At 42.4% G+C, this 576,716-nt stretch overlaps 5 protein-coding genes and 1 long non-coding RNA gene across 10 annotated transcripts in view; 2 read left to right on the top strand and 4 right to left on the bottom strand.

Annotated features, from left to right (window-relative positions):
* The window catches only part of MAP2K5 (mitogen-activated protein kinase kinase 5), a 260,205-nt gene extending 211,260 nt beyond the window's left edge, over window positions 1–48,945 (bottom strand). For all 3 annotated transcript variants that reach the window (XM_079699882.1, XM_079699883.1, XM_079699884.1), the window contains exons 1-6: window positions 48,590–48,945; window positions 42,477–42,525; window positions 27,791–27,858; window positions 11,558–11,627; window positions 7,110–7,150; window positions 6,070–6,137 (exon numbers count right to left, since the gene is read on the bottom strand). In XM_079699882.1, the coding sequence (XP_079556008.1) occupies window positions 6,070–6,137; window positions 7,110–7,150; window positions 11,558–11,627; window positions 27,791–27,858; window positions 42,477–42,525; window positions 48,590–48,724 (431 nt within the window). In that variant the 5' untranslated portion in view covers window positions 48,725–48,945. The remainder of the gene's footprint in view (window positions 1–6,069; window positions 6,138–7,109; window positions 7,151–11,557; window positions 11,628–27,790; window positions 27,859–42,476; window positions 42,526–48,589) is intronic.
* Window positions 48,946–65,089: 16,144 nt separating this feature from the next.
* LOC307050343 (uncharacterized protein C15orf61) lies at window positions 65,090–70,236 on the bottom strand (the record flags this gene model as incomplete). The annotated part of the gene is made up of 2 exons (XM_079700310.1): window positions 65,090–65,217; window positions 69,891–70,236. 2 exons carry the CDS (start codon window positions 70,234–70,236, stop codon window positions 65,090–65,092), a joined length of 474 nt encoding a protein of 157 aa, XP_079556436.1.
* Window positions 70,237–90,485: 20,249 nt separating this feature from the next.
* On the bottom strand, window positions 90,486–310,175 carry IQCH (IQ motif containing H; the record flags this gene model as incomplete). The annotated part of the gene is made up of 20 exons (XM_079701075.1): window positions 90,486–90,587; window positions 96,636–96,744; window positions 99,269–99,330; window positions 106,968–107,090; window positions 115,767–115,928; window positions 140,544–140,830; window positions 144,990–145,110; window positions 159,467–159,658; window positions 170,652–170,827; window positions 174,698–174,781; window positions 188,298–188,364; window positions 189,062–189,613; window positions 226,353–226,366; window positions 231,867–231,995; window positions 244,692–244,812; window positions 275,612–275,728; window positions 289,858–289,975; window positions 301,592–301,683; window positions 303,115–303,237; window positions 310,125–310,175. 20 exons carry the CDS (start codon window positions 310,173–310,175, stop codon window positions 90,486–90,488), a joined length of 2,802 nt encoding a protein of 933 aa, XP_079557201.1.
* A 254-nt stretch (window positions 310,176–310,429) lies between these two features.
* AAGAB (alpha and gamma adaptin binding protein) lies at window positions 310,430–388,426 on the top strand. Its single transcript, XM_079698904.1, has 10 exons — window positions 310,430–310,517; window positions 334,958–335,148; window positions 335,286–335,382; window positions 335,736–335,825; window positions 346,040–346,123; window positions 381,568–381,650; window positions 382,491–382,587; window positions 386,723–386,827; window positions 387,287–387,336; window positions 387,991–388,426. The coding sequence occupies exons 1-10, from the start codon at window positions 310,445–310,447 to the stop codon at window positions 388,066–388,068; spliced, it is 948 nt and encodes a 315-aa protein (XP_079555030.1). The 5' UTR covers window positions 310,430–310,444; the 3' UTR covers window positions 388,069–388,426.
* Window positions 388,427–393,198: 4,772 nt separating this feature from the next.
* On the top strand, window positions 393,199–394,314 carry LOC307050096. Its single transcript, XR_013810780.1, has 2 exons — window positions 393,199–393,557; window positions 393,969–394,314. It is a non-coding gene; the product is annotated as an uncharacterized lncRNA (long non-coding RNA).
* Window positions 394,315–398,172: 3,858 nt separating this feature from the next.
* Window positions 398,173–514,075, bottom strand: SMAD3 (SMAD family member 3; the record flags this gene model as incomplete). Of its 3 annotated transcripts, XM_079699032.1 has the most annotated exons (9): window positions 398,173–398,296; window positions 400,785–400,929; window positions 403,417–403,554; window positions 405,600–405,812; window positions 415,528–415,578; window positions 419,167–419,241; window positions 420,532–420,663; window positions 421,252–421,445; window positions 513,870–514,075. In XM_079699032.1, the coding sequence occupies 9 exons, from the start codon at window positions 514,073–514,075 to the stop codon at window positions 398,173–398,175; spliced, it is 1,278 nt and encodes a 425-aa protein (XP_079555158.1). The 3 variants fall into 3 exon arrangements, with proteins under 3 accessions (XP_079555158.1, XP_079555160.1, XP_079555159.1); XM_079699034.1 differs by lacking the exon at window positions 403,417–403,554; XM_079699033.1 differs by lacking the exon at window positions 420,532–420,663.
* Between the last annotated feature and the right edge of the window lie 62,641 nt (window positions 514,076–576,716).

Raw genomic sequence — 576,716 nt, 5'->3', positions numbered from 1 at the left:
ATTTGGTAGTGTATATATGTCCATGCCACTCTCTCACTTTGTCCCAGCTTACCCTTCCCCCTCCCCGTGTCCTCAAGTCCATTCTCTACGTCTGCATCTTTATCCTGTCCTACCCTTAGGTTTTTCAGAAAAACATTTTTTTATTTTTTTGATTCCATACATATGTGTTAGCAGACTTACTTCTCTCTGTATGACAGACTAAAGGTCCATCCACCTCACTACAAATAACTCAATTTTGTTTCCTTTTATGGCTGAGTAATATTCCATTGTATATCTGTACCACGTCTTCTTTATCCATTCATCTATCAATGGACACTTAGGTTGTTTCCACGTCCTGGCTATTGTAAATAGTGCTGCAATGAACATTGTGGTACATGATTCTTTTTGAATTATGGTTTTCTCAGGGTATAGGCCCAGTAGTGGGATTGCTGGGTCATATGGTAGTTCTATTTTTAGTTTTTTAAGGAAGCTCCATACTGTTCTCTAGTGGCTGTATCAATTTACATTCCCACCAACAGTACAAGAGGGTTCCCTTTTCTCCACACCTTTTCCAGAATTTATTGTTTGTAGATTTTTGGATGATGGCCATTCTGACTGGTGTGAGGTGATACCTCACTGTAGTTTTGATTTGCATTTCTCTAACGATTAGTGATGTTGAGCATCCCTTCATGTGTTGTTGGCAATCTGTATATCTTCTTTGGAGAAATGTCTATTTAGGTCTTCTGCCCATTTTTGGATTGGGTTGTTTGTTTTTTGATATTGAGCTGCATGAGCTGCTTGTAAATTTTGGAGATTCATCCTTTGTCAGTTGCTTCATTTGCAAATATTTTCTCCCATTCTAGGGTTGTCTTTTCGTCTTGTTTATGGTTTCCTTTCCTGTGCAAAGCTTTTAAGTTTCATTAGGTCCCATTTGTTTTTGTTTTTATTTCCATTTCTCTAGGAGGTGGGTCAAAAAGGATCTTGCTGTGATTTATGTCATAGAGGGTTCTGCCTATGTTTTCCTCTAAGAGTTTTATACTGTCTGGCTTTACATTTAGGTCTTTAATCCATTTTGAGTTTATTTTTGTGTATGGTGTTAGGGAGTGTTTTAATTTCATTCTTTTACATGTAGCTGCCCAGTTTTCCCAGCACCACTTATTGAAGAGGCTGTCTTTTCTCCATTGTATATCCTTGCCTCCTTTATCAAAAATAAGGTGACCAGGGGCTTCCCTGGTGGCGCAGTGGTTGAGAATCCGCCTGCCAATGCAGGGGACACGGGTTCGTGTCCCGGTCTGGGAAGATCCCACATGCCGCGGAGCGGCTGGCCCGTGAGCCATGGCCGCTGAGCCTGCGCGTCCGGAGCCTGCGCTCCGCAACGGGAGAGGCCACAACAGTGAGAGGCCCACATACTGCAAAAAAATAAAAATAAAAAAAATAAGGTGACCATATGTGCGTGGGTTTATCTTTGGGCTTTCTATCCTGTTCCATTGATCTATATTTCTGTTTTTGTGCCAGTACCATACAGTCTTGATTACTGTAGCTTTGTAGTATAGTCTGAAGTCTGGTAGCCTGATTCCTCTAGCTCCATTTTTCTTTCTCAAGATTGCTTTGGCTATTTGGGGTCTTTTGTGTTTCCATACAAACTGTGAAATTTTTTGTTCCAGTTCTATGAAAAATGCCATTCGTAGTTTGATAGGGATTGCACTTAATCTGTAGATTGCTTTGGGTAGTAGAGTCATTTTCACAATGTTGATTCTTCCAATCCAAGAATGTGGTACATCTCTCCATCTGTTGTATCATCTTTCTTTCATCAGTGTCTTAGTTTTCTGCATACAGGTCTTTTTTCTCCTTAGGTAGGTTTATTCCTAGGTATTTTATTCTTTTTGTTGCAATGGTAAATGGGAGCGTTTCCTTGATTTCTCTTTCAGATTTTTCATCACTAGTGTATAGGAATGCAAGAGATTTCTGTGCATTAATTTTGTATCCTGCTACTTTACCAAATTCATTGTTTAGATCTAGTAGTTTTCTGGTAGCATCTTTAGGATTTGGCAGGTGGATTCTTAACCACTGCGCCACCAGAAAAGTCCCTCAATGTTTTATTTATCTGCATGGTCACAGTGACTTGAGCTATCCAAAAATCACTTTTAAAAACACTTTAAAATTTAAATGTGATACAACTGTAATCTGGGAATGACATTTTAAGGGGACACTGAGATACCCAAAGAAGAGTAAAAGGGTGAGGGGACCAGAAATAATGTTGTATCAGAAAAGTTGAATGAGTTGGGAGAATATAATTCAGAGACAAGATTTAAAGGGAATATAAATTCATTTGTCCACTCATTTATTCAAGCATTACTGAGTATCACCTATGTGCCAAGCATCGTGCTGGGAATTGGGGATTCAACAATGAATACATCTGAGTAGTATCCCATTTATATATGTAACATACCTTCTTTATCCATTCAAAACCATAATGGAAAAAATATGTAAAAGAATACATATATATATGTATATATATATATATATCTAACTGAATCACTTTGCTGTACAACAGAAATTAACCCATTGTAAATCAACTATACTTCAATAAAATAAAATAAAATAAACAATGAATATGCTACAGTCACTGCCCTCAAGGAGTACAGAATCTATTGGGGGACAGGGGTGATTATAATACAATGTGCTAACCACTACAGTAAAAGCAAGCACAGGGAGATATTGGGAATTCATAGAATGAGTACCTGGCGTAGACTGGGAGGTGGGCAATAATCAGGGACAGTTTTCAGAAGAAGATAACATCTTTGTTCATCAAAGATGACGAAGGTTAGCCAGAATGAAGGCGAAGAAGGGAATGGATTAAAAGAAGAAAGCAGGAAAGAGGCAGCAGTGGATGTGAAGGCCCAGTAGTGAGAGGAAATGTGATCCATTAAGGGGACCATGTATTCATCAGCAAAGCTGGACCATCAGTTGGAAGGGGGGAGTGCAGGCTAGGGGGCTAGAGTGAGCAGAGGACCCACACGTGGCAGGCCATGGCTCACCTGCTGTGGAGGGTACAGTTTGTCCTGAAGGTTGTGAGGAGCAGTAAAGGGGGGAATGATGGGTTCAGAACATGCACCAGCAAGATCACTCTGGCTGCAGCGTGGAGGAGGGACTGCAATGGGGCAACACGGGAGGCTACAGCAGTAATCTAGGGAGCCTGATCTACCTTTGCAACAACAGAGATGCTGGCAAGTAGACAGACTCCACAGTGATTCAGAAGGTAGAACCTATAAATATAGGGACTGACTGGATGTGGGGCTGAGGGAGACCCAGGAAGCAGTGAATGATGCCTGGTGGGTCCCTTGGAGTTAGCATCCGGGTGGACGTGGGAGAATTTACTGAGACAGGAAACCTAGGAGAAGAAGTATGTTTGGAGGGAAGAGGACTAGTAGAGCTATCACCTAGAAGAGGGAACGGCCCTGTTCTGAGGGCTAAACTCAATCTTTACAAGTGGGTGCTAAAGGGACACAAATCTCAGCTCATGAGAAGAACGTTCTGAGACATAGCTACGTGAACATGGAACGGGTGCCTCAGCCAATAAAGTGTATTCCTGCCACAGGGCTGTTCAGGAAGAGCCTGGATGACCATCTGGCAAGGAGTGGGGAGTCAGGCACCTAAGGAGAGCAGGATTAGATGGGGGCCTCTCCTTCTCATGCTTCACACCACAGGCAAGAATCTTCTATGAACACAGAGCTGGCCATGGCACTCTGCTGAAAGTCATCTAACAGCTTGCCAATACGCTGAGGGGACAGCTCAAACACCAGGCCCCAGGAGCCAGCTCCTGTCACCTCCTTTTCTCCTATCACTCCTACTGTTCTCCCCACCTTCCCATTCCCTCCCCCAGCCCAGCACCCCTCCCTGGGCTCCAGCCTAACCGGCCTCCTTCTGAATACATGGAGCTCCTTTTCCACCCAAGGGCCTTCACTTACACTCTCCCCATCCTCTGAAATGCCCTTCTCTGGCTCTTGATGTGGCTAGGTATTTCTCATCCTTCAGGCCGAAGTGGAATGCCACTCTCCCCGGGCACCCCGTCCAAATCTAAACACAATCCTGCCCAGTACTCTCTCACTTCAAAATCTTCTTGTTTCCTTCATAACACTAATTATAAAGTATAATTATTTGTATACTGGGGGGAGGTGGTCTGTATGCCTATGAGACAGCAAGCTCCAGAGGATAAGGACCACATTGTATTCCTAGTGGGTAGGACAGCACTGAATAAATAAGAGGCACTCGATAAATACTTTTGATTAGTTATCAATATGGGGCACAGGACATGGCCAACCTAGGGTGGCATATTAAAATCACCTGTAGGACTTTTTCAAACTGCATTCCTCCCATAACAAAAATCACTTCTGGAGCAAACTAACATTACTATTTGGGAGGCTGTCATATCCCTAAAGGAAGATACTGCAACAAAGGGTTGAGAACCACTAGATCAGATAGCCTCTTTCCAGCCCAAAGATGTTATAATACTCTGTGAATATAAATGATAGCTTTTAAAAAGCCAAGCTAATTCACTTTGGTTTTGGTTAAAACCAAATCTGAGAGAGTTGAAAAGTTATCCTGCTGCTTCTCTGCCTTACTGTCTTTTTCAACTCCATCCTGTTTTTTATACCATGATGAACTTTGACCTAAAACACAAGGAAAAGTTCTTGTTTTCACTCAAGGCTAATAGTCTGTCTGAATAACATTTTTTCTAGAAGTAGTGGTAATTATTAAAGGCCCTGCCCTCTTCGAGCTGAATGTAACAAATGACCCTCAGTCTCCATGCCTCTACTCGGTGGACATGGCTCTCATGCCCAACAAGCATGAAAAGAGAAGCCTCAGAGCATCGCCTGGCAGGGCCGAGCACTTGGATGAGGACTAAAAGATCTACCCCTCAGGACCACAAGACAGATGATTCACTGGTGAATAACCAGTGTATGTATTTTAACACAGAATAAATTGTTTAAGAAGGAAACACACTCTAAGAGTAGTGTGTTCATAGCAGGAAAGCTGTGGGTAAGATATACTGACACTATAATAAAGCAATCAAGGAAGTGACTTTTGGGGAGGGGACAGGAAAGTAGAGAGAGAGTCAGAAGGAGAGACTTTAAATTACCTGCAGTAAAGCCCAGTGGCAAAAGAACCAAGACACTGGGTGGAGGGGTAAGGAGGGGCATGGAAGGGAAAGTAGAAGCCTAAGCTACATCTCAGCAGATAAGGGCTGTGCAAACACTGACTACTGCCCTAAACCCAGAAAGACCTGGGCACACAATGGAAGGGTGATCCAGCTCAATGATGGCTTTTCAGTCACCAGTGTGAATGCATACACACAGAGCAATCAACTTCAAGTGTCATCTTCAAGTACAGTAATAAGATGTTAACCAGCTGAATAACTGAATATGTAACAAATATGATCTAGAATTCTTTCAGCTTAAGCAGGTTCTTCTACTTGAGAACCTTAATCTTCTAGAAGTAAGTTCTCAGACCTGTCAGAAGAACACTTTGAAGAGGCTCAAGTCTTTAGTATCCATCCCAGTATGGGACAATGTTAGCATGAATTAATGAAAATTATCTTCCTTCTGTAATAGCTCAATCTCTTGTGCACCAAAGATACATAAATGGACAATTTGGCTGGTCAATTTAAATTTCACCACATTACTCTTTCCTTGCCTCCTTCTGCGAAAGATGTCAGTGAAGCATGACACTGCCAAAAGATGGACAAGCAAGACAAAAATAATAAGCATTATACACACCAGGTCATCAAAGCATGAAAACAGTCAAAGGCACTGAATCTTCTGTTTCTGCATAATCTGGAGACTGAATGAAAACCATTCCACAGACCAAAATAAATAGTTCAACATGTCTAATTTTATCTTTCTCTATGAGGTCCTTTCTTTTCAGTCAATACATAGCTAGGGTTACTTAACTGGTCAGATTTCTTCTTAGCCACATACACACTTTTGAGGTCTTATAAAAAAAAAGAGGTGTCATCCCACAAGCCTCTTCTTCACTCCCAACTATGTAGATATTCATGCTCAGAGGCACATGTCACTCGCTCGCTCTCACCTATTGCTTGGAAGTGAATCTGAGACTGCTGGGCTGCTGTGTTGAGAGGATCCAGCCCGGGTATTCACCTACAAGTAGAGAAAGGATCTTGATCAGTCTGTGTTCTGAGGACACAGCTCTAATTAACCTGTAATTTGCCACAAATTTCTCATTTCACTATGAAGGTTAATTAGCCTTTTACTAGACAGACCCATGGTTGGAGTCTATTCAGTATATAGGTTATAAAAACTGTACAACCTGTATATTACATAATACTTTGTTCCTGTCATTATTCAAATACTTAAATAGTGCTGAAAAAGGGAGAGATAAACTGGGGACATTTTCAATTCACTGTCTAGAATTGAATTCAACTCTAGTGAAAAAATTCAGTTCACTGTTTCTTTTTGTTTTATATAAAAAACAGTATGTTCAAAAAAGTATATTAAGAAAACATCCAAGGGTTAGTAGTGAACCTCACAATATCATACCCCTTCAGCTTTAAAACCAGGCAGAACATTGCAGAATGTTTCCTATTCACTGAAAAATGAGGTCCAAGTAATTAATTATAAAACGCTTGAGTCTAATACAATAGCCAGTTTTTCTTTTAAATGTAAAGGCTTAAGCAGAAATCCAGAATTCAAAATATGCAGAACAATGAAAGGACATTAAATAGATATATGTTTCTAGCATAAACATGTCAAAAGAAGAGGGGGGTATTCTGTGTGCAATATGCTTATGTGCTTAATTAATCACTGAAATGAAGTCTATATTTTTACTCAAGTAAATCTTTGTGGAGACCAGTACCCAGGATCATCCTGAAGAAACAGACCAACAAAAGAATTCCAAATAATAATAATTGTTTTTAAATACGGCATCAAAACCCCAATATGTACACATATTGAACAAATACTAATGAATCCCCCTCCACATCCCATTTAAAAAAAAAAAAAGGAACGCTTGTCAGAGCTTGAGAAAGTGCAGTTTTATTTGACATTTCAATAAGTGGAACACAGCATTACAAATCCATCTAACTTTACTGAAACAATTATTGAAATTCGTACCTTCAGGCCATGTATGTTCCGTTCCCCAGGAGGCTTGCAGGCTGAAACAGTAATTGACTAAATTGTAGAACACATCAGGGCCATTTACAAATTTGCTCAAAATGAATCGTTTAAAAAGAAATGAGGGTGACACCAAAATTAGCAGAGAGAAATGATTGAAAAGTGGCTCCCAAGACCCAAAGTGGGAATTATGAACCAGGGTTTTTAACTTGCAGGAGTGAGCATTTATAAATGCAAAGAGCTTTCTGACACCACCTCATATAAATTCCAATTTCTGCTTAAAACATATAAAAATCAAGTTAACTGAGCTAAAATGATTAGATTCGTTTCATAATTCAAATTTCTGCCATCATCTTTCCTCACTCTATTACATTGTATATCTGTTATCACTTAAGACTACAATGAAAATAGCTGGGGTTTTTGGAGGGGAGTGGGAGGAGGATCTTTTAATGCCAAAACAATTGCTAGAGATTCTAAGATGAAATATTTAAGTTTGAACGTCAGTTTGCAAAGCAGTAAGCAGTCAAATTTGTTAGAATAGAGATATACCATTAATTTCATGACATTTCTTACAAATCTTGACATTTGCTAATATTTAAGTCTAAGCATAAAGCAGTACCAGGGAAAATAATATTAATTTCCTGACCATCTTGAGTTACAGGTTAGTACTTTTCCAATTCAGCAAATGCTTCTTCATCAAATGTTAAAAAAAATAAAGTGCTTCCTGCCCATGTTATAGGCTGCTTCCATCTGAAAACTACAGTGTCCTACATATTATATGTTAAGAGGCCGTCAATTTTTTTTTTTTTTTTTTTTTTTTTGGTGGTACGTGGGCCTCTCATTGTTGTGGCCTCTCCCGTTGCGGAGCACAGACTCCGGACGCGCAGGCCCAGCAGCCATGGCTCACGGGCCCAGCCGCTCCGCGGCATGTGGGATCTTCCCGGACCGGGGCACGAACCCGTGTCCCCTGCATCGGCAGGCGGACTCTCAACCACTGCGCCACCAGGGAAGCCCAAGAGGCCGTCAATTTTGATTGATTGTTTGGGAAAGGATGAATTTGATTTTTTTTTTTTTTTTTGCTCCTTTCTCAGATGTACATGTATTTTCCTCTGTTTCTGACAAGAAATAGAACTGTTTAATAAGAAGAAGATGTGGCTAATAATTACAAAGCACATCAGTTGCTTTAATTTGGGTATTTCAAATATATTCAAAGTTATTATGTTATTTTCCTTAAAAAAAATCTAAACCTCAATAAAGGATTTTTGTTTTTCTAAAATACGTTAAAATTAAGACTCCAAATCCTCTTTCCTAAAGATGGAAATTAACTTTTTGAACAAAACAACAGTCACATACATCTGATGCTTGGTCCTTTAGGGACCATTAATACTTCCTAAGACACCACTTCAGAGCATTTCCTCTGAAGTAGCCAGTGCATTATAAACTTCATTTAGTAAGAAAGTGGCTAACTAAGGAATTAGAGACAGGCATCAACTCTTATCTCCTACCTTAACATCTGCCTAGTTCCTCAATTGGCTTCTTAAATCTTTATGACTGGAAATCTAAACAGTACTCAAGGGACTTCCCTGGTGGCGCAGTGGTTAAGAATCAACCTGCCAATGCAGGAGACACGGGTTCGAGCCCTAATCCTGGAAGATCCCAGATGCCGCGGAGCAGCTGAGCCCCGGTGCCACAACTACTGAGCCTGCGCTCTAGAGCCCGCGTGCCACAACTACTGAAGCCCACGTGCCTAGAGCCTCTGCAACAAGAGAAGCCACCGCAATGAGAAGCCTGCGCACTGCAACGAAGAGTAGCCCCCACTCACCGCAAGAGGAAGCCCGCGCGCAGCAACGAAGACCCAATGCAGCCAAAAATTAATTAATTAATTAAAAAATAAAATAAAAAGTAAACAGTATTCAAAAAAACCCAGTAGCCTCATATTTCCTAAAGTTGTGGAGTCAGAAGTTACTGTAAAGCTAGTGAATTCTCATACTTATTAATAGTTAACATATCTTTTAACTACAAAGAGAATTAGCCCTGAGCTGGGAGCTACTATCCAATGCAATTGTGCCACCTGGAATGAGAAGACCTGATGTTAGAAGAGAATTGTTTTCTCCTGTCCTCTGATTTGCTCAGTCTAGAGATTCTTTTTCACATGGGGCCTGACCACAGAATCTAAGAATCTAAGGTCTGAGAGCCTCTAACCAACTCATTAGACCCAGGCAATATACCCAATGTCTATACTCTAACTGTAAAAATCTGTATAACCTCTAAATTTATATAAATCTTGCATAAAATTTTATATATATTTAGAGATTTATGTAAAATTATATGAAAAATAAAATTTCATAAAATCTATACTTTGTGTAGATAAATAAGCAAAAAGCAAAAACCTGCAGAAAACTAAAGACATATAACAGTATGCACAAAACCACAGATAGGGAGACTGAGTCTCATATTTTAAAAAATTTAAATTTGGCGTGGAACAACTGTATTTAATAATTTATTGGAGACTAATAGGTTCTGTCCTAGGACTTCATGTGACACTCAAATGTCACATATTTTCTTTTAAGAAACTCCTCCTTACAATATACTCTTCTCCACACTCCTACCAAGCCCTCCAAACTACCCCCATGCACACTCTACTAACATTTTAACCTACATAAGAGCATATAGCCCTTCTACTCTAAGCAAATTACAACTTAAACAAAATTCTTATTCAAAGGGTATATTAACCACTTAAAAATTGTGACTGAAGTTACTTAACGTCTCTGAACCTTAATATTCTCAAGTATAAAATGGAAGCAATAATAGGCATGACTGTTCGGAGAACTAGAAATGGTGACACACAAAGCAATATTAGGGTCTAAACAGAAAAGATGGCTAAAAATGGCTGTTATTATCATGGGAGGGGCACAATGATATAGACAGGGACACTGACAGGGGCTGTTCACAAGATAAAAGAAAACAAACAGAACTCAGAAAGATTCTGGATGAAGAGAAGTAAATACTTTTTGGAAAAAAAGAAAAAAGGAAGGCCCTCAGCATTAGAATTATAATTCTCCAGGATACTTTCTGGGGTTTGCTACAAAAGAGCTATAAAGTCATCCAGTAGGAAAGCAATGAATGGAAATTTTCAGCTGGTAAAAAAAATACTCCTTGTGGAGAAACAATTTTGAAACTTGCCCAAATTCTCTGGTTATTGGAAATATTAAGAAATAATCTGCACCCTGTTCTTGGCTTAATACACAGAAGTGGCAACATTTTCTTTCTTTTCTTTTTTTTTTTTTTAGTTTTTAGTCTTCGGGTGCAACAGAACTGATATAATCATAATCTTGTTTCAGACACGCTATCAACGGCCCAATTTTACTTACTTACTTAGGTCTTTAATAAGTTATTATTAATAATGTACTAAATACGCCTAATCCCGCTGCCCATGTTAATGCTAGAAGAACAGCATTACTCTTGAACCCAGATCTTCTCATGGGCTGGACACTATCAGTGCAAATAGGAGTCTACTGGTTAACTGAGCTATTCAAACTTCAGAGAGTTACAGGTAATGAAAGTCTAGAATGCTTAATTGGAAAACCCATACCATGATTATTTGTACAGTATCAGTTAATGAAGGTAAGTTTAACTTTTAATTATTTCAATTCAGTTATTTCTAGAAGACTTACTTAGAGAATTTTCTTACCTGTTCCATCAGTCAGAAAACATAGATTTCCAAGTGGGGCAATGTATAATGGGTGAAAGACTTAATGGTTTATATAATTAAACTGTTCTTTTTCACCATTATTCAAATTTTGAGGGAATATTTATATACAGCTGAGCAATCATATCTGACACAAGCCTAGTACTATCAAACCTAAAGGGAAAAACAAATGATTTGACCAGGTGATTCACCAAGGGTCACTCTCATTAGCTCATATTTTTGGAAACTTAACAATCAAATTCCTATTTATGAGGATTTTCAATTATTTAGAAAATGTCTCCCCCCAAAATCAAGCACCAAACATTCCACCAAAATATCGCTCCTAAACACCCCCCCCCCAGTAAATCTTGGTTTCTGCACTAGCTGAAAGGTTTCTACTCAATAGCAGCTCTGACTACCATCATGAGCCACAATTTATAAATATCCAAAATTAAAGTCATTCATTTGCCTTGGTTTAGAAACCATGTGAACCCCCAAAGAGTTCTTTAAGCGAATGTAAGTATGTACTTCAAAAACGAAAACCAATCTAGTTAGTTTAATTTACTCTAGTAAATTAGATATTCCATCTGCCATAACTATAATACAGCCTGCAATCCCCACGATAATGAATACCTCTTTTCTTTTTTCAAATTAAGAGCTAAACATCATGTTATGTGCATTTAAACCTTTGGAAAACATAACTGTTGATGAAACAGTTTACTGAAATAATCATTGTTGATTAGAATTTGTTCAACATTACCTCTTGGAAATATCTGCAGAGGCTCTATTAACTGTCCATTTACTTGCTGTTCCATTACTGTGGAATAATACTGCAAAGAGATTATAGAAAGAGATTACTCAGTAATGTATGAATATTGGAAGAGACACTTATGGGTTGTTTAATTCATAGTACTTTTGTAAATTACTGGTATATACATATCAGCCTCGAGAATTCTTTTTCCCTATTTGCACATCAAAATGACTATAGTGAATACTCAGGACTAAAAGTCCAGTATAGTGTTATCCTCCATATTGTCATTTATCTTTAAGAGTAAAAAATGTTGATTAAGATTTTACGTTAGTATCTGATCTCTAGAGATGTTCTGAAAATGACATATATTAAAAATGACAGGGCTTCCCTGGTGGCGCAGTGGTTGAGAGTCCGCCTGCCGATGCAGGAGACACGGGTTCGTGCCCCGGTCCGGGAGGATCCCACGTGCCGTGGAGCGGCTGGGCCCGTGAGCCATGGCCGCTGAGCCTGCGCGCCCGGAGCCTGTGCTCCACAACGGGAGAGGCCGCAACAGTGAGAGGCCCGCGCACCAAAAAAAAAAAAAAAAAAAAAAAAAAAGACATAAGAACTTCACTGGCGGTCCAATGGTTAAGACTTCACCTTCCAATGAAGGGGGTACAGGTTCGATCCCTGGTTGAGGAGCTAAGATCCCACATGCCTCACAGCCAAAAAACCAAAACATAAAACAAAAACGGTCCACATTAAAAAAAAAAAAAAAAGAATCTTATAAAAAAATTTTAAAATAAATTTAAATGACACAAAAAGTATTTTAGTAGAAATTTCTCAAATTGCCTTTTGTTCTTTTTCCCTGGATTTTACAAAGCAAAATGGAGATGCCTCACATTTAGCTTGGACCTATATGCCAGTCAGTTAATCAAACATTATTCATATTTGTGTATAAAATGTACAGATAATGGAAATCAAAATCACAGAGACCGTGGAACAAGGAAACAAGATATGATCCATCCAAAGATGACAGGATTAATATGATAAAAAGGTAGCACAGTTTCAAGCAAACATACCTTTCACGTTTTAGTCTTCTAAATACTTTAGTATAGATCAAATTTCACTTTAAAAATCTGGGCATGAAAAATTAAGTTCCAAGTTCAAAAAGCTTTCATACTCCATCATAAACAAGGTCATTCAGTAGGCTGTATTACGGTCTAACCCCATTTTCTTTAATATGCTAATTGGTGAGCATATGTCCACCTAACTTGCATGTGGCTTCTGTGCCCTTTTTTTTTTTTTGGCTGCACCACGTGGCACGTGGGATCTTAGTTCCCTGACCAGGGATTGAACCCGCACCCCTGGCATTGGAAGCACGGAGTCTTAACCACTGGACCGCCAGGGAAGTCCTTGCCCTAACTTTTTTTTAACACTTGACAAACAACAGTGATGTTCTTGGTGGAAAATATCAACGATGAAAACCACTGATTTTGTGTTGTGAGGGGCTGTCACAGAGCAGAATTCCCCTTTAATACTTGTTGTTTCTGTATTAAAAAACATAAGTACATTTTCTATTTAACTATCATATTTTCAGAAAATTCCTCCTTGATAATCATTATTTGCTGACATTCTTTAAAATTTCTTTCTAAAAAATATGTACATATATCTTTCTATTGCTTTTATGTAATAATTAAAATTATTACAGGATCAAGTTTATTTTTCCCTTATAAATAAAGGGGAGTTATAAAATTCTACATCATCTTTAGAATCACAAGTTAACAAGTCTAAGGCTCTTCGCCCTAAAAACGAAGTGAAAATGTATTTTTTTTAATAATTTTTTTTTTTTTAATTTTGCGGTACGTGGGCCTCTCACTGCCATGGCCTCTCCCATTGCAGAGCACAGGCTCCGGACACGCAGACTCAGCGGCCACGGCTCACGGGCCCAGCCGCCCCGCGGCATGTGGGATCCTCCCGGACCGGGGCACAAACCCATGTCCCCTGCATTGGCAGGCGGACTCCCAACCACTGCGCCACAAGGGAAGCCCCAAAAGTGTATTTTTGATGGCTATGGACTGATATAAGTATACCCTGCCTTCTGAGGACATTCAAACTGTATAGGAAACTGATCCTCTCCTTCTATAGATGTAAAAACTTATATACATAAAGCATAAACATGTGTGATACGCTCTCTGGAATACATACTAAGGCAAATGTCTTTCAGGAAACTATATTCCTTAAAATCACAGAAATATAGTGCTCGCCATTACTCAAGCAGTGATGACAAGCAAATGAAATATCAATCATGTAGGCTGTCAACCTTTTGGGACAGCAATAACTGTTAACAAGTAGTCTGGAAAAATTGTCCGAAAATGACTTGTCCTCAGCACACAAGTATTTGAGGTTTCATGGAAAATTAAGATGCCAGTGGCTATTTGGAACATTGCTCAGGTATTCTTTTTAATGGGAAATTTGCCGGTTATTGATCCACAGCATGTACCCTCTTGCTTCTGGAAGGCTGCAAGCAACTTTCCAATCAGTGGCTGTCAAAAAAATTACTGCCTTTTTATACTGATACAAGACAACAGCAGTGGTGGTGTTCTCCTATAGTTAATGCTTTTCTTTAATTAACTGCTATGTACAATAGGCTAGTAATTTCAGTTACTACATTACCGCAATCCTAGAAATCAAAACAAATAAAATATCCTTATGTTTTATCTAAAAAATTATTTACAGAGTTGTGTGAAACTGGTGCTTGGGGTCAAGTTTGAAAACAACCTCAAATGTAAAGGGTCAGAACAGGTGCAAGGCATTTTTTTCCTACTATAAAACCTTGCATGCATGAAATTGACCTGTTTTCCAACTTTATTTATTTACCTCACAAAATATATAAATAAAAATGGTTTCCCTTTCATTTCAAATCAACTGGGAAACTATATATACTTCTATAATCATTGCAGGAACTTTTTAGCAATCTAAAAACATCTCTTTGTACAGTGATTAACACAGCCACGGTAATGATATTAAGTATGCCACCTGACAGTTTCTCCAAAGCAGGTAATTAGGATTTGGTTTTTGTTTTGTACAATTCTTCCAAATCCTAGGAACATTTTCTCCTGCTAAAATACTGGGTTTGATCTGTGTTTGTATTAACAGAGAATTTTGTGTTTCACACACCAAAGTAATTCACCATCAAGGACAAACTATAAAGGGTGGTAATTAAACCGATGGCATGGGCCCACTCTAGGCAACCGACCTCTCAGGAGCCGGCCTGGTGAGGGTCGGGGGGCCATCAAGGAGGCACTAGGCCTAGGAGCTCAGGGCACTGCTCACAAGGCATTCCCTAAGGAACAAGAATAAAATGTGGGGGGCTTCCCTGGTGGCGCAGTGGTTGAGAGTCCGCCTGCCGATGCAGGGGACACGGGTTCATGCCCCGGTCCGGGAAGATCCCACATGCCGCGGAGCGGCTAGGCCCGTGAGCCGTGGCCACTGAGCCTGCGCGTCCGGAGCCTGTGCTCCACAACAGGAGAGGCCTCTCAACAGTGAGAGGCCCACGTACCGCAAAAAAAAAAAAAAAGAATAAAACGTGGGCCATGTGCAGTACCTCCTGGCACAGAGCAGTCCTGATGAGTCACAAGGCCTGTGCTGCCCAGTGAGTTGAGCAAGGCACTTAGAGGAGTTACAGGCTCAAACCCTGGGGTCTCAGTACTGGTCACTTCTAGCTGATGATCTCAGTGAAGAAATGCTCACCTCACCTCAGTTTACTCAGTTGTAAAATGAAGGTGGTATGTACCCATAGGTTCATTGTGAAACTCACATGAGAAAATATGAGAACGCTTAATAAGCTGCAAAGCAAGTTCTTTTTAGATCTTCATTCTCTCTCAGGGTTTTATATATTCTTCCTTTAAGGAGATCTTTGCAATTTTGCTCTAAATAGTGATAAAATAAGCAATAATGACAAAGACAAGACTTCCACTAGATAAAAACAAAATGAAAAGACAACCAGGGCTTCCCTGGTGGCGCAGTGGTTGAGAGTCCGCCTGCCGATGCAGGGGACACGGGTTCGTGCCCCGGTCCGGGAGGATCCCACATGCCACGGAGTGGCTGGGCCCGTGAACCATGGCCGCTGAGCCTGCGCGTCCGGAGCCTGTGCTCCACAACAGTGAGAGGCCCATATATTTAATATGGCTTGGACAGAAAAGTAACAAAGTGACCATGACAACATTAATGGAGCCATAATTTGACATTATCCAAAAAGCTTCTTAGTTTAATCTCTATAATCCTATCCTGGATTTCATTACCCCTAACACAAAGTCCTGCACATAGTAGGTGTTTGACAAATATTTACCGATTGAAATGGAGTCCAATCCCGATTCTGCCACTTATTAACCTGTATAGTCTTCAGGAAGTCATTTAACCTCACTGAACCTTAGTTTCCTCTGAATGAGAGTAAAGATACCAACTCAATTACATAGGGTTACTGTGAAGCTCAAAATTAAACTGCAGCAATAGAATTAGTGAAGGCATTTGTAAACTGTAATGATTAGTAGTTGAGGAATTTAAAAGTGAACCTCCTAGTAGTGAAACAATATTAAGCACAGCACTTTCTGAGTAGAAGTGTTATGGAATTTAAAAACACAAAAATGGTTATGTATAAAAAGTACAAACTGAACACGTTTGCACTCAAACTGAACACGTCAGCAGCAGTTATAAAACATGTTGTCTCTGGTATCCCTTGTAGAATCCATTACATGCAGTAATTGCAGCAATAATCAATAAGCTAACTGAGTAAAAGATTAATCAGTTTTGTGATTGCTAGTGGAATCTCCAGTACCAGATTCAGATTAGTTTCAGAGTCCCTCTGAGATGTTCTTCAAAATCCTTAAACAATTTTAATAAGGATGTGACAAAGTTTAGCATAGTTATCAAAATATCTAATTAATTTGAAACAGAGGGCCAGACTGAACAAGGGGATAGCAAGTACAATTTTTGGCTTTGTTCTGTTTGCAAGTTTATCATACAGTGTTCCTATTTGTTATGAACCTAATTCTAATTCTACCAGCACAACTCAATCAATAATCACATTTTTTTTCTTCATGGAAATCTGCCATATAAAAACTTGAATTCTAAAACAGCACAGTTAAACTTTACAAGGCACAAGTTCTCTACTGAAAGGAGAGAAAACAGTGAGAGAGAGATACACAGAAACAACTATCACTTATTGAATACCTACTGTGTGTTAGGCTCAACACTGAAACCGAGCCCCCCTAAACCCCCTGCCAAGTTTATGATTAACGTCTCCAACCAAAATTTTATTCCCTTTCTTGTCCCGCCCCCATTCCCCTCAGGATTGAGGAATATCAAAGAAAAGGGGGGATTGAGACCAAGCAGGACCCTTCGGGGCCCTCCTAGGTACAAAAGCCCCTCCACATCCCCCGTTTCTTGTTTGTAGGAAAAGGCTTTAGTCTCCTAGGCTTCCCTGAGTTCCAAAGAGCAGACTCAAGCAGTTAACTATTAGGACTACAGAGTCACAGGCTTCCTAGTGCCTCCTCAGGGGATATAGGTAACAATCTGATGCATATCTTTGAGTTGTTCTATAGAAACTAAGACTCCCACCCAGGTGGAGGGAGGATGGTGACTACATGCTGACCACAAGCACTAGACCCCAGACTGGTTGGAACCAGAAGGTTGTGATTCCTTAAACATCACCCTGTTACCTCACCACCAGCTTCCTATGACCCTTTCCCCTCACACTGTCTTTAAAAACCTTTGCCTGAAAGCTATGGAGGAGTTCGGGTCTTTGGAGCATGAGCTGCCCATTCTCCTGGCTTGGCTCCCTGCAAATAAACCCTCACTTTGCTGCAAACCCCGCTGTCAGAGTTTGGCTTCCTGCACCTCAGGCACAAGAGCCCTTGCTCAGTATCAATACTAGATATTTACATTTATTCATCTAGTTTCTCACAACCCTATCCTATTCTGGGAGTATCATCACCCCTGTTTCATAGATGTAGCAAACGGTTTATCAGTCAACCAAGAAAAATACTTCTTTCATTCTAGTCCATGCACTCAGAACATAAAATGTATGTTTGCTATTTGAGAGTCAAAAGGTAAGTTATCTCCTGTTTCTCATACCTCAAAACCTTTAACTACAGGCTACTGGGTAGACTGCTGAGCTGGTGGAAAGCTTCTTCATTCATATCCTGTGTGGGTTAGGCCATGTCACCTGATCTTTCAGAGACTGGGGAAGGCAGCATGGTGTGATGCAGATACCTGTGCTGGCCGGTGACTTCGCCCTCTTTCTTCAGCAACTCCCCCCGCCTGTCCACATTTTCCTCCTACCTCTCTTACCACTCTACTCAGCTTCCTGTAAGTGGTTCTCTCCCCATCCCTTCTTTAAATGCTCACGTTCCCCATGGTTTCTCATCAACTTTCTCTTTTTGTTTTGTACTCTCCTCGAGTTAACTTCAGCCACTTCAAAGGTTTCAATTACCAGAGGAGTCACTGAGACTAATTAGGAGCTGATGAATCACAAACCTTTATTTCCAGCCCAGATTTCTCTCCTAAGATTCGGAACATACCCAGCTGGTTGTCCAGAGGCCCCTCAAATTCAACAGGTCCCTACCTCTCCCACCCCTCCCTCCTGCCCTAGGCCTGTCTTCCATCACATGGGTTCACTGTCCGGATGAATGAGATCACCATGACCTAGCTTCCCAAACCAGTTATCTGGGAGTCGTCCAGACCATCTCTCTTTCCTTCTTCCCCATATCTCATCAATCACCAGTCTTATTAACTCTACATTTTCCCCACTTCTCAAATCCTCAAGCTAGGGCCCTCCATGATCTAGCCCACCTGCCTTCCCAACCTCATCTCATACCCTTCCCCCACCGTCTACCCCACACTAATCATGGGTAGCTCCTCCTGAATGCACCAGGCATCCTTTCACCTGGGCCTTTAAACACTGTTTTCTCTGCTCAAACACCCTTCCCAGTCCCCTTGTCCTCACCTACTCCACCTAGACACCACTCTCTCCAGGAAGCCTTCTCTGTCCCCAAAGCTAGATCAGGTGCTCCTTTATTGTGCTCACACAACACCTAATGCTTAGGCATATGACAGCATTTATCACTATGCCTGGTAACTCTGAGTCTTTCTCGTCCTCCCACACCAAACACTGTTTCCTTTTTTGTTAACTTCCCTGACTGGAGCATGAGCTCCTTGAAAAAGTGAACTATCTGTTCACTGCACCTCCACCAACTAGCACAGGGCTTGGCCAGAGAGTTGCCATTCCATAAATATTTAATGTATGAAAAACTGGCTGTATGAATAAGCGAGCAAACCAGTGAGTGATCTCAGGTCCCAGCTCTACATAGCTGTATGACCTTGAGAAAGGAATACAATTGGTTTGTGCCTCAATATTCTCAGCTGTAAAATGAGAAAAACAGCTGCCTTGCTCACTTCATAAAGGTGTTAGGAAGATCAAAATCACAGAAGCTGGTATATGGAAACTTTTTTATAAAGTACTTGAAAAACATCTTAAAATAGGGCACAGGGCTACGAATCTCCCACTTCCAAGCAATAGTACATAGAAGAAAAATGGCCATAACGATAGGGTGACACAGAAACCACTAAACAAGAACACTGAAATGTTTAGACCAAGTACAGAGGCAGAATTTAACTAATTGTTTATCAAGGGTGAGTCAGTACCTCCTCCCCTTCCCTCAATTACTACAGTACTATAAATAATAAAATAAGTAAAAGGGTACTATAAGGAACATTGTCTGTTTCTCTTTCTGGAAGTTCATCAAGGGCATGGACCATGTCTTGTGCATTTTATTATCTCTTATGGCAGAGGTATTAACCTGGGGTCTATATGGGCCTGGGAGATCCTTGAAATTCCTGAATTTCTAGGTGAAATGTTGCACTGTGTGAATTTTCTGGGAAAAGAATAAACAACTTTCCTCACATTTTCAAAAAGCCCTGTGTCCTCCAAAATCTAAGAAACTACTGCCGTAGAATGCCTAGCACCATGCCTTACACATAATGGCTGCTCCACAATGTTTAAGGGAAGGAGGCAAATAGGAATTAATACAGACGTGGTGACTACGTACTCTCATTGGTTATAACTTACTCAGTGGCAAGTCTTACATATCAACTCACATCAAATCAGGCTTATTTATTATTCTTCTATACATTTATAACAGAAAGGTTTCTTAAATCTCTCCTTAGCATGCTTTCTAACACACAACATAAACAGTACAGTAGGAGGAATATACTTATAAAGAATAAGCATGCTGGCTTTTCTCTACTAATGATAAAATTTTCAAATTCTTGTTTTGTCAATATTACAAGCATACCCTGTTATATGTAGCTCAGTCAGTAATTACAGCAATAATCAATAAACTAACCAACTATTTGCAGTCCATAGTTAACTTATTAGTTTTCCTAGTGAAGAACCCAACAATCTTAACTCTGTCAAATGGCTACAAATTCAATTACAACACTACTCAGATGTGCCATCAGTTATACCTCCTTTCAACTACTTCTCATACTTTACATTAAGAGGCATCCCCTCTGTGATGCTGGCCTCTTAAGAAGCACACAACTGCTCCAACAGTCAAAAATAACATATGAACCTCATCTATTTTGAATACCAAATTAATAACTATATTTACTTACCTGGCTTCAGGTCCTCCCACTCCTTGATAACTCACTGCCTCTGCCTTGAGGTGACTACAGTGTGCACATGCTCTTCCTAAATGACTCTAGACCAAGGGTCCACATATGGTCATGGATTGATTCGATGATGAGAAAGAAAATCACAATGAAAAGTCTTCCAGTGAAAAGATCAGCAGGAAACAACTCTGAGGCCTCTTTTATAGGTTAACGTTACTGTATGTATTTACTAGTGATTTGAAAATGAAACAGACAGTAAGTTGGCCAAGTTTGATGATAACACTATTTGTTTTGGACGGTAAAACTGTAAAGGATGTTAGAGAGCTCCAGATGGTCTTAAAAGAATGGAGGTTGGAGAGCCAACAGCAGATGAAATTCAACTTGGCTAAGTTTAAGGTGACGTGCACTGGCAGAACGAGTTTAAATTTGTATTCGGCGATGGGTCCAAAACTTGTAGGTTCCTCTCAGCTGAGGCTTTCATAGTCATCACCATCACCATGGTTAGCTTGAGGCATTGTCTACACTGACCTTTCACCTGATTTCTGAGTTGTAGCAATTCTGCCATACTTCCAAAGTAGGAGCAGTTTAAATAGCTTCAGGGAACCTACAACTTAAATAAAACAGGACCATCAGGTCATGCCGCCAGCAGGCCAAACAGAACATTCCCTTACAAATAAACTACTTTATTTAGCCAGTTCCAATAGTGTTCAATAAAGATTCAGCCTACTGCTCAAATGCTGTTAAAAAATAATTGAAAAGGTAGTGAGGAATGAGTAAAGCACATATATGTAACAGAGAAACATATATTAAGAGAGAAACAACTTGTTTTGAAATTTCCAATTACCTCAATGTACACCTTTTTGGGCATATTATATTCCTAGGTTGATAATTTACTGAATTCCTCTAACTTTACTGTATTATAGCAAATTTATATTCATCTTTCAGATATACGTAGAAAATACCCCTCCTGTTTCCAGTAAAACTGGCCCTAAGAGAACAGGTTCATTCGGAGCTGCCAACAAGAGCCGAACCCCTTGGTTATGCCCCACGGCGATCCTACTGCTAGAGGTCCATCATTCCCTCGCAGCCCATCTCTCTCCGGAAGAGAAGCCCCTACCATAGCCACCAAGGGGCTAATTGATGTCCTACATTTTCCTGCCCCCTCATGCCAGCTGCCTCAACATAGGACCCCAGAGGAATCAACCTGTAGTCCACACTGAGCCCTCCACAGAGACAGAGCTGAACTGGGAGCACAGCCATGTTAATGACAAAATACTGGTGGTTCAAAGCACCCAGAATGCCCTGATGCCACCTGGCTGAGGTCTGCTTGTGCTCTCTTCGTTTGCTTCCATGAGCTGCATAATAAACTGACGCAAATTTCAGTCTGCTTCTGCTTCTTGCTAGCAAAGATGTCCCAAGATATTTCACAAGAGGGGCTAAATAAGGGGCTACTACATTCTTATCACTATTTCAAGGGCATCCATATGACCCAGACAACACAGAGAAGAGAGTTAAAATAATCTGCCTCTGAAAAAAAATTTCACTTTTGACTAGGATGAGAAAACAGAACAAAAACTTTACTTACAGCTTAGAGCACGTCACTATTTGAGTAAAAAAAAAAAAAAACTGAATAATTTCCACAACTATTTATTTATTTCATTCAGTTTTCCTGTCTCACTCTTGTCACTGTTTCTCCACCCTGCCAGGAGAGTATCGAGTATTATCACTTGTTTAGAGGGATCGCGTTGAATTAGGGGACTAACCACTCACTGAAGACCAAGATGACTATGCCACATCCAAAGTTCAAAGTAGGACCTACTTAATATGGAGCATGTTTAAAAGCACCATGTGGAAAATGAGCTTCCAATCTCTGCTCTTTAAAGAAAACTTCCTAATAGTAAAGGCCCTGAGGCTATTAAATGTTCAACAACTAAGTGGGCAACAAATTCTGTGGTAAAATTCAGCCTTGTAGGAAGGACAAAATCTTGAAAACTTCAAAAGCCCACAAAGTATTTGTTTGTATTCCTTTTCAAACTCAGGTACACTAACATTCTAGTAAATAGCATTATTTTTTGCTACCAGGAAAACAGTAGTATTTGCAAAGCTTCTTCGGCAGGATCTCAATAAATGCCAAAACAAAAACATCACTTAAAACCACCAGGAGGGAAGACTGGACGTCCAAGACCTGGGTCTGTGTCCAAGCCTTCCCATTCATTAGCAATGTGACCTCAAACTGAATGTGAGCTCGTTGGGCCTCAGATTCCTTATCTGTAAAATGAGACAGTTGGACCAGATCTCTAATGTTCCCTTCCAACTCTCCTTGAGCAACTATGATTTTTGAGACAGTCTCCAAGTTATGCATGCTAGGATAAAGCCAATCATATCCCAATTTACAAGGTGCTACAGAGGTCAAAATGTATTTTCCCTCATGGTAGCCAACATCTAACAAGGTACACTACCGTCAAGTATACCAAAGGGAATACTTACACTCCAATAAAACACAAGGTACCTGCCATAATGGGAGGCATTACAGTTAAACTCATCCCATACTTTTCTGGCAATGTGGAGAAATGGTATAAAGAGAGAACCGGCAAAATGAAGAAACTTATTAATACTGTGCTCTACTCATATAAGCCTCTCAGTATTGAGAGAACTAGGTGTAATAAATCCTTTACTAGCCACAGGATTTAGCAAAAACAAATAGGAGTCCATTTACAAAAGCAAGATGTAGTGCTGAGTTTCTTGATGAAAGGTCACCTAAAAGCAGAGGTTAACATAAAAATAACCTCCTCCCATAACTGAGTCTCAGTGATAAATAAAGCTTATGATGAATCAATAAATAAGGCCCAGCACTGTTGTGCTTGATGCTATAAGGAAATGAGGCCAGCACCACCAGACAACAATTACAAAAAGATGGAAGGAGAAAAGCAGTATACTATTTAGTCTTTCTGGAAAATGAGAGGAGACGACAAGAACAACAAAAAAATTTAAATTACTTTAAGGGAATATTTAACAGAATCCTTTAAATAATTAGCAATGATCAGGTATTTAGTTTTCAGAATATGTAGCTTGGCTGTATTTTTTTTCCTAGTAAAGCATTTCAAATTCTAATTAAAAAAATACTTTATGGAGAAATTAAAAAGATACAGTAGCATCAGAGGACAAGCCATGATCCCAGAAGTAGAATATTCTAACAACATAACTTACAAGAAACTACGCTATAAAAACAGATTGTTGATTAACACAAACTCATAACAAAACGCAGAGAGCGATCACAATGGTGCTGTAATAACACTTGGCTGCTGAATTCTCTCAATACATTAAATATCTACTTGAAGACCAAATTACTTTACATTTTCTTAAAAGACAATTTATTATAGCTGTGTTTTCTTCTCATTATCTCTTAAAAATATATCTAATGAAGAAAAGAAGACAACTTCTAAATAACTTACATAAAATGGTACTAATGTGTGACAACAGACTTTGGTTTACTATGTTGGTTATTATTTAACAGCACACAACAACCTATTGTCATGACAAATCCTTACCACAATGAGACATTCCATGTGTCACATGTATCAAAATCCACTGTATGCCATTATTATGGCACACATAAAATTAACAGCCTAAGGCTGCTAGCAATTTAAATAATTGATAAGTTTTCAATTAAAAAGACAACATTTTCAGGTCTAATACAAAAATCTATTTAAATTACTGATAAAAACTTAGGCTTATGTTGGCCCAAAGCCAGAAAATGCTTACATCCAAGGGGGAAAAAAAAAGTAATTCTGCAAGTGTCAACTCAGACACTGTAGTTTTTTTTAAAAGAATGTTTAAAGGATTTATGGTAAAAGTATGCCTAGTTTTGGGCTTCCCTGGTGGCGCAGTGGTTGAGAGTCTGCCTGCCGATGCAGGGCACACGGGTTCGTGCCCCGGACCAGGAAGATCCCACATGCCGCGGAGCGGCTAGGCCCGTGAGCCATGGCCGCTGAGCCTGCGCGTCCGGAGCCTGTGCTCCGCAATGGGAGAGGCCACGACAGTGAGAAGCCCGCGTACCGCAAAAAAAAAAAAAAAAAAAAAGTATGCCTAGTTTTGCTTTCCCCATATGGTTTTTAAAGAAATACTAAGGTGACTACAAATTTATTGAATTCCACATGAAAAACATAGCTTTTTTTTTTTTTTAACAGTAAATACGTGGTCATCTGTCAGTATTCTCTATCCCACCACCCAAATCCTGGAATCAAAAATTTTCAGAGCCAAACTGAACCTAAAAAATAAAGGCCAATGCAGGTTTTTAATAATAGGTTGGCAACTGAGGACTGATAACCAAAATCTATTGTGAGGTTAAGTCCAAATTGTTCTCTTTATGGCAAAACTGTAAACCAAAGGAATTTCAACCAGAAGAACCAAGACAGATCAAAATGACAGCCAACCAATCTTGTTTGTGCTTCTGAAACGGAGATTCCCCTACTCTTTACTTTTTAACTGTTTATTCAGAGCCTGACTCTACATAAACAAAGAGTATGTGATGGTAGGGGCTGCCTCAAGAGATAAGAGGACAAGGAAATCTATTTAGGTTTTAAATAACTTAAAACTTATTATCTCTCTCAGGGATATTTTCATTTTCACTTTAAAATAATTTGATCCAACATTCACAATTAGGAGAGTGGAGCTCTGCCTTGGGGCCTCAGGTTCTCATCTATAAATATTAAGTGAATTCATGAGAAAACTCAGACCTGACCATCTAGACCCCATTCTATGGACCACTGCCAATGCACAGAAAAAAGTTTTCACCAGACATAGCAAATTAACAAAAATAAGAAAAATGTAGTGAGTTTTACATAAAACTAAATTTATTCACTTTAATGATCATCTTTACTTTTGAGATTAGGTACTGCCCACTGTTTTAATCTTTAAATGACTACCACTATTTTTCCTTAATAAAATAATGGTTAACGGTAGATAATTTTTATTAGTTTATTTTATTAATGTTTTTATTTGGCAAAATTAAAGTTACCACGCCTACATCTGTCCCTCAATCTAAAAGTGAAAAATTGATTATTTCATGAAATCCAAATACTTGGGGATCAATAAGCTAGATGAGCTCCCTTCAAACCAAAAGTCGCTCAAGAAATCTCAGGGACTTTTAAGTTTAAGGACAATTACAGAACTTTTACTACAACATAAAAATAAACACTGCATTAGAGAAAATAAGCACAAGTCATAAGGAATATTTGGTACAGATATCTCCACTAAGGTATTATATAAACAAAAATCATTCAGAATGTTATAATGGTGATGACATATGTTAAAAAAGAGACAACCGGCCCAAAATGGAGTCACCTGTTCTAAGCCCAAGTCACCAAACTAAGACTTAAAGTACCTAACCTAATTACAGTTTCAGCCTCTCCCAGGAATATAATCTTAACCACTCAGTCTGGGATCTCCTGGTCAGCATTAGTCATGTAATCCACCTGATAGACCCTGCTGTCCCCCAGAGGAAGGTGACCTTGCCTGAAACAATCAGCTCTCAGATAAAATAACTTCCTTGTTCTGCCTCCTGCCTATAGAAGTCTTTAGAGTGTCTTTGTGTCTGCTGGATGGGACAGGCCAATCAGATCTTTAAAATTTACTCAGATGAATTTAGTTTTTTAACACACAAAAAGATCCCAGTACAAATGTGCAGGAAGGTGGATGGGAGAGAAACAGTATAAAACAGTGAAGGAGCATGGGCCTTGCACAAGGAGAAGCTGAACTTATATTCCATATTCACATTCATACTAGCTATAAGACCTTTAGCATGTCTCTTAACCACAGCTTCCTCATCTGAAAGACAGGAATGATAATATCTACTTTACAGAGTGATTATTAAAACCAAAGAAAATTAAACACCTTAAGCATCTAGTGTATAGTGGCCCCTTAGAAATGGAAATGATTATTACTATCACTGTGATCACATGCAGTAACATTTCTCAAAGAGCACCGTTTGTTAGATCTTCCCAAAAGTATATTTTTGAAAACACACCTTTGTGTGTGGTTATGTCAAAGACATAATGAAAGTACACTGATGTCACTAATGTACTCTCTGCAGTGGATGTATGTGTAAAAACTAGAACCCGTGTGTGTGTATGTGTGTTTTCTAAAAAAAAAGCATGTCACATTCTCAGGAGAGTTAGCCAATCTATTATTACTAGTGCTAGACCTTTCAGTAGTGCTAGACCTTTCAGCAGACAATCCTACTCTGCCTTTCAAGGTACTGATGAGCCCTGCTCTAAATTCTCAGGGCACAAAGACTCTCAAATAAGTTAATGAGAAGTAAATGGGAAATTGACTTTTCCTACTCTGTGCTCGTCTGAATGCAACGCTCTGTTAATCATGTCATCCTTCTTGTTCTCTTTCCTCCTACCCTAAATTAAAACTATTGGCAGAAACCCATACAGATATTTCACAGTTTTCATTACAACGAAAAAATATCCTGGTTAAAGTTGAGGTCTATCAAAAACCTTCAACCTAACCACTGGCTGAGATTAGAGTCTCACTGAAAAGCAAGGGCCCTGATTCCATCATTTCCACCATAATACCACTTTGCATTTGTATAGAACTTTTAACTTTTCAAAGGGCTTTCACATCTATTATCCCATTTGGTCATTACAATGACCCTGTGCAGTAGAAAGGACAAGTATTATTATCCACAAGTGACAGATGAGGCAACTACAGCACAGAAAGGTTAAATGTTTTGCCTAAGGCCAGGAAGCCAGAGGAGAGCAGCGGTCTCCTTACTTCCAGTCCAATGCTCTTTACACCAGACCACTAGAGAAGGTTTCGTACACAGACTGCAAACTCAGAAAAAATAAAATAAAGTGAATAAGAGAAAATAAAATAAAAGTAAGAGAAAAGAACAAATCAGGGCTCAGGGAAGCTATGTCTCTTCATTGTCACTGAATTATTCAAGCTTAGTATTAAAGTTTTAGAAATGTATCCTTTTTTCCTGTTTATCTACTTCAATCCTGAGACAAATGTTAATGCAAATTTTCACTGAAATTTGAAACACAAAAGAAAAGTCATTTCGGGATATATTCAAATCACTTCGACTCAGTAAGTAACCCTGTAGTTCATTTTGGGGTGGGGTGGTTAGTGCATAAAATAACTGAGAGTACATCTTAAATCATGTATCCATATTAAGCCTGCAGCTACATTATAACTATAGTCTGTTTGTAAGGGTGAAAGAGATCTCCAGTTGAAAGTAGATTTTGAAAAATTTTTTAGAGCCCAGGGGTTCGTTTTTAATGAGCCGTTACTTTAAGTACTGCATAAAAAATACAGGAAATTGATAGTTCATTTAGTCTGCACCATACCTAATGCAAAAGTCATTAAGATGCATTATTCTTAATGTTCATGATATGATCAGTAAGTGTCTTTTGAAAAGAATGCCCTTAACTTTCACGTAAGGAAATCTTTAAAAATCTTATATATTATACAGAAAAATGTTATAGCAATTGTGATTTACTTTTGTATCTTCACTATGCCAAGAAACAGCATCCTCAATTACATTATCATTTTAAAAATAGTCCTCATTTGTAATATACTTACATATGACAGCATTGCCTTCATTTCTTCATCACTTCTCACTGTAATTCGATCACCATCTTCATCTTCATCTGTTTAAAAAGCAATATAATACAAATGATAAGATTTGCATTTTTTAATGTACAGAAACTATGTTATCTGGGAACATAATACAACTGGTTTGTACACTTGATATCTAAGTCCTCAACACCATAATCTGTGGATGTTAAGGTTACTGGTTCGTGGGTTTGTTTTTTAGTTTAGAATACAACCAGAATCTCAATAAAGAACTAAAAATTTTAGGAACAGTTAAAAATTACAATATTGCTCATGTCATTCAAGACATGTATCTAAGTTAAAGTAAATACAGGGACTTCCCTGGCGGTCCAGTGGTTAAGACTCCATGCTTCCACTGCAGGGGGCACAGGTTCAATCCCTGGTAGGGAAAGTAAAATCCCCCATGCTGCACATGTGGCCAAATAAATAAATAAATAGAAATTTAAAAAATAAAGTCAATATAACTGGAGTATGACTGAACAGGTTTGGTTTGGAGAACTTTAAAATCCGAAGAAAGGGGCTTCCCTGGTGGCGCAGTGGTTGAGAGTCCGCCTGCCGATGCAGGGGATGCGGGTTCGTGCCCCGGTTTGGGAAGATCCCACATGCCGCGGAGCGGCTAGGCCCGTGAGCCATGGCCGCTGAGCCTGCGCGTCCGGAGCCTGTGCTCCTCAATGGGAGAGGCCACAACAGTGAGAGGCCCGCATACTGCAAAAAAAAAAAAAAAAAAAAAATCCGAAGAAAGGCCAGTTTTATTTAACTATTAGTACTTTTTCCTTTCCCACATGGCACCCCATCCCTCTATTTCTCCATTCTTCCTCTCTCCCAGGCAACCTGTCATGTCATAATAGTATAATAAAAATGGCTAACATTTACTGAACACTACTGTACACAAGGCACTGTGATTTATGCTCCATAACCCCTTAAAAGCCTCACAATGATTCTATGATGTGGACAACATGACTTGATTACTATCATTCCCTTTTTACAGAACAGAGAGCCTAGTATAAGGTTAACTTGCAAAGCAACTCTAATACAGCTCTCCTTATAACCCACTTGATCTTGTATCTCTCTTTCTATTTCTGAACTGTTTCAATTGTACTGGATACTCTCTGACCATAGTAAGCTTCAAATGGTGATTCGTGCTATTGTTGAATAATTTAATGGTCTTAAAACTAGAGGATACAGACTTCCCTGGTGGCGCAGTGGTTAAGAATCCGCCTGCCAATGCAGGGGTCACGGGGTCAATCCCTGGTCCAGGAAGATCCCACATGATGCAAAGCAACTAAGCCCGTGCGCCACAACTACTGAGCCTGCGCTCTAGAGTCCATGAGCCACAACTATTGAGCTTGCGCTGCAGAGCCTGTGAGCCACAAGTACTGAAGCCCGCACGCCTAGAGCTCGTGCTCCGCAACAAGAGAAGCCACCGCAAGGAGAAGCCCACGCACCACAACGAAGAGTAGCCCCCGCTCACTGCAGCTAGAGAAAGCCCGTGGGCAGCAACGAAGACCCAACGCAACCAAAAATAAATAAATTAATTAATTAAATTTCTTAAAAAAAAAACCAAAACAAAACTAGAGGATAATGAGACTTCACAAAACACTTAACCAGAATGGATACATTTCAGTAAGTGGATCACCGAAGCAGCCACATCTAGAAACAATGTACTTACTTCATTGATCCTTCTCTTATTTAAAATAGTTTTGAAATATGTCTTCAAAACTGTTTTAATAGGGGCTTCCCTGGTGGCACAGTGGTTGAGAGTCCGCCTGCCGATGCAGGGGACAGGGGTTCGTGCCCCGGGCTGGGAAGATCCCACATGCCGCAGAGCGGCTGGGCCCGTGAGCCACGGCCACTGAGCCTGTGCGTCCGGAGCCTGTGCTCCGCAACGGGAGAGGCCACAACAGTGAGAGGCCCGCGTACCACAAAAAAACAAAACAAAACTGTTTTAATAATCTGAAGATAAACCAAGTGAAAATAACAGATCTCATTTTTAGCCCAAAATGGAACTGGCCATCTGATTACTCGCTCATCTATATTATCTGCCAGGCAGGACCCTGAATGACTTTTGGCTATTTCTAAATATTTACTTAGCTACTTCATCCTTCTAAAGATTAAGATCTGTCAACAGGATAACAGCATATGTGGTAGACTTTAAATGTACAGTTGAAAGAAAAATGCTAAGAACCTTTTGAGCAATGGCAGCATTGCTGGAAGACGTACACAGCCTCCCAGGGGGACAACTTGGAAGGGGCGGGCTCTCTCTCATTTGGATGCCTCAGCTCTGGTGCACTTGTTAAACTGAGTTATTATTTTTTTGGTCACTCTTGGGCATCTAATTGCTGATTTGGCCAGATGCAGAGAACCTGATCCCAGGCCTGGGGAATAAGACAAATCTCTCACCATAAAGAGAATAAGCTAGCATGACACGCTCTGGGGACTCTTACTGAGAATACTGGGGGAGTTCAGTTCGGCACCTGGATCTTAGCCCACCACACCTCAGCTGGCCTGCCCTCCTGTCCAGCCACAGTTCTTAAGATATCCCCGTTTGGTGACCACACCATGGGAACCCTAGAAGGGAGCTTGTATTCTCCCTAATTAGCCAATTTCAGAGCAAAATGCTACCTTCTTATTCTCTCCCACAGCCAGTAGCAATCTGACATCATGAGGGAAAGCAGCACTTGAGCCTGTCCTGCTCAGTGACCAAGCCAACAGCTCTCACTAGGGTTTTCTCTCCAAAGTAATTGTTCCTGGATCCTAGATACAGGTTCACTCCTGCAGAGTTTCCCAACTGGATGTAAATCAGTATCATCAAGTCACACTGTCTGAATATCTACATAGCTAGGAGCTGTCACAGTCACCACTGGTATTATCAACCAAGAGCTGCCTATTTTAGTATAAAAGGCACACAATGGTCACTATCAGTAACAAAGAAGGCACATTCCTAGGGAGGTTACATATATAAAGGACTACAGAGAAATCTAGCATTTTCCTTCCCTCTTTTTTTTTTTTTAAAGCTACAGACTCTATAGAGCCAAATTGGGAGAGAAATGCCATTCTAATTTTGGAAACAGAGGGAGTTTCTATAGAGGTTCCAGAAACTAGTATTTTCAAGGTTAAGTCAAAAAGCTGTCATACAAATGCAGGAAACAAAGGGGAAAAAACAGACATTGTATAAAGGAATATAATGTTACATATTACCACACATGAAAGCACTTTACATTTTTTGTTTTAAAACCAAGTCAAATTCTCAACTTGGATGTTACTAAAATGATTTGTTCTATGAAGTCCTGAACTTGATAAAATTTCCAGTCTGAACAAAGTAGCTTTTTGTAAATCTCATTTCTACACTAGAGCTAGCTACAGAGATGGTGGCTACAAAGGGACAGATTATATTCGAATTTCAACATACACAAGATCTCAATAAGGTATTGTTCACATGGAATGAGGAAGTGCTTGGAGTTCAATAAAACAGGTGAAAAACCTTTTTATAATTTGTAAAGAGAAGGCACAGATTCCAGAAAAAATCATTTAAATCACATCTCTCTAAATCAGTAACAAGAACTACAACAATAAAAAGAATTCTCTAAGCTCTCCAAGTCAGGGCTTGAACCTTTAAGGCTACTTAAAACTAAAGATTCTCAAATTCTAAAATTCTATGAAATCTCTGAGGGATTATTTCAGTTACCGGAAATAATCTGGTAACTGTGAGGGAAGTCAGCAGACTAATCTCTTATGTAGCAGTTCCATAGAAAGAAGCTATGAAACACTAAAGGGCACCTTGCTTTAAGTGGACAGAAAACTGAGGACAAAAGGCCAGAATAGCTTTTGATGCAAACCTAAAGTGCTGGAGCTGTCCCATAAGGAGACAAGGTAAGTTGAAAGAGGCATTCTAATAAAGCCTGAGGATAAAATCAGGTTTATATGACACAGTGATTAATAGTTTTATGGATTAATAAGAGCCTCCATTTTATGTAGGTACTGCTCTCATTTACAGATTGCTCTTTGGAGGACTGTCTGCTTCATTCTTTAATATCTGTAATTAGTAGTTTTAATGAAGACTCCTCGTTCTTGTCAGAAAGGAGACTGAGTTGGAAAAGTAATTACACATAAGAGAAGACTAATGATTCTGGCCCAGAGGCAAAATCCAAGCTATCAGATGCCCTCATGGCAACCAAAGAGCAAACCATTGGCCTTGACATTTAAAATGAGAATACACTTCTCTCTAAATACAGGGAATTCCAAGGCAGACATACAAATGGCCAACACGTACAAAAAAAGGTGCTCCACATCTCTAATCATCAGGAAAATGCAAATGAAAACCACAATGAGGTATCACCTCACACCTCTTACATAGCTATCATCAAGAAGACAAGAGAGAACAAGTGTTGGTGAGGATGTGGAGAAATGAAAACCCTTGTGTGCAGTAGGTGGGAATGTAAATTGATACAACCACCATGGAAAACAGTAGGTGATTCCTCAAAAAATTAAAACTACAACTACCATATGATCCAGCAATCGTACTTCTAAGTCTATATCCAAAGGAATTGAAATCAGAATCTCACAGAGATATCTACACTCCAATATTCATCGCATCATTATTCACAATAGCCAAGATATGTAAACAACTCAAGTGTCCATCAATGATGAATGGATAAAGAAGATGTGTACACACACCCACACACGCACACGCACACACACACACACACACACACACACACACACACCAAGGAATATTATTCGGCCATGAAAAAGATAGAATCCTTCCATTTGTGACAACATGGATGAACCTTGAGGGCATTATGCTAAGTGAAAAAAAGTTAGAGAAAGACAAATACTGTATGATAGCACTTACATGTGGAATCTAAAAAACCCAAACTCAGGGTTACCAGGGGCTGGAGGGTGGGGAAATGGGGAGATATTTGTCAAAGGGTATAAACTTCCAGTTACAAGATTAACAAAGTCTGGGGATCTAATGTACAGCATGGTGATTATAGCTAATCATACTGTATTACATACTTGAACGTTGCTAATAGATCCTGAATGTTCTCACCACAAAAAAGAAATGGTAATTATGCATCAGGATGGATATGTTAGCTAACACTATGGTGGTAATCATTTTGCAATATGTAATGATCAAATCAATGCGCTATACACCCTAAACTTATACAATGTTATGTGTCAATTATATCTCAGTAAAGCTGGAAAAAAAATTAATAGACAATGAATTGAGAGGAATGAGAAGTTAGTGAACAGTAAGAAAGTAGAAATACATACCAAGCAATTTAGTATGACAATAACTTAAAATACTTTTCTGAATAAAAAGTTGGATATACACAGCCAGCCCATCTAGCAAAGACTCTGGCTGGGCCTATCAAACCGGATTAGCTATAAAAAGTACGCTAACTGGAAACATAAATCGTAAAAAACTTACTAAAATGGCACAAAGAGTTTCAAAGGTATAAATATGTTGAAGAACACTAGAAAGCCATGGCACGAAGTAGAGAGAAGCAGAAAAAAATAATTTGAACTCTTTTTGTCTTACACATGGAGGTTCTTTGCCCTCTGACCAAAAAAGCATTACTAGATACGACCAAGAAGGCAGAGGAGGGGGAGCACTCTGATACACTGGTTCACAATGAGAATTCCAGGCTTCTCCAGTTGCCTGGAGCATAGTAATATGATTTTCCAGCACATTAGGGAAGCAAAAGTAGAACCAGAAAGTCTATGTACTGGCTGGATTTTGTTAATGTCACTTAAAATGGAGGCAAAAATCCTAGCAAGATACCAAACAGAGTGCAGCAGATGGTAAACAAATATTATGAAGCAATCTTCACAAAATCTGCAGTGTATCACAAACATACAAAATGGCAGAGTTTGGGAAAAGACAATCATAACAGGCCATGTGTTGTTAGCGATTTTATTTCAAGCAACGTGCAATCCAGAAGAGAAACCAAGAGGAGGAACATAAAGGTCCAAGAGCGGAGACACAGCCTCAGGTAAGGGGTGGTCAGAATGGCAAGCAGAGTGCCTACTGAGTAAACAGCACAAAAACATCAGACTCTGGGGAGCGTGCAGACAAACGGCACCCAGTGCAGCGGCAGGGCTCAAGTGGGCTTTCGAGAAAAACAATTTAGCTTCTACCAAGGGCAACAGAAAGTTAAGGCAATACTGTACTTTATATGTCATTTGTCATATTACTTCAGTGCCAGGTAAGAAGAGTCAATTAGAACTACAGCAAAGGCATTTTTCTAAGGCAAGAGGAAAGAAATGAAAACATAATGGTAGAGGTTAAAAAGGCATCAATAGGAAATGACCAGAAAAGCTGCCAAGTTTAGAACCCTTCTCAGGTGTGGAATCTAAGATCCGGTCAGGACCAGAGGCCATAGTTTCTAAGGCTAAATCTTCATATCCATGAATTTTAATTTAGCTCCACGCCTCCCACCTCCTGATTCCTTCTTTACTTCTTTGCTTCCTTTTTCTTTCCAAAAAATATTCAAGTGCCCACTATGTAGCAGGCAATGTTCTGGACACTGGGGTAATAACAGTGGAAAAAGGAAAACCCCTGCCCTCATGGAGTTTACACTCTACTTGAGAGAGACTGAAGGGTATGAGGGAGTGAATCATACAGATATCTGGGGAAAGAATGTTCCAGGCAGAGGGAACAGCTCATGCTAAGGCCCTGTGGCAGAAGAATACCTGTCATGCTTGAGAGACTGAAAGAAAGCCAGAGTAGCTGCAACAGATTGAGAATAAGATGGGGGAGAGAGACGAGTTCAGAGAAGTAATGGTGGGGCAGAGTTGGGGGAAGATGCAGAAAGGGCAGGGCCTTGTAGGGCATGTTAAGGACTTGGCTATCACTCCTGAGTGAGAAGGAAACCACTGGAGGGTCTTGACTGTAGTGATCTCACTTAACTTCTAAAAGGATCTCTTTGGCTGCTGTGTGGAGAAGAGGCTATATGGAGGCAAAGCAGAAACAAGGAGACGAGTTAGAGGACCACTGTCCTAGTCTAGGTAAGAGATGATGGTGACCTAAACCAAATTGAGGTTTTGAGCAGTCATCACATGCTGGATATATTTGCTTGTCCTTATTACTTCATTCCTTCAACCATCCATGCATTCCAGAAACACAAATTGAGAGTCTACTATGTGCCAGGTACTATGCTGGGTTTCTAGCAATTCAAAAATGAGCAGCATTATCTACTGCCCTCAAGGAACTAGCCTGGTGCTTGGGTAAAGGACTTAAACTTCTTAATTCTCATGTAAAACAGCCAGACTACTAACACCTACTACTACTACTAAAAACTAATAAGACTACAAATACCTACTACTAATAATAATAACTACTCTCATAAGACTAAAGAAGATTAGGACTTTTTGCATCGATGATATTTCAAAACCAAATTTCAATAAATTAAAGCTCTCTTCAAACCGTCTCAAATTCTAAGGATACACAATTAACTCTTACATGTTAATTTTTCAACTCAGTGTACATCTATTGCAAATTACAATTTTTCATTAACTTACCCAGTTTTTCTTATAAGCAACCAGTTATCTTTTACATATGCTATACTGTAAGAAAATAAAACTTCATTTTTCCCAGAATTTTTCCAGAAATTCATAAAACAACTGAAAAGGAATCTATTCAATGAAAAGTGAGTATAAAATGGTCACGGTTAAAGAAAAACAAATAAAATAAAGATTTATCCTATAGTCGCATTTTCTGAACCAAAACTCAGACACATGGTTTGATCAGTGTGAAGATACTTACGAGGGCTACAGATCAGAATATGTGATGTCAGAGTATCATGGAAAAGTAGGGCCATATGGTATTTATAGGTATAAGTCAGTGTTTGTCTACATAGACTTAAAACATATCTTTCACGTCAACAGTAAGATTTTACTGACCAGCAACACCAGCCCAACAGTAATTTTATAGCAGTAACTTGTCTAGAGAAAATCCAGGGAGAGGAACACATGTAACAGATATGCACAGGAAACTCATTAGTGGGCACAGTTGATTTCCATCACCTCACGTGTTGGTGTACTCATTAATCTGTTAATGAAATTGTGAAAATCAGCAGGGATCTTTGGGCCTATATGAATGTCAAGCTCCTACAACATACGTAGGGCCCACACATGCAAACATTCAAGATTTTTCATGGTTATGGAATTTAGCTTCATCTCAGAAGTGTTCTCACATCTGGGAAAAGACAAATTATTCAATAACCAGTATGGAATCAACTGTCTATCTGCTTGAAAAATAAAGCTGGATCACCACCTGACTCCTCTTTTCACCAAAATAAACTGAAAGATGGTACCCCCCCCAAAAAAACCTTCTGCCTTTGCAATAAAAACACATGCTCTTTTATATTTTTAAAAAAATCCACACAAAAACACATACAGGGCTTCCCTGGTGGTGCAGTGGTTGAGAGTCCGCCTGCCGATGCAGGGGAAATGGGTTCGTGCCCCGGTCTGGGAGGATCCCACATGCCGCGGAGCGGCTGGGCCTGTGAGCCATGGCCGCTGGGCCTGTGCGTCCGCAGCCTGTGCTCCGCAACGGGAGAGGCCACAACAGTGAGAGGCCCACATACCACACACCAAAAAAAAAAAAAAAAACACACATACAAGAGTACATATTTATAAATGTGTGTGTGTATTTAACCCCATTAAAGTAGGAAGAAAAAAGAATTTGAATTAATGTTTTTTCAACATCCTGGAATGTGGACCTTTCTAAGCATGGCATAAATCCAGAAGTCACAAAATATGACAAATCGGTTCTTGTAAAAACTTTAAACTTCTCCATGGAAAAAAAGAGAAAAAACGACCAAAACAAGCTTAAAGGAAAGCAATAAACTAAACAAAAATATTTATAACATCTAAGACAAAGGGGAATTTTCTTAATATTGGAAAGCTCTCAAATCAATCAGAAAAAGACAAATAACCTAATAGAAAAATGGGCAAAGGTGATAAATAGTTCACAGAAATTAAATACAAATGACCAAAATATATATGAAAAGATGCTCAAGCTCATTTATAATTGGAGAAATACAAAATAAAAATAAAACAATAATACAATAATCTTTTTCACATATCAAATTGACATCAACTGAAAAGTTTATTGGACTCAAGAGCTGGTGAGGGTAGAGAGAAATGGGCATTCTCAAAAATTGCTGGTGGGAGTGCAAGTTGGCTCTACCTTCTAAAGAACAACATGGAAATACCTATCAAAACGTAAAATATGGGTACTCTTTGTTTCAGTAGTTCCAAATCCTAGGAATTTATCCTACAAATATGTTTCTACAATGTGGAAAGCCATAAGAGACGATGCTGTTGACTGCAGCATTTTTTCTAATACTACTAAAAAACTGGTAACATCTTAAATTTAAAACTGGTCCATCAACAGGTTAAATTAAGTCATACCCATAAAATTAAGTATAATGTAATTATCTAAAAGAATGAAGTTGACTTGTACACACTGATGTTAGAAAGAGGCCCAACACATACTACTAAGTGGGGACAGGGGAAACTAGTTGCAATCCAGTATATATTATGTATGAGAAAATTTCTGGAAGGGTACAGAAGAAACTGTTAACTAGGGAATTGGGGAGATGGGGACTTTTACTTGTTGCTTTATTTCGATACTGCTTGCATTTTGTTTGTTTGTTTGTTTGTTTTTGGGGTTTTTTTTTTTTGTCTTTTTGTTTTTGCAGTATGCGGGCCTCTCACTGTTGTGGCCTCTCCCGTTGCGGAGCACAAGCTCCGGACGCGCAGGCTCAGTGGCCATGGCTCACGGGCCCAGCCGCTCTGCGGCATGTGGGATCTTCCCGGACCGGGGCACGAACCTGTGTCCCCTGCATCGGCAGGCGGACTCCCAACCACTGCACCACCAGGGAAGCCCACTGCTTGCATTTTTTTTTAAAGATCATCTATACATTCTTAACTAAAGAAAAAAACCTCAGACACTATTTATTGAAAGGTAGTACTTTCATTTGTGCTCCTACTGTAAGGGAGAAAGGACCTAAAAGTGGTAAAAAAGAAAAAAAAAAAAAAACGAGGTTTAGGGCCATTAGCCCAAGAGGTAAGTTTGGCACAAATGGGACTCCCTCCCCTCATTCACTCCTAAATCCCCTTGGAAACACCATCCCCTGGGATAGAAATCAGAAAGAATATAACCACTATAGACCCTCTGCCCCCTTGGGACATAGGGCCCAGTCAAGTGTGGGAATTTGAATTTGGAGCCTGAATTGTCCACCACCAACCAATTACATCCCACACCTGTGCAACTGCAAAAATAATTCAAAAAAAGCAAATTACTTACTAAGCTTTAGGTTACATGCATTTTACAATTCTCTTTTGAATACAGACATATATAACATACCATCTTATTCAACAAGGGTATTCCTACAAGGCACAAAGTACACTCGTCCCTCAGTATCCACAGGGTATTGGTTCCAGGACCACTCCCCCCAACCCATAGGATACCAAAATCTGTGGATGATCCAGTCCCTTATATAAAATGGCATTGTACAGTTTGCCCTCTGTATCCACAGGTTCCGCATCCACTAATCGGGCAGGTGTGGAATCCAAGGATACAAAGGGCCAACTGTACTAAGAAGAAAGCAAGAGTGAAATAAAACATGGTTTCTATCACCAAGTCATTCAAAATCTGGCACACAACCAACTGGAAGGGAGGCCCAATAGGTTATGTGCTCTAGTAAAGTGCCCAGAGAGATTAACCACACCTGCGGGGATCAGAGACTTCACCAAAGAGACGGCATTTCTTAGAACTGAATTATCAGTAAGAGAACCTAACCTTTCCCCTCTTTTCCACTTACTCAACTCTTTTTCTCTAGGTAAAACAAGTAAACTTGACACTGTCGTTTCTCTCGTTGCTTAATTCATATCACTAAATATAACACCTCTTTTGTATAAGTTAGTGTTGGGTATACTTTGCAGTATTAAATATATTACTATAAATATCTTAAAGTTTTATTTATTCAGGAGTTGTTCCATCATACCATAAACAACTGAAAGAGCTCAAAAATTTCAACAAATTAGCTTATAAACTACATCTTTCCAACTATTTCTTATACGTAGATTTCATTTATTAGTGAAGATCCTTGGTACAGAAAATAAGGTTGCCCTAGAACAATCACGAAAAAAGCCAGCCTAGGATCTTAAGTCTATAATGGAAAGTACACAATAATCTAAGCACAAAAAAAACAAAGAACTATCATTATTTTGTCTCTGTGTATTTTTGTTCTTATTCTTTTCACCTAAAACTGATCCAGTGCAGATGGGTATAGAGCTTCTGCCCTTGTTGGGGGAAAAGAAGGAAAGTGATCTCTAAGAAGTTAAACCTAGAAATTTAAACATTTTTTCTGTTAGTGTTAAGTGTACTTTTCGTGTTAAGTATATTACTGTAAGCATTTCTTTGATCAAAGTTTTATTTATTCAAGAGTTGTTCCATCACACCCATAAACCATACTTAACACCCTTCACAGGCTTTCAACACACTTGGTTATAAAGAGTGCAAGTTTTATAGTCAAACAGAACTGCATTTGAATATGGGTTCCACCACTTCCTAGCTGATCACTTTCAACAATCTCTTCATGTCTCTGAGTTTCAATTTCCTCACAAATATAATTTTCCTACCTCACAGAGTTGTTGCAAAGATTAGCAACAATCCAGGTAAATCATCTAGTACACTGCCTAGCACAGAGCAGGCCATCAATAAGTGATAGCTAAAATAATCAGCATTAAAAAAAAAAAAAATAAAAATAAAAATAAAAATAAAAAAATAAAAAATAAAATAATCAGCATTACCACTATGAACCCTAACTCTGAAAGCCAGTAAGGCACAGGTACATCGAGCCACTTGGAGGGACCCAGAAAGCAAGAAGTAGAAAGAACAAGGTAAGTTTCTTTTTTGCCACATCTAAAAACAATCAGAACATACAATATCAAGAATTATGACAACTCTCAGAACAAGTCTCAACAGTGCTTGAGAATATACACATGAGAAATTCCACTTCACCACTTACTAGCTGTGAGACTTGAACAAGTTGCTTACAGGAGATGTCCTTTCCTCAACTAGAACAGAGCTAATAACAGTCCTTCAAAGTACTTCATGGGGATCTTGTCAAGGTTAAATTAAATGATATAACCCACAGAATGCTCTTAACAAGCATCTGGCAACAGTAAGTACTCCAAATGTTAACTACCAGACTGTCCATGAAATCCCTGGCACCCCCAAGGAGTTACCGCAAGGGGTCTGAAGAGCTTGCAACACTAATATGTATTTCAGATATACATACTATTTTTCAGTAGTATATGGAGTCCAATGTGGTTAATACAATACGAATTATTTTAAGAGTTCTCAAGTAGCTTTTAAAACCATGAAATGATTGTTGAAAAACATTCAATAAAGATATAAAGTAAAAAAGTGTGCTCATTCGGCCAACTCTTCCCCCACTCCAGCCCCAAGTCTATTTTCCAGGGGAAACCACTGGAAAGCACTGCAGTGGGCACCTCTTCAGATCTTCATCTCTCAATATATACATGAAGTTGGGAGAAGGAGGAGGGATTAAATATTTTACAAAATGAGATCATACCATACATATTTTGTTTATTCAACAGTATATAATGAATATACTTCTATGTCAATGCTTAAAATTCTCATTCTTTTTAGCCACTGCTTAATGCTTCAGACTATGGATAAATAATTTATTAATCCATTATTCTAGGCATTTAGCTTACCTCTAAATTTTTTGCTATTAAAAATAATTCCATGTCGGGCTTCCCTGGTGGCGCAGTGGTTTAGAGTCCACCTGCCGATGCAGGGGACACGGGTTCGTGCCCCGGTCCGCGAAGATCCCACATGCCACGGAGCAGCTAGGCCCGTGAGCCATGGCCACTGAGCCTTCATGTCCGGAGCCTGTGCTCCGCAACGGGAGAGGCCACAACAGTGAGAGGTCCACGTACCGCAAAAAATAAAAATAAAAAAAAAATAATTCCAGGGACTTCCTAGTGGTCCAGTGGTAAAGAATCCACCTTCCAATGCAGGGGACACGGGTTCGATCCCTGTTCGGTGAACTAAGATCCCACATGCCATAGGGCAACTAAGCCACAACCACTGAGCCCACCCTCCTCAACTAAAGAGCCTGCGTGCCGCAAACTACAGAACCCACGTGCTCTGAAGCCAGGCACCACAACTAGAGAAAACCCGCATGCCACAATGAAGAGCCCACACGCTGCAACAAAAGATCCCGCATGCCACAGTGAAGATCCTGCGTGCCTCAACTAAGACCCCACGCAGTCAAAAATAAATTAATTAATTAATTAAAAATAATAATAAAATAATAACTCCAGGGGGTTCCCTGGTTGCCTAGTGGTTAGGATTCGGCACTTTCACGGCTGTGGCCCAGGTTCAATCCCTGGTTGGGGAACTGCGATCCTGCAAGCTGTGTGGCGCAGCCAAAACTAAAAAAAAAAAAAAAAAAAATTTCCACAAGGAACACTTTGTTTGAAGGGTATTCAACACATGTGTAGGTATTTCTGTTGGACAGCTTCCTAAAAGTGGATCTGCTGAGTCAAAGGTTTTGAACATTTTATATTTTGGTAAGTATTGCCAAATTGTCCCCCAAGAGAACATAAATAAAAGAGAGGACAGGGCCTCCCTGGTGGCGCAGTGGTTGAGAGTCCGCCTGCCGATGCAGGGGATACGGGTTCGTGCCCCGGTCTGGGAGGATCCCATATGCCGCGGAGCGGCTGGGCCCGTGAGCCATGGCTGCTGAGCCTGCGCGTCCGGAGCCTGTGCTCCGCAACGGGAGAGGCCACGGCAGTGAGAGGCCCGCGTACCACAAAAAAAAAAAAAAAAAAAAAAGAGAGGACAATTGTACTCTCTGTAGTTAACCATCTGCTTAAAAAACAAGAACAAATAGGAAAAAATCATGTGGAGAAACTACATTTTTCTACGTGCAAAAGCAGACCACATCTTCAAGAAAAGATGGGACCACAGTTACAGATCCTTACTTTATCCTTCTTAACACCAGAGCCCCTGTGCTGACTAAACTCTCATCTTAACATTACTCAGCCCGTGACCTCCCTCTGGCTTTTGTCAAAACCACTTTTCTAGTATACCCTGCCCCCACCCCAGTCCCCAAGCCAATTGTTTTGGGGGGGTGGGAAGGACTCAAGACCTGAAGTGTTGCTGCCATCATCTAACAGCCATGCCAAGCCCCAATAAAACAGAATTACTCCATGCAACGTTCACTTAAATGTTCTACTCTGTTGCTGTTTTAAAGCAGCAAAGGATTAAAATCTTTTAATCAATAATCACTGGCCTACAGGTAGTTTACACGTTTCATTTTGTCCCACAATATTATTACAGTGAGGAGCAAGAGCAGATAAAGGTCATGGTGGTAATTAAAGCTATATTACAGAAATATGCACACCCAAGATATGATTAAATAAGAAAATATTACTCGGTTCAGTATCATCATTAAACTTGCATTAATTTATAAATATTTAAATGTACCATATGATGATCATAAATAATCTGTTTTTGTCAGTTTCTAAAGTAATGCAACCCATAAACCCTCTGAAAAATTACTGCAGAAAGAAACAGTCAAGAAAGTATACCCAGACTTACATTCAAATGCTGTGGTTGTTGCTTCAGGCAGAACCTGGCCTATCACATCCTAAACAAAGAAAGAATAAAGGAACACAATTAGCCATCTTCTTTATTGCTAACATGTGGCAAATCCTAGAGGAAACAGGAGAACCTGGAAAAGATTTTTAAAATGTTGGCATAAACTATAAAAACATTAGCTCATAATCACACTTAGCCCAGCAATCTAAGTCCAGAGTTTAAATCTCTATTCTGGAGCTTAAATCTCTATACTGGGGGTGGGGACCATTTAAAAAATCCTTTCCACTCTGTACTAATAACATAATTTTTTACTCTCGATTCAACAGCATAGACAATTACACTGTTGTGCATTTATTTAAAAAAATAGGTTTCTTCTATGGGAGGCTATAGAAGGAATGTACTGTTAGTAGAAAAAGAGGTTTGGGGAGTCAAGACTGGCCTGGGTTTGAATCTCAGCTCTGCACTAAACAAGCTGTGTGACTAGCAACAAATTACTCAACCTCTCTGAGCCTCAATTTGATTATCCTCCAATATGGGTCTAGTAATGCTTACAGAGGTAATGTAAAAAGTATTAAATAATGTAATAAACATGAACATGAACTAGCCTAACACACTGTAGACCTTCAACAAATGTAGCTCTGGATATGTGACTACCAACACCTTTCCTTGCACTCATACTGGGAAGAGTTCAAAAAACAAGTTTCCACGATGATGATGTAAATCTACAATACTACAATACATTTAACACAAACAACTCTTATCAACCTTTACTCATGAACAACTAAAAAACATATTTAATGACACCGAAATAGTTAATCTAGCCTACAAAAGAAAAAGTGTATATAACCTGATATCAATGTTTAAATGAATCTATAAAGTCGAAAACACTTAAAAAATAGTCTACACAGACAGCTTATTTAAAGAGGTACAGAACACCTTCAAGAAATAGTTAGTTCTGGGAAAAGTTACCCTCCATTATGTCCAGTCCAACCCAAATGGTCTGCAAACCTCATTGTTCTCAGGGAGCTCTGCCACAACATCTCTCCTGGGCCGTGCCACAAATGGCACCAGGCAGCCAGCTGACAAAGCCACTTGCAGTATTTCTCAGCAGGGAGCCCACAGCCCTTCCAAGCAGGGCACTTAGCAGGGTGGCGGCTGCAACTTCCTTCTAAAGGCAGTTCTTTAGAAGCTTTTGCTGCAGTGGCGATTTGCATAATAGCCTTGTCTCTACTGTGTGTATATGTATATGTGTGTGTGTGTGTGTGTGTGTGTGTTTTAAATAAATCTGTGCATATAAAATTGATCAAAGGGAACTATCTTAGGCAGCCCTCACTCATTAGAGCCAAAAGAGATTATGTTTTTCTTCTTACTCTAGTCTTAGCAAATGAAACAACTTTCTGTGGAAGTATTTGTAAAAGATTTTAGTGTTGAAAAAAATCCTTTCTACATACTTGTAGGCAGAAAGTATTTATTGACAGCTAAATGAAAACTGTTGAGTGAGTATAGAATACACAAGCAGCCAGTGTAACGCCTGAGAGTGTGGACGGGAGCCAAACTGCTAGGGTTGGACTTTGGCTCCGCCGTTCAGTCACTCAGTGACTGAATTTCTCTGTGCCTCTGTTTCCTTCTGTGTAAAAATGAGATCATAACTGTACCTACCTTGTAGGACTAATGAGTTAATATTTATAAAGTGCTTACAAGAGTGTCTAGCACATGGTAAGTGCAAGTATTAGTGTCTGTTAAATAAATAAAACAAGTCACTGATGACTGGAACATTACAAATCTTACCTCATAACGAAATCCTAAATTTCAGCACCTGACAATCAGTGGAGGATGGTCTTTGGTTCACTTACTTCATCCTTCCACAGCATTTAATGAGAACTAGCCAGTATTGGTTTAAAAGTGGGGGGGACCCTCCACTGCCCCAATCCTCCTAGTCTAGGTTATCACTGCTTACTTCCAGACAACCAATCTTGAGATGTGAACCCTAGAGTATTAGCAAACTAATTTAGGATCCTTCCTACTTATGAAGAGCAGAACCTGTCAAACAGCAAACTTCTAACAACCATCTGAAAACCCTGCTGAGCAGCAATGGCCTCCTTTGCCCATCAACATAAACAAGGAGCCACACAAACTTTACAACTAATGCGGGGGGAAAAAGAGAAAGAAAAAGCAAACCTGCTTGAGAGAATCATGAGAATCACGTGAACACAACTGACCATCTTGTTCTGTTAAAGCGAATAAAGTGGGGCTATAATAATGACAAAGAGGTAAAAATCAATCACTATCTCCTGGTCTTTTCTAAGCAGGCACATTTAATTTTGTGTGTATTTTCCAGCTGTATTTTAAGTGACTTATTTCAAAATAACCCTGTCTTATTCTCAACATTTTACTCAACCTAAAGAAAGTTTCAAAAGAGCACATAAGTTCACATATCTTGTTGGTGATCATTTCTTGATCCTTTTCTTCTCCTTCCTTTCAATAAATCAGTCGAACAAATAGCAAACCAAAAATATAAATGAGCATCTATAACGTGCCAGGAGGATAAAGATTACAAAACTGTAGGCTACAGAAGAATAAGACTTGCTCCTTGACTTTAGGAAGATTACAATCTGTCACAAAGATAGAGACAAACCTAAAAGACTAGCAAATCAGAGCACTTATAGTATGATAAAAGAGCCAAACAAAAGACATAAATTAGCAAAGGGTAGGTGCTAACTCAGAAGGCAGGAAAAATCACGGTCTCTGTTAAGATAGAAGAAACTTCACAGATTGAGGGGAAATCTGGGCTGGAACTTGGGAGAGAGGATTCAAACAGCAAGAGGAAAGGGGGAACATTCAGATCTCCTGCACAATTTTCCCCAAACTGGGGACTGGATTGCCAAGGAAGAGGAGAAACACAGAAAGCTGAAAAAGAGATAATCCAAATGCCTCTGCCTATGAGGACCAGCTGGGCCTACTTCACAATGCACCAGTCCCTAACTATTCAGACGAAGGACAAAGGCCCCAGAGAGACCCAGTGACTTGCCCACAGAGTCCCAGCCATTTGATGGAGCTGTGAATGGAGCCCTCAACTACTGACTCTGAGTCAAAAACACCCTCAGCTGCAGCTGACTCAGTGACTACAAATTGCTTCTGGCTTCCGTGTCTGGTTCTGCCACAAACCACCTGTGTGGCTTTAGCATTTTCCCCATCAGGGGTTCATGCTTCCTCATTTGAAAACTGAAGTGAGGAGGGATATCAGATGAAGGGGAACATTCCAGGTTTCATTTGGCTTTAAATTTTAAGGTTCCAGCCAAAGATGCTGATGTGACTGTTGGTTTTTTGCCTATTTCTCAATGAAGAGATAAGGTAAACCTGGAAAAGAGATCTAAGGAGTCTTCCAGGATTTGAGCTTGCAGTTCCAAGAACTTGATATACAGCACCCATTGTCCCGAGCCCTTCATGAGGCCTTCCCAACATAACACACTCCACCTGGGCGTACCTGAGCAAGCACGTGGCACACGGCACTCTGAGCTCTAGACGGTGGGACTGTTTGTGCAAAGTTTATTTTTAGGCCAGTCATCCTTGAGCCAATGTACAATTGAGAGATGCCCAGGCCCTATCCCTTCTGCTGCAATAACAACACTTACAGAGCACTTACTCTGCTCCAGATTGCTGTAAGTACTTTACACATACCAACTCCATTAGTCGTCAGAACTCTGTGAGGTAGGCACTACTTTTATCCCCCCAACCCTATTTTTGTCTTTTTACAGATAAGAAACTGAGATACAGAAGACACTTGCCCAAGTGAGTCTGGTAAGGCTTACAATGTAAACGCAGTCAGCCTGGCTCCAGTTTGTGTTTTTAACACTGTACCATTCTACTTAAAATAATACCTTCTGTTGTCTTAAATGAGTAAAGTGAAAGAAAGCTCTTGTCTTTCTCATCAGAGACACAATCTCACTTAATCTTTACAAGTCTTTGAGGCAGGTATCATTATCCCTAATTTACAAATAAAGAAACTGAGGCTCGGAGAGGAAGAGTGACATGCCTAGCTAGTGGGATGGTTTACAATTAAACACAAGTTTCTTGATTCAAAACCTAGTGTGCTGTCCACAAAACCATAATGGTGTGCATCCTCTTTGAAGCTCCCTCATTAAACAAATATTTCAGGGTCCTATGAAGCATCAGAAACAGAGAGGAAACAGAGGTGTCCGTCTCCTCCAGAAGTATACCATCTCGTGGCGGAGACAGACAAAACTAGCACAAAACCCATATACTTTGCCAAAACAAAGTCGTGGAAACACAGAGGAGGGGCATGGGACCAAGACCAACGCAGAGGAAAAGCCAAGCTGGGCTTTGAAGGACAGGTGGGAGTTGGCGAGCTGAAGAGGCCCAGTAAAGAAGGCCTGGGCCCCTGGGAGAACTCACGGTTAATTCTATATATCTGGAAGACAGGAGGCTCATGGGGGTGTAGTGAGAGATGAAGCTGGTGCCAGGCAGGTACAAGCCAACCAAGATGGGCCCAGAGGGGCTTCCCTGGTGGTGCAGTGGTTAAGAATCCGTCTGCCAGTGCATGGGACACGGGTTCGAGCCCTGGCCCGGGAAGATCCCACATGCTGCGGGAGCAACTAAGGCCGCAAGCCACAACTACTGAAGCCTGCACGCCTAGACCCCGTGCTCCGCAACAAGAGAAGCCACCACAATGAGAAGCCCGCGCATCGCAACGAAGTGTAGCCCCCGCTCACAGCAACTAGAGAAAGCCCACACGCAGCAACAAAGATCCAACTCAGCCAAAAATAAATAAATTTATTTAAAAATATATATATATATATATATGGGCCCAGAGGACCACGCCAAGGAGTTTGGACCTTACCACGAAGGGAGATCCATGTGCATGTGAGCGTGTGGAGAACTCTGGATGCAAAGAGAAGGATGGCATATGTGTACAAGATGGGAGGCTGCTGGTTTACTCCAGCCTCTGCACTCCTTGCGCAGACACCTGAAGATCTGTATGCTCTAGGTGGTCAGTAACATCCAGAACTCAAAATGACAGTACACAGATCAAATTTTGATTGAGTAACCTATGACAAGCAAAAACCACATCCCAGATCTTCCTCTTCCCCCAAACCTCCACCCAGCCCCATCTTATCCTGCAGGTATGTTCCACTATAGATCTGGTACTTGCAACATGCTCCTCGGTATGTCAGCTCTGCCTTTGATAGCGCAGTTATTCAAAATATAAAATGGGCATGATGTACTCTATCTCACATGAATATTAAAAGCTGAGAAGTAGTACTACAGCATGTGGAAATAAATACCAAGTAAAGTAAGGAAATCTGAGTTCTGGCACTGACTCTCCAACTCACAAGCAACATGGCTTTGGAAAAGCCATTTCACCTCACTGCTCCTCGGTAACTATCTGCAAAAAAGATCAGAGGGCTCAAAAGGCCACCTCCAAGGTTATCCTCTGCTCTAACATTCCATGATTTTATTTTAAATATATTTTGAATATTTATTATGAAAGTAAGACTGCATCATTGACTCTAAGATGCACATTTCCCCCTCTATTTTAACATCTCTGAAATTGGGTTTGGGACAATGTGTGGCATGTCACAGCTTAACAGGTCGCATTTTTTTTCTTTCTTAGCGGTACATAAAATAATATCTTAAAACTTATGATGTCTTAGGCTTGCTGAAACATGATTGGTTAGAGTTGCCTTGTTTCCCTTTCCCACTAGCTACCAAGTTTAGAGAACTCAGTAGAAAGACAGGCTGGAATTTGGCCAGGGACATTCCAAAAAATCCTTGAGAAAAACTCTCTTCTAGATTCAGCTTTTTGTATCCCAGTTGGTTGCTTCTGTGTGTTATGTCCCAGTCCAGGCTGTGAGTTCCTTGAGGGCAGGGGCCCAATCTGATTCATCTCTATTTCCCCAGGGACTTGCACACTTGTCAGATTTCAGTCTATACAATTAATCAATGCTTGTGGTGGAAGAAATAAAACTGCCCCCATACAAGGCCAGCAATGGCCACTAGCTCAGGCCACCAGGGTAAGATTTGGTGATCAAGGTGCTGACTGCCCTACAAATCCCTGCGCCCCCCTCGCTAGGGACACTGAGATTAGCACTCACCAGCACATCCCTGAAGAGTAGCTGCGGCCCAGAGTGCACTGTCCAGTCCACGGCTCCACTATTTGGAATCTTGATGCGAATCACCAGCACCTGGTTCTCCATGGCATGGAAGGGGCCAAGGGCCAGCCACAGCATTACAGGTTAAAGGGGCTCACATCCTGGTAGGGGGGAACCCCCTGGCTCCTGGTTAGGCGGGGGCTCGAAGAGGTGACAAGGGGACTGAGGGTCAGAGGACAGAGTGGGGGGGAGTGAAGAGAGGAGGTGATCCGGAAGCAGCCCGCAGGCTCGGAGCCAGGCCCAGGCTGTATGGGGTTGAGGGATGTCTCCCTGTGAGCGTGGACGCGGCAAGGGGCAGGAGCCAGTAGGAACTAGCGGAGATCAGAAGGTTCTGGAGTTGGAAAAGAGAACAAACGGCATCTTGCAGCTCTCTGCCGTCTGTGTGGGTGTGAGGGGAGAGCACAGAGAAGACGCCGTTTTAGAGAGATACGGCGGCAGGTGTCCACTCCTCCTTAAAGGAGCGGGGAGGGTCCCCGACTTGAGGGGACTCAGTCCGGGGCTGTTAGGAAGGAGCCCCAGGGCCGCCGGACCACAAGAAAGCTGAGGGGGCCCTCCGCGGGAGGGTCGGGGGCAAGTCCTCTGCCTCACCCCGAGCCAGAGTGCACGGCGCGCGCGACTCAGAACCTGCAACCCGAGGCCGCGCGTCCCGGCGGCGGCGGCGGCAGGAGGGGGAAAGCGGCGGTAGGAGGGGGAAGGCGGCGGCGAGGGCACTGTTACTCCGGAACCAAAACGCGCGGCGCCGGAACCCCGGGAGCCGGCGAGGGCACCCACCTCCCGCGGCGCCATGTTGGAAGAGGGCAGCTCCTGGCCGGCCCCGCCCCCGCTCGCCGGCGGGCGGGACCCGAGGAGCAAGGGCTTGGCGCCGGGGCTGGAGTGAGGGGACCGACTGGACTATTCAGTCGTGAGACCCCACCTCCCCTGTCGCGAAGTGCCCACCCATGGCGACCGGGTGACAGCCCTTTCTTTTCCCGACCCTCAAAGTCAACCAGGTGAAAACATTTAACAAAAGAAGGAGGGAACTGAACTAGAGCAGGGGTCCGCCAAAAGCCGATTGATGGCTTAAAATGCGTACTGTTTCCCTGTTCAGAAGACTAGAAAAATAGAACTGCCCCTCTCGTTTATTCCTACTTTATCAGGCCCTGTACCTAAATATTCTTGGAGGTTTGTGCATCAAATGATCAAGAGCAAGGTTGTCTCTTTTTCCTTCTTCCAAGTCACAGATCCGGAGGATGATCTTTCTCCCAAATGAGCAAAGCGAGTGTGGATTTTTCAGTGAGGTCCTTTACCCCCATGGTTACCCTAAAATAGCAAACAGCGCACTATGCAAAAGCAACAGTAAAGAAATTCAGTGAAGAGTTTAACTGCCTGGGTACAGTTGCAGTAGTGGCATCATCTTTTCTTATTAAACCTTTGAAAAAAAATATCCTAGACAGTCCATAAATTTTCAACTAGATAACAGTTTACGCAGTGAAATCACAGGCAGTAGCAATAACCCTTGGTTATTTTTAAATGCCTTGTTAACCTCAGATTTTTAAATGGATAATTTTGTTCATCTACGATGCCTATACAGAAGTTTGTTTACAAATTGCAACGCATAGTTTCGTCCTTTACCTCTAAGAAAAGTCCACATATCGCTTTACTTTGAGGGGCTGAATTTTGTATAAATTCGGTGGGAGAGGAGTGTCATTCCCCTCTCTAACAGTCGAATAGTTGATGAATGCGAGAGAAAAAATAATTTAAATACTGGTAAGTTTTGTTATAATATCAATTTTTTACTGCATATTTTCTCTACCTGCATTCCTTTTTTTTTTTTGGTAGTATTTGTTTTAGCTAGTTATTTATTATTTATTTATTTATGGTTGCGTGGGTCTTCGTTGCTGCGCCCAGGCTTTCTCTAGTGCCGCTCGTTGTCAGGCTTTCTCTAGTGCCGCTCGTTGTGGTGTTCGGGCTTCTGCTCCGCGGCACGTAGGATCTTCCCCGACCAGGGCTCAAACCTGTGTCCCCTGCATTGACAGGTGGATTCTTAACCACTGCACCACCAGGGAAGTCCCTACATTCCTTTTATATTTAATTTGAAAGTCCATTGTAGAAGATAAATTATCTCTTTTCAGTTATTGTAAATGAATAGCTTAGGTAGAAATTCATTTAGTCAGATCCTCCAGGTAGTCAAAGAATTGCCCTTTTCCACCTGCACTTCAGTCTTATGAAAAACAAACCATTTGTTCAAGGTCCCCATGTACTTTTTATTGAAAGTTCATTTCCTATTATTTGAGAAAATAGACCACAAAGCCAGAGATTTTCTATGAACTCATGATTTGTTAAAATGGTTTTTATTGATAGTACTATGGGCAAAACCAACTCAATTCGTACTTTCAATTCTTTTGGATATATACCCACAAGTAGAATTGCTGGATCATATGATAATTCTATTTTTAGTTTTTTGAGGAGCTGCCATGTTCCACAATGGCTGCACCATTTTACATTCCCACCAGTAGCCCAAGAGTTCCAGTTTCTCTACATCTTCACCAACACTTGTTATTTTCTATATTTTTGTTAGAAGCCATATTCTCATGGATATGAGGTGATATCTCAAAGTGGTTGAGATTTGCATTTCCCTAGTGATTAGTGATGTTCATCTTTTCATATACTTGTTGGCCATTTGTATATCTTCTTTGGAGAATTGTCTATTCAAGTCCTTTGCCTGTTTTTAAATTGGCTTATTTATCTTTTTTGTTATAAAGTAATTTTTTAAATGAGGAAAATTAACATTTTACTACTATAAGTTCAGAGATGTTTTCTTTCAAATCTTTTTACATTGCTCCCAAACTCCAATCCTTAACCCAGAATCTGATCCCTTCCCACATATTATCCCAGTCCAAACTACCATTATATTTATATTATATTTCTCTCTTAAAGTTCTGTTTCCATTCTTGCCACTGCTACCAACGGTCTATGTTCAACCCAATTACCAGGGTTAGAATACCAAGTCACCCCTTTGGTTAAAACTATTCTGATGGGGCTTCCCTGGTGGTGCAGTGGTTAAGAATCTGCCTGCCAATGCAGGGGACACGGGTTCGAGCCCTGGTCTGGGAGGATCCCACGTGCAGCAGAGCAACTAGGCCCGTGAGCCACAACTACTGAGCCTGCGCGTCTGGAGCCTGTGCTCTGCAACAAGAGAGGCCGCGATAATGAGAGGCCCGCGCACTGCAATGAAGAGTGGCCCCCAGTCGCCGCAACTAGAGAAAGCCCTCGCACAGAAACGAAGACCCAACACACCCAGAAATAAATAAATTAATTAATTAATTAAAAAACCCCAAAAAACCAAAAACTATTCTGATGGCCTCCTAACTTGTACAGAATAAAAACTAAAGTCCTTTCCTTGACCTGCAAAACTCCACACTGTCTGCCCTCCACACCTTCTGGCCTTACGATCTCTCAAACGTCATGCACACCAGCCTCCTTCTTACTTTTCCTTGAACATATCAGGCATCCCACCTCAGGGTCTTGCATTTGCCCTTTCCTCTCCCTGGATTGCTCTTATCCCAATATTCACATGGCTCACTTCCTCCTGCAGATTTTGACTTAAAAACCACCTTGTGTTGAGGCCTTCCCTTAGCACAGTCTTGAAAACCAGCCCCAAACCCACCCCACCCACAGATGCAAGCACGCAGGTGTGCACAATTTCTGGTCCCCTTCCCTGGTTTACTTTTCTCCTGGTCCTCATCACTATCTACCATGCCACATGTCTCAATGCTGTGTTTGTCTCCCCACTAAACTGTAACTTGGCGAGGGAGGGACCAGTATGTGTTTTATTCACTGCCATGTCCCTAGTACCTAAAATAGTACCAGACACACAGTGGGCACTTTAATAATATTTGTTAAATGAATGAGTGGATTTTGAAGGCAAAGTGGGTTGAGTAATAGGAATGCAACTACCATGTGCATCTCCTGCCTGTCTTGAGCCGCACTTGCTCCTTGGCCTTCCCACAACCACTGCCATCGTGGAGACTGAGACAACAACAATTATAGACTCCTACTGAATCACAAACTTTACAACAAATGTTGACTGCCTCCTGTGTTCAAAAATTCCACTTGTCGGGCTTCCCTGGTGGCGCAGTGGTCGGGAGTCCGCCTGCCGATGCAGGGGACACGGGTTCGTGCCCCGGTCCGGGAGGATCCCACGTGCCGCGGAGCGGCTGGGCCCGTGAGCCATGGCCGTTGAGCCTGAGCATCCGGAGCCTGTGCTCCGCAACAGGAGAGGCCACAACAGTGAGAGGCCCACGTACCACAAAAATAAAAAAAATGCCGAGGTCATAAAAAACAAAAAGCAAAGAAAATATCACAGACCCGAGGAGACTAAGGAGACATGATGATTAAATGTATTGTGGGATCCTCAGTGGAATCCTGGAACAGAAAAAGGACAGTAATGAAAAACTGGTGAAATCTGAATAAAGTCTGGAGTTTAGTTAGTAATAATGTACCAATGCTGACTTTTTAGTTTTGACATATGTGCAATGATTACGTAAAATGCTAACATTAGGGGAATCTGGGTGAGAGTGTATGGGAACTCTCTGTACTATATTTGCAACTTTTCTGTAAATCTAAAGTTATCCCAAAATAAAAAGTTTTTTTAAAAAAAATAAGTTGCGGGCTTCCCTGGTGGTGCAGTGGTTGAGAGTCCACCTGCCGATGCAGGGGACACGGGTTCGTGCCCCGGTCCGGGAAGATCCCACATGCGCGGAGCGGCTAGGCCCATGAGCCATGACCGCTGAGCCTGCGTGTCCGGAGCCTGTGCTCTGCAACGGGAGAGGCCACAACAGTGAGAGGCCCGTGTACCGCAAAAAAAAAAAAAAAAGAAAAAAGAAAGTTGCATTTCTACACACTTGTAATAATGTCTTAGAAATTTTAATTTTAAAAAGATATAATTTATTGTTATTACAATAAAAACTGAAAAATAAACATAAGCATTTTCTTCATAGTGCTTAATATCCATTAGTTTAAAAAAAGAATATGAAGAAGCATGGACAAAAGTGATGGGACTTACCTGGTGGCGCCGTGGTTAAGAATCAGCCTGCCAATGCAAGGGACAGGGGTTTGAGCCCTGGCCCAGGAAAATCCCACATGCAGCGGAGCAAGTAAGGCCGTGCGCCACAACTACTGAGCCTGCACTCTAGAGCCCACGAGCCACAACTACTGAGCCCAAGTGCTGCAAGTACTGAAGCCCGCCCGCCTAGAGCCCATGCTCTTCAACAAGAGAAGCCACCGCAATGAAAAGCCCACGCACCGCAATGAAGAGTAGCCCCCGCTCGCAGCAACTAGAGAAAGCCTGCGCGCAGCAACAAAGACCCAACGCAGCCAAAAATAAATAACTAAAATAAATAAATAAATTTTTTTAAAGTGGTAAGAGACAAACCCTTGAAAGTGTGATGGGAAAGTCTGCTCTTTTGTGTTGTGGCAGGGATGGAAAAGAAAAGTGGGAGCAATTCCAGCACTCATGCAGAAGCAGAAACAACAGTTCAACAGATATTCATAGAGCGCCAAGTATGTACTATGGATTTTAGATGCTGTAACATGAATTAATTTATTAATTTATGATGTCATTGGATTTATTTCTACGTAATACATTTTCCCTCAGGTAGAGTAGGCTGGTGTTCCTACAAATCACTTAAGCTTTATTTCCCTTTTTTGATGGTTTAAACATATCTATATTCTTTTCTTTATATTAAGCAACAAACTATATCTCACATTTTTGTGGGGCCTTAGAGCTTGCAAAGCTCGTCTCCCTTCGTTATCCTGTGCCTCGTAGGGAAGTATAGAGTAATGGTTAAGAACTTGGACTCTGTAGACAGGTTACAGGGACTGGAATAACCAGTGTCACCATGTGTGACATTGAGCAAGACTTCTTGGTTTCCACAGCTTAAAAAATGGGAATAAAAATAGGATTAAGGGAGCTAATATGTGTAAAGTGCTTAGTCTAGGACCTGGCACAAAGAAACAATATGTAAGTGTTAGATAAATTCCTTATTGTATATATGGAGACACTAAGAAGGCTCTAATTTTTCTCAATTATATTCAACCAGTAATGGTATAGCAAGACTTAAACCATATTTTTCATCTCCAAAACAAGGTTCTTTGTATTACACACATAGTGGAACAGCAATAAACATCACGCTAAATCAGACACGGGCATGAAAGAATGATAATAAAATTTCAGAGTTAAACTTACAAAATCACCAATCTAATCTTCTGCCCAATTCAAGAATTCTCTCCACATTTACCTAAGGAATTGTCATACAGCCTCTCTGAACATCTCCAATAACGGGACTCACTTCCTCAAGAGCCACCCCATTCCATTTTTTGCCAAATCAATTAAAATATTCTTCTTATCTCCTTGTTACCAACACACTATTTCTAGTTCTGTTTAAAAAGAGTAAATCTAACTCATCCTAGTAGTTTCTGATTAATGTTTCATTTCACATACTTCTACACATCATTCTGTTTGACTCTAAAATAGTAAAATTCCTGTATGAGGAAATAGATGGCACCTTTTGAGATGCCTCAAAAAGATAATGCAACAAGATTCCAATCTTTTATTTTTCAGAAGGCATGGAACAGTGTAAGTTTGTTCATTACACCTGAGATAATATTTCAAAATTTGTTGCTGTTCTTGTAAAGAATCCATATGATTTCCAATTAAAGTATCCTTTTCTTAAAGCTCTTAAAAGTGAAGGCAAGTTTTCTTTTTAATTTTGAATCATCACATGTTCCTTTGACATAGAGCCTTCATTATATGACAAATACTGGAAACACAAAAATTAGTAACACATTGTTCTCTTCCAGCTGTGTACAGAAGTAGTCTTTTTCAGTATGGCTTGAATGGACCTTGTATATAGATGCAGAACTACTAGATTTTGTTGACAGGTAAAATTAGTATTGAATACAATTTGCCTTCAACATGGTCAATGCAAAAGATTTGTAGGATGAATGAATGACTGTTGATTTTTAATGTAATCTAAAAATAAGTGACACTATTTAGATTTTTTTTTTTTTTTTTTTTTTTTGCGTTACGCGGGCCTCTCCCGCTGCGGAGCACAGGCTCCGGACGCGCAGGCTCAGCGGCCATGGCTCACGGGCCTAGCCGCTCCGCGGCATGTGGAATCTTCCCAGACCGGGGCACAAACCCACGTCCCCTGCATCGGCAGGTGGACTCTCAACCACTGCGCCACCAGGGAGGCCCTAGATTTTAATTCAAACTTTGAAATTCTTGGTCCCTTCATTTTATAAAATTTGGATATTTGAAAGCATAAGAAACTAAAATTTTGACTTTATCTCACAGTCAGAGCCTTAATACTATGTGTAAAGAAAGGTTGCAAGATAATCTACTTTTTTTTTTCGTTTTAATTTTGGCTGTGTTGGGTCTTCCTTGCTGCGCATGGGCTTTCTCTAGATGAGGCAAGCGGGGGCTACTCTTCCTTGTGGCACGCAGGCCTCTCATTGTCGTGGCTTCTCTTGTTGCAGAGCACAGGCTCTAGAGCGCAGGCTCAGTAGTTGTGGCACACGGGCTTAGTTGCTCCGTGGCACGTGGGATCTTCCCGGGCCAGGGATCAAACCCATGTCCCCTGCATTGGCAGGCAGATTCTTAACCACTGTGCCACCAGGGAAGCCCTAATCTTCAACTTTTATGAATTATTTTAATCCAATTCATAAACATATACATTTTTTGAAATAAAAATATCCATTTTCCTTAAATGGAGTTTTAAATTCACATCTATTTATTAGAGTACAGATTTTTATTTTGTATATTTTTATTTTTCCTTTAGGGTTAGGGTAGACAACTTTCTAGATCTGATTTTAAGTTATGCACTTATATGAAAATAGAGTAAAATGAATCACTTTGTGGTTAATAAATTCAATATTCTGCTTACAGACAGCTTGTTATAAAGTTACTGATATATTCTAGCAAAAGCAGTAAAGGTTATGTCAAATAACTACTAAAAAAATCATACTATGTAGCATTAATGATGTTACCTTAACATACCAGCTTCAGGGGCTGCATAATTGTTTCTGCCAACCCATAAATTTTTGAGTAACAACAAAATTATTGTGATTTTTCTTACTAAATAATTCATACATTACAAAGTATGTATGTAACAAGGTCCATGAATCACTAAAGCATATAATGATCATATATCTAATGACATATCTCTTTTCATAAGATGAATTCGAATAGATTTATGTATTTAGGTTAACTAAAAAATACCGAGTCCATAAGGTTCATAATTCTATCAACAACAACAAAAAACTTCAAATCTTCCTTAAGAAGTACATGATTTGCTTTTAAAAACTGAAAGCTTTTGTTTATCAAAATCCTTGTTTAAGCTACTTTTCATGAAGTTTTACAGCGTTTAAATTGATACTATAAATATTACTGAAGATAAATTAATAATATAATGGAGTAGTACAATGTTCATAAACTGTATTTAAAATGATATAAGTGCAACTAAAATAGCTATAAGCAATACTATATGAAACCTCATTCTAGTAGTAGCTGATATTCTTTATCTAGCAACTAGGATCTAAAAGAGGATATTTTCATTTACTAACATTTTACATACTTTTCTTTGGTCTTATCTTTTTTTTAATTTTTAAAATTAAAAAAAATTTTTGGCCATGCCTCGCGGCATGCAGGATCTTGGTTCCCCGACCAGGGATGAACCCATGCCCCCTGCAGTGGAAGCACGGAATCTTAACCACTGGACTGCCAGGGCAGTCCCGGGTCTTAAAGTATCTCAAACCAAGTATACCCTTTTCTTAATGCTACTAAAAATGATCCCAAATGAGATTTCATCTATTTAATTCAAACTAGGTTTCACGAAATTGAGTTAATAGTAGTGAGGAGGATGGACCTAGAGACTGTCATACAGAGCGAAGTAAGTCAGAAAGAGAAAAACAAATACCGTATGCTAACATATATATATATGGAATCGAAAAAAAAGAAAAAGAAAAAAGGTTCTGAAGAACCTAGGGGCAGGACAGGAATAAAGACACAGACGTAGAGAATGGACATGAGGACATGGGGAGCGGGAAGTGTAAGCTGGGACAAAGTGAGAGAGTGGCATGGACATATATACAATACCAAATGTAAAATAGATGGCTAGTGGGAAGCAGCCGCATAGCACAGGGAGATCAGCTCCGTGCTTTGTGTCCACCTAGAGGGGTGGGATAGGGAGGTTGGGAGGGAGACACAAGAGGGAGGGGATATGGGGATATATGTATATGTATAGCTGATTCACTTTGTTACAAAGCAGAAACTAACACACCATTGTAAAGCAATTATGCTCCAATAAAGATGTTAAAAAAATAAAAACTAGGTTTCATACCAAAATTTTTAAAATTCCAAGAATACAATATATAAAATATGTTAGTTTTACCTCTTTTAATTTCTAACATTTTTCTAAACAGTTATTTTCTTTTTTTTTTTTAATCTTTTTTTTTTAAATTAGTTTCTGCTTTATAACAAAGTGAATCAGTCATACATATACATCTGTTCCCACATCCCTTCCCTCATGCATCTCCCTCCCTCCCACCCTCCCCATCCCACCCCTCCAGGCAGTCACAAAGCACCCAGCTGATCTCCCTGTGCTCTGTGGCTGCTTCCCACTATCTATCTACCTTACGTTTGGTAGTGTATATATATCCATGCCTCTCTTTCGCTTTGTCACAGCTTACCCTTCCCCCTCCCCATATCCTCAAGCCCATTCTCAAGTAGGTCTGTGTCTTTATTTCTGTCTTACCCCTATGTTCTTCATGACCTTTTTTTTTTCTTAAATATCATATATATGTGTCAGCATACAGTATTTGTCTTTCTCTTTCTGACTTACTTCACTCTGTATGACAGACTCTAGGTCCATCCACCTCATTACAAATAGCTCAATTTCATTTCTTTTTATGGCTGAGTAATATTCCATTGTATATATGTGCCACATCTTCTTTACCCATTCATCCGATGATGGACACTTAGGTTGTTTCCATCTCCGGGCTATTGTAAATAGGGCTGCTATGAACATTTTGGTACATGTCTCTTTTTGAATTATGGTTTTCTCAGGGTATATGCCCAGTAGTGGGATTGCTGGGTCATATGGTAGTTCTATTTGTAGTTTTTTAAGGAACCTCCATACCGTTCTCCATAGTGGCTGTACCAATTCACATTCCCACCAGCAGTGCAAGAGGGTTCCCTTTTTTCCACACCCTCTCCAGCATTTATTGTTTCTAGATTTTTTGATGATGGCCATTCTGACTGGTGTAAGATGATATCTCATTGTAGTTTTGATTTGCATTTCTCTAATGAGTAAAGATGTTGAGCATCCTTTCATGTGTTTGTTGGCAGTCTGTATATCTTCTGTGGAGAAATGTCTATTTAGGTCTTCTGCCCATTTTTGGATTGGGTTGTTTGTTTTTTTGTTATTGAGCTGCATGAGCAGCTTATAAATTTTGGAGATTAATCCTTTGTCAGTTGCTTCATTTGCAAATATTTTCTCCCATTCTGAGGGTTGTCTTTTGGTCTTGTTTATGGTTTCCTTTGCTGTGCAAAAGCTTTGAAGTTTCATTAGGTCCCATGTGTTTATTTTTGTCTTTATTTCCATTTCTCTAGGAGGTGGGTCAAAAAGGATCTTGCTGTGATTTATGTCATAGAGTGTTATGCCTATGTTTTCCTCTAAGAGTTTGATAGTTTCTGGCCTTACATTTAGGTCTTTAATCCATTTTGAGCTTATTTTTGTGTATGGTGTTAGGGAGTGATCTAATCTCATACTTTTACATGTCCCTATCCAGTTTTCCCAGCACCACTTATTGAAGAGACTGTCCTTTCTCCACTGTACATTCCTGCCTCCTTTATCAAAGATAAGGTGACCATATGTCCGTGGGTTTATCTCTGGGCTTTCTATCCTGTTCCATTGATCTATCTTTCTGTTTTTGTGCCAGTACCATACTGTCTTGATTACTGTAGCTTTGTAGTATAGTCTGAAGTCAGGGAGCCTGATTCCTCCAGCTCCATTTTTCGTTCTCAAGATTGCTTTGGCTATTCGGGGTCTTTTGTGTTTCCATACAAATTGTGAAATTTTTTGTTCTAGTTCTGTGAAAAATGCCAGTGGTAGTTTGATAGGGATTGCATTGAATCTGTAGATTGCTTTGGGTAGTAGAGTCATTTTCACAATGTTGATTCTTCCAATCCAAGAACATGGTACATCTCTCCATCTATTTGTATCATCTTTAATTTCTTTCATCAGTGTCTTATAATTTTCTGCATACAGGTCTTTTGTCTCCTTAGGTAGGTTTATTCCTAGATATTTTATTCTTTTTGTTGCAACTAAACAGTTATTTTCTATAGAAATTATGCAGTCAGTTATATTTTATCATAGTAATAATGAATCCTTTACTAATTTTTAAAATTTATTTTTATTTATGGTGAAATACACATCACACAGAAATTATGTTAACCATTTTTAAGTGTACAGTTCAGTGTTATTAAGTACATTCACATTACTGTGCCACCATCAATACCATCTATCTCCAGAACTCTTTTTATCTTACACAATTGAAACTCTATACCTATTAAACACTAACTGCCCATTTCCCCTCCCCCCTTTACTAGTTTTTTAACAGCTTTATTGAAAGATAATTCACATGCCATACAGTTCTTCCATTTAAAGTGTACAATTCAATGTTTTGAGTATAGTCACAGAATTGTGCAACCATCACCACAATCAATTTTGGAACAGTTTCATCACCCCAAAAATAATCCCCGTGCCCATTAACAGTCACTCTCCATTTCCTACCAACCTCCCCAGTCCTAGGCAATCACTAATCCACTTTCTGTCTCTATAGATTTGCCTATTCTGGACATTTCATATAAGTGGAATCACACAATGTATGGGCTTTTATGATGGGCTTTTTTCACTTAGTGTAATGTTTTCAAGAAAGCTTTGTCAATGCTGTAGCATGGATCAGTACTTCTTTCCTTTTTTTGGTTGAGTAATATTCTGTTGTGTGAATATGCCAAATTTTATTTTTATCCATTCATCAGTTGATATTTGAGTTTTTTCCACTTCTTTGCTAGAATGAATAATGCTATGCACACTTGTGTACAAGTTTTTGTGTGAACATATTTTCAATTCTCTAGGGTATGTATCCTAGGAACAGAATTGCTGGGTAATATGGTAACTCCATGTTTGATATTTTGTGGAACGGCCAAACTTTTCCGAAGTGGCTGCACTATTTTACATTCCCACTAGCAATGTATGAGGGTTCCAACTTCTCTACATTTCATGTGAACACTTATTATGTCTTTTTGATTATAGCCATCCTAGTGGGTATGAAGTGGTATCTCGTTGTGGTTTTGATTTGCATTTCCCTAATAGTTAATGTTAAACGCCTTTCATGTGTTTAGTAGCTATTTGTATAATTTCTTTGGAGAAATGTCTGTCCAAATCTATTTTTCAATTGGGTTGAGTTAGAAGAGTTCTTTATATATTCTGGCTATAAGTCCCTTTATCATATATATGATTTGCAAATATTTTCTCCCATTCTATCAGTTGTCTTTTATTTTCTTGATAGTGTCCTTTAAAACACAAAAGTTTTTAATTTTGATGATGTCCAACTTAACTATTTTTTGTGTGTGTCATTTGCCTTTTCTAACATTTATCCTTTCCCCAAATAGGAGATTTTTACAATCGGCAGTATATGAAATCACAGTTTCTTTACTAGAAAGTTAACTGAACTTAGAAATACACTTACTAGGGGCTTCCCTGGTGGCACAGTGGTTAAGAATCCGCCTGCCAATGCAGGGGACACAGGTGTGATCCCTGGTCCGGGAAGATCCCACATGCTGCGGAGCAACTAAGCCTGTGCACCACAACTACTGAGCCTGCACTCTAAAGCCGGCACGCCACACCTACTGAAGCCCTTGCGCCTAGAGTTGTAATAAATGTACTCTCAATTAGCAAAACAGGTCTGAGAAGTTGCTGGATGGCCAAGTTTGTGTCATTGGAAACTATTTTATCCACATCTTCATTTGAAGAATTTTCTCAACATCTGATCTCCAATTTATATTAGAAAAATACTCTGTGGACTGTGGTCATTGCTAATAACTCTTCTTATTGTTGGGAAAGCTCTTGTGAAACATTTGTCAAGCACATAAAATTGTATAAAAGTGAAATATAGTAATTAAGATGTGTGTTCTATCAATTGTGTAAGCTAAAGTAATTTTTCATTACTAACGTAAGATTTAATAAGTATAAGTAGTTAAAGATTCTGACTTGGCACTAGTCATTAGCATGTAATTGAACTAGTAAAAAAGATCAGTTAAAGCTGTGTTGATTACCACCTTATCTTTGAAAGGCAATTAAAGACCTCAATCATTGCAACAAGATTTGATTGTGCAGCCTTTATTGGACATTGATCTTTCAGCAAAGTGCAGTTACATTTTCCATTAATTTACAGTAACACAGTTTAACTCTGATACCCTAGACTGTTGACCCAGGTGAGATGTAATGCTAAGTACTTGTTTAGGTTAAGATGCCCCCAAACGTCATTATTGTCTGAATGGTAAGTGCTGAAAAAAAGTAGATACCTGATCCACTAGCTTTAGGATAAGGTTTCTGTTATCTGCATTAGCTTTTAAATGAAATGAAACCCAGACCCTTGTCTTTAGATTACTCCACTCACTCAAACAACATTCATTCTTTAATAGAATTGAGATATTTTGTGAAGAATTATAGATGATCTGTGATTATAATTGAGTGAATATAAATGACAAAATAAAATATACATTTTAAAAGAAATACACATAGCTTTTAATAATTAAAAGTGTTTCCATTTTTACTGGTCAACAATAAGCAAAATATTAGTGGCCAAATATGTATGATGAACGAACTTATAACTATCTGTACAATTTGGTATGTTAAGACATTAGCACTGAGAAACTAGGGATTTTTTTTTTTTTTAGCAACCTCTTTCTTGCTCCCAACTCTGTTACTGCATTTTTATGATGGTTCACAACTTATGCATTTGTATTTTATCCTTTTTAGGCCACAATACTTTGATGTAATATCCAACTTTAAAGAAAAAGCTTAAACCATTGCTGTTCAATGAGACGAAATTTTTCAGACTAAACGGTTCACTACAAGACTTCATAAATACAAGGACTGATTTCCCCCCGGACTGATTCCCCCCCCCACCCCGGTACGCGGGCCTCTCAGTTGTGGCCTCTCCCGTTGCGGAGCACAGGCTCCGGATGCACAGGCTCAGCGGCCATGGCTCATGGGCCCAGCCGCTCCGCGGCATGTGGGATCTTCCTGGACCGGGGCACGAACCCGTGTCCCCTGCATCAGCAGGCGGAATCTCAACCACTGCGCCACCAGGGAAGCCCCAAGGAATGATATTTTAAATATTTGAACCATGCCCTTAGCCATTGTTGAGTTCATCCTTTACCATGATCAACTTCATGAGAGCAAGAGGTCTATTGATTTTCATGTAATACAAGAAAATATTACATTTGCTTAATTGTTACACAGTGAGCACATCAGACAAGAAATCAAGGCCCTATTTAATGCTGCAAGCAGCAGAGAATTAGAGAGATCAATAGGGTAGTTTGTCAAAGATGTTCTCCAAGGAGACTTACCTATCACCATATGGACAAGAAGTCACTCCGACTGTAGCTATTGAAAAACAGGTAAGCACAGTCAGCAGTACAAATTATCAGAAATCAAACAGGCTAGTGTGAAAAGAAGTGCAACTCTACTGAAAAGCTGTATTTATGGTCTGATAAAAACCATTTTATCAGCCTTGTGTTGGGAGCAAACCTTTACAGCAAGTATTGACAAGATCAGGAGCAATGAATGAGCAGTATTTGACTTAAAACTTATGAGCTATAGTTATTTAACTTTGCCCATTACAGAGGAAATCAGTTCTAGCCTTTCTTGCAAAATGCTAATAGTCAGTTTTATTATTAATGAAGCTTAATGTAACACTATCTCCTTTGTGTAAGCCATTCACTTAACTAGTGTCAACTATATTCTTCTGGACTAAATATATTGGCATAAGTACTTCTTTGATTAAAAGGTTATTTAGAATTGCTGTTAGACAAGTGAACACTACATATATTTGAAGAACAGTTCACTCTGTAGCTCACTTAAAATGACTACCTTTAACGAAGCCAGTTTGTGTCACTTCATTATTCCAGTGCTTTCACCTCTATCACTTCCACTCACTTTCCCTACTGATTTGCCAGAAGTAGGCACCCAAACGTTGGTTAGATTGAATTCTATAAAATATTTTGCTACAAAACTGTGTAAACGTTGCAGAGCATCAGCAACACATTAACATAAAATGATATATAATGCATGTTTGTAATTATGGGAGAGATCATAAATCTTAAACACCCATTGGTTTAGAAATTAAATAGTTCTACTTAGTTCTCCCTAAATTACTCCAAATTTCTGAAATTTACCATTCGTCTGGGTCTTCTGTAACTACCCCCAAGGATAAATTTTTTTAATGACTTTGCTTTCAAAAATGCAATTAACTTAATAAAATTCTAATGCAAAACCGCCATCGGGTCTTTAAAATTTCAGCCCACTTTCCATCGCCAATAAGTCTATGGATGGATACGTACCATTTCAGCTAGTTGCTTTTTTAAACAGTTACCAAATTTATTCTTTCTGGGTCTTTCTAGATTTTAATTGTTCTTACAGCTTTATTGGCATGCTATTTTAACTTTTAATAAGTCTTAATTTCATTCTACTTGCTGCATTTACATTACCTAGAGTTGTTATTACATTTTTTAAAAAGTAGTATGGTATTGGATTCTTTAGGTAATAAGAAGTTTCAACATTACACCCACACCTCTCATACAGGTAAATGGCACAAGGGCTGTAATACACTTCCATTTAAAATCCTGACAGTTGAATGGTTTAAGTTTCAGATTGCAGTTAGAATTCTCATCAACTTTGGATTTGCCAATGATATTATATTATCTCTATCATATATCCTAAAATTCTCTACTTCTTTTCCCAATGTTAAAGATTTTTTCCCCTTCCTTCTTTGTGGGGTATCTATATTTTCAAAGAGTTGATTTAAATTGTTAATATGTAACTACAGAATCTATAAGTTACAATCATTTTTTATCTCTAGTTTAACCTACTTATAGGAAAAAATTCATATAAGCATTATGCGTTTGTAGTTCCCATTGGCTAAACAGAGTATGCAACATATAACAATGTATTAATATGAAAAGCTTTGCCTCTTGAGGGCAATGATTCATCTTAAAGAACCAGACACTGTAGAAAGAAAAGGTGTTTGCAAAGTTTTATTTTAAAGGATCAAAAATAAATATTGCACATACACATGAGAAAATCTACTGATATTTTTGTCCTCCAATGCACACTTTCAGTACATGGCACCTTCATCTTCTTTATTTAGAAAATAAACTGTTATTGGTCCATAACTGGTGTGCACAGTCTCTGTGACTCTAGCAAATAACCAGGAGCCAAGTCCATATAATAAAGTTGGAATACCTAGAAAACAAATGAATATGTTACTTGTGAAATCAATACCTATTAATCATGTACTCATATATTTGTCATGGTTTAAATCACATAGCACTCTTCAGCAACATCAAATTATAAAGTTACAAAAATATGAGTAAACACTGACTCAACCTAAGAGGTCAATTTCATCTATGTTTGTGGAACATAGTAACAATTGTGTAAGCCTAGAGATTTTAAAAACTATAGATAAGGCTGATGTAAACTGTAATTCAAAGTACTTTACAAACATTAATTCATTACCTCCAAATAATTATGAAGTAATTCTATCTTCTTTTCACAAATAAGCAGAGAAGTGTCATTAATTTAGTTGTAGATGCTCCTCATTATTGGCCTTGAGCTTAAATTACTAGGTCATCTTTATTGTGCTTTAAGTTGGACAGTAATACCGATGGCTAAAATAATTTCTTGTACAACTTAAAAGAAACTGGGTCAAAAAGCTGTCTTCAAAATCTAAGGCAAAACCTAACTCTAAGGAAGATTTTAGTATAGTAACAAACATGAGAAAGAAACAATCCCATTAATATTTTTACAACTGATTTGAAAATCTTGCTTCAACATTTGAAATAGGTATATAGTAGACTGCAATAACATATTTTTTTCTTCTTTGGAATATTTCCATTTGCGATTAGTTGCCATTTGTGATACATGAAACTAAATATATACTAGCCAGAGATATGGGTTAAGCACTCATGTGCACATGAAACTAAGCTGGACACAAAGCAAACTTTCACAATTCCTATTTTTTGTAAGACACTTATTTAAAATCCATGACTAGGGCTTCCCTGGTGGCGCAGTGGTTGAGAGTCCGCCTGCCAATGCAGGGGACACGGGTTCGTGCCCCGGTCTGGGAGGATCCCACGTGCCGCGGAGCGGCTGGGCCCGTGAGCCATGGCCGCTGGGCCTGCGCGTCCGGAGCCTGTGCACCGCAATGGGAGAGGCCGCAGCAGTGAGAGGCCCGCGTACCGCAAAAAAAAAAAAAAAAAAAAAAAAAAAAAAAAAAAAAAAAAAATAAAATCCATGACTATTATTAACATATTAAAAAACATATGTATAAAACCACAGGCACATGAATCAATAACAAATATTGTATAGTCTGCACAAATATTAATTTTATTGTTCCTGGGTATGAGTTGGACAGAAGATAACAATTTAAAAGAAGAGCTGTACATCTGGAAAATCACTTTCTTTCTAGATAAGAGGGAAATCAACACATGCTCAGGACTAATCATATTGTTAAATTTTTTTCTTATTTTTCTGCAAGAGTGTATTTGCTGTGTTATGTTCTTTTTGAGTGTATAAGTTCATTGGACTACTTTGTGCTTATTCCCTGAAGCTGCATTCCAGCCACTGTGATGCCAGAGATTAATCAGGAGAAGCATCACTAGTTGGCAATGAGAGAGACAAAAATGCCCATTCAGACTGGCGCCTCTCTATTTTTAGGAATATACTGGGTCACAGCTTGTTACTATCACAGGGTTCCCTGGAATTCCTATGAAACTTTTCACAGTATATTGCCTTCTTTGCCTTGGTAATACCTCCCCCAAAATCTCTAAATGCCTCAAGGGAACGTCACAAAAAATTCACAAAAACTAGCATCATAAAGCTATTTATAAATCATTCAACCAAAAGGGAAAAAAAAGGCAAGTAGTGGTGTGGAGTGGGGGAGTGGACAAGAGAACAAGAACAGGGCAGGCAGAAGCGAGTGAAGAGTAGAGGGAGCAGCTGAAATAAAAAATAAATTTAAAATATGTATCACAACTTCAAAAGGTGAAAACGGAGTGAGAAAGAAAAACAGGCTCTAGAAATAATTATTAATTTTCCAAATATACTAATAGTAAAATACATAAAATATGACTTTTAAACCAATGCTAAGGACTTACAGTTAAGAAATGGCTGGTGACACTGAAAGTTTTGTTATACAGTATTTATCAGAGTTTTCAGTTAAAATACTGATACTTTTAAAAAAATCACACAAATGGTCAATAGTTTTTCAGCTAAAATGGAGGACTGATCAAGGATTACTAACTTAATAACTACATTATCTCTTATTAAGAAACAACTAGGAACCATTATCATTCATGCTTTTTGATAGGGGGTGGAGATGTAATGTAGGAGTCAGAAATTCTCTAATTTTTTTTTTTATCCTGCAGTCTACTTATTTAATGCAGTCAGGCTAATACACTAAATGGGAAGATTCGCCACATATATAATTTACACACTAAAAAAACCCATAATTTTCTTTACAGCACAAATGCTGTAAAGTCTATAAGGTTTGATGAAAAATTAAATTTTTTCCAGACTGTCTGAAACATATCATAACATCATAATGAATGTGAAAGTCAGTTCTTTGCACAATAATTCATTTTGAGTCAGCTGAACAGTAGGTAAACCACTGTCAAATTAAGCACTTTAAAAAAATTAGAACTTTGTAGCAAGTCTCCAATTACCCATTCATTCCAATGGTAAACTGCTTTTCTTAAATCTCAATCTATTTCCCAGCAGGACACCCAGACTGGTAAACCATCAGTAAAATGTCAGCTTCCACTGAAAGCAAGGCAGAAGAGAAAGAGAACAAATGGGTAAAAGAGAAAGGGAACAAATGGGTAAAAGAGAAATCTTTATTATTTAAAAAATGGAAAAATGAACTACTTTGATAATTACTAATTTGACAGGGAAGAAGAGGAATAAAATTCTAAGTATTTTTAAATAGAATATGTACTTGATGATCCAGAGGGGCAACTGCACAACCCAGAATAGGAAAAAAATCCTATTATCTAATTCCCTACCCTAAGACAAAAATACAATATTAACATTATCAAATTGGTGAATACTGTTAAAATAAAAAGTCCAGAAAAAAAATTCCCTTTATTAGTATAAGCTAATTTGTATTCAAGCATGCTTGAGCAGAAAGTTTTCCATTTTGTTTAACTTAAAACTCTTATTCTCTTTGAAACAGAATTTTTAGAATTTTCAAAAGACCATAAAGACCATTAAATCACTATTCAGCTTTCTCTTTCACATTAAAAAAAAAACTACAGCTGCTGTTTCTTTCTTCAAAAGGTTTTACTACTTTTCTGTGTGAGAATGTTCTGGGCATCCTATTTTTCTTTGGATTTCTTTCTACCTAAAAAGAGAAGCCCCTAATCATTAAGCTGTTCTTAAAGTGTTAGGTTTGAAATGGTGAAAACTTTTTAAAAAAAGGCATTGGGCTCATGGTTTACCTATAACCCTCCAGTTATGCTTTTCCTAACCTATTACTCTACATTTGGGAAGAATGATTTTTTTTTTGATTCTGAAAATGCTAAAATAAACATATTCTTCTTGAATCCAGTCATCACTCCAGTCTCTCCAAATAACGTTGAATTGAATTTTCTGAGTCACTACACTCCTCAACTTCTTTGCATCAACCTCAAAATTGGTAGGCATGCTCTATATAGTTCATCAGCCAAATAATAAGACATATTTTTTAAAGGATTACACATTGCTGAATAATCTCCTTAATGGACTGAACCCAAGACAGTCCCAGTGGAGCAATGGCTCCATCATCCCATGACTGCCATATGGGAGTTATTATAAGCAAAAATACACCTACCATATTTAAATTTAAGAAACTATCAGACTATATAGTAATAGTGCAGCTGCATAGGCGTTTAGCTTTAATTCTGGTTCAAAAAACTGGTTGGGTAACGTGGGTCAGCTTGCACGTCTAGATTCTGAATTACTGACATATGGATTAATTTGATATCAGCTATATTAATAGGTTCCAAACATCCTGAGGCCTATTTTTCACTGACCTAGAAAATATAAAAGATGCACTCATGTCAACGTTCACGCCTCTTCCGTCATTAACCAAAAGATAATAAACATCCAGCAAGAGTTAACACTCTCAGAGTTAGAATATTCCATGAAAACATACCAATATTAAAGAGGTAGTCTTTTAAATATCTTTTAGGCCTAGCATCTGAAGAAGCTAACATCACTGGTGAAAACCTTTAGTGCTTTTAGTAAAACAAACTTGCTGGGGTTTCATATAAAGAGAACAAAGAGACTTCAAAAAAGTAGTTCCAGTTTTTATAATATGAACGCACCCACAAAGTGGTGTTCATGGGAACGAATCCTGCCATGCAATTAGGCATTTTTAAAAAACTTAAGAGCCACTTTCCAGGGGCCTACACCCTCCTTCTCACTGCCCAATGTAGGGGTCCTTCTAGTTAAGAACTGCAGGGTAGTGAGGATGGAATGCTCTCTCCCCGGGGATGCGGGGTGATGCAGGGTGGTCCCTAAGTACAGGCCTGTCGATAAGCCCCACTTTCCGGGGGACGATTCAGGAGCAACAACTTAGCCCTGACAAGCACCTGCCGGGCGAGGTAATACAGAAGCCCAGGGCCAGGGCCGGGGCTGGAAGGCTGCAGAGTGGGTGGGACGCACAGGCAGCGTCTGGGTAACGCCCCAGCACTGGGCGAAGCGTGGCGAGCGCGTGCGCCCGGGCGAGCCTGCGCGGGGCCGGGGCCGGGCTCCCGGGGGCGCGGTCTGACCTAGGGCCGGGGGCTCGGCCTCGGAGCCAGAGCGTTTGTCAGCGTGCTTTGCAAACAGTGGGGCCATCGTCGGTGCGACGTGCTTCACCGGCCCGGGCCACTCACCGAGGTTGATAACCTTGAGCGCCGTGAAGAACCGGTCCTGCCGGGCCAGGTCGTGCCAGGGGGCCTTGGAGCAGTGGTACTTGATGAAGGGGAAGCAGCCGGTGCGCAGGACGTGGTAGTTGGCGCCCTGCACGGGCCAGTTGAAGTGCGAGAGGCCGAACTGGTCGTTGCGGACGGCGCTGTAGGGCACGCAGAAGGAGGTCCAGTACGGCAGGCGCCGCTGCACCAGGTGGCGCGTCAGCACCTCCGAGGCGCGGGGCTTCGGGCGGGCGGCAGCGCCCGAGGCCCAGGGCCGGCACAGCAGCAGCCAGAGCACGGCCTCATGGGCCCTCCGTAGGGCCTCCATGACCGGCTTTACCCGCGTTCCCCTCCCGCTGACCGCCGTAGGGGCGCGCGCCGGTGGGGGCGGGGCCGAAGGAGCGCGCGCGCTCGCTCGCTCCCTGGGCGTGCGGCGGGGACGCCCAATGGGCGCCGCGCGAGTGTGCGAGACCCCCGCTGGGCGCGGCGGCGCGTGCGCACAAAGGTCCCGCGGCTTTCTGGGGAGAGTGGAGCGGGGCGCGGGTGGTCGGTCAGGATCGCTGTCGCTGACGAGGTAGTGAAAACGTGACCGAGGACCTCGTGTACTCATTAATAACCCTGAGGAGGGTTGAGGGCGGGCTTCGCGAGTATTATCAGTTTAGGTATGAGGAAAATTAAGCTTTAAAACAATTAAATAACTTAACCACCCTGAGTGGCAAAACTCACACCCGTATCTCTCTTCCAAGCCCCAGGCTCAAGTGCAATCCTTGGTTGGTGGTGTTGAGGAAACCCTTGAGAAGGTGTCCTCAGGGAAGCGAGTTAAAAGTCAAGTCCCTAGATTTGCAGTGGCTGGTAAAGTCGGGGAGCACTTTTGTATTCAGATCCCCGCTGTCGTGTTGTTTAAAATAAGTCCCAGATATTTCAACAGAAAAAGTTTATTTCTTAGAAAGTCCCACGTCTCTCCGTGCAGTGTGCACCACCACCTCCCTCCTAAGAGCCTGGTGAACGCCAGAACATGAGTCTTTTAGTTTTAAACCTTAGTAATCCTGTCACTCATGATCAAATCTCGTACTTCAGGAAAACCTTTTCTCAAATTTTGCAGCCTCTTGAGGTAATAACTTACATACATCTGCTTTCTAAAGAAGCATTTTCTCTTACATGTCCTAAATTCGTGTTTGGAGAAGCGATACATAAATAAGATGTGTTTGGAAAGTACTGTATGTAAGTAAGATATGTGTAAACACCATATAACAGCTGCTATTACTGTTGTTGAAGACTCATGTAGGATATGAGTAGGATAGTGTAGGGGAATGTAGGATAGTGTAGCTAGCTCTTGCATTCTCCAGTTTTTATTGATCCCTACAACAAGCAATGATTGAGCACCCATAACCATGTGACAAATCTTGTAGGGTTAAGTCATTTCAGGGGCCTTGTAGTCATGCAAGGATTCCCTATTAAATTTTGAAAGATTTTAGGGGGAAGCACGATGTAGTTAGATTTGCACAGAAATGGCTGAAGGGAGGCTAAGACAAGAGTCAGGGAGGTGATTCAATACTGTGATTTCAAATTAAATTTTAAAAAGCACTGGAGTCCTTTTTCAAACAAAATGTGTCATAGAACCCCAACCTATGAAAACTTGTGTTTTATTACTAAACATTTATAAGTGCAAAATTTTAACATTAAAGTTTTTTAAATGAGGCTAGTTTGTTGTTGTCTTGGTTTTTATTTTGCTTGTCTTGTTTTTAGCAGAAAAGGAATTTATTGGAAGGAAATTGGACAGCTAAAATAATAAATAGGACGTCTGCGGAACCAAGCTTAGAAATGAGAAGGAATCAAGAGAGACTGGCCGGCAAAGACATAGGTAAGACCAACAGGAATTAGTATGGTTGGGATGCCGTGGCTGGCCCCATGCCACTGGACTCTTGACCCTGCAGGCTTTTTTTGTTTGCTTGGTTTGGTTTTTCTTTAATCTTTTTTTTTTAAGTTGATTTTTTTTTCTTAATTTTTTGGCTGCGTCAGGTCTTAGTTGCGGCACGTGGGATCTTTTTGTTGCGGCACGTGGACTTCTCTCTAGTTATGGCCGTGTGGGTTTTCTCTTTCTAGTTGAGGCAAGTGGGCTCCAGAGCGCATGGGCTCTGTAGTTTGTGGCCCGCGGGCTCTCTCATTGAGGCATGCGAGCACAGTAGTTGTGATGTGTGGTATTAGTTACCCCTGCGGCATGTGGGATCTTAATTCCCCGACCAGGGATCAAACCCGTGTCCCCTGCGTTGGAAGACAGATTCTTTACCACTGGACCACCAGGTAAGTCCCGATTCTGCTGTTTCACACTCAAAAAATTTTGAAGTTGGGGGCTATTGACAACAGTTGCTGCTATAGCAGCCTCAGGACAGTTTATTTCTTATTCCTTTGTTTTGGTTGCATACTATCAAGAAAATCCTGATCCCTTGGGAGAAGTAGATGCAGATAAGAGTGGTTTTAAATGACTCATCTTGAAATCTTGGGCATGTGCTTCAGTTAGAGATGGGAGGAGGAGATTAATTCTGAGATCTACACTGAAATGACTTAACCTCAAATTAATGCATGGGCAGTTTGCAATATGTTAAAAAAAATTGATATTATCTCTCTTTTGGCAATATAAACTATTTTTTTAAAAATGAAATTTGAATCAAACATGTGGGGAACCTCTGAATTCTGTCTGAGAAGCCCTAGGTTCTGTAGCATATAATGTAAAACTACTGATAAAGAGAGCCAGATATTTACATAGGTTTCACTGCGTTGTCTCATGAAGGCTTGGGAAAAGGCTGAAGGATTTCTGTTGGAAGACCCTGTCTTGGAAAAACCTCAGCAGTGATGAGGGTTTCTCTAATCCAAGGGTCTTTGATTATCTCTCTTTTCCATTCTAAGGTAGGAAGTTCTTCCAAAGATTTCTGATAGATGTTGAACCACACCCAGGTTTTCAAGAGTGTTTGAATGAAATATTACCCTAACCTAAAGATACAGAGCTGGAGAACATGTCATCTAGACATCTCTTCTAACTTGAAGATTATATGGTACTCCTTCTATAGTTGAAATAAAATAATTTCTCAAAAAACCTACAACTCAGATCAGATGCTTGATTTTCTTTTCAGTTCTAATTCTTCATGGTCATGAAGCAAAGGGGCTTAGAAGTTGGCATTCAAAAGCCTGAGTCAATGTTCAAAAATATTGTGTCCAGTAATTAAGAATTAAATGCATTAAATACATGAATACTTAGTTTTCCACAAAGCATGGAGAAATGGCATATCCCTTAGAAGGAATCCCTTAAAAATAGCTATCAATAGTGACACGTGTACAGCTTTTAACATGTGCATGGGTGTATCATGCTGCTCCTAGAAAGAAGGGAATTTGTTTTGGTTTTGTTTAAAGGCACCTAGGACCTTATAGATGTTCAGAACATGTTAAAAATGAGTTCTACAAAGTTGATAGTTTGGAATATATTAAAATTAAAAATTTCTGTTCATTAAAAGGCACTATTAAGAGAGTGAAAATGTAATCTAAAGAGTTGGAGAAGTGTCTAATACATATATCTGACAAAGCATTTGATATCTAGAACAAATCATTAAAAAAGACAATCGAATAGAAAGGTGGACAAAATATTTGAATGGACTTTTCACAAAGGAGAACATCCAGATGTTTAATAATGTGAAAAAGTGCTTCGTTTCACTAATCATATGAGAAATGGGAATTAAAATATATGTTACCTTATATATTACACACCCACTAGAGTGACTAAAGTAGAAAAAAAGATAGAAAGTACTAAACGCTGGTGAGGATATGCAGCAATTAGAACTTTTATGCATGGCTGGCAACCACTTTGGAAAATTTTTTGGCAGTTTAAATTAAAGCTGAATACATGCATACCTTATGACCCAGCCATACCACTCTTAGGTATATATTTATATTAGTGTGCTCAGGCTGCCATAACAAAATACCACAGACTGGGTTTAGCCAACCACAGAAATGTCTTACAGTTCTGGGGACTGGGGTGTCCAAGATCAGGTGCCAGCCAGTTGGGTTCCTGGAGAGAGTTCTCTTCTTGGCTTGTATTTTCTTCTTGCTGTATCCTCCCATGGTAGACAGAGCTAGCTCTATGGCTGACTCTTTGTTTTCTAATGAGGGCACTAGCCCTATTATGAGTCCCACCTTTAGGACTTCATTTAACCCCTATCACCTCCTCCTGCATGAGGCCCTATCACCAAATACAGTCACTTTGGGTATTAGGGCTTCAGCATATTCAGCATATTTTGAGGGGGCACAAACATTCAGTCCTTAGCAATTCCCAACAGAAATTGTGTGCATATGTTTTTCAAAGGATACGTACTACAATATTCATAGCAGCACTACTCATATTTGTAATACTTAACCAGGAAATTATTCAAATGCCTAGCAGTAGTAGAGCAGATACACAAATTGTGGCATATTCACACAATGGAATACTACACAGCAACAAGAAAGAATGCTCTACAGTCACACACAACATGCATGGATCTCACAAACATGAGGAAGAGTGGAAGAATGCAGACACTAAAGAACTTACTGTACGATTTCATTTACATAATGTATAGAAACTGGCCTAAACTCATCTGCTGTTAGAAGGGGGATAGCGATCACTCTTGGAGCGGAGACGCAGTTACTAGGAGGAGTATGAGGTGACTTCTGGGGGACTGGGATTATTCTCTCTTTTTAAAAACATTCTTTTATGTCTATAGTTCTTTTTTTTTTTTTTTTTTTGGTACGCGGGCCTCTCACTGCTGTGGCCTCTCCCGTTGCGGAGCACAGGCTCCGGACGCGCAGGCTCAGCAGCCATGGCTCACGGGCCCAGCCGCTCCGCGGCATGTGGGATCTTCCCGGACCGGGGCACGAACCCGCATCCACTGCATCGGCAGGCGGACTCTCAACCACTGCGCCACCAGGGAAGCCCTATAGTTCTTTTTTTTTAAGCAATTTTTTTTTTTTTTTTTTTTTGCGGTAGGCGGGCCTCTCCCGTTGCGGAGCACAGGCTCTGGACGCGCAGGCTCAGTGGCCATGGCTTACGGGCCCAACCGCTCCGCGGCATGTGGGATCCTCCCTGACCGGGGCACGAACCCGTGTCCCCTGCATCGGCAGGCGGACTCTCAACCACTGCGCCACCAGGGAAGCCCAAAGCAATTTTTAAAGAGTGGTTTTAGATTCACAGCAAAATTAAGAGGAAGCTACAGATATTTCTCATAAATCCCCTGCCCCACACATGCATAGCCTCCCCCATTATCAGCATCCCCCACCAGAGTGGTACATTTGTTACAATTGATGAACCTATGGATTATTCTCTTTCTTGATCTAGATTCTAGTTAAATGAGTGTATTCAGTTTGTACAGTACTGAATACATATGTGCCCTTTTCTGCATGTATATTATACTTCAATAGAAAGTTTGAAAAAAACAATGAGTTCTGCAGGTAGTATTACATAATAACATATCCTATTATTCATGTTTATTAAGAAATATGTATAGAGAACATATATAGTGAATATGACCGAAACATGACCTTGTACATATATAGCATCTTTTTTCTCGTGTTGTTTTTACAACCTTACTGTGAGATCCTGATTTGCTCACATATTTCTAATAGTGTGATTTAAAAGAAAATAGGGTAGGTATGTATGTAGATTTTAATTCACTGCTATTCTCAGAAGGAGAAGTAAGGGCAAGATACTAGGTGCATATGTCAGCATGTTGGTAAAAGATAAAGGAATTATTTAAAAGGGATAGAAATATTTACAATTAGGATTTCATTTACAATTTCCAGTTTGAAGCTTTAGGATTTTTGGTTCAAGAAAAGGAGGACCATGGAGTTGCTGCTGCCCCAATTCATATTCTAGCATGTTTTAGAACTTAAAAACAGATACTTCAAAGAACCACCATCCTGAGTCTCCTAGGAACCCAAATCTGCTTAATGGCTCAGTGCCCTCTAAGCCCAGCTCAGCACCAGAGGAAGTGGCATGAGTTCCCCCTATAGCTGGAAGAATGTTCCTTCGTTCTCCCTATTGCCATCAGTGGCAAACAGTGCTTGCTGCTCCATTCCTGTATCCTTGTGTGTGCCCAGGCAAGGACAATATACATTGGCCTTATGCAAAATTATCCTCATAGAAGTACTGGGTTATGGCAGGAGTCATTAGGAAGGGAAGGAACTGCTGTACTCTTATCTAGATCTTTTTGAGTCCTTCTGTGGAACTGATTGATGTTCTGAAAGCCCCCAAGCAGTCGGCTGGCAGCTGGGGCTGCTGTTACAAAGAGTGGCAAGAAAAATTACTCTGGTAAAACATTTTATTGTGAACAAAGTGGGTACAGAAATCTCATCCAAAAGCATCTTGTGTCTAAACTACTCTCAAGTTCTCCCCTCCACTGGAATGTAAACTTTCTAAGGCCAGAGGTTTATGTCTGTTTTATTAACCTTTGTGATCCCAGCACCTAGTAACTTGGCATATGGTAGGTACTCTATTTGTTGAATAAGTGGGAAAAAAAAAGTGTGTAAAGTGAGTACAATTAGTGTGTTTGAGGGATGTTGGAGAAAGGAAATCATAATATTCAGGGTCAGTGGTTTTAATTTTAATTCTGATAGTTGGAGAAATTAAACTACAGAATAGGAAAGAAACTTATCCAAGATCATATACCAGAAACAAGAATCAAAATTCTGGCCTCCCAGCTTTCAGTGAGCTTTTCATTAGGAAACATTTCTATGCTATTCTGACATGGATGCTAGAATCCAGTAGCAAGGGGACATATTTGTGACTTTTTGAAACTAGCTAATGATTTATGCTGGTAGATAACACAATCCATTTCCTGGGCATGTTTTCAATGTTACAATCTTAATAATATGTAGTCAGTGTTTGGGGAAAGCATTTGAAAACATGGCCAAGTAAATTCACCTTGTCATATGGGTCATAATTATGGTCTCAGCTTCATAAAGTGAGCCTTGTTTTACTAACAGATTCATTCATGAATAGCATACAACATTTTTGTAGCAGAAATTATATTTTCATATCAAACTCCTAAGATATTTTGGCTTTGCTGCTGATCTTCAACCGACAGTGACTCTTAGCACTTTAGCTGTGAGTCTTTATGCCCCCTCCCCTGTCTCACTGTCAAGTAGTTAATGATCTATAAACAAATACTGAGATGCCCTAAGGGGGCTCTCCATTTAAAGGGGCCTTGAATCATTTTATAATAGAAATACAGTAGTCCACCCACTGATTTATGATTTGTCAGTTTAGGTTTTTGAAGTGGCATTCCACTGGTATTTTCAGATGGGACAGTTTTTTAATTTACTGTACAAAAGCATTAAATTTATCCAGTTTTTCCCTTCAGGAGAAAACTTCAAAAATGTGAATCTACATTTGCAGTTTCCATTGTATGAAATACCTTTTTATTTGTGTATGCATACTTGTGCACATTTCAGTTTCTTAAGCTAAAAGTGGCCACAGAGGGCAATAATGTCAATGTAATAGTACTTAGCAGTTACTGAGTATTAATTTCATGCTAGGTAGTTTCCACCTATTGTTTCATTGAAACAACACTCCAGAGCAGGGTTTCATTCTCCTCATCTTCAAGCTGAGGAAACTGAGTGTCAGAAGTCAGAGGTTAAAATAAGCTGCCCCTAGTTGCAGGGCAGGCAGGTGGTAGAGCTGGGATTCAAACCTATTGGGTTGACCAAAAAGTGCCTTCGGTTTTTAAGTAAAAATAGACACATTTTTCGTTTTCACCAAGAACTTTATTGAACAACGTAATCAACCTTTTGTTCCACTACCTTCTGCATTTTTCAGGCAACTTCATAATTCCATCTTCCCCCAAATTTTTATCTTTTTGAGCAAAGAACTGTTCCAGGTACCTTTTACAGTCTTCCAGGGAATTGAAAATTTTTCCATTAAGAGAATTTTGTAAAGACTGAAATAAATGGAAATCCAAAGGTGTAATGTCTGGTGAATATGGCAGATGAATCAGAACTTCCCAGCCAAGCTGTAACAGTTTTTGTCTGGTCATCAAAGAAACATGCGGTCTTGCGTTATCCTGATGGCAGATTATGCATTTTCTGTTGACTATTCTGGATGCTTTCCATTGAGTGCTGCTTTCATTTGGTCTAATTGGGAGCAGTACTTGTTGGAATGAATGGTTTGGTTTTCTGGAAGGAGTTCATAATAGAGGACTCCCTTCCAATCCCACCATACATAAATATAACATCACCTTCCTTGGATGAAGACCCGCCTTTGGTGTGGTCGGTGGTGGTTCATCTCGCTTGCCCCACAGTCTCTTCCATTCCACATTATTGTACAGTATCCACTTTTCATCGCCCATCACAAGTTGTTTTAAAAATGGAACGTTTTGGGCTTCCCTGGTGGCGCAGTGGTTGGGAGTCCGTCTGCCGATGCAGGGGACGCGGGTTCGTGCCCCGGTCCGGGAGGATCCCACATGCCGCGGAGCGGCTGGGCCTGTGAGCCATGGCCGCTGGGCCTGCGCGTCCGGAGCCTGTGCTCCGCAACGGGAGAGGCCACGACAGTGAGAGGCCCGCGTACCGCAAAAAAAAAAAAAAAAAAAAAAAAATGGAACGTTTTCATTACGTTTAAGTAGATAATCACATGCGGAAATACAGTCAAGAAGGTTTTTTTTTTTGCTTAACTTATGTGGAACCCAAACATCAAAGCGATGAACATAACCAAGCTGGTGCAAATTATTTTTAGTGCTTGATTTGGATATTTTGAGTATGTCTGCTATCTCCTGCATGGTATAACGTTGATTGTTCTCAATTAATGTCTCAATTTGATCGCTATCAACTTCAACTGGTCTACCACCCGACCGTGGAGCATTGTCCAGTGAGAAATCTCCAGCACAAAACTTGGCAAAGTACTTTTGACATGTTCGATCAGTCACAGCACCTTCTCCTTCTCCATACACTGCACAAATCTTTTTTTGTGTTTCAGTTGCAATTTTACCTTTCTTGAAATAGTAAAGCATAATATGCTGAAAATGTTGCTTTCTTTCTTCCATCTTCAATATTAAAATGGCTACACAAAAATTCATGAATTTTTTTTTTTTTTTTTTGCGGTATGCGGGCCTCTCACTGTTGTGGCCTCTCCCATTGCGGAGCACAGGCTCCGGACGCGCAGGCTCAGCGGCCATGGCTCACGGGCCCAGCCGCTCCGCGGCATGTGGGATCTTCCCGGACCGGGGCACGAACCCGCATCCCCTGCATCGGCAGGCGGACTCTCAACCACTGCGCCACCAGGGAAGCCCAAAATTCATGTATTTAAAAAAAACTATTTGGTTGCACCAGGCGGGCTCCTTAGTTGTGGCTCACGGGCTCCTTAGTTGCAGCAAGCGGGCTCCTTAGTTGTGGCATGCATGTGGGATCTAGTTCCCGACCAGGGATCAAACCCGGGCCCCTTGCATTGGGAGCACGGAGTCTTAACCACTGTGCCACCAGGGAAGTCCCCCATATTCACCAATTTTGATAAGTTGTTTTTAAATGCATGCTGATATGACAGCTGTCACAATACAGTCTAACAAAATGGTTTCAAATGAAGTTAAAGACAACAAGGCGCTACTAGAGCCATCTTATGAAAAAAACCCAAACGAACATGTTGGCCAACCCAGTGCATTGATAGGACTCAAAACCCCATGTTTGACCACAGTTAAAAAGAGCCATCTGATGCTAGACTCAAATGTAAAAGTTGCTGACACAATTTAACATTCTTTAGATGTTACACAATTAGTAAGGAAACAGGAAATACCATTCTAGATCCAAACTGTGGCCCATCTAGCCCAGGAGTCTGTCTGGCTCAAGGGAAATTTGGGGGCATACATGATGACTCTCAAAAAAAAAAAAGATTTTTCACAACGGAATCACTTGCAAAACTTGTTGTAAAACAACTATTTCTGTGCATATTGAAAGTCCTTTTATCTTTAAAACTGAAAGGCATGCACTAAGGAGTAATAAGGAGTTTGGGTACCACCAACAAAGATCCCAACTCTAAGCAAGTTATCAAGCTCTGAAACTTGGATTTTATTCGGGGAACCTGAATGAAGAGTATGTAGGAATTCTCTGGACTGCTTTTACAGGTCTAAAATTTTATTCACATTAAAAAGTTTAGTTTTGAAAACTCAGTTTTTAATGGAGAGTGATTCTGGCCATAGTTTGGACAGGTATGAGAAATGCTGCTGCTGTGGGTAATAGGCACATTTAGTCCAAGCCAGCACTTCAGTGAACCACATCTGTGGTTCAGCTCTTTCTTTTTATTCCTTCTTGCTATTTCGAATAAAGTAAGATGTTAAAGCTAACTACATGCTCTATTAATTATATGAAGGTGAACTTGAGTCATATTTGTTACTGAAGATGATTAATAATTACCAGTTCTGCACATGTTTCTAGTGCATTTCAGTAAATAAACAGGGTACATTGTTGGGTAGTAATTGATTAATTAGCACATTCATCCTACACAGCTCGATGGTCTAAGGATGCTGAGTTTGAGATATTGCTCATAATTATTGCAAGAAACAAATCTGTTCCATTTCTCAGTTTATTCTTCTGTATGCTGAGATTTTTTTTTCTAAATCGAATGTTTAATGGTTCAAAACCTTATAGGTTTTATTCAGATAAATCAACTCATGAAAAATTGCTAGTCATAATCTCAGAATCTTTTTTTTGTGTGAACTAGGGTAAAAACTTTTACAAGGCTAATTTTAACATTAGATCTTGCTGTTAAACTGGATCAAATACTGTAAATATAGGGCACTTTCCCACCATGCAGGAAATGCTCATTGAGCACCTATGCGCAACAGGGGCACTGGAATCTCATTTGCTTCCCAACCACATCAAATAAGCTCAGGATTGCAAGTGTCATCAGGTTGGCACTTCGCAGCACCAAGCAAATATACTGTGTAATCTTCAGAGAAGTGCAACAGCATGTATTGGTCACCATTTTAACTATGCAGCAATTCAGGATTTTTTTTTTCTAATTTATTGACCCAGCATGTAGTTGAGAGAGAGTGTAGTTGAGAGAGCTTTGGACAGGGAGTCAGGAGTCCTGGGTTCTACTACTCTATCTGTACTTTTTCTTGAAGAAGCTTTGTGACTCTGGGCATATCATTACTCCCTTCTCTAAGCATGGATCACTCATCTGTAAAATGAAGACTTCAACCAGGGATGATGAGGTACAGTGAGGAGCCCAGACTGCAGCCATAGATAGACCTACGTTTGAATCTGGACTCCCTATTACTGTTTTTTACGATTTTAGGGAAATTATGTAACCTCTCTGAGTTTCTGCTCTGTTTGCTTGAGTTTATTGTAAGGACCAAATGATATATGAAAATAGTTTGTGAACTATAAATTACCATGTGAATATAAGGCATTGTTAATATTATTAACTATCTTAACTGGTTGTCATTAACATGATATGTGGAAGGATGCATCAAAATGCCCATTTGCTGGTCTAACAATAGAGGATCAGTGACATCCTTATGCCATTATTAAAATGGCATTGGGGAAGAATTTCTGATGTGTCTTCATAATTTATTGCTAAGTGAAAAACACAGTCTGCACAACAGTATGTCTGATATAATCCTATTTAAAAAATGATGTACACAAAGATATAATAGGAACTCAATATATATGTGATAAAATAACATATATATATATATATATATATATTAATTAAGTGACTCTACTGATAGGTACTGTTCTAGGAGCTGGGCTATATCTTTATACTTACAGTCCTTTGGGTGAGACAGATAATTAAAAAATAGGCAAATCTACTATGTAATACCACATATTGTTAAGTGCTTTGGAGAAAAATAAAGGAGGGTAAGGTGTTAGAGAATAAGGGAGTGCTAATTAGGAAGGGTGGTCAGGAAGGGCCCCTCTGGTCTCCTGACAGTTGAGCAGAGACTGAATGCAGTGAGTGAGCCCCAGAAATTTCTGGGAGAAGAGTGTGCCAGGCAGAAGTTAGAAATGTAGAGGCCCTAGGCAGGAGTAATAGCAGATACAACCCAAATCCTTAACAGTAGTTCATCTCCAGGTGGTGAAATAATTTTTGATTTTTTAGTTTATTCCCTGTGCTTTTCTGTTTTTCAAAAGGTTTTTGTTTTGTTTTGTTTTACTTATTCGTTTTTTTGAGGAAGCTATGTGATCCTATTTGGTTTTTTTTTAATCATGAGTATGTATTTTTGTAATTAGAAAAATTAAAATCCAGATATACTGAAAGACAAAGTCATCTTAAGAAAAATGCTCATAAGTACTTGTAAAAGCTTACATCATCTATAATTTTCTGTTTTCATGGTTTTAGTGCCAAGAATCTATGAGTTGGTAGTGAGAATGAAGGAAGCAAAGGGATTTCTGCCCTGGCAATGAAATTTAAAGAAGTGTTTTAGCTATAACAATTAGTGTGGGCTTTATGGAGGGATTTAGAATCATCCTACTTTCAGCTCCCTGTTCAGGCCTTGCTGCAGGGTTGTCAGAATACTTCAGAGAAAGGCAGTGCCTGCCCACTTTTAGATGTGGCCCAGGAAACAGTGCATTTTGGGAGGTGTTTAAAAATATAGGATTAAAGCTGCCCATTTATGCAGCCTGAGGGAGGACATCTGCTACATAGCAAACTGGAATGTTACAAAATGCATCTTCCATCTCTTTTTGAGTCCAGGTACAAATTAAAGTTCAGAGATAGAACTCGAGCTATTCATCCTGCACAGCAAAGCAGATATGAAAAGAAGACATGCTCTGGTTTATACAGGGACATTTAAAGCTTTTATTCACATTTCAATCCCATCTATTTGCACCACGATCTTCTAGTACAGGAGGTACTCATTATATCAGTTTAGATAAAAATGTTTTCAAAATAAAATGTTTCTATTACTTTAGGTGATTTGCAATACCTAAGAGTTCAGTGCAAGAAAGTGAAAACCCCCCAAAATGAAAGACATGATTCTAGTCTAAAGAGCATGTTTGGCTTGCTACTGTTTTGTCAAAAAAATTTCCTCCAAGAGAAAGCCATTGGCATTGCAAAGAACTATTTTAAATTATAAAATACTTTGTAATCATTTAAAATCACATCCCTTTTTTAAACTTCTTTTTAAAAATTTATTATTTATTTTCTTTTATTATTTTTTGGGCTGCATCTGGTCTTAGTTGCAGCATGCGGAATCTTCATTGCGGCATGAGGAATCTCTGTTGCAGCATGCGGAATCTTCATTGAGGCATGCGGGATCTTTCCTTGCGGCCCATAGTCTCTTTGTTGCGGTGCTCGGGCTTCTCTCTAGTTGTGGCGCGCAGGCTTCAGAGTGCGTGGGCTCTGTAGTTTGTGGCACGTGGGCTTTCTCATTGAGGTGTGAGAGCTCAGTAGTTGTGGCTTGCAGGCTTAGTTGCCCCGAGGCATGTGGGATCTTAGTTCCCCGACCAGGGATCGAACCCACGTCCCCTGCATTGGAAAGCAGATTCTTTACCACTGGACCATCAGGGAAGTCCCAGAATCACATCCCTTTTCGATGGTAGATGGGGAAACTTCAGAGGCTGAACTAAGTTGCAAAATATTTTCATCCATTATTTCCAGTAGATGGAAGAGAAAGCTAGAAGAAAAAATCACCTTCTTGTGTGATACATCAAATGTTGCCCTTTTAATACTTCGATGATGGTGGCATAGAATCATAGAACATTAGAGCTAGGATTAAGCTTAAATATCAGTTCCACTTTCTTATTTTACATGCCAGAAAACCGAGAACTAGGGAGGAGAAATTATTGTCCATTAAGGAAAGAACTGGAACTGAAACTCATTAAGACATTTAAATCTAAAGCAGATGTTATATATATATTCCATATGCATTTAGAATAACTACAAATGCCACTTAATCACTATCTGTCCCTCCAAACCTTTGCAGATGGCAGAAGCATTCACCCTTTTATGCATCTCTGTTTACATGAGTGGGTATCACACTAAAGTCATGGTCTGAATTCTAGAATACTAAGGGTATTAAGCTTAGAATACCCTACCATGGTGCTAGGGAACAGGCCGTTACTGTCTGGTGACAGCTTTGGGAACTTGGAGCAGGGAGGTGGTTATGATATTCCCAGGCCATGTCCCTAAGTTCATTATCACTTTGGATAGCAGAACTTACAATGAAGAAATTCATATTTTGCTTTCCCAACCTCCCCCAAATTAGGTTTTTGTTTCACTTGCTCCAGTAATATTAAAAACAGATTCATTACAAGACAGAAAATACAGAAAGAAAAAATCCCATTAAGGGATTTAATGGAATTTTTTAATCCCATTAAAAAAATTACCATTAAGAAGTAAGCACTGTTAACATTTGGGGGGTTATCCTTACAGTCTTGTGTGTGTGCTTTGTGTGTGTGTGTGTGTGTGTACATATATGTACACATTTTTAAAAAGTCATAATTTGGAGTCATAGTTTTCATGCTGTTTTAAAATATGCTTCTTTAATTCATAATAATTAAATATCATTTCATTTACTAATAATGTAACATATTCTCCTAACACATGATTTTTTAAAAACAGTTTTTTGAGGTATAATTGACATTCAAACACTGTCCTTACTTAAGGTGTACAACTTGATAAGTTTTTTTGTTTTTTTTTTTGCGGTACGCGGGCTTCTCACTGTTGTGGCCTCTCCCGTTGCGGAGCACAGGCTCCGGACGCGCAGCCTCAGCGGCCGTGGCTCACGGGCCCAGCCGCTCCGCGGCATGTGGGATCTTCGCGGACCGGGGCACGAACCCACGTCCCCTGCATCGGCAGGCGGACTCTCAACCACTGCGCCACCAGGGAAGGCGCAACTTGATAAGTTTTGACATCCAAGAGAACATTTTCACAATCAATATAGTGAAGCCCCAGAATTTCCTTCTGCCCCTTTGTAATCCTCCTGCTCCTCCCCTTCCCTACTCTACCACTTCCCACCCCTAAGCACTGTTGATCTGCTTTTTGTCACTGTAGTTTGTATTTTCTAGAATGCTACGTAAATGGATATGTACTTTTTTAATCTAAATATTTTCATTCAGCATAATTATATTGATTCATCCATGTCTTTGAGTTTATCAACAGTTCACTCCTCATCGCTAAGTAGTATTCCATTGTAGGATATCCCACAATTTGTTTATCCATCCACCTGTTGATGGATGTTTGGATTTTTTCCAGTTTTGGGCTGTTACAAATAAAGCTGCTGTGAACATTCATGTACAAGTCTTTGTATATGCTTTCTTTTCTTTTGGGTAAATAAGTAGGAGTGGAATGGCTGGATCATATATTAAGTGTAGGAATGATTTTTTTAATGGCTGTACAGAGGTCCTTTATATAGCTATTCATAATTTTTAAGCAATACTCTATTGTTGAACATTTAGACCTTTCTGATTTTTCACTATTGTTGCAGATGATATATAATTTTTTGCTTAGGAAGGTGGCTACAGATACTCAACTTGAGAAAAAACCAAAAACACCCAAGATAATGAGTAGAAAGGCATTGTGAAGGAAACCTAGATAAAGAGAATGTTGTTAGATAATTTTGAGTTTTTCAGTGATTGCAAAGTATTTTGTCTCCTTTTCTGGGAAGCAAAGTGGCATGAGTCTGTAAATGAACCAAAATTTGAATTTAAATTTGAAGTTTATTTTGCTGTTTTCTTGTCAAGTTTATGGAACCATGATTTCATCATAACATTCCTTATGACGCAACTGCAATAAACTTAGGTGTGGCCTTTTGTTTCTGGGAGCTATAATTAGCCATCTGGTATACTTTTTAACATTTTGTTAAATAAAAAGATCTTAAAATGTTGCATTTTACTCACTTCTCTTTCTCTCCATACATACATACACTCACACATATATATAATATATATGGTGACAAATGTGGAAGTGAACCAAAATGTTTACAGAATGGAAAAGAAAACCACCATCATACTACCCCCCCAAACCAAAAAACACTTACACATAGATGCCAAAGCTATATTTTTCTGTGCTATGTTTAGGGTCTTCTTATAACAAAACAAAAGTTGTTTTTACCAACAGATTTTTTTTTTTTTTTTTTTTTGCTGTACGCGGGCCTCTCACTGCTGTGGCCTCTCCCGTTGCAGAGCACAGGCTCCGGACACACAGGCTCCGCGGCCATGGCTCGCGGGCCCAGCCGCTCTGCGGCATGTGGGATCTTCCGGGATCGGGGCACGAACCCGTGTCCCCTGCATCGGTAGGCGGACTCTCAACCACTGCGCCACCAGGGAAGCCCTACCAACAGATTTTTAAACAACAGGGACATGCTTATTATTTACTGTTTTGGTATCTTTCCCTCACTTACATAAATACCCCAGAAACCAGCAGTTTAAAACTAACAAAGCCAGGCCCCTACATCAAGTGCAATAAAGTTTCACAACCATGAGTTAGACTGTTTGTTAGAGTGAAAAATAAACCTATATATGTGGTTATGAAAGGGCTTTCTTAGAAAGTGTATAATCACATTTCAAAGTTAGAACTTCCATTTGAAGTTGCAATGAAATAATACCACTTAAACATTTATGCAGAGTGCTTCATCTTTGAAAGACTTTCCCAACATTGGCCAATTAATCTCTACTACTTCCCTAAGGAGCAGGTATTAACTATCTGCCATTTTTCTAGTTAGAAAATTGAGGAAGGTATGACCATCTCAGAGAGAGGGAGGGTTGGGGAGACAAGTTTCTAGCCCTTACTATTCTGTGACTCTTTGGAATGTAACTCCTAATAGAATGCATCAGTTTTCTGTTCCACATTGATGAAATCATTAATAAAACAAAGATGGAAATAGCAGCTCAGTCTGCCTCAGGCTTTTAGATACAGTCCTTACCCTCCTGAGGCACACCTTTTGGAAAGAATGGAATACAGAAAAGATACAGAAGAGCCACAGCACATTCATTACATCCGCACTTGCAATGGATTAGACCAAACTTCTTCCAAGGAGAAAGGCAAAGTCAGATGCTTCCTCCCTCCCTGCAACCTCTACCCTCACATTATCCTGGCAACATAATTTCTAGTTTTCCAAATAAGATTTACTGTGATTAGCACATTTAAAGAGTTGAACAAATTTGCTATGCACATTAAAGCCAGAGGAACAGTAAAATAAAACTAATGAACATTTATACTTTTGGAAATATAATTAATGTATGCTTGAGAAATTCTGAAAGATAAACATTTAAATGTTAAAATACTTATCACCTTCCCCACAGGGACAGTGTTGGGAATTAATGAGATAACAAATGTAAAGTGCTTTGAGCTCTTTAGAAGAAAGGTGCCAGATGCATACAAATGATTAGTTGTTAAAGCTATCAGATGATTACTAATATATTACTTAGGATAAAATACCTATTTTTATACTTGAAAAATAGGATGCTTGCAATTCTTAGGATGATATAGCTGAAGTGATGCTCCCCAAACTCCTCCCAGGTTACTCTACATCCTGTTGGAAGTCCTTTCTTAATCTTACCCAGTTTCTTGACCTAATATCCATCTTTCGAGTGAAACTATGGGGCATGATTTCCCAGCTTTCAAACTCTTCTGCACGTCCCCATCATCAGTCCTCCGCCAAAGTCTTAAACAGATCCATCACCACAGGAGAATTCCACTGATGCCACTTTCTCTTCTGATTTCTTTGATCATGCAGTTGTGATGCCTCACAATGCAGTCAGCTGCCCAAGTTTATGTTATTAGCAGGAAGCATGTGTAAGTTAAACCATCCTTCTGTACTTTAAGCAACACACTAGAATTTGTTATACAAGAGTAAGTCCCTTGCCTGATCTGGGACAAGTGACACTGAACTGTCTACTTTATACAATGTGCTAGAATTTGTGTTAAACTAGTTTAAATCCCAAGTAGACACTGAACTGTCTACTTTATACAATATGCTAGAATTTGTGTTAAATTAGTTTAAATCCCAAGTAGACACTGAACTGTCTACTTTATACAATATGCTAGAATTTGTGTTAAATTAGTTTAAATCCCAAGTAGACACTGAACTCTCTACTTTATACAATATGCTAGAATTTGTGTTAAACTAGTTTAAATCCCAAATTTCATTTAGCTTGAGACATGGGGTGAGATACCCTCACTAAATCTCAGTTTTCTCGTATGTAAAGTGAGGACAGTAGTAGTATTTTCCCACATGGTGGTGTTGGAAAGATGCAATTTAAAAAATGTATATAAAGCTTCTAGTACAGTACACACCCAGCCAGTAATAAGTGTTCAATAAAAGGTAAATAGTGGAAGGTAAGTAGATAGTGGAAGGTAGTTAAGTAGAAAGCACAATTTGCCACTGAATATATCATTTATTTGCTTTCTTTAAAATCAATATAAAATAGGTAATATGTAAAGGAAGATAATTATCATCATCCAATAATGTGCTCCTAAATGGTTAGTAGAGTTTGTTTCTCAAACCATCACAGTCAGTATTAAACAATGGGTCATTTCTCATACAAAGATAGCTCTACTGTTAAACGTATGCTTCTCCCCAAAACTTCCCGAAAAATGGCACATCATTTTCAAAAATCCTCTTATCAACAAAGATTTCAGTTTCCCATTTAGAAGCTGAAAATTTAAAAGCTCAGTAATTTATATTGATTAATTTATGTTTAGGATGCATTGTACACATATACATGATTTGTTTTTCAAACTTACCTTAGTTTACCAATAGCACAGTATCTTTGCTATTCATATGTGCTAAAAGATAATGGACTATGCTTCTTTTCAAATGTTCTGTAATTAAAACATTTCACTAATTTAATCTGGTCCTCTGGCTTCTTTCACTTAATTACTTGAAGTGATTGTTTTATTATACCAATTTTTCTCCTTTGATTTTGAAGCCGTAGGTTTTTAGGTAGAGAACCTGACTCCCAATCACTTTCCATGGAGACCTGAATCTGAATATAAGTCCTGAATTTGGAAACAGGCACTCTGTGGTGTATGTTAATGATAGAGGCAAAGAAGGAAAGTGCATTGTTTGAGAAAGCAATCACGTGGGTTAAGAAAAAAAAAAGTACCAGAGAGTGAACTCATTTTACTATTGCCAGCAGCTCGGGGCTCAAGAGTGCTAATCAAAATTCACATATAAAAACTTCCTTGATAGATTTAACAATTTTGTTCTATTAAGACGGGGATCTCACCATGTGAAAGATCCACTGCTGTGCTGAACAAAACAGAGACAGTTTTCTTTTAAAGTCCAGAGCAGATGAGAGCCATAAGGAGACAGAGGGTTTCATTTACTCTCAGGACACCATTGTGCCAGTGAACTAATGAGTCTCTTGGACCTTATGTTGCTCTGGCTTCAATTGAGGCGAGACTCTAATGGGCATGTAGTACTTCCTATCCGTCAAGTGTCTGGACAATGGGCCCCTCATATGGATTAGAGTGATCTGGCAAGAAAAAGAGGTCATCGTTTTACCTAGCACGGGCAGGAAACCTGGCTAATTAATGTATTTCCAACTATAGCAAAACAAAAGCTGACACATACACACACTAATGTTAATTTTATTGCAGAAACTCAGCCTATGGCTGAGGCATAGTTAACACATTATTGGAATTCCATAGGTTATAAATACCCCTCTTTTCCCCAACACACTCAAATATTTTTAAAGATATAAAGGTCATTCTTTAAAACATCTCTGTGATTTTGGTGTTGTGACTTGCATATTTCCCCCTTCAGTAAAGCTGGATGATGTAGAAATACTTTGAACAATTACAAATGCTGAGAGTTAGTGTCAACAGTGCATAATTTTAACAATTTGCCCTTTAAAAGGTACTGTTGAATTATGCTTGTAAAAATCCTACTGCTGTATTAAGTGGAGAACTAGAGAATGTTTATTCAAGCTAGAGGGCTGAGTTTATTCAAGCTAAAGGGCTGAGTTACACTGTATCTTAAACTGAGAGCAGATACTGCCACCTAGATACATTCTGTTGCTTTATTTAACTAGATGTTGGCTTACCTTACTTTTTGAAAAATGGCAACAACAGACAATAGTGGCTTGATACAATAAAAATACAATGAATGATAAAGGGTCACTTTAAAAACCCGTATAAATGTAATTTTCTTGGGAAAAAAAGACATTTGCGTTTTGCCAAATAGTGATGATTAAACCTTTATTCAATTTTTTAAATGCCGAAGACAAATTACTATCAGAAACAGGAGGAGAAAACTTTATAAAACATTTATAATCCTGAAGTTTATAAAGAGGTAGATGCAGAAGTGATGTTAGTAAGACTTGTAACTTTCCTGATAGATTATTTCTTCCTGAGTTTGGGAAGAGGAAGAGATTGTTTAATGCTCTGAACTGATAACACAAACAGGTTTTGGTTTAATAAGTAAAATAAGATCCCTTAATAAACAAATTTTTTAAAGGAGCATTACATTACAATCTGTTCTGATACACCTCCTAGCAAACAAAGCAAACTAACTTTCCCTTCCTTTTATTCCTAATAGCAAAATGAACGTTGCCCCTTTTTTGGCTCTAGATTGGAATCCAAAATCAGTAATGTATTCCAGGACCATTCATTTATCAGGTTCAGAGAGGTTTTTTATCATCTTTGGACTCTAGGTTTTCTTCAAATCTCAATTTGTTTTCCTCTGTTACTCCTAGAATGGCTTCAATGTCATCAATGGCGGTCTGTAGAACAGTAAAAATAATATTTGTTACTTAAAGACCTCTTTCAAGTCTTCCACCCAGCCCCTCAAACATTAGCTCCTTTTTGGAGTTCAGTGTGGTTTAGACCAGTTCTGCTTAAAGTGTGTTCCACTAACCAACACCCATCTACAGATTGTTGATTATCAGTCTTAATGAAAGGGTAAAAAAAATTGAGGGTAAGAACTTGGAAACCTTTATAGAAATTTTTATGTCTATTAAATCTAATAATGAAAAAATGGGCTTCTATTTTATGTCTTCAATTTTTTCATTTCATTTTTCTAGTAATTCATTTTTTGTTGTATTTTACAAAAGTATTGATGCATGATAAGTCAGAAAAAAACAAAACAAACAGGTCCTTCACTGCAGATAATTTGAGATGCACTGGTCTAGTCACTCTAGAATGAGGGCTAGTTGGCTGATGGGAGCATTTATTTCCATTGGTTTTTGGGAGAAAAATTGGCACCTTTCCATTTTATTCTAGTTAGTTATTTTTTATTGAGGTAGAATTCACATACCATAAAAGTTACCCTTTTAAACTATATAATTCAGTGGGTTTTAGTATATTCATAAGCAGCCATCACTACTATGTTGATCCAGAACATTTTCATCACCCCAAGTAGAAACTCTATACCCATTAGCTGCCACTCTCCATTTTCCACCTCTCCTAGCTCCTGGCAACCTCTAATCTATTTTCTGTCTCTAAGGATTTGCCTACTCTGGACATTTCATGTAAATGGAATCATACAATCTGTGGCCTTTGTGTTTTAGCATAATGTTTTCAAGGTTCATCCATGTTGTAGCATGGATCAGAACTTAATTTCCTTTTTATGGCTGAATAATATTTCATTGTATCTATTATCTATTTTTACTTTGGTTGCTTGCACTTTAGGTATTATATCTAAGAAACCATTGCTAACCACAAGGTCATGAAAATTTACACCTATGTATTCCAATGTATGAGATATTATTCATTTAATATAATGGAATTCACCCATTTATTAGTTGATGGGAATTTGGGTTGTTTCTACTTTTTGGCTATTATGAGTAATGCTTCTATGAACATTAATATACAAGTTTTTATATGAACATATATTTTCAATACTCTTGGGTATATAACTAGGTGTGGAATTGCTGAGTCTTTTTTTTTTTTTTTTTTTTTTGGTGGCACTGCATGGTGGCTTGTGGGATCTTAGTTCCCCAACCAGGGATTGAACCAGGGCCCTCGGCAGTGAAAGCATGGAGTCCTAACCACTGGACCACCAGGGAATTCCCTATGTGGCAATTTTATGTTTAACTTAAAAAATTTTATTTTATTTTATTTATTTATTTTCCTTATTTTTTTTTGGCTACATCGGGTCTTAATTGTGGCACACAGGATCTTTGTTGAGGCATGCAGGATCTTTTCGTTGAGGTGCGTGGTCTGCTCGGGTTTCTCTCTAGTTGCGGTGTGCGGGCTTCTCTCTAGTTGTGGTGTGCGGGTTTTCTCTCTCTAGTTGTGGCGTGTGGGTTCTGTAGTTTGCGGCACATGGCCTCTCTCATTGAGGCACGAGAGCTCAATAGTTGTGGAACGTGGGCTTAGTTGCCCCACGGGCATGTGGGATCTTAGTTCCCTGACCAGGGATCGAACCCACGTACCCTGTATTGGAAGATGGATTCTTTACCATTGGATCACCAGGGAAATCCCTATTGTTTAACTTTTTGAGGAAATATGAAATTATACATGGCCGTGACACCATTTTACATTCCTGTCAGCAATATGTGAGGGTTCCAGTTTCACCATATCCTTGTCAAGCTTGTTATTGTCTGTCTTTTTGATTCTAGCCATCTTAAGTGTGAAATGGTATCTTGCTGTTTTGATTTGCATTTCCCTAATAACTAATGATGTTGAGCATTTCTTCATGTGATTACTGTGTATTTACATATCTTCTTTGAAAACTGTCTGTTCAAGTCCTTTGTTCACTTTTTAATTGGGTTATTTGTCTTTCTATTGTTGAATTGTAAGTGTACTTTATATACCGTGGACACTAGAGACTTATCAGATTTATGATTTGCAAATGTTTTCTCCCATTCCGTAAGTTGTCTTTTCACTTTCTTTAGTGTCCTTTGGTTCACACAGAAGTATTCAATTTTGATGGAATCCAACTTACTATTTTTACATTGGTTGATTGCACTTAACGTATCATATCTAAGAAACCATTGCTAACCACAAGGTTATGAAGATTTATGCCTGTTTTCTTCTGAGAGTTTAATAGTTTTAGCTCTTACATTTAAGTCTTTGATCCAGTTTTACTTAATTTTTGTATATGCTGTGGAGTAGAGAGGTACAGCTCCATTCATTTGTATGTCGATATCCATTTGTCCCAGTACCATTTGTCAAAAAATCTTTTCTTTTCTCATTGAATGGGCTTGGCACTTGTTGAAAATCAGTTGACTGTAAAAGTGAAGTTTTGTTTCTGGACTCTCAATTCTATTCCATTGATCTATATAATCTATATATCTATTCTTATGACAGTACCACACAGTCTTTTTTTAAAATAATTTTTATTTTTTTGGCTGCTTGGGTCTTCGTTGCTGCGCACTGGCTTTTTTGTAGTTGCAGTGAGTGGGGGCTTCTCTTGTTGCGGAGCACGGGCTCCAGGCACGTGGGCTTCAGCAGTTGTAGCACACGGGCTCAATAGTTGTGGCTCGCAGGCTCTGGAGCACAGGCTCAGTAGTTGTGGCTCATGGGCTTAGTTGCTCCGCAGCATGTGGGATTTTCCTGGACCAGGGATTGAACCCGTGTCCCCTGCATTGGCAGGTGGATTCTTAACCACTGCACCACCAGGGGAGTCCCAATACAGTCTTGATTACTGTAGCTTTGTAGTAAGTTTTTAAAATTGAGAGGCCCTCTGACTTTGTTCTTCTTTTTCAAAATTATTTTGACTATTCTGAATCTCTCGCATTTCCACATGAATTCTAGGATTAATCTCGTCAATTTCTGCAATAAATCCAGCTGGGATTTTGATAGGAATTGCAATGAATCTGTGGATCAATTTGGAGAGAACTATCATTTTAGCAATGCTAAGTCTTCTATTCCATAAACCATGGAATGTCTTTCCACTTATTTAGGTCTCCTTTTTTTATGCTGTTTTGTAGTTTTCAGTGGACAGGTCTTGTACTCTTCTGCTAAACTTATTTCTAAGTATTTTATTTTTTTGATTTTTAAAAAAATTGATTTAAAATTATCTTTGGATTGTTCATTGCTAATGTATAGAGATACAATTGAGTTCTGTATATTGATGTTGGTTCTTACAACCTTGCTGAATTTGTTTATTAGCTCTAATAGATTATTTCTGGGTTCTTTAGGATTTCTATATATAAGATCATGTCATCTGTGAATAGAGATAATTTTATTTCTTTCCAGTCTGGGCTCCTTTTATTTCTTTTTCTTGCCTAACTGCCCTAGCTAGAACCTCCAGTACAATGATGAATAGAAGTGGTGAGAGCTAACATCCTTGTCTTGCTCCTGATCTTAGGGGAGAAGTTTTCAGTCTTGCACCATTAACTTATGATGTTAGCTGTGGGTTTTTCCTAGATGCCCTTATCAGGTTGAGGAAGTTACCTTTATTCCTAGTTTGTTTGAGTGTTTTTATCAAGAAAGGGTGTTAGATTTTGTTAAATGCTTTTTCTGCATCACCTTCCATTTTTATTTGGACTTTACTTTGCTGGTAAATCCTTGTTTACAAACTGAAAATTCTTATTCGACTGTTGTTAGGAGAGTAGACAGAAAATACTACCCAAAATGAATCTAGTCCACTTTTCACGTTTTTAAAAAAATTATTCCTATTTTGTTGAGATTTAAAGTTTTTACGTTTAGACCTTCTAACAAGAGTAAAAAATGTCAAGATAGCAATTTTATTTACATGACATGAGAAGGCTGGAAACCATGAGATATTTAAAAGCTACTTAAGAACATCTGACTTTTGATGATTTTTAAAGTCAGACAAAGGGCAGAGAAATAGCCTTTATTTTGTCAACAGTAGTTGGCTCTGTCAACAGTAGTTGGCTCTGCCAACCTCAAGTCCAAGCTCAGAGTCTACTAAGTATGCGTGGTTTGGGGGATAAACCATCTGCTTTAGTCTGCCCAGGCTGCTATAACAAAATATCGTAGACAGAGTGGCTTAAACAACAAAAAATTATATCTCACATTTCTGGAGGCTTGGAAGTTCGAGGTTAAGGCTAGCTGATTCAGTTCCTGGTGAGAGCTGTCTTCTTGGCTTGTGGACAGCCATCTTTTTGCTGTATCCTCATATGGTCAGGAGAGAGAGACAGAGAGAGGGGGACAGAGAGAGAGAGAAACAGAGAGAGAGACAGAGACAGAGACAGAACGAGCGCAAGCTCTCTGGTCTCCTTTGAGGGCATTAATCCCATCATGAGGATTCCACCATTATGACCTCATTTAGACATAATAACTTCCCAGTGTCCCCATCTTCATATATCATCACATTGGGGATGAAGGGTTCAACACGTGAACTTTTGGGAGGACACAATTCAGTCCACAGCACCATCTGATTCTGACTATTAGCTGTATTTGGACAGATAACTGATCACGTGCATATAGGCTCAGAATTTTGCACATCACAATCACAGTAACAGATGAAATGATGCTAGCTGGCAGGAACTTAGAATATAAATGATGAGCATAGATCCTTTAGGACCAGTGAAAGTTGATGCAACACATAAAATCACATTGAAGAGCAAAGCATTATTATCATTATTACTGTTACTAGAGGGACCAGGCCCTAGCTCAAGGAAAAAAAGTATTCAAAATTTTTATTTTTATCAAGCTTTTGTTGGGCTTTCCATTTAAGAGAAAAATCACATATGGTTTTCTTTCTTTCTTTCGTTCTTTCTTTCTTCCCTGCTTCTTTCCTTCTTTTTTTTTTTTTTTTTTTTTTTTTTGGCCACTCGGGATAGATCCCCAACCAGGGATCAAACCCTCGCCGCCTGCAGTGGAAGCGCGGGGTCATAACTACTGGACCACCAGGGAAGTCCCCACATGTGGTTTCTGATGAGTCCCTTGACTTACTTGATCCATTCAGACACGATGAAGGCTCACACTGGGAACCAGATGCAGACTCTGGTGAACAATACCAAGTGTTCATCTCTGTTCAGCTGGTATTTTTAAAACTTTTGGTGTAGATCTTTTTTTTTTTTTTTTTTTTTTTTGCCTTACGCGGGCCTCTCACTGTTGTGGCCTCTCCCGTTGCGGAGCACAGGCTCCGGACGCGCAGGCCCAGCGGCCATGGCTCACGGGCCCAGCCGCTCCGCGGCATGTGGGATCTTCCCGGACCGGAGCACGAACCCGTGTCCCCTGCATCGGCAGGCGGACTCTCAACCACTGCGCCACCAGGGAAGCCCTGGTGTAGATCTTGCTCCTGTTTTCTAGAGTTTGGAGACTTCTGGTCAATTACACATGACTGGATTTCCAGAACCAACATCTTTAAGGGACGTTTGGAAGCTTCAAAAGATGAGCGATGAAAAACACCTGTCCCACTTTGGCGAAATGGGGTGGAGCAGATGGCTTACGTATATGGTGAGGTTTTCCTCTTCTCTCTACACACATTGTCCTTCCTGGCGTCTCAGAACTTCTCTGGCTCTAGAAATTTGGGCTTCCCAGGAATCCTTAGCCAGACATTGTATTATTTGAAATATAGGTAGATTATATTCAGGATTTTTGGTTGTGACAGTCTCTGTTTCGGCTCCATTGTGACACTTCACCTTCAACATCAGAAAGCCTTGTTGTAAGCTTACATTTGGAAATTGCAGTAAGTTAAAACAAGTCTACTATATTTCAAAGAAAAAGTTTCAAACTATTAAATTTAACTAATGGGTTCAGTGGGAACCTTACAATATTGACCCTGTACATTGTAAAATATGTTCTGCTTACAATGAAAAAAAATGGTTTAGCACTTGTTTACAATGCAGCATGAGGTATTTTCAGCCCTTGTATAGAAATTAACCAGGATCGTTAGTTAATTAACACCTCACCTTAAAATTGGTCTCGCCTTGCATATTAGGTGCTGATATTTCTTGATGGATGATGAAGAGATTGCGAGCAAAGGTCATGAGGACCCCCTGGAGATCCTCACCGATTGTTCTGTTAATGATATCCAAACAAATGAGTTTACCAACGATTCCCCTCACATGCTTAAAAACAATCACCCTCTCAGTTGTGCCTGTCTGGTGATGGAATTTAATGAGTATTTTCAATCTCACAAGGTGGGAATCTTCAGGGAGATATGAAAGATGAGGCTCCATTTTAACTTGTCAACAAAAAGGATTTGTGTAATAAATATTTTTTATTAATCAACTTAGCAGAATGTAGGAATAGGTTCAGTCATTCCTAGCAAAAGGCTACCACTGAGCTAGGACACTAGTATTAGCTCATTTAAAAAACTGTTAGTTTAAGAGAATTGTTGCTGAGTAAAATTCATGCCTAACAATTTACTTGCCTACAGAGACATTTGCTCCTCACTATTCTGGAGACTTTCATCTAGAGTTTGTTTTCTATTTCATGTATACAAGTGATTCCTGCTACTTATGAATGCACCCCATTTATGTGCAGAGGAGAATATGCCCCATTCATGAACAGCTGTCTTTATAAAGCTGAACATACATTTAAATCAGGTTTCAGAGACAACTTGCAAACCATCCTGTAGAACTAAACTATGGTCAGTGAACATTCCCAAACAACTAGATCATTGTTAAGTTTTAACTTGGAAACAAAACTCCAGGGTATTTTTCTAGCTATTTTTCAAACTTTTAAAAAAATCGAAGTTAAAAACAGATTAAATGAATGGATTACTTTTTTAAATCGTTCTATCCTGAGGAGGTGAACCTAAAGAACAAGCTGCCTCTTAAGGCAGCTGCAAAGAACTTTGGGATTACTTCTTTTCCCAATTGTTAACTGTAAAATAAGTCACCTTAGAGTCTAAGGCTTAGACACTTGTGGAATGGCTTCCTTCCAGCCTGATTGGGCTTGCCCTTAGATAGCTTCCCAGGCTCCAAGACAGAAGACCAGAACTCTATGTCCTGCCACTGACTATGTGACTTTGGGGAAGTTACTTAAGTTATTTAAGCTCTCTGGGTCTTCATTCCTTTTTCTCTGAAATGAAGGAATTGGACTAGATAAGTACTTCCCAACTTTTTGAGTTAGATTCCCAAAATCCAAGGACCACCTACCCCTACCCCCTATAGCTACTAAACATTAGTATCTCTTCTTTTAATAGAAAAAACAATAGCCAAAGGCAACTTCAGAGTCATTAATTTGTAACAGTGATTTGTATTTTATTGCCACAGGGTCAGTCTGTATTAGACCCTGGGTGATTCTCCAAACAAATTCCTGGGACCCATCCAGATCAACAAAATCAGAATCTTTGATTGTGCAGTTTCACCAAGTATAGTTTCACCAAGTCCCCCAAGGTGATTCTTACATATACTAAAGATTGAGACCCATACTTTAAAAAAATTGTGTGTGTGTGTGTATGTGTGTGTGTGTGTGATGCTGGGTCCACACATGGATTCAAGCCCCTCGCGCCACCCCTCCTCAGCGTCCTCAGGTCCATGGTTCCCAGGCTGGGAATCAAGAAACTAGATGGACTCTAAGTCCCGTTCCCGATTAATAATTCATTTCTAGAATTTCCTTCATTTTTCCCTTGAAATTTCTACTCAAATGCCACTATTTCCAGAAATATGCCAGTACAAATGGAGTCAGTATGAAGTTATCCCAGTAAAGCCAAACCACAAAATTCTGGTCTGTAGGGTCATCCCCTCTTGGAGCCCTCACCTGATGTGACCTGACTGCAATAAAGCCAAACAAAGCCCAGCCAACTCATGAAAAACCTCTCCTTGATAACTCCAGAGAAAATCAAGCAACACAAAGAAAAGTTTATAGTTGCTCATCTTTTCTTCTTCAATATTCTGTAGATATTAAAAGGAAGAAGAATATAAGATAGAAACAGTTTCCCAATAAGTCAGGATGACTTAAAGGTACCAAATAACCATATTCCAAGATATGAATAAGACACAATTCAAGGTTGTGGCTCTAAAGTTCTGAGTCCTAGATGAGGAGACAACTTTGCTTGCTCTCCAGAATAACCTGTAGAGAAATCTGCAGGAAACAGGGAAGCATAGAGAAGCCTCCTGAGTGGTGCAATAGGACTCTTCTCAGCATAAATGTATCTTGAGGAGACTGCATCAGGGCCGGAACTGGATCTGAAGAGGGACGACAGACCCTGCCTTTTGGGGGAGCATCTTGCCAAGTCACCAGAGCATTTTTCTAAGCATGCCAGAATGAAAACTGCCCTTCTGCAATCAGGACATCTGAGCTGGTTCCTCATCAGTCAGATTTGCTGTGCTTGTAGGTGTATGTGTTTGAGTGTAATATGTTGTTAAAACTAGCCCCTTACCCATCAATTTTGGATAATTAATCAATTATACTTATGAACTCCTGCTGACACATCTAAAGTCAATTTATGAAATACTTAAAGATCTAAATAAAACAAGATAGACTACCAATAAATCAGCATGCTGATTAAAATGCATGAGAAGCATCATTCTTGTTGGTTGTTACAGTCTATTTTCTTAGCTTATTACATCTCATAGACACACTTCATACTCACAACATTCCCAACTTGTCTCTCTTCAGGTGTTCATATAATATAAAGATAGTTCCTTGTCTGTCCTATAAAATTTGAATGGGAAGAAAAGAAATAGCATATTATGTTGGAAACAAAGTAAAGAAAACATACTACACTAAGACCACCAATAAGGCTGATTTGAACTGAAATCTAGAGGTAATTGCAAATACTGTGAGAAGCACATTTGGAAAAGATGTCTCCAGAATATGGAATAGATATGTTCTAGGACAGTGTTTTTTGTAAAATTGAGATTATAATTTATTTATAACATTGTATAAGTTTAAGGTATACATGTTATTTTATATATTTATTTATTGCAATATGATTACCACTGTAGCTTACCTAAGACCTCTATCTCATCACATACTTATCATTTTATTTTTGTGGTGAGAACATTTAAGATCTAGTCTCATATTAATTTTGTAGTATATAATGTAATATTGTTGACTATAGTCATTATGCTGTTCATTAGATCCCCAGAAACTATTCATCTTCTAACTGCAAGTTTGTACCCTTTGACCAACATCTTCCCAATCCCCCACCCACCCCGGGCCCTGGTAACCACCATTCTACTCTCCGTTTCTATGAGTTTGACTTTTTTAGATTCCACATATAAGTGATATTATACAATTTTTGTCTTGTCTGACTTATCTCACTTAGCATAATGCAGTCAAGTTCCATCTATGTTGTCACAAATGGCAGGATTTCCTTCTTTCTCATGGCTGAGTAATATTCCATTCTACATATATACACTGCATCTTTTTTTTTTTTTTTTTCGCCGTACGCAGGCCTCTCACTGTTATGGCCTCTCCCGTTGTGGAGCACAGGCTCCGGACGCTCAGGCTCAGTGGCCACGGCTCACGGGCCTAGCCGCTTCGCGGCATGTGGGATCTTCCTGGACTGGGGCACGAACCCATGTCCCCTGCATCGGCAGGTGGACTGTCAACCACTGCGCCACCAGGGAAGCCCCATCTTTTTTATTGATGTATAGTTGATATACAATATTATATGTTTCAGGTGTACAACATAGTGATTCACAATTTTTAAAGGTTATACTCCATTTATAGTTATTATAAAATATTGGCTATATTCCCTATACTGTACAATACATCCTTGTAGCTTATTTATTTTATATATAGTAGTTTGTACTTCTTAATCCCTTACTCCTGTCTTGTCCCTCCTGCCTTCCCTCTTCCCACTGGTAACCACTAGTTTGTTCTCTGTATCTGTGAGTCTGTTTCTTTCTTCTTGTATTAACTAGTTTGTTATATTTTTTAGATTCCACATATAAGTAATAACAAACAGTATTTGTCTTTCTCTGTCTGACTTATTTCACTAAACATAATACCTCTACGGGCATCCATGTTGTTGCAAATGGCAAAATTTCATTCTTTTTTATGGCCGAGTTATATTCCATTATACATACATACCGCATCTTCTTTATCCATTCACCTGTTGATGAGCACTTAGGTTGCTTCCATATCTTGGCAATTATAAATAACGCTGCTATGAACATTGGGGTGCATGTATCTTTTTGAATTAGTGTTTTTGTTTTCTTTGGATATATACCCAGGAGTGGGATTGCTGGATCATATGGTAGTTCTATTTTTAGTTTTTTGAGAAACCTCCATACTATTTTCCACAGTGGCTGCACCAATTTATGTTCCTACCAACAGTGTACGAGGGTTCTCTTTTCTCCACATCCTCACCAACATTTGTTATTTGTGCTCTTTTTGATGATAGCCATTCTGATAGGTGTGAGGTAATATCTCATTGTTGTTTTGATTTGCATTTCTCTGATGACTAATGATGTTGAACATCTTGTCATGAGCTTGTTGGCCATCTATATGTCTTCTTTGGAAAAATGTCTGTTCGGGTCTTCTGCCCAATTTTTAATCAGTTTTCTTTTTTTTAATGATGAATTGTATGAGCTGTTTATATATTTTGGATATTAACCCGTTATTGGTCATGTCATTTGCAAATATTTTCTCCCACTCAGTAGGTAGTCTTTTTGTTTTGTCAATGGTTTCCTTTGCTGTGTAAAAGCTTTTAAGTTTAATTAAGTCCCATTCATTTGTTTTTGCTTTTGTTTTCTTTGGAAATCTGCCTTTTAGCTCACTTCCTGGGTGATTGTCACACACATCAAAATTTGAAAACCACTGTTCTAAGAGCAATGGGTAAAAAAATATAAGGAAGCAGTTTGTTGTGTGGAAAATAATTTGTACTTCAAAGGAAAACTTCGCACTGTCTATATCACACCTTGATTCTATGGGAGATATTTTACAACTCTGTAAGTTGTAGGTGACTGAGAGACAAGCAAATTCTGTCCAGTCTGGTAGAGGTTCAACTGATTTTCCTCTCCTGCTCTCCTTGTGGAAAAACCAGTTTTGCCTCCATCTGCATATTCATTTCAGTAGTGATGATCTATAAAGTTGTCTGGTTTTTTGGATTCTTTTTTATCCTGGTTATAACATCTGCTTAATTCTTCTCTCTTAAATAAATCTTTATCATGTGTTTAGTTTTATATCTGTACGAGAGGCATGATTTTATCCTTTTTTGAAAACTACCTTTTAACAGTTCTTCTCCAAATAAATAAAAGTTAACACTGGAGTTGTCCAATAGTGGAAATGGTGAAGCTGTGAACTCCTCATTACTAGAAGTACAGAAAAGAAAACTACATTTTGGGGATTTGGTAAAAGATACCACATGCCAGAATTACAACTGCCCATTGACTCTCCATTTTATCAGGAAATCTGGGCATTAAGACAGACATTGGACTAGAACTGTGGTCAATGCTGGCTGCACATTAGAATCATCTGAGTGCTTTAAAAATTTAATGCCTCGGCCCTACCTCCATAAATACTGATTTAATTGGTCTGGAGTGGGTCCTGGGTACGGTGCCAGGCTAAGCCATATTGGAGCCTAAGGCAAAGCAAAAACATCAGTATATGTTTATTTAAAATATTGATATTTTGTTCATCATGGATTTCTTGCATTAATTTTGATTTTTAACATTGAATAACAATATTATTTATCTTTATTACTGAGGTGCTTTGGGTAACTGCCTCACTTGCCTCACACTAATCCCAGCCCTGCCTGAACATCTATACTTTTAAAATCTCCTCACTCATGCCATTCTAATGGGCCGCCAGGGCTGAGAGCTATTGACTAGTTGATCTTGTCTTGCATCCTTTACTGAGCTGTCCAGTGTCGTAGGCACTAGCTACATGGGGCTACTGAGAACTTGAAACGTTAGTAATCGAAATTGAGTTGTGCTGTAGCTTTTAAAGACTTAGTACATAAATGTAAAGTATCTTATTAATTTTTATACTGATTACATGTTGAAGTGATAATATTTGTTTTCTTTTTGGGGAGCATCCTTTTCTTGACACTAATTTCTGAATCAATCAGGTTATGCTGCAGTCATTAAAAAAACAAACAATTCTTAGTTTGTGTAACAAAAAAGTTGGTTCTTGCTCATACTCCATTTCCCACATGGGTCGGCATGGATCTCTGGTCCCTGTAGGTACACTCAGGGCTGAAGGAGGCTCCATCTCAGTGTTCTTCCAGGATTTCCAAGGCAGGAAAAAGGCTATGGAGACTCATAGAGTGGCTCTTAAAGGCATAAAAAGGGCATATATCACTTCTGTTCATATTTCACTGGCCAAAACAAGTTAAATGACCACGCCTGACTTCAGGGAGAGGGTGGAGGAAGTACAATTCTGTTTTGTGCCTGGAAGGAGGAGAATCAGAACATTTTGAACAGCCTTAATGATTGCCACCACGGTGATCCCTTGGCCCGAGGAAGTGATTGCTGGTGGTTGTGGAGCTATTTAGGATCATGGCACACTGCCTATGTATGTGCAAGACCAGCCCTGCCACACTGTCGCAGGCAGTAAACATGACACTTTTCTCCATATGGCTTTCATTACAAGTTCATCTCATTAGGAAATCAGTGGGGGTATTTTGTAGCATTACAGAAATACCCAGAATGAGACCCACCAAGTTGGTTACAAACTCAGCAATGCGTCCTTCCAATATTCAGCAAGGAAAAATAAACTCAAAGGGTGATCTCATTTCTCTCTTTTACCCCTAAGATTTTGGACAAGAAGCGTCATGTGAAATTCTATGATGATAATGGGAAGAAAAACATAATGTTGAGAATAAGGACTTTGAGGATTCTTCTTTTGGTAGCAATGACACTGATGTATTGTTAACGTTGCTTCTTTATCTGGAAAGAGCCACCCACATTAAATTTGACCAAGAGTGGAAGCAGGTGGCATAGGTAACACTGGAATTAGGGTAAGTGATCTTCTTTTTAGACTCAGAATAACCCAAAGAGGCAATAAAATTTCAGGGAACTTAATTGTTAGACATAACTTTTTTTTTCTTTTGTAAGGTGGAGATAGTCATGGGGGTTATGGAGAAGTTTGTGCTTCTTCAGCTGAAGAATACACAAGAATTACCTAGGTGGAATATTTTATTTGAAATGGATCCCAGAATTCTTGGACTGGATTGGTAATAATATTTTAGAAACATACATTGTTAGTGGGAAACAGTCCTTAGGGGGAAAAAGGTGCATAGGGAATACCCTGGTGTAAGAAAAAGAATCATATTTGACTTTACAGACAATTATGGATTAAGGCATTTCATAAAATGCCTGGCTGTGTGACCTGGGGAAAGTGCTTAAACTCTTTAAACATAAATTCCTCACTGTGATATGGTAGAAATAACAACTTCTTACAGGAGAGATATGAAGATGAGAGATAATAAAGTAATAGTGCTTAGCTCAGTGCCAGCGTATAGTAGGTGCTTGGTAAATGCCTCTCCAAGAAAAGGCAATGGAGAGAACAAGTGGAGAGTTCTGACAAGGGAGGGACCCCAGTGTCTGAAAAGATGAGAATCCATCTTCGGAAAAATAGAGCAAGGACGTTGTTAGAGGATTTCCAAATTTTCCAAGTAGTCACGTTTCCTTCTTCTTACCTCAGATTTTTATGATTCCATTTCTCCTCTCTTCTTGTACTTTTGTTTATTATTTGCTCTTTTTCTTTCTATTTATCCCCTCCTACCTTATTTTTATAGATTGTTCCAGTCTCTGGACTTTTTTTTTTTTTTTTTTTTTGCGGGCCTCTCACTGTTGCGGTCTCTCCCGTTGTGGAGCACAGGCTCCGGACGCGCAGGCTCAGCGGCCATGGCTCACGGGCCCAGCCGCTCCGCGGCATGTGGGATCTTCCCAGACCGGGGCACGAACCCGTGTCCCCTGCATCGGCAGGCAGACTCTCAACCACTGCGCCACCAGGGAAGCACCCTAGTCTCTGGATTTTATCCTCTCTATTTTCTTCTGTTATCTGTTTCTTCTTCATATTGTTCCATCACTCTCACCCCCAATCTATATTTCTCTTTCTCTTCCAGTTCATCTTTCATCCTTTATACGTTGTTTAGCACAGTTGACCTGGAGGCAGAGTCTACGAAATATGCCTGTCAGTTCTTCTGTGCCCCTCTGCCCTTTCTTCATTCTTCTCACCCTCAGTGGAACCCCTTCCTCTGCACCATCCGCTGTTTCCCCTGGGCCTTAGTAGCCTGTTTCCTGTACTAAAATTTGTTCTTAGAAATGAATCTGATCAACTCAGAGCCACAAAGGTGTAAATAACTTGTAAAGTTTGGTGCTTTACTTTTCCCAGGAGTACTAAAACTTCAATCAAGTACAAAGCCTTCAGCCAAAGAAATATATCTCTAATAATAATCTTGGGCAATAGAAAGTTATAGAGCCCGTTTTCTTTTCAGCAGGAGACTTTCCCTGCCAAATGTGCCCACTCACAGAGCTTGTTCTGCTTTTATGTTTTAGAAGAAAATAAAATAAGTTGATTCAGATAAAGCTAGAGTTAGATTTAGCCACCTTCTGGCACATGTAAGTCTAATTAATTTAGGGCTAAAAACTACAGTTGACCCTTGAACAACATGGGTTTGAATTGCATGGGTCTAATTATTTGCAAATTTTTTTCAACGGTAAATACTACACTACTACACATCTGTTGTTAGTTGAATCCTTGGATGCCGAACTGTGGATACAGAGGGCCAACTATAGCGTTACACTTGAATTTTCGATTATGTGGAGGGTCAGTGCCCCTAACTCTGGCATTGTTCAAGGATCAACTGTATTTAATTCCAAAGAGATTATGTTGAGCAGATGTAATAATTACTTTCAGATAAATCAGTTCAATCTGTCCTTTTCATTCTTTCTATATTTTATCAATTTTAATGTAATTTGCAAGGGAATATGAGCTTCATTTTATGTGTTTGCAGTCAGCATGAATCAGTCTAATCAGAAGGCGTTATGCACCCTGACAGTGCCCTATAGTGTGGTGGGGATTGCCAAGTGTCAGCCAGGTCATCCTATTCACTTTTGGCCCTGTGCCTAAGGTCCATGTGCTTTTCAAGGGCCTATAACAATATTTGAACCCTGAAAAATTCTATTTGTTTTCAAGTATGAAAAACAAAAATTAATAAATATGGAACTGAGTATCTACAAATCAAAACATTTGATCAATTGGTTATTGCTCAGTTCTTTGTCATTATCTATAAATTATATTTAATGTGAGAGGTGAATATATTTTAATATGTTTGATGTGATGGGAAGGGTGTTCCACAAGAGCACATAGGGTCACTCGGGTCTTAGAATAGCCCTCTAAGAATTTCAGATTTGAAGACCTGAATCAAAGTGCAAAATCATGAAACTATTTCTCAGAGTAGTATGAATCTCTAGGAACAAAATGGAGGTTCTAGTTTAAGTAGGAGATATTACATCCCACTTTGCCCCCATCCAGCTACACTAAGGATGAAGAAGCTGGGTAGGGGCCATCAATGTCACTGGAAATAGACCAAAAATGGGGGAAACTTTTTGTTTTTTTAAAAATCAGAACTCCTCCTAGAAAGAAACTATGACATGTAGGTAGAAGGATGCTATGGATTGAATTGTGTATCACCCGCACCCCCCCACCACCAATTCATATGTTTAAGCCCTAATCCCCCATGTGAATGTATTGGAAACAGGGACTTTAAGGGAATGGTTATGGTTAATGAGGTCATAAGGGTGGAGCCCTGTTCAGTTAGAACTTGTGTCCTTCTAGAAGAGGTTACAGAGACATCAGAGATTGCTCTTTTCCCACCGTGTTAGGACACAGCAAAAAGGCAGTTATTGTGCAAGTCAGGAACAGTCCTCACTGGGAACTGAATTGATCGGCAACTTCACCTTGGATTACCCAGCCCCCAGAACTGTGAGAGATACATTTCTGTTGTTTAAGCCATCTTGTATATGGTGCTTTGTTACGGCAACCCAAACAGACTAAGAGGATATTTATTAGTAAGCAGCTTTGGGTGGGGTCAGAAAGCTCAGGACATGCTTCAAGATGAAGAGATGGTCCCCCAAATTACTCCTAAGTCTGGTGAGCTACAGGGTTTTTGCTTTACTAAGTTGGGTGTACAAGTTTGGGGTCAGAGATCAACTTCCCAGGACCAAGTGCCACCCCCTGCCCTTCCCCAAGCAGCACTCAACCTTCCTCTAAATACATGTCAATCCAATGTTTAAAGAATATCTGTTTGAAGGTGCATCAAACTATTAGCTGCCTAGATCACCCACAGGCCTGTATTTGGTCCAGCCTTGGCCAACTCTCACCCTTCATACCTCAATATCATAGCCGATGCCATGGGCCTTACACATCTGGAGAAAAACGTAGTGGAAAATCAGAGAGAGATTGTCGTGCCTCAGCTGGGTGCTCATCACCGCATAGCGACTGGTTGCCCGTGACTGGAAAAAAATCGCAACTGAATGTCAGACTCTTTACTAAATATTTAAATAAACTTTTAATTTTAGAATACTTGTGGATTAAGAGAAAGGTTGCAAAGATAATACAGAGAGTTCCTGTATAGCCCACACCCAGTTCCCCTACCGTTAACATCGTACATTGATGTGGTACCTTTGTCACAACTAAGGAACCAAATTGCCACATTACTATTAAGTCCATACTTTATTTGGATTTCATTAGTTTTTCCCTAATTTCCATTTTCTGTTCCAGGATCCCCTCCAGGACAGCACATGATATTTTGTTGTCATGTCTCCTTAGGTTCTTCTGGGCTGTGACAGTTTCTCAGTCTCACCTGACAGTTTTGAGGAGTACTGATCAAGTATTTTGTAGAATGTCCCTCAATTTGGGTTTGTCCGATGTTTTTCTCATGATTAGAAGGGGGTTGTTGGTTTTGGAGAGAAGGACTACATAGGTAAACTGCCACTTTCATCACCTCATATCAAGGATACATATATCAACATGATTTATCACTGTTGATGCCGACCTTGGTCACCTGGCTAAGGTAGTTTTCATCAGGTTTCTTGCTGTAAAGATACCCTCCGCCTTTTCACTCTTCGGCAGCAAATCACTAAGTGCACTGCACCTCCTTGAAGGGACCAGTGTTAGAATTTTAATTCCAACTGCTTTCTTTGTTTGGGAAATTGCTATTCTATATCTTGCTTGCCTATCAATGAGAGCTATCCCAAAGAGACTGGTTACAGTAGGTCCAAAGTATTTCAACTATAGTATCTCCTAAAATATTGAAAATTTAATATGTGCAAAAGAAAGTATTGAATCCCGATAGTTTTGTAGCATGTCCTTTGTGAAATATGATATTTGCTTTTGACAATTATCTCTGTTTGTCCTTGGGTAAATGGAAATTTGGAGAACAGCACATAGAGCCATGGCCAACCTGAGGGCATAGAAAATGGTGATGCCTGGGCCAGATTTTGAACTTCGGAGACCCTCAGGTGCTGGGCAACCAGGTGCCTGATCGCATGCAGTGACTTGAAATAGGAGAAGGAAAAGGAGGTGCTGCTGGTTCACAGCTGGCTGCAAGGATCCTAATGACCTGACACACTGTCTTTTGTGAAACCCCAGGCCCTCTGTCTCTGAGCTAATGCAAGGAAACTGGGGCCAACTGAGTGAGTGCCCAGCGGAGAATGAACATCATTTCCCCACCTGCATCTCACACACACACACACACACATGCACACTCAGATTTCATGTTCACCTTTTGTGACATATGTCCCCCACATATTGTGTCTTTTCCTTCCACATTTACGTAAAGTAGTGTATCTGATGGTTGCGTTATCAATAGTAGTAATTAAGCCCATTCTTCCCACACATAAGCAGGATCCACATCTACAAAAATGTTAGGCTCCCCCAGGCTAACGCATCGAGTTGTGCATCTCCATCGGTATTGTCCCACTTGGAGCCATTGGGAATTCTATTTTTACAAAAGAAAATCTATTTGACCCTCTATGCCTCACAACTGTACTTTGTTATCACCCTGACCTATCATGAGTTGTTCCCCTGTCTGGCTCTCTTACACAACTGGGAGTTTTCTGGGGGCAGGCACTGTTTGGTTTCTGAATCCCCAGGCTGGACATGATGCTAGCATTCAGTGTTTCTTGAATGAAAGAAAGAATGGATACATGAAATAGGGTAAGTGGATTGCACTTCTTTCTGACTTAAGAGACACTTCAAATGATGTAATTCAGGGGACTTGCAGTCACTGAGCACTTTGGGGCAGAAGAAGAGATTGATTCACAAAACAGGACAGTCACACCATCCATAGAGAATGACAGCTCAGGACAGTCATCCCAGGTCTTGCCCCTAGAGGACATCTTTTGGAGGACAACGTAGCTCTGGTGGACCTGACAGGGATTATTGGTGGGGTAACAAGAACTGGTTAAGTGAAATTCTGGCTCAGCTATGTAGTCAGTCTGGAGGAACGTGACTACCAGGCCTGCTTGCCCTGCCATGTCAGGCTGTGCCATGCTCCTGCCTTCACAATGGAGGCCCAGAAGCCTGAGCTTTTGTGTATAGAAGTGAACTGTAAATACTCTGGAATTCCATTGTAGTTACTGAGCATGTAATTGCGTGGTAATTACCATGAATTCACAAGATAATTCCAAGGTTATTTTTGTCTTCTAAACTTGTCTTATGCTGCTATAGTATATAAACTAGCAAACCCAAGATCAGGACCCAGTCAGCGAGGGAGAGAGGTAGGCAGGCATAAGGTAGCTGGATCCAGCTCAGTGCTGTGTATCTTGGCTCCAAAGCAAGGCAGAAGAGCTCACTGTCCAGTATTACTGGACAGCAAGTAAGGACAGGCTATCCTGAGGTTTCTTTTGCTCTACGGAGACAGACTGCAATTCCCCCTCCTCCCAGTCCTGGGCTTGTGATTCATAAGGAATCGGAAAGAAAAGCCAGGATATTTGGTGTATGTCTCTAAGCGACATCATCTTTTCCATGACCATCACTGTCCTAGTCCAGACCATTATGGCCTGGAGGGCAGCTTCTTCTTTCTACTAGGGAGGTGGGGATGCAAGCAGAATTCTATAGTGGAAAGGTTATACAGAGTCAGAATCACTGAAGTTCAAAACCTGACTAGGCCACTTACTATATGTGTGATCTTGAATATGTCATTTAACTTCCCTGACTTTTGATGATTCAATAAGCACCTAGCATCTGATACACAGTAGCTACTATTGTTGTTGCTGTTTCTTTGAAAAGATCACAGGGCCTGTAGCATTGTAGACCTAAACCAAATGTAATTTTCCAGGCTACTCCTGCCCCCATTGGTACCTGGGATTCTGAGCATTAGTACCACATTGAGCATTTCCCAAACTCAGGTTGGTCAATGCTCAGAAATCTTCAGTGTCTCCTCTTTGCCTTCAAAATGAAATCCAGACACCTGGTTTGGCTGGAAGACTCTCCCAAACTTTCTCAGTGGACTGCTCCAACCACTTCTCCCACTTCCCTCTTCCCAGATTCTCTGCCCCAGCCCAACTGGTTCATAACAGACCACAGGCTCTCTTCAGCTGCTGTCCTTTCTGCTGGGGGAGGTCTCCCTCTCCTTGCCATGGTGAGTGCCTTAGTCTTTAAGGCCAGACCAAGTTCTACGTTCTTAGTAAAGCATCCTCTGTCCCCACCTGTCCACAGTTGTTTCTCCTAAGAACTCCAGCAGCAGGTTAAGGGACTGTCACCTAAATGGCACTTAAAAGAGAGCTTGTGGTTTTTCCTTGTGTATGTACTATCTATTTTATATTTCTTTTCAACTCCTCGAGGACAGGGACTTTGTCAAATGTCTCTGTATCCTGGATGCTTGGTGAAATTGCTGGCTTATCTTAAGTGCTTAATAAATGTGTTATAATAATGCAAATAAAGATGAACATATACAATACACCTACTTTTTTTTTTTTTAAGACTTAATCAACTCTGCAGTTCCTACAGGAAAAAACTGTCAGTGATCTAGTGTTGTCTTTTATCCAGCCTGATAGCACAGGTGACTGTATTGTCTCGAGGATTAGATGAGTTTGTAAAGACCTTGGAACAGTGTCTGGCACAGAATAAGCACTCAAAAACAAGTTAGCTCTTATTAGCATTTGTTAAACTAAATAGTTTCACAAATAAGATAAATTATTTGAAAAACAAAACAAAACAAAACAACAACCAACCAGTAAATCTTTTCATCAGAAAGGGACTTGAATCAGAAAACCTGGACTTTGGTACTTACTTAACTTTATGACCTTGGGCAGTTCACTTACCTCTGAATAGCCTTACTTTCCTAATCTGTAAAATGGGTATGATAATCCATGTCTTATCTACTTCTGGGGGCTATCTTGGGGATCAAATAAGCTCATGTCTATTTAAAGTATAAAGCATTATACAAATGGAAAACATCATTTTTAAAAGGCTGACTTGTGTAATTGACTCTCTTCTGATGCTGTAAAATCCATTTAGGTTTACCAAGGAAGTCATAACCTAAAGAATTTTATAGCATCGGAAGACTCCTCCACAACCATCTGGCCCATTCAGTGCTCACTGAGTCCTAGCCTAGCTCAGAGCAGATTAGGAGCCAGTGGATAATAGTAATATGCCTGCAAATAACCTCCTCACACAGGGAGATGAAGCCTCCTTTGGAAGAAGGGCCTTTTCCATGGCCTCAACCAGAGACTTCTTCAGGGATGAGCTGAAGCTGTACTCTGGGGTTGGGTCATTGACTCTTAGCCAACACAAGGCAGGTTGGGTAGCACAATGCTCAGACACAAGCTTTAAAGTCCGACAGGCCTGGGCTTAATTCTGGCTTCCATACTTGCTTGTTGAGTGACCTTCCACAAGTTGCTTAACATTTCTTAACCTCAGTCTTCTTATCTAAAAATGAGCATAATAACAGCACCTGCCCCATATATTAGGTTGTATAAAGATTCATGTAAAGCACTTAGTTAAAGTACCTGGTGAGGAGTAAAGGCTCAGTACATTTTGGATGTTATTATCATGTTATTATATGCATTATAGCTATATGCTGGCCTATCTGGGTCCTTTGAAAAACTTGGAGCTCTTTGCTACTTATCCTTATATCCTCTGCGCTTAGTAGAATGCCTGGCACAAAGAGGTGAACTTACTTCGTTGATTCTGGCTGAAAGTATTAACTGATAACTAAGGTGATGGCTGACGAGGACTTAGCATGTGACCTGTCACAACAATATTACTCCTTTCTAAAAGATTCTGCAAGAAAAAGACCATTCAATGGAAGGCTGTGGAACAGAGGGATGAGCCCTTCCTATGTCCCCTTACAGGAAAAATTCCCCGTCCCCAGTACCCCACTGTACATGACACTGCCTGGGCCAAGCTTGATACAGAGCCCTACTCTGCAGGCCCCATAAAATCAAATGCCTTAGGAGACCCCGGGGGTCATATAGGTCTCCCTTATTTTATAAACAAGGAAACTGAGGCCAGAGAGAGGATCAGAATTCATGACCCCTGACTTAGAACAGTGTTGTCCTCTCCAAATTCCCACTGGCCACATTTGGAATGTGTGGGAATTTCAGAGGTTAGCCTTTTCTAGTAAAACAAGGGGGAAGAAATAGAAGGCAAAATATTATTGGTAGAAGTCTAGGTCTATTAAACTACCTTTCTAAATCACAATCTAACAAGAATGCTTCAAGCCAAATAAAGAAAGCTCGAAATACTCCTTTTCAGTGGAGAATATAATTTTGCTTCAGCCACAATTTAAATTGATTTAGTTCTGAGCACCAGCACTTGAAGTGTGGAGCATATTCTATTTTCGCCATGATACTTGTTTTGACAGTGATGCATTTCAGTTGACATAGTTGAAATCCTTATGTAATAAATCTCTGCCTGAAAATTAATCATGTTTATAATATTCTGAGAATTAATAACACCCATTGCTCAAATCATTAACTTAAAAAAGGAGCTTCCAAAATCTGTTCTCGGCAGTAAGGGACCACAAATAAATGAATGTTTGATAAAATAATCCAAGTAGCAGTTTAACAAGCGTAAACTTGAATGTGGTTGCAATAACATAGAACTATTGTTTAAGGGTTGGCAGAAGCTGATGAGGTTCTTATTTCAGTTACAAAGCAGGCATCCACATGCATAATGAACTGCTCTCTGAATTATTAATGTGTTGCTTATTTAGCCTCATCTGTCTAGAAGATAACGTATCCTAACTCTAATGAGTGATTGGTTTTGTACATAATTACAGTAGCAGCAGTAGTGGGGAAATGCGTGCCTTCAAAGAAGGGGTTCTAAAAATAAAGTCATCACATAAACTCTGTTGTTGCATTCTATCAAAATCAAACCCGAAGCATTTGAGAATTCATAATAAATTACAGGAGACAGAATCATTATTAACATCATAATTTAACACAAAAGGTTTTACTTAATCATTCATTACAGATCATGTGCTGTTAAAATGCTTATAAATGACTGGGGTTGTTTTAGATGTTTGCAGAGATGGTCCCTTTTGGCCACTCACCAACTGTGGTATGGAGGGTCCACCAAGAGAGAGGAAGAGTAAAAAAGGGACAGAAAAGGGTAGCAATTTACGTCCAGTCTGACAGAACGTTAATTAAAAGTTTAAAAGCTGTTAGGTGACTCCTTTTCATTTTCAAAACATGTACATCTGGGACTCATCCAATCTCATTTCCACCTTCAAGGGGTTATTTGTGGAGGACACTGGATCAGAAGCCCACACACCTGGTATAACCGGGTCTAAATGAGAGTGGTTTGCCACCTGTTTCTAATAAGGGGACAATGGCTCTTCTTAGAGTTCAGAAAAGTTTTTGCTTTTCCCCTGCACAGCGTATTATCTAAAGGAATAGGCCCAAACTGGAAACCTTTTATAGGCATTTGTTCTGAATGTGCCCTCATTATCACTGTAGTCGTGTCTGTGTATTTCCTTTTTCTTGTCTTCAAAGGGGGCTGTCAACTGACTGTAAACCTGATGGCATCACAGTCTGTTCACACTTGTTCAGGAGCTTCAGCTTGGTTGTAAATTGTACTGTGTGTGCATGCGTGATTCTTTTAAAACTTACCTGTCACATGTGCACATATGCATAGGAGCATGTGTGTCACACACATGCACAGTGGCACCAGGGTTAGAACCTCCATGTATCTTTCTAAAACCAAAAGCACTTTCAATTTATCCCTACATCAGAAAACCTGAATAGCTCTTCTTCAGTGATTGTAGAGACATTTGAATTATTGATGATCATAATGTGTCCCTCTCGTGTGTGGGCAATTCCTAAAAGTGTTTAAGACTCTTGATCACAGGAGAATTCCTGTATGTCACCTGTAGCTAGGATTGAAATCTATAGGCAAGATGGGGAAGATGGGAGAGTGCTTCTAATTCCAAGTACAACTTCTGCTTACAGCCTGCTGAAGCAACATACTTAAATGCAGCAAATTATCTTTGGAAGTCTTGCGTTGAATATTAACTCAGCTTCCAGCTTCCTTTTGGAAATGGCATGGAGATAGGTTCACTAAGCCAGAAGGTGTCAAGTTCTACTGCTGTCCCTCCCTCTGGCACTGAACTTAGGGTCTTGTAGGTCCCTTTGGTGAGGACAGAGGCCACAGGTGGGACCGAACCTGGGAAATTCCTAGCAAGGTCCTGGGACCTAATTAAAAGAGGCCTGTTTCTCATTCCTAGTCCAACTCTGCTTCTCTTCTTAATAAGCAAAGAGATCTAAGGTATTCCCATGAGCAATGGTACCTCATAGGACAAGTGGATTGAGCAGGAGAAGGAGGCTGTCGCCTGAGCCCCGCAAGGCATCTGGCACCCTCTCCAGGCTACCCTTCCAAGTGTACACTGAGTTCCTGCCAAGGAAGGTGATGTGGGGATCCTGGGCAGAATCAAACTAGTGTTCTTTAAATCCAGAGGTGTCTCTTGGACCCAAAGAGACTCAACAGAGAGGCAGGAGATACTGCTCTGAAAAGATATCTCTAGGGCACTGGAGTGGGGGTCCTATTAACCACTGGCATTCCTCTTTTATCTGCTTGACATATTTGGACCTCAAGTAGAGCTTCATCTGCAAAAAGGGCACAAAGCCCACTATTGTAAGAGAAAGCGGACATTGTCAGAGCAGCTGTGGCTTGAGCCCCAATCTGCTCTCATATCCCACCTACAGGAAGGGCCATCTGGTCCTCTTGAACTTTGCTCTCCTTCCCCAGGACCAACCTAGCCCACTGTCCCCACGGAGGTTTGCCCTTTGTTATCCAGGGTCCTGAGGTTGGTAAACCTGAACCAGTCCCAGGACTACTGCCTCCAGCCCCCTAGCGATGGCCTAGTGATGAGAGTGGGGGATTGGGCCACAGATCACAAGGGGCCTCATTAACGAAGCTGAGAAGTTGGGATTTTCCTGAAGATGACAGGAGTCATTTCAAAATCATAAGTAGGGGAGCAGCATGCTCAGATTCACTTTTCACTTTAACCACCCTGACAGGAGGCAGGGAGTCTTAATGAGAAGCTATTGTAACACTAGTGTGAGACCATGAAAGCTGAAAGGAAGGCAGTATCTTTGACAGGGAAGGAGGGGTCAGAGTCGAGGCATTTTAGCAGCTAGCATCAACATGAGCTGGTTGCTGACTGGATGTGGTGATATAGGGGGAGTGATCAGCTTCTGGCCTGACCCGCCAAGAGGAAGTATAGGGGAGGAGAGACAGTGAGTGCAGTTTTGGGTAGTTTGACCCTTGAGGACTCTTGAGACATTCTGTTGAATATTGAATCTAGGAGTCTGAGGCTCAAAAATGAGACTGGAGCTAGAAAAATATGGGTTTTGTTGGAAGCTTCTGGTAATTGAAGCAGTGGGTATAGATGTACTTGCCCCGGGAAGCGAGCTGAGAAGAGAATGGAGGGGAACACACAAACATCCAGCCCTGGAAAGCCCCATGTACTTTCGTCCTTCTACGTAGTGCTTGCCCTTTCTGGACGCCGCCTCCCCTTTCCTACATTCATGTACCAGAAGCCCATTTTGGTAGGTTCAAAGACTTGCCTGAGATTCTTTCTTCTCTCTGGACCCATAGAGCCTGGCACGCAACCAGAGCTCAGTAAATGGCGGGTGAGTATTGCTGACACTGAGGAGAATCAGGAAGCATTGGTCGCTTACCGGCATTGCCACTTGGCTCATTTTCTTGTCTTTCTTGGGAACAAAGCGGGGCACTTCAAGGGTGCTCAAACTGCAATCCAGGTGGCCGTTGGTCAAGTATAAGGTGAGCTGAGTCAGGGCCAGCTGGTCACTGTATGAGAGGTTGAGGCCTGTGGCCCACACCTGAGTAGAACAGGAGCCGAAGAAGTGAGGGTGTGATCAGCCAACAGGAGAGAAGGCCCCCACCACCTCTGACCACCCCAAACCACACCAGACCCAACTACAACAGTGAACATGTGACTTAACGGAGTAGATGTTTTTGCTTCTGTTTCTCCTTTGTTCAACTGAGGGATAGAGTCTCCAGTCTGATTCTCGTCAGAAGATTTAAGGTTCTTGTGGGAGGTTACACAATTGGAAATACCTGTCCAAGATAATCTGATGGAGAGGCCCGGTTCCGAAAGGCTCATGTGCACTTTGATTTTTCTGCCTGTGGTTTGTCACTTCTAAAGTAGCCAGTGCAATGCTTGCTACTGAGAAATGAAGCTGGGTGGGAACTCCAGAGGATGGGGAATTCAAGCAGAGCAGACAGAGGGGGAAAGAGTGAGTAAATATTAGAAAAGGGCAGTTTGCCCTGAGTGTGTAAGTAATAGAAAAGGGCAGTTTGCCCTGGCTTCAGAAAAAGCAGTGCTGGCTTCTCTGGGAATCTCAACATGATTCTTAAGGGGAACTTAGGGTTGGCCTACAGGCCTTAGCTCTACAACTATTTTTACCTTAAGGGTGCAGGAAAGTCACTTCACCCACCCTACAATGTCACAGTATCCTCAACAGGGTAACGAAGATAGCATCCACCCTAGCTGAATCCTAGGGTCATTAAAAGGATACTATGATGCAACAGAAATTAAAATGCTTTGATAAACAGATATATATGTAAGCAATAAGTTACTCTAAGCTACTAGATAATTGAGTAATGTCCATTAACACCTTTGACAGATACTTAACTGAGCATCCACTATGTGATAAAGTGCTGATGGCAAAGTGGGTCATATGGTACCCTCTCTCCTCTCCTGTGGCAGACCGTCCTTAATTTCTCTTGTCACTCCTCACCCCTACACTGAATCCAGAAGCACCCCCAGAATCCTCCTGAGTTCAATGCTCAAGGCATATTATTGTGCTAGTTATCCGAGTGTAAAAGGTAAAGAGACACATCAAGAATGGGAAGACAGATAGAATCATACTCAATTGATTACAACACAATGAATACTTGATATGATAAAGGGTTGGAACAAAGTAGTACCAAAGCAGAAAGAACAGACAGGCTGAGTTTGTCTAGTTTGAACTCAGGGCTGCATCATGGAGAAGGTAACATCGGAGCTTTGACAAGCAACACAAACGTGACCAATTCCCATGTATCAAGTACCTACAGTGTGCCAGGTACTTCACAAATATCTCAGATCTTTATAATAACCTTAAAAATAACAGCTCCATGTCATTGATAAAGAAACAGAGGTTCAGAGAGGTACCCATGTCCACACAGCTAGGAAGTGGTGGTGCTGGGATCTGAATCCAGTTCTGCCTGGCTCCAAGTCCACCCTCTGCCCTTTCCCTGCTGGTGCAGATGGCTTTAATCCTGGCCCAGCCAGTCCTTACCCAGGACTAGTTTCCCACTCACACTAAAAGCTAAAGCTGCAGAGGATCAAAACGTGTTCTTGTTTAATATATCCATGCCATGGAAATGTCTTGTGGAGAAAACATGAAGTATTGTGTTTCTGGAGTATGCTGTAATTAGCAGTAATGCATTTTCACTGTAGGAAGTTGGAAACGAACACATTTTCATGAGGACTTGATTAAACAGTTTTTCGCCTTAGAAGGCCTACATGTGCCCCTCCACGCCAACTTGGTGTGTTAGAATACAGAATACATCTGCCCTAGAGTGGACTCCTCTCAAACAAATCTAGCAGTGAGTGACTTGAGTAAGCATGGAATGTAAATGGCATCATTATAAGGATATTAAGAGGTCAGGCTGTCAAGGCCCCTTGCTAAACTGATGCTAATTTCAGGAGTCATATTCGCACAGTAATGCCCTTTTATAATAGCAAATAAATCACATTTGCAACAATTGTTAAAAAACTAACTGCCAAGGATCTGTTGCAGTTGTAAATATCCTATTTGTCAACTTAAATATTTCCTGCTGTATTGCGTAAAATGCAACTCAGATGGGGACAGCTACTTTTCCTTAATACAAGAAAGTGAACTTGCTGTTCTTACATGCCTGGCATTTTTTTCCCAGAGCTTCTGTTTTGATGTTTCAGTGTCCTTGATCAAAGAAAAATGCATATAACAAACATTATTAATATTATGTTAATAATATTAATGTTTTGGTGATGAGGATTTCAGTGGGAAGGCAACCAAGGAGTCAGAGAGCCTGAATCTGACCCTCGCAAAGAGTGGAAACTTTAATGGTTATTTAAGCTCTCTCAATCTCAGTATCCTTAAGTGTAAAAGGCACAAATGATAATACTACCACAATGGGTTTTGAAAACAAAATAGAATAAATGCGCATAAAATTCCCTTGCATATTATAAAGTTCAATACAGATGTTATTGATGATTACTAAACATTTCCTTTAAGAGGAGTAGAATCTTAGGAGACTCATTTTCAGTTGCCTATGTAGTTATTAGATTGCTTCATTTAATAGCTGTTTTCCTCATTCATAATCATTGTGTTCAACCTCACAATAATCCAGTAGGTGGTTAGGTTTGAACAAAGTTGGTATTACTGTATCTCAGTTTGACCGATGAGGATACTGAGATCAAAAAGTGGTTTCGTGGTTTGCCTAAAATCATAGAGCGCAGACCAAAACTCTGGTCTTTCTGTAGACCCAAAGTGTTTTTGCTACCCCAGGCTTCCCTAACTCCTTGTCACAAAGGAAATAGAACAAATTTCTTCACGCCTTTTCCTCAACAGCAGGCTTGCCTGAATTGCTCAGATAATTGTTCTGTTCTCCATCTGGTTTTTCCATTGAAGACACCGCCTGAGGCATCTTTGTTTTGCGGACAGGGGTTCCCATTTCCCCCTCTAGACTGTCAGCCCTTTAGGGGAAGCTGCTGAGTCTTTGTCTTCTGACAGCTCTCAGTGTCTGGGGCAGGCTGGCTCCCAGCAGGGCACAGCAGCACCTCTGATGTTTCACTGTGAACTTCTTCACAACCTTTCAGGGACAGGGTTTCTTGAAGCTGGTTTCAGATTCAAATGCAGCAAATATTCATTGAACATCTCCTCTGTGCCAGCCCCAGGCTTTCACACATATCTCATTTAATCCTATTCTTGATTTTGGATTTCGCTGTTAATGTTTAGAACCTAATTTCACTCTGCATCACAATTTAGATGAGCGATGATGCACATAGAAAGGCACTACGACTGGGGATGGAGAGAAGTGGATATATTTTTTAATGTTTAGGAGGTGGCTTTGACATGACTTGTAGGACTTGAAATGACTAGTTTGACAGATTAATTGGTTAGATGTGAGGTTGAGGGAAAAACATCACTGAAGGCTAGTGCTGGAAAGACCCTTAAAAATCATCAAATACAGTTTGTTTATTTTATAAATGGAGCAACTCTAGTGTGAGAAGCAAAGTGGTTTGCCCTGGGCTTCAGAGCCACATATCAAAGGTATGGGACAAGAAACCAAGGTGTCTCAGCTCCCAGTCATAAAACCCTTGTTGATAGTTGTTTGACTGATATTCAAAATCCATTTTTAAAAAAATGGCTAGAACACTAGAGAGATTTACATCAAGGCCTTAAGAAGCATGAGCAACATAAAAACCTTCCTCTCAGCACTATTTGTAAAACTGAAAAATTGCATCTGTCCAACATTTGGGCATTGGATAAGGAGATTACGACACACTCAAGTGATGGGATAGTCTATAATATTATCATTAAAGACAATGATTGTGACTCACTTTGGATGATGTAGTCATCATACACAAAACAGCAAGAGAAGGATATAGTCATATGGGCAATATGACTTCAACTTTGTAAAAATAATACTATATCTAGAAAAGACTAGATGGGAATATAACAAAATGTTAACATTAGCAGATTTATGGTAAGTAAAATTATATATAGACTCTCATGTATATTCTAGATCTGCACTATCTAATATGGCAGCCAGTGGCCACGTGTACCTATTGAGCACTTGGAACGAGGTTGGTTCAAATTGAGATGTGCTATAAATGTAAAATACACACCAGATTTTGAAGAATGTGAAATATCTCATTAATAATATTTTATACAGATTACATGTCGAAATGATACTATTCTTGGTTATGTTGGGTTAAATAAAACACATTAGGTATTAAAATTATTTTCATCTTTTTTTGATTACATTTTAAAATGAGGCTACTGGAAAATTAAAAATTACACATGTGGCTCACATTCTATTTCTAATTTGATTGGTTGCAAAAAAAGTCCATTGCAACTTCAGCCAGGGGCAGGGCCAGCGGGGGTGGGATGGGGTGGGGAGAGGTGCTGCAGAGGCCCAGCTCTCTACTCCCTGACCTGCGCTGGGCTGGATGCAGTCCTCACTGCTGCTGTGTTGGGAGACCTGAGGTGGGGTGGGCGGAGCACAGGGCAGAAGGCAAACCAAGAAACTGCAGCAACCTCATTGCCTTTAAACAAGCATGTGAGAACTGAAGACAGGGTCAGGCAGAGGCGAGCTTGCCCAGAATTGTTCGTTCCAAGGTTCTGGGTCCTTCTTGGGCTGCAAGCTTTGGGATGAAATGGTAATAACACACTCCTGTGTGGGGAGGTGAGGGAGAGAGGGTCCCGGTATTGAGCTCTTTTTGCCTTAGGTACTCCAGGCAGATGGAGGCCGCCTGATCACCCCTGCTGCTTTTGCCTCTTTCCTGTGACAGGAAGGATGGATGGGTGGCAGAGGATATAGATGTGGGCAGATGTGCTAAGGCCCTACATTCTGTAACTATCTCCAAGGGCAAATGAAGTAGCAAAGAGTTTGGTCTTGCCAACCTTCTCTTATGGGCATTGGGGTAGGTATGGGACCGAGAGACTAACTTATCGATTAAATAACATTTGTTGAAGAATCATAGAATTTCAGAGCTGTCAGAGTCCATGGATGTTTTGCAGACCCATCTCTAGGTTTTCTTTCCTTTTTCATCTTTATTTGTAAGAAGAATCTGACGCTCCAGACAGGGTAAGTGACTTGCTAAAGGCCCTACTCTTGGTATCAGGGTCTAAGACAAATATTCCTGACTCTCAGCAAAGTCACTTCTCTGGGCCACTTTCCTCAACTAATCACTGGGGATAATAGTCCTGGTGGACCCTCCCTCAGTTGCCTCTAGATGCAGCTATGAGGCTAACTGGGAAGATTCCTAAGCATGTGTAGAATTTTTTTTGATTTGAAAATTTTATTTAGAACCTTTCATTCTGATAATAAATTTAGAAAAATAATCAGTAGGTTGTTCAGGATATTCATAGTGTTTTTTTTCATTCAAATTTTTAAATTGAAGTATATTTGATTTACGATATGTTAGTTTAAGGTGTATAACATAGTGATTCAGTATTTTTACAGATTATACTCCATTTAAAGTTATTATAAAATATTGGCTATATTCCCTGTGCTGTACAATATATCCTTGTAGCTTATTTATTTTATACATCATAGTTTGTACCTCTTAATCCTTTACCCCTATCTTGCTCCTCTCCCTGTCCCTTTCCCCACTGGTAAACACTAGTTTGTTCTCTATATCTATGAGTCTGTTTCCTTTTTGTTATATTCACTAGTTTGTTTTATTTTTTTAGATTCTACATATAAGTGATAACAAACAGTATTTGTCTTCTCTGACTTATTTCACTAAGCATAATAACCCCCAGGTTCATCCATGTTGTTGCTCGTGTGGAATTTTTTTAAAAGGTAGACCTCCAACTAAGGCTACTGAGAGATGCAGCACTGAGAATTCACCCACCATAGAGATGGCATCAGGCCTTTAGAACAGAGTGCAATACACAGCCCACCCTCCTCAGCAGCCTGCCGTGGCTGAGGGATGTGTGTACCACCTCCCTGCCCATGTTCATGTCTTCATTCACAGTCCCGACGTTATAGGAAACCCACCATTTAATCACTTGATTCTTTCTAGAGCAAGACCAAACCCTCAGCCAGACCCACAGCTATGCCTAAGCTATGGAGACCAGGCCACCTGCCCAGCTCTCTGCTGGCTGGGTGATACAGCCATGGGTAGCCAAGGTTCCCTCTGTCCTTACGGGTTTGGCTAGATACAGAGCTGGGGGCTTATTTCCTACTTATTAACTGTGGAGGCTGGGAATCCATTGGAGGGTGCTGAGCAGAGGAGTGACATGATATCTCATATTTTTAAAGGGTTACCCTGGTTGCGGTGGGGAGAAGAGACCATAAGGGGACAAGGATGGAAACAGGGAGGTCAGCAAGGAGGCTGTTTGCAGTAATCTGGGTGAGAGGTGATGGTGGGTGGTCCAGCACAGTAATAGTAGAGGGTGGGAGAAGCGGTCATATTATAGATACATTTCAAAACTAGAACCTAAAGGACTTATTGATGGGTTGGATGCAGGTGTGAGAGAAAGAAAGGAGCCAAGGATGTCTCCAAGACTTTTGCCCTGAAAAAATGGAAGGGTGGAATTACCGTGTACTGAGCGGGGAAGATTGCTAGAGTAATAGTTTAAAGGGTAAAATTAAGATTTCAGGTTTTGGCGTGTTAAGCGTGAGATGCCTTTGTTGAATGGTGTTCTAGAGGATGGGATGGGATCTCAGGCACCTTTTCTCCTTTCTCAGCTGTAAAATCAGGAGGATGTGCTTGGCTGGGTTGGGAGGGATAAAGCAGAATCAGTCCCTGTAGGGAGGCATCTTTTTCTCTGCTGTTACTTTTGGGCCTCGGGCTCAAGGGTCTCCTTGGTTGGGGAGAGGCAAGGTCTGTAGGACATGGGGCCTTCCCTAGGGGACATGCTTCTCAGCAGGTTTAGGTCGAGATGAAATAAGGCTGAGAAGGGTAGGGATAGCTTGGTAGGGAAAAGAAGTGATGGCAGCTTGAGGGCGATAGGGACTAGAGAGGCCAGTGCCTGGAGGGAGGTAGATGTCTTCACTGGATGGAAAGAGCACTGGACCAGAGTTACAGGACCTCACTGGAAGGGAGTGTTGGCCTCGCCACTTACTGTCTGTGTGATCTTAACTTCCTTCCCCTCTCTGGGCCTCAGTTTCCTCGTCTGTTAACACAGACCAGTGGTCGCTATCTCCGAGGGTTGTTGAGAAGATCCGGTGACTACATGAGATATTGCATGAGGCTATTATTGGGGGTCTGGCAGAAACAAATCTGTTTGGATTTGTTCCCTGTGTGACTGCCAGAAGCAGAGTCTGGGGCAGGAGTAAGAACTCACTTGCTTGGCTCTTGACTTCAGTATTCTTGCCTGATTCTCAGAGGTAGCGTACACACTTAACTCTTCTCAAATGCTGTTTAAAAACAGGCTCCAGAATCCCGGCTATCATACAGAGAGCATAATTTCTTAAGCAGCAACTAAATGAGATCTCTTCCCATCACTAAATCACCAAACAGCATCAAACTCTCCGTTGTGGTAAACAACACACCTGATACTTAATTTTAAGGCAGGTGGTACACTGCCCTGTAAGAATTTTTACGTAGAAAAATATTAATGTGATTATAATATTTGGTAAGAATTGTTTGTATTACATAAAAATATCTATAGATAGGCAGAGGGGACTGCAGCCTCTTGGCATGTTGCCACCTAGTGGTGGCTTCTGGGATGGCCCAGTCTCTCAGAGAGGTGAAGAACTGCAGTTACTGCTGGATGGGGCAGTCACCCAGGGCCCCAATCAACAGTTGACACTCCTAGTATTCATCTTGGAGGCCTTCCCCTCTGTCTCTATTAATCCTATGTATCCTTTTGGGCACGATTTAAATCACAGCTCCATAAGGCTGTCTCTGAGCAACTAGAGTATCCATTCTCTCTCCCACCCACCCCGGATACTACCTTATATTGGGCCTTTGGAGTTCATGGGGCCAAAGGCAGCAAAAAATCTGGGCCCTGCCACTTAGCACTCAGGGCCCAGTAGTCCATCATGCCTAGGGCCTCCGTGATTTTCAAAGGCCTTAAAAATATTTGGATTCTGAAAAAAAAGTTACTGGCCCCCAAATATGAAAAGAAAACTATCAAATAACAAAAATATCAACAAAATTGACATCTCAGTTAAACACAACACAACTCTTTTACACAGTTAGGTCTATGTCACATTCCATGAGAGTGCATTTGTACATTTGATGTGATGTAGGATAATGGAATCTCTAAAACTGAAAATATTCAGGGCCCAAAGAGGTCTATTTAAACAGCTCTGTCCTGGCAGACCTAAAATGACATTCATCATTCCCACCTCCTCATTTTATGGCCGAGGACTCTGAGAGGTGAACTGACTCACTCAGGTCCCACAATTAGGGGAAGAGCTGGAATCAAGTTTCCTGATTCCTGCTCCAACTCTTTCCATGACACCTAATTACCAGCATTCATAGTCCAATTTCTGTATAGTGCCAGAAGCTTCTCTGTGACCTTGGAAATTCTTTCAGGATGTGTAGGAACTATATTCAAAATTAATTTTGGGATCCAAAATGGAAAATATTGAAATTTAAACCTGCACCATCAGCAGTTGTACTTATGTTTTCCACTTTTGTAAAAAAAAAAAAGTCACAAAAATTTTAACATACTCTTGCCTTCTCTGCTTCCTTTTTCCAAGCTTCTTCCACTACCTCTATAAATTTATGATTTTCTATTACTTTTGAGATTGATGGCCTAACTGATATTATTTGTATTCTTAAGGTGCAGAATTACATACTCATTTCTTTTTTCCTTTTAAGTATTTCCTCACTTTTTTTATTATGAATTTTTGGAAGGCCATTTTCTTATTTTGACATTAAGCAGTAAGCTATAATAAACATGAAAACCCAATTTTTATAACCTGTTATAGGTTTCTGGGACTAGTAAATTATATATGCTTCTTCCATGCCAATTCAATATAATAATCCCATGCTGTATATAGTTATTCTTCTTCAATATTCACACTATAAATGTCAGGACTTGTGAATGATTTGCTTAGTTGAGAAGTGCTCTTTTAAAGTTACTGCAAATGATCTCTAAAAGGCTTTTGTGTGGATTTTCAAGGCAGAAGGCTCTTGTTCTGGAGCTCCCATGGGGGAGGATTCCTGTGCCCAGTCCTTGTGGACATGGAAGGCTGTCTTGCAAAGTGAGGTGGGGATGTGCATGAAGCAATGGCCCCATCAGTTCAATGAGTTGTCACAAAGTTCGGCATTCCCTCCCAGTTTCCTTGACAGCTCCAGTAAACCAGAACGTTTTATAAAGAACAACCTTGGTTGCAGACTATGTGGGCAAGAAACACAGGCTGTGGCCTTGGAGGTGATCTTGCCCAGCCTCCTCAAACCCCAGGCACAAGACTCCAAGAGGGGTAGAGACAAGAGCTCAGAGCTCTTGATTTCAAGTCCAAGGCAAGTTTGTTTACATTTGGGAGATTCCTAGAGAGGAGAATCAGACCTACAGCAGGGTCCTCTGATTCATATCTGAATCCTGCATAAAACCTAGCACAGCACTCCTGATATATATGTGCAATAAATCTTTGTTGGATGATTCCATTAAATAACACAAGGAAATAAATCTTCCCTTTAAAACACAGACAGGAGAGATACCACTTCAAACCTACACAGGTGGCTGAAATAAAAAAGACAATAACAAGTGTGGGCAAAGATATGAAGAAAGAGGAACCTTCATGCATTGCTAGTAAGATTGTAAAATGGTGCAGCCACTTTGAAAAACAGTTTGGCAGTTCCTCAAAGAGTTGATGTAGAGTTACTGTATGACCCATCAATTCTACTCCTAGGTATGCAACCAAGAGAAATGAAAACATGTTTACACAAAAACTTGTGCATGAATGTTCATAGTAACATGATCCATAACCATCAAAGAGAAGCAACCACCCAAATGTCCATCAACCGATGAATGGATAAACAAAATGTGGTACATCCATACAATGGAATATTATTCAGCCATTAAAAGGAATGAAGCACTGATAAATGCTTAAACATGGATGAACCTTGAAAATATTCTGTTAAGTGAAAGAAGCCAGTCACAAAAGACCACCTAGTATATGATCCCATTTATATGAAATGTCAAGAATAGGGAAATCCATAGAGGCAGAAAGTGGTTTTCAGTGGCTGGAAGGAAGAGGGTATGGGAAGTGATTTCTAATGGTACAGTTTCTTTTTAGAGTAAAGGAAATGGTCTAAAATTAGATAATTATGATGGCTGTATAACTCAGTGAATATACTAAAAGCCACTGAACTGTACACTTTAAAATAGTAAGTTTTATGTATATGATATCTCAATAAAGCTGCTACACACACACACACACACACACACACACACATTCCAGTCTTCAGGAAACCCATTCTAGGGCGGACACCTCCACAATTTGTATGGCCACTTGTTTGAATCTAGTTGCATGTGGAAATCATGACTGAATGAGGGAGACTGTGAGAAACCACCTCCCAGACTGCCCTCTGAATTTATTCTAGGTATTCTTCAAGTCTACACTTTAAAAAGCTTTTCCATGTGTGGGTAAAAAATACCTGCCTTATACACTAAAGCAAACTAGCACTCAGCAAGGGTTAGTACCTGGATCTCAATAAGCAGTCATGGGCTGGAAGGGATAATATATTAGCATCTGTCAAAAAGACTCAATTAGGTCTGGGGATGCAGTGTCACTTTTCTGTGACAGGCAGAATACTTCCTCTGACTGCCCACTGCAGGCTTTCACTTTGTATCAGCTCCTGTACTGAGTGGGGCTGAGTGTGGTCAAATCCAGAAGAGAGGCAGGGCTGGTCAGGCAAGTGGGCACAAAGGAAGCTTTGTCTTAAACACATCTGCTTCCCTTCTTCCATCCTGTTGCTCATTCGAGGGCCCCCCAAGGTCTCAGCCTGCCTTCTGTGGTTTCGGGTGCCCCCCAAGCCCTATGCCCTTCATAGTGACATTGAGTTAATCCAATAATACAATGAGTCATGACTAATTTGGTGATGGTAGAGGGCTGTTTACCATAATGGAACCTTTTGGATCTGGTTATCTGAGAGATGAATCTGGATTCCACGACTTTGCCTTTGTTGTCTACAGATCTGGTGTTTGAAAGATTTGGCATCCTATCAAGCTAATATGCTGTCTTTGTTGATGGCAGCAATATTTAGAAAGCTGCCTACTTGACCACATGGAGGACAGACTCTAGGAGGGAGACTTGGGGAAGGAAAGAGGAAGGGGAATTAATGTATATTAAGGGTCTATTATGTACAAGGCACTCTGGTATTTTCTCATGTCATCCTCACAACAACCTTGTGAAGTAGATATTAACACCCCCATTTTATAGAAGTGGAAGTGGAGGCTCAAGGAACCTAGAAACCTGCCCAAGTTCCACAGCTAAGTGGCAGGGCTAGGATTAAGGTCCAAGTTTGCCTGGCTCTGAAGTCCAGGTTTTCTTCCCATGCTTGACCTTGGAGTTTACTCTCCACCTGGCAGGGAAACAAATGCTTGGTAGAAGTGAGAGAGCACCGTGCTGCTGGCAGTCACATCCAGAATCTCCACCAATTACTCGGTGGTTCTGGAGCCAGAGAAAGGCCTGTGATTTACCGTGGAACTTTGGGCAAGCCACTTAACACCTTTCTGCCTCACCTTCCCCATTATTTGTCTGTAAAGCACTTTGAGAGCCTATAATGAAAGAGCTTTATAAAGACAAAGAAATAGGGGGACTTCCCTGGTGGCACAGTGGTTAATAATCTGCCTGCCAATGTAGGGGACAAGGGTTCAATCCCTGGTCTGGGAACTAGACATGCCCCCGGGCGCCACAACTACTGAAGCCTGTGTGCCTAGAGGCTGTGCTCTGCAATAAGAGAAGCCACCGCAGTGAGAAGTCTGTGCACTGCAACGAAGAGTTGCCCCCACTTGCTGCAACTAGAGAAAGCCCGCACGCAGCAACAAAGACCCAACGCAGCCAAAAATAAATAAATAAATAAATAAATTTATATTAAAAAAAAAGACAAAGTAATATTGTCCTTCAGTGTAAGCAAAAAGCCGAGGTTCCTACCTGTGATCAAAAGAAGTCCTGTGGCACTTTCCAGAAACATATGGGTAGAGCTTTAGGGCTCCACAATCAAAAGTGATTGTGAAATCACTTTCTTCATATTTCCTTCATCAACAAGTGAATAAAAATACAAAATATATATATTGATATTTTCGCCCCAAATCTGAGACAGCATATTCTTTGGTATACCATAAGTCTTTAATATGAGTAGAGAAGTCTTACAGTTATTTCTTTGAAAAGTGTCTTTTTTATATTGAGCCTCATTAGAGCTGTCCTCTTATACACACTTCTACTTACGGAGGGTAGGGCTCTGCGTAGCTGACACAAGGGGTTCAAAACCTGCTCCTTTCAGTTCAGGGAAGACCTGCAGAAAAACCCAGTTGTCCTCCTTGGTGGTAACTGCCAATTCCGTGCTCTTCTTGGAGCCACATGTGACTTTTCTCTATAATCCCTTTGTATTTCCTGACAATGTACTCCTCATGGGAGGGGAATTCTGTTATTTTATTTGGACTTTTATTTTGTATTGGTTCCTGACTTATCCTGTTCAAGTTTCAATGGGTTGGTTTGATATTATTTACATACTAAGACTTTTGTGAAGAAATTGCATAAGGTTTAAAAAACAGACATAAATAAGTAGTACTCTAGAGCAGGCTAGGAATGTGGCATGATAGGGGAAGACTGACTCCCTCTAAAAGTGAAGCCATTTCATTTATTTATTTATAAGGACTTGGAATGCTAGGCAACACAATGAATCTTATGTTTAAGAAAGCAAAATATATGTTTAAAGGAATATACATATTGTTAAAACAGTTCTATTTATGCAAAAGATTCATGTAACTTTATAAAGGTTTTCAGGGATTTTAAAGGATTTTAAGTGCTGCGTTAGACTGTACTAGTAACAGATGTTCAACAGCATGTTTAAGTTTTTGTTTTACTGAAATAGCAACGGATTACTTGATATTTTCTTTAAAAAAAAATCATACCAAAGCCACCACATTTTAAGTATAGCTCAAATTCATTATTTCTAAAAAGCATAAATGATTTAAAATAACATAAGGGCTCCTAAAAATAAATATTACTGTAGCGGAGCTAGAAGAATTTGTTTGCTAAAGATTCCCTTCAGAGTCCCAGTCTTTTGTGTCACTTCTTGTTCTTTTTCTATGAAGACAGATGGTGTCAGTAATTGCCTATATATTTAATTAAGTTAAAAAGCTATAAAGTAAGGTTTTGGCAAAAAGTAGGATTTTGTGCTATGAGCAAAGGAAGCAGAAATTGATAACATAAGAAACTATTCCTCACCAAATACACATTTTGATATCCATATGTGTTGGAATGTGAGATTGGATTTCATAAATCTAATGATTAAAAAAAAGGGCATTTATTCTGAAAGATAAAGCCCATAATAGAAATCTAGATGGCAGTTCTCTTACATTTCTGACCAGCTAGATGGGAATGAGTCTACCTCTGTCCACATCACCTCCAACCTTAGCCTGATACTCAGTGGTTATTCTAAACTCCTCTGACACTCAGGTTTTTGCCTGGGATTTTTCACCCAGCAGGTTAATCATTGTGAAATTATTATGGAGGGAAAAGCAGTAGCTACTTGTAGAAAGTGGTTTGGAGAGCCGACTTAACTATTCTTGTGGTGTCTGTTTTCAATGTTCCCATCCCGTGAATCCACCTTCTGGCTTAATGGCAATATGGCGCTCCCAGCTGTGGTGCTATGTACGGGCTTGCTCATTTAAACTCTTAAAGCTTAAAAATGGCTACCACAACACTGATTTTATTCCATTTCGCTTAGTCATTAACATTTAATGATTACCTTATGTGCTGAGCACAAGGATGGAATATATTTTAAAAAATAGGAGATGTGTTTTCTGGCTTTAAGCTGTTCGACTCAATTCAACAAGCATATTGAGGATATACAAGAGGAACATACATTTTCTTTGGTGGTGGTGGTTGAGGAGGGGGGAGAGACTTACATAGAAAGTCACCATCAATTCAGTGCAGTACCGTGGGGAATATCTGCTGTGAGAGAAGGAGCATGGGCTCAGCAGGCAGCTAAATCATGGTTTGAACCCTGGATTTGCCACTTAGTTGCCCTGTGACCTTGAACATGTCACTCTAGCCTCAGTTTCCTCATTTGTAAATTAGAGATAATAGTACTCACTTTTCAGGCGTGAGGATTAGGGACACTACATGTAAAATACATAACAATGTCTGGCACGTGACAAAACTTCAATAAATAGTTGATATTATCATTAATAATTACTCTGGCTGTCAATACTCTACCTCAGCTCTGAGAAGCTAGAGAATGAAGTGGCACTGATGGGGGATTAATTAAGGGAGGTTTCCATGAGGAGTTGGATTTTGAGACATGTTTCGAAAGAAGGGAAGTTGTATATTGATAGAAAAGAAAGGAAAGGCCAGTTGTAGGAATGAAGGTGGCACGTGGCAGGCAGGATGAGAATGCCTTTATTGAATATGGGAGTCACTAAGCAGGTCAGTTTGCTTGTTCTAGAGAGTACTTTGGACATGATCAGTGAGAAAAGCAATTAGTGCCACATGGTGGGAGAGGGATGGTTCAGGGTTGTTTTAAGAAATAGGTGAGGCCTAGAGCAAATTACCCTGTACTGTGTCACCTCAACCATATGGTTCAGATAAAATTAAATTAAAATGAATGCTAAGGACAGTTTCGAAATGGAAAATTTATCACACAAAAAGTCTTGACCGCAGGTGACAGCTGGAAGGAGGAAAGGGCCACTCAGCTTTGTTTTTGTGATGCTGGTGGACAAGTTGTAACCACGTGTATGTGGAGAATGTTTTGGTCTGTCTTAGCACCAGCAGGGAGACTTTTCCTTTCTCCCTACCTGAGGACCTCCTGAGTCCTACAGAACCGTGGCACCTCCTGAAAAGTTCAGGATGCAGTGTGAATGCGCACATTTGCCCTTCCTTGGCAATGTTTCTGGTGATTAAATTTAGTTAAAGACTTCCAAGTCCAGAGAGAAGTGCCAGGGTTTCATTCAAAAGGAAGCAAGGATCTCCACGGTGAGAGCAGTCATCTAAAGAAGTCCTGGGTGGGGCAACTAGACATAAACAGAGGAACTGGGTCTATTCTTTGTAGACCAACCAAAGTCCTACCCAAGAACTGATGTTTAGGCTTGGGTTCAATCTTTCTGAAGGTTAAGGTTTACAATGTAAGGGGGTTAACCCAACATTTAAGGACAGTCACATACGGTAAGATTGTATATAGCAAAGCTGGCCACTAGTTTACCTGCGCCATTAGTGTTAAGAAACAGAATTGTAATTTTCACTATAAAAATTATTGTCATCATTGCCTTTGTGCTCATTGCAGAAGTCATCATCCTCACCATCAACATTATTATTACTTGTATATTACAGGTCTCTTTCATTGACACAAGGATGCAGACCTTTTAAAGGGACAGGTCTTTTACTTTAACACTTCAAAACCCTTGGGATCTATTTTCCCTTCACTAGGTATTAACTTGTGATTTACAATGTGTCTATTATGGCATTAAAAAACACTGAATAACAGGCATTTCTGTTTATACTAAAGGCCTATAAATTTTAATTTAGATATACCCTGTTAACCTTCTTACATATAAATAAAATACCTTCCCTAAAGAGAAAAACTAAATCTCATTGAGGTCCCTTGGTGAATACCTTGTATATCTTGAAGACAGAGATAGGGAGATTTTGCAAATGAGAGTACTAGGGGGAAGCTTGGAGAGAAATATTCATTCATTCATTTAATAAATATTTATTGTGGATCTACTATATGCTAGACATAGTGCTAGGTGCTGGGTATATAGAAATGAATAGGAAGGAATTACGATATTCCGTAGACCTTGGTTTTTCTACTCTCTGAAATAAATATATTCACTATTGATGCTTATATATCACTTTGAGATGATAATGTTCATTGACTTTTAAAAACAATGCTAATTCAATTCAGATTCCACTCACAGTTTGAGAACCTGCTGAGGCCTCAGGTGACAGTTTTACATGTGATTATGCTGTTTGATTTAATAAGAACAGCACCTTATATCTGCTCAGCCTCTCAGAACACCCTGTGGTAAGGAGGGGAGGGATTCACCATTTGTGAATGAAAAAACGAGGCTCAGAGATGTCCAGTGAGTTGCCTAAAGTATCACAACTGCTAAGTGTAAAGACTGGGGCCAGAACCCCCTATCCATCATAATGAAAATATTTTCAGCTATCTCTTTTTTTTCTTCTATTCTAGGCCGATACATTTGTATTTAGAAACTCTTAGAAACAGTTTTCAGAATGTATGAGACAGTCTCTTATATACATCAGGGCTTTCCATTTTTGTCTTTCTTCATAGTTTGTGCTTTGTAACAAGTCTCATTTCCTTCTGTAGCTACATTATGTATCCAGGAAGGGCCATTGCTAGGAGCCTGCAGCTGTTTTTCATCTAAACTCTTTTTTCAAAATTGGATTTCCTTTCCTTTAAAAAGTTAATAACTATCAATGCTCTTAACAGAGATAGCTATTTCAAAAGTTTACAATTATCTAACAACAAAGGATTTTTTAACGTGGGGATTTCAACAGAAAGCACCTTTGCCCATCTATTTGTTTAGTGACTTTACATAAAAGGAACTGGAGAGTGATATATAGGGGAGTTCCTTGGTGGTCCACGGAGAGTGATACATAAATGCATATTTACATGAGGCAAGTCAGTCATGATGTTTGTAAGACTTATATCATCATTTTTTTCTCATGTGTGTTTTGTGCATTTCTACCACCGCCCTTCAGAGCATCTTTCCCATTTGGAATACACTCTTTTTTACCCTCTTTCAAATCCTAATTATCTTTCAGCTCAAATCCCACCTACTCTGTAAAAACTTTTCTTGATTGCTCCAAACAGAAGGCAGTTAAACTGGCATTGCCTTTTTGATGTCTCTTTCATTGTTCTATGTAGTTGTCACCTAAGCTTTTCCTTGTAATTCATTTTTCAAGTGTTTCTCCCCTGCTAGATTTTGAACTCCCTAAGGGCAGGCACTTCCACTTCTTTTGCATCTTTGCAGCCTCTCTTGTAACTACCATAATGTCTTATACATACTAGATGCTCAATAAACACTTGTTCTTTCCTTTAGAATTTCCCAAAAGTGAATATAAATAAGCTCAACAGATCTGGATGTTCTAGAAGTTCCCAAAGTCCATTCATCAGTTGGCTATCATGTAACTATCATTGTGTTAGACGTTATGACGAGGTAAAAAATGCAAGGACCAGTGCATTTTCTAGAGGCTTTACAAATCTCATGGAGGCAATGTTTATGCCTAAGAACCAGTAAGAGTACAAAACAATTGTGTGCTTGTGTATCAAATGGAATTGGGTGATGGATATGAAATGAGCTTCCTTGTGAAAGGGAACATGTCTTGTTCCCTCAGCATGCAGCATAGGGACTGAGTAGAGCCTGGGGAGGTATTTGTTCAATGAACATGTCAGTGTCTTTTCAATCTGAAGGCTTTGGCAGGTGCTTCACGTCCCTCGTGGAACTGAGTAGATTTTGCCCATCAAGGGCTCTTGCTCCAGGACCCACTGGGGTATGGAAATAGCTTTAGCTGCTCTTTGGGTAAGGGTTGGATCCCTCCCCTCATCCTCATGTGGGAAGGCCAGATATCCAAAATGACTACCTTATAGCTCCATGTATTCTGCACAGTCTCTGAAAGCTTGGCGTTTCCCCATTCCTAGGGTACTGGAATCTTGGACATAAGTCCACTATCGGGAGTGGTTTTGTACTATGCTCTTACCAGCTCCATTTCCCAGGGACTGGCTCTTTTCCTTTTATTCCCTGACCCTGACGTTTATTCAGTGACCCTGACATTCCCAATATTTAAACCCTACATTTCCAAAACTCTTCCTCCATTCTGCTACCCTAGAACCTCACTCTCATCTCAAGTCTGAACAAGATTTTCCATATTCTTATCTGGACTGATTCACAATAGTGGGCCTGTCCTTGGTGCACCACTGTCATTTTATCCATCTTTCTTTGTCTCCCAGTCCCCTCTGCTCTTATTATGACAGCATGGTAAGTTATAGGGGCCCAGTTGGGGCCAGACAGCAAGATTTTGAGATAGACTCAGTCAAGTCAGCTTTCTGCCTCCCACCTCTGTTGCAAGACACATGTGGATGTAAGTAAGGTCATGTATGTGAAAGTGCTTTATAATGATCATTATTTGTGATTATCATTATATATATATATATTTTATATTATTTATATATATATATTTCTGACTACAGATACATGCTTACTTTTGAGAATGCAAATGGGGAAAGCATAAACAACAAAACAGAAATAACTCTCTATACTAGTTTCCTATTGCTGCTGTAACAAACTGCTGTACATTTAGTAGCTTAAAGGGTCAAAGATGAGAAGTCTCACTGGGCTAAAGTCATGGTGTCAGGGGGCTTCATTCCCCCTGGAGGCTCTAGAGGAGAATTTGTTTCCTTGCCCCTTTCAGCTTCTAGAGGTCACCTGCATTCCTTGGCTCATGGTCACTTCCTCCGTTTTCAAAGCCAGCAGAACCCTTGTGATTACATTGTCCACCTGCATAATCCAAGAATATCTTCCCATCTCAAGATTACTAGGTTAACTACATACACATGTTACCATGTGTGGTAACCTTCACCAGCTTCAGAAATTAGGACATGAACATCTTTTCAGGGCCATTACTCTGCTTATCATACGCTTAATCCTCTAACCCAGAAATAATGACTTGTAACATCTTAGTGTGTTTCTTTAGGTTCTTTTTGCTCTGCATATATGTTTTTTCTTTTTATAAAATTGTTATCGTATTACATATATTGTTTTAGAATCTGTATTTTGCCATTCCACTGTTCTATGTAGAGTTTCTTGTTAAATATTATTCAAAACTTTAGTTTTACTGTTTTCATAGCACTTGATTCTATTCATCTATCATAATTTGCTTAACAAATTCTCTATTAGACTTTAGTCTATTTTAAGTTTTTTACTTCCCTTAATAATGTGATTAATATATGTGTACATAAATATTTATGAGTATTTCCTTGTGATATTTCTAAAAAGTGGATTCTTACTATTATTATTAAATTTTTAATACAAAAATACTATGCAAATATTACTGAAATAAATAATTTTTGAACTCAGAAGTCAAATAAGCTAACTGACTCATTTTATAGCTGATAAAACTGAAGATGATAGAAAGAAAGTGAAAAGCTCAAGGTAACATAGTAATTTAGAAAAGGGGCTTGATTTGACTATTTGAAACTTTAGTCTGATGAAGAGCATTACAAATAAACTTAAAACACAAATGACAGGGTTCAGTACCAACTGCAGCTGTGGTGAGTGAAGAAGACAGCAGGACTGGTTGGGAGATTAGTTACATTGAAGAAATAAATAAACTGATTGAGTAAATAAGTAAATATATTGAAGATAAAGAGACTCAGGTTTCTCACTGTTGGAGAAAGTATTTATTTGTAAGTGTGGAAAAAGGGAAGTCTAGAAAGAATCTTGAAGTGTTAAATTAGAATTAGAGATATTGGCAGGAATGCATGGTTTTAAAATATATACACTTACAGATATAGAAATGGTTATAGATGCATGCATGTATGTATATATGTATGTATATGCTTGTGTGTATGTGTATCATACATACATAAAACATATATTTTCTAGCTCTGTTCACTGAGAGAGGTCAGAGCAATGACACTCCAGTAGCAATGATAGCTCTAACAGCCCAGACCTTAATACCATCCTCCACTAAAAGGACCCAAAGCTCTTGGGCTGATCCTAGGTCTGTCAGAGAAAATGCAAAATGAACCTGGAACATCTCATTGTGCTGGGAAGTAAGACAATGCTCAAAAAATGATGGGGACACAACAAAAGGACACAAGAACCACACTGAAGGGTCTCCCACTAGCCAAATCTGGGACAACTTGAGCATCAAAATGATGAAAGTGTCAGGGCTTCCCTGGTGGCGCAGTGGTTGAGAGTCCGCCTGCCGATGCAGGGGACACGGGTTCGTGCCCTGGTCCGGGAAGATCCCACATGCCACGGAGCGGCTGGGCCCGTGAGCCATGGCCGCTGAGCCTGCGCGTTCGGAGCCTGTGCTCCGCAACGGGAGAGGCCACAACAGTGAGAGGCCCACGTACCGCAAAAAAAAAAAAAAAAAAAAAAAAAAATGATGAAAGTGTCAAAATACAACTGACTTAAGAGACTAGAACCTCACAGGTTTAAACTGGCATAAATACATACGTGCCTACATACATAAACGAAAGATGGAGAAGGAAAAACTTCCTTGCAGTAGATTTCCAACTAATCTATGTAGAAAGAATGATGGAAATGGAGAATTACCACTGTCATCATGGTGGCTGACTCAGGAGAAAGTTGGCAATGGATACTAAGTTTTGTGTGGAAATTTGATGAGGAATAAGACATTATTCCTTGGAACACCTTTCCATAAAATATTACTAATCAATTACAAAGGAAAGAACAGTGATTTTATGGTGGAGAAACATGGCTGGAAAAAAGAAAGAAAAGCCACAAGTGACAATCTGGAGAAGATGTTTGTAACATGTATAACAGTTAAAGGATAAGAGTTTCTTGTATACAAAGAACTACAAATCAGCATTTGTATTATAGTCCAATTTAAAAGGGGCAAAAGATACGATAGGGCAATTAAATCAAGGTATATAAATGGCCAACAGATATAGTACAGATGTTCATCCTCACTAATAATCAAAGAAATACTGAGGAAAACAAGATGCCATTTTTTCCCCCTGTTAGATTGGCAAAAATGACAGGTTGATAATATGACAGTCTCTTCATTGGCACCATAATGCATGTCAGTGAGAAGAGAAAATAGTGTTTTCTGAAGTGATGTCACTTGCAAAATGGCAAGAATATATACCAGTGATTTGGCAAATAATCTATTACATACAGAGAGTTAATGTACTTCCCTTGCCAATGTAGAAACTCCTTTTGGTGTACTCACTGAGAACTTCTTCCAACGTTCTACTGAAAATTGTAACACGAATGGCCATACACTCAAATATTAACAGGAAGAGACAAGGTGAAGTATTAGTATGATAAAATCGGAGAACCTTGGGTTAATATTCATTTATCCCACCCATCAACTAATCTCTGATCTCTTCTCTAAAAGCCTTAACACCACCATCCAACATCTGCTAGAATACCTCTATTGTTCATTCATTCATTCTTTCAACAAATAATTTACTGAACACCTACTCTGCTGGGGCAGAGATAGTGCTGAGAATTGAATGGGGAGCTAAAAGAGACATAATATATCTCCGCAGGGCTTCCCTGGTGGCGCGGTGGTTGAGAGTCCGCCTGCCGATGCAAGGGACACGGGTTCGTGCCCCAGTCTGGGAAGATCCCACATGCCGCGGAGCGGCTGGGCCCGTGGGCCATGGCCGCTGGGCCTGCGCGTCCGGAGCCTGTGCTCCACAATGGGAGAGACCACGACAGTGAGAGGCCTGAGTACCGAAAGAAGAAAAACAAAACAAAACAAAACAAAATATATATGTATATATATATATATATACATATATATATATATATATATATATGCAGGGAGCTTATACTGTACAGGGGGAGACAGCTTTAATCAGGTAATCATGTAAATAAGTCTTAAATTGTAACAAAAGCAAGTGGTATAAAGGAGAGGTACATGATGATAGGAGAACCTAAAACGGGAATTTGACTTTGTCAGGAAGTTCGGGGGAGGCTCCCCTAAGAAAGTGTGGCTGGAGCTGAAATATGATGGATGCGAAGGGGATTAACTAGGTAAAAGAGAAGAGGCAAGAGCATTTTAGGCAGAGGGGCAGCATGTGTAAAAGCCCTGTGGCAGGAGGTAATATGATGAGTACGGGGTTGGAAAAGAGAGAAAAAGAGGGGGAGTTAGGGTGAGCAAAGCCTGTCAAGGCACATGGGACAAGCCAAGTGAAATATGGGACCTTTGTCCCAGAAGCTGGGAACAGTAGTAAGCTCTGGGACAGGACCAGCTCTGTGTCTGGAGAAGATACCTCTCACTGCCTCGTGCAATTCTCCCTATACCAAACTTGAATAAATAAAAACCATAAGTCAGCTGTTGCCATAGTTCCATCTTCCCTACTGCCCCAGGGATCACATATTTAATCCTTGTTTCTCATGACAAGCATTTGGAGAGGGCAGCCTCTCCTGCATCTCCTCCCCTTGCTTCCTTGCCACCCAGCCCTTTTGCCAGAGGGCATTGTTCCTTTCCTCCCTCCACCCCAGGTTGATTCCTGAATGCCCTTCAGTTTGTCCTTTTCTCTTTCCATGTGTGGGCCTGAGAAAGGAATGTAAAACCAATGGAGGGTTCAGGAATGCAAATGGAAAATGATTATTGAACAAGCTGAAAACTGCTCAAAACATATAAACTCTCACTTTGAAACTATCATCTCACTGAAATGGAGAATTGCAAAACTGAGAATAAGGAATACAAAACAACTAAAGTCCATTTACAATGTTGGATGGCCAGAGGGTATCAGGAGAGGGCAGGCAGGAGGTTATTCCATCCTTTAGACAGAGTTGTGGTCACCCAACACTAATACAGGAGGAACTGAACATTTTGAAAAATAAGTCTCATGAAGTAGTAGTGAATTTAAACATTGTAATTTCTGGGGCAAAAGAGGTTAAAAATTATTTATCTATAATTATTATACATCAGAGGCACACATGTACACATGAAGAATCTCATGGATGAAATATTGAATAAGTAAAAGCATGTTGTAGAAAAATAATACATAGGACGTTACGATCTATAAAAAGTTTTAAAAGACACAAAATTAAACCACATATTAAATATATAAATCCATTACACCTGTAATCTGCCTTCACTGATCAAAGTCATTTTAACTGTTGCTATAAAAAAGTGCATGTCCTCCAAGCTGCACTTAGCCTAAACGATAAGATGTTTGCCTGAGATGTTTCCCAGAAACTTGGAGTCAGCTGTGTCTAGTTCAAGCTGAGCTGGTTAAGACTGGATAGGACCACTGACCCTCCAATTGGGCATGTGGGAGTGTCAGCTCAGTGACATTTTGACATCAGAAGGCCGAAAACTCCACCCTCAGATCATGCCAAGTGCCTCAAGTTTTTAACACGCCTGCCATGAAGCAGCCCGTAGCTCAGTAGTAACTCCTGTGCAGAATGACAATTCCCTCACCTTTCTCTTATTTCCAATCACCTGTCCCATCTCTCCCCAAGCCTACGACCACCATGCTCCTTTATCCCATAAATCTCTCATGCCCCTTGAGGCAGATTTGAGACTTGTTCTCCTTTCTCCTTGCTTGGCTGCCTTGTGAATAAACCCTTTCTTTGCTGCAAACATCAGCATTTCAGTGTTTTGGCTTGCTGCAATGCATGTCAGGCAAATGAACATGGTTGAGTAACACATTCACGTGCAGTAAAAGCATAAAGATATGAAAAGGAATAAAAGTCCTAATTGCAAGATGGTAGATACCTCTGGGAGGAGAAAGGGCCATGCAAGGGGGATTGGGAAGGAGTACACAAGACTGCAGGTGGTCTTGGTTCATTACATTAGTATTTAGACCTTTTTATATTTATGAAATATTTCCCAATACACTTTTTTTAAGAAGAAAAAATTGACCACCTAAGTTGCTGGTGAACTACTGATAAGAAAAGGAACAGAAACAAGAACTCTTACCTCCTTTTTAATGATTAACTTTCTATTTAAGAACAGATTCTAGAAAGGTTTACTCCCTGGATGGCATAAAGCAGTCTCACAATAAGATACAGGCAGAGCATTAATGGGCAAACTGAGGCCCCATCGGAATGAGTTGCAGTCATTTAAACTCCAACTGTACCGAATGAGAAGACCCTGGTGTATCAGCAGAACCAGCCTGAAACTAGCCCTATACTGTTTCTAACAAGAAACTGAGTTTTTCACAGACAACAGAACAAAACCACAAGTCATACAGCCAAAGTATGCACCGAGGAGAAAATTTTGACCTCAGACAACACCCAAAAGCAAAGTCTCTCTTCCCATGAAACCAAAGGACCTGGACATGACCGAAACCTGAATGCCAGAGCCCTTTCAGAAGCGAAGGGTCTGCTGTCCCTGAAGAGCCAGTGCTAAAGCCCCCTTTATCACACCTCACCATAAATGGCCAAATTCCAATGCCCTTCAGTGAAAACCTGCCCTGCATACCAACCCTCTTCCCCTAACTCGTAAAAGCTTGACCAAACCCCAGATCAGGGAGCCACAGCTTTGAGCCTTGCCTCCTGTCTCCTTGCCAGCTGACCTCGCAATAAAGCCTTTTCTTTTCTCAAAAGCTGGTGCCATAGTACTGTATTGGGTACTGCACCCATCGGGCAGCAAGCCCTTTGCTTGGTAACACTGGTCCTGTATTTACAGACATAAAGCATGGTCTCACCCAAATTGGCATGGACCATATAAATGCTGAATTTACAGTCAGCGCATCAGAAGAGCAGTGAATCTTAGAAGCTTCCTCACTGTCCCTGTTGCATAGGCATGGACGGTGTGGAGTCTTTACATATTTCAGTATTTCATACGACATCAAGTCGACTTACCTGCTGCTCCATGGTCCTTGGATCAATAAAAGTCACCAGGTTGGTAGAAAAGTAACCAATCACATTTTTCATTTTACAAGCATTTCCAATTTGAAGGCACAAAGAACTGAGAACTTGGGGATCCAATGAGGTCTGAGGCATGGTGGTCCCAGAGGAGATGAAGGGGCCTTCAGCATGAAACTGGTCCCCTGTTGACAGTATCCTGATTTCTCCATTGGGTTCTATCAGCATGTCCACTGTCAGGTTGGTGACGCTCTCTGAAGGGGGGTATGCTTCGATCACGCCTCCTGGGGGGAAAAGCATGGGTGAAAGGTGAAAGGACGAGCTCACGTGGACAATGCCCATTAGAGCAAGAGGAAAGAGCCCAGGCTTTGGCAGAGGGACTCAGGCTCAGAGCCTGCATCTGCCATGTCTTGTGAGACTTTGGGCAAGTAGTTTCAATTCTCTGAACTTCCTTTCCCTCATTTTTAAAATGGGCATAATAAGACCTACCTCACCAGACTGTTGTGAATCTTCGTGATACTGTGTCTATAGTATTTAGCCCAATGCTTGGTGTATAGTAGGACTCAATGAATGGTAGTTTTTTGTTTTTTTTTTTGCTGTATGCGGGCCTCTCACTGTTGTGGCCTCTCCTGTTGCAGAGCACAGGCTCTGGACGCGCAGGCTCACGGGCCCAGCCGCTCCATGGCATGTGGGATCTTCCCGGACTGGGGCACGAACCCGTGTCCCCTGCATTAGCAGGCAGACTCTCAACCACTGCGCCACCAGGGAAGCCCTGAATGGTAGTTTTGATCGTAACTAGGAAGACACCATAAAGATCATCAAGCCTATGCCCATTCAGTACATAAACAGAACCTGAGGACTATAGCAAATTCCTCAGGGGGAATTAACTGCCCACAGTCCACAGTTTGTACCTTGATGACCACTGCACTTTCTGTTGAACTTCACTGCTTTTTGAAATTTTGACAGGTTAGGGCTTTTATCAGGCATAAGAGAACACTGGCCATTATGTCAGCCAAAGGACTTCTATATATAGCTGGTTGTTTTAAAATATAGAGCCAGGAGATGCTGCCATTCTTGAAGAACAGGTAAGCTTGCTCCGTGCTGATAATGGGAGCTTCATAATTTATCTTATTTTACCTTTTGCTCCAAATAACAAAAATCATAGAGGCAAATTTGATGTTCATAGCAACAAATTAGCCCTGGATAAATTTGTGGCCCAGCTCATTGGTGTCCACAAAATTCACATAGCCCTATTTTCTAGGCCTAACTTGTAAATCTTACTGTATATATCCCTTTTATAGAAAAAAATTTAAATATTATTTGTGAAGAATTAGATAACATAATTTAAAAGTAAAAACAATTAAGTGTTCCTAGACAAGGCAGCCTCTGAAGCCTGACAGTATTAAGATAAACCTGGCCTGTATTTCAAGAATTTGCTGGGAGGTGACCTCTGCCCACAAGCTTTGAACAGCATATATGGTTAAATCCTGAAATTTTAACAATTCTCAAATGCAGCCATCTGTTACTTTATACAAAAGGCACTTTCTTTAAATGTCTATAAATGTGGTTGGAGCTGGTCCTAAAGAAAACTGAGTTTCAGAAGGAAAACTGATTTTTCTGTTGGTTTGAGATGTGCTTTTCTTTAAATGAGGTTCCTATTGTGTGCTGTACCCAAATACCGGTTGCCGGGGATTTAGCAAGGTAAAGGTAACAAAACAGCAATGACACAATGCACAAGAAAAAGCAAAAAAACCTATTGAGTCTCTCTGATTCAGAAAACTTTGTGGCTTTAGCTATCACCTACATTTTGAAAGATGGTGCTTCAGTGAAAACACATTGTCCTTTATAGTTACAAGATTATTTTACTTCAAAGTAGCTTATTTGTATTGTCTTCTCAGCAATAGAACCATGGTTTTTTCACTGTTAATTTTTTTCCTTTTGAAGCAATTAATTCCTCTTTTAAAAATGTATTGCCTTTGATATAATCCTATGACAATGTAGAAATCAAATCTATAGCACACTTTGTGACCATAAGCACACTTCAGAGAGTAGAAATGAAATGAAACAGGCAATAGGGGAAGATGGCAGGAGATGGTGGCCTAAGCGTCAGGAAACCTGGGGGAAGGCCTCTCTCAGCCAGTGAGCTTTTATGCAGGGCCTGCTGTATGCACTGGGCTCAGAGCCCGGCAGAGGTTTGAAAACACATGACTTACCAGAACTGGATTTTTGAGACATGCTAAAATTGTAGGATCTAACTGTGTTCCCATTCACCACGAATTTGTTGTGTGATTTTGCCCTAGTCACTTCCTAGCTTTAAGACTCTTTCTTTGTCTATAAAATTGGCTCAATAAACCTTGTTCTGCCTCCCATAAATAAGCACTGTGATTACAACACAGCTGGTAGAGAGGAAGAAAGGATAGAGATGAAGGAGGTTGAGGCAAAGCCTAAGCTTGTGGTTATACAGCTCAGGTGAGACAGTGGCTAGGAATACCCTTTCTAATCTACAAAGCTCCCATGAAAATAATAGATTAGAGGAAGGTTTGCAGACTGACCTTATAAGATCTGGAAACTTCCTAACATCCTGTCCTGTATGGACCTGAGATCTTCATGGTCTTACCCTCCTAACTTAAAAAAATCCTTTATTCTTAACCATTTTTTATTACATGTACCTTATTTTCTTCCATTTATGTATGGGGTTGACTCTTTTAGCTTTACTTTTCTGGCAGTGGGTGCATGTGGAAATTTGTAGAATCACAGAAATTTAGATTTGAGAGGACATCAGAGATTGTGCATTAAAACTGCCACCCTCCGCTTCTCCCTGCACCAGTGAAGAATCCTTTTTCAGCATTCTTGTTAGATGGTGGGCCGTCCAACGCCTTGCTTAAATAATTCATTAACAGAGTGTTTACTATGCCCTTCCACCCCACTCTGCCTTGCAGTATATTCCAATGCCCAACAGATCTGTCCTTTTCCATGCGATCTCATACCCTGAGCTAGGAGGTATTCCTTGGTAAATATACCCATTGGCTTTGGCCAAGACTCCTGGAGCAGCACAGGGGTAGCCTTTTATTGGCTCTGCTATGTAATTGCAGAGTGATTCGGGGTGAGTTACTTAATCTTTTGTACCTCAGTTTCCTCCTCTATAAAGCAAGGGTGATAATGGTACCCACCTCATAGGCCTGTTGGGAGCATCAAAGAAATTAATATACGTGTACTTAGAATAGAGTCTAGCACATAGTAAGCACAGACTGTGCTTGTTATGTTATCTTCACTGTGCTATTCTCACTACTGGGTTGTTGCTGCTGCTGTTGTTAGCATCTGATATAATATTATTATAACACTATTATATATATATATATATATTTTTTTTTTTTTTTCCGGTACACGGGCCTCTCACTGTCGTGGCCTCTCCCGTTGCGGAGCACAGGCTCCAGACGCGCAGGCTCAACGGCCATGGCTCACGGGCCCAGCCGCTCCGCGGCATGTGGGATCTTCCTGGACCGGGGCATGAACCCGTGTCCCCTGCATTGGCAGGCGGACTCTCAACCACTGCACCACCAGGGAAGCCCAACACCATTATATATTCATGTTAATATATTATCATCGTTTGACAGTGGTAAAGAGTGGAAGGATATCTTCTGTGGTCTGTATTCTAGCCTTCTCTTATAATTCATGTGGGTAAGCATATAGGAATATCTGCCTTACACTGTAACCTTCTGGAGAGTGAGGGGCAATGTGTGGCCGTGCCTCGGTGTAGCACTCCCACAGGACCTCTCCAACTGGGGATAAGCAGCATTTGCTCCATTCATTCCCTCATCCACTGACCTCCTAATGTCATTGGAAAATTGAGGAGAAGTCAAGAGGAGGATGATGAAAGAAACAGAGGCTGACTTTGCTCCAGGACTGTAGAGGATCTTATTTACAAAGTCTACCTTCAGAACTGGAAGTGAGACCATTTCTGCTCTCCTAGAAAATGGAAGGAGAAACTAACATTTCTTAAAGACTTATTTTGAGTCAGGCTCCATGGTAGGAACTTTCATATCTGTATTTCATTGAATCCTCCCAACAACCCTGTGAAGTAGGTGAGGAAACTGGGCCTCTTAGGGTTTAAGAACCTACCTCAAGGTCAAGGATGAGATCTAAGCCCAGGTCATCTGATTCCAAAGCCTATGTCTCAGGAGAAGTCTGTGGTGCAAAAATATGGTCAGAATCTTGAGCTATGCATGGCATGCTTGGTATGCTCAGTTCCTGCTTACTTAAGGGCTGAGTGCAAGATAAATATTTAGGCAAAGTTTAAAAGAGAAAGAAAGTCTGCTTGTAGGAGCACTTTTCTAAACCAACACAAGAGTTGCAAGGTATTCAAATTGGCCCCAGCTTGACCCAAAACTAGAATTCAAGGTTGTGCAGACTAATCCTCAATAGAAGCTTTACAGTCTTATTTACCTTGACTGAGAAATGTTTGGAGGAATTTCCTCCATGTCGGGAACCGTTTCTCATTGACTGGCTGTGCGTGCTGTGCTAAAATGCCCGCCAGCTCCTCGGAGATCTTCACCAAAGCTGGCTCCTGCAGAAACAAATTAAATAGAACCACAAGCAATTTTACTACAGAAATGAAAACTGCTTGTGGAGTGATTAAAAACCAGGCCTCCAACAGGCAAAAAAAATGTGGTTACTGTTTACCCAGAGTCAGAAAGCCATTTTGAAAATATTCTCTATTTTTCCAGCCATTTCAATTTTCATATTTCAAAGTGACTTGGCCCCTAAATATTGCTGCTAATCGTGCCTGTTGTCTCCAAAAGGCAGCCTTCTGTCTGGGCATCAGGCAACCCCAGTTTCAGACCCACAGCAGCCTGACCAATGGCATGTCCTCGAGCACTGTGCCTCCCTACTCTGGGCCTCAGTTTCCCATTGTGTAAAAGGTGGGGTTCGGGCTTCCCTGGTGGCACAGTGGTTGAGAGTCTGCCTGCCGATGCAGGGGACACGCTCTCGTGCCCTGTCCAGGAAGATCCCACATGCCGCAGAGCGGCTGGGCCTGTGAGCCATGGCCTCTGAGCCTGCGCGTCCGGAGCCTGTGCTCCGCAACGGGAGAGGCCACAATAGTGAGAGGCCCGCGTACCGCAAAAAAAAAAAAAAAAAAGGTGGGGTTCACTACCTTCTCCCTAAGGTCCTTCAGACTGGAATTTTTTTTTCATTAAGAAAGATTTTATTGATGTATAGTTGATTTACAATGTGTTAATTTCTTCTGTAGAGCAAAGTGACTCAGTTATACATGTATTTATATTCTTTTCCATTATGGTTTGTCACAGGATATTGAATATAGTTCCCCGTGCTCTACAGTAGGACCTTGTTGTTTATTCATTCTATGTATAATAGTTTGCCTCTGCTCCTCCTAAATTCCCATTCCTTCCCTTCCCTGCCCACCGTCCCCCTTGGCAACCCAGATGGGAATGTTTTTTATACTGTGACCCTAACAGAGCTGATCTTGGGAGAGATCATGGACTTGGCAGGGTCTTTCTTGGGCACCTTCATCTCTTTAAGCCGTGCCCATTCCCCCTGGTTGGGGGGCCTCCATGTAACGCTGGTATCAAAGCCTTAAACCATGGCTGACCCTGTAGAGGTGGGATTTTCGGAGGGGGCAGGTTGGAAGAGTGAGGTGGGGAGGGGGGCTGGCCTCAGTCACCTGATGTGCCCCACTAGGTCATAGCCTCATCTGCCAAGATGTGAGGCTGGCCCCACGTCATTGTACAACAACCCCAAACTACAGAGCATCCTGTCAAAATGAAAACAGTAGGAAACCCTCTGATGAATAAGAAACCTGGCTTTTTGACATGAAGAGACTCGGTTTGTCGGAACATTTTGTTTTTGTTTTTTTTGGGAAAGCCTTAGACTATCTAAAATTTTTTAGATAGAAGCCACCTCTTCAGATATTTTTTCTCTCAGAAGAAGAGCAGGGCACTAGACATAAAACATTTGATGGGCAGGATTCATATTCAAAATATGGGACATTGACAAGAAAAACTCAGGCTTGCTTTGGGTTGCTGGGGAACTTTCTAATCTGTGAGTGAACATCAGTATTTGGAAGAATCAGAAAAGAATCAGCTTTGGCGAGTGGGGCAGGAAGGAATCTTAGAAATCATCTGTACAGCCATTTATTTTCAATTTCCCTGCCTTTAAAAAGTGATTGTCCTCCCCCCTCCCCCAGCTCCTTGGAACATCTGATTCATTCTGGGTCCCGTGCCCTCTGAAAATCTACAATAGAAGACAAATAAATATCTGAGAGTACACTCTAGGCAGGTCCCAGTAACCTGAATAATTTCTGAAATATCCAGAAAATCCTGGTGGTAGAGTCTCATTAGTTAGCTTAGTAAGTGCTTGACGTACAAAATAAAAATGTCATGAGGAAGGGAGAGTGCCGCCGCCCACCCTTGTTCAGGGTGGCTCTCTGCACAGTTGGGGGTCGTGAAGAAGGGCTGGGGAAGCCAGCTTACACAAGGAGCCTCTACCTTGGGAGTTAATAGGCAGGGAAGTTGCTGTCAAAGCCCGAGCATTTCGTATCCTGCACAGTTTAGCACAGTTTACACCTCCTCTGCTCTTTCCTGTACATTACCTCATCTCCCCAAGGCCCTGCATCTAAACCATAAACAAGCACACAAAACACGCAGTTCCAACAACCTGGACCCCGCTTCTTGGTTCCTTCTTTGAGCACTGTCCTCCACACCCATCTTTCTTTTTGTTTTACACTTGTTTCAGTTAAAACCATCCTACTCTATCAAAAAAGACCAACTGTCTCTGCTTCATGCAGTGCCCCAAAGCTGGGACGATGAAGCACGTCTGTAGGTTCCCACCCTGCTTGGGAAACTAAATGTCAGGGAAGGAACCCATGCAGGGCAGGCCCTCTACCAGGACAGTGGAGACTTCCTTTTTGTTCTGCCCTGATTAAAGGGCCCTTTCTGCCCTGTTTCTGAAAGGTGTTGAACCATCTGTCCAGTGATCTGCTATCTGCTATCACATCAAGTCAGTTCAAGAGAACTAATTCATTTATTCATTCATTCATGCAGAAAATGACAGGTACTTAGACTAGTCAGAATCACTGAGACAGACAGTGGAATGATAGTTGTCAGGGGGAGGGGGAATGGGGAGTTAGTGTTTAATGGGTACAGGGTTTCAGTTTTATAAGATGAAAAGAGTTATGGAGATGGACGGTGGTGATGGTTGCACAACATTATGAATGTATTTAATACCTTTGGACTGTAGACTTAAAAATGATTAAGGTGGTAAATTTTATGTTATGGGTATTTTACCACAATAAAAAAAATTGAGGAAAAAAATTACAGAATGTCAGGCCTAACTGAACTAAGGAAAAAGAGTGTTTATGTGTTGGGGTGCGGGGAACATAGAGATGGAGGTGAGATAATGAAGGAGTATGTGAAAGCTTTGCCACCTAAGTCTTGAAACTAGATCTCTATCTGTTTAAGGATTAAGTCAAAACTCCTCAGTACGACACACAAAGGCCCTCTGTGACCTGGCCTCTGATTCCTAATGTAGCCTCACTTCTCTCCTTTCTGGCTTTCAGTCTCGCCCCAAACTGCCCTGGCTCAGTGTCTTTCCTCCGCCTTCCTTCCTCCCCTGCCTCACCTAGCTGACTGCTCCTCACTCCCTCTGAGTTAGTTCCAGTCATCCCTCCCCCAGGAAGCCTTCTCTGCCATCCCTGTGGGGTATCCTTTCCCCATGCTCTCCAGTTCCCCGGGGGCTCCTTAATGGCGTGGTCAGTGGCTTTGAGGTCAGGCTCCCCAGCGCTCGGCACAGGGAACACTCAATATTTGTGGACTGAGTGGTGGCGGTGATAAACACAGGGACCCAGCCCCGAAGAGCTGAAGTTACAGAATAAGGGAAAATGTGAAACCTCGCAACAGGCTCCCTCCTTGCTGCTCAGGGACCACCTGGGGGGATGACTATTTAAGAAGCACCAATTCTTCCTGGGTGGATTTTATGAGATTCCCGGCCTCTGAGGGGCACTGGAAAGATAAATGAGGTGACATTTATGAAGTGTCACCTCTGATGCAACATGCTATGTGAGGGCCAATAATTAACTTGTGAGGCTGTAGCTTGCAAGAGGCATCTAGACACTGTGTCAGGCTGCCCTCACTGCCTCTGCTTACAAAGCCAGCCATTCTGCCTTGATCTACAGCGTTTGCGCTGCATACAAAGCCATAGCAAGGGGGTAAATTTCCTAGAGGAAAGTCTGCTGTGGAAATTGTGTCCCATCATGAGAAGTACAGGGGTGAAGGCACTTGCAGGGCGACATTCGATAGGGGATGCTGAGGCACACAGATGCAGCTTGGGGCCATGAGGAACTCTCTAAGAAAAAGATACGCAGAGGAATAATGGGGTGGGAGGTATTAACTGTTCAATTTATTTCTTTATTTTGAAAGCATCTGATAGGAAATAGAAGGATTATACTAAGAATGGCCTTAGTTCCAATGAAGAGACATCAGATGCAAGTTCTCAGCTTGGGGGGAGTTTCTGTTCTCTAGTGTTTATCATTTTGCATAGTTCGAACACAATTACCACAACTTTAAGGGCAGATGCTGATAACGGAAGATCTGTAGCTATTTGGGCTTATTCTGTTCAGAGTAAGCTTAAGTACACACTGATGCACACAGACACAGATGTACAAAACCGTGCCACACAAACCCCCAAATTCATGTGAATCATCAGAACAGTATTCATAAAATACTTTCTCTTGTCACAGCAGGCTCACATTCATTATCTCCTTTGGTCCTGACACCAACACTCTGAGGTGGGCCAGCACAGGATTATTTCCCCTGCTCTACAGATGTGAAGTAGAGGCCCCTGGAGTGAGGAGGCTTGTGCAAGATCACTGGCTGAGTTGTCAGATTCTGTTATTGGGTGGTTTTCAACATGTGATTGAAGACAGTAAACAACGGAGTTGGGGGAACCATTGCTAGTTTGCCTTCTTCCCCACTGCTCTTCACCCTTGCAAAGTGTGTGTGTGTGTGTGTGTGTGTGTGTGTGTGTGTGTGTATAGAATATCTGTTACAAGCCAGCAACCGGGGCACAGATTCTCTATCTTACATACTTATGAAATGAGTAGTTCAATGAGGCACATCAAGGTGATAGACTACTGGTTAGTGTTTCAGAGAGTTTATCACCCATATGGAGCAGACCGTTTAGAGCTAACAACTCTGGAGGTGTGGAAAGGAAAGCTTAGACCTCATGGGTGATAAACAAATGTTAGAAAAATACCCTACACTTCTTGAAAAAAATCAATTCCAGATCTTCATTCCATTATGATGGCACTGGCTCTGGCAATGCACATTAGCTGCTGGCCTTCGTGGAGCTAACAGCTCTAGAGCAATTCCCATCCAGGAGGAACCTGAGCCGCATCTGTGCCACTGCATAGCCTTGTCACCCAGTATCCATATTTACCCCTCAGAGTGCATCAGTGATAGTCGTGACCTTGGAGTGTTCCAGGATAACTTCAGGGCCTCCATCAGCCTGACCAATGCATCCTAGAGATTCTTGTCTATCAAGCATGGACCTTGCCTCTCAGCTCTCTCTCTTTTTTCTATCAGGAAAGTATAAATTTGAAGGAAGAGATATTTGACTGAAAGAAATTCAGGATATCTCAGGGGAAGCTGCTAGCATATCCAATTTAATATTGCCCTCAATGACTAAAGCTACTTCAAGCTCCAGAGAGTTAACTTTCCCAAGTAAATTCTAAGTGTGTGTGTGTGTGTGTGAGTATGAGTGTGTGTGTGTGAGTATGAGTGTGTGTGTGTGTGTGTGTGCATGTGTGTGTGTTGGGGAGGATGAGCAAGGAGGAAGAAAGAATACAAATTAGAATGCTCTATATATCAATCTCACCAATACTCCTTTTATTTCAGAAGCTTCTTTGCTGGATCGGCAGTGGTGAATTAAGTAAAATAACTTCTCGGCTAATCACCTCCAATCTCTCACATCAGACACTGGTGGTGTTCAAAAGAGAAACCAAGGGACCTACCTAGATGATTCTGCTTTATAGAGCCTTCTGATATCCCTAAATGGAGGAATAGGGCCAAAAGTGCAAGACAATCACTTGAAAAACTAAGCAAGAATGTCAATGTTGAAAGAGGCCATCTGGAACATCTAAGACAAATGCCTCATGTAACAGAAGAGGGGATAGTGCTTCTACACTCATACAGTGAGAAGACAGGAGCTCTCTGGCTGCCTCTGGCTCTGGGGTGAGTGGTTTCCACCACCCCTGCTGCCTCTTTCAAAGGGAAGTGTGGGTTCCATGAAAGGTGCTCAGGATTTGAAAGGCTAGCAGCACAGAGATGGAGAGAAGGGAGGGATTCCTAGCTTGAGGGTGAATTTAGGAAGGTTACTTTGCTTGCACAGGACACTTTTTACCACTATGGTTATTTTTAAGGTAAAACAATAGCTCTCTCTTACTGAAAGCTTACCATGTGGTAGGTCTGTGCCAGGGATTTTATATTTATTATCTCAAAGCCAGTCTCTGAAGTAGTAATTATCATCTCCATTTCATGTCAGACACCCATGAAGTAGCAAACTGGGATTCAAATCTAGTTGCTACCAGTATGCCATAGTGCGATGAGATCTGGGTCTGTAACTGCCATCAGTGGGCATTGATGGTCCATCTGGGTCAGATTTAGATCATCCACATGTGATGCTAAGTCTGTGCTGTCAAATTTATGACAAATGGTAGAATGGACATCTGTTGTTGGCTGCCTAGTATCTTTGTCCCCTCGTTCCAGGTAATGATATCCCCAACTTCCTTTCAGGAACTGTCCCTAACCCATTCTTAGCTATGCAAGAATTGAGAGTGACTCCACGCTTAGCTCCAGGGATGGGCCCCTGGTTAGCAAAGCCATACCCTGGCCACAGTGATTGGTTCAGGAGGGGCACATGACCCAATTAGGCCAATCAAGTGTTCGGAAACACTTGCTGGGGCCTTCTGAGAAAGAAGCTTTTATGCTCTTCTGAGAATGCTGCCTAGTGAGATGTTCTCTCTTCCTATTACCTTGACCAGGGACAAGCTCTAGGAGCTACTTGACTAAGGACAAGCTCCAGGAGCCGCTGGCAGCCATCTAGCGACCCTGGGGACAGCCAGCCTTAGGATGGAGCAGACATTATGCACAGTACGGAGGAGTGATGGAAAGTAACTGGGTCCTTAGTGATACTGAGCCACTGGATTAAGCCTTGTCTGATGCCAGAGCCAATCTCTGGATTTTCAGTTAGCTGAGATAATAAATTCTCTTTATTTTTTATTTTTATTTTTAAAAATTAGCTTTATTTTTAAAGTCATTTTGAGTTGGATTTTCTGTTATTGAATATTAAACATTTTAAACTGATACAAAGGGGTGGGCCAAACCATGTATCCACAATCCATGCTGGATGCTTAAGCCAGCAAATACTCTGATCACTCTGTGCATTGGTTACTCTCATTCTGCAGTCAGTAGTGAGGTTTGCACTCATTCCTTTCCATTAAAATCATTAGCAATCGTCCCTCTTTAGAGTGCAAAAATAGGCTGAGAGGATGAAGAAAAAATGAAAATGTCTTCAGCAAGTCATAAACTACTTCCCTCACCTACTTAAAGTTTAAGGACTACCTTAATACTCCATGTTTAATTGTTAATTGAGAGGTTAAAAATCAAAAATGCCAATTTTGCCTTCGATGAGATGGAAAATTATGCTGCTGTAGAAGGTAACATAATGTAAAACAGCCAACATTACCAAGGCACACAAATGCTTTTGGTATGTAAAATTGCTTTGTAAAATATTTGCTCCATCTGCTGAAAGCGGCAAAGACAATTTTCCCTTGATAGCTAATGGCCCATCTTGGCTGTGTGGCAAGTGATTCGCTGCGGTGGCGGCTCTCATTAAACAGAATGGTGAAAATGTGGTATATAATTCCATACTTATGTAGCATTATCCACTCGCTGCTTCTCGAGAAGTCTGTCCCTCATTATCCAGGCCTCCAACTTGCACCAACATGCAGGCCTAGCAGTTGATTTGACTCGAGAAGTGTTTTGTCCAACTGAGGCACATATGTTGTGCCTCCATTCCAAAGCTCAGCACAACTGCTTCGCCCCGACCAGAAACGCTAGAGAGGTTCATTCCCTTTCAGCTTTCCGGCTCTTCAACTGCTGTTTCTTTTTTCCCCTCTCCACAGGGGGCCATGATTTTCTTTTTAGGCTCACCCTGTTGCGCTGCATGCTGGGGGTTTCAATAGATAAAGATTAAGCATTTCTTGAAATTCTTACTTGAACTTTGCACATACACAAAAGCAGGAAAAATTTTTCCCGTGGGCCAAAGCGGCCACCATAAAAGCCCGACAGGCACTGCCCTTGGTTCATGGTGTATGTGGTCGTCTGTGATCACGTTCTTTAAAGGAGTTGTTTACACTATACTCTGAATTACTTCAACATCTGCTAAAAGAACAATTAAAAATAAATAATCCAGGGTGGTTTAAAAAAAGAAGAATATGTTCATGTTTTGGGAATGATATTAAAAAGTAGTTACAGCAGCAAGTGGTAGATTTTTTAAAAGATATTTTAAATGTTGGACAATGGGTTTAAAGGCAATTATATTAAATATGAGTGACATCAAGTAAAAACATATGACTGTTTTAAAGATTACACAATATTTTAAAGCAGAAACCACGCAGTTTAAAAATCAACCGTAAATGGTAGTGGCCATAATTATTATTATTGACAATAGGTTTCTTTCTTTCCAGTTAGAGAAATATCTCTGGTTGCGAAAACTGCATATGCTGGAAAAGCTCTTTAGTTGAAAATTAAAAACAAAAGAAAACACATGTGCCCTTTGGACTTGATTTTTCATTCAAGTAGTGGGGAGTGGGGTGAATTTGTCGACCGAAATGGGAGACTATCAGGAGGACTTATATTTTAATTTTATACAAAATAAATGGGCAAGCATCTGCCTTTCTTAATCGGATTCTGTACCTTCTTTGATATTTCCACGTGTACAGAAGTATATACTTGAGGCGGATGTGATAGCATTATATATTTAGTATTGTTGTTTTTTCTACAGACCTGCTTATTAAAATACCAGGGTAGTAAATCAGTGAATTCCAAACGTGAGGATTTTTTGTTTGCTCTGGCACAATTACGCGAAAGTCTGGGTCTTCTCAAGGGCATCCCTCTCTCACCAAGGGGCATGGAGGACAGACGACCAGAAGCAAATGGCGCAGTGGCCGGCAGAGGAGAGTAAAACCCACTCTGAATCTGTTCCAAATATCTGTGCCTGCTCTGTGGCTTCAAGCAGATATTTCCAAAAGAACTCCAGTAGGGACTTCTGTATGTGAAAACATAACCAATTCTTGTTCCTCTCATCTTTTGCTTTATTCCGTCCTTCCACGCTGTTATCGCGAAAACTGGTAGTTAAATTCAATTGATTCAAAATATTCCGGATCCATATGGCCGCCAACCCTGGAGCTGAGGCGATAGCGCCTCACTGCTGTTCTCAAGCATTTGCCTCTCCCCTAGTCCCCAGATGGTGGGAGTAACATTTAAACCTCCTTTTCTCTGCCTTGTACAATAGACCTTGGCACCATTTCAACTGTTTACTCCGGTAATTAACAGCTCTGATACCACAACAATTACAACTCCTATACTCTCACCACAATAATGCTATGAATTAGTGAGAGCTAATGGCTGGAAGGTAGAGGGTTTCCAGACTGTGAGATCTGTGCATTTTTAGAATAAAATAAAAGGTACAAACAGCATGCTTGCAGTAGACAATGATTACCTAGTAATTAGTTTACACAAAGCTTCCTATTTAATGGCAAAACGCTGTAATTAACGTGTGACAGAAAATCAAAGGGTACTTTGTAAGCATATGAAAAATTAACACTGCAGGCCCATAGCTTTATGTACTGATTAGAAGCATATTAAATCAATAGGACACACAAACCAACAGCTTGTATAGCTGATTATTATAGGTCCTCAGAAGGGGGACCCAGCTTTCATTTAACTTGGGGAGGCAATTTTCCTTCTCCTGTCATCTTCCTCAGGCACAGAGAAGCACCTCACACCCAACCCTGGCAGCTTCATGAAAATAGCCATTGAACTGGAAGAAAACATTCTAAGTCATTTTCACAGATAAGGAAAAATATGTAAATGACTAAGACTTTCCAATGATTGCGGTGACGTGCTGCTACACTAATTAGAAAAGACACCAACTGGAACCAGAAAATGAAACAACCGGGTCTCAATCTTGTGGTCAGAAAAATCTCTAATTTATCAGGTCAATGCCTCTTTATACAACATGTAGGAAGTTTAAATAACTGGAATTATTTTCTGTTTTCAAATTATAAGAAACCAGGCTGCTGTCAAGGTTTATTCTTTTAAAGGCATTATCTGGGTAAATCATTGGGTAGGCACAACTTGGTCAACATTCTGTATCCGCAACAGCCACAATCCTACGTAATGATAATTGATGCATAGAACAATGTTCTGGAAGCCTACAAGATGCTACAGGACCTTCTGAATCACCATAAAAAGATTAAATTGTATGTGCTTGTTCAATATTACCTACAATTTAATTGTAATGCAATTTTATGGTAATATTAATAACAAGTAGCATTTCTTGAAGTCTTATGTGCTAAGTACATTGGTAGCCAATCCACAAAGGTTATCTCATTTAATTCTCACTACCTCCCCAGGAGAGAGGTACTAATATTACTTCTCTTTACAGTTGAAGCTATAGAGACCTGGAGAGCTGAAGTGATTTGCCCATGGTTCCCTCCGAGTATCCTCCGTGTGCCTAGGCTATGGAACCCACGAAGCCAGGCCACCTCCTACTTATCCTGAATGTTCAATTATTCATACTAGCCTATTCCAAACCTCATTTTGCTTCAAAGGAAGTTTACATGTCAATCTGGAACAGGAGACTAAAAACAAACAAAATATGTGGTTGCTTATCCAAAAAACAGGGTTTTAAAAACTCACTATATTTTTAATGCTATGTCTGATTGTGAAGATAGGCTACTTACTCTAAGCTCTGTGAGAATTTACAGGTTCACTAAAATGATCTTGCTAGTGTACTAAGTTGAGAAAGGCATTGAAAATTTGTCACCCCCATGAACGATCAAAGGGTGATATCTAAAACTCACTCTCCTCACCCATGCACATAAGTAGGTATGTGAGGCAGTTAGGTTGCAAAGCCAAATCCTACAGGCCCCCCAACAGGGCCTCTTCTCTGAAACTATGAGGTGTGTGTACCAATGGCCCTCTTACATCTCAGCCTGCTGGCAACAGGACAGTAGCTCTCCTTTCAGAAAGGAAAGTGAAGAAATTTGAGAGCAATAGCTGTAGGATGTTTGTGTTTCCCACAAGTCTCTGTAGAAAGCAGACAATCTGCCACAAGGGCAGCAGGCCACAACGGCAGGGACCTGAGGGAGAACACTACTCTAAGGCTTTCAAACAACGGGTCTTTTCTAAATGGATTCAGCTCAGTGTGGCAAGGGCACGGGGCCAGGAGGAGTGGATGTGTGTTCCAAACTAGGTGCGGATCATTTACTAGCTATGTGAACTTGGGCAAGTCACTGCACTTCCCAAGCATCAATTTCTCCATCTGTAAACAGAGTGACAGTACCTTCCGTATCAAAGTGGTGTGGAAGTAAATGAGTAAAAACTTCCGTTTTTTTTCTGAGATTGAATGAGTCAATTCACATAAAGTACTGAAATGCCAGGACTCCCATGGATACCAAAATCCAAGATTCCTCAAGTCCCATGTATAAAATGGCATTGCACAGTTGCCCTCCATATCTGCAGGTTCCACATCAACCAACCGTGGATCAAATAGGCAATGGTACAATTCTATTATTATTATTGTTAAGAAATATGGGGAAATGTCAAGACTTTATAGTGTATTCATGGGTCTACAATATGCTAAGTCTCACGTGTAGTCCAGTATTCTGGCAACTACTCTTCTAAAGCAGTGTCACCAGGCCTCACTACCACCAAGCCAATCTTCTAGGAGCAAGGGAGGGAAATTTTACCCTTTAAAAAAAGAAAGAAAGAAAAAGGCACGAGAAGGACTAGTACCACAACAAATGTCTACCTGGGTCTCCCTACACTGTCTTATGTGAGAGTATCCAGGAAGGTTTTTCCCCTACAGGTGTCTTTGCTTAAGCCTTTACTCCTACTAAATGAAATCCCCCCGACCGGGGAGTGGGGACTTTGGAGCATGCACACATGTGTAGATTCACTGAACCTTAACAAGCATTGAGTACTTAAGTGAGTGAGTTTACTGGAACCTGTTGGCGGAAGTAGGTTTTGTTAGCTGGTAGGATGAAGAGAGTAAGGTTGGTACCAAGCCACCATGAAAAAAATGAGAGTTGTGCTGTTTTCGTTGTGGCCATCATATAACATTCTGCTTTTCCTTAAATCACCTACATGTCAACACTGATTTTTAAAATGTGACTTCAATGTTTTAGCATTTGTTGATTCCATGACTTTGTTTCAAGTCTCAACTGCAACCAAATAACTCACATTCTCAATTAGATAGGTAGAAAAAAAGATGATCTTTATATTAGATCCTTGAGTCTACAATGAATCATGCCTACATCTAAAACCAATATTTACATAAGATGCAAGGGCCTCTCAAAACAGTTCAAACTCCCATAAACAGCACTGTTTTTCATCTGTTGCCTACAACATACCAATGAGAACAATCATGGTATCATGTCATAAACTGCTATGCAAATGATGCTATTTGTAAGTATTAACTTAGTTTAGTGCTTACAGTCATATTCTCATTTCTAATAATTCTCCCAGAATGGAGTCTTTCTCTGGACTCTTAGCCTGCAGGATAGTCTTTCATCAAGAAGCTGAAATTTTTAATAACCTGCCAGCGTATGTTTTGTATGTGCCAGGCTAGGCTTGATGACACAACATCTTCATTATCAAAAGAAACAGGTCTACAAACTGTAATAGGACATTAAAACATGCCTGTGCTCATAAAGTAATGTTTTGATGTATAAATGAGCACCATTATGATGGTCTTCTGGAACAAAAGATAATTCTAATCCTAAATTTTCAATAGCTACACTCAGTGGAGATTGTGGTTCACTTCCACTCTGAATGCGATTTCACTTTGAAGGCAAAAGGATATCAAAGGTCTCCTACAAAAAAAAAAAAAGCTCTTCAGAACTACTTTATTTTTTATTTTTATTTTTGGCTTCTAACCACACCCTGGCCAAGCACAGGTCTCAGAGTGTAAAAAGATTTCATAATAATGATCTTTCCCTTGTTAAGTTAAAAAAAAAGATTTAGACAGATTATTAATTATTCAAAAGTGTCACATTTGACAACATTAACAATAATGCCAAATGTATTTGGTGACAATTTAAAACGGTATTGTTTAAAATAATTGAAATTAAATAATATATATTCAGGTTTCTAAATGCAATTCAGCCAAATGCTAATATTTTAAATATTTTTAAAACTTAAAGTCAAACATTTCAAATTTATCATAGTCTAGTGTCAGGAGGATTTTATGAAAATTGGTTTGAAATATTGAGACCAGCAAATACTTTGTACACTAACATTTCAGTCTTTTAGATTAAAAAAGTCATACTTTTCATGGTCTAATCTCTACAGTTTTGCTTAAAATTTTTTTTTATATAAGATGAAACAAAATCTAGTCCAAGGAGAACACAAGAGAAACCTCTATGGGACTCAAAATTAAATACATTTTCCCTGTTTTATTTTTTCTAGAAGAGTAATTCATTTTGGTATCCTTTAAATAATACGTAAAAAGCTGGCCATGACAAGTACTGCATTTAGTCCATTCACTGATGGAGGGGGAAGAAAAGCCCAGAATAGATCATGAGAACAGTAACATTTATCAAAAGGAACTCTCTCTTCTGACTATTCTCTAGATTTATTCGTCATTTCACTTTCACAAGAATAATGGGGTTCTCTCTTGTGTGCCCCTCCCTTTCTATCACTTGTGTCTTGATTCATATACTCGTATAGTGGGATGCTCAAAGCAGATGCAAATCACTGCAGAGCCCACTACTACAGACATCGGTGGGGAATGAATCAGTTAAGGGAATTTGCGTCTGAATTTTCCTCATTAGTTATGCTTTCACCAGTAGCTCAGCCAAAACAGAGATTGGGATTAAAAGAAGCCAGGCAAGTCGAGGTCTCTGGATGCAAAATGACGCAACTTTTAGAATGGTGGGGATAATTCATATATGAGGCCATATAAAACTAATTATTAAGCAAGTTTGAAACAGACTAAGAAGTTGTACAATTCATCCTTCCACCAGTCTGTGTGGAAAAATCTGTACACGTCACTCATATGCTAAGAGTTTTTACCTATTCAGTTCTTGCCGGGAGATTTTCTTGCTGGAATGCGTTATTTTCTCAACATCTCACAGGCACCAGCAGTTACATAAATTTTCTTGAATTGTCTTCAAAAACATATGACTGCTGACAGAATGCTATTATACATTAGCTTCCAGGTGACAAGCATTCACTAATAGAATTTCTTTCTCATAATAAAATACAACTAGCTTAATAACAACACTTGTTAGAAGCATATGATCAAGACCCACTTATAGCAAATGATTAGATTTGTAATGTTATTTGAATATGGTAAAAAGATTACTTCCTAATTATCATAATCAATTTGAGGACTTTTAGGGCTCCAAGAAGGAACATTTAAAATAACCTAATCAACCTCATTCACTTTGTATATAAGAACTAAGGCCAAAGAAAGTAAAAAACTTGCCTAAGGTCTCACTGCTGGTAGGTAACGCAGCTGAGTCTAGAAGAAAGTGCCTTATCTTCTAGCTGAGCCTTTTGCTTTATCTCCTATCTGTTCACAGACACTTCGGGTTTAAGTCACCATCAAACACTCACTTGTGCCCATTTCTTGCTCCAGTCTTCACGGCTGTATCTCTGACTCTCCTCTAGGACCCACTTGTAGCACTTTAGGTGGGAAGGAATGTCACAAAATGCAGTCCCATTTCCTCCAAACTCATCGTTCATTTTAAAGAGCCAGCGTTGGATTTCCAGGTGATCAATGACCAGCTGACTCACCTGTTCTATTATCTGTGGGGCCAAAGACACAGCAACATTTAGTTTCCTGGATTCCTTCTTATTGTGTTAACTTAGTTGTGGTACTTCTCATGTGCCTTTATTTCAAACAGTCTGTTCATTCGGTTTTCTTCTAGTTATTAAGACAGATTAGAAGAAATTTTATGTGATACATGTATGTGTGTATATATATATGTATATGGTGTGAAGAAACCACTCACCAGTGGGACTAAAGACATATTTAAAAGTATAATCTTATTTATGAGAAATTATGAAATTATCATTTGCTGGCTTTTAAAGGCAAAAGGAAAAAACCTGTGAATATCTTTAATTGAATCTTGATACTGTTTTCTTCCTTTTTCAGAGAATTATGTGTTTACTTATTCTTCAATTTTTTTTATAGTTTCAAGATTGTAAAAAGTTATAGTCTTGAAAACTTTAACTGTTTGGAGCTTTGCTGAGCTTTTAAACGTTCTAGTCTATAAAGCATTTAATTTTTTCCTCGTTAGTGTACGTGAAATACATTCATTCGGCCGGTCAGTTGACAAAGTGTATTATGTGTATTGTAGGTACAAGACAGATAAAGGAGATAAAACACTCATGAAAGCAACTTTCTTGGAATACACACCTATCCTACATCTTATTTGAAACTATTCCCTCAAGAACCAGGCTCAGTCACATGAATGTTTCAGGGATAGAAGTTCAAGCTCTAATATCACAGTAATAATAATGATGATAATATCTAACATCATTGAACTCTCAGTAGGATCTAGGCCTTTGGCTAAGCTCTTTATATGAGTTTTCTTTTCTCTCTCTCTCTCTCTTTTTTTTTTTTTTGGCCACACCACGTGTCTTGTAGGATGTGGGATCTTAGTTCCCTGCAGGGATTGAACCCGGACTCTTGGCAGTGAGAGCATGGAGTCCTAACCAGTGGACCGTCAGGGAATTCCCGAGTTTTTTCACATAATACTCATAAAAACCTATGAGGTAGACATCATTATTAATTCCGCTTTATGTATAAATAACTGAAACTCAGCTAATTTAAATAATTTGCCCATGGTCACACAGCATTGAGTGGCAGAGCAGAGACTCCACCCAGACTGCTCTGAGTCCAATACCTAAGCCCATTTCTTCTCCACTGTGCTGCCCATCTCAACCTGCAGAGAGGTGGAGGAGAAGGGTGAGGTGGAGAAGGAAGTGAGGAGCAAGAGAAGCAACTTTCCAAACAGTCAACAAGCCATTTGGGATAAGTTTGAATCAGACAAAAGTCTATAGCAAGATTACTTAATTATAAGTAATACTGTTCTAGTAGAGCCTTGGTGAAAAATAACTCATTAGATCACAAAATGATTTTTTTGTTTGGTCTTCTCATCCAACTTTCCAGTCTATACTTCATAGAAAAAACAATACTAAGCGTTCTCTCTCCTGAGCCTACCCCATGTTGTTCTTGGCCATGGTCTGTGCTTAAGGAGGCCTCTGCAGCACTATTCTCTTCACCTTTGATAAGTTTTTGTTCACCAAATGGATTTTTTAAAGCTAAAGAGTGTGAAAGAACCCGAGATTATAGTTCTGTTGAAATCTGGAGCTGGAAGGTTAAAATTATTATTATTATTTATTATTATTTTTTTTTTTTGCGGTACACGGGCCTCTCACTGCTGTGGCCTCTCCCGCTGCGGAGCACAGGCTCCGGACGCGCAGGCTCAGCGGCCATGGCTCACAGGCCCAGCCGCTCCGCGGTACGTGGGATCCTCCCGGACCGAGGCACGAACCCGTGTCCCCTGCATCGGCAGGCGGACCCTCAATCACTGCGCCACCAGGGAAGCCCGATTAAAATTATTTTGATTAAAGGCACAATCTGTTCTCTTGAGTTGTGTCTTTCCAGCAAATCTTCCTGGGGGTGTTACACTATGCAGCAGTGTAGAAGTGATACCAAAACAGGCATACTTGGGATCCCTGGAAGCCCCATGCAACCATGGGGTATTTAATTAGGGTGAAAATGAAATTGTCTTAGCTCCCTAATTATCAAGTAGTGTCTGTGGATAATTTGGGTGTTTAAATGACAAGTACTCTGGTCTACACACCATATGGCTATGAGCATAGCCTAGGAAGGTTTTTTAAATGTGCCTTCCAAGTTTACATCCCTTCTTTTCTACTGTTGTGTTGAGAAGATAGATTCTATTTGTTGTATTATGGTCATACATTGCAGAAGTAGAAATGGTCTTTGGACTGTTAATATCCAATAAAATTCTTTTGCCAGTGTAAGGAAAGTTGTTCTGGCACAACCTTTTTCATTGTATGTTTGGAGGTATTGTATATTTGGAAGTTTCAACTACTAACAGAATTATTATCTGTTTCTTCTAAATCCTATTATTTGTTGCTTCTGAGAATCCTATAAATGGGTGCCTATTGATGAATCCCATACAGTAATGAAAAGGATCAATAGTATTGTAAAGACTGCACCACTGGAAAGAATTATGCGCTATCTTTAAGTGAAAATTGAACAGTGCTTTAAAATGGCATCATCATTTTTGATTATTTAACCAAAGCTATCAATATTTCATATGGAACACATGCCAGAAAGAGAACTTGCATGGTTACTTTATGGAACAAAACAGGAAATGCTCACTGTGCTCAAGTTGGATTTTTTAAATAAATAAATAAATTACTTAATCATAAACCAATGACTTTATGCTATTGCCAAACATTTATCATTTTCTATTTGAATCTCTCTGTTCAAAAGATGTAATATGGGGCTTCCCTGGTGGCGCAGTGGTTGAGAGTCCGCCTGCCAATGCAGGGGACAGGGGTTCATGCCCCGGTTCGGGAAGATACCACATGCCGCGGAGCGGCTGGGCACGTGAGCCATGGCCGCTGAGCCTGCACGTCCGGAGCCCGTGCTCCGCAACGGAAGAGGCCACAGCAGTGAGAGGCCCGCGTACTGCAAAAAAAAAAAAAAAGTAATATATTTTTTAATTGCCATACATTTTATACTGGTGTAGGGCAGAAGTAGAAAAATGTCTACTGCTAAAATCCAACTGATAGCCAGGAATATTTATTAACCTAAATTAAGATAATCACAGCTTTCTTTCACCAGCTTTAAGTTTATGATGCATATCGGTAAAAAGTCAGTGTTATTGATTCATTACCATCTGCAAATTCAAAACGCTGACATGTTCAGATAGGCACTATGTGGAAAAATCTTAGTGGAGTACTTCAATTCTTGTTGACCTTAGACATACATTTTCCAAACAGATAGCATGGACCTCATTTATAACTTAGTTTATTGTGATACAATTTGCACATGCCATAGGTGAAATGACACCCTTCAAATCCAATTTGTCTATGAGGAGAGGTTTTTATCCTACTTCTGAATATCAGTATTAGGGGGAGGCTTTACTGCATTAAATGTTCCTGCATCTTTAACCACAATTTACATATAAAGTTCTAAAATATTTCATAGCAAAGACAGCCTGAGTTCTCATCAATGGGGACAAAAACAAGACTCACTCAGTATAAATATTGCACATATTTTAAGTTTAAGGCTTTGAAGATTGTTTAATATACATGTATGAAATTGTATCATTTAAAAATGCATCTCACTTGTATTAAGTCTATCAGCCTAGTATTCTACAGGGAAGCAGAGTTAAGCAATCCACTCTGTTACCTTCAAATTCCAGTGGAGGTTAATGACAATGGAAGGGACATGCCAGGTTAGGAGGAGCCCCTATCTTTTAATCCTATTAAGATTGCCAGTGACTTTTCTAGACGCTGCCATCTTTAAGAGGAACTTTCTTCATGAGCCCATGTATTGCTCAAGAACACTCTATCTAGCAAGACTGAAACAATTTTGGGGCAATTTAATAAGCTAAATTTTCAAATTAGTCTCTGAAAAGTATGATTTGTTGAAAAGCTTGGTTTTGGGGCTCAGCGGCTATGAGGTGCAGAGCATCAGGATCAGGCAACTGAGAGAAGCAGCGTGATCCCTAAATATTGTCCCTTACAAACATCCTCATTGTGTACAGTTCTTTAGTTTCCCTAGAAGTGGGTGCCCAGAATCACTTGTGATTGGCTCAGAGTAATGGTTAATAGATGTATTGAAACAGAGGTTAGGAAATGTAAACATCCCTTTGTCTTTTATTTTCTGTATTGTGAAAAAAAATAGCAGTTAAATGGGAGAACACCTGCCAGAGCTAACTCAAAGTGGCTAATTTCTAGTTCTCTAGTGGCTACTTTTTTAGTGACTAATATTATATAATAGTTCTCCAAATAGTTAGGGCCCCAACTGTCTGCTGGAAGAATGCATAGCCATAGACTCGGACCAAGGCAAAACCCAGAAGCAGATAGTTTTCCTCCTAGAGCCATTTTACTTCCCCTTTCTGGGATTTTCCCCCCCTCCTTCCTATGTGGCTACTTCCTGAGGAGCTAGGATTTTTTTTTTTTTACAGAGCCACAGATATCTGCAGCCCTCTGCCACATGCCCTTTGCAACATGACTCGGCAGAAAGGGCTCACTCCCTGGTGCTTTCCAAACCTGCTCCTTTTAGCCAAAATTGACTCTCACATTTCTTAGGGTCCTGCTAACTAATATATTGATGAACTAATCCATGTTAAGGCAATAAATATTGATAGCAGATTAATATATGAATAGGGCCTTCAGTTCCTTAATCCAAATGAATAAATACTTTGGGAATTACAACAATTTCTGTAAGGCCCCTAGGAAGACACTTTGAAACATGAAGGCCTAAAGTAGATCCCATCAACTCAACTCAAGTATTCCACAATATTCTTCATTGGGTAGGGCTGACACCAGAAGACCTAAAGTTCCCATAAGGTCAAGAGAATATGAAATATTTAAACAGAGCCTCGCCTGTCCACCCTGCATACCTGCTGGTGACTATAGACGTCATATATTCCAGGAGGGACTGGCACATTGGCGCTTTCAAAGACCCGTTTACTTCCGGACTTGGTACTATAGAAGTGAGCTAGTTCAGGCTCTGGGCCCAGGATGGGTATGTCTAACATATCCGACACAGCTAAATCATCTCTGTGGAGGAGGCTGCTGACAATGTAGGCTTCTTTTCCTTGGATGAGATTTCTTATTCTTTTGATTGCCTTGGGACTGTACATCAGGTGAGTGGCCAGGCACATATGCTGCTTCTGGGGGGAGATCATATTATTCTTGTTAAAAGGTGTTCTTTTTCTGGTCCACACACCTAATTTATAATGTTACGCACAATAAATGCATTATTAATAACAGGCTGGGTTATGAACTATCCTGTTGTTTAGGAGTTTAAATTGATAAAAGCTGTTGGGGTGAGGTTCCATAATCGCTCACATCTTTAGTGTGTTGGAAATAGGCTCGCTGGGAATAGAACTAATTACTACGCATCTGTATTTATTTGATCCACGTGGAATTATCCTTCTGTCAGAAGGGAAAGAGGCTGGTGGCCTTTGGATAATAGTGATTCATCTCTGCAACACTTCTGGCAAGGTTTAACACTAAAGCTTCTGGAAAATCAATACAAAAAAATGAAGAAAAAACCCCATAGTATTCTTCACTGTTCAGGACTCCTATTCTGGCAACCCCTTAAATGATTCAGTGGGAAAAAGGCACTTGACTTGATACTCTCTTCCCAAAGTTCTACCCAAAATTCCATTTCAGAGACTACATATTGTTATGATGGTTATCATGGCTCTTAGCCAACACTCCAGAAAGGATTCACGAATGGAAAATATTTGAGAATTTCAGCAAGACTCAAATTTCTTTTCCAATGGAAAACTCTTTTTATTTTTGACTACTTAGACCCAGCTCAGCAATACATGTGACTGTCTCATTCAATTAAATAAATAATTCCAGCATGTCTAATAAGGGGCAGAGGATGGAGCCAGATGGTCAACACACACCAAAACTAATACAAGCATACCTCTGTGCTCAAGGAGTGGGGACACAGATGAGTACCATTAATGCATAACTAATACAAGGCAGAGAAGGGCCATAAAGAGCTACAGAGGGCCTTGGAGACAGGGAGGAGGGAGGCAGAGGCCACATGCTAGTGGGGAAAGCTGAAAAGGCAAATTACTCCTTCTTCACTCAGTTTCCTCATCTGTAAAATGCATATAATAGTAGTACCCATCTCATAGGATGCTATGAGTATTAAATGAGATAATGCATGTAAAGCACTTATAATAGCGCCTTGGATATAAGCACTTAATGAATGTGAGCTTGTATTATTGTTATGAAAGAGGTCAGGGTTGAGGTAAGTTTTGAAGGATGGGTAGGATTTTAGCAGGTGAGGATGGCCATAGCCTAGGCTGGAATATGGGAACCCAAGATTGTGCTCATTTCCTCTAGAGAAGGGAGCATCATGGCACGTGAGAAAGTGCTGGGGCTTAGGAGTCAAATGGTTCTGTCTTTGAATCCAGCTCTATCCATTATAAACAACCTGAACTTGGGCAAATGACTTGGACTCCTTGAGACTAAGTTCCTCCATCTTCTGAAAGGGAATAAAAATACCCATTTGATGGGTTCCTCTAAGGATAAAATAAGATCATAAATGTTTAACACCTATTATAATGCATGGCATTGAGTTGATATTTGATCAATGGTAGTAATTATCAATATTATTATGGAGAAAACTTTTTAAAAATAAAGTCATTAAAATGTCATGCAAATAATATAATGCAAGACATGAGAGTCTTAATGGAGTTCAAGGGATTTTGTAGACTAGCACCTTCTCTCCTGGTTTTAGTGAAAATCATCTACTCAACATGGCATTGAAGTGTGGAGAAATTCCGAGCCACTATTTTGGGGAGTATCTGCTGCACCAGTTTGCAAACTGTTGGAGGGTATGACTGCTGAGTATAAGAGAAAGCAACTGAGGAGAGCCCCTGGATTTTAGTCCTGTCTGAATTTAACTTGCAAGTTGATTTAGAAAACTCTATCTTTCTGAGCCTTGGTTCCCCACATTCAAATGAGGGGTTGAATTAGAAATCTCTAGGGCCCTTCCAGCTGTGATACAACGTTCCCTTTAAAACCAAAGCTCTCTGGACATACTGCTTAATGAGTACAGAGTTACTGCTTGGGATGTTGAAAAAGTTTTGAAAATGGATGATATGATGATTGCACAACAATGTGAATGTACTTGATTTCATTGAACTGTACACTTAAAATGATTTAAATGGTAAATTTTATGTTATGTATATTCGGCCTCCCCCTGCCAAAAGACAAAATAAAAACCTCCTCTGAGAAGAGGATTTTATGATTTACCCTGTTGAACCCTTACTTCAGAGGAAGTGTTATATTCTAAGCTCTTTAGGTCTATGCAGTATGCCTTTTCTTAATTTAAATCCATTTTCAAAAACCTGCTTCTGAGAATGCAGCTCTAGGAAATCCGGTGTTCCATTAGACAATGGCTGGTGACAGCAACTCGTGAGTTTGTGTTTCCCATATAATTGATCACTGTTTATCCCCCTTGTTTATTTCACTCCTTTCCTTTCCCTACAAATTATTCCAATGAGGAAATGTGAAAAAATGATGAGTCTTGTAGAACTGGTGACTTGAGTCACAAAGTATGTGGTAGGCTTTTCAGGGTACCTAGAAGAATGTTTCAAAGGGGGCAATCCTCTCATGTTAAGTACTCTTTCATTTGATCCATACAACACTGTACCAATTAACAGTCCCTGTTTTGGAGATGAGGAAACTGAGGCTCAGGTGATTTGCCCATAGTCACACAGCTGGTAAATAGCAGAGGCAGGATTCAAATTCAGTATTAGCACAGTTCTCATGCCATAGCTGCCATGATTTCTCCCATTGTACAGATTGAGTAGTGAGGTCTGGTAGTTTTATGAAGTGTGATGAGGGGCTGGTAGATGCAGCAATAGAACCTACCATTAAAGTTGCACATTTCCGGCCAGAATGGATTTCTGTCTGCTCTAGGGTTGTTTATCTCTCTTGGCAAGTATTCTATCCAACTCTATTATGTCATCTCTGGGCATGCCTTATTCTTTAGGCAAGATGGTACCACAGTATTGTGTTCAACGTGTGTTTAATAAAGATTTGAATTAAGTGATGGCAGAGGACACATTACTGACCACAGGTCTCGTGTGACCATTTAGAGAAAAATCAGTATCATCAGATCCAGGCTGTGGATTAACACAGATGACAAAAATCTAAAATGTTCCTGGGCCTCCCTGGTGGCGCAGTTGTTGAGAACTGCCTGCCAATGCAGGGGACACGGGTTCGAGCCCTGGTCTGGGAGGATCCCACATGCCATGGAGCAACTGGGCCCATGAGCCACAACTACTGAGCCTGTGCGTCTGGAGCCTGTGATCCGCAACAAGAGAGGCCGCGACAGTGAGAGGCCTGCGCACCGCGATGAAGAGTGGCCCCCGCTTGCCACAACTAGAGAAAGCCCTCGCACAGAAACGAAGACCCAGCACAGCCAAAAATAAGTAAGTAAATAAATAAATTTTAAAAATAAATAAATAAAATAAAATGTTCCTAATTCCATAACACTATAGCTACATTTAATTTATCACCACTAATTTTTTTTTCACCTGAGACAAAAGGTAGTTGCTTAGGATGTCTTCATAAACATTAAAATGTTCAAAAATAGACATGATGACTTTATAACAGCATTTTCACCATTACAAATTCAAACATTGTAGAGTAACTTGGAGAGATGTACAAACAGATTTTTGGCACACTTTTAAAAAATCTCCTCAAAGCCATGCATTTGAAAGAAAGTCAGCACTGATGCAATCTCTCAAATCCATAACTAAACACGAGCAGGAAATGATTTGAAAGTAAGAGTTTAATTTTTGTATTTTAGAGAGGTGATTGCCTATGAGTGATTAATTACTCAAATAATTTAAACTTAAACTATAAGAAGTATTAAGTACTTAAAAATATTTCCTAATTGTTTCTATTCACAGAGATGCAAACCTACACTATGAATGTAACCCCGTGCATCTGTTAGTACCAACTGCCTATCTCCTCTTAGAAGGTGAAGAGTGGACAGTGAGGATTCACTTCTCAGGTAATAGGACTGCAGAGCTGGAAAGGACTTTGAAATTATCTAATCCATCACCTCATTTTACAGATGAATAACAGAGGACCAGAGAGGTAAAGGGGCTTGCCCAAGGCCACAAGGTCATCCAGGAACAAGGCTGTCATTCCAAATCAGGATAGGGTTCTGGGGTCAGACAGATTTGGGTTCATACTCTGGCCCCACTAGTAACTTGGGATTAGAAGGTGAGTGTTGGTTTCCTTAGCCAAAGAAGGAAATTGATAATTTCTGTCTTGCTGCTGTGTTCTAAGTATCAAATGAGAAAATGTATGCTAAGCATTTGATAAATGTTAGCTGTTTACTCACTTTCCTTTTCCCAAATCTAGTGCCCCTTCCCCATTCCATGCCTCTTCAATGTATATTGGCATTTCAGATATGCAGAAACTTTATTAGCAGCTACCAGGCATTAGCTCCAGTTTCTGGCTGGAGAAAATCAGGAAATTAACCACACGCTAATGATAGTTCCTTGCTTCCCAATATCCACAGTAACTCTGACATTGAGGCCAGGGAATAGCTAGGAAGCACCAAAGCAATCCTTGCATTGGTGGAGGATATTGGGGAGTTTCTAAGATTATAAGTAAGTGGTGATGATTTGTCTGCTTTTTTAAAAAAGATTTAATTAATTAATTAATTAATTTATGGCTGCATTGGGTCTTCGTTGCTGCACGCGGTCTTTCTCTAGTTGCGTCTGAAGTGTTAATGGGTAGTAACTCAACACATAGATACTTCCCACATGAACCATGCAATCAGTTTCTTTGACAATAGATAGAGAGTTGACTTTGGTGCATCCCACTTATGAATGAAGAGAGCTATCTTCACCAGCAAATTCAGACCTTTAGATTATATTAAACAGTCTCCTCAAAAGTGCATAGTCCATTAGGTTATTTATTTATTTGTTTGTTTGTTTATTTATTTATGGCTGCGTTGGTTCTTCATTGTTGCATGCAGGCTTTCTCTAGCTGCGTCAAGCAGGGGCTGCTCTTTGTTGTGGTGCGTGGGCTTCTCATTGTGGTGGCTTCTCTTGTTGTGGAGCACAGGCTCTAGGCACATGGGCTTCAGTAGTTGTGGCACACGGGCTCAGTAGTTGTGGCTTGAGGGCTCTAGAGTGCAGGCTCAGTAGTTGTGGTGCACAGGCTTACTTGCTGTGAGGTATGTGGGATCTTCCTAGACCGGGGATTGAACCTGTGCCCTCTGCATTGGCAGGTGGATTCTTAACCACTGCGCCACCAGGGAAGTCCTCCATTAGGTATTAAAATGTTGATTGTTTACCATGGAAAGCTTACATTCTTGTTAAAATATAGAGAAATTCATTTCAAGCCATCTCTTGCACTACCTTATTCTAGAATGTGCCCCATGGTTCTATGAATTTCCCAGAAGTTCTTCTCTAGGGATGAGATCAACTCAGAATTCATTCCATTCATTAAAAATCAGTTCTAAGAAAGTTGAAAAACAAATCTGAACCTTGTTCATTATGAACCATGTGATATGGTAAATAAGACCAAATTCCCCTGAGGGACAAAAACCCCATGGAATAACAAGGAATACCAGTGTGGAAATCAGAAAACAGGGGCCCTGGTCTAGATTCTGTCCCTAACTAGCTTTGTGACCACAGGCAGGCCCAGCCTTTCTCTGCCTCGGTGTTCTCCACACAAAATTAAGAAAAAGCAACCGTAGATGTTATAAATTCACCTAGTTGATGGTACAACCCAATAACTACAGTTAGGCTTCAGCTACAGAGAAACCAGGCAGCAGTAGCTCAGCTAAGTCTGCAAGTTAAACTGGGATATTTATTTCCTATCGTCCGACCTGTAGTCTAATCAGTAAAGCTGTTAAACTTGCAATAATATTTCACTAATGTGTACCAGAACGTTGCAAGTTATAAAATTTCCAATTTAATTTTACTGCATCTGTGAAGCCATAGTAATTAGAAGACAAACTCACAGTGAAGATGTTTATAGCTTCAGGGGTGATAATTTTGAACCTGTCCTGCAGGTCACTTCTGTCCTCAAGTTTCCCTGATTTGACAGCTGCCTGTAGGCTCAGGATTTTATTGTAATACAGCAGCAACTCGTCATTCATTCGATGGGAGCAGATGTAGATGACGCTTACGTTGGCATCTAAAAATCACAGGCACAGTGTTAATTACTGGTATAAAGGTAAAAGACATTACGAACTCTGGCATCAGATTGATGTTGCACAGTTTAAATTAAAAAGCATATCCAAAAGCCACATTGAAGTTAATTTAGATTGGTTTTGTACAGGTCTTAGCAATTTAAGTGGCTTTTTTGTACTTTAGCATTTCTCTAAAGAAAAGATAAATAACACCACCACCAAAAAAATAGACACAATAATTCCTTCAGAAGGAGGGCTGTGAGGTACCATGGAAGTGTACTTTCAAATAATACGTAGGGATTTAGCCCCAGAACTCCTATTAATATCAGTGGGATTTGCATACTGATTTAAAAATTTATCCCATTAACTTTAGTAAATTATAAAACAGAACTGTTAACTTTCGAAAGCTGATGAAATTGCCATTTCTTATGCTGCCTGGACTTGGCAAGGCCAATTTAGGGAATGTTCTGTCCAAATAAATGGTCTGATTATGACCATAGCAATGATTATTTCAGGAAAGCAACCTTTTCCTTTCTCCATTCCCAAAGAGGAGTATATTACTTAAATAGGACATCTAGTGATTCTTGGTTTAAAGGAAACACTATCTTAATTTAACTGTTCTCCTTCTCAAGATGTGCTTCTTATTATATGCATAGAAAGAAATCCTAATTAAATATCCCATCCGAATGGAATAGTGAGAAGAGATTACCCCCACTCCAGGCTGCAGAATATTTTAGGGAGTATGTACAGGAAATCAGCAGCCAGTGGAGTCACCCATTCATTTGTAAAATAACTGACTGATCAGTAGGGGCAAAGCACTTGGCTGGACATGGAAGGAGATAACAGAATCAAAGCAACTGAGATGCTGCCTGTGAGGAGCAACCATTTCACATGTATAAACAGCTGTAAAACATGGTGGAGGGTGGTGGACACAAGGCACATGCAGACCAGGTGCCCAGGGAAGGTTGGAGGAGGGAGCACTGTAAAATATTCAGTTTAGCAGAGTATCCAGAGCATAGACTGATTAAATGCTTGCTTAGCTTTCTAGGAGTCTGGGCATATTATTTAACCTTTCTAAGCATTGCTGTCTTCATCTGTAAAATGGGGAATAAAGTCACTTGGGGCACAGAGTTTTGGAGAGTATGAAATGAAAGAATATATATAAAGCACCTGGTGCAGTATCTGGCACATAATAGGTGCTCAGCAGACAGTACAGATACACCAATCTGCTCCACAGCCCACCCTGACTAGGCCAGCTAACAGTGGTTCCACACCCCACCTTCCACACTTGTGCTCCTTTTAACTAGTGCCTCAAGATTTAACACGATGGAGTAGTGTCCCCTGCTGTTCCATCCTGTTGTTCCAAATCTTTCAATCTTGTCCGTCCAAACTCTTTAAAGGCAAGGTGTATACTTTTCATATAATCCCCCATGCCCTGGTACAATGTCGAGTATGCAGGAGCCACTCAATAAATACTTGTGAGCTGACCAAAGGGATCTGGGAGAATGGAGAGATTCGGGAACTGGAAAGTCTTACACAATTAGTGAGATCCATGGCATGCAGGAGAAATCTGTTCTGGAGAAGAGCATCTTGTGGCTAGAAGCAATGTCTTCTGAACTGGCCCAGAGCTGGGCCCAGAGTAGGTGCTCCATAAATGTAAATATTTAAGTGGCTCCTATTTAATGTTGAAACCACATTGTCACATGAACCTCAAAATAAATTAACTGAGGAGACAGTAGTTAAATAACTTGTATCCAACTGCTGAATGATCAAATTCGTTATCCGAAATCTTGTGTTTTCAAGAAGAGACTAGTGTCTTACTAAACTAGTGGTCTTTAAAACCAAATTAGTATTTTTTTTAAGTATTAAAAAAAGGACACAAAAAGTAAACAACAAAAATAACTTAATAAAGTCTACATAGCAGAAGAAAACTAAATTTTTCTTGGGAAGAAATTTCTGGGTTATAAATGATAACAAATCATGTTGCTAATTTTACCTTTCCTGTTCATTTCTGGCAAAGGAATACTATAATCACTAACAGGAATATCCAGTATTAGGCTGGTTTGATTGTGAATCAACAAATGTTCAAAATTAATTGACAGGTGATTTTGGAAAGGAATTAAGAAGAAGATGAAGATTGTTTTGACTGTTAGTCAGTAGTCAATATCAGTCACCCTTTTGCTTAACTCATCTAGGAATTGAAGATACAAGCTGTTGAAGTCTCTCCACCTGATACCCTGACTTCACAGCCAGTATCCAAACAACAAGTCTTAATGTGATCAGATTACCTTTGTTTCCCCTGAATAAGAAGAAAAATCAACACCCTTTACTAGGAATTAATGGAATTTAAATAAAGATAATAATTTATTCTTCCATAAAATTATCACTAATTTTCCTAGTTTCTTCATATTTTTATTTCACAAGCAAGTACTTTTTCTATTTTCTCACTTACTTCTACACTTTTATTACTTCTCTTGAAGAGGTTTTAGGATTGCATTGTTATCATGAAGATAGTGTACCAAGAAAAGGCATTTGGTTCATAATCTCTCAGAAATGTTCATCTTAGCAAAATTTTCCATTGCAGATAGACATAGACTGAATTATTGAATTATTTAAAATAGAAGCCTAATACTCTTAAGTCTTCTCATTATTAATAAGAATCCTTTGTAAGGAAATTCTTTGGTGATGGTTTGGACTATATATAGAAAGGTATATAAAAAGCTAAAGAAAAAAATTAATCAAATAAATTAGAGCAAAGTCTGCCCTCTGCTGCACTTCATTGGTTTCCACCCAGTCAGGTTTTTAGTTGAAATAGCTCAACACTAACAAATCAATCTTAAGTCATTAAATTTTTTTTTTGGTAAGGTTGAAAAACATTGGTGCCTAGATAATAGATTAAAGCAATTACCCTATTATTATTTTAGGACACTGTAAATTTCTAGTACTGATGTATTTTTGTTACCAAATGGCATTTATAAAATAATAATGATGCTGAAATATATATGAATCACGTAAAGTATGTCATTCTAGGGAGCCAGCTAAATTGGTCATTGATAATTTAAAATTCTTCCTTGTTTTGCTTAAATAAGGGCCAAAGCAATTATATTTTAGCAAAACAAAGAAGTTCTTATTTGGTAACTAAAAAATTCTAGTTTTCGTTTAACCCTGAATTTCTGGCCAGGACTTCCCACACTGATTCAATATTATTACTTAGGCTTTGAAACATTTATTCTCTAAACCGTGTCAAACCAAAGCCTAGAGTTCTTATATCCTTCCTTCCTGGCCCCTGGCTGGTGTCTGATTTAGAACTGACCAAACCAGTATCAGAACTTGACTTTTACAAAGATGTGTCTATCACTCAAGGTCTGTATTTCTGATAATTCCTTCCACTAGCCACTTCCTATTTTCTCATAACTAGATTATATATATTTAAATAAAACCTTCTTTTAAAAATCTATCTTCATTTCCCTCTTATTCTTATAATGAAAACAAAATGCTTTTCATTCCTGTTACCTTCCACTCATTCCTCAGATAATATAATAGACAATATTGACACAAATATATAATGTTGACTTCATTCACTGCCAGATTCAGTAAATGAAGAAAGTTGGGGCTATAGGAGATAAATCCTTATTCAAACCTGCAGCAAAGAGAATTAGAAAACTACCCAAGTAAATTGGTTAAAATGTCATTTGTTTATTCAACTGACTTCAGTATAAATCTGTTCTTTGAAACAAAACATTCAATTGCCCTGCAAGAAGATTAGAAGTCCAAGCCTTTTCCTTGTACAGAAAAAAAAGCAAAAAATGAACATTTAATCAACATCCACTGATAAACATTCCAAAGAGCCATTTGTGTAAAAGTATTTACTGTACCTAAGATGTCACACAGCCTCCCCAGCTGCATGTTCTGCTGCGTGTTGAAGTCGTCAATATTTTGTCGCACAGGCTGGGAATATCCTAAAAGGCAAACCAGATGTCAAAACCCAGAAAGAGCAAGTCAACATGGCAAAGGGCACACTAGCATTTCACAGTGTCATGGTCCACATTTCCAGGAAAGAATTGTCTCTGAAGCATCTCGCAGAAACAATCCAACTCCTAAGAATGAGGTCCTTGCTTCTCAGGGGATTAAGCATTAATTCTGGAAGATGTGCTGAGCAGCATATTCTACAACAGAGAGGTTCATATTTTTCAATATCAGCAAAGCTTCTGGGAATCAGGATTATAGAAACACAGGAAAAGTTTCGGAAATTTTAACATGAATGTTCAAAAGAGCACGTAAGAAAGTTATGCTCAGGTTTAAAAATATATTGGCTTTTTGTTTTTTTGCCTTTTATTTTTATTTTTTTAACATCTTTATTGGAGTATAATTGCTTTACATTGTGGTGTTAGCTGCTGCTGTATAACAAAGTGAATTAGCTATACGTATACATATATCCCCATATCCCCTCCCTCTTGCATCTCCCTCCCACCCTCCCTATCCCACACCTCTAGGTGGTCACAAAGCAGAGCTGGTCTCCCTGTGCTATGCAGCTGCTTCCCACTAGCTATCTGTTTTGCATTTGGTAGTGTATATATGTCCATGCCACTCTCTCACTTTGTCCCAGCTTACCCTTCCCCCTCCCTGTGTCCTCAAGTCCATTCTCCACGTCTGTCTTTATTCCTGTCCTGCCCCTAAGTTCTTCAGAACCTTTTTTTTTTTTAGATTCCATATATATGTGTTAGCATACAGTATTTGTTTTTCTCTTTCTGACTTACTTCACTCTGTATGACAGACTCTAGGTTCATCCACCTAACTACAAATAACTCAGTTTTGTTTCTTTTTATGGCTGAGTAATATTCCATTGTATATATGTGCCACATCTTCTTTATCCATTCATCTGTCGATGGACACTTAAGTTGCTTCCATGTCCTGGATATTGTAAATAGTGCTGCAATGAACACTGGTACATGACTCCTTTTGAATTATGGTTTTCTCAGGGTATATGCCCCATGGTGGGATTGCTGGGTCGTATGGGAGTTCTAATTTTAGTTTTTTAAGGAACCTCCATACTGTTCTCCATAGTGGCTGTATCAATTTACATTCCCACCAAGAATGTGTAGGAGGGTTCCCTTTTCTCCACACCCTCTCCAGCATTTATTGTTTGTAGATTTTTTATTTTTTATTTTTTGGCTGCGTTGGCTCTTCATTGCTGCACGCGGGCTTTCTCTAGTTGCAGTGAGCAGGGGCTGCTCTTTGTTGCAGTGCGTGGGCTTCTCATTGCAGTAGCTTCTCTTGTTGTGGAGCATGGGCTCTAGGCACATGGGCTTCAGTAGTTGTGGCGCTCGGGCTCAGTAGTTGTGGCGCACGGGCTTAGTTTCTCCATGGCATGTGGGATCTTCCTGGACCAGGGCTCAAACCCATGTCCCCTGCATTGGCAGGCGGATTCTTAACCACTGTGCCACCAGGGAAGTCCTGTAGATTTTTTGATGATGGCCATTCTGACGGTGTGAGATGATACCTCATTGTAGTTTTGATTTGCATTTCTCTAATGATTAGTGATGTTGCGTATCCTTTCATGTGTTTGCTGGCAATCTGTATATCCTCTTTGGAGAAATGTCTATTTAGGTCTTCTGCCCATTTTTGGATTGGGTTGTTTGTTTTTTGATATTGAGCTACATGAGCTGCTTGTATATTTTGGAGATTAATCCTTTGTCAGTTGCTTCATTTGCGAATATTTTCTCCCATTCTGAGGGTTGTCCTATGCTTCTTACGTGGCATTTTGAAGATGTGTCCTGGAATCACTCTCAACTGACACACAGATTTCAGATAAAACTCTTGCTGTTGCGAATATGTATTTAAGTAATTCTAAATACTAAAGAAATATGCTTCTGTTCACACAGTCAAAAGATCTTTTAACGTTAAAGGACAATAAAGGTTAATGCAGTTACTTTGTCAGTACTAATGAAAGCCCCACCATTTTCCTTCATGTCCATTGGAACAGCAGAAGGAAAACACACATGGATTTACTACTGTCCCCAAATCTTCCACAATGGCAACAGCAGCGGCAACACTTTCTGCTATTGCAGGGGTTAAAATAAAAAATGAATGTGGACCAAAACATGAACTTAAAAGGCATGCATACTCACAAGCAGTATAATTGCTTATATGAAATTCAGCAACTGTAGGTGTAACTTTAAAAAAAATAAAATTGCTTTTCACATTTTGAATAGATGCTTCAATGCCTCCTTGTGGTTAGTGAGCCCAAACACATGTTTCAAGTTAAACTGCTATAGTTAAAGTGATTTTAAATACTACAGCTTCGAGATGTGACACAGATTTCCTTTTCAGAATAAGGAAAACTATAGCAATTCAGGCAACAGGGCTTCAGATCAAATGAACTCTGATAATTGGCTCTTTGCTTTGATGTTAGTGTTTAAACACTAGACAATGTCTGGAAATTAAATGAGTTTACAATCCATCTAAAAGTCTCCCTCTTGCTTTATGCAGATGAACTTAAGAACTAAAAAGGCAGAAGGATACGTGGGCTGTTTGAATTATTTTTGAAAAATTATTAATTTCTAAAATAATTTTGGGAACTCATCCACATATGAAAGTTAATATAGATAGCTACAAACAATGCCATCTTGATGTGTGGTTGCAATATTGTAACTCTTGGGATTTTGCCTATGTATAATTCTATCTATTCTCAGATAAGTGTTTAGGAAGATGTATTGTGAATAACATATATCAAGACTATAAGAAGGCAGGAAAATGCCTAGAGAATAAAGTATGATTAAGAAAAGTGCATTAATCATTCTATGAACGTATTCTATGAACACATTTCCTTTCAGAAGTAAAGATAAAAGGCAGTGTGAGATGGCTCATTAAAATGATGCCCAATTTAAAATATAAAGGATGTCTGATCACTCTGTTGCCACATATGCAGCATGTGAGTAAGTCCGTGTTTCAATCAATTACTTGAGGTCAGTTTTCCAACAAATTACTTAGTACCTCTATTACCCTGATCAAGGATGCATATAAATCCACCTGCCAATGCAGGGGACACAGGTTTGAGCCCTGGTCTGCTCCACATGCTGCGGAGCAACTAAGTCCGTGCGCCACAACTACTGAGCCTGCGCTCTAGAGCCCATGAGCCACAACTACTGCACCCGTGTGCCACAGCTACTGAAGCCTGCGAGCCTAGAGTGCGTGCTCCACAACAAGAGAAGCCAGCGCAATGAGAAGCCCGCACACCGCAATGAAGAGGAGCCCCCACTCACTGCAACTGGAGAAAGCCTGCGCGCAGCAACGAAGACCCAATTATGATTATGCAGGATTATGATAAAACTGGTTACTCAGTTAACCCTACAAGTACACGCATTTTAAAGAACTGTATGTTAATCTCAGGACATTATTATAGAGGATCATATGAAGCAAAAAATAGAAAAACATTTTGTAAACCGTAAAGTGCTGTGTAAACAGAAGATATTTTAATGTCACAAGCTATGTGTACTTCCAAAGCTTGTAACAGCAACAGCAAATTCTGTCACAAGCAACAGATCATTCCACATGAGCAAGATACAATGCAAGGCACATTGCTATCAGCAGAGCAGAAGTTAGGAGTCAATTTTTTTAAAAGTCAGATTTATTCTTATGTCTTGTACATCCACAAAATACAAGTGTTGATTCCTGGGTGGAAGACCTCATCGATGCTGGCAGCATATATTAAATACAACAGTGACTTAACCAGGAAACTGTCAAGAAGGATGTTGTGGCCTTGGGGAGTTCAGCAGACATGCCCAGTGGAATATAATACACTTTGGAATATAATTTCGAATATAATCTACAAAGACATGGATATATCAAAGGTGAGACTATAACACCAGAGGAGTTTTGAGAAACCATCTACTTCAACCTTGTCCCGTTATAGATAAGGAAATTCAGAACAAGTGCCTTGTTTCTTGTCCAAGATAACATAAACCTACAAATTATTATGTAGTTCAAGTACTACATCTTTAGCTCTTGTGACAAATATGGTTATGTCAAGCAGGAGAGAAGACGACTCTCCAAGAGTGAGCAGAGAACTCCAGAAGGGACAGAGGGCCTTTGCCTCTTTTCCCACTTCTATTGTTTTAAATTAATTATTATTATTATTATTATTTTTTTTTTTTTTGCGGTATGCGGGCCTCTCATTGCTGCGGCCTCTCCCGCCGCGGAGCACAGGCTCCGGACGCACAGGCTCAGCGGCCATGGCTCACGGGCCCAGCCACTCCGCGGCATGTGGGATCCTCCCAGACTGGGGCACGAACCTGTGTCCCCCGCATCGGCAGGCGGACTTCCAACCACTGCGCCACCAGGGAAGCCCCTAAATTAATTTTTATTGGAGTATAGTTGATTTCTTTTCCCACTTTCATTTCCATTTGTTGTGTCAGACAGAATAGTGGCCATCCAAAGATGTCCACGTTCTAATCCCCAGAAACTGTGAATATGCTAAGTTACATGGCAAAGGGGAAATAAAGTTGCAGATGGAAGTAAGGTTGCTAATCAGCTGACCTTAAAATAAGGAGGTTCTCATGGATTATTGGGCTGGACCCAGTGTCATCATAAAAGTCCTTATAAGTGGTGGGGGGAGGCAGACTACAGAAGGGACTACAGAAGACAGGCACAGAGATGCCATGTTGCTGCTTTTAAAGATGGAGGAAGGGGGCCCCAGGCTTTCCCTGTTCATTCCTTTGTGGGTGGCTTCTAGAAGCTGGAAAGAGTGAGAAAACAGGTTCTCCCCTAGAGCCTCCAGGAAGGAATGCAGCCCTGCCCACACCTTGATTTTAGCCCCTTTCGTACTTCTTTTTTTTTTTTTTTTTTTTTTTTTTTGCGGTACATGGGCCTCTCACTGTTGTGGCCTCTCCCGTTGCGGAGCACAGGCTCCGGATGCGCAGGCTCAGCGGCCACGGCTCACGGGCCCAGCCGCTCCGCGGCATATGGGATCCTCCCAGACCAGGGCACGAACCCGTGTCCCCTGCATCGGCAGGCGGACTCCCAACCACTGCGCCACCAGGGAGGCCCCCTTTCGTACTTCTGAACTACAAAATTATTGCTGTAAGGTAACAAATGTATATTGTTTTAAGCCACTAAGCTTGTGGTATCTGGTCAGAGGGCATTAGAAAACTATTATGACTGTCTACCTTCCCTTACTCCCAATAAGTACCACCCCCCAGGCATTCTACTCCTCTTTCACCCGTAATTGAAAGATGGGGGATGGGGGACTGAGATCCATAATCAGAGTTCAGAATAAGCACTCAATAAATATTGTTGTTTTACTATTTCTTTCCTAACCTCAGCTGAGCGTGACTTAAATTCTCAAAAGGAACCTCACTGAAATGTAGAGAAATTATTATTATTACGTGCGCAAATTATTTGAGCTATCAAAGTACTGTTCTTCTAGCTTATGGAGCTGATTGGCCCTAATCACCATCAGGTGTGCCTGACCACCCTTTACTAAGAAGGTTCTCAGTCTCCCCTCACTGTCATTCTCTGGCACCCTCTCTTCACCACACTTTTCTCATTTTGTCATTACAGGTTTCTTTGCTGGCTTGTTTACTTGTTTGTTGTACATTTCTCCTCCCCATTGCATCACTCTGGCTCCTGTAGCCAGACTGTAAGCTCCACTGGAGCAGGAACGCTGTGATATCGCCAGTCAAATGAGTCAATGAAATGTGCCTGAAGAGCGTACTCAAAGAATCTGTCTTTTAAATTCTTAGCCCTTTCTCTCTTGTGTTTTCATCATTCCCTCCTCTCCTTTCAACACTCATGAAATTGGGTTCTCTGATCTGGAGAACTTCTGGGGAATTCAAAGAGTGGTAAGTGGGATTTGTAGCTTTTTCTAGGTCCTCATCAGCATAGAATAAAACAGCACTGGCATAAAGGGGCACTTTCTCTTATCACTATAGAGAGGGACGCAGCTTCTTTCCTTATGCCACCTTCATCGCCTGCAAAATATTCATAGTTTGATAGAATGTTCCATCTTTCCTCAAAATATTATTGCCTGGGACTTCCATGGTGGCACAGTGGTTAAGAATCTGCCTGCCAATACAGGGGACACGGGTTCCAGCCCTGGTCAGGGAAGATCCCACATGCCACAGAGCAACTGAGCCTGTGCACCACAGCTACTGAGCCTGCGCTCTAGAGCCTGCAAGCCGCAACTACTGAGCCCACGTGCCACAACTACTGAAGCCTGTGCGCCTAGAGCCCGTGTTCCGCAACAAGAGTAGCCACCACAATGAGAAGCCTGTGCACCTCAACAAAGAGTAGCCCCCGCTCGCCGCAACTAGAGAAAGCCTGTGCGCAGCAATGGAGACCCAACGCAGCCAAAAATAAATAAATAAATTTAAAAAATATGATTGCCTCTGCTTCACACTGAAGAAGGGTACCTGGGTGCTGTCTCTCTGAAGTTATCCAACTACCATACTTTTGGCCTTCTGTTGAACCAAGGATGCTCATTAATGGTTACTGGCTACCATTTCTCCATCCTCATTTCTGCCTTCATCTCCTTTCCCATCCCTATCCCCACTCCCACACAAACTCTTATCAGATGATGCTAATTGCCTCTTTGCAACCCAGTAAACGAGTCCTGCTAGGATTGGCTTTTCTTTCACAGCAACTGCAGAAACCTAAGAACATGAGCAAGGCCATGCTCAGTGACCATGCCTCCTTGGGATTGTGGGTGCTTCTGTGACATGCCCCTGCCGTTGCAGTAAAATCAAGTGTTCTTGAACCCTGCTTGTTACTCTGTGGTTGACTCCTAGTTTATTTTGTCTCCAAGTCCTATTCCTTACAATGGTACCTAAGGCAGAGAAGGGGTTAATAACAGATTTCCAGTTACCACATAGTTGTCATTCATCCGATCACCCTGGCCTGAGATGGTAGTCATCCATGCCTCAGTCTGATAGACTGGAGCAGTGGTTCTTAACCTTTTCCCCATTTGGATACGTGTGATGGGTAATGTTCAAATGCATCACACACTCCTAGGGGCATACGCAGGGTTACAATAGCAGTAGCTGTAACTCCATCCCTCTCTTTTCCACTCAAGAAAGCATACTGGATGCAAGCTGAGCAAGAGTGACATTATTTTAGAAATAATCTTGAACTGTTCCAATTCATAAGAAGTTAACCATTAGCTAACCTTTGGACTCTAATAGTAAAAATTTAGGGAACATGTGAACATAGTTCACAAACGATTGCACATCAGCATACTGCAGTCATCTAGAGAAATGTGATTTAGGCATTATGGTTTTAATTACTTGTGCAAGTGTGAAAGCACAAGATACTGAGATAGGAAATAAGATACAGCAAGAGAGAGGCCTATCTGGGTTATTTATATAGTCCATCCAGTGCCAATTTGATGAAAATAAAACTGAGAGTTGTTTTTGGGGGGCTTCTGAGAAAAATTAGAGAAATTTGTGATGAGGACATAGAAAACACAGGACTTAACTCAAATCTTTGTTGAGTTTTGAAAACATTCTCAAACCAAACTGTCCAAATGGATTCTGTGTCGTTCTGAAAGCCTTTCCTTCAGAAGAGTGAAGACTTTCTCTTGTTCAAACTTTTTGTCTGCGACTGGCACAGCATTGCATGCAACTAAAGCCAGTGATTCTCAAAGAGTGGCTGGGGGACCCTCCAGAGGACTGGGGGCATGTAAGGTCAAAACTCTTTTCAGAATAATACTAAGATGACATTTCCCCTTTTCAGTGTTATCTTCCCACAAAATACAAAAAGTTTATTGATTTCAGATTCCATATTGCAACTAACTCCTAAAAATTATCCTTGTTGAGTTTTGGTATAAAGTCAAAGAAGAATATACACAGTTATCTGAAAAGGCTGTAAAATATATAAAGTATACCTCCCTTTTCCAAATAGTTATCTGTGTGAGGCCAGGTTTTCTTCATATGCTTCAACCAAAACAACATATTGCAACAGATTGGATGCAGAAATAGATAGGAGAATCCAACTAACTTCTATTAAGAGATTTGCAAACTTGTCAACCAGTGCCGATCTTCTCACCAATTTTTTTTGTTTTGGAAAAGAAACGGTTTTTAAAAAATAAAAATGTTTTTTAGATGAACATTGGTAATGTGCTTACTATTGTTATTTTAAAATAAATTCAATATTTTTAAAGTTTCTCAGTTTTAGTTTCTAATGTGGTAAATATAGACAGATACAACCCTTGTAAACCAACGCTCTTTAGGGTCTTCAATTGTTGTTACAAGTGTAAATTTGAGGACCACTGAACACAAATTTTAATATTTTTTATGAGAATGAAGGAGATGAAAAAGATTATATTTTATCTTAGTATAAGCAATACTTTTTTTAGATCATATCCTAATATTAATCATTTCATCAAAAGCCCAGGAGCTGGTGTCATTTGACACCCAGTTCAGTGCTGTTTCCATATTTCATGGTACAACATCGATAGCTCAAGCTCAACTGGGTAATTTAATATTATAGGATCTTGGGGCCAACCCTGATCTAACCAGTGAATGAGTGTTGATTTGGATTACTTGGATGAATGCAACATGGATGAATAGACATATGTTTTCATTTTAATTTGGGCTATAAAGAAATTTGGAAGTTTTAAACGTACTTTGTTCCTGATCCCCAAAGACCTGGATTTTCTGGAACTGCTGTCTGGGAGATCTTGGCAATACATCTGTTTCAAAGATCTAATGTGGCAATATCATAACTAAACTGAGGATTCCATCCTACTTGCCAAAATACATGTTGAAGACTGCAAAGATTTGACTGAAAGTCCTGATTTCCCAGCCCTGAGGTGGAAGCAACAGAATCTATTGCGTCTTTGAGTTGTCAACTCAAAATGGGAATGTAGAAAGGGGTCAGTGTGCTTGGAGGCACAGTAAAAATGTGATTCCAGATATAACCCTCTGGGCTCTGGTCCTCCACCCTGCCCCTGTTCACAAATGGAGGCGAGCACAGTTCTTACCCTCTGGTGAAAGGGAGTGGGGTTACGAAGGAATTGTCTCATGAGCATTTGGGGTATGGCAGTTGTGCATAAAAGTTAGTTTTTCTATCTTTTAGGCTTTTGTGACAATACAGAGCAACAGAAAAACATTTTCATGAACCTTCTAATAACAGGATCCACAATTATGGAATGGAGTATCTTGGAGACCACGAACTGTGTTAACCCCAAGGGTAATTTGCTGAAATAATGCTCAGTTGGGAAAAAAAAAAAAAAAAAAAGAGGCTGAACTATATACATTCCTTTTTGCTATTAAATCAATTGGCAATGAAATAAAAGATCACATAGAGAAAAGAGGAAATCCCACCTCAATACATTCTCTATTTGTATTTTAAAGGAGGAAGAGAAATGAGAGAGGAAAGTCATCACTGGGAGTTTAATTGGCTGGCAGCTGCCCCATATACCTGCTCACGGCACCAGAGCCCCATACTCGGCACATCTCATTTAATGTCAATATATTTTAAAATGCCACTGAGTTTAAGTGTAGTAACAAATGATGCATTGTAATAGAGAAGCAGAGGGGTTAAATTAAAAGTGGAGGGGGCTTCCCTGGTGGCGCAGTGGTTGAGAGTCCGCCTGCCGAAGCAGGGGACATGGGTTCGTGCCCCGGTCCGGGAAGATCCCACATGCCGCGGAGCGGCTAGGCCTGTGAGCCATGGCCGCTGAGCCTGCGCGTCCGGAGCCTGTGCTCCGCAACGGGAGAGGCCACAACAGTGAGAGGCCCGCGTACCGCAAAAAAAAAAAAAAGTGGAGGAAGTAACTTGGGCAAAGAAACTGTTAAGCAGAGTTAGTTTGTAGGTTTTATTTAGACCTCTGATTTTTCTAGGGGAACTGGGATTCTTCGTTGCAGTTCTTTCTTAATTTGACTGATAGATTTTGCTTAAAATAGACCCTACTATTCTATTCCTGCTATGAACCATGGTAGATTTTTTTTGGTTATAATTATATTTCGTTAATAAAAATGATAAAAATATGCAATATACAATTAAGAGAGCAGCATATATAACCTGGAAAGGATGACTTTCTTTTTATCATCTTATAAGATTACAAGGCCGGGCTTCCCTGGTGGCGCAGTGGTTGAGAGTCCGCCTGCCGATGCAGGGGACGCGGGTTCGTGCCCCGGTCCGGGAAGATCCCACATGCCGCGGAGCGGCTGGGCCCGTGAGCCACGGCCGCTGAGCCTGCGCGTCCGGAGCCTGTGCTCCGCAACGGGAGAGGCCACAACAGTGAGAGGCCCGCGTACCACAAAAAAAAAAACCAACCAAACAAACAAACAAACAAAAAGATTACAAGGCCAATCTGTTTCTTTGGTCAAGTTAAAAATAGCTAAAACTTTCTGTTACATCTGAGAATACTTCTCAAAATATGTAACAGCCAATCATGTTTCGTAATTCCTCCTTTCAAAGAGGTGGTTACTCTGCAATGTATAATTGTCTTCATGTTCGTATCATTAAGCCATAGATTTTTAAATACATGATAAATATTTTGTGGTCAAAAACATTGCTGAAAGGCCATGTTTCCTGTGATTGTGGGTTTGGAGAATGCAGTTACTCCTGTGTGTGCAACACTGCATAAACAAATAACCAAATGCCTACAACTGTAATATATTATGTAGTTATCAGCTACTAAGCTTTCATTTTTAGGGTTCGAATAACTTAGTGCAGCCCCAATTGGCTAGTGCATGGTGTCATTATTTCTGGGGCCAATTCCACACCAGATTTGATCACAAATTTCCTACGGAAATAGAAAGAGAGGACAAGGCTGCAACTTGTATTAAATGCGTACCTGAGTCTTACATTCCTACCAGCTGATTTTGATTAGTGAATCCCTCTCAACTCTGGGAACAAAATTACTATATTGAATAGATTTGGGGGTCCATGTATTTAGAGAAAAAAATTGCTTCACTTTCATCCACTTCTATTTTCATGAATTGTGTAGGTAAGTCTCCAGTGAAGGTGACAAAGTAGCCATGTTATGGCTAGCTGAAATCTTCTTCAAGTATTCCCAGGGGAAGTGGTACATAAGAAAAAAGTGTGCCATAATCATTTTTTTTAAAAGGTATGGTTTGAGAATTATGCCTGTGGAATAGGTACCAGATGACAGTTTAATGCTAGTTAAATGCAATTTAATGTCCACAAGTCATTTCATAATCTAAAGCTTAAATTTTAGAAACAAATACAATTTGATCAAAGCCCAAGTATTATTCTCTTGTGAAAATGGGCTTTTTAAATACTCAGTTGAGAAAAATATCTGAGCTTGTTCTTATCTCTTAGAAAATACATGATTAGCAATTTTTCTTGCTTACCTAAAATGGGTTATTATGTTGTTAACAAACAAAAATTACTGCAATAGGGAAGACTTACAGATTTATTACATATTTATTTAAACTGAGTATGAGTAATCTAGAAGAAAACTAATTTTACTATCAGATTTAAAATAATGCTTTCTAATTCTAGTTTCTGTCCAGGTTATTTTACTACTTAATTTATATTCAGCAAGCTCTTTTGGAATTTTAAGACAGCTTCATTTTAAATTATGTTTTATTAACCAATTTATATCACTAACCGTTGCTTTCATTATTTGACCTCTTTGGAGGCCTGTTTCTATCAGGCTTCCCTGCAGAGCTGACTGCTTGGGGATTTAGAGTCAGAAGTGGGGGTTCAGGAGGGAAAAAGTGTGTGGAAATTGGATCTATAATACCTTTGTGATTGTCAACACTACAAAGTGGGGGTCTTGTTTCTATTTCTAGTTCTGAATAAAACAGAGAATGCAAAACAAAATTTCCCACATAATATCAGGTCAGGTCCACAATTAGTTGCAGAAGCAAAAGGCTTTTGCACCTTATTCTAAGGACTCAAGTCAGTTAATTGGGTCTGCAATTAGCCTCTCTGGTTGCAATCAATTACAAGTGCAATTTCTGTGTGTGAACTAATTTTGTGTGCAAAATTGTCCCACCAAAACAAAAGCCTAAGTTAGAATGAAATTCAGATCTGTCTTACCTCACTTACATACTAAGGAGGAACTAATTTCTTCTGTGAGCCTTAAAAAAGACCAAACCTAAAAGGCTCTATGTGACAGAAGTATTTTCTTAACTTTTCTATAAGTACTTAGATGTAAGTACTTTAAAATCTAAGAAGTTTGCATTACTTTGCATTACTTTGTTACTACTAATATTTTATTTATTTAACCTATCATCTTAATTATATTTACATAATTTTTTTTCACTTTGTCTTAACTTTATTTCAATCTTCATCTGTCTTTTTATGATGTAATATACATGCCTCATGGAGAGTGCACTTTGAAAATCCATTGAGAATTCTTAAAATAAGAAATGACATTTCTTCAGTATAAGTCTAAGTGTTCATAGATTTTAGCATGATTTTGAGTCTATCCCTTTGTGGGGAATATATTTACATAATTATTAAAAAAATTTTTTTTGCTCTTTATATTACTGTTAAATGTGTTAGTTTCTATACTACACGTAAGTACCCAAACATGTATGCACAAATAAATTGCAATCCAGAATTCTATTACAATAGATCACTTAATGAGTTGCTCTACTTAAAAGGCCTTAATATGTAATATGAAGATTCAATGAGTTTTACTGTTTGTCAAAACTCTACTAAGTCAGCTTGGGAAATTTGGCCTCACCAAGGAAATTTAACACACTAGGTAGATAAAAAGCAAAACAGCACAAAACAAATATGCAAACAAATCCCAAACATTTTGACAGCAGCTCATGTTTTAAAAGAACTTCCAGTGCACATTTCTGAAATTCCCAATGTCATTTTGGCATACCTATTTTACCACTGTGTTGCAGACAACAGCTTTTAGGTTCCCCAATTCATAAATGTAATTAAATAATTACATTAGTGCTAATTAACATGAAAGTGCAGATTATTTAAGCGCAAAAAACACTATTCAACTTCTTAATTATTCTTGTTCACACAGCATTTCCTTTTGCTCAGGCGCCCTAGGTGCAAATAAAGCATCCCATCTGCTCGTAATTAGAACTAAATAATTTCAGAGAATGTAGCTTATCATTTTGACTGCACATTTGATTAAAATCAGTGTACAAGCAATATCCTGGCTTATTGGTGTAACAGCAACAACACTCACAAGCCTGTGCTCTTCTGTCATTAAAGAAGATCGAAAACATTATCTGTTATTTCAGGGGAAAAAAATACAACTTTTTAGCTCATTTCATACAGATGAAAGCGAATTACAGCAAATCACCTCTCCACTGAATAGCAGCCCCCACATAATGACTTTATTTGCTTAATCCCCAAATTAAACGCCGTCTCGAGTGAGGGCCCTGTGTTATTACTCTCATCATGTCGAGAACGTTTTCCTGCCGAGACCAATTTGAATAAAACAAGGGGCCTTCCTTGAACTCAATCAAGGAGCCATAATGTGGTGGGTAATAGAGGTTGCTGAAAGATTTGCAGGCAAAAGTGTTATACCTAATGATGGGATATGGATAATAGTCCTCCTGGAGGTCCTGATGCGATTCCAGTTGGCTGCCAGATGCTAAAAATCAAGAAGAGCATTGATCAGTGACAGGAAGCTGTAGTGGATTCATCTAGTCAAACTTCAGCTGTTTTTCCACTGTACAGTTAAGCCAGGCATAAATTATATTAATTGATTTAATTACATACTTAAAACATCTTCCCCAATTAATTTAATTAGGTGGCTACATGATGCTACTGGCAGGGGAAGATTAGAGGCAGCTCACTTAATTAACAGAATATGAATGAAAAAAAGAGAAAGCAAACATAAATGAAATTGTGAGCACTAATTAAAAGGCTGTCTGCAAACTTAAATACTTTCTGACAAAGTGGTGACAGCAACGTAGACAAGAGAGGATTTTTTTTTCTAGCAAATTAAAGCGCCAGAAGGTATATATAGGGAGAAAAGGTAATGCAGTTAAAACATTGATTTTCTGACAGAACGACCATAGTCAAAGTGAAGGGACTTTTTTTCTATAGAAAAATTGCAACAGATTTTGCAGGCACAACAGCCAGATTCCTGATTAGGGCTAAAATATGATGTAGAGACAAGCGTAGGGTTTGTGCTTGGTACATTAAAGGGAGTGGAGGTGAGGGAGGCTGTTGGGGAGGGGAGTTGGAGAGAGAGAGGGAAGAAAAAGAGACAACTTATTGCAATCGTTCAAGCAAGAAATGTTTAGAAAAAGAGGTCTGCCTTAACAGCTGGCAGCCTTGTATACCTTGGCTCGAATGCGGAAATTCTCCAGGTGTCTTTCACGTGATTCCTTCAGGAGCTTCCTCAGCCGGGTCTTATGGCAATGTAAGAGCCACGCAACGGCGATCACACCTGACGCCCACTTCTGCCGGCGATAAACAAGGAAGAATCTTCTTGCTCTGTAGCATTTCCATGTGGCTTGGATCTTCATGGCAGCCTCTGTCTTTCCATCTCGGCCCTTGTATCTTTGCCCGGGAAGATTTAACATCATTTGGATGTGAGCTGGGTCCTCTAACACTGAGAGAAGTTCGTATCTGGTAAGTTTATTCTTCAGGTCAAACTCTGGAAGGAGCGCTACTAAACTGTTCCCTTTTATTTTGACTTCTGGTATCGCATAGTTCCTGAGAAACTTCTCGATGTGTTCCAAGAGCGAAAAAATACTTCCCCAAGACAAACTGAAATGCTCCTTGAATGCTAAGAAGTCTGGGGCTGTCTTGTCTACAACACCATTATAAATAAAAAAGTCATAATCCCATGGTGATTTCAGAGCCTCAGAAGGTGTTGTCACTTTCATGGCCTATGGAAGGAAAGTGTCAGCAGAGATGAAATATAATTACAATCTACTATAAATGAACGGTCAAGACACACACTATCACATTATCGTTTATTACTTGATGGTGGGAGGATATGGATCCTAGTTCTGATTTAATACATACATGTCGTAATAGGAAAGTCAGGCTGTTATATAATCATAAAACTCATTGCCAGAAGATATTTTAGAGGTTGCTCAAAGCTATTATCATTCTTATAAAAATGTTGTAAGAAACTCATATAAAAATTATGCATTTAGTTCACTTTGATATGGTCAGCTGACCCCATAATCTCTGTGATTTACTTTTTACACATGCATGGATGGAAGCATGTCACTGCTTTCTTGTTCGTAAGTTATCCACCAATCCTGAAAAATAGGATGAAGCCTTTCTTTGCAATCTCTGTGACAACTTCAGATAAGCTCATCAAAGCTGTCCTGTCTTTTCTGACTTTCTAACAGGTCATCATTTCTAGCATTTTGGAGTTCTTCTGCCACCTTCTTTGAATACCCAGGAGTGAGTTTTACAAAGAGCATTATGTTGTGTGTTATCACCCTTGCCACTTTTGAGGTTTCTCTTGTCATATGTTCTTTTATTCTTAAAAATGGACCCTTCTTAGGGACATATCTGGAACTGTCCCCAGGCAGATAGAATCTGAAATCTCACAATTAAAACCAAGAAACATTTGCTTTTCATTTTGTTCCTATCTGTACTGATTGAGTTTTTTAAGTCATGAAAACATACTACTTTTATTTTTAAATGTCAAGAGGGGTTCTCTAAGAATGGGACAATTGGGCAGTTTTTTTTCTTCTTTATACTTTTCTGTATGAAAAAAACTGAATAGGGCTTCCCTGGTGGTGCAGTGGTTGAGAGTCCGCCTGCCGATGCAGGGGACACGGGTTCGTGCCCCGGTCTGGGAAGATCCCACATGCCGCAGAGCGGCTAGGCCCGTGAGCCATGGCTGTTGGGCCTGCGCGTCCAGAGCCTGTGCTCCGCAACGGGAGAGGCCACAGCAGTGAGAAGCCCACGTAATGCAAAAAAAAAAAAAAAAAAAAAAAAAAAACTGAATAAATGCTACTTAAAAAATAAAATCAGAAGAGATTTGGATGACAACAGCAATATATGTCACACATACCCCTTTAAAAAAAAAGGAAAAGGAAATTTTGTTGTGTCACTGTCCTCTGTGAAACTACTACATTTCATTATTGAAACCTCTGGCACTAGAAAAATAGACATTCTTCCCCATGGTCTAAATGATTCTAATGGCCTGAGGGGTGAGGGGCATAGATGTTTCAGGTCCTGCCTTCTCAGTCAACAGGTATCAACTTACAGTGCTGATTGTTTCTTGCTTAAGGATTTAAGGAACAGATTGTCTTCAGTATGTCAACATTTTCAGGTGTATAAGCCGTCTTTACCAGATTATAGGATTATATTGCTCTTTGCATTTTGAAGAGTTTTCATGGAACTCAAAGGGAAAAAAAACCCAGTTAATTTATCAATGACTATTGTTCCACAGCACTATGTTGAATATTACTATGTTAGATTGTTCATGCTTTGTCTTTACTAAACAGATATTAACTGATATTATATAACAAATTCAAGGTAGAAAGCTATCTAAGAGAAAAACAAGCCAAGAGATATATTTACAATAAAAGCACAATAAGCAAACACAAGGGAAAAAAAGAACACCTTCCTATTCTTTTTCTTTTCTTAGGTTCCAGACAGTGGAATAATTAATTAGACTGTCATCTCAAGTAAAAGTGCTGAAAAGCAAGTGTTAAGTTTGAAAAGGGTAATTTCCTTGAACTTTAGAAGCAGACTTTTATAACAGTGAGCTTTTGTATACTTTTAAGAGTCATTATAGGCATAAGAACAATGGAGAAAGCCTTCTCTCCAAGACTCTAGCCCTTTCTGAGCTAATCAAGGCTCCAAGAGAGAATGCAAACTGTTTGGTAGATGGAAACAAATTTCTTCTTCTTGGACAGGCAAGAGGGAGATAGAGAAGCAATGCCTCCTTCTGCAGACATCAACCCTGGCAGGAGGAGCTGGAGCTCCTGGTAGAAGACAAGGGGCACATGTTCCAACAGCAACGGCCCTGTGGCTTTTGTTTCTGCCTTCCTTCAAGAGGAAGATGGTGGGAAGGTTAGAATTCAGAGAAGAATGGCGGTGCTTCCTCAGTGAGAAACAGACATGCAGAATAATCACAGATGGACATGTATGGAGCTGGCTGGTCCTGCCAGTCACATGATTGATCCTGACAGCAAGACCCTGAGATTCCTATAAGAAGTGCAGCTATGGACAGGAGATTCGCCAGAGAATCTGCTCTCCTTGGTAACATTAAACTAGTTTTGAAATTTCTTTTCTTTACGGAGAGTCATGTGGAATTGGAGCAATCTTGAGGAGAAGTTTAGAAAGGAGAGGACTCTTAAGTCTCTCTTGGACAGTGCCCTTCCAGGGGGTAGGTCTAGGGCATTGACATACAACAGCAAATGCATTTAAGACCTTTTGAAAGAATGGCCGTGCAGTGGAAATGGGGTTACTGAATTGAACGGTGGCTGTCTTAGAACAAAGGGATTACACCTCCCTACCTTCTTGGATGATATTCCAGTAAAGACCTGCTCTCAAAGGAAAAATACTCTTGGACATCAAATAGACCACTCAGGCACTGGGAAGCTATGGGTTTGGAGTCAGCTAAAGCGTAACTGTAGTACATCTGTCACGGAGAATGCCACACTTGGGAGCACTTTAGACTTAGAGCAAGAAAAGACATGTCTCTCAAGAGAAAGCCTTCCCAAATTAAAGCAGTGCATCAGCATTGTGAGATCCATTGAGCAGGTAAAGACAAAGCTGCTTCACAGCCTGCTAGGAATAAGAGCCCTGATTAAAGGTCACGCCAGGCTTCAGGTTCTGGTTCCTTCTGCTATTCTTCCTTTACTATTTATCTCCATGAACTTGTCTACAATTCTTTGTTGCCTTCCTCCCTTCCCTTCCCTTCCCTTTCCTTCCTCCCTTCCTTCCTCCCATCCTCTTTCCCCCCCCTTCTCTTTTAAGATGTGCTGCACTCCTAATGCAGTGTTACTGACTCAGTAGCCACACTGTTTCCTTCTAGTGGGGATGGCTGTCTGTTGTGCCATCCACATTCTCACCTGGTCCCTTTTGGGACACCTGCCACACCTTTGTGAGATGCCTGCACTTACTAATTGGCCCACACAGAGCCCAAACCTGTGGTCGTGGCCTAATTATTAGCATCCTGTTCTAACTAACTGAGTCAACTAGCTGAGAAATGCTCTTCTTCATTTGCAAAGTGTAATCACTAATTAGGTAACTTTGAGAGTTTATGGAGCAGTTATTTAGGAAAAATTCTAAGTCTAATACAAAAAACAGAAAGGCAGGATGATGATTACATATGTAAGTCACAGATGTGAAGCAAAAACAGACAGGCCCAGTATTAGCTTCTAAAATTCAGACATAGGGCTTCCCTGGTGGCAGAGTGGTTAAGAATCTGCCTGCCAATGCAGGGGACACGGGTTCGAGCCCCGGTCTAGGAAGATCCCACATGTCGTGGAGCAACTAAGCCCGTGTGCCACAACTACTGAGCCTGCGCTCTAGAGCCCGTGAGCCACAACTCCTGAGCCCGTGTGCCACAGCTACTGAAGCCTGTGCACCTAGAGCCCGTGCTCCGCAACAAGAGAAGCCACCGCAATGAGAAGCCCGTGCACCACAAGAAAGAGTAGCCCCCGCTCCCCACAACTAGAGAAAGCCCGCGCGCAGCAACGAAGACCCAATGCAGCCAAAAATAATAAAAATAAAGTAAAATAAAATTCAGACATAACTGCTGCAAAGAAAAAATCCAGAAAAAAAACATGTATTTAAATCTAAGCTGAATGTATTTATGAGAAACGTTCTTTTCAAACATGTGGATAGCATGTGCATGTGGGATTAAATTGTAGCCAAGGATCTCTAAATTGGATATAAACGAGATCTCTTGGTGGTAAATGGTCAAGTATTTGGGATAATCCAACAAGGATATCATCTTTAGAGAATGATTTGCCTAGAAGGATAGACTAAATCGCTTCTGAATTTATAAGCTGATGCTCAGTTTCTCAAACACCCAAACATATCCACTAGTAATTAACCTAAGCAATTCCATTGTGTGAAAAAGTATGTTTCTTCCTGCCATTATGGCTCTAAGGGAGAGCTTAGTTCAGAGTATGAGTGGAGTGACTCTCAAAGATGGAGAATTCATTACTCCCTGAAGACCAGGGATGCCATTTGTCTGTCCTATTCTTTTTTTTTTTTTTTTTTGCGGTACGCGGGCCTCTCACTGTTGTGGCCTCTCCCGTTGCGGAGCACAGGCTCCGGACACACAGGCTCAGCAGCCATGGCTCACAGGCCCAGCCGCTCCGCGGCATGTGGGATCTTCCCGGACCGGGGCACGAACCCCATGTGCCCTGCATCAGCAGGCGGACTCTCAACCACTGCGCCACCAGGGAAGCCCTGTCCTATTCTTTAATATTTGCTGAGGGTCCACAATGTGTTAAGCTTTGTACAGAACAGACAGCAAGACCTCAGCTTGTTAGATTTGTTTGAAAGATATATACTATATTCAGGGACAATAGCTGACCTAATCAGGGTTCAGGGATTCAGCATAATCATAGTGCTGAATTTTAGAGCATGAAGGATCTTGAAGGTCACTGACCTCACTTTTAACTCAAATAGGATATTATGGGTCCAGGGAAATGAGCGTTGGCCTTGAAGTCTGACTAACCTGGGATCAAGTCCAAGCTCTGCCACGATGTGCTATGTATTCTTGGGCAGCTTACCATGTGCTATAGACTGAATGTTTGTGTCCCCACAAGATTCATATGTTGAAGCCTTAGTCCCCAGAGATGGGGCCTTTGAGAGGAAATTAGGACATGAGGGTGGAGCCTTCATGATGACACTAATGCCCTTATGAGAACAGACAAAAGAGGGATGATCTCTTTCTCTACCATGCGAAGATACAGCAAGAAGGCGGCCATTTGCAAACCAGAAAGAGGGCTCTCACCAGGACCCAACCATACGGGCATCCTGACCTTGGACTACCAGCCTCCAGAACTGTGAGAATTAAATGTTTGTTGTTTAAGCCACACAGTCTATAGTATTTCGTTACGGCAGCCTGAGCAGACTAAGACAACATCCTTTCTGAAACTAGATGTTTCTCATCTGTACAAATGAGAGGTCCCTATAAAGTTGTGAAGATTGGAATATGTGTAAAGAATTTTTCACTGCCTTACTTCCAGTCCATGTGGTTATTACCATAGATGAGGAAACTGAGGCTCAGAGAGGTTAAGTGACTTACCAAAGATCAAACAGCTAGTTGCTATTCCCTGCGCCCATCCCACCAATGCCCACAGCCCTAACTGTACAAAACATCCTATATGGCCTGTTACCAAGCTGTGCTCTCCTTCTCAGCCTTCCTTTTGCTATCTCCTTCATCAAAGTCAACCTGGCCTTGACTTGCTGTTCCTTTCTCATTTGAAAAGCAGTCTGTTAAACTAACCCCTGTGAACATGCCAGAGAACCATGGTGTGGTGGAGAAGTGATGGATTTGAAGAAGACCTGGGATCTAGGTTGTCACCACCTTCCTCTGTGGCCTTGGGAAGTCACTTCTCCCATGGGGTTTCAGTTTACATCAGGGCACTTCTACTTTTGACACCCTATGTCTCTCTGACTTAAAGTGTTACCTTTGCAGTAGTATCTGTGTTAATAAACTCCTGGAGCTAGTCAGGCCATCACATCAAAGGCAAACATCTCCAATAGCTTCACTTCATGTACCATAAAAGAGACCCAGGGCTTTTTTTTTCCTTTTCTATTTTTTTATATAGGAAACTCTTTCTTGCAACTTGCAAACTACAATAGAGGAATAGCTGCCTGCACCAACTCTGTGTAAAGATGGTCATGGGGAGAGAACCCTAAAGAGGGATAGTCCAGTATTTTAGGGTCTGCAAATCAGCAGAACAGCTGTCAGTCTGTAGGACATACAAACTGCATAACCCTTAAGGGTCAGTTAAAAGTGAGAGTCACAAAGAAATCATATTAAAAGCAGCAAGGGAAAAACAACAAATAACACACAAGGGAATCCCCATCAGGTTAACAGCTGATCTCTCAGCAGAAACTCTACAAGCCAGAAGGGAGTGGCAGGACATAATTAAAGTGATGAAGGAGAGAAACCTGCAACCAAGATTACTCTACCCAGCAAGGATCTCATTCAGATTTGATGGAGAAATTAAAACGTTTACAGACAAGCAAAAGCTGAGAGAGTTCAGCACCACCAAACCAGCTTTACAACAAATGCTAAAGGAACTTCTCTAGGCAAGAAACACAACAGAAGGACTATACCTACAATAACGAACCCAAAGCCATTAAGGAAATGGGAATAGGAACATACATATCAATAATTACCTTAAATGTAAATGGACTAAATGCTCCCACCAAAAGACACAGAGTAGCTGAATGGATACAAAAACAAGACCCATATATATGCTGTCTACAAGAGACCCACTTCAGACCTAGAGACACATACAGATTGAAAGTAAGGGGATGGAAAAAGATATTCCATGCAAATGGAAATCAAAAGAAAGCTGGAGTAGCAATTCTTATATCAGACAAAATAGACTTTAAAATAAAGACTATTAGAAGAGACAAAGAAGGACACTACATAACGATAAAGGGATCGATCCAAGAAGAAGATATAACAATTGTAAATATTTATGCACCCAACATAGGAGCACCTCAATACATAAGGCAAATACTAACAGCCATAAAAGGGGAAATCGACAGTAACACAATCATAGTAGGGGACTTTAACACCCCACTTTCACCAATGGACAGATCATCCAAAATGAAAATAAATAAGGAAACACAAGCTTTAAATGATACATTAAACAAGATGGACTTAATTGATATTTATAGGACATTCCACCCAAAAACAACAGAATACACATTTTTCTCAAGTGCTCATGGAACATTCTCCAGGATAGATCATATCTTGGGTCACAAATCAAGCCTTGGTAAATTTAAGAAAATTGAAATTGTATCAAGTATCTTTTCTTTTTTTTTTTTTTTTTTTTTTTTTTTTTTTTTTTTTTTTTTTTTTTTGTGGTACGCGGGCCTCTCACTGTTGTGGCCTCTCCCGTTGCGGAGCACAGGCTCCGGATGCGCAGGCTCAGCAGCCATGGCTCACGGGCCCAGCCGCTCCGCGGCATATGGGATCCTCCCAGACCGGGGCACGAACCCGTATCCCCTGCATCGGCAGGCGGACTCTCAACCACTGCGCCACCAGGGAGGCCCCAAGTATCTTTTCTGACCACAATGCTATGAGACTAGACATCAATTACAGGAAAAGATCTGTAAAAAATACAAACACATGGAGGCTAAACAATACACTACTCAATAATGAAGTGATCACTGAAGAAATCAAAGAGGAAATTAAGAAATACTTAGAAACAAATGACAATGGAGACACGACGACCCAAAACCTATGGGACGCAGCAAAAGCAGTTCTAAGGGGGAAGTTTATAGCAATACAATCCCACCTTAAGAAACAGGAAACATTTCGAGTAAACAACCTGACCCTGCACCTAAAGCAATTAGAGAAAGAAGAACAAAAAACGCCCAAAGTTAGCAGAAGGAAAGAAATCATAAAGATCAGATCAGAAATAAATGAAAAAGAAATGAAGGAAACGATAGCAAAGATCAACCAAACTAAAAGCTGGTTCTTTGAGAAGATAAACAAAATTGACAAACCATTAGCCAGACTCATCAAGAAAAGAAGGGAGAAGACTCAAATCAGTAGAATTAGAAATGAAAAAGGAGAAGTAACAACTGACACTGCAGAAATACAAAAGATCATGAGAGATTACTATAAGCAACTCTATGCCAATAAAATGGACAACCTGGAAGAAATGGACAAATTCTTAGAAATGCACAACCTACCAAGACTGACTCAGGAAGAAATAGAAAATATGAATAGACCAATCACAAGCACTGAAATTGAAACTGTGATTAAAAATCTTCCATCAAACAAAAGCCCAGGACCAGATGGCTTCACAGGCGAATTCTATCAAACATTTAGAGAAGAGCTAACACCCATCCTTCTCAAACTCTTCCAAACAATATCAGAGGAAGGAACACTCCCAAACTCATTCTACGAGGCCACCATCACCTTGATACCAAAACCAGGCAAGGATGTCACAAAGAAAGAAAACTACAGGCCAATATCACTGATGAACATAGATGCAAAAATCCTCAACAAAATACTAGCAAACAGAATCCAACAGCACATTAAAAGGATCATACACCATGATCAAGTGGGGTTTATTCCAGGAATGCAAGGATTCTTCAATATACGCAAATCAATCAATGTGATACACCATATTAACAAGTTGAAGGAGAAAAACCATATGATCATCTCAATAGATGCAGAGAAAGCTTTCGACAAAATTCAACACCCATTTATGATAAAAACCCTGCAGAAAGTAGGCATAGAGGGAACTTTCCTCAACATAATAAAGGCCATATATGACAAACCCACAGCCAACATTGTCCTCAATGGTGAAAAACTGAAACCATTTCCACTAAGATCAGGAACAAGACAAGGCTGCCCACTCTCACCACTCTTATTCAACATAGTTTTGGAAGTTTTAGCCACAGCAATCAGAGAAGAAAAGGAAATAAAAGGAATCCAAATTGGGAAAGAAGAAGTAAAGCTGTCACTGTTTGCAGATGACATGATACTATACATAGAGAATCCTAAAGATGCTACCGAAAAACTACTAGAGCTAATCAATGAATTTGGTAAAGTAGCAGGATACAAAATTAATGCACAGAAATCTCTGGCATTCCTGTACACTAATGATGAAAAATCTGAAAATGAAATCAAGAAAACACTCCCATTTACCATTGCAACAAAAAGAATAAAATATCTAGGAATAAACCTACCTAAGGAGACAAAAGACCTGTATGCAGAAAATTATAAGACACTGATGAAAGAAATTAAAGATGATATAAATAGATGGAGAGATATACCATGCTCCTGGATTGGAAGAATCAATATTGTGAAAATGACTCTACTACCCAAAGCAATCTACAGATTCAGTGCAATCCCTATCAAACTACCACTGGCATTTTTCACAGAAGTAGAACAAAAAATTTCAAAATTTGTTTGGAAAAACAAAAGACCCCGAATAGCCAAAGCAATCTTGAGAACGAAAAACGGAGCTGGAGGAATCAGGCTGCCTGACTTCAGACTATACTACAAAGCTACAGTAATTAAGACAGTGTGGTACTGGCATAAAAACAGAAAGATAGATCAGTGGATCAGGATAGAAAGCCCAGAGATAAACCCACGCACATATGGCCAACTTATCTTTGATAAAGGAGGCAGGAATGTACAGTGGAGAAAGGACAGCCTCTTCAATAAGTGGTGCTGGGAAAACTGGACAGGGACATGTAAAAGTATGAGATTAGATCATTCCCTAACACCATACACAAAAATAAGCTCAAAATGGATTAAAGACCTAAATGTAAGGCCAGAAACTATCAAACTCTTAGAGGAAAACATAGGTAGAACACTCTATGACATAAATCACAGCAAGATCCTTTTGGACCCACCTCCTAGAGAAATGGAACTAAAAACAAAGATAAACAAATGGGACCTAATGAAACTTCAAAGCTTTTGCACAGCAAAGGAAACCATAAACAAGACCAAAAGACAACCCTCAGAATGGGAGAAAATATTTGCAAATGAAGCAACTGACAAAGGATTAATCTCCAAAATTTATAAACAGCTCATGCAGCTCAATAGCAAAAAAACAAACAACCCAATCCAAAAATGGGCAGAAGACTTAAATAGGCATTTCTCCAAAGAAGATATACAGACTGCCAACAAACACATGAAAGAATGCTCAACATCATTAATCATTAGAGAAATGCAAATCAAAACTACAATGAGATATCATCTCACACCAGTCAGAATGGCCATCATCAAGAAATCTAGAAACAATAAATGCTGGAGAGGGTGTGGAGAAAAGGGAACACTCTTGCACTGCTGGTGGGAATGTGAATTGGTACAGCCACTATGGAGAACAGTATGGCGGTTCCTTAAAAAACTACAAATAGAACTACCATACGACCCAGCAATCCCACTACTAGGCATATACCCTGAGAAAACCATAATTCAAAAAGAGACATGTACCAAAATGTTCATTGCAGCTCTATTCACAATAGCCCGGAGCTGGAAACAACCTAAGTGTCCATCATCGGATGAATGGATAAAGAAGATGTGGCACATATATACAATGGAATATTACTCAGCCATAAAAAGAAACGAAACTGAGCTATTTGTAATGAGGTGGATAGACCTAGAGTCTGTCATACAGAGTGAAGTAAGTCAGAAAGAGAAAGACAAATACCGTATGCTAACACATATATATGGAATTTAAAAAAAAAAAAAATGTCACGAAGAACCTAGGGGTAAAACGGGAATAAAGACACAGACCTACTTGAGAATGGACTTGAGGATATGGGGAAGGGGAAGGGTAAGCTGTGACAAAGGGAAAGAGAGGCATGGACATATATACACTACCAAACGTAAGGTAGATAGATAGCGGGAAGCAGCCGCAGAGCACAGGGAGATCAGCTCGGTGCTTTGTGACCGCCTGGAGGGGTGGGATGGGGAGGGTGGGAGGGAGGGAGATGCATGAGGGAGGGGATGTGGGAACAGATGTATATGTATGACTGATTCACTTTGTTATAAAGCAGAAACTAATAAAAAAAAAAATAAAAATAAAAATAAAAAAAAAAAAAAAAAAAAAAAAAGTGAGAGTCAAAGCCCTTAACCTTTATAAAGAGAATAAAAAACAAAAATAGAGAACTCATTGCGTTGACTGTAAAGGCAACTCATGTCAGCAGCAATCTTCTAGGGATAATTTCTGCAGTTGTTTTGAAAGGTATCTTTATTTAAATAAGTTTTCCTGAACTCTGAAACACTTCCTGAGGAGAAAAAATCCCCATCCCTGTTTGCATTCTTTTGGAACAAAAACACTCAATGGATCCAATTCTTGTTGAAGATCAAACAGAACAAAATCAGGAAGATTTTTTAAATAGAGGGAGTATATTTTCAGTGAAATGTAAAACTTCCTTTTCTAGAGACACATTTCATTTCAGTGCTGCATTGATTTCCTCTTTTCTGCTACCCTTCTATTATTCTCTGTGAGAATGTGACATAGTTAAGGGCCAATTGGGACAATTATGATTGATGGGTAGCACCTGCTGGGGATATATGTACCTGATAAGGATGGGAATCAAAAGCAGCCTGGGGGCTTCCCTGGTGGCGCAGTGGTTGCGAGTCCACCTGCCGATGCAGAGAACACGGGTTCATGCCCCGGTCCGGGAAGATCCCACATGCCGTGGAGCGGCTGGGCCTGTCAGTCATGGCCGCTGAGCCTGCACGTCTGGAGCCTGTGCTCCGTAACGGGAGAGGCCACAACAGTGAGAGGCCCGCGTACCGCTAAAAAAAAAAAAAAAAAGCAGCCTGGATTCCTAGTTTCCTGAGAAAAGACACATTATCATTTTCTCTACAGGTAAAGGAAAAAGAGCAAGCCTTGAGAAGGACCTCTATCATCACCAAAGTAAAGCTTGACATGACAATTTTCTTGAGGAAAAATGTGTGTACAGCAAGTCCGTTGGTCACAGATCACTGAACACTTGAAGAATTCTTTTTTAATTTTTTTGTGGTACGCGGGCTTCTCACTGCTGTGGCCTCTCCCATTGCGGAGCACAGGCTCCGGACACACAAGCTCAGCAGGCATGACTCACAGACCCAGCCGCTTCGCGGCATGTGGGATCTTCCCAGACTGGGGCACGAACCCGTGTCCCCTGCGTCGGCAGGCAGACTCTCAACCACTGCGCCACCAGGGAAGCCTGCAGAATGCTTATAATACCCCACCTTGTCACACTCTCTATACCTACATATATAGTCTGCTTTATTTTAACTCATAGCACTTATCACTTCCTCACATAATATTAAAATAAACAACTTTCTGCCTCCCTTACTAGAATATAAATCCCAAGAAGGCAAAAACTTGATTTGTTTTGTTCACTGCTGTATCCTCAGTGCCTGGTACACTGCCTGGCCCACCGTCAGAGGTCAATAAAGATTAGTTGAATGAATGAATGAATGAGTGAATAGTAAAATTTAGGCTCATAGCCACTTGGGCTGCATTTACAGCTCAATGCTGTTCTATGATCATACAAATTATTCGTAAACTCATAGCGTCAGTTTTGGAGCACTAATAGAAGGTTTGGTTACTTGGATCTGAAAATGTCCGTACCCTTTGACCAAAGAGTTCTATTGCTAAGATTTAGCCTAAATACAAAGATTTATGTACAAAGTTGAAAGATGTTCATGGCAGTTTTATTTATAACAGAGAAAAACTGGAAATTATTTACTTATTTACTAATAATTATAATACTTATTAATAATTTGACATTTATAATTTAATGTCAACAGGATAATGGCTAAGAAAATTGTGGTATATTGTCAAGACAGAATATTACGTAGGCATTAAAAATGTTTTATAGGGCTTCCCTGGTGGCGCAGTGGTTGAGAGTCCGCCTGCCGATGCAGGGGACACAGGTTTGTGTCCCGGTCTGGGAAGATCCCACATGCCGTGGAGCGGCTGGGCCCGTGAGCCATGGCCGCTGAGCCTGCGCGTCCGGAGCCTGTGCTCCACAACGGGAGAGACCACAACAGTGAGAGGCCTGCGTACCGAAAAAAAAAAAAAAAAAAAATTTATAAAGAGTTTCAAACCATATATGTAAAGGCTTATGATAAGCTGTTAGGTGAAAAGAGTAAAATGACAGTTGAATATACAGTATGATATCAACAAAGGGACATGCCAAAGTTTAAATAATGCCAAAGGGTATTATGGAAAAAATTTTTCTTGCATATCTAGGCATTTTTTTCTCCTTTCTGAAATGTTCTTCTCCTTCTGAACTTTCTAGTTCATCTATGGATGATCAGGTCATAATTTGATAAAAGAAAGGGACACAGCAAAAAAATAAAAATTATCTTGTGGCATATTGATAACCTTTTTTCTGGTGTATATAAGTATTGGGTTGGCCAAAAAGTACCTTCAGTTTTTAAGTAAAAATAGACACATTTTTCGTTTTCACCAAGAACTTTATTGAACAACGTAATCACCCTATTGTTCCACCACCTTCTGCATTTTTCAGGCAACTTCATAATTCCATCTTCCCCCAAATTTTTATCTTTTTGAGCAAAGAACTGTTCCAGGTGCCTTTTACAGTCTTCTAGGAAATTGAAACTTTTTCCATTAAGAGAATTTTGTAAAGACCGAAATAAATGGAAATCTGAAGGTGCAATGTCTGGTGAATATGGCGGATGAATCAGAACTTCCCAGCCAAGCTGTAATGGTTTTTGCCTGGTCATCAAAGAAACATGCTGTCTTGCGTTATCCTGATGGTAGATTTTGCGTTTTCTGTTGACTATTCCGGATGCTTTTCGTTGAGTGCTGCTTTCATTTGGTCTAATTGGGAGCAGTACTTGTTGGAATGAATGGTTTGGTTTTCCGGAAGGAGCTCATAATAGAGGACTCCCTTCCAGTCCCACCATATACACAACATCACCTTCCTTGGATGAAGACCCACCTTTGGTGTGGTTGGTGGTGGTTCATCTTGCTTGCCCCACAATCTCTCCCGTTCCTCATTATTGTACAGTATCCACTTTTCACCATCCATCACAATTTGTTTTAAAAATGGAACGTTTTCATTAAGTTTAAGTAGATAATCACATGCAGAAATATGGTCAAGGTTTTTTTTGCTTAACTTACGTGGAACCCAAACATCAAAGTGAAGAACATAACCAAGCTGATGCAAATGATTTTCAACACTTGATTTGGATATTTTGAGTATGTCGGCTATCTCCTGCGTGGTATAACGTTGATTGTTCTCAATTAATGTCCCGATTTGATCGCTATCAACCTCAACTGGTCTACCCCCCAACCGTGGAGCATCATCCAGCGAGAAATCTCCAGCATGGAACTTCGCAAACCACTTTTGACATGTTCGATCAGTCACAGCACCTTCTCCATACACTGCACAAATCTTTTTTTGCGTTCCAGTTGCATTTTTACCTTTCTTGAAATAATAAAGCATAATATGCTGAAAATGTTACTTTTTTTCTTCCATCTTCAAAATTAAAATGGCTACACAAAAATTCACCAATTTTGATAAGTTTTTTTAAAATGCACGCTGATATGACAGCTGTCACAATACAATCTAACAAAATTGTTTCAAATGAAGTTAAAGACAACTGAGTGCTACTAGAGCCACCTTACCGAAAAAACAAAACGAACTTTTTGATCAACCCAATAAAATTATTAATCACATGCAATGAAAATGTACAATTAGGGATTTCCTTGGTGACGCAATGGTTAAAAATCCGCCTGCCAATGCAGGGTTCGAGCCCTGGTCTGGGAAGACGCCACATGCCACAGAGCAGATAAGCCCGTGTGCCACAACTACTGAGCCCCCAAGCCACAACTACTGAAGTCTGCATGCCGAGAGCCTGTGCTCCACAACAAGAGAAGCAACCACAATGAGAAGCCTGTGCACAGCAACGAAGAGTAGCCCCCGCTCACCGCAACTAGAGGAAGCCCACGCACAGCAATGAAGACCCAACATAATCAAAAATAAATAAATAAATTTCAAAATGTTAAAAAAATGTAGTTAGATGATGCTATGAAGTAAAAATAATTTTATAAAAATTTTTCTTGTCAATGATATCTTGCAAGAAAAATTGTTTTGCAAATAAAACTGTTTAGTTTTAATTCACTTTGAAAGTTTCACGCCAAAAATGCATAGGTAAGGCTGACAATTTCTAATGAATTAGAGAAAACAGAAAATGGCTTTAAAAGATGCCACAGTCTTTCTTCTGTTTTCAGATTTTTTTTCCTCTTCTTCCTTTAAGTTGGTAAATTAAATGAGGTCTCATGATGGAAAGCGAGTCTAAAAGAGAAAATTAGCCTTGGACTTCCTTTTGAATCTCATCTTGTATCTCCAGGTTTTGAATGCTAATGCTTGTCAAAGTACATAACTCACTCTCTTTAACCCTTTAGGCCAAGACAAGAAAGGAGACCAGCTTGTGATGGAAGCACAAAGCCAAACAGGAAGGCACTGTATACCCTTCAAGAAGTAGGCTGCTTCCCCCACTAGACGTGACAAGTCAAAGTCGAAACTGCTGCTAGAGATCACTTAGTGGTTTTCAAAGTATGTTTTTTTTTTTTTTTTTTTTTTTGCAGTACACGGGCCTCTCACTGTTGTGGCCTCTCCCGTTGCGGAGCACAGGCTCCGGACACGCAGGCTCAGCGGCCATGGCTCACGGGCCCAGCCGCTCCGCGGCATGTGGGATCTTCCCAGACCGGGGCACGAACCCGTGTCCCCTGCCTCGGCAGGTGGACTCTCAACCACTGCGCCACCAGGGAAGCCCAAAGTATGTATTTTTAAGCCTGGAATACTTTGTTCAAAAACAACATAATTTGGGGCTTCCCTGGTGGCGCAGTGGTTGAGAGTCCGCCTGCCGATGCAGGGGACACGGGTTCGTGCCCCGGTCCGGGAAGATCCCACATGCCGCGGAGCGGCTGGGCCCGTGGGCCATGGCTGCTGGGCCTGCGCGTCCGGAGTCTGTGCTCCGCAACGGGAGAGGCCACAACAGTGAGAGGCCCACGTACCACCAAAAAAAAAAAACAAAAAAAAACAACATAATTTGATGTTAAAGAGGTAAAACAGTTAACACAGCTGCTGTGGGTGAGAGGCCTAAAGCCCCACCTACTGGCAGCTTCTGCTTTTCTCCTTTACCTGGGGGGTCAGGGTGAGTGTCATAGGGGATGTGGAAGCTCCTTAAAAACAATGACCTGGTGTAATCTCCTCTTTATGCAGATAGGGGGAAAGGAGCCTGGATGGGGCACTGATATGTTCACTGTCACACTTGTTACCTGATTAAAATAGTTCAGCTGACTTACCTGTAAAATAATCACAGTTTTCTAACAACAAGATTAAGAATATATTGATATGTTGTGAAAATACTAAAGAAAGTAACAATATAACAAAATGACTAAGAGAAGCAAGACCCCACATTTGACATTAAAATGTTATCACCCAAACCTAACCTTTCTACACTGAAGGAAATTTTACAACAGAGGTATGACTTGAGAAATAGGATTTTCTTTTATTTCTTTTTCTTTAATTTAGAAAAAGTATCTAGAATACAGAAAAGTATAGAGAATAATTTAAAAATCTACCATGGACACATGTTAATCTTTTGTCTTCTTTGAGATATATATGTATCTGTGGTTCATAAACTCAAGAGAGCGAACTACAAAAGTCCAGTAGCTTTTTTTTTTTTTTTTTTTTTGCGTTATGTGGGCCTCTCACTGTTGTGGCCTCTCCCGTTGCGGAGCACAGGCTCCGGACGCACAGGCCCAGCGGCCATGGCTCACGGGCCCAGCCGCTCCGCGGCATGTGGGATCTTCCCAGACCGGGGCACGAACCCGTGTCCCCTGCATCGGCAGGCAGACTCTCAACCACTGCGCCACCAGGGAAGCCCAGTCCAGTAGCTTTAGATCAGGAGGATCTCCATGAGGATGAATTATGTTGTACTGTGAGGTCCTAATGTTAGATAATACAGAATATATATAACAGATATATATGATATATATGTATACACATATGATACAAAGAAGACAAAATACATATATTTAAATTTTTAATAGTTTAAAACTATAGTACATTTTATATATTTATAATTATTATCTATAACATACATTTTAAATATATTTATTCATATATTTATATGTGTGTTTAAATGAAAGAAACAAAACATTAGGTACAATTGAAGTCCTCTCTATATTTCTTTTTAGCTCATTCCTCTCCCTCCAGCATTCCCAGAAGCAAACACAGTCATGAATTTAATCTGGACTCTCACGTCCCATAGACATAGTTGTTAAAATAATAAAAAGATTTATTTGTTAAGAGAGGCAGTTTTAGCAACTTCAAACCTTTGAACTAGATTCCTAAAAATAAAGGCCTAGGATTTTTTTTGGATTTCTTGAAATAACTACTACAAACTCTACTATGGTTTATTATTTTATTCCTTGGATCCTTATGCTGAACTTGATTGACTCAAACTTATTCAACAAGATGTACTTGGTTAAATGATCTAGAAGACACAGAAAAGGCTGTTAAATTCAGAACCAGTAAAAGTAGACATGAGAGCAAAGGTGACAACTACTGTCCTGATACTGAAGGAAACAAACAAAAAAAGACACCAGAAACTGGATATCTGCATATATAATACTGAATAGAGAAAATGTTAAAATTATATTAGGGAGGCAGAGATACATCTTTTAGAAAGATTTCCATCAAAAATTATTGAGATTTAAAAAGTGTCTAACGCTTTGGGGCTCTGACAGTCATGCAGTTCATTCTGGCTCTGTCACTTACTAGTTGGATGACCTTCACCTCCCTGTATGCAGGTCCTCCCAGTATAATGGTAATAATAATAGTACCTACTACATAGAGATGTTGTAAAAATGAAGTGAGATGTTCCCTGTAAAGTGTTAGGAACATGCATGTTAGCTGCTGGTAGTAGTAGTAGTAGTAATATCTGGAAAACCAGCCCATGAGGAAGAGTTCATAACCTGGTATGTGGAGGGGGCACAAATTCTGGAGCCTCTGCACCTCTTTACCAGCTGTGTGGGCCTGGGGACAATGACAGTACAAAGGTTCTAGGGCTACTGTGAGCATTCAGTGGGTATGGAAGATGCTTAGTGCCATGTTCTAAGAACATGCTCAATCAACATTAACTGTTAGAAATATTCCAGATAGATAATGCGTTAGTATTCTTAAAGTGCATCCTAATTTTATTTTATTTTTTATTTATTTTATTATTATTATTTTTTTTTACATCTTTATTGGAGTATAATTGCTTTACAATGGTGTGTTAGTTTTTGCTTTATAAGAAAGTGAATCAGTTATACATATACATATGTTCCCATATCTCTTCCCTCTTGCGTTTCCCTCCCTCCCACCCTCCCTTATCCCACCCCTCTAGGTGGTCACAAAGCACAGAACTGATCTCCCTGTGCTGTGCGGCTGCTTCCCACTAGCTATCTATTTTACATTTGGTAGTGTATATATGTCCATGCCACTCTCTCACTTTGTCACAGCTTACCCTTTCCCCTCCCCATATCCTCAAGTCCATTCTCTAGTAGGTCTGTGTCTTTATTCCCGTCTTACCCCTAGGTTCTTCATGACATTTTTTTTTCTTAGATTCCATATTTATTTGTTAGCATACGGTATTTGTCTTTCTCTTTCTGACTTACTTCACTCTGTATGACAGACTCTAGGTCCATCCACCTCACTACAAATAGCTCAATTTCATTTCTTTTTATGGCTGAGTAATATTCCATTGTATATATGTGCCACATCTTCTTTATCCATTCATCCGATGATGGACACTTAGGTTGCTTCCATCTCCTGGCTATTGTAAATAGAGCTGCAATGAACATTTTGGTACATTTCTCCAAAGAAGATATACCGATTGCCAACAAACACATGAAAGAATGCTCAACATCATTAATCATTAGAGAAATGCAAATCAAAACTACAATGAGATATCATCTCACACCGGTCAGAATGGCCATCATCAAAAAATCTAGAAACAATAAATGCTGGAGATGGTGTGGAGAAAAGGGAACACTCTTGCACTGCTAGTGGGAATGTGAATTGGTACAGCCACTATGGAGAACAGTATGGAGGTTCCTTAAAAAACTACAAATAAAACTACCATATGACCCAGCAATCCCACTACTGGGCATACACCCTGAGAAAACCATAACGCATCCTAATTTTAAGGTGCAGGAGCAAGCTCACAATTACCTCACAGCAAGAAGTCAAGGAAAGCTAGGGGATCGAATTGCACTGATTTGTTTATCCAGGAGCTCCCTTCTGTCAGGTTCAGACGACTATATGCAGTCATTGCTATAAATACAGCCCTGTCTGCTCTCAGCTCTGCAGGAGTATAAGGAGACCCAAAAGGTGGTCTCTTTTTCCTTGAAAAGGGGTGACTAAACTCCCTATGAAATTCTTACTGATAAGACCACCAAGAGAGGGAGGCCTAGAAGATGCTCTTAAAAATAGAATAGTGCATTATGAAACAAGCACTTTATTGTTCCAAAGCACTTTCACACACATTAAAGCCTCTAACCCTCACAGCCACCCTAGAGAAAGGAGGTATCATCCCCATTTCTCAGAGGAGGCAAGTGGGGTACAGAGAATTTAAGTGACTTGCTCAAAGTTCCCTTATTAGTAAGAGGAAAATCCAGCTCTTTCTTGCTCTGTTACTTACTAGTTGGATGTTCAGAACTTTCATTACACATGCATGGCCTTATGGAATGCTCCTCACTGGCATGTACTTGCCATTGTGGGAACTATTTTATTTTTCCAACTTTTTGGTTACCTTATTTCTTTTAGTCAGCTTAACTCTAAATCCCACACCCTTACCTATTACATCATAGATGTAGTATGCATGTGTGCACGTGTATAAACACACACGCACACCCCATGCACACATGTAAGTACATGCTGGAGAACGACTGAGTTTTGTTTTCCTGTTTTATTCTTTCTAAGTGTACTTTTTTTTTTTTTTGGTACGCGGGCCTCTCACCGCTGTGGCCTCTACCGTTGCGGAGCACAGACTCCGGACGCGCAGGCTCAGTGGCCATGGCTCAGGGGCCCAGCCGCTCCGTGGCACGCGGGATCCTCCCGGACCCGGGCACGAACCCGTGTCCCCTGCATCGGCAGGCGGACTCTCAACCACTGCGCCACCAGGGAAGCCCCTAAGTGTACTTTTAAAAGGTGAAAATCTTAGATAGAGGTTGAAGACTGATGTGATTCAGAAAAATTTGAGTATGCTGAATCACTTTTTTGGACTGCAGTCTGAGAAATAATTCAGTCCTAACAGAGGGGGAAAAAAAGGGTTTTCCACTTTAAATGAACCATGTTTTCTTTTCTGAAAACATGATTTAATTTCTTTTATAAAAGAAGAGCGAAAGAACTTTTGTTGTTGTCTCCAGCTGTCAAACCTGCCTCCCGTACTTTTGCCCTGAAGCAAAAGGAAGGGACATCAAGCGACAAACCCCAAATTTCAACTAGTCACACACATTACAGACCTTCCTCTCATGATATCCTGTTGACTTTCTGCCTTCCCTCTACAATGAAGAACAGACACAGTTTAAGTCAAAAATGACTCTCATGGGCAATTTTACAAAACAAATAGAAGGCACAGAGTCTCCCCCTCCCCCTCCCCCCCCCCCAACTTCCCCAGCTTCCCACTCTGGGCCAGCCTGTTCCCTCTTTCCAGGCAAGCAGGAGCTAATAATCAGAAAGACCTTTCCCACCCCAGACAGTGATGCTCTGCTTGCCAAGGGCCCTGTTTGCTTTGAAGAAAGAGTTTGACAAAGTAAATATTTACAAAAACAACTATAATCAGATGCCAAGTCCCACTTCTAGGGGACAGACAGAGAAGTATTTTCAAGAAAGGGTTTCTCCACGTGGCACCACACTGCCTGGTGGTGGGGACTGATCCAAGCTCTGTTCTGGGTTTATCACGAGTCCAGGCATATCACAGTCTTTCTCTTAGCCTTTTAACTTCCATGCTAGGACACTTTCCACAGAGTATATGAATAATTTCATTTACCGCTGAAGAGTCAATTCAGAAATGTACTAATTCGGGACCACGGGGAAGTCTTCAAATATTACTGCTTTTAGCAGTAGGGGAAAGCTTCATGAAGTCAATAGGGAAGAGATTAAATGCAGGGTTAATTAGCACTCAGGAAATGCCATTATTTAAAATATATATTTTTTGAGATACACCACTTACTGGCTAAAACAGTCATATTTATATTACCTGTAGATCTGTTACCTATAAACTGTGGAAACTGAGAGCTCGAACACGGTGAGAATCAAAACAGGTGCGCCTGCCTGTTCCCATTATGCACATTAGCCCATGGCTTTCGCACAGCCTGTTAAACAGCTGAATCTGAAACAATCATGGTGCAGGCCAAACACTAGCCTGAAGGGCTGTCTGTGTTGGGATTTGGCCATTTACATTGATTTTTTTTTAACCCATGTTTTTCATGAAACACAAATATTTGCCATGACAACTGGGGTGTCACATGACATACTGCTACATAAAAAGCTTGGAAATCTCTTAAGGGGAAACAGCCCACCAGTGCTGCAAATACAGTGAAAACATCTTGAGGAAGATGTGGGCATTAAAAGATGAAGGTCTGCAAAGAACAGGTAACAGTTTACCATGCAGACATAGTAGGATTAATTTCTTCTGTGCCACTCTTCAATTTCTCTCTTTCTTCCTTTCTTTTTTTTTTAAAAAATGGGAGCAGCTGTAAACATGACCACATAGGGTAAGCCCAGAAAAAAAAACACTGCCAGCTGTCTCCTTCTGTGGTGAAAAGTTTCAATTATTACTAGTCTGTCTGTGGCTCATAAACATAAGAAAGCAAGCTACAAAAGTCCAGCACCTTTAAACCAGGAGAATTTCCATAAGGATGAGCATGTTGTACTGTGAGGTCCTAATGTTAAAGAATACAGATTTCCTTTCCCTTCCGCATTAAGGTATCTGTACAAAATTGGGGAACTTGCTTTATTATCCTATGCTTAAAGATAAATGAAACCTCACAGCAACATACCCTATGCAATACAAATTTGAATATACAGCAATAGTTTTGTATTCCAGACTCCTGGGCCCTTGACCAGCTAGCAGTAGAGATTGACTCAGTCATTTAGTTAATCTTGAAATAGTGCAACATGATGGAATTTTTTAGATCCTACTGATATTGTCATGGTAGAGTTTACCTGCATAACAATCTTCCCTTTTAAAATCAAATGCATTCCAGCAGCAGCTGAAATAGTATTTATTTCTATGTGAAAGGTACAACTCGATAACATGTGCGTATTACCAAAAATCTCACTGAGAATATTGTAAATCAGAACAATTTTCTTTCGTTAGTTAGGAATATGAATACCTTTGATCTTTGTTTCCTGAGAGAGGGATTCTTCACTTCCGCTGGAATCAATTGTGTTCTCTGGGGTGTAGCGAAAGGGGCTGTGGATGGAAGTGGTGCAATGTTACCTCTTCCAGAAAGAGAGACTGATTCATTGGGCTGATGCTACTGGGTTTGCACCTTGAAAGTCAGATGGCTCTGTCACCCATTCACTGTTCACTACCAGTCATTCTTGTATCAATTCAATGAAACATTTGTGATAATTGACTTCAAAAGGAAAGCAAAGAGCTTGGAAGGGCAACAGTTCCATCAGAACATAAGGTCAGCTCCCCTTATGCAAATTTCCTAGAGGAAAAGGCAGATTTTAAAAGCAAGCAATTTAGAGAGTTATCTTTGTCTTATAAAATGTTTCGCTATAAGATTTCTTAAAATAGCCGTATTCCCAAGTTCACTTAAAAGGTAAATAAGTATAACTATATAAGATGGACTATTCTAATGTATAGTCATTTAAAAAGAAAATTCTAAAGAATTAAAATGGCTTCAGGTAAATAAAACAAGTGAAAAACACAAGTAAATATTTTTGAAATTAATTAAATCTATAAGCAACAACTTTTGGAGAACACATCTAGTCCATGGGGGGTAAGCCTACATGCTAGACAATGCTTGGAAGAGAAATGGAATCTCTCCTGTTGCCTGGCAGCAAACCCAACTGCCCTTTACAGAAAAGTTCAAATCTGGCATTCTCAGGAGAGAAAAATCCTTACCCTACTCTTTCTAAGAACGAGAACGAATAATTTATTTAAATAGTTAATTCAGTCAAAGAAGTGAGGCTTCTTTCAACTCACTTCCTTAGTCCACCCCTTTTCTGTCAGTTCTCTAACAACAATATTAGAAAGAACTGGCAGATATTCGTTAAATACAACACATCAGTATACGATTTAGAATTCCACTTTGAGGACTCAGTTCTCTCACATTGCCTCAAGTGGGCTGCAAGGAGTATCTTCAGCCATCTCTTTAAAAGTAGCAGGAAGTCCAGAGTCTTAGCACAAAAAAATCACCTCCACAGAAGACCTTTGTTGCATTGGACCAACCCCGTTTTACCATCTTCCTGGTTTCCCTGTCTTCCAGCGATCCTCCAGGACTGCGAGACTGCCCACCAACTTCCCTAAGGCTGGGCAATTGACTATACCGTCGGTCCTCTGTATCTATGGATTCTGCAACCGCAGATTCAACCAATTTCCATCCACGGTTGGTTGAATCCACAGATGCAGAACCCGGGAATACAGAGGGCCAACTGTGCAATGCCATACTATAGGAGGGACTCGAGCATCCGCAGATTTGAGTGGGATCCACTGGGGGTCCTGGAACCAATCCCCTGAGGATACTGAGGGACAACTGTAGTGTGTGAAGACTCCATTTTCATCCTACAAGTTTTTGCCTTGACTTCTGTGCTGTCCTACCCCACTGTCCACTTGAACCTGGCTCTCCCACTTTGAAGGTCAGTTCACACTGTATACCCAGGCTACTGTGAGTCCACAGATTCACCCATAAAGCCTGTTATTCCTGTTATCTGCAAGCTCAGTACACTTTTGTTTAACTTTCAGGTTCCTGCAGACAAATGAGATTTATGGTTAAATTCCCATGATGAAACAAAATAGCAGCTGAGAAGTGGGCATGATTTTTAAAGGAATTTATTAAAATTTCAGTGAAATTTGGTAGAATGAAGATCTAAAAATTTGTAATTTCACATGGATAATCCAGTTAATGGTATCTCTAAAAAAATTATTTTGAGGTTTTTCTTAGTTACTTGCAGAAATTCTATCATTAAATGTATAACTTCATGTAGCCTTGGATTTTATGGGACACATGCATTTGAAGAACATGTCTGCATCCTAAGGCACTGCCTGTTTTGCTATTCAGTTTCCCTTCTGGAAAAATCTGTTGGATAAATTTTGCCAGTGTCAGTGTCAGGGAAAAAAATCTTGTCTTTCTGGAGAAATTTGTATGTTTCTGTGATAGTTATTGGCATGTGCCTCCCAAGAAGCCATCCCCCCTTCTTCCTTGCTGATTTTAGAACCTCAATTTTTTCAGGGTAACAACATCCCCAGCTTCTAGGGTTTCCAGATTTAGCAAAAAAAATTTTTTTTGAAGGGCACACAGTGAAATTTAAACTTTAGACAAACAAGTAATGTTGTAGTATAAGTATGCCCCAGATATTAAATATATTTAATATCCATAAATGGATTAGACCAGAATTTCATGAATGGATTAGACCAAGCATAATTTATCATCCTAAGTATTTAGTATAAGTGTGTCCCAAATCCTAATCCTAATCCTACTCTTATCCCGGACATTCACTTTCTCAGCCTTTCTTGTACCTAACAGTGGCCATGTGATCAGTGAGAAGTGAAGTCCATCCCGGGGCTTCTGAGAAGAGATTGGTGCCACTATTTTTCCCTCTTCCTGCCTGGAGTGTGTATGTTAAGGCCCACATCTGCAGGAGTCATCTTAGAGCTGTGAGTTACCAAGCATGAGGATGAAATGAAACATGCTAAAGAAGGTAAAGCAGAGACTCGTTCTAACCCTGTGTATCAGCATCATCAGCACTAGACTCCCTACTTCCTGATTCCTTATGAGATAAATGAACTCCTCATTGTTTAAGCCATGAGGTAGTTAGGGTTTCTGATATTTGCAGTCACATACATTCCTGACTGGTACTCCTCCCTCCCCCTCCTTATTCTCTCTATTCTGTGCTCTGTCTTACTGCATGTGCAAGGGCCTTAGGAACAATGTTCAATAATGATGGTAGTAATAATGATGGCAGTAGTAGTCATCCGTCAACTGTCTCTGCTTTTAATGAGGAAATAGAATATTTCTAAAGTTTCTGTACTAAGAACATTGTTTTCTGTGGGGTTTTGGTTGAAGACAATAATCAGGTTCAGAAAATTCTCTTCTACTTCTACTCTGCCCAGAAGTTTTTTCTCATTATTAATGTTGAATTGTATTGTATGATTTTTAAATTTCAGTATGTATTGACATGATCACAGGGTTTTTTCTTTTTTAATCTGTTAATGTGGCGAATTGTATTGTTAGATGTTTCTAATGTTGAATCTTCCTCACATTCTTCCTTGATCATGATGAATGTAAAAAACATACTGCTAACTTTTATTTAGAATGTTTACCTTTATGTTCCTGAGATTGATTTATATATTTTTTTTCTTGCACTGTCCTCATCCAGTTTTGGTACCAAAGTAGCATCATAAAATCAGTTGGTAAGCATTCCTTCTTCTCTTTTACTATGGAATAGTTTAATATAAGAATTACCTGACCCTTTAAAGTTGGTAAAACTTCCCTATAAAAGATCTGAGGCCCTTTTTGTTTGGTATATTTGTGTATGTGTGCATGTGTGCACATGTCCATGTGGAAGACAGATATTTTTGACTACCAAATCAAATTATCTAATGGTATTGTTTTCTTTAAGTTTTCTATTTTTTCTTTAGTTAACTTTGGTAATTTAGATTTTTCTAGGAAATTTTTCATTTTGTTTTTAAAAATGTATTGGTATTAAGTTACCATACTATGTTTTTTTAAAAATTCTACCTGTCTGTAGTTTCTGCCTTTTTTCATTTTCATATTATTTATTTGTTCCTTCCCTTTTTAAAAATTACAGCTTTATTGAAGTATAATTGACAAATGAAATTGTAAGATATTTAAAGTGAACATTGTGATGATATATTTGATATATATATATATGTTTGAAAGGATTCCCCCATCTAGTTAATTAACACATACGTCATCTCATGTTTTTATATTTTTTATTAGTGAGAACATTTTTCTACTCTCCGCAAATTTCAATTATACAATACAGTGTTATCAACTATAGTCATGTTATGCATTAGCTCCTCAGACATTATTCATCTTGTAGCTGAAAGTTTGTACCCTTTTACCAACCTCTCCCTATTTCCCCCACCCCTCAAACCCTGGCAACAATTTTTCTACTCAGTGTTTCTATGAGTTTGACTTTTTTTTTTTTTTTTTTTTTTTTTAGATTCCACATATAAGCTATACCATGTGGTATTTGTCTTTCTCTGTCAGGCTTATTTCAGTTAGCATTAATACCCTCCAGATTCATCCATGTTGTCCAAATGGCAGAATTTCCTTCTTTTTTAAGACTGAATAATATCCCACTATAAATATATGACATTAAGTTGTGTCTATACCTTGGCTATTGTGAATAATGCTGCAATGAACATGGAAGTACAGATATCTCTGGAGATAATGACTTTGTTTCCTTTGGATATATACCCAGAAGTGAAATTGCTGAATCATGTGGTGGTTCTATTCTTAAGATATTGAGAAACCTCCATATTGTTTTCCATAGCAGCTTTACCAGTTTATATTCCTACCAACAGTGTACACTGATTCCCTTTTCTCCATATCCTCATTGGCATTTGTTATCTCTTGTCTTTCTGATAAAAGCCATTCAAGCAGGTGTGAGGTGATACTTCATTGTTGTTTTCATTTGCATTTTGCTGATGATTATGACATTGATCACCTTTTTATGTCCCTGTTGGATTTGTTTGTCTTTTTTGAAAAATGTCTATTCAGGTCCTTTGCCCATTAAAAGATTTGGGTTGTTTGTTTTTTTGCTATTGAGTTCTATAAGTTTCTTGTAAATTTTGTGTATTAACCCTTTATTGGATATATGGTTTGCATATATTTTATCCCATTCCACAGGTTGCTTTTTCATTTTGTTGATGATTTCCTTTGCTGTGCAGAAGCTTTTTAATTTGATGTAGCCTAACTTGTTTATTTTTGCATTGGTTGCCTTTGCTTTTGGTGTCAAATCCAAAAAAAAAAAAAAAAATCATTTCCAAGCGTTTATCCTCTATGCTTTTTCCTTAGGAGTTTTATGGTTTCAGGTCTAATGTTCAAGTCTTTAATCCATTTTGAGTCAATTTTTGTGTATGGTATGAGATAAGGGCCCACTTTTATTCTTTTTAACGTAGCTGTCTAGTTTTCCCAACACTATTTATTGAAGAGATTAACCTTTCCCCATTGTATATTTTTGAATTCTTTGCAAAAATTAATTGGCCACAAAAGCATGAGTTTATTTCTGGGCTCTCTGTTTGGTTCCATAGATCTATGTGTCAGTTTTTATGCCAATACCATGCTGTTTTGGTTACTATAGGTTTGTAATATCGTTTGGAATCAGGAAATGTGATGCCTCCAGTTTTGTTCTTCTTCCTCAAGATTATTTTCACTATTTGGTGTCTCTTGTGGTTCTATATGAATATTAGGATTATTTTTTCTATTTCTGTGAAAAATGCTATTGGGTTTTTAATAGGGATTGCATTGAATCTGCAGATTGCTTTGGACAGTATGACCATTTTAACAATACTAATTCTTCCAGTCCATGAACACAGAATAGCTTTCCATTTATTTGTGTCTTCAGCTTCTTTCATCAATGTTTTACAGTTTTCAGTGCACAGATCTTTCACCTCCTTGGTTAAACTTATTCTTAAGTACATTATTGTTTTTGGTGCTGTTGTAAATGAGACTGTTTTCTTAATTTCTCCTTCTGATAGTTGTTAGTGTATAAAAATGCAACTGATTTTTGTATACTGCAACTTTACTGAATTCATTGATTAGTTTTAACCATTTTTTTGGTAGTGATTTTAGGGTTTTATATATATATTATGTTATCTGCAGAGACAGTTTTACTTCTTCCTTTCTGATTTAGATGCCTTTTATTTCTTTTTCTTGCCTAATTTCTCTGGTTAGGACTTCCACAACTATGCTGAATAAAAGTGGCAAGACTGGGCATCCTTGTCTTATTCCTGATCTTAGAGGGAAAGCTTTTAGCTTTTAACTTTTGAGTATAATGTTAGCTGTGGTCTGTCATATATGGCATTTGTTATGTTGAAGTATGTTTCTTCTATACCAATTTTTTGAGAGTTTTTATCATGAAAGGATGTTGAATTTTCAAATGCTTTTTCTGCAGCTACTGAGATGATCGTATGATTTTTATCCTTTGTTTTGTTAATGCAGTGTATCACATTTATTGATTTGCATATGTTGAACCATCCTTGCATCTCAGGGATAAATCCTACTTGATTATGGTGTGTGATCCTTTTAATGTGCTGTTGAATTCAGTTTGCTCATATTTTCTGAGGATTTTTGCATCTATGTTCACCGGGAATATTGGCCTGTTATTTTCTTTTCTTGTAGTGTCCTGGTCTGGCTTTGGTATGAGGGTAAATGGGTTTGGAAGTGTTCCCTCTTACTTTACTTTTTGGAAGAATTTGAGAAGAATTGCTATTAATTTTTCTTTCAACGCTTGGTGGAATTCACCAGTAAACTCATCTGGTCCTGGATTTTTCTTTGTTGAGAGGTTTTTGATTACTGGTTCAATCTCCTTGCTAATAACTGGTCTGTTCAGATTTTCTGTTTTTTCATGATTCAGACTTGGTAGATTTATGTTTCCAGGAATTTATCCATTTCTTCTAGGTTGTCTAATTTTTTGGCATATAATTATTCATAGTTGTTTCTTATGATCCTTAGTATTTCTGTGTTGTAATGTCTCCTCTTTCATTTCTGCTTTTATTTATTTCAGTCTTCTTTCTTTTTTTAGTCTAGCTAGAGGTTTGTATATTTGTTTATCTTTCCAAAAACAACTCTTATTTTTCATTGATAGTCTCCCTTGTCTTTCTAGTCTCTATTTCATTTCTTTCCACTCTGGTCTTTGTTATTTCCTTCCTGTATCTTTTGGCTTAGTTTGTTCTTAGTGTAAAGTTGGGTTGTTTATTGCAGATTTTTCTTTTTTCTTAATGTTGGTATTTATTGCTATACACTTCTGTCTTAGAACTCCTTTTTTTGCATCCCATAATCTTTGGTATGGTGTATTTCCATTTGTCTCATGATCTTTTTAAATTTCCCTTTTGATTTCTTCTTTCACCCACTGGTTGTTCTGGAGCCTGTTGTTTAATCTGCACATATTTATGAATTTTCCAGTTTTTCTCTTGTAATTGATTTCTACTTTCATACCATTGTGTTTGGAAAAGAACCTTGGTGTGATTTCAGTTGTCTTAAGTTTATTAAGACTTGCTTTAATTTCTATTTCCCTAATGATTAATGATGTTAAGCATACTTTCATGTATCTATTTACCATTCATTTATGTTCTTTGGTAAAATGTCTGTTCAAATCTTTTGTCCATTATGTTATTGGGTTGCTTCTTTTTTGTTTTTTTCTCTTTTTAAAAAAATTTTATTGAAGTATAGTTGATTTACAATATTGTGTTTAATTTTGGCTGAACAGCAAACTGACTCAGTTATACATATATATATTCTTTTTCATGTTCTTTTCCATCATGGTTTATCATAGGTATTTCATGTTTTCTTAATAGCTTTTACAATCTATTTTTTCCCCAGTGGATAGAGAAGGTATTTGGCTTTTATTTTATTTATTTTTTATACAGCAGGTTCTTATTAGTTATCCATTTTATACATATTAGTGTATATATGTCAATCCTAATCTCCCAATTCATCCCACCACTTTCCCCTGTTGGTGTCCATACGTTTGTTCTCTACATCTGTGTCTCAATTTCTGCCCTTTAAACCGGTTCATCTATACCATTTTTCTAGGTTCCACATATATGCGTTAATATGTGATATTTGTTTTTCTCTTTCTGACTAACTTCACTCTGTATGACAGTCTCTAGATCCATCCACATGTGTACAAATGACCCAATTAAATTCCTTTTTATGGATGAGTAACATTCCATTGTATATATGTACCACATCTTCTTTATCCATTCATCTGTCAATGGGCATTTAGGTTGCTTCCATGACCTGGCTATTGTAAGTAGTGCTGCAATGAACATTGGGGTGCATGTGTCTTTTTGAATTATGGTTTTCTCTGGGTATATGCCCAGTAGTGGGATTCCTGAGTCATATGGTAATTCTACTTTTAGTTTTTTAAGGAACCTCCATACTGTTCTCCATAGTGGTTGTATCACTTTACATCCCACCAACAGTGCAAGAGGGTTCCCTTTTCTCCACACCCTCTCCAGCATCTGTTGTTTGTAGATTTTCAGATGATACCCATTCTAACTGGTATGAGGTGATACCTCATTGTAGTTTTGATTTGCATTTCTCTAATAAGTAGTGATGTTGTACAACTTTTCATGTGCTTCTTGGCCATCTGTATGTCTTCTTTGGAGAAATATCTATTTAAGTCTTCTGCCCATTTTTGGATTGGGTTGTTTGTTTTTTTAATATTGAGCTGCATGAGCTGTGTATATATTTTGGAGATTACTCCTTTGTCCATTGATTTGTTTGCAAATATTTTCTCCCATTCTGAGGATTATCTTTTTGTCTTGTTTGTAGTTTCCTTTGCTTTACAAAACCTATTAAGTTTCATTGGTCCCATTTGTTTATTTTTGTTTTTATTTCCATTACTCTAGGAGGTGGATCAAAAAAGATCTTGCTGTGGTTTATCTCAAAGAGTGTTCTTCCTATGTTTTCCTCTAAGAGTTTTATAGTGTCTGGCCTTACATTTAGGTCTTTAATCCATTTTGAGTTTATTTTTGTGTATGGTGTTACAGAGTGTTCTAACTTCATTCTTTTACATGTAGCTGTCCAGTTTTCCCAGCACCACTTATTGAAGAGACTGTCTTTTCTCCATTGTATATGCTTGCCTCCTTTGTCATAGATTAGTTGACCATAGGTACATGGGTTTATCTCTGGACTTTCTATCTTGTTCCATTGATCTATGTTTCTGTTTTTGTGCCAGTACCATATTGTCTTGATTGCTGTAGCTTTGTAATATAGTCTGAAGTCAGGGAGTCTGATTCCTCCAGCTCCGTTTTTTTCCCTCAAGACTGCTTTGGCTATTCGGGGTCTTTTGTGTGTCCATACAAATTTTAAGATTTTTTGTTCTAGTTCCGTAAAAAATGCCATTGGTAATTTGATAGGGATTGAATTGAATCTGTAGATTGCTTTGGGTAGTATAGTCACTTTCACAATATTGATTCTTCCAATCCAAGAATGTGCTATATCTCTCCATTTGTTGGTATCAACTTTAATTTCTTTCATCAGTGTCTTACAGTTTTCTGCATACAGGTCTTTTGTCTCCCTAGGTAGGTTTAATCCTAGGCATTTTATTCTTTTTGTTGCAATGGTAAATGGGAGTGTTTCCTTAATTTCTCTTTCAGATTTTTCATCATTAGTGTATACGAATGCCAGAGATTTCTGTGCATTAATTTTGTATCCTGCAACTTTACCAAATTCATTGATTAACTCTAGTAGTTTTCTGGTGGCATTTTTAGGATTCTCTATGTATAGTATCATGTCATCTGCAAACAGTGACAGTTTTACTTCTTCTTTTCCAATTTGTATTCTTTTTATTTCTTTTTCTTCTCTGATTGCCATGGCTAGGACTTCCAAAATTATGTTGAATAATAGTGGTGAGAGTGGACATCCTTGTCTTGTTCCTGATCTTAGAGAAAATGCTTTCAGTTTTTCACCATTGAGAATGATGTTTGCTGTGGGTTTGTCATATATGGCGTTTATTATGTTGAAGTAGGTTCCCTCTATGCTCCCTTTCTGGAGAGTTTTTATCATAAATGGGTTTTGAATTTTGTCAAAAGCTTTTCCTGCATCTATTGAGATGATCATATGGTTTTTATTCTTTAAAGTGTTAATATGGTGTATCACATTGATTGATTTGCGCATATTGAAGAATCCTTGCATCCCTGGGATAAATCCCACTTGATCATGGTGTATGATCCTTTTAATGTGTTGTTGGATTCTGTTTCCTAGTATTTTGCTGAGGATTTTTGGATCTATATTCATCAGTGATATTTGTCTGTAATTTTCTTTTTTTGTAGTATCTTGGTCTGGTTTTGGTATCAGGGTGATGGTGGCCTCATAGAATGAATTTGGGAGTGTTTCTTCCTCTGCAATTTTTTGGAAGTGTTTGAGAAGGATGGGTGTTAGCTTTTCTCTAAATGTTTGATAGAATTCACCTGTGAAGCCGTCTGGTCCTGGACTTTTGTGTGTTGGAGGATTTTTAATCACAGTTTCAATTTCATTACTTGTGATTGGTTTGTTCATATTTTCTATTTCTTCCTAGTTCAGTCTTGGAAGGTTATACCTTTCTAAGAAATTGTCCATTTCTTCAGGTTGTCCATTTTATTGGCATAGAGTTGCTTGTAGTAGTCTCTTAGGATGCTTTGTATTTCTGCAGTGTCTGTTGTAACTTCTCCTTTTTCATTTCTAACTTTATTGATTTGAGTCTTCTCCCTCTTTTCCTTGATGAGTCTGGCTAATGGTTTATCAATTTTGTTTATCTTCTCAAAGAACCAGCTTTTAGTTTTATTGATTTTTGCTGTTGTTTCCTTTGTTTCTATGTTATTTATTTCTGCTGTGATCTTTATGATTTCTTTCCTTCTGCTAATTTTGGGTTTTGTTTGTTCTTCTTTCTCTAGTTCCTTTAGGTGTAAGTTTAGATTGTTTATTTGAGATTTTTCTTGTTTGTTGACATAGGCTTGTATAGCTATAAACTTCCCTCTTAGAGCTGCTTTTGCTGCATTCCATAGGTTTTGGATCATTGTGTTTTCGTTGTCATTTGTCTCTAAGTATTTTTTAATTTCCTCTTTGATTTCTTCAGTGATCTCTTGGTTATTTAGTAGTGTATTGTTTAGCCTCCATTTGTTTGTATCTTTAATGTTTTTTTCCCTGTAATTGATTTCTAATCTCATAGTGTTGTGGTCAGAAAAGATGCTTGATATGATTTCAATTTTCTTAAACTTACTTAGGCTTGATTTGTGACCCAAGGTGTGATCTATCCTGGAGAATGTTCCATGTGCACTTGAGAAGAAAGTGTAATCTGCTGTTTTTGGATGGAATGTCCTATAAATATCAATTAAATCTATCTGGTCTATTGTGTCATTTAAAGCTTCTGTTTCCTTATTAATTTTCTGTTTGGATGATCTGTCCATTGGTGTAAGTGAGGTGTTAAAGTCCTCCACTATTATTGTGTTACTGTCGATTTCCTCTTTTATGGCTGTTAGCAGTTGCCTTATGTATTGAGGTGCTCCTATGTTGGGTGCATATATATTTATAATTGTTATATCTTCTTCTTGGATTGATCCCTTGATCATTATGTAGTGTCTTTCCTTGTCTCTTGTAACATTCTTTATTTTAAAGTCTATTTTATCTGATATGAGTATTGCTATTCCAGCTTTCTTCTGATTTCCATTTGCATGGAATATCTTTTTTCATCCCCTCACTTTCAGTCTGTATGTGTCCCTAGGTCTGAAGTGGATCTCTTGTAGACAGCATATATATGGGTCTTGTTTTTGTATCCATTCAGCAAGCCTGTGTCTTTTGGTTGGAGTATTTAATCCATTCACATTTAAGATAATTATCGATATGTATGTTCCTATTACCATTTTCTTAATTGTTATGGGTTTGTTTTTGTAGGTTCTTTTCTTCTCTTGTGTTTCCCACTTAGAGAAGTTCCTTTAGCATTTGTTGTAGAGCCAGTTTGGTGGTGCTGAATTCTCTTAGCTTTTGCTTGTCTGTAAAGCTTTTGATTTCTCCGTCGAATCTGAATGAGATCCTTGCCGGGTAGAGTAATCTTGGTTGTAGGTTCTCCCCTTTCATCACTTTGAATATGTCATGCCACTGTCTTCTGGCTTGTAGAATGTCTGCTGAGAAATCAACTGTTAACCTTATGGGAGTTCCCTTGTATGTTATTTGTCATCTTTCCCTTGTTGGTTTCAATAATTTTTCTTTGTCTTCAATTTTTGTCAATTTGATTACTATGTGTCTCGGCATATTTCTCCTTGGGTTTATCCTGTATGGGCCTCTCTGTGCTTCCTGGACTTGGGTGACTATTTCCTTTCCCATGTTAGGGAATTTTTCAACTATAATCTCTTCAAATATTTTCTCAGGTCCTTTCTCTCTCTCTTCTCCTTCTGGGACTCCTATGATGCGAATGTTGTTGCATTGAATGTTTTCCCAGAGGTCTCTTAGGCTGTCTTCATTTCTTTTCATTCTTTTTTCTTTATTCTGTTCTGTGGCAATGAATTCCACCATTCTGTCTTCCAGCTCACTTATCTGTTCTTCTGCCTCAGTTATTCTGCTATTGATTCCGTCTAGTGTATTTTTCATTTTAGTTATTGTATTGTTCATCTCTGTTTGTTTGTTGTTTAATTTTTCTAGGTGTTTGTTCTTTAATTCTTCTAGGTCTTCATTAAATGTTTCTTGCATCTTCTCGATCTTTGCCTCCATTCTTTTTCCGAGGTCCTGGATCATCTTCAGTATCATTATTCTGAATTCTTTTTCTGGAAGGCTGCCTATCTCCACTTCATTTAGTTGTTTTTCTGGGGGTTTATCGTGTTCCTTCATCTGGTACATAGCCCTCTGTCTTTTCATCTTGTTTGTCTTTCTGTGAATGTGGTTTTTGTTCCACAGGCTGCAGGATTGTAGTTCTTCTTGCTTCTGTTGTCTGGTGTTTGGCTTTTGGGAAGTCTGAGGTCTTCTGCAGCATTCAGTAGGTGTTCTGTAGGCGTTGTTCCACATGTAGATGTATTTTTGATGTATTTGTGGGGAAGAAGGTGATCTCCACATCTTACTCCTCCGCCATCTTGAAGCTCTGTCGGGTTGCTTGTTTTCTTATTATTGAATTATGAGAGTTCTTTTTATATTTTAGACAAAAAATTCTTTATCAAGGATGTGTTTTGCAATTTTAACTCCCAATTTGTAGCTTTTCTTTTCACTATCTTAACACTGTCTTTCAAAGAATAGAAGTTTTAAGTTTTGATTAAGGCCAAGATATTAGTTTTTTTACTCTTATGGATTATGCTTTTGGTGCGGCATCTAAGAAATCTTTGCTTAACCCAAGAAAACAAAGATTTTCCTCCTTTGTTTTCTTCTAAAGTTTTAGGCTTTACACTGACTTCTATGATACATTTTGAATAAATCTTTGTATATGGTGCAAGGTGTGGGTCAAGGTTCTGTATATAGCTATCTTCAATTATTTAAGCATCATTTATTGAAAAGACTGTCCTTTCTCCATTGAATTGCCTTTGCACTTTTGTCAAAAATCAGTGTATATGTGTGAACTCTCTATTTTGTTCCACTGACCTCTGTCTTTATCCTTTTCTTATACCACATTGTCCTGATAACTCTAGCTTTATACTAACTCAGATAACATGAATCCTCTGATGTTTTTCTTTTTCAGAATTGTTTTGGTTATTGTACCATCTTTACCTCTCCATACAAATTTTAGAATTGACTTGTTAATTTCTACCAAGAAAAGTCTACTGATCTTGATTTGGATTTCATTGAATTTATAGACAATTTTGGGAGAATTAACATCCTAACAATATCAAGTCTTCTAACTGGTAAACATGGCTTACCTTTCCATTTATTTAGGTCTTCTTTGAATTTTTTTCATTAGCATTTTGGAGTTTTCAGCATACGGATCTTGTACATATTTTTTAGTTTCATACCTAAGTATTTCCTTTTTTGGTGTTATTTTAATGGCATTGTTTTTAAAATTCAATTTCCAATTGTTCCTTTCTAGTATATAGAAATTCAATTAATTTTGCATATTAACCTTGTATCCTGAAACCATGCTAACCTCCCTTATTCATTTTAGTGGCTTTGTGTTTGTGTGTGTGTGTTAGATTCTTTCAGATTTTCCATGTAGTAATCATTTTGTTTACAAAGAGATTATTTTATTTCTTCTCTTTCCATCTGCATGCCTTTGTTTTTCTTACCTCATTGCATTGGCTAGGACATTCAGTAAAATGTTGAATAGATGTGGTGAGAGTGGATATTCTTGTATTATTCCTGATCTTAGGGAGAAAGCAGTTGCTCTTTCACCATTAAGTAAGATTTTAGCTGTAGATATCCTATATCAGTCTGAGGAAGTTCCTTACATTCCTAGTTTGCTTAGGGCTTTGAATTCAAATGAATGTTGAATTTTGTTTTATTTTTATTTATTGTGGTGGTCATATGATTTTTCTTCTTCAGTCTATTGATATGATGACTTACATTGACTTTTTAAAAATTATATACCATCTCTTCTGTTTATTTCTTTTTTTTTCTTTTATTTAAACATCTTTATTGGAGTCCAGTTGCTTTACAATGTTATGTTAGTTTCTGCTGTATAATAAAGTGAATCAGCTATACGTATACATATAACCCCATATCCCCTCACTGGTAAATTCTTCCAAACTTATTTCTGTTTTGTTTTGTTTTGTTTTTTTTGCAGTACGCGGGCCTCTCACTGTTGTGGCCTCTCCCATTGTGGAGCATAGGCTCTGGACACGCAGGCTCAGCGGCCATGGCTCACAGGCCCAGTCACCCCGCCACATGTGGGATCTTCCTGAACTGGGGCACGAACCCGCGTCCTCTGCATCGGCAGGCGGACTCTCAACCACTGCGCCACCAGGGAAGCCCCAAACTTATTTCTTTAAGAAAGAAATATTACCAATTTTATCCAAACTCTTCCAGAGAATATAAAAAGAGATAGTACTCACTCACTGAAGGCAAAACTAACCTGGATACTAAAACCTAAGGAAAACATAGGAAAGGGAAAATTTAGGACAGCCTCATGCAGGAACAACAATGGTAAACAAAATATTAGCAAATGAAATCTAGCAATACATAAACAGGATGATATATCATAGTTAATTTGGCTTATTCCTCAGATGCATAGGGAATTAATACGGGTGTCAGAGGAACCAGATAAAACAGATTAAATAAGAACCAGAGTCTTATAACATAATACCCACAATGTCAAAGTTTCTGTTGAAAATCACTCACCACACCAAGAACCAGGAAGATGTTAAACTGAATAAAAAAACAAAGAATAGATACCAGCACTGAGATGACAGAGATCTTAGAATTTACCTGACAAAAGTTTTAAAGCAGCCATCATAAAAATGTTCCACAAGCAATTACAGAAACACTTGAAACAAATGAAAAAATATAAAAACTCAGCAAAGAGATAGAAAGATTCCACAAAGAAATAGAATATATACAGAGGAACCAAGTTGAAATTTTTTTTTTTCCTGTGGTACATGGGCCTCTCACTGTCGTGGCCTCTCGCATTGCAGAGCACAGGCTCCGGACACGCAGGCCCAGCGGCCATGGCTCACGGGCCCAGCCGCTCTGCAGCATGTCGGATCCTCCCAGACCTGGGCACGAACCCGTGTCCCCTGCATCGGCAGGCGGACTCCCAACCACTGCGCCACCAAGGAGGCCCCCAAGTTGAAGTTTTTAATTGTGTTAAAATACACATAACAGGGACTTCCCTAGTGGCGCAGTGGTTAAACTCATGCTCCCAATGCAGGGGACCGGGGTTCCACCCCTGGTCAGGGAACCAGATCCCACATGCATGCCGCAAATAAGAGTTTGCATGCCACAACTAAGGAGCCCACCTGCCTCAACTGAGCCCATGTGCCACAACTAAGGAGCTGGCAAGCTGCAACTAAGGAGCATGCCTGCTGCAACTAAGATCTGGCGCAACCAACCAACCAAATAAATAAATAAATAAATAAAATATTTTTAAAAATACACGTAACAGGGAATTCTCTGGTGGTGCAGTGGTTAGGACTCAGCACTTTCATTGCTGTGGTCTGGGTGCAATCCCTGGTTGGGGGACTAAGATCCCACAGGCTGCATGGTGTGGCAAAAAACAAAGAAACAACAGAAAAAAACCCACAATACATTTACCATCTTAAGCATTTTTAAGTGTATATTTTTTAACAAATTGAAATTTTGGAACAGAAAACTATGGTCATCTAAATACAAATTCAGTGGATGGCTCAACAACAGAATGTAGGGGGCAGGGGAGTCAGTGAGCTAGAACAGCAGTCCCCAACCTTTTGGGCACCAGGGACCGGTTTTGTGGAAGACAATTTTTCCACAAATGGGGTGGGGGGATGCTTCAGGTGGTAATGCGAGTGATGGGGAGGGATGGGGAGCGGCACACAGAGCTTCGCTTGCTCGCTCACCCACCACTCTCCTCCTGCTGTGCAGCCTGGTTCCTAACCGGCCACAGACTGGAAATGGACTAGTACCGGTCTGCAGCCTGGGGGTTGGGGACCCCTGAACTAGAAGACAGAAAAATAGAAATTACCCAGTCTGATCAATGGAGAGAAAATAGACTAGGGGAAAGAGATTAACAGAGCCTCAAGGACTTGTGGGATTGTAGCAAGAGATCTAACATTTCTATCATTGTAGCCCAGAAGGAGAAACAATAGAGGGCAAAGCTGAAAAAAGTACTTAAAGAAATACTGGCTGAAAACTTCCAAAATTTGGCAAAATATATAAACCTACAGCTTCAAGATGAGCCAAACCCAAACAGGATCAAACCAAAGAAATCCACACTAAGACACAGTCAGACTTCTAAAAACTAAAGACAGAGAAAAATCTTGAAAGCAGGAAGAGAAAAACAACACCTTACCTACATGAGGAAAAAATTGAAAAAACAGTGGATTTCTTATCAGAAACCATGGAGAAGAAAAGAAAGTGGCATAGTTTTTTTAAGTGCTGAAAGAAAAGCACTGTCAACCCAGATCTTATATCTAGTGAAGATATCCTTTAGGAATAAAGGAGAAATCAAGACATTCTAAGATGAAGAAAAATGAAGATAATTTAGGGTCACTAGTATAATGACCCTAAGCAATGGCTAAAGAAAATTCTCTAAATTGAAGGGAAATGATAAAAGAAGGAATCTTGGCACATCAGAAAAGAAGAAAGAACATGGTAAAACAAAAATATGGGTAAAAACAATAGACTTCCTTTTTCCTCTTGAGTTTTCTAAATTATATATGATGTGTGAAACAAAAATTATAACACTGTCTGATGTGGCTCTAAGTGTATGTAGAGGAAATAAGCATGCAACTACCATGAGATCCAGAAATTATGCTCTGGGCATTTATCTTAAAGAAATGAAAACATATGTTCATACAAAAACCTGTACACAAATGTTTATAGCAACTTTGTTCATAGTAGCCAAAAACTGGAAACAACCCATACATCCTTCAGCTGGTGAATGGTTTAACAACTGTGGTACACTCATGCTGTGGATTACTAGTCAGCAGTAAAAAGGTATAAACTACTGATATAAGCAACAACCTGGATAAGATCTCCAGAGAATTATTCTGGGTGAAAAAGAAAATCCCAAAATGTCACAAATCGCATGAGTCCATTTATCTAACATATTTGAAATGATAAAATTATAGAAATGGAGAACAGATTAGTGGTTGCCAGGGTTTAAAGGGGTGTGGGGTGAGAGGGGAGCAGCTGTGACTATAAAAAGACAACATGAGGAATCCTTGTGGTGAAAATGTTCAGTATCTTGGCTGAATCAATATTTCAGTTGTCATATTGTACTATAGTTTGGCAATATATTATTATTGGGAAAAATTGAGTTAAGAGTACAAAGGAGCTCGTTGTATTATTTCTTACAACTGCATGTGAATCTACAATTATCTCAAAATCAAAAGTTTAGTTAAAAACAGACACCAGGGCTTCCCTGGTGGCGCAGTGGTTGAGAGTCCGCCTGCCAATGCAGGGGACACGGGTTCGTGCCCTGGTCCAGGAGGATCCCACATGCCGCGGAGTGGCTGGGCCCATGAGCCATGGCCACTGAGCCTGCGCGTCTGGAGCCTGTGCTCCGCAACAGGAGAGGCCACAACAGTGAGAGGCCCGCATACCACAAAAAAAAAAACCCCAAAAAACAGACACCAGTAGGAGAATGAAATACCAAGCCATAGAATAAAAAAATTATTTGTAATACGTATAACTGATAAAAAATTAGTACCCAGAATACATACATAATTCCTATAAATAACTAAGAAAAAGAAAGACAACCCATTAAAAAAAAAAAGAAATGTTAAGGTTCTAAATCACTTTACAAAAGAAGATATTCAAATGACCAATACACATATCAAAACAACTGCTCAACTTTATGGGTGATCAGGGAAATAGAAATTAAACCCACAAAGAGCTACCACAACAGAGTCTTCAGGATGGCAAAACAAACAAACAAAAGGAAATATCAAGTGTTGACAAAGATATGTATGATCTAGAATGCTCATATATTGCTAGTCGGAAAATAATTCAGTATAAACACCTTGGAAAACTGTTTGGCATTATCTACTAAAACTGAGCGTATATTTACCCTGTGACTCAGCAATTCTTCTTTTTGATATGTATCCAACAGCAATGCATACATATTTACATTAAAAGACATGTACAAGAATGTTCATAATGGTATTACTCATAATAGCTCTATGGTATAAATCACTGAAATTCCCATCAACAGTAGAATGGATACAGAATTGGGGTATGTTCATACATACATTCATACATATTTATCCCTGATGCCTCTTTTTCCCTCACTCCTATCCATCAGCCAGTCCTCATGGCTCCACCTCTAAAACATAACCTGAATTTGTTCACTTCTCCTCATATCCATTGATACCATCCTCCTCAAATCCACCATCATTTCTCACCTGGTTTACCAATATAGCCTTTTAACTAGTCTTCTTGGTTCTACTCATGCTCCCCTATGATTCATTATCTGTAAAGCAGTCAGAATGGTCTTATTACAATATAAATCAGATCACCTCATCCTCCTGTTTAAACTTTTCAGTGAGTTCTCATTGTAATTAGGATTAAATCCACTCATCATGGTTTGAAAGGCTGCCATACTGGTTCTGCTATAGTCTAAGGCATTTAAAAAGAAGATCCTAAGATATACTGAGTGGCTTAAACAAATTAAGAGTTTATTTCTCTCTCACACAAGGGTTGGAAGGAAGATAGTCCCAGGTTGTCAGGGCATCTCTGCCAGACTCAACCTGGAGTTCCATCTTTGGCTCCAAAGTGCTTGCTCATCACATCTGCATCCCAGCTAGCCAGAGATGAAAAATGAGAAGGGGAAGCCATGCCCAGAAGTTTCCCTTTCCACTTCTGCTTACATCCTCATTGTCTAGAACCTGGGCACATGGCACACCTCACTGAAAGGAAGACTAGGAGATGTTGTCTTTGGCCAAGCTGACATGTGCCCACCCATGATTCTATTACTGTGGAAGTAGGGGAGAATGAACATTGAGGACAACTCATAGTCCTGCTCTACCCTATATCATTTCAGTCTTCTCTACCTCTCCAGCCTTATCTCTTCCCTCTCTTTTGGCCCTCTAGCCACACTAGCTTTCTTGCTCATTCCCTCCTTAGTCCCCCAGGCCATTGTGCCTGTGTTGTCCTACATCTGAAATACTGTTCCCTAGATCTTTACATGACTGGCTCCTTCTCATCATTTGGATCTCAACATCTTCCAAGACACATTCCCTGACCCTTCCCTCCCAAGCAAAGCAATCACTTCCTTTTATCACTCTCTAGTCCATGTTGTTTTATTTTATTTCTAGCACTTATCCCTAGCTTAAATTCTCATTTACTTATCTGCTAGACTATAAGCACCATGAGAGTAGAAATGTTGTCTGACTTATTCTCTGTCAGATCCCCAGCAACCTTGGATAAAGCAAGCATTCAACAAATATTTGTCGAACAGAAGGATTAATTTAGCCAAAACCCCTCATTTTATAACTGGTAAAGCTGAGGCCCAGAGAAAATAAATGGCTTGTGTGAGGTTCTGCAACTAGTTAATAGATTCCCAGGTCAGTGCTTTTCTCCTATTTCAGCCAGCCTCCTCTTTGAAGTCTTCTATTATCTCACCTCTCAGCAATCATTCCTCTGAACAACTATAGTACTAGACTTTAACATACATTTGATTTTCAGTCTATAATACTTTGTATTGTTATTTGTTTTTATTATATTTGTCTTATTTTCCCAACCAAGCTGCAAATCCCTTGAAAATACCAACTTTCTAACACAGAGAGAACACAGGCCCTGAGTAGGTATTTCACAAAGAGACTAAAGTTACTTTATTCAGTAAAGTGAAACTCAGATTCATTACAAGTTTCCTCCTGTCCTATTATTGAAGATAAAAGATTTTGGTAGTTTCTGTGTATCCCCAACTAACATACAGGCAGGACTGTCTTACCGGTAGTCAAAATCTTACGTGCTTCATCAAAACTATGCAGAGGAGCCGCTCTGGGTGTAATGGGTGGATTCTGAAAGGTAATTCTTGCTGTTGGTGGAATCAATTCTTGTTCTCTCATACTTAAAATACCTAAAAAGGAAGGTTAGAAGAATATGAGTTTAACTTCAAGCATTTCCACAAAGTCTGAACTCTATAAATTTCACAAGTGTAACTTACTTTATTCATTAGTTTATTTGTGAGACTACATTTAGTGCCTTAATCATTTGCAAGAAAAAATAGCCATAGTGCTGTTCATTTAAGCCTAATCTAACCCAAGAAAAAATAGCATTTCTAATAATGGTATTATGAAATAAACTTGTACTATGATAATTTCATTTTAAGGTAGAAATATAATTCCAATGCAAGCAGAAACTTCTTTATACTTAATGGCATTTTCAATTATTGATAATATTGGTATTCTTTTTAAAATTCAGAGAAATCAGGTCCACAGTCAATAACTAAGGAGATCTTTGGTTCTGAAAGAAAGAGAATCTGTGTGCTTGAAATCATGCTCCTGTTGTTACGAGTCATATTTTATTTTTTAAAAAGAGTTATTTTTAGACATTTCTCATATTACCAGATGATGTGAATGCCCAAGTAGGTTGTTTTAGTGTTACTGGGCAACATGGTTAGTATTAATGTGACTAATTTACAATTCCTAGAACTCATACTGTGTCAATATGACTGGTGCCAAGGTTTTTTAAGGACAGGAGACATTGTTTTAAAAAAATGAATAAATCAATGAGTAAATGAATAATTGAGCAAAACCTGCTGTGAGGGGCAAAACTCACATTAAGGTGGATCTATGGTATTGAAGCCAGAAACCCAGAAACTCAGGGAGTACTTAACATAGACATGTGATAGGGCTTCAGCTTCTTGTTGCTCTCAGCTAATAGGAAGAAAAATAAAGAACTCTGGCTGTCAATGAAATCCAAGTAAAAAACTCTGTCCTAAGCTGGACTAGGTTGAAGAAGTTGGCACACATCCTAAGAGGGATAAATATTGTTTTCATTTGCTTTATTATCTCTAAGGACTATATTATGTCACATTCAGGAAATTAAAGTCTAGGGTTATAGGAATTCAGAAGAATGATTGCTGAGGGATGGGAGAGCTGAAGAAGACTTCACTAAGAACAATGATTCCAAAACAATGATGGTAAATGATTCTAAAATAATGATTCCAAAGAGAAGTCTTCAGTTTACTTACTGCAGGATTATCTGGGGCAAGAATTTATTATTAAAAATGGAGATTCCAGGGCCCCATCCCAGACCTGTCCAAATTTCTGAGGCCCCTGGGAATCTGCATTATGGAAGCCTCCAGGAGATATTTATGTGCATTGAAGTTTGAGAATCACTAGAATTGGGGCCAGTAATCTACATTTTAAATAAGCACACCAGGTCAATCTTTTGCACTGTTAAAACTTAAGAACTACTGATCCCAAGTACAACTCTTCAAGCCCTTTTCAAAATTAGCACTCCAGGTTTTAATTGTTATAACACCAGAATTTAACTACTTTAAAATATAAAGACTAATTCTTTATCCTCACAAATATTTTCCACCTATATATATCATATCCCATGTCCAAGAACTGTGCCTACTTTGCAGATGTGAAAAACAGAGCTGCTTCTAATTCAGTGTATTTTCATTACTAGAATGAGTTTCATTCTCTGAGAATCCCAAAGAATATGAGCATGATTTTAACCCTTGCTTTAGTACTAGTTGAAGCAATTCACTTAATTTTAGACAAACACACGTGTGCATTTACCATTGAAAGGAAAAAGTTATGATTTTGGAATAAGCAAAAGAGATTACTGGTTATCTTTTCATCAGAATGCTGGAAACTCTGGAGATTATCTGACCCTATAATCACCTTTGTTTTTGATTAATCTCTTTTACAATTCTGTAGAGATTAAGGTTAGTTTATAGAAAACCGAGAGCAGTGCAAATAATTCTTTTTTTTTAAATTTTTAAAATTTTTTTTAATTTTTTGCTTTATAACAAATTTAATCAGTTATACATATACATATGTTCCCATATCCCCTCCCTATTGCGTCTCCCTCCCACCCTCCCTATCCCACCCCTCCAGGCGGTCACAAAGCACCGAGCTGATCTCCCTGTGCTATGCGGCTGCTTCCCACTAGCTATCTACCTTACGGTTGGTAGTGTATATATGTCCATGCCGCTCTTTCACTTTGTCACAGCTTACCCTTCCCCCTCCCCATATCCTCAAGTCCATTCTCTAGTAGGTCTGTGTCTTTATTCCTGTCTTACCCCTATGTTCTTCATGACATTTTTTTTTTCTTAAATTCCATATATATGTGTCAGCATACAGTATTTGTCTTTCTCTTTCTGACTTACTTCACTCTGTATGACAGACTCTAGGTCCATCCACCTCATTACAAATAGTTCAATTTCATTTCTTTTTATGGCTGAGTAATATTCCATTGTATATATGTGCCACATCTTCTTTACCCATTCATCCGATGATGGACACTTAGGTTGTTTCCATCTCCGGGCTATTGTAAATAGGGCTGCTATGAACATTTTGGTACATGTCTCTTTTTGAATTATGGTTTTCTCAGGGTATATGCCCAGTAGTGGGATTGCTGGGTCATATGGTAGTTCTATTTGTAGTTTTTTAAGGAACCTCCATACCGTCCTCCATAGTGGCTGTACCAATTCACATTCCCACCAGCAGTGCAAGAGGGTTCCCTTTTTTCCACACCCTCTCCAGCATTTATTGTTTCTAGATTTTTTGATGATGGCCATTCTGACTGGTGTGAGATGATATCTCATTGTAGTTTTGATTTGCATTTCTCTAATGAGTAAAGATGTTGAGCATCCTTTCATGTGTTTGTTGGCAGTCTGTATATCTTCTGTGGAGAAATGTCTATTTAGGTCTTCTGCCCATTTTTGGATTGGGTTGTTTGTTTTTTTGTTATTGAGCTGCATGAGCTGCTTATAAATTTTGGAGATTAATCCTTTGTCAGTTGCTTCATTTGCAAATATTTTCTCCCATTCTGAGGGTTGTCTTTTGGTCTTGTTTATGGTTTCCTTTGCTGTGCAAAAGCTTTGAAGTTTCATTAGGTCCCATGTGTTTATTTTTGTCTTTATTTCCATTTCTCTAGGAGGTGGGTCCAAAAGGATCTTGCTGTGATTTATGTCAGAGTGTTCTGCCTATGTTTTCCTCTAAGAGTTTGATAGTGTCTGGCCTTACATTTAGGTCTTTAATCTATTTTGAGCTTATTTTTGTGTATGGTGTTAGGGAGTGATCTAATCTCATACTTTTACATGTCCCTGTCCAGTTTTCCCAACACCACTTATTGAAGAGACTGTCCTTTCTCCACTGTACATTCCTGCCACCTTTATCAAAAATAAGGTGACCATATGTCCGTGGGTTTATCTCTGGGCTTTCTATCCTGTTCCATTGATCTATCTTTCTGTTTTTGTGCCAGTACTATACTGTCTTGATTACTGCAGCTTTGTAGTATAGTCTGAAGTCAGGGAGCCTGATTCCTCCAGCTCCATTTTTCGTTCTCAAGATTGCTTTGGCTATTCGGGGTCTTTTGTGTTTCCATACAAATTGTGAAATTTTTTGTTCTAGTTCTGTGAAAAATGCCAGTGGTAGTTTGATAGGGATTGCATTGAATCTGTAGATTGCTTTGGGTAGTAGAGTCATTTTCACAATGTTGATTCTTCCAATCCAAGAACATGGTACATCTCTCCATCTATTTGTATCATCTTTAATTTCTTTCATCAGTGTCTTATAATTTTCTGCATACAGGTCTTTTGTCTCCTTAGGTAGGTTTATTCCTAGATATTTTATTCTTTTTGTTGCAATGGTGAATGGGAGTGTTTCCTTGATTTCACTTTCAGATTTTTCATCATTAGTATATAGGAATGCCAGAGATTTCTGTGCATTAATTTTGTATCCTGCCACTTTACCAAATTCATTGATTAGCTCTAGTAGTTTTCTGGTAGCATCTTTAGGATTCTCTATGTATAGTATCATGTCATCTGCAAACAGTGACAGCTTTACTTCTTCTTTTCCGATTTGGATTCCTTTTATTTCCTTTTCTTCTCTGATTGCTGTGGCTAAAACTTCCAAAACTATGTTGAATAAGAGTGGTGAGAGTGGGCAACCTTGTCTTGTTCCTGATCTTAGTGGAAATGGTTTCAGTTTTTCACCATTGAGGATGATGCTGGCTGTGGGTTTGTCATATATGGCCTTTATTATGTTGAGGAAAGTTCCCTCTATGCCTACTTTCTGCATGGTTTTTATCATAAATGGGTGTTGAATTTTGTCGAAAGCTTTCTCTGCATCTATTGAGATGATCATATGGTTTTTCTCCTTCAATTTGTTAATATGGTGTATCACGTTGATTGATTTGCGTATATTGAAGAATCCTTGCATTCCTGGAATAAACCCCACTTGATCATGGTGTATGATCCTTTTAATGTGCTGTTGGATTCTGTTTGCTAGTATTTTGTTGAGGATTTTTGCATCTATGTTCATCAGTGATATTGGCCTGTAGTTTTCTTTCTTTGTGACATCCTTGTCTGGTTTTGGTATCAAGGTGATGGTGGCCTCGTAGAATGAGTTTGGGAGTGTTCCTCCCTCTGCTATATTTTGGAAGAGTTTGAGAAGGATAGGTGTTAGCTCTTCTCTAAATGCTTGATAGAATTCGCCTGTGAAGCCATCTGGTCCTGGGCTTTTGTTTGTTGGAAGATTTTTTATCACAGTTTCAATTTCAGTGCTTGTGATTGGTCTGTTCATATGTTCTATTTCTTCCTGATTCAGTCTTGGCAGGTTGTGCATTTCTAAGAATTTGTCCATTTCTTCCAGGTTGTCCATTTTATTGGCATAGAGTTGCTTATAGTAATCTCTCATGATCTTTTGTATTTCTGCAGTGTCAGTTGTTACTTCTCCTTTTTCATTTCTAATTCTATTGATTTGAGTCTTCTCCCTTTTTTTCTTGATGAGTCTGGCTAATGGTTTATCAATTTTGTTTATCTTCTCAAAGAACCAGCTTTTAGTTTTATTGATCTTTGCTATCGTTTCCTTCATTTCTTTTTCATTTATTTCTGATCTGATTTTTATGATTTCTTTCCTTCTGCTAACTTTGGGATGTTTTTGTTCTTCTTTCTCTAATTGCTTTAGGTGCAAGGTTAGGTTGTTTATTCGAGATGTTTCCTGTTTCTTAAGGTGGGATTGTATTGCTATAAACTTCCCTCTTAGAACCGCTTTTGCTGCATCCCATAGGTTTTGGGTCGTCGTGTCTCCATTGTCATTTGTTTCTAGGTATTTTTTAATTTCCTCTTTGATTTCTTCAGTGATCACTTCGTTATTAAGTAGTGTATTGTTTAGCCTCCATGTGTTTGTATTTTTTATAGCTCTTTTCCTGTAATTGATATCTAGTCTCATAGCATTGTGGTCAGAAAAGATACTTGATACAATTTCAATTTTCTTAAATTTACCAAGGCTTGATTTGTGACCCAAGATATGATCTATCCTGGAGAATGTTCCATGAGCACTTGAGAAAAATGTGTATTCTGTTGTTTTTGGATGGAACGTCCTATAAATATCAATTAAGTCCATCTTGTTTAATGTATCATTTAAAGCTTGTGTTTCCTTATTTATTTTCATTTTGGATGATCTGTCCATTGGTGAAAGTGGGGTGTTAAAGTCCCCTACTATGATTGTGTTACTGTCAATTTCTCCTTTGATGGCTGTTAGTGTTTGCCTTATGTACTGAGGTGCTCCTATGTTGGGTGCATAAATATTTACAATTGTTATATCTTCTTCTTGGATCGATCCCTTGATCATTATGTAGTGTCCTTCTTTGTCTCTTCTAGTAGTCTTTATTTTAAAGTCTATTTTGTCTAATATGAGAATTGCTACTCCAGCTTTCTTTTGGTTTCCATTTGCATGGAATATCTTTTTCCATCCCCTTACTTTCAGTCTGTATGTGTCTCTAGGTCTGAAGTGGGTCTCTTGTAGACAGCATATATATGGGTCTTGTTTTTGTATCCATTCAGCCAATCTGTGTCTTTTGGTGGGAGCATTTAGTCCATTTACATTTAAGGTAATTATTGATATGTATGTTCCTATTCCCATTTTCTTAATTGTTTTGGGTTCATTATTGTAGGTCTTTTCCTTCTGTTGTGTTTCTTGCCTAGAGAAGTTCCTTTAGCATTTGTTGTAAAGCTGGTTTGGTGGTGCTGAACTCTCTCAGCTTTTGCTTGTCTGTAAACGTTTTAATTTCTCCATCAAATTCTGAATGAGATCCTTGCTGGGTAGAGTAATCTTGGTTGCAGGTTTTTCTCCTTCATCACTTTAATTATGTCCTGCCACTCCCTTCTGGCTTGTAGAGTTTCTGCTGAGAGATCAGCTGTTATCCTGATGGGGATTCCCTTGTGTGTTATTTGTTGTTTTTGCCTTGCTGCTTTTAATATGATTTCTTTGTGTTTAATTTTTGACAGTTTGATTAATATGTGTCTTGGCGTATTTCTCCTTGGATTTATTCTGTATGGGACTCTCTGTGCCTCCTGGACTTGATTAACTATTTCCTTTCCCATATTAGGGAAGTTTTCAACTATAATCTCTTCAAATATTTTCTCAGTCCCTTTCTTTTTCTCTTCTTCTTCTGGAACCCCTATAATTCGAATGTTGGTGCGTTTAATGTTGTCCCAGAGGTCTCTGAGACTGTCCTCTGTTCTTTTCATTCTTTTTTCTTTATTTTTCTCTGCATCAGTTATTTCCACTATTTTATCTTCCACCTCACTTATCCGTTCTTCTGCCTCAGTTATTCTGCTATTGATCCCATCTAGAGTATTTTTTATTTCATTTATTGTGTTTTTAATCGATGCTTGATTCATCTTTAGTTCTTCTAGGTCCTTGTTAACTGTTTCTTGCATTTTGTCTATTCTATTTCCAAGATTTTGGATCTGGGAAATAGAATCTTGGATCATCTTTACCATCATTATTCTGAATTCTTTTTCAGGTAGACTGCCTATTACCTCTTCATTTGTTAGGTCTGGTGGGTTTTTATCTTGCTCCTTCTCCTGCTGTGTGTGTTTCTGTCTTCTCATTTTGCTTATGTTACTGTGTTTGGGGTCTCCTTTTTGCAGGCTGCAGGTTTGTAGTTCCTGTTGTTTTTGGTGTCTGTCCCCAGTGGCTAAGGTTGGTTTAGTGGGTTGTGTAGGCTTCCTTGTCGAGGGGACTAGTGCCTGTGTTCTGGTGGATGAGGCTGGATCTTGTCTTTCTCGTGGGCAGGTCCACGTCTGGTGGTGTGTTTTGGGGTGTCTGCGGACTTTTTATGATTTTAGGCCACCTCTCTGCTAATGGGTGGCGTTGTGTTCCTGTCTTGCTAGTTGTTTGGCATAGGGTGTCCAGCACTGTAGCTTGCTGGTCGTTGAGTGAAGCTGGGTGCTGGTGTTGAGATGGAGATCTCTGGAAGATTTTCGCCGTTCGATATTATGTGGAGCTGGGAGGTCTCTTGTGGACCAGTGTCCTGAAGTTGGCTCTCCTACCTCAGAGGCACAGCACTGACTCCTGGCTCCTCAATTTGGTATGATTTGTTGTCTATTCATGTATTCCACAGATGCAGAGTACATCAAGTTGATTGTGGAGCTTTAATCCGCTGCTTCTGAGGCTGCTGGGAGAGGTTTCCCTTTCTCTTCTTTGTTTTCACAGCTCCTGGGTCTCAGCTTTGGATTTGGCCCCGCCTCTGCGTGTAGGTCGCCGGAGGGCGTCTGTTCTTCGCTCAGACAGGACAGGGTTAAAGGAGCAGCCTCTTCCGGGACTCTGGCTCACTCAGGCCGGGCGGGAGGGAGGGGCACGGAGTGCGGGGCGAGCCTGCAGCGGCAGAGGTCGGCGTGACGTTGCACTAGCCAGAGGCGCGCTGTGCGTTCTCCCAGGGAAGCCGCCCCTGGATCCCGGGACCCCGGCAGTGGCGGGCTGCACAGGCTCCCGGAAGGGCAGTGTGGACAGTGACCTGCGCTCGCACACAGGCTTCTTGGCGGCGGCAGCAGCAGCCCCAGCGTCCCACGCCCGTCTCTGGACTCCGCGCTTTCAGCCGCGACTCGCGCCCGTCTGTGGAGCCCCTTTAAGCAGCGCTCTTAATCCCCTCTCCTCGTGCACCAGGAAACCACGAGGGAAGAAAAAGTCTCTTGCCTCTTCGGCAGCTCCAGAGTTTTCCCGGACTCCCTCCCGGCTAGCTGTGGCACATTAGCCCCCTTCAGGCTGAGTTCTCGCCGCCAGCCCCAGTCCTCTCCCTGCGCTCTGACCGAAGCCCGAGCCTCAGCTTCCAGCGCCGCCCGCCCCGGCGGCCGAGCAGACAAGCCTCGCGGGCTGGTGAGTGCCGCTCGGCACCGCTCCTCTGTGCGGGAATCTCTCCGCTTTGCCCTACCCAGGTATGTGGGGAGTTTCTTGCCTTTTGGGAGGTCTGGGGTCTTCTGCCAGCGTTCAGTAGGTGTTCTGAAATAATTCTTGTTTATACATATGCAAATAAATTTTGTCACATGGAAGGACAGTACTTTCCCTACCCCCCAAAATTCAGTTCTGCATGCATTTGCAAATTTATTTCCAAATTTTTGATTTGTAAATTTGTCTGCTGTTTGAATTCTTCTTTGAATCAATTGTAACATTTTACTGGTTCCCTCATTTAATTAATGAGTTAAACAGAATCTTTGATGCGTTCATTTTATAGTTGTATGAGTCATGGTTTTACTTTCAAAAATATATATCCTTTAACAATTTTGGAGATCCCACCAAGATGAGCAAAAGATTCACCTGAAATTGCCAGAAAAGGTACATATCACAGGGAACCAAGCCAGGCACTTATTTTCTTGGCACCCATAGGTGAATTCAAAGTGGCAGTAGAACTTTGCTGACTCTTGTTTTTCTAATTTTGATATTACTCCATATTAATGGCTGATAAGTTAGTCCTTGTTGGTGGCTACGACTGAGAATTTGGTGAGTTTTGTAAATGGATCTTACAGAGATCTATTCCCTATCGAGTGAGAGACAATAGGGAATATGGTTTGTAGACTTCTATTTGTCTATGTGTGTATTTTGAGCTCAATTCAACTAGGAAGTTCATACCCACAAGGAAGGAGACTAACTTTTTGCTATCTGGACCATTACATTTTTGTGTTTCTGTGTTTATTTTTCGTTTGTGGCTGAAATTGTAGGATTGAAGCTATAAACTCTCTCTGTATCTGTATGTCTATGTATCTGTAATTCAGAAAGGCCTTTATTTCTCATTGTGAATGTAGAATGTTTTCCTGTCTCCAGATGGTATTAATAAATTAGATTGTAAAGTCTCAGATTAAAGGAGCTGTGTTCTGATTGACTTATAGAGAGAAATGAGCACTTACAGGAATTGAATATTCCTAAAATTCCCAGAAACTAAGGAAATTGAACTTCTACTACTTTAGATGAGCTCCCTCTCACCTCCCGAATTCAGAAACTCTTACTGAACCTCCTTGCTTTTCATGGCAATATGGGTTATTTGCATAGTTTCAATGAGAATCTTTTCTTCTTTTATTAAGATATAGTTGAAAAAACTGCTTATGCAACCAAGAACTTGCCTGGAATTTCATATTTAAGAATGATGTTATTAGTCAGGTGTAATAAGTTACATTTAAAGAACTAAGCTTGACTTTATGGAACCAAATGCTTCCAAAGCCCTCCCAGAAAAACTGGCCTGATACATGGCTTACAGGATTTCCATCCTTACAGGTGGAAAGGAATGTCATTTCCCAACAGGTCCAAGAACCTTAGGATATTTGGAGCATCTCTAGAGGAGAGGAATGTACCCAAATTTATAGGTTCTGTAGTTGAAATATGGTGGACAGAGTTTATTGGGCTTGATTTTCTAGCCTCAGTGTAGAAGGTAACAGAGGATTTAAAAACTTCAATCTGAGATTCCTTATGAAAACTTCCAACAGAGCAAACTTAAGATGGCCTATGTGGTGATTAACGTTCTTGCTGCACCTATGTAAATTATCAGGCCAAAGACCAGCCTTATTTTATGAATAATTTTTTAGACCGTTTTGTATCAAAAATGGGGGAAGGTTATAGGAAATTTTTTTTTTTTATGTTTTAGAATAAGCAAAAGAGATTACTGGATACCTTTTCAATGGAATGCATTCAGGAATTATCTGAACCTAGTCTTTGACTAGGCTATTTTATAATTCTGTAGAGATTAAGGTTAACTTGTGGGGAAAAAACTGATAATAATGCAAATAATTCATATCTATAGACATGAAAAAAAATTCTGTCTGGTGAAGGGACATTCCTTCTTTCCATAGAAATGTCAATTTTCCATCTATTTGCAAATTTATTTCAATTTTCCTGATCTACAAAGATATGTTCTTTGGGTTCTCCTTCAGACCAGTTGTGACAGCTTACAAATTCTCTCTTTTAACTGATGAGTTAAGTAAATAAAATATTTGACATGTGTTCATTTGTAAGAGAGTCAGGATTTTACCTGTTTTTGAAAATCATCCCTTAACACCTTTGTCTTATTTAATTTTCAAAACTCTCTCACTTTCCTGTTGACTAGATTAGGAATTAGAAATTCATTCATTGTGTCAGTCATTCAACCAATATTTAAGTGCCTGTTATAATATCCCCACTCAGGAAATATTCTGGAGAGTGGGGATTCAATGGTGAACCAGACAGACCTCATGAAGCCTTTAGTGGTGGAGAAGACATTAAATAAATTCACAAATAAATATATAATTACAAATTGTGATCATCTATAAAGGAAAAAGACAGATGCCTCAGGAAATGACTTTTACAGGCAGAGGTAAAAGCACTTGTGAAGGCCTGATGTGAAAAAGTGCTTGGCCTGATAAGGAAGAGAGAGAAGTCCCATGTGGCTGGAGCACAGAGGAAAGCGGAATGAGATGAGAATGGAAGGGAGGCCAGGTCAGGCATGCCTTGTTTATAGAGTTTAGAGTTTATTCTAAGATCAGAGAGCAACTTGCCCACTGTCACACAGAGCCTAAATGGAAAATTTTTATTATGAGACTTATATTCTTAGCCATTGTGGAGGGGGTGGGGGAGCTTTCTTCTTTGGATTTAGCAAGATAATTCAAGAAGTAGAGAAGTTTGCCCTGCATTTTCCAAAACTATTCTCTCTTCTGGATGTTGTTCATCTTTCACCACATGCTGGACTTGTGTAGATCTGGGGTGACTTAAATGACAGTTCAGAGTATCAGGACATGTAAAAATCTGGACACTCTATCTACATTTGTGTGGCTTGTGCTTTCCTGGCGTTCATATTACCTTGCACAGTACCAGACATATGGCAAGTACTCAATAAATGTGTTGATTAATTTGTTAATTAATTACAAATATTATGGTAGGCCATGTGTTCTCTGGCAGATAATTGAGGGATGAAAATACGATGTTTTTCTGGACCAAGTTGCCGTGGCTCTAGATTTAACTTTGTTTTGCAGCAATTTTTTATTGTGTCTATCACTAAAGCAAGTATAGATAGATTGATTCATTCATTCATTCATTATTTTATTCATCTTAATTTGACCCAGGAAGAATGTAAGTGTTTCTAAAGCAAGAAGTAGAAACTCTGCTGAAGTTTTCCCAGGGAGTAAATATTATGTAAACCAACTAAAAGCATGTGTCACAAAGATTTCTAAACAACAATGATTTGTAACTAGGAAAGTAATTGTTACAGTTGCAGGAAGTTTAATCAATTAAGAGACTTATAATGATGCAGGGCTGTCTTGAGTTTTGTTGTACCCCACCACTGACTGGGTCAGCAGACAGAGGATACAGAAGCTACAAGATGGGGGACTTTAAATCTTCAGGTAGCAGAAGAACCCTGGGGAACCAACTTTAGATCCAAAATACTCCAGACAACAGTTAGAAAGTGAGATAGAAATAATTAAAGATCATCTCACTTGCTCATATTTGAGGTACAAAAGGTGATCCACTTAATTCTTTAGGGGGACTTCCCTGGTGGCGCAGTGGATAAGACTCCACACTCCCAATGCAGGGGGCCTGGGTTCGATCCCTGGTCAGGGAACTAGATCCATGTGCATGCTGCAACTAAGAGTTCACATGCCACAACTAAGGAGCCCTGGAGCTGCAACTAAGGAGCCCACCTGCCATAACTAAGACCTGGTGCAACCAAAAAAAGAGGGTTACACTTGTGACACTCAGTCCTTAGTCATTCGCTTACTCTTTCATTTGCTTATTCATTCAACCAACAATTTAGTATCTACAAAATGCTAGATATGGTTCTAAGCACTGGGGATACTGAGATAAAGATGACATGACCTTTTGCTTAAAAAACAAGAAATCCACTGGTTTCACAAACTCTGGTATTTCGACTAAGACATGCATAGTTTAAATGCTAATTGCATTAATTCTGGCTTCATATTTTTGCACAATAGTATATTGAAATAAGTTTTTAAATGCTATCAGAAAAACATCAGAAACTATCTGCTCAGAAGCTTGAAAAATTATAATAATATCACTTAAATACAATAATAATTTTAATGTGTAATAACATCAACATCTAAATCAATAGTAAATCTATAGAATCATGGATTTTAGAGGTGGGAAGGGACTCTAGTCCAACCTTCTGATTTACAGAGAAGGAAACTCAGGCCACAGTGAGGACTTGACTTGTCTGAAGTCATCTTGGAGAATTAGTGGCTGAATCCAAATTCAGACTCAGGCCCCCAGTCCCACCTCAGTGCTCTTTCCCTATGTTCCTAAACATATAAAATGGTTATTGAATCACTAACCTTTATTGGCATCCACTTGTAAGACTGGCACAGGGGTGAAATAGGGATTCGTGTGATGAGAAGCTGGCAGAACCATGAGGTTGGATATGGTGGACCCTTTTATTAACTTCTGAGCCTTCACCTAAATGATCAAAAATTTGTTTTCAGCAGACATTTTTGCCTTCAAAATGAACACAGTTTCCTTCTTGTAAACAATAAATAAGATTATGAATAGTTTCATTAGGTTTGTTTTTTGTTTTTTTTGCGGTACGCGGGCCTCTCACTGTTGTGGCCTCTCCCGTTGAGGAGCACAGGCTCCGGACGCGCAGGCTCAGCGGCCATGGCTCACAGGCCCAGCCACTCCGCGGCATGTGGGATCTTCCCGGACCGGGGCACGAACCCGCGTCCCCTGCATCGGCAGGCGGCCTCTCAACCACTGCGCCACCAGGGAAGCCCCCTCATTAAGTTTTAATAAAGTAGCAATATCAGCTCCAATTTTATTGCTAATGAGTACCCTGTGCTATTGTCTACTGTAAGGAGTTTGTGTAATTTAAAATAGTTAATTAAATCCAATTAACATGTTGTGATTTCCACTATGCAAAGTCAGTATAGTAGTTAATAAAGGAACTATTAAGATTTTGTTCAATTTTAATGATTACAATATAAAAGTGCTAAATCTTGACAGGAGGCTTTGAATACAGCAAAGTTTTGTACAGGCAAATTTTCTAGGAAATACATATTAGAGTTTTGAGGATAAAGAAAAACTGGGAGAATGTAAAGGTAAATATATCAGTCAACATTAACAGGTTAAGGATAAACTCTGAGCATACTCTTGCAGATCTTAGAAATGGTTAAAGACATGATGTCTAGATCACTTACAGTAGATATTACTTTTCCTAAAGTCATTACATGATTTTATTATAGTTATGAAATATGAATTGTTTCTATTAAATGGTTTCTAGATTTCAAAGACTATATGTATTACAAATAAATCACATTTAATTGTAGAGCCCAAGCACATTATTTTACCTTTATTATAGGAGATTATGAATTACCTGGGCCCTCTCAGCAAGGAAGATGCAACTGTTTGGTATTTATAGACTGTTTTAAATTTTCCAGTTGTTTTCCAAACATTAATTAATTTGCACAACTTCCAAGGGAATTAGGTAACGGTTTGCTATTTAACTAATAAAGAACCAAGTCAGAAAGCTTAGTAGATTTGTCTCAGGTCACGTAGAGTACTAGATATGCAAAGATTATTCAATTTGAAGATTAATCTGATTCTGCATTAGTGAAACTTGCCATTGGACTCAGTTGTAGTACATCTTATTGTTCATCAAGGTCATGATGACCTTAAGGAAAAAGAAAGGGAAAGTTTCATTAAGACTCTGGGGAGAAAATCACTTTGCAAAATAAATATCTACTGGCTGAGAAATGTCTGTGAACAAAGTTATTTTAGGGCCACACTGCCAGGATGTGGTACTTAAGGGAAACTATAAGCAACTACCATCCTATGGACACCAAAACCTTTGGCGATGTTTGGTGAGGACAGTTTAAAATGACTACAAATAGAATTTTTAACAGGAAAGAGAAGACTGTTAATGCAATCGATTTCCTTCCAGGCGAGTGGGAAGAGGAAAGGTCAGTGCTCTGGGTCTTGCCTTGATGAGAGTGTGTATGCACATTGTGTGATTATGGAACTTCTGTCTTGCTGATGCACCTTGGTCTCCTTTCCTCATCCTCAGCTCTCCTTTCCCCACCTCACCTCCAGAAAGGAGTAGTTTCCAGGAGCTCCTCCTAACCAGGGAGGCTGAGATAATCACCCAGTGTACTGTGCTCCAGACATGGCACAGGCATAGCTGAGGATACTCAGTATCAAAAATGGAAGGGTCGGGCTTCCCTGGTGGCGCAGTGGTTGAGAGTCCGCTTGCCGATGCAGGGGACACGGGTTCGTGCCCCGGTCCGGGAAGATCCCACATGCCGCGGAGAGACTAGACTAGGCCCGTGAGCCATGGCCGCTGAGCCTGCGCGTCCGGAGCCTGTGCTCTGCAACAGGAGAGGCCACAACAGTGAGAGGCACGCGTACCGCAAAAAAAAAAAAAAAAAAAAAAAAAAGGAAGGGTCTCCAGTTATCTGATTGATCTCAGGGTCAGGGAGGCAAAGGTAAATCGAAGGAAGAAAGATTCCACTTAAATAAAATTGTCAAGTACTGTGAAGGTGTAAAATATAGTTTTGGCAGTTTCGGGGCTTACAGCATCATTTATCTGGATTTTCTGAAAGCCTTTGACAAAGTACACCTGACAACCTGCTCTTGAAAGCTAAAGTAGCAGGATCTGACATCAAACACAATGTAAAGTGTGACACAAAGATGAGGGTGGAAGGCAGATGATGTTCGGATTCTCTCAGGCAGTCAGCACATTCATAACACTGGTTTCTTTAATTCTTTACATTGCATAAATCTCAACAATGTAAAAGCCAGACCCAAGGTCTAGGGCTGTGCTGAAAAGGCAGTGAGGTGTGTGTGTGTGTGTGTGTGTGTGTAGGGGGCATGGAGGGGTGACATCCTGGCGAGTTTACATTTCTGCATATGCTTGGTTGGAAGGACGGTAACAACCTTCAGCGTTTACTGAGCATTTACTGCATAACACTAACTTTAATACAATAAGCATTAAATTTCATGAGCAATGGAAAATCTAAGAGCTATGAGAGTGCAGAAGAGGTAGTAATTAACTCTGCCTGCTGGTATTGCAGAAGGCTTTGCAATGACTCTCAACCCTGGCTGTATATTAGCATCACTCAGGGAGCTTTTTAAAAATACTGTTGTCTGGGCCCCAACCCTGGGCAATTAAATCAGAATAGCTGTGCTGGGGCCTGGGCCTCGGTATTTTTATAAAGCTCCCTAGGTGATTCTGCTGTGCAGCCAAGGTTGAGATGTACTGCAGTCAGTGATACTTAAATTGTGTCTTAAAAGAAGCACTGAATTATATCCCATAGAGAAGAGGATGCAATTGTAGGTAGAAAGAATGGTGGCGACAAAGCAAAATAGCATACAAATGCATGAAGATCTCATTGAAGATGAAGGGCTCTGTGTGGCTGGAGTATGTTGTGTGTATCAGGAGGATAAGATGGGGGATGAGACTGGAAAGGTAGGTTTAGATTAATGCAAATTAAAGAAACTAGCTTTATGAATATGCTGATTGCCTAACAAAAGTCGAGTATCATCTGCTTCTGGCTTCTCTCTTTTTTAAAATAATTAATTAATTAATTAATTTTTGGCTTCGTTGGGTCTTCATTGCTGGGCAAGGGCTTTCTCTAGTTGTGGCGAGCAGGGGCTACTCTTGGCTGCGGTGCACAGGCTTCTCATTGCGGTGGCTTCTCTTGTTGTGGAGCATGGGCTCTAGGCACGTGGGCTTCAGTAGTTGTGGCATGTGGGCTCAGTAGTTGTGGCTCACAGGCTCAGAGCATAGGCTTAGTAGTTGTGGCGCACGGGCTTAGTTGCTCCGCGGCATGTGGGATCTTCCCGGACCGGGGCTCAAACCCGTGTCCCCTGCACTGGCAGGTGGATTCTTAACCACTGCACCACCAGGGAAGTTCCCTGGATTCTCTTTTATGTCATGCTTTATATTTTATGTTGAATCAGGCTTTTTGGTTTGTATACTACTAATGAAAGAATCATATTCTAAACAGAGCAATGTCCCTCATATCTGGTACTTATTACTGTTTCCAAAACTATAATTCAGAACTCTATCACTTTATGCCAAAATCCTCTATAATAGCTTAAAATTTCTTCAATATTTAAAAAATATAGAAAAGCTTAAAGAAGAAAACAGCAGTCGTATTCCTGTCAGCCAGAATTAATCATTGTGAATATCTTGGTATATTTGCTTCCAGTGTTTTTAAATAGAAAAATCATTCTATTTTATTATTCTGGTAATAATGATATATGCTCATTATAAAGATTCCAAATAATGCAGAAAAACACAGAGATGAAAGTTTAAGAAACCATACCAAATATCATTAGGTGATTCACTATCCCTGACATCTTTGGAGTGATTGATCTATTGTTTTATAAAAGTAGGACTTATATTATTAAACTTAATTTGACATGAATTTAATAGGAAGGGAAAAGGCTGAATTAAATCCAACAAATTGGGACTTCCCTGGCGGTCCCGTGGTTAAGACTTCGCCTTCCAATACAGGGGGTGCGGGTCCGATCCCTGGTCGGGAGCTAAGATCCCACGTGCCTCGTGGCCAAAAAACCAAAACAGAAGCAATATTGTAACAAATTCAATAAAGACTTTAAAACCACATAAAAAAAATCTTTAAAAAATAAAATTAACCCAACAAATCATTAAGCCTCAAATAAATATTTCTTTACCACAAGATTCCTGTGAATTAAAAAAGATTCCTCTGCATGGGTTGGCAAATTTTTTCTTAAAGGGCCAGAGAGTAAAAATTTTAAGCTGTCTCGGTCTATTTTTATAGCTGGAAAGTAGCATAAACAATATGGAGACAAATGGGTGAAGCTGTGTTCCAATGAAACTTTACTTACAAAAACAGGTGGTTCACCCTCAGGCAGCGATTTGTGGACCCCTGCTCCATTGTTAAATAAAGGCAATTATGAAAAACATTTAGGTTTTTTTTTCACCACATGTTTTTATTTTGGATAACATATCCCAGCTTCAAAAGATGGCGAACATTAGTACTTTCTTGCTACTTCCATCTCCTCTCCCTCACCTCCCAATTTTGTATTATATTATTTTTACATTGTCCAGATTTATAATATTCACATTCTGTTTTGAAACCATCATTGCTATGATTGTTTAGTATTAGTTCTACATGTGAATGGATCCAGTGCTCATCAACAGTCCTTCTGTCAGGGCTTCTTTATGCTTGAGTTCTTTATTTTAGTGGATTATTAAATTGCCTGGCTTTGGTTATCAAGCAGTTCTTTCCAACAAGTGTTCGTGGGTATTTTACTTCCCTGAGCCTTTATACTTGAATTACACCTGGGGCCATCCTTTCTTAAAACTCTGTAGACTACACCATTGTCTTCCACAATGAATATAATGAAATTGGATGCCAGCCTGCTTTTTTACCCCTTGTAGGTGATTTTTCTTTCTGCCTGGATGTCTGAAGCATTCTCTGTCTTTCAAGTTCAAGTGTTTAACTAGGAAATACCTTTATGTTAAATATTCTAAATCAAAATTTCCTGGGATTCAATGTTTTCTTTCCACCTGCAGATTCAGTTCTTTCTTCACTTCCGGAATGTGCTCTTAAATTACAGCATTAGATACATCTTCTCTTTCATATGCTGGGTTCTCTCTGTGAGGGACATCAAGTGTCCTTAAATGTTGGCTCATCTTTATCTTTCATAGTGTGGTTCCTAACTCTTCGTTCTCTCCTGGTTCCTTTTAGAATAGAACACTGAGTTTTAGCTGAGCACATGGCTATCCAGTTAAAGACCACATTTCCCAGTGTCCGCTGTGGCTAAATGGGGACATGAAGCCAATAAGATGTGGCAGAAGTGATATGTATAACCTCTATGGCATCTCCTTAGAGTGCTTGCCCTGGACTACTTTTATCCTTCCTACAGACTGAAACATGGGTGTGTAAAGGAGCCAGCTTCAACCATTGAAATGAGAATGTCCTATAACCACAGGAATGAGGAGGTGATGGAGCATCAAGATAGAAGGAACCATATTTTGGATGACCTTCTGGAGGAGATCCTGCCAGACTTGAACTTCTTACCTGTGGACTCTTTTGTGAGTGAGAAGAAACTAATTTATTTAAGGCATTATATTTTTGGATTTCTTTGTTACAGCAGCTTAGCTGGTAACAAACTAATATGCATATCTGTTAACTTCTAATTAATTTCCTTTATTTTTTCCTCTGCATTTACTGTGCTTACAGTCTTTTCTCCGTGTCAGTATTTCAGTATTCAGCAGTATCTGTTCTGTTCTTTCTATTTATAGTTTACTTATTAGTTCCATAAAGTATTTTGGTATTCAATTTATTTCCTTATGTCTGCAACCTCCCTTTTTATCTCATTCTGCTATTTTATCATCTCATGGTTGAGCTCTAGTTTTACTTAATTTATGCTCCTATCAAGCTGTGCTATAATGTGAAGAAATTGTGAGAAAATTCCTTCTGTTCCTTGAGTTATGCTTTTTCCTAGATTAGGCTTTGTCTTTTGCAGCCCATGATTCTCCCTCCCTCCTCAGCTCTTTTTCTTTTGTTAGCTGTGGGTGAAATACTGACATGTATGTAATAGATCATTAGTGACTGTGTCATTTCTTTTCCCCTTGTACAAACTTGGGCAGCTATGTACAGACATTCTACTTGCTCTGATGTAGTATCTCCTCCCCTATTGTCTGGTACCAATGTGTTTTCTCTCCCAACATCTGAAAACTGGGTATTCTGGATTTTCTCCACCTTTCTGTGACCTGAGGGCATAGGTGGGGGAAGCCTCTGTTTTCGGACATACGCGGTTTTTGTTAAAATATGTAGACGCTCCTCCGTCTCCTGAGATTTTGATGAACATATTGTATCAGGGTTTGCTCTACCCAATTGAGGATGAAACCATCCCTCCCTACCCCCACCCCCAGGGCTTTGGAACATTTTGGTGGAATCCTGAAGTAGTCACTTCTTTCAGGAAAAATCAGACACATTATTTACTTTAATTTCACTTGTTTCTTCCAAGTTCCCTTGTCAGAAGAGAAAAAAGATAAGAATGCCTGCTTGATTGTCTTCTCTCCATATTTTGTAGTATTTCTGAGAATCCCAATATTTTGAGAATTTACCAGTAGTATTTCTAAGGACTGGGGAGGGGTTAGGCTTGGAGCTGTGCTGCACCCTCTACTCTGCTCCAGAATCTCCTGCTTGGTGAGTTTAAGAAATTGTGCACAACCTTCACGGCCATATTCAGTAACCCTGTCCCAGCACTCCTCCTCATCTGTTGGATGGGGAAACTAAAAATCAGAAAGGGAAAATGGCTGGAGCACATGCCTAATCTGCCTTTTAGTTCAGAAGTACAACTAAAATGCACGTCACTGTTTCATGGCCCAGTGCTTTTTACTATATTTTCTTGCTTCCTGAGTTCTTGAAACTTTAGAGCAAAACACAGCTCAGGTCATCAGCTTTACTACATCCTCATAGTAAAGCTCTACCACTCCGTGTCCTGTCTCATTCCTTTCCAAGTGCCATTTAACTTAGATACAGTAGGAGTCTCACTTTCTCTCAGACTAAGGATTACCAGTATTCTTGGAGCCTGGAGAGGCTTCTGTAGCAGAAAAGCAAGAACGCTGAGCTTGGAGCACTGGATTTGAGTCCCAGCTCTGCCATTTAATTAGCAATGTAGGGGTGGGGGTGGGAGGGGGGTAAGTCATTTATCTTCTCTGAGTCTCAGTTCTATCTTCTGTAAAATAGGGATATTCTTATCTACAGGGCAGCTGAATTTTATGTAAAGGATTTGTTCCTGGAGGCATTTCATAATTGTAAATCACATAATTCAAGACAGCTAGACAAAGAATGGCAGATATGGCAAAGACTGCTGGTGGACCTTCAGTGTGCTACTTAGCCAGAAACTACATTTCCCAGGCCCTCTGGTAGCTTCCTGTGTCTTTGTGACAAGTTCTGGCCGTAGTATAGGAATTGTAGTGATTCTACCAGTTGGAATACAGACAAGATGGTGGGAGTGTAGCAGCCATCTTAGATCACAAGATAGAAAATGGCCTGTTCAGGAGGACAGAGCAGTAAAATGGTAAGTGTGTGGGTACCTGGCATTGTAGAGCTGCCGTGTCAGCCATAAACTGCTCTGCTCAAACTGTGACATAAGAAAACATTAATTATTGTCACATTTAATCTACTGGGTTTTTAAAATATAAATTTATTTATTTATTTATTTTTGGCTGCATTGGGTCTTTGTTGCTGCACGCTGACTTTCTCTAGTTGCAGCGAGCGGGGGCTACTCTTCATTGCGGTGCGCGGGCTTCTCATTGCAGTGGCTTCTCTTGTTGTGGAGCACGGGCTCTAGGCGTGTGGGCTTCAGTAGCTGTGGCTTGCGGGCTCAGTAATTGTGGAGCACGGGCTTAGTTGCTCCAGGGCATGTTCCCAGACCAGGGCTCAAACCCATGTCCCCTGAACTGGCAGGCAGACTTCCAACCACTGCGCCATCAGGGAAGTCTCTAATCTACTGTTATGTGTTACACTTGCTAAACTCATATTCTAAATAACACAGGATATTTTTATTTACTCAAGTGGTGCCTTCCTGTGGAAACTTAAGCTTAAATATTTCTTAAATTCACTCAGATTGATCCAGCTTTGAAAGAAAATGAAATTTTATTTTTTCTTAAATTTGGGGGCATTTGAAATATTTCAAACTTTGTGTATAAAGCAAGAATTATTTTACATCATAGTATTTCAAGTTTATATAATTCAATTTAACATAAAATTCATCATCACTGACCTTCCATAAGACCATTGTGAGGAATTAATGTGTTAATATATGGAGATACACACCATAAACTTTTTTTCATACCAGAAACTGGGTTTTATTTTTGTTTCACATAAACATTTTATTGTAGTATAACTTTTTTTTAAAGGCACAAATCATAAAGTCATCAACTGATAAATTTTTACAAAGTGGACGCTGTGGGTCACCAGCCTCCAGAACAAGAGGTACAGCATTACATGCACCCCAAGGGCCCCTCTCTTGCTCCTCCCAGTCACTACCATAACCCAAAGGTAACCACTATTCTGAATTCTATTATCAGCTATTATTTTTCTGTTTGTGAACTTTACATAAGTGGATTATTACAGTATGTATTCTTTTGTATCTGGCTTTTTTCTTTTAAAATTGGTGTGAGGTTTACCCATATTTTTATATATAGCAGTATGTTCACACTATGGACTTTTAAGTATTGATTTTGAGTTATAAATTATATTTATAGCTATAACCATTAAGACTTGAGCCTCCAACCTCCCACTTTCTTTGCATTGCTTATGATGTTCCTTCTGGAATATTCTCTCTCTCTCTTTTTCTCAACTCTGGCTACTAAATTCCTGTCACCTTTTAACAACTGGCTTAAAGGTAACGTCCACTAGGAAATTACCTCTGATCTCTTCCTCCTCTGAGTTCCTATAGCTTTTTTTTGTACTTTGCTTATTACATTTACAACATATATTTTAAGTATTTGTATAGTACCCTGGTGGCATTACATAATCCAGAACTCATTTAATTCTGTCTTATTTTCTCATATGAAGAAGAAATAGAGCCAGAAAAGTTTTTAAAAATATAACCACTTAAGACTTATTGGGAAGAAGCAATTAACATAACCATATTAATAGCAAATATTTTTCATTTTGATAAAGATAGTATTATACAGTGGCAAGACTAAAAAATGACCTAGTTACAACTATGATAATGATAGAGTAGCTTATTACAGACTAATCCTCCTGAAAATAACAATGATAAATTCTGGATAAAATAATTTTAAAAAACCCAACTATTTGAAGGTACTGAGATAAATTGAAAACAGGCAGAAGCTAGAAGGGAGTTGATGTTGAAAGAAGGGAAATGTAACAGTTGAGATTTATGTGTGTGTGACTTTGGTCCGAAAGTACTTCTCAGTCCATGAGATGCAAAGTGGCTATAATTTAAGAAGAAAGGCACAGTCTTACTGGCTAAGGAAGTAAGAGGATGAAGTTTAGGGCTGTCATAAAGGCTGAAAATGAAGGGGAATCCCAGAAAGGAGGAAGTTGCAAGGCAGGGATCCATAATTTGCAAATAAATAGCATGCAAATCCTTGGCTGACCTTTGAGCTACACATATATGGAAGAGATTCTAAGAAGCCCAGCAAAGATGCAACAGTTAACAATTTGAAAAAAACTGAGCAGAGATTCCAGCTGCTACCCACCAAGGGCAGAGTTTGGAATTTGAGTCTCGCCAAATTAATTGCCTGTTTGAACAAGAATTAACACATTCTAGAGCATGGTGACAGAATTCAGAGTCTATGCAACACATTATTTATAATGTCCTCAACAGTAAAAAGTTACTATATATGCTAAGAAGTAGGAAAATATTATCCACACAAGAGAAATAGTCATCAATAGAAACAGGCCCTGGAGGTGATGAACCAGTTTACTGCACAGATTGTGGTGATGGTTTCATCACACTCATCAAGTTGTATGCACTAAATATGTACAGATTTTGTATGTCAATCATACCTTAATAAATTAGTTTTTTAAAAAAGAAAGATATCAAGATAATCCAGAGAGTAGAATTAGCACATAAGGACTTTAAAGCTGTTATTACACATATTTTAAAAACCTTAAAGAAAAATATTATCAGAATGAATTAACAGATGGAAAATCTTGGTTGAAAAATGAAAACTATAAAAAAAGAACTAAGGGGAAATTTTAGAACTGAAAAGTAAAATGTCTGAAATGAAAAGCTCGTTGGGTAGGCTTGACAGCAGATTGGAGTGAGCAAAAGAAAGGGTAGTGAACTTGAAGAGAGATCAATAGATGTTATCTAATCTAAAGAAAAAGAAAAAAATATTTAAAAAAAGAATAGATCCTCAGTGACCTGTGAACAATATCATGTTGTATATTTTGTATGTAATTGAAGTCCCAGAAAGAGAGGAGAAAGAGAAATGTGGGGAAAAATATTAAAGAAATAATGGCCAAAATGTTCCCCAATTTTCTGGAAAACATAAACTTATAGATCCTAGAAGCTCAATGAATCTCAAGGAGGATAAAGACAAAGAAAACTGCACATGGACACATCATGATCAAACCCCTGGAGAACAAAGACAGAGAAAAACTTGAAAGTAGCCAGAAAAGAAAGAAAAAAAAAAAAGGCACATAATATACAAGGAATCAATGATCTGAATGATTACTAACTTCTCATCAGAAACAATGGAACTTTCAAGCATTAATTAAAAAAACCCAAAACCTGGCAACTCAAAATTCTCTATAAAGGCAATATAAAGACTTTTTTTTTGATAAAAGAAGACACATAAGCAGTATGTGTTACAAGAAATGCTTAAAAGAAATTTTTTAGGCTGACAGAAAATGATGCAAGATGGAAACTCAGAACTCTATAGTAAATATAAAAGACTATATATTTTTCTCCTCTTAATTTCTCTTAAAGACAATTGACTGTTTAAGGCAAAAAAATATAACATATTGTGCAGTTTACAATACATGTAAATTACATGACAACAAAAGCACAAAGAATTGAGAGGTAAATAGAATTCTATAGTTTGCAAGTTCCTTACATTGTATGTGAACTGGTGCAATATTAACTCCAAGGAAACTCTAATAAGTTAAGGATGCATATTGTAATCCCTAGGGCAACCACTAAAAATAATACAAAGAGGTATAACCTAAAAGCCAATAAAACAGAATATTAAAAAAAAATTTTTTTTAAAAATCACATAACCCTAAGTCAGGCAGGAAACAAAGGGACAAAAAGGAGTTGGAAAAAATAGAAAACAAGTAGAAAAATTGTCGTTCTAAATCAAATCATGTCAATACTTACATTAAATGGAAATGGACTAACTGTTAATTTAAAAGCAGAGGTTAGCAGGCTGGATTTTCAAAACAAGATACAACTATAAGCTATCTATAAGAGATGGATTTTAGTTTTAAAGACACAGATTGAAGTAATAACAACAAAAAAGAGATTTATATATCATGTAAACAGTAAGCGAAAGAAGGAGTGGCTATATTAATATCAAAGTAGACTTTAAGACAAGGAGTATTATCAAAGAGAAAGAGGGAGAAAAGCTCAATTAGTTGAGAAAACATAAAAATCATAAACATGTATGCCTCTAATAACATTAACACAAAAAAAATTGAATAAAAATGATTAAAACTAAAGAAAGAAATAGACAAATCTTTGATTAGAGTTGAAGATTTTTAAATTCCTCCCTCAGTACTTTGTAGAACAAATAGGTTTTAAGAATCATTAAGAATGTAGAAGATCTTGGGAATTCCCTGGTGGTCCAGTGGTAGGTAGGACTCCATGCTGTCACTGCTGAGGGCCTGGGTTCAGTCCCTGGTTGGGGAACTAAGATCCCACAAGCCACGTGGCACAGCCAAAAAGAAAAAAAAAGTAAGGTATTATCAACATGGGTTTGATTACAGAAACTAAGTATTCTCTAAATAATGAAAAAAATATATAGAAAATCTGAATATCACCAATAGCCACCCTGACCTAACTGATATTTATGGACCACTACAACCAACAATGGTGAGATATACATTCTTTTCAAGTGTACATGAAACATTCACCAAAATAAATTATATCCTGAGGCACAAAATAAGTCTCAATCAATTTCAAAAGATTTGAATCTTATAGAGTATATTCTTTGTCGCCAGTGGAATTAAATTAGAATTCAGTAAGAATGAGAAAACTGGGGCTTCCCTGGTAGCACAGTGGTTAAGAATCCACCTGCCAATGCAGGGGTCACGGGTTCGAGTCGGGGAAGATCCCACATGCCACGGAGCAACTAAGCCCATGCGCCACAACTACTGAGCCTGTGCTCTAGAGCCTGTGAGCCACAACTACTGAAGCCCACGCACCTAGAGCCCATGCTCCACAACAAGAGAAGCCACCGCAATGAGAAGCCTGTGCACTGCAAGCAAGAGTAGCCCCCACTCGCCACGACTAGAGAAAGCCCACGTGCAGCAATGAAGACCCAATGCAGCCAAAAATAAAATAAATAAATTTAAAAAAAAGAATGAGAAAACTAAAAAAAAAAAAAAAACCCAAATATGTGGAAATTTAACAACACACTCACAAGTCAAAGAAAAAAATCATTAGAGAAATTTTGAACTGAATGATCATGAAAATGCAACATATCAAAATTTGTGAGATGCAGCTAAAAAAACTGCTTAGAAGGAAACTTATCAGTCTAAATGCTTATTTTAGAAAATAAGAAAGGTCTAAAATCAATGATCTAATATTCTACCTTAAAAAGCTTAAAAAAGAGTAAAATAAATTCAAAATAAGTAAAAGGAAGAGAATAAAAATGATAAGAGGAGAAATACATGAAATAGAAAACAACAGAGAAAATCAACAAAGCCTAAAGTTATTCTTAGAAAAGATTAATAAAATTGATAAACCCCAGCAAGAATGATCAAGAAAAAGAGAAAGCATCAATTACCAATATCAGAAATAAGGAAGAAAGAGAAAAGAGAACAAGAGAGAAAGGGAGAGAAAAAGAAAGAAGAAGGGAGGGAGGGAGGGAGGAAGAGAAAAGGCACACACAGGGTCACCGTTCTCAGAACTGGAAAGGGTCTTAGGATGATAAAAGGGCAGTTAGTAGCAGAAGTGACCCTGGGATTGTGAACAGACTCAAAGAATGTGGTGAGTAGAGATGACCATGGAGGAGATGCCAAAAGAAATATTATTTGGAACACACAGAAGTCTGAGGTACAAACATCTGCACACCTCACAGGCCCCGAACAGTACATCACTTTTAAAAAAGAAGTGGAGTTTGTTATGATGCCCCAAAGCCCCCAAGAAAATATTAAATCCCAGTAAAATGTGAATGAAGAAGGAAAATTATGTAATGTTGTCTAAAAATTTTTCCATTAAAAATAGTCAAGATAAAATCCAGCCCTTAAGCAAAATTTCTCAGTTTGTTCCTTTAAATATGGTTCTATAGCTATTCTGCAAAGAGGGCTCTGAGGAAATTTTGCTAACATTGCTAATGGCATCGGCCACTGTCCTCCTAAAGATGCTTAATGTACATCAGCATGTTAGTGACTGCAGCTGGCCTAGTTGTATGAAAGTCAGCCTGTCTCTCTTTAACCTCATGGTCACCACTTTTACAGGACCACAAAACCCTCCTTTCATGGAATACCTATTAACATTCCAAGGAACCAGTATTCTTTGGAATACATATTGGAAAAAACTGATCAAAGGATTAAAACATAGCTAACAACAGTACTTGTTGTAATTTGTTACTATTAGACCATTCTGCAAAGTTAAAACATAAGTGATAACTTGATTTTACATGAAACTTTTCTTTGAAGGAACTTGAAACATAATGGACTCAGGATTTTCTGATAGATTCAGACTGACAAAAATCTAACTATTTTTGGTTCTATTTTGTCTCTCTACATTTAGTAGCATTAAGTGTAGCATTCCAATAGAAAATTTTAAAAACTGGAAGAGTAATCACTCCAGATTGAAAAAAATCTAGAAAAGTGAAAGAATAGTAAAGTACTGGCATTTCACCTGCATGTTTATTATATCTCATACAAGAAAAAAAAATTTGGGTTACTTATGCTTGTGATCTTTGCATAATGGTGAATATTAATACCACACCATCACTCAAACATTGTGACAAGACATGGAAAGGAAAGCAACAGGAATACCTCTGCCTTCTATGTAATTTTTCGTATGTAAACCTAGGGCTATATATTACAAATTGATGCTTACAATCTACTGTCTCACCCTTTACTAGCGACTACATGAGAGGCGATGAATTTAAATGGTAGTCCTTTCAGTTAAGATCTAAGAAAGTCTGTGTGAGTAGTTTATTGTTTTTTATAATTATTTTTGCTATTGATATTTATTCCCTTATTATAGAACAGTGTGTCAGTCTCTAGGCATTTTTGTTTAAATACTGGCTAGGGTCACAAGTGAAATGAAGTTTGGTCCTCATTTACCTCATACTAGCAGTTGGGTTGGCATGCAGCTGCAGAACTGCTGGTGCTCTTTTTATTTAATTTGGCATCCCTTCCTGAGCAGTATTGAGACTTTTACCTCAATGACTCCACTGAGCTTTGCCATAATTTCTATGCTGTATCAGTAAAGTTTGCAGAAGAGATGCCTAAGCAAACCTGAAAGCAGGCTAGGAATGCTTCTAGTTCAGGTGTTTTTAAGTCAGTGAAGGAACTGACTCCCCAATACAAATTAAGTCCATTAAAAATTACAACATTATTCATTTAGTAAAAATCTGATTTTTAAAGTATATTAGATCAGCTTAATACCATGTGTGTGTGTTAAGAGTTTGGGCTTTTTGCACAGATTCTCTTGCAATAATTTTCCTAGACTCCGAATCAGACTGTCAAGAAAATACATGTCTAAATTTTGAGTTAGCCACATGTTAATTACATGACTTGGTCATATATCTTAACCTGTACAATCCTGAGAGTATTATGGGAATAATGATCTCTCTGACATGCTCTGAGTATGCAGTGATAACACATAAAAGTCACTAGGACAGGGTCAGGTATATAATAGGTCGTCAATAAATGCTTCGTTAAATGTATTAATGGAAGATGAAGACATCAGTGCCTTCTGTGAATTTTACTTCCACAGTCAGAAGAGAAAACAGCTTCACCTGGTGTGTTTTCCTGTTTTACGTGTCCTATGTTGATGGGCATAAATGGAAAGGAAGGGAGCCAAAGGAAAGAGATTTTGAGTGGAATCAGAATTATGGACTGTCAGAACTGGATGATATCTTAGAGATGATTTGATCCAGTGCCCTAAGTTTACAAATGAGCAAATTAAGTCCCAAAGAGTATAAGTGATTTGCCCAAAAATCACAGAGAAGTTAGTGACAAATCTAGGACTGGAGCCCAATGTAAACAGGGACTTTTCTTGTAATGAGGGTTGTTAATATTGTATGAGGCTAACAGTGTTTTTAAAAATCTTCCTTTTCATCAAAAAGTCTACAAATAAAAAATGCTGGAGAGGGTATGGAGAAAAGGGATCCCTCCTACACTGTTGGGGAGAATGTAAATTGTTGCAGCCATTATGGAGAACAGTATGGAGGTTCCTTAAAAAACTAAAAACAGGGCTTCCTGGTGGCGCAGTGGTTGGGAGTCCGCCTGCCGATGCAGGGGACACGGGTTCGTGCCCCGGTCCGGCAAGATCCCACATGCCGCGGAGCGGCTGGGCCCGTGAGCCATGGCCGCTGAGCCTGTGCGTCCGGAGCCTGTGCTCCGCAATGGGAGAGGGCACAACAGTGAGAGGCCCGTGTACCACAAAAAAAAAAAACCAAACAAACAATGTTGTGTTAGTTTCAGGTGTACAGCAAAGTTATTCAGTTATACATATACATGTATCTATTCTTTTTCAAGTTCTTTTCCCATTTAGATTATTATAGAATACTGAGCAGAGTTCCCTGTGCTATACAGTAGGTCCTTGTTGGTTATCTATTTTAAATATAGCAGTGTGTATGTGTCAATTCCAAACTCCCAATCTATAATTGTTGTAATTATATCATATGTTTTAATAAGAAGTATGGAAAGTTCACCTTCATTAATCTTCTTTAGCGGAAAAAAATGAAGCCTTTGGCCATTTATTTTTTAAGATGATGAACACTGGCAAGTTGAAAAGAATTAATATTCCATGCAAACCAAATAAAACCCATAAGAATTTTGAATGGAATTACATTAAATATAAAGATTAATTTGTAAAGAACTGGCATTTTTATTATAATCGTTTTTCCTTTTCAGGAGTATGATGTATTTTTTATTTATTCAACTGTTCTTTGACATCGCTCAGTAAATTCATGTAAAGACTTTAAAGCATGCAACGATAATCTAGGAATGAGAAAATTAATTCTACCTGAAGAGATCTGGGAAGACATTTTTATGGCCCGAAAGAGGAGAGCTCTACAAATGTAGTCAAATGAGGTACATGGTGTTTCATTACTTAACTTGACATAGCCTAACTCAATTAAAAAATTCCTTAAGAACTTGTTACTCAAAGTCATTAACCACATACACACATCAAGAGTAAATTTTCATTGGATTCTGACCAGATCGGGCACTATGCTTGATGTTGGAAATATGGTCCCTGCCCTCAAAGGGGTTTACAATCTAGTTGGGGGAAGTTTCCATGCTAAAAGTACCAGCTCTAGAGAGTAGATCTTAAGTGTTCTTACCACACACACACTCACACAAAAGGTAATTATATGAGGTGATAGAAGTGTTAACTAACCTTATTGTCATAATCATTAAATACATAATCATGTATCTAATCATCACATTGTACACCTTAAATTTACACAATATTATATGTCAATTATATTTCAGTACAACTAGGGGGAAAAAAGTACCAGCTCCTCTTATTGTTCTAATCCTTGTGTTAATGTAGCTTCTCACTAAGTGGTTTGATCTTTTACTTCTATTCCCAGATCAAGGTAGAGAAATTTCTCCACAAATTTCTTGGTCATCAAGGAAGTAATTATTGGCAGGGTCCCAGCTCTGCCCCTCAGATGCAGGTTAAAATCACCATCCTCAAAGCTACCTGGAGGTGGATTAAGGATGGAATAAGGTGGAATAAGGATTAAGAATGCCAACTTGGAAGTCAGACTGGCTGAGTTTGAATTATGACCCTTTGACCTTTATTTGTGTGACTTTGGATAAGTTATTTAACCACATTTGCCTCAGTTTCCCCAAATATAAAATGAAAGTAGTAATAGTACTTAACTTGTAGAGTTATTGCGAGGATTACATGAGACAATCCATCTATATTGTGCTTAACACCATGCCCAACACAGAGAAGGACTCAGAAGTGCATTATTTAATGTGCAGTTTCCTGAGCAGGTTATACATTTCAGCTTAGAGTGCAGCTCTGCTTGGCGGCACAGCTAGGTGTCCTGTAGATTCTCCAGGCTAGAACATGGAGTTTCTAGTGGGGGAATTATCCTCCCCTCTAGTAAAATCTAGGTCCTACTCTTGAAACTACTGATAAATGGAATAATAAACCCAAGACTGTGGAAAGATGGTGACAGGTACTTCTCCTGGAATTTCAATGTTTTCAATTAAATGATCATTCCATAATGAGAAGATTACAGTTTTGAAAATCTTTCACTGAAAGAGTCAGTCCTCTTTTCCCCTAAATTGTGGTTATATTGAATGAATCCAGTATTAGGCATCAAGTACATCTTTACATGGATGGAGAAGACGATGTTGGGACAATAGTTTCTTGGTGGTCATCTACCTCTCTGGGGTGATTGCCTGTTTTCACTTTACAACGTCTCCTGATAACCTTCCATAAGGATTGGCCCCTTTAAGTTAGAGATGGGAGAGGGTATTTTGAAACTCAGGGAGGAGTTTTCTTAGAAACATCTTAAACAAGCTGGTAAGATCCCCCGGCAAACTCACGTGAGATATTAGTACAACTGAACCTAATGACTGGACATTTCTGGGTCTCTCACAAGCAAGGCATGGGGAAAGGAGAATTCTTTTCCTCTTATGGCTCTGGTGGCTTGGGAAACATGAGGAGATAAGGGAAGCGCAGGGTTTCTCGTCAAGAAGTCTCCCAAGAATACTTCTCTGTATGGGCTGGTTCCTTCTCACCTCCTTTCTTATTTTTCTCTTTTTCTTCCATATGCATCCTGTTTCTTCCAGCCAGGGATTCTTTCCTCCTCTGGGTAGTACAATTACTTGGGTAGGAAGTTTAGAGTAGTGACAAGAAGATATGTTCCCCCACCCCTGTCCCCAACTCTGAGTGTGAAGCCAGAAAAATAAATAAATGATCAATGTGGCCAGCTCCATGTAGAAGTTGATTTAAAAGACCCAGGCCCCGAATAGGAACGTAGTCTATTTAGTGTCATCAAAGAAACAAGACGTCAGCTGAAGGTGAGTGGTCTTTTATACTAGGAAATTAGTAAAGAGGAAGGCATTGGTTAAGAACACAGGCTCTAATATCAGATAGGCCTGGATTTGAATCTGGGCCCTACCACTTACTAATTATAAGACTGGAGCAAGTAACTTAATTTCTCTTAGCCTTAGTTTTTTTTAATCAGTAAGATGGGGTAATATCATTCATCCCACAGGGATAAATGTGGTTGTGGATATAAGCAGCTCAGCACGGTGCAACATAATTCATAGTCAAGTCCAAGCAGACAGTAGCTATTTATTATAAAAAGTTGAATCAGAGAGTCAGAATTTCTCAGTGCCCCTAAAGCACTCACTTCACAAGGATGTATTCATATCCCTTTGGCAGAAGTAGCTTCACAGATGGATGCATCAGACTATAAATGTGTGAGGCTGCTCACCATGAAGATCATCCGACTAATTACCCTTAGTCAGTTTCCCTGTTCACTAAGCAGGCTTCTAACTGGGCTTTCTGTGTAGCTTTGTAATAAGGATACAATATGCTCATCAGATCAGACTGACTTGAACATTCAGGTCTGTTTGGCCATTATAGCTCTCCTTAGAATAAATAAAGTGGCATTTCAGTTTGTACATCAGCCTCTTGGGAGTCCAGCTGCACCCAAGGGATTGATCAACTCTGACAAAATCAATCTCTAATCCTACAAAGTCCAGCGTTATACCCTGAGTTGCACCAAAGTAATAGCACTTCAGGGGGGCTCTGAGATGCAAATTGCTGACCTGCAAGACAGGTATAGCCTGGAGACTACTTTCTTTGACTACATAGGGTTTTTATTTATTTATTTATTATAAATTTATTTTATTTATTTATTTTTGGCTGCGTTGGGTTTTCGTTGCTGCTCGCAGGCTTTCTCTAGTTGCTGCGAGCAGGGGGCTACTCTTCGTTGCGGTGCGTGGGCTTCTCATTGCGGTGGCTTCTCTTGTGGAGAACAGGCTCTAGGCACGCGGCTTCAGTAGTTGTGGCACATGGGCTCAGTAGTTGCGGCTCTTGGGCTCTAGAGAGCAGGCTCAGAGGTTGTGGCTCACGGGCCCAGCCGCTCCGCGGCATGTGGGATCTTCCTGGACCAGGGATTGAACCCATGTCCCCTGCATTGGCAGGTGGATTCTTAACCACTGCTCCACCAGGGAAGTTCCAGCATAGGGTTTTTAAAATCATCTGAGCGAATATTTAAAAATCGGGAGATTTCACCAAAAATGTGAATACGAGTTTCCAGCTTCTTATGAAAACCCAGCCAAAAGATTAGAGCTGAGGCATCTGTTTCCTGTAGGGAGGTCCTGTCTCCTCAGTTCAGAGTCCCAGCTCTTACACCTGGTCATTTCAGTCAGTTATCACCTGCCTGGCCTAAGAGGACTTACTTTTGTGATTCCTGTTCTAAATAAGAACACTTTGGAGAGTTTCTTAGGGTTTTTACTCCTTCCAAAAGAGGGGGAAAGTCAGGAAGGAAAAAGCCTATCGAACACCATTTAGTATATTTGGAAACACACCCATATTTCAGGAAACACTTGGATTAAGATAGTCTCCTGGGCACTTGTTTGTATGAGTAGATGGGACCATAGGGAGTTGGTGAGAGGCTGGGATTGGGGGAGGGGTGCTGAGGCTGGTAATTGACAGAGAGGAAGTTGGGTGGTGTGGGGGCAGGAGGGGAAGAGAAGGGCAGCAAATGTTTGCAAGGAATCGACCACTCCTATTCTTTTTTTTTTTTTTTTTTGCGGTACGCGGGCCTCTCACTGTTGTGGCCTCTCCCGTTGCAGAGTACAGGCTCTGTATGCGCAGGCTCAGCGGCCATGGCTCACGGGTCCAGACGCTCCGCGGCATGTGGGATCTTCCCGTACCGGGGCACGAACCCGTGTCCCTTGCATCGGCAGGCGGACTCTCAACCACTGCGCCACCAGGGAAGCCCCACTCCTATTCTTTATCCTTCTCTCTCCACAACTCTTGTCCCAAACAAAATCTGCTTTTGACCAACGTTGGAGGAAAAGGTAAAACAGGGCAGGGATTAGGGATGGAGTAACCGGTAGAAACCTAGGTAGCAGTTGGGTATTCAGCATTAGGACAGAAAGAAAGCTTAAGAGGAAATAGCCATCCAGCTAGACTGGCCAGCTCTGAGTGGCCATTCATATGAAAGGGACAGAGTTGTATGTATAGGGTGAGGTGCTGCCTATAGAACTCTAATTAGGCAGTTTCATGAACTTATAACAAGTTCAGCAGATAGCGCTATTCAAGAAATCTTTGTACCCAAAGGGAGAGGAAATAAAGTTTAATAACCAATGAGGAGGGGCTTCCCTGGTGGCACAGTGGTTAAGAATCCGCCTGCTAATGCAGGGGACACGGGTTCGAGCCCTGGTCTGGGAAGATCCCACATGTCTCGGAGCAGCTAAGCCCGTGCACCACAACTACTGAGCCTGCGCTCTACAGCCTGTGCTCCGCAACAAGAGAAGCCACCGCAATGAGAAGCCCGCGCACCGCAACGATGAGTAGCCCCTGCTCTCCACAACTAGAGAAAGCCCATGCGCAGCAACGAAGACCCAACACACGCAAAAATAAATAAATAATACCTAAAAAATAATAATAACCGATGAGGACATCAAGGGAGAGAGGTTGTTCAGGAGAATTCTCAAGCTGCCCTTCAGTTAAAGCATCTGCAGAAGTGATGTAATCTCAGAAACTGTCTGCCTTAAGCCCTTCTCTTTATGATCTAGACTGAGGTCACACAATTAGCTTTCAGTGGCCCATTCAAGGGCGCCCATCAATTGACTCTACACATCGAACCACATCTTTTTGTTTCTTCCTTTATAAAAATTCAACATGATTAGGCAAAGCTCTAACCATCCTCCATTACTTTCATTATTCTCCATCTCTGTCTTTGCTTCTATTGCTTCCAGTGCTTAAAATACATGCCACCTCTGCTTTCAGCCATGTCCATCAGTTCCACTAAGGACTATTTTAAAGCTTGCCTCCATCCATCAGTTATACTGACAACTACTTTGTCTCCCCTGAGAGACTGGCGGTCCCATAAGGCAGCAAAGGAGGCACTTTAATCTGGGAGTCACACCCTTGGGGCTGTGGCTGTAATGATGACTCTGAATAAGCCAATTTGTCTTCTCAGCATACAGACGAGGAATCTCCGTCTTTAGAGTCTAAGTGATGTACCTGTGATAACTTGACTGACTTATAGCAGCAGAGGCAGGATTAGCACCCAAGTCCTCTGACTCTTCTCTCAGTCTATGGTTCTTTCCACTAACAGTGTGCATGGTTGCTTTCAGACCTCTTAGTTACCAACCATAAACAGATGTACTCAGACTATCATTGAAGATAGAGATGGAAATTACAAGACTATATAAATGGAACATTTTGGTGGCATATCATCCCAACTTCACAGTCTTTACAGATCTCCTCCAAATAAATATCTCCTGGGCTTACATTACACATTCTGATTCAGAAGCTGTGCTTTTAAAGAAAGTATAGGGTGGATCACTCTAGTCTGTGGGTACTTACTTCTGTTCTACCAAAGAAGTTTTAAAAGGCTAGGAACAGGGCTTCCCTGGTGGCGCAGGGGTTGGGAGTCCGCCTGCCGATGCAGGGGATACGGGTTCGTGCCCCGGTCTGGGAAGATCCCACATGCCGTGGAGCGGCTGGGCCCGTGAGCCATGGCCGCTGAGCCTGCGCGTCCGGAGCCTGTGCTCTGCAGCGGGAGTGGCCACAACAGTGAGAGGCCCGCATACCGCAAAAAAAAAAAAAAAAAAAAAAAAAAAAAGGCTAGGAACATATTTGAATTCAAGTACAGTTTAAGGTACAATGGGGTAGAATATTGGAGAACACGGCAATGGTATTTATTCATCTCAAGTACTCTCAGTAGATAATTAAACTGGGCCATGATAAAAACAATTGTATTAGGCCCGTTTCTCTTGTGGCTAATGCTGTTGTGCTACTTGCTGTAGGATTTTTCCTTCGCTTCATTTTAAACAGAGCACTTACTGTAATATTGCAAGCATTACCACTTTCCTCCTTGCAATAAAAAAAAGCAACTGTAGACAATAACATGAAGTTTTATATTTTCACTCATGAAGATACAACTCATGAAAATCTGAATGGCAAACTAGATATAGCCACTTTTTTGGTGGGTTTCCTGCACCATCAACTAAGAAGTGGCTCTTTCATCCATAAAGAATACAGTTTTTAGGATTCTTCTCTGTTCTGATGCACACTTTGCCCCACACTTGGTGTTTGTGTGTAAGAAAAGATCTATCGCAGAGAGTTCTAACTTTTGCGGGGGGGGTGTCATGAACCTCTTTGGCAGTCTGGTGAAGGCTATGGATCCTTTCTGAGAATAATGTTATTACAAATGCATAAAGTAATATACACTGAAAACCAATTATATTGAAATACATTTCTATCCGTGGACCCCTTGTGTCTTAAACCTATCATAGCGCTGACTCAGGCTCCTCCATCTACCTAATTTTTAGCTTTTCAAAGTGAAATCATAAGGTTAGAAACACAGCCTCTTAGTACGGAGTCAAACAGATATCAAAACTCAAGTCCAGGGCTTCCCTGGTGGCGCAGTGGTTGAGAGTCCGCCTGCCGATGCAGGGGACACGGGTTCGTGACCCGGTCTGGGGGGGATCCCACATGCCGCGGAGCGGCTGGGCCCGTGAGCCATGGCCGCTGAGCCTGTGCGTCCAGAGCCTGTGCTCCGCAACGGGAGAGGCCATGGCAGTGAGAGGCCCGCGTACCGCAAAACAAAACAAAACAAAAAACAACCCTCAAGTCCAAAGCCCAAGTCACAAAGTGCAAAGACATTGTATCACATCAGGGAGCAGGGCTAGCTGATTAGCAGATGGCTGCTGACCTGGGATGAGTCCAGGGCAATGCAAAGGCTCTCTTCCTGCATCCCCCAAATCCCTCTTCTCTCTGTTCACTCATGCTTGAAATCCCTTAATAGAGTCTAACTCCTTTGGTTTAATTAAATAGAGGATTTACTCTTGTTAAAAACCAAAAACCCATGGGAGAGGTAATTCTCTATGCCAAAGATTTTCAAATTTATTTTTAGCAGTAGAATCTATTTTTCAGACGCATTCTTAAATAGAATGCTGATATGTAAATAGATGCAGGTTTTATACAAATTTAGTATAATGTTATATGTTGTATTATATATAAATAAGAATTCATATATATTTATATGTATTCATATATAAATCAACATTGGAAACAGGCTATTTTGATAAAGGCAAATTATGACATCAAGAGCTATAGATAATAGCTGCAATCTTACATCCATCAGAGCATACACCTTATTTCTGTATTATACTTTACCTGCACAAGATGGAGAAAATCCTGACCTAAATAGATAAGTAATTTCTAGCTAACAATTTGTTATGGCACTTATAATCTCAGGATTTTCTTCAATTAAAATGATCCAGAAGTTTGAAGACTAGTAGGAATTTTTTGTTTCAAAGTAGAACCACTAATGATATTTAACAATTGTTCATATTACTTAGTAATTAAGGATTAGTACTTAATTTGGGGAAATTTGACAAGATTAGTAAACCATTTGAATCCTGAATTCCTTACTTACTTCATAACCTTAGGCAAGTAGCTTAATCTTAGTCTCAGTTTCCTCATGTGTAAAATGATTATGAAAAGAGCATCTATTTTATAGATGTAAAGGTTAAGTAAGGTAGTGTACATAAAGCACTTAACACAGTGTCTGGCATACTTAATGAGGGCTATTATTACTGAAGAGTTGAATGACCAAAAGTACTTTTCAAATGTCCCATGTTCATCATGTCCCATTTAAATTTATTTTCAGATATCTCAGCACCCTTCTTTTTCAGATATTCACTCAGTTTCAAAACAGTCTAATTTTGTTTTGCACAATGAATCCAAAATTTTAAGATGATGTTTCATTGCTGACCTTTTATCTGCAGATGTAAACCAAGTAACATTGCAACCCTGCAATGCCAAATGAAGATCGTATAGCACATTTTGAATCAGATAAGACCCAACCCAAAATTAAAATGAGCGATGAAACAATTTATAATGCTATATTATCATGATGCAACATGCATTATTATAATTGTACAGTTGACTATTATGCTGTGCCAAACATGTGTACCAGAGAGCTTGCCTGGCTTTTAATGGCTGGGAGCACACAGGTGGTATATGTAATACTAATACCAGCTAATGCTAATGACATGCTTACCCTGGGCTAGGCACTGCTTTAAGAACTTGACATGTATTAGCTCATTTAATCTTCACTTATTTGTCCTGTGTGATTATTATAGGAGTGTATATGAGCAGATGTGCATTTCAAAATATGACTAGTACACAGATAAACCCTATCTAATTAAAAAACACCCTTATAAGAAATTCCAATGCGCATGTGCACACACACACACATACATGTGTGTGTCCATGTGCTCGTGGAGTTAACCAAATAGCACAAATTAATGCATTGATGGTATCGAATACATTAAAATTTGGTATCAAACTTAGGTATGTATGTATTGTACTTTATTACACTTCAAATTGCTTAAATATTTATCATAAAAATGAAATATGAATTAAATGTTTGCAGGCTCCCTGAAGCTTATTGGAGCTCTCCATAACAATTTGAAAACCAAAGCATTAAACCTTATTACTCATTTACACTGGAGTGTGAAAGGAGCCAAATCAGATCCTTTTCTGCACACAAAGGTGTGAAAAAGGGAGAAGTATGAGATTTTTAATATTCATTAATTTTTCAGAAAGACAGGAACCTTATTAGGCACCTATTATGTTCCAGCAATGTCAATATATTATCTATAATCCCCATAACACCCTTGCCTAGTAGACACCATTATTCTGATGTTACAGAAGAGGAAACGGAAGACCTGAGATGTTAATTTGCTTACCTCGGGGTACACAACTGGAAAAATGGCAGGTGGGACCCAAATCTGATCCATTCAATGCCAAGCCCTTCCTACCACCCCAGACTGCCTCCCATCTAGCCTCCCCATTTTATAAACCAGGAAAATGAGAACGAGCGAGCTAGAGTAACTGGCCCCTAGAAACAGCGAGTTGGTGGCCAGGCTGTTAAGAATCCAGGAGCAAGGATGTTTCCCTAGGTAAACTCCATCAGATGGCCCAGTGGGAGGGTGCCCTGTGCCTGCTGGGAGCCAGCAAAACCACTACTTCACTTCTAGACTTGGCATCAGGTAACATAGCTTCAGTGCCGGGACTGGATGGATGAGACCAATTAGTCCTCTTCTATTATGTGCAAAACACTGCTTGGTGCAGTGGAGGATGTGAAAAACAGACAAACGGTCCAGACAACAAGGTCCCTGTCCTCATATCAGTATGGGAAAGAGGGCATCATCACGTGAAATATTAAATAGAATCCCTGAAAGGGACCTCAGTAATACTTTGGTTTTCCCCCTCGACCCCTACAATAATGTAAGTTTTAAATGACTGTATAAAACATGGCATAATACAATATGTGAAGATTGCCAGTAGTCATAACTAATATTTTCAGACCACTTATTTGTACCAGGACCTTTGCTAAGTGCTTTGAATCTCAATATAATCCTATGAGATACTCTTATTATGGACATTGTACACATGAGGAAATGGAGGCCGTTTTGGGGAGGTTCCCTTTCTAGTTAGAGTCCACACCAGGCAGTCTGACCCAGAATCATGATGCTCCCAGCTAAAAAGTGGTTGGAGTTTGGCATGGAGTTGGTTTGGGAACGCATACAGGATCTCAGCACAGAAACTCGAGAAATACAGCATTCTGAAGAAGTTAGAGAATGTATCTGATGAAGGTATGGCCTCTAATTGCCTCTCCCCACTCCCAGATGGGCTTTTGTGAGAGAACCGGACATGAGCCAATGACACTTGCCATATCATTTTCTTCAACTTTCCCAGCACTCCAAACCAAAGCAGAACTAAAATTCTCAATAGTGACAACATCCAAAGGCAGTACACCACTTCTACCGCCACCACGTTGGTGGAGTAGGCTATAGTCAAGAAGAACATGAAAAGCCATTGTTTTCTTGAAAACTCTTTCGAGACAACCTGAAGAGAAAGCTCCCTTTAATGACAGAAACAGGGATGTGGTACATGCCATCACAGTCCTTGGGTAATGACTATGTGTCATAAATAGGATATGGCATTTCTGAATGACTTTAAAGCTATTTCCTTTTGTTCAACTAATTTAATTTACCAAATGCTCCTGGGGAAAGGGAGGGGGACCAAGATGCTGACTCTGCATTTCCTGAAAAATCAACATTTTCTTTTTAAACTGTTCTCAGAGAAATTCTGTCTGATTGTTGTCTGCTGGCTCCCTTAAACCCTACCTCTGTCAAAATTCTGCCCTGGCGGGTGTGAGAAAAAATAGATGCAGAACTTGAGTGAATACCCACATCTGTTTTTTTTGTTGTTGTTGTTTTGTTTTTTTTTAACATCTTTATTGGAGTATAATTGCTTTACAATGGTGTGTTAGTTTCTGCTTTATAACAAAGTGAATCAGTTATACATATACATATACATCTGTTTTTGGAAAAAAAGGAACAGAAGCAGCACAGAAGGAAGTAAAAGAGATAATTGCTGGCTTGAACTGCAATACATTTTACTTGTGGGCAGAGGGCCAGCTTACAGCAGGCAGAATATGCAGGCCCATCTTATTGGAATTCAGGGGTGGGCCTCCATTCTTGTCCGGAGACAGCTGTAAACCAGCAGCCCATAGCATCACAATCAGGCACCGGGTTTTGTCAAGGAATGCTGATATGTACAGAAGCAGCTTTGTCTGCTTCAACTGCACCCCTGCCTAGTGAAATGACAGTCTCTGATTCCAGATGACAAGAACTGGATAAAAACTTAAAACAAATGGCGACCTTTCAAAAGATTAATTTGTTTACCAAAAAATTGTTCCCTCTTTGTCATCCAAGATGGGGGTGACCTTCATTTTCCCATATCTAGGCTGAAAGGATGCTGACTAAGTCATCTGTTAAGTTAACTCCATCTCAGCAATTATTCCCTTTTTTATTTTTAGTGACAAGGAGCGTTTATTAATTCACTCTGCTTCTTGTTATGTTTTATAAATGCAACAAGCTCATTCTGAATTACTGCAGTGTAACATCAATTTGTTTAAATCTAATTCTGCTACTGTTGCCAAATTATGTTGTGACTGTAATTGTGGCCATATGCATGGGCTTAAAACACAATCATGTTGTGAAATCGTCCTTCTTTCTCCCCCCTTGCTACTTACCCCCTCCTCTTATTTCTGGTGCTTCTTCTAAGCATTTGACACTAACACAATTGCCTCACTTTCTATTACTTTATCACTTCAGAAATGAATGTGCTTTCAGTGAGAGACATTACTATGTACACCCCAAGTGAAACAGTAAAGACTGAAACTATGATTTGTGAAGTATGGTTGCTACCCAACTAAGTTAGTGAAAAACGCTGCATAACATATGACTCATAAAATCTAGAAATCATAAAAGTATTAAATTCAACCTCATGAATAAATGAAAGATTCTAAGTTTACATTGCATTATATATTTATTTATTTGGAAAGTGGGACCAAAGAACTGGTATAATTCTACAGCAACTCATATGTTGCCAAAAAGAAAAATGTTTTTATGATTCTTTTCTAGGTCATAACAGTTATAATCAGAGTTATTTGTGCAGCAATTCAGAGCAATGTTTTGTTTGGCTTTTTTATTATGCATTCATAATCGTTCTTTTAAAATTCATGGTAACAGATACATGTTTCAAGCCTTTTAAGAAACCCTTCTTATTTAAAAAAAATAAATCAAAGTCAAATTTTCTGTAGCTCTTTTAACATGTTGCATTAGAAAGTCTAACTGGAACGAAATGTCAGTGAGTAAGTATGAATGTATCAGAGATTTCTTCTTGTCTATCCAAACCTGTAAGGCTCTACTCAAGAACATGTTAGAGGGTTTTTATTTTTGTTTCTAATTTGGCAGATTTAAGATATTGAAAAAATCAGTGACTTTCACTTTTAATACTTTTTTTTGTAAATTGCTTTTACACAAGAGACTTACAGGATATACAATTCTGAAGGCAGTTTTGTGGTGTGTGTGTGTGTGTGTGTGTATGTGTGTAGTATCTGTGTTTTCAATGCACTAGAATCTTTGCATAAGCCCATATTGTCAGAAAGGATACACCTATTCATAAAATGGAGAAAATACCAGTTTCTGAGAACTAGTAATGTAAATTAGCAACAAATTCAAATTTTCTCTGTCAAAAATGTCTAAGGTTATTTACAGGCTTTTGACAAGCTGTTCAAGTTTCATAAGAAGTAAGGAAACACATGGCCCTCAGCAGCCAAATAATAATCCCCTTTGAGTGTTTAGAGTAGTTATAAAAAGCAATTAGCCCTGATGCTGCTTTTCTAATTAACTATACATCACAACACTAGACACATTGCTTCAGTTTGGGCAAGTGCTTTCAAAAACATTTTTATAAGTGGTAAATCACAACTGTATTTATTCCCAAATATTCCACATGACTGTTTAAAGCCAAACACTGGAATATTTCTTTCACAGGATTTTTTGCACAATGCTTGTTTTACAAATCTAAAATGAAAACATGTTTTTCACTTAGTACCATCATATATACATATATCAACATAAAATGATAGGGTCAACTATTTTGATTGAAATGCCAATAGTTTGGGCAAGATGTACATAATGTACATACATTTTAAAGTGCTCTGGTATAGATTTTTATGGAGCCAAGTTTCATGGGGAAAAACGGATCTTAAATACAATAAATGAGTATACATTATCTATGTCATACAAGGCCAAGTGCTTTCCCAAATCCTCTGTATTCAAAGGACAGGGGTACAATATCCAAGGAATTCATCCTATTAGGGAATTTGAAAAAATATATAATAAATAACTAAGATTCTGCTCCAAATTTCAGATATAATTTTGAATTCCCTGCTTATGTCAGAATCTTTACTCAGATTCATTAAAGCAAAGCTTAATCCCCCTAAATCTAGAGGTATGCCTTTTTAAACTTCAATACTCATCAGAAAAAGTTTACATGAAATGCTGCAGTTGCCTTGGGCTACAAAGCCTCAGTGCTCCACCAGCTAAGCCAATATTAATTCTAGATTGAAGGGGAAAACCAACAACAACAAAAGAGAAATCTGCTTCTGTCTGTACAGCCAGAGAAATAATATTTTTATTTCAAGGTCTTTGGGCTCATGGGAAGCATATAAAAACCCTTTCACATTATTCACAGTGACATTTTAAATAAAGTTTCAGCAGGAATAAAAATATCTAACTTTCTGGTTATTTCTTAGGCTATAAAGTGCTCTTAAACCAACCCTGTTAAAATAACATAAAGCACATATAAAGAAACTAAAAATATATTTCAGGGTTACATGAATGAAGTAGGCAGTTGAAAATGTCTACATAGGAAATTTGGAAGATTAATCTAACAGACTGTTATGCTGGTTAGAAATGGTTTTGCAATTTAATTCTAAAATTAATCTTGTTTTTAGTTTTGATTTCACTGAAGGATACATTTAAGAGCTTTTGCGAGAAGCCAAAAGTTAAAAAATGTATTTAAAAATGTATAAATATCACTTTAGTAATTGCTTTCAATATTAGAAATCATCTCAAATAAAATAATTTTCCAAATAAAATGAAGCACTACTCTTGATTCTCCTAAGAAAACCCTGCAACACAGAAAGAGTACAATCCTTGCTTTGGGACACTCAGCAGCAAGTCAATGGAAAAAATAGGCACAGACTCTGAGATCCCTTAATGTCAGTCTCCATGTCATTATTTTTCCTTCTCATCATTTTGCTGACATAAAGGATTAATCCCTACTTTCTTCAGATTTAGAATAATGTTCTCAAAATTTTGCATATTGTATGAGTATACACCACTGAAGCTCATGCTTTGCTGTTGTTTTCTTTTGCTTTTTCTAGGAGAAGCCTGTACAAGAAATAAAATATTTAACATCTCTGTATTCTTTTTGTTGTTAAATTACTTTCTCTTGTTAAAATTATGGTACTAGCTTATTTAGGGATATCAGATAAAACAGAAAAATTTGAATGAGCTATAAATAGATCTCTTAAAAAGAGGTTTACATTTTCTTCATCATTTCTAATTACAAACAGAATGAAAGCCACTCCATTTCATCTCCAAAAAATCCTAAGGACAAAAGGATCCAAATTTTCACTTAAAATCTATATTGTATCTTACACTACTAATAAATGACTTTTAACTCTAAAAAAAAGAGCTCATTAAAACAACTCATTACTTACACATGCTTTTCTCTGATTAATATTTGGCAAACTGATTCCATAGGTCGCATTTACAGCAGCTCTGTGGTGGATGTTTTCAGGATCCTGCATGATTTTTATATTCAACCCTGTCTTTCCCTGAAACAAAGAAACAATGAAACTTTCATGCCAGAAGAACAAAACTGCCTACTAACATTTTATATCCTCAAAGGAGTCTGAAGTTCTTTGAGAATAATTATTTTAATGTAATTCTCACTGGAAAAAAAAGTACATCTTTGGGTCTTTTATTTAGGTGACTAATTAGTCTTTTATTCACAGAAAAGGAATTTTCTGCAGATTTTCCTCTGTGTATCCTGTTACTCATAAAAATCCATCTGCAGATGCCATTCATTTTCTCAAAAATACTGCTAGAAGCCAACCAAGGTGGACAAAGGATAGAATACCTGGTCTCGATTTATTTTTAGCTTCCAGGTCAAGAATTTTGCCAATGAAGTCTATACTACGACTATGCAGGTAGAGGGCTCCCTTGGTCTGTTAATGTGTCCCCTTTCCTTGAGGGACATTTACAGGTAAATCTCAGTTTGGACTTGGTAAGTTTACCACAACAAACTTATCCACTCCTTCGCAGAGCTTTTGCTATCTATAGGAAAAATATATGCTCTCATTAGAAAGAAGAAACACGCATCTCATTTGAACCACGTGTTCCTCATTTAAAATAATTCAAATGAGTTACTGCTGAGATGCTTAAATATGAACCACCAGAATAGGCAGCACAGTGGTAGGGGGGAAGGGGCACTGGATAGGTGACCAGAGACCTAGGCTCCAGTCTTGCTCTACCCTGGACTGCCTGCGTGTGATCTTGGGTAAGTTACTTCCCCTCTTTGGAAGCCAGTTTCTTTATTTGCAAAATGCGATGTTAGACTTGACAGTCTGTCTCTTGAAGGACTATCAACCCCCCAATCTCCCCCTCCCATGTTTTGCTTTCTATTATTTGATGCTAAAAGGTAAATTGACACTTAAGGAATATGGTAGTACCAACAGTTTCTGAAGTCTTTTGTGACTTTTAAATTTAGTGGGTTTTAGCATATTCACAATGTTATACAACCATCACCCCTACCTCAAATTCAGAACGCTTTCATTACCCAAAAAGAAACCTCATACCCATTAACAATCAGTGCTCATCTCCCCCTCTTCCCAGAGCCTGGCAACTGCTAATCGACTTTCTTTCTCTTGGATGTGCCCATTCTGGATATTTCTTATAAGTGAAATCATACAATATGTGGTCTTTGTGACTTTTTTAAAAGGAGGTGTGAGCAATTAAAAACATTGATTTCCTTTCAATGGAGTGTCTTAGTTCTGAGGGCGATCTGATGCAATTGTTAAAATGGTTATAGGAACCAGACAGATTAGCTCATGCTGTAGTAATTTCTTTGATCTTAAGCATTCATACATGGCCTGTGCCTGAGGTCAAAGCAAAGGGGAAGACTACAAAAACACCTATGGAATGCATGCCGTCTAGATAAGTTATTTCTTAACACAGCCTCCAAACCTTTTTATTTTTTTAATAGTTTTTAGACCAAATCTCCAAATAACTGCACTCAGTTGTGCACATGATTTAACCCATGCAGGGACACAGGTTACAAATAAGGCATAGCTCTTCCCTCTCCTTAAAGTCTGTGTGGTGACAAAAATAATGTAGTGCCTAATTATAAATGGCTTTCCTTCTGTTGGTAACCCTCATTTACAGCACTACTCCAGGGTTTTTGCCTGGAAGCTGAGTGCCTCATTGAAATTAATACCTGAACATAATTTTTTCCTTCTTAATTAAAATTTTAGAATAATTTCCATTCTACCAAGGATTGGGAAATTGCTAATATGTATTATATGGGCTGGATGTGGTTTCTGTAATTAGGGCATTTTTTAAATGTGTATTTTGTATACAACTGATGGCAGTAACTTCATCTATCACGTCTAAGCTTTGTTAGAACTTTTAAATTCTGGGATCATTGGCTCAGTGGACCATAGCCATTTTCTTAGTTTTATTATGCTCCATCAACTTTTTGTGGCTTTGGGACTGGTATAGAAAGGAAATGATCAAATACAGAATCATTGTTAAAACTGGCATTAAAAACTAGTTGTTTCCTTCCATTTTTACATTTCTGTGGCACTGAACACAGATATTTCTGGAAAGAAATCAAAATGTAAATAGAAATCCAACAGAAATGATAGGTTGTAGTAGCAATTCTTTATTAGTCAGCTTCTAAAGCAATGGAAAAATCCTTTAAAATTATTAATATTCTAATATTTTCTCTTTTGACACCAAAGCATCTGTATGCCAAAATAATATGTAGCACATGTGATTTAATTCTCCTTTTAAAAAATATTAAGAGTTTACACTTAAATAATATAAAAATATCAAATGGTCTCACTGAAAATCACTGTCATGTACATTCATAACCTAAATTTATCTTACAAACCATCTATAGAGATGTATAGGGAAATATTTATGAGCATAAGCTACATTGTCAGACCCAGTAATAAGATTTTTCAAGAAAAATAATTATAGATTTTAAAAACAAAAACAAAATTAATCATTCCATTAAGCATAAAAGCAATGCTCTGGAAGATGATCATTTTTTACCAACAGTAATATAAATATCAGAAATAATTTCAGAAAATTTTCTTAAATTGTTCAAGAAAAGACAACAATTTATTTAATCTATCTTGAGTGACTAAACAATCTAAACTTTGTATTCTCTCCTTTTGATAGTAATTACAAGCAGATATATCAAATGTGACTCTCATTTAGACTGGTTTGTAAGAACAAAAGTTATTATCAGAGCCAATTACTGTTTTACCTACATGGCTGCACAGAAGCAGGGAGCTCAATTTTCATCTCATCAGTGATTTTGTGGTATTTATTTTATTACTATGCCCACAAAGCGATATAAGAAGGAAATAGCTTATGCTATTAAAACTAGGGCTTGAACATAAGAGGCTAAGGTTTCTTTTAGAAGAAGTTCTGAATTAAAAACACTAGGTAGCATGTAATGCCAGCTCCCCAGACATGGGCAGACCATAAAATGACATACATCTGAGCAGTAGATCCCACACAGAGTAATCAAAATTGAAATGCTTCACAAACAAAGTTGAGACAAGCTATTTACTAAGTTACAGTATTATCAGCATAACATTATTCTCAACAGTGTTTGCTACAAGTAATGCCTTCTTTTTTAAAATGCAATTTTATTAATTTATTATTATTTTTTTAATTAAAAATTTTTTTTGGCTGTGTTGGGTCTTCGTTGCTGCACGCGGGCTTTCTCTAGTTGCAGCAAGCGGGGGCTACTCTGTTGTGGTGTGCAGGCTTCGCATTGTGGTGGCTTCTCTTGTGGCAGAGCACGGGCTCTAGGCACATGGGCTTCAGTAATTGTGGCACACAGGCTCAGTAGTTGTGGCTTGCGGGCTCTAGAGCGCAGGCTCAGTAGTTGTGGCGCATGGGCCCAATTGCTCCATGGCATGTGGGATCTTGCTGGACCAGGGATCGAACCCGTGTCCCCCACACTGGCAGGTGGATTCTTAACCACTGCGCCTCTAGGGAAGTCCCACTACAAGTAATGCCTTCTAAAGTGTATGTTGGTTAATATCATATTCCCACTGGTTAAAGATATCTGCTGTTTAATCTCAAAACCGAAAAAAAGAAAAAGAATCCAGTTACCTTTAATGCTCTGATTCTTTCAACCATTATTATATTTATTTGAAAGAACAGTAGATACCAAGTCCTAGTTCAAGCTATATGATCTAGGTTTTTTATTTGTTAAAACTGGGTAGTAATACCTACCTACATGGGGTTGTTTGTGAGGTTTAAGTGACTAATGTGTGTTAAGTATCTCAAATGATAAAGTACTTCTCAGGATCCTACAGGCCCCCAAATAATAATGCAATGCATTGAAAACTTCAAATATATAAAAATCTATAGTTCTTAATAATATTTCCTCCTTCCCCCCCAAAAACCCTAATTGATAAATTAATCTGAAAGTAGATAGATCAAAGAAGAATCATACATTTATCCCGCTTTTCCTGAAAATCTGTTTTTCAGATTCACCAAAGAGTTTCTAAGGGAATGTTCTTCAGAGAAGCTAATAAATGTGAAAGGAATGATAGAATTATAAAATTACCAATAAATAAATAAATAAAATTATGACTTTGTAATCCCTAATGAAATAATTAGTTAGGCAAATATCAGTTTTTGCTAATATCATTAGGTGAAAGGTTGTGGGGAATTTTATTATTATTATTTTAATTAATTAATTAATTTGTTTATTTTTCGCTACACTGGGTCTTTGCTGCTGTGCGTGGGCTTTCTCTAGTTGCGGCGAGTAGGGGCCACTCTTTGTTGCGGTGTGTGGGCTTCTCATTGTGGTGGCCTGTCCTGTTGTGGAGCATGGGCTCTAGGCACATGGGCCTCAGTAGTTGTGACACACAGGCTTAGTAGTTGTGGCACATGGGACCAGTTGCTCCACAGCATGTGAAATCTTCCCAGACCAGGGCTTGAACCTGTGTCCCCTGACTGGCAGGTGGATTCTTAACCACAGCGCCACCAGGGAAGCCCGGTTGTGGGGAACTTATATAGGATAGATCAAACTGGTAATACACTCACTGATCAATCTTAATAACATCATTAAAAGAGAGAAAAGAAATTGCTTCCTGATATGCTATAAAAGGAAGTACACTGCACCACCTGTGAAGTATTCCCACCAAAAAGATGTCACCTGAATCTGATCAAGCTTCTAGATAAAACTACTAGTTTACAAGAAATACTAGGGACAGAGGAATGTGTAAAATGACACCATGAGATTGCAGTCAGCCAATCCAGACTAAGGGGGTGGAGAACCTGTATGACAAATGACCTGGTTTCTTTAATAAGTGACATTTTAAAAAATTGAAGTACAGTTGATTTACAATGTTGTGTATAAGTGACATTTTTTTAAATAAGGGAAACTGCTATAGATAAAATGAGATACAAATGTAATGTGTGATATTGTACAACATGGGGACTATAACCTTTAAAAATTGAGAATCACTATAGTACACCTGTAACTTATATTGTACATCAACTATACTTCAATTTTAAAAAATAAACAACAACAAAAAACCACAAATGCAATGTGTGGACATTGTTTACATCCTGATTCAAACAAATAAGAGATGAACAATTTTAAAACAATTGGGGAAAACTGAACATGGACTGAGAATTATACAGTATTAATGCATTGTTAAATTTGTTAGATGTGATAATCTGTTTTTTTTAAGTCATTATCTGAGGTATTTAAAGGTAAAATGACATGATGTCTGGGATTTGCTTTAAAAGACTTCACCGAGAAAAGTGGAGGGAATAGATGAAATAAGAATGGTAAAATTAAGGCAACTGTTAAAGTTGGGTGATGGTTACATGGATTTCATTTTGTTTTTGTGTCCATTCAAAGGTAAATTTTTGTAATAACAAGTTATATTTAAAATTAAAGTGTAGTTAAAATTTAATTATTCATTAATTTATTATTTGAATTCTAACATTCTATGCTTTATGATATTCCCTCTTACCTCCCTGCTAGGCTAGGGGATCAACAATCACAGCATCACTTAACCCCAAGCTGCTTCTAAAAAGCCCAGCTGCCTCAGGTTCACAAAACCTTAAGACTTTAGTTCCATTCTGATGTGCCTGTCCTATGTTCTGATTCCTGTAGTTGAATTGTAGAACAAGAGGAAGGTTGGGGGAGAGAGCTAACATTTATTCAGCCTCTATTTTGTGCTCGGCACCATAATATGTGGGGCTTGTCATAATCCAAGTGCTGTCCTATAGCCCTTAAAATGGGAAGAGGGAGCATATGATATTATCGCTACTTTACTAATGAGGACAAACGGCTAAGGGACTTCTCAAGGTCCTATAATCCAAAGGTGGAGAGACAGGATTGTATTGATGTCTCTGACTTCAAAAGCCTCTTTCCATCATAACATGCTGCCCCATTACAACGAAATGTTTGTTGATACACTCTTGATTTAACTTCCTATATATCAGGATCTATCTATCCTTTACTTCCTCTCTAATCCCCACAGGCACTGTTTTGATCTGTGCCCTCATTGATTATTACATGGACCTCTGTAATGGCCTTTACAATGGGTCTCCTTACCGCCAATCCATCCTCTGCATGACCTTCAGAACGACTGAACTTCTTATCACTAATTGAAATACGTATCTCACCTCCAGTTAAAGAAAAAAAAAAACCCATAAATCCAGACATAGAAAAATTAAATTTGGTAATGAGAAGGATAACAGTAATGAGAATAAGATTGTTTGCTGTATGTGACTGAAAATTGGAAGAATATTACTTCAGTAAGATAGAATTTATTGTTCTCATGTATATGAAGTCCAGAGATAGGTTGGTCAGGGTTGGTTTGGAAATCCAGGAAGTTACTAGGGACTAGGCTCCTTCCAGCTTAATATTCTGCTATCCCTAATGTATGGGCCTCTTCCTCTTGGTCTAAGATGGCTGCTAGAGTTCCAGCCAACACAGCCCCATTCCAGGAAGCAGAATAGAGAAAGGGAAAGAAAAAGATCAAAGAGCACAAGTCAGCTATCTTTTAAGGCAGTTTCCAGAAAACTTCCCACAATACCAACCCCTAACATCTCATTAGCCAGTACTATTTGGTCATATAGCTACGTCCAACTGCAAGGGATGCTGGGAAATGTAGTCTTTATGTTGGGCATCCATATATCTAGCTAAAAATCAGCTGCTCAGGAAAACCATTGGGGCCCAGTCCCTTTCCCCCTTTCTGTCCTAACCATCCTCAGAGTATTGCCCTTTGTCCCTACGCTTGTCACCTTGTGGTTGCAAGATGCTTGCTGCAACTCCAGTTGTCATGTCTGTGTTCAGGGGAGAAAGAAAGAGGAAAGGGGAGAAGGGGCATGCCAGTTGTTACTATATCCTTTCATCTGGAAAGCAAAATATCCCCTAGAACCAACCCCAGGAGACTGCTGCTCAGTACTCACTGGACAGAATTGGGACACATGGTCATACTTAGCTGCAAGGAAGGCTCAGAAATGAGGACTCTTATTCTGCCTGGCATGATGCCATACTGAACAAAATCACAGTTTATAGTAATGCAGATGAGGGAATGGATACTAGGTAGGGAACTAAAAATTTCTGCCACAATCGTGCAGTCTACCCTAGCTAAGGAAGCAAGTACAATAAGATAAATGTGATAAATAGTGAAATAATGAGAGGTCAGTGGATTGAAGGTGCTTACTGAAATGAAGAATTGTTGGAAGAACGTACTATGTGAACTGGCAGACTAGGACATAGAGGTCAGAGATTGCTGTGGTTGAAACAGATTTTAGAGATGATGTACTTACTGGTTACAACAAAGCCCAGGCATTTGGCATATCCCTCTGGCCCTACCAGAGTACTTTTGCCAAACCTCCAATATCGCACTCACCACTCTTTCTGTAGAATGCCTGTCTACAGACTGTGAGAACCTACAGCACTGAAATTTGCATTCCAGCACCTAGCACATAGTAGCATTAAAATCAAAATATTTGAAGAAATGAAACAGCACACCAGTGAGGAAAGACATTTTTTAGTTTTACTATGTTTGTGTTATTTTTACAGTATGCCATGGAGACACTGTCATCAGCTTATAGCAGTAGTGTGTGCCAAAGGTGACATTCTGTCTTGTTTTTATGGCACATGGGCCAATTGCTAATTCTGTGACCTCCTTTCTTTTGCTACAAGCTACTCTCATGAGTTGGTGGCCAGGGAATGAGGGCTCGCTGAATGCCCAGAAGTTAGCATCCCCTGGTAAGCCAGGGAGAGGCAGGAGAAATTTGGGATGCCATCTTTGAAATGTTATTGAACCATGGAATACCATATAATAAATTTTGAGTATGCTTTGCAGTTGTAGTAAATAGCTTATGTTTCTGGAAAAGATTCTGTAAGTCATAAATATATAGCTAATTGACTCTTCTCATAGAAACAATGTTATTAGAAGATATAGTCCTAAGGGCCTATTTTTTTTTAAACATCTTTATTGGAGTATACTTGCTTTACAATGGTGTGTTAGTTTCTGCTTTATAACAAAGTGAATCAGCTATGCATCTACATATATCCCCATATCTCTTCCCTCTTGTGTCTCCCTCCCACCCCTCTAGGTGGTCACAAAGCACCGAGCTGATCTCCCTCTGTCCTCAAGTCCATTCTCTATGTCTGCATCTTTATTCCTGTCCTGCTAAGGGCCTATTTTTGATGCCCATTTTTTATAGAAATAACCCCAAATACCATGTTTAATCACCTGTTCCACTAGCCATAAGTTATACTGTAAAGTATAAACCTTTTTATATATATAAACTAATTGAATGGTAACCAATTACAGTAAAACAGCATTGCATATGATAGAGTATAATAGTGTATTATAAATAATTCTAATGTGGCTTCACAATTGCCATATTAGTATCACTGCAACAAATCAGAAATGGAAAAGGTCACTTTTATCAGGAGCATTGCATTGAGAAGTTTCTTTGGGAAAGTTTAGAGGGACATATCTGAGGATAATTCTGGGGATGGTTAGGACCTTTTGTGGAAAAAATCAGGAACTTACTCAGCTACTTTCTTTTTTTCCCCCCAGTTGTACATTTCCCTGTGGCAAACACAGGGAGGGAGCTCAAGGTTTCATATTTTTAACAGTGGTGAGGAAAAGCCAGGACTCTGAAGTTAAACAGAGCTGAGTTTGAATCCCAGTTCTCCTATTTCTTAGTTTTAAGTTACTCTCATCTCTCATCCTCGATATGCTCATCTGTCAGATAGGGATAACAATAATTCCTTCCTTCAGAAATGCTGTGAGGATGAGATATGATTTCATGGCTAACACAGGCTCCTGAATGGTCTTCGTGCTTCCACCCTTGTCCTTCTACATCATATTCTCCACATGGCAGCCAGAGTGACCCTTGTCAATTGCAAATCATATCCGATTGGTCCCCTGGTGAAAAGCCTCCCATCTCACTCAGATCTCCACAGTCCTTACAATGGTCTGCAAGATCTGGTCCCTATCCCTGTTCCTACTTCTCTCCCCCTTGCACATTCCTCTCTAGCTTCCTTGCTGTTCACACTCCTAATTCAGGGTCTTTTCAGGTTCTGTCTTCTCTGCCTGGAACACTCTTTCCCCAATTTTTTGCCAAATGACTTGCTTCCTCATATCCATCAGATTTCTGTTCAAGTGTCACCTTCCAAGTGAGATCATCCCAACACTCCCTATGTTCCTAACCTAACTTTTCTCTTATCAACTAACATACTATATGTTTAATTTTCAAACTGTTTGCTGTTTTCCTAATGACTACCTTACCCCAACTAGAACGTAAGCCCCATGAGAGTAGAGGAATTTGGCTGATGCCTAAAATACTGCCTGGTACATATCAGGTACATAATTGAGGTTGACCAGTATTCATCAACAAATAAGAAGAAGAATGAACACTTACATAGCACTCACCATACATGGGGCACTGTTATAAACATGCACGTATGTTAACTCATTTATCCTTACAACAGGGTGTCATAGAGCCCATTTTGCAGATGAGTAACTGAGGCACAGAGTGGTTAAATGACTTGCCAAAGTACAGATAGTAAGTGGTAGAGAACCAGGATGTGAACTCATACTTCTGACCATCATGTTGCCATCTGTTGAGAGCCTCCTCCAGGCTGGGCACTGTCTAGGCACTGGTTACAGTAATGAACTAAACAGAGTCTCTCTGCTTTAGATTAATAGAGACTTAAGAAATAAAATAATCAAACACAATGTATAAATCTTAGCAGATCCAAGTTTGGATAAAAGACCAGTAAAAGCCATTTGGAGGATAATGAGGGAAATCTGAATATGACCTGAGTATTTATTACATTCAGGAAGTATTGTTATAATGGTAATGTTATAATGGTGTGATAATGGTATTGTGGCTAAGTAGGAATGTGTTCATTTCTAAACACATGTTAAAGCATTAAGGGGTGAAATGTCTATATGTCTGTATTTTAAAACATTTCAATAAAAAATAGATGAAGCAAAACTGGTAAAGGTTAACAATTGTTAAATCTAGGTGAAGGAGAAATAGTTATTCATACACTATTTTTGGTTTATTTGAATATTTCCATACTAAGAAGGTTTTAAGAAACCACAGAAAGGGAAAAATCATTTTTAAAAGTTTCTGCTCTCATGGAGCTTATATTCTAATGAGAAGACAGAGATCACAGTGCTTGCTGGTTACTTGTAGGCATTCTATTCTCCCCACTTTATTCTGTAAAATCCACCCAGTATTTCACCAGCAAAATTTTCCCATCCAATATTAAGTGAGATATAACTCACAGTGAAAATCTGTAAAGCAACCCTTACTTGCCCTGACATTTTCTGTCTTTTATCTCTCATCACATTATTCCTCATAATGGCAAAAATCCTCAAAACTTTAGTTTTTATCGAATTTTTAAAATCACTTTCTCAGTGAGATCCATATTCACAAAATTAAAGATTCTTCCCATCTTAGACACAGATCTTGCTGTGTCTTGCACATTGCTGTATCGTATTAGATCACAATATATATGTTTATATTTGTTTTGATTGATAAAGCATCCATTTTATGGAATTCATTTGGAAAATAACTCTCAAGCAATGAGATGTGGTTTTTTTCCCTGCTCCACAAACATACAAATTGTATCATGCTTCTAAGTAGGTCCTTGCATTTAAACAGTTTAGGAACTTCTATTTGAAATTGCCTTCAGACTTAGCTTGTCTAACACAACAGGAAAATCAAACACTCTCTTGGCCTATAAAGTTTTTCTCCTCTTCCTCTCTCCTTCTTAACTATTTCGTTTGTTATTTCAAACCCTCTCCTTGACTGTTATGAGTACATGTGCGCCTATAGTCCAAGGTGCCTAAAAGAAGGGTTGGGCTGGTGTTGATTTGGAGCCTTAGCTCCAGTCTTTTCTTTATATTATAAAGAAAAGCCATCGGAATATGGCTTTTTCAAATGTAAAGGAAATTGATAAACAATTCTTTATTGTGATTCTTAATTACAACTGAGAAACTCCAGATGATTTGTCATTTTAGTTTTTTGGTGTGAAATGGAATTCCAAAAACAATTTCTTCACTTTGGAGAAAGAGCTTAAAGTAACAACTGGGGTTTACCTAGTTTAAAAGGTTGGCAGTGGGCAATTAAAGGTGGTAATATCCCAGCTGGATTTCACAGCTACTCAATAATACAAGCTTTGAAGTTGGCGTAGTAGGCTTATAGAACAGCTGGCAAAACAGCACTGTTTGTCATTGACTTTACAGCGCAAAATTAGGGCTATCTTTGTGTCAGCAGTTATGCATTTTTAAGCAGATGTCACTGATATTAGATATAAAACAACAATAGGGATCCAGGCCCTGAAGGTAAAGTCCGGGTGGGAAACAGTCCATGCCCCTTTCTAAATGAAGCTCACCCCTGCTCGCAGTATTTAAAAGAACACGGGGCACATAAGATTATCTTACCTTATCTTTATAATCATTTGCCAGGATTCAGAACTCTTTTGGGAAAATAAATTTCTGGCCATAGTTTTTTGTTTGTTTGTTTGTTTGTTTTCCTGGAATAATAATAGCAACTATGTGTTCTAAAATAGTCCTAATTTCATATATTTTATTTCATTGTCTTTACAACCTGGAGATCTCTAATCTTCCGCTTATGGACTAACTCTGGCCCTCCTGAGATTCTTGGCAAAGTAAACATTTAATGAAAGCAGAGGCTTAATAGTAAGGAAGATGAGAAGTTTAAGCTCCCTTTATAACAGCACTCTGTTTTTGTTTTTGTTTTTCATGACAGCCTTTATTATTACCTGGTATTTTCTTTTTTTTTTTTTTTTTTTTTTTTTTTTTTTTGCGGTACGCGGGCCTCTCACTGTTGTGGCCTCTCCCGTTGCGGAGCACAGGCTCCAGACGCGCAGGCCCAGCAGCAATGGCTCACGGGCCCAGCCATTCCGCGGCATGTGGGATCCTCCCAGACCGGGGCACGAACCCATGTCCCCTGCATCGGCAGGCGGACTCTCAACCACTGCGCCACCAGGGAAGCCCTTACCTGGTATTTTCTTATTGATGGTCTTTCTCCACTCCCCTAGAATGTAAGTTCTGTGAGAGTGGGGGGACCTGGTCTGAATTGTTCATCCCAGTGTGCCTCTAACAGTCCTTGGCACACAGGAAGTACTCCACAGATAGTGGCTGAAGGAACCCAATGTGACAAGTACAGTGACAAAGGTAGGAGTGGGCTGCTTTGAGAGTGCAGAGGATCCTGGATTAATATTTTATATGGGGATGAGCACACCATTGGAAGTCACTGTGGCGTTTTCATTTATTCATTCAACAAACATTTGTTGAGAGTAACCTGGCATTACATTGCAGTGGACAAACTGACATGGATCCTGCCCTCATTAAGCTTATAATCTAGTGGGAAGTCAGGCATTTTTAAAAAAATCATATAACTCAATATCTAGTTACAAATTTTGGCAAAAGGTATTCTCATCATAAGCATCTTTGCTGTACACATCTTTGCTGTAAGCATTTTTGCTGCAAACATCCTTGCTGCATAACTAATTGGCCATAAGGCAATTCTGCCATGAAAGATAAAATAACTGGTTGACAGTTTTTGATTTGACAGTTTCTACTGGTTGAAATGCATTAGTCATTATTGATGGCTTTATCGAGCTGATCGATGATGATTTGCCCCAAGACCTGGTTTCTTATTTTGAAGCACACTACCTGGAAAGAGAAAGAGACTGAAGGCCTTGAAGGTGCAGAGTTGAAGCCATGTTTCGCATAGAACTTTGGAACATCTATCAGCGGACATGTAACAAATATGCCAAGCATAGAACACAGCTTAGCAGCTTTCACAGGGCAACGCAAAGCTCAGGTACAAACACGCACCCTAGTATTTGGAAACTGATACCTCTCTTAATGACAGACGAAATGTCAGTGAAAAAGAAAAAGCACAATGCCAAACAAGGAGACAAGTCAACAAACAAACAAAAATATGTATACAATACTATGAACGAAAGACTTGTAAGACAAGTGCTTAGGTAAAACCCACAAAATAAAATTGGTCATTTGTACAGTAGTGCCATGATCTACCCACATTTTAAATGTATTCAAATATTTTGTATTTTGCAAAAAAGTCATTTAAATTTTGTTATTCATTTCTCATGCTTCTTTATGTCCTTGTTAATGTCCCTCTTTTGTTTTTTGTTATTTTATCTCTTATAGCAAAATTGCCTTATGGCCAATTAGTTATGCGACAAAAATGCTTGTGGTGGAAATGCTTGCAACAAAGATGTCTACAGCAAAGATGCTTCCTACCAAAGTACCTAGAACTACTACAAACAGTTGTAAAAAGGGTACCATGTGATGGTGACACAACTCTGTGAATATATTAAAAACTCTTAAAAGGGTAAATTTTATGGGATATAAATTGTATCTCAATAAAGCTATTACTTGAAAAAGGGTATCACGGTGGTTAAGAGCACAGCCCTGGATCCCTGCATTTCTGGGTTCATGATCCTGGCTCTGACACTAGCTGTGTTCTCTTGGGCAACTTATTTAACATTTCTGCATCTTGGCTTCTTCATCAATAAAATGAAGATAATAATAACATCTCCTTCTAGGATTATTCTGAAGGTTAAACAAGTTAATGTTCCCAAAGCACTGAAAATAGCACCTGGTACCCAGAAGAGGTGAACTGTTACCACTTTGGGGGAGTCAGGGAGGAAACAGGAATCAAATTGAAAGAATAACCAAAAGCCAGAAACCCCTTGGGCTCTATTCCTTGCTGCCTGGAAACTTAACTTCAAAGAAAGCTCTTTTGTCATAGAAATTGACCATGCCATGAACATATCTGAAACAACAATGGCATGTTCTCTCATTTAGAACACAATTTCCCACCTTTGCTCTTGAAAAAAAAATTCTTTTCTAACAGGTTTCTGGAGATATAATTCATAAACTTTAATTTCGCCCTTTCAAAGTGTATAATTCAATGGTGTTTAGTAGATTCACAGAGTTGTGCAGCCATCACCATTTTTTAATTCCAGAACATTTCATCCTCCCCCAGAGACACTTGACAAGCATTAGACATCATTCCCCACTCTCCCCACCTCCTCCCAGCCTCTGACAACCACCAATCCACTTTCTGTCTCTATGGGTTTCTCTCTTCCTACCTTTACTCTTGGAAAGACATGTGGAAATGAACTGTGCTGTCTTGGGGGTTGCCAAAGTTTCCTCTCAGATTCCAGAGGGAAAATAAATGATTTCTGATCAATTACAGCTGGAAGCAACCTAAGTTTAAAAAAAAATTAAAGTCAAATTTGCTATCATAAAAGCTTCACAAATTGTAACTTAAAAACAATGCTTCCTGGTTAAATTACATTTTATGGGAAATATTCTATTGGTAATTACAATAAATTTGACCAACTTTAACATTTTTACCACCATAAAACTGCAGTTGTTTATTAAGCATAAGAACTTCCTAGTCTGATAATGACCATTGTAGCATGAATAAAAAGCTCTATCTCTGGCTGAGTTTATATGACGCACAATTGACAGAATTACTACTCTATAAAATATTTCTCAATTAAAAAAATACAATATGCTGTATTTTGTTAAATAAAATTAAGTCACAATATGGCCAATGTTAAATATATTCAAAATGCTGATCCCTAAGCAGCTCATCCTTATATTCTTCATTTATTTTTTTTATTTTTATTTTTTTTTCATAAATTTATTGATTTATTTATTTTTGGCTGCATTGGGTCTTTGCTGCTGCATGAGGGCTTTCTCTAGTTGGGGCGAGCAGGGGCTACTCTTCCTCGCGGTGTGTGGGCTTCTCATTGTGGTGGCTTTTCTTGTTGCAGAGCATGGGCTCTAGGCATGCAGGCTTCAGTAGTTGTGACACGTGGGCTCAGTAGTTGTGGCTCCTGGGCTCTAGAGCGCAGGCTCAGTAGTTGTGGTGCACGGGCTTAGTTGCTCTGTGGCATGTGGGATCTTCCTGGACCACGGCTTGAACCCATGTCGAACCCATTGGCAGGCGGATTCCTAACCGCTGTACCACCAGGGAAGTCCCCATCATTATACTCTTTAAACTTCTGCTATTTTATATAATTGCAGAGACTTAAGGATCAAAGGTGGTTAAAGGTCTTCCTTGTTAAGCAGTGAGGAGTTCCATGGGATAGCAATGTGCAAACAAAATAAAGTTGTAAGAATGTGTATATGTGTGTAATGTAGGTCTTAATTTTAATTTTAAAGCAGATTCCAGTTCTTTAAGATGGTCAACATAATTAAGGTCAATTAAACTCAACAACAAATGACTCACTTTCTTGATTCTATTGTGATGCCCACTTTTGTAAAATTACAATTAAAAAGCAATTTATGGACTCTGGTTTCATTCCAACATGTAAAGAGCTTGGAAGTTTCACTCCAATCCTTAGCAAGAAAGCTGAAGAATCAGAAAAACAACTATTCTTAGATACATCAAAGAATTGAGATCACAGGGAAAACTGCTGCCTTCAAAACTGGAGAAAGAGGTGGATAAAGCCCAAGAGCAGAAACCTGCTGCTGGAGCCAGTACTGGGAAGAGCACTTAAATTCTAGTCAACAAATTTCTGGAGGCTCAGTGTGGATTCCTTTGAGAGTTAAAAACTCTGAGGGGCCAAGTCTTAGGATGGCGGATGACCCATACTTCCATGAGTTTTACCTCTAGGAGCCCCACCTTGTTTTCTCTGTGAAGATCAGAGAAAAATCCCCTCCTGCTTCCAGCAGGAAAAAAGGAAGAGAATACTCCAAGTTCTGTTCTTTGTTCTGTTCCCTATAATGAAAGCTAGGTCTCAGGGAAAACTATTTTATCAAAGCCTTATCTGACCTGAAGAAGGGCAATTAGCTAACTCCAGCTCCCTCTAGTCTTCCTGTCTCACCTAAGGGGGGGAAATGCTGAGAAAAACTTGTGATGGTAACAGGGACACAGACCCTCCAAAAGAATGAGACTTAATCGCAGGATTAATTATTGCATGTTTCCCCCCAACACATACTACATCCACAGAGCCTCTGCATACAGAGGATTACAGGTGAAAGAACTGCAAGTCTCAGCTTCTGTTTAGGAAGGAGTTTCTAGGGAAACCCAAAAACAATGGGGGGGGCAAAAACAAAGATAGCTGGGGAAATTGAAGCCTCAGACATCTACAGTTACAGCAGACAGTAAACACGGCATAACACCTGGCCAGATAAAGTCCTACTTACTTCACACTAAATGCCTACTTACCTCAGTTCCTATTACCTAATACATCATGTCCAGCTTCCAACAAAAAATGACAAGCCATGCTAAAAGGCAAGAAAAAAACAACAGTCTGAGGAGACAAAGCAAGCATTAGAATCAGATTCAGATATGACAGAGATTTTGGAATTATCAGACCAGGAATTAAAAATAACTATGATTAATATGCTAAAGACACTAATGGGAAAAAGTGGACAATATACAAGAACAGATGGGTAATGTAAGCAGAGAGGTTAAAGCTCCAAAAAGAATCAAAAGGAAATGTTAGAAATAAAAAATATTGTCAGAAATGAAGGATGCCTTTGATGGTCTTATTAACAGACTGGGCATGGCCAAGGAAAGAATCAGTGAGCTTAAAGAAATGTCAATATAAACTCCAAAAATGAAATGCAAGGAGAAAAAAAATTAACAAAGCAGAACAGAATGTTCAGGAGCTGTGGGACAACTATAAATAGTGTAACATACAGATGTTGAGAATATCAGAAAAAGAAGAAAGGAGAAGAAATATTTGAGTAATAATGGCTAAGAGTTTTCCAAAATTAATGATAGATGCTAAACCATACACCCAGGAAGCTCAGAGAATACTAGGGAGGATAAATACCAAAAAAACCCACACCTAGACAAATCATATTCAAACTATGGAAAACCAAGGACAAAAAGAAAATCTTGAAGACTGGGGAAAAAACTTACCTGTAGAAGAACAAGGATAAGAATTATATCAAACTTCTCTTCATAAACCACACAAGCAAGAAGAGAGTGAGGGAAAATATTTGAAGTGTGGAAAGAAAAAACCCGCCAACCTGTAATTCTGTATCCAGCGAAATTATCTTCAAAAGTGAAGAAGAAATAAAGATGTTCTCAAACAAAAGCTAAGAGAATTGGTCACCAGCGACTTGTCTTGCAAGAAATGTTAAGAGAACTTCTTCAGAGAAAATGAAAATAAAATAGGTCAGATATGGGATAGATGAGGCAAGAGGAAAATCCAGGGACCTCACCATCATGTCCTCCCCTTCTCTAGACCTTTCAGAGTCTTCTTAAGTTTGTTTTATATATAACATCCAGGGGTTTTAATTGTATTTATCATAAGGAATAGGGGAAAGTATGTCTATACCATCTTCCTAGAAGTGAAACTCTCTTAGTGTATTTCTTACAAATCCTTTTACCTCTGCAGATTATGTATTTAGAAGTGAATTTGGAGACTTCCCTGGTGGCATAGTGGTTAAGAATCCACCTGCCAGTGCAGGGGACACTGGTTCGAGCCCTGGTCCAGGAAGATCCCACATGCCGTGGAACAACTAACAAATCAACCTGCCCTGTGTGCGCCACAATTACTGAGCCTGCTCTCTAGAGCCCGAGAGCCACAACTACTGAGCCCGCATGCCACAACTACTGAAGCCCGCATGCCTAGAGCCCGTGCTCCACAACAAGAGAAGCCACTGCAATGTGAAGCCCGTGCACCACAACGAAGAGTAGCCCCTGCTCACCGCAACTAGAGAAAAGCCCGTGTGTAGCAATGAAGACCCAATGCAGCCAAAAATAAATAAATAAATAATTTTTAAAAAAAAAGTGCATTTGAATTGAGATACAATTTTGCATCCCCCTTTTTTCCCCTCAGCATATGCTGTGAGAATGTTTCCATGTCATGAAAATGTCTTGGACAATATCGGTTTTAATAGCTATATAATACACAGATGTGTTGCAGATTTAATCATTGTTACTGTTAACATTTAAGGTATTTCCAAGTTTATTGCTACTAAATATAACACTGAAATGAACAAACTTATACAGAGATCCATGTGTATCTCTCCTTATATCCTAGGATAAATCCCTAAGATACAAACTACTAAACTAAAAAATAACAATTAAAAAAATCTTCTGACATACGTTGAAAAACCTCCTTTAAGAACTTTGTGACAACTTATACCTCCCACCAGTAGTATAAAAGTATACCCATCTTTCAGCCCCCTCATCAGCACTGAGTATTAGGGTGTTTTAAATGACATGTTTTGCTAATTTGTTAAGAAAAACAGTAATATATAATTTAATTCTTGTTTACCAGTGAGATTAAATATTTTTCACCTATTTACTGGTTATTTGCATTTCTAGATCTGTGAGTATTCTATTGATGTCCTTTTGTCTATGTCAAGGGTTTTTATTATTATTATTATCAGCAAGAGCACTTTGTATTTAAGAATATTAGCAATTTTTATATCATGTGTGTTGGAAATGTTTTCCAATTTATTGTTATTTTTAAATTTTATGCTTTAAAAATTTTTATTTTTTGTTTCAAAAAATTTCAAACCCATAGAAAAATTGAAAGAATAGTGAGCATCCAAATAGCCTTCACCTAGATGACCAAGTGTTAACAACCCGTGCTTTGTCTCTTTCTGTAACTAGGATGTAGTCATATTCTGTATAAGTAGGATTTGTGTACTGCTTTGTAACAACCCAGAAGAGATTGGCTCCAAGGGGGCTTCAATAACTGAGTGAAAATGTACCTTCTAATCTATACTCATCATTTAACAGAAACTTCTTTCCTTCTCACTGTTTCTCACAATTATCTGCTTTGTTCTTGTTTTTCTTTCCCCCTCAAAACACTAGCATCACAGAATATAAAATGAAGATTTCTGTGCAGTTCTGATGGTGTTGGTACAGATGGTAGTCACCCTCCTAGTGTCAATAAGCAAAGCGTGGTCATTAAGAACAGTGTGAGCAGATATCTCAAGCAATAAAATCTGTGCAAGCCAGCAATGACAAAAGGAAGAATCACACTTTGACATAGAAGAAGGCTCATTGCCAAAGTAGGGATAATAATGAAACCTGTTTTGAAAACAATACAAAAGCACTTTGAGCTCTTTGGAGAAAATATACCACTTATCATTGTTTTCTGAATGACTGCTAGGAAAATCTTGCATGTGCTGCATCCATTATCATCACTTTGTGTATCTATTGGGTTTTGTCTCTATTAGACAAAACTACCAGATTTTTTCTTGAGCAATACTTGGGAAAAAGGAAAACCATCCCCTGTGAAAATTAGCCTTCCTGGTTTTCAGGTAGCTATGGTGTAGGAGAGGATACTTGCAGACACTTGATTGGACTTGAATCTGGGCCTCGCTGTTTTGTTTTGTTTTTTAATTTTTTAATTGAAGTATAGTTGATTTACAGTGTTGTGTTAATTACTGCTATATAGCAAAGTGATTCAGTTATACATATATATGGTCTTTTTTTAAAATAACCTTTTCCATTATGGTTTATCATAGGGTATTGAATATAGTTCTCTGTGCTGTACAGTAGAACCTTGTTGCTTATCCATTCCATATATAAAAGGTTACATCTGCTAACCCCAACCTCCCACTCCATCCCTCCCCCAACCCCCTTCCCCTTGGCAAACACCAGTCTGTTTGTCCGTGATTCTGTTTCTGTTTCATAGATATGTTCATTTGTGTCATATTTTAGATTCCACATATGAGTGATGATATATGGTGTTTGTCTTTCTCTTTCTGGCTTACTTAGTATGATAATCTCTAGGTCCATCCATCTTGCTGCAAATGGCATTATTTTGTTCTTTTTTATGGTTCAGTAGTATTCCATTGTATATATGTACCACATCTTCTTTATCCATTCATCTGTCAGTGGACATTTAGGTTGTTTCCATGTCTTGGCTATTGTGAATAGTGCTACTATGAACATAGGGGTGCATGTATCTTTTTGAATTATAGTTTTGTTCAGATATATGCCCAGAAGTGAGATTGCTGCATCATGTGGTAATTCTATTTTTAGTTTTCTGAGGAGCCTCCATACTGTTTCACACAGTGGCTGCACCAACAGTGTAGAGTCCTCTCCAGCATTTGTTATTTGTAGAGTTTTTAATGATGGCCATTCTGACTGGTGTGATATGGTGCCTCATTGTAGTTTTGATTTGCATTTCTCTGATAATTAGTGATGTCGAGCATCTTTTTTTTTTTTTTTTTTTTTTTTTTTTTTTTTTTTTTTTGTGGTATGCGGGCCTCTCACTGTTGTGGCCTCTCCCGTTGCGGAGCACAGGCTCCGGATGCGCAGGCTCAGCAGCCATGGCTCACGGGCCCAGCCGCTCCGCGGCATATGGGATCCTCCCAGACCGGGGCACGAACCCGTATCCCCTGCATCGGCAGGCGGACTCTCAACCACTGCGCCACCAGGGAGGCCCTCGAGCATCTTTTCATATGCCTATATGCCATCTTTATGTCTTCTTTGGAGAAATATCTATTTAGGTCTTCTACCCATTTTTGGATAGGGTTGTTTGTTTTTTTGTTTAGTTGTATGAGCTATTTGTATATTTTGGAAATTAAGCCCCTGTTGGTCACATCATTTGCAAATATTTTCTCCCATCCTGTAGGTTGTCTTTTCATTTTGTGTATGGTTTTCTTTGCTGTGCAAAAGCTCGTAAGTTTGATTAGGTCCCATTTATTTATTTTTGTTTTTATTTCTATTGCCTTGGGAGACTGACCTAAGAGAACATTGATAGGATTTATGTCAGAGAATGTTTTGCCCATGTTCTCTTCTAGGAGTTTTATGGTGTCATGTCTTATGTTTAAGTCTTTAAGCCATTTTAAGATGAATTTTGTGTATGGTGTGAGGGTGAGCTCTAACTTCATTGATTTACATGCAGCTGTCCAGCTTTCCCAGCACTACTTGCTGAAGAGACTGTCTTTTTCCCAAGAGACTGTCTTGCCTCCTTTGTTGAAGATTAATCGACTGTAGGTGTGTGGGTTTATTTCTGGACTCTCTATTCTGTTCCATTGATCCATATATCTGTTTTTGTGCCAATGCCACGCTGATTTTGATTACTGTAGCTTTGCAGTATTGTCTGAAGTTTGGGAGGGTTATGCCTCTCACTTTGTTCTTTTTCTTCAGGATTGCTTTGGCGACTCTGGGTCTTTTATGGTTGCATATGAATCTTAGGATTATTTGTTCTATTTCTGTGAAAAATATCGTGGGTAATTTGGTAGGAATCACGTTAAATCTGTAGATTGCTTTGGGTAGTATGTGGGCCTCACTACCGATGACCTGTGTGACCTGGAACACTGGTGTGAGCCTCAGTTTGCACAACTTTAAAAAGAAAGGGTAAATATCTACCTCATAGGTTTAAAAAAAAGTCCTTTGTAAACTGTCAAGTGTTATAATTATTGATGATAATGATGAAATTCATGATAATGATGATAATGAGGATGATGATCATTATTGTTTATCTTTTCTAAATAATTTTTAAAGTGGATTCAGGGATAGTACTCATTTTGAATGGACTCTCTCAATTTCCTGGGCTTCCATAATAGAATGAAGCCCCATATATCTGAAAAACATTGAATCTCAGTTATTCATAGGAACTGTGCTCTACTGTCAAAGGAGCAACAGGAATTTGTAGTCCTTATTATATGCCACTCCTCTCAGGAGTTGCTGCCATGGTTGTTTGGCCCCTGACACTCCACCAGACTCACAGTGTAAGCAGACATTGGCCAGCCTACCAGCCTTATTGCCAGGTCCCACTCTTGGCTCAATCCTAGTGCAAGAGGCTTACTCTAGCCCTTCATAGCAATGGGGTAGCGGAGTTTCTAGGACTAAGCTCTTGATCACACAGAGGCAGGCCCTCTATTTGGCCAAAAGAATACTGATTCCAGGGAATCGTGCTTGTCCCAAGGACCCTAAGCACAAATGATCTGCATGAGGATTACCCAGAGTGTTTGTTACAATGCAGATTCCAGGACCCCATCTGGGAGCCAGTGAAAGAGGACTGCAAACCAAAGTTTAAGAACCGTCACTCTAGACCTGTGATCTCTCAAATAGGGTACCCATGTCTCAGGTGATACATAAGACAAGGCCATTCATCGTGTGAAGAGAGTGTAAGAACTTCTATTTATCTATAATAAGAAATGCATAAAATAAAAAATAAAAATAAGAAATTACTTTGTACTACTATTTAATACTCAGTTCGTCACTGGATCCCTCACGTGGTCATGTCACCTGCGCTTCTTGATACCTCCTGAGAGTGGAAGCTCCAAACCACAAAAGAACGAACAGGCGGGTCAGCATTGTATGTGTTTTTCCAGAGCATTAGAGTGAACTGCAGTTTATTCATGAAGTGGGTTTGTGGATTATATTGTTTAGTTTTAACTAAACTAAGCCTGGAAAAATGGACAGGTGTGCTAAAAAAAAATCCTGCGAAAAGCCACGCTGTATTTAAGATCATGATGACATGCATTGGGAATTCCCTGGTGATCCAGTGGTTAGGACTCCAAGCTTTCACTGCCAGAGGGCGTGGGTTCAATCCCTGGTTGGGGAACTAAGACCCCACAAGCCATGCAGCAAAAAAACAAAAACAAAAACAAAACAAAATGATAACAAGCATTGGTGAAAAACAAGAAAATGGCAGAACTTACACTTTTACTTCTAGCTTTTCTTCAGCCATATTAAAATGTAAAAATGATGATCAACCAATCAAACTTATGAAGAGTCAGCCTCCCCAAGCCCCCCAAGCTTAAAAATTATCCAGAAGACTAACTGAAATATGGGCTTACATCCAACCAGCATCAATGCTGAATCTCAGCTAAGTGTAGACTATTTTTGGGATATTAGCCACGACCAGTACAAAGCTGTCATGATTAACAAGATTAAGAAACCAAAACATTATAATTAATAACCTGTTAACAAGAGAAAGAAGTTTTGTGCTGTTAATAAAGTAAAAGAAATTTTTTAACTGTTTAGTTCATCTTTATCTCATTATTGAAACATTTCTATGTTGCTGTTAGTTGATAATTCACTCTCTATGATAATAAGTATATAATTTATAAATAAATAAGCAAGCACATTTTATGGGTGCACACCCAAATTCTTTGACTGATAGCCTTGTGGGATCCAAGACCAGGTCCAGTTTCTGTCCCAGCTTGAAACTTTTATGAAACTAAGTCTCCCCCTGATCAGTTGTGAACAACCTGTTTCTCAGTGAGTCACTCCATCAGTCATGAAAAAACTCCTTGTTTACTTGGGTATCCTAAGGACTTTGTCATGGAACCTCAGAAGAAAAATACAATGAATTGGCCAGTCCTGCTCCTCCCAGGCATGTGAACCTGAAGAAATTCGGGGTTCTGCAACCTGCTTTGCATATAATCTCCTGGGAGGCCACAGCAGACTCTGAAGCAAAGTCTATTCATAACAGTCTCTGGACAATGCCCCACCCAACCCCCCACCCCCACCCCCACCCCCAAGTGCAGAGCCAGGTGTGACTATCTACCTGGGAATATGACAGTCACAGACAACTGGCCCTGAGCTCCTGGGTCTCATGTTTTCCATTTCCATGTGCTGCTGCTGCTGCTCCTCTTCTGCCCTGAGCCATGCCCTGTGACTCACACTTCTACTCCCAGGGCCTGCCTTGGGTCCACTTACTTTGAAAACCCAGTTTGGACTCTTCTCCAGTTTTGACCTTGGCTCCCCTCATTTCATTTTCAAATTGTGTGCCACTTTAGCATCCCAAATCCACAGCTATGACTGAGATGCTCCCCCAGGCTCATAGGACTCCTACAAATTTGCCAGGCTCCCATCTCCCTGATAAGAGGGCTGGTGATTGTATTACTGTATTGAACAGGAAAGAAAGGATCCAAGGACCACTCCTGGGAGCCAGCTGAATAGGCTCCCACTTTGCCCTGTGTGGCTCTCTTGATTTACAGCTGAGTCAATATAAGTTGGTAGAGTAACCTCCAATATTTTCTTCTCCAAGAATCCCTTTTATGATTTCCCTTACAGATTGTTTATTTCAAAAGATGATGTATATTAACCTATTTGCAGGTCATATTGTTATTCCCAAATTTAAAAATCTAAGATGTAAATGACTAAAAACTAGACAGACTAGGGAAGGTTTGCCTCTGCCAAGGGATGATGGATGCCTGTGGTACTACCTTCATGTGGGAGAAAGGGAGACAGGCAGAGTGTACACCCAAGCCTCTGCACCCCACTCCTGAGGCTTGGGATGTGGCTGTGTCTCTAGGTTTCCATGTTTCCATGTGTGCTCTCTGAAACTTGACCTCACTCTCTGATATGATTCATTTATGCTTGGTATACATGTATGATGCAAATAGGGCCACAGGGGTTTTAAGCTGAGTACAAAACCTTGATCTATACACACTCAAATTCAGGAAGCTTGGATGTAAGGAGATCCAAAGTAAGGAAAGGTCATTTCTTTTTTTTATTTTTATTTTTTTTAATTGGAGTATAGTTGATTTACAATGTTGTATTAGTTTCTGCTGTACAGCACAGTGAATCAGTTATACATACATCCACTCTTTTTTAGATTCTTTTCCCATAAAGGTCATTATAGAGTACTGAGTAGATCTCCCTGTGCTATACAGTAGGTCCTTATTAGTTATCTATTTTATATACAGTAGTGTGTGGAAAGGTCATTTCTCTTTAACTCAATTCTAATTTTAATAAATCATCTCTTAGGATGTATTATATAATGAATATTTCAAGCAAGTTTTATTATTTTTGCTTTGTTTACCCTGGATACCAAAATCATCTTTACAGTAAAGCACATATGACAGGCTAAAAACTGTAAAGAAAGTCCCACATAATCTGAATAGCATAAAAATTGATTTGTTTTAAAGTATTTCCTTTAGGAGTTGAATTTTGGATATGCTTTACTAAAAATAAAAATATATATATAAAACCAAAACTAGGACCCTGAAACAATTGTCATGGTGTCAAGCATTAGAATGCGGTACAAGTAACGGAGAATAAATTTTATTGAAGTCCAAATTCTGCCATTAACTTCTTTTTTTAAATTAATTTTTATTGGAGTATGGTTGCTTTACAATGTTGTGTTAGCCTCAGCCTCCACTGCACAACAAAATGAATCAGCCATACACATACAGATATCCCCTCCCTTTTGGACTTCCCTCCCATTTAGGTTACCACAGTGCACTAGGTGAGTTCCCTGTGGTATACAACATGTTCCCATCCGTTGTCCATTTTATACATAGTATCAATAATGTATATGTGTCAATCCCAGTCTCCCAATTCCTCCCACCCCACCCCTTTCCCCCTTGGTATCCATATATTTGTTCTCTACGTCTGTCTCTATTTCTGCTTTGCAACTGAGATCTTCTATACCGTTTTTCTAGATTCCACGTATATGCATTATTATACGATATTTGTTTTTCTCTTTCTGACTTACTTCACTCTGTATGACGCTCTCTAGGTCCATCCATGTCTCTACAAATGACCCAATTTCATTCCTTTTTATGACTGAGCAATATTCCATTGTATATATGTACCATATCTTCTTTATCCATTCGTCTGTCAATGGACGTTTAGGTTGCTTCCATGTCCTGGCTATTGTAAATAGTGCTGCTATGAACATTGGGGTGTGTGTGTTTTTTTGAATTATGGTTTTCTCTGGGTATATGCCCAGTAGTGGGACTGCTGGGTCATATGGTAGTTCTATTTTGCCATTAACTTCTTATGCAAAACTTCTACTGAAATTAGTAGAATGGATATGAACAAAGCCAAGGAGTTTTGTCTTTACAGTCATCTCACCTGTGTGAGAAAAGTTTTTTTTTTTTAATCGTACTTATTTTGGACTCTAAAATGGCTATTTTACTTACCATTTGGAAGCACGAGAAGAATATAAGTTATCATCAATAGGAGTTGTTAAAACACGTTGGTGTATAACATTTAAATACTTCTCCATGTGAATCTGTTACGGAAAAGTTAAAGTTTAAGCCATTAGAGTGGACTTGAGATCCTCAGCTAATTTACTCCATTTCATTAGGTTAACTCTTGGAATGGTGTAATTAAGCCAAAAGACACAACATGCTATGTGTTTATTTCAAGGCTAAGGTATCATTAGGCAACTCAAGGCCAAATTACTTTATCCCAAAAAGCAGCATAAACAATTGAGACTCAAAGCTTAAGTGACCTGTAGCATTCTTCACAAGTGAACCTACACAATAGTCAGTTTGCTACCTAGCTGGGGAAACTTGCTAAGCAACCCTGACATTGAGTAATGTCTTTCCCTTATGGGGACTTCAGGCAAGCATCAGAGGAAAGAGTTTGGCCTCTAGGTAACAGATTATTTTAAATGGCCAACCCAAAGACTCCAGCTGGGTCCAGCCCTCTCACCATCACGTAATATAGGACAATGGCATGCTAGTCTGATGAGGCAACAAAATATACCACATCTCTCAGCCTCAGGAGCTGAGCTGGGATGCTAATAACATGGTAGAGTGAAAGTCAGAAACAAGAGCAGAGACACTGATCATCAGAGGTCTGGAAGATGGAGATGGCCTTTATTTGGACCCATGTGCTAATAGATCCTTGTTTTATATATGAATGTAATCCTGGTCTGAAGATTGGATTCTCCCATGCTCTTATATTCGTCTAATAATGATGAAGTCCCTATTTTATTTCTCTGTTCCAAAATTGGTGTATTTCTTTTCTATTTCCATTGTTATGTACTAGGTTACAATATTACAAAAATAACTAATCTCAAAATACTTAAGCTATTAGGGAAAAGTAAACTATTTTTTAGAATCCTGGTATATCTGATAGAAACTCTCTGCAATGTATTGGTATGAATCCATTTTTTGTCAGGCATATTGTTGGACTGAGTAGTTATTTTTAAAACTCTAAATGATTTTTATCAAACCACATTTTAGGGGTTATCACTGCATAATCATATATTATCAATGCCACACATTCTTGTGGCACGTAAATCAATCAATCAGTTAATAATCATCCTTTTAAAAAAGGAACAGCAGGGGCTTCCCTGGTGGCGCAGTGGTTGAGAGTCTGCCTGCTGATGCAGGGGACACGGGTTCATGCCCCGGTCTGGGAAGATCCCACATGCCGCGGAGCGGCTGGGCCTGTGAGCCATGGCTGCTGAGCCTGTGCGTCCAGAGCCTGTGCTCCTCAACTGGAGAGGCCACAGTGGTGAGAGGCCCATGTACCGCAATAAATAAATAAATAAATAAAAGAAAAAAAGGAACAGCATGGGAAAGGTGATGACCAACTGAGGCCCACCTCTGTTACAGAATTACATGGGGCCTGTGAGAAGCACAGTTCTTTTCTTCTTGAGGAATCCTTGTCTCCTTCTGGAATTTTATTTAATATCTAAAACTCTACTTACTTTTAACCCCATTTCAGTCCTTTTGATTGCTGTTTCAAGATTCTGAATGTCAAGAGTTTTGCCTTTTTCCTCAAGTGGGAATTTTGTTAATTTCTCCTTTAATTGATAAAGTTCTTCATGGACCTGGAGGTAGGAGAATATAAAATATAAAAGAATACAGGGCTTCCCTGATGGCGCAGTGGTTAAGAACCCGCCTGCCAATACAGGGGACATGGGTTCGAGCCCTGGTCCGGGAAGATCCCACATGCTGCGGAGCAACTAACCCCGTGCACCACAACTACTGAGCCTGCGCTCTAGAGCCCACGAGCCACAACTACTGAACCCCACGTGCCTAGAGCCTGTGCTCCGCAACAAGAGAAGGCACAGCAATGAGTAGCCTGTGCACTGCAACTAAGAGTAGCCCTCACTTGCCGCAACTAGAGAAAGCCCGCGCACAGCAATGAAGACCCAACGCAGCCAAAAATAAAATAAATAAAATTAATTAATTAAAAAAAAGAATACATACATAGTCCACCTAAAACAGTTATTTATCTTAAAGGTTTGCAATTTGCTTGAATTGCTAGAGACAATAAAGTTGATTTTAAAGATGGTGATCATTGAAAAGGACTGTCCTTATGGTTCTGAGACGTGCTTCATTAGACGGCTCCAGTTACTGTCTTTCAGATTTTGCAAAACTAAGCTTTCATACAATTTTCTATTTGTCCTTCCCCCATTAGAAACAGATCCAAGATAAAACTCCAACTCAAATGGCTTCTGCTTTCTCAGGTGGTAAAGCAGTTGTGTCAGATACAATAAGAAGTTTGTGCCAAACTCTGATTTCTACTAATTGGTTGAGAGGTAAGAAGACAGAACACTTCCGGCAAAGAGAGGTTGTAGTGAAAGCAGTGCCTTTCAAAAGAGAATTATAAATATGTGGACAGAGCCTGCTGGTTTTCCATTCTAGCTGGATCTTCCCCACTTACTGCTCTGAAGAAGCAGTTCTGTAGATGTGGCCTTAATTTTGTTTTATGTAGTCAGAAATGAAAACAATCCTTGAAGAAAAAGCAACATAATGTCATTACTTTAACATTTTCCTTCAATTTGTATTTTCCTTAGAAATGATGAACATCTCTCCAAAGTCAAGCACCCTCAGAATAAAATAGGCATTATGAAATTAGCACAAGAGTCTCTGCATTGATATTAGAAACCAAACTTCCACAGATAAATACAGATGGCACCAATTATTGTATGGGCTGCTGCCACAAGAGAAACATTTTGTTATGCAAATTTATGAACCCAACACCTGTTTCAGCGATAGTCACACCAATAATAATCTGCAGATTGGGTTGCTAAAGGCATTTTGAAACAGTTACCTTTTCTCTGTTAGTATTACTGGACCTACACGTTAATCCAGCCTATGTTATCGATTACTCTCAAGTATTCCCAAGGAGTCAAGTATTCAAGAGATCAAAAGATTTGCATCTTTTCACTGATGGGCATCAAAGTCTGGCAGACACACCTGGTCATTTGTACTCTGCACAAATTATCACGTAGAGCCTTCAGGGCTCACAGATTGAAATCTGAACACACCTACTGTTTGCTGGTACACACTAAGGGTGAAGATGTACTTCTTTCGACTGTTTTGTCCAAATTAGTGCTGCAAGCTGATTTATTACCTATTGTCTAAAGACATTTGGAAGTACAAAAAAGCAGTTCAGGGGCAAGCCCACTTCCAGGCCCACATTTTTTTTTTTTGTTTTTTTTGTTCAACTTTTGAATGCACTGAATTTCCTTCTTGTAACTCTAGTATTTGTAATACTTGTAGCTTCATGTATCATTCTGTAATTATGCCTGTCAACTGCTGGAGGGAGCGAAAACCACACTGGATTATTTATCAGGGAACCGAAGGTCTGATTTCTTCATTGCTTTGTATGGACAATTATATGTCTTCATAGAGTTGTGAGATAATATGTAATAGGTGTGGTACATAGTAATAACTTGGTAAAAGGCAAATGAACATAATTCCTTGTTCTATTACTGTTCACACAATGTCCACGCACACCATCCACGTTTTCTCTAGTGTTCTTACCAAGAAAAAAAAAAAAAGAATTACTCTACTTGTAGAATGAAAATGAGACAATGGGTGTGAAAATGAATGAATATAGGCTTTGGAACCAGACAGATATGAACTAGAATTCTATTTCCTCCTTTACTAAACTGAGATGGGCAAATTTACTTAGCTTTTTAGAGCCTTAGTGTTCTTACCTGTAAAATGGGGATAGATAGCTACCTTTTAGAATAGTGGCAAGAATAAAATGAGTTAAAGTATATAAAGTGCTTTGTATAAGGCCAGCCACTTAGGAGGGCACTGAACCAATGTTAATTCTCTTCTCCTGAATGGTAAAACCTAGTGAAACGCCTTGCATATGACTGGCACTTAGTAAATGTTCATTGATTTGAATTGTTCTCTTAATCTTTCTCAAGAGCTTTTTACTTTCCTTGCCAGATATTTCTTCTCCCCTCTTAGTAACCGCACATCTGTTTGTATAATTGCAATAGAGACAAGTACTGTAGGAAATGTTTCACCAGACCTGGGTAGAAAAGAGATTAAGTTCTAAATCTCTGTTCTTCAAATAGATCCAATCTACCATACTGAAATTTTACGTGTCACCCATCATCTCTGTGATCATCAAATGCATTGCTTTCCATACTTTTCCCACTTGGAGGAAGATTATTATTTTGACAGTCTGGGGACAGGACTACTTAATAAGAAGCCCTTGAAAGATTCAATGCAGACAAAAGTTGCTCTAGAATTTAAAAGAGCCATGCAACCAGACTCCGTTTTGTCAAAAGCAGCCTCATGACTCCATTTTATTCATCTCTGCTAAAGATAAGAGTTTGGCTGAGTCATTCTCATTGCTTCCCCATTCATTTTTATGTTGTACGCTCCTGGCAAACCAGACAGAGGGTTTGATAAGAGAGACAGTGATAATATAAAGCTGTCAATCAGCTCAAATATTTCCAAGGTTGGTGTTAACATACAACTGTTGGGTTTTTGAAATATGATTTCCAAAACTAATTAAAAAGCTAATTTGATTGCAAGACTTGGTAATCCTGGTTGCACAAACATATGTTTAATAGTTGGGTCAAACAAGTATTTATAAACCTATAAAGACACCACATTATTATTAATAAAGTATAAACACAAAGCTTCTAATACTTAATAATAAAAGAAACCATCTAGGAAACCTCCCAGAATCACCACCACACTTCTTAAAGATTGTTTCACAAATGTGCCATAACCTGTTTAAGGACCAGCACACACCAGATTTATTACTTTGGGTGAGTTACTTTACCTTTTTGTATCTTAGTTTCTTCTTCTGTAAACTGCAGCTAAAAATAAAACCTGCCTACTACAGTAGTTGTTAGGAGATTATCTAAGCCCTCAGCACAGGGTCTGGCTCTCAATAAATACTGGCTACTATTTTAATTATAATGATTATTATTACTATAGTAAAACCTCAGTATTTTGATCAGTTGAGGAAAGAGCCAGATAAAATTGTAAAAGTTCTGAATTATACACTTGAAGGTGAAAGAAATTAAGTAGCTAACAAAATGCTACCCAGTAGAGCTCTATGTGGGCATGGTACTCATAGTTCCTGAACCAAAAATGAAGACATGGACTTTGATATATGATCTGATTGGGACAGAATATTCACAATCAGAACTTCTTACATAGAAAATGAAAGAAGATTGCTTGAATTTTCTATGTATATGAGTACCCACAATGCTCATCTTTGATCAGTTTCCATTCCATAACATGAAAGAATAATAGTACTTATCGGATATACTTGTTTTAAGGGTTAAATGAGTTAAATATATATAGCACTTAGAACCATGCGTGATACCTGATAACTACTATGCTCTTGTGATTTTTCTTCAAAATCATGCAACAGTTTATATTTTACAGTACGATCTAAAGTAGTAGTTCTCATACTTGAGTGTGCATCAGAGTTATCTGAAGGGCTTGTAAAAACAGATTGCTGGGCCCCACCCTCAGAAATTCTGATTTATTAGGTCTGGAGTGGGGTCTGAGAATTTGCATTTCTCACAAGTTCCCAGCTGTTTCTAATGATGCTGGTCCTAGGACTACACTTTGAGAATCATTGGTTTAAAGAATTGCTTAATGTATCTCACTGAGACATAGACCTAATATACTGTATTAGGGTGAAGCAAGTGGAGATTTGAATGAAGTACCTCTGCTAACAGTAAGGAAGTCCACTTCACAGTAAAGACCAATTATGTAGTTTTGGGGAAATTGGGTCAATTTAGAATCAGCAGTAGTTCTAATCTAAGCTATGTGTCCTACAGAAGAGAAAACTGAGGCCCAGAGAGATGAAGGGACTAGCCCAAAGTTACCCACCTGGCAATGTCATTGCCAGGGTCAGACCTCAGTATTCTGACTCCCAACCAAGTATCCTTTTCACTGATGTACTGCTCTTTGTTAGCCTGTTGGGAGGAAATAAATCACAGCCCCAGGTAGAAATGGAACCCATGTTGGCATGTCTGAGAGTGCTGCCATATGCTCACAAATACTCAGAATGCAGTGAAAAAGTAAGGAAGGTCTTCCACGTTTCCTTATTATACATATTCTACATTGTACCAGGAAGAATTTTACATTGTATCTAGAGATCAGCCTCAGTAATCAGTTTAACTGTAGCCTCTCTTTCTCTACATAGCCCTCCACTTAGTGTATAGGAAGTAACCCTTTTAAGCAAGTGGGGGGGGTTGATCAACATGGATATGACTTTTAGCTCTTCCCAAAGAGAGGTCTGGCCTTTGCCCTTGGATACTGGGAGGTGATCTCTAGGCCCCTGAAGTGTCCTGCTTGACAGGAATGTCTTTATGATGGGGGCTTTGAGCTATGCTGTATCAGTTCCAATCTTTAGAGGAATTAGACTGAACTCATTAGTCTACTCTCTGGGAAGGGCTGAAGACTAAAAGTCAGCCAAATGGGCAGTTTGACTGAGCTCCAATAAAAACTCTGGACACTAAAGTCTTGGGAAAGCTTTCCTAGTTGGCAATAATCTGTATATATTGTCACATATCATGGCTAGAAGGAGGTAATGCCCTCCATGACTCCATGGGGAGAAAATGGTTGGAAGTTCCATTTGGACCCCTCCTGGACTCTGCCCTAAGCATCTCTTCCCACAGCTGATTTTAATTTGTATCCTTTTGCTATAAAAACACTATAATTGTAAGCATAGTGCTTTCCTGAGTTTTGTGAGTTGCTCTAGCAAATTAGCCACTGTGAGGTGGCTAGGGCTTCCAGATGTATAAATAGCTGGTCTGAAGTGAGGATGCTTCTAGGGACCCATGAACTTGTGCCTTGTGTCTAAGTGAGGACAGTCTTGTGGAGACTGTTCCCTCAGACTTGGCAGTTTGGCTAAACTCATTCTAGGGTGGTGGTGAAAGCAAGGATAATAAAAGGTGAGGTTGGAAGATTTGGGTATGATTCATATTGGGGAAGTCTATGAAATTGGTGAGTTTAGGGGTTTGTATTTTGGAAAAGGTGAAGTTAAAGAAGTCTCCCAGGTGGGAGGTAAGAGACCAAATAATGGCAGGAAGAAAAATTAGACCTTTTAGATCTGAGTAGATTTCTGATAGAGTGACCTTAGGCAAATTACTTCAAGCCTTAGTCAAGTAGAGGTAAATATGAGAGTTAAAAGTGATGATATATGTGGAAATGTTTTAAAACTATCATATGTAAATGTGAAAAAACAAAGTACTTTTAACATTCTGGAAAAATCTGAGTGTAACTGTCATAAACTGAGTTATATGGGAGAAGTTAATACTTTCTTGATATTTCCCCCACAAATTAGAAAAAGTTACTTCCCTGTGTTTTTTAATTTGTCACATATCCACATTCAAAACTTTAACTTGATTAGCAATCTTTTATCTTTTTTTTTTTTTTTTTTTTTTTTTTTTTTTTGTTTTTTTTTTTTTTGTTTTTTTTTTTTTTTTTTGTGGTACGCGGGCCTCTCACTGCTGTGGCCTCTCCCGTTGCGGAGCACAGGCTCCGGATGCGCAGGCTCAGCAGCCATGGCTCACGGGCCCAGCCGCTCCGCGGCATATGGGATCCTCCCAGACCAGGGCACGAACCCGTATCCCCTGCATCGGCAGGCGGACTCTCAACCACTGCGCCACCAGGGAGGCCCAGCAATCTTTTATCTTTAATATGTTTCCCTATCTGTATGTTCCCAAGCAAAGTATTTCTATTTATTATTTTTTATTGAGATATAATTGACATATAACATTAGTTTCATGTATACAACATAATGATTTGATATTTGTACATATTGCTAAATGATCACCACAGTAAGTCTAGTCAATATCCATCATCACACATGTCAATAGTTAAAATTTTTCTTGTGATGAGAACTTTTAAGATTTACTCTTAGCAACTTTCAAATACACAGTAGAGCATTATTAACTATAATTCCCATGGTGTACATTTCATCCCCAGAACTCATTTATTTGCAAGGGACTTCTAGATCCAAAAAAACTGGGGTGCTTAAGAAAAGCAGTTCACATATTTCAACTTCTCCCCAGATTTATCACCTCTCCAATGTGTCTGATTCGTATCTCCTCCACTTCCCTACATCATGGGATCAAAATTTTCAGAACATAACACTTAAAAATGGTGCCTCACTGTAAGATGCATTTTTCCAAAGTAAAGATCCCGGTGTTGTGTATGGTCCTGGAGTTTTACCAGAGGCAAAATGGTTGTGCTTCGGAAGCGCAACCTGCAGGCTCAGGCTCCGGAGCTGTGTGAGCTTGGCGGGAGAGGTCTGGGTTGGCATATCTGGGAGTTCTCTAATAGGTGCTGCCCCTCGTGTGTTGGAGGCAGTGTGGGAGTGGCGCTCCAAGAGGGTGGGCGTGAGTGGATGGGCGGGCGTGAGTGGATGGGCGCTGCTGGGCCTCGCTCAAAGGGTCTTAGCTGGGAAGGGACGGTGAGGCCCATTTCCCACCTGGATTAATATGGATCCGATGGGGTCAACGTTTTCCATGTCCTGGGCCATGCCTACAGCCGGGCGGAGCTACCTCCCGGCGGAGGCGAGGTCTCCAGGCGCCGGAACCCACTGCGGAGGGAGCTCGTCCCCATGGCAACGCCACGCGCAGCCCGGCCTGGTCCACACCGGGAGCGGAAGAGGGGCTGCGGGAGGAGGCAGGGCCGGCCGTGCCTTCTGAGAATGCGCTTTCATTTGCACGTCTCCCCCGCGCGCCGGCGGCCGTGGTATCGCCCAAGGCGGAAGGGCCTCCTGGATAGAAACTGTTCGCCGGCGCAGAGATGGCTGCGGGCGTCCCCTGTGCGCTAGTCACCAGCTGCTCATCCACCTTTTCCGCAGACCGGCTAGTCCAGCGTGAGTAGTGAGGCACCTGGGCCGATTTCCAAGCCCCGCGCCGAGCCTCGGCTGGCGACAGTCCCAGCACCGCGGCTTCCCTCGGGGCCTCTGTCGCCGCCGCGGGCCCTGGCCTCTTGCTCCCCTTGGTGGTGGCCCGAGACTCCTCTGGTGCCCTTCAGACGTGGTCGAGGTGCCCAGTCCGCCAGGTGTCCACCATTAGCTCCTGCACTCGTAGTTTTTCTGCCTGCCCGGCCCAGCATGTCGTTTCTTCCAGCTTTGTCTGTAAAGTAGGACCCCAGCCCAGGGGTTGTTGCGGGCAACCTTTGAGGTGAACCGGAAAGGCGCTCTGGGAATGGTACCGTGGAACGCGAGTGTCAGGTGCAGGAATCGTGATTTATGTTGCCATCCCTGCTCCTGAGGTAGAGAGTGTTTCCTCTGGCTACCCCTTGATGTGTATTTTAAGACTTGTTCGACTTGCCCCCTGCACTCTGCAGTTATTCAGTGCCTTGCCTTCCTCCTGAGGCTAGGCCCTCCGCCAGCATTAGTTTTTGGTTATTACTGGGCCTAGTCCTTTTGCCTCTGGACCTTCATAGTGGTTGTCAAACTAAGTCACTCTTGAAAGAACCGTAGGCGAGGAGGGGAGACCAGTGTAGTAGAGAAACCATAGGGCTGGAGGCCTAGATAGGCTCAACTCTTCCACTAACTAACTCCCCGAAGTTGATTATAACTCAAGACTCCTGTTTTAAATGCGTGGCTTCGAGTAAGAACAGTGACTCTCAGCTGTAACCTATGCCCTTCAGTTTTCTTTGTAAAGTGGTGATAATTTTCACAGGATTTTGTGCTTAACCCAGAGTAATCATTCGGTAAATGGTAGATATTATTATTAAAGCACATTCTCTCTCTAGCCCTCAGTTTCCTGATCCTGAAAATGGGGCATATGAATCTATCTCACAGGATTCTTTGAAGGACCGGTGATGTGACATTTTGAAAGCATTTTGTAAAGTGTAAAGCATCATATAAACTGTAACTTCTTCCTGTAGTACCTGTCAAATGACAGAATTAGGCAGGATGTCACTCCAGCACAAATGTTCTGTAACTTAGTTATCATTTGTGATCACATAAAAAGTTCCTTAATTATAACCCTAAATGGTAACTAACTGCTCTAATTATGCCATTTCCTTATCTCTCATCAGTGCTCCTTCCCATTTTTTCCTTTCTTTTCTTTTTGAAAATTGTTTTATTCTAAAAGTAGTGCGTAGTCCATTAAGTAAAATTTAGCACACGTAGAAAAGAAAATGTCAGCCAAGGTCTCATCACCCAAACACAAATACTGTGTTAACATTTCTGTGCATTTCCTTCCAGTTTTGTTCCCAATGCACAGGTTTTAAAAAATTGATAATTACATTTCATATATAATTTTTATATTTTATATATAACATGTAATATTTTTAACATTTTATATATAAAAATTCAAAATATTATATCTGAAATATTAAATATATAAATGTATAAAATTATATATTTATAACACATTTAAGGTGTATGATTTGTATACATATATTTATATAAAATATACTTTTATATTTTACATATATTTCATAAATTATTTTTATCCTGATATTTTTCATCTACCATTACACTGTAAATTAGTTTCCATCATATATTACATATAGAGAACATATCAGAATTTGCTCAGAATTCTTAAGATTCTGATGTATTTAACTTTCCAAAGGAATTATATGTCTTTGGATTTCCATTACTGATATGTAGAAGTCCTTTCAAAGCCAATCTCAGAAATATTTGTTAAGTTTTCTTTTGGTTATCACGTGCTTTAAGGATCAGAATTGGCAGACACGGTCACTTCCTTGAAGGAGCTGATTACCTATAGTTGGGGAATAGTAACACTGTACTTCTTTAAAATATATTAGCATCATTGGGAATAAAATTAATTCTGTAAAATAAAATAATCCGCTTTATTTCTATATGTAAAATGCTTCTTGGATAACTTTTGTGTTGCTTAAAATTAGCTGACCTTTCCTTTGTGATTCCATTAATGTTATGTAGTGAAAAATAAAATAGAAGCAGTTAGTGAAGAGATTACTTGAGTAAGGAAAAGTGAACTATAAAAGAGGGCTTTTACCATTTCTTCCCAGGTTAATGATTTGGGTAACCACGGATAGTATTAGAATGTAGTACAGTATTTGCTGAGCATTGATTCTGTTTTATCATAATTAAAGATTGAATTAAATTAATCACAAATTGAGTCTAATTTTGGCGTAAAAGATGGAGACTACCATAATGAATGACTTTTAAGTGTTCAGTGACATTAAGCAATATATGATTTTGGATTGAATCTAATTTACCTTTTTTGGGAAGGTTTGGTTTCTTCCCGTGCATCAGGAAGAAGAACATTTAGGGTTTCTCCAGTTTCTTTCCTTCAACATCTGATCTATTTCACTGCTTTTGGGGACTTCCCTGGTGGTCCAGTGGTTAAGACTCCACGCTTCCAATGCAGGGGGCACGGGTTTGATCCCTGGCTGGGGAACTAAGATCCCATATGCTGCGTGGTGCAGCCAAAAAAATTTTTTAAATACTGCTTTTAACAACAATGGGAAATATTTCATAACCAAGTAACCAAGTTTATTATTATAAGTATACATGAAATAAAAATCAGTAGGCCTCTACTATGGATAAGGTGTGGACTTTGTGAGAAGCTTTTTTCATTTTGTCGCTCAAAGGCTTTATGTGCAGTATTCTGGGTGGATGTCTGACATCAGATAAAAGGGGCATTACCAGTGTAGACTTTTAAAGGGAAATGAAGGCTCAGAATGCTTATGCAAGGCTGTGTGTGGTGTGAGAGCAAGTGTCGGTACCCCCAGGCCAGACCTCTTTCCACCCCACATATGTTTATATGAACATTTTACTTTTATTCTGGAAAAGTGTATTCTGATATTAAGAACAGAGCTAGTCTCTGTGCCAGTTACTGCAGCTGAAAGGACTACTAAGAGACTATTCCTGCCTTCAGGAGGGATGTGGTGAAAGTATGTGCTCCACCGTGGAAATATTAAAATGTTGATACCTAAGATTTAACATCTTACTCTATTTTCCTAGAAGGAACTTTAGATAGAAAAATCCCATTTGGTTTTAATGTATGTAATGCTAACTTAGCAACTGTAAGCCATTTAGGTTCTACACCTGAACATTTGGAGCAAATTTTTTTCTTCTAGTGAAATGTGGGAATTTGGAGATCTTATAATAAGCATTTATATGTATATCAATATTCTTCCCAAACATGTTTTCACATAATTTAGTTTGGTTCTTGTATCCTTGTGAATTCATGGAGTCAGGGTTTCTCCTTTTTTTTTTTTTTTTTTGTGCGGTACACGGGCCTCTCACTGTTGTGGCCTCTCCCGTTGCGGAGCACAGGCTCCGGACGCGCAGGCTCAGCGGCTATGGCTCACGGGCCCAGCTGCTCCGCGGCATGTGGGATCTTCCCGGACCGGGGCACGAACCCATGTCCCCTGCATCGGCAGGCGGACTCTCAACCACTGTGCCACCAGGGAAGCCCAGGGTTTCTCCATTTTATAAATGAAGAAACCGGGGCTTGGAAGCACTAGGTGAGTTGCCTGGAGTGCTCAAGTACCAAGTGCTGGAGTATATGTTCTCATTTGGGATTTGTGTGCATGGGCTGTCTCATTGAAATGTGTTGGAATTCCTTAGCAATCAGAAGTATTTAAGGTGGTGGCATTGGTGGAAGAACTGAGAGAGAAGATTAACTCAAAAGAAGGTTTTAAAATATGCTCGCATTTCCATTTAGAATGGTTGAAGCCTTAATTCTTTTTTTTTTTTTTTTTTTTGGGGGTACATGAGCCTCTCACTGTTGTGGCCTCTCCCATTGCGGAGCACAGGCTCCGGACGCGCAGGCTTAGCGGCCATGGCTCACGGGCCCAGCCGCTCCGCGGCATGTGGGATCTTCCTGGACCGGGGCACGAACCCACGTCCCCTGCATCAGCAGGCGGACTCTCAACCACTGCGCCACCAGGGAAGCCCTGAAGTCTTAATTCTAAGTGAAGAAAAAAAAAATCCTTGCCCAAAGGACCTGTATTTTAAAAAGGGCATGTGCATACCTGATGGTCTTTAACAGTGTCTGGATTTTTATTTTCTCAATTGAGGGAACCCAAAGTAAAAACACTGTATATATTAGTCTCTCCTGCTATGTAGAATTAACATTAAAATTAAAAGGTTGTTCCAGATCATCTCTAACATCCCTTCTAGATATAAAATTCTACGGTATCGGTTATTTTTATGTTAGATTATATAATGCTTCATGTTTATCTTTTGGAAACTGAAGAATCAAGCCTGATTTTAAAGTTGCAGTAGACACTCCACTTGTAGTAGAGAGTTTGACATTTTGTGTTTGGAATTCAGATGCATTTACCCATAGAAACAATCCACTGGTCCTCAGGTTTCTAAAACTGTGGAACCAGGTAGCTCAATTATATGATGGGTAAACTAGGCTTTGGGGAATTATGCAGGCAAAGCTGGCCATCAGGTATGACATTGCTGCTTTGGGAAACATTAATTCTTCTGTTAAGACTGGGAGTTTGTTTCTAGGTCTGTCAGACTCCTGTATTTACAAAGGGATCTTAAAGTAATTTACTAAAGAGAACATTCTTATTTCACAATAGGGGCTATTGTACAGCTTAGACAATGTTATCTAGCAACAGAATAGGGATAAGAACTTGGGTCTTCTAATTTGCGTTTTTCTGTAGCTGCTTGAGGTATTCTGAGTAGAGCCTTTTACTCTGGGAATAAGTAATAATTTTTGCTTAAGCAAAGTTGCTTATTTTGTTGTGGTAGGAGGACTCTGCCTTTGATTGGATTGTATATTTCCAAGTCTTTGTTTTCTTCAAAGGAAGAAAGATTGGGCCAGCAAGATGTACCACAAGGGCCTAGAGTTGTCATCACAGAATGATTTATTAAGTGGTCAGACAAAAGCAGTGATTTCAAATGGTAATGGGGGTGGGGGAACTTTGATTTGTTTTTAACTATGATACTTAATATATTTAAAAAATTTCAAATAACATTAAAAGAAGGCTCAAGATTGTTATCTTTATTTAAAAAGGGATGTTAAGTCATCAACCTTAAGACTAAATACAAGTCACATTCTCTCCAGACCCAAAGTGATTTATAAAACACATCCATGTTATCTTCCTCTCTGTCTGTGTGTGTGTATGTTTGTGTATGTATGTATAATTAAAGGTCAAAGAGGTTGTGATTTTCTCAGGTTGTTCAGCTCATAAAAGTTGGAGATTCAATTCTGGTTCTTTTATATATGTGAAATATGATGAACTTCCTGGTGGCCAGAGCTGTATGTATTCAAGGTGAATTTAGGGATAGGAGAAATTATAGTAGAAGATTTCACTACTACAGTGAGAACTTTTATGGTTCAAAATAAGTTTATACCTTTTCTTTCATGGTAGTTGGAGCCTTAGTAGATGAACTACCATAAGCTAATAAAAAATGAAAATGCCTCTATTGGTGCCCAATTTGTGTTTTTTTTTTTTTTATCGGTCGAGTAGAGAATTTGTGTGAAGTGTTAGACTAATCTTTTAGCTGTTGTTGAAGAGTTAAATGATTATAAGGTGTTTGTCTTCCCAGTAAATGGCATTCCAGTAACAGGGTAGAGAGCAGTGGGGAAGTATTACACGTCAGCCGACGTTGCACAAAACCGTTTGTGATACTGAGAGTATTGTATCATCCTGGAGGATTCTGAGTGTATCTAGACTTAGGCCTTTATTTCTGGGCCACCTAACTGCTTATTTTTCTGTAGCAAAAGATAAAAAACATCCAGAAAATATGCAGTGGTCATTTGGTTTAAACAACTTGCTGCCTTTTGCTCTGTATAATTCCTCAGCAAATATTGACACTCAATAAATAATGAAATCTGATATAAAACCATTTTTTAAAAAAGGTTGAAGTATGAAAACTGTTTTAAATATGTCTGGCAAGAATGAGGATCTGGACACGATGTTGTATTTGTGTTGGAGCCAGTGCACACAGATACCACAAATACCTCTCTGAGAATTACTTATCCAGGAAGCAAGACTGAGGTACGTTAAGACAGAGAGGACAGTTGTGAAACTCTTAAAGAGCCTTTGTGATGTTTTAGATTCAGTAACAAATAACCTTTTTAGTGTTTAATTTTCCACACAGACGTGAAGGCTGGTTCAACACAGAGATGGGGTAAAGTAGTATCGTACCTGGATCAAAATCAGTATGCTCAGAGCAGGAAAATGTGTGATCATTTGGTAATAAAGAGCACTGTTATGCTGACATAAGAGAATTGCCATTCTGTCCGAATTCTGCTGGGGTTGTTCAGGACTTTTGTGAGGAAAAAAATTTGTGAATTGAGTGCTGAGTTCTACCCTCTTCCTAGGTATCTGATTTTAAGCACGTTAACTTTTCATTGCACAAATACTTACTGACTCTTACATGTGCCATCATTGTTCTCAGTATCTAAAACCTGTGCCTCAATCGCCTACCTTGTCAATAAAGTGATTTTTTTAAGGCAGCTTTGGGGTGTAATTTAAATACCATAAAATCCACCTGTTTTAAGTGTAGAAAATTTCTGTCATTCTAGAAGGAGACCTTCTACCTGTTAGCAGTCATTCCTCATTCCCACCCCAGCTCTGGGCAACCACTAATGTACTTTCTGTCTCTATAGAGTTGCCTTTTCTGGACATTTTATATAAAAGAAATCATATGAAATGTGGTCTGTTGTGTCTGGCTTCTTTTACTTAGCTTGATGTTTTTGAGATTCACCCCTGCTGTAAGCATGTGCTTGGTATTCCATTGTATGGAGAGACCACATTTTGTTTATCCATTCATCTGATGATAGACATTTGGTTGTTTCCACTTTTTGGCTATTATGAATAATGCTATTATGGGCACGCTAAGAAACTATTGTATACTATTTTACGAAACTGCGGGACTTTTTCAGAGTGGCTGTACCATTTTACCTTTCCCATCAGCAACGTATGAGGGTTTCAATTTCTCCACATTTTTGACAACACTTGTTAATTGTCTGTATTTTCACTTATATAGTTGGGGTGAGGTAGTGTCTCGTGGTTTTTATTTGCATTTTCTTAGTAACTAGTGATGTTGAGAATCTTTTCATGTGTATATAGTCCATTCATATATCTTTGGTGAAAAGTCTATTCAAATCTTTGGCTCATTTAAAAAGAAATTGAAGTATAGTTGAATTACAATATTGTGTTAGCTTCAGGTGTACAGCAAAGTGATTCAGATATATATATGTGTGTGTATATATATATTTCAGATTATTTTCCATTATAGGTTATTATAAGATATTGAATGTAATTCCCTGTGCTATCATGTTGCCTATCTCTTTTATGTACAGTAGTTTGTATCTGTTAATCCCATACTCCTAATTTGTCCCTCTCCCCTTTGGTAACCATAAGTTTGTTTTCTATGTCTGTGAGTCTGTTTCTGTTTTGTACATAGATTCATTCGTATTATTTTTTAGATTCCCTGTATAAGTGGTATCAGGTAAAATTTGTCTTTGACTTACTTCACTAAGTATAGTATTCTCTAGGTCCATCCATGTTGCTGCAAATGTCAGTATTTCATTCCTTTCTACGGCTGAGTAATATTCCACTGTGTGTATATATTACATCTTCTTAAGCCAATCATCTGTTGATGGGCACTTGGGTTGTTTCCATGTCTTGCTTTTTCCCATTAAAAAAAGTGTTTTTTTGTCTTCTTATTAATGAGTTGTAAGAGTATTTTATATATTCTAGACACAAGTTCCTTATCACGTACATAATTTACAAATATTTTCTCCCATTCTGTGGCTTATCTTTTGGTTTTCTTGATGGTATCTTTTGAAATGCGAAAGTTTTAAATTTTGATGAAGTCCAATTTATCAGTGTTTTCTTTTCCCATTATCCTTTGACTGTGTGTTCTCCAAGCATGATTTTAACCCATCTGGAAGGACCTTTTGGATACTGGGACGTTGGGTCTGTTAGCTTTGTAACGTTTGCCATTGGACCAAGCTTATTTTCAGTATTTACATACAGGAGCTACAAAATAAATGTTCTTCATTAAATTTACTCTGTTTTGGAAAATTCATCTTAGACATGTTTACCTTCTTTCAGAATAAGTTAGCATCTGCTGCAGATTCTATTGTCAACCTGAGCAGACATTGACATTTTTTGTGAAGTTTTATTGATGCTGATTTGTTTATAAAACATTACCAGTTGAATATGAAAATTATTTTCATCTCATAATTGCCCTGTTTAGACTTATGTGTTCTTCAGAAAATCACCATTTATAAATTATTTTCAAAGCATCTAAAATTAATTGCCAGATACTTTTTATGGTTAAAATAATTAAAGAATACATTTGAGATAGATTTTTATCAGATGCAAATGAAAGGCATTTATGTCTGTGGTGGGAGGTTATGGTGCCTGGCTGTAAAAGGCTAGTTTCAGTTCTATGAGAAAGAATAAAACCAACTTTGCATTCCACGACTTTTATTTTGTTTCATGAATACAGTCAAGTCAGTTCCACAAGTTCATTTGCTTTAGATCCGGGTTTCTGTTGACATTTTGGGCTGAGTAATTCTCTGTTGTGTGGGGCTGTCCTGTGCATTGTATTCTTGGGCTCTGCCCACTAGGTGCCAGTAGCATCTCCTCACTTGTGACAACCAAAAATGTCTCTAGATGTTGACATGTGACCTGAGAGACAAAATCACCTCCCCATAAAGAACCACTGCTTTAGATGATATCTGGATGTATGATTCCAATAAATAAGTGATAGTAATGGAATCCAAAGAAGTCCCCCCCTTTTCCCCAAATATGAGTGGGAATTGTCCATCAGCTATGCCACTGGGATTGATAAAGTGGTCTTTGCATGCAGCCCATGAAGTTTAGAGGCTGATGGTTCTTCTTGGCCCTCGTAAAGCACTTCTCCACATTCTGTCTCCCCTGGCTGCCAGCTTCTTTCTTTATGTCTTTTGTGCATGTTGGTCTCTCATGTTGGTCTTCTAAGGGCAAAGCAGAGACCGTGTACCCTCCCCCACCACACCCCCACCCTAAGTTATTTTAACATGAAGATGTGGTGACCAAGTCCAGACAGCTATTGGGAGAAAGTGAACTTGACGAAAAGGAGGAGGGCTGAGTTGGATTACCTCTGTTTAAACTTTTAAAACTTTTCCACTGTGATACAAAAAGCCCCAAAGCATGTGGCAATGTGAATTTACACAGTGACCAGAGAGGAGTGTGTGAGGATAAGGTAATTAAGTGTTGTAAGCAAACCAGAACTGCTGTATTCCTGTTAAAGCAGGGGTATGTTGCTCTAACTCAATCCAGTTCCTCTTCTCAGCCACTTAATACTGCTCCACTGATGTATCTGTCATATACACGGAGACAGATATTGCATATACATGCACCAGGAGGCTGCAGGATGATTACTCAGAGAATCACAGATAAGAATTTCCTGACATTTGTCTCTGTAAAGTCCCAGCCCTAACCTTGCAGTTTTAACCTTTAAATGGCACACAGGCTCCAAAGGCCCTTTACACTGCAGCAGTATGATCTACTCCTAGTACTTGGGGAATAATCTGGTAGTTAATAACTGTTATAGAGTTTTGGACAGAGCAGCACCCACCTTGTATGGCGTTCTCATGAAATTGTGGCTATGAAATGGTCACTGGTTGCAACAATATGGAACCGTTATGATTTTTTTTCTGTTATAAATTTATTTATTTATTTATTTTGGGCTGCACTGGGTCTTCGTTGCTGCGCACGGGCTTTCTCTGTTTGTGGTGAGCAGGGACCACTCTTTGTTGGGGTGCGCGGGCTTCTCATTGCAGTGGCTCCTCTTGTTGTGGAGCACCGGCTCTAGGTGCGTGGGCTTCAGTAGTTGTGACTCGAGGGCTGTAGAGCGCAGGCTCAGTAGTTGTGGCACACAGGCTTAGCTGCTCTATGGCGTGTGAGATCTTATGGACCAGGGCTCGAACCCATGTCCCCTGCATTGGCAGGTGGATTCTTAACCACTGTGCGACCAAGGAAGTGCTGGTACCATTATGATTTTTAAAGGTCCCTCTTTGTCTTTCCTCCTTGCTGTTTAATGAAAACTCTGGCTGTCATATTTTTTCCCAAATCACATTTTGCTCAATTCTTTTCTTTCATAATAGCTACTTTCTCCTTCAGCTGACGTCAGACTCTACTGCCTCCTATACTTTTCCTAATTGCTTTCTCTTCTTTCTCAGTCTGAGCCTTAACAATGGAAAAGAAAAATTTGAGAAGGCATACTTTGGGAGGGGAGGGGCCAGAGCAGCTTAGTTATTTCCTAATTGTAATGTTTCTTACTAACTCTCCTCAACACGTGTGTAATCTGTCCTCTTAGAGTCAGGAGTGCTGTCACGTGTGCAGGAAGCTGAGCTGTGGAGGAGGATGTGAACTTTACTGAGGGCCTGCTCTGTGCCCAGCGCCCACCTGCACTTCTTGGGCATTGTTTTATTTAATCTTCAAGGAGCCATTTGAGGAGTGTTTTTGTCCCCTGTTGCAGCCGAGGAGATGACTCACAGAGAGATTAATTTGTCATTCTCACTGAGGGCCAGCATTCAAATGCGGGTCCCTCTGACCCCAGGTTTGTGCTGTCTCTCTTTTCCGGCCTTTTCTGGTTAGTAGTGCTGCCATCACAAAGGGAAGGGGAAGGAACTGTGGGTCCCCCAGAGGAGTGGGTACCATGAAAGACACTGGTATCAGGGGTGGGAGGTTATGATGCCTGGCTGCAAAGGCAGTTTCAGGTCTATGAGAAAGAATAAAACCAACTGTATTCTCAGAAGAGTGCTGCTTTCTGGAAGGATCGTCTTGATTTGAGGTGGCAGCTGTCACTTCCCTCAGGGCATAGAAAATATGATTTAACCACTGGACAACTCTTCACAGATCAATGTCTCAAATCAATTAATCAGTGTCATGATTAATTAAGTGCACATTAATTCTACCGGTATTAAAAGTGTCTTTAGGGCTTCCCTGGTGGTGCAGTGGTTAAGAATCCACCTGCCAATGCAGGGGACATAGGTTCGAGCCCTGGTCCGGGAAGATCCCACATGCCGCGGAGTAACTAAGCCCGTGCACCACAACTACTGAGCCTGCGTGCCACAAATACTGACGCTCATGCGCCTGGAGCCTGTGCTCCGCAACAGGAGAAGCTACTGCAGTGAGAAGCCCGTGCACCACAACTACTGAGCCTGCGCTCTAGAGCCTGTGAGCCACAACTACTGAGCCTGCGTGCCACAATTACTGAAGCCTGCATGCCTAGAGCCCATGCTCCGCAGCAAGAGAAGCCACCGCAATGAGAAGCCTGTGCACCTCAACAAAGACCCAACACAGCCAAAAAATAAATAAATAAAATAAATATATATAAAAAAAGAATGTTTTAAAAAAAAGAAAAGAAAATCTAACTGGTGTGCCAAGCCACAACTTCACAGCTGTTATTGCTCAGAAGTATTTAAAAAAAAAAAAGTGTCTTTAATTCTCCTACTGAAGGAGATACGAATAATCTAAAACAGTATCAGTTCCTTGAGTTTAGAATGCACTGATTTTGTCTTTTTTGGCTGGGGTAGATAGGTGAGGGGGTAAGGTAAGGATTGTATTTATATATATGCATGTATGAAATTGGATATTTGTGCTGTTTTGTGAATTTGCCTTGGAACCTCAGAAAGCTTCTTGCCTCTTTCTTTAATGATTGCTTTCCAAATTAACCGTTTTCTGAGGGAAGGAACATCAGGAGAGATGGAGTAGTAGGAAGAAGGGCAAGAAGAAGAGGGAGTTGCTGGGTCACTGACCTGAAATGCTTCCTTGGCTTACAGCTTTCTTCAACTTTGGAATCTCTTCAGTAACTTGCCGAGTGGGAGGGACTATAGGGGAAATAAGATCACCAAGGAAGTGAGAAGTAAGTAGGAGTTGCTGGAGAATTGATGGGTATGTAACAGTTTCTCAAGCAGGAAAGGAGATTTATACTTGTACTTAAAGCTGGGGGAAAGGTTTACACTTGCTACTGGAACTGAATTGACGTTTAACTTCTCATCTGAAAACACTATGAATTAACTATTTTAAGCTGTGAAACCATTCATAATAACATAGCTGGCCATCATCTAGTATTTGTCTCTTAAAAAATGATGTATTACAGCTCCACCAGGTGGCTGCCAGCAGAGTGAATGGCAGAAGGAGGGAGAAGCTGCTCTTGATTGTATTTGTGCATCATTTTGACTACATCAAAATTCGGTTTAGTGCAGGGCAAAGAAGAGAGGCCATGGCAGGTTTTTCTAGGAAGTCTGTCTGGCAAAAAACTCCCACAAGATCACTATGACTCACTTTTGACATAAAAATACTCGAAATCCATCAACAGTTTTCTGATGGGTTAGTTGTACCGTGGGGTCACATCTTTTGGTACCCTCATTCCAGCTCTTATTTTTGGTTTTCATGAAAGGTAAGAGGATGCTTAGGCCCATAGGTTAGTTTTGGCTGTGACCGTTAGACACTTGAGTGTGATCTAGCTCAAACGCTACGTATTGTAACGTGTAACGCACCACAGTAGAGTAGGAAAGAATGCTGATGACCTGAATTCCGTTTTAGGCTCTGCTCCTATTAGGCAAGTGGCTTCTTTTTTCTGGCCCTCAGTTTTCTTATCTGTGAAATGAGTGAATTATACTGACTGATCTCTGGAAACTCTTAGCCATGTGCACCAGCATTTGAGTGATTTTTGCTTCAATTTGGAGAAGAATAAACTTGTTAAACGTTTGAAACCAAATATAAAGGATGAGGGAGAAAAGCTATATTTAGTGTAGACATTTACATTTTTTAAATTAAACTCTGCATTATGATGTTGATGATAAGAACTAGAAAGAGCCAATCTTCACTTTTCTCTCTCTAGTTCTAATATGGCACAGATGTGATAATAAAGCCCACATGCAGCCTCACTGAAAGTATCTGATTAGACATAAAATGTTAAAAAAATCTGATAAGTAAATTGACCTATCAAATTGTTTTAGGCAGCACAAAGAATGAAAACAAAACAAAACAAAAGACCACGGAGCTGCTAAAACTTTGAAAGGTAAAATTCATTTTCCCAATTTATTGTTTCTATTCTCATTTAGATTTAGAGCAAAGAGAAAGAAATAGCTTCTTTGTATGTGTTAAGTAAATATCTTCTCACTTGAAAATCAACCACAGTATGTAATTGAAATTTTAGGAGTTCTGAGTAACACAATGGTTTATCCTCTTGTATTCTAGACATTGATTAATAAAATGAACCATCCTTAATGGATCCAAATATTCTGAATTGCAGTTTCTAAGTAAATATATGACATCTTCATTGATTTAATTTTTTCATGTTAGTTGAAGACACTGACTTGAAAAAAGCGTAACCCACATTTTATTCCAGTTTCTAACAATACAACCAGCCTAGGAAATATCAAGAACTGGCTGTGGTGCTGGTAGGAGTACTAGTCCCGTGCTCCTTCTACTTTCCCCTTAAAAACAGTGAGTTCATTGTTGTACTATTTGTGCTCCCCCCTTAAAAAAAAAGTCAATTCAATATTTAAAAAAATTACTTGTGAATGAAGACTGATTCCATGTGGTGGCTCCTCCTACCCTTAAAAAAGAAATCAGTTTATACATTTTTTGCTACTCTCCTTGGTTCAGTTTTCCTTCATTCCATATGTGCTTTTATTGGCATATTGAAATGCACTTGCTTGAAGTTTGAAACGTTAGCTTTGGATGCAACATAGACTTTGATCTGAGGTTTGTTTTTTTTTTTCCTATGAGACATTTACATGAAAGCAGAATCTTTGATTTTAATAACTTATGTGTTCTTCCTGGTTATTTCTTACCTGAGCTCCATTATGAGGGGCACTGTAGCTGGCCGCTATGGGATTGATTGATAATTAATAAAAGACTATAACTTAAGGTAGAAATTAAGCAGAAAGAACTACTGATTTCTTAAAGAGACAAGGTAAACTCAGATTTTCAAATACTGGCACAGACCTGTTAATTTAAGAGTAACAATTCTGGTTTTGGTGAAAAATTTTAGAAAGGTAGTTTCAAAAGGGGCCTTATGTCAAAGGTAAAGTCTTAAATTTATTTTAAATTTAATTTTTTGGTTAAAAAAGAGGTTTTATTTTCAGCAGACCAGTTCTTTTTTTTTTTTTTAACATCTTTACTGGAGTATAATTGCTTTACAATGGTGTGTTAGGTTCTGCTTTATAACAAAGTGAATCAGCTATACATATATCCCCATATGTCCTCCCTTTTGCCTCTCCCTCCCACCCTCCCTATCCCACTCCTCTAGGTGGTCACAAAGTACCCAGCTGATGTCCCTGTGCTATGTGGCTGCTTCCTACTATCTGTTTTACAGTTGGTAGTATATATAAGTCCATGCCACTCTCTCACTTCATCCCAGCTTACCCTTCCCCCTCCTTGTGTCCTCAAGTCCATTCTCTACATCTGCATCATTATTTCTGTCCCATCCCTAGGTTCTTCAGAACCTTTTTTTTTTTTTTAGATTCCATATATATGTATTAGCATACGGTATTTCTTTTTCTCTTTCTGACTTTACTCTGTATGACAGACTCTAGGTCCATCCACCTCACTACAAATAACTCAATTTCATTTCTTTTTATGGCTGAGTAATATTCCATTGTATATATGTGCCACATCTTCTTTATCCATTCATCTGTCGATGTACATTTAGGTTGCTTCCACGTCCTGGCTATTGTAAGTAGAGCTGCAGTGAACATTGTGGTACATCACTCTTTTTGAATTATGGTTTTCTCAGGGTATATGCCCAGTAGTGGGATTGCTGGGTTGTATGCTAGTTCTATTTGTAGTTTTTTAAGGAACCTCCATACTGTTCTCCATAGTGACTGTATCAGTTAACATTCCCAGCAACAGTGCAAGAGGGTTCCCTTTTCTCCACACCCACTCCAGCATTTATTGTTTGTAGATTTTTGATGATGGCCATTCTGACTGGTATGAGGTGATACCTCATTGTAGTTTTGTTTTGTTTTTGTTTTAATTTTTAAAATTTATTTTTTTATACAGCAGGTTCTTATTAGTCATCAATTTTATACACATCAGTGTATACATGTCAATCCCAATTGCCCAGTTCTTCACACCACCACCCCCACCATGCCTTGGCTTTCCCCCCTTGGTGTCCACACGTTTGTTCTGTACATCTGTGTCTCAACTTCTGCCCTGCAAACCACTTCATCTGTACCATTTTTCTAGGTTCCACATGCATGCGTTAATATATGATATTTGTTTTTCTTTTTCTGACTTCACTCTGTATGACAGTCTCTAGATCCATCCACGTCTCAACAAATGACCCAATTTCGTTCCTTTTTATGGCTGAGTAATATTCCATTGTATATATCTACCACATCTTCTTTATCCATTCGTCTGTCGATGGGCATTTAGGTTGCTTCCATGACCTGGCTATTGTAAATAGTTCTGCAATGAACATTGGGGTGCATGTGTCTTTTTGAATTATGGTTTTCTCTGGGTATATGCCCAGTAGTGGGATTGCTGGATCATATGGTAATTCTATTTTTAGTTTTTTAAGGAACCTCCATACTGTTCTCCATAGTGGCTGTATCAATTTATATTCCCACCAACAGTGCAAGAGGGTTACCTTTTCTCCACACCCTCTCCAGCATTTGTTGTTTGTAGATTTTCTGATGATGTCCATTCTAACTGGTGTGAGGTGATACCTCATTGTAGTTTTGATTTGCAATTCTCTAATAATTAGTGATGTTGAGCAGCTTTTCATGTGCTTCTAGGCCATCTGTATGTCTTCTTTGGAGAAGTGTCTATTAATGTCTTCTGCTCATTTTTGGATTGGGTTGTTTGTTTTTTTTAATATTGACCTGCATGAGCTGTTTATATATTTTGGAGATTAATCCTTTGTCTGTTGATTCGTTTGCAAATATTTTCTCCCATTCTGAGGGTTGGCTTTTCGTCTTGTTTATGGTTTCCTTTGCTGTGCAAAAGCTTTGAAGTTTCATTAGGTCCCATTTGTTTACTTTTGTTTTTATTTCCATTACTCTAGGAGGTGGATCAAAAAAGATTTCACTGTGATTTATGTCAAAGAGTGTTCTTCCTATGTTTTCCTCTAAGAGTTTTATAGTGCCTGGTGTTACATTTACATCTCTAATCCATTTTGAGTTTATTTTTGTGTATGGTGTTAGGGAGTGTTCTAGTTTTATTTTTTTACATGTAGCTGTCCAGTTTTCCCAGCACCACTTATTGAAGAAACTGTCTTTTCTCCATTGTATATCCTTGCCTCCTTTGTCATAGATTAGTTGACCTCAGGTGCATGGGTTTAATCTCTGGGCTTTCTATCTTGTTCCATTGATCTGTGTTTCTGTTTTTGTGCCAGTACCATATTGTCTTGATTACTGTAGTATAGTCTGAAGTCAGGGAGTCTGATTCCTCCAGCTCCGTTTTTTTCCCTCAAGACTGCTTTGGCTATTCGGGGTCTTTTGTGTGTCCATACAAATTTTAAGATTTTTTGTTCTAGTTCCGTAAAAAATGCCATTGGTAATTTGATAGGGATTGAATTGAATCTGTAAATTGCTTTGGGTAATACAGTCATTTTCACAATATTGACTCTTCCAATCCAAGAACATGCTATATCTCTCCATCTGTTGGTATCATCTTTAATTTCTTTCATCAGTGTCTTATAGTTTTCTGCATACAGGTCTTTTGTCTCCCTAGGTAGGTTTATTCCTAGGTATTTTATTCTTTTTGTTGCAATGGTAAATGGGAGTGTTTCCTTAATTTCTCTTTCAGATTTTTCATCATTAATATATAGGAATGCAGGAGATTTCTGTGCATTAATTTTGTATTCTACAGCTTTACCAAATTCACTGATAAGCTCTAGTAGTTTTCTGGTGGCATCTTTAGGATTCTCTGTGTACAGTATCATGTCATCTGCACACAGTGACAGTTTTACTTCTTCTTTTCCAATTTGTATTCCTTTTATTTCTTCTCTGATTGCTGTGGCTACGACTTCCAAAACTAGGTTGAATAATAGTGGTGACAGTGGACATCCTTGTCTCCTGATCTTAGAGGAAATGCTTTCAGTTTTTCACCATTGAGAATGATGTTTGCTGTGGGTTTGTCATATATGGTCTTTATTATGTTGAAGTAGGTTCCCTCTATGCCCACTTTCTGGAGATTTTTTTTTATCATAAATGGGTACTGAATTTTGTCAAAAGCTCTTTCTGGAGATATGGGAACATAAGTATATGTATAACTAATTCACTTTGTTATAAAGCAGAAACTAACACACCATTGTAAAGCAATTATACTCCAAAAAATATGTAAAAAAAACCTTTCTGCATCTATTGAGATGATCATATGGTTTTAATCCTTCAATTTGTTAATATGGTGTATCACATTGATTGATTTCCGTATATTGAAGAATCCTTGCATCCCTGGGATAAATCCCACTTGATCATGGTATATGATCCTTTTAATGTATTGTTGGATTCTGTTTGTTAGTATTTCGTTGAGGATTTTTGCATCTATATTCATCAGTGATATTCGTCTGTAATTTTCTTTTTTTGTAGTATCTTTGTCTGGTTTTGCTATCGGGGTGATGGTGGCCTCATAGAATGAGTTTGGGGGTGTTCCTTCCTCTGCAATTTTTTGGAAGTGTTTGAGAAGGATGGGTGTTAGCTTTTCTCTAAATGTTTGATAGAATTCACCTGTGAAGCCGTCTGGTCCTGGACTTTTGTGTGTTGGAGGATTTTTAATCACAGTTTCAATTTCATTACTTGTGATTGGTTTGTTCATATTTTCTATTTGTTCCTGGTTCAGTCTTGGAAGGTTATACCTTTCTAAGAATTTGTCCATTTCTTCCAGGTTATCCATTTTATTGGCATAGAGTTGCTTGTAGAGTCTCTTAGGATGCTTTGTATTTCTGCAGTGTCTGTTGTAACTTCTTTTTCATTTCTAATTCTGTTGATTTGAGTCTTCTCCCTTTTTTTCTTGATGAGTCTGGCTAATGATTTATCCGTTTTGTTTGTCTTCTCAAAGAAACAGCTTTTAGTTTTATTGATCTTTGGTATTGTTTCCTTCATTTCTTTTTCATTTATTTCTGATCTGCTCTTTATGATTTCTTTCCTTCTGCTAACTTTGGGGTGTTTTTCTTCTTCTTTCTCTAATTGATTTAGGTATAAGGTTAGGTTGTTTATTTTAGGTGTTTCTTGTTTCTTGAGGTAGGATTGTATTGCTATAAACTTGATCTGCTCTTTATGATTTCTTTCCTTCTGCTAACCTTGGGGTGTTTTTCTTCTTCTTTCTCTAATTGATTTAGGTATAAGGTTAGGTTGTTTATTTTAGGTGTTTCTTGTTTCTTGAGGTAGGATTGTATTGCTATAAACTTGATCTGCTCTTTATGATTTCTTTCCTTCTGCTAACCTTGGGGTGTTTTTCTTCTTCTTTCTCTAATTGATTTAGGTATAAGGTTAGGTTGTTTATTTTAGGTGTTTCTTGTTTCTTGAGGTAGGATTGTATTGCTATAAACTTCTCTCTTAGAACTGATTTTGATGCATTCCGTAAGTTTTGGGTTGTCGCATTTTCATTGTCATTTGTTTCTAGGTATTTTTTGATTTCCTCTTTGATTTCTTCAGTGTTCTCTTGGTAATTTAGTAGTGTATTGTTTAGCCTCCACCTGTTTTTATTTTTTGCAGATTTTTTCCTGTAATTGATGTCTAGTCTCATAGTATTGTGGTCGGAAAAGATACTTCTTGCGATTTTAATTTTCTTAAATATACCAAGGCTTGATTTGTGATCCGAAATGATCTATCTTGGAGAATGTTCCATGAGCACTTGAGAAGAAAGTGTATTCTGTTGTTTTGGATGGAATGTCCTATAAATATCAACTAAGTCCATCTTGTTTAATGTATCATTAAAGCTTGTGTTTCCTTATTTATATTCATTTTGGATGATCTGTCCATTGGTGAAAGTGGGTGTTAAAGTCCCCTACTATGATTGTGTTACTGTAGATTTCCCCTTTTATGGCTGTTAGCATTTGCCTTGTCTATTGAGGTGCTCCTATGTTTGATGCATAAATATTTACAATTGTTATATCTTCTTCTTGGATTGATCCCTTGATCATTATGTAGTGTCCTTTAAAGTCTATTTTGTCTCATATGAGAATGCTACTCCAGCTTTCTTTTGATTTCCATTTGCATGGAATATCTTTTTCCATCCCTTCACTTTCAGTCTGTATGTGTCCCTAGGTCTGAAGTGGGTCTCTTGTAGACAGCATATATACGGGTCTTGTTTTTGTATCCATTCAGCCAGTCTATGTCTTTTGGTTGGAGCATTTAATCCATTTACATTTAAAGTAATTATTGATATGTATGTTTGTACTACCATTCTCTTAATTGTTTTGGGTTTGTTATTTTAGGTCTTTTCCTTCTCTTGTGTTTCCTGCCTAGAGGAGTTCCTTTAGCATGTGTTGTAAAGCTGGTTTGGTGGTGCTGAATCCTCTTAGCTTTTGCTTGTCTGTAAAGGCTTTAATTTCTCCTTTGAATCTGAATGAGATCCTTGCTGGGTAGAGTCATCTTGGTTGTAGGTTTTTCCCTTTCATCGCTTTAAATATGTTCTGCCACTCCCTTGTGGCTTGCAGAGTTTCTACTGAAAGGTCAACTGTTAACCTTATGGGGATTCCCTTTTATGTTATTTGTTGTTTTCCCCTTACTGCTTTTAATATTTTTTCTTTGTATTTAATTTTTTATAGTTTGATTAGTATGTGTCTTGGCATGTTTCTCCTTGGATTTATCCTGTATGGGACTGTGCTTCCTGGAGTTGACTATTTCCTTTCCTATATTGGAAATTTTCAACTGTAAGCTCTTAAAATATTTTATCAGTCCCTTTCTTTTTCTCTTTTTCTTCTGGGGCCCCTATAAATCGAATGTTGGTGCGTTTAATGTTGTCCCAGAGGTCTCTAAGACTGTCCTCAATTCTTTTCATTCTTTTTTGTTTATTCTTCTCTGCAGTAGTTATTTCCACTGTTTTATCTTTCAGGTCACTTATCCATCTTCTGCCTCAGTTATTCTGCTATTGATTCTTTCTAGAGAATTTTTAATTTCATTGATTGTGATGTTCATCATGTTTGTTTGCTCTTTAGTCCTTCTAGTTCCTTGTTAAATGTTTCGTGTGTTTTCTCCATTCTATTTCCAAAATTTTGGATCATCTTTACTATAATTACTCTGAATTTTTTTCAAGTAGTCTGCCTGTTTCCTCTTCATTTTTTTGGTCTGGTGGCTTTTTACCTTGCTCTTCATCTGCTGTGTGCTTTGTTGTCTTCTCATTTTGCTTAACATACTGTGTTTGGGGTATCCTTTTTGCAGCCCACAGGTTCTTGGTTCCTGTTGTTTTTGGTGTCTACCCCCAGTGGCTAAGGTTGGTTCAGTGGGTTGTGTAGGCTTCCTGGTGGAGGGGACTAGTGCCTGTGTTCTGGTGGATGACGTTGGATCTTGTCTTTCTGGTGGGCAGGACTGTGTCCGGTGGTATGTTTTGGGGTGTCTGTGACCTTATTACGACTTTAGGCAGCCTCTCTGCTAATGAATGGGGTTGTTTTCCTGTCTTGCTAGTTGTTTGGCATAGGGTGTCCAGCACTGTAGCTTGCTGGTCATTGAGTGGAGCTGGGTCTTAGCATTGAGATGGAGATCTCTGGGAGAGCTTTTGCCATTTGATATTACATGGAGCCGGGAGGTCTCTGATGGACCAATGTCCTAAACTTGGTTCTCCCACATCAGAGACACAGGCCTGACACCCAGCCAGAGCAACAAGACCCTGTCAGCCACACGGCTCAGAAGAAAAGGGAGAAAAAAAGAAAGAAAGAAAGAAGAGAGCAACCAAACCAAAAAACAATCCACCAGTGATAACAAGTGCTAAAAACTATATTTAAAAAAAAAAAAAAGACAGAACCCTAGGACAAATGGTAAAAAGCAAAGCTATACAGACAAAATCACACAAAGAAACATACACATACACACTCACAAAAAGAGAAAAAGGAAGAAATATATATATATATCCAGGTACGTGGGGAGTTTCTTGCCTTTCGGGAAGTCTGAGGTCTTCTGCCAGCATTCAGTAGGTGTTCTGTAGGAGTTGTTCCCCATGTAGTTGTATTTCTGATGTATTTGTGGGCAGGAAGGTGATCTCCATTTCTTACTCCTTCACCATCTTGAAAGTCTCCTCTAGACCAGTTCTTCTTAATAACCACATAATGAAAGTTTACCAATGAAAAAATGCACATGCGCACATACACACTTTATATGTCGTTCCTAGCAGGCTTTAAAAATTTTTAATATTTATTTATTTATTTTTGGCTGCATTGGGTCTCAGTGGCGGCACAGGGGATCCTTTGCTCTGGCATGCAGGCTTCTCTCTAGTTGTGGCACATGGGTCCAGAGCTCATGGGCTTACAGTTGCGGCTTGCATGCTCAGTAGCTGTGGCATGCGGGCCTAGCTGCTCCCTGACATGTGGGACCCTAGTTCCCCGACTAGGCATCAAACCCACATCTCCTGCATTGGAAGGTGGACTCTGAACCTCTGGACCACCAGGGAAGTTCCTTCCTAGCAGTTTTGAGACTAAGTAATTCCTGCATATCTTTTTGTTGAGCAGAAACTATGGCAACGTTCCAAATATATAATGCTAGCTCTGGAATTTAAAATTTAACTTCTAGTTTTTTGTGTCTTACTAATTGTGAGTTTGAGGAATATTTAATATTTAAATATTTAATTTTAATTTAATTTAAATATTTAATATTTAAAATATTTAAAAATTTAAATATTTAAATAATTTTTAATTATTGAAGTATAGTTGATTTATAATGTGTTAATTTCTGCTGTACATCAATGTCATTTGGTTATACATATATATACATTCCTTGTCATATTCTTTCCCATTATGGTTTATCGCAGAATATTGAATATGTTTCCCTGTGCTATACAGTAGGTCCTTGTTGTTTATTCATCTTGTATAGTATAATAGTTTGCATCTGCTAACCCCAAACTCCCAATCCTTCCTTCCCCCACTCCCCTCCCCCTTGGCAACCACAAGTCTGTCCTCTGTCTGAGTCGTTTTTGTTTCATAGGTTTATTCATTTGTGTTGTATTTTAGATTCCACATATAAGTGATACCATATGGTATTCGTCTTTCCCTTTCTGACTTACTTCACTTAGTATGATAATCTCTAGTTGCATCCATATTGCTGCAAATGGCATTATTTCATTTTTTAAAAATGGTTGAATAGTATTCCATTGTGTATAGGTACCACATCTTCTTTATCCATTCGTCTGTCGATGGACATTTAGGTAGCTTCCATGTCTTGGCTATTGTGAATACTGCTGCTATGAACATAGGGATGCATGTATCTTTTCAAATTATAGTTTTGTCCAGATATATGCCTAGGAGTGGAATTGCTGGATTATATAGTAATTCTAGCTTTAGTTGTCTGGGGACCCTCCATACTGTTTTCCACAGTGGCTGCATGAACTTAAATTCCCACCAACAGTGTAAGAATGTTCCCTTTTCTCCACACCCTCTCAGTATTTGTAATTTGTGGACATTTTAATGGTGGCCTTTCTGACTGGTGTGAGGTGGTACCTCATTATAGTTTTGATTTGCATTTTTATTATAATTGGCGATGTTGAGCATCTTTTCATGTGCCTACTGGCCATCTGTATGTCTTCTTTGGAGAAATGTTTGTTTAGGTCTTCTGCCCATTTTATGATAGGGTTATTTGTTTTTTTGTTATTGAGTTGTATGAGCTGTTTGTGTATTTTGGAAATTAAGCCTTTGTCAGTCATGTGATTTGCAAATATTTTCTCCCAGTCCACAGACTGTTTTTTTGTTTTGTTTATGGTTTTCTTTGCTGTGCAAAAGCTTGTAAGTTTGATTAGGTCTATTTGTTTATTTTTGCTTTTATATCTATACCCTTGGGAGACTGACCTAAGAAAACATTGGTACGATTTATGTCAGAGAATGTTTTGCCTATGTTCTCTTCTAGGAGTTTTATGGTGTCATGTCTTATATTTAAGTTTTTAAGCCATTTTGAGTTTATTTTTGTGTACGGTGTGAGGGTGTGTTTTAACTTCATTGATTTGCATGCAGCTGTCCAAATTTCCCAGTACTAGTTGCTGAAGCGAATGTCTTTTCTCCATTGTATATTCTTGCCTTCTTTGTCAAAGGTTAATTGATCGTAGTTGTGTGGGTTTATTTCTGTGCTCTCTATTCTGTTTCATTGATCCATGTCTGTTTTTGTGCCAGTACCATGCTGTTTTGATTACTGTAGTTTTGTAGTATTGTCTGAAGTCTAGGAGGGTTATGCCTCCTGCTGTGTTCTTTTTCATGAGGAATATTTTATATGTTCATCTTAGTATGCATTAAAAAGGAGTTTGTGGCCATTTGGCTGTATATTCTTATTATAACCCAGTTAGTGGCATGTCATTTTACTTCTCTAAGCTAATTTTCCACATCTGTGTAAAATGGAGGTTATGGTTATGGGTGTGAGAGATGGGAGTTCGGGTTAGAACAATTTCTGATGTCTCTTCAAGTTCTAAATATTGTATGACATTATGGAAGCAAAATGCTCTAGTGGTTCCATGACCACATGTATATTTGTTCATCACTGACTTGGTAATTTACTGTTAAGAATTTCACTAGTTATACCTATGTTGCACATGGATTTCTGAAAGATTTGGTTCTTTCCTAAATCATTTAATTTGCTTGGCTTTCTATATTAAAATTTGCCAGAAGTGTCTTTGTCAACAAGAATTTGAGTTGGCTTTCAAAGAATCTGAAGAAGCCTGAATATATATAAATGGAATGGGGTCATTTATCAGTATCCATTCTTTTATTTCATTAGTTGAATTAATGTGTCAGCATTTGGCACAGGGACTGTGTGTAACCGTTTTGTTACTGGTTTAGCTTTGCTGCTATTTTCCTTTTAGCTTGCAGTAAGTACAAAATAGTTACAAATTCTTGACTATTCTCACAGTCTTCCAGCTTCCATAAAGTATGTAAATAATAAATATAGCTGTTTTTCTTTCTCTTCTGCTTGCTCTTTACTGGGTGTTTGGTTAGATGACTGTTTTGTTCTCTACTACTATGTAATCTAGTCACAATAGTTTTTATGTTCTTAAAGAAAAAAGCCAATTAATTGAATTAAATTATGTCACCATTACTTTTATAATCAAATGATCAGAGAAGGAAAATATCCTAATAAAGGCCCTTTGAAATCCTTGCATAAAGAGAATTATTAATCTGGTATCTTACTGAGAAAATTGACCATTGTATATTGGTTTTGTACTTTCCGTGGTAATATTGTATCATTTATTTAGATATCCTTGGAACAGAAGATCTTATTGTGGAAGTGACTGCCAACGATGCCGTGAGGTTTTATCCCTGGACCATTGATAATAAATACTATTCAGCAGATATCAATCTATGTGTGGTGCCAAACAAATTTCTCGTCACTGCAGAGATTGCAGAGTCAGTTCAAGCATTTGTGGTTTACTTTGACAGCACACAAGTAAGATTTTGTTTTCCATGGACCTTGAATAAGAAATTATTTTGTGCTTTGTTTTTTTTTAACCTTGCATTTTCTTTGAGTTCTCTTAATGTTTCTTTTTCTGTTTTTGTTTCTATGTTTCTTTCTCCTCCCTCTAGAAATCTGGTCTTGATAGTGTTTCCTCCTGGCTTCCACTTGCAGAAGCATGGTTACCTGAGGTGATGATCTTGGTTTGCGATAGAGTGTCTGAAAATGGTAAGGCACTCCAGTGGGATTGTAGGTGGTACATACACTGTTACATTTGCCATTCCTTGGTAAACAATACATTGGTTTCCTTAACTTAGAACAGTATATCTTGTGTGATTTTATTACCTTACAAAAATATTTTCAGCTATTTCTCTTTGGAATCTTGCAATATTTACATTTTATTTTTTAAGAACGGACACTTGGGGTTTGAGAAATCATTTTCCTTATATTAATTTATTTTGTATGCCTTTAGAATAACATTGACATTAAAGGTAACACTTTGAGATTGTGGAGAGTATTGCAGCAATATTCATGTTTTATTTTATTTTTGCTTATAAAGAATCTTTTGCATGTTATTTTAGGTGTAAACCGACAGAAGGCTCAAGAGTGGTGTATCAAACATGGCTTTGAATTAGTAGAACTTAGTCCAGAAGAGTTGCCTGAGGAGGATGGTAAGTATTTATGTGTCAGGAGAAAGCATGGCATTTGGATTCAGATATGAGCGATTATTTTAATTCAGGGAAGAAGAATCAAAGTGATATTCAAAACACATTTTTCACTAGCTCTTTGAAAAGATTTGTGCAGAATCCATTGATGCGGTCTGTTAATTGAATAATCCATTTATTTGGTTTTACCACCCATTTTAGGACTTTTGAAATGTTTGTTTTTTTATGGATAAAGGTAGAGATTTCTACCTTAAATCTTAGTCATTTTCCCAGTCTCTTATCCTTTCTCTGCTGCCAAAAAAAGGAGGGTTTGATCTATATTCATAAATAGTTAAAGTTTATGTTTCTTATTTTGAATTCCTAGTAACCTGAGGTTGAATTCCCAGGAACCCTAGGGGGCATGTCAATACTATTTGTATGTCTTTTGGATATTTGAAACCACAAATAGGTCCAGAATGCACACCCCCAGGGTAACTCTGCACTTACCTGTCTTCTACTATACTTTGGACCTTCTATTTATTCCGCCTCTTTTTCCCCCTTCCCCCTATTCCTCTTCTCTTCTTTTCTTCCAAGTACAACTATGCTAGCTGCTGTGGAATCTACCAAGCTAAGATGGGTTTTGGCCCACCAAAACCTTATAATCTGGTATAAGAGATGAAACAGGTATACAAACAATTGAATTACCAAGTGGAACATCATAAGTATTATAAAAATATGTATATTGGTGCTATGGTGTTTCAGAGACAGAAGAGGTTATTTATCTTCAGAAGTTCAGAGAACTTCTTGGTGTGTGAAATCTCACATGTCAGCAGCTCCATGGGGAAGAAATGGAGAAGGTACTGGACTTAGAGTTAGAGGACTGGTAGCAAGATGCCAGTTGTTGTAAAAGACGTTCTAAGTAGGGCAGCCAACATGAATTAAAGTGCATAGAGAGGCTAAAAGTAATTATTATGTGAAACGTATATTTTTTTAAAAAAGAAATTAAGAAACACTTTTCTATATCCTGGCTTATTTAGAAGTTTTGCAAATGTTGTTACCTTCAGGAATAAAGCCCTGCCTGAGAAGAAGAGGACAAAAATGAAAGCAAAAGGCTGATTTTTTTTCCTGTACATTTTTTTTTTTTTTTTGCGGTACGCGGGCCTCTCACTGTTGTGGCCTCTCCCGTCGCGGAGCACAGGCTCTGGACGCACAGGCTCAGCGGCCATGGCTCACGGGCCCAGCCGCTCCGTGGCATGTGGGGTCTTCCCGGACCGGGGCACGAACCCGTGTCCCCTGCATTGGCAGGCGGACTCTCAACCACTGCGCCACCAGGGAAGCCCCTTCCTGTACATTTTTAAGAATATTGAAAATTAATAAGTATAGTTTCTCTTCCATGTTTTTCTAGGACTCCTTAAACTTGTGCCTGTTTTGTGTATGTGAGCATGTGTGTGATTGCTTACTTCTGGCATTAGAATGTTCTCTTCTTCCCGTTGTCCTTGAGAGTCAACATTTGAGTCATTTATTTTATCTGTTTTTATTTTGGAATCTCTGCTCCCTTATACCACTGTGCTTCTCCTTGCCCCTGTCTGAGTAGTGTTCTTGTATTAATTCAGCTTAATCTTTTATTTTAAATTATTCAATCTTGTTCCTTTATTATGATTTTGTGTCTTGTATATAAGACTCTTTTTTCTTTTTTGGCCATGCCGCACAGCTTGTGGGATATTAGTTTCCCGACAAGGGATCAAACTGGGGCCCGTGGTAGTGAGATTGTGGAGTCCTTACCACTGGAGTGCCAGGGAATTCCCTAATTCAGCTTAACCTTAAAATAGACTTCAACATATCATCTTTATGTAAGTTAACTAAAACCTTCCTAGAATGTTTTAATGCAAACTGTTCCCAAGCCATATACCCTCATCCTTTATTGGCATGTGTTGTTCAAACATCAGTATGAGACTTTATGCTTCTTTGTATTAAATTCAACTTATTGATTCTAGCTCTTTATTTCAGATCATATTTTTGGTTCCTGGTTATATCATCTGAAGTATTAGTTATTCTTTCAAGAATTGAATCATTCATAATAGTTAAGATAAACATAGCTTTTATTTCTTCATTTAAACACTGATGGTGATAAACTCATCTTTGTTGAGTATTTTCAGTTTAACCCTTCCCATATTTCTGTTAGGTTGGTAGGGTGGTATTCTTTAAATGATTCATCAGTTCATGAGTTACTGTGTCTTTCAGGCACCATGTTAGTTTAGGTAGTGAGAATAAGTAGTGAGTGAGAACTCAGTGAGACATGACTCCTGCCTTCAAAGAGTTTTCAGTCTAGAGGGGAAGGTTACACCAGTAAATTATTAGTTCCAGTGTATCTTTTCTATGGGAGAGGTGTACATAGTGGTGTCATCCCCACTTTTCTTTGAGAATAGCATGAGTGATTTGCCCTTAATCGAATAGCTAATAAGTTATAGAGCCTGGGCTCACATTCAGATCTTCTGACTTCTAATTCTGTGCTCTTCCTTTTAAACCACCCAGGACTGGGCCAGGCCACTAGAGACAGGTTCTATATGGACTGTGCTCCGTAAACTCTTAGGAGACTTTTCTCTTTAAACCACATGAAAACTATTTCTGCTGTTATTTTCCATATGCAGTCTTACAATACTCATTAGCTGAAGGATTTCCATTTCCTTTGCACACACTCATCTATTGGTACATTATAGGTACACCTTATTATTGGTATACTAACTGGGATTACTGCCCTGTCATTTTGAGTAGTATCAATTAAAGTCCAGAAGCAAAATAGTACCCATACTAAACTAATTAAACTAAGTTGTGTAATTGATGGAAACTAACATTTTCAGGGGAATATGAGTGGATTCCATTCATGAGGTAATGGGGTTGGCTTTACTGTATAAACCGTTTATACTGTGTATTTATTTAATTGTTTTAGTTTCTAGAATATTCTTTTTTCAAATTGAAGTATAGTTGATTTACAATGTGTTAATTTCTGCTGTACAGCAAAGTGATTCAGTTATACATGTATACATACATATATATATACATTCTTTTTTATATTCTTTTCCATTATGAAGAATATCTCAGGATATTGAATATAGTTCCCTGTGCTATACAGTAGCACTTGTTGTTTGTTCATTCTATAGTAATGGTTTGCATCTACTAACCCCAAACTCCCAGTCCATCCCTCCCCTATCCCTATGCCCCTTTGTCACCACAAGTCTGTTCTCTATGTCTATGAGTCAGTTTCTGTTTTGTAGATAGGTTCATTTGTGCCATATTTTATTTAAAAAATTTTTTTATTTTTATAAATTTTTTTTTTTTTTTTGGCTGGGTTGGGTCTTCATTGCTGCACGTGGGCTTTCTCTAGCTGTGGCGAGTGGGGGCTACTCTTCATTGCGGTGCATGGGCTTCTCATTGTGGTGGCTTCTCTTGTTGCGGAGTATGGGCTCTAGGCGTGTGGGCTTCAGTAGTTGTGGAGCGTGGGCTTCAGTAGTTTTGGCTTACGGGCTCTAGAGCACAGGCTCAGTAGTTGTGGCGCACGGGCTTAGTTGCTCTGTGGCATGTGGGATCTTCCCAGACCAGGGCTACCCATGTCCCCTGCATTGTCAGGCAGATTCTTAACCATTGCACCACCAGGGAAATCTCTGCCATATTTTAGATTCCACATGTAAATGATATCCTATAGTATTTGTCTTTCTCTTTCTGATTTACTTCATTTAGTATGATAATCTCTAGTTGCATCCATGTTGCTGCAAATGGCATTATTTCGTTCTTTTTTATGTCTGAGTGGTATTCCATTGTATATATGTACCACATCCTCTTTATCCATTCATCTGTTGATGGACATGTAGGTTGTTTCCATGTTTTGGCTATTGTGAACAATGCTGCTGTGAACATAGGGGTGCATGTATCTTTTTGAATTATAGTTTTGTCCAGGTATATTCCCAGGAGTGGGATTGATGGATCATATAGTAATTCTATTTTTAGTTTTCTGAAGGACCTGCATGCTGTTTTCCATAGTAGCTGTACCAACTTACATTCCCACTAGCAGTGTAGGAGGGTTCCCTTTTCTCCACATCCTCTCCAGCATTTGTTATTTGTAGACTTTTTAACGATGGCCATTCTGACTGGTGTGAGGTGATACCTCATTGTAGTTTTGATTTGCATTTCTCTAATAATTGGTGATGTTGAGCATCTTTTCATGTGCCTACTGGCCATCTGTATGTCTTCTTTGGAGAAATATCTGTTTAGGTCTTCTGCTCATTTTCGATTGGGTTGTTTGTATTTTTGTTGTTGAGTTGTACGAACTGTTTATATATTTTGGAGATTAAGCCCTGTCTCTTGCATCATTTGCAAATATTTTATCCCATTCCGTAGGTTGTCTTTTCATTTTTTTATGGTTTCCTTTGCTGTGCAAAAGCTTGTAAGTTTGATTAATTTTGTTTTTATTTCTATTGCCTTGGGAGACTGACTTAAGAAAACATTGGTACAATTTATGTCAGAGAATGTTTTGCCTATGTTCTCTTCTAGGAGTTTTATGGTGTCATGTCTTATATTTAAGTCTTTAAGCCATTTTGAGTTTATTTTTGTGTATGGTGTGAGGGTGTGTTCTAACTTCATTGATTTGCATGCAGCTGTCTAACTTTCCCAGTACTAGTTGCTGAAGCAAATGTCTTTTCTCCATTGTATATTCTTGCCTTCTTTGTCGAAGATTAATTGACCGTAGTTGTGTGGGTTTATTTCTGTGCTCTCTACTCTGTTTCATTGATCCATATGCGTGTTTTTGTACCAGTACCACACTGTTTTGATTACTGTAGCTTTTTAGTATTTTCCTTAGTCTGGGAGAATTATGTCTCCTGCTTTGTTGTTTTTCCTCAGGATTGCTCTAGCAATTCTGGGTCTTTTATGGTTCCATAATAAGATCTTGGATTATTTGTTCTAGTTCTGTGGAAAATGTAATGGGTAATTTGATAGGGATTGCATTAAATCTGTAAATTGCTTTGGGTAGTATTGCCATGTTAACAATATTAATTTATCCAAGAGCATGGGATATCTTTCCATCGCTTTGAATCCTCTTTTATTTCCTTTATTAATGTTTTATAGTTCTCAGCATATAAGTCTTTCACCTCCTTGATAAGGTTTATTCCTAGGTATTTCATTTTTTTTGGGGGGGGTGCAATTTTAAAAGGAATTTTTTTTACATTCCCTTTCTGATATTTCATTGTTAGTGTAAAGGAATGCAACTGATTTCTGAATGTTAATCTTGTATCCTGCTACTTTGCTGAATTCATTTATTATATCTAGTAGTTTTTGTGTGGCGTTCTTAGGGCTTGCTATATATAGTATCATGTCATCTGCATATAGTGACAATTTTACCTCTTCCCTTCCAATTTGGATACATTTTCTTTTTCGTATCTGATTGCTGTGGCTAGGACTTCCAGTATTATTTGGATAGAAGTGGTGAGATGGGCATCCTTGTTCCAGATTTTAGAGAGGATTTCAGCTTTTCATCATTGAGTATATTGGCTGTGGGTTTGTCATGAGTAACTTTTATTGTGTTGAGATATGTTCCCTTTATACCCACTTTGGTAAGAGTTTTTATCATTAATGGATGTTGATTTTGTCAGGTGGTTTTTCTGCATCTATTGAGATGATCATGTGGTTTTTGTCTTTTCTGTTGTTGATGTGGTGTATCACATTGATTGATTTGCATATGTTGAACCATCCTTATGAATTTAGGATGAATCCCACTTGGTCATGGTGTATGATCTTTTGTATATTTTGTTGGATTCAGTTTGCTAATACTTTGTTGAGAATTTTTGCTTCTATATTCCTCAAAGATACTAGCCTGTAATTTCCTTTTTTGGTGGTATCTTTGTCTAGTTTTGGTATCAGGGTGATAGTGGCTTCATAGAATGTCTTCGGGAGTGTTCCCTCCTCTTTAGTCTTTTGGAAGAGTTTGAAGATTGGTAAAAGTTCTTTGTATGTTTGGTAGAATTTACCTGTGAAGCCATCTGGTCCTGGATTTTTATTTGTAGGGAGTTTTTTTTTTTTTTCTTTTAATTACAGATTCAATTTCACTTCTAATGATAGGTCATTTCAAATTATCTGTCATATTCTTGATTAAATTTTGATGGGCTGTATGTTTCTAGAAACTTGTTCATTTCTTCTAGGTTGTTGAATTTGTTGGCATGTAATTGTTCATAGTATTCTCTTATGGTTTTGTATTTTTGTGGTCTTGGTTGATATTTCTCCTTTTTCATTTCTTATTTTGTTTATTTGGGTTCTCTTTTCTTTGTGGTGAGTCTGGCTACTCACCACAAAGAAAAGTTTGTCAGTTTTGTTTACGCTTTCAAAGAACCAGCTTTTCATTTTATTGATTTTTTTTCTATTTTTTTCTATTGATATTTTTTTTCTATTTTGGGTTCTCTCTCTTTTCTTTGTGGTGAATCTAGCTCTATTGTTTTGTGCCCTAGTATGTCATCAGTCCTAGAGAATATTACATGTGCACTTGAAAAGAATGTGTATTCTGGGTTTTTTGAATATGATATCCTGAAAATATCAATTAAGTCTAACTGTTCTATTGTATAATTTAGGATATCTGTTGCCTTATTGATTTTCTGTCTAGAAGATCTGTCCATTGATGTGAGTGGGGTGTTAAAGTCGCCTACTATTATTGTATTCCCGTCAATTTTTCCTTTTATGTCTGTTAGTATTTGTTTTATGTATTTGGGTTTTCCTATATTAGGTACATATATGTTGATGAGTATAAAATCCTCTCCTTTTATTGATCCTTTTGTCATTATATAGTGTCTTTCTTTACCTTTCTTTATGGCCTTTGTTTTAAAGTCTATTTTGTTTGATGTGAGTATTGCGACCCTCACTTTCTTGTCATTTCCGTTTGCATGATATGTCTTTTTTCCATACCCTCACTTTCAATTTGTGTCCTTTGCCCTAAAGTGGGTGCCTTGTAGGCAGCATATCGTACTTATCTTTTTATCCAGTCTGCCACTCTGTCTTTTGATTGGAGCATTTAGTCCATTGACATTCAAAGTAATTATTGATAAATATGTATTTATTGCCATTTTAAACCTTGTTTTCCAGTTGATGCTGTGTTTCTTCTTTGTCCCTTTCTTTTTCATTTTGTGGTTTGATGATTTTCTTTTATTTTATGTTTGTGTTCTCTTCTTTTTGGTTTTTGTGAATCTATTGTAGGTTTTTTTTTTTTTTTTTTTTGCGGTACACGGGCCTCTCACTGTTGTGGCCTCTCCCGTTGCGGAGCACAGGCTCCGGACGCGCAGGCTCAGTGGCCATGGCTCTTGGGCCTAGCCGCTCCACGGCATGTGGCATCTTCCTAGACCGGGGCACGAACCCATGTCCCCTGCATCAGCAGGCAGACTCAACCACTGCGCCACCAGGGAAGCCCTATTGTATGTTTTTGATTTGTGGTTACCCTGTTTTCAAATATGTTAACTTCTTACTATATCTGCTTGCTTTAGACTGACAGTCTTATAGGCTTAAATGCATTCTAAAAAAAAAGAATCTACATTTTCTTACTCTCCTCTCCCACATTTTATGATTTTGATGTCCTCTTTTATATCTTTATGTTTATCCTTTTGCTCTTCCATGCGTTTATCATCTCTTTCACAAATTGATTAAAAAATTTTTTTTCTATCTGTATACTGGCTTATTTAAGTGATTTACTCTCCAATTGTGATTTCCTCTTTCCTATATCTTCTTGCTTCTTTTCAAATTAGAGGAAACCTCTGAATATTTCTTTTAGGTTAGGTTTAGTATTGCTGTATTCTTTTAGTTTTTGCTTCTCTGAGAAATTCTTTATCTCTCCTATTCTAAATGATAATTTTGCTGGGTAGTGCATTGTAGATTGCAGATTTTTCCCTTTCAAGATTTTGAATATGTTTTTCTACTTCCTTCTGGCCTGTGGTGCTTCTGTAGAGAAATCAGCTGATAGCCTTATGGGGATTCCCTTGTAATTAACTCTTTGTTTTGCTGCCTTTAGAATCCTGTCTTTATGTTTAACTTTTGCCATTTCGATTGTAATATGTCTTGGTGTAGGTCTGTTTGGGTTCATTTTGTTTGTGACCTTCTGTGCTTTCTGTATCTGGATAACTGTTTCCTTTTTTAGGTTTGGGAAATTTTCAGGCATAATTTCTTCAAATACCTTTTCAATCTCCTTTCCTCTTTCTTCTCCTTCTGGAATCCCTGTTATGCACAGAGTGGCATGCTTTATATTATCCCGTGGGTCTTTTTATATTGTTTTCATTTGGCTTTCCGTCTGCTGTTCTGATTGGATGATTTTCATTATTTTATCTTCCAGATCACTTATTCGTTCTTCTGTATTATTCATTCTGCTAGTCATTGCCTTTAGCTCAGCTTTAATCTTGGGAAATGAATTTTCTAATTTTTCTTGGCTCCTCCTTATAGTTTCTAGTTTCTTTTTACAGTAATCTGCATTTCTTTCTGTAGCCTTTCTTAATTCCTTTGGTGTTTTCATTACCTCCTTTTTGAACTCTGTGTCTGTTACACTGAAGAGGTCTGTTTCATTGTTTGTTTTTTTAGGGGGATTCTCTTGGTCTTTTAACTGGGAGTGGTTTCTCTGCTTCTTCATTTTATCTGTATTTCTCTTACTCTGTGAGTTTAGGAAAAACAGTTATCTACTGTGATCTTGGAAGGCTATTTATATGCAGGAGCATCCCTGTGTAGCTTGTGTGGGTGTAATGTTTTTGGTGCAAGGGCTGCTTTTCATATGGATGCCTTCTGCATCTTTCCTCAGCATGTGCTGGCTGTTATCCCCTTGATAAGGGGTGTGCAGACGCTGCAGCTCTTGTGCACTCCCTATCAAAGGGATAACAGCCTGCAATGGCAGCAGTGGCTGGTGCCCACTCCCAGGGCCCACGACGGTAGTTCATGTGTGCTTCTGGATCCCACAGTGGTGGGGGCAGCAATTGGCGCCTGCTCCTGGATCTCTCAGTGCCTGCGGCGGCTCATGCCTGCCCTCAGAGCTCGTGTAGGCTGTGTCCTGTCACGTGATACCATGCACATGGGGAAGGAGGCTCCTAAAGCAGTCCTCTCCTCTCCTTGCATGCCCCCCAACAGTGGCACCTTACTTCTATGGCGGGCCCAGGCTTCTTCCATGTATACCCTTGGTTGCGGCCATACCACACTCCAGCTCCTTCAGGCTATCTCCATGCAGCCAACCCCAGTCCTCTCCCTGGGTCTGACCTCCAAAGCTCCAGCCCCCAGCCCCTGCCTGCACTGACGGATGCACGTCTCAGGCTGCGGAGTGCAGGGCAGCCATACTGACTGTCTGTGTAGGTCTCCCTCCATTTTGCCTTCTGCAGCTAGTTGCTGCACTTTCCTCCAAGGCTCCGAAGCTCCCCCTCTATCCTGGCTGATCTCCCTGCCAGTGAGGGGACTTGCTAGGGTGTGGGAACCTTTCCTCTTTCATAGCTCCCTCCCAGGGGTGCACGTCCTGTCCTGATTCCTTTCTCTCTCTCTCTCTCTCTCTCTTTTTTTCTTTTTCTTTTGTCCTACGCGGTAACATGGAGATTTTCTTGCCCTTTCAGAAGTCTGAGGCCTTCTGTCAGTGTTCAGTACATGTTCTGTGAGAATCGTTCCACCTGTAGATATATTTTTGATGTATTTGTTGAAGGAGGTGAGCTCCATGTCTTACTCCTCCGCCATCTTGATCACTCTCCAGTTTCTAGAATATTCTTAACAGGAGCTCTAAGCTTTGTATTTCCTTAATTTTTTCCCTTTTTTACTTAAGTTACAATGTGAAGTAACAACTAAATGAGCAAGATAATTAACCCAGAGTTGTTTAAAAATGTGGCTTGTGGGCTATATATACATATACGGTCAGCCCTCTGTATCCAAGGGTTCTGCTTCCATGGATTCAACCAACAGCAGACTGAAAATATTTGGAAGAAAATTCCAAAAAATTTACATAGTATTCGGTATTTTAAGTATTTAAGAGATGATTTAAAGTATACGGGAGGAAAAAAAAATGGGACGATGTGGGTAGACTATATATGAATACTATGCCATTTTATATAAGGGACTTGAGCATCTGCAGATTTTGGTATCCACAGTGGGGAGGGGGTCCTGGAGCTATTCCTTCATGAATATTTAGGGATGAGTGTGTATATATATATGTGTATGTATAAGTGCATGTATAAATATATATATTTTTCCTCCCTGATTAGATGACTTCCCAGAATCTACAGGAGTAAAGCGAATTGTTCAAGCCTTGAATGCCAATGTCTGGTCCAATGTAGTGATGAAGAATGGTAAGTAACTTGGGACTGAAAGTCCTGAGGAGCTTTTTCCTCCTGTTCCTTGTAAGTTTTAAATTATTTGGTTATATATGGAAGCATTAGGATTATATGAAATCTGTGGATTTGTTCAATTTTAAGTCCCCAGTTGAAGAGAGAGCCAAAAGAAACATTTCTAAGAATTTAAGATATATGTTTAATAGTTAACAAGAATTTAGAACTTGCCTATAATATGCCTGGCGTTGTCTTTGGCTTTGAGAAATACCCCCAAAATTGTAAAACATGAATCCTAGCCTTAAGGAGCTCATAGTCCAGCTGAGGATTCAAAGTGTACACTTTTAAAATGCTACGTAACTGTGCAAGGCAGTCTTTGATGAGCACAGAATGACTGATGCAAGTAGCAAAGGCAGAGAGGCCAGAGATGTGGCCTTTACTGTGGGCTTGAGTACAGAGAGAGAGAGTTTCAAGGCAAAAGCAGGTCTTGGCAGTCTTCACAGGATGGTCTAGATTTGGGTTGGTGAAGTGGGAGAGTGGCAAACAGTAGAGGAAGCATGACATCAAGAATAATGGTTGTATGTTCTAGGGTCACTAGGAGTCTCTCCCCTAGCAGTTGGAGATAGCTTAGGAGAGAGAGGCCTGTATTCGAGGCAGGAGAATCTGGGCTTTTTCTTATAGGAAGCAGTGAGTCATTAGAGATTTCTTTTCTTTTGAATTTTCTTTAATTTTTATATAGCAGGTTCTTACTAGTTATCTATTTTATACATATTAGTGTATATAGGTCAATCCCAATTTCCCAATTCATACCCCCTCCCTGCTTTCCCCCTTGGTGTCCATCCGTACATGTGTTCTCAACGTCTGTGTCTCTATTTCTGCCTTGTAAACCAGTTCATCTGTACCGTTTTTCTAGATTCCACATATATGTGTTAATATACGATATTTGTTTTTCTCTTTCTGACTTACTTCACTCTGTATTAAAGTCTCTAGGTCCATCCACGTCTCTACAAATGACCCGATTTCGTTCCTTTTTATGGCTGAGTAATATTCCATTGTATAGTATGTACCACATCTTCTTTATCCATTCTTCTGTCGATGGGCATTTAGGTTGCTTTCATGACCTGGTTATTGTAAATAGTGCTGCAGTTAACATTGGGGTGCATGTGTCTTTTTGAATTATGGTTTTCTCAGTGTATATGCCCAGTAGTGGGATTGCTTGGTCATATGGTAATTCTATTTTTAGTTTTTTAAGGAACCTCCATACTGATTTCCATAGTGGCTGTATCACTTTACATTGCCACCAACAGTGAAGGAGGGTTCCCTTTCCTTCACACCCTCTCCAGCATTTGTTGTTTGTAGATTTTCTGGTGAAGCCCATTCTAACAGGTGATACCTCATTGTAGTTTTGATTTGCATTTCTCTAATAATTAGTGATGTTGAGCAGCTTTTCATGTGCCTCTTGGCCATCTGTATGTCTTCTTTGGAGAAATGTCTTTTTAGGTATTCTGCCCATTTTTGGATTGGATTGTTTCTTTAATATTGAGCTGCATGAGCTGTTTATATATTTTGGAGATTAATCCTTTGTCGGTTGCTTCATTTGCATATTTTTTCTCCCATCCTGAGGGTTGTCTTTTCATCTTGTTTATACTTTCCTTTGCTGTGCAAAAGCTTTTAAGTTTCATTAGGTCCCATTTGTTTATTTCTGTTTTTATTTCCATTACTCTAGGAGGTGGATCAAAAAAGATCTTGCTTTTATTTATGTCAAATAAATATGTCATTTATGTGATTTATGTCAAAGGGTGTGCTTCCTGTCATCCTCTTAAGAGTTTTATAGTGTCTGGTCTTACATTTAGGTCTTTAATCCATTTTGAGTTTATTTCTGTGTATGGTGTTAGGGAGTGTTCTAATTTCATTCTTTTACATGTAGCTGTCCAGTTTTCCCAGCACCAATTATTGAAGAGGCTGTCTTTTCTGCATTGTATATCCTTGCCTCCTTTGTCATAGATTAGTTGACCATAGGTGCGAGAGTTTATCTCTGGGCTTTCTATCCTGTTCCACTGATCTATATTTCTGTTTTTGTGTTGGTACCATATTGTCTTATTTACTGTAACTTCATAGTATAGTCTGAAGTCAGAGAGTCTGATTCCTCCAGCTCCGTTTTTTTCTCTCAAGATTGCTTTGGCTATTCGGGGTCTTTTGTGTCTCCATACAAATTTTAAGATTTTTTGTTCGAGTTCTGTGAAAAATGCCATTGGTAGTTTGATAGGGATTGCATTGAGTCTGTAGATTGCGTTGGGTACTATAGTCATTTTCACAATAATGATTCTTCCAATCCAAGAACATGGTATATCTCTCCGTCTGTTGGTGTCATCTTTGATTTCTTTCATCATTGTCTTATAGTCTTCTGAGTACAGGTCGTTTACCTCCTTAGGTTATTCCTAGGTATTTTATTCTTTTTGTTGCAGTGGTGAATAGGATTGTTTCCTTAATTTCTCTTTCTGATCTTTCATTGTTAGTGTATAGGAATGTAAGAGATTTCTGTATTAATTTTGTATCCTGCAACTTTACCAGATTCATTGATTAGCTCTAGTAGTTTTCTGGTGGCATCTTTAGGATTTTCTATGTATAGTATCATGTCATGTGCAAACAGTGACAGTTTTACTTCTACTTTTCCAATTTATATTCCTTTTATTTCTTTTCTTCTCTGATTGCCGTCGCTACGACTTCCAAACTATGTTGAATAATAGTGGTGACAGTGGACATCCTTGTCTTGTTCCTGATCTTAGAGGAAATGCTTTCAGTTTTTCACCATTGGGAATGATGTTTGCTGTGGGTTTGTCGTATATGACTTCTATTATGTGGAGGTAGGTTCCCTCTGTTTCTGGAGAGTTTTTATCATAAATGGGTGTTGAATTTTGTCGAAAGCTTTTTCTGCATCTATTGAGATGATCATATGGTTTTTATTTTTCAATTTGTTAATATGGTGTATCACATGGATTGATTTGCGTATATTGAAGAATCCTTGCATCCCTGGGATAAATCCCACTTGATCATGGTGTATGATCCTTTTAATGTGTTGTTGGATTCTGTTGCTAGTATTTCGTTGAGGACTTTTTTTTTTTTTTTTTTTTGCGTTACGGGGGCCTCTCACTGTTGTGGCCTCTCCCGTTGCGGAGCACAGGCTCCGGACGCGCAGGCTCAGCGGCCATGGCTCACGGGCCCAGCCGCTCCGCGGCATGTGGGATCTTCCCAGACCGGGGCACGAACCCGCGTCCCCTGCATCGGCAGGCGGACTCGCAACCACTGTGCCACCAGGGAAGCCCCTCGTTGAGGATTTTTGCATCTATATTCATCAGTGGTATTCATCTGTAATTTTCTTCTTTTGTAGTATCTTTGTCTGGTTTTGGTATCAGGGTGATGGTGGCCTCATAGAATGAGTTTGGGAGTGTTCCTTCCTCTGCAGTTTTTTGGAAATGCTTGAGAAAGATGGGTGTTAGCTTTTCTCTAAATGTTTGATAGAATTCACCTGTGAGGCTGTCTGGTCCTGGACTTTTGTGTGTTGGAAGATTTTTAATCACAGTTTCAATTTTATTACTTGTGATTGGTCTGTTCATATTTTCTATTTCTTCCTGGTTCAGTCTTGAAAGTTTATACCTTTCTAAGAATTTGTCCATTTCTTCCAGGTTGTCCATTTTATTGGCGTAGAGTTGCTTGTAGTGTCTCTTAGGATCCTTTGATTTTCTGCGGTGCCCGTGGTTACTTCTCCTTTTTCATTTCCAATTTTATTGATTTGAGTCCTTTCCCTCTTTCTTGATGAGTCTGGCTGAGGTTTATAAATTTTGTTTATCTTCTCAAAGAACCAGCTTTTAGGTTATTGGTCTTTGCTATTGTTTTCTTTGTTTCTATTTCATTTACTTCTGCTCTGATCTTTATGATTTCTTTCCTTCTAGTAACTTTGGGTTTTGTTTGTTCTTCTTTCTTTAGTTCCTTTAGGTGTAAGGTTAGATTGTTTATTTGAGATTTTTCTTGTTTCTTGAGGTAGGATTGTATGGCTATAAACTTCCCTCTTTGATCTGCTGTTGCTGCATCCCATAGGTTTTGGATCATCCTGTTTTCATTGTCATTTGTCTCTAGGTATTTTTTGATTTTCTCTTTGATTTCTTCAGTGATCTCTTGTTTATTTAGTAATGTATTGTTTAGCCTCCATGTGTTTGTGTTTCTTGTTTTTTTCCCTGTAATTTATTTCTAATCTCATAGTGTTGTGGTTGAAAAAGATATGATTTCACCTTTCTTAAATTTACCAAGGCTTGATTTGTGACCCAGGATGTGATCTGTCCTGGAGAATATTCCATGTGCACTTGAGAAGAAAGTGTAATCTGCTGTTTTTGGATGGAATATCCTATAAATATCAATTAAATCTATCTGGTCTGTTGTGTCATTTAAAGCTTATGTTGCCTTATTAATTTTCTGCCTGGATGATCTGTCCATTGGTGTAAGTGAGGTGTTAAAGTCCCCCACTATTATTGTGTTACTCTCGATTTCCTCTTCCATAGCTGTTAGCATTTGCCTTATGTATTGAGGTGCTCCTATGTTAGGTGCATATATATTTATAATTGTTATATCTTCTTGGATTGATCCGTTGATCAATATGTAGCGTCCTTCCTTGTTTCTTGTTACATTCTTTATTTTAAAGTCTGTTTTGTCTGATATGAGTATTGGTACTCCAGCTTTCTTTTCATTTCTGTTTGCATGGAGTATCTTTTTCCATCCCCTCACTTTCAGTCTGTATGTGTCCCTAGGTCTGAAGCAGGTCTCTTGTAGACAGTATATATATGGGTCTTGTTTTTGTATCCATTCAGCAAGCCTGTGTGTTTTGGTTGGAGCATTTAATCCTTCCACCTTAAAGGTAATTATCAATATGTATGTTCCTGTTACCAATTTCTTAATTGTTTTGGGTTTGTTTTTGTAGGTCCTTTTCTTCTCTTGTGTTTCTCACTTAGAGAAGTTCCTTTAGCCTTTGTTGTAGAGCTGGTTTAGTGGTGCTGAATTCTCTTAGCTTTGGCTTGCGTGTAAACCTTTTTGATTTCTCTGTCGAATCTGAATGAGATCCTTGCTGGGTAATCGTGGTTATAGGTTCTTCCCTTTCATCACTTTAAATATATTGTGCCACTCCCTTGTGGCTTGCAGAGTTTCTGCTGAGAAATCAGCTGTTAACCTTATGGGAGTTCCCTTGTATGTTATTTGTCATTTTTCCCTTTTTGCTTTTAATAATTTTTCTTTGTCTTTAATTTTTGTCAATTTGATTACTGTCTGTCTCAGCATGTTTCTCCTTCGATATATCCCGCCTGGGACTCTCTGCGCTTCCTGGACATGGGTGACTATTTCCTTTCCCATGTTAGGTAAGTTTTCAACTATAATCTCTTCATATATTTTCTCGGCTCCTTTCTTTCTCTTCTCCTTCTGGAACCCCTATAATGTGAATGTTGGTACGTTTAATGTTGTCCCAGAGGTCTCTTAGGCTGTCTTCATTTCTTTTCATTATGTTTTCTTTATTCTGTTCTGTGGCAGTGGATTCCACCATTCTGTCTTCCAAGTCACTTGTCTGTTCTTCTGCTTCAGTTGTTCTGCTATTGATTCCTTCTAGTGTATTTTTCATTTCAGTTAGTGTATTGTTCATCTCTGTTTGTTTATTCTTTAATTCTTCTAGGTGTTTGTTCTTTAATTCTTCTAGATCTTTCTTAAGCATTTCTTGCATCTTCTCGATCTTTGCCTCCATTCTTTTTCTGAGGTCCTGGATCATCTTCTCTATCATTATTTTGAATTCTTTTTCTGGTAGGTTGCCTATCTCCACTTCATTTAGTTGTTTTTCTGGGGTTTTATGTTGTTCCTTCATCTGGTACATAGTCCTCTGCCTTTTCATTTTGTCTGTCTTTCTGTGAATGTGGTGTTCATTCCACAAGCTGCAGGATTATAGTTCTTCTTGCTTCTGCTGTCTACCCTCTGGTGGATGAGGCTATCTAAGAGGCTTGTGCAACCTTCCTGATGGGAGGGACTGGTGGTGGGTAGAGCTGGGTGTTGCTCTGGTGGGCAGAGCTCAGTAAAACTTTAATCTGCTTGTCTGCTGATGGGTGGGGCTGAGTTCACTCCCTGTTGGTTGTTTGGCCTGAGACGACCCAGCACTGGAGCTGCAGGCTCTTCTGTGGGGCTAATGGCAGACTTCGGGAGGGCTCACACCAAGGAGTACTTCTCAGAACTTCTGCTGCCAGTGTCCTTGTCCCTGCAGTGAGCCACAGCTGACCCCTGCCTCTGCAGGAGATCCTCCAGTGCTAACAGGTAGGTCTGGTTCAGTCTCCTGTGGGGTCACTGCTCCTTCCCCCTGGGTTCTGATGAACACACTACTTTGTGTGTGCCCTTCAAGAGTGGAGTCTCTGTTTCCCCCAGTCTTGTTGAAGTCCTGCAGTCAAATCCTGCTATCCTTCAAAGTTTGATTTTCTGGAATTCCTCCTCCCATTGCTGGACTCTCAGGTTGGGAAGCCTGACATGAGGCTCAGAACCTTCATTCCAGTGGGTGGACTTCTGTGGTTTAATTGTTCTCCAGTTTGTGAGTCACCCACACAGCAGTTATGGGATTTGATTTGTGATTGCTCCCCTCCTACCGTCTCATTGCAGCTCTCCTACTGTTGTCTCATTGTGGCTTCTCCTTTGTCTTTGGACGTGGGGTATCCAAAGACAAAGTATCTTTTTTGGTGAGTTCCAGTGTCTTCCTTTCAATGATTGTTCAGCAGTTAGTTGTGATTACGGTGTTCTTGCAAGAGGGAGTGAGTGCACATCTTCTACACTGCCATCTTGAACCAATCTGAGATTTCTTAACAAGAGAGTGATGCAAAGAAGTTGGCATTTTTGAAAGGTTATTGTCGTGGTGGGTTTGGCAGTTGAAGCAGGTGCAGGTAGAGCCTGAAGTCAGGACACCAGGCAACAGTGACTACAGCTCAAAACTGGGGCCTGGGCTAATGTGGTGGCAGTAGCCATGGGGTGAGAAGCTGGATCTGAAGTGCAGTCTGAAGGGGGTCAGTTTAGTTGGTGCACATTAGCCTCTTATTGTCTGTATTAGTTTCCTCAAGGCTGCAGTAACAAAGTACAACCAACTGGAGGCTTAGAACAGCAGGTATTTATTGTCTCACAGTACTAGATGCCAGAGGTCCAAACTCAAGGTGTCAGCAGGGCTGTGCTCCCTGTGAAGGTGTTAGGGAAGTATCTGTCCCAGGTCTCCCTTCTAGTTTCTGGTAGTTCTTTGGTTTATAGTAGCATAACTCCAGTCTTCACATGGCATTCTCCCTGTGTGCCTGCCTCTGTTCATGTCTTCTTTATGTAAGGGTAATAGTCATAATGAATTAAGGGCCTACCCTACCCCAACATGACTTCATCTTAACTAATTATATCTGCATATAAGGTAACATTCTGAAGTATGAGAGGTCAGAACTTCAACATATGAATTTGTGGGGGCAGGACGTAATTCAATCCATAACATATTTCTTCAGGAATTGCTGCCTGTGTAGTGTTTTTCTCTTTTGTAGCACTTGGCTGCCTCAACAAGTATGTTACGCTAGGTGAAGCACTGCAGAAAGCAATGAGAAAAATCATGTTTAAGTGAGCTTACCCCATCTTCCTTGAGATAAAGGGCCAAGTGGAAGATCGGTTTTATAGAAGTAGAATATTTCATCTCAATTTTCCATTGATGCTTGAGTGTAAAGTGAGATGGGGCCCTTAAGCTTGCCTGAGATCTGATCTAACCCACATCATCATTGGAGAATTTCCTTCTGGCTTAGAAAGGTATTACTTCCTCCCCTTTCCCTCTGTCTTTCCTCCTTCTCACTTTATTCTTTCTAGGGGGAACCTAATGTATCTCTTATGGTGAATTGCAAGGATATTAGATTTTATTCTGTTGCAGGAGCAGTCAGGTTAAGGCCATGATGGGTCTAGAAAAAATAGATTTTAGCCTATGTTGTCATCTCCCTGTTACCAAAAGAAACTCCGTTTGAGGCTTGGTTCTTCCCATTCATTCATTCATTTAGCAAATCACTGTTGAGAATTTATCATGATGAGGCATTGCTGTAGACTGTCTTCACTATAAAAATACATTTAAGGTATGGTACATAAACTGGATCAATTTGGAATAAAATTATATTCAGTGGTGCTTATTATATTTATGAGAAATATTTTCAGGAGAGCTTACTTGGCTTCAATCACTTTTTGAAAAATCTGTCGCCCAAGTTTATACATTAAAGTACTGTCTTGTAATTGACATTTATAGCTATAAATTTAGAAGCTGGACTGAACATACTTTATTACTTTGGAATTATGGTCAAAGGTATTTTCTGAAAAAAATGCTCTTAGACACTAAACAATTTTTTTTTTTTTTTTTTTTTTTTTTTTTTGCTGTACGCAGGCCTCTCACTGTTGTGGCCTCTCCCGTTGCGGAGCACAGGCTCCGGACATGCAGGCTCAGCAGCCATGGCTCACGGGCCTAGCCGCTCCATGGCATGTGGGATCTTCCCGTACCGGGGCACGAACCCGTGTCCCCTGCATCCCCAAGCGGACTCTCAACCACTGCGCCACTAGGGAAGCCCTAAACAGTATTCTTTAAGAGAACTGCAAAGCAAAGAGGCACACTGGATTTTTCATGGTTCTTTACCTTGAAGCATCTTTGCTTTATCTTTTCTTCTCTACAGTGGTGAAACATTGGTTTGCTGTTAACCAAATCCCAAAATATTGCCATTACCTTAATTCCATGTTTAAGAGGATCTTGACCTACATGGTATGAAGGGAAATTAACTATCTTCTCTCTAGAAGGAGTCCTAGATATGGAAATACAGTGACATTTGGATGCAGCCCAAGTATTAGGAAGTGTGGAGGACATCCTTGTGTAGCCCCACATCTTAGATTAGAGACAGAGCTCTGTATGAATATATGGTGGGGGTCATATTACTGTTCCAGGATTGCCCTACCTCCTGTGCTCTCTGCAGAACCTTGCTTTGCTGGTGGTTTAAGTGAACTGTGCCTGCCTCTCAGCAGGCTGTTCTTGAATGTTGTCTGCCAGCAGGTGCTCAGACTGGTTTATTTATTTTGGGGTATCCATCTTTTCTACTTCTTTTTCTCTTTCATTTCCCCCCTTTTCCTTTCTCTCCTTTTACTTTTCTCTTACTTTAAAAAAATTGTGGTTAAATATACATAGCTTAAGATTTACCATTTTAACCATTTTTAAGTATACAGTTCAGAGGCATTAAATATATTCACATTATTGTGCAGCTATCACCACTCAAAGCTTTTTAAACCAAAAAAAATTTAAAACAGAAAGTTGGTTGACAAAGTAAAGAAAGATATTAGAAGTGTTCTTTTTTGTTTGTTTTTCTACTGGAAATTCAATTATTTAATGAAAGATTTTTACATAAGATTTTAGAGAATAGTAAGAGAGGTAGCATACCTAATTCATTCTAAGGCTAGGTTAAAATGATCCAAGTCTCTAAAGACAGTACCAGTATAGAAAATTATTAGAGGCCATCTCATTTATGAGCATAGATGCCATGATTTTAATCAAAATATTAACAATCTTAACCCAGAAATACATAAAAAGAATATAATATGACCTAGTTGAGTTATTCCAAGGACTTAACATTCTTTAATATAAGAAAAATCTATTTAAATTCTCACATGAACAGGTTACAGGGGGAAAAATCATATGATTATGGCAATCAATGAAAAAAGCATTTAAAATTTTCAAAATATGTACAGAGGGAGGAAATAAATTAGAAATGGACTCCTGTGGCAGAAATTGATAATACGTAATATAGTAAATACCATACTGAATGTGAAACAGGGAACTGTGGACAGTGGTGTCACCTCTCAGTTTTAGGACACTAATGACTACTTTTTCTGTTGTTGTTTGTATTAGAAAAATTACTATAATTGCAGTTGATTCTCTGGGATTATTACATTGTCAGTTATATAATCTCAGTATATTATTTTTGAATATGGATTATGTATTTAGTATTTATCAGGCAGTAATGGAACATTGAGGTTATGCCATACCGGTCTTTAATTTTGGATTCAGAAAAATATTAGTTTGAAACTCTTTTAAAAAATCCATTTAAAAAGTGCTCAGTTTGAGAAAACAGTTCCAATTCTAGTAAGGACTATGAAAGTTTATTTGTTACAGCAAATATCTCTGAAAACATACAGATTTGACTAGGGTTTTATTTCTTTGCAGTTGATTGGCCACTTGGCCTTCAAAAGTCAAATACTTAATCTGAAATTCTAGTAATTAAAAACTTAGAAATGAGTAGCTTCCTTCCTGCCTTCCACCAAGATAAAGTGACGTGTTTCCTAAATGGGACTTCCTGATTTAAATGAATGGCCAGCTCAATTCTTTGCTTATTACCAGTCTTATTACAACTTACCTGGCAATAGGATACCCTAATAATTTTTTGCCCCTAGTATTTCCCTTAAAAGTTAATGATACAGGGCTTCCCTGGTGGCGCAGTGGTTGAGAGTCCGCCTGCCGATGCAGGGGACACGGGTTCGTGCCCCGGTCTGGGAAGATCCCACATGCTGCGGAGCGGCTAGGCCCGTGAGCCATGGCTGCTGGGCCTGCGCGTCCAGAGCCTGTGCTCCGCAACGGGAGAGGCCACAGCAGTGAGAAGCCCACGTAATGCAAAAAAAAAAAAAAAAAAAAAAAAAAAAAAGTTAATGATACAGAAGATGGTTCTTTGGGACAGTAGTCCACCACCTTCTCAGTCTGCTGGCTTTCTGAAAAAGTTGTTATTCTTTGCCCCAACAACTTACCTCTCGATTTATTGATCTGTCATGCAGTGAGCAGTATGAACTTGGACTTGGTAACAAATTTTGGCAAGCCAGCCAGGAGCCTTGCTGCTCGTGGTCAGCTAGCATGGGTTGGGAAATTTTCAGGTAAGGCCCTAGCAGCTTCTAGGACCACTTGTCCAGAGGATCTTTCCATCAGAGTTCCCCGAAGCAGCACCAGCTGCCCCAGGGCTTGGCAGTTGGAGCCAGTAATTGACATCTAGGAGTCAATGGGCTCCATACAGTAGGATAAGTAAAAAAAAAAGTTAATTATACACAGGGTAGGAGAGATAAATTAGAAGTATAGGATTAACAGATACAAACTACATAAAATAGATAAGCAATGAGGATTTACTGTATAGCACGGGAACTATATTCAATATCTTGTAATCGCCTATAATGGAAAATAATCTGAAAGATATATATATATATATATATATATATATATATATATATATATATATATATATATATAGAACTGAATCACTTGGCTGTACACCTGAAACTAACACAATATTGTAAATCAACTACACTTTAACTGTAAAAAAAAAAAAAAGAAAGAGAAAAAGAAATGAAGGATATACTGTGGAGCTGAAAACACACGCACACACATATACACACAAGTTAATGATACAGAAACAACCAAAGAAAAGATAAATTGGACTTCATCAAAATTAAAAAAACTTTTGTACTTCAGAGAACACTTAGGAAAGTGAAGTGATCACCCTCAGAATGGTAGAAAGTATTTGTAAATCATACACTTATCTGATAAAGATCTAGTACCTAGAATGTGTAAAGAACTCTTATAGCTTAATAATAAGACAACCCAATTTTTTAAATAGTGAAGGAGTTGAATAGACATTTTTCCAAAGAAGATACACAAATAGCCAATAAGCACATGAAAAGATGCTTAACATTGTTAGCCATCAGGGAAATCATAACCACAGTAAGATACCACTTCCTACCCACCAGGTTAGCTATAATCTAAAGAGACAGTAACAAGCATTGGTGAGGATATGGAGAAATTAGAACCTTCATACACTGGTGGTAGGAATGTAAAATGGTGCTGCAGCCACTTTGGAACAGTAGTAGTTGCTGAAAAAATTAAACCATATGACCCAGCAATTCCACTCACAGGTATTATACCCAAGAGAATTGAAAACATATGTCCACACAAAAACTTGTGCACAGATGTTCCTAGCAGCTTTATTCATAATAGCCAAGAAAAGTGGAAACAACTGCTGAAAACAGTATCTATACGATAGAATATTATTCAGCCATAAAAAGAAATGAAGCATGGATGCATGCTACAACATGGATGAACCTCCAGAAACATTATGCTAAGTGAAAAAATCCAGACACAAAGGCCACATATTTTAGTGATTCCACTTAAATGAAGTGTCTAGAATAGTTAAATTCATAGAGACAGAAAGTAGATTAGTGGTTCCCAGGGACTGGGAGGGTGCTTTGGGGGTTTGGGTTATGAGGTTTCTTTTTTAGGGTGATGAAAGTGTTTTGGAATTATATAGTGATGATGGTTACACAACTTTGTGAATATACTAAAACCCACCAAATTTCATACCTTAAAGTAGGTGAAAGTTATGATATGTAAATAATACCTCAGTAAGAAGGAAAGAGGAAAGAAAGGAAAGGATGGAGGGAGGCAGGAAAAAAGGAAGGAAGGCAGGCAGGAAGGAAATAGTACCACTAATGATGTTAGAAGGGGTGGTGGTGGTGGAAGGAAGTGAGGTGGTAACCATACTAATGAGCTTCTTATGTACATACATTATCTTAATCACAATATCCATAAGAGTTAGGCTTAAAGAGGTCAAGTAATTTCCCCAAAGTCATATAAGTCATCAGTTCTCAAACTTGTTTGCACACTGGAATCACCTGGGGAACTTCAAAAAGTACTGATGCGTGAATCCCACTTCTGGAGATTCTGCATTAACTGGTATGGCGTGAGGCCTGGGCATAGAGATTTAAAAAATCTTCTCCAGGTAATTATAATATGCAGCAAAGTTTGAGAACCACTGATATTAGGTGTTAAATATCAAAGCCTCTGATTTGAACTTAGATCTTTATAATTTTGAAGTCTCATGAATTTATTTTTTAAATTAATTAATTTATTTTATGGTCTTCATTGCTGCACACAGGCTTTCTCTAGTTGCGGTGAGTGGGGGCTACTCTTTGTTGTGGTGCACGGACTTCTCATTGCGGTGGCTTCTCTTGTTGCAGAGCATGGGCTGTAGGCACACGGCCTCAGTAGTTGTGGCTTGCGGGCTCTAGAGTGCACGCTCAGTAGTTGTGGCACCTGGGCTTAGTTGCTCCGTGGCATGTGGGCTCTTCCCAGACCAGGGCTCAAACCCATGTCCTCTGCATTGGCAGGTGGATTCTTAACCACTGTGCCACCAGGGAAGCCCCTGAAGTCTCATGAATTTAACTACTATAACATGTAGGCTTATAAATTATTATGTTGTAATGAAATTTCTCCTTTACTGCTTTCTCTAAAGAATCAAGTAACAGTTTCCCATCCCAACACTGCTACTTAGCTGTGTGACCTTAGGCAGATATGATTCTCTCTAGGCTTTATTTTTAATCTGGAAAATGAGCTTGGTCTCCATCCACGGCTGTAGCTGCACAGTGAAATCACCTGTGAAGCTTTTATGACCTGTACTGACTGGGTCTCACCCAGACCATTTATCTTAGAAGGGAGGGGTGGCTGCAGTATTTTTTAAGCACCTCAGGAATTCATATATGCAGCCCTGGTTGAGAACCACTGATATAAATGATAGTCATCTAGTTCTAACTTGTAAGAGTCTGTACTTAATCCATGGGAGTAAACTAGGCATTTTGAAAGCTGCGTTAGCCCTCTGACTGACTTGCTTTCTCCCATTCCTAAATCACGTAATATTCACAAGTCACTCCTCTGACTTACAAAGCCAGAGGAAAAAGACAGGACTGTGCCCAGTGTAGAGTCACCTAGAGGCAAAAGTGAGAATAGTGGGCCTTGTTCTCTGTATTTCCTTGGTACCTATTTCTAGTATGGGCTAGTATGACAAGATCACCAGTGCTTGTATTAAATAACCGTCCTTGAGATCAGAAAGAAATAATACAGCCTTTATAAGTACCTACCTGTCTGGGGTGCACTTGAGACTCTAGGTGTAGCTGGATCATTTAAGTTTTTCTTCTGTCGACCTCAAATTTGTCACTGGTTCATAATTTAAGATCTGGTTTCAAGTGTTTATTCATTCATTCAGAAGAATACTTGTTGAGTACTTACTATGTGCCAGGCATTGGTCTGTGTGCTTGGGATACATCAGTGAACAAAACAGACACAAATTTCTGTCCTCATGGAGTTTTCATTCTGGTGGGAGACATTAGTCAATAAATGATACAAGTAGTTAGTAAGTTGTCCAATATATTAGAAGGCGATAAGTGATATGAAAAAAAAATAAAGCGGGGTTAGGGGTATTGAGATTGCTGGGTAGATTGAACTATTAAATAGGGTGGTCAAGGTAGATCTTAAGAGCTTGAGATTTGAGGAAGGAGATGAGGCATTTGCCGTGTGATAGTGGGAGAAGAGCTTAGCAGGCAGAGGGGATAGCTACAACAAAGGCTGTAAGGAGAAAACATGCCTGATGTGTCTGAAGAATATCAAGGAATGCACTGTGGTTGAGGAGGGGGGCAGATCAGAGAGATAATGGAGGACCAGATTATTTAGGGTCTTATAGGCCATCTTAGTAACTTTCACGTTTTATCAGAGTCAACTGGGGAGCTTTTGCAGGGCTTTTGCCGAGTAGAAGAGTAACATGATATGACTTCAGGTCTGAAAAGAGCATTCTGGCTGCTTTGTGGAGAATAGATGGTGGAGGTGAGGAGGAACCAAGGTGATCTCTTAGGAGGCGATTGCAGTATTCCAGGTGAAAGATAGTGATGGCTTAGACCAGAATTGTAGCAATGAAAGGAGTGAGGAAAGGTCAAATTCTGGATCTATTTTTAGGTCATGCCAACATCACTTCCTGATGTTGGATGTGAGGAATGAGAGATAGAGGGCAGTCAAGGAGGACTCCAGGATTTGGGCCTGAGCAGTTTGAAGGGTAGGATGCCATCAACTACAGTGAGGAAGCTGCAGTGAAGCAGACTTTGAGGGGCAGGGTGACATATCAGTAACTTAGTTTTGGTCATGTTAACTTTGAGATGGGCACTAGACTTCCAAGTGGAGATATCAAGTAGCCAGTTGGCTAGATATGTGGAGTTTGGGAAGAGAGGCACATGCACAACATTTAAAACCTTGAGCCTGGATGAGATCACCAAGGGAGTAAGTGAAGTAAATAAAGAGGACCAAGGACTCAGCAGAGGGACGTTCCAACAAGAGGAGGATAGGGAGAAGAGAAGGAACCAGCCAGGGACACTGAGAAAGGGTGGTCAGTGAGGTAGGAAAACCAAGAGTGCAGGGTCCCAGAAGCACAAGTGGAATGTTGTCAAAGTGGAAGGAGTGGTCAGCTGTGCCAGATGGCGCTCATAGGTCAAGTAAGATGAGAACTGAGAATTGACCTTTGGATTTAGCAATGTAGAGGTCATCAGTGGCCTTAAGGAGAGCAGTTTTGGTGAAGTAGGGTTTTTTTTGTTTTTTGTTTTTTAATTTATTTTATTTTTGGCTGCATTGGGTCTTCGTTGCTGCGCGTGGGCTTTCTCTAGTTGCAGCGAGCAGGGGCTACCCTTCATTGTGGTGCACGGGCTTCTCATCACGGTGGCTTCTCTTGTTGTAGAGCACGAGCTCTAGGCATGCGGGCTTCGGTAGTTGTGGCGTATGGGCTTAGTTGCTCCACGACATGTGGGATCTTCCTGGACCAGGGCTCAAACCTGTGTCCCCTGCATTGGCAGGTGGATTCTTAACCACTGCGCCACCAGGGAAGCCCTGAAGTAGGTTTAAGAGAGATTGGGAAGAGAGGAATTGGAGATGGTGACTATAAACCACTCTTGAAAATTTTTGCAGGGAAAAGGAGCAAAGAAATAGGTGGATGCTAGTGAGAAGAGTGTGCTTGAGTTTTGTTGTTTTTTTTAAGATGAGAACAAGAGCAGCATGTTCATAGGCTGAAGGGAAAGATCCTGTAAAAAGTGGAAAAAACTGATGAAGGAGAAGAGAGTGCTGGAGGGATATCCATGAGTAGGTGAGAGAGGGTGGGCTCTAGTGGAGGGGTTGGCGGTGGATGGGAGGGGGAAAGTGGATTTGTGGAAAGAGGCAAGAAGGGAGTATGTGGGTGCAGATGTTGCTGGGTGGGGAGATGTGGCATAGAAATCTGTGGAAGTTTCATCTGATTGCCTCAGTTTTCTCAGTGAAGCAGGAAGCGAGGTTATCAACTGAGGGCAGAAGGAGGTTGCATTAGGATTTGAGGAGAGAGGAGAAAATATGAAAGTCATCTAGGAGAGTAAGAGAGTAGACGAACCTAGGGATGTAAAATTAGTAGAATGTAAAAAAAGTTAGAATGATAAAAATAAATGACTGCCAGACAGCACAAAGGGGCCCACTTGAAATTTGGTGTGATACATTTAAAGTGAAGCCAGGCAGCATGAGTGTTGGGGGTGGGGGGTCTTTTCCCCAGCTACCTTAAGCTACATGGGTGCAGCCATGGAATCACCAGTTGTGCTTTTACCAAGCAAGGGTATCATGGCAAGAGGCAGGGGATTAGGTTGTGTACATAAGGGAATGATTATAATGATTGACCATGGAATTTAAGCTGGGTGAGAAAGGGAGAGAGAAAATCAGTGGGGAGAGGGTCAGTGAAAAGGTGATAGTTTTGAGGTCCCAGTGGAGTTGAAGGATAATTGGGTTGAGCTACTATAAAGGAGGGAGTGAGATGGAAAGATAGGTGGTGGTCAGAGAGTGGGATGCACGAAATTGAGATCATGGAGGGGTTGTAGTTGGTAATAATATGGGAACATACGGCTGAAGTTGGTAGAGGACAACATCCGTGAAATGGAACTTTAATGAACCAAGAGTCAGGTTCTTAGAAGGAACATTAATATGTATATTTAACTTGCTAAGTATCCAGCTAGAAGTAGTATTGGAGAAAATAATGGTGAGCCAGTAATTAAAATTGTGAAGAGGGACTTCCCTGGTGGTCCAGTGGTTAAGACTCTGTGCTCCCACTGCAGGGGGCATGGGTTTGATCCCTGGTCAGGGAACTAAGATCCCGCATCCCGCGTGCTGAGGGCACAGCTGGAAAAAAATTGTGAAGAAATGAGGGGGAGTGGTTGGGTGATCTGTTGGATGATGGTAGCAAAGTGTCTTAGGCACTTGCCTTCAAATACAGTCTGTGTGAGAATATCCGTAGGCTTTTATATTCAGAGGAGGTTTTAGAAGTAATTTAATCCAGTGATTCTCAACTGAGACTCACTGGGAGTAGGGCAGTGTATATCAGATACTACACACATTCTCTAGAGGTATTTGCCTGGCTCCCATTGACGATCACTTTAACTAGTAAGCCAGTATTACCAGTTGATTGATAGGATGTCTTATCTCTCTAATGCATTTAGATAGAAAACTCATAGGAACTTTTGAGCTAGTCTGTTCTATCCAGTACAGGAATGGTTTCTATAGCATCCTTGCTAGATGATTGTCCACCATTTTTGGTTGAATGCTTCTAATAATAGATACCTCAGTACTTTATGAAGCAGTCCTAGAAGCAGTTAATTGCATAGGGAAATCAGAGAAGTGTCCTGTTAATTCTCAGCAGATAGAATATCTTAGGCTGGTAGTTTGGGGAAAGGATATTTTACTTTGTGTCATAGAGCTGAGATCAGTGGTGAAAATTCTCTCTATGATGTATTTTCCCTGTGTCTCCCTCTTACCGGCTTTCATTGTAATCCCTCACTCTTCTTTCTAGTCCTTCTAAGAGGTGAAGAAAGTTCCAGTGCAAATGATTTAGCTCAGAGCTATTGAAGTGATCAAGGGGATGGGAAGAATGGAGATTGTCTAAAGTAATGAGCTTGGAAAAACCAAAACTGAGAAGAGATTTAATTGGAATATGTAGTGTAGGGTATATATAGGGTAAATATGGACTTGATTTCCTAAATCCCAGGAGGTAATTTATGGAGTACATTACACTAAGAGATGATCCAGGCAGAAAATAGAAATGGTTCATAAGTGACTGCAATGAATTCTCATGAATGACAGTTGTGCCTGATTCAAGTTAGGAAGGCACTTGGCCTAAACTTTTAAGACTTTTTTTTTGGAGAGCAATCATGTTTTACTTCCCAATATTTTTCTATGCAATATTTTTTCTACCAAGCCTTGTACCAGCTGTACAGATTAATGTTGTTGAATTTTATAGAATTTAATAAGTGGCATTGTTTTGTTTGCTATGCTAGTATGTGTGAATTAGCCAGGAAAAGCATTTAAATAGAACATAGAATCTCCATGCATGCCTCAGGCATGATGTCTTCCTTTCACAGATGGGGAAAATGAGGCCTCAGGGAAGAGAGGTGACTTGCCCATATGCAAACAGTGAGTCAGTAGCTAAGGTGAGACCAGAGGGCAGGTCTCCTGACCCAGGAGTGTTGTGTGTTTTTTCATTACAGTGTGTGGATTTACATTATTGGCTGGTTAGAGAAATGAACACAGAGTAGTTAAATAATTTACCCAGGCTGCGTGGGAAATTACTGGCAGAGCCAGATGAGTTCATTCCCTATAGAACTCCCTCAGCCAAGGTGTTCTGCTGGCATGAATAGGATTTTAATGAGACAGGTAGGAAGTAATGATCATATCTGAGTTTTTGGACTTTTTTACTTATTACATTTTAAATAAATACTTTTTTTTTTTTTTTTTTTTTTGCGGTACATGGGCCTCTCACTGTTGTGGCCTCTCCCATTGCGGAGCACAGGCTCCGGACGCGCAGGCTCAGCAGCCATGGCTCACGGGCCCAGCCGCTCCGCGGCATGTGGGATCTTCCCAGACCGGGGCACGAACCCGTGTCCCCTGCATCGGCAGGCGGACTCTTAACCACTGCGCCACCAGGGAAGCCCTAAATAAATACTTTTTAAAAGGCTGTCTGAAACAGTGTTGATACTAACTTTATCCCGTTGTTCTGCACTTAATCCAAAGTACAGATAAGGCTCCTGGATAGTTAATGTAGTAACTATCCAGTTATACATAGTGAAAGATAGTTTATTTTAAATTATTTCACTTAGAGTCACAACAGATTATTCTCTTTAGTTTGAGTTAAGACTAATTTGTGCCTAGTATGTACTCAGTTAATGTCTTTCTGTTACTTAATTTCACATTGTAAAAACAAACAAGTTAAATTATAGTACTACAGTTGTAGGCAAATTATTATTCTAGAAAGAGATTTATAAATCTTCTTGATATAGAGATATAATTTCTGGGTTAACTTATAATAACCTAGTTTCATATTCTTGGCTCTACCAATGTCTTGTTTCACAAGTGAAGCATTCATTCTTAACAGGGCATTATCCACCCCCAGAGGGGTGAAAATTGATTCTTGGGGGGACAAAAAATATATTCTTTTTATGTATAAAGCACAGATATGCATGTAATGTGTAAACATAGATATAGTATATCTGTGACATTAATATTTCAATGGGGAGGGTATATCATAATTAGGAAACAAATGTCTAGAGAGGCCCTGAGGGGACATGTCTTTGTCCCCAGTTCCTGGCACAGAGCTCCTAATGTAATACAATAGATTACTATTTGATTTTTGTCCTGGCTCCTAAAACAACTCGAGAACAGTAAAGGTGAAAATAGCATCTTTTGTTAATTCAATAACAGGCCCCTTTAAACGACACTCGAGTTTATGTTAATGGAATGACTTTTGGAAAGACCCTGAGGATGGGAGGCTGGTTGCCAGGGGAACCAACCAGTGATTAGATGGTTGGAATTTTCAGCCACCCCACCCCACCACTGACCTCTGAGGAGGGGAGTAGGACTAGAGGTTGTGTTAATCACCAGTGGTCAATGATTTAATCAATCATTTACTTCCAATAAAAACCCTAAGCAGTGGGATTTGGAGTTTCCAGATTGGTGGACACATTGAGGTGCTGGGAATGTGGCATGCCTGGATACCTTGCTCTATGCATCTCCCCCATCTGGCTGTTCCTGTTATATTCTTTTATAATAAATTGGTAATCTAGTAGGTAAACTATTTTCCTGAGTTCTGTGAGGCATTCAGGCAAATTATCAAACCTGAGGAGGGGTTCATGAGGAACCCCAGTTTATAGCCAGTTGGTCAGAAGTATAGGTGACAACCTGAGCCTTGCAGTTGGTGTCTGAAGTTGGGGATGGGGTGGGGAGTGGAGGGACAGCCTTGTGGGACTGAGCCCTTGACCTGGGGCAGGGGTGGGGGTGGGTTCTGTGCTAACAACGGGTAGTTAGTGTCAGAATTGCGTTAAATAGTAGGACACCTAGTTGGTGTCCTCCAAGAGCTGGAGAATTGCTTGGTGTGGAAAAAAACCACACATCTGGTGTCAGAAGTGTTGGTTATGACTAGAGAAGGAAACAAGTTTTTCTTTTAGGGGCTATGATGAAAACAGTTGAGAAACACTGAGCGGAAGGATCTGGTTATACATACTAAGCTCTACCTTAGAGGAAATCCCCATATGTCATTGTATTCACTGTAAAGGTCAGACTTCTAAAGAGGTTGGCATTTCCACCATATGCATTAGAGACTTCAAATGGTCCAGGAAATGAAGTGGTTAGAAATGCCTTTACAGCTTGGCAGGGTTTTTTAGATGTCTCCATCCACATCAATTTGCTCACTGTATAACCTTCCCTATACTGTCTTTCCTCACATTTCCTCTACCTGAAAATCTGGCTGTGACGCAAGAAGAGGGATGTTGGTAAAATCTCATCTGCCTACTTGAGTTACCCTCAGCTCCTGTTAGAGCTGGGCTTATGGCTGTGGAGACCTATCATTTGGGTCTTTTATAATTTGATAATGTCCTCTTACTATCATGAAAGAGAAACTGAGGGGGCATTGTTTTATGCCAAATGTGACAAATTTTAAAAGTTGATTCCTCCACTCCCACCTCCCTTTTTGGTCTCCGATGTGGTTGTCTTCTTTTTCCATTTGTCTGGTACATCAGAAAGCCTAGATGCAAAGTACTTCGTTATCATTAGATGACAGAGGCATCATGCTCAGTACTGTGCCTTGAACTTGGGAGGCACTCGATAAATAAGATTTGTTTTTATTGTTTGTTTGTTTTGTTTTTAACATCTTTATTGGAGTATAATTGCTTTACAATGGTGTGTTAGTTTCTGCTTTATAACAAAGTGAATCAGTTATACATATACATATGTTCCCATATCACTTCCCTCTTGCGTCTCCCTCCCTCCCACCCTCCCTATCCCACCCCTCTAGGTGGTCACAAACCACCTAGCTGATCTCCCTGTGCTATGCGGCTACTTCCCACTAGCTATCTATTTTACGTTTGGTAGTGTATATATGTCCATGCCACTCTCTCACATTGTCACAGCTTACCCTTCCCCCTCCGCATATCCTCAAGTTCATGCTCTAGTAGGTCTGTGTCTTTATTCCTGTCTTACCCTTGGTTCTTCATGACCTTTTTTATCTTTAGATTCCATATATATGTGTTAGCATACGGTATTTGTTTTTCTCTTTCTGACTTACTTCACTCTGTATGACAGACTCTAGGTCCATCCACCTCACTACAAATAACTCAATTTCGTTTCTTTTTATGGCTGAGTATATTCCATTGTATATATGTGCCACATCTTCTTTATCCATTCATCTGTTGATGGACACTTAGGGTTGCTTCCATGTCCTAGCTATTGTAAATACAGCTGCAATGAACATTTTGGTACATGACTCTTTTTGAATTATGCTTTTCTCAGGATATATGCCCAGTAGTGGGATTGCTGGGTTGTATGGTAGTTCTATTTGTAGTTTTTTAAGGAACCTCCACACTGTTCTCCATAGTGGCTGTATCACTTTACATTCCCACCAACAGTACAAGAGTGTTCCCTTTTCTCCACACCCTCTCCAGCATTTATTGTTTCTAGATTTTTTTGATGATGGCCATTCTGACCGGTGTGAGATGATATCTCATTGTAGTTTTGATTTGCATTTCTCTAATGATTAATGATGTTGAGCATTCTTTCATGTGTTTGTTGGCAATCTGTATATCTTCTTTGGAGAAGTGTCTATTTAGGTCTTCTGCCCATTTTTGGATTGGGTTGTTTGTTTTTTTGATACTGAGCTGCATGAGCTGCTTGTGAATTTTGGAGATTAATCCTTTGTCAGTTGCTTCATTTGCAAATATTTTCTCCCATTCTGAGGGTTGTCTTTTGGTCTTGTTTATGGTTTCCTTTGCTGTGCAAAAGCTTTTAAGTTTCATTAGGTCCCATTTGTTTATTTTTGTTTTTATTTCCATTTCTCTAGGAGGTGGGTCCAAAAGGATCTTGCTGTGATTTATGTCATAGAGTGTTCTGCCTATGTTTTCCTCTAAGAGTTTGATAGTGTCTGGCCTTACATTTAGGTCTTTAATCCATTTTGAGTTTACTTTTGTGTATGGTGTTAGGGAGTGTTCTAATTTCATACTTTTACATGTACCTCTCCAATTTTCCCAGCACCACTTATTGAAGAGGCTGTCTTTTCTCCACTGTATAGTCTTGCCTCCTTTATCAAAGATAAGGTGACCATATGTGCGTGGGTTTATCTCTGGGCTTTCTATCCTGTTCCATTGATCTATATTTCTGTTTTTGTGCCAGTACCATACTGTCTTGATTACTGTAGCTTTGTAGTATAGCCTGAAGTCGGAGCCTGATTCCTCCAGCTCCATTTTTCGTTCTCAAGATTGCTTTGGCTATTCGGGGTCTTTTGTGTTTCCATACAAATTGTGAAATTTTTTGTTCTAGTTCTGTGAAAAATGTCAGTGGTAGTTTGATAGGGATTGCATTGAATCTGTAGATTGCTTTGGGTAGTAGAGTCATTTTCACAATGTTGGTTCTTCTAATCCAACAACATGGTATATCTCTCCATCTATTTGTATCATTTTTAATTTCTTTCATCAGTGTCTTGTAATTTTCTGCATACAGGTCTTTTGTCTCCTTAGGAAGGTTTATTCCTAGATATTTTATTCTTTTTGTTGCAGTGGTAAATGGGAGTATTTTCTTAATTTCACTTTCAGATTTTTCATCATTAGTGTATACGAATGCCAGAGATTTCTGTGCATTAATTTTGTATCCTGCTACTTTACCAAATTCATTGATTAGCTCTAGTAGTTTTCTGGTAGCATCTTTAGGATTCTCTATGTATAGTATCATGTCATCTGCAAACAGTGACAGCTTTACTTCTTCTTTTCCAATTTGGATTCCTTTTATTTCTTTTTCTTCTCTGATTGCTGTGGCTAAAACTTCCAAAACTATGTGAATAAGAGTGGTGAGAGTGGACAACCTTGTCTTGTTCCTGATCTTAGTGGAAATGGTTTCAGTTTTTCACCATTGAGGATGATGTTGGCTGTGGGCCTGTCATATATGGCCTTTATTATGTTGAGGAAAGTTCCCTCTCTGCCTACTTTCTGCATGGTTTTTATCATAAATGGGTGTTGAATTTTGTCAAGCTTTTTTTCTCTGCATCTATTGCGATGACCATATGGTTTGTCTCCTTCAATTTGTTAATATGGTGTATCACATTGATTGATTTGCATATACTGAAGAATCCCTACATTCCTGGAATAAACCCCACTTGATCATGGTGTATGATTGTTTTAATGTGCTGTTGGATTCTGTTTGCTAGTATTTTGTTGAGGATTTTTGCATATGTGTTCATCAGTGATATTGGCCTGTAGTTTTCTTTGTTTGTGCCATCTTTGTCTGGTTTTGGTATCAGGGTGATGGTGGCCTCATAGAATGAGTTTGGGAGTGTTCCTCCCTCTGCTATATTTTGGAAGAGTTTGAGAAGGATAGGTGTTAGCTCTTCTCTAAATGTTTTATAGAATTCGCCTGTGAAGCCATCTGGTCCTGGGCTTTTGTTTGTTGGAAGATTTTAAATCACAGTTTCAATTTCAGTGCTTGTGATTGGTCTGTTCATATTTTCTATTTCTTCCTGGTTCAGTCTCGGAAGGTTGTGCATTTCTAAGAATTTGTCCATTTCTTCCAGGTTGTCCATTTTATTGGCATGTAGTTGCTTGTAGTAATCTCTCATGATCCTTTGTTTTTCTGCAGTGTCAGTTGTTACTTCTCCTTTTTCATTTCTAATTCTATTGATTTGAGTCTTTTCCCTTTTTTTCTTGATGAGTCTGGCTAATGGTTTATCAATTTTGTTTATCTTCTCAAAGAACCAGCTTTTAGTTTTATTGATCTTTGCTATCATTTCCTTCATTTCTTTTTCATTTATTTCTGATCTGATCTTTATGATTTCTTTCCTTCTGCTAACTTTGGGGTTTTTTGTTCTTCTTTCTCTAATTGCTTTAGGTGCAAGTTTAGGTTGTTTATTTGGGATGTTTCCTGTTTCTTAAGGTAGGATTTTATTGCTATAAACTTCCCTCTTAGAACTGCTTTTGCTGCATCCCATAGGTTTTGGGTCATCGTGTCTCCATTGTCATTTGTTTCTAGGTATTTTTTGATTTCCTCTTTGATTTCTTCAGTGATCACTTCGTTATTAAGTAGTGTATTGTTTAGCCTCCATGGTTTTTTTTTTTTGTTTTTTTTTTTGCGGTATGCGGGCCTTCCACTGTTGTGGCTTCTCCCGTTGGAGAGCACAGGCTCCGGACGTGCAGGCTCACTGGCCGTGGCTCACGGGCCCAGCCACTCCGTGGCATGTGGGAATCTTCCCGGACTGGGGCACGAACCCGTGTCCCTTGCATTGGCAGGCCGACTCTCAACCACTGCGCCACCAGGGAAGCCCGTGTTTGTATTTTTTACAGATGTTTTCGTGTAATTGATATCTAGTCTCATAGCATTGTGGTCAGAAAAGATACTTGATATGATTTCAGTTTTCTTAAATTTACCAAGGCTAGATTTGTGACCCAAGATACGATCTATCCTGGAGAATGTTCCATGAGCAGTTGAGAAGAATATGTATTCTGTTGTTTTTGGATGGAATGTCCTATAAATATCAACTAAGTCCATCTTGTTTAATGTATCATTTAAAGCTTGTGTTTCCTTATTTATTTTCATTTTGGATGATCTGTCCATTGGTGAAGGTGGGGTGTTAAAGTCCCCTACTATGATTGTGTTACTGTCGATTTCCCCTTTTATGGCTGTTAGTATTTGCCTTATGTATTGAGGTGCTCCTATGTTGGGTGCATAAATACTTACAATTGTTATATCTTCTTCTTAGATTGATCCCTTGATCATTATGTAGTGTCTTTCTTTGTCTCTTGTAATAGTCTTTATTTTAAAGTCTATTTTGTCTGATATGAGAATTGCTACTCCAGCTTTCTTCTGATTTCCATTTGCATGATATATCTTTTTCCATCCTCTCACTTTCAGTCTGTATGTGTCCCTAGATCTGAAGTGGGTCTCTGTAGACAGCATATATACAGGTCTTGTTTTTCTATCCATTCAGCCAGTCTGTGTCTTTTGGTGGGAGCATTTAATCCATTTACATTTAAGGTAGTTATTGATATGTATGTTCCTATTCCTATTTTCTTAATTGTTTTGGGTTTGTTATTTTAGGTCTTTTCCTTCTCTTGTGTTTCCTGCCTAGAGAAGTTCCTTTAGCATTTGTTGTAAAGCTGGTTTGGTGGTGCTGAACTCTCTCAGCTTTTGCTTGTCTGTAAACGTTTTAATTTCTCCATCAAATCTGAATGAGATCCTTGCTGGGTAGAGTAATCTTGGTTGCAGGTTTTTCTCCTTCATCACTTTAAATATGTCCTGCCAGTCCCTTCTGGCTTGCAGAGTTTCTGCTGAAAGATCAGCTGTTAACCTTATGGGGATTCCTTTGTGTGTTATTTGTTGTTTTTCCCTTGCTGCTTTTAATATGTTTTCTTTGTATTTAATTCTTGACAGTTTGATTAATATGTGTCTTGGCGTGTTTCTCCTTGGATTTATCCTGTATGGGACTCTCTGTGCTTCCTGGGCTTGATTAACTATTTCCTTTCCCATATTAGGGAAGTTTTCATCTATAATCTCTTCAAATATTTTCTCAGTCCCTTTCTTTTTGTCTTCTTCTTCTGGGACCCCTATAATTCGAATGTTGGTGCGTTTAATGTTGTCCCAGAGGTCTCTGAGACTGTCCTCAGTTCTTTTCATTCTTTTTTCTTTATTCTGCTCTGCAGTAGTTATTTCCACTATTTTATCTTCCAGGTCACTTATCTTTTCTTCTGCCTCAGTTATTCTGCTATTGATCCCTTCTAGAGTATTTTTAGTTTCATTTATTGTGTTGTTCATCATTGCTTGTTTCCTCTTTAGTTCTTCTAGCTCTTTGTTAAATGTTTCTTGCATTTTTTCTATTCTATTTCCAAGATTTTGGATCACCTTGACTATCATTATTCTGAATTCTTTTTCAGGTAGACTGCCTATTTTCTCTTCATTTTTTAGGTCTGGTGGGTTTTTACCTTGCTCCTTCATCTGCTGTGTGTTTTTCTGTCTTTTCATTTTGCTTATCTTACTGTGTTTGGGGTCTCCTTTTCACAGGCTGCAGGTTCGTAGTTCCCATTGTTTTTGGTGTCTGTCCCCAGTGGCTAAGGTTGGTTCAGTGGGTTGTGTAGGTTTCCTGGTGGAGGGACTAGTGCCTGTGTGTTTTGGGGTGTCTGTGGCCTTATTGTGATTTTAGGCAGCCTCTCTGCTAATGGATGGGGTTGTGTTCCTGTCTTGCTGGTTGTCTGGCATAGGGTGTCCAGCACTGTAGCTTGCTGGTCATTGAGTGAAGCTGGGTGTTGGTGTTGAGATGGAGATCTCTGGGAGATTTTCTCCATTTGATATTACGTGGAGCTGGGAGGTCTCTTGTGGACCAGTGTCCTGAAGTTGGCTCTCCCACCTCAGTGGCACAGCCCTGACGCCTGACTGGAGCACCAAGAGCCTGTCCTCCACACGGCTCAGAATAAAAGGGAGAAAAAATAGAAAGAGAGAAAGGGCGGAAGGAAAGAAGGAATAAGATAAAATAAAAGTAAGATAAAATAAAATAAAGTTATTAAAATTAAAAATAATTATTAAGAAAAAAAAATTTTAAGTAAAAAAAAAAACAAACAAAAAAACAGACGGACAGAACCCTAGGACAAATGGTGAAAGTAAAGCTATACAGACAAAATCTCACACAGAAGCATACACATACACACTCACAAAAAGAGGAAAAGGGGAAAAAATAATCTATCTTGCTCCCAAAGTTCACCTCCTCAATTTGGGATGATTCGTTGTCTATTCAGGTATTCCATAGATGCAGGGCACATCAAGTTGATTGTGGAGCTTTTATCCGCTGATTCTGAGGCTACTGGGAGAAATTTCCCTTTCTCTTCTTTTTTCGCACAGCTCCCGGGGTTCAGCTTTGGATTGGCCCCGCCTCTGCGTGTAGGTCGTCTCAGGGCGTCTGTTCTTCGCTCAAACAGGACAGGGTTAAAGGAGCCGCTGATTCGGGGGCTCTGGCTCACTCAGACCGGGGGGAGGGAGGGGTACGGATGCGGGGCGAGTCTGCGGCGGCAGAGGCCGGCGTGACTTTGCACCAGCCTCTGGCGCACCGTGTGTTCTCCCGGGGAAGTTGTCCCTGGATCACGGGACCCTGGCAGTGGCGGGCTGTAGAGGCTCCGGGAGGGGAGGTGTGGATAGTGACCTGTGCTTGCACACAGGCTTCTTGGTGGCTGCAGCAGCAGCCTTAGCGTCCCATGCCCGTCTCTGGGGTCCGCGCTGATAGCCGCAGCCCGCCCCGTCTCTGTTTTAATTCCTTTAAGCAGTGCTCTTAATCCCCTCTCCTTGCGCACCTGGAAACAAAGAGGCAAGAAAAAGTCTCTTGTCTCTTCGGCAGCTCCAGACTTTTCCCGGACTCCCTCCCGGCTAGCCATGGTGCACTAGCCCCCCTGCAGGCTGTGTTCACACCGCCAACCCCAGTCCTCTCCCTGCATCCGACCGAAGCCCGAGCCTCAGCTCCCAGCCCTGCCCGCCCCGGCGGGTGTGCAGACAAGCCTCTCAGGCTGGTGAGTGCTGGCTGGCACCCATCCTTTGTGCGGAAATCTCTCCGCTTTGCCCTCCGCACCCCTTCTGCTGCGCTGTCCTCCGTGGCTCTCAGATTTGGTTTTAAGATCAAGGAAAAGAAGTTGGTTAGTAGAAGTCTGATGACATGTTTTGTTTTGTTTCAGATGAAGTTGTCACTCATTGTTTCACATAGGAAGGTAGCATTATGCACAGTGTCCTTGTTTAGAGTGTCAGTTTAACATTACCCCCAAGCTCCCCACCCCCTACCCCAGGCTTTGTCACCTGAGCACTGGTGAGTACCACGGGCGGTTTAGTTGGCTCTTGGGTGTTCAGTGGGTTTTTGTTTGTTTGCTTTTGGTTTTATTTTTTACAAATACCACCACTGAGAGAAGGGCCAGGAAGGGAAATTCTGTGATCTTTTAGTGTTTCTAATCAGTGAAGGAGCGATTAGACTAAACAAATATTACAGAGTTGTGACATTGATCCCCAAGTGGTAAGCAGTAATTGTGGAGATTGGATTTCAAAAGCTCTGACAATTTACTTTGTTTATCTATTATAATATTTAATATCCAGTGATGCAGGTGGGTAAGGATTAAGTGGAATTAATAGTAGAAACAATTCTTTCTTATGGTAGTTTTCTATGCCTTCCCATTATAAATGAAAAGAATTGATCATCTGTTAATGTATGTTCCTCAGTATGTACTTGGTGACAAAGAACCATGGCAGAAATCCCAGATTTCATTTTAGGGAATCCTTTGCAACTGATGTATAGAGCATTGTCAAGAATTGAGTACCAAAACACAAGGTCTGTCTGGCTACCTGATACCTGGGCTACTCGCCCGAGAACGTAGATGGCTACTACCTTTAATATAATTTTTTTTTAAGAGAGAGTTAAAAAAAAAAAGCAATGGTTAAATAAAAACTTGAATTTAATGTCACAGAAAATAAAACAACATCAAATTAGTGAATGGAAGAATGGTTAATGAAGAAGGTTCTAGTGGGGTCTGTCTGTGCCTGGGTGATTTTTTTAATAAATTTATTTATTGGCTGCATTGGGTCTTCATTGCTGTGCGTGGGCTTTCTCTACTTGTGGCGAACAGGGGCTACTCTTTGTTGTGGTACGCGGCTTCTCATTACCGTGGCTTCTGTTGTCACGGAGCACAGGGCTCTAGGTGCGCGGGCTTCATTAGATGCAGCACGCAGGCTCTAGTTGTGGTGCACGGGCTTAGTTGCTCCGCGACATGTGGGATCTTCCCAGACCAGGGCTCGAACCCATGTCCCCTGCATTGGCAGGCGGATTCTTAACCACTGTGCCACCAAGGAAGTCCCCTGCCTGGGTGATTTTGGGAAAATGGCATCATGTCTCTGGACTCCAGTTGCCTAACCTCTAGGATAGAGTAGAATTATATCAACATTACATTCTACAGAACTGAGTTCCTTGAGACAGAGTGAGTTGTTCCCATTTTTTTATCCCAGCACCTAATATTGTGGAACTGAAAAAATGATTTGAATAACCTCTGTCAGTTGTCTCACTGTGAATGTTGTGGTCAAAAATAAAATAAGTAAGATACATATTGATTTTTAGGTAGAGTGCATAATTTGGAGGAGTGTGTGTTGTAAGAGCAGAAGGGGAAGGAGGAATTGTGAAAAATTAGAGAAGATGGAAGGCAATAAATGTATGGGTAAAATAATGAGACTTTGTTTTTTAAAAAATCACCCCCAAAATTGTCCATAGGCAAACAAATGGTGGGAAATCACTTCAAATTAGTCACCACAAAGGCACTGCAGGCCTCCTTCTGTGGCCACCTTGCAAAACATTTTTGGTAGTCATTCTTTGGAATTATTTTTAGAGCTGGTTATGAACCACATAAGAAAAGTCATCTTTTTCTTCATGATAAAGTTTTGTTTCGTTCACTCTCATTATTCCCCACACTTGGTTCTGAACGGTTTTTGACTTGATTGTAAACATTCCTTTGAGGATTTTCAAAAGGGTGCTTCAGGCTCTGGAGATAGGACTTAGAGTGGAACCATTATTGGAATTAGTGTAAAGCTTTCCTTTACAACTTTGGTAAAAAACAGTACTCATTCTGATGTTTAATTCAGTTGGTTAAGAATTTGTGTGTATGCATGCACAGAAAAAAAGAATAGGAGGACATTTACCAAAGTATTAATTGACATCTTTGGTGATTTAGTTTTCTTCCTTATACTTTTCTCTATTTTCCAAATTTTATACAATGAACATATCATTTACAATCAGGAAAAAGGTCAAAAAACATAGTCTGGTTACTTTCTGGTCACCAGAAAGTTCATTATATGTTCAAGTATTGGCAGAGACAGTTCTTGACTTGTGAGCACATGCCCCAGGTGTCAGAGGGAGAGCAGAGATTCACTTTTCTGAATCCAAAGCTGATGATGGAGCCAGATTTAGTGCTTAAGCCTATTTTCCTAAAGAAGCACTGTTTTTAATAATATACTTTAAAGTTTTACCTTTTTCAAGCAGTAGTTTAGTAAAAGAGAATAGATTGGTTCTAATTCTTGTGTGATTTAAAAAACATTTCATTTTCATTTGTCAAACAGAAGTGGAATGTGAGATAAAGTATATGCTTATTTTCCAACCTTCTCTAATGCTTGCAGTCTCTGTCTGACAGTCATGTCAGGCTGTCAGCGGATATCTCAGCATCCCCCCTGTCCACTTAGCACTGTGCTGGGAGCTGAGGAAGGTGGAAGAACCCTTAGCTCCTGTCTCTGTCTGCAAGGAGTTTATAATATAGTTTAGGATGGCAGATAGACTCAAGATAAGTATTTATACTAGCACAGTAAGGACAACAAGGCAGATGGCACTGAGGGAGCTGAAATCATCTAGAAAAGTTTCCCAGAGTAAGGGGAGGATATTTGTAATGCTGACAGGAGGTAAAGGTAGAATCTTAAATGCTTTTATTATTTTTCCATTGAAAAGTCCTTCCAAGAAATGACTTAAAACCTGAGCGTTATAGCCCCAAATTTCCTGTCCTAATTAGATCTATATCAGTGGTTCTCAATTGGAGGCAGTTTTGCCCCCCCTCCCCGGCGGACATTGGCAGTGCTATAGGCATTTGGTAGTATAGGCGGGGATGTACAGGACTCCCCCTTGTCCCTCGTCCCCATACACACTCAAATGTCTGTAGTGCTGAATTTGGGAAACCTTGTCTACATATACTTGAGGGACAGTGAAGGGACACTGGGGCCTAACCACCTGTCTGCCTCCAGTTTTATGTGACCAGTGCCTCCAGGAGTTATGGGGGCTGGGCTGGGATAAATTAATGAGAGGCATTGAAGTGGCATATGATTAATTATTCAGTCCTCAGCTGTTCATCTTAGTTCAGTTGAAATCAGTCTAAACCAGGGAAGTAATGAAGGATTACTGACAAAAGAGAACTATATGTGAATAAAAAGATATCTTTTTGCACTTAATCCAAGTTTGTGTTGTCATATTCAGTATTTGTATATCAAGCATTGAATGTCTCTTTGCTCTTTATATGATACCTGTGAGCTTAATGGAAATTAATTAGAATCAGAGAGTTCTGGATTTCACGTTCAGGTTCTAGCTATGTGACTTTGAACAAGTTACCTAATCTCTTCGAGTTACACTTTACTCTGTAAAAAATATAATAAATCCTCTGTAGAAGAAGATAAATAAGTGTGCCTTTAGGTTTGTAAAGAGATATCCAAATATTTCATATATTTCAAGTTTTCTTGAAACTTCCTATTGAAAAATAAAATAAAACCTCCTCCACAAGACTTGAGAATTTCCCATTGCTAACCTTTATTCTAGAGGCTATGGTTTTGTTTCTGACACTTCCTGGAAGAATTTTATGCAAATGACCAGTACTGAATTAGTGTTTTTAGGACCAGAGTTTAGTATACTTACTATTCCTTCTAGAATAACTTATTTTACATCACTTAACAACTTCTCCTTTCTGCGGCTCTGAAGTTCCAGAAGAATCAGCTGACGAGGTAGATTAATTTATTCCTTCCTAGTGTAGTATTTTGAGGTGTCAATAAAACCAGAGATGCTAAAGCCAATTTCAACAACTATCTGCTAAAAGAATAAATCCTTCTTAATGGGGATGACATTTCCATGCCCTGAATCCTGGGGAGAAAAATCTGTCAAACAAGAAAAGATTCAGGTAATTCTTTTCTGTGAGAACAATAGTTTTACAGTGGGTGCACATGGGCAGAATTTTGTTAAACATTGAACTAGGGAACATGTAGAGTTTCTTTAAAACCATAGGTGTATAAAACATCCAGGTTTTTTTAGCAACATTAATTTGCGAGCAATCTGCTTTGGATAAACAAAAATGAGTTGCTTTTCTAATTGTGAAAATATATATGTCTCTAACTTCCCTAAAATATAAGCAGTGGTCAAAAAGAGTCATGTACCACAATGTTCATTGCAGCTCTATTTACAATAGCCAGGACATGGAAGCGACCTAAGTGTCCATCGACAGATGAATGGATAAAGAAGATGTGACACATATATACAATGGAATATTACTCAGCCATAAAAAGAAACGAAACTGAGTTATTTGTAGTGAGGTGAATGGATGTAGAGTCTGTCATACAGAGTGAAGTAAGTTAGAAAGAGAAAAATAAATACCGTATACTAACATATATATAAGGAATCTAAAAAAAAAAAAAGGTTATGAAGAACCTAGGGGCAAGATAGGAATAAAGACGCAGACATAGAGAATGGACTTGAGGACATGGGGAGGGGGAAGGGTAAGCTGGGCCAAAGTGAGAGAGTGGCATGGACATATATACACTACCAAATGTAAAATAGATAGCTAGTGGGAAGCAGCTGCATAGCACAGGGAGATCAGCTAGGTGGTTTGTGACCACCTAGAGGGGTGGGATAGGGAGGGTGGGAGGGAGATGCAAGAGGGAGGAGATAAGGGGATATATGTATGTGTATAGCTGATTCACTTTGTTATAAAGCAGAAACTAACACACCATTGTAAAGCAATTATATTCCAATAAAGATGTTTAAAAAAATTTAGAGAAAAAAATATATATATAATCAGTGGAACAGAGTGAACTCACATTAGTTGACTAAATTCTCCATTGTTTATAAGAAAATACTGAGCAAAAGTTCTTCCAGCTTTCATTAGCCTGAAACCTGATTATAAACTCATAGTCATCTATGGACCTTAAAAGGATTCTGGCATTTAAGGTTCTTTTTTTTCTATTAAGTAATTTAAAATACCTAATTCAGAGCTAACTATCAAGCTAAAGAATGCCATTTTACTTTATAAAATCACAAATATCTAGAGCAGAAAGGACCTTAACAACCATGTCTAGCAATCCTCTTTTTTTTACAGATCAGAGGATTGAGGCACAGAAAGATTGATTGACTTGTCCAAGGTCATAAAGGTGGGCAGAGCCTGGAGTGGAATCCAGGTTTTCTGACCATTAGCCCAGTCTTCTTCCCACCATTTGGACTTTTCCATAATTTTATTCATTATTAGAATTGGGGCATTTAGGTTTTTTTTTATTGTGGTGAAATACACATAGCATTTAATCATTAAACATTTAAAAATCTCTTTAAATAGGCAAACACATGAATATGGAGCAAAAACACATGAATATGGAACAAAAATCAAAAGGTACACAAAGGTTTATGGTATACGGTTACTAGTTCAGCTCCCTCTCACTCCTGTCCATCCCAGATCCCCTTCTTGGAGGCAGCCACTGTAAATAATGAGGTATTTTAAATAGACCATTTTGGTCTAATAACGTGTCTAAATAGACATTGTATTGTATTATTCTTCAGGGATTGCAGTTTGGCCTGCCAAGTTTAGGTAATGCCCAACAAAGGAAAAACATAAGCCGTGGAATTGGAATATGGAGAGAGATTTGTGAACTGATTTGAAAATTACCCACAGTCCAAGTTATTTCCAGTAATAGAAGTGAGGGCTCTCTTGCATCAGTACTCTCTTACTCAAATAATGCCTTTTGTACAAAGAGCCTAAAGTATTTTATAAGAGCTCTCATGTATCCTCATGACATGTAAAATCCCTGAGTATTGCATAACTGCATACAACTGCTTTAGAGTCTATAGCACATTGGCCACAAGAAAGAATTATGTTGATGTTTGAATAAACACCCCCAGGCTCTGTGAAAACCATCAGTGTGGGACATCACATGGATCTGCTTCTCTCAGCTTCTGAGCCTCCACGGCCTACCTGATAAAACAGCCCCTGGTTCTTGGATGGGGTGCATCCAGGCATTGGGGCTGGAGAGTTCCTCACAGACTGGACAGGTTGGCTGAAGGAGTGAGAGGGGGCTCCAGGAGTACATGTGCACCTTTGGTTGTGGAGCAGGAAAAGCAGCAGGGCAGCAGCAGGCTCTTGGTACCGCCCAGCGCCTTTGTATCCTTAAAGCACAGGTGCTGACTGGTAGATAGCCGCGTGCAGTAAGTAGGCGACTGCCCACGTGGTGAGAAGTCAGCCTGGGAAAAGCTGCAGGCCCAGACCCCACATGCCACAGTCGGGCTTCCTCCCAGTTTAAAAGGCAAATCTCCCCAAGTGAAAGGGAAGAAGAGGAGACTGCAACTGGTTATCTTTCTGTGATACTTTGTGTGACTATCTGACAACAGGTTTCACCTGGCAAGGGAGAGGACCTAGGAGGTCTGTAGGTTGTTTTGAAGACAGATGAGAATGGGTCCAGGGAAGCTATAGGGAGAGGAAAGGCGAGGTGGGAAGAAGTTGTCTTCCTGAGAGAGCAGTTCTTTGACTTCTGTACCACTAGACTCTTGAATTGTGGGTTTCACATTTCTACTCTCAGGCAGTGTTTTTTTGTTGTTGTTTGTTTTTTGGTTTTTGGGTTTTTTTTTCCAATTTTCCTCATCCTAAGGACTCTCCTGGAGTACTTGCTAAAAGTTCAAATTCCTTGGCCTCTGTTCCATAGATGCTGCCTCAGTCTGAAGGTGGGTCCTTGAATACTGGGTAATTTTAATAAGCGTCCAGGTGATTCTGGGGAATGCTGTCAGATCAGGACTGGGTTCTGATATTTTGCTCTAGATTTGTCCTCCATTATAAATATAAATATCTGAAGTATTGGGAACCTTAACTGCATAAACAGAGCTTTATTTCAAGAAAGCATGAATGTTCATTTCACCTGATAATAATGCCTTGGCATTGATTCTTTTTAATGTTTTTTAATTGTTTAAAACACTGAAGTATTAGTTCATAGCAACTATTAAAACATCAGTTCTGTTAATCTTTGCAAACAGAACTACTGAACGGCCTTTTGTTTGTTGTAATGGCCCTGCCGTATACTTGACCTGGACTAATACTATGAGATTTAAAGTTATCTGGAATTTAGAGTTTTGTAATTGATAGTAACTGTTTTTTATAGATAGAACTTTTATAATGAGGAAATAGCTATTATTTCATCATCACAGTCATTTTAACAGTTTTAAATATAAATTAAAAATTTCAGTGATTGTATTTTTTCTTTTCAGATAGGAACCAAGGCTTTAACCTTCTCAGCTCATTGGCTGGAGCAAACCATAGCACTGGATCAGCAGAGACCTGCCACTCAGAGGTAAAGATTTTTCCTGGATCTTTTCTCTTCTTTGGCTTTAATTTCTACTCTTTATTATGAATCTTTACACCATTCATCATTTTCTCCTTTCCATTTAAGAAGTGGCAGAGAATATTAGCAATAGATAAAAGGAGAACCTAAAACAGCCCTCTTTATGCCTGCTAGCTGTTAAGAGCAGGCTAGTTCAGCATTAAAGCAGTAAGCCCTTTCAAGATGTTTGCAATTTGGGCTGTTCCATGTGTTTTTGCTAGAGTGCTTTTAAAAATGTGCTAGGATTTCCTTAAGGCATAAAGTTGCCCCCAAATCTTTAAATATAAAATAAAATTAATTGTTCTTTTTAAGTACTTCCTGTATCCTGTACAATCTGAGGCAAGGTCCTTGCCCTTAATGAGCTTAAATAGGCTGATTTCAATCCTCTGTCCTCAAGGACTTTGGTCCAAGTCTGCCTTGGTTGGCAGGTTGGAACCACGAGCACATTATGTAGTGCCACATTGTCTTTCTGGGACCTTCTTCCTCAGTCTCTGAGCTGTTTGTGATAGGACCTTATACATTTTCAGATTTTGAATAAAACATGATCTTAAAGCAAACAATATGTTTTAATAGTCAATAGCAAAATCATAATACTTTTTAATTTTTCCTTGAGGAGAAACACTGCTGAGTTTAGTGAATTTTTAGCCTTTTGTTTAATGTGACCTTGATCCTTCTTCCATCTCGCTTTGTGTCTGGCTCCTATTACTGCTTCTCCAAAGCTAACCAGTGGGTGGAAGTGCGAGCCTTTTTGGATTTAGTTCGGAAGCAACCTCCTGTTAAATTGTTGCTTGTGTGTATTTTCCTCACCAGCAGCCCCAGTTGCCAGCAGCAGAGAGGACTGAACCCCTCTTGGATAATCGAGGTGGTGCATCTAATACAACAGACACTCAGGTCGATAGCATCGTGGGTAAGCACCTCTCTGGCTGCTAAGTGACAGCTCTGTGGAACTTGCAGTAGCCCATGTATCGGGGCATAAATCATCCAAGGGGAAATTGAATTTAAATGAGGACGAGGGAAGGAAATTGATAGTGCACCCTAAATGAATGTTAGCCTTGTGGACGGCTGTCAGAAAAAGGAGGGAGAGTAAATACATTACAGATCTGTGGGCACCATTGTCCTGCTGATTCTCTCAGCAGGATCGTGATTACGATCATCTTAGCTAGAGCAGACAGAACCAGGTGGTGAAACAGCTTTATATCTCCATACTACACAGTTTTTTCATAGTATTTCACAGTAGTCAGAATTGATGGTAACAAGAATAATACAGCTTTATAAGCCCTCCCATATCTTTTAAAAACTTTTTTATGTCCACATTCTCATTTGGTAATGAAGTTTGGCAGAGAAGCTATTTTACAGAGATGAAGATGAGGCCCAGAGCAGTTTAATAACTTGTCCAAGGGCACCTAACAAGAAGGTCCTAGAGCTGAAACTGGAATCCAGTTTGCTGCCCAAAAGCCAGAAAGCCAAGGAGCTTAGTTAACAATAACTATAAACGTTCTTTTGTCGGGGAGCTACTGACATCACTACTTTTTATGCCACAGAGGGCCCATGTGCAGTAATAAGTTTTAAAGACTTTTTTTTTTCTGTTTGTAAGATAATCCATGTAGAAAACTCAAATGATTGGTTATAGAAACATATTAAGAAGGAAAAATTAGTATATAATCTCTTTCTCTCTAGTTTATTCAACCTCATCCTCTCAGTTGAACCCTTCATATTAGCTTCTAAACCTGCTAAAATCTCTGCCCTGAAAACAAACCATTGACCACACTGAAGGAGGTGGGGAAAATAACTAACTTAAAGAATTTGGGAAAATGGTATTCTGACTGGATACCATGAGGCCAAAACCAAAAAGAAATGAACAGAAATCCTGCACTCTATTTAATAAATTTGATTCTTACCAGGGTATGGGTTTGAAATTCTGAATATTTATATGTAATATATTTTATATATGTTACAGTTGAAAGAATAAGAAATATAGCATAGATAATGAGAGCTAGGTTTCTCACTGTCAGAGAAAGAAATTACAAATAAGGAAAGGGGAAGGCTGAGATGAACCCTTTGGTACTGAACTAGAATTGAAGGTATCAGTATGAACTCTTGGGTTTTAAAATATAGTTAGAGCAGTAGAGAAATAAATATACATATGTGTATGCATGTGTAAATACATATATATATTTCCTAGCTCTGTCCACTGGGAGGACCTAGAAGCAACAATAATAGCAGTGGACATACTTAACACTTAGATCTTGGTTTCTAAATACCATTCTCCAAGAAAAGGTACCAGGGCTACTTGGAGAAGTGGTTGATTCAGGGCTGGGGCAGGAAAAATGCAGGATGAACGTGGAGCATCATGGTGCCAGAAAGTAAGGAAGTGCTCAAAAAAAGAATGGGGGCATGTTGAAAGGGCACAGGAACCAACCTGAAAGAGCTTCCAGTGGCTAAAGCTGGAACAATTTGACCAGCAAAGTAAATTAACATAGTATTGGGCTGTAACCCATAGAATAAAATACATATCCATGAATCCATACTAATTTAAATAAATAAATGAATAAATGCATAACTGGAAAAGAAAAGGCTGCTCCTCCTTACAGAAGAATTCCAGTTAATACATGTAGACATTATGGAGGAAATAGAAAATTACCCTTAGCCACACACCACAGTAATAGTTGTTGCAGGCAAGATCCACTGTTGGATGGTGAAATTAGTAGATGAAAGTTTAAGAAGAAACACAACATTACCATAGTCAAAAAGTACCTTTCCCAAGTTATTTATTACAAAGGGGAAAACAGTAACTTTATACTGGAAAAACCTGGCAGATACCACTTTAAGTGATGAAGGTTACATCACCAGTAACAGGACATATAGACATCATCTCCCTCCAATATGATGCACTGAAAGGGCACTCACTTCTGTGGTGTTCCTGCCAAAGGTCCATAACTTCAACCTAATAATAAGAAAACATCAGACAAACCCAGATTGAGGGATATTATACAAAATAACTGGCCAGTACTCTTCAGAGGTGTCAAAATCATGAGAGACAAGGCAGGACTTAGGAACTGTCACAAATTGGAGAAGACTAAGATCTGACAACTAAATTCTGTGTACAATCCTGAATTGGATCCTGGAACAGAAAAAAGGATATTAGTGGAAAAACTGATGAAGGTTGAATGAAGTCTGTAGTTTAGTCAGTAGCATTGTTCCATTATTAACTTCGTGATGTTTATAATTGTACCATGGTTATATAAGATGTTAACACTGAGGGAGGGTGGGGGAAGGGCATATCGGAAGGCTCTGTACTATTTTTGCAACTTTTTTGTAAGACTACAGTTATTTCAAAATTCTTTAAAAAGACAAAACCAAGCAAACAAAAGTAAAACACTTCCTCAACCCCACATCTCCCTCCTCTCTTTACTTATTTCCATTCCTCAACTCATTCCTCAGTTCATTCCCATCTAGCTCTTGCTCCCATTTTCCATGAAGACAGCTCACCAACGACTTCCATACCACTCAGTCTAATAGACGTCCTCCAGTCCCCATCTTGACCTCTTGGCGGCATTCAATATTATGAATCAGTCCCTTTCTGAAACGTTATCTTCTCTTGACTCACCCAACACATCTCCTGATGTTCTTCCTACCTCTCTGATGATTCCTTCTCTTGCTTTGGAAGATTACACTCCTTTACCCAGCCTTTAAATATCGCCATTCCTCAATGTTCCATCTAAACTCCTCTTCCAAACCTGTATTTAAGCATTAAGTGATTCTGTCCACGTCCACAGTTCAGTTATCATGTATACAGATGAATCACAAATTTTTTTATCTCTAGCCCTATATACCAACTGCCACCATGGCATACCCATTGAACTAAAGCAAATTTATTAACCAAATGCATCTTTAACATCAAATTATGTGTATGACATTGTAGTAGATGTAAAGAATTATGTTATCATCCTTGTTTTCAAGGAGCTTATAGTCTAAAAATGCAGAGACAGGCCTTGTAATGTAATGTAATGGGTAAAGTCATGGGCTTGGAATCCTGGACAACTGGGTTCAAATCATGGCTCTACCACTAGTAGTGAGATGACCTTGAGTAAGTTATTTAGCATCCGTGGGCCTTAGTTTCCCCTTCTATAAAATAGGGGTGACAAATCTTTCCTCGCATCGCTGTTGCAAAAATGAAATGGAATTGTATAAGTTAAAGCACTCAGTGGTGGGGACAAAGCAAACTCTCTCTCTTACTGTAGTATTTATTATAGTAACAGTAGACAGATGCTAGCATACAGAGTAATGTATGCCAGTGCCAAGACAGCTCTATAAACACTAAGTGTGGGACAAATCCTAAGGAAGGAGACCTGTGAGCTGGGACGGTCAGGGAAGACATCCTAGAGGTGGCTGGCCTGGAGTGGAGGCCGAGTGAAAATTCTGATTAAAAACAAAGTTTGATAAAGAAGCCACATGCCGAGGTAGAAATAGTAAAGGATTTGTGGTAAGAAAATAGGAATTTAAATTGGCTCTACCTCTGAATGGCTGTAATTTTAGATGAGTTCATTTTTAAACTCAGCTTGCTTCATGTGTGAATTCTGGACAGTGGTATCTGTCCTAACCACCTTATATGGTTGTCAATAACAGATGTGAAAATATTTGTTGACCAGTAAAATATGGTATAAATTTCAGGCATTTATTGAATCTGTGGACCTTAGTGCAGGGCGTGACCTTTAGAATTGGAAACATGTAAGTCTGAATCCAAGGTCACACTTATTAGCTGTGACCTTCAGCAAGGTCACTTAGTCTCTGAACTCTAGTTTTCTCTAGAAAAGTGGAAACAGAATTCCTTGCCTCGTTACAGTGTTTTACAGATAAAATGAGTTACTGTTCATTTGTGAGGGCCCACTACCAGCCAAGCAGGATGCAGCACCATGAGCTGTACAGCTGGTCCCCAGTGGGCACTCATTCAGTGGTAACTTTCATCAAAGCCAGATTGATTGCTTTTGGATTCTGTGTATTTAGCACATACATAAATAATGTGTGATGAATCCTTATTTCAGATCCCACGTTAGACCTGGATATTCAAGAACTAGCCAGTCTTACTACAGGCGGAGGAGATTTGGAGAATTTTGAAAGACTATTTTCAAAGTTAAAAGAAATGAAAGGTAATCGGATCCATTGTGTCTAACAGATTCCCATATTGATGCTCCTCTATTTTATATAGTAGGATTTTACTTTGTAACTGCTGATTGCATTCCATGCCCTGGCCTCATCTGAGAAACTTGGGTACTGGGGGACTGTGCCATCCTCTGTTGGTAAAAATTTCCTTGGGAAAATTTTCCTCTTTCTTCATTCTTTTTCCTCTTACTTTCCCTTCTTCTCTTGCCTGTCTCTGTTTCTTTCAGTGTGTCTCATTAACATGGAATCAGTAAGATCCCTACCAATTTACTCACATCATTCTCATCTGGAAAATTTGGAAGACTTAAACTTCCTAACAGCTATAATGACTACACCATAAATGTGTCTGTGAAACCCATTTCCCATCTTCTAGTGTTAGAACATCCATGCATTCCAGATTGTCCTGTGCTATTAGATGAATTTCTTAAGATATATTTTCCCCCTAGACAAGGCTGCGACGCTTCCTCACGAGCAAAGAAAGTTGCATGCAGAAAAGGTGAGAAAATCAGTCAGGTACTTATTGAGTACCTACAGCAGGTCCAGTGCTATAAGAATGGTATATCACACTTGTTTACTTCTAAAGTATCTTACTGTGAACTTTTTGTTGGATATTAACTTATAACTAATTGAATATTTACCCAGTAGTAATATAGTTGCTGCAGTCAAACCAAGATTTTCCAGTATATGTTGAGTGACGTGGAACATTGAGACTCAGGATGTTTGCCTTCTTAGCTGTTAGGCATTTTCCAGCCTAACAGCCTTTTGTTTGGTTTGGTTTGGTTATTACCAACACAACATGTTCTTGGCAGGAAATGTATATGGTTTATGGTATTCCATTGTATGAATGTGTCATAGTTTATTTATCCAGTTCCCTTTTGGACATTTAGGTCATGTGCCTTTTTTTTCTTCTGTAGTGAAGCTGTGTGTATCCTTATACATCACCTGTGTAAACAGCTCTGATTATATCCTCAGTATAAAGTCTAGGAGTAGAAGTCATGGGTCAGGGTCTTCAGGGGGTTTTGATAGATGTTGCCAGAGTGCTGGAGGGCAGGGTGTAAAATTTTAAGTCTTAATCAGTTCTGTGTATAACATATGAAACGAGCTGAAATTCAGTTGTTGCCTACAGTTTGTTGCTTGCTTCTCTCCACAGGTGGCCAAAGCTTTCTGGATGGCAATTGGGGGAGACAGAGATGAAATTGAAGGCCTTTCATCTGATGAAGAACACTAAATTATTCATGCTAGGGCTTGACTAACAAAGACCCTAGCTCTCTCTACCTGAGATACTTCCCTACTCAACCCAGTCATCTTTTGCTGAACTCCCCATCATCATATTGGCCGCCTGACTTGTTTATAGGCTTGTTTATATCTTGCTTGATATTTTTTTTCTTTTTCTTTCTTTTCTTTTCACTATTCTGAAGGTCTTTGAGACTATAGTTTACCATCATTCCATCAGTGTTTCTTTGAGGTGACTGCATCAGCCATTGACTGGGAATATAAGGGAAGCTGGCTCTGGGGTTGCAAGATGAAAGGTGGAACATATTTTTCTTAAAACATGAAAGGTTTCAGAAAATACATTAGGTCACGTGGTTAGGGAAAACAGACTAGAAAAAGCTGTGAACTTGATTTTGTGGATTAAACAAAGCCAGGTGATTAAAATGTGATTTATTTATAAAGTCTGCTTATGTGTATTTTTATGATTTTGTTGTTTTTTTGGGGGTGGGGTGGGGAAGCCTTCCTTTATTGGATTAGGCATAAGTAGCAGATAATCTAAGAGTTTGTCAAACTCTTTTAGAATCCACCATTTATATGTATAATACCAAGTCATGTTTTCAAGATCTCAGCTATCTGGGGGTATTGGCCCCTTCTAGGGGAGATGTGAGATTAAAGTGTCCAGTGGTATCTACTAAAGGTCCATTTTAAGAAGAGTGATCATGAGCTAATAGTGTAATAAAAATTGCATTCTATCTAAAGTGACCTATGTACATGCCACCATAAGTTACTATGGACTGTTCATCTGGGATTTAAAACAAGAACCTTGGCTTTTTTTTTCCTTAAACATTTTTCTATTTGTGTAACATGGTGTCTGGCACATAGTGGGCACTTAAAGCTGGTTTGGACTTGCATTCAGTAGTTTTGATGAACATGATCCTAAAGTTTTAAGGTCCATGAGTGTTAGGAGGTAGGGAGAGACAAGAATAAACTTTTTATTTCCCTGAGAAAATCATATGTTATGTAATAATTTTAGAGTGATGAAGACATAGATATTTTTATAATTTTAAGATATGTTATCCTGCCAGAATATGAGAAGATTGACAGAACCAGTTTGCTTGCTCTCTATTTATAGAACTTGGCCACATCTAATTCAGAGAAGCTGGAGATTCAGGGATGCTAGACTTAGATGGCTGAGTAATATGGGATGTGGTTCAAGGACCATAGAGCGTGTCAAGCCATTACTGCAAACTACTTATAACAAAGGAAATGTGATCTATTGCTAACTTCGTGTTCCCACCACGGAGAGGTGGGGATAAACATTTTTGCCGTGGCCTGCCAGATTCCCTTAACCTTGGGTCAGTCTCTTGACAGTGGCCATCGAGAGAGCACGTGGAGTGCCCCTTGCCCTGTCTTGGCCTGCCGTGGAAAAACAGTCTTTGAAGAATCACTGTCTAAGGGTAAGACGAGAGCTCCCTGAACTATTCTGAGCTGGAGTGTTTGCTGATACAAAGCTAAATTTAGCCAGCATGTGTCCAGTGTGGTCAGAGGTTTGATTCATTGAACGTTCTGACTGATGGAGACCGAGAATGCTGGATGAGTTAAGAGCTGCCTTTCACCCCCGGACCCAGAAAACTTTAAAATAGGCAAGACAGTTTAGCTACAGCATTCTATCATTAAATACCCATCTCATAGAGGGCTGTAGGCGGAGAAAGTGTGAAAAATCAGGTCAAGTGTACCCCCTTAGTACAAGATTTAAAAACAACACCCTAACAATTAACTTGCCCATAATTCGTATGTTCCTAAAAGCATCATGCTCACAGTGCAGGGCAAAGTTCTAGTTTTGATTTAGATTCCACTTGGGGTTTAGTGATCCATCCTTGCCCCTTTGGCATGTAAGCTCTTGCAGAAAGGGTCTTAGGCGTTTTCTAAGTTTTATATTTTGGGCATTACCTATGCCTGTTATTAACATCACCAGCCTTGCTCTTAATGTAGGTGTCTTTCTTCAGAGTTAAGTGTGTGTTACAGTTCCTCTAGTATAGGAAGTATCTTTCTCGATTCTGAGGTGTTTCTTTGATTTGCAGAATGAAGAATTGAAAAGAGGTAATAGCAACAGTGTGATCTTTTGTTGGAACACTACTGAGCCCTGGTCCAGCTCTAAATGATGTGCTGTTCTACTTTGTTTCCTGTTGGAAAAATATTGATTCAAAACCTGGACCTAATGGTTATAACTAACTGCATCTCTAGAACACAGGTTTGGGAAGAAAAAAATTTTTTTCCTCTAAAATCCTTTTTTATCTGGGTGTATGGTGATAGGTTCAAATACTTGATCCTCACAGCTATAAATCTGCAAGGCATAAATGGGTCACAGAAAGCCTCCTGGGTTCTCTCCTGTGAAGCATGTGACCAACCACTGCCTCTCCCTTTTCTCTTATCGACCAGGTGGCTTTAATGCTACAAAATGTAGGCTGAGTGAGGCCTGGGGTAGGAACTTTATGGAAACAGCAGCATAATTTAGGAGAGAAGAGTCTGTTCCTTTGAAGCCCAAGGACATGGTCTGCATCAATCCTGTTGTTCCAGGAAATCTCAGGAAGTCATTAATGGTGTTAGAAGGCCTCAAACTTGAAGTTAAGGACGAGCAACTGCAACCTGTTCCTTTCTCCTGGTGAGAGCTGAAACGAGGACTCAGTGCAGCCAGCACTGGCTGGGAGCCTTCTTGGTGACAGACTGTGCTGGCCGTGGCCGAGCCTGCAGACTTGGGTAAGGATGCGGGTTCTCTTCCCTAGCAGCTCATTGTCTAACTCAGGTGGGAGAAGGGGGCGAGCAAAGTGAGGCTACAAAAGGTCAGATGCTGGGCCGGATGTGAAGAGTGCTGTGTCCAGCCTTAATTGCTGTGGAAGGAGAGAGCCGAGTGGGTTAGGAAGAGCATGATGTGCGTCTTGGAGCAGTGGTTCTCAATCATGAGCCCATGTCAGAATCACCTGGAGGGCCCCACCCCAGGATTTCTGATTCAGGAGGTCTGGGGTGGGGCCTGGGAATGTGGGTTTCTAACTTTCCAGGTGATACTGATGCTGCTGACCAGAGACCACACTTTGAGACCCACTGACTTTGAGGAAGTGATGCTTGACTTGAGCATTTTGGGATACGAATTTGGGCAGATACGTGGGTGAAGGCTGCAGAATTCTTAGTGGAAGCTATGGCATGAACAAAGGTATGGAGATAAGACAGCAAAGAGTTATGCTGGGGAAACCCCAGTAGTCCAGCTAGAGAAATGGTGGTAGATAAGGATGGAGTGATGCTGAGAACCTTGGAATTCCACTTTGTGCCTACTCGGGAGGTAATCAAGGAGCCAGCGGGTTTCGAGCAGAAGACCTGTAACTGTAATTAATTCCAGGAAAATCTGGCAGCAGGACGAGCCAACACCAGTTGATTACCAGTCTGCCTGGAGAGCTGTGTTGAGAAGGATTCTGAAGCTGAGAATGGACCCAGCACTGTGATGAGTGGTTTTTGCATGGATAGAGAACTAGTGAAAGGTGGTAATTTTGCCCTGTACTTGCCATCCCTGGACTAGAGGGAGACAATTTAGGAGAATATTGGAATAGCTGTGATAAATAGCTGTGATAAAAGGTAATCAGGAACTTTATTTTGGTGGTATTCCTTCAACCATATATAAGGACTTGTATAGGACAGCACAATGAAAAGGGATGGAAAAGACATTGCTAAGGTAGAATCTATAAGATACAGACCCTGCTCTCAAGGAAGATTCACAAAAGGCTTCCTTTCTGAAGTGAGTCTCAGAGCATTAGGGAAGGTTAGCCCGGTGAATTGGTGGTGTCAGGTGGGGTGGGAGAAGGAGGGTGTAGACTGGTGTGATACATGAGGAACTGCAGTTAACGCGACGCTGGGTTGCAGGGGCGAGGCAGCGAGCTATGAGAGCTGGACAGGGGCCAGGTGGTAAGGGTCACGTGGCCCATGTTAAAGGCCTTAGAGTTTGTGCTGTGGACTCTGGGGCCGTCTAAGGTCAGGGAGGTCACTGGGGGCAGTGTGGATGGTGCATTTATGGGAAAGCAGGCTGGGGGCTCCGAGAGTGGTTAGGAAGCCATGCAGTTGTCCAGGTGACAAAGGGCCTGGAGCACAGGGCCGAGAGAGCGGAGGGACAGGGCTGGTCGGATGTGGGGCGTGAGGGAGTGGTAGATGACTGTGACTTCGTGGCCATGTGCTGGGTAAAGGATTGTGATAAAGCGGTGCTGAAGGCCAGGAGAAGGTGATGGTTCAGTAAGGGCAAGGATGACTTCCGGTTTTTAAACTGAGTTTTGAGGTACTTGTGGCACCTCCACGTACCAGTAGCCAGCAGGCTGTTGGATATGAGTCTGAAGCTGGGGATTGATGTCTGGGCTAGAAATACTGATTTGGGAGTCCTTAGCATTATGTGGCTTGAAATCACACAGGTTAGATGAGCTCTCTCAGGGAGAAATGTCAAGAGTACATACACTGGTCTGGGGATACCCCCATGGAAGGGGGAGGTGCAGGCCTGAGAGAAAGAGGAGAGCGGACCTTCAGGGCCTTTCCAAAAGGGAGGCTGGATCAACAGGGGCAGCTGCAGAGGTGGGAGGTGGGGGGAACAAGGAAAAGCAAAGCATCGAGCTGCTCAGGACTTGGGAGAAGGTGGGGCGGCGGGGGGCTCCTGATAAACACAGAGAGTCAGGAAAGGGAGCTTGCTTGGGCAAGGCGGGAGATTCAGTTTGGGGGAGTTGTTTTGGATCGGGTTTCAGGCAGCTGGAATTTAAAGTTGTGGCGCTCAAGGAACAGGTTGGTTTAGAGGTAGGGATGTGAGAGTCATTTGCCAAGAGATTGACTAGATAAAACCTTGGGGAAAGTCATCTAGGGGCGGGAGGCTAGAACTGGCCAAATAACAACGAAGGTAGGGATTTGATGTAGTTCATGGAGGCCAAACCTATAGGCACGTGGGTGCCATTCCTGGGAAATCTGCCTCCCTCCTGGTACAGCATGTGTGGACTCCGGTGAGGTCCTGGGAGGGAAGGCTGCTGTAGAAGTGGCCCAGCTAGAGAATTACTCCAGCCCCCTTCCGCCTCCCTCAAACTGTTTATTCATTTTAACCATCCTGTTTCTTAATCCACATCAGCTGGAGTCGGTGTAAGATTCAGCCATGGAAAACAATTTTGAAGTCTCTTTCTCCTTGGGCGTTTGGAATTTAAAATGGATTTTCACAGGAGCTAAGTCATGTGAGCTGGAGAGTGTGGAAACCTTTTGGAACCTGAAACCTACCTCCATTGCCTGTGGCAAGATTAATCCGGTGGCATCCACTCACTTGCCAAAGGCTCTCAAATACAAGGGAAACGAACACGAAGTCACAACGTGGAGACAGCGTCGCTGGGACTTGTGCAGTGCTGGGAGACGTGCCAACTGGGAGACTTGACACCTTCACGTGCCTGACCTGGAGGCTCCCACTATCCCTGCAGGACTGGCTGGCACCGCGTGTTGCCCTCGGTGAGTGAATGAGGGCAGCGGGGCTGTGGCAGAATGGGACCTGGCACATCCTTGGTCAGAGTGCACTTGGGCTTGGAGACACTTTTCTCTGAAGCCCCCAGGGCCCTTTAACCTCTCCTCTCCACCCAGACATGGCAGCGAGTTTCTGGCCCAGCAGCTTTTCAATGAAAAGTTTATTAGAAGGGCACTTACAGGGGAGAGAGAAGGAGAGAGAGGACACAGTTCTTTAACAATAGGGGCACAATGCTTAAACAGGTGCTCTGCCCTTAAGATAAAAGTTAGAAAAATCTAAAACACTATAAATACATACATGCTTTTTACAAAGGTATTAAAAGGTCAGGCTGGCTGAGAAGGGAAGGTAATCAACATCCTCCACGTTCTTTTTCCTCACCCAAACGCACACCCAAACAGGAGTCCTGCCCAGAACAGCCTAGTTGCAACAGCAGCACTGAGGGTGAATGAAGGCTTCCTGGAGGAAGATGGCTCCATCCCTCTGTACAGTTCTCACCCCTAAGAAGGGAGAGGGGCTTGGTTCAGAGGCCCCCACGTAAGGGCCTGTATTCGACTCCGAGCTGCGTGTGTCACATGCTGCCACGTGGGGAGCCAGCCTGGGTCGGTCGTTCCAGGCACTGAGCCCAAAAGCCAGTGCACCCTCTACCAGCGTTTGGAACTGGCTGTGCCCCGTCTCTTCCCAGCCACTGTCCTTGGGAGGAGAGCCTTTTCCAACTTTCTTCAAAAAATTAAATAGTTATCTGTCTTGAATGGTTTTAAGAAATTATTACATAAATATAAAAACACCAGAATGCTCGAGTGTACATTACTTTAGCATAAAAAAAAATTACAGGATCACTTGAGAGAATTTCTCAATCCAGTTTACACAATACGCGAGTTTTTGCATGTGATAGCTGTGTTTCTGAAAGGTTGCCTGTAGAGCAAGTCATTTCCCCACTCTTCCATCAGAGATGCCTCATCTTCATTTTTGATCCATACATTTTTCTGCTTTCCCACCCACTTGTGGAGTGGCTGATTGATAATCCTGAAAGACTGTTACTTGAAGGGGTTCAAAAGGGAACATCTATGCCACACAAAGAAAAATGGTACAACTTAGCTGTGTTGAGGTTTTCTTCTAGCAAAGATGTAGATTTGGGAAAAACTCCCAACTCTGCCACCTAGTCACACAGTAAGACACAGGGCCCAGAACCAAACTCATGCCCTCTCTTGCTATTGGTAACCCCCTTGGTAAACAGTCCCCTGAGCAGTCTGAAGATTCCTGTCCCTCCCTCCTCCTTTTTAGGACTACAGAGAGTGGCCTAATGTGAGCTCTCACCCTGCAGAGACCCTCACGGAGCTTCAGAAATGGCAGCTTGGGGCTGAGAATGAAATCAGATATCTGCCATCTCCCCAAGCTACTCACATACATGCATGTCATGCACACGTTACTTAAAGAAAACCTTTTTCTGCGGTGTGAGTAAAAGCATTTAGCCCTGGAATACGTCCAAACTCTAGGAAGCCAGAGGGAGATGGAGAAAAACAAACTAAGCACAAGATACGTGCTACAGCTCATTCCAATACATTAACAATGATTAAAAAAAATAATCACCATGGTAAATAAAAAAAATACAGCACAGACAACATAAGGACAATGGAAAAGTCTGCCAGCAGCCTTGCCCTCATGTCTGTTCTTCCTAAGAGTCCAAGTCCCCGCTCCTGACTCTGGGCTTGTCTCAGAATGTCAGATCTGCAGTCTGCCAGGAAGGTGGCCAGCAGAGAAGACTGGCCAGCACAGGCCTGTAACCCGAACCGCTGGGGCGGCTACCTACTTGCGCTGGAAGGTTCCAAGTACTAAATAAAGTTAGGGGGAGGGAGGGAGTGGGCGGAGAGGAAAGGGAATACAAGTTGGCTCCTGAGGGAGGTGCTGAGGCCAGGATCTAGGACCCCGCGCTATAGCTACTCTCAGGTCAGCGTCAGCACAAGCTGCAAGGTGAAGGTGGCCTGGCGGGGAGCCCGGGGCAGGGGAACAAGGCATGTTGTGCAGCCTGGACAACGGCACTGAAAAGGGTCTCCAACAGCCACCGTCACCCCCCAGAACTGCCCTGATTTCCTCCTGCCCCTTTCAGCTGTCCTTTAAGTTTTTCAATGTATAAGTGCCTGCAGGCAATAGGATTTTAAAACTATTTTTATGACTTGAAGGACACTAATATTACACGTGCCTCAAAGCCACCTACACAGCCTCTATGGTGGGAATGAAACCAGATCCTAACCTCTGGGTACAACCAAATTTCTTTTCAATGGTGCTGAAGGTGGGCTTCCCCACTTTTTCCTCACTCATCCTCCTCCAGCAGTCTAGTCTATAAAGAAAAAGGGCCAATTAAGTAGCTTTCGGAAAAAACACAAAATTAAAACTTCATGCCTCCTAGAAGTAGCCTTTAGCTTTGAGCACTGAGGGTTCTAAGACACCATCCAAATGCAGCCAGATGTGACCAAGATCACCCAAATTGGGTTGTACCTGAAGCCAGTTCCCAAGTACCTGGGGGACAGCTGTGCACCATAGGAAGCCCTCATAGGAGATCACGTTAGCAGGTGGAGAACGCGGGCCCTCAGAGACTGCTCCCCATGGCTTTTAGAGGGGGCACCACGATGGCTTCAGCCGAGGCCAAAATGGAATAAGAAGTCATACCATGAGTCTCAGACCTGACCGGGAGCAGGAACACACATCCAGGAGGTTCAGATGATTTCCTGTATCTAAAAGAAGCAGTCCACCATCATTTCATACCAGGCACAAACTTCAGACTTGCAGTATCTGGTCCCCTCAGGTGGAGTGAGGGACTACACACCGTCTCCAGCTCTGTGTCAACAGTCCTGCGCGAAGACCAGTCCAGGTCTGGCGAGGTACTCTCGTCTCTTCCTGTGTGCTCTGGAGGCTTGGCCAGCAGCTCTCCTACCTGGAAACTTCAGGGCTGAAGCTTCAGAGGCCTAGGATCCTGCGAGGCACCCAGGAGGCCCCCAACATCTCCACATAGCATCAGAAATGTCATCACATTTGAGGTTTATACCTGCCAAAAGTGTACACTTTCTTCCCTTCACCTGCAATTAAGACAGGACTTCCATAGGAAATCCCTTTATTTTTCCTGGTAGAAATCCATGCAAAAATATGGGATAAGTCATTTCATACAAAAACAGCAGCAAAGTATAAAGTACCAATTGCAAGTGGCAATTCCATCTGCTGTATTCTGCAAAAGGCCAGTAGAAGAGGGCTCTTTTCTTTTTTTTCCAGTTGAAATAACTTATAGTAGTTTTCTCACTAATTTCCACTGGGAGCAGTACTTATTACACATTATAACTGCTAGAGTTGTCACTGATGATCCTCTACTGTGAGCTAGATAATCTCATATCCCAGGGGAAAGATGACAGACCTCTTTGCACCAAACCTGCAATTTTCAAAGGTGTAAAAAAATTTTTTTAATAGCCCTTTCATTTGCTTTTGTGTTGGCCTGAGATCTTTCCCTCCTGGTGAATTTGCTCCTGTTAATTTCAGCTTCCAAAAGTGCTGGCAGGTGTCTTCCCAACAAAACCTGGAAAAGCTTCACTTTGGGGGAGAAGTTGCTGGGTCCCCCTCTGGTTTCCCAATCAACGTGCCAACCCAAGGTTTTTTTTTTAAATATAAAACAAGGGTTTAAAAGAGCATACGATAAAGTTCATTTAATTAACGCAACTGACTACATCAGCCAATGTAGCCGAATGCATGAGAAAGCGGAGCGAGCTCTTACAGGTGACCGGAGACCCGCGCACCGTGGTGGTGCTGCCTCAGCCTGAACACCGTCACGGACAACTACCTCCTGCTTCCCGGGAGCATTTCACATAATTCAAATCTCTTTGAGATTAACGTGATGCTACAAACTATACATTTCCTACGTGCTGAGCCTCAACAGAGCCTTCCAACTGCTGAAAATGCAGACAACTTTAAGAGTGTTTTTAAAGAAGAGGTGTCACCACCTTTTCCCACCGGTCCCTGTGTGCTCGGTTCTGGACACACTCGCTCACACCAATCAGTATGCTCCCCGAGGGGTGGAGACAGACAAGACCCCTCCCCACCCCAAGTCAATTCAGCCCCCAGGGTGCAAGGTCTGCCACTGCTGGGGTTCAGGAATGCTCACTGGAAGAGGGCTGGGCCCGAGGTGCGCTCATACCCCTGCCTGCCGGCTTCTCCCTGCCTCTAGAGCGCCCAAGGCGAATTCCGCACTTGGTCCTTACCACAGGGCCGTTTCCTGTTGGGCAGTGACATCTCAGTTTGCTGTCATTAAAAGAAAAAGGGGCTGGGGGAGGGGGCAGGTGGTAAAATACTACCTGTTTGCTCAAGCCACCAGAGCAGAAGCCATTTCTTGCCCTTCACACCAGGGCCAAAGGGCAGATGTGTTCAGCAGACACAGCTGTTCATAAAAATCCATCTCTGGGTTTGCTTTCATGTTCTGTAAAACAGGCTCGTGCCACTTTGGTTGAGGGAGAAAAATTTCTTCTTCTTTGACAACCGTGATTTGAGTTCTGATTTCTCCACCTCCTGCATGGCCATTTTCCCCAAGCCCACCCTCCCCACCCTCCCCCTTCACACCCAATGTCTCTAAGACACACTGGAGCAGCGGATGCTTGGGGAGCCCATCTGGGTGAGGACCTTGTCAAGCCACTGCAAAGGCCCATTCAGGTGCAGCTCGATCCAGCAGGGGGTGCTGGTCACAGTCTGTCTCCTGCAAGACATTGGGAAAGGGGTGGGTTGGGGGGTGTTAAGGATGTCCAGAAGCACACACACGTCAGAATGCCTTTTCCTGCTTTGGTGACAGGCTTCTTCCCAGAGCCAGAGATACAGACTGCCTTGCTAGACCCTGTCCTGGAGGAGGTGCCACTAACTTGCTGAAACTGCCGGGCCAAACTCCAAGGAGGAAGGGCTTTGAGTAAATCAGGTTCCCCTGCACCAGGGAAGGAGGTGGCCCCCTTAAAAAGAAACATGTAAGGCAAATTCCAGGGTACCCCAGAGGCCTCCCGGTTGCCTTGATGGGCTCCTGATGGAGAACCTCAGCCAGAGCAAAGGTCTCTCGGGTCCCCCTGTCCTGAGAGGGCACCTACAGCTCCCCTGCCTTCAGCCCCGACCCACCCCCAGCAGGCCGTGATGACGTGCGTCTGCCTGATTGAGGGGTGTTTCTTACAAAGCGCCGACAGAGTCCACATGCTGTCGGTCCCCAATGTGCTGATACAATTCCCATCTATGGCCTTATTTTGGAAAATCTTACGAGCAGAGTGAGCCATGGAACAATTACTGGAAAAAACCAAGGCACACCACACGTTTCTTTTCCCCAAAGCACTTTGTCTAAATTCGGGCTGGTTGATGACGCAGCTTGCAGGCAAGCTCCCAAAGGCCTCCACTGAGCAAAGGCTATCTGCTGAGGCCGGAGGCGCTGGTGCCAGCTGGAGGTGAGAGGCCTGGGCCCTGCTTTCAGCCACCTCACAGGAAGGGGTGAAACCTTACTCTCCTTGGCCCAGGAGGCAGGAGGAGGGCGAGACTGTTCTGGGAAGGGGCCGCACCACCAGTTAGGTTGCTCTGCGGTGCTGCCAGGTGGCAGTGACGTGGTGGGCTGCACAGGACTGGGTGTGCTGGCAGTATGTCCTGCACGGTGACACAGTGCCCCCAGGGAAAGGCTTCTGCCAGCAGGGGGCCTCTTCCCAAGCACTTGAAGCTGGAGAACTGCAGTGCTGCACCAGGTCAAGAGCTGCTGGCCCGAGGTCACCACCCTCCTTGCTTGGCCTGCGCTTCTCCTGAGTGGAGGGTTAGAAATGGGCTTGCAGACTCGGCCCTGGCGTGCCTGCCTGACCTGGGTGCCTGAGTGTGGCCCTCTGGACTGCAGTCTGAGTGCTAACAGGAACAAATGGACCTCCCTCTGGCTCTTTTCCACTGGGTCCGTCTTTAAATATTTCCCTTCCCCAACTAAAAAGAAGATTAATTTTCTAACCTTTCAACTCTTGCTCCCTAAATGATTCAGCCAAGGCCAAAAGGTGAGCTAAAACGTCCCTCGGGCTGGGCCTTTGGGCCTGGGCTAATCTCAGGCCATTATAACTGGGTTGTAAGTTCTCTGACGGCTGACCACTCGGATAGCTCAACTGGTCATTCATCCCGGATTTGAGAGAGACCCCAGAGACCAAGGTGCTGCGTTCCCTGGCACTGTGGGGCAGACACGGAGAACAGCAGCTAAAGTATGGTAAATGAAAGAGAAGGATTTTATGGACCGAAATCCTCTAATGAGAATCTGACTTTCCATAAGTCATGCTCATCTGGATTTCATTACAAATGGTGGCCCAGAGCCAATACTGAAATGGGTTTGGCCTGGGTGCAGAATGACTGCAAAACAAAATGGATTCCAAACATCTGGAAAAATGAAGAGAAGGAGAGAGTAACTTGCAGGGCGCTGGCTCCAGCTGACGTGTGGGCACCTCTGTGTCTGCTGCGGAGTTGGGGCTGGGCACACAGACCTGCCTCTAGGGGAAACTCCTGTCCAGGTGTGGAAGGAAAAGGAACGGGCTTCTCTAAGCCCACACCAGAGTGGCCCGAGAGATTCGACACAGCAAACCAGGGACACCCCTGACCCAGTGCCATGTTTAAATCAGTATCTAAAATTATGAAAAAATCATTTCTGAGCAAGTAAATTTTGTTCCTTTGACTACCCAAATCTCCTCCTCCCTTCCCTGCTTCTCAGTTTTAATATCCTAGATCCTCAGGGTCACCGGGTCAGAGATGGAGCCACAGAGGAGAGAAGGAACAGTGAGATGAAGACTTAACTCCCCGGAGAGGGTCTTCCTAAAACCATCTGCCCAAAACGAACAAGGAAGAAGCCGCCAAGAGGACACAGTTCTAGGCTCAGCTTTTCCACAAATGATGCAACTTCAGGCAAGTCGCTTTCCCTCCCTGGGCCTTTGTTCCCTCAACCGTACAACGGGGACAATGCCAGCGTCCCCACCCAGGGTTGTGGTGAGGATGGAACGCTCCCAGCTCCTGAGAAACTCTGAAGCACTGGGCGAGCACTGCTCAGCTCTTCCTTGTCTAGTGGGACTTGGCCCCGCTCGGATCCCTGGTCCCTCTGCTCTTCGGGGCAAGGGCCAGCCTAGCTCATCTCTGGGGAGCCCTTGCTCTGTGTTCTGAGCCACCTGCAGTCCCCGCATCCCGGGGACAGGCGCCCCAACCCCGACCTGTACTCGGCTCCCCAGCCTTTGACGAAGCTCATGCGGATGGTGCACATCCGGGTCAGCTGGTACACGGCCTCGAAGCCCTGGTTGACAGACTGAGCCAGGAGGGCGGCAAACTCCTGGTTGTTGAAGATCTTCAGGTTGCATCCTGCCAACAGAACAAAAACAGTGCTCGTGGGGACGAAGAGTGCACTTGTCCGGAGCTCCTCTCCTGGCTAAAGCCCCCCCACCCCAGGGTCACCCAGACCGGTGTTCCCATATTAGCCACGCTCAGCACCACACTGGGGGCGAGCCCACGTGGTCCCTGCCCCTGAAGCCATCACCGCCTTGATGGGGAGATGCAGCTGACACAGGTGAGGGGGGAGAGTTAAACAGTGGCCCGTAAGCTCCAGTTCCCAGAGCTGTGGGAAGGCTGAGGAAGACAGTAAAGTGAGCCCAGGAACAAGGGAAACGGTTGGGAGAGGTGGGCCCTGCCCTGGGCCAAGGGGCCAAGGCAGGACTCCAGGGAACAGAGGCAGGGTCACGAGCCTGAAGGCCCATGTGGTGTGCGGGTATGGCCGACCTCCTGGGGAACAGGAGTCCTTGCCCTTTGACGGAGGGAGCACCAGAGAGACGGGCCAGCTGAGAGGCTACCCGGCCTGCCGTGCCAACAGGAGCTCGGCAGAGGGTCCTGGGCACCTTCCACCTGGGCTCCTCCAACAAATCCACCTCTGCCCAGGCCAGGAGGGAGCGAGAGATCTGGGCCACATCTTGGCCTCTGGGCACGAGGCTGGGGTGGGGTGACATTCTCGGCAAAGTGAAGGCGTGTACCTAACTCCAGGCATAAAACCAGAGACAGGCACACATAAAGTTTACCGTAAACCTCTTGTTCGAAGTCCTACCGCCTGAGTGCCAGGAATGTGTCAATCAGAAAAATAAAAGACAAAAGAAAGCACATGCCGAAAATGCCCAAAAGGTGAGCTGACGTGACACTAATGGGCCAGCACTGTGCCCCTCGGCTTGCTGCGTGACTCTGGGCTGGTCACTTTCTCTTCTAAGCCCGTGTCTCCCTTGTAAAAGGAGAGGCTGGCCTCAGAGGCCCCCCAGCTCTGACATTCCATGAGAAATCATCCAGCACCACAGCCAGCTCTGCCCGAACCAGAGAGGGAGAGGGCGGGGCCGCGGATGGGCAGAAAGCCAAGTGCGCATCTGGACTTCCTCTTCCCATTTTCTCTGAGGGGAAGAGGGGTGAAGCAGAGCCCAAAGTGGGTTCCGGTCCCCTGCCCAGCAAGCAGCAGAGGAGCACACAGCCCTAGGTTCATCCTGGCTCAGCCACTTACTAGCTGTGTGTCCTCTGCAGGTAGCTTAACCTCTCTGAACTTGTCTCCTCAGCATGCCTCCTCGCCTGAAGAGCTAGAATAACTGGTGAGGACTAAGTGAGCCCCAAGATAGCCGTGTGCTCTGTAAACGCAACCACACGACGTTCCAGAAATGGAGGGCACCACGAGCATCTCAAACTCCCTGCATTCTTAAGTTGATCCAGCCCATGACCCACCGCTCCACCATCACCTGCTACTTAGTGAGCGGGAAGACATGCCACACATGTGCCGCAGGCAATGGACTGAGCCACGTACTCTACCCACCGGGCATAGTCCACACTCTGGCTGCGTGCCCTGGGAGAAGTGGGCTTCGGCGGGGGCTTTCTGCCTCAGCTTTCTAAATAAAGAGGCCTTGGATGAGATCAACCACCTGCCTGGTCATCTACCCAGGCCTGGCCCTGTCCAAGCCACCCTCTGGGGTGAGCCTGCCACCCCTTGGAGTACAGGTGGGATTCGTAGCCCGACTCAGAAAACCCTCAACAGTCCCCCTGAATAAAAGCAAAACTTTCTCATGTCCTTCCATGGCCTGGTCCCATCATGTTTTCTAAACATGTCTCCCGACTGTCGTTTAAATGGCCTCCACTGCAGGCAGAGTGCAGCCCACGTGTGCCCTGCCCTGCATCACCTCTGGGCCTTCGCCCATATCGTTCCCTCTGCCTGCAATGCCCTCACGGTCCCCGCCCCACCATCACCCTATGCCTAATGCTTACCTACCACTCCAAGCCCAAATGCCTTCTCCTCCATGAAGCCTTTCCTGATCCATCCCAACAGTTAAATGTGTTTTTCCCCTTGGATCCAAGAGCACGTTACCTGTGCTGCTTGCATGGTGCGTAGCACCCTCCCTTGTATTAAACGCATTTGTGTCTGCCTTGTACACTCAGCTGATGGGTAAGGTCTGTGGGGACAGCAGGAGGACTTCCTGCACCCCTCCATCCCCGTACAGCATCTAGCTTGGCTTTAGGAAGGAATGGAGGGAGGGAGAAAAGAAGGAAGGAAGCAGGCATGCTATCTTATTAGCATCTATGCACACAGGCAATAAACAGGTACCCAGAGATCAAAGGCAGATCTGTCAGATGCTGCGTCTGCTCCCCGAAGGTTCGGGGAAGTCACAATAAGACAGCAAGGCAGAGAGAAAACCCAAGGGAAGCATCTCCAGATTGTCAATGCAAACACCAATGAGGAGAAAAGGTAAGAGAGAAGAAACCTTTCCAGCATCCCAGGCATGTGCCGCAGAGGAGAGGACCTCAGGGAAAGGGTGGGTATGTCGGTGGTGTTACCTGGTGGGATCTTGCAGACGGTGGCTGGGTGCCAGCCGTAGCGCTGGTTACAGTTGGGAGACTGGACAAAGATGGCACTGTCACTGAGGCACTCTGCAAAGACCTCGCCTCCGATGTAGTACAGCCGCACGCCTCGCCCTAGAGAGATTCGGGTCAGAGTGGCCCTGGCACCAGCTGAGGCTACCAAAGGAGGCAGAACTGCAGCCAATGCTCCAAGTGACTGGTTCTCTGCCAGGGTCACCAGGCAAACGGGGCCCAGAGCCCAAGCCTAAACACACAGGGAAGTGATGGGTGATGCTAGGTTGCCAAAGCTGGGGAGGCAGACGACAAGAGGAAAGAGCATGGGTAAGTATTAACAACAGCCTCTGCCAATGACCCGCCATGGGCCTCGGCCAAGTTACTCAGCTGTTGAGCCTCAGTTTCTTCATCTGTAAGATGGGGATAACAGTAATACCTACCTCATGGGGCTGCTGTAAGACACACAGCAAGTGCCTGGTGAGCAGTAGTTGCTGCTGCTGCTGCTGCTGCTACTACTAGGTCCCTTCCCCCTCCAAGATTCAGAAACTCATTTAGTCAGCCTGCAGAGCTCCTCCTGAGGCAGCAGATACCCCAGAAGCCCTTCACTGCAAGGATGGCTTAATTAGTGCCACTCCCTGTACCTTTCTCCCCTCGATGCATTTTTCTAAAACATTCCATAGCTTTATATCATTTACTTTTCCTTCATCTCTTAAATCCACTCCAGATGGACAGAAATTATTTTTAAATTGGCTCTGCAATTCAAGCAAGTTATATAAACCCTCTCACAACGAGTCTCTGCTCAGCCAGGGGATGTTCTCTTCTCCTGCCTGGAAGGTCTTTGTTCCCACTCCTGGGGGCAGAGGCCCAGAGGGCCAGGGAATGGAGCCAGCTTTCACAGGCGCAACGTGGAGTGGGATGGAAACCAGGTGACCGGCTGCAGGCCTGCCTCCTCGTCCCACCACTGTCCCCAGCCCCGCCACTCCCCAGTTCTTCCTGGCTCAGTGCTACAGGACTTGGCGGCTCACAGACACCAGGGTGCTGACAGAATCAGGGGCCACTAGGAGGCGCCCTGGAGTTATGTCAGTCAAGAGCGGGAGGCGGAGGTGGGAAGACCCAGACCCAAAGGACAAAAATGTTTGGGTAATTTTTGAAATGTTATATTTAAATGTAGTAAAGTATAAAGTGGGTAAGTAAACACCTGTGTATACCACCGAGGATCTTTTTAAAAGAAAACAAGTAGGAGGCTGTCTGGGAAGGATGCAGGCTCAGGGGCAGGAGGGGGCTCTTTGTCACCGACTGTGTTACACACTTGCTGTGTGGCCTCTGCAGGGCTCTGCCCCTCCCTGGGCATCAGGTTATTATTCCCTGGAAAATAGGCACACTGGCGCAGGCCCATGGCTTCCAAACTTTTCTTGACTGTAAAACCCTCTCTCCAAATGAAATCTGTGAAGGCGCAAGATATAACATAAACAAGAGCAGAGGTGCTCTGGGTCACATGTGCCCAGACCCCTGCTGCCCTGCCCAACTCCTGAGTTTACTCTGGAACCCCTTGGCCACCCTGCGTGCACTGAACAATGTCTGAGAATACCCACCATCTCTACACCATCTCTATGGCCCTTCCAGGACTCTGGATCGCAAAGCTGTGAACATCCTCAGCATGATAATTTTATGAGCAAACCAAGTGACACACAGCAAGGCTTCATCCTCCCTAACCTAAGTGATCTTTCACCACGTGCTGAGTGTCAGGAGAGAGTGTTAGCAGCAGTGGTGTCCCGGCAGCGGGCAAATACTGGTCTCTCCACCTCTTCTAAGTTCCTAGAACAATCGTATATGAAGTGAACAAACAGAATATCATTCCTCCAAGGTGGACTATATATACTTGTCCACCTATCAGTACTTCAAGGGTATTTTTATTAAGAGAATTGCACGGTTGCCTTTCTCAAGAAAGTCCACTGTCCTCCTCTGTGGCTTTCAAATTTTCAGAAATGGTCTCTGAGTGGGAACGATCAAGCAACCGGAACTCTGTCTGGCCCCTCAATGAGGCAATACGGAGCCTGGGGGACAGACATGGGGGAGGCGCACCGTGGTGGCTGGTGGGTTCTGGCAGGGGCTGTGCTGGCTGGGGTGCAGGGTGGTGTCACGGGGGGAACGTGGCCGCCCCTTACCGATATGCCTCCGCGTCAGCTCCACGGCTGCGTTCCTGTTGACGTTGGAGAGCAACCCCAGGCAGAAGCGCTCGGAGTTGGAGGGATCGGTGAAGCCGTCCACTGTCATGGACGGCTGCGAGGCGTGGAATGTCTCCCCGACACGCTGGTTGAGCTCGTAGTAGGAGATGGAGCACCAGAAGGCCGGCTCGCAGTAGGTGACAGGCTGCAGGTCTGAGGAGACAGGCCGGGCCGCTGGGTCAGGGGGCCCCCCAGCCCCTGAGCTCCTGGATGGGGTCCCCTAGATGCTCCGGAAGCCTGTTTCCCCACCTCTCAGGGCATTATAATCCCCCCCCCCACCCTTTTACTGTGTAAAACTCGCAGGATCCAGTGGGACAAAATCCTCAGGTATCAGGAGAAGCATTCCACTGGCCTTGGCACTTTTTATTTGGTCTGAGCTCACAAAGGCCCTGCCCCGCCCGGCCTGGCCTTGGGTTGAAGCAGTATTCAAGGAGGTGCTGGGTCAAACCCACAAGGCCCTGAGACCAACAAGCACCTGGCTAAATGCACTGGACAGGCCAGGAGTGCCCACTGCGGTCTGGCCACACCATCTGCCTCTCTCCCAAGGTCCCCAGAGTAACCCATGCTGATCTGATCTCTGCCCCCCAAGAAGGGCTTGCAGCTTCTGGCTCTGCCTGGTCGTGGGCTAACTCCTAGCCTGTCGGGCGGCAGTGTCCAAGCCTGTGAAATGACAAGGCTGGTGCGGCCCAGGGGGTCGCGTCTACAGCCACACCGGCACCAGGCACTAGGCACCGTCTACAGAGTGAACTGGGTCCCTGCCTCTTATTACAGAAACTATCTTCCAGATGTATCCAGATGCCATCTGTCGGGGTGGCTAAGACACAAACTCACCTAAAAGAAGCTCTGAATTTATCCTAGTTGTCAGTCTGTGTCTTGGTCAAGGGCTCCTCAGAGCAAACTGCCATCCTGTGAGGGGGTGGTTCTCAGAAGAGGTGGGAACCCCTGAAATAGAGGTTTCCCCTCACGTGCCTCCACATCACCTTTCCCGTGGTTCCCTACACCTCCGGTCACCTCCAGCTGTTCCAGGCTCCACACCTGCCCAGGTACCCCTGCCCTCCTCCTGCCCGTCTGTGTGTCATCTCCCACCTTAGGGTCCATCCTCTTGGCCCTGGGCCGGGCCCTCGTCATTCCTCACTTGCAGCAGTGCCATGCGTCTGACAGGACTCCTCCGCACTCCAGCCAGCCTTTCCAGCTGCTTCTCTGCTCTGCACTGCTCCCTGGGCCACATCCTGCTCTCTGCCTACTTGAATCCCACCATCTGCTGGCCCATCAGGGATTCTGCTGCTCTCATTACTATGTCTCAGACCTCCAGCCTGAGCCACTTGCTCTGGCTCTTACATATACGTGGAGCCGCCTGGTCACTTGGGGCGTGTCTTTGTGGGAGCCAGTGAGAGTGATGGGGAGGGCTCGCCATGCGAAGTCTCAGCACTGGCCCGAGACCCCTGCTCACCGCCCGCCGGGCAACTTCCTAGAGCGAGAACCAAGGGGAACCTCTGCTCAGCTCACCAGACCTCTGAAAGTGCGTAAAGCCCAGGAGAGAAAATATCAGAAGCTGTTCCAGGAGGGGCCCGGGTCCCTCTGCAGGGCAAAGTGGCCCTGATCTCCTTCTGGGGTCTACGCCCACGATCCCGTCTAAGGGTCAAGAGAAGGTCAGCAAACACGGGAGGAGCCACAGCCTGTGACATCCCTGCGCTCAACACACCCAGGAAGCGTCAGCTAGAGGGTCAGGACAGCTACATCAGGTTTCTCAACTTCGGCACTATTGAGATTTAGGGCCAGATAATTCTGTCTTTGTGGGGAGAGGGTTCTGTGCACTCTAGGATGTGCACAGCATCCCTGGCCTCTACCCACTAGATGCCAGCAGCACACATCCATCTCACCGTCCCAGCTGTGACAGTAAGAAATGCCTCCAGACATTGCGAGACGTCTTCCACGGGGCAAAATAGGCCCCAGTTGAAAACCACTGCCCTAGATGTTTGACCAGGTCGTGGAGCACAAGCTTCAAGGCCAGATGGACCATCGTCCACCCTCCGCTCAGACACAGACCAGCTGTGTGCTGCTGAGCAAACCAGTTAAAACTCTGAGTTTCAGTGTCCACATCTCCCCCGGGTCACCAGAGTGGAGAATCTCCTTTATCACCAGGCGCTGTTTGTGGATGGACTGAGATAATTCAAGTGGAGAGCGGGGCACACATCAAGCACTCAATAAATGGCGTTAACAGGAATTATAATAATTTTGGTTATATGAACTTGAAAAGGTCCTGTTCTTGTCCTGACCTCCGTCCGAAAGGGGCGAAGTGTCCTTGCCCCTCCTTCTCTTGCCAGGGCCCACACTACTTGATGGTGAAAGTGGTGTGCGTGGGGCAGGAGCGACCATGGCCTGCGGCCAGTGCCCCCGAGGCTGGGTTGAGCCACGCCAGCCACATCCGGCTCTGGCTTTGCTCGATGCTTGACATTCCAATGAGATAAGCTATATTCTAAACAATGTGGTCACTAAAATGTGAGCTATGTTGCTTTGGAAACCTTAAAAAAAAAAAACCACCACCACCACCTAAGAAATCCAAGTGCACTCCAAGCCTTCAAAGTGGTCTGGCAACGTGTCAGGGCCAAGAGGTACTGGGGGATTCCCAGAGGCAAGCTCTGCTGACCCTGCTGTGCAACCTGAGGGACATGACGTCCCTCTCTGGCCTCAGTGGCCCAGTCTGAACAGTGACTGCAGTGTACTGGAAGCCACCGAAAGCAGACCATGTAGGTCACGGTGTTTCTGGCATGGGTCACCCCGAAGAGGCAGCTATGGCTGATCTGGGCTGGCCTTGGCTTCTCTAGCCAAGTACAGAACAGAGCAGTCTTCATCTCCAAATTATAAAGCCTTTTCCAGCACCCCCTGGGCTTAGTCCAGGCAGAAGTGAGTGAGCTAGGCTCCCAGGAACACTGACCCAGCCCACCCGTCAAAAGAAGAGAAGCCAGCAGGCCACCCGTTGGGTAACATGGGGCCAGAACCACATTCTGGGGACGTGTGGGCTTCAAGGTGTCTCGGAATCAGAGAGAGGCTTGGGGTCCTAGCCCAAGAGGCCCTCCCAAGCAGATCTGAGCCCTTATCTAAACATCCCTGCAACTCACAGACACTCACTGAACAGTGCTGTGGAAAACACAGGATGCAGGAGCCTGACACATAATTAAGAAGATGCTAGTTGGGGGAACAGAGCAGTCGGGCCAAGGCAAAGTCTGAAGGCTGCCATTTCAGGGAGTGCTGTTTGGACGAGCTGACCTACATTCAGAAGCAGCACCGCAGCCATGCACTTACTGTTGTCTGCAAACAACTGACAGTCAGCCCTGCCTTTCACCTCTCTCCCTCCCATCATCCCTCAGTGCTTCCTCAAGGCATTTCTGTAAGAGGAGCTGCAGACCCAAGTATGATCACCACCTCTGGGCTATGCCTTGAATGGCACTTTATTTTAAACTTCATGTATGCCCTCATTTCTCTCCTACCAAAGGACTTATCCACACCATGGTTCCAAACAAGACAAAGTCAGGACCCTGGAAAAGAGAAGACTATAAACAGGCTAACCATGAAGTTATAGCTACTGAAAGAGCACTCAGCTTGGGTCTAAGCTTCCTAGCAGACAAGGCAAAAAGGGAGCATAATATGCTACATGGCTCTGGTTGGTGGACAGACAATTCTTACTAGTTCTGCAGGGGAAACAAAACTTGTCCTGGGCACTGAATCTTAAATGACATCTTCAGGTGGCTACTCCTCCCCCATTATCAATCAATCCAGCCAGCCAACCTACCCTAGTTTCAAGAGTTTCCCAACAAACGCAGCAGCAGTTTTATGTAAGGTTGCTTCTAAAAACCCTGAATATATGCCACTCACAGGCTCCTCTGGGAGGACAACTCTACAGGGTAAGGTGACCTGCCCCAATGGAAAGTGGTTTCGCTTCTCTAGGCCAAGGACTCAGCACACCTGGAGTGGCAGCTGATGGCGTGTGCCCAAGGCCTTCCCTTCAATCGCTTCTGCTCTCGGCCAGACTGCTGAGTCTGTGCCAATCTCTCTTCCTGCAGCAGAGGTGTTGCAGACGCAGGAGCCTCTCGCTCCAGCCGTTCTCGACCCCCTGTCCCCACCAGTGCGGTGTCAGCCAGACCACTCGAGGAGCACGGGGCACTTAATTCTCGACTGGCCCCCTGCCAGCCTAACGCATTGGCTGGCTTCAGCTCTGAGCCCGATTCCAAGCTGGCATTGACTTTCTGTTTTGTTTAAGGAAAAGAAAACAGAATAAAACCCAGAAGGCAAAGGGATGCCTATTAAAAACATGTGCGAGAGATCCAAATCCGGTAAATGAAAGGCGGGGGGAGGTCGGAGTGGGGAAATTAACTTTCTACGATACATCGAAAGCAGGGACTGGGCAAGGGCCGGGAGCAGCGACGCTGTAAAGCTAAAGGTCAGAACACAAACGGCTGCCTTAGTCTGCGCCCTGCTCACCTGCGGAAGGCGGCTCTGCCTCAGGCCAGGAGACTTCCACGCCCCAACCCCCATGCGCATTTCCCCTGACTGGACTGCTCGTCCCCCTCATCTGCCAGGACGCAACCTTCAAGGCCCAGCGTAGGTGGCTGTGAAAACATTCTCTACCCCTGTGCCTGAGCCACCTGTGTACCTGAGGGTTAGGTCCCTGCAGGCCCAGGCCAGCTGTGTCCCAGCAGCCGGGCACCAATTCCAACTTGTCTCACCAAGGATTAGGCAACAAACCCAGTTTTACACAGAAAAGACCCCATGCTCTTTCAACCTAGGACCAGTTTCCTGAAACCAAGAACAGTGGAAAAGTCTAAGAGCTGGACGGACCCTCGGGAGCGTGACGGTCCAGCCGGCAGCCGACTTCCTGCCGTGAAGATGCCTGCTTGTGGCGTCCCAAGCTTAGGGAAGATTAAAGCCCAACGAGGTCTCGGAAAAGAACTTGTGCAGCAGCCCAAGACACCTGGGATCGGGTAGGGCCTGTAACATGGGCCCCTGCCCTCTCTCGGGGCCCAGGCGTCTTCCTGCTACTCTGCCACCAGGGGCCCCTTCTCCTGGCAGCCTCAGCCCCAAGGTCCTCCGGGAAACCATCATCTCCTTAAACTCCAGCTCAGCCGCTGCCCCAGGACATTCCCTGGTACCTCGTTTCCCCCAGTCAAGGCCCCTCCCGAGATGTCTCACTTTAAAGCAGAGAACAACTTTACTCACCAGCAGGATCCAGCTCGTTATCTTTCTTCTCTCTCTCCGCCTCCCTCCTCCTTCCCCTCCATTTGCTCCAATCCTTGACCTAAATCCTTAGGAAATTCCAGGTGACTCATCCGGCATGATGTGTAATAACAGGAACATCACCTGCTCACATCCCTTCCCTGCAAAACAAAGCCCTGGGACCTCCCCAGAGCCTGCCCCTGGCCAGAAGCTGAGCTGCCTTTCAGTCACTCAGGGGGCTCCTCCACGAGGCACCCCAAGTGGCTTTACTGTGGCAGGAGGTGCAATCTTTTGCCTGGAGGAGGGAGGAAATGAAGCAGCAGCCAGATGTCCTATGCTTGCTTTCTTTTTGTATAATAACTCCTTTACTAGAAATAATAGGTGTCCTGAGATGCCGTCTCTCTCCGGGGAGAACTCTCCGTGTGCCTGTCAGCATCCTACTGTTTGGGACATGCCAGCCACAAAGGAGAAATGCAGAGGCAGCTGCTGCGTGCTGCCCACCCCACCACCCTTTTATCCCCAAAGGATGCCCTTGAACTCACGAGGAGTTCTCTTCTCACTTCTCACTTTGCATCTCTGCAGAACCCGCCCACTGTGTCCTTCAGCACCTCCTCCCCTCCCTGAGGCCCCATCCTCCACCTGACCCTCAGCCTCTTCCCGAGGGGGTCCCGTGAGTCTGTCTTCAGCCCTCTTTCCTTCTTGAGCTAGGTCTCCCTCTCCACTGAATCCATCCACTCCCAGGACTTCAGCCGAACCTTCATCAGTGTTTCCAAAGTGAGATCTATGGGAGGGTCAATGGGATCGTAAGAGAAAAGTGTTCCAACAGCGGTTGGACCCTTGGGAGAAATGCTGGACCAAACAGGCCTCCTTTCTGCAGGACTCTCAGAGGCTTTACACTGCGGGTGCCCTGGGGGCCCCAGGAGGGGGAACAGTATAGGCTTTCCAAACTCATTTGATGACAAAACCATGTCTCTGACTCCACTCTGGGCAAGGCTGTCAAATATGCTAATGGCTTCCAAAGCTGCCCCTCCAGCCGCAGCCTCTCTCCTGACCGTCCTGCCGCTTCCTGGACACAGGCAAGCACCAGCATCTCCCTGTCACCCTTCGCCCCAAACCCCGTCCCATCTCCTGGGGCTCTGCCTCAGTTAAACTGAAGCATCATTGTTTTCCCAGTTAAAGCTGATCAATAAATGCCAATGATTCATGACACTCTTAAATGCCCTCTCCTCTCCCGCTGCCATTTCTCTAAAGCATTCATCTCAGCCTCCTTCAGTGCTACAGCTTCCTAAGTGGGTATTTTGGGGCGGGGGTAGCCCCAGTAATTTCCCCTAGATTTTAAGTTCCACAGAGTGGTCAGATTAATCATTATGAAGCTGCCGTGAGATAACCACCACCCCCCAACTCAGAACCCACCATCTCGCCTTATCCTAGGCAAGACAGGGCTACACAAGGGTGGCCCTCAGGGCTCTCTTCTCAGCCCGCCAACCCCGAGCCTCATCTTCTCCACTGTGCCTCCCAACAAGCCAACCAACCACACTGCCAGCTGTCCTCCGAGCTCACCCCACCCTTTCACGCCATTGCTTCCATCGGCAGTGTCCTTCCCTCCTTCTCTGCCTCACCGTGTCCCACCTGTCCTTCAAGGTACAGCTCATACAGGTCATCACAACTCCAAGGTTCCCCCACCCTACTTGGCACTGTCCTCCTGGGCACATACAGTTCCTCCCTCCTGTGTGCTGCTCCCTTGGCACCGGGCACAGTGCATCACTGTGCAGACACCTCCAGCCACTCCACCAGACTGTGAACATCTAAAGGTCCTCCCCGGCTCTGGACCACCAGCATCAGTACCTACTAGGAACTCAGCAAATGTTGACTGAATGAGTTAATACATAGGAGACACGGGCCACCCTGGATGATGTCCCCACTGGAATGCCACCATTTGCTCCTTTGAACCCTCAGGGTACTTCATCTGCACCTACCTCTTGTTTTAATTAATTAATTTACTTATTTATTATAGTTGCGGCACATGGGCTCTTTGTTGCAGCTTCTCTCTAGTTGTAGCACATGAGCTCAGTAGTTGCGGTGCGAGGGATTAGTTGCCCCGCAGCATGTGGGATCTTAGTTCCCCGACCAGGGATCGAACCCACATCCCCTGCACTGGAAGGCGGACTTAACCACTGGACCACCAGGGAAGTCCCCCCTCTTGTTTTATATAAAAAGTATTAATCGTCCTGCCTTATTTATCCCAACAAGGCCAAAAGCACCTTCATGTCAGGGTCTGTGACATCTTTTTGAATTCCCCCACTTGGACTGGCATACAGTGACCAAGCAGGAAGTGCCCAGAGAATGAATGAGTGAGGAAGAGACAGGCAAGCAGGCAGGCAGGGCTCCCAGCCAGGGACAACATGGGACACCAGGGCCCTCATACCTGACATTTGTTCCCAACTGTAAGTCAATAGGTGTCTCCTTAAGCCTAGTTCTTCTGAGTGAAAAAGGGGAGAGCTAGTCTAAGTGACCGAGCAAGGCAGGGTCCTGCTGCACATGGGGGCACAAGTTCTGGGTCCCCAAGGCCTGAGTTCAAAGCCAGCTTCTCCATTTTCTAGCTGCGTGAAGGGGACAAGTTCATTAACCAGTCCGTTCCTTGGTTTCCTATTCCATAAAATGAAAAATCACAGCACCACCACCTTAGATAGTTGTTACAAAGATTCAGTTAACATGCATGAGCCACTCTGAACAACACTCAGTAAATAGCAAGTTCTCGAGAAGTGTTTGCCATCTTCAACACCATCCTTTCATCCCCTTGCAGCTACGATGCCAGAGGCTGTGAGATGGTAGGGGCCCTACCAATAGTATTGAATGGGTGAAGGCGGGGGTTCGAGGGCTTGGCAAGCATAGAGGAAGCCGGGCCTGTCAGCGTCCGTGTCTCGCCGTGAGTCCTACCGTGGCTTGTTGGCTGACTTGTCCCCCACATTCACATCTTCCCAGCCGAGTGGCACCCTCTCTCTGCCCACCAGGCTTGGAGACTGTCCCTTCCTTTGGAAGAAATGGCCTAAGAATTCCTGACCCTCAGACGAGAGGCTGAGGAACAGGGCAGCAGGCAGGGAGAACTGTGCCAGCAGGGCACTCTGCCTTGGGGCCAAGTTCAAGAACATGCTGTCATCCTGGTCCACACAATCTCGAGGGGAATTCACAGTGAGTACCCACCCAGGACAACCTGTGGCCTGAACCACCAAGTCAGGCAGTGGGGTTGCCAAGGCAAGCACCAGTTCTGATGTCTGTCGACTTCAGGGCGCCCATGGCCACGGTGGGGTAAGAGGGCTCAGCCTCCAAAGCTGAAAGCCCAGAGTCAAGTTCACAGTCATGGCCTTTAAGTTCTCAAGGGTTAACATAGCTTCCAGCCTTCAGAGTTTGTGTTTTAAAACTCCATCAGTCCTTTCACATCGGGAACGTGACCTTCCCGCTGTAAAGCGCAACCCTCACAGTGGTATTATTTTACAAAGATGATAAAACAGATCCCCCAAAGTTACATTTCACACTGCCCACTTGTCAGCCTGTATCAAAAGGTTTTCAAGCAGCTCCCCACGTTCCAAATGATGACTTTCTTCATCTGATGCTATCAGTCAAGGACTGGGAACAACTGGGAACAAAAGCCAGGCCAATCCACTCTGATTCACCAAGCTTGGATATTAACTCCTTCTTTTCCTGAGCCACAAATCAACCCCCAGCAATACAGGCTGGAAAATAATCAAACTCACATTTTTCTAAAGCTACCAGACCAACACAGAAAAAAAATTCCCCTCAATAAAAACTGAACAAATATTTAATTTGTTTTGAGCCCTCCAGCAGGCCCCACACTGAAGCCAAAGGATGCTCCTGGATTAGAAAAGTGAATCTCAGAAAAATGACCCAGAAATCAAACATCTAAGGGAACGTTGTGGAAATGGTGGCCCAGCTGCTCCAAAACATCATGAGATAATGCAAGATGATCAACGAGTCATCTAAGTATGGAAATGTGTTTACAAAATAACAATGAGAAGACAGAAGGAAAAGATGGATATGAACTATCATCTCAAAGGCAAAGCACAAATATATGTGCCTGATCCACAAACATCAGAGGAACCAAGATGAAACAAAAATATTTGTGTTAGGGCAGGAGGATTATGGGTAACTTGGCTTTTTTTTCCCCCCCAAATTCCTTATATGGTACTGTTTTAAATAAAAATGACATCATTGTCAGATGAGGTGCTCAGATAAAATCCAAGTAAGTGTATCTGAAACAAGTCCCCGAAAGCCGGGGGCTGCGGTTTGCACCGCTGCCTGTGGCTTTGCATCAAACCACACACGGATGCTCACTGACCAGAGACCCTCGTGTCTCTTAAGCACAAAGTTTGGGGGTTTTTCATTCACTCGTGTCTAACCGCCTCCCTGGGGAAATACAAACCCGGCACACGACTGCCTTTCCTGCCACCACTGTTCTCAGGTTTCTCGTTCTGTGGGTGACCCCAGAAGTAATGTAACCAGAAACCTGATGGGCTGCACTGGGCGGATGGTGGGGGTCGGAGCAGGGAAGCCTCAACTTCAGGGCCCCCTCCACACACGGGCCACCAGGCAGGGCTACACCTAGAGGGGTATTGAGTCATCCAGACAAAGAGCTACTTACCCAAGTTATTGTGTGCTGGGGACATCGGATTCGGGGATAGGTTTGGAGAACCTAGGAGGTGAGACACAGCTGTGAGACTTCGGAAAAGACTGTTGGCCTGGGGAGCCAGATGACAGAACATTTGCATCAAGGTGGAGCAGGAAGAAAACCTTGGACTGAGCCTGCACGGTCCAGGAGGAGACCAAACCCCACATCCCTGCCTGTGCTTTCCCTTCCCGGGGCCCCAGCTTCCTCATCTGTGGAACCAATGGATGAGTGGATGACCTTGGAGTCTCTCCCACAACTTGATGGTTTGATGCTTCTAACCAAGCCCCCAGGCACAGGGCTGCTGCATTCCCAGCCTGGGTGCACCGACCTCACACTGACCCTCCCTGTTAACTGAGCCCCCAGAGGGACAGAAGGAGCAGGGAAGACCCTCTCCACCTGCTCCAGGCCCCAGGCAGCAAAGGGAAGGCTTGCAGCTGCCCAGACCTCAACAGTCTTGTTCCCACGGCTCAGGACCTGCAAATACCAACGCAGTCTTTTCTCCAGGTTTCAGGAAACTCACTGAGCTGCCTCGGACACCCTACAACTCAGCAACCAGACTGACATCTTATGTAAGACATGATGCTACACGTGGGAAAACGTCCTAACTACCCAATTCTTCCTACTCTAATATCGTTACTCTACCTGTTTTTTCCCCCGAAAAAAGAAAAAAACCCACAGGGAGTCAGCCTTCCGAAAACCAAGTGACTGCTTTTCCAGAAAGCAACACTGGGCTGGCCCCTCCTTCGTCCCTGCACCCATGGGGCTCCAGCTCTGGAGAGTTGCTTATTGACTGACAGCCCTGTGATTTCAGCCCCGGCTCCACCCGCTGAAGTCCACAGTCCGCACAGCTGGGCCTTAAGCTTACGCTGCCTTGAGCTGTTAATGGGGGTCTGCGCCTGCTCTTAACTCAGCTGTAACCTTCTTGAGGACCAGGGAGGAACTGTGGGTTTTTCACCCCTAGCACCCAATCTTCGGAGGGATGTGGAAGAGTCACAGAAAGAGCAGAGCTTCCGAATCTGCCACGGGGTCTGGACACGGCACCACTGATCAGCCATGGGACTTTGGCAAAGTGGTTCGACCCCTTTGAGCCTTGATTTTTTTCCCCTCAGGTATAAAATGGGGAGAATACCACCAATCGTGTGATTTGTGGAAATGCAGTGGGATCGTGCCTATGAAAATGCCTATACCATAGCTGGTACATAGTATGTGCTCAGTAAATGTTGGTCTCCTGATTTGTGCTGGCCCGAATGACAGAGACCCAGGAAGGCAGTGGGACCTTCTCACTGGTCTGAACAGACATGTGTGCATGTCCGGGGAGAAGCAGGGCTGGACAAGGTGATCCTCGGGCCCCAAATGAGGTGCTACCACATCTCAACTGTCAAGGAAGCCAGGACCATGAGCAACTGGACTGGTTTGAGTGAAGAGCAGAAAATAAATAGGAGACCCCACCCACGGGCTGGCTGGGGTCCATAGAGCCCAGGCACACATTCAATAAATCATTAATGTTCACAACAGGTACACTAAGGGAGGAGAGGAGGGAGGGAGAGACAGAGAAGATGGAGCAGAAAGGAAGGAGAGGAAGGGGAAGGAACAAGAGCTGAGAGGGTGAAAAGGTGGCTGCTCGTCCCATAGAAGACCCTCTCCTTTGGTCTGTTCACTTTTTTTTTTTTTTTTTTTTTTGCGGTACGCAGGCCTCTCACTGCTGTGGCCTCTCCCGTTGCGGAGCACAGGCTCCGAACGCGCAGGCTCAGCGGCCATGGCTCACGGGCCCAGCCGCTCCACGGCACGTGGGATCCTCCTGGACCGGGGCACGAACCCGTGTCCCCTGCATCGGCAGGCGGACTCCCAACCACTGCGCCACCAGGGAAGCTCGGTCTGTTCACTTTTATAACAGTAAAGGCAGACCTCGTGTTATTGCACTTTCCTTTACTGTGCCCTGCAGATGCTGCATCTTTTACATAATGAAGGTTTGTGGCAAGCTTGCGTCGAGCAAGTGTTATCAGCATGGTTTTTCCAACAGTATCTGCTCACTTTGCACCTCTCTGTCCCATTTTGATAATTCTCACAATATTTCTAACTTTTTCACCACTATTATATTGGTAATGGTGATCTGCGATCCATGATCTTTGATGTTACTATTGCAAAAAAGATTACGACTCGTTGAAGGCTCAGATGATGGTTAACATTTTTTAGCAATCAAGTATTTCTTAAGTAAGGTGTGTATACTGCTTTTTTAGACATAATGCTATTACATACTTAATAGACTATAGTGTAAACATAACTTTTACATGTACTGGGAAACGAAAAATTTGTGTGACTTGCTTTACTGTGGTTGTCTGGAAGTGAACCCACAGTATCTCAGAGGTTTGCCTGTAATCATTCCATAAACATGAAGAGCAGCCAGGAGGGAAGGGGGAAAGGAGAGGGAGAAGAAATACAGCATCTGCAGAAATGCTGCTTAGCTGGCTTGCTTCCCATGCCAGCATTTAATAGCTGTACCCTTACAGCGGTCACTTGGCACTGAATACAGGAAGGTCTTCGATGCATTCCGGCTGGGTTCACACTGTCAGCCACCCATCAGGGGTGTGTCGGGGTATGTGTGCTAAACCCCAAGGGCCATGATGCCCAGGCTATGTATCAAATGACCATGTTTACAGGAAACATGCAAGTCTCCCGCATCCTTCTTTTGGGAATTACGCTCTCTTCTGGGCTGCATGCAGGGCGGGTGGCCCCACCGTGTCAGGCGGCTCTGTGTGTACAAGGCATGCCTGCCGTCATGGGGAGGGAACATCTGCTCGGCCCCCACCTCCTCACCCAACCACATGCAACACAATGCACATGCGATGTGGCAGCTGGGGTTCAATTCAAGAAACTGCTGGTCTGGAGCCAATTTGGTCCCTTAACAAATGAGGCGGGAACATCTGGAGACGTGGCTGGAGATGACTGGGCTGGGTCCCTCATGGCAGGAACACATAGATCACATAAAAATTGATGCTTCGGGGCCTCGACTGCCACTAGCAAAGACCCTGCCTCTGTTTCGGCTCTCCTGAGCTACTTCAGGTGATGGAGCCCACCCTCCATCCTACTGCCAGCAGCATCTCATCTGCTTAAAGCCTGTAGGGGCTCCTCCTCAGCCCCCGGCCACACTTGAAGCCTTGAGTGAGGGGCCCTCCTGTCTCTGAAGGAGTACATTCCAGCCATCCCAGGACTCACCAGCTCTCCTGCCCATGCCCCCGACTCTGCCTGGCACACCCTCTGCCTGCCCTGATGGCCTAGCCAAACCCTATACACATCTCCGACACTCAACTCGAGAGAAACCTACACTGCAAGGTGATGCATGGCACCCCCGACACCCCGCCCCCAGGCTGGGTTACGTGGCCCTGCTCTGTGCCCTGATGCCACATGGCGTCCTCCCCCAGGGCACATATGAGACGGCACGGTGACTGCGGGCTGTCTTGTTGGTCTCCCCCACGAACTGTGAGCGGCTTCGCTCCTCCTCTGTCCCAGACCCGAGCCCAGGGATTGCTCTGTACATACTGGATGGAGGGCCAGAGGGAGGGATGGGGGAGGGCGGGCACTCAGGCTTAGAGCAGAGCCCCACGAGACTCTGACCTGCGTCCATGCTGTGGTTCATCTGGTGGTCACTGGTCTCTCCATCTTCACTCAAGTAGCCCGGGGGTGGGGTTTCTGGGAATTGAAAGGAAGGTGGTTCATTAAATGGCCTCTCTGGTTTGCCTCTTGAGATGCCCTTTGCAAACTCACACATTCACACCATTATGCCAGGGGGCAGGAGCCGAGGAGCTCTGGGCCTTGGATCCCTGGCTCCCGCCTTCCTCATGCCCTTCTTCCTTCCTGCTCCCCACCTGGATCATGACCACCTTTGTTCACACCATCCCTGACTCCCAAGTCTGAAATGCCTGTTCCTACAGCCTCTGCCGGGCTAAACTTCTCCCCATCCCTCAAGGTTAGGTTTAAGCTCCGCCTCCCTTCCAGGGAGGCAGTGCCTCACTCATCTCTGTCCTCTGAAGGGCAACAGCCTCAAACCGCCCTTTAGCTTTACTATCTACCCGTGTGCAGATCCATGGTTATCTGCTGTCTCTTGAGAGGATGTCTTAGCTCCCGAAGTGGGATGCAAGTTCCATGACAGCAGAGATTGCGATCTATTTCTCTGAATGACCCCCCAGACCCCGACTCAGCTCTCTGCTTTGCTGAATGAACAGAGTGGGCAACCTACCCCTAGGAACCAGCACCACCTGTGAAGGATCTGCAAGCCTGGATTTGTAAAGCGGGTCCCTCCTTAACACTCTGACCCATGCGCAAAGGCCTGCGGTCAACCTCAGCACGGTGAGCTCACTCAGGGTGAAAGGCGCATCCAAACTAGCCAGCTCTGAAAGTAAGGCGGCCCATCACTGCCCAGCCGCCTGCGCTGGGACTGGCTAAGCTCCGCCAAGCAGTTTTCCTGGACGCCCAGAGTGCTGGTGATTCACACATTATTTGCATGTAAATGAGGGGCTTCTAAAAACATTTGCACTCTGACAGCAGAGCCCACTTCTCCCAGTGGAATAAAACCTCCCACCCAGCTTGTAACCCTCCCCGGGCTTACTTACAGGGCCAGTACTCCGCACACTGCCCGGCCCTCGGCCCTCTGCTCGCCCGCTGCCTCTGCAGCCCCCAGACTGTCGGGGATCCTGCCTGAACTCCAGCCCCGGCCGCGAGGGCGGTGAGAGAAACACAGCGTTGCTATTTCCGCTTCCAAAATAAATGACTGCACCGAGGCCCGGCGGGAGGGTCACGCCGCCGCTCCTCCGTGCCAAGAAAAGCATCATTAGTGAGTGGGGAGCCAAGGCCACGGGTCCTCTCCCCACAGGGATGCAGTTCTGAGTCAGGGGCCTCGGGCCAGCGTGTGTGCAGAGACCGGGTGACGGGTCTATCTGGCCCCCGCCTCCTGGGCCGGCCTCACTGCCCACGTGTGCATACCTGGAATATTGCTCTGGGGCTCGATGCCGGCGGGGAAGTTAGTGTTTTCGGGGATGGAATGGCTGTAGTCGTCCAGCGGGGGGAACTCGGCCGGGATCTCTGTGTGGCGTGGCACCAACACAGGAGGTAGAACTGTCCAGAGGAAACAGAGCAGAGGTGGATCAGCGTCGACGCCAGGCTGGCACCAAAGCCCCTGTACCCCCAAATGCACCACAGGCCCTCCCTCACAAAGAGGACAGGGAGAGAGGGGAAAAGGGGAGGGAGAAGGGGGAGTGGGGTATAGGAAGGGGGTAGAGGGAAGGGGAGACAGGGAAAGGGGGAGAGGGAGGGGGAGAGAGGGAAAGGGGGGAGGGAGGGGGGAGGGAGGGGAGAGGGAGGGGGAGAGGGAGGGGAGAGGGAGGGGAGAGGGAGGGGAGAGGGAGGGGAGAGGGAGGGGGAGGGGAAGGGGAAGAGGGAGGGGGAAGAAGGGGAGGGGGAAGTGGGGAGGGAGGGAGGGGAGAGGGAGGGGAGAGGGAGGGGAGGGGGAGAGAGGGGAGAGGGAGGGGAGAGGGAGGGGAGAGGGAGGGGGAGGGGAAGGGGAAGAGGGAGGGGGAAGAAGGGGAGGGGGAAGTGGGGAGGGAGGGAGGGGGAAGTGGGGAGGGAGGGAGGGGGAAGTGGGGAGGGAAAGAGGGGGAGGACAATGCCATGTAGGTAGCTGCAGACCCTACAGAGGCGGCGTACCTGGGGTCTCCACCCTCTGATAGTGGTAGGGATTCACGCAGACCTCGTCCTTCTTCATGTTGAAGGCGAACTCACACAGCTCCATGGCCCGCAGCTCATGGTGGCTGTGTAGGTCGGGCCATCGCCACAGGCGGCAGTAGATAACATGGGGGAGCCCCTTCCGGTGGGACACCTGCAGCCGGCCATCCAGGGACCTGCCGGGAACGGGAGGGGCAGAGACAGTGAAGTGGGTCTGGCTTGCCTCCTCCCAAGTCCGGCCTGCTGAGTTCCATGAGAGCTCGCTGGCAGAGACTCAGGAAGCTCCCCTCCGCTGGTCTGTCTCACACGCAGAGGGCCAGGAGATCAGAGAAGCTCTGTGCGTGCTGGAAGGCGTCCAGGAGAAGAACACAGAGGCCCACCCAGCAAGGCCGAGGGCTCCCAGGCTGGCAGAGCTGACCTCAGACCCGCCCCATGAGGGGAACGACAGTGAATCATGCTCTGGAAAACTCGGGGCCAGGTGGAGGTGTGCAGGGCGGACAGGGCTGAACTAGGAGACAGGAGTCCTTCAGGAGCCGACGTGAGGACCACAGCGATGCTGAGGAGGAGGGTGACGGCACACAGGCCCTCCCCCTCTAATCGCTTTCCACACTCACCCAGTTCCTCTCTCACACGTGAGAAACCAGGAAAAAAAAAACAACGTCTTTTTTTCAGTTGGTGTTTGTGATGAGGCAGGGAGGGAGAGAAGGCAATGAAGGGGAATTTTAACTGGTCAGAGGCTACATGGCAGACCTCTCGGGAGTCCCTCAGTGGGAGGGCCGCTGGCAGGCTGGCCCAGGTGTCCCAGTTCAGAGCTAAGGCCTAAGCGGTCATGCGTGAGCAGAGCAGGAGCGGAGCCTGTGACTCGGTTCTGCCACGGTCCCCAGCCTGGCTGGGCCGAACCCACCCCCCACGGCAGTGTCCTGTCCCTGTGCAAACCATGTCTTCTGTGGTGAGTTAGCCTCTGAGCAGCTGACCTGGCGCCCGGCCCCCCACCCCAGGCCAGAGTGTGTTCCTTGGTGGACCAGCAGCACGGGTCCACGGAAGCTGTGAAAAAGGCAAAATCTCAGAGGCTACCCCAACCCACTATATCAGATTCTTCCTCTTTCTAAAATCCCCGGGTCATCTGCAGGACAAGAAAGTTGGAGCAGTGCCACAGGCCATGACAGCTGGGAGCTTGAGTGGCAGAAGCATGTCAGCCAAGAGTAAGGTCGGAGACAGGAGGCATCTGGAGGGAGAGGTGAGAGACTTCAAGCAACGCCAGGTATTAGACAGGTGAGGAGATTCTGTTCACACCGAGTCCTTTATCTAACAAGTCTTTCATGACCTCCTACTCTGTGTGGCACTGGGGTTACAGTGGTGAGGGAAAGAGAGTAAAAGAGACCACAGAGCGGTCCCTGCTTCCACAGAACTTCTGTGGGCAAGACCGACATTAATCACATAATCAGGACAGCTACAATGACAAACTAAGTGCAGGGAACCACAAGAGCATATGACCCTGGGGACCCTGCTGCACTGAAGGGCGGGACAGGGCATCTCTGAGGAGGTGGTGGTTGACCGGAAAGTCTAAAGGATAAGTTAGAACTAAGCAGTCAAAGGGGTACGGGAGGAGGGCATTCCAAGTAGAGAGAAGAGCATGTGCAAAGGCCCTGGGGAGGTGGAAAACACGGTGAGGAGGAAGACCAGAACGAAGGCCAGAGTGACCGGAGAGGAGGGAGGCTGGGGTAGCAGACAGGGGTGCTTCTGCAGGGTCTCAGATGCCATGGTGAGAGGTTCTACCTTTTTTCTAAAAGCCACAGGAAGCCTCTGAGATGTGTAAGTGGACTGAGAGTGTGTTTGTGTGTGCGCATGCGTCTGTGTGCACGCACGCAGGAGACAGGCCCCATGATAATCCTGGCTGCAGGAACAAGCAGACTGGGGGTAGTGGAGAGTCAGAGTGGATGAGATGGATGCTCATCAATAAGGAGGCACCCAGAGGCAGTACTGCTCTTTCTACAAGAAGGCCCATCCTAGGACCCCACTGGCCAGTAGGCAGGACTTTTCTAATAGCTGGGCAGGCCTGGTGGAGAGGCATTTGAAGCTCTCCCTCCCCCCTGCCCCCATACGACTGAGGGCACCCATTTTCCTGAATATATGGAATTTATGGACACTCTGTGAGGGAGGGGCTTGCCAGATGCAACCAGAAGCACCAACCAAAGAGAGAGAAACAGGAATCCAATCAAACTCTCCAAGCCACTGGCCTGGGCAGGGGGGAGGACAGAGAGAGGTCAGAACTGGGCTTGGGCACAGGGACTGACAGGGATCTGCTGACCAAGGGCAGCTCAAAGGATGTAATTACCTCCCTCCTGTGGGGCCCCAGACCAAGGAACCCCGACAGCCCAAAAACAGTAATTAGGAGGGCAGAACGAGAGAAGACAGCCTGGGACTCGCCCCTGAGATACAGAAGGCAGACGGCCAGATGTGGAGTCATGAGACCTGGGGTCAAGATGAGGTTCTCCTCCTGCGGCTGTGAGACCCTGGGCAAGTCCTGAAGTCTCCAGGAGCCTCAGTTACCTCATCTGTAAAATGGAACATTCTCCCCCCACTGCTGCCCCTGACCTCACACAGCTCAGTATCCACTCAAAAGCACTTTGTGAAGCACCAGTCAAGGACCGTTATTCTTCCCCATCACAACGGCCACTCTCCAAACCTGGCCCCGGAGAAGTGAGGTGATCTGTGAGGCTGAGGAGGAGAGAAAGGGAGAGTGGGAGGTGATGAGTGGGGACAAAGAGGGACTCAGCTGTTCCCATTTTCTTGCAAAGCCACCGTGTGCCCATAGATAGGGAAGTGGTCACATCTGCTCTTCAGTGTTGGACAAAAGCCCCAACAAAGAGCCAGCTGGACATTTGGAGTGGCCTCTGCAGGGGGAGGCCTTGGAGAGAGGCTCAGACCAGCAGCGAGGAAAGAGTGGGCTGTGGAGGGAGCCCCCAACTCCTACCTGGTTGATGGAAGGGTTAGCCATTTTGCTTTAAAAAAAAAAAAAGAGGGGGGGCTTCCCTGGTGGCACAGTGGTTGAGAGTCCGCCTGTCGATGCAGGGGACATGGGTTCGTGCCCCCGTCTGGGAAGATCCCACATGCCGCGGAGCGGCTGGGCCCATGAGCCGTGGCCGCTGAGCCTGCGCATCCCGAGCCTGTGCTCTGCAGCGGGAGAGGCCACAACAGTGAGAGGCCCGCGTAACGCAAAAAAAAAAAAAAAAATGCAGCACTATTCACAATAGCGAGGACATGGAAGCAACCTAAATGTCCATTGACGGAGGAATGGATAAAGAAGATGTGGAACGTATGTATGATGGAATATTACTCAGCCATAAAAAGAATGAAATAGTGCCATTTGCAGCAACACAGATGGACCTAGAGATTGTCATACAGAGTGAAGTCAGACAGAAAGAAAAATATCATATGATATCACTTATATGTGGAATCTAAAAAAAATGGTACAAATGAACCTATTTACAAAACAGAAATAGAATCACAGATGTAAAAAAAAAATAGTAATACAGGGCAGGAGGAGGGGTGATGGTGGACAACGCAAGAGAAGGGTCCCTGCTTCCACGGGGCAGATGGCCTGAGACAGGGCGCGAAAGGCCAAGTTCCCGTCAGCCCTGCACTGGGCCTGTGCCTCAGGCAGGGAAGGTGTGGGGACAGGACGCTCTGGGCACTCCTGACGTGGAGCGACGCTCACCTGCCACCCTAACACCCTAACCCCCAGGACTGGGACAGCCAAGCCAGAGACCCAGAGTGACCCAGGGCCTGCTCATGGTCCTGCAAGGGGGAAAAGGGCGTGGAGTGGGCAGAAATGGGACACCTTGGGACACACGAGGCTCAGACACGTCATGTGACGGAGGCCAAGGTCTGGGCGTGATGTGGCCCTTATGGGCTTCGGGAGTTGAGGGATGGGAAGGAGAATCAAGGATGTGGTGAAGGAGCGCAGAAGGCTCATCGCATCTGTAGGCAGAGACTGCAGTGTCCTGATTCCTCAGCCAGTCCTTTCTGTGTTACATGGGCTGCCTCCTCTCAGGGCCTGAAGAAGTATGGCAGAGAGCGCTCCAGGCACAGAGGAAGGAGCAGGGAGAAAGGTGGGGGGAGTAAAAAGGAGGGGGTGGTGGGGAGGAGGGAGAGGGGACACAGGATGGGATGATGGGGAGGAGGTGGAGGGAAGGTGGAGGCAAGTGATGGATAGCGGGAGGGAGATGGACGGGAGGAGGGGGAGGGGAGGAGGGGGAAGAGAAAGGGGGAGGGGACAAGGAGAGGGAGGGAGGGAGGAGGAGGGAGAAAGGGTGGGAGAGAGGGGCGGGAGAGGCTAAGGAAGTCCTTCGGTCAAATACAACAAACTGAATGGATGCATTTATCTCTGTCCTGCCCAAGACAATGGGTAGGAGAGGAGAGCAGACAAAAGTGGAAAGCAGATGGCCGCAGGGGAACAGACTTAGCATAGTGAACCTGGGAAAGAGTCTGGACTTGGAGGCACCACACACTTGTCAAGACTTGGCTGAGAACAGGAGGATGGGTTGACTGTCTACACAAGAGGCAGGCAGATCCCAGCTCCTTCCCGCCGAGCCTCCCCATAAACAGGACCTCCCCAACCCTGCCAGAGACAGGTTTGCTCTCTGCCGAAAACGAACGGGAGAGCGGGGCTCTAGACAGGCCACCAGGGCACAGCTGCGGGTGAAGGTCAGACAGGGGCTAGGAAACAGGATTTCATGAACGGAGCGCTCAGCTCCCTTGCTTACCCCACCCCTGCCTGTGGAGGAATTAAACAGCTCAGTCCACAAGAAAAGACCGGAAATACTGACATTTGGGGATCCCCCAGCTAAACGGCCCTGTTTCTGCCAGTTCTCCCTACAGGGAAGCCCACCTGCCAAGAGGCCCCTCCCACCACCATACACAGAACAGGCTTTTTACTGCCACATTCTCAAATGTGAACGCAAGGCCAGAATCCCCAGCCATTTAAAGAAAGCCTCTAATAGGAGGCGCAGAGATAGAAATAAGTGGGGGAGAAAAAAAAGAAGTCTGAGACAATGCAGGGAGCAGAAGAAAACTTCCAAATAAAATAAAACAAAAACTACTCTCGGGGAGATGAGCTATTGCAATCCTGAAACAGGAACATTTACAGACTACTGAAAAACACTCCTGGAAATAAAAAATAAGAATATAAATTAAAAATTCAAGAGAGACTTGAGTTTTTCAAGGACTTCTTGAGTTTTTAAAATACATACATGAATCATTTTGGTAGTATAATTTAAATTTTTTTAAATTAAGGAAGGTACAGATCAATGGAAGCTCAGAGAGTCCAGAAATAGTCACATATATATGGACAACTGATTTTCGACAAAGGCCCAAAGACAATTTTGTACAGAAAGAAAGGTCTTTTCAACAAATGGTGCCAGAACAACTGGATGGCCACATGCAAGGAAAATGAAATCCAATCTGTACCTTGCACCCTATACAAAAACTAACTCAAGTGGGTCATAATAAAAAGCCTAAAACTATATGACTTCTAACAGAAGACACGGGAGAGAATCTTTGTGACCTTGTGATGGGCAAAGATACCACATCAGAAACACATTCCATTTTTTTTTAAAGTTGATAAATTGGACTTCATCAAAGCTTAAGCTTCTGGTCTTTGAAAGACCCTGTTAAGAGAATAAAAAAGACAAACCACAAATTGGGAGACAATATTTGCAAAAAGCGTATATCTGGTAAAAGACCTATTTCCAGAATATATAAAGAACTCTGAAAACTCACTATTAAGAAAACAAACCACCCATTAAAAAACAAAACAGGTAAATGATTTGAACAGACGCTACACAAAAAGATAAAAAGATTGCAAAACAAGTGCATGAAAAGATGCTCAACATCACTAGTTACTAGAGAAGTGCAAACTGAAACGACAATGAGATGCCACTCCGTCATTACTAGAATGGCTGCTACTTAAAAGACTGTGCCACATGCAAGGATGTGGAGCAACTAAAACCTCATACGCTGCTGGTGGGGATGTAAAATGGTCCAACTACTTTGGAAAACAGTTTGGAAGTTTCTTAAAATTTCAAAACCTAAACCCACCATATGATCCACTCAGACCACTCCTAAGTGCTTACCCAAGAGCAGTGAAGGCATCTGTCCACACAAAGACATGTGCATGAATGTTCATCCCAGCTGTATTTATAATGGCCCCAAACTGAAGATGACCCAGTGTTTCTCAACAAGTGAATGAATAAACTGTGAAACAGCCATACAAAGACTACCACTCAGCAACAAAAAAGGATGAATTATTGATACAAACAACATGGATGAATCAAAAAATAATCATTCTGAGTGAAAAAAGCCAGACACGATTCTGTTTGCGTAACGTTATACAGAGTAATTTAAAGTAAAGGAACAATGAAAACTTACATTTGCATGACGGCAAGCGGATCAGCGGTTGCCTAGGGACGAGGTAATGGCGGGGCAGGGGAGAGGGGGCTTATCAAGGCGTAAAGGCTACGTCTGCTACCTTGATTGTAGTGGTGGTTTCACAGGTGTGTACATATGTCAAAACTTATCAAGTTGTACACTTTAAATATGTGCAGTTTGTTGTATGTTAACTATACCACATTTCAAAAAAAAAAAAAGGCAAGGGCTTTGGACTGGATAAACATGGATTCAAATACTGACTCTGGTCAATAACTATGTAAACTTGATCAGATTGCTTAATGTCTTGGTCTTAATTATCTTTCATCTGAAATAAGTCCCTTCACTAGATTGTTGGGAGGACTAAATGACATTCTAGGGAAAGCCTTTGGCATATCGTTAGGACACAATAAACAACGGCACCAATCCATTGTCATTATTGTTCTATAACTACTACTACTCCTATTACTGTGACAGTGCCTGGTAAAGAAGGTTCCCAGTAGGAGCTCCAAAACACCAGACCCCTCCCCTGCCTTGGCTATCTGTGTGCACAGCCCAGGGGGCCACAGTGAGGCCTCCAGCGGCCTGACGCTTCTAGTTTTCACAAGGCTTCCGGGCTCCTTATCTCAGAGCAGCCTCACCACGATGCAGTCAGGTCGTAAGTCAAGTCTTGTAACAGTCCCGCCTCACTATACACCCGCTCCATCTGAGAGGCAAGGCTCGCCTCCTAGGATCACACAGCTGTCTGCACCCAGGCTGCAGCTACAGGGCAGCTCTCCTGGCTGCCAGGCTGGGCCCGATGGTGGGGAGACAGGCACGCTCTCCAGCTCGTGAGCACATGACCACCAGTCTGGCTCGGCAGTAACCTCCAGAAGTCATCTGCTCCATGCCCCTGCTTCTGGGCCCTGCAATTCCCAAACTCATGACAAGGAGGGCATCTCATTCACGTCCTTTTATGCATCGGCGACTGCTCCTTTTGGTTCCAAGTCTGGGCTGCCCAGAGCCAGCCCTCGTGGGGCTCCTTTTCTCCCTCTGTCCCACTCAAAATACACAGCGATGCTTACCAAAGGATTAATGGTGAATTGGGAGTTTCAGCTGCTGCATTTAATTTAGCTGATGTGTCTGGTACACACTCTCCCCAGCCTTACAGAGTACCAAGCCCATTTTAAGTAAAACCAATAAATAAGTCTTCATTCTGAGCTGACGTTACCATAAACATGCTCTGCTGCAGAAAAGGGTCTATGTATGACCCATCCCTCTCCCTGACCCAGCCCTTTCTCGTCGTAACCCAAGACCAGCTGCTGGGGCTAAGAGCACAGTCCCAGGCATCCGCCTCTGGGCTGAGGTCTCGCCCCACACCCAGTGGCTTCCTGATGAGAGACCCCCAAAAGCCTTTCTCCAGCAACGCTCTCAAGCTCCTCTGACAGAGGTTTTCTTCCTTAAATATATTCTTCACCAGCCGAACCATTTCCTGTGGCAAGAACTTAGGTTTCCTCCCATTGGCTCCAAGTGGGACCTGTAAAGTATCCCAAAATGGTGGTGGGAGCCACAGCCAAGGACATGGACATGCCAGGGTCCAGAGCTGCTGGTGAGGTGACGCCCGCCAGCACACTCGGGGCAGAGAGGCAGGGCCAGGGCCCACGTGCCACTCACGTCCCTGTGACCAGTGATCTCTGACCCCCAGCCATCTGGGGGCTGACATGAAATACCAGTGGACTTGGACGTGGGGGTTGGGGAGAAGATTGGGAGCGGAGCATGTAAGCTCCAGAAACTCACCGGGATGTATTCACGGCACGAACTGTGCGCCGGGCACACTGCTAGGATATAAGAGTACAAAAACGGCTCAACCTCAGTGCGTCCTACCTTCACTGAGCCCAGAGAACTGAAGGGGCTTGCCCAAAGTCATATAACTTGTACAAGAGCAGGGCCAGAATTCAAGCCCAGACCAGTGCTGAGCAAAGGAGGGTGAGAGGGAGAGGTCAACAGTGCTTTTTCTGCTGTTCTATGCTGCATCCCTACCAGGGAAGCTGATTTCTTATCCATCATCATAGAGTTACCGAACACCTACCAAATCCCAGGCACTGTTCTGGTTACCTGAGCCGAAGAAGTGAACAGAAAGTAAATTTGTTAATACAATCGTATTTCTGTTGAAACCCATTTTACTTAAAACACACACACTACTAAACTTTCTAGCTTCTTCCAGAGATCAGCTTTCTTTTTCGACTTGCTCATTGAGTAGCAATAGTTCCATTGGTTCCATCTGGCCTTTAAGAGCCAGTGTCTGCTCTCAGACCTCCCACTCCGCCTCTCCTTCATAGGCAAGTAAGTGTCAGAATGTGCCTTTCTGTCTTCCCTGCCAAGGACAGCCCAGTACAACTGTTGGACAGAGTATCAAATATGAAAGCCCTGAAAACACTCCTGCTGAGAGGGCCATTGGATTTGGGGGTTCACCTAGGATCCTCTCCCTTTGGTCAACACAGCGAAAACCAAAGCATCCTTTGTTCCAGGCAGAAGTACCGCACAGGGGTCACGTTGTCGAGTCGCAAGGCTGCAGGTGACAAACCACAGAGGCCTAACATTCAGGGAACAAAATGTCCTGGTCAGCTAAACTCTGGCTAAGTGTCTGCCTGAAAACCTCCTCTGGAGAACTACAGACAGCTGGGACATGAGGACCTTGAGAGCATCTTGACCAATCCCTTCCCTCTGTGGTTGAGGAAACAGACTGATAGATTAAGCACCTCAAGGTCACCCAGCAAATGAACACAGAGCGAGAAGGCGGCCTCCCAGCTGCTATCTCACTGTAGCCAGGCCTCGCCACCAGTGAAGTCTGAGAAACATGTGTGAGTCCACACTTTCCCCGCGGTAAGCTGAGTGCAACAAAACATAATTTTGTCTTTGTTGTACTGAATCTTAAGTTGTCCGAAGTTCTGACTCTTTAGGATGGAAAAAAAAAATTGATTCTCGGTGGAGGATGTGTACTATGATTCCTGTCCCATCACTGCAACTTTCTGAGGTTTGAAGTCATATTAAAATAAACTATTACAAACAAGAAGAAACCGAGCTGTACACTGAATATACGATTCCCCAGACCCTTTCAAAGTTTTCTTTGGTTGTTAGAGTTTAAATAAAAAGCGACATTTCCGGGCTTCCCTAGTGGCGCAGCGGTTGAGAGTCCGCCTGCCGATGCAGGGGACACGGGTTCGTGCCCCGGTCCGGGAAGATCCCACATGGCGCGGAGCGGCTGGGCCCATGAGCCATGGCCGCTGAGCCTGCGCGTCCAGAGCCTGTGCTCCGCAACGGGAGAGGCCACAACAGTGAGAGGCCCGCGCACCGCAAAAAAAAAAAAAGCGACATTTCCAACATCGTCCCCTTCTTGTCATCTGGAGCCACAAAGGAGGAACCAGACCGGGGTTGGGGGGGATCCGGGGGGTGGGGATTCGGATAACTGAGGTTCAGTTGTTAAGCCCTGCTACAGTGACCACATGCCCCAGTCCAGTTTCATAAGTGTCCTCGGCAAGTTCTGTTAAGTACGCTAAGCACATTTTTTAAGGTTCCAGTTTAGATTGGTCTGCGAGGAGCTGAAAACAGGATTTCACAACCCCTGAGAGCAGTCACTGAACCACTTCACCAAGAACAACCCCATTCCCATCTGAACTTGCCGATGGATAATATCCGGTGCTTCAGACTGCCAAACTGGGGGACACCCCATAAAATGCCAGACTCAAGCCCCCCCTGTGCTGTACTCCAGACCAGCAGCTGGCCCTCTCTCCTCCCCACTGGACTGAGTCTCCCCTCCCCTCGAGAGCTTTCCAGAGCAGTTGGCTCAGGTCCGTGACAAGTGTTCCAAGCAGATAGGGCCTGAGTGTGAGCCCCAGAGGTGGCAGGAGCCCCCTGGGCAGACCCTTGAAGGAGGAAGTCATGGAACACCTCATCCTGCCCTCCGCAGGGGGACTGGACCCCACAGGAAACCCATCATCTGGACCTCGGGGCTTCTTTCCTCCCAAGGGGCCAGGGATGTGCAGAGTGTGTACATCCTAGAAAAGAAGGAGGCTGATCTGGAGAAAGTTTGGCTTAATCATAATCATCTGTAAAGCACACGTACACCAAGAAACCTTCAACAGTGGGCTATGAGGAAGGCGAGCCCCCACACCCACCCACCGTGCTCAACCTCAGCTCTCCTGACATTTGGGAACAGATAATTCTATGTTGGGGGTAGGGGAGTAGCAGCTGTCCTGTGCATCGTAGGTTATATAGCATCTCGGGCCTGTACCCACTAGATGCCAGTAGCACCCCCTGCCAGCTGTGATAACCAAAGTTGTCTCCAGATCTTGCTAAAGGTCCCCTAGGGGGCCAAGTCACTCCCCTAGGCCCCTTGAGAACCCGTGGGTTAAGGAAGTGCTCTGGATGTGGGCACCGGTTGGGGAAAACAGAAGGAATTTATACCTCAGAGCAGGTGTTTATCTGGCACTTCTCACTCATTATCTCACTGGATACAGGGATCCCGGAGGGTGGGTCTCCTCACTCCCATTTTACAGGTGAAGGATTCACGTGACATTGAGTGACTTGCCTAACATTACCCAGATCGGCAAGAAGCAGTGCCCTATGTTGTAAGCTGGGTGTGACACCCCAAACCCAGCTGCCCATGCCTGCAAAGCACAGTGATCAATCACCAGAGATTCTCCTTGGGCTCTGGTGAAACCATGGTCATGGTCCCCTTTCCCTTCCCCCTCACCCATGCAAAGCAAGTAGTGAAATCTTGAAGGAGGAAGAGGGGGAGAAGACAAGGAGGAGGAAAAGGAGTGTTTCATTTGAGATCTTTCTGTTTCACAGCTTTGGTGTTCATAAACTTTTTCTTCTCCAAGAACCAACTTGATGGGGATCGCTTCTTCTCGAGTGTCGGCAGGAACACAGAGGTTTCAAGTTGAAAAGGGAAGATGCTACAGAAGTCTGGGTTGGTTTCTGGTTACCAAAACAAGGAGAAAGAATCGTTGCCGGGCTACACAGAACTTTCTGCATGGCCATTTCACTCTGCCAGTTAACATTCATCAAGAATGGAATTAAGCCTGAAGATCATCTATTTGTTTATTTAAAGAGACCACTCATGGAACTTTCAGGATACTCACAGCCCTTGGCAATGTTCTGAGGGGCTTAAGGCAAAAAAGCACACTTCAGCCCAGCTTTTATTACAACGCTCACCCCTAAAGCTCACCTCATAAAATACGGGGAGTTTGAAATGGAAATCGTTAATCTAGGTGTGTTTAGATATCTCTGCTCATTCTACTGGGTGATTCTGGCCTCCTGTGGTCCTGGCTCTGCAGCAGGGTTGTTCACACGGCCAGCACTTAGAGGTTCCCTGTTTCCAAACTGCTTTGGGGAAATGGATTAATTTGTATTTTCAATTTGGGGGAAAAGAAAATAAAGTGGCAGGCTGAAGCCCACAGGACAGAAGCATGCAGGAAGAAAGGATTCCTTCTCTCTCTGACAACGTGACACTCCTTGAGCAGTCAGGGAAAGATATTTATTAGCCTCAAAAGTCTAACTTTGGAGGGAAAAGTAAAAAGAGAAAAGAAGAGCTTTTGGAGAGTATTAGATCATTATCTCGGCTTAGACCCTTTTTTTCTGAAGAAAAGAAAACTGGGGCTTGAACTACAGATCTCAACCTTCCACTAATAAATGCCTTAAGACTGAGAAATGTCTTTGATCTCTTAAAAAATAAAAAGGCAGGGCTCCAAAAAGTCACCTCCCCTGACAACTGCTATTTCTCTTGTCTTATCTGCCAGTGAACTTCAGTATTAGCTCACTTCACTAAACAAACAATTCTTTTTACAGGACTCTTAGTCATTCTGTTTTTCACTTTCTTCCAGCAGAAACCATTAAGGTCTGAGTATCCTCTCCGGGGCTGTCTTTTCCCAGACCCAGTTCCCAGCCTCCCACCTCCTGCCCCATCAGGTTTGCATGAACCGAGCCCATGAATCACTTCCTGTGGGCAGACTGCACGTTTGGGGCTGGGATTTTCTTCCCTCTTTTTTTTTTTGGAGAAGATTCTCACAGACAGTTGGGCTTCAACGAGTGGAACCAGGCGATGATGATGATCACTGGCTGCCTCATCCTATCAAAACAAATCAAAGTTTCCAAAGACTTATAGAAAATGTCAGGCGTGTTCGTGACTAGGGGAGCGTGTTCGTGACTAGGGGAGTTGGGGGGGAGGGAGAGGTGAAGAGGGCAAATGAGGAGGTTTTGTGTTAATTGCTCAGTTTTGACTTCCTTAATTATGAGTCACTGGCCAGAGAGATAAAACAATGTCACAAGTGCTACAGAGCATGAAAGCAAAGGGTAAACCTGGCAACTTTCTGTGACATTCGAACTGAGAGGTAAGGCTTCTGGAAGCGCTCACTCAAGCTCCAAGTTTACAACCATTCCTAGTGAAATGACACACAATATGGGTTAGGAAAGGAACATTCCCGCATTTCAGCCTTAACCACATTTCCCTATTTTTAAAAGAGGCCCCAAAGCCTTTAGAATCCTCAAACCTTTCAGGGCAGCCACTTCGGGGGAGCTGGAAGCAAGGGAGGGGTGGGAAATGACCACATTTCTAGAAGAAGTGAGTTGAAGGACCATGAAGTTACATAGCTACCTTTGTAAGCGGAAAAGACAGCATTTGCAGGACACCGAACTCTAACATGCCACAGACACTCTGCTTCTCTCTGGACCAAAGCTTTACAAGCTTACATAGGCGGTTTCCATCTAACTGGTAACAAAGAACGGGTGTCCTGTATATTCTGGGCTTCACTATCCTGAGGACACTGAAGCAGCCAATCATTCCTTTCAGTCTAAGGGGACAGACTTCCTACTGTCCTTAAACAAAAGGTTGTGGTTCATTGGGGGCAACTGCACCTAAGACGGCAAAGAACCCCTATGGGCAGGAAGATGGGGATTCCAAATAAACAAGGGAGGACTTAGAACTTACAAGTCAGGGTGGCAATCGCCTGCTGCTTAAGCTGGCCTCATCGACTAAATGGCTCTGGGCTAAAAGCCCCCCACCAAACAGCTCCACTCAGGAGCACAGAAAGGCTTCCAGGTGAAGCTCCCTCCCCTGGGTCCACTCACAACACTCACAACTCCCTCCCATAGGCAGCGCACCCAAGTCCCAGCCAAGTACCCACAGAGTACCCACCCACCCACCGCCCATCAGACCCCCACTTCCCAAACAGCGCAGATATTTGGAGGCTTGTTTTACAGGTATGGAAATTCACAATGCTTAACTGGCTGAAGTAGCAGAGGTAACACATTGCAGCCACAGCACCTGAGCATGGGGCTTCCGCATCCCCAAAGTCAGAGATCTTCAGGCAGCGGCGGCGGCATGCTGAGATCGTCTGGGGGTCCAGAGGCTCCCTTCAGCCCTATGACAGGCCCAATGATGCCTCTAGCTTAAAACTTATCCCATACTGTGGCTCTTTCTGCAGAACGACCTCTCTCTGTTCTCCCCTCTTCAAAAACTTACAGACACTACTGTCCAACACTCACCGAACTCATCATCCCTAGCACCAAAGGCCTGGGACAATTAAGTATTAATAACTTCCATGTGTGTCTGGTTTCCCTTCCTAACTAAAACAGGAGCTCCTTGAGGGCAAGGAGACCCAACTTAACTTCCCCTGGATGGAGCACCGGGCTTGCATATTACATTTGTTCACAAGTAGGTCATGACAACGGACTTAGTCCTCTGTGCAGCAACAATCAGAAGATGGAGGCAACAAATAAAAACCCCAGGCTGGGGCTTCCCTGGTGGCGCAGTGGTTGAGAGTCCGTCTGCCGATGCAGGGGACATGGGTTCGTACCCCGGTCCGGGAGGATCCCACATGCCGCGGAGCGGCTGGGCCCGTGAGCCATGGCCGCTGAGCCTGCGCGTCCGGAGCCTGTGCTCCGCAACGGGAGAGGCCACGGCAGTGAGAGGCCCGCGTACCTCAAAAAAAAACCAAACAAACAAAAAACCACCTCCGGCTGCACCCCAGCCTTATGAATCCAAACAAGACATGAAGCTTTATAGTAAAGGGACCCACAGACGTACGTTACTGCCAGAAACCCAATACCAGGAATGTTCTCAAAGCTATCAGCTGGTATTGAGAGGTGCCATTAAAAACAGCAGGGGAATGACAGCCACAGGTGCCAGTTAGTTCTGCTAAAGCAGCCAGTGGCGGGGTGCAGGGAGCTGAAATGCTTGTGGATGAGGAGGTCTGCCTACTTCACTGGGCACACCGAAGAGAGACAAAGTCATCTGTGGCTAAGGTTGCAGGCAGACACTGGACGGGAGGCTTTGCGATAAATTTACTCAACAAATATTTGTTGAATGGAGATTTTATCAGTGTAGGATTTACCAGAAGAGAAAGCATGCAGACACCTGGGGCTACCCTGGGAAGTGGGCTACCCTGGAGCGTTCATGGTCCTTATGCTGGCTGTGCTGCTGAAAAGTGAGGGGTCTCTAGGTAATGGGGCATCCCATCTATAAAATGATGGGTTCAACCAATCTCTAGCGTCTCCCTGCCTTCTAGCACTGACATTCCACATACCTGAGAAATACACTAACTTGGAGCAAAAAGGAGCTTAAAAAGGGCTGTGTTTACACCTTCCTGCTCCTTGACTGCCTTTAGGCACGTAGGGCCTTGGAGGGAACAAACCTGAATCATCAATAGCAGCAGAGCAAATACATGATCAAGGGATATGGGAACAGATGTATATGTATAACTGATTCACTTTGTTATAAAGCAGAAACTAATACACCATTGTGAAGCAATTATACTCCAATAAAGTTGTAAAAAAAAAAAAAAAAAAAAAGAAGAGGGACTACCCACTTACAAACGAAACAACACACAGCAAGGGTAAAGGAGAAAACTTTAGGACTTTCACTCTTTCTGCAGGTTAGAAGAAAACAAACCCCCAAAGCCCAAACCTAACAGCGGTTTCAGCAAAACAGTGGCAGTCACACTGTGATGTGATAGGGAAGAATTAAATTGCTATCAGACAACTTCCTGAGAGAGAAGGTGGCTTCAAACCAGAAAGGTGAAGGAGGCTGCAGAGTTGCTGACCTGCAAGGTCAGAGGTCGGGAAGCGGGTGCCGTGGCTCACAGATGTGGTCACATCCGTGGCTGTGGCTTTGGTGGGATTTGCCCCAGACTCGGGAGTGAACGCAGATAACCTGGTGTAGTTTGTTCCAGGCTCAGGAATCAGAGGACTTCGGAGCTGGGGGCGGGGGTGTGGCTCTAAAGGTCAGCCATTTCACCGCCTCCCCCTTTTTCTCCCCACAAAGGCCAGGCAGAGACAGCATCTCCCCAAGGACCCTTCTGTTCCTTTTTTCTACTCCAGGAATCCATGATCCCAAAACTATCTGTGACCCAAAGTGGAAAACTCAGCTGCTGGGGAATAAAGAAGCTAACCCCACAGCAAAGGGCAGGGATCCCCTCCAGGGCAGGAAGACCGGCTTCTGGCACTTCCCACCCCCCGCACAGCCAGCTGTCAGGGCCCCAGCGCCATCCCAGCCTGTCTTCCAACGAGGCCAGGCCCATCTCCCAGGCTCTGTAAACAGCTCTGCCCTCCTCTCCCTCCTCGGCCAGAGTGTAGGACACCCCCTACCACCGGGGCCTGGACTGTTTGGTAACAATGGAGGGAAAATTAAACAAGGGTGGAAGACGGGAAGTGAATCACTGACTTCTCAAACAGGCTCCTTGGAAGGAGCAGGGTGGTGGGAGGGGCCGCAGGGGGCTGGGGCTGCTTGGGGGGCCTGGTGGAGGGCGCAGGGGAAAGTCTCCCGGACGTTCTCTTCTTGCCCCACACTGCGGTGCCCTCCGGCTCTGCCTGGCTTCCTGTACCAGGCAAGATCAAGTTCCTGAGTCATCCTGGCTGCTTCTAGAAGTATCCCGGGTGTTCTCTGCTCCCTGCACCAGGTGGAGATGCAGAAGGAGAGCCACTTCTCCACAATTCTGTCCCCACTCCCCTTAAACAGTCTGACCCTGACACTAGGCGGATCCTAGTCTCCCAGCAGAGAGAATGGGCTTCATCTCCTTTTTCCGCTGCTCACAGCATCAATTACTTACATGGAGATGTTCCTAAAACACACACACACACACACACAGGGGACAACGGGTGTCAGGGCATGACTTGAGATTGTATCTAAGTGAGAGAAACGTCCTCCCCTGCACCCCTCCTGGTCTGTACTGATTCCCACTCAGCCCTGGTGCCACGGCACGGCCACCTCCAGCACCATCACTCACCTCCACTGGCCGACCACCTGCCCTGGGCCTGCACAGCACCTTCAAAGCCTGGTCTCTGCCAGAATTTTGTCCTGTTTCATTCAACCAGTGTGTGGAGTGCTGCGGGCGCACGCACACCGCTGCTCCACACCTCTGCAGGGTGAGGCTCCAGCAGCCAATCTGTATTTACCGAGGGCCTACTATGTGCCAGGCACTTAGTGAGGACCTCAGTTTTCTTAACTTTCCAAAGCGTCAAGGACTAACAGAAATAAGGAAGCACTGAAGAGTCTGTGTGCAAGAAGAGCAGGGCCAACGGCACTCCACAGTTAGTGCACATCTGTCCTTATTCTTGCTTTCCAGGCTCTCTTTTCATAACTAGCTTTTCCCATACCTGCCTCACCGTCATTCCAGAGGTAACATTGATCAGTTGCTTCCTATAAGCAAGTTCTTTGCTAAGCATTTTATGTTTATATACTTTAATCCTGCTGGGCAGGGCCCCATTTTCCAAAAGAAGTCAATGGAGTTCAGAGAGGTTAAGATTCTTCCGCAAGGTCACACAGCGAGCAGGAGAGCAGAGTTAACCTCTGAACTCCAAACACAAGGGCCTAGGGTCCTTCCATTGTGTCAGGCTGCTGCCCTGAACACTCACTTGCCTTGAAGGAGACATGGTGGGAACAAGATGAGACTGGGAACCAGATTCCAGCTCTGGCTCCTCTTTGCCACCTGGGTGACCTTAAGCAAAATGTCCCATCTTCAAGGGCCAGTTTCCTCACCAGGAAAAAAGGGGCCACCTGAGAAGACTGTCAAGGGGTTCACGTGAGAGACTGCACACCAAGGTCCTCCATACACTGAGAAGCGCTACACAACCATAAGGTATCACCTAGCACCTTTCATTCATGTGCCAGAAAATACAACCCAACAAGGCTACTGATCATCCGCCCCTGAATTTTTAAGTTATTCCTCGAACAAGTTGGTGACAAGGTCAGGAAACTGTGAGATAAGAGAACATTACAGAAACTTCATCTGAGGGCAATTTATGTTGTTGTTGGTGGTGGTGTTTTAAATGGTACCAGCAGCTCTGAGCAGGGGCTGAGAGATTAACAATTTCCTCCCTAAGCCCACCAAAGTTCACCAAGTTTTCTTGAAACTCCCACCTTCACAGATCATGGAACTGAAGGTCTAAAGCAGTTGACTGGATTTCCCAAGTCCCAGTTCTGCTGTTAGTGACTATGTGTGAGTTACTCCTGTTCCCTGAGCCTCAGTACTCATCTGTAAAATGGGCAGGTTAGACCAGGTATATCCGAGGTCCCTTCTCTGACAATCTGTGACTATTAATAAAAGGCTCACTGGTTTTTCTCACACGTAGAAGACTTCCTTCAGGAGAATTTCTCTGAACAATGAAGAAAGGAACACATTTCCAACTACCCAGCAATGCCATTCCGTTCCGGCTCCCGCTGGGGACTGCCCAAATGCCGGGAACTCAACTCCCATGGTCAACTCCAGCCCCACCCTGGTGTGCGTGGCTTTGTGAGGATGAGGGAATCTACAAGGTTAACTTCCTGCCTGGGCTCCGCCCTCTATCACGCAATGCTCTGAGCAGGAATCATAGAACTGCGGAAACTGCAGCTCCAAGATTCCGTCCCCATGCCTGGCCACAGAAGAATCACGGGCAGGGAAGGCATACCTGCTGTAACATTCAGTATCGGCCCCTGAGATGCTGATGGTAGGCAAGGGGGCACAGTCCTGTGTCTAAAAGCACTGCAGTTCTACCCCATGTAGGATATTAGAACCTCACAAGCAAATCAGCTGCTGGCTCTGACGTGAAGTCCTTCTGTGCTCCCAAGCACCAACAGAAAACACTAAATAATTACTGCTTTAATTAAGTGCAAATTCAGGGCCAAATGCATTCTACACAAATATTTGCTCTTTCAAAGCACATTTTCAAAAGAAAAAGAAAAAAGCTACTCCTCCATAAGAAACTTTTAAAACAGGGACTTCCCTGGTGGCACAGTGGTTAAGAATCCGGCTGCCAATGCAGGGGACGCGGGTTTGATCCCTGGTCCGGGAAGATCCCACATGGGGCGGAGCAACTAAGCCCGTGCACCACAACTACTGAGCCTGCGCTCTAGAACCCACGTGCCACAACTACTGAGCCCACGTGCTGCCACTACTGAAGCCTGCACGCTAGGGCCTGTGCTCTGCAACAAGAGAAACCACCACGATGAGAAGCCGGCGCACCGCAACAAAGAGTAGCCCCCGCTCACCGCAACTAGAGAAAGCCTGCGCACAGCAAGAAGACCCAATGCAGCCAAAAATAAAATAAAGTAAATAAATTTATACAAGAAAAAAAAACTTTTAAAACAAAAAGAAAACACAAGTGTACAAATTCCCCTCTGACATAATATTTTACATGGATCACTTACTTCTGACAGCCTTAGCTAAAATTCTTCGCTTATTAAAACATGAAGATCAAAACTCCTCTGTTTATATCCATACAATGAAATATTACCCAGCCGTAAAAAGGAATTCATGATTGCAACATGCAAAAACATAGAAGAATGTGAAAATAATTACGTTGTGTGAAAGAAAGTACCCCCCTGCAAAAGAGGACATCCTGAACAATTTCATTAGTATAAAATTTTATGCAATTTACACTAACATATAGTGACAGAAAGCAGATCAGTGGTTGCCTGGAGACTGAGAGGCAGCAGGCAAACAGGAGGGCAAAAGTACAAAGGGGCAGGAGGAAACTTTGACAGACATGTTCGCTATCCTGGTTGTGCTGATAGTTTCATGGGTGTGTACATATGTCAAACTCATCAAATTGTACACTTTCCAGATGTGCCATTTATTGTATGTCAATTCTATCTCAATGCAAATGTTTCTTTAAAAAACCCTCCCTAAACTCTGTGTTGGGAAAGTTATCAGCAGCCTGATTTTAAAATGTAGTAAAGCAGGCAAAGGGCCCAGACATCTATTGCTCCAACAGACTTGTGTCAGAGATGTCTCCTCTGTTCATTGCATGACAAAATGAAAAGAGCCAATGTTGACCCATGAAAGCATAATGAATGCATTATGACGTTCTAAAAAGGTGTGACATACACATACACACTAAAGAGTTTGTTGAAAAAGTTAGTTATGGTCTAGCCACATTAATGTCATAGCTATCTAGTGATTCACATAAAAATGTGTGCAGATCCTTGACTGGATCACGTGAAGAGTACCACTTTGGGCTGACACTGCTCGTAACAATTGTTCATCAATGAAAAGCCTTCAAAGTGTCCTAAAGCCGGTCACCAAACTTCAAGGTGGCACTGGAAAATAAACTGTACACAGAGACACCCCCCACCCCTTCCGCAGTGGTGTGGGGACTGGGGCGCAGGGTGTGGTCTGGCCAGGAATGATCCATTGAGCAGAGGGACATGCCAGGGAAATGAGGTGGTGTGCAAATGCAGGCGCAAACTGCTGGGTGTGCCGCGAGCCGAGCTCCCTCCTGCACACGGACTCACATCCCTGTGTTTGTGATCAATGTGGCGGGCCCACCTGGTGAACTTCAGGGTTCCTTTCACCAGCATCACAAGACTATCTTGTATGCTTTTTCTTTTTTTTAAATCTCCTTTAAATTTTGAGGTCACTACAGCTTCGCTGTAATCTAGCACAGTGGTTTTCAAATGTCTTAAGACGTCGGCAACCCTACAGGCACTCAGGCCTCCAGACTCCCCATTCCAGCCTCCGATTCCAAAACAAACCAGAGGTGAACTCTCTGTCCATCAAGAAGCCTGAGATTTAGGGGTGGGAGGGCTGTGTATCAGGGCACATCGTTTGGAAACCTCTTATCTAGGACACACTGAGCAGAAAAAGCACTTAGCACACTTAAGATTGACACTGGGGGGAAGCAAAGCTGGTGGGGGGCAACATTAACAAGGTGAAAAATAGAGTGTCGCCATTCCTGAAGGAAATTCTTTCCAACCCGTTGGTGATTTGTCCTCAAAAGTTCTGCAGAAAGACCTCGTTCATTGCCAACCCAGCCCCGGGGTCTAGTGTTTCTAGTATAATTCCACACAAACCATGGAGGCTCCATAAACGTTCACAGATGGTGATGAATTCCTACTTCTGGCCAAGTGCACAGGGGAAAAAAACCTAGCTATTAAACATCTGAATGCTGACAGTCCTGAAACAATAGGGGGAAAAAAGACACGTGGAAGAATGAACACAAAAAAAGGGCAATTAAAAACTCAACAGTTCAGCACAGTGGATAAGAGAACAGTGGAAGCCAACTACCTGGTCTAGGACCGGGTTCCTCCTAGCCCAGCTGTGTGACCTTGATCAAGTCACTTAAGCTCTCTGTGCCTTAGTTGCCTCAAACCATCTTGGGGGTAGGTATTATCACCCCCAATTTAAAATTCATGGTGCATGAGACCAGAAAATGCGAGTGACATGTCACAGCCTCAAGAACGGATTCTCCAAGAGCGCTATTCCCCCACCTGTGCCTCACCCCAGCCCCAGGTGAACTGCATCTGTTTTCATCAGATTTGTACTGGCTTTTCTGGGGGTGCCTGGCCCAACGTCCAGCTGCCAGAGGGTACAAATAAGCCAGTACCTGCTGGGAGCCTATCAGAAATAAGAACCATGAACCAGAATAAAAGAGTTTAAGGCCCAGGAGTCTAGTGGGTGTGCAGGAGGCAGCCTCAAGGTATCAGATATTCTGGATAATGAAAGACCAGCTTAGAGGTCATCTAACCCAACAACCTCAGTATACAGTGCTCTACTAGAAAGTTCTGAATGTACAGGGCTGAATGCAGTCTGTCCCTCAGTGATTTCTGCTTCCTGGTCCTACTACAATACAAGCTTCAGGGATCTTGCAGAACAAGTGTCCCTGGCTGGGCGCTCTCTGCTCCAGGTCCTCATTCCCAGGTCTTTCTGCAGATGAAGACCACATCCTGTGGACTTCTGTGTTAAGCTGACATCCAATGAACTTTCCAGGGCCTGAGAACTGGACCCCAGGTTCTCCTTCCCACATTCTCTCTTGAGATTTCCCTCATTGCATCCATCCTGGTTAGAGTCCCAGGGGAGAGGTATGGATCCATAACAGCACACGATATAAAGAATTTATCAGCATGAGTAAGACACGGCTGTCTCAAAACATTAAACAGAAAACATGGCAGAACAGAGAAAGTGCTTTGAACATAACAGGTGCTCAATAAACATTTATTGTGCAAATGAATGCTCCACTGAAGTCAAGACGAGCTCCTCTCTCCTCTTCCCCACTTCAAGACTCATGGTCAATCTGGGCAACTTCCCATTGCCGGAATTTGGAGACACAGAAGACAGCCACCAATTAATTGGTCTGGGCTGGAGGTCGAAAACAGGCAGCGGCCCACAGATGCTGTGCTTGGCCTACACAGTGGTTTTTTTACATTTTTTAATTAGTTGCCAAATTTAAAAGCTGGGAGATTTCATATGTAAATCTAAGATTTTTGGCTTCTCTTGAAAGAAAAATCCAGAAGATCTGACAACACTTGGCTGGTGCTGTGTCACCAATGCCCCTTTAGATGGGAAATGAGTCCTCAAGTCCCGCTCTGTCTTTACACCAGGTCCCAGCCTCCCCACCCTCTGCCTGTCCCTGGGAGCATCTGAGCTTGCAACTCTAGCCTGTATTTCCAATGAGGGAAGCATCACTCCTTATAAAACAAAATTGAACCTGAAGGGCCAGGGGACTGGCCTTTGTACGGCAATCACACAATGACTGCCCATTTGTTTGGGATAGTTTAATTCACACCTATTGTCCTGGTGTCATTATTAATGGCATCCTCTTTCACTTTCAGAGTCCTGGTTTGGGTAACAAATTGTACGGCTGCCCAGAGCCTCTGCCAGCTCTAGACCTGCCTGGGTCACCCCAAGGATTCTGTACTCAAAGCCTGAGAAGGAAGGTCCCTTGCTCTCTATATAGTTTCCCAACCTAAAGATGTCAAACTTCCAGTGGGGTTCACACCACAAAGAAGGCCTTCAAACACCCTGCAGAGCAGACTCAAAGCCTCATGGTGGCTTTCTCGAGGCTATGGCAGTGGCCAGGGCCAGCTCCAGAAGGTCTGCAACACTGAGTGCCAGGGAGGGCTGAGGAGGGATGGCCAGGACTACACTTGGGGCAGGCAGAGGTTGAGAGAAACAAGAACAAAGAGAGAAAGGGGTTTAATAACAATCCCACCTCTGGGTACCATTTCTCTTGCTTGAAGTCAAACAGAGAACTAGGGCTACCCTATCCTTCGCCACCACTTTCAGTGGGGTTTAGGGACGAAGAGAAAATGGCAGCTTTTATGGTGAGAAAAGTCATCAAGTTGTACTTATTGTGTCTTCCAGAACCTTCTACCCTCTTGGATCAAACACATTGACTTGTCAGGGCCAGCAGCATGGCTTCCACTCATGCCGACAGAAAGACAGACTTACTTAACCTTTAACTGAGTGAAGTTGGGTCAGGGTTTAAAAAAAAAAAAAATCTAGTTACTCAACATTTGTGGGGTCTTTTAGTGTAGGCAGGGGAGGTACCTCGCGTTAGAGGGGATGCTTGGTGAAGACATAGCCACAGGAAAGGAAGCAGGTAATGTGAGCTGCTTTTCATACCAAATAGAAACACCCAGCCAGCTCCAGGCCCCAGGCTGCGACATTCTTAAGGATTTCCTAATACACCTCAATTAAAGTCTAAGCCAATAGGGAAGCTTTGTATTTAACCCAGAAATCAAAGTATTCCCTGCCCAATCTTTAAAGGGTTAAAGGCCAGGGAGGGAATGATTTCCCTGAGGGAGGAGTCTAGCAGAACGGCTCCCTTCTTGTAATAAAAATTCTGGCAAGAGCAGACAGTATGCAAGAGGGGAAAGGCAAGGCAGGAAATCAAGTATTGCTGTCTTGACATTTTATACGAAAACCTGACGTAACTAGATATCACAAGGCATCTGAGGCTTATTTTCTTTTCCCCTAATGTGAGCAAACAGAAGAAAATCTGGTTCTTAAAATCCTTAAGGTCCATATGAACTTAAATCCCTAATCCTCTTCTTTTCCAAAGTGGGCACATCACATAAGAATCGCTGCAGCCAAAATCTGTTTTTAAGTTTCCTTTGGTAGCTGCCTCAGATACACCCAAGCCCATTTTATTGGGCAACAGAGAGCTAACATAAGGCACAAGCTGCGTCTAAATGGGTTCCCAACATTTCAGTCTCTCAAAGGTAATTTTGTAAAGAGACAGAGAGAAGGGCTTTTGCTTTGAAGTGGGCAGGGAATCAGCTACAGTTGCTTAAACACTGATCAAATTCTACAAAAAGGATAAAGAGAAAACACATCAAACGAAATGGTATTTTACATTTTCCCTGATCAAGTCGGCCAACAGCTTTGGTTTGGAGGGTTAATAGGATGGAGTTTTAACATCTTGTAGGGAGGGGAAGAGTTGAAGGGTATTTATGAATTCTCTGCTGGCCTTTGGCCAGAGCTGCTTTTATTGATCTAGACAAACACAAATTATGATGCCTGACATGACTTGTATATACAAATGGCCATTTGAAAACAGTCACAGACCTAATTGAAGGAGACGGTGAGAAATCAAAGGAAGGCCAGAAGGAGGGACAGAAATACCCAGATCCACAGAGCAGCATTCCAGCTGCCTGAAGAAGCTGAGCAGGGGCTTTTCCTTTGAGGAGAGGTGGATGTTTACCTATCCAGAGGAGTTCAGCTCCCTTGGGTGCAACTGTCCCGGGGAGCACTCAGAGCAGCCATGACTGGAAGGAACGAATAAGCAGCCCTCGCCAGCAGGCTCCCTGCAAGTTCTGCCGCAGTGGCTGCTCAGCCCTGATGTCAGGCGGGGCAGCCGGGGCCCAGGGACCGGAACCCAGCAGAGGGCCATGAGCAATGCCTCTGCTTCAACCATGCAGGGGGTTTGCTGCAGGAACAGTGGCTTCCTGACACCCTGAGCATCCACATCCCCACCCAGAGAAGGATAAAGCTGAAAGACTTCTAACAGCTCTCCAGCCAGCAACCCCACGGACTGATGGGGAGACCAGCCCATAGAGGAGATTTAGAGGGGACCTGTCCCGGTGTGGAGCTCCTGACCTGACCCCCATCCACTGTGCTACCCGGCGTAGCAGGCTGGAGCTGCCCCTTCTGAGCAAGCAATAGGTGCTGGTGAACTTGGGAGGTCACAGGGTGGAAAGCAGGGAATCTGGTGATGGAGACAACACAGCCCTTCCTAGGAGAGGTCTGACCCCTAATAGCTCCCATTTTCTCTGTCGCTAAGAGGAAAGCTCTGCCAACACCCAGAAAGGAGAAATCCAGAGGGAGAAGCATCCTTTACAAGTTTGTTTCGAACTCTTTAAGAAAGAAGACATTTTAACCTGTCATTCTCATCCCCACAGGCATTCTGACCAGATGACCACAAGAAATTAGACTTGAGAGAAATAATCAATCCCAAACAAAACTGGTAACGGCTATCATCACACACCATAAATATTTGTTGAAGGTAAAAAGTGAATTGGCAACATTGAAACACTGCAAAAATCAACCCAGGAGAAAAAATAGGCCCCAGAGAAAAAAGTTCAGCACAAAATAAAACTGGAAGCAGCTAAAACTCCAGACAATTAAAGTCACTGAGGAGGGACTTCCCTGGTGGTGCACTGGTTAAGAGTCCGCCTGGCAATGCAGGGGACACGGCTTCGAGCCCTGGTCCAGGAAGATCCCACATGCTACAAAGCAACTAAGCCCGCGCACCACAACTACTGAGCCTGCGCTCTAGAGCCCACATGCCACAACTACTAAGCCCGCAAGTCACAACTACTGAGCCCGTGCGCCACACTACTGAAGCCTGCGTGCCTAGAGCCCGTGCTCCGCAACAAGAGAAGCCACTGCAATGAGAAGCCACGCACCACAACAAAGAGTAGCCCCTGATCGCCACAACTAGAGAAAGCCTGCTCGCAGCAATGAAAACCCAACGCAGCTCCCTCCCAAAAAAATAAATAAATAAAAATAAAAAATCCTTAAAAAAAAAAAAGTCACTGACTAAAAACTGATGGACAAAAATCCAATAACTCAGATATACAAAATTTTACCCAGGAAAGCTGGACTTAGTGGCAATAATGGCACAAAAGAAAATTCCAAAATGGCAGAAGCTAAAATCGGTACCAATGGCATTGCACAAAGAACAGATGTGAACGAAAATAATTTCAGTTTAAAAAACAAAAAAGGAAGAAGTCAGGAACAGTTTAACTACCATACACAGAAAACAGCCAAGGTATTAACATGACTTACATATCCAGTTTAAAATGCTAAAACAAAAAATGTCCTAGACTTTTTCAGGAAAGGTGGTCAAAGGTCCAGCCTGGGAAAACCCCTGGTCTGTGGCTGCCTCTCAGTTTCCTTGAAGAGGGACCAGGACCCCTCCCCTTTGCTGGACACTTGTCATCATGCCTGGATCAGGGCCAGGTACCAGGGAGGATCCGGCCACAGCATGAAGAGCAGACATGGTAGAAAAAACATCTTCAGCCACCAGGAGATGGCCTTCTGGTCCCAACCAGGCCACTGACCTGACCTTAGGCAGGTGACTGCTTCTCTCACCTTGGTGGCACACACCCTATTGTAAAATGGAGGACAGACCACTGCTTGCTAGGAAACCCTGAGGCCATGGTGCTGGCCCTACTTAGGGGAACTGGTGACCTCCAATTTTCTACCCTGGCTGAAGAGGGTAAAGAATGGAGAAGAAAACACTTCTGTGGGGCGGAGGTCAGGGGAGGAGGGCAGTGAGTGTTTTCCTCTTTACTTCTGTGTTCCAGATTCTCTACAATAAGCATATATTACAGCTGTGATGGGGCAGGAGGGTGGGCGAGCATTAAAGAAAAAAAGCCAAAACACCTGCTCTAAGAATAACTGACTCGGGAATGTATTTACTCGCATGAAAGGTCCAGATGACCCTGGGAGCTCCAGATGGCACAAGCTCGATTTTATTTGCAATTAAGCATGGGGGCAGGGGCAGGTTTTAAATCCAAGGCAATGGATTTATAATTTTGGAATTTTATATAAATATCAATTGGAGAGCGGGTGGATTTGCTCTATCAAGTTGCTGCCCTGGCCTTGGGTATTCAGGCTTCTTCCCCCAAAGGCTGATCATTTTGTGGTTCAAACACATTCCAATGGAGTTACTTGGCTTTACAAACAATATACTACAAAATCCTGGCTGGGGAGGACACACACCAAGTTCAAAAGAGTAAATACCTGTGAGAAGGGAGGGAGAAGAATGGGAAGGGGGTGGGATAACAGGAGACCTTCAACAGAGCAGTTTAAGGGATTTTTTTTTTTTTTTAGTAAAGAAATAAGACATTACAGATATCTGAAGTAAATATAGAAAAATATTAACACTTGTTATATCCGGTGGAAGGTCCATGGGCAAGTTATCATTTACCTGTAACTTGTATGTTTCCAATTTTTATAATACAGTGAAAACACACTCACAAAACACCAACAACAGACCAAGGCTAGGAACTGCTTCTGGCAGCTTGGAGAGGGTGTCTGAATCAGCACACAGCCAGCTGAAAAAATCAAAGTTCAAAGTCCTCTGGTATGTAAACACTCAGGAAATTCTTGGCCTGAGAGTATATACACAACATATTAACGTGTCTCTGCCTTCTAAAATTTTTATCATAGGAAAAAAAAGTTTTGTTTCCTTTTTTAAACAAATGAGTGGAAGGGAAAATGAAAACTATTATTTAGAGACGTCCTATTTGGTACCAGGTACTTTGCAAGAAGTTTGGGGTATCAGCTCATCTAATCTTAACAACGAAGAAGGGTGTTGTGACCCCTTCCTTTCCCAGAGGAGGAAACTGAACTTTTTTGTTGTTTTTAAAGGAGTTGATTTCTTTTCATTTAATTATTTATTTTTGGCTGCGTCGGGTCTTCGTTGGTGCGCATGGGCTTTCTCTAGTTGCGGTGAGCAGGGGCTACTCTTCGTTGCAGTGCGCGGGCTTCCCATTGCGGTGGCTTCTCTTGTTGCAGAGCACGGGTTCTAGGCACGCGGGCTTCAGTAGTTGTGGCACATGGGCTCAGTAGTTTTGTCTCGCGGGCTCTAGAGCGCAGGCTCTGTAGTTGTGGCGCACGGGCTTAGTTGCTCTGTGGCATGTGGGATCTTCCTGGACCAGGGCTCGAACCCATGTTCCCTGCATTGGTAGGCGGATTCTTAACCACTGCGCCAACAGGTAAGCCCGAAACTGAACTTCTAAGGAGGTAACCACTGGCCCAAGCAGGCCTTCAGCAAGAAGGGCTGAGAAAGGCAGGCTGGGCCCAGGGGTAAGAGGGACTCACTGGGGGCCCATCTTTTTTACCCTCAGTTGGGGTTACCTGCAGTGAGGTCCCCCTCTGTCCCCTACCAACCCACCCCACCTTTCACCCTCACAGGGTCAGAGCCCAGACTGCCAAGCCATGGGACAAGGAACCTTCCCCAAACACAGCCCTTCCCTGCCATCTTGTCTCTGCAGTTCCAAAGCCAGGCCAGCTCCACCCCCAGCACCTCTCCATACCATGCTCCTAGGGCAGTGCCGCCTGCGACACATCTTCCCCATCAGGACACTGCGAGGTTCTGAAGGGCTTACAGCTTGGGCTCCCATCCCCTCCCCATGCTTCACAGGCTCATTAAACGTCATCTCTTTAGGGACTTCCATGGTGGTGCAGTGGTTAAGAATCTGCGTGCCAATGCAGGGGACACGGGTTCGAGCCCTGGTCGGGGAAGATCCCACATGCTGTGGAGCAACTAAGCCCGTGCACCGCAGCTACTGAGGCTGCGCTCTACAACTACTGAAGCCCGCGCACCTAGAGACCATGCTCCACAGCAAGAGAAGCCACCGCAATGAGAAGCCCACCCACAGCAACGAAGAGCAGCCCCCACTCGCTGCAACCAGAGAAAGCCCACGCGCAGCAACGAAGACCCAACGCAGCCAGAAGTAAATAAATAAAATAAAATAAAAAAACCAGGGCCTCCCTGGTGGCGCAGTGGTTGAGAGTCCGCCTGCCGATGCAGGGGATGCGGGTTCGTGCCCCGGTCCGGGAGGATCCCATATGCCGCGAAGCGGCTGGGCCCGTGAGCCATGGCCGCTGGGCCTGCGCGTCCGGAGCCTGTGCTCCGCAACGGGAGAGGCCACAGCAGTGAGAGGCCCGCGTACCGCAAAAAAAAAAAAAAAAAAAAAAAAAAACCAAAACAAACAAAAAAATCACCTCTTTAAACCTCAGTTTCCTCATCTGTAAAATAAAGTATCACGGCTCCACCTCCCATGGTGGCTGTGAAGGTTGGGTGTGATGACACACATACAGCTCTTAGAATGGGACCCGGCACAGTCATGGGCAGAGAGTTATCACTAGCATGATGGACCTTAACAACTCCAGGTAAGTACAGTTTCTCTCGGCACCTGGGCTTCAGCTTCTTTGGGAGCAGGAGTCGTACCTTTAGTGACAGCACATGCCCCACAGCACCTGGCGTTGGCGGAGGAGAGGAAGCCCGAGAGGCTGGGGCGGGGTTGAGTGTCCGCCCAGGAAAGAGCCGGGCACCTAAAATGAAGGGTCCCTTCCACCCTTTACGACATCCTGTTAGCAAGGAAAACAACAAAGCAGGGACAGGGAACTCTCAGAAGTGGCTTTTCTTAGAGTTGCTCTGTCAATTCGGAGTCTGTGTGCGTAATTAACACACATGCATGCATGCGTGGGACTGGGAGACATGTCATCACAGGGCTTTACCTCGAAAGGGTCAGGCCGACAGCATTCAGAAAGCCTCTGGTGGCTCAATGACATCTCAAAGCCGCAGTTCATCTGAGCTTAGGGAGGCGCATGAAGAGGTCCTGCTACAACCATCGAAACCCTGACAACACTCTCCCAGCTCATTAACCACAGGCCAACTTCGCTCACAGAGCAGCAGATTCTAAAGTGCAGGGCCGGGGCTTGGCTTGGGGTGAGCTCGGGGAATAACCAGGCTCCTTCAAAGGAGGCAGAAACCACCGTGTTCTCCCTTTAACCAGTGTGACATGCAGTATGCAGCAGGATATCTGACCCAAGTGTACAGAAGCGGGTGGCTCTGACACGATGATTCCATTCCCCCCACTCTAACAAGGAGCGCCGCTTTAGACAGGAGCCCAGCTAGGGTGCGGAACACGAAAGGCTCAAGCAGACGAGCTTCCAGGAGGCAGAGGCAGCGGTGGCCGGAGCACTGGAGCGCGGACTCTGGCCCCAGCTCTGGCCTTCCTGGCTGTGTGACTTCGGGCAAGTCGCTTACCCTCCCTGAATCTCTCAGTTGTCTCATTCAGAAAATGAGAAGGTTAGAAGAGATCATTCCAAGGATCCCTGCTAGTTTTTAAGTTGTTGGAAAGGGCTCTCTTCTGGGGAATATCTGAGTCTGTTTTGCTCTCCCAAACTCAGATTTGAGTGAAAACCAGAGCAAGTCCTGGGTGTCAAGTCCTCTCCCAACACACACACCCACCTGCTTCTGCCAGTTTTGTGTGCTGGTCCCTGAAAGTCCTCCTAACTCTTTTCTAGTTTGTATTAAATTACAAGGAACTGCACTTACATTCGGTTTGGGGTTCGCAAATGGAAAATACTAATGACTTTGTAAATTAATTTCAGATTTGGCTCCATAATTTCTGGCAATGAGATTATACTTTGTTTTCCTTCTCACTGTTTTTAGAGGCAAATGGAAACACAGCCCACCCCTCCAAAAATACATTAAAATTTCCAATTAAGTTTTTTCTGAAAAAAACGGCAATATACTATTGGCATCTGGGGCAAACTCATGTCAAGAGTGTGGAAGATGATAGCTATAAGCCTGGAAGTGTTCAAATGGGCTGAATGGGACATTCTCTGGCAAGAAGATAAGAGGTCCTGGAGGGCTTTCCCCAATCCCACCGGCAGCTCAGCAAATGCCACTGAGTTCACCCTTGCATAAAGTCAGACTGTCACAGCGGCCTGCCTGGAGGGAGGCACAGACCATGCCAGGGAAGCCACGGTCTCCGCTACTTTGGCTGGGCTACTGCATCCTGTCCGGGGTGTGACACTGGCTGTCCCTGCCCCCATTTTACAGTTGGTAAAACTGAAGATCAGACAAGGTGTCACAAAAAGGGACTGGGGGAAGCTGGGCTTCACTTTGGGATCAGTACTGGACCCCAGTCACAGCGAGGCAGTAAGGTGCAGTAGCTGAAATGGGGCTCTGGAGACACAGGCCAGGATTGAAATCCCAGCTCCACCAGGTGTGTGACCTCAGAAAGTACCGTGTCTCTGAGCCGCAGTTGCCTCCTCTTTATGAAAGCACTGGGAGGAATCCCTGACGTCGTTGGCGACCAGCACCGTGCGCAGTGCCTGGCACAGAGCAGACATCGGCCACTATTCAACATCCGGTAGCTTTGTGATCGCTCTCAAAGAGAAAACAAAACAAACACACTGCAAACAAAACCCAAGAAATCTGGGAACGTAGCTCAATGCCTGGCAAATAGGAGCTCAATGACTGCCTGCTGGTTAGACAGACAGAAAGATGGACAAATGAGTCAAAAACCCCTTGGTTCTGAGGTCTGGTATCTTCCATTCAATAGCCATCTGACCTCTTGCACAAGATCTCCCCTCTTGGAGCCTCAGCTGACTGCACTGTGAAATGGGGATAACGCCAGTACTTCAGAGGGTTGTCATGTGGTCTAACCATGCTGATGGGCGGGGCTCCTCAGAGGTAAAAGGCGTACCACACAGGACAAGGTAACACCTAATAATTCTTGCCCAGAGCACGTACTCAATAAATATTTGGTGAGTGAGCGACAGCATGAATGCATGCATGCCTTCAAGAACCTGCCCAATCCCAGCCTCCCCAAATTCTTGGGGTTTCTCCAAGCAGAAAGTCTCAGCTGCTTGGAGCGTCCTGAAGTGGCTGGCATTCCCAGGCGGCAGCAGGAGCAGGGCCCCGCGCTCTGGCCTCCAGTTACTGTACATCACGGATCCTCCCCGCCGCCACCCCACCTCTGGCTTAAGAACCTGTGATTTGAAGGAATGCTGCTTATACACACACATCACCTCAACCAAAGCAGACCCAGGCCTTCTGAACTGATGTCCCAAAGCCCTTGTTGAATAGGCTATAGCCAAGTGCCCCTCTTGTGCCCTGGAGCTTTCCTTAGTACTTGGCCTGAATGCTATGCTGTGTGCAAATTTTCTTTCTCTGTATAGGGAAAAACAGACAGCTGAATGGAAGCCTCTGGAGTCAGCAGGCCCTGGTCCAAATTCCAACTCCACCTCTGACTGTGCAGCCTTGGGTAAGCTGCTTGGCCTCTCTGGGCCTCTGCTACCTCCTTTGTAAAAATGCACGTGCTATCCATCTACCACCCAAGGCTGCTGTGAGAATTCAATGGAATAACAAGGGTAGAGTGTCTAGCACAGTGCCTGGGACACAACAGACACTCAGCAAATTCCAGTGTCTCCGGCTCCCGCTGGAGAGGAAACCCGAGCTCTAGCCCTGCTCTGCTAACTGGCTGCCACAGTGAATCACAGCCCCTGTGAGCACAGTGATTCCCCTGCAAAAGGCAGATGCTGTTAGCTGACCTAACAGATAAATCCTAGAGCTGTGCTGTCTGGTACAGCAGCCACCAGCCATACATACCTACTGAGCACTGGAAATACGGCCAGACCAGAGTGCGATGTGCTGTGAGTGGAGAGAACATGCTGACTTCAAACATTTAGTATGATTTTTTTAAAGGCCATAAAATGTCTCAGTAACAACCTTTATATTGAGTACATGCTGAAATGATAATGCCTTTGGATATACTGTATTAAATAAAATATATTATTTGAATTAATTTCACCTCTTCTCTTTTTACACTTTAACATGGCTAGTAGATTCCAAAATACATATGTAGCAGTGCACTCTATTTCTATCAGACGGCACTGCTCCAGGATACTGAGCAATCAGGAGTTAGTGCTGTGGGCCTTATTCTCTCCCTACATAGACTGCAATTCCTTCTGGAGGGAGGATCTCTGTTAGCGCTTTCTTTTTTTTCCCTGTAACACTTAATACGCAGTGTTCAAGGTGCATACGGAAATGCTCTTAAGGATCTGATGAATAAAATCTTAAGGTTTTAGAAATGATCAAGCACTCACTGTGTACCAGGAACCATGTCGGTGGGTAAAAATATACACAAGCTCATTTAATCCTTACGGGAACTGCATTTTACAGATAACAGAACTGAAGCTCAGAAAGATTGAGCAACTGGGCTTCCCTGGTGGCGCAGTGGTTGAGAGTCCGTCTGCAGATGCAGGGGACATGGATTCGTGCCCCGGTCGGGGAAGATCCCACATGCCGTGGAGCGGCTGGGCCCATGAGCCATGGCCGCTGAGTCTGTGCGTCCAGAGCTCCACAACGGGAGAGGCCACAACAGTGAGAGGCCCGCGTACCGCAAAAAAAAAAAAAAAAAAAAAAAAGATTGAGCAACTTGCCCAGGGCTACTAGATGGTCAGGGACAACAGATGGGAGCCAAGGCACAGAGACCCCGCTCTTGTTCAAGTGGGTCCTTGCCATCACACCCATCCTGGAAGAGCTCCAGTCCCAGCTTCGCTCTGCCTCCCATCCCCAACCTCACCACCAGAGGATTTCCCAGCAAGTCAGAAATGGCACACCACCAAAGGGAGTCCATGCATAACCCTATCAGCATCTGGCCTGGGCTGGGTTAGCTCAGAATGAGTCACATTTTAAAAGGGGTGAGTGATAGGGAAGGTGATCCTATCTTGTTGCCTATGAACTTCCTGGCCGGGGTGCAGGTGGGAGCCTGGGAATAAACAACCAGTGAACAGCAAAGGGCCTGATGAGTAATTTTTCCAGAGGAACTCATTAGCAAGACTGAGCAGCCCCAAGTTTCAGAAGCTCAATCCCATTAAAAATCGCCTCCCTGCCACTCCCAGGCCGTGCTGTCCTCTGGGCTCCGGCCATCCACTCTAGCCTTACGCAAGATGCTTCCTCAGCATCAGGGCTTAGGGGAAAGGCCCTGAGCTGGACACAGAACAGGCTGGCCCTAAGTGTTGTTGGATGGGTGGGTGAGAAGATGCAGGCAGAAGTGAACCAAAGGAATAGCTTTAAAGGTCCAGAAGATACAGCCCTGCATCTTAAGGAACTCACAAAACACGGTACAAAGGAACTGAAAAATAAAGGATAATGCAGGAGCTCCCCAGCAAGCGAGCACTGTCTGCGAACGCAAGGACACAGATGGAGGATGAGGAACAGGCCTCTCCTTGTCTAACCCATCTGAGCTCACCAGGAGAAATGGCCTGCAGGTTATGCTCCATGCAGGGAAAGATCAGGGTGGGCCTGGCAGTTTGGGAGGGCTTCATGGAGGAGGATGCGCCTGCCGGAGGTGCAGGGCTCATACATGAGGGTGGTTGGCTGTATCAAGCCCGTCACTTAACCTCTCAACCTCTCGGTTTTCTTTTTTAGGGGGGGAGGGGCAGCAGGCAGAGAGGGAGGAGGCAGAGTAAAAACAAAACGTCTGGCAGACGGTTCACATCCGACCTCAGACAGGGTAAATGTTTACTCATCCATTCATGAACCTGGCTCTGGCGAGCACCCTCGAATGGGGACACCTGGGTTTATGCTGGTGTCTGGTCTTGATCTGAGGCCTGAGGTGGCCAGTGTTTAGCCGGTGGCACAGAGTCCAGCCCTACACCTTGTCTGTCTGCGAGCAACGGATGACATTTGATGGCAGTGGAAAAAGTGACCGTCACAATGACCCCGCTGCTCACACGGAGACACCAGGGAGTCAGAGAGCGAGCTGCCCTTTGCCGAGCGCCCACCTCCAGCGGGAACGCTCTGTGTGTGTGAGCCTATGTGGAGAGCTGGAAGGGAGAGGCTGACGGGTGCGTGCATCCCTCTAGGACCCCAAGACTCAGCAAGGCCACGCGGTTCACGCACAGTCACACTGCAGGCAAACGTGAACCTGCCCAGTCAGACCATCACCTGTGCTCTCTGACACTAGCCACACAGCTGAGAAAAACATTCAAATATTTACTGAGGGCCTACTGTGTGCCAGGCACTGTCCACGGTCCTGGGGACACAGCCATGGACAAGACAGGGAAGGAGCCTGTCCCTGGGGAACTGGCGTACCACGCGAGGAGACTGGCCCTAAACACAGAATACAAGCTTAAGATGATTTCAGTGGTGATACAGGCTAAGGTGGGAGGTTTAAGTGGGCTGAGCCACTGGATCATCTTAGTGTGAAGGTTCATAAGAATCACCAGGGGACTTCCCTGGTGGCGCAGTGGTTAAGAATCCACCTGCCAATGCAGGGGACACAGGTTCGAGCCCTGGTCCGGGAAGATCCCACATGCCGCAGAGCAACTAAGCCCGTGTGTCACAACTACTGAGCCTGCACTCTAGAGCCCATGAGCCACATACTGAGCCCACATGCCACAACTACTGAAGCCCATGCGCCTAGAGCCTGTGCTCCGTAACAAGAAATGCCGCCGCAATGAGAAGCCCGCGCACCACAACGAACAGTAGCCCCCACTCGCCGTAACTAGAGAAAGCCCATGCGCAGCAACGAAGACCCAGTGCAGCCATAAATGAATAAATAAATAAACAAATAGATAAATAAATAAATAAATAGAATCGCCAGGAAGCATGTTTAAATGCAGATTCCCAGAGTGCATTACAAGCAGGGATTCCATTTCAAGTCTAGGGAGTGGCCAGGAAATCCACATCTTTAGGAACTGGCTAGGAGCCTGGAGGTGGGAGCTCCTGGACCCCTAGCAGCCCGGGGTCTGGGCACAGCGCTCTGGCCTTGCTCTACTACCCATGAAGGATCACAATTCCCCCCTCAATCCGTCATCTATAAGATGAGCATCATTCTTTTCCATTATGGTTTATCACAGGATATTGAATCTAGTTCCCTGTGCTACATAGTAGGGCCTTGTTGTTTAACCGTTCTGTGAACAATAGTTTGCATCTGATAACCCCAAACCATAATGGAAAAGAGGATGAAAAAGGATATATATATACACATAACTGAATGACTTTGCTGTACAGCAGAAACTAAGACATTGTAAATCAACTGTACTTCAATAAGATAAATTTTTTTAAAAATGAGCATCATAACAGCTGGCCTGACCTCCCTCCCAGGGTAGCACTGAGATGCAAAGGAGGCTGTGAAGGTCAACTATAAAGGGCTGGATAAATGGGAGTTATGTACATTCTTAAACCACACTTCTGGTGAGAGCGGACCCACCGAAAAAAAGAAAAAAACCAAGCCAGCCCCCTAGAAATACCGGGGCTGCTCGTCCAATGCATAGCTGCTCAGTGACAAATCCCCCTACACATAACCCACCCTGCCACATATGATCACTCTTACGCAAGCATGGTTGCTCAATAGGGCCCATGTGTGGGTTTCCATGCAGTTGCCCCATCCTGTGGGAACCCAGCGTGCATGGGGTTCCTGGTTAGGTGAGTGGCTGCAATAAATTACCCCACCACCAGCGGCTCTAGCCCACATGTTGCTCTTATGGTCAGCTCACTTCATCCCCACAGTGACCTAAGCCCAGCGTCCGTCAAATCAGTGGTAGCCTCTCCTGTTATCCCCCTCCAGCAAGCACCAGCTCACATTTCAGGCCGTTTGCTCCCCTGGGCATGACTCAGAGAGTCAGTTGTCTTTAAAAAAATGTTTTTCGTATTTCAAATCAAAAATAACTACCACGCACTCTGGATGCAAAGCCACTGCAAATGTGTCTGTTGGGTTATTCAAGTAAGAAGACCTGAGGAAGCGGAAAAGGTACAAAAAGTGGTTAATTCATATCATCCTGTCCCTACTGCCTTAACCTACGGTGGGCTGGAAGAGTAGGCCTGAGGCCAGGTCGCAGGACTGATTTCTGGCTTGGGCAGGAACAGTGAGGTCAGGGCTTCATGGGTTCACTGGGACCGGGAAAGAGGAAAAACAAGTACCCTGAAGGCTAATCCCACTAGGAGACATCGTGGATCCAGGCAGAGATGGGCAACACCACCTCAAAGGGGCTCTCTGTACACAGACTGGAGTGGGTCTTAATCCCTAAAGGAAGGTGGGTGGTGCGCAAAAGCAGCTGCAAGGCTGCGAGGCTGCCCGTGTAAGCACCGTCCAGCTGGGAGGGGCCTGCCCAGCACGCAGGGATGCACCCGGCCACTGGGGCCCCAAGCCATTCAACCAATCCGCTTCCCATGATTCCCTCCTCCCCTTATCCTGATCCACCCACACCTCTGACCATTTGGCTTCCTGGGTGGGGTGCCCACAAGGAGAGAATGCACTGCTTAGAACGCCACAGTGGTCACACTTCTCAACAAATAAACTAGTGGCTTGATTTGTGCTTCAGCTTCTTGCTAGTTAGTGGAAGGCCGCAGTCCCGACTTTGGGGCCCCAGAAGATGAGGTTTCTGAATTGGTCAGGCCAGGCCCAGCTGCCAGGTCAATTCACCAAGGTCAGGGCCATGTTCTGGCCACCAGCCCTCCTCCCCTGGCTGTCACATCTTTCCTTCCAATCCCTCCAGATGCACCCTCATTTGGGCACAGCTCTGTGAGGTTTTTTCAAGGTGCTCCTAGGTCACACCTGGAAATATACCTTTGAAAGCTGAAATTAAAAGCTGGAGGTGTCCCCTTTAGCCATGTTTAATTTTCAGTCAAACATCGTTACAGGTGAGGCCCTGATCAACTGTGATACTGGGTAATGAGACATTCTGATTTACAAATACTCTCACATTAACCAAGGATAACCAGAAACCTTTTTTTCCTTCCCCAGTTCCCTGTGAACAATTCCAGAAAGTATCTGTCCATTCTTCTTCCTCAATGACATCTGTTTTCTCTAAAGATAAGACATTCTTTTTTAAGACTAAGGATCCCTCCAGCCACTCAGGCCCAGATCATGAAGGGAATTCTCACTGCAGAGATCAACAACCTTGGTAACCTGCAGAGGTGGCCGGTCAGCCAGGTCACCTAGCCACCCCAGGACAGCCACCAGCAATGTTTTCTTTCCAAGGAACAAAAGCCTGAAGACAAAACTGATGACAACCTATTTTCCAGTGATTTGTTTCAGTCTTATTCCATAGGGTATCCTAAAAGTTGGAAAACAGGATACACTATTTTCCCTCTTTTTCTAGACTTTCTGGGCTCTCTGGGATGTTGATATTAAACCTTTCCAGGTGAGCAGCTGGACTTATCACTTTCAATTTAGAGGTCTTTGACCTGAAAAGAAGTCCGAGGGCTGCAGAAAAACACTGAGTATATTATTTGGACATGTAACTAAAAGACTGTTTCAAAATAAGTCTATCCCCTTCCCCAACTTTGTGGCATATATCTGAGCACCTTACGTACTAGACACAATGCTCTAAAATTAAAATGCTGGAAGGAGGTGATGACATCGTCATGATATTAATGGCTACCATTTAATGAGCATTTACAACATGCCAGGAATTGTAAATCTTACACGTTACAATTTCATCTTTAAAACAGTTCCAGTGAGCTATTTTATCCCAAATTTACAGATGAGGAAGCTGAGGCTCAGAAAGTTGAAGTTCTTGCCTAGAGTCCCATAATTTCTGAGTGGCAGGGCCAGGATTTGAACCCTGGTCTGTTCACCCCGAAAGCCCTGTTCTTCTCCACCCCACTGTGCTCTCTCAGACCACAGGGAAAGTCACTGCAGTGTTCTTCTCTCCATGAAAAAACTATCCTTGTCCATGGAGTGATTACTTTAAGATTATCAGATAAATCCTGGCTTGAAAACAAAAGTTTAAGAACCAGTTCTGCTCAAAGTGCCCTCACCACTCTGTACCTCAGGATTTTGGGCCGTGAAACGAGTCTATATCTCCTGAGACCTCTTTTGGCTCTAACAAAAGGCAAAAATCCCCAAGAGATCACCAACATCCATAAACCCTACAATAGGAAATAGGCCAGAGGATTTTCTGTGGGGAAAGCAAACCTAGCTTGCTTACTCCCAAACTCTGGTGAGGAAACCAACAGAAGCCTGCCCCCCACGGCTGGATGGGGTTCAGGGGAAGGGAGGAAGAACGGAGCCTCACAGCACCCCGGGGCTACCTGAAGAGTCCCTGAAGCTACAGGTCAATTTCTCTTCTCTAAGAAGGAAAAAAATATGTATAACCTTCAGTTTCCTGATTTGTAAAATGAAAATGTCTCGTGTTCATTCAACAAAAGGACTGGTATGTGAATGCACTGAAATATTAATCATAAACATGCTTTCTAAAAAAAAAAAGTGTAGGGCTTCCCTGGTGGCGCAGTGGTTGAGGGTCCGCCTGCCAATTCAGGGGACACGGGTTCGTGCCCCGGTCTGGGGGGGTCCCACATGCCGCGGAGTGGCTGGGCCCAGGAGCGGCTGGGCCCGGGAGCTATGGCCGCTGAGCCTGCGCGTTTGGAGCCTGTGCTCCTCAACGGGAGAGGCCACGGCGGTGAGAGGCCCGCGTACGCAAAAAAAAAAAAAAAAAAAAAGTGTTGAGACTCTAGGATAGGCAGGTTTGGATTAAAACTCCAGCTCTGCCATTTACTGGCTACAAGTAAAGAAGTCGACTTAACCCCTATGGGACTCAAGTTTTCTCATCTATAAATCAGACCCTGGATCAGTGCTAGAATCTTCTGTAATGATGAAAATGTCCTCCTCTGGGCTGTCTAATGCGGTAGCCTCTGGCCCCCCAGGGCTACTGAGGCCCTGAAACGTGGCCACTGTGACTGAGAACTAAATCACTATGACTGATTCTAAATTTTACTTAATTACCTGATATTTAAATAGCCATCTGTGGGTAGTGGTTACCATATTACATAACATAGCCTTTGACTGTAGTGATAAGAATGAAATCAGATAACATCTGTAAACTGCCTAGCATGGTACACAGGAAGCAGTAAGTTGAGGAGGAAAAAGGCATGAATATACAGAGGTCCCATTGAAGGAGTTTTTTTTTTTTTTAAGCAGAATATTCTTACATCGAGAAATGGAGGCACCGGAAGCTGACAGATAGACAAAGAGATACATGGATAGCTTAGAAAAACCTAAAGCAGTCAGATATACTACAGGAATCATTTCCGCAAGCGTGTAAACGGCATGGCTTAAAAGTTTTGTTTTCTTCACAAATGTTCTTGTCAGCAGATAGAGAGAGAGGGCGTTTTAGGCCAAGCTGGGTTTTTATAACCCTCAACGCCCAGTACAAACTGCCCCCTGAGCAAGCTCTCACACTCAGCAAAACCTTCCATCCTGACGGGCAGCCACCCCCGGCCCACGTGCAGCCTCCCGGGGGCCCTCGAGGGAGCTGCCCACCCAGCTCCGGGGCACACCCTGCAGGGGCTGCGGGCTGGGGAGCTGCCCACAGGGCCTGGCGGGGTGGGGGGGTCACAAGGCGGGTGGGCGTGCCCACTGGCAGGCAGCCTGCGTCAGAGCCCGACAGGAAACAGGAGAAGACAACACGGGCCGCGTGGAAATCCCCGCCGGGCCCCACGCCAGAGTGTGACTCAGTGGGGCTGGCCGGCCAGCTGCCCTCCCGCCCCTCGGCCGGGACCCAGGGGGCCGGGCCGCAGGAAGCATCGCAGCCTCTGCACAGACACGGACACGGGAGTCCTTCAGGGTTATTCACTACGTTACAAATGCCATCTCAAAGCAGGCGAGACAGAGTAGTCCCAACCTAGCAAGTGAGAGTTCAAGGCCGTCTAGAGACCACAGCAAAATGCAGTTTCCATAAAAGGAGGTTGCAGTTCAAGTCCCGAAGCTGCCACTAAGCCTAAGAAAGCCTCTGAACCTTCCCAGGCCTGACTCCTTACCTATAGGATCCAGGGGCATGCCCAGAACCATGTTCCCATCCTCCCCACGGAGCATTCCCTGGGCAACCCCATACCACCTCTGGCCTCCTCCCAGCCCACCTGTCTGCCCCCTCCATCCCATCCTGCAGCAGGACCTAGTCTTAGCCCCGTGATGTCAATCATCCTAACTGTGGACATTCTGCCAGGCCTCCCCTTCAGATACTAATGTCACCCAGACAGAGGCCATGCTTTATACCTTCAAGGTGAGCTGGCTACATAGAGGGATCTCCAAAATCGCTCATGTATCCAAAGAGAGAGCACGGAATGCTTCTAAGACTGTTATCCTTGACACCCCATGTCCAACTCCAAGTCACTGCAGGTCTGCCTGGGCTGCCAGGGCCTCTGGCCACCTCCACGCCTCACTCGGGGCAAGGTCTACCCCACACTCTTTTTCTTTCCCCCATAAAGCACCCCATCTACTCCAGGGTGCATGGCTGGTACTGACAAAAAGAAGCAACAACAAAAAACTCCTAGTGAGATAGATATAAGAGGCTTACTAACCCGAAGTCTTTACCCTTTGAAATTACTAGAAAAATCCAACCTATGTTATTTCACTTTAATAATACCAACTTGCCTTGAGTTTTTACTCTCAGAAGCTATCTTAGGCAATTTTGCCTTTATACTGTAAACTTCTTATAAAATAGCCCATTTGCCCCGTTCCCCCGAGTGTGCAATGGTCTGAAGTTTATGGGTGCCTTTGGTGAGTCTGAGTACAACTCGGCCTGGGTTCTATGCACCTCCTTAACCAGTAATCCCATTCAGTTGGCCCGTGAAAGCACTCAAGGCTCTCCCTTCCCATGGGTCATCCCTGACCCAGGTCCCTGTCCAGCTCCCGCCCGGTGGCTGTCCTCCCTGCCCTGGAGAGTGGCAGCAGAAGTACCCCACGCCATCTGTTTCCCCTTCCTCGCCTCCTATTCACTCTGGGACTCACTGCGTGGGCCTCCGCCCCAGCTGCCACTGTGACCTCCCTTACCAAGGCCACTAGTGACCCCCAAGTCACAAAATCCAAGACACATGCTTTGCACACCCTAGCATCCTGGCTCCTCTGCTACATTTAACAGTGCTGTTCCCTTCCTCTCGCTAGTGGGCCTCGTCACCCACACCTACAGTGTCCCTGGGCGGTGTCCTGCTGTGCCTCGCTCTCCCTGTCCCCTGAAGGTGGCTGTCCCTCGGGTGCTGGCCTCCTTCTCGTCCCACACTCGCACCTTCCCCAACCTGGCCTCATCCATACGATAACGACTCACACACATGCATCTCAGCTCAGACCCCTGCCCACAACTCCACACTCATCCACCCAGCTGCCCGGTTTACGTAGCCCGTGCCAGGAGCTCCGTACAGTCACTGTTGAGCACTGGCAGTCAGCGCCTCTTCTGTGCATGGCACGACGGGAGACGCATGGCCCTGGGTTCAAGGGGGACCCAATGAAGAAATGTTACAAATCTCAGAGAAAGGGCAGATCTCACGGGGCCGGGGCTCCCGAGGAAGGCACCACTGAGAAGGCAGCATGCGGGGTGATGTCTTGAAAAACAGTTCAGGAAACCAGCTTTTTTACCCATGAGGTAATCAGCACTCAGCATCCCCATATCACACTGAGAGAGCACAAAGCCTTACGTGAATGTTTGAAACTGGTATTTTGCATCCTAGGTTGGATGAAAACCTCCTAGAAAAAGGCACTGTCTAAGCAGACCTCTTTTTCTTTTTGCAGGGGCTGGGGGAGTTCTTTGTGACAAATCAATCTCCTCCCTGCAAAAGATTCTAGTCTGGTATAAAAGTGAGACACCTTTGGGCCAGAGTTTGCTGGCCCCAGTCCCTCCCTCCCTCAACAATGGGGTATTATCTTTTTGGCGAATATCAAAGGCCATGAGGAATCAAACAAAATAACTGCCATTTATTAGCAAAAAACACATTAGACTTGCTTTACTCTAATCCTGGTAAGGAACGCTCTCTAAAGAGGGGAGCTCTTTTCTCCACACCCTCTCCAGCATTTGTTTGTAGATTTTTTTGATGATGGCCATTCTGACTGGTGTGAGGTGATACCTCATTGTAGTTTTTATTTGCATTTCTCTAATGATTAGTGATGTTGAGCATCCTTTCATGTGTTTCTTGGCAATCTGTATTATCTTCTTTTTCTTTTTTTTTTTTTTTTTTTTTTGCGGTACGTGGGCCTCTCACTGTTGTGGCCTCTCCCGTTGCGGAGCACAGGCTCCGGACGCGCAGGCCCAACAGCCATGGCTCACGGGCCCAGCCGCTCCGCGGCACGTGGGATCCTCCCAGACCGGGGCACGAACTCGCGTCCCCTGCATCGGCAGGCGGACTCCCAACCACTGTATTATCTTCTTTAGAGAAATATCTATTTAGGTCTTCTGCCCATTTTTGGATTGGGTTGTTTGTTTTTTTGATACTGAGCTACATGAGCTGCTTGTAAATTCTGGAGATTAATCCTTTGTCAGTTGCTTCATTTGCAAATATTTTCTCCCATTCTGAGGGTTGTCTTTTCGTCTTGTTTATGCTTTCGTTTGCTGTGCAAAAGCTTTTGAGTTTCATTAGGTCCCATTTGTTTATTTTTGTTTTTATTTCCATTTCTCTAGGAGGTGGGTCAAAAAGGATCTTGCTGTGATTTATGTCATAGAGTGTTCTGCCTATGTAACCCTCTTGCACTGTTGGTGGGAATGTAAATTGATACAGCCACTATGGAGAATGGTATGGAGATTCCTTAAAAAACTAAAAATAGAACTACCATATGACCCAGCAATCCCACTACTGGACATATACCCTGAGAAAACCATAATTCAAAAAGAGTCATGTACCACAATGTTCATTGCAGCTCTATTTACAATACCCAGGACATGGAAGCAACCTAAGTGTCCATCGACAGATGAATGGATAAAGAAGATGTGGCACATATATACGATGGAATATTACTCAGCCATAAAAAGAAACAAAATTGAGTTATTTGTAGTGAGGTGGAAGACCTAGAGTCTGTCATACAGAGAGAAGTAAGTCAGAAAGAGAAAAACAAATACCATATGCTAACACATATATATGGAATCTAAAAAAAAAAAAAAGGTTCTGAAGAACCTAGGGGCAGGACAGGAATAAGGAGTCAGATGTAGAGAATGGACTTGAGGACATGGGGAGGGGGAAGGGTAAGCTGGGATGAAGTGAGAGAGTAGCACTGACATATATACACTACCAAATGTAAAACAGATAGCTAGTGGGAAGCAGCCGCATAGCACAGGGAGATCAGCTTGGTGCTTTGTGACCACCTAGAGGGGTGGGATGGGGGGGTGGGAGGGAGACGCAAGAGGGAAGAGATATGGGGATATATGTATATGTATAGCTGATTCACTTTGTTATAAAGCAGAAACTAACACACCGTTGTAAAGCAATTATACTCCAATAAAGATGTTAAAAAAAAAAGAGGGGAGCTCCATCCCTATTTTCACTCTTGCTTGCCTTCTCAAGATTCCCCTCTCAGCGGAGAGGGACAGCCCCTCCCTGGGTTCCCACCGCAGTCCCCACACTGGATGGTGTGTTATGTGCTCCTCTTCCCCTGCTGTGAGTTAGAGGGCACCCCGCACTGTGCCAGGCACGGGATCAGCACCCACCACAAGCATGGTGAAAGAGTGAATTTCAGACTCTTAATAAGGAGTTCTTGCTATAAATGATCTCTGTGTTGTCCTCAGCGTTATATGCCTTCTGTACTGTCATTAAAACATCACTACTTGATCATGTCTCCAGGCATTTTAAGGCAAACAGCTCTCTAAAGGTTTGAAAATCTGTGCTCGATAAACCACATCTCTTTCACATGCACTTGGAGGGCTTCCCAGCAGGAAGGGAAACATCCTCACACCCACCAGAGTCTCACGCCCGGCACCACCTGCTCTACCCCCACGTAGGGACCTGGTGACTTCCTAATAATCAGAAGGGGACGGCCACTCTGTGCAGTGAGGGCTGCACGGGGCTGGGGCTTGGGGGACCGGGAGCTGAACCTGAGGGTGGCCCCACTACCACTTCTGCTTTGGGGCACACGGCTTCCTCCTCTGTGAAATGAAGGAGTTGAGCTGATGAGCTCTGAGGCCCCTGCTGGTTCTGACAGTGACTCTTTTCTACCTTCCAGGTCTGACCGAACAAAACCCTGCCAACTAGTTCCTTCTGGGCAGAGCCCAGGGTCACCACCTGAGTGAGGCCGGTGTGGCAGGAAAGTGCCTGGATTTGAGGTCAAAAGACCTGAGCGTGTGTCCTAATCAGCATTTTCAGCCTGTGAGGCCTCCATGAACTTTATGCATCCAAAATGGATTACTACTCTCCCCAATTACTCTACAAGACAGGCCAGCCATGGCCTCAGACCTCAAGGAGCCAAAAAGGAGAGGCAAAGACACATTCACACAGTGTGTGTTTGGGTGCTGGGGAGATGGAGGGCCCAGGAGAACTGGGTGGGGGAGTCCAGAACGGCTTCCTGGAGGAAGTGAGCATGGGGATTTCCAAGCAGTTTACAACTTTTTTCAAGATAAACATTGCATTCATCTGCTTTCTTACTGCCTGACCTTCGCCTTCCAAATCAGACATGCCATCGTCTCTAGTCATAAGATTCTTCTACAACCATGAAGCAGAAAGCTAGCTGGCTGGGTCATTTCCCCAGGGGTGAGAAGCCATCTGCTCAGCTCACTGAACCCCTATTCACCCTTTGGACTACAGCTCAAATGTCACTTCCTCCAGGAAGGCTTCCCTGGCCACAACTCCTTCCCCAAACGGAATCAGGTCTCCCTGCCTGCAGCTATCAGGCTCCCTCCCTGTCTTCCTCTCTCACGGCTACCAGTGAGTTCATGTCATTAAACCTTATTTCAGCCTCAACATCACTCCAGGATAGAGGCTACCGGACATCCTCATCCCCACTTCGTTGATGAGAAAATCGTGGCTCAGAGGACACGTGTCTCTCACCTGGGATCAGGTGCACAGTCGAGACTAGGAAAAAAGTGCCCCCAAAAGGGTGATGGAGTTCTCCTGTTGGATTCTTTGGCAACTAGCACAGCTCTGAGCACACAGGAGATTTGGAGACCCAAGTAGACGGACATGGGAACCCAACGACCTCCAGGATGGACCAAAACAACTTGGTTTGGTGGTTGTTGTCCAGCATCATGTTTCCATTCTAACAGATACTCAAGGGAGGCCACGCTCTGCCTGCAATTTGATTCTACTCTGCCTGCTCTGTTCTGAGAACACAGTGACGTGCTGGAAGGATACAAAGAAATCCACGAGTGTGGGTGAGACTTCACTTCCGGGGGAGAAGAGACTTTCCTTTTGTCTCATCATGCAGGTAACGAAGCGCCAAGGTGCTCCCGGAGGTGCTCACGGCAGCGAGAGTTCCAGGAATTCTCAGCTCGCTGGCGTGACGTGACACACATCTGTTCCAGCGCGGGGGCAGAACACTGGGCCCGGAGTCAGGCACTGGTTTCTAAGCCCACCTCTGACCCTGACCACCTGGTGACCCCAGGCAACTCAGCATCCCTACGGGCACAGCACCCATCCTGCCTCCTTCACTGTGGCCAGGCTTAAATAAGACTGCAGGCGAGAAACGGCCCTTGTAAGCCACAGATGGTAATCAGATGTCTATATTCTTACATGATTACAAGGCTGCTCCCAGCACAAGGCCAACAGTGCAGAGGGTGATCCCTGGGGGGCTGCTTGTTGACACCTGCCCCCATAGAGGCAAATGTAACTGTAAAGGAAACTGCACTTACCTGTCCAAAGGCAGAAAGAGTGCTGGCGTCTCACACCCCCTAAATTAGATCAAGACTGGGGACCAGCCATTAGAAAAGGAAGGAGAGAATGAAATCAGTCAGGATTCCCTGAGCTGGAGTCATCCCTTGGCATGTCACTAGCTGTGTGACTTAGAACAAGTGGCTAACACACTCTGAGTCTCCATTTCCCCATCTGTAAACTGTAAAAAAAATAACCTCCCCTAGAGGCTGGTGTTCAAATCTATTTTAAAAAAAAAAAGGATGCTACCAAAAAATAGTAAAGCCCTTTACTGGGGAAGGGATGGAGAGGGCCACCCAACATGACATGTGTAGTCAGTTAAAGGCGGCTTGTTGTTGTCCCCTGTGAGGGAGCCCGTCTGGGTGGGCCTCTTTGTAGAGCAACCACACCTGTGCCAAAGCACAACCATAGGTGGCAGTGGCCCCAATTCTACCAGAAGCTGTCCAGTTTGGGCCAGGACCTCCCTCACACATGCTGGATTTTTCCATCAGGCAGGGAAGCTGGAAGGCATGTCAGAAAGAGTGAACAGAAAGGATGCTCCAGCACTGAGGAGTTGGAAAGGTGGGTGGACTCCAAGATGGGTGAAGCAATGTTGCTTCCCTTCTAGGTCACTGCCAACTCTCAGAGCAAAGCTGCCCAGTGCTTATCACTGCTTAGCCTTCTAAAACGCAGCCAGAAGGGCAAGTACTTCATTTCTCTACCTCCAAGTGAGCCTCAACAAATCCTAACCCGATGGTAGAAATGTCACCAAAGGATGTAATAAACATTCTGAATTTTATAAAGAATTCAATCAAGATTTTTTTAAAGCACCTCTATGTCCTGTCCTCAGCACGATGGGGGGATGTGAGGGAAATAAGACCCAGTTCCTGCCTCCAAAGAGCTATCAGTCTAAAGGGACAGAACTAACACAACTGAAACAATTATGTGCTCAAGAATCTCTGGTTCCTAAGACCTACAGGAGAAATTCTCTCATGTTGAAGTCCCTCAAAATACTGGATTTCTCCCTCAGGAAAAAAAAAATTTTTTTTTTTTTTTTTAACCTCATGGACACTTATGTTACTCTTGTCAGGTCACATTTTCATTTTACCTTCGACTGCCAGGAAGCTCAGAGCCAAATATGCTGGCCATATCTAACAATCTCACAAAACTTTATAACACACAGTACCGTATACTGACATTACCTTTGATCTCATCTTATTTTCCAATCCTTTTCTCCTCTTCCCCTAATTTCCTTGTCTATCTCTATCCCTTTTTATTCACTGTATTTGAGAGTTACCTCAAATTCTTTTTGGAACAAGGTACATTATAAAAAACACATTTAAAAAGTTGATTAATACCACAAAACTATAGTAATCCTGACTGGCATGAGGATGAACACATAGATCAATGGAATAGAATTGAGAGCCCAGAAATAAACCCTTACATTTATGGTCATTAATTTCTGACAAGGATGCCAAGACCCTCCAGTGAGGAAATAATAGTCTTTTCAAATAGTGCTTGAACAACTGGATACCCATATACAAAAGAAGGAGCTGGACCCCTACTTCATATCATGTACAAAAATTAAATAAAAATGAATCAAAGACCTAAATATATGAGCTAAAATTACAAAACTCTTACAAGAAAACGAGGGAGTAAATCTTTATGACCTTAGGTTAGATAATTGTTTCTTAGATATGACACCAAAAGCAAGGGCAACAAAAGTAAAGAATAAATAAATTCAGCTTCATTAAAATTAAAAAGGTTTTGTTTAGAAGGGCACCATCATGAAAGTGAAAAGACAATGCACAGAATGGGAGAAAATATTTGCTAACCATCTATCTGAAAAGGGAACTTGTATCCAGAATATATAAAGAACTCTTACAACTCAGCAAAAGAAAGACAACCTAATTAAAAAATGGGCAAAGGATCTGTATAGACATTTTTATAACGGAGACAAACGGCCAATAAGCACATGAAATGATGCTCAATATCATTAGTCATTAGGGAAATGCAAATCAAAACCACAATGAGATACCATTTCACACCCAGTAGGAGAGCTAAAATAAAACAGACAATAACAAGTGGTGGAGAAATTTGAACCCTCAAACACTGCTGGTGGGATTTGTAATATGGTACCACCATTTGGAATAGAATCTGGCAGTTCCTCAAAAAGTTAAACATAAAGTAATAAATGACCCAGTAATTCTACACCTAGAGATGTAGGTATAGAATTACTAGAGATGTACCCAAGAGAAATGAAAACATGACCATACAAAAACTTTTACACCAATGTTCACAGCAGTATTATTAACAGCCAAAAAGTAGAAAAAACCCAAATGTCTATCAACTGACAAATGGATAAACACAATGTGATATAGCCATACAATGGAATTTTATTTGACCATCAAAAGGAATAAAGTAGGGCTTCCCTGGTGGCGCAGTGGTTGAGAGTCCGCCTGCCGATGCAGGGGACACGGGTTCGTGCCCCGGTCCGGGAAGATCCCACATGCCGCGGAGCGGCTGGGCCCGTGAGCCATGGCCGCTGAGCCTGCGCGTCCGGAGCCTGTGCTCCGCAACGGAAGAGGCCACAGCAGTGAGAGGCCCGCGTACCGCAAAAAAAAAAAAAAAAAAGGAATAAAGTACTGATACATGCCACAACATGAACCTTGACAACACTATGTTAAGTGAAAGAAGCCAGTTGCAAAAGACCACATACTGTATGATTCCATTTATATGAAATGTTCAAAAGAGGCAAATCCATAGGGACAAAGTAGATTAGGTTTCCAGGGCTGGGGGGCTGGGAGGTGGATGAGTAGTGGCTTCTGATGGGTATGAGGTTTCTTTTTGGGTGATAAATATGTTCTAAAATTAGATACGAGTAATAGTTATAGAATTGTTAATATACTAAAAATCAATGAATTGTACACCTTAAAAGAATAAATTTCATGGTATATATGCAAATAAAACTTTCTAAAGTTTTTTTTTTAAGGTTGGTTGAATAAAGTCTGGAGTTGTATTAACAGTAACACACTGATGCTGGTTTCTTAATTTTGACAAAGGTACTGCGGTAACGTAAGATGTTAACATCAGGGAAATCTGGGTGACGGGTACATGGGAACTCCCCATGTTATCTTTGCAATGTTTCTGTAAATCTACAATTATTCCAAAATAAAAAATATATCTCACAAAAAGGTGGATCGTATAGAGCTAACTATTATGTAGCTGTTTAATGAGGCTGCAGGACTGTAGGGTACCTCCCCTCTGGACTGCAGCTAGTCAAGGGCAGGGTCTAGACCCCACAGATGCTCAGTGCACCAGCGGCAGAGGGGCTGTATATATACCAACAAACTCAGTCCTTTTCCCTCTCGCTCTCTCCTCGAAGCCTTACAACAATACTGGAAGGTAAACCCTGTCACCCAGGAAGGGGACAGCCCGAGGTGCTGTTAGCTTTCCATCACTGTTTATATACACGCACTTCTGTTTGGCCAAATCCACTGTCCTCTTAAGCCAAACCTTCTGACATAGCCTGCTGTGGGCTGGGGTCCGGGGAAACCTAGCTGGGCATTCCTGACCCTCCCTCCTCCAGCAGAAGTGGTAATTCTCTTGATGTTCCGTTGCATATACCTAATTGGAGCCCCGTAGACCTCTGCATGTTTGAGTCTCATCCCCCAACCAAATTGAAGTCCAAGGGCAGAGACAGTATTTTATCTACTCCTACTCCCCCAACGTCTCACGGATATACACCCAAGCAATAAACGCGTTCATTCACTCATTCATTAACGGGTGACCTAGGAGAGTTCAGAAAGCATGGGGTAACACCATCCCCAAAGGAAATCTGCTGATCTCAGCAGAGAACGCCTAAAAAGCAGAAAGCCTTCTTGGTCCTCTCTTTCTTGCATGGACATCCCTAGTGGGTTGAGGTTTTGTTTTTTGAGAGCACTGGGTGGGTGTCCCCCTCCAACTAGCCTGGGAGCTGTGGCTGCCTGTTATCCAGAGACACGGGTGGGTGGCAACTGGGCCGCAGGGGCGGGGGGGCGCGGCTTCACACACTCCGCCAGGCTGATGGCAGCGTTGCTTCCTGTGGGGCCGCTGACATCAGAGGCCGGCCGTGTGCAGGGGGCACACGGGTGTCCCAACAGCAGGCAGCACGCGGGGTCATGTGAAGTTCAGCGCTGAGGCTTTCTCAGTCCATTGGGTTTTACTCATCCCCTGTCCATGAGGCGTGTTTCTCCCCCTCCCGCTCTTCTTTGTGTGCGTGTGTGTTTTAATTATTCGAGGGCTCTTGGCTTGCTTTCCTAACCCCACACTAACATTTCTCTCTGCTACTGAGAAACGAGGCATTCCACCCGCTGGAACACAGTCAAAGAGGCCGGGGGAGAATTCCAACTCTGTGCATGAATCCTTGGGGACGCGACCAGTGTCCAATCGCCAAAGAGGAGGATGTGAGAATTACACGGCGGCAGGAGAGCAGAAGGCTCTCGCAAGCCACGTGGTCCACTGCCGCCTCCCACCCATTTTACAGATGAGGGTCACTGTCCCAGAGGGTTCCAGAGACTTAACACTGGGTCACCCAGCTTCCATCAGAGCAAAACAACTCAATTTTTTCAAAACTGCTACCACAAAGCATTTTTCAGTCCAGGCAAGCATTCTGCACAAAAAGCATTCCCACACACAAAGAATTTACAATGGAAATTGTGTCTTACAAACCAACAACCCATGAGAATTTTCTAATCACCAAGCATTTAAAACTCCAAAGTGCATATTCATCCCATGCATTCATTCAACGAGTATTTATTATGTGACCCCTCTCTTATCTGGCACGATGTTAGGTTCAGAGAACAGGAGGGTGAATTTGAACTGGTCCCTCTGCCTTCAAGGAGAACGTAACCGTGAGACAAAGACCAACCAATGGAAAATAAGCCTGGGACCATTAGCTCAGGATGGCGGAGTTGAAGGACGTGAGCTCACCCCCCCTTACGGAAACACCAAAATCACAACTAACTGCTGAAAAATCATCGACAAAAAAATGCTGGAACCTACCAAAAAAGATGGCTTACATTCAAACAAGCCTGGAGTTATGTTAATATTCATAATAAGTAATAGCTTATTTGATCTTCATAACTTTATCTTAACCTCCAGATGAGTGAAATCTCTAGATTGCCACTATTTTCCCTTCTTCCCAAATGAAAAGGAAGCACAACTGTCTATTTCAGTGTATTAAGTCATAAGCCACAAGGCATACGCAAGGGCCAAAAGCTCAGTTTAGAACCAGGGTAGTCCAGAGAACAGAGCTCACACAAGGCAAGACCGCCCTGCAGTCCAGAGCAGTGATGTGTAATGAGTGATCCAGATGCCAGCACCCTGCCAGCCTCCAACCCAGAGATCAGCACCACAGAGCCCCTGCCCTCAAGGGCCTCACTGTCCGGGACTGAAAAGAAAGACCCAGAAACAGATGATTTTGTGCTAAGACTTAGGTGTGCTCAGCAGGGACGGGGGGAGGACACTGAGCAGTGGCTGGGAGGAGGGGGTGTCTGGAGGCTGTTTCCTAGAGGAGATCAAGATGGAATTACATTTTGGAGGAAGCCAGTTGAATAGGCTTGGGACATTCCATGGGCATAAGGCAAAGCAAGGAGGCAAGAAATAGCCTGGGGAAGGGTGGAGAAGGCATGCAGAACTCAAGTCAGAGTGAGGATTCTCAACCTTGATGGGCAAAGAGTGATCACTGTGAATTCCAACGATTTTCACAGATCTCTCCCAGGATGGCAGTTGTACTTGAAATCAGTCACCCCACAGATGATATCAGAGTCCACGTGAATCCCTGACATTTGCAGCAAATGTGGAACCTCAGAGTGTCTTCAGCTGCCAGGTTGGAAAGCTCCTTACCAGAGCCACCAAGGGCAAGGCTGAGTGAGAGGAGATGAGAGGCATCCTGCAGACCCCGAGGGACAAGCTGAAGTATCCCCGAGGCGCTGGGCGCTAGGATGGCTTCTAAGCAGGGAGTGCCAGGGCAAGACTTGTGCCTTAGAAAGATTACCCTGGGCAAGTGGGGAGAGCAGATCCAAGGGAGTGGGAGGGGAGGCTACAGGGGGAGTGGCCGAGCCCGGGAGGTTCATCATCCAGGTGAGGGAGGATGACTGCAACCCAGATGTCAGTGCCACAGAAGTCTCAGGCCAGATAATCCTCCCTTCCAAAAACTAAACTAAGCCAAAACTACCCACGCATTTTAAACAACAGTTGCCACTCTCTTTGCACCCAGCACTAAAACAAATCAAAAAGGAGGGTTTTCTTAAAACAAAGCCGGATGGCTCCTCCTTTCTTCCTGCTTTCTCAGGCCACATCCACATGACGGGAAAAGATGATGATGGGGCGGGGTTGGAGTGGAGGGAAGGAGGCCTTGTCTTGCAGTAACCTCAGTCAGATGGTCAGTGCTTGGGCTATGCAAACCAACGTGACCTTGGCAGGGCTCAGAGGGGCAGGAGGGGGCCGGGGAAGCCGCTCTCCCATCAGGGATTATTTCTAGCCCTTTGCTGCCGCATTGGCCTCAACCTGCAGTTGACCACAAACTGCATCAGACGAGTAGGAGGATGTGGTCACAAGACTTTCACCTCCTCTGGCACCTTGGAAAGCAGAGTTGATAAACCTCATCCTGGGCAGAAGGACCCGTTGCTTAAGTGATGTGACTGGTATAGTAGGAGGAGAGATCTGGATTTAGGGGCTCTGAAACGCCAACCCCCTCTACCCAGATAAAGCTACCTCTCTCCTGGCACTATCATGGTCACTGTGCCTGAAATTCCCATCATTTGTCATTCCTCTCACATCCAAGGCCTAAACACTGACTAATGACACCAAAAGCCTTGGTTAAAGCATGAGTCATTAAAATCAACTTCTTTTAAATTCACGTAGTAAACATTTATTGAGGGCCTGCCCATGGCAGGTACTGTGCTGAGTACTGGGGTGGAAGAGAGCAAGATGACTGAGGCTTGGGGACCTTCAGAAGTAGATGGAAGCCAAATGTGCACATGGGGCCTTGTCATCCTGGCTAAGGAGACTAGACTCTACTCTGACTCCCTGGGAAGTTAACCAGAGAGTTTCTAAACCACTGGGGAATGATATGTTTTCTTTTATTTTGTTTTGTTTTTTTTGCAGTACGCGGGCCTCTCACTGTTGTGGCCTCTCCCGTTGCGGAGCACAGGCTCCGGACGCGCAGGCTCAGCGGCCATGGCTCAGGGGCCCAGCCGCTCCGCGGCATGTGGGATCTTCCCGGACCGGGGCATGAACCCGTGTCCCCTGCTGCATCGGCAGGTGGACTCTCAACCACTGCACCACCAGGGAAGCCCAATGATATGTTTTGATACCATCATTTTGCAGCCCCTGGGGTAATAATAAGCACTATGTCATTAGCACCATTAACACCTTAGTGTGAATTAGGTAATCAGATGAAGTGTCACCTTGCAAAAGACTGAGATGTGGGACTGATAAGTTTTGATGCCAGAGGAGGGAAGCCAGGAAGAGCCCGGTGCTCAGTGGCCACTCAGTGGGGACTGAAGAGCAGGGGACAGATCCCGAGGGAATCCGGGTGCTGGGGCAATGGCAGCACAAGCAGACATGTCCTCCACATACCATTCATGCCTGCAAATATTTACTGGGCTCTTGGGTCCTGGGCCATGGACATAGCAGAGAATAAAAGAAATGGGCCCTGCCCTCGAGGGGAAGACAGACAGTAAACAAATAAGCACATAGAATTAAAACTACAAACTGGGGAAGGTCTCTGAATGAAAAGAACAGCATGCCACGAGAGAGTGTAGCAGGAGGTATAATGAAATGGAGGGGGCATCAAGGAGGTCTCTCTTAGGAGATGATAGTTAAGCTGAGACCTGATTCACATGTGTACCAGCTGGAAACCGTGGGGAAAGAGTATTCCAGGCAGAAGGCACAGCATGTGCAAAGGCCCTGAGGAAGGAAATTTAAGAAGGCCAGAGGGGGCATGGGAGCCCACTGGAAGTAGAGGTCGGACAGGCAGGCTAGGGCCAGACCTCACAGCCTTAGAGATTCGGACCCTCACCCTCAAGGAAGCCCCTGAGCGATTCTCAGCAGATGCGCCAGGTGATAGGATGTACGATTTTTAGAGATCACTCTGGCTGCTGGTGGAGAATGCGCCTGGGGGAGAGGTGGATGCAGGCAGAGGGACCAGTTGGGAGGCAGGCTAGGCCAGAGAGACCCTGATTTGGATGAGGAAGCTATAGTCGAGACAGGGGAGCAGACAGACGTTGACATTTTGGATGCAGGACTGGGCAGGGCTTGGTGATGGACTGGAGGGTGGGGCAAGGGGCGAGGGGGGCAAGAGGATGACTCCTCCTGAAGTCTGGCTCAGGCATCTCAGGGGATGGCGGTCCTTTCACGGAGAAAGGGAAAGCTGGAGGAGGCTGAGCAGATAGCAGGGAGGGTGCAGGGGAGGAGGGCAGATCAAGGCTCAGATTTGGGATGTGCTCAAGCAAGGCCCCAAGAAGTGGCCCAGGAGAGATTTCAAGGGACATTCACAGGCCCTGTGCAGCTTCAGGCAGAGACGGGTCACTGGTGGTAAAAAAATCCCATGGGATCTCCAGCCAGGGCATCAGAATAAGAGAATTTCTTGGCACCTGAGCCCAGAGACACATTTGTTTCTCCCTCTCGGGCCCTGTCAGGGAGGAAGGTTTTCCCTTTTTGTCAAAAATGCAGCGCGGGAAACTCCTTCAGCTGCCAGGGTGACTAATATTTATCACTGGTATATACAGTAGCCATTCTTCAAGGCCATGAAATTCTGCCCATGGTTACAGCCACAAGGCTCTTAGCAGCCCTGCCCGAGCTCAGCCATGCCTTGGCATTCCTCAGGGCTGAGTAACACCACTCGCTTCCCAGAGGGGCTCTGCTTACCCTACACCCCCCAGCTTCTCAGCATCCTGGACTCATTGCCTACAGGTCAAGGTCCAGAGTCTCCGCTGTGGCCACGGATGTAAACCATGACCTCGCCCAACCTGCCCCTGCAGCCTCAGTTTCCACTACAGGACAGAGGTAGCACTTCCCTGCCGAGAGGAAGGACAGGGATGGCAGGGACTTCGGAGAGCACCCAGGCCAACCTTTTTCTTTTCACAGGAGCAAAGTGAGGATCAGAGAAATCAAGTAGCTTGCCCAAGGTCACACAGCAGAGCTGAGACAAAAACTCCAGGCCGGGGCTTGCTCTTTGGGGTCCTGGCCATAGAATCAAGGCAGCAGGGCTTGGGTAGGTGAGAGAGAGCTGCAGGTAGCTCGATACTCAGACCCCTGGGAGAAAACAGGAAGCAGATCAGGAAAAGCGGCCACTGGGACAACCCAAAAAGATCAAGCTCTCAAAGAAGTCTGCACATGGGATGCCACACCCTCTGTCCCCCCCTGACAGCTCTCAAATGAGAAGCGGGGAGCCAAACCAAAAGTGGGGGAAGAACTGGGTCTTGGGAGCCAGATGAAATGCTCCTGGGGAAAAGGAAGCTTCTCTGAGGAGGCTTTCAGCAAGACCCCCAGCTCTTAACAGAAATGGTTTCACTCGTGCAATGCAGTTTACGTATTTATCTATGCCCACAGGTCTCTGTGAAGGGAAGCCCACAGAGGAAGTACTTTCTTGTGTGACAATGACCATCGAGGAAATGAGATAACAACATAGCATGGAATACAGCGATCCGGTGTAAACTCTGCCATCGTGCCAAGCCCCCTGCCAAGGTTATCTGCCTACAGCACCTGCCAGAACAGAGCGGGGCTAATGTGAAATCAACTGGAAAAAGGGTACTGCTCACAATTGGTATGAATTTTTATCACTGAGCGTGTGCAGGACACATTAAAGTCCCTCCTGGGAACTGAGGAAAACAGGGCCTTCACTCCTTTCTAGTCCGAGATGTTCCTGAACTCAGGAATATGGAAGGGTGACCATAAAATGCACAAGAATGGGGACACAGAGGATAGCTTCAAAGGGCCATCCTTTCTTCCTAGAAGCTCCATCTTCTTCTATAATCAGAAATGTTGGTTAGTATTTCTTAACCCATCAGATCTGCTACTAACCATGGCTTTATATATTCACTGACACTACTGCTGTGATAAGAAGTGGAAAGTCATTCATTCATTCATTCATTCAAACATTCACTGAGTATGCTGAAATACCAAGTATTGTGCCAGGCTCAGGGGATAGAAAAGTTGAAAAATACCCAGTCCCTGCCCTGGAAGAGCTCTCAGCTGTCAAAAATGGGGGTGGGGCAGGTGAAAACTCTGAAATCTGATCGTATCTATCTTCCTGCCTTTGACTACCACCACTACAGAACCAGCGGAGGCAGGCGCTTCTGAAAGTCGAAACCTGTTATACACACTTTCTCAGCAACCAGCCCCTTTCCTTCCTCCAGGTTTCCTGCCTCTCCTTCTGTACCATCACCCCCAACCATCCTTAAATCTCAACACCTCTGGAAAGGGTGAACTAATTCTGCGGCCTTAAACAGTGCAAACAGCCTCTCCTAACAGTCAAAGCGAGTGCTTATGGAGATCTAGCCGTAAGCCTGGCACAAAGAAAGAGGTCCAGGGTGGTCCCTCAAGGGGACATCAAAGCCGCCACGGCCAACCCACAAGCACTAATGGTTAGAGGAAACCTTCCTGGTTGCCTCAGCTGAGTTCCTGCCACGCAGGAGTGGGGAGTCCACACCTGCCGCCCCCTCCCCCATACAGCACCATGACCACCAGCGTCAGAGCTGGAAAGGGTAGTGGAGCTGAGAAAACTGGGGCCCAGGGATGGTGAGTGGAACTCAGGGGTCCTAGTCTCCGGGTCAGTGGCGTAGAGCAGCTCTCCCTGAGGCCCCTTGTTCAAGCCAGCATTAACGTCAGGTCACAGCTATTGACAGAATACCCACAAGGCCATTAACAACTCATGTCTGCGCAGTACTCTGCAGTTCTGCAAAACTCTCTCCCATCCCTCGCTCTCTCCTGATCACCACGGTCGCCTTCGGTGTAGGCAGGGTGGCTCTAACTATCCACACGGTGTGTGGCATAAAGTGAGTCCCATGGAGGCTCTGTGACAGGTCTGAAGCCACATCGAACAGGAAGAAGCGGCCAGGCCTGTCTACCCCTCTTCCACAGGGTGGCGGGAAGTAGGGCAGGAGTGAAAAAATGAGCCTGAGACACAGCTCCCCTACGAGGTAAGGTGGTGATTACATTTGGGAGGATGAAGGACACACAGACAAGGTATCCCCATGGAGAAGGGCCAAGCTCGTGCATTCAAAAAAATTATGTACTATGTGCCAGACCCAGGAGTGATTCAGGAGACCGTTCAGAGAAAGGGGAGGTGGTCACAGTGAGCTGGGACAGTCAAGGAAAATGTGCCAGAGGAGGTGGGACTCATTTCTAAGTTTTAAAGGCAGAAAGGGACAGAGGAGTCGGGGAACGCACCCCAGGAGACGTAAGGGTGAGCCCCAGCCAGGGGGTGGGCGTGGGGACGGCAGGCTGGTTTGGGGTGGGGGGGTGTTATGAGGAGCCTCAGCTCACGGGAGCAGAGGGCCAGACACAAGGTCGACCCACAAAACAGGCAGCCCTAGAGGATCTTAAATACCAAGCACGATGGGCCCTGAGTACCTTGTCTACAGAAATACAGGGTGTCCTGTCCGGTTCTGCCCAGCCCGTCCTAGGCCTGCTACAGACCAACCAGGACCTCCTGTTACAGACCAACCAGGACCACCAAGAGGGTCAGAACTCACCTAACAGAATTCCCCGGGGCCTTGCTCACATCTGTACCTCACCCACACAAGTCAGCCTGGGCTGGCCCTGAGCCAGCACCTGGGGCAAACACAAAGTTCCTGCAGATGAGAAAAGATGGAAGCTTCACAAATCCATCCCTGCTCCAGAGAAGGTGGATGTCAGACATACTTTCAAAAGGGCCACATTTTGCACATTTTATGTGGTTTTCACACACTTCTGAGCAAGTGCATGACTGCTGTGTGTATGTGTGAGCGTAACGAGTTTCAAAAGGGAAAAAACAGCGGGTAAATCTGAGTCATCCTACACACACACACAAAAGCATTTCCGCAAGGACTCTGATTTGAATAGCACAGCAGTGGGTGGTAGGCCTGGGGGCTCCATCGGGTCACCTGCACTCCCTCTCAAGTACTCGCCTTCCAGGTGACCCACGAAAACACAATTACACTGTGGACTCCTGGAGGGCAGGAACTGGGTTTTACTCACACTGCCTTCGACAGAGCAGGGGCCTCAGAACCCTGCTGATCTGATGGCAGAAATAAATAACCATGCATGCCAAGTGCTGCTTCCCACGATAAGGCTCCCCTGAAAGTGAAGGCAAATTCTGCTCCACAGCTCCCAACACAAACCAGTGCACATTAGTTCTTCATTCTTTCTTTCGGTCCCTCGGCCCCATGGCTTCATAAGCCACCTCGGTAAGCGCCTTGACAGCTAACGAAGCACTTCCACACCCACCACCTCACTGAGATGCTCACACCAGCTCCAGGACGTGGGAGAAGCTGGGATATTATTCACAGGCCAAGAGGAGGAAGCTCCAGCTTAGAAACTTTAGACCATCTTGCTAAGGTCATGTCACTAATAAAACTCAGGTCCTGTCATTCCTTGCCCTTGGATCTTCCCAAGAGTCTAACTTCCAAGATTCTGGAACTTGATTTGCCTTCTCCTAAGGATTAAATATACATTGAATTCCATTACAGCTCAGTCTCTTTAAATGGCATCATCATCATCATCATCATCACCATCATCACTGTCTTGCCACCAACTGGGACAGGAGGCTAGAGCCTGCCTTAAGAGAGTAGTAGGCAGGCCTATCTACTGCATAACCAGAGGGTGGGAGAGCCTGGGGGCTTGCTAAATTTGAAAGCTTTTCTGACATTCAAGCATTTAAACAGCTCATTGACTCCCATACATAAATATTACTATAAGCTACAGTTTCATTTACCCTGTGCTGGGGCCAAGAGGGTATGAAAGTAGAGTGAGCACAAATTAGATACTGGAAAGTTTCTTATTTCCTGTAGTGTCAGATGTTCACAGTTAAAAAGAAAAGAAAAGAAGAAGCAGGGTCACGTGGTAAGTCCCCCATCAAACACCAAACGTATGTGTTCACACATAATTGGTTCCTTTTGCTCAATGCTGAAATAGAGCAGCACAACTGGAATTGTTCTAGACACACGCCCAGGGACACAATCCAGGTCTTTGGCTGAGGGCCTCCTGACAGCTGAGTCAGTCCAGGGGCTGTTCTACCAGCGGGGGACAGACAGTTTCTCCAGGAACCCAAGGAAGGTACAAAACACCAGGTGGAACAGAGCTGAACTTCTGCAGCCCAGAATTTACCCAGCAGCACAAAAAGCACTTTTCCATTGTGATTTTCCTGATGAAAAGTGAGAAAGGCTAGAATCTATATCCCAACTCCAGGTACTTCTTTGCTCTGTGCCCTTGGGTGAGTCACTAGCCCTCTCTGGGTCTCCGGTTTCTCCTAAAGGTGGAGCCTGAATTGGAAGGCCCTAAGCTTGCTTCAGCCTCACTGCGCACATGAACGACCCCCTCCCTTTCTCTCCCACTCAACACAGCATATCTGAACCCAAGTCGGCGAGAGAGCCACCATGAGGAAAATACACTGATTAAAATATACATTGTGATAAAACGCACATAATGTAAAAAGTTACCACTTTAACCATTTTAATGTGTACTACCCAATAGCACTTAGTTCATGCACAATGTTGTGCAACCATCATATTTATTTAGTTCTAGAATATTTTCATCACCCCTAAAGAAAACACTGTACCCATGAGGCAGTTACTACGCCCCATTCCACCTCAACTCAACCCCCTAGCAACCATTAATCTGCTTTCTATCTCTATGAATTGGCCTATTCTGGATAGTTCATGTAAATGGAATCATACAACACATGGCCTGTGCACCTGGCTTCTTGCACTCAGCATAACGGTTTCAAGGTTCATCCATGGTGCAGCATGTACTTCATTGCCTGGCTGAAAAATATTCCATTGTATAGAGGAATATGCCTTTGAATTAACTGCTAAGGAAATCATTCACACACTTCAGTATTATTAGTAGTAATAATTAAATGAGATAATCTATGTAAGGTCCCAGGCAGATACTAAGTGCTTAATTAACAACAGCTTCATTCTCATCGTCATTACCATCACTAAAAAAATTCCTCATCGCACACCTCACTCGAGAATCCCTGGCCTGGATGCCCCCTGAGGCCCTACATAGGCCCCAGCTTCTTTGAATACGTGAATCAAAACATTCTGCCCATGTATTACATCTTCCCCCAGTTCTCCAGGATGTGAGAACCCCTCGGAGCACCTGAGGAGTAAACCATCCTTAGGCGGCAACAACACAAGCTAGCAAAACAGAGGGACCCCTCTTGTAAGCCATTTTGCTCCTTGAATGTACCAAAATAGAACATTGCTGGGGAGACAGTGTAATTCTTCATTTTTCAAAATGACTCACAACAGGATTCCTTGAAATGGTTTTCCTGGTACACTTAAAACATAATTCAGTTTACACCAACACTGTTTCAGCAATAGACCTTCTCCATAAAACAGTGCGCGGCTGTTAAGAGTCAGGCTCTAATCCTGGACGACAGTGTTTGTTCCAAATCAGTGGGACTGATGTTTGCTTTCCCCTCCTTGTAATCAGCAGGCTCCATCTGGAGACAGAAGTCCTGAGTCCTTACCCCACTTTCCAGCCCTGAGACTTTGAAGAGTCACCTCTTTGAGTGTCACTCTTCTCTTGGGGAATAAAGAAGTCACAGCCACTTTCCCTAAGGCTGGTACCAGAATCAAAAGTGCCAGAGATGTGAATTAGTGTTACAGAACTAACGTAGGCTCTGTCCACAATTTGGGGCACAAGTCAACATTTGTGAAGCATTTCAAAACACTGTCCCATTTTGACGGGTAGCTTGAACTTCTTCCAGCTGGTCCCCTCACAGACCAAGATCACTCTCCCATCCCACACAGGCCCCCCTACTGTCCGCATCCAGGTCTCCCAGTGGGTCCTCGGAGCTCCACTGGGGATGCACGGGGGCCCGGATGCCCGCTTCCACCTGTTTTCTGGGGGCTGTGGAGGCCTCTACAACCAAAGCAATCCTCCCCAAGTGCTCTGTGGCCAGTCCTCTCCCAACTCCCATAGCTTGTTTTCTTTAATTAGCTCTCTGTGGCAGGAGAAAAACGCGGCCCCACCCTCGAAATGAGCAGATCTGGGCCTCAAATGTACTCTGTGGTTTGCCTCTGTGCTGCCAAGCTGTTAGCCAGGGAGTGACAAGCTACCGGGGCTTAATAGGCAGGGGCCGGTGAGAAACCCTGCTACAGTAAGAGAGGCCTTTCTCTTCCCAACATCTGACGTTTCTCGCCCACAAGGCTGGGCTGCACCCCTTTCCGAGTCCCTGAAACCTGCGATTGTGGTTTGAGGAACAATTCCAAATTCTGCTGGTTTGCTTTCTCTTTTTTTCTCCCTCCTTCCTTCTTTTTTAACCTGCTCCTGGGACAATTTATGGTACATCTCTGATCTCAGAGATCAAGGACTGAGGCCCAAGCAAAGTAGCTGCTGCTTACCTCCTGACACTAGTGAGCAAGATATAAATCAATACTGAGGATTCACCAGAGAGTTCTTCCCAACACAGCACCTTGAATTTAAGCTAAAGAAAGATTGCTACATATGTCATCTCAAATGGGCCCCAACCTGTAAGGCAGGCAGACCCATTTCACAGGTGAAGAAAGTGAGGCTTGGTGGGGAAGGGACTGTCAGAAGTCACGTGACTCAGGGTGACAGAGGATGGAAGGACAAGGACCCATATCTTCAAACTCCAAGCACAACAATTTTTCTCTCATTCTGGTTAACTTCTAAAAACACAGTCTAGGGACTTCCCTGATGGTCCAGTGGCTAAGACTCCATGCTCCCAATGCAGGGGGGGCCTGGGGTCAATCCCTGGTCAGGGACCTAGATCCCACATGTCGCAACTAAAGATCCTGCATGCCTTAACTAAGACTCAGTGCAGTCAAATAAATAAATAAATAAATATTAAAACAAAAAACAAAAAAACAGAAAACCACACAGTCTAAAGAGCAGCTTAGAAGTCTGAGGCAGAGGCTCCCCGGGCTCTCATACAGAATCTCTCAAGTTAGACCCTGAGGACACTAATCCTTTGGTCCTAGAACATCTAAGGATTATTTCTTACCTTTTCACCATCATGACCACTGCTATCATATATTCAACACCATGTACCAGACACGATGTTAGCTCCTTTCCCTGCACTCATTTCATACCATTTTACAGACAGGGAGACTGAGGGTCCAGGGGGCTTGAACAACCTACCTAAGGTCCAATAACTAGTTAAGAGGTGGAGATGTGATTTGACCCAAGAATTCGGCCTCCAAGTAGCTCACACTCTTAACAGTTACACTACAACTGAGAGACTGAGGACTGCCCGATGAGAAAACGGATCCAGGAAGAAACGACTTGCCCCAGGAGACCAAGCCAGAGCTGGGATTCCAAGTGGGGGTCTCTCAGCCCACTTCTGGCTTGTGCCCCTACACTAGGCTGCTCAACAATTTGCAAGAGTGAATGCACAGCAGGCCCCCAAAACATCTCCAACAAGGGTATATTTGTAGCCTCTGAAATTCCTCAACTGTGATCTCTATCAACAACAGACCCACCATCACCTGGAACAGCCTGGAATCTTCAGAGTAACTGCCAGTGCTCACTTATCCATATGTTGTTTCTTGGCTCTACAACCCGGAATAGAGTAGATCTAGCAAAGGACCTGTGTGTACAAGACCAGCCTGAGACCCCCCCAGTCCCAGGATGCTAGCCAGCATCAGCTACATAATTTGTGGGGTGCAGTGCAAAATGACAGTGTAGAGCCCTCTGAGCAAAAAGCAGGAAAATAGTATCATTAATGATTTTAAAATCTAAAACTTTTCCCCTTTCTTCCAGAGTCTCTCTCTTGACTTGTGACAGTGGGTTTTTGTTTTGGTTTGTTTGGGGTTTTTTCCTATTTAATATCATTCTAAGTCAAGAAATATTAAAATTTTAAATTATTGGCATGAATTTTGCCATTCATGCTTATATCGTGCAATGCCAAGTTTTGAATGCAAACAAAAGAACGTTTAACTAGTATGTGAAATCATCAAAATTGCACCATTTGTATTTCACAGCTTAAATACACATATACATCATATGACTTACCAGAACAAAAGCAACAATGCATAAACTAACTCCAGTGTTTTCACTTCACTTCTTGATAGGTGCACATTCTACCAACACTCCCCCCTTGCTGCTTACTGATGAGTAGGGAAAAGCTGAAGGGAAAAGGCACTCTGGGCTGCCTGATTTTTCTTTTCCATTGTATGTCATCATTTTCGGGGTGAGGGATTAGCTAACACCGGGAAGCAACACGAGTAAGAAAGCATATGATGGGATTCCTTGGTGGTTGATGTTTCTTAGAATGACATCACCTTCTTTCTGTATCCCAAACAAACTCTGGTTCAAGCTCAGGACTGTCAGGGTGGATCGCTCCTACCTCACATGCATGTCCACTGCCTACTGGGCTTCGCTTACAAAACACCAGCTCAAAGAAAATTAAGAATCTCAAGATGTCAACAACAGGCATTAAACCAAGCACAGGGCCCTCCTGAGCGTGGGGCTCTGTGACATCACATACTACGTGCCTGTGAAGCTGGCCTTGATGCCAGGCATACCTGTGTCAAGGGCAGCCTCAAGACCACCACCAAGTCTGTCCTTTCCTGTGCTGGCAGGTTGGTCTAAAGCCAAATTAGCTTAAGTCCCCACCCCCAGAGTCTGTGGGTCCGAGAAATGTCAGCAACAGGCTCCAATACTGAAACACAAAAAGGATCTGTATTACAAAGCTTACCCACCTCAGCACCTGATGAGCTGGAACACTTCCCTGGCATTTTTTACCCTTTCTGAGGCTGCCATATTGTGTGACAGTTCCTTTGTCAACACAGTAAAGCAGGTTAGGTGGGCAACCAGCATCTTTCGATCTGGTAAACACCAAGGGAAGGGAAGAAGGGACCAACCATGTACCGACTCTTAGCAATGTGACAAACTGCACTAAGCTTTGTATATGCATTAACTCAATCTCACAACAACCCTAAGAGACAGCAATCATTATTCCCATTTTACTGCTGGATAAACTGAGGCACGAGAAGTGATGTAACTTGCCCAAGACCCGCCCAGCCAACTCAGGCTGTCTTCTCTGGGCTTATCACCAGCCCCCACTGAGGCTGCTTGTAATATTGTGATTTATAGTAAGAAATATATATTTGGAACGTAGCTTCTAAAATCCTTGTAATTTCCTATATAAGAGCCATAGGGGTATCTTTTGTTATAATAGTTTTGTTCCCAGTTCCTGAAATAGCTCCAGAGCCATAAAGGTGAAATGGGCATCTTTTAGTTATTCATAACAAGCCCCTTTCGACCACACATGAGTTTATGCAAAGCCTCCATGGATAAGGGGCTGGTTGCCAGGGAAACCAACCTTGTGATTAGAAGGTAGGAACTTTCAGCCTTAGCTCCCCACCCCCCAACTCTGCCCCCACCTCCAGAGAAGGGAGACAGGTTAGAGGCTGAATTAATCACCAATGGTCAATAATTTAATCAATCATGCCTACGTAATGAAGCCTCCGTAAAAACCCAAAAGGATCGGATTCAGAGAGCTTCTGGGTTGGTGAATACGTGGAGATGAGGGGAAAGCTGCGTGTCCAGAGAGCATGGATGCTCCGAGCTCCTTCCCGCATACCTCGCCCTGTGCATCTCTGCCATGCGGCTATTCCCGAGTTATATCCTTTATAATAAACCAGTAGAATGTTTTCCTGAGTTCTGTGAGCCACTCTAGGAAATTAACTGAACCCTAGGAGGGGGCAGTGGGAACCTCTGATCAATAGCTGGTAGGTCAGAAGCACAGGTGTCAACCTGGACTTGTGATTGGCATCTGAAGTTGGGCGGGGGGGGCGGGGAGGGCAGGAGACTGTGGGACTGAGCTCTTATCTGTGGGATCTGATGCTATCTGCAGGTAGAGAGTGCCAGAATTGACTTAAACTGCTAATATCCAGTTGGTGTCCTGAGAATATGAGCATTGCTGGGTGTGGGGAAATCACCATATCTCCCAGCCCATCTCACACACACACACAACCTAGTGATGGGAAGCATCAGGAGTGAAGTTTTCTGTGAGTAGTGTGGAGGGTAGAGGAGACACATGGAAGAGTTTTCTAGACACCCCTCCATGCAGCCCGGACGTCCGCCCAGAGGCCGGTAGCAGAGCTGGGTTAAAACTCAAGTGCACTGAAGTCTAGGAAAGGAAAGAAAAAAGAGAGCGACGGACTCCAAAAGTTCTGGAACATTAAGTCAGTTGCAGCCTACCAGGATTTAAATAAAGAATTACCGCGAAGGCCTCACTGAGATACCTCAGTGTAAGGTGTGGGGCAGCATCCTTACCTAGGTTAGCGCAGCCCCCGTTTGTTTCCCTAAATGCCTGTAAAGCAGATCTCAGGTAATTGTGATCCTCAGATCACCCGGGCTATATTCGAAACACTGTGTATTTACTGAGTTAAAAGCTCAGGTCCTGCCTCCAGCACAGTTATTTAGAGTCCTTAGGGCCTGCCTGAGCAGGCCCGTTCCATGTTAACACACCCTGCCCTGCCCTGCCCCAGCCTTCTCCTCAGGGCAGCGATTCTGAGCAGAGCTTGCACAATAAGATTGTTTAGTGCTGAGTCTACCTTAGGAGATGGCTAGGTAGACGCCCTCAGCCCTGCCTGGGAGAAGCTAACAGGTGGGAAGACGGCCCCCACTGACCCCCAAGTGTGGGATGAATGGAAGCAGCGTGTCCTCCTGTCCCAGAGGCTTCACATCCCATCCTGATGTCACTTCTAGTTGCAACCCAAACAGTAGGATAATGTTTGCTGGCTGGAGGATGACGCATCTTCTGACCTCCCCCGGATTTAGGCTGATTCACTGGACTTGTCACACCGCAGACCACCCAACGCCAGCCGCCTCAGGCAGACCTACTGCCTACCCTGAGGACCCCCAGAGGGAGGCTGGGAAAGCTTATGGAAAACTGCCAAGTGCTGGTCATGCCTGGATCTAGGAAATACTTGGGGTCATGCAAAGAGCCCTGGACCACAAAGGATGTGATCTGGACTCAGATTCCTGGCCTGGGTGACCTCAGATAAACCATTTGACTTCTCTAAGCCTCAGCTTCCTCAGCCATTAAATGTGGAAGGCATCCAGATCTGCAGGAGGATGCTGGCTGGTCCTCCCACTGATCCAACAGTTTTCTCTCAGGTGCTGCCAGAGCCAATAAGATGGGAACACTGGCTGCGTGGGTCTCTGTCAGGGAGTCAGGCTCCAACTGGCTTGTCAATTGCATCCACAATACTTGCAGGCCTGATATATCACCGTAAGTCAGCAGGAGCCTTTACCCAGTTCCTCTTTCCCTTATTAGTAACAGCAGCTCTGTGGATGGCTCTGAGGCCAACTGGGCCTCTGTCTGTCCCCTCAGGACTGGGTTTGTTTACATCCTTCCTCTTCAGCTATCTGGGCCTTGGTTACTTCTTGTAAGACTCCCTCCTCGGTAAGGTTGCTGGGAGGATTGAAAGAGAAAGATGTGTGGAAGATCCCTGGCTTGGTGCCTTCCTACAGGTCACTGTTAGAACAAGGATGCACCCAGATGCCTGCCTTCGCTGGACAAAGCACCTCCTGCTTTGGGAGTAGAGTAAGAGGTTTATGGAGATGGCAAGGCTGGCAAAGGGCCCCGGTGGAGGTGTGGACCCTAAAGCTTTATATTCAAGGGGTCCACTAAGGTTCAAGGCCGATTTCACATCCATCATCCCACCTGATCTGCACCATGGTCAGTGAGGGGGGACATTTTACAAATATGAAAAGTGCAGCTCGGACAAGTGACTCGCCCAAGAAGACACAGCCAGCACGGGAAACCAGGGGTTCTGGCCTGAGACCAGGGTCCTTTCCACGGCACCAAATGGCCAGACAAGAAAGAGTGACAAGATAGTGGTAATCACAGAGTCAGGTCAGCACCACTAATAAAGACGAGGTGGGGAGGGGAAACTTGACTACAGATATGGAACTCTCAGTCCAAGATTCCTATTGCCTTAAAGCTCACTTTCAACCTCCTAAGTGTTCATCATTGACTTTTAGACTACACCCCTCAGGTACTGGCACCAGGGCCAACTTCCTATGGCCCAGAAGTGGGCTGCCATTGCCACATTTCCTTCCCCAAAGCTCCAGAAGACCCAATATGTAGGGAACATCATGCCCATTATATTTCATTTAATCCTCATAATACCACCACTGGTATGATCTGATATTTTTAGCTGTTGAACAAAATAGAAAAGAATCACCCAGGGAAGTTAAGGGCAGGGAGAAGGCTTGACCCTAGAGGTGTACAGCCCTGGAGTCTTGGGCCTTTTCTTCCACACCACACTTCCCTCTATAAAGACCCCTGACCAGCAGTACCCTCAGTATCCTGTCCCCACCTTTAGTGAGGTGCAGGATCACCTGTAACAGTGGTTCTCAAATTTTATTGTGTGTCAGCATCCTCCAGAGGAAACACAGGCTTCTACTGGGCCATGCCCCCAGGGGTTCTGAGTAGGAAGGTCTGGGGTAAGGCCTGATACTCTAACAAGTTCCTGGGTGATGTTGATACTTGCTGGTTGGGGACCACAATTTGAGAACTGCTGATTTATCATCAATTTAAGCACTCTCCCAATGGTTAGGTTAACACTGGTACATCTACTTGAAATAATGTGTAATTAAGAAGACCATGTGGAGACACAAGGAAATGCTTATGACAATGTCAAATTAGAACAGGAGGCTGGCACCCTAGGCTGGTCCAGGTGCTGGGTGTCCTCTAATCCCTTCCTTATCTTCCTGTCCTCTGCTCTGTATCCACAGGGCTGACTCCTGACTTTCTAGGCCTCATGTCAGGGAGCTACTGGGGGGTTTGGACAATAGCAGGAACTTGTGGAAGGTGGGAGGAAAGGAGCAGCCAGGGCATTTCTCTCCTCTCTCCCTTTCTGCCTTGGGTGGGCATTTCTAATAGAAGCAGCTGCATCTGCTCTACACAGGCCCACCGCTGACCCTGACCCTGGGCTCTGGTCACACCACCTCTTCCCTTGGTCCTGCCAGCCTACAGGCATCAGTGACCTCCTGCCACTAAGCTCTGGGTCACCTCGCCTTTCCATGTCTGGCTTCTCAGCTTCTTTATCACCTGTGTAACAAAGGCCTATATTAAATTCCCTTTGTGGTAAATACTTGATGGTGTTCCTGCTTTCCTGTTTAGACTTAACTAACATACTCTGATTATAGCTACACAAAAATGCTTATGTCAATGGACAACTCTAGAAGATAACATGAAAAGTTAAAAGAGATAACAATATGAAGATTGTCTTCCAAGAATGTGAGAAGAGTGTCAGTTATTTATTATCAATTACTAATATTTAAAACTGGTACCAAGCACATGGTTGAAGAGAAAACAAGGTGAGTCTTGATAAGGAAAAGGTTGGGGAGCCAGGAGTCCAAGACAACAAATGTAAGGAGACCAATCTCTGTACCTTCATTTCTAAAAACACCTTCTTTTGCAGAAACCATGGCCACAGCCACAATGATACTAGCAGTTCCCCCTGAAAGTACCTGTGGTTATCTGAGGGCAAGTGACTCACTTGTTAAAGAGGTCACATATCGTTATCACCGCAATGTTGGCCTCCGGACAGGGCGGGTCACACTGGGCAACACCCCAAACCACCTTCAGCCCTCACTACCATGGAGGCAGCTCCATCTCACATCAGGCTCTGACCTGGGACCGATCTGAGCAATCCCTCTGAAGTAGCCAAGGGCCCGGGGACTGCTGGGAGAGCAGGAATAAGAAACAGGACGTTCAGAAATTCAGAGGAGTCTGTTCAGCCACATCCACCAAGCACCATGGCAGCAACGTGTGTGTGTGCCTGGGGTGCCAGGGTGAGGAAGGGGGATCTTATTTTCCCACCACTTGTAGGGTTTCTCTCTCCCAAAGGGCACAACTAAAATCAAAAGCAGGACTCCACAACACCAGATGGTAACAATATAAGAAATTATGCTGGATTCCTGCACTGAGCTCAAAGCTGAACACTGCAGCAGATAATCAAATGCTCAAGTGGAGAAGGAGGTTCTTGGCCTTGGACCAAACACAGTTTGGTGGTCTGTTTGTAATATTTTAGCCTGACAACACTGCACAAAATGGACCACGAGGCTCACCACTGTAATGGGTTACTTTCAACCCCAAGCCAAAGATGATTTAAAGCCCTAGGGAAATGGGGGTGGGGAAGGCAGCAGAGAGAAGCAACAAGGGCTTTACGAGAAATGTACATCTACTCTCCAAAACTCTGAGTGGAACATTTCAGCGTCAGAACCATGCTTACCATCGAGCATTCTTGGAAAACCAGGATGGTTCACATCAGGCAAGCATCAAAAAGTGTTTACCGCTCCGCCCCGTCCTCCCACCCGTTCTCCTCTCCCTAAGAACCTGACATCACAGGCCTTACACTTTCATCCCTGGGTGCTGGCTGACTCCACTTCATAAGAAAACTAACTACTCGGGGACAGGGCTATTGGCCAGGGTGTGAACTAACAAGAAAAGCTACCCCGGGTTCAGGCAAAGCACAAGCAAACAAAACACCCAGGCAGGGGGATCAAGAGACCTGCTCGAACTCTAGCTTTGCCGCACACTCACTGTGACCTTGGGCAAGTCCCTGTTCCTCTCAGGGCCTCAGTTTCCATCTGTTGAAGGGGTTAGACTAGATAACCTATCAAGTCACTTCTGACCTGGGGAGTACCTACTGTGTATGACCCAGACTGTGGCAGGACCCCCATGCTTCTGAAGGACAGAGTGAGTACCCTCAAGCTGAGGTTCAAAGTGTTGCAAGTGTCCCCAGAGCCCACAGCTACTAAGTCACAGAGTTGGGATTTTCAGCAAGATCTGTCAGACTCCAGGTCTTCCTACTACCCCAGGAGAGGCGCCCTGCTCTGAAGTGCTGTCTTCCTTGCACACGCCCTGCCAAGGCGGCCTCGCGGTAGTGTGAGCCGAGCAGGGTGGACCCCGATTCCAGCCACTCCCAAGCAGCCTGTCCCCACTCCCTCGGGATAGCCCTTCGCTCGGCCTGGCTGTGCCTCCGGCTCACACTTGGGGGTCCAGGCTTCCACTCAGGGAAGGGCATCCACAGTCAGGCCCTCCAGGGGAGGGTCAGGTCAGGAACCATGTCCTTGTGCGGCTTCGGAGGCAAGAACAGCGAAACTCAACGCCTCCAGCTGCTGGTTTCACCACCCCCTGCTCCGCTGGACTCTCACTTCCCCATCCAGCTGGTGCCACCCCCTTCCCACCGGGCCGCTGACCAGATGGGGGCCTTGGGCTGAGTCACTCAGCATCTCCAGGGCTCCCTTTGCTCATCTGGACTAGCATCTACTTCCAGATTGTCACAGAGATGAAATAAAATCAGGTAGGTGACAGCACTTTGTAAACTGTAAAATACAGTACATAAAAGGTCATGGTGGTGTCTCCCCTTCCCAGTGACAGCGGCTGGAAAAGAGTCTGTTATCATCAGAGGGATATACCGAGAACCCTCACGAGCACACACACCTCGTGCATTTATTTTTGAGGCCACTCGGTGCAGTCAAAGAACGACCCCGTCGAAGAACTGGAGGAAGGGCCTCTGTCCCTGCTTTTCCACTAACACAGAGACTGTCCCTGTCACAAGTGAGTTGGGTTTTTTTGGGGGGGGGTTTTTTTGACCTTGACAAGTTTATTAACTTCAGTTTTCTAATCTGCCTACCAACATTCACAGATATAAAGGACCCAGCCCAATGCAATGCTCACAGCAGGGTATAAGGTACTAGCTCTCTCTTGGTCAATGGCTGCAAAAACAGGACATAAGGGATTCTTCAGAAGCCAGCCTTAAATCCGCTCACTGTGATTTGAGATCTGGATTTAAGAAATGAAGATCCAGTAAAATCTGAAGACTACGAGATAGGGGTGAGACCACTTCCCTGCCTCCCCCAGGGCTGCTGTGAAGATAGGACCATGGGAAAGCGCTCTGCAAACCCTCAAGTATGCTCCACATCCCCTCCCCACCCCGCCCACAGGAGGGGGCAGATGAAGGTCACAGACAGGAGGACACTTGGCTGCTTTTCCGGCTATTCAGAATCACCAAGAGGCTCACAGGGAGAAGAAAGTGGGGGAAAGGACAGTGCATTGAAAAAGCAGCCAGGGAGCAATGGTCGTCAGGCAGGCAGAGCTGACCGGGACCCAGGGTGTGTGGTTTTCAGGGTGTCTCTCTCATCTCTCTGGGGGCTCCTAATCTGGTGTCTTCAGAAGTACAAAAACAAAACAAAAGCAGCCATTTCCCCCAGCCAAAAAAAAAAAAAAAAAAAAATCCTACCTTTCAAGAGAAAGCTGTTGGCTGTGCTCACACTCAAGACTGTTTGCTGTGTGTCAAATGCTCTCCTGGGGTCTCCTGGGAGCTCTGCGCGGCCAGGTGCTGAGGGTCCCTGAGGAAGGGCCTGCCTTTCTCGGTTCACTGGACTCTCTCTGTCCGGAGAAAAGGTCACCCCGACAGAGGTCTGAGCAGCCCTGTCCACACGGCGTGCTCCCAGGTGCTGACGGACGCCAGATGTGAACCGCTGCGGGAGCTGGTCCCTCAGTTCATTGAGGGGGATTCTGAAACAGCCTTCCTAGCTGCGCCCAACTAGAAGGTGTGAAAAAGCAGCAAAACACCGCCTGTGTTTCCTTCATTCGCGCCTGCCCCCGCGATGCAGCCCGACAGCTCTGCCTGCTCTCCGCTCCTCCACGGATGTTCACCCTTACCGATACATTTCACCTGGCCTCCACCCACGTGTTTCCGCAGTGGGCTTCCCCAGCCCCCGCCTGCCCCTCCGCCTTCCACCCCCGCCGACAGGTAAAGCAAAGAACAGGGGGATCCAGCAAGCCTACCGGGCGAGGCTGTTCTCACTTAGCAACAGCTGAGCCTCGTGTGTGCCCAGCCTCCAAGCCACAGTCTCAGAGAATTAGTTCCAGGTTTGGGGCTCTGGGCACTTCTGATTTCCAGAGCAGAGGCATCAACATGGGCAAATGGGGAACAGAGAAAACAAACCCCAGACCAGAATTACATATAGATGATGCCTCCCGCGATAAAGGCGATAACAGGGGAGAAACTAATAAATGCATATCCCCTCCCACCTCGAACTCCAGGTCTGTTTTTCTTCTTCTAGATGAGCTCCAGCAATCACCGCTGAGCCGTCAATCAGCTGGGCCAGAGGAACTCTAAGAACTCTGATCGAAACCATGGCTTCCCAAGGGCCTGGCTTTCTCCCCGCCCCCCCTTCTCAGGCAGAGCTGGCATCACAGCAAAAACAATTTCAAAGCACAGAGACCATAAACGCCAAATTAAAAGGTAAAGTAAAAAGGGAAGAGATGTTTACTGGAAACTTAAGTTCCACTGCCCAGAAAATATAGGTCTTTTTTTAAACACACATACACCAACACACACATATATATAAGGCCTCTGCCGCCCACCTCGAGAAATATGTACTTTGCTCTATATATGGCTTTCTTATCTGCCCCTGATTATGCTCAGCTTGTGACCGTGAAGCCTGAAATAATTACCCACAGAGAAATAATAGCCTTGGCCACAGTCAGGGCCTAACAAAGCCAGTCCTGCGTTTACCGATGATCACACAACTCGCTCACAGGACAAACTTGAGTTCGCTGATGCACAGATAATCATTCCCATGCATACCTGAAATGCAGCCACCGCTGAGAGGGTGCCAGGTGGCTACTGGAACCAAGAACAATCATCTTACATGATATTTCTGGGTCCAGAAAGAAAAGGCTTTCGAGCTGAAACTACGCAGGAAATTAAGGTGGGCAGATGGTAATCATCAAAGCAGAGGGCTGGCAAAGACCACCCCTCACAGGAGAAGGAAAAAGCTAGAGGAAAATTGACTCCTGAAAGCAGAGAATTTTGATGGGAGCAAGAACAGAAAGTCGTTCCTACTAGCAATGGGGTGCAGTGTGTCTCCCTTTCACTAGCTCAGGTCCACATCCCTTGATGCATTTGTCCCGTCCCACCCATTCCACGGCCCCTCCTTCTGAACCCCTAGGTACTCACCATGTGCCCACAGCACAGAAGACCTTCATACTATCCCACACTTGTGGATTCAAACCCCAAGTCAGACCGTAAGCTCTCTGAGGGCAGAGGTCGTATCTGCCATTTCTCTGAGTGCCTTGCTTCATAAACATTTAGTGACTGACGGATTCCTCATTTGTCTGAGAAATAACAACCTCCATCTGGCATCTGTGTCTACACTCACATCTCAAACCCTGTCACTGTAAAAGCTCCTCGACCCTGCTCCCCATCTGCGAGGCCCTTCAGGGCTAATCAATACTGACAAGTTCTCCTCCCTCCTGAAGCTCATTTCACACCCATTAAGTAGTCACCTTCACAATCCCACCACCATCACAATATGCCCTCCCCTCTGCCTGAAAAGATATTAGAATTGAGCTGTCCTTTCCCATGAATGTTTAATCTGGACAGCTGTGTCCCCTCAGATTGCTTTGGCTGTAGGGATGGAGTCCCTGCAGGGAACCATGAACAACTAACTGGGCATAAACGGAAGTGTTTCGATGCTATGGCTGATGAGGGTGGTAGGATCCTCTCAACCAAGGGCAGGGACACTCACCAAGGCACAGGAAACAGCGTAGTACATACTTTCACAGCCCCTCGCATCCACCAGGGCATCGCCAAGGATCTGACACTAAGGTATGCCAGCGCTGGCTGAGGCCTCTGACTTAGCTTCATGAAAAAAGCGCGGCTGCGTGTTATGGTCTGTTTAATCCACTCCTGCTCCACCCCTGCCCTGGCTCCACCCCCCCACTTAGTACTCTGAGTTTCCCAAGCAGAAATAAACCAACTACAGATGGTTCTACTCCTTCAGAGATGTTTGAGAAACCACTGACCCAGAGATAGGAGAAAACTGGGGATCCAAATCTCAGGGCAACTACTCAGCATCAATAGCTGTGATTACCAAATCAACATGCTTCTAGAATCTAGAACATTTTTTCTGTGTACCGGTGCCTTTTTTTTCTTTTTTTAAACCAACCACTATCACTTTTCCCCTAAAAGAGATGCCCAGAACACTGAACCACAGCTTTACTTAAGATCTAGGGCTGTTTATTCTCAATGCTGGACACACCCCAGAATCACCTGGATAACTTAAAAAATACTGATTCCCAGGCCCCGCCTGTAAAAATTCTGAATTGGTCTGAGGTGTGGTCTGGGTATCCGAATTTTTATAAGTAACCAAGGTTGAGAGCCTTCCATGGTGAGCCCGACCACCAAATGTGGTCATTAGGAAGCAGAAGTCCCAGCTGCCACAGCTCACCCCGCACCTCAAAGCTCTTTCCATCCTGTCTTCAACTGCGGGCCCCAATCTCCAGCCCCTAGAGTGATTGTACACTGATCCTGAAACTATCCGAATGAGTAACAGAGTCGGTCATTTCTTTGAATGCAAGCTCCAGAATTAGAATGTTTAAGGTGCAGAAACATTAAAATCCTGCTAAGCCAACGCCTTTGGTTTGTCAAGGAGGAAACCAGGGGCCGGGGTAGCAAAGTGACTCACCCAAGGTCACGAAGCTGGTTCACAATGCGGCAGGCCTAGAAACGGGGTCTTCCACCTCTTGTTCTCTCTCCTGCACACCACCCAGGAGCCCCTGGGGTGAAAGACTCCCGAAAAAAGCAAGGTCACAGGAATGGCCACTGTTTACTTCTTGTGTGCTTTCAGTGGCCAGCCTCTCATTACTTCATCTCTAGAAGGCTCTGTCTCCTGACTGGCCTTAAAACAGCTGAGGACGAAGATGGTTCTTCTCTTTAAAGATTCCTGAGCATGCTGGTCAAATCATAATCCTCAAAGAATATACTTGCTGGCTGGCTGGGGTTCATGGAAAAAGCCATTAGCAAAAAGAGTCTACCCCAGTTTTGAAAGAGCACTCTGTTGAGCTGCGGGTGTGGGAGCCTGAAAGCCAGCAGTGGATTCTGGTTTCTTGTGGATAAGAGAGAATTGATTGCTGGTTTCAAAATCTCTAACCAACCTGTGAACACGTTTCCCTTCCTTCCTGTATTTTTACAGCACCATGGCTGCAACGCAGCTGGTCCCAGAAGCACAGGAAGCCTGTGCTTTGGGCTAAATGAGAATTCCTCTTTGCCTGAAGGCTGATTTCCCCTAGCCCGGGAATAGGGAATAGAAGCCTGGCAGCTCCAGGCAGGAGCATGTATGACCATCCAAATCCACAGGCCATTTACACCTCCTGGACCACAGTGTCTGGCAGTACTGCCACCACCAACGACAACTGAAGATGCTCAGTAAGTATCTGGTGAGTTAAACCATGACTATAATAGTATTAAATAAGGAATGGGCTGCCTCTGAAGGTAGAGCATCAGATGAAAACTTACATTTGCCTCCCAGGAAAATATATGCATCGAGAAAAGAGTGAAAGCCAGAAGTCAAGGAAGAGAGGGCAGAAAGGTGTCATGAAGTATTAGAGCTGATACAGACCTCTGAGTTTCTCTCTTGGAGCTTGTCATTTTCTAGATGCAAAGACCAATACCCAGAGAAGCCAAGCTGACCTTCCTGAAGTCAGAAAGCCAAGCTCCACCAAAGAGTGGCCAAGGGCCCTCAGCCTCATCAGAGAAACGGGATGCCAAGGTTCCTTCGTGTTCACGTGTGTCTGTTCTCTGACTGATTCAACACTTCACTGACCCTGGGGGCTCCGATAATGATGAAGATGAAGACTAGTGTCGGTCGTGGAAGGAGGATAGAAAGAAGTGGCCCATGTTCAATTCCAGGCATTGCTGGGATGTTCAGATGTGGACGCCCAGAGGACAGCTGAAGCTGAGGGTCTCTAGCTATGCAGAACTACAGATCTGGAAGTCAACCCCCCAGTGAAACCCAGAGACAGGAGAAGCACTTGAGCTGCAATTCTGAACTGTGACACCCAGCTGGGTAGAACGAGCTCCAGCATGTGGTTTGATTTTCTCATCACTGAAGTTAAGGCTGATAGACAAAAAATAAAAATAAAAAACACAGTGGTCAAAAGGTGACATTCAAAAAGATTGTTGGATCAAAGTCCCTTTGTGAGTACTGTTATTTCACCCTTCTCTGAACGGTAACCACTTCCCACATGAGCCCCAGTAAGGCAACCATGCAGCCCACAAGAGAGATAGAAATATGACCACACTTCCCTCTTATAAACAGGTGATGGTAAACATCTGAGACCACTCGTCCACAGCCGCGGTTAAACAAAGGGTCCGGGGACACCCTGGAATAGCTGTCAGGGCCTCCATCTCCCCACATACTAACTCTCCCTCTGAGTGGGGACCTTGGGCCATTAACTTCAGAACTCAAGCTGGTCAAACAGAACCAGCCTCACCCTGGAACCACTTCATTGGGTTTCATGCCCAGGCTCACGGGGCCACTCCTCCTGGAGACTCAAGAATTTTCAAGGAAAGTAGCTGCTTTGGTGCCCGGCCCTGTGCTCAGAGATGCCACTCTGTGAGGGCCTCACGCAGAGGGCAGGAGGGCAACACATCACGTGTGCGCTGAAGTGTGCAATCCCCCCACTCCTACCTCCTGGATCAGCTGTAGCCATAGAGTCTCCTTTTTTTTTAAATAAGAAAAGCCAAGACTGCAACTTTTTCAATCAAGCAAGAAAAACAGGCAAACCTGAAACAAACATCTTTAATTAGCTTTGAGATGTTTCCCAGGAGGGCTCCTGAGTTAGCCCAGCTCCTAGATCAATAGGAAAATAGGGGCCCATGAGGCCCTGGGACAGGCTCTGTTTCCTCTGAATTGGAATGAAAACGCATTTGCAGACCTGAAGTCAGTTATTAGCTGACTGTGACAGGAAGACTCCAGGGTATTCCATGTCTGCAGAATGTTCCATCAGAAAATGACCCCAAAATTCTATAAACTGGCCAGCAGTTTGTTTTTAACCACCAAACATTTATAGAATTCTTATTTCTTCATATATATGCTTTCAGGGAAAGTTTCCAGCAGCTTCAAAGCCAGTGAGACGCACAAAGACGTTAAACATGCAATTAAATTTCACAGGGTTTGGAAGCTAAAATACCACAAGAACCTTTAGAAAATTTCCCCTGGGGGTAGGAGGCGCTTAGCTCTGTACCCTGCCCCCACTCCATACTCAAGGGCAAATTTTTAATCTTCATTTTGTCAACAGGAAAACAAGACTGGTAGTGGGGTGGAAACAGAAATCCGAACTTCTTTAAAGACCTGGCTTAGGTCGGAAAATATGTCGTCCTCAGGCACAGCGTTCAGAGGCCCTGATGGTCCCCCTCGGTGAGTCTCACTTCCATTTGTCCCCCTGAGCCCCAATTTCACACCTGTTCCTAAGCTGCCCCACAGCAGACTGCTACAGCCCACATGGTTGGATATTCTGAACACAAATAATGGTCTCTCCATCTTGACTGTAAGCTCCCTGAGGGCAAGATCTGGTCCCTGATTGGTTTACCAACATAACCTCTGAAATCAGCAAGACATAAGTATTCAGGAGTCTATTCAGAGAAGAAGGAAAACAGTAATCAACAAGTATTAATTGACATGTACTAAGTGCCTAGCAGGTACTGGTGAGCCAAAGAAATAGTCTGGATCTTTGATATCAAAAGGCTTATTACAATCCATTATTTCTGCCACGACTGCAATGTGACAAAATACTGGCCAGTGAGATATCAGGAGGCTTCTGGGAAAGATTTCCTTCCTGGATTAAGAGGCCCCCATGAGAAGCAGCCTTTTCTGCCGCTAGATGCAACCATGTAGAGACAGTAACTCTTGGAGCAGCTGTGGCTGTCACTGGATCATGAGGGCTGAAGATGGCAGGGCAGAAAGATGGAAGGCTCCCAAGTCCTTGCTGGTGCCCGAAACCTCCCTGCCTCCAGACTTCTTAGGGGAGATAATAAGCCCTCACACTGGTGAAGATGTCAGTTGGGTTTCAGGTTGCTTGTAGCCCAAAGCATCCTAATACAGTGAGTCTGGCCCCTGATCCAGAGTATGGGATGGATCAGAGAGGGAAGGAGTGAACTGGCTTACTGCAGTATCTAGGCCTGAGAAACCGAGGGCCTCCACTAAGGAGGAGAGGGTGGCAATGGTGAGAGCTGGAACTCAAAAGATACAAAAGCACAGTCCAGCCTTACCCACAAGATGGCCTAGTCATCTCCATGAAGCCCGGGGCCCAGTTCCCACACTGACTCTCCGATGAACTGGAACATAAATAATTAATATTCCCTGCCCATACTCACCCACACACATGCCTCCTTGTGACTCTGGGGTTAAAAAAAAAAAAAGGAAATGCATCTTGTTCTATTTATAAGACACAGCAGAGCCACAGAGGATGATGACCAGAGCCGTATCAGCTGAAGTTCTCCAAGCAAGTGCCAAGTTTGGTTTGAATTTACACTTCACTTTTCTCAGCCTGTAACCAGTCCTCTTTGTCACTCCAGCTGCTCTCCTTGGAGTTCATCAGACAGGGCCTGGCCCACGGCAAACAGTTTTTGTTGCAGAGTATAGAGAACTCAAGTCCCCCTCCAGACTTCCAACAGATGATTTGGGGCAAGAGAGGAAGCATGAGGCTTGGCCGATCGCAGAAACCAGTCCCATGAACATGGGGCAGGAGTGAAGCAGTGCAAAGCCTTTCCATGCCCTCTATGGAGTTCCACTGACAGAGGGGGTTATTTAGGGCCACATGCCCTGGCACACATTCCATGCATTTACCAGCATCAAAGAGAGAAAAAAGGCATGCTTGCTGTTATTTTTAATTCCTTCCTCAATGCCTTCCAAAACTCTTCGCAGAAGGTTTATCCACTACACCCCCACCAGTTCCCAGCCACTAATATCTTTGAGGCCTCAGCGAAAATGGAGCAGAGGGGGGCAGGAGAGGTCAGATCACAGAAGAAGACTGCTCCTGGACATTAAATCCCATCTCAGCTGCACTGCACCTAAGGGCATCTCCTGGGTTCCGAAGGGACATGGCCTGATGAGGATGCAGATGTTCTAGAGCCAGGTGAACACCCTACCACCCCCTCACTGCCACCCTCACGTCCCCCCCACCTCCACCTCTCACTTCTCCCCCTTCCCTTCGGAGTGGCCATCAGCAGAGCCAAAGGTTCCCCAACTCCTACTGCAGCTAAGTAAGCTCTGGTGCTCACTTGACTATGTTAGATCACCTCTAAGGTCTCATCCCATTTTAAATTATGTTGCCAACTTGCTGAATGATCTTAGGCAAGTCCCCTCACTCGGAATAGCAGTAGATAATCCAGACAGTCCCTGACACTTTAGCAGTGGCAGAGAAAGCTGCTGATGTAATCCTCCCAGTTTCCTTGGTCAGGTATCATGATCACGGGCACAGAGGCAGGGTGACTTAGAACGACTCTTTATCCAGGTTTGCCTGGACAGTCCAGGTTGATGCCCATTTTCTGGCCATCACTAATGACAGCACTGCCCTTTTACACTCTTAGAAGTGTCCTGGTTTAATAAATTATATAGTCACCCCTGATTCTAGAAGGGGCAAAGCTTCAGAGGCAAATCCAGCTCCATCTCTTATCATGAGACCTACAGCAACTTTCCTAAGCAAGTTCATGGATTTTGTTGTGAGGATGAAAACAGCAGCCCATTCTTGGGGAGCCTTGGGGCAGGCAACTGGGTGTCAGGAACCAGACCTGAATTCAGATTCCTGTTCTGCTGCTGACCCCTCAGCCTCCTCTTTTTTTGCATTTTAACTTCAAACCGTTTTTATTTATTTATTTATAGCTGCATTGGTTCTTTGTTGCTGTACGCAGGCTTTCTCTAGTTGCGGCGAGTGGGGACTACTCTTCGTTGCGGAGCGCGGGCTTCTCATTGCGGTGGCTTCTCTTGTTGCAGAGCACGGACTCTAGGCGTGCGGGCTTCAGTAGTTGTGGCATGTGGGCTCTAGTGTGCAGGTTCAGTAGTTGTGGTGCATGGGCTTAGTTGCTCCGCGGCACATAGGATCTTCCCAGACCAGGGCTCGAACCCGTGTCCCCTGCATTGGCAGGCGGATTCTTAACCACTGCACCACCAGGGAAGCCCCTGCTTCCTCTTCTATAAACATGGATTACTCACCCTTCCCAGAAGATGGGTAAAGAAGACCAACCAGTTGATCAATGGCCCACCTTGGTGTCTGGCATATAGTCAACACCCAGTCCACGCTGCATGTGCCAGGATCACTCCCAGGTGAGAGGGCTCAGGTGATCAGCCACAGGTCAGCACAGCTGACCCAAATCCTCAGACAAGGCCACGAGCACCAACTCACCTAAGCTTCTGGAACCAGACCCTGCAGCACGCACGCCCTGAGTTCATATTCCTATTGAATTTGTGCATCATTAATGATTTTCTCTAAGGTGGCGGTGAAAATCTGGGTGTGAACTTGGAAGCCTTAACTCCATCTCTGTCAGGAAGGGCTTTTAGCAATACTATAGAGTTGTGCTTCATAAAGAAATAATGAGTGACTCTGCATAATATTTTACAGTCTGCAAAGAACTTTTAATGCATAGCTCATCTAAATAAACAACTGCAATCATCCTACCAAGGGAGGCAAGGTTTTTCCCATTTTACTGCTGAGGAAAGGGAGGCTCAAAGAAATCAGGTGATTGGTCTATGGTCACCAAAGCAGGAAAGGGGAGAGCAGGGATTTGAACTTGGGTCTTCTGAATGTAAGCCCAGAATGCTCCACTGCAGTAGGCTGCCCCTTCAGCAGCAGGCCTCTATCAGGGTTCTCATAAATGGTCCATGAACTAGAATCAGTCAGTGGACACAAAACTTTTATCTTCTAAAAACCTATTAACTTCAATTAACAACAAAAAAAAAGCTGACTCTAAACAGATGAGGTAAATTGTATGCAATCTCTCAGTGGTCACCAAAATTTCTGCTTGCTCTCAGTGATAAAATATATGAACTTAAACTATTCTACTCTCTTATTAAGGAATATAATCTGTTTTTAATACATGATAGCATCATGATAGCATTCGATGAGTCTGCAGTAGAGATTTAGGTATTTTTGCTGATTGCAGTGTGGTCTGGAATTGGAAAGCTTGGCCTAGGCGATCATCAATGAAGACACTTAAAACACTGACCAGAGATATTCTACACAAAGACACCGTACCAGGCACAGAGAAGACCAGGGAGAGGCCAGGATCTGATGTTGAGGCCTCTGATGGAGCCCAGCGACACCCTGCTTAATTTCCCAAGGAATCCATGTCAAGAGGCTGGCATGACTCACTGGCTAATTACCTGAACACTTGGGCTCCCCCAGCCCTCCTGGCTGTACAACTTGTCTTCTCTCCTGACAGCCAACAAAACACTATTTTCACCCTGGTCCAGACATAGCCTAAAGCTGTCCACATGGTGGTGTAAGGGATTATGACTCTGACCCGGATAACTCAGGCAGAAAACCTGCTCTTACCAGCCTCGGGGTGGGGGAGGAATGCGAATAGAATGGTGGCTTCAGCCACACCACTCCCCTACTTAAAAATCTCCTGGGTGCTTATGGGGCAAGGTCCAAACGCCAAGTTTGGCCAACTGAAGCCCTTGGCAACATCCTTCTCCCGACCCTCTCTGGCCACTCCCTCTTCCATGTTCTGGCCACCCTGCCCCACACACCAGGCCCTTCCACGCTCTGTCTGGCCAGTGCTCCATGCAGCCTTCCCCTCACTCCCACACTCCTATCTACCCTTCAAAGTCCCGCCGGAATATCACTTCTTCTGTGAAGTCTTCTGGGCCCCCCAGAAAAGAGCTGCTCTTTCTCTGCGCTCCCAAATACCTCTTTGTTCAGCCTTTGCTAGACTGTCTTTCCCATGAGCCCACCGTAACTGTGGTCACCGTGTCCCTTTTTGCCTCTGCGCAGTTCAGTGACAGGACTTTATCTCTGCATCTCTGTATCTCCTGAGGTCCAGCACAAAGTCAGTGCCCAATAAATGGATCCAACAACCAAATGCACTACAGTGGTTGGGCTCTTTGCTCCACCTTTCAGATGGGCAGCTGCCATATGTATCACCTTCTCCCTGATCTGCATTTAATTCACTCTGATCTGGGTTCAAGGTGAGGGAAATCAATCCCTATAGAAGTACCCACAATCTTGCCCATACAATGGTGCCACCTGAGCGGGGCCCCAGTTGTGGCTACATAACTGAGAGGAGGGTGCTAAAAACAGGCCTGCCTCACCATCAATGGGTCCCAGAGTAAGAGGACCTATGAAGGCCCACATAGGATATGTCATATTTAAATTTAAAAGACAGAAATCAAGATAACAGACTGATAGATAGAATATGTTCTGTCATATTGACAAATACCTTGATACAACCTGGGAGGCCACGTTTGAATTCAGAGTTCTCTGACCCCTTGGTTTTACAATGGGATGTGGACACTCAGGGAGAGCTGGCCACCCCCAGCATCACCCCACACTTAGAGAGGCTTCATGTACACCCATGCAGACACCCCAAATCTGAATTCCATCCAATCCCTCCATCTCCCGGCCCTGCCCACCTTGTCAGCCTGGGGCCCACGGGTGCACACACGGCCCACGGCCAACGCAGTCTGCCCTTCCTTAGGCAGATGGACCTGCAGGCAGGCTTGAGACCATGTGGGCAGGGAACTGAAGGGTCGGGACCCAGCATACTGGCTGGAAGGAGGAAGTGCAGACTCTACGTGGGCCATCCCTGGGCCCTACAGCTCTGCCCCATGGAAAGGACCACATCCAGAAGGATGTCCAAAGCATGGCCCGCTCAGTGTGAGTGCCCTCTGGCCCACCTCGAGGAGCAGCCAACGGTACCGCCATCCACATCTGGGTTATTTTGGAGCTGTGAGCTTCTGGCACCGAACATTCTCACCTGACAACCAAGCCAACTGGTGAGGTGGTACTTGGAGCTGGAACTGCTTTCCAACCAGGCCTCAGAAACACCAGCAACCATAAACATCATGCACTTCCACACAAGGAAGGGCAGGCTATCGGTGACAAGCCTGTGAGTCACGGTGTTTCTTCTTCAGGATCTTATACCCCCCACCCCAGGAGCACTGATTCATCAAAGTTTATTTTCAATACTATTATTTTTAGTCAGCCAAACAATTTTTAAAATGATGATGGAGGAGGGGAGAACCACCGAAGAATATGAATTCTCTTTCGATAGCCTTCCAAGCCATAAACCAACAAGTGGTGTGACTGTGGCCGCTTGGTGCGCACCTGCTAGAGGAAGGTCCTCTCACTACATCAACCAATGTTCTCCAAACAGCGAGCCCTGAGAACAAGTGTGTTGGGGGTGGGGGGGCCCTTACGGGAATCTACTGACACTATCAGTCAGATTTCCCCCTTGAAAGGGAAAAATGAGTGTTTACTAAGCACCTACTATGTGCTGTGAGCCACAAGTATCAGTCAAGTACTTGCTCTCTCTTATCTCATTTGCGTTGACTTACAGGAGGTAGGTGGGCCCATGCCCATTATACAGATGAGGCAAATGGAGCTTAATCAATGGAAGCAGATGTCCTCAAGGCTGTCACATAGCCAGTAACTGGCCAACTCAAACTCCAGTCTGTCAGACTCCAGGGCCCTTTGTTCTCCCTTGATGACTCTGCTCTTCCAGCCCACCCACACCCCCCACTCCTGCTCCCCAAGCAATATTTTAAGACTCTCTTTGGGTAGAGATAAATGGCTACACAAAACATTTAAAGAGGTAGCAAAACAAGCTCACTCACCCTGCCCTTCCAGGCACACAGAAAAATAAGGCTCACCTCAAGTCTGAATTCCATGAGGATGCAAGAAAGTTTACAATGGGGCACATATGAAGCAAAAGGAAAAAACCCAACTTCCATCACCAGTGCCTGCTTTCAGCCACTTGTAACTACTCAAAAAGTCCTTTCTGGGTCCATTACTCCACATTTGGGCTTAGCCCAGAGGTGATTTTTTAAGGAAAAAATGCCTTTTGGCATTTTTGAGCTGTGACAGCGTAAAAACAGACCTTTAAAAAACACACACCCAAAAAGCATTACTATTTTCAAAAGTCCAGTCTCAAAGGAAAAAAAAAACAAAAACGGTGACACCTCAGAGCTACAAATTGGCCTGGCGGTCTGTGATGCAAGAGTTAGCAGGGAAAGCCACCAGACTGATAACGCTGTAGGTTTCAAAGGCAAACCTTGACCCAGGGTTTCTTAAACAACCCCCTAGTCCTAACTCCCAGCAAAGCTGTCAGGAGAAAAACTTGCCAGATGTAATCAGGGAGAGCCATGTGATACAGAAAAAGTACTATTTCAGGGGAAACTCACTTTTCATTTCCTAGCTGGGGTTTCAACTTGTAACCTCCAGGCCGCCCCACAAGAGGCGCACGCTTACACAATCGAGTACAGCCTTTCTTTATATAGATGCTTGAAAATAAATAAAGGAAGCTTCCTGGGTAAACCCTGACATATGAGCAAACATTTTCCACAGGTATCCTCTATAATGCCTACCTCTCACATTTAACCATTTTTAGGCAATTGTGGTCATTAGTTTAAGTAAACTTCCTGCTCTGAGAATAGCCAAAAATAGCAACAAAAGAAGAAAAATTGCTCACTGCATCTCAAGGCACACAGCCTTCACTTCGTTACCCTCATATTCAGTTATTTTTATATTCCTTTGTAGTTATATTTCACTGATTTAGACTCACAGGGCAAGGGAGAGGCAAGGAGGGCAGAGGGGGAAAATAACCAAAATTAAAGGCTGAATTATAGTTTTATTACTTTCAACTATAGAAATTCATAGGGCCTGAGAATATTAATCATTAAGGAAGATCTGTGATTCAATGATCAACCAGATGCATGCAAAGGGGAGCTTCTAAAATGCTTGCATGAAAACCACTTTAGAGTTAGAAAGATCCTCTGATAGAGCTTATTTAGCCCATTTTCCAGTTGAGAACATCTGAGGCCCAGAGATGTTACGTGAATTGGCCCAGGTGACACAGCTAATTAGAAACAGAGCTTAAGTCTAGAACCTACTCAGGTCTGTTGACTCCTGCCTCCAAAATGACTCCCGAAAGTTTGTTTATGACTAATTTTTCTCTGACCACATTTATGGGGAGAAAAGGCCTGCTACACAAACTTCAGCCTAGTCCAGCATTAGCCAAACTTCTTAATTAATAGGCTTCTACAGTGTTTTCGTTTTAAACCAAGTCTCTCTGTCAAAACATTCTGTAGCAGTGTGCCATGGTGGCAGGCTGCTGTTTACAGCAGAGGCCTCAGATAATCACTGCAGACAGTGTGACTTGTGCTCTAGATTTGTTATTTCTAAAACTGTTAATTAAGTCAAAACGAAGAATAATGTTACACACACACACACACACACACACACACACACACACACACCCTCATCAGGACTCAATAAACTGCAGAGCTTGGGGGATTTGGTTCTCTGGCATTAAGAAAACAGTATTTACAAGTTAACCAGAGTGAACACATACATGATTATTACAATTCCAAAGGACTCATGTTGAGCAGCCAGTGGACCAGAGGCTACAGGAGGGCAGAATCAGGTGTCTGCCTCATTCACTGGTGGGGCCCTGCTACCTGGAGCAGGTTTTGGCACCCAGTAGGTTCACTGAAGGAAAGCATAAACATGAATTGGACAAGTTCTCTCGAATCTTTGTTCTAAAACCTGGAATACAGTAAAATTAGAAACCAGACTTCTGCAGGGTGGGTTTAATATGGCAATTTCCAACCATTTCCAGGAACCACTGCACTTGAAGATGAGGAGACTGAAGTGGTCAACAGATGATGCCCAGCCCTCCTGGGGAAGAGCTAGTCCCATCTAGCACTGCACGGGACATTCGTGTCTGCAAAAGGCTGGTAAGTCTCCCAGGCCCCTTCACCGGCAGCCTTTCTAGGCAGTTCCCTTCCCAGCAGACTGGTACTACCAGACATAGATTTGGGGAAGGGGGCACGGTGGATTTTGGTATTTTTAAATATGTCAATACATCAAAGGAGACAAGGACAAAGTTAATTAGGACTATTCATGAGCCTTGTTGATTGAGAAAGCTGCATTCCACTTTAGAGAGCTTAAAGGAGGCTGGGGAAGGGGTGAATAAAGAAGGTGGGAGAATAGGTAAAGGAATAAAGTTGGACTTCAAGTTTTAAAGCAAGCGCTGCTTGCAACATAGATGGACCTAGAGATTAATCAGACTAAGTGAAGTAAAGCCAGACAAAGACAAATGTCATATGATATCGCTTATATCTAAAAAAAAAAAAAAGATACAAATGAACTTATATACAAAACAGAAATAGACCCACAGACATAGAAAACAAACTTATGGTTACCAAAGGGGAAAGAGGGTTGGGGGGAAGGGACAAGTTAGGAGTTTGGGATTAACATACACACTACTGTATATAAAATAGATAACCAACAAGGACCTACAGTATAGCAGAGAGAACTATAGTCAATATTTTGTAATAATCTATAAGGGAAAAGTATCTGAAGAAGAATATATATATACGTTATATATAACTGAATCACTGTGCTGTACACCTGAAACTAACACAACATTGTAAACCAACTATACTTCAATAAAAATAAATAAATAAATGAAGCAAGCGCTACTTGGTTCTATTCATAAAGGAGCTCATGCAGAGACACGGCTGTATTGTGCATCCAATGGCATTTAGAAACCTCCCAATAAGTTAACAAGTGAAAATTAATAATTGCTCAGTCCATTAAATCGTGTTAATTTTATTTCCATTATAATAATACAGCAATTACAAATTTACATTATTGAACCAATATTTATTTTTCAAACTAATTTTAATTGGATTGCTGATGTGATAAGCTCAAGCCACATTCTCTCAATGCCATCAACTGCTTGCATTTCTCATCAGAACGAAATGACTACTGTATTCGTTGACTTTTTCTATTATTAGAATTGTCATTTGACACTTTACATCCTTGCAAAGACTTCTTAAAATACATTATTAAAAGCTCTTATGTCCATATAGAAACTCAGGTTTATAGGATTTATTTTCAGCAAGTGTTAACCAGAGAAATGAAAAGCTAGGTCACACCAAAAAGCTGAAATTCTGAGGATCCACCATCACCTCCAAGTTGTCCATTTCTTATCGACGTGGTCCGTTATATTCTGAGCTAATATATCTAAAGTCACTGTTTGCACCAAGTAAACCTGAATTTCAGGTTTGCAATACTAATTACTCTTTACTTCAAAGCAAGGACACTTTACAGTGGCATAAAATACTGAACACAAGTCACTAGTCACTAGTTCGGTGCGAGCTAGGAGGTAACAAATTCACAGCAGTGCTCCGTTTAGGGAGAGAAGGAAGATAAAGAAGATAAAGACACCCTCATTCTTGTAGGCCACAATCATCATGAACCCAAAAGTTCGTATGATCGTACTACAGTCCAGAAACGTCCTTTGGATAATAACTCCTGTCCTCTTGGCTTTCCACCTCACAGGGACTCCTCCCTCCTCTCCCCACCTCCTCCCACAGGATTAACGGTCTGTCCCCCCCACCCCTGGGCATTTTGTACATCCCTTGGCTGCAGCTCATGGCCTATATTTTGGGCAAGTCTGTCTCCCACTCTAGATAGGGAGCCCCTTGAGAATAGGCACCCTGCCCTGCTCATCATAGTAGGTATTTAATACATAACTGAATAATTTAGTCAATGAATGAATGATACACATAGAGGTCTAAACATAACACATCTGTCAAACTCTCTGGTTTACAAAACACTTCCACAGGCTTTACCTCCTCCTGATTTTACAGGTGCCGGCACGAAGGCTCTGAGACATTAAGTGAACTGCTAAATCCATCCAGGTATTAAAATGGCAAGATACAGGACCTGAATTCTGTGCTTTTTCTGGAGAAAACAGATGGCTGTCATTATTTTGTTTTCTAACACAGTGACCTCTATAATATTTAAAAAACACATCATAATCCCCCCTGCCCCCCAAAAATATCACTCCATTCTAGAGCTCATATTTCTTCTGATGGCTGGGAATAAGAAAGAAATACACACTCAATGTCCTATTGCTGTTTCCCTTACTGAAGTGTAAGCTCCTCACAGGCAAGGACCATCTCCAATTTATCTCTGCATCCTCCTCCACTTCCTGGAATACTGACTCAGACATGGGAGGGGCCAACACCTATCAATGAATCCACAAAATCCAATCCTGTAACATTCGATGAGGAAGTGTGAGCAACGGGCTGTCTGCAACATGCACTGGCCCACACATTCAACTCCTGGGTGCAAGCAGCAAGTTCCAAGGTTCCAAATGTCAAGGGAATGTCGAGTGGCTCCTAGGTTCAGCCATACCTCTGAGCCAGCCCCATGGTCAGCTACCCGGTGTCCTGCAGAGCCCTCCTCATCCCAGCCCTTGTGCGGAGCTCCCTTAATCAAGGTTAACAAGAAAAAGGAGAGGATGGGTGCAAGCGAGTGAGCTTGCTTCCAACGGGCCACAGAAGAATGGTGCTCTGAGCAGCAGCTGAGAGAAGAGGGAGGACAGGAGACGCTGAGATGGAGACGGTATTAAAGACGCCCCTCCTGCACCCTCGGTCTGTCCCCAGAAGCCTGACAAAGGAGTGTTAGAGATGGGGATCATTTCCCTTTCTCCCCAGGGTGAGAGCAGCCTGGCAAAGTCCAGGTAGATAACAGGAGGAGGCTGCACCAAAAGAACAGAGGCACAGAAAGGGAGGAGAGGGTGTGTGTCAGACCTGGGGTCTGGCTTAATTCTCCTACTTCCCTCTGGACCTGGTGCTCCGACACAAGAAAGCCCAAATTTCCCTCCAAACAAACCAGGCCTAAGTTTGGTCCAGCTCTCAACAAGTGGGCCAAGTCATGGGTCCCACTGGTGGAAACACAAGTTATCAGTGTCCATCAGAACAGTCTTTTTTTTTCTTTTTTTTTGCGGTCCGCGGGCCTCTCACTGTTGTGGCCTCTCCCGTTGCGGAGCACAGGCTCCGGATGCGCAGGCTCAGCGGCCATGGCTCACGGGCCTAGCCGCTCCGCGGCATGTGGGATCTTCCCGGACCGGCGCACGAACCCGTGTCCCCTGCATCCGCAGGTGGACTCTCAACCACTGCGCCACCAGGGAAGCCCAGAACAGTCATTTTTAAGTGCACCTGGCTCCTTATCACTGACATAACCTACACACACCTTCTCTACCTCTCGGTGGCAAATGCTATAACTCCATTCTTATACACTGGCCAGGAAGATACCTGCAGCTGTACTCAGGTACTCAACTAGGTGACAAGGAGGATGCTGTTACACAACTTGCCAAAGTTCTGCCCATCCTGCCAGACCTCAGAGTACCCTGATAGCCCCTCTGTTGGTGTATCTAAATCAGGCTCTTACCACTGCCTTGGCACCGGTCTCTTTGACATTCTTGACACCAGTAAGCCTGTACCACTCCAGCTCTCCTGATCACTGAGACAGGTTAGAGCCGGGGTAACAGAAGCAAGCGTGTGGTCTGGGGGGGCCCTAGTATCCAGCTCTAATTGCCACATGGCGCTGTTGCTGCTCAAGATTTCGTATCAGCCAAAACAGGCTTGCTAAAATCTCCTTAGACTGAGGGCTCCTTACACCCCAAGGTCCGGACCTCGCAGAGTATTTTTAAGTACCCAGTGCCCCACCCCACACACCCTGTGGGATAACTAGGTCCAACATTTCCTCTTGTCGACTTTCCAAAGCCCTAGTTATAAAAGGCAGTGAGGACAGAACAGACAATTTGACAAGCAACCCCACAGCCTACGGGGCTGAGACACACCGATTATCACCAGCGTGAGGCCAGCTCGCTACCTCCCCAAGACGTGGCCTTTAGTTCTCTGCCCACGACCAAAAACAGCAGTAGCTGTTGCCAAGGGAGACAAGGTGACCCAGAGGCGTGGGCACAAAATCCAGGGATGGAAATCCACTTTGTCTGGATCCACCCAAGCAACTGGGTTTCCCTAACTGAAAAAGATGGAAAAAAATCTGCCTTAGCATTAGGTCCTTGCCAGGCAGGTAGAAGATGGCCCAGTCCTAACAGAGTCATGAGAAGGCCAAGTTAACCTGAACTCTCAGAGACACCCCAAGTGTTCATATGCCTCAGGCTGCGCAGGACTTTGGAAAAGGAAAAGGCAGGCCATAGCTATGCTTCCCCAGAGGGCAAACTCCTACCTTGCCAGGCCTCTCCTCCAGGCTGTCACCAGCCCAAAGACTGAACACTGGCAACCTTTACCAACAAAGATCCATGGGACCCAATCCCCCTAGTTAACACTGCTCTAGCCGTCAGCAAAGAATGTATTCAGAACCTTCAAAGGGCAGAGTAGCCTGGGCCAGCAGAAGGAGCACATTTGGTCAGAACTGCATGTTTACTATGCCAAGCCCTTTTCACCTCTCTCCTCCAAAGGTTTCTCAACATTAAAGGTGGGATGAATCTTAGGCCTAATTACCTGATCTATTCTCCAGGAGTTTCTTTTTCTTGATCTCATAAAGGCATGTGAAAGTCCTTTGTAAACTGTGAAACACTTTACACAGCTGCTCCTTTTATAATTGATAGCTTTTTTTTTTTTTTCCTGTTTTAAAACATAAAGCACTTGTCCTCAATGTACTCAGGCAGGTAAGAAGGCAGGTTTTGCAAAGCCTTCCCCAGGCTGGAGAAGTATGACATTCATTCACCCTACTCCCCACCCTTCACCCAAAGGAATACAGAAGAATGAAGAACTAGGGCTGGGACCAGGACCTGGGCTCACTGACCATCACATCACACCACCTCCTCTGAAGTCAATTCTGGCTCCCGATCACACACCCAGAGCACACTTCCCAGACAGCACACTGCCTTCCCTCCCGCTTTATTGACTGGATCCACCCAGTTTTGAAAAAAATTATTATTTTTCAAGTCAGCACTCCCACCATATGTGGCATTTATTTCCAGAGGAGGCCTGGGTTCCCGTGGACAGATGTTGCTTTGTGCCTGCCTGACACGGATGGCAGCCCTTGTACAGCTGCCCCAAGCAGGTGGCCAAGGATGGAGTCTACTCCTGGCCCAGCAGCAAGGATGACAATTTCTGTGGGGCTCTGGCCTTGCGGACCCTCTACTCATTGCTCTGCAGCCTGGAACCCCAAGAACATCCCCTACTCACACAGACACACAAACTCTCCCTTGGTTCAGAATAAGACTTTTAAAGGGGGCTGAGAGGGAGAGACAGGAGGCTAAGGTGCCCCCCCAAGACACCCCAATTCCCAGCCTGGCACACATCAGCTAAGAGAAGGCCGTGGGGAGTGAAGTCACTGACCCCTTCTACCAGCCATCTGTGAGCTCCCGCCTGACCTAGCTGGCGCGAAGTGGAGGATAAAGGAGGTCCAGACAGATGGCAAAGCGCTTTGGGAAGGAGGGCTCTGTAGGAATGCAAGGGCCGATGCGAGGCCCACTTTGGGGTGCGTTTTGTTATCTCAGCTGAGCCCCGTCCTTTGGGCATCCACCCGCAATCTCAGACTGCTTAAGGTGGGCAAAAAACAGTCAGGGGAGGCGGAGGAGAGGACCCCACTCTCTGCCACTTAACTCTCTCATCTGAAAGCCAGAGCCCTGCACTGCAACTAAAAGTGCGTGTGTGCGGAGGGGGCGGGAGACTGGCACAACCGAATCTAAAAATACTCGATAAAAATGCTAATCCCGAAGGCAAAGAGAGAATGAAGAAGGAATCTGTCAATCACGAGGCTCCCGCTCCTCACCCACAGCCCCAGCTGTACGGACTGCATTCCTGTCGAGGAGGAAAGAAGTAGGGGGACAGGAATGAAGAAAAGAAAGGGAGACACACCACCACCTCCACGAGCGCGGGCCGCGGGGGCGGGAGGCGGCGGCGGAGGAGGGGCTCCGGCCAGCAGAGCTGAACAAAGCGGGCCTCAAGTTCTAGCCCGCAGCTCCCCGAGGTGGGGGCGGCCGATTCCTGCAGCACCCCCTTTCCCGGAGGTGAAAAGCGAATGCGAGGTCTAGGAGCGCGAGTGCCGCGTGGAAGCTCCAGGCTCTGAATCTTTGCAAATCTAGAGAAGGTTTTGTTTGGGGTCCCCCCCAACCCCCTTCCTGCCCGCGTTCCCACCCCCCTTATGCGCGCGCCCGCGCGCGCGCGCACACACACACACGCTATCCCTCCCGCTCCTATCCCACCAGGCCGGCCTCGCCACGCCAGGGGGCTGGGCGGGCGCGCCCCAGCGTCCCTCGGGCCCCCACCTGGGGATGGTGATGCACTTGGTGTTGACGTTCTGCGTGGTGATGGCCTTCTCCAGCTCGTCCAGCTGCCCCGTCTTCTTGAGCTTCTTGACCAAACTCTTGACCGCCTTCTCGCACCACTTCTCCTCCTGCCCGTTCTGCTCGCCCTTCTTCCAGCCCAGCAGGCGCTTCACGATCGGGGGGGTGAAGGGCAGGATGGACGACATGGCTGGGGAGGGCGCGCGGACGGCGAGGAGCGCCCCCGGCGGGGCTGGGCGCGGCGGGACGCCGGGGGCGCAGCGGGGTGCTCGGCCGGGGAAGGCAGCGGCCGCCCAAACTTCGCCTCAACTCTCGGCGAACTTGCCGGTGCTCCCGGCCGGGCCGCGGCGCTGCAGCCGGCGGGGCTCGGCGCGCGGCCCTGCGCCCCGGGCGGCTCCCACGGCGGGCAGAAGGGCGGAGGGGCGGCGGGCGGGCAGGCAGCAGAGGCGCGGGATCGGGAAGGCCCCGGACGCGGGGCGGAGACGGCGGCCGCGGGGCTCGGAGTGGCAGAAGAAAGTTTGGGTTTCCGCACGGGGTGGCTGTTTGGGTGCCGCCTCCAGGAAGGAAAGTCCAACTCCCAGCCAAACTTTGCTCGCCTCGCTCGCTTTGATGCGCAGATCCCTCCGCCTCGGTAGCCTCGCCTCCCCGCTGCCCTCCTCCTTCCCGGCTCGCTCGCTCGCTCGCTGGGCCGGCCCCGGGTTTGCGCCGCGCTCCCGCTCCCGCCCGCTGCCAGTCTGTGTTTCATGCAAATCCGCGTGCAGCCTCCTTTCCAAGCGCTGTCACCGCCCCCTTGCCGCCGGGGCTCCCCGCCTTCTCCCCCGCGCCCTGCCGCCTCCTCCCGCGGGCGCCCTGCCCGCCCCCCGCCTCCGGGAGGGCGCCCGGCCTTCCCCCGCCCGGAGCGGAGCACGCCCACGTGGGCGTCCGGGGACAGCGGCGGCCTGGGCTGGAGCGCGCAGGACCCCGCGCGGCCCCGACCTGAAGTCCGGCGGGCGCCAGGAGGAAGTCGTGGGAAAGGAGCGGCGAGAGGGGCCCCAGGCTGGAGGGCCGGGCTCGGGCCGTGGCGTCTGCTCTCGGAACCCACACTCAGGAAGCTCAGTTGGAGTGGCGGGCCCGAGAGGGTTAGACTCGCACGAACGAGCGCCGTCCGGCCGCAGGCTGGCGGTGCACCCCCGGGAGGACCCCGGTCCGAGAGAGGGCGCGCGGAAGGCTTAGGCCCAGGAAGTTGGGGCGCGCACCGAGACGCGGGCGCGCCGATCCCGGTCAGGGGCCTTGGCGGCGCCGGTGACTCTAGGGCTGTTTTTATTCTCGCACCGGTGAGATCATACCGGCTTAGAGCCCCGAGACCGTGCGAAAGAAGGATTAGGGAGAGGCTCTCAGAAGTGGAGATTTGGGGACCCCAGTGACTCCCTGGATAATAGCTGGAGCCAGGGGTCCCCTGGGCCTTGGGAACCAAGTGCCCGACAGAAAATGGGCCTCAAAGACATCTGTTGAGTTCAGGAATAAATGAATGGGGGCGCTTTAGAACTTATCTTTGGAGGAAAGGTTTCATTACAGGGTGTTGGAATCTTATGATAAAGAAAGATCCGAAATTCGACACCCAATAAATAGGAGAGAGAGCTTTGTTTTCAAAGCTGTAAACTCACAACAAGTGGGGCAAAAGGGCAGTATTGGGGAATCTTATGTATTCCAAATTAGTTTTGGTGGGAAGCAAAGGAACACCGGGATATTGGGGGAGCTCGGGGTTTTTTCCTCCCTACCAGCACACTTCAGGGGCATCTGCCCACAGACCCCTCACTCAGCTGCTTTCAGGAGTTACCCCAGGCCCCCAGGGCCTTTCTCCTGCTGCCCCTCCCCCTACCAGGCCTCTAGGCTTTGTTTGTTTTTAACAGCAGGAAACTCCCGTGGTGAGAAAGAAGTTATCTGCGAACCCTCTAGCGGGTGGGGAGTTACAAAGCCCCGTGAGGTGTGGCCTAATCCACAAAGTCAGCCCAGAAGCTGCAGGGGTCCCTGCCTGGTAGGAGAGAATGGCCTCTCACAAGCTTGTCAGCTGCTGGGGCTGAGCGCTGGGCTTCTAGCCCTCCCCTCCTTCTAACTCCCCGCCTGCTTGGACCTTAAAGGAGAATCCCTGAACCCCAACTGGGGCTTAATGACCTGGTTCCCGTTCCTGGCTGGTCCTCGGGCTAACCAGCAGCCACTGTAATCTGCTTTCACTCCCTTCCTGCCAGCCCTCATCAAAAAAGAGAAGGGAGGAAGGCGATCAACATTTATTGATGGCTTTCTTCATTCCAGGTAGCCTGAGTGCTGCCCTCTGATTTCACCTTCACTATGGCTCTTGGGGTAGATGTCCCTATGCCTCCCATTTACAGATAAAGCACCTGAGGCACAGAGATTATAATAAGTACTCGAGAGCCCTAGCAGCAGAGCTGGGATCTGATCCCCATGCTTTGTGAGGCCTCAGTCCACATTCTTGCCACTGCACCCAGCTAGCTGCCTTATAGAGTCGTGGAGGGCGAAGGTGACACCACAGATGGAGCTCTTTGCAAAACAAAAGTTCTTTACACAGGTGCACTATTGTGATACTAGAAGAAATGTTTGCTCACCTGTAAAATGGAGCTAGAGATAGCTTTCCTCTCAGTCTCCTAGAGTGGTTGTGGGAATACAACGTGGAAAGCTTTGCAAACAGTCAAATGCTGTAAAGGAATAGAACCACACCTTGGGGCCACCATTAGTGCCATGGAGAGCCGTGCGGGGCGGGGGCGGGGAGGTTTCGGTTAGACGTGCACATCTACGGAGTACCTCCGTGTTGCCGTCCTACTCATTTCTGGGATGCTGAAATGAAAGATGAAGGTCCCTAACCTCAGGAGCGCACGGCCTAGAGAAGCACCAAGGGGTAGGAGGTGTGTGCCCGCATGAAAGGGGCCCTTGCCGTCATCCCAGTAAAACATTCATTTTAACCTGAACATCGAATGAGGCAGGTCCCACTGTTGAGAGGCAGTCAGATCGAGCTAAAGGACCTCAAGCTTCATCAGTGACTGACCTGGCTTTCGATCCTGGCTCTCTTCATCCCTTCACCCCACTGAGCGTCTATTCTCTCAGCTGTAAGAATGAAGCACACAACTACAAATGTAGAAAGAGCATTAAAATTGTTCCCCTTCAGTGCAAGGCCCTCATTTCACACAGGCAGAAGCCGTGTATGGTGAAGTGCAATGTGTGCTATGGAGGTAAGGAGCCCAAGAGAGATCTGAGGATTGCATGTAGTGGAAGGACCTAGCGTGTCCCTAAGCCTCTGAATTGTGACATGGAAAGGGCCCCCGGTTCAGCCCTCTCATTTTCCTGAGGGGAGGCAGTAACTTGTCAGCAGCTAGTGTGGCTGAAACATGCTTTCCTGCGGTTCCTTCATATGCCATCATCCATGGGACAGGGACAGCTGTACGTGCAGAAAACAGCGCTGGACCCATGTTATGAAGCCAGCAAGTACCGTTTCTGGGCTGGTTCTTTCTCCTCTGGCCTCCGTTTCTCCACAAGAAGAGTTGGGGAAATCAGCCCAGTTTCACAAAGCAGTGAGGAGGGCTAAGGATTAGATTCCTCTGGGTGCCAGGAGGACCCCGCATGCTCCCTTGACTTTGGGCAGTGAGTGGGTGGGTGGCTCCAGATGGATGGGAACTCTGTTCTGGTGCCTGGTCTCCTGGGGCCCAGCCAGGCTGGCTTCTGCAGAGGTTGTCCTTGGAAGGGAAACATTAGCCCGGTTAATTTTTCATCATGGTAAGTGCAAAGTTCAAGAGAGGTGGGATAGGGCCAGAGGCAGAGCCTCTGTTTTCCTGGAAATAGTTAGTCCTATGGGGGAGGGGCCTCACAAGCGGATTTGCCGAAAGGTTTTCATGTATTTGGAGTGGCTCCCAGGTGGAACACTGGAAAGAAACAAACACCTGCCTTCAATTCTGATGATTTTTCCAGTAGCTAAAGGGTGTTTAATCAATAAGTGAGTGAAGCAATTATACTCCAATAAAGATCTATTAAAATAAATAAATAAATAAATAATAAGTGGTGAATCTAGAAAGAGCAAGAAAATTGTTCTGTCTTCATTTTACACAAATGTAAAGTGACATCTGGTGAAGGGAGGGCATTCACAACCTGCAGATAAGTCAGGATCTAGTCAGGACTAGAACTTTCATCAAAGTGCCCTCACCTGAGAGAGAGCCTCTGTCTGCAGTCAGCCCCCATTTTTTAGCTCTTTCTAGCACTTTACACATGTGAGCTCTCCTGTGGCACCAGACGGACTTGAGTTAAAACGTCTAGTCTCCCGTTTCCAGCTGTGTGACTTCAAGCAAGTCCCTTAACTCTGTGCGTCAGTTTCCTCATCCATATAATGGGAGTAATAACAACATCTACCTCTTAGGATTGCTGTAAGGACTCAAATAACCATGTAGAGAGCTTTCTAAAAGCACATAGAACATTTTCAATACACATGGCTGGTGCCCAGCGTAGAGTACTATGTACAAGTTAGAAGCAATGTGTTCTGCGTACATGAGACAAATGGTTGGACCTTAAAGACAGTTCTAGGTGAAGACAGTAACACACAGAATGAAACAAATAACACAATGCTACTTATGTAAAAAATTACATAGACACAAAACAACTGTATACATTTTGAAAGAAGTCATACAAACAAGATAAATATTGAATCAAAGATAAATATTGAATCACCTCACACCCATTAGGATGGCTATTATCAAAAAAAGAGAAAATAGCAAGTGTTGGTGAAGATGTGGAGAAATTGGGACCCTTGGGCATTGCTGGTGGGAATGTAAAACGGTGCAGTCCTGTGAAAATGGTATGGTGGTTCCTCAAAAAATTAAACATGGAATTAACACTTGATCTAATAATTCCATTTCTGGGCATATACCCTAAAGAAGTGAAAGAAGGGACTCAGGTATTTATACAGCCATGTTCACAGCAGCGTTATTCTTGATAGCCAAGAGGTGGAAATAACTCTAGTGTCTACTGATGGATGAATGCATAAGCAAAATACAGTATATACGTACTGTAGAATATTATTCAGCCTTAACAAGGAAGGACATCCTGTCATATGCTACAACATGGATGAAACTTGAAGACCTTGTGCTAAGTGAAATAAGCTAGTCACGAAAGGACAAATACCGTATGATTCCATTTACGTGAGGTACCTAGAACTGTCAAATTCATTGAGACAAAAAGTAGAATGGTGCTTGCCAGGGACTGGGGGGAGGGAAGGAGGGGAAGTTAGTGTTTAATGGGTATGGAGTTTGAGATGGGGAAGATGAAAAAATTCTGGAGATGGATGGTGGTGATGAATGTACAACCACGTGAATGTACTTAATGCCATAGAACTGTACACTTAAAAATGGTTAAAATGAGGGCCTCCCTGGTGGCGCAGTGGTTGAGAGTCCGCCTGCCGATGCAGGGGATACGGGTTCGTGCCCCGGTCTGGGAGGATCCCATATGCCGCGGAGCGGCTGGGCCCGTGAGCCATGGCTGCTGAGCCTGCGCGTCCGGAGCCTGTGCTCCGCAACGGGAGAGGCCACAACAGTGAGAGGCCCGCATACCACAAAAAAAAAAAAAAAAAAAAAAAAAAAAAATGGTTAAAATGATAAATTTTATGTTATCTATATTTTATCACAATAAAAAATAAAGAGAGAGAGAGAAAAAATATACATTGAACACAACAAAATAAGTGTTTGAGGGTGGGCATATGGGAACTGGAGAGGAGGCTAAAGGGGGAAAATAAATAAATGGATCTGTGAACCTGTAATGATGTACTGCGTGGTACTGAGGAGTGTGTTAACCTCACCCTCTGCTGCAGAAATGCAATAGTACAACGTGCTCAGCACATGGCAGTCAATATTCTAACTATTCTCTAGTTTGCTCAAAAGACAGAGCCTTTGGTTTCTAGCACCTTCCAACCCAGTGATGGTGATATCTCATATTTGGAGAACCCAGTCAAAATTATTTAAAACGCCTGCCTCAGGGCCACCCCTAGGACCATGCAGGCTCAGACACTGCCCCCACCTGACAGCTTAGGGAACTGAGGGCTGGGGGAACAATACCCTTTGCAGGTCTGCTCTATGCCAGGCTCTGGGCCAGGACTTCAAGGATAGGGTCTTGTTTGAAGTTCTCAGTCCCCAAAAGATGGTTGCTATTGTTGCTGCTTCACAGAGGAGGGACCAGAGACTCAGGAATTTAAGTTGCTGTTGTCCAAACTGGACGACTGACCCCTGACTGCCAGCCCAGCAGGTTCCTGGGGTTGATTACCCCAGACTGTCTCTGGGAGAAGGGGGCTGGGACAGAGGGAGCCGAGTGCAGATACTGTCCAAGGAAGGTAAGGCGAGAGACCAGTTCTGACTCAAGGAGATTTGGGGCAGGGGATTGGACTTGGGGGTAGGCATAGCCAACTGCCGCTGTGTGCAGACCAAGGCACGGGGCCAGGGCTGCGGGGGAGGAAGGATGGGCCTGTGGGCAGGCGGTTGGAGCCCAGGGCAGGGTTCACAGAGCTATTTTGAGTTCTCCTGCAGGAGCTCCTTCCCAGCGTTCAGAAATTGCAGGCCTGGGAGTCAGGGGCCAGGAGAGGATCCTGGTAGGTGTAGAGTTGTGTGTGTGAGTGTGTGTATGCTTGATTATACCATCCGTGTATGTCCTGATGTGTTGGTCACTCTCTCTGTGTACAGAGGTGTTGTTGAGATTCAGGGGTGTGTGTGTGTGTGTGTGTGTGTGTGTGTAAGTGTGTTAGATGTCTCTGTCTGCCCATGCCTCTGAGATCTGTCTTGTTCAGATCACATTATTTCAGAGTCCAGCCCCATATGTTTAAGAGAAATGGATACAAGTTGTGTGAATTTTCTCCCTCGGTTCATGTGTTTTTGTGACTTCGTCTTTGCACCTTGTACGTATATACGTTTGTAGAGGTCACTTTATTTGCTCTTTCCTATTTTCTGGGATAATAAGAGTCACAAATGTGGCCTTGGCTCAGACCCAGGATCTCCCTCGGCCCAGTGTTCAATTTACAATGTGGCCCTAAAAAAAATAGTTGTTGGCAAATTGCTGGTTCATTATAATTGCATTTATTTTTAAAAGCACATGTGCATATGGACAAACACCAAGGAGTGGTGTGTTGAAATAAAAATATAGTTCTAGAAAGGCAGTGAGATTGTATTACTTTTAATATATTGCAAGCTACTTTTACACTAGAAGTGAATGGAATATACTATATCAAAGTTGTACCTCAATTTAAACAAAGATTTTAAAGAAAGACAGCAATGTGTAGGGTAAAAGTAGAGTTAGGTCTCTCTGGGGTAAGGAAAGTGGATTCTGGAGGGTGGAGGGGAATGAGGCAGGGGTGGCTTGGACTATCTGGTCAGGTCTGAGAGGGGTTCTGATGCTCAGGGCGGCGGGTGGGGTATGGGGTAGGAGGGCTGTTAGGGCCTCTGTGTAGTCAAACACCGGGCGTGTGAAAAGGGAAGAAAAGTCCTCACCGCTCGAAACAACACACACGTCTAGAGTACTCTGTCCCTTAGACACAACCCAGCATCTGGAAACAAACCTCCTGGGGTTGACTCAGACTTTGAAGGAATGAAATGAAAGTCCCAGGAACGGGGAAAGCTGTCCCTCTCCCAAGCGATTCAATCTGACCAAAGGGAGGGACACCAGCTAAAAGAGAGATGAGTTAGATTGTTGTTGTTGTTTAAAAGAACCACGTTACAGGATTCTATTTCTATTAAATGCCCAGAATAGGCCAACCTATAGAGGCAGAAAGTAGATTACTGGTTGCTGGGGTGTCTGGTGGAGGGGTGGGGTGGGAGTGACTTCCGGTGGGTACAGAGTTTCTTTCTGCGGGAATGAAAATGTTCTAAAGTTGACTGGGGTGATGGTTGCACAGCTCTTTGGCTATACTAAACCCCATTGACTTGTACATTTTTAAGCGGGTGAATTGTATGGTATGTGAATTATAGCCCAATAAAGATGTCTTTAAAAATAATAATAAAGGGCTCCCCTGGTGGCACAGTGGTTAAGAATCCGCCTGCCAATGCAGGGGACATGGGTTTGATCCCTGGTCCGGAAAGATCCCACATTCCACGGAGCAACTAAGCCCATGTGCCACAACTACTGGGCCTGCACTCCAGAGCCCATGAGCCACAACTACTGAGCCTGCATGCCACAACCACTGAAGCCCGCATGCCTAGAGCCCGTGATCCACAACAAGAGAAGCCACCGCGATGAGAAGCCTGTGCACCGCAACGAAGACCCAACACAGCCAAAAATAAATTAAATTTAATTTAATTTAAAAAAAATAATAGGGCTTCCCTGGTGGCGCAGTGGTTGGGAGTCTGCCTGCTGATGCAGGGGACACGGGTTCGTGCCCCGGTCCAGGAAGATCCCACATGCCGCGGAGCGGCTGGGCCCATGAGCCATGGCCGCTGAGCCTGCGCGTCCAGAGCCTGTGCTCCACAATGGGAGAGGCCACAACAGTGAGAGGCCCGCAAAAAATAAATAAATAAAATAAAATAAAATAAAATAAAATAAAATAAATAATAAAGGCTAACACATATTGAACGTCTCACAAGTGCTAGGCCCTGTTCTCAGTGCTTTACATGGATGAGATTAACTCATTTAGTTTCTACCACTGCCCATGGTTGGTGTTATTATCGTCCCCTTTCCAAAAGAGGACACTGAGGCATGGCGAGGTGACATCAGTGAGTAACCTTGCTCAGACAAGCCAGGCAGCCTGCTGAACAGTCCTTGCTCTTAACCATGATGAAGACAAACAACCACTCACTAGAGATAATCACACTGCAGCCCCCTGATTTTTTCATGAAACATATCATGAACATCTTTCTATGTCAAGAAATATACATTTACTCCATTATTTTGAATGTGGAGCATTCTGCCACATGGATCTATCATAATTTGTGAAGCCAGTTTCCCACAATTGGACCTTTAGATGGCTCTCCATTTTATTTGGCATTGTAAGAAGTGCTGCTTTAAACATTTTTGTACATATGCATCTGTGTACATCTCTGATTATTTTCTTAGAATAAGTCCCTGGAAGGAGAATGGCTACTTCTGATGCTGTTACTAAATGGTCCCTGAAAATCCATTGTACCAGCTTATCCTCACCACACCAGCTTTATACAGTGAGAATGCACCTGGGGCAGGATTTTTCTTATCGTCTTACTTAGTCATCAATAGCTCCATTCAGGGCTTCCTTGGTGGCGCAGTGGTTGAGAGTCCGCCTGCCGATGCAGGGGACACGGGTTCGTGCCCCGGTCTGGGAGGATCCCACATGCCGCGGAGCGGCTTGGCCCATGAGCCATGGCCATTGAGCCTGCGTGTCCGGAGCCTGTGCTCCGCAACGGGAGAGGCCACAACAGTGAGAGGCCCACATACCGCAAAAAAAAAAAAAAAAAAAAAAAAAAAAAAAAAAAATAGCTCCATTCAGCTTTAGCCATGACTTTGTTTGTTTGTTTGTTTCCTTCTGAAATCAACACATGAGAAAGGGTCTCTGCTGAAAGACCTCTCAGCACGGAGCGGAGGAGTCATAGGTGAGGAATCACAGGGTGGTGGTGTTGGCAGGCAGTATAAGGATGCATTTTTCCGTCTTCTTCCCCTGCCCTCCCACAGGTGTTGGTGTTCCCCAGGGCCAGGTACTTGCTTCTTTCCTTTTACATCCTCTCCCCGGGTGATCTTATTCACCCTGAGTCTCACTTGACCTTTAGAAACTGACTCCCAAATCTGAGTATCTGGCCCAAACCCCTCTCCTGAGCTCTGGTCTCAAACTGTCCCTTGGAATTAGAGGCCCAGAGTCATCTCAAGTTCACGTTCAGAACTGAGCACATCAGCTTCCTCCATGAACCTCCTTCTCAGTCCTCCATCCTCAGGGGCATCACCATTGTCTCCAGTCACCCAACTAGTAACCTGGAAACGCCTCCCTTCTTTCTCCCCTACATCCAATCTGCCACCAAGCCCTATAGAATCTGCCTCCCATCTCCCAGCCTTCACCTTAATTCAAGCCCCTATCACTGCTCACCACCAATTATTACAATAAGTTTCTAATTGTCTTCCTTCTCTACTTGCAGCCAGAGTGAGCATTCTAAAAGCAAAAATCGCATCTACATCTCCCTGCTTTGTAGAAAATACTTTCAATGATTTGTACAAAATGCTTTCAATTGTCTACAGCAGTGTTGTCCAATAGAAATATATTAGAGTGACCTATGTAATCTTAAATGTTCTTGAGGCTCTGTTAAAAAAAGGAAAAAGGAACAGGTGAAGTTAATATATTTGATTTAATCCAACATATCCAGTATATTATCATTTTAACATGTAATCAATATAAAAACTATCTCTACTTTTTTGTGTGTGCAAAGTCTTTGAAATCTGTTGTGTGCTTTACGCTTACATCTCAATTTGAACTGGCCACATTTCAAGTGCTCAATAGCCACATGTGGTCAGTGGCTATGCTGTTGGACAGCACAGGCCTAGAGAATAGAGTCCATAGTCCTTCATACAGAGTGAAGGCTCTGAGTGATGGGACCCAGCCTATCTCTGGCCTCATCTCTCTTGCTGTGCCCATATCACATCCTCTCTCCAGGCACATCACAAATATCCCTGGTTCTTTTCATACCACTGTGTCTTTGCTCATACCACTCCTTCTGGCCTTTGGTGTCCTCTCCATCCCTTCAATCTCCACATCCCATCCCTTCAACTAGATGAACACTCCTCCCATCCAAGACTAGGTTCAAGCATCACCCACTTCGTGAAGTCTTCCCTTCTCTGACTATCCTGTTCAGAACTCTATGCTGATACATAGGACCCATTAGGGCATTTATCTGTTTAATTAACTGATTCATTACAGTAGATTTTAAGCCCTTGAAAGTCCAAGACCTTGTCATATTTTTCTCTCTGCAACACCTGTGCCTGAGCCCACTGAAGGTACTTAATAAATGTCTGGTGATGAACTGAATTAATAATTAGGAAACCGAGGCCCATAAAGATTAAGTGATGTTCCCACAGTCTCATAAGTAAAACATGGCATCCTGACTTACACCGCAGGCTCTCAGCCCCGTGATTATCTGGCCACTGGGTTAGGGGATGTCAGAAAGCCAATCTGTAGGGTATGCATGTAAGGATTTACATGAAGATCGGTTTGAGGTGCCAACTGCTAAAATCCAGGCAACCTGGACCACAATCTTGCTGTTTCTGGTATGGACTCAGCTTCTGTTGGGCTATATTTTACTGCCCTCAAACAATTACGAGGAAATGACAGGGACCAAAAGAAACACGGGAGCAGGGTGCATGATGATACACAGCCCTTGATCTGGACTGACCTCACCCACAGATGAAGAGAATGGCTGTGACTTGGGGAGAAATTTTCTCTGAAGTGCTTGAAGCCTGGTTAAGTGGCAGGAGGACTGATTGACTAGACTGCCACTGAGGAGGGGTTGGGGAGGGTGAAGGGTCTGGTTCTGTCAATGGACCTGCTCTACCTTGCACATTATTTACACCCCCAGTCTCAGTTTCCTCATCTGTAAAATGAAGGGATTGGATTGGCCTTGGGTATTATAAATACAAGACTCAAATACCCTCCTTTGCCTGACCCATGGCAGACGTTACGAATGGCTTTTGAGTTCTTTCCTGCCTTGGAATTCTTCTTTAAACTCTGCCACGGAGCTGTCATTCCTCTAGCTGGAGCCTGCCTGCCTTTGTGCCTCTTCTAGCTCCAACCTTCCAATTCACTGATAGAGACACATCCTCTGATCTCTGGGAATCCCCTAACTAGATGCAAATGACTGTGGGAGGAAAACACCTCGAGTTCTTTTCAGCTTCAATCGACAGCTAAATTCTCAGGGCCCCATCCTGCCATGGCCACCCAGGAGGCCCAGGAGAGAATTCTAGGAGAGGGGGCGGTGGAAGGAAAGGGTGTGCATTTGTGAGCCTGCTGGGCCCGGTGCCTGAGCTTCCATTGTAGGCACCCTTGTTCAGGGCGATGGGTAGAAGAAATGCCCAGGGAGAGCCTGGCCTCCTGCCCTTGGGTAGCATGTAGCTTAGTTCGGGAGCCAGAAAATACAAGTGCTGTTCCCACTGACTTCAATACACAGAGCAGCACTCATCTGTCTAATTAACAGATGTGTCACCAAGTGTCCAGGACAGCACATGGCACAAAGCAGCCTCGCAATAAATATTTGATTAAATGAATGAAAAAAAATGAACGTACGTAGGCACTATCGACACTTAAGCTTAGCTGGCAAGGGTGGAGTTGAACTCCCAGCCAGCATGGACTCATATTTTCACAGTTCTCTCCCTCCTCCCCTCAGATTTTTCCAAGTGAGGCCATGTTACCTTAACTTAATGTCTAAAACACACACAATTATACACTTCCCCTCAAACTCAAACCCCACTGGCCATGGTTTTGTGGTGTGTTACACCTTCATTAAGTGTATTTTTGCCTCCGATTTTAGTTTTTAAGCAGATCCAGGGCAGTTTTAAGTAGGAAAGCATTACCCAAATGATGCATCTACCTGGGGTTGCGTCAGGAAACTCTAAAATCCCCTTGTGGAATTGCATCTTCTGTGAAGCTGTGGCTTCCAGGCCCAGCATTCTATCCATTCAGTTCAGGGCTAGGAGTTGATCCTTCTGGGGGAGACTTGTCCACAAGAGACAGTCAGCATCAGGGGTCGGTCCACACCTGGGCAGGTGTGGAAATCCCAAACTTGGATGTTAATTAGAAGAGGGAATAACACGTTTTTATTTTGCTGTCCCTTTAAGCTGGAACTAAGGAAGGTTGCTGAGGCCACACATATTCTCCCCCCACGCCCCCTCCACGTGTGCACATGCACACACACCCATGCTGGGCTGGCACGGACTCCCTGCCCACACCTCACACGGTACTGCTTAGACACAATCCTCTTCTGGGAAGGGGGCACACCTCACCCAATTTAGAAGATGGGGGCTGAGCACCCACTATGTGCAAGGCCCCCTTGGTAGACCGGGGGACACAAGAGGCACAGCAAGAAGGCACTCAGGCCAACCGCAAAGCCCCCTCCCCCTCCCGTCCCTCTCCCAGCCAAGGAGAAAAGTTCAACTTCCTTGCATTCATATAGGATTTTTGCAATCAGAATCTCTAGAAAGGAGCTATTTGAGTCCAGCACATTATCAGGTTTAGACACATTATCAGGTATTTGTTTGAATTTCGTATGAGGAGGCTGAAGCTCTCAGGGCATCTCAGGGTCTTGTCCCAGCCCAGTCCTTGTGCAAGGTGATCAGAAGAGGCCCCCAGGACAAGGCCTGCACGATGCAATAAACCCAGCCTCTCCAAGCTCCATCCCATTGTCCTAAAGCTGGTGAAGAGAAGCAAGGGTTCCCTGTGACCACACAGCCTGGGCACCACAGTTCCAGAGTCCTGGACAGAAGCCAAATGTAGTTCCCATGTTACTTGGGACCAACATAATCACGTCCGGGACTAGAGGCGGCATCCAAGAAACATTCTGCTGAAACCAGGATCTGCTGAACGAGGAGTCAGGGACTAAGGTTCCTTTCCCAGCTCTGCCAGGAATTCTGTTAAGATCTTATGTCCAAGAGTCCTCTGCAAGTGCAAACCCCATTGTCCGTGGTTTATGATCCATTCTCCATTGCTACCTCGAGCACATCACAGAGCTTCTCTGCGAGTCAGGCCCTCACCTGTAAGATGAGGTCGTAAACACACCTGAGAGTGTAGATGTGAACACCTTTGAAAAGCTCTGTGGTGGTAGGCCAAGATACACCACTTTTAGCATCTTCTCTCTTTCCCATGCCTTAGTACCTGGGACAGTCATAACAACAAGGATGCTCTGCCAGGCACTGTATCCTTATTTACATAACAGCTCCTAAGCCCCTCCCTCCCCTGATCCCAGGGCTTTCCTGTGAAAGAGCCAACTCCAGAAGCTGAAGGAATTTAGTTGAACCAGGTGTTGATTCTAACACCCATTTTACAAAAGGCCTGAGGATAAAGTAGAGCTTCCCTCCCCCGTGGGTGTGTCTTCTTCTTCCCTTAAGAAGCTGGTGGGAAGAGGTGGAGGCCGTGGGAGACAGGGTCCTGGGCCTTTGGAGCTCACTCGCCCTCTGCCCCGGGCACAGATGGGTTCTGTCTATCCTCCATGGGGCCCACGGGGAGTAGGACCACGGGCAATAGTGTTCCCCAGACTTGAGGTGGAGAGTAGAGTGAGTGCTCTGAAGAGTAGGTTTTAGATCTCACTGACCTGGGTCTAAATCTCCTCTTCCCCATTCATTTCACCAGGTTAAGACATGGTTCCAGTGTGAACTAATTTCCCCGTCTCTGGGCTATGCTATCGCAAATAACTTACTCATGAGTAATGTGACCATGTTTGTGCAGAGTTTATTTAGATAAGAAAAACAACCCCAGGCCTCATGGGAGGGGATGCTCAGCAGCTCAGAGCCAACCCTGTTTCCTGGGCCTGCCAGGGAGCGTGAGGCCTTAGGCTGCAGGAGGCTGGACTTGGAGGGCTGCTGAGAAGCCCGACTGTCCCCAGATGCCCCCAGGCCCTGCATCAGGGAGTAAAGGTGAGGGAAGGAATAGAGTGGGCTGGGGAAATGGAGCTGGACATTGACTGCAGCTTGGTCACTTCACAGTGTGTGGCCTTGGGTGAGACACCTCCACCCTCTGAGCACTAGTTTTCCCCTCTTTGAAAAGAGATAGGTTGCATCCACCCCATAGAAGGGTGTGGAGAGCGCTTGTAAACTGCAGAGGGTAAGGCACAGGTTACTTATTAATTGATGTCTGGATCAAGGCCATGTTTTCAGGCCACACACACCAGTGGAATGGGCCCAATGCCAGGATTCAAAGGCCTGGGTCCAAGTCCTGAATCTGCCACCTACCAATCACGTGACCTCAAGCCTCTTCACCTCCCTGAGCCTCAATATTCACCTCTGTAAAGTGGGAATAGTCATTCCTCCACTGTGTAAACCTCAAAGCTCTGACAAGGCTGATCTGAAGGGAAAGACAGATATCAAAGTGGTTTGTCCTATACGAGAAAAGAATCTGAAAAAGAATGGATATATGTATAGGTATAACCGAATCACTTTGCTGTACACCTGAAACTAACACAACATTGTAAATCAACTCGACTCCAATATAAAATAAAAAAATTTTTAAAATAAAAAAGTGGTTTGTTTATGAACTGCAAAACGTACAGATATGAGATGACAATGGTGCCAGGTTATTCAAAAGTTTATCCATCAGTTAATCCGTCAACCAATGTTTACTGAATTGGACACTGAGGATACAGAAATAGAGTCTAGCTGGAGAGAAGAAAGGGAGGCCTGCACGCGAAGAGTCAATGAACAGTGCAGAGCAAAGTAGCAGAGGAGCAGACTGGCTTGGCTGAAGGGGGAACTAATCACCTCCTTGCAGCTGACACAGTCCAACGGTACCTGTAACACTTTGTGAACAATGCCTTCACTCAGTTACTGTTTTCATGCTATTTTTGTTTTTTAAAGCAGAACCCATTTTTCAAACCAAGCGTTAAACAGAACCCCGGGTCCTAATGCATGAAAGCAAATCTGTTCTAGCTGAAACGGGTGGGGGCCCAGAGCCAGGACTACCCAGCACCCGCCACCGCTATCCACCCACCCACCCATCTCTCTCCCCAGTCCAGCTCCTCCGCAGCCCTGAGGCCTCTCCTCAGAGTGCTGAGGTTTTACAGCTCTAAAACCACAGTCTCATCTGTGAGGTATGCACCCCACAGATTCTCTCACACAAGGAGGCACCTGCCTGCGGATTCATGGGAGCATTGTTTGTGCTGCTGAGCATTGGAGGCGAGCAAACGTTCATCAGCAGGAGAAAGGGTTTTAAACAGATGGCGTTATATGTATACAGTGTAATTAATTTTGCTTGCGCGAAAGGGAATGAGTGAAAGCTACACATGTCAACAAAGATTAATCTCATAAATGTACCATCGAGTACAAAAAGCAAGTTGCAGAATGTTATTATATATATTACTGTGTCATAATATGTTATTATACATTATTTGTATAAAATGAAAAAAAACCCTAAAAATATACAAAACAATACCATATTTGCTTATGATACATACACATGGAGTTAGAATATAAAGATGTGCATGGGAAATAATAAAGCTTCTAGAGGAAAACCTAGGAGAATATCTTCATGACCTGGGGGCAAGCAAAGACTTCTTAGGGCACAAAAAGCACTAGCCATAAACAAATTGATAAATTGGACTGCAGTAAAATTAAGAAGTGCATGAAAAGAGACAATGACAAGAAACAAAAAAGTAACACAATTTAAAAAGCAATTCAAAAGCAACACAGAGGAAAAGATATTTGCAACACATACACCTAAGGACCACATCCAAAATTCATAATGAGCTGCTACGAATCAATAAGAAAAAGACAATTCAAATACTAAAAATCTAACTTGCACAGGCACTTTAGAAAAGAGGCTATCCAAAGGCCACTAGGCATATAAAAAGATATTCAACATCAATTATTAGGAAAATGCAAATTAAAATGGCATGCCATACCACGACACACACATTAGGATGGCTACAACTTTAAAGACTGATGACACCAAGTACTACCAAGGATGTGGATCAACCCAAGCTCCCATACATTGTTGGTGGGAATGTAAATTGGTAAAACTACTTTGGAAAACTGCTTGACAGTATTTACTACTGAATGAAGGTAAACATCCCCCAGAAATTCTATCCCTGATCATATACCAAGCAGAAATGAATGATTGGGTCCATCAAAAGTCATGTACTGGGTTGGCCAAAAAGTTCGTTTGGGTTTTTCCATAACATCTTACAGAAAAACCTGAACGAACTTTTTGGCCAACCCGATACAACCATGTTATATCTTCATAGTATCCTCAAACTGGAAGTAACCCAAATGTCCATCATCAGTAGAATGGACAAATTATGGTATATCTACACAATGAAATACTACACAATAGTAAAAGAAAGAAGTACTGCTACACACAACAATCTTTTTCTTCTTTTTTTAACATCTTTATTGGAGTATAATTGCTTTACAATGGGTTTTCTGCTTTATAACAAAGTTTCTGCTTTATAACAAAGTGAATCAGTTATACATATACATATGTCCCCATATCTCTTCCCTCTTGCATCTCCCTCCCTCCCACCCTCCCTATCCCACCCCTCTAGGTGGTCACAAAGCACCAAGCTGACCTCCCTGTGCTATGTGGCTGCTTCCCACTAGCTATTTATTCTACGTTTGGTAGTGTATATATGTCCATGCTACTCTCTCACTTCATCCCAGCTTACCATTCCCTCTCCCCATGTCCTCCAGTCCATTCTCTACATCTGTGTCTTTATTCCCGTCTTGCCCCTAAGTTCTTCATGACCTTTCTTTTTTTTTTTTAGATTCCATATATATGTGTTAGCATACGGTATTTGTTTTTCTCTTTCTGACTTCTCTCTGTATGACAGACTCTACGTCCACCCACCTCACTACAAATAACTCAATTTCGTTTCTTTTTATGGCTGGGTAGTATTCCATTGTATATATGTGCCACATCTTCTTTATCCATTCATCTGTTGATGGACACTTAGGTTGCTTCCATGTCCTGGCTATTGTAAATACAGCTGCAGTGAACATTTTGGTACATGACTCTTTTTGAATTATGGTTTTCTCAGGGTATATGCCCAGTAGTGGAATTGCTGGGTCGTATGGTAGTTCTATTTTTAGTTTTTAAAGGAACCTCCATACTGTTCTCCATAGTGGCTGTATCGATTTATATTCCCACCAACAGTGCAAGAGGGTTCCCTTTTCTCCACACCCTCTGCAGCATTTATTGTTTGTAGATTTTTTTGATGATGGCCATTCTGACCGGTACACACAATAATCTTATAAGTGAATCTTACAGGTGAAATAAACCAGTTATAAGAGAGGAAATACTGCATATCATTCATATGAAGATCAAAGGCCAGCAAAATGAACCTATGTGATAAAGGTCAGACTAGTGGTATTTGGGGAGGTGCTGCTGGTGAAGGGGTTTGAGGGGACTTCTTGAGTTCCTTGATCTCAGTGGTGGTGACACAGGCATCACCTGTGTAAAATTCATCAGCTGTATACTTAAGACTTGTGCACTTAATGCAAGCAATTACATTACAAACTTACAGAATTCCCTGGCGGTCCAGTGGTTAGGACTCTGCACCTCCACTGCAGGGGGCACGGGTTCAATCCCTGGTTGGGGAACGAAGATCCCACATGCTGCACGGTGCAGCCAAAAATAATAACTAAGTAAAAATAAAAATAAAAAACTTACAAAAGATAAAGTTGTGTATGGGAATGAAAATTACTCAGTTCAGGATAAGTGCTACATTCAGAAGTGTTTCTTATGCAGGGAGGGAGAAATTACCTTGAAGAGCTTCGTGGAGAGGGTAGGGCCTTACCTGGACCTTAAAGAATACGACTGGGGCAGGGGTCGTTCCAGGAGTGCAGATTGGACAGTGAGAAAGCACAAGACGTGCTTAGACGACAAGGAGAAAGAGGATGTGGCTAGGGCAGAGGACTCAGGGCAGGGCGGCGGGGAGAGGAACCGCACTGTGAGCTTGGGTCTGGGAGTCCAGGTTCGAATCCTAACTCCATAACCGACCAGCTCTGTGACCTTGGGGATAGTCACTTAACCTCTCTGAGTCTCAATTCCTCCCTTTGTAAAATGGGAATTGCTATGAAATAATGCATCTAAGCTGCTTAATAGAGTGGCTGGCACACAGTACTCAAGAAACAGGCGTGCCCCCATCTCGATCATTACACTAAGGAACTCTCCTAACAACGTGCTACAATGGGGTGCTTGCTGTCTCTACCTCAGCCATCACCCCAAAGCCCTGAAATAACACAATAGGTGCCAAGAACCTCCACATCATAAAGCAAGGGCCTGGGCCATCTGTGTGGGACAAGCTAAGAGATTGTAGAACATTCTGCCAGCACCTCCAGGGTAACAAAGAGTAGAATGGAAAGAGGGCAGTTGTGAGAAATTCTTTGAAGAGAGTTGCAAGTGTGTCCTGTCTTCCCCAGACATGCAGGCAAAGGGAGGTAGTGCTTCAAGAGGGCACTTGGAAAATCTGATATGTGACCCCAGAGTTTGGGGGACACAGGGATGGTGTCTCATACCTGTCTAGGAAATCGAAAGGTGAGAAGCTGGCTGGACAGGCTGGAGCAGGGAGAGAGGGGGCTGCCCTGGGAGGGAGCATCCCAGTGCTATCGGGTCAAGGACAGCCCAACTGGGGTGTCCCCAGCTGGGTTTCACTGCAGATGACACTGGGAAGGGGGAAGGGGTCTAACAGGGTGCTGATCAGTTGAAAGCCCAGGGCTGAGGCGGGTCGTAAGTTGCAGAGGAGAGAGAGGCACGGGCACAGCAGGGTACCATGTGAGAGGATGTGATGCCAGGGTGCCAGTTGTGGGTGGCCTTTCCTGCCCCTCACCTCTCCTCCACCCCAGTGCCTGCCCTGCAGGGGCCAAAGCAGTGGCCAGTGGGACAGAGGTGGAGTGAAGAAAGCCAAGTAGTGGCCATGGCTTCCACTGCCATGTCTGAACCTTAGAGTAGGGCTGAGCTACAGGAGCGGAAAAGCCTTAATTAGACCAGAGCTTGGAGTTTTGATATTAAACTAGACTAGATTTTCTATTTACCGAAATGAAACTCTTAGAGAATAAAAAGGCCCAGAAAAGCTACAAGACCTGAGATTTTATTTAGGGATGGGAAGAAAGAGAACAGTCTAAAAAGGACAGGGAAAAAAAAAGTGAAGTTGACTTCTGTTTGCATATTGAATCCAGCTGGAACCATAAAGTGGCCACATCTGTGTAAAGTGCCTGGCACACGAGGTGCACCTACTCTTTCCCTTGGACCCTGGGAGAAGCTGCTTCCCAGGCCCCCTTGGCCTTGTTCCAACCAGAGAGGTGCCTCCCACTCCCAGAAAGGCCTTGCTCGAGGCTGGAAGCTGACAGGGGAAAACCCCTCTGCAAAGTGCAGCCTCAGGCTCCAGAATTTACACTTGCCCCACCGCTGTCTGCTAAACACTCCTGCCTAAAATTCCAGCCGAACCAAGGAACAACTGCTCTGGGAAGGCCCCGCGACTGGCAGGGGCTGGCAGGACTCTCCCAACTTCCGAATTGCTGTCCGAGGCTGTGACCTCACTTCCTCAGCCCAGTTCAGCGTGGGCCTCCTCCCCACCGGCCTGGATGCTGTGTGGATGCAAGGATCAGATGTGGCTCAGACCCCCTCAGGCTGCTGAGTGGGCTTGGTGAGGCCAATGCCATCCCTCACTCCCTGCTCTAGAGCATGCAACACCATGCCCTTGTTCAAAGTTACATGCACAGAGGAAATGCCCCGTTCCAGGGGAGTTGGGACCAGGAGGGGTTCTCTTGGCTCAGCTTTTGAATTAAGGAGAAGGGAGGAAAGGAGCTGCCATTTACTGTGTGCTTACTGTATACCAGGCCCCATGCTAGGTGCCTTCCATGGGCCATCCTATACTCCTGAGAGCAGCCAGGTGACATGGATATTGCTATTCCCATTTTACAGAAGAGATGGAGAGATGCCCCAGGAGTTAGAAAACTAACGCATGGTGGGGCTGCATTTTCCACATGTTCTTGCCACACCATTATGCTATTCTGAACATGGTAACATTCTCACGTTAATAAGCCCCTCAGCCATTGAAAATTCAGATTATTATTTTCTGGCATAGAGTACTGAATGGAGTACTACAGTGTTAAAAGACAAGGGCTGGGGACTTCCCTGGTGGCGCAGTGGATAAGACTCAGTGCTCCCAATGCAGGGGGCCTGGGCTCGATCCCTAGTCAGGGAACTAGATCCCACATGCATGCCGTAGCTAAGAGTTTGCATGCCACAACTAAGGAGCCCACGTGCCGCAACTAAGACCTGGCGCAACCAAATAAATAAATAAATATTAGGGAAAAAAAAAGACAAGGGCTGGAGTCAGCCTGCTTGAGTTTCATTGCTTATGAGCTGTGTGCCCGTGAAAGAGTTACTTAACTTCTCTGAACCTCGGTTTCCCTATCTATAAGGAAGAATAATAATAATAGTTCTCCATAGTATTGTAAAGATGACATGCAGTGGTGCCTGGGAAGCACTAGTCCAGAGCTCGGTGTGTTGCATGTGCTCAGTAATTAATTATCACTTGGGATTACTCTTATCACAGACTAGTGAGGGCATGGGACAGACTAAGGTTCCTCTGTGTTGAGAGATGATTAGGACTCTGAGGTACAAAGCTTAGATGATATCCAAGGTCACACATGGTCACTGAAATGGCCCTAATCCATGGCCTGTGTCTCCACAGGGCGCCTCAAGGGTCCCATCTCACCCTGGAGGCCTCCCATGGGTTTCTAAGCACTTGCCAACACACCCTCCCCTCCCAGCCTGCACACAGGGGGAGGCACTGAGCCACGTGCAAAGATGGAGAAGATTGTGCAGGTGGCCAGTGCTGCAGGCTACCAGGGAATGCTGGTTCTCTGTACTCTGTACTCTGCGGATCAGTCTGCAGGGGTGGGAGGGGCTGGCTGCTGGGGATAGACAAAAAGTACAGAAGGCTCCATAGGCAAAAGGTTGTCCCCCACTCTTTTGCCCCAGTCCCTGCAAGACCCCTCTGCCCTCACGATTAAGTCCTTAACATGGCTGCACATCACGTTCAGTTTTTTCCCAGATCTCTCCATTTGATCCCTTGAAGCATTCCACAGAGCTTCTCTACCCATTTCTTCCCCGGGCACCCCCTAAACACTCTCACACTCATACACTGGGAGCTCAGTTCCCCCCAGGTTAAGCTGGAGATCCCCCCCACTCATCCTCCAGTGGAAACCAGCCCAAATCTGCATATCTGGGCATCTGGACCATTGCCATCCTGGACTTTGAGAACAATAGCAAATCTACGAGCCAGCAGAGGAACCCAGCTCGTTCTGAGTAAAAATAACCTGTCAAATCAATTACAGTGGCAGAGCCAATTAGGGTGACCGCAGGGGAATAAACATGCAGTGTTCAACTTAATCATCTTTCTGTTCCAACGGCACTCTGGCAGGGCTGCATGAGTAAGGCAAATGACTATTATATAACTGATATTTTTATTCTTTGCCCCTTCTCTTCAGAAAGAGAAGCCGTTAAATTTCATTTTCCTTCAAAGTGGGGGAAAAAGACAAAGGAAAAAAAGGTTGTCTCTGAACTTGCACAAATGATAAAAAAAGAAAGTCTAGGACCTTCCACTGTGAATAAATACATGTAAAACGACTCATTAGCTATGTGACCTTAGGCAAGTCAGTTTTCTTCTGTGATTCCCCATTTGTGAAGGAAGGCGTTTGGACTTGTTGATGTCCAAGGGCCATCCTTACACATTCTGGCTTTCTATTACCTCGGACAACTTTGACTCTGAAATTCTGCACAGTCTCGATGGCACCTTATTTATCTTTGAGTTACCCTACTGCTCCTTGGACAGTGTCTGTATACTGAGATGCCTAACCAATACTTGCTGAATTGAATTAATTGGCTCACTCTTTATTTCAGTTATTTCTGGTCTCTCGGACACTAGCCAGGCACTGGAAGATAGACAGCCAAATGGTGGAAAGAAGAGTGTTCTCCATTTGAGGAAGGTTAGGTGCGTCGCTGTGAAATGCCAGAGTCTTGTGCAATCAGGTTAGATGATGTCAGAGGCAATAGATGTTCAGAGAAGAGGAAGATTTCCAGCCCTGGGATGGTGAGGAGGAGGTACTTCCTGGAGGAGGTGAGGTTTGGGTTGGGCCCTGAATTCTGACAGATCAATTCGATGAAAGGTGCTCTCAGGGTATCTGCAGGAATGGCCTATGCAGAAGTGGGGAGGGAGAAAGCCTGACAGCATTGAGGGTTTGTGTTGGAAAATAAGGTATTTTGGAAGCAGACCAAGTTTTGGAAGCTGGGGCGGGGAGGGGGTGTGTTAATATCCTGGATGCAATGGAGAGGAAGGTGGCATAGAGTCTGTAAGAACATTACCTCCCCCTCTGGCCAGCGGATGAGCTCACCATTCTGACTAGTTAGAGGTGAACTCGGCATCAGCCCCTGGGAACAGTCTAGAGGTTCTAGAATCATGGGGAAAGAGACAGGTGCGTCACTGATTGCAGAAGATGCAGTCCTTACACCCTGCTCGTCATACCAAGGCCCTAAATTCACCTACTTTGCCCAAGTATATGCCTGTAGCTTTTCAGGGCTGGGGGAGATTTGAAGGTCAATGATTATAGAGATGTTGTCAGGGCCTTCCCTCTGTCTTGTCAGCACTCACCCTGACACTGAGGGTTGCTTCCTTCCAATACGTGCAAGCACGGTGGGCCATTGTGGGGCAAAGCCTGAAGTGGCCGAGAACGAATGCTTCTGGAAACAGCCCTCTATTAAGAGGGATGCAGATGTGGTGGGTTAATCCCCAGTTTGGGCAGGAGGACTCTGAGGTGTGCTCCAACTCAGTCTCCCAGAACCCCCCAACTAGATGAAGCCCCAGTTGCCATGGTGATGACATGCTCAACGGCACACCCTGTATTGGTTTCCTTCCCTAGGTCTCACTTCCACACCCCTCGACCTGAATTTCCAGGAACTACTTACACTTGAATCCTTGACTCAAGTTCAGCTTCTGGGGCAAACTAAACCAAGACAGTTAATGACCCTCCCTCAGTTTACAGCTGGGAAACTGAGGCCCGGAGAGGAGAAGGGGATTTGTTCATGGTCACCAAACAGCTGGTTGAGTTGGGGTGTGAGCCTGGGCCTGCAGGCCCCGGCATCAAAGACCAGACATGTCTTTGACTAGCTTTTCCCCCCACCTCTGCTCCCCACTTAGACCCCCCAGAGTCAAAAGTGAGTAGTAGAAGTTATTCTTTCTCCACTCCTATTTGAACAGAAAGCAAAAGGCCTCAGCAAGGGGGCAGGGGCGAGGGTCTGAGGCTCCCAGGTGTGGCCCTTGTTATCCTGGGAAGTGTGCTTTTTTCTCCATGGTAACCAGGGCAGCCTCCGCATTTATCTGTTTCAGCGAAGCAGCTGTATTCTTGGGTTCCAACTGCTGGGGCTTAAATGGCATGTTTGCAAAATGGAGTTATTAGCCTCAAAAAGAAAGGGGAGGTAGGGGACACGAAGCTTGGGGTCTTTTATATCAACATTAAAGTGTGATATCCAGAGAAACAACTTTAAAGGAGCCAGAGCAACTCCACGTAAAGACAGCAACCGGAAAAATGGAGTGGAGATGGATAGTTTGGTTTCCTTTTAAAAGCCAGCAGAGACATCTTACAATAGTGAAGCTGTTTATCGTCGGTGAAAAGAATCCGAGGGCAATATCACTGAGGAACAAAGACACTTTCTGTCTCTTTAAATAACTCAAGGCAGCTTGACATCTTAGTCAACAGAAGGAACAAAGATATTATGTGTTCAGGGAAAGGAAACTATTTTTCTCCTGAAAAGAAAGCAGATGTTATCACCTAGCTCCAGAGAAGTTTGCAGAACCTCCGCACAATTTGACACTTTTCCAGGTTCAATAAACACTGCTTTGATGTGCTAACAACCCCTAATGAAGCTGTTCAGTTAAATGAGCTAACCTCTAGGCTACTAATAGATTGTTATGACAGTGTGCTTTTCAGTGTATGGAGCATTAAACTGTAGACACCTTGAGCAAATCATTCTGTTCCTGCCTTGCCATGCAGTATTTGTGAAGCGCTAATTGCAAATTCATTCATTCATTCATTCATTCACTCAGAAAATTCATTGTTTTTACTGTATGGTTGAAGAAATAAGATATATATACAATACAGATGATGGATTAGATTGGTCACTCTTATTACTACATATGGTCAAAAAAGTGCCCCAGAGAATCATGTTGCAGGCATGGCAGGGAAGTATCACTATGTTCAGGGGAAGGAAAGGGATTTCATTGAGACCAATTATCTTTTTGACTGATTATCTCCCTCATATGTTTGGGGAGAATATGAATAAATAGGTGGGAAGGTAGCCAAGGCCAAAGCCGAGGTAGTTTGGCTGGGGCTGATGGTATAAGATGCGGAGTTGTTGGAGATGAAACTGGAGAGATAACTTGGGTCCCAATTAGCTTTTTCTTAAAGGCAACAGGGAGCCACTGAATGCTTAGGGTCATACTGGGGAGGAAGACTGGGCTGAAGATGGTTGCCTACTTACTCCAAAGGACACTAGTTAATTTCCCTGGTACGGTATTGACATGATGAGTTGGTTATGAAGGCCATTCACACATATGGCTAATTTGGGGGGTGGGAGGCAGAGGAAGGAAGGGAGTGAATTATTAAAGATTTCAAATTACAAAGTGGAAGAGGAATTTCTCAACCGGGTTAGACAGCAAGGACACACTGTCCTTGCTGGGAACCAAGACCCAGCTGCTACCCAGATCTGGTGCACACCTGGAATTAGAGCAGCCCCCATTTGAGTTGCTGCTTAAAATTCTGCTGGGTTTTCCCTGATAAACTCTTAAGACACTTAACATTTATTTATATGGCTCATCTACAAAACTTTTGTTTCAAGCTGGACCTCAGCCTGTTACTTGCTTAATAAATTTGTTTTTTTTCCCCCGGCATCCTTCCCAAATCTATCAGGGGGAGTAAAACTTTAGGAAGGTCTCTTGCATTTCTGATTATTTAGGGTTTTCCCCTTCTACTCCTCTCAGGCCAGACTTCGGAAATGTAGTATGTTTCAGTCAATACCTCTTAGGCAGAAAGCTCAGGGAGTGAGGGCACGGGGGTGTATGGGGTAATGAAATTTTCTGGGTAATGGACAGATCTGTTGATAAAACTCAATTTCTTTCAGTCTTCTTTCTGGCTGCTAGTTATTAAAAAAATATCTGAGACACTTTTTCTGCCCTGCGATTGTGATTAAGTGGATTCTTGCTGAAGAGGGTTCTTGCGGCCACAGAGGAGTGGTGCGGTCATCAATAACCACAGGCCGGGGCTAGAGGAGGGCATGAAAAAGGGGAAGGACACGGGCCAGCCGCACCCCCGACCACGTGGCCACAGGGCACCACGGGACCTGAAGGCCAGCTGCTGCCGCATCCCTCACGGCCCCCTCCATCCTCCTCCTCCCCTCACACAACCCAGCAGAGGAAGCAGGGTCAGAATCATGGCACAATCTTGCTTCTTGCCTAATCTTCCCCCGACTTTCACAAGGGAAAAGACAGATGCTGGGGGAAACACTTTGAAGGAGATTTGTTTTAAATGGTAACTTCCAGGGAAGTCCTAGGGGTCTGGACACCCTGGGTCAAATCATGTATTAGGGAGAACACCACCCATGAGCCAGAAGAGTTCATGTCTTGCCCTGCTCTGCTGTTCATCACCTGTGTGGCCTTGGGCAAGTGGCTTCTCCTTTCTGGGCCTCACTTTCTGCCTCTATAAAGGGAGGGGTCTGGGCTGCAATCTGCAGGATCCCTTCCATGCGGCTGTGAAGTTGGGATAATAATGCCTTTCCTGCTCACCTCAGGGAGGTGTGGCAAGATCAAAATAAAAAGTGATGGGAAATACTTGGTAAGCTATAAAGCCCTACGTCACTGGGAGAGGTAAGTCTCCATGAGAGGCTCCCCTCAGCAGTCAGGGACTTTTTGATGCAAACCAGGAGTCAGTGTGATCAGATTTGAGGGAACGGGGCCTGGGGAGACCCTTGGCCTGGGGGAGGGGGGAGGGAAGTCAGGTGGGCAGCCTGGCCTCCCTGAGTCTCCCATCAGGCAGGGCTCCCCATCCCACCCTCAGTCTCTGTACCCAGTACAACCCCCATGCCCTCCCCCTGCTCATGCCTTGTGATGCTGTGAGAGCACCTCCCTTGCTCCTGTGATTCTGCACCCTGGGTCCTCAGCACATCCCTGGTGAGGAAGCAGGCAGATATCTTCATCATGCTTCTGCCCAGAGCAGAAAATAAACCACCTCCAGACAGAGGTTAGGTGATGGGCCCCAAGCCCCCTGGCACGTCAGAGCCCTAACTAGTCTCTGCAAAATATTATGGGAAAAGCACTGGCTCTAAAAGCAGAGAGTTTTAATCCCTGCTGGGCAAGACTCCCTTACTAGCTGTGTGCCCTTGGGCAAGCTATTTTACTTCTCTGAACTCTACTTTCAGACAAATCTGGGAGGCCTTCCGTATGCTTCTCTGGAGGTTCCAACTGAGTTGAGCCCCCCTGTGCCCACAGCAGTGAGCTCAACAGTACCCCCCTATAATGGACAATGCCTGGCAATGGAGAGGCACTTAAAAATGCCGGATGCAGCTGAAGCTGTAAAGTGCACTGTTTTTCAGATGGCTTCCATCAAAAGCTCTGAAAACCTGTCCCTTCCCACGGCCCCTGCCACCACGCAGACCCTGTCTTTAGAACCAGACCACACTCTAGTCCACTATGACTCCCATACAGCTTCTCTTCACTCCTTCCATCTTTGACCTTGAGGCTCAGCCATTCTCATGAGGGTGTTGGGACAGATCCATAATTCTGGGACATCATCGCTCCTCAAAGGTGCAGGGAAGTTTTTGGGAAATAGAACTTGGGGGGAGCTTGACTTTGGCCAAGAGGGTTGTGCTTTGGTCCCTTGAGCTTGGAGTATAACAGAACCTTAAGACATTTGGCATCTGTGTAAAATCTCTGCTCTGTGTCCCCAGCTGCAGGACAATGGGGGCCATTTATAACTTTGCACATGGAATGAGAACATCTGGTTCAAATAACACACACACATACACCCCAACAGGAACACATTACAATAGAGACAATCACTCTTAAACTGAATGTACTCAATTCAGGGACCACAGGAAGCAACAAAGAAGACACAAGCCCTGTCCTGGAGGAACTGGTAGGGATCATTTTATCTAACACTCCTTGCTTTAAAGTTAGGATATCTGAGATGGTGAGTAACTGGTCTGAGTCACACAGTGGGACTGGAATCTAGGTGGCTCAGCTTCCTTCCAGGTTGCAGTCTCCCCCAGCTCCACACGCATGTACTTCACCCAGGGGAGAAGCAAGCAGGCCCTCTGCTCTTCTGAGTCTCGAGGACAGAGAGAGGCACCCTCTTCCACCAAGAAGTCAGAGGTTCTCAGGGTCCCCAGCCAGCAGATGGCCTTTTATCACATGCAGCAAGGCCATCTGTGACACCAGTCCTGACACTGCAGAGGGAGACCCCAGAAGCATGGAATCTGCAGGGAGGTGGGGTGCTCCACAACCAACCAGGCGGGGGTCACAAGCCCCAGGGTGTGCAGGGCCCCTCCTCCAAGGGCAGCGCAAGTGGGTGCAGGTGTACCCAGTGGGGTGGGCCCAGGTGCATATGCCTGGTGGAGAGTAGATGGGTGTGCCCACCGGCCCGCCGAGCGTGCACTCCCTTCATGGGAAACATCTGCAGAGCTGGGCTCTTTTCTTGCCCTATTTTGTTATAATTTCTTGATTTCTCTGGTTCTCCCTCTTTCCAGGGTCCCTCCGTTAGGTTTCTGCTGCCCCAGGTTCCCGCAAGGAACTTTGCCTTTCTTCTTCATTGGGAATCACTGATTTCTGAGGTCCTGAGGGAGGAGAAACATCCCTTCATAGTTACCCCTTCCCCGTCTTCCCAGAAGACTGTTGCCCCACCCCTTGTGACCTCATAGATGGCTCCATTAAAACCAAGTACACCCCACAGCGAGCAGAGGGAAGCTGATAGCATATGGGGCCTGAGAGCTACCAAGGAATCAAGGATGATGCTTACGTTATTTATTTATTCATTCAGTCATTCATTCACTCACTCACTCACTCACTTAGTTACTTACTTACCTACCTACCTACCTACCTACCTACCTACTTAAACAGCTAGAAAGATGGAGTTGCCATCAACTGAGATGGGGAAGATGTGGGTGACACAGGTTGGGGCAGTGAAAATCCGGAGTTCCACTTTGGACCATATTTTATGGGACTTCTCAGAAGATAGTTGAATGTATGAACCTGGAGTTCAGAAGAGAGGTCTGATTGGAGACAGAAATTTGGAAGCCCTCAGTATAGATGATACACAAAGCCATGGGCTGGATGGGGTAACCTAGGGAGGGAGTGTCGGCACTTTACCCCTCTTCTCTGAAGTGGGGTAACAAGAGAACCTTTCCCACAAGAGATATTGTGGGGATGAAAAGGGATGATGAATGTGAGATGCTTAGCCTGACAGCCTGAGGTGCCTGGTGCCTGATACTTAGCCATTATAGATGGATACAGGGAGGATCAGGGAGGGAGGGTCACTGTGGACAGCAGGGACCTTGGGAGGGGTAGACTACACATAGATTATTAATGGTAGACCCTAAACTCCCCACCCCTGGTAGAAGGGGTCACTGTCTCTGCAGAGATCAGATTCCCAGGAGCCCTCTGGACCCTGATCCTTTAATCCAGGCTGTCTTACCCACAAGTCCTCCATGCAGGCAGCACCCAGCTAAAGGGAGGTCTGGACATCCCAGCCCCATCAAGACAAAACCCAGGCCCTGCTTGCCTCATGTTCACTTTACATCCGCTACTGTCTGGTGGGTCTCTTGCTTCTGATTGCTGGGGGCTTACTGTTTCCCTGCCTGGCGTGCTTACAGATCGGATGTTTCCCACCCCTGCATCATCCCATTCTATCCCCACAACAAGTGATAAGGAAGATTCGCTTGTTACCCCACTTCGGAAGGATGGGTAAAGTGACAGCCCTCATTCCCTAGGTCATCTCACCAGTCCCATGGCTTCAAACTTCATCTATGCCAAGGGCTCCCAAATTCTCCCCTTCAATCAGACCTCTCTCCTGAACTCCAAACTCTTAATCTCTGCCTAAATCCATTTCGTCTTTCTCTACTTGGTTAACTGTTACTCATCCTTCATTTCAGCTTAGATGTTCCATCCTTCAAGACACCTCTAAAAGCCTCCCCTCAATCTGGACTAGGTACTTTCTCAGAGTCCCCATAACACCCTGTCAACACATGCCATTGAATTCATCTATTTTTTGGCTTCTCTACATCTCTAGATTTGGTAAAGTTCATTGCTTAAAATACAAAGTATAAAATAGGTAAATGACAAAAGACCTACTATATAGCACAGGGAACTATACTCAATATCTTGTAATAACCTATAATGGAAAAGAATCTGAAAGAGAATATATATATATGTATTGGCCTTGGCCTTCAGCCTCCTCTCCTGGGCAGTAGACCCAGGCCCAGACTCCACTTTGGCCTCACTAGTCTTAATTAGGAGCTGACTGCTTACAGGGACCACAGCCTCACCACTGGCCCAAGGTAGGACAGGCCCTCCACCACCAGCCTTTAGGGCTCAGTATGGCCTCACATCTTCTGTGAAGGCTTCTTCATACTCTTGAGTCCTTGCTGAACCCCCTTCTTTGAACTCTTAAAGCCTTAGTATCAATAAAATTTGCACCCCTCATTTTAGTCCTTAGTTATATACTATAGAAATCAATCGTTTGGCTTCCCTGGTGGCGCAGTGGTTGAGAGTCTGCCTGCTAATGCAGGGGACATGGGTTCGGGCCCTGGTCTGGGAAGATCCCACATGCCGCCAAGCGGCTGGGCCCGTGAGCCACAATTACTGAGCCCGCGCGTCTGGAGCCTGTGCTCCACAACAAGAGAGGCCGCGATAGTGAGAGGCCCGCGCACCGCGATGAGGAGTGGCCCCCGCTTGCCACAACTGGAGAAAGCCCTCGCACAGAAAACGAAGACCCAACACAGCCATAAATAAATAAATAATAAATAAATAAATAAATAATAAATAAATAAATAAATAATAAATAATAAATAATAAATAAATAAATAAATAAATAATAAATAATAAATAATAATAAATAGATAAATAAATAATTAATTAATAATAAATAAATAAATAATAAATAAATAATAATGAATAAATAATAATGAATAAATAATAAATAAATAATAAATAAATAAATAAATAATAAATAAACAATAAATAAACAATAAATAAATAAATAAATAAATAAATCGTTTTTGCATAGTGTGGTGAAAAAGAAGGCATTCTTTATAGTCACTAAATCCTGGCTCTGCTGAGGGATTTAGGCAAACAACTCTACCTTTCTGGGCCTCAGTTTCTGCATCTGTAAAATGGGACAACAGTAACCTTTCTCACGGGGCTAGTTGTAAGGATTCAGTGGGTTATCACATCAAGTGCCTAGCACAGAGCCTGCCACATAATAAGTGATCAATAAATGGTGGTGTTATTACCTATATGGAGGCAGAGACTCAGTGTGTGTGTACTCTACGGCTTTAACTATGCTCTACCGCTTACCAGCTTTGGGATCTTGGGTAAACTTCTTAACCTTTATAAGCTTTGATTTCCTCATCTGTGAAATGGGACTAATAATGTCTATTTTTATTTTTATTTATTTTTTTAAAGATTTATTTATTATTTATTGAGTTTTGGCTGTGTCGGGTTTTAGTTGCCACACGCGGGATCTTCATTGAGGCATGCGGGGTCTTTCGTTGTGGTGCGCGGGCTTCTCTCTAGTTGTAGCGTGCGGGTTTTCTCTTCTCTAGTTGTGGTGCGGAGGCTCCAGGGTGTGTGGGCTCTGTAGTTGTGGTGCGTGGGTTCCAGAGCACGTGGGCTCTGCAGTTTGCGGCACGTGGGCTCTTTAGTTGAGGCGCGCGAGCTCAGTAGTTGTGGCACGTGGGCTTAGTTGCCCCACGGCATGTGGGATCTTAATTCCCTGACCAAGGATCGAACCTGTGTCCCCTGCATTGGAAGGCGGATTCTTTACCACTGAACTGAATGAATTCTTTACCACTGAAGCCCCAATACTGTCTACTTTTAAAGATGAGGAAACCGAGGCACAGATAGGTTAAGTGACTTGCCCCAGATTGTGCAGCTGGCAGGTGTTAAACACAGGATATGAAGACTCTACAGCCTGTTTACTTGACCACTGCTGCAGAATGACATGAGGAACACACAGAGGTCCCTGCAACAAGGAAGTAGAGAGGAAGGAGCCATCACTTCTGCAGGCAGAGTCGGGGGAGATGGGGAAAGCTTTAAACAGAAGGTGAAAATTGCTCTAGTCCTGGAGAGATAGTGCGTGTGGCTGAGAATGAGGTTAGAAAGTCATCCCAGATGGGAACCCTCTTACACTTCTGGTGGGAATATAAATTGGTGCAGCCACTATGGAAAACAGTATGGAGGTTCTTAAAAAAAACTAAAAATAGAGTTGCCATATGATCCAGCAATCCCACTCCTGGGCATATACCCAGACAAAATTATAATTTGAAAAGATACATGCACCTCTATGTTCAAAGCAGCACTGTTTACAATAGCCAAGACATGGAAACAACCTAAATGTCCATCAACAGGTGAATGGATAAAGAAGATGTGGTATATATATACAATGGAATATTAGCCATAAAAAAGAATGAAATAATGCCATTTGCAGCAACATGGATGGGCCTAGAGATTATCATACTAAGCAAAGCAAGTCAGAAAGAGAAAGACAAATACCATATGCTATCACTTATGTATGGAATCTAAAATACGACATAAATGAACATATCTATGAAACAAAAACAGACTCACAGATATAGAGAACAGACTTGTGGATGCCAAGGGGGAGGGGAGAGGAAGGACTGGGAGTTTGGGATTAGCAGATGCAAACTATTATATACAGGATGGATAAACAACAGTGTCCTACTGTATAGCACAGGGAACTATATTCAGTATCTTGTAATAACCATAACAGAAAAGAATATGAAAAAGAATATGTATATATAATGGAGTCACTTCGCTGTACAGCAGAAATTAAACACAACATTGTAAATTTTTAAAAAGTCCACTTGTGAGCTTTAAATGCTTTTAATATATATGTTTAAAAGCTAAAACAAACAAACAAAAAGTCATCCCAGACGGTTGCACAACAATGTGAATGTGCTTAATGCCACAGAACTGTACACTTAAAAATCGCTGAAATGCTAATTAAGATTTTTTAAAATTAAAACTTAATGTACCATTTTCTTTAAAATCACAACTTACTCTAGTGATATATATTTTCTGTGAACATTCAGACAATAGAGATCATCAATCAAAAAATAAATAAAATAGGGACTTCCCAAGTGGTCCAGTGGGTAAGACTCCACGCTCCCAGTGCAGGGGGCCCAGGTTTGATCCCTTGTCATGGAACTAGATTCCACATGCATGCCGCAACTAAGAGTCCGTATACCACAACTAAAGATCCTGCATGCTGCAACTAAGACCCGGTGCAGCCAAAATAAATAAATAAATAAATAAAGTAATTTGTTATTCTACCATTCAGATATAAATAGTGTAATTTTAATGCATAACTCTCTGGGGTTGTTTTCATACATATGTTTTGATGGTTATTTACTAAAGATGGGAGCTTATTGTATTTCTCTACATACACTTTCGTAACTTACTCTTTCCACTCACTAAATTAAAAAATGTCCATGTCATTAAAGTAAAAATAAAAAGAGAAAGTCTCCAATAAAGATGTTAAAATAATAATAATAAAATAAAATACCACATTAAAAAAAAGAAAAGAAAGTCATCCCAGGTAGGAGGACTGGCCTGAACAAAGGTATGGAGGGATGACAATGCAAAGCAAGTCTGGAAAAAGTGAGGAGTCCAGAGTAGCAGGAGCACAAGTTACAAAGAGGAATATAGTGGGAAGAAAACCTGGATAGGTCACTTGGACCTGGAGATTAGAGGGCCTTAAAGGCTAAAAAAAATATTATGCCAGAAACTCTGGGCTAAAGGAGGACACTACACTTTATCACAAAACTTAGCTGAGGCTCCTGGTAGCCAAGGCGAAAAGGAAAAGAGGTTTCCATGTTACAAAGGAATGAGAGCACATGCTCTGGAGCCTGGCTCCCAGGACTTAAGCCCTGGCTCTGCCATTTAGTAGTTGTGTTGCTTTGGCAAATTAGTTAACTTCTTTGTGATTCATCCCTCTACTTATAAAACAGGACAAATAGCAGTGCCTACTTCATATGGTTGTTGTGAGGATTAAATGAGCTCATACATGTGAAGCACTCAGAGCCTGCCGTATTGTAAACTCCCAGTAAAAGTTAGAAATCATTTTTATCAATACCTTTTCCTGGCTGAATTCTAAGATGAATGTATCTTGAGGCTTCCTTATACAAAGAGCTCTAAGCAACGTCAGGGACAGTATTTTCAATAACAATGGGACAGTAACCATGCCTGTCCTCTCAGTGAGCCTGTGTCTCACATCTCCTGGGAAGAAGCTGAAGGGCTCTAAGAGAGAGTCAGTGCTCACATCCAGGCCCCGAGCTTCCTGACTGCCTGACCTGTGCCAGGAAAGGAAGGATTTTCACTCCCTTCCCGCCTGCCCTCTCTCACCCTGTTCAGGTCATCCTCTCAGCCTGGCTTTCTGCCCAAGTTGTTTCCTGTTTCCTGAACATTTATCTCCTACACGTTCATGCTTTTTTCTCCTATCATCCGCCTGCCTGGAATACTTCTTCCTTCCAGAATCCTCCTGGCAAACGCCTACATGTCCTTCAAAACTCACTTCCTGTCTCTGTCATTCCCTGACTCTCCAAGTTCTTCTCTGCTTCTGGATGACTCTGCACCGCCCTCTCTTCTGGGTTGTGTGATGGTGATAAAGATGGCAATGAAGATGGCAGTGATGAAGATGGCGGTAGCTTACCTTTTTCAGCCTCTTCTTATACACTGGGTACTATGTTAAGTACTTTCCAAGCATTATTTCAATTTTCTTTTTATAACAACGCTATAAGGGAGTTGCTATTTGTACCCCCATTTTATAGAAAAGGAAACTGAGGCAGAGAGTGGTGAAATAACTTGCTGGAGTCACACAACTAGAAGCAAAAGAGCTGAGATTTGTACACAGGGAATCTGTTTTCAGAACCAGAGCCCACAACTATTATGCCAAATTGCTTCCCCATATTATTATTTCTATTTTTATTGTTATGATTATTAAAAATTGATGATAGATTTGTTTCCTTTGTCTTTGCATCCTCAGGGCCTGGCACCAGGCTGGACACCCAGTGAGCAGTGAAGGAAAAAAACTGCCACTGCTTAGTTGAAATGAGTCAAAGCTCATTTCAAAGGCCTCTTCCTCCCTGCTGGACCCCCTGAACCATGCCAACCAGATTTGAGAGCTCCTTTCACTGAGCCCCTTTATGGCTTCACGCATCTCCAGTGGCACTTTTGGTCCTGCAGTACACACGTGTGTATACACACGCTGAGGATTCTTCCAGAGGGTGCAGGAGCAGCTGCTATATGGTGAAGCTCTACTATGTGCTCATCAGCATGCTGGGGACTTAAATACCTAATCTCATTGAACCCTCACTCAATTTAATGAGGTGGGCATTGCTATCCCCACTTCACAGACAAGGAAAGCAAGGTTTGGAGCTGGTAAGGGACCATGCTGGGGTTTGACTCCATCATTCTCTGGCTCCAAAACCCATTCATTCTTCCTTCCACGTTTTCCTTATCGCGTCTCCAGCATCCCTGGATTTCCCACCCCTAAATCCTTTTACATGGGGCTTGGCACACAGTAGGCCTGCAATAAATATTTCCTGAATTGAAATGAACTAGATTTGGGTGTGAAATGAACTAGATTAGAGTGCCACGACTCAAGCATTTCAAGTGAAATGCATAGTTTCCAAACCCAAGCATGGAGGAGCCCGCTATTTTTGGATGGCTTTGCACAAATGTTGTATGGGCTTCCTTTCTGCTACTAAATGTCACTGCATTCGTTTCCTAGTTTCATTCTCCTGCCTGGGCTGGGGAGGATTATGCAACCAGAGTCTAAGAATGAGTCACTGCTGGCTCAGCTGCCAAACTGTCCACGATTGCTATGATATGGTAGTCTTTTTTTCTCTCCAGGTTATATGTGGGTGGTTTTGTTTAACTTTTACAGTCTTTCTTTCTTTCTTTTCTTCTAATTTTGCATCGCCCTGTCTTTTGCTTTGAGGGTATGAGCTAAGGGTACTGAAGGCCTTCAAAACTCTGGCCACTCTGTGTCTGCCAGTACAAGTCCATCTACTTTCTGTGAAATCTACACAGGGAAGAAAACCCTTCTGGTGACAACATTATGAGGAGCTGACCCACAAAGAAAGATGGACACTCTCTTCAGGGTGCACAGGGGTTTCCCTCCACTAGGCCAGCTGCTGCCACCACCTCCTCCCCTGCAAGCCTGATGGGAAACAAGCAATACTGGAGATGAGCACCCCAAACTATGGCCGCGCCCTTCACACTCCTTCTGCAAGCCTGTTTCCTGGATGTGTTGAGGCTGGCTGTTTACTTACAGCAGGACCCAGTGGCCTTGAGCCAGGGCAGCCCTGGGGTCAGCCCCCGGCCCTCACTGGATGAGCAGGGCAGACCCAGCTGCAGAGGCCAGCGGCTGTGGGCCACAGAGAGGGGCAAGGCCCAGTGCTCAAGACGACTAATGCGTATGTGGCACTTTCTGTGTGCCAGGCACAGCGCTTAGCCACCCGATAGGAAGGGTGACCTGATATCCAGCTGTGTAGGTGCTTCCTTATACAGGCTGAATGGTCTGCGAACCATGGCAAGGTTGGACCTGGAGTTGAAACCAGCAGATCCACACATGAGGGGTGGGAAAGGGAAACAGGAGCTGGCACTGGAACCTTCCTAGATGAATACCAGCTACTGGCAGTGCTCAGCCCAATGCAGTGGAAGGAGGACTGTCAGGTACTGGGGACCTAGGGTCAGGAAGAGTCATTAGGAGCTTCTTATTAAGCTACTATAGTGCTCACCATATGTGCAATACTTGATCATTTCCAGAGCACTTTCTGTACATGCTCTCAAATGATGCTGTAGAATAGGTCCAGATCCACGCAGCAATCCAGATGCAGGAGGAGCCAGCCCTGTCCACCCCTTTCCCAGTCCTCTCAGGCAGGAGCAGAGGTTTACACATGAGAGAGGAAAGAGCCCTGGATTAGAAGGAAGAAGAGTCCGACTTAGAGTCCTGGCAGCTCATGCTGTGTGTGTGTAGGCAACTTTTTTTTTTTTTTTTTTTTTTTTTTTTGTGGTACGTGGGCCTCTCACTGCTGTGGCCTCTCCCGTTGCGGAACACAGGCTCCGGATGCGCAGGCTCAGCGGCCATGGCTCACGCGCCCAGCCGCTCCGCGGCATGTGGGATCTTCCCGGACCGGGCACGAACCCGTGTCCCCTGCATCAGCAGGCGGACTCTCAACCACTGCGCCACCAGGGAAGCCCCTAGGCAACTCTCTTAAACTTTCTGAACCTCAGTCTCCTCACCTTTAAGATGAGGCCAATAATACAACTGAGAAATGAGCTAACAGTGGTTTATAAAATGTGTGGTGTCATGCTTCTGCCTGATACTTTCCAATGGCTTCCCATCTCTCAGAGAAAAATCCAAAGGGCTCCCACTGGCCCAGAAGGTCGTGCATGATCTGCCCCATCCCCCCACTGACCTGATCTTCCACCCTGCCCTGCTCTATCCCTGGTTTTCCAAACACATCTAGCTTCACCGCCCCTCCACCCACACCTCAGGGCCTTTGCACTGTCTGTTTGCTTTGCCTGGAGCACTCTTTGTCCAGGTATCTGTGAGCACCCTCTCACCTCTCAGGCCTTTGTTCAAACATCAGCATCTGAGTGAAGCCTTTAAAGAGCTCCCTAAAAGGCATCATTTCTTCCCCACACACTCTGCCTCGTCCCTCCACTAAACTATTAGTTCCATGAGGGCAGGACTTTTTCTATTTTGTTCTCCGCTGTAATCCCAGTGTCTGTATAAGGCCTGGGGGCACACAGTAGTGACTCCATAAATATTCTCTGAATGAATGAAGCAGTACATGAATAAAGAGGTCTTTAGTACTAATATCCTAGAGTCAAAAGAGCCAGCCTCAGTTCTAGCATCCTGACCCCACTAAGGCCAAGGTCTTGGGATCTTCGAAGCCATGATCTCATGAGGGAAAATGTAGCGTCTTCTCTCTCACAGCTAGTCTGAAACTCCAGTTTGATAAAACAGAGCATCAATTATCATGTAGCGGATGGCTGCATCTTGAACTGCATCATGCTAATGGTTTGCTAGTGAGAAAATGGGCGCTTAGCCTGTCATCAGAATCAAGTGGGGTGAGAAAAGCTTCTTCAAATGCCCATTTTCCTAAAGAGAGGAACAGTCAGTTTGCAAGAAACAGGCCAGTCTTTCATGACCAGCAGAAGTGGCAAGCCCAGCACCCTCCTGTCTGTGTGTCCAACAAAGGAGCAGGTTTGGAGCACGACTGTCTGCCTCGCTGAACTTGACTGGCAAGCACTTGAGAGCTGCAGCCTGCTGGGAGAATGCTGGCTGACCCTCCGACCGCAAGAGTCTCAGGAGTGGGTTCCTCTGGGGATCCTTTTTAAAGCTGATTGTTCCCCAAGTGATAGTGCATTTTAATCTCTTCCTTTTGAAGACAGATCTTTTCCCTTAAAAGTCTAGCTAATCTTTCCATGAAAGTGTTGGTTTTCCTTTTATATAAATTCTAGATTTTTAAATATTCTCCTCACTTCTTTCCTTCCTTACCAACACTTCTTCCTGAATAATTAAAGCATGTTGGGGGCTTCCCTGGTGGCGCAGTGGTTGAGAGTCCGCCTCCCGATGCAGGGGACACGGGTTCGTGCCCCGGTCCGGGAAGATCCCACATGCTGCGGAGCGGCTGGGCCCGTGAGCCATGGCCGCTGAGCCTGCGCGTCCGGAGCCTGTGCTCCGCAACGGGAGAGGCCACAACAGTGAGAGGTCCGCGTACCGCAAAAAAAAAAAAGCATGTTGGGGTTTGGTGGGGGGGAGATGATCATATTTTGGTAACCAATACACTTCACCAAAATGACATATATATATATATATATATATACACATATATATATATATATAATTAAGCTGGATATATTTATAATTCATAGATTTTGAAATCTCTTTTCATTCTCACAATCTTCCACCACTGCTACCCTTGTTGGTTGAATGTTTTGAAGATTCCAGGTATAGGTCAGGTATACCCGAAAACTAGTGAAATAGAAACGTACTATTCCCCAGTGTTTGCTAGTGTGCTCGCTGGACAGAAAGCCAACTGAGGCCCCAGCAGCAATCCTGGGGTGAGCTGAGGCCGGAGTGCCAGCCAGAGAGCAGGCAGGGAGCCCATACCTGGTCCCCCAGCAAAAGCTGGGTTGGAGCAGCCTAGGACTCTGCCAGGAGGGGACCAGCAGCTTTGGGATCTGAGTCTGGAGAGGCTGACAAAGAAGCAAGCCCAGGAAGGTGAGCTGCTAAATCCATCCACGTGGAAGGCCCGAGCTCCTTGCCCCTCCAAGTCTCAGAGACATCTTAGCAACCCTAGAATCAGCAAGCTGATCCCAGGGCGGCACTGTGCCTCTGTCAGAGGCCAAGCCCCCATGGTGACATAGGATTTCCTGATTCCACCACCACATGTGATGACAAGATGCAAATGTTACTATATGTGAATGTCTTGGCATCCACGCTGGTTTGAAAAGCTACACAATTAATGCCTGTATCATCCCTCAAATAATAACAGTAACGATAAAACTTTCCTGAGTGTTTTACTGTGTAACAAGCATGGTTCCAAGTGCTTTACATAAGTTAGATCAGTTATTCTCTACAACAACCCTATGGGTAAATACAGATATTATACACACTTTATTTTTATTTATTTTTTTGGCCACACCTCGAGCCTTGCAGGATCTTAATTCCCTGACCACGGATTGAACCCGGGCCACGGCAGTGAAAGTGCCGAGTCCTAATCACTGGACTGCCAGGGAGCTCCCTATTATACCCATTTTAAAGCTGAGGAAACTAAGGCAGCTGGAAGGTAGGTAAGTTGCTCCAGGTAGAGCTGGCAATGAAGCCAAGTGTCTGACTTTAAGATTTCTTAACCCTGGCATTACTGACGTATTGGAACAGATACTTCTGATAATTCTCTGGTGAGGGGGCTGTCCTGTGCATTGTAGGAGGTTTAGCAGCAACCCTGGCCCCTAGATGTCAGTGGCACTTCCACCCTCACCCAAGATATGACCACCCTAAGTGTCTTCAGACATTGCAAGATTTCCCTCCCTACTGAGAACCTCTGGTCTATAGCCAGGGCTGTTCACTGCTAAGCCCCTCTACCGGAGCGAACTGGATGGCGCTGGATGTGGAATCTGAGATGCATCTAGGAGGGATGCTCCAGGTGGCTGCTCACACCAGGGCTCCCAGGGGGATCCTCACAAGGGTCCTTGGGTTTTCAGTTTTGTTTTTTTTTTGCGGTACGTGGGCTTCTCACTGTTGTGGCCTCTCCCGTTGAGGAGCACAGGCTCTGGACGCGCAGGCCCAGCGGCCATGGCCCACGGGCCAAGCCGCTCCACGGCATGTGGGATCCTCCCGGACCGGGGCACGAACCCGTGTCCCCTGCATCGGCAGGCGGACTCTCAACCACTGCGCCACCAGGGAAGCCTGGGTTTTCAGTTTTAAAAATCCCATTTATCAGGTCATCTAGGATCAGTTGGTCTCGGGGAAACAATCTCCCCCCAGTGCAGCTTGCAAGCCAGCTGGACAAACCAATTCTTGCTCATGTACCACAGGGGAGGGGTGCAGATGGGTGATCTGGCTGGCTGACCACACGGGACATTCACCTGGGCAGGTGACCGAATTCTGGAGCAGCAGGGGAGCGTGGATGAGGGTCTAGGTTTCTTCCCTATGTTCTAGTCCGGAGTCCTGGGCTGTCTCCTAGTTTTTCTCTGGGTAATTGATCATGGGAGGGCTTGCCTGTTTCCTGCCTTGTGAGGTAGGTGAGTCTGCTGGCTGGTTTGGCCCGACACAGAGCAAGGATTGTTTGCCCCTACTTCTGGCATTTTCCTCCCACCACATGCTGCCCTGTGAGGACCCCGGGGCCCCTGTAGGCCTCCACTCCCTGCGAAGGAATCCACTCCCCAACCTCCAGGTTACCGTTTGGAGACTGAGGCTAGGAGACCGGTGTGTCTCTCCCAGAGTCACACGGGTAATTAGTGATAGAACAAGGACAAAACTCCAGGTCTCTGGATCACCCCCTTCCACGCTCATTGGTGGGTCTTCTCAGAATGTTGAAGAAAGAAAGTGGTCTCCAGAACCTGGGCCTAACCTCCCTTCAGGATCAAATCACCCATATTTATTGAGGTCTTACTGTGTACCCAACTGTGCCCGGCCCTGTGAAGGATGCCGAGAGGTGCAATTCACAAACCCTGACCTCAGGGAGATGAGTTCGTGTGAGACAGAAGCCAAGCAATTAATCTATAGATAAAATGAGAGAAGGAAGGAGGGGAGAGAGGTACCATGGGTAGCCCCCCAGGTGGTTTCAGAGATTTGGAACACAGGTGGAAAGACGGGGTCCAGGGGAAGGTGATGACTCCATTTGAGCCCTGCTGATGTGCAAGCCCCGTGGGATACCCAGGGGAAAGTCAGGTGGCCAGGCCAGCAGTTCCAGCAGAATTCTGTGCCTGAGATGAAGATTGGAGGGTTTAAAGATGGAGTGGAGGACTGACCTGCAGCAGCAGGTGAGGAGGCATAGGGAGGGTGTGCACAAGGAAGAGGGCCCGAGAAAGGAAGAGCTACAGGGATGATAGAGAAGGAGCAGCCGGAGAGGAGGGGGAAAGCCCAGGGTGGGCAGCAGCCCCAAAACCAGAGTGTCCTGCCAGGAGGCCCATGAGATGAGGACGGAAGAGGACTAACTGCCATTAGCAACATCTCATCAAGAACAGGTGTATGTGGGTGTTGGGGGCAGAAGCCAGAATACAGCTGACGGAGGAGGGAGCGGGAGGTGAGTACAGACTCCCCCTTCAAGAAGCTTCACTGTGTGCATCTATTTTATATATAGTAGGATGTATCTGTTAATACCAAACTCCTAATTTATCCCTGCTCCCTACCTTTCCCCTTTGGTAACCTTAAGTTTGTTTTCTATATCTGTGAGTCGATTTGTTTTGTAAATAAGTTCATTTGTATCACTTTTTAGACTCCAAATATAAGTGATATTATAGGATATTTGTCATTCTCCATCTGACTTATTTCTCTTAGTATGATAATCCCTAGGTCCATCCATGTTGCTGCAAATGGCATTATTGCATTCTTTTTTTATGGCTGAGTAATATTCCATTGTATATACACCATATCTTCTTTATCCACTCAATTGTTGAGGGACATTTAGGTTGCTTCCATGTCTTGGCTATCGTAAATAGTGCTGCTATGAACATTGGGGTGCATGCATCTTTTTGAATTAGAGTTTTTCGTCTTTTCCGGATATATGCCCAGGAGTGGGATTGCTGGGTCATATGATAGCTCTATTTTTTAGGAGTTTGGGATTAACAGATACACACTACTGTATATAAAATAGATAAACAACAAGGACCTAATACATAGCACAGGGAACTATATTCAATATCTTGTAATAACCTATAATGGAAAAAAATCTGAAAAAGAATATATATAACTGAATCACTTTGCTGTATACCAGATTCTAACACAACATTGTAAATCAACTATACTTCAATTTTAAAAAATAAAAACTTTTTTTAAAAAAGAAGCTTCGCTGTAAAGGAGAGGAGAGAGGGCGTAGCTTGACGGAAAGGCGGACTCTCACTTTCAAATTCCGGCCACTTGACTATCAGGGGAACTGGAAGATGGGGGAAGTCCCGATGAGATATTTCCCCACACAGCTGCCAGAGGCTGCTTCCTCCAGGGGTTAATTCCACTTCCTCTGCTACCAAGCGCACTGCTGGTGCACCTCTTCTCCCAGCCACAGCTTTTCTGATTTCGCACAGACCTCTGACCCTGGCTTGGCTGTCAAGTGCACGATGAAGAAGCGGCTCAAACTAGGTGATGAATGAAAGATGCCCTGGGGTTCTCAATGCGCTCGAGGGAGTTCAGATCCAAAGCTCCATGGACTCTAAGTTGGAATGTTTTTGCCAACACCTGGTCCAAAGCATCTCAAATTTTTCCAGTGAAGGACCTGTACTGGCACACGGGAAAGAGGTCCTACCCCAGGGATCAGGGGTCAAAATGGAGTACAGAACAGCAGCCACAAGCCTAGAATTTCTCTAGTTTTTCTAAAGCCTCATGCTTAAAAATCCATGCAATTTTGCATTCTCCTCCGTGATATACTTTTGTGTTTTGGAGTTTTAAAATCACATTCTATGTTAAACTGACACTCAAGGAAGATGTGCCAGCTTTGCCCCATGGTGCCCCCAGTTAGAGTAGCAGAGTCTGACCACTCTGCCTCTACCTTCCCATATCTGCATGCACAGACACACAATTTCACAATTGAGGAGATACTGAACTCAGAGAAGGGAGGTCACATGCCCAAGGTCACACAGCAAGTACCTAAACTAGAATCTAGGTCCATCGACTCCCTATTCAGTGCTCCTTCTACCCAACTCTGTTGCCAAGGGAAGCGAGGATGGCCTAGCTTTCTTGGGGGATCTTGGATTTCACATTAGATTTTGGCAGATGAAATTAGGAATGGGTAGCAGGAAGTTTAGAGTACAAAATAAGTAACTTAATCATATGGGCTCCACAACTAGGTTCTGATGCCTTTAAGACTTGACACTATTAGAATTGATAGCCATGTCCCAGGGAAGTTTTGACAGACCTCAAGAAGGCCTTTCTGCTCCAAATTATCTCATCTCTTCTGGTGTTGAAAGATATGAAATCCACCTTTCAGCTAAGCATTACCTTCTCCCCCTAGGTCATTGTTTTGGGGTGAATTGTGTACCCCCCAAAATTCATATGCTGAAGTCTTAACCCCCAGTACTTCAGAATGTGACCTTATTTGGAGAGAGGGTCTTTACAGAGATAATCATTAAAATGAGGTCTTTGCGGTGGGCACTAGTCTGATATGACTGGTATCCTGATGAAAAGGGATTTGGACACAGATACATATAGAGAGAAGACTAGGTGAAGAGACACAGGGAAAAGACAGCCACCCACACACGAAGCAGAGTGGCCCGGGACAGACCCTTCCCTCATAGTCCTCAGTAGGAACCAACTCTGCTGACACCAGGATTTCAGACTTCTAGCCTCCAGAACTGCGAGACGATACATTTCTGTTGTGAAGTCTAACACAGTCACCTTTGTGGAGGCGTGTGATCCTGGGAAGGGACGCACAGCCAGATTCGTGCAGCAGAAAAGGATGATCTCTTAGCAAAGGGAGCTTCTGTTTTTGATCTGAACCCTCTGCTAGGTGCCTCCACATGGCATCTCATTTCCTCTTCACTGGAGAGATAATAATAACAAAAATTGTTGTTCATCTTTACTGAGCATTTACTATGTACCAGGCAGTTTTTAATGCTTTATATTTAATACCCCCTGCCAGGAGGTCTGAGGCAGTATTACTCCCATTTTATAGATGAGGAAGTTGAGTGCCAGTGAGGTCAGGTGCCTAGTCCGAGGCACTCAGCTAGCAGTAAGTAGTTGGACCAGAATTAGAATCCACTTTCCACCCACCTTTCTCTCTATTTTCAGGGTGAATGAGCTTTCCCTGGGCTTTCCCCCTGAGTGATGGATGGGGAGCTGACCCCAGGCACAGCCGGATGATGCAAAAGAAGAGGAAGGAGAGACGTCTCCTGGTGCCTGAAACCCTGCACCTTCTGACCTGCCCACAGCCCTCCCTCAGGCCCCCTGCAGGTCTAATGGGCTTGGCCAGAGTCCAGGCTGAGGTCAGCCGCCTGGAAATTCCTCTGCCCAGCGATCAAGGCTTGTAGAACAAAAGCTCCCACTGCAGGAAAAAACTTCCTGCTCAGCCCATAGAGAGAGGGTTCAGGTTTCAGCCACAGCCGGTGAAGTCATCGGTCGTGGGCCAGCAGAAGAGGTGCTCCTGAGGGCACGAAGCAGCTGGGCGGAAGGCCTCACGGATCTTCCCCTCCAGGCAGCAGGGGCCCTGCGGATGGTGGGGAAGGGCTGCAGCCTGGACTTGTCAAGGCCCTTTCCTATCTCTGACCTCGGCCAGTCCTTGCATCCATAGCCATATCTTTTGCCATTGGGGAAACTGAGGCCCAGAGAGGTGAAGTCAGTGGCTCAATGTTATTCCGCAAATTAGAATTGGCTGGGAGGACTTGAACACAGTCCTTGATCACTCCTAGAATTCTTAAGAGGAGCTGAGCTCCTGGTTCTTGGATACTAAGCAAAGGGGTAAAGAGAGGTCCTCCAACAAAGACCTGGGTGGAAAGAAGACAAATTCCAAAGACCACCCTCCCTTGCCCCAACCGTCCATCTGCCCCCAGTGGAGCACTGAGGGCTGAGTGGGAGAACATTCACTCATTCATTCATTCATTCATTCATTCATTTAGCATATCAGGTACCTAGCAGGTGTGTGGGCCAGGTGTTGAGCTCTGGGTGGGGTCAGCCTGGGTGCCTTGTGCGCCCAGCTAACTTACAAGTCAGCTCAGCCAAGTGGGGCCCACCATCAAAGCAAAGGGAGAAAGTCACTGAGAAAATGGACACAAAGCAGCCAGAGACATGAAAGACATTATCATTAACAAGTAATTCCTCACAGTCAAGCACCAGCTATGAACACAGCCTGGTGTCCCAGTGCTGCATCTACACCTAGGCTATGCACCAGCCACTTTCCATGGAATTTCATTTAATTTCACAACCAACCTATGAGGCTGTGGAGTGGATACCAGGATCCACAAGCCCTTCTTTCTATGGAACTTGGACCCCTCCTCCATCCAGATGAGTGATTCCCTGAGGCCATGTTTGTATTGAGTGGCCCTGCCCCACGGTCACAGATGATTAGACTGGGAGTGGACACACGACCCAAGCTGGGATGATCAGATTCTCCTTCCTGAGATTTGGAATTTGGATGTCCTACTGACTGAGGCTCACAGGAATCAGTTCTGGAAGGAGGATGAACAGTACAGCAGGTATGCTGGGGGCAGTAGAATGGTTGGCAGTGCTTCCCACCCTGTGGCCCCCAGATTTGCCTACATCCTTATAATGCATTCTGGTTTTGTATGAGCTGGCTTGAGTCAGTTTCTGTCACTTGCATCCAAGGAGTCTTAAGTAGACAGTGAGTTCCATGATGGCAAAGACCAGGTCTTGTTCACTGGTGTGTCCTCACAATGTGGCACATAAAGAGTGCTCAGTAAATATTTGTTGAATTAATGAAAAGTGGAGGTTCAGAGAAGTTAACTGATTTGGACCCAGGTTACACAGTAACAGCTGGGATTTGAACTGGTCTTCCAGCTTCAGAGCATGTGTTTTCTCTACTATACCACGGCCTTTTACAAACTGGTTTTGAAATTACAGGGCTTCAGAGGTGGAGTGGATCAGAAAGATTAGAAAGTTTGACTTCTGGGCTTCCCTGGTGGCGCAGTGGTTGAGAGTCTGCCTGCCGATGCAGGGCACACGGGTTCGTGTCCTGGTTCTGGAAGGATCCCACATGCCGTGGAGCGGCTGGGCCCGTGAGCCATGGCCGCTGGGCCTGCGCGTCCGGAGCCTGTGCTCCGCAACGGGAGAGGCCACAACAGTGAGAGGCCCGCATACCGCAAAGAAAAGAAAAAAAAAAAAAAAGTCTGACTTCTTTGTTTTATAGATGGGAAATTGGAGCCTAGAGAGGGGGATGGCATAAGTCTCCTGATGCCTATGCAGCCTCCTAACTGGGCCTGCCATTCTGTCCTTGTGTGTGTGTGATACGGCCGTGCTGGTTGTTGGAATCCTGAAGTACTTTCATACTTGTTGGCAAATAACAGCTGCTGGGAGCCCCTAGACCCCCCTCTCTCACAGGCCCTTCCCTTTGGGATCCCTGGACCTCCCATTACCCACAAGCAAAAAGATGATGCTTAGCTCAGCAGGGGTCTCCAGGTGCCTGGTCAGTACTTATGTGGCTCCACCTGCTAAATATTTTGAATATCAGCCCTCCACATACCCAGGGCAATCTGAGGAATTCTGGTCACTGTCTCTCCATTAAAGACATCCTCCTCCTCTGTCTCCCATCACAGCTGAAATTCCACCATGCAGAGATTTCGTGTATCCATTCATTCTTTTTTTTTTTTTTAACATCTTTATTGGAGTATAATTGCTTTACAATGCTGTGTTAGTTTCTGCTGTATAACAAAGTGAATCAGCTATACGTACACATATATCCCCATAGCCCCTTCCTCTTGCGTCTCCCTCCCACCCTCCCTATCCCACCCCTCTAGGTGGTCACAAAGCACCGAGCTGATCTCCCTGTGCCATGCAGCTGCTGCCCACTAGCTATCTATTTTACATTTGGTAGTGTATACATGTCCATGCCACTCTCTCACTTCTTCCCAGCTTACCCTTCCCCCTCCCCGTGTCCTCAAGTCCATTCTCTAGTAGGTCTGCATCTTTATTCCTGTCCTGTCCCTAGGTTCTTCTGACCATTTTTTCTTAGATTCCATATATATGTGTTAGCATACGGTATTTGTTTTTCTCTTTCTGACTTACTTCACTCTGTATGACAGACTCTAGGTTCATCCACCTCACTACAAAGAACTCAGTTTTGTTTCTTGCATTCCACAGATATTTACTGAGTGCCCCTTCTGTGCCAGCTTTCAGCCCCCAAGAGCTCTTGCTCCCCACTATCTAAAATGCAAATACCCCTGGGGAGGGAGAAATCTGAAGTCGTTATGGCCCCTACGTCATGGGGATGATTTGGCAATGGGCTGGGATTACCCACCAGGGAAAAAAGCCCAGTAGCAAACAGGGGAACCAAAAAATAAGCAAGAGTGAGAGAGAAAATACAGAAATAAGTGATTGTATTTGCAGCATACAAGTAAGTTTTGTGGCACATCAAAACACCAACTTTTATTTTACAGATTGACGGGTTTTTTTGTTTGTTTGTTTGTTTTTGTGGTACACGGGCCTCTCACTGTTGTGGCCTCTCCCGTTGCGGAGCACAGGCTCCGGACGCGCAGGCTCAGCAGCCATGGCTCATGGGCCCAGCCGCTCTGCGGCATGTGGGATCTTCCCGGACTGGGGCACGAACCCGTGTCCCCTGCATCAGCAGGCGGACTCCCAACCACTGTGCCACCAGGGAAGCCCGCCTTCGCTATTTTTAATCTTCTACCCTGGCGTGGGTGGGCTTTCCATTAATTCTGATCTTGCTTTATTTCTCCCACTAGGGTTCTATAACTTACTTTGAAAAAATCTTATGACTTGAAGTAAACTAATGTCAAGCACTGGGTATTTGATGTTAAATGAAGGAAACACCTTTTTCTGTCTATTTCCTATCTATGTAGGCCTGGTATATGGGCCAGAATGGGAGCTCTCGGCTTAAGGGAAGGTGTCAAAGACTTGGAAACTGGGCGTTCACGTTGGAGTGTGGCAGGGCCCTGGACAGCTGCAGGCAGTGGGAGGAAGGTTCCCTGGCGGGGGGTGGGGTGGTGGTGGTGGGCAGATCCTGGGTGCCTGTGGGAGTCCTGCAAGTGGGAAGAACCCACTGGGAAGTGTGACCACATGAACGGGCATGGCCTGTCACAGAGGGCCCATGCAAGAGGTGGGAGTGGGCAGCAGGAGGGCTCTTTGGTCCAGGCCTCAGATGTAGACTCTTTTTTTTTTTTTTTTTTTTTTAATGTATATTGATTTTTGCCTGTGTTGGGTCTTCGTTTCTGTTCGAGGGCTTTCTCTAGTTGCAGCGAGCGGGGGCCACTCCTCATCGCGGTGCGCGGGCTTCTCACTATCGCGGCCTCTCTTGTTGCGGAGCACAGGCTCCAGACGCACAGGCTCAGTAGTTGTGGATCACGGGCCCAGTTGCTCTGCGGCATGTGGGATCTTCCCAGACCAGGGCTCGAACCCGTGTCCCCTGCATTGGCAGGCAGATTCTCAACCACTGCGCCACCAGGGAAGCCCCAGATGTAGACTCTTGACATTAGCTCCAAATGAGACTATTTACATTATCAGTGGGTCCCTTTGAGACGTCTAAGGGTGTGACTCCCTCAGAGTCTCTGTTAGGCTCTTACTCAAAATGCTCTTTGGTATCTCAAAGCTCGCTTCAGCGGGAAGCAGGAGTCTGTAACTGCTGTTGAGTACCTACCATATGCACCAAACCCTGTTCTTGAAGCTCTAGTCTTGCTCTCTTATTTAATCCTCGTGACAGCCTCATGAGGTAAATATCATTACACCCATTTTGAGATGAGGAAACTAAGGCTGCAAGAGGTTAAGGATGAAGCCCAAAGGCACACAACTAGTAAGTTTCAACCTGCCATTGAACTTGATGTTGGCTTCAAAGCCCACACTCTTTCCATTCACCATTCTGCTTTTTCAGAGTGCAAGGTCTCAGTGAGTGACTTTCGCTTGGGAAGGAGTGAAACATGAGCAAATCCATGTTGACCAGGTCATTCATTCATTCATTCATTCACTCATTCACCCAACAAGAACCTGTCAAGCATCAGTTATGCCCTCCACCTCTCCCAGGGTGAAATCATCCTCCCCATGGTCTCAACCACCAATATGCTGAAGCTACTCACATCTATCCTCCCAACCCAGACTTCTTTCCTAAACTTTATACTTGAACAGCCAACTTCCTGTTGGTAAATCTAGCAGGATGTCTCATGTCTCAACGTGTCAGAATGGAAGTGGCCATTTCTCCTTCATCTCCCAAACTGTTCCTCTCTGTTCTTTCTCAGTGAACAATGCCACCATCTCTCCTCCTTCTAGTTCATTCCTTATATCCAATTTTTCACCAAGGCTTACTGATTTTCTTCCAAATTATGTCTAAATCTGTGTCTTCCTCTCTGCCTCTGTAACCACCCCCTTACTGAATCCTGCCCATTTGGTGTGAGTTTTTCCCTTGGCTACTTCCTCCAGAGCCTGACCACGCTGGTATCCCTTGTATGGCTCAGATGGGCCTTCCCACACCAGGACTCCGAAACCTTCCTAAGCTGAGAATTGTAAATTCAATTTGGTGTGAAATCTCCAAATTGGACTTTTATGCCAGCCATATCACTCACAGCACCTGCCCTTTAAGCCCCTTTCAAGGGGCACTGGCCCACTGTTACCACCTGCTCAAAGAACAATTGTGTTTTAGGCCATGCCAGCTGATTGAACCAGTGCCGGCCACCTGGCCCAAAGGCAGCTGGCTGACGGGCTGGCCAGCAACATGTGACATGGTCTGGTGTAAAAGAGGCATGTTAGGTCAATCAGATTCTCTCTAGAAAACGTGAGCAAAGAAATATTGAGAGAAGGGACTTCCCTGATGGTCCAGTGGGCGAGACTCCGAGCTCCCAATGCAGGAGGCCCAGGTTCAGTCCCTGCCGCAACTAAAAGATCCCGCATGCCACAACTAAACATGCTGCAACAAAGACCCCGTGCACTGCAACTAAGACCTGGCGCAGCCAAAATAAATAAATAGTTTTTTTTTTTTTTTTTGCGGTACACGGGCTTCTCACTGCTGTGGCCTCTCCCGTTGTGGAGCACAGGCTCCGGACGCGCAGGCTCAGCGGCCATGGCTCACGGGCCCAGCCGCTCCGTGGCATGTGGGATCCTCCCGGTCTGGGGCACAAACCCGCGTGCCCTGCATCGGCAGGCGGACTCTCAACCACTGCGCCACCAGGGAAGCCCAATAAATAGTTTTTAAAAACAGAAATATTGAGAGGATGAGGCAGTGAGCAGTGGAAACTGAGACTGGTAAGTCATGAAGCCACCATTAGCGCCTGTGCAATGAGTGCAGAGAGGTGGATGGAGTAGTAGAAAGCATAGGGGCCATGGAAAGGATGCTGAGCATCATAGAGTTCTGTAAGTGGAATACTTTTAGCTTCAGGAAAAACTCGCCATATTGTCCTTATTTTCTTGTTTTGCTCTAGGTCAGTAAAGATCACAGTGGGATGTTGAGGGGTCCCTCAGCCTGGCTCACATCAAACAAACCCTCTTTCAGACTAGGGGCTACAGAGAGGCGGCAGAAGTCTTGCAGAACAAGAGGAATGACTTCAGATCTTCCCCTTGGGGAATCTAGACAATAGCAACTGTCAACTTTTTCCACTAAAAGATCACCACACGTGGTGAGGCACGGATGCTCCACTTCAATATTTAGACTTCGGTGCCGTGGAAGTCAACGGTGTTTGTTATTCTGAGGCCTGGTGTTTGGAGAAGCACATTGTCTCCACGGTGATGCCTGGTGCTCACAAGTTGTTCCATTGTCTCAAAGCCCCGCCAGCATGAGATCACAGGGTTGGTCCAGCACGTGCTCTTTCTGATAAGGCCCCAGGAGGTTGGGCCAATCTAATTCTCCAAGGGAAACTGGTTCACAGACTCTGGGGGTCTGTGTGGGACCCAGGTGCCAGGGCCAGCCTGCTGAGACTGTGGGCACTTTCATGTTGGTGTCTGGAGGAGGGGTTCACAAGCATGGGCTCTGAAATCAGACTTCCTGGATTTGTAAACTGGCTCTATCACTTACCAGCTGTGTGACCTTGGGTAAGGCACTTAATCTCTCTGTGCCTCTGTCTCCTCATCTGTAAAATCAGGCTAATGATAGAATATACTTCACAGAGTTTTATTATGATTAAATAAAGTTATGTATTAGGTTGATCTATATGAAACTGTCAAAATTTTTATTGGTCAAGAAATGGTTTATCCTCATACAGTTGTGACCAGTGCATACTAAGTGCTTAATAAATGCTAGCTGAAAGTGTAAAAAATAGAATTAACATTTATTATTATTTCAGTCCTTCTTTGACAGTGAGTACCAGCCATTTTTGACCAGGCCCTGCCCAGACTGGTACAGAGAGGGCAGGTTGTATTGATGCCCACTCTGTGTTAGAGGCACCAGAAAACTATGGATTCCTTAGTGGTTTCCTCTCCAAGCTTCTTCCTCTGACAAAATTGATGATATTGGACAAGTTCGTAAAAATCCCTTCTAGCTCTGATTATCTAAGTGTTCTCAGACCATAGCAATCTCTCGCTCCTTTTCACTTCTCAGCTCTTTGTGTCACTGGTGTGCCACTTGCAAATGAACAGCTCAAGGACCTAGTCTCGCATTTACCCCGGGTTACTGCCATGTCTAGATAGCTTGGGAGACCCTCTCAAACCTGTGACAACAAATTAATGCTATAGTTCCTTTTGTTACCCAAATGATAGTTTAGGCCACATTCAGCTTTGCTGTAAGAAATACTGGCTTTTTTACTTCCCCTTACCCAAATACAGTAACTATCACTTATTTATCACAGTCAATATATCAGGCATGGTTCTGGTGCTCACATGTATGAAGCCATTTAACCCTCACAGCAGCTCTATAAAGTATGCACTACAATCCCCATCTTACTGCTGAGGAAACTGAAGGACAAAGTATCTGTCCAAAGGTCACGTAGCCAATAAGTGGCAGAACTGGGATTTATACCAGAGTCCATGTTGTTGGTCACAAACTCTACTCTCTTGGCAGTTCCTGTAAATTCTTAGTGTTCCATACATCCCCCTTGGTGTTCCATACATCCCTCCCTTGCCACCTTTTCCAGCTGTCTGGCTCCAGAATCTTGTCCCACTTAGTGACTCGTTTCTACTGAGTCACACCCTCAAAATCTTTAGAGGTACACTGTAACAAAATAGTACTCTCAAGTACCAACTTTGACCTTCCTGAAGTATTAACAAAGGGTTTCATGGTCATACCCTCCCTCAGCTTCATCGTTAGACCATGATTTCCTGAGAGATCCCTGGATTTGATCTTTGCTCAGAACTCATTTCTTAATTTTAACATTGTTTGCTATCTAGAGAGGTGGGGATCTTCATAAACAGCAAGTCCTATCTCCTTTTTTTTTTTTTAAGTCTTTCCTTTAGCTTATTTCTCTCCTCTAGCATTTTGCTAAAAGCAGCAAGGAAACAGGCAGCACCCTCAACAGTCTGGATGGAAATCTCCTTAGCCCAGTTCATTTTGATCATTTTCTACTTTCCATATAACTACAGGTGACAAGTGTTGCTAAACTTTCTCCAACCAGATATCAAGAATCTCCCTTCCTCCAATTTCCAATAATATGCTCCTCATTTTCCCTTAAGTCCTCATCAGTAGTTCCTCAAAGTTCTTTCAACCCCTGCCCATTTCTCCGTTCCTAAAACACTCCCAAATTTAAAGTTTTGTTAATGGTAGCACCCCATTTCTGGATACAAACATCTGTATTAGTTATCTACTGCTATGTAACAAATTACCCCCCAAAACTTATCAGCATTAACCAGGAACTTTTATTATCTCATGCAGTTTCTGAGAGTCAGGAATCTGGTGTTGGCTGGTTCAGACTCAGGGTCTTCCATGAGGTTGCAATCAATTTGCTGTCTAGGGCTACAATCATGAAGATTTGACTGGGGATGGAGGATTCACTTCTAATACGGCATCTTTCACATGATAGTTAAAGGCTCAGTCCCTCACTGGCGAATGTCAGGAGGCCACAGTTCCTTGCCACATTGCTTGGTATGGGATCTGGCTTTCCCCCAAACAAGTGATTCTAAAGAGAGTGACCAAGATGGAAGCCACAGTGACTTTTTATGATCTAGTCTGTGAATTCACACAGTCACTTCCCTGTTACTAGATACACAGACCAATCCAGATACACATAAACTAGAGAAGACATGAATACCAGTAGGTTAGGGTCATTGGGGCCATCTTGAAGACTGGCTACCACAATGATAAAACACTGAATATGTTCCTCTAAGACGTGGAATAAGGCATGGTTGTGTACTTTTACCTTTTATGTTCACATTGTAGTAGAAGTTCTAGCCATTGTGATAAGAAAAAGAAATACAATGCATACAGATTGGAAAGGAAGAAATAAAACTCTTAATTTGCAGATGATACAATCATCTCAGCAGAAAATTATAAGGAATCTACCCCAAAAAAGCTACTAGAAAGAGTAACTGAATTTAGGAAATTCACTGGAAAAAGATTAATTTTTTTAAAAGATTTTTTTGATGTGGACCATTTTTAAAGTCTTTATTGAAGTTGCTACAATATTGCTTCTGTTTTTTTTTATGTTTTGGTTTTTTGGCCATGAGGCATGTGGGACCTTAGCTGCCTGACCAGGGATCGAACCCGCACCCCCTGCATTGGAAGGCGAAGTCTTAACCACTGGACCACCAGGGAAGTCCCAAAATTAATTTTTTTGATAATCAATTGTATTTTTATATACTAGCAACAAACAAGTGGAAATTGAAATTCTAAAAAAAAAAATTGTTTAATGAAAGGAAGCACATATTTGTAGTTGAGTAGTTTTCTCAGCCTGCTCCCTGCCAGTAGAATTTTAGGAGTCCAAAAAGCTTCTTTTCATTTTGTATTGTCTCTTTCCCTTTCAGTCTAAATTGGAAGTATTTCTGCTGATATAATTCTTGTAAAATTTTGTGTATCATCAAAAATAAGAAATACTAAGGGATAAATTTGATGAAAGATGTGCAAGACATTTATACTGAAAACTACATAATACTGATGAGAGAAATTAAAGATGACCAAAATAAATGGAGATATATACAGTTCCTCACAGATCAGAACACTCAATATAGTTAAGGTGTCAATTCTTCCAAAGCTAATCTACAGATTCAATGCCATTTGAATCAAAACCTCAGCTGGGCTTCCCTGGTGGTGCAGTGGTTGAGAGTCCGCCTGCTGATGCAGGGGACGCAGGTTCATGCCCTGGTCCGGGTAGATCCCACATGCCGCGGAGCGGCTAGGCCTGTGAGACATGGCCGCTGAGCCTGTGCGTCCGGAGCCTGTGCTACGCAACGGGAGAGGCCACAACAGTGAGAGGCCTGTGTACCACAAAAAACAAGAACAAAAAAACCTCAGCTGGCTTTTTGAAGGAAATGACAAACTGATTCTTTAAAAAAGGATCTATAATAGCCTAAACAATTTTGTAAAAGAAGAAAGTTATTGAAATTATATTAGTTAATTTCCAAATCTCTAAAGTTACAGTAATCAAGACAGTGTGGTACTGGTGTTGACAGCCAAATAGCTCAATGGAACAGAGTAGACAGTCCAGAAATAGACTTACACATATACGATAAATTGACTTTTCAGTCTTACAGAGACATAATGCACATGTCATATAATTCACCCACTTAAAGTATACAATTCAGTGGTTTTTAGTATATTCATAGTTGTGCAACCATCACCATAATATATTTATAGAATATTTTCATCCCCAGTAAAAGAATCTCATACCCATTAACTGTCATTCCCCATTCCGTTCCACCAATACTCAATGCCAGCTCTAAGCAACCACTAATCTACTTTGTGCCTCCACAGATTTGCCTATTATGGCCATTTGATATAAATGAAACCATATAATATGTGACCTTTTGCAACTAACTTCTTTCACTTAATGTTTTCAAGGTTCATCCACATTGTAGTATGTATCAGTACTTCATTCCTTTTTATTGCCAAATAATATTACACTGCACAGAAATATCCATTTAATTTATCTCTTCATTACTGTGGACATTTGGATTGTTTCCACTTTGTTGGTTTTTTGGTTTTTTTTTTTGCAGTATGCAGGCATCTCACTGTTGTGGCCTCTCCCGTTGCGGAGCACAGGCTCCGGACGCGCAGGCTCAGCGGCCATGGCTCACGGGCCCAGCCACTCTGCGGCATGTGGGATCTTCCCGGACCGGAGCACAAACCCGTGTCCCCTGCATTGGCAGGCGGACTCTCAACCACTGCGCCACCAGGGAAGCCCCTTATCTTGGTTTTGATTTACATTTCTTTAATGACTAATGATAATATTGCCTAGCCAAAGGTAATGAGGATTTATTACTATGTTGTCTTCCAGAATTTTTAAAGTTTTAGCTTCTCCATATAGGTGTATGTTCCATTTTGAGTTGTTGTATATGTATGAAGTAGGGTTCCAACTTCGTTCTTTTGTACATGGATATTTAGTTGTCCCAGCACCATTTATTAAAAACAAACAAACAAACAAAAACTATTCTTTCCCCAGTTCAATTGATTTTTGACAAAGCAGTTCAGTGGGGAAAGGATATTTCCAGCAAATAGTGTTGGAACAACTGAATATCCATCTTTTTTTTTTTTTCCTGGTATGCGGGCCTCTCACTGCTGTGGCCTCTTCCCATTGCGGAGCGCAGGCTCCGGACGCGCAGGCCCAGCGGCCATGGCTCACGGGCCCAGCCGCTCCGCGGCATGTGGTATCCTCCCGGACCGGGACACGAACCTGTGTCCCCTGCATCGGCAGGTGGACTCTCAACCCCTGCGCCACCAGGGAAGCCCTGAATATCCTTTTTTTTTTAAAAAAAAATAGGAGGGCCTCCCTGGTGGCGCAGTGGTTGAGAGTCCGCCTGCCGATGCAGGGGACACAGGTTCGTGCCCCGGTCCGGGAGGATACCACATGCCGCGGAGCTGTTGGGCCCGTGAGCCATGGCCGCTGGGCCTGCGCATCCGGAGCCTGCGCTCCGCAGCGGGAGAGGCCACAGCAGTGAGAGGCCCATGTACGGCAAAAAAAAAAAAAAAAAAAGCCTTGACCCTTACCTCATACCAAATATAAAACCTGACTCTAAATGGGTCATAACCTAAATGTAAGAACTAGAACTATAAAACTTCCATAAAACAGAGGAGAAAAATCTTGGTGACCTTGGGCTAAAAAAGCACAAATGATAACAGTAAAAATTGATGAATTGAACTTCATCAAAAAATTTAAAATTTCTCTCCATATGATCTTATGTTAAGAAAGTGAAAAGGCAAACTACAGACTGGGAGAAAATATTTGCAAAATATATCTGATAAGGGATTTTGTTTGAAATATATAAACTTCTCTTATAACTCAATATTAAAAAGAGTAACAACTCAATTTTAAAATTGGCAAAGGTTTGAACAGACACATCACCAAAGTTACACACAGATATCAAATAAGCATCATTAATCATTAGAGAAATGTATATTCGAATCACAGTGAGATACTACTACACACCCATTAGGTTGGCTAAAATTAAAAAGACTGATCACACCATGTGTTGGCAAGAAAGTGGAACATTTACATTCCACTAACATTCATACACCGTTGGTAGGAATGTAATATGGTAAATCACTCTGGAAAACAGTTTGACAGTTACTCAAAGAGTAAACCCTACTGTGAACATTTATACATTAACAATTTGGATAACTAGAAGAAACTGATAAATGCCTAGAAACATATAACCTACCAAGACTGAATCATGAAGAATAGAAAATTTGAACAGACTAATAATGAGTGATGAGATTGAATCAGTAGTGAAAAACATTCCAACAAAGAAAAGCTCAGGACTATATGGCTTCATTGGTGAATTCTACCAAACATTTAAAGAAGAATTAATGCCAATTCTCAAACTCTTCCAAAAAATTGAAAAGGTGGAAGAACTTCCTCCTTATGAGATCAGCATTACCATTATACCAAAACCAGACAAGGACGCTACAAGGAAAGAAAATTACAGGCCAATATTCCTGATGAACACAGATGTAAAAATCCTCAACAAAATACTAGCAAACCAAATTAAAAATCACATTAAAAGGATAATACACCATGATCAAATGGGATTTATCCCTGGGATGCAAGGATGGTTCAACATATGCAAATCAATAGATGTGATATATCACATTAGCAGAATAAAGGATAAAAACCATCAGATCATCTCAAAAGATGCAGAAAAAGCATTTGACAAAATTCAACATTCTTTTATGAAAAAAATTCTCAAGAAATTAGGTATAGAAGGAATGTACCTTGACATAATAAATGCCATATATGACAAACCCATGACTAACATCATAGTTAATGGTGAAAAGCTGAAAGCTTTTCTTATAAGATCAGAAACAAGACAAGGAAGCTCACTCTTGCCACTTCTATTTAACATAATATTGGAAGTCCTAGCCAGAGCAATTAGGCAAGAAAATGAATAAAAGCCATCCAAATTGGAAAGGAAGAACTATATTTGTCTCTGTTTGCAGATGACATGATCTTATATATAGAAGACCCTAAAGACTCCACCAAGAAAATTGTTAGAACTAATAAATGAATTCAGTAAAGTTTCAGGATATAAAATCAACATATAAAAATCAGTTGTGTTTCTATATACTAATAAGGGACAATACAAAAAAGAAACTAAGAAAAAGATTCCATTTACAATAGCATCAAAAAATATTTTAGAATAAGTTTAACCAAGGAGGTGAAAGATCTATACACTGAAAACTACAGAATATTGATTTTTTTAAAAATTGAAGACAAAAATAAATTTTAAGATAGCCTACGTTCATGGATTAGAAGAATTAATATAGTTAAAATGTTCATATTACCCAAAGCAATCTACGGAATCAATGTAATCCGATCATAATTCTCATGGCATTTTCCTACAGAAATAGAAAAAACAATCTTAAAATTAATATGGAACCACAAAAGACTGTGAATAGCCAAAGCAATCCTGAGCAAAAAGAACAAAGTTGAAGGCATCACACTGCCTGATTTCAAAATGTAATAAAACACTATAGTAATCAAAACACACAAAAAGAGATATATAGACCAATGAAACATACTAGAGAACCCAGAAATAAACCCACTCATTCATGGTCAATTGGCACTGACAAAGATGCCAAGAACACACAACGAGGAAAGAACAGTTCTTCAATAAATGGTGTTGGAAAAACTGGTTATCCATGTGCAAAAGAATGAAATTGGTCCCTATTTTATCCTATCTCACTCCATATACAAAAATCAACTCAAAATGGATTAAATACTTAAATGTAAGACCTGAAACTATAAAACTACTAGAAGGAAACAGAGAAAAGCTTTTTGATATTGGTCTGGGCAATGATTTTTTTGGATATGACCCCAAAAACATAGGCAACAAAAGCAAAAATAGACCAGTGGGGTTGCTTCAAACTAAAAAGCTCCAGCACAGAAAAGGAAACAACCAATAACGTGAATAGACAACCTCAGAATGGGAGAAAACATTTGCAGACTATACACCTGATAAGAGGTTAATATCCAAAATATATAAGGAGCTCAATAACTCAACAACAAGAAAATAAATATCCTGATTAAAAAATAGGCAAAGAACCTGAATAGACATCTCTCAAAAGAAGGCATACAAATGGCTGGAAGGTATATGAAAAGATGTTCAACATCAACAATCATCAGGGAAATGAAAATCAAAACCACAGTGAGGGTACTTCCCTGGTGGTCCAGTGGCTAAGACTCCTCCCTCCCAGTGCAGAGGGCCTGGATTTGACCCCAGGTCGGGGTACAGGATCCCACATGCATGCCGCAACTAAAGATCCCACATGCCACAACTAAATAGCCCACATGCGGCAATGAAGATCCCTTACATGGCAACAAAGATCTCACATGCCGCAACTAAGACCTGGTGCAGCTTAAATAAATAAATAAATATCTTTAAAAAACCACAGTGAGAAATCACCCCACTACTATTAGGACAGCCATTATAAAAAAAAAAAAAAGACAACAAATGGTGAGGCTGTGGAGAAAAGGGAACCCTTGTAATACACTGTTGGCGGGAATGTAAATGATGGAAACACAGTATGGAGGTTCCCCCCACAAAATTAAAAGTAGAACTACCATATGATCCAGCAATCCTACTTCTGGGTATATATCCAAAAGAAGTGAAATCAGTAACTTGAAGAGATATCTGCACTCCCATGTTCATTGTAGCATTATTCACAATAGCCAAGATATGGAATCAACCTAAGTGTTCATCATCAGATGAATGGATAAAGATTACACACACAGACACACACACATACACACACAGAGGAATATTAGTCTCCCTTTTCTGTCATTTGTGACGACATGGATGAACGTGGGGGACATTATGCTAAGTGAAACAAGCAAGGCATAGAAAGACAAATACTGCATGATCTCATTTATATATGGAATCTAAAAGAGTCAAACTCGGGACTTCCCTGGTGGTCCAGTGGCTAAGACTCTGTGCTCCCAATGCAGGGGGCGGGGCCTGGGTTCAATCTCTGGCCGGGGAACTAGATCCCACATGCCACAACTAAGAGTTCGCATGCTGCAACTAAAAAGATCCCACACACCACAACTAAAGATCCTGTGTGCCGCAACTAAGACCTGGCGTAGCCAAATAAATAAATAGTTTAAAAATATAATAATAAATAAATAAATAAACAAGTGGAGTTAAAAAAATAAATTAATTAAATAAAAGAGTCAAACTCTGGACTTCCCTGGTGGCACAGTGGTTAAGAATCCGCCTGTGGGCTTCCCTGGTGGCGCAGTGGTTGAGAGTCCGCCTGCCAATGCAGGGGACGTGGGTTCGTGCCCCAGTCCGGGAAGATCCCACATGCCGCGGAGCAGCTGGGCCCATGAGCCATGGCCACTGAACCTGTGCATCCAGAGCCTGTGCTCTGCAACGGGAGAGGCCACAACAGTGAGAGGCCCGCGTACCGCAAAAAAAAAAAAAAAAAAAACAGAATCCGCCTGCCAGTGCAGAGGACATAGGTTCAAGCCCGAGTCTGGGAAGATCCCACATGCCACGGAGCAACTAAGTCCATCCGCCATAACTACTGAGCCTGCGCTCTAGAGCCCGTGAGCCACAACTACTGAGCCCGTGTGCCACAACTACTGAAGCCTGCGCACCTAGAGCCTGTGCTCCACAACAAGAGAAGCCACCGCAATGGGAAGCCTGCGCACCGCAACAAAGAGTAGCCCCCACTCACCGCAACTGGAGAGACCCCGAGCGCAGCAACAAAGACCCAATGCAGCCAAAAATAAATAAATTTAAAAAGAAAGAGTCAAACTCACAGAAGCAGAGAGTAGAATAGTGGTTATCAGGGGCAGGGAGGTGGGGGAAATGGGGAAATGTTGGTCAAAGTATACAAAGTTGTAGTTATATAGGACGAATAATTCAAGAGATCTAATGTACAGCATGATGATGACTATAGTTAATAATAATGTATTTAATACTGGAAATTTGCCAAAAAAGTAGATTTCAGCTGCTCTTGTCACACCAAAAGAAAAAAAAAAGGTACCTATGTGAGGACATATGTTAACTAGCTTGACTGTAGTAATCATTTCAACATGTACATGTATACCACCCTATGTTCACAGCAGCACTATTCACAATAGCCAAGACATGGAAGCAACCTAAGTGTCCATCAAAAGATGAATAGATAAAGAAGATGTGGTACATATATACAATGGAATATTACTCAGCCATAAAAAAGAACAAAATAATGCCATTTGCAGCAACATGGATGGATCTAGAGATTATTATACTAAGTGAAGTAAGTCAGAAAGAGAAAGACAAATACCATATGATATCACTTATATGTGGAAGCTAAAATATGACACAAATGAATTTATCTACCACAGAGAATCAGACTCACAGACATAGAGAACAGACTTGTGGTTGCCGAGGGGGAGGGGGCAGGGGGGAGGGAAGGATTGGGAGTTTGGGATTAGTAGATGCAAACTGTTATATACAGAATGAATAAACAACAAGGTCCTACTGTATAGACAGGGAACTATATTCAATATCCTGTGATAAACTATAATGGAAAAGAATATGAAAAGAATATATATGTTTAACTGAATCACTTTGCTGTATAGCAGAAATTAACACAACATATGTAAATCAACTATACTTCAATAAAATTTTAAAAAATATGTATATGTATATCAAATCATCATGTTGTATACCTTAAATAGATACAACTGTTATTTTTAAATAAAATAATAATAATAACTGGTTCACAAAAGTGGGGAAAATAAAAGTTTAACACACACCTACCATATAATGCATCTCATTTACTCCTGTGTTTACAAAACACATGTCCACACATAAAATATTATAAACATAAGGTATAATTATCATCTGTTTTATTTATTTATTTATTTATTTATTTATTTATTTATTTTTTGCGGTACGTGGGCCTCTCACTGTTGTGGCCTCTCCCGCTGCGGAGCACAGGCTCCAGACGCGCGGGCTCAGCAGCCATGGCTCACGGGCCCAGCCGCTCCGTGGCATGTGGGATCTTCCTGGATCGGGGCACGAACCCGTGTCCCCTGCATTGGCAGGTGGAATCTCAACCACTGCACCACCAGGGAAGCCCCATGGGATTTGTTTTAAAAGTGGTTAATAGGTTGTTCTAAAATAACACTATTTATTAGGCATTTGTGCTTTGATGGATCCTCAGCTTAACATGGACATTTTATTCAGCTTATGATTATAGATGAAACTCACAGAATACATTAAGGTATTATTTGAGCAAAAACAATATAACTACACTAAGAGGAATCAAAACGAAATGGAAAATTCAATCATGATCCACTTTTTCTGAAAAATCAACTCATTTTTCCTTGTTCCCATCTGGTACTTGTCTGCATGCATAAAACATTTTTACATAGTTGTAAAACTCCAATTTTGCATTCAGCTTTTGAAAAACAATTGTAATATTGTAAACTGTTTTCCAAATTGCTACTTAGTTTCACAATTATTTTTAAATGACCATGTTGTTTACTTTATGGATCTACTACTCTATAACATTTCCCATATTGCTGGACATCTATACGTCTTTTAAAAATGTTCTACTAAAAAAGAATGTGGTAATATCTTCATGTATAAAAAAATGTTCTCTCTCTCCCTTTTTTTTTTTGTTTTGGATAACTTCCTTGGGATAAATTCCTAGAAGTGGGGTTATTGGATCAAAACATGAACATTTCTATAGTTCTCAACATATACTGTTAAATGCATGTCCATTCATTCATTCACCAAAAATATTTATTGAGCACTTTCTTCTGGCCAGACACTGATTAAGCACTGGGGTTACAATAGTGAGGAAGAACATACAGTCTACACCCATGGGCCCTACCCTCTAGTTGGGGACATGAACCTGATCAGGTCATCACACAGATGGATAAAATTATAACCATGTTAAGCATT

The sequence above is a fragment of the Hyperoodon ampullatus genome (assembly GCF_949752795.1).
Source record: "Hyperoodon ampullatus genome assembly, chromosome: 3".
Lineage (NCBI taxonomy): Eukaryota > Metazoa > Chordata > Mammalia > Artiodactyla > Ziphiidae > Hyperoodon > Hyperoodon ampullatus.
This window is presented reverse-complemented; position numbering and strand designations above follow the sequence as displayed.

What these genes read in the sequence shown, in the direction of transcription:
- AAGAB (XM_079698904.1), top strand. Translation starts at nt 310,445, where the DNA reads ATGGCTGCGGGCGTCCCCTGTGCGCTAGTCACCAGCTGCTCATCCACC. An exon ending in CGCAGACCGGCTAGTCCAGC is followed by an intron (nt 310,518 to 334,957) that starts GTGAGTAGTGAG and finishes TCATTTATTTAG; the next exon opens with ATATCCTTGGAACAGAAGAT. An exon ending in GAAAGTTGCATGCAGAAAAG is followed by an intron (nt 387,337 to 387,990) that starts GTGAGAAAATCA and finishes TTCTCTCCACAG; the next exon opens with GTGGCCAAAGCTTTCTGGAT.